Source organism: Nipponia nippon, unplaced genomic scaffold (assembly GCF_047370975.1).
Source record: "Nipponia nippon isolate SJK-2023a ecotype South Korea unplaced genomic scaffold, ASM4737097v1 scaffold_4, whole genome shotgun sequence".
NCBI lineage: Eukaryota > Metazoa > Chordata > Aves > Pelecaniformes > Threskiornithidae > Nipponia > Nipponia nippon.
In genome coordinates, this window is record NW_028262358.1 from 92917541 (window position 1) to 93465586 (window position 548046).

Sequence of the window (548046 nt, forward strand, 5' to 3'; positions counted from 1 at the left end):
TCCAGCCCAAAGTCTGAGAAATGAGGGGCACAAATCCTTTCTTGTCCATCGCACCAGCCTCTCAGACAAACTGCAATCTCTTTGAGTTCATCACAAGTTTAAAATAAAGCACATGCATAAAATCTAAGAGGAGTCATGGTTACTGAAAAGAATTGTAAAGATGGAAAGAATTAACACACTGTATCAAGAAAACCTTAAGTTTCATTTTTAGGGGTGAGAAAAGACAAAATTCTGATACAGAATAATGCCTTTGGGGATAAAGAACTTTTATGACTTAAAAGTTTCGACAAGATCACAATGACAAATACACTAGGGAAGAAATTTATATTAAAGTCATAAATAAGACTCTAACTGTTAGAAGTGACAGAAAAGAAAAAGCTGCAACTGCAAGGCTTTATAGTCAGAGTAGTTTTCTGTACTTGGGGAATGTAGAATATTTTCAGTGTAAACAAAGAAAAATGGATTTAAATTCTGGGAAAAAGAATTCTTGGTGGGCTACAGGACTCAAAATTGCACATTAAAAAGGTAGTTTAAAAATATCGTAGATCCATACACGATATCTCACTTGTTTAAAATCATGCTGTGGTTAATTTCTCAAACTCATCATTTGAGGTTAATCTTCATTTATGTATACAACTCCAGTAATGGGCAACAAAAAAATAAAAAAAAGAAAGAAGAGACTTTTCATAGTTACTAAGAGAGAATACAAACTTCTGCCTGAATCCAGGAATGGTACCCAGGCGTTACAGGTAAGTTCCTACTTTCAGTGGGACAGTGAAAATTATTTCATAGACTAGTGATCAATATACTTACCTACCTGGGGGAGAGCCTAAATACTGCTGTAGTTTTACTTCTGTATACTTACTATTCATCAAACCTGGCAGCCTTGTATCCCTTTTTCTGGTGGGATGCCCTAATTCACCAGGAACAAGGATTTAATCCTCATTCTCTCTCTGAACTACTGAATACTGACTGCTTCCAGGCAAGTGGAACAAGACCCAGAGGAAATATGAATATTCCCACCCTGCCCTGTGCAGTTGGCTGTGGTGGCCTCAGATGAAAGTCAATTTTTTCTCACGGATGTCCAATGCCAGGGGTAATCACAAAAGTGCTGAACAAGTGAGGGTGATGGCAACTAAGGGGTCTGCATCCGTTATCTTTCCTTGCTGCATTTTTTGTGGTGCGCAATTAGTCAAGCATTCCCCAGGCAAGCTTGCTCACCCGCAGTGCGCCTCATGCAGAGGTCTAGTGGGGTGGGTTTAAGAAGATGGCATTAGCTGTTTGGCACTTTAGGGCAGAGGTCTTCCAGGAACCTGCAGTCTCTAATCCAGGATGAGATAGCAGCTGAACAGTGGTTTTGAGGCTCTAAGTTGTAGAATCATTTGTAAACCCCTTCGTGACTGCAGTTTCTGGACTCCTTCCTTAGAGGAAAAAAATAGAAATACTGCATGAAACAGTAGTTTTGCCTAAATGCAAAGTGCCAGATTCAAAAGTGGTGTCAGCTGGCCCAGCTCCACTGCATGCAAGAGTGTTGCACTTCACCAGCCAACATGTGCGCTCAGAAAATGCTGGGAGGGGAGAATGTCTCGCCCTCTGGTCTTTGCAGTAATTTGTATGGCCGTAATTTTAGATGTTTCCAGAGAAGACCATGCCTGTTGTAAAGGAGCAAAATCATTCCACAGAAGATGAAAAGAGACAAAATAGTCAATCAAACCTCAAAAGTGCATTGTGCCAAGATGCTGCCCAAAGCTGCAATTAGAGCAAGCAGGGTTTTTTTAAACAGGCAGCTGTTCAAACAATAATACATCGACAGGAGACCATGGCAGGGCACAATCAGCCACTAATTTTGTACCTGTAATTTAGAAGAGTGTCTGATGTATGAAACAGAAACAGTTAATTTCCAAGGGAGGTATGCAAAGAAAATCAAACCCTCTCTAACTGCGAGCAGATCCAGCACAGGCAGCCATACCAACGCGTAGGACACGGTGTCTGGGAGCCATCTGTGCCCGGGGCTCCCAGCTGGCACTGCCTACAGCACAGCCCCGCGCACAGCCCCAGCCCTCGCAGCAGCCCCGCAGGGCAGCGGCAGCCCTGGACCTGCACATGCCAGGGAGGGCTGTGGCCTGAGGGACCTCAGAGGACATCGGTGGGTGCTGTAATCACTGAACATCACTGCCGAGGAAGATGGGAGGGTGCTTGCAGACCATAAAATTCACAGTGGTAAAGGGTGTCAGGCTGGAAAGTTCTTATTTAGTGGATAGACTCACAGTAGGAAGGTGTTTCTCTACTAATAGGTGGTGTGGAGAGGTAGAATAGCTCCTGCTTCTCATGTTGTTTGATGCCTGGTTTTCTGCAAAAGCCAGAGAAGGTTTTTGGTCGCAGTGGAGGGGTGCTGTATGGAAGCAGTGTTCGTGGCTCAGTGTGGGAGAACCAACCTATAAGTGAGCACGCCTCTGAAGAAACACTCCCAGCCTGAAGAGGAAGAATTGTTTCACTGAGGGCATGAAAAAGCACCAATAAAAATTAAATATGAATGTTTTTAGGGTAAGAACTGACACGTATAGTTTACCCAGAGAAGCTGTGGATGCCCCATCCTTGGACATGTTCAAGGTCACATCGGATGGGGTTTTGAGCAACCTAATCTAGTGAAAGATGCCCCTGCCCATGGCTGGGGGGTTGGACTAGATGATCTTTAAAAGTCCCTTCCAACCCAAACCATTCTATGACTCCATATTTCAAGTCAGCATGCTTAGCCCTCCATCAAGAAAAGCTTTATGGACAGCATGTGATGCTGAGTGGTGGAAATTATATGACTGTCCTTCAAAAGTAGGAGCTGGTTTATATTCTCTGCTAAGATGCTAAGTCAGGGGAGTGGGTCACTCAGGTCAGAACTGGAGGAGAAAGCAGGCAACAAATCTATTCTTTTCCTGTTCATACGCTGGGAACATATTCTTTCAACAGCAACATTTGGTAGCTCAAAATTCAATTTTATTTCCATTTTGCTGCGTTAGACAAGAAAGTTTATTGAAATATCATTTTTAAGGGACAGTACAAAGAGGCAGCAGATTTCTGTCAATGCTTAAACAGCTAAGAGACTAAAACAATTTCTACTAAAAATCAGCCCTTTCTTTATACATGTGTTTCTTCATGGATGTCAGAGTCTGGGGGCTGAAATTACTCATGTTTTGAACTTTCTGAAAGTGATAATTTTAGGAAAGGCTGAGCAATAGTAACTGAAAAAATCAGGAAAGCTAAAATTTTCTACAGTCAGTGCAGTGTAGTACTGCGTTCATTTCACACATTGTGTTGCACAAACAGTAATGTAGCTATTGATTTTGCACAATTTCACCTTGACTTTGTCCTCCGCTGTTTCTTATCTTGTCTGTGTCTCCACATAAAGGTGAAACTTAGGAGAAACAGGTTTCAACACACTAAGAAATAAAAAGAGATGAAAAAGATTGAACAAAGGCTGACAGCTGAAAGCTGCAGTTTGGAAAGTATGTGGCACTAACCAAATCACACATTAAGTGATAAATTTGGATTCAGATGCAAGACAAAACACCTCAAGACTGTTGTGGAGTTCCCAAAATTAACCTTTGGACAAAGCCATTAGATTTTCTCAAGGAAAGGAGCCTACCTGTCCAGAATGACATGCATTAGGAATGGATATCTAAGCCCAGCAAGGCATGCGAAAAGAGCGACCCAGAATAGAAGAGTATACAAGAGCTCAAAATAAAATTCCACAAGGAAATAGCACAAAAAGCTGCGTATCCTTTGCCAAACAGCACTGCCAATGCCAAGCATATGGAAAAAGACACAAAACCTTGGATGCACACTTCTGTGGTGCGTACGCACAGGAGGAACAACGAACGCCACCATATTGCTAGCTCAAACAAGGCTCATAGCACAATGATGTAGCAGATGACAAGTGGACAATCAGCCTGAGAGTTAATGGGACACATTACTCGTAACACAGTCAGAGGAGCAGAAGCCAAAGTGGTGCCAAAAGCAAACATGTTTGCTCCAAGGGAAAAAAACCAGCAACAACCTTATGGACAAAAGAAAATAGACTGCCATGATCCAATGCTTATAATCAGGGAAGCATCAGAGAGCTCAGTGTTGGTGTCCCTTGTGTGCCTTGGGGCAAGGACCTGTGAGCCAGGGAAGCTCCTCGTGGGTGATAGCCCAGCCTGATGCACACCCCCAAGCATGGCTCCCTCGGGCTCTGGATTCCCCTGTGCGGGAGGCTCTTGCCCGTGGGGCCTTTTGCTGCTGGGCATCACTGCCCTTCCCCAGGAACAGCCCGTTCTGCTTCTTGCTGAGCTCGTTCACCGGCCAGCCATGGGCTGCGGTGTCTTGGCTTTGCTGCCCATCTCCTCTTGCCACAGGCTGCTCTCCTCCTGCAACTCTGCAGCTCGCTGAGCAACCATCCCTTCACCATGCCTTTGCAGCGGATTTTCTAATTGCTTCTCTGGTCTCAACTTTGCATATGTGTGTGTGGAAAAAGGAAAAAGAAGGATATGGCAGTAATATCTTTTCATTAACTTTTTCCAGGTTTTTCCTGTGTGAGATATTTACACTCCATCTTATAGAGTATGGAAAAGACGTTCCCTGTAATAGTACTACAGGAAAAGACCACATCAGAAATGTGCCAAACCCCTTGGTTTCATCCAGCAGATGCATTTGCTGGAGATGGCAAGGGAACCAGTTGTGTAAACATGTTCCAAGGTTATATTCAGAGGAAAAAGAAGTTCACACCTATGTTCTATGTACTACACTTGAAAAATCCCAGTGATCTCACAAAACCCCCTAAGGGTGGGGCAAGAAGATAGGAAAGTAGGCTTTTTGCCTCAGGACCATACAGCAACAAGGAGAACAAACAAACGTCCAGGCACGTGCAATTCCGTGCAGAAAAAGGACCCTTCATTTAGATGTTAACTCCAAGAAGCTAAATAGTCACACTAAAATGGAACATTTTCTATTAGCTAGAAAGGAGAGGAATATTTAGAGAAATGGTAAATGCAAGTGATTTTTTTTTGTGTTTAATGAACCAGGAGACTGTAGTAAATTGGTATCCCAATAAAGACAAAACACTCATTCTGGCCCTTAAAAAAAGGAAGAGATTAAAGGGGTCAATGAGATTTCAGTCATGAGTTGCTATGATGATAAATGCAAAACAAGTTTGTTCACTGATGGCTCTAAGAAAACATTGCACAATCCTTTACAATGGTGTGGTCAAAACTTAAAAACCCCAATAGAATAATCATCACAGGAATGAACAAAAACCAAGCTTTCAATAAACTCAAATAAAGAATGTGGCTTTGGTCTCAGTCCATGGGTGAAAAATGTTTCATGTTTTTATTTATGGGAGGCCACTATTAGCTGACACTGACCATAAACCACTTGTTGACAGTGCCAAAAGGGGCCTGGCAAACCGTTCTGCTGCCGCTAAGAATAGAGCTTGTTTTTTCAGCTACAAATGTATGATTTGCAAATTGAACACCAAGTGGGGAAAGAATTAGTGGTTGCAGACGCACTCAGAACATTTTGACAGCGCAATGGAGCTAAGTCAAGAGGTATAATATGTACTGTGAATCTGATTAAAAATGTGGTCTGGTTTCAGGTGAAAATGAGGACTATTATTCCTGGCACTATTGTTAGGAACAAGACCCTACAAAAAATAGCCCTGGAGAACAAGTACAGTGTATTCCTACACCCCATTGTAAGGGAAGGCTTTCAGTACTGTTGAGATTCTATTTGAAAGCACCAAGATAATGATTGCCAAGCTATTATAGAAAAAAATTGCTTCAAAGGGTAGTTATATGGATGATTTACAGAATCAAAAACCTAAGAGTAGGACAAGACTTTAATGTTGACCTAAAAAGAACAATTGCTTTCATTAAGGCTGTTTGGCTTACAAAAAGTACAAAGAATACATATAGCAAGTCGTCTGAAAGAGCCAATGCTTGTGATATAGGAAGACTTGGCCTATTAAGGAATTACAGGTGGACATTTTTTACATTATATATATCTGTTTACGATGAGGGTTTTTTAATAGTTGTTCTGCCTTCCCTGAGATTAGAATGCTAGACAGTAACAATGCTTAAACAAATGATCATACACATTTATTTTTGTGGAATATAGTATTCTTGGCCTGACTACAGCATGCTTTTCACTAGGCATGACTTTGCAGTGAAATTTGAATTTAAAAATGTAATTAACTAGCTCCAATTACTGCTAGCCTAAGTAGCTGGAATAAGTTAGTGACAAAAATGTAGTACCTACATAAAAAGATGCTGAGATTGACATGCATCTGTATTTAATACTATTCAGTTAAAGTAAGAATATCACTGAGGAAGTATAGGACTTTTTTTTTCCCTGCAGAAAACTGAAACAAGATACCTTCACTGCTATACACTGATATCAGTCATGTAAATTTTTCGAAACAAGCGAAAAAAAAAAAAATTCATACGGCTTGGAATGCAGTTCCTTCAAATGGCGTTGCAATAGCATTGGGGTAGCAAGAACTAGCTCAATCTTTTGATGAGATGGTTACTCAGAATAGGTAAATATGATAAAAAAACAGATAAAGCACCTCAATTTACCACCAAAAGAATGACCACAAGTTATCCACTGTGGAGAAGGTGGCTGCAGGCAGGCCACAAATACAGAAGGATGAGATAGCTGAACCAAAGCACAGCAAAGCCAGAAAGAGTGAATGTACCACTGCCTAACAAAACTGGGGTATTGCTGTGGGAGAGCCATAGGTCTAGCAAAATTGTAAATAGCAGGTAAGTTTTAATGTAGATGAATGTAAAATGCATGGAGAAAAATAACTAGATATACTCACTGAAAGGCTCTAAATCAGTTATCACATGTCAGGAAAAGGATCATGGAAGCATTGTGGATCATTCTAGGAAGATGTCTGCTCAGTACTTAAAATGAAACATTACAAATTATTAGAAAGGGGAAAGAAAGAAACAAACAAAAGAACACAGAAAAGAAAAAATACGATGCTACTGTCTGTCCGCATCTTCAGCATTATGTATGGTTCTGTCCTCCCAGCCCACGGACACGTCTAATAGAATAAGGACAGTGGAAGGTGACAGAGGAAGGTGGCAGGGATGAGTAGGAGTATGAAACAACTACTTTATAAGTAGATAGATTAGCATTCTTTAGCACAGAAAAAGATTCCTTAGGTGAATATTTTAAGAGTGTATGAAATTATTAGTGCAAGGGAGAACATGAAGAGGGAGAGATTATTCACTAGTCACAACACAGGAATAAAGAAATGAATCTAAGCGGCAACTTTAAAGCAAACAGATGTAGTCAAAAACATGAGTATTGTGGAATGATTGCTGCAGGACATTAGGGAATCCAGAAAGATAAATGGGTTCAAGTTAACTTTGATAAATGCATGGGTGAAAAGACCATTAAGAGCCATTACAGACACAGGGAAGCATGACCTTATGATACCCTTTTCTCACCATCTGTTACTGAGAACACAGATGTGACTATGGACTGTATATACACCTTACTTTGTCCTGAGCATAACTCCACACAGGTCCTGGGTAGTGGTAGTGTCCAGGTTACACTTTAGAATATATGGAGAAAGCTACACAAAATCCATGAAGACCCAAAAGACCACAAGCCAGAGGTTTCTGAGAATATTTTAAGGGGAAACAGAAGAAAAGGAGCTGTAATGAAAGCAAACTCCACCCATTTTTTTTCTGTAGAGAGTACTGAAATGTCAGATTCAGAGAGAAAAAAGTCATAGAATCACAGAGTCACAGAATCACAGACCATTTGATGCTGGATGGCACCTCTGGAGATCATCTAGTCCCTGCTCACAGCAGGGTCAGCTACAGCCCATTGCCTGGGACTGTGTCCATTTGGATTTTGAACATCTCCACAGTGGAGACCTCACAATCTCTCTAGGCAACCTGTGCCAGTGCTCAAAAACTCTCACAGTAAAGTATTTTTTTCTTATGTTTAAATGGAATTTCCCTTATTTCCTTTTGTGCCCATTGCATCTTGTCCTGTCACTGAATACCACTAAAAGTCTGGCTCCTTTTTTACTCCCTCGCGTCAGGTATTTATATACATTGGTAAGATTCTCCTGAGCCTTCTCTTCTCCAGGCTGAACAGTCCCAGCTGTCTCAGCCTTTCCTCATACCTGTCTCAGTCCCTTCATCGTCTTTGTGACCTTTTGCTGGGCTTGCTCCAGTATGTCCATGTCTCTGTTGTACTGGGAAGCCCAGACATCAATCCAGCACTCTGGATGTGTCTCACCAGAGCTGAGTAGAGGGGAAGGATCACCTCCCTCAACCTGATAGCAGTGCTCCCCACCATGCAGCCCAGGATGGTTTTGGCCTTCTTTGCTGCAAGGGCGCATTGCTTGCTCATGTTCAACTTGGTGTCCACCAAGAGCCTCAGTGCCTTTTCTGCCACACTGCTTTCCAACCCATTGGCCCCCAGCATGGAGGTATATCCCCACTGGCACATGGGGTTATTCCTCCCCAGGGGCAGGACTTGGCATTTTCCTTTGCTGAACTTCATGAGATAACCACTGGCCCTTTTTTCCAGACCGCCAAGATCCTTCTGAACGGTGACACAACCATTTGATGTATCAGCCACTCCTCCCAGTTTTGTATCATTTGCAAACTTGATGAGGATGTACTCTGCTCCATTGTCCAAATCATTAGTGAAAATGTTAAACAGCCCTGGCCTCAGTATTGACCCCTGGAGTGCATTACTATTGATGGGCCTCCATCTGGGCTTTATGCCACAGACAGATCATAACCTTTTCAGCCCAGCACTTCAGCCAGTTTTTTGATTTACCTCACTGTTCACCTATCTAATCTATACTTCCTCAATTTGTCTGTGAGGATGTTATGAGAGGTAGTGTTAAAAGCCTTACCAGTGGCAAGATAAACAACATCCACTGCTCTCCCTTCATCCACTGAGCCAGTCATCTCATCATAGCAGGCTGTCAGGTTGGTCAGGAATGATTTCCCCTTCGTAAATTCATGCTGACTGTTCCCAGTCATCATCTTGCCCTGGATGCTCAGATATGATTTCCAGGATTAGTTGCTCCAGGATATTCCCAGAGATCAAGCTGAGGCTGGCAGGCCTGTAGTTCCTGAGATCCTCCTTCTTGCCCTTCTTGAAGACAAAAGTGGCATTTGCTTTCACCCAGTCCACCATGACCTTTCAAAGGTAATCTAGAGTGGCCCCATGATAACACCAGCTGGCTCCTTCAGCACTCCTGGATGCATCCTGTCAGATCCCATGGACTTGTGCATGTTCAGTTTGTTTAAATGCCTCCAAAAGTGATCATCCTCCACCATGGGTAAGTCTCCATTGCTCCAGAATTTTCCACTCATCTCAGGAGCCTGGGATACTTGAAGGCTGTTCTTACCACTAAAGTGTCTATGAGTACTTCAGCCTTTTCCATGTCCTTTGTCACCAGGCCACCTGCCACATTCAGCACTGGGCCCACGTTTTCACTTGTCTTCCTTTTGCTGCTATTGTATCTGCTGAAGCCTTTTTTGATTCAACTCCATGTGGATTTTGGCTTTCCCAACCCCATCCCTGCTCACTCAAATAGTGTCTGTCTGTATTCCTCCAGCGTGACCTGTCCCTGCTTCCCCTTATGTACACTTCCTTTTTATGTTTTAGATCTGTCAGGAGCTCCTTGTTCATCCATGCAGACCTCCTGCCAACTTTTCTTGACTATCTACATGTGGAGAAGGACCAGTCTCAAGCTTGAAGAAGATGGATCCTTTAGGACTGACCAGGTTTCCTGGACTCCTCTCTAGGACTGTATCTCATGGGGTTCTTCGAAGAAGATCCCTGAACAGGCCAAAGTCTGCACTCCTGAAGTCCAGGGTTGTGATCCTGCTCCTTGCCTTCCTCTTTTTTCTCAGAATCCTGAATTTCACCATCTAACACTGCCAGCTCAGAGGCTTTATGGACACAGCAGCCAGCCTCTCCTCTGCTACTAAGGCACTGACCCCCTTCTGGAGCTGCAGATCTGCAGATGGGGCTGGAGCCATCCTCCTGGTGACAGAAGTCACCAGCTTCCAGCCTTCACCATCACAGCAGTCTCCCAGTGTCACAACCATGGACTCTGCCTCCTGCTCTGTCGATGCAGCTGGGGATTCAGGCTCTGGTACCTGGAGGGTTTTGGAGAAACTCCAGTCAACCTCTTGTTTGCCATCTCTGATGCTGTGCAACCTGTGGACCCCCTCCTGCAGCTCCCTCAGTTGGCAGCACAGGCCATCCCCAGCACCCATGTGTTGCAGGTGAGGAGCACAACGAAGCTGGGCCCCTGGTGAGAGGCCTCTGGTGTCTTCACAGCCCCTGGACGCAGAGCTGCATCCACCCTTAGGAGCTCACTCTGGACCGAGGTCTCTGATGTGCCAGGGTAGACAGTCCTGGGGAGCTGGGGACCATGTCCTGCCACACATCACCACCACTGCAGAGGATGCAGATGCTGTTCTGAGCAGAGATGCTGGCCCCCTCTGTGTGCTGTCCTCTAAAACCTGCTGTGTCTGGGAGCAGACTAGCCAAATCTGAAAACCGTCACTTATTTTAAGTTTTGCACTGGACTTGTAAGCGGAGTGTCAACTTTTGGCAGTTCTCCTTCCCAGCAGATGTATAAGCTGCACGCTGTCCTCCAAAACAGCTGAAAATGTAATTAAGTCAAGATGTTTGTCCCTGTGCAGACCCTCACAGACTAACAAAGACTCAAGTCCCTTCCATTCTCTTTCTAGAGCATCATAATCTCCTTAAGGTTCACAAGTGTTCATCTCTTTATTTGGAAGAGCACAAGACTCCATAAAATTCTCTCAATTCTCTGTTTAACCACATTCTCAGGTGTTTCAGTTTAGACATACAAAATGTATGGTTGCCCTAGAACTTTCTTATTCTGCACTTCAATTTCCTACTTGTAAAATAAGCATAATACACCTTCAGGCCACCTGGTATTTGAAATTATGAAATTGTGAAATCAAATAATGTAACTTAACAATTACAACTTTGTTCAGTCTGAGCTATTCCACATAAATGGGTCAATTTCTAATTTAAAAATGTTTTGCAGGAACATTTTTCTTTGTTTTCTAAATCAGAAATTAAAAATACAAGACTATTCTATGTAATTTCATGTAATGCAAATGCCAATTCCCACACAAGTCTCACAGTCAATACTATTAGAAACCTGTGAGGGAATTAATGATAATGAGAAAAACCTCCTTAGGGGGTTAATTTTAAGAGTGTGCTGTAAACAAGGAATGAGACCACATGCTAACAATGCAGAATAAAAATTTAATAAGTTGCTCCCCTTTAAGTAAGATGCCATCCATCCTTTTCAGTAAATGAGGATGAAATCTTGAGAAAGAAGTAGCATTTGTGCAGGTAATTAGAGACTCTATCATAGCACATGCCATATGCATATACACAAGGAAACTAAAATAAAGTTGAGGAGGAAACTTTAATTACGTTTCCTAAAGTTAATTACGAAAAATCTTAAGAGGGTCCTACAAGCAGCTTTCTAGGACCTATGACGAGGTCATCAAGAAGATGGAGACAGGCAGGATGAGAGAGAATGAACCTAAATTGCAACAAGAAAGGCTCAGATTGCATGGAAAGAGAAACTTTTACACTGAGGACAGCCCAGCAGGTTTCCTGGGGATTGCACATTTTCAGGACCCTTCTGGATAAAACCATGAGCAACCTGGTCTGACCCCCTAGCTGAACGTGCTTTGAACAGGAGGTTGGACTAGCGACGTCCTGGGGTCTCTTCCCACCTGGATTATTCTATGATTCTGTGAATTTGCTTTTTTCTTCCATTAGACTGCTTGACTTTGTAACCTTATTTATGCATCGTGTTTATGCATTGTCACGGAAAGCTTGCAAAGGTAGCTATTTGTGCTTTCTCCTGTAGCTAAACTGCTTTCATGAAAAACCTTCACAAACCAAAGGCCATCTGAAATAAATTGATCACTCTGATTTCTAAGTTCTTGTTTCAGATCCTGCATGGTAATTTAAAATAAATGTTCATACTGATTCCTGCAGCTATGGATTGCTGGGCTCTTTCCACTGAGGTTTCCAAAGATGTCATATAGTGCTGCCGAAATTGATTATATTTCCAGCCTCTGTCTTTAAATCTGAATGTGCAACTAACTGTGCTAACTGTGGAGGAAATTAGGACCAGGCCAATCATTGCTTCAGCTTTTTGTTTTTATAAATGTATGTAAATTTAGGATGGTCCAGTGATCCTAAAACATGAGACATCTTATCACAACCCTCCCCTGACCCCGTGGCAGGGTAGCATACTCTAGCTTCACTAACAGTGAAAGAGCTAAAAGGATCAGGGAAAATAAATTACTCCAGAGGATACTTTTGCTTATGGGAGAAGAAAATTCATCATCTCCCTTTTCCTTTTTTTATTGTGTGAGAGACTTTGGGGGGGGGGGGGGGGGAAGGAGGAGGGGTCAAGACCAGGGTGTTTCCCACTGAATATGAGCTTGGAGAGATTTGTAAAGATTATGTGGGGAGACTTACTCCCTCTCAACACTAGCTGGGTAGATTTTTTTCTAGTGAATAATAACTGGTAAAACTAGGATTTCAATCCACCTGAATTTAAATAACAAATTCAGTCCAGCTGCATTGAAAGGTTTTAAGTGAGTTGGTTTGTTTGCTTTAAGAACCAGATGCACAAAACCAGAATAAAAGAAAAAGGAATAATGTACCCCAGTTACACAAGGGCTCAAGAACCAGAGCTTTTCAGGATTTTTCAGGAATATGCAGGATACTAGAGATGCAAATTAAGTTCCGTTTTCTGCTTGAGAGAACTGAAACCTGCCCTCTTACCTTCCTGGTGTAAACCAAGAAAACAAGTAGTCCTCATTTGCACTCTGTGATATAAATATATATATATCCTTTTTCTAATGGAACATAAGAATATCAACAGGGATTAGGGAGCTCAACCTAGAGCTGTCCTACCAGGCTGGAGAGTGGGGCGCTCTGCGAGGATATGGGGCATGTAGGAGAGGAGAGAATTCAGCTGGTCATAGCTTGGGTGAGAAATCTGATCCCTGAACCTATGGAGAAAAGGCATGAAATTGCCACATCATATTTTCTGAAGCTAATGCTTTATTTCTTTGGCTTTTCTTTCAAATACCTTAATGGTTTTGTTTGTGCCAAATGGGAACATTCTGTGTCAGAACATCTTTTTTTTTGTTCTTGCCAAAATAAGAACTTAGAATTTGGTTGGTGCCAATGACATTTTTATTTCTCATTTCCTGTTTTACAGCAGAACTAAAAAAAAATAAATCAGTAATTTATATAGAGCTCTGCTGCAGGTTTGCAAGGGTTATTCAGTTTAGAGCTGGAGCTAGAGAGCTCCTTCCAACCCTGGAATAAATAGGCACAGCTCCTGTTGGCTTTAGTTTATCCTGGTAACTATGCAGGGCTGTGTTTGAGCCATGGAATATAAAATAAATGTAACTGAAGAGAAGTTAATAAAAGTTTTAGACACCCATGAAATAATGCACCTTTAATGCACCAGACACAATAATACCAGTGCTTCTAAAATTAACAAGCGTTCTTTTTGTCCTTGCCTGACTTGCCATGTAGTCCTATCTCATATTACTGATAAACCCTGGAAATACAGGGACTGCTTTTTCTGCATGTATCCTTCACAGCTCAGTTCTAAGGATACAGGCTGTACCTTGGGCTGTGTCAGGATCTACTGTGCTTCCTTCTCGTCTATTCATTCTTTTCGGTCTTTAATGTGCAAGATCCTCTCCTATTGCCATGGGGATAGCCATTCAGTCAGAAAACTGTTTATCTCATTTCAGACACTTACATGGTTACAGTAGGCTCCGGTTCATTCCAGCTTTTACTCCTGGTGAGGATAAAAACAAATCCTTCATTTTAAAATATGCTTTGATTTCCAAGTTGCCCGTTGGATTTTGTTTGCTTCCATCAGCATCTAGCAATGATTCTTGGAAAAAATGATCTTTCTTTTTTAGTAACATAAATCTGAAAGAGAAAGATATATTCTTCCTTTTCCACTTTGGTTCTTTTCAGATGAGTACTAGATTTAAAAGTCTCTTCAGACCTGCATTGCTACCAGACACAATCCCTTGCCAGACCAGTCAGACTTACTGTGAAATAAGGTTTCCTGTCATATTAAGGTAGAGCTGTCATCTTAACCCTCAGTGCTGTAAACAAGCAGTTGCTGGCAGCGGGTCATAAACAGAACTATAATATGTACCTCAATTTTCCACATGTCTGGCCAAGAAAGGTATCTCTCCATGACATCATTCCATCTCATCCATTTCCCTGTCTCCTCAGCCTTACAACGCTTTTATCCTCCTTTTTATTTCTTTTGCATCCACTTCCCTTGCGTCCCCTTGAATAATTTCTCTGTGCCGTTTTGGTTACTGTATGTAGCCCAGTGGTGACTCACGGAAACGCCTGTAGACTCCTCGCCTATTTATTCTACCAGCCATATCCTGTTATTTGTCTGTCTCTCAACTATTCTTGTAACTAGACACTTTCTGCTTGACTTTACAAATGTTGCTTTTCTTGCTCAGGATTTTCATTCTTGAACATGCAGCTCCAGTGTTGCTCTGGTGCTTTTCCTGTCTCTAATTTTCCATGCTCTGCTGACCCTGCCTCTTTGGCAACTTAGTGGAATGCATCCATCCACCTTCTTACTTCTGCAGTGGAAACTGAATTGGCCTCTTCTTCTTACATCAACTATGAGTTGCTGGCCCTCTTCTCTTGCTTCAGGGAGCCCAACCCTGGCAGAGGCCAACGGACTGCCCCTTTAGCCCTAGTCCCTTTAATCCTCGTCCCACATTCACGGTGTGATGACTTCAGTGCACACTGCATGGGGGTTTTCTTTGTCTGTACATCTTGTCTACCAAAGTAATTAAATATTACCCACTTATGTATGTTTACAACTGAGTGATTTTGTTCCTCCCTCTGTGAAGGAATGACAGAAGTAAAGAATGAAAAGACAGAGGAAAAGAGAAGACAAAGGATCTTTTCTGTGTAGTTTCTTTCTTCTCAATAACATTTCTTATTTCTTTTTCTTGACACTCCTTAACTAAAATACCAGTTGTGTAGATCTGAGGGAAAAAAAAGCACCTATTCTGCTCTCTTTGAGGATACTGAGACTGCCATTAGAAATGGCATCCATAGCATAAAAGGCCCTAATTCTGCGTCTCAGTAACATCTTTGTTAGTATTTTTGCTACTAATATTTTTGAATTATAAATCGTACTATGATCAAGTATCTTTTCTTTTTCTTGTTCTATCAGCCATAGCAGGTATTTTCTTCCTATGTTGTCATCTGTGCTTTTCAAAGTACTGCAAACTTCTCTTCCTTGTGATGGAATTTTCTTCAGTCTTGAGATTAACCTTCTACTGCACAAAGACTTCTGAATTTGAAAATAACAAAGACAGTTTCTAGTTCCTTCCTATGGCAACTGTGCTTGCCAGTCTTGGAGCAGGGCTCAAAGAAACAATAAGCTTTGTACTTTCTTTCCTCAGAATCCAGTTTCAAAACCTGCATGCTCTGGTAAGGACTTCAGCATCAGGTGGGTTTTAGAGCACAGCCAGTACTCGCAGTCACCGGAGCTTTCTCTTCCAACCCTCCAGCAGAGACAATCCCACATATAGCACCTCTGTAAAAAAGAAATAGTGTTCTCAGGGGTCACTTGCAGCTTTAGGCTCTGAGAGCAAAGGTGCCTGAAAGGAAAACATTTATTTATGGGTGGAACATATGTCACTAGGGGCAAAACAGGAATCTTCAAAGAAATCTTAGGGTTTCAGTATTAGCTGTCTAGCTAGCGTTCAGTCTCATTGGCAAATAAAAAGTCTAGCTCGTCTCATCTGTAATTTTTAAACTGTCAGTCACAATCACTTTAATGCTCAAGAACTCCTATCCTACAAGCCCACTGTTTGTTAAATGCTCCGATCTAAAGACAAGAAAAGCTGTTAGTCTCATTCAAAAATACCCTAGGCTGACAGTTTTCATAATTTTCCCCACAGGAATTATAATAATCTCAATATATATACTACTGAAAATTCAGATAGTAAGAAAACATGGAAGACACATCCATTTTGGCTGGATATACATTATTTTCATGCATTGGTGAAAGTTTTATTTTTCAGCAGCAAGACTGCAGCATTCTTGTTACAAAATTAAAAGATCAAATATATTTCTGATGCAAAGCTCAGTGACTTTGAAGTTGGATGCCACTAGGCTTTGCATAAACTTTTCAGGAGTTTCTTAATGTCTTAGAATCCAAAATCTCATTTTCTAAAGTGACTTTTGACTTTTTGGGCAGGACTCACTTAATCTTATTTCTGCCTATTTCACATAGTCTTATTTCTGCTTTTGCAGCACTAGGTAAAGTGCTGTACCTGAATGTCAGTCTGCGAATTTTGGAAGGTGGTAAGAATGGATTTGAGCCCACAAAAGCTATGCAATACCTAGAGCTCAGGCCATCTACTATTAACATTTCTGTGTGTTCAATGATTTACACTAGTCTCCTATGCTGTAGACAGGCAGCACCACTCTTCCTCTTAAAAGCCATGATCAGCTGGACACTATTATATATGCTCATAACTCCTCCCTAGCAGGTGGATATAATGGCCTTTTTCTGAAGTATCCTTCATAGTCCTTTGAGAAAAAAGCAAAATGCAAGTATCTGTTGACACAAACTACACTTGCAGGAAGGATAGAGTGAACCAGAGTCTTCCACAGAATATTTCTGGACAATTTGCTGTTTAAAGGATTAGGCAGTTGTCACCTCCCCACTTAAAAGAATCTCCTATCCTCACCTAAGATGTTCTTTTCCTTGCATCGGTCTTTGAAGAAATGATATGTAAGTCCTTGTCTAAAACTGCCATTCATGAATACTTGTTCTGGCTGGATTCAGCACTTAAGATACCAAAAGAAATCAGTGCCAACTTTCTTATTGCTTCTTCATAACAAGCTCAAATCGAGTAATAAATGTAATGCAGGAAGCACCTCTCAAATGTCCATCATTCACTCCAAAATATAAGGAGGGATATGTAATTTTGGTTCTGCTCTTGTTCACTTCACTGGTTGTAGAGTTAGGCCTGGAAGCACAGTAATTTTTTTTTTTGTTTTCTCTTTTTGTCCTAATTGCATATGACAGTCTGTCAATAGAGAAAAAGTGCAGAAATGGATCCTGGTCAAATTGTCATCATTAGTGCTCTGAATTGGTGCTGCAGAAAGACAACATTTGCTACAACTCTAAGGCTCTGTAAATTCCAGGATGCTAGACCTTTTTTTTTTAAATGAAAAAAAGAATCAGTAAAGTAGGATAGCAACAGTAAACTTTTGCTTTTCAGAGACACCTTCTGTCCAGTTAATAAATGATGCTCTCTCTAGGAGAACCTTACTTGTTCATTTTAAAGACCAGCAACACACTTTGGCTGCCTAAAGACTTAACTCCTTTCCCTAGCCTGCATTCAGCATAGGAAAGTCTCAGACTATTCTGCTACTGATTTTGCACTTCAGACACCAAAACACAGTATTGATCTCTGCCTGTTTGATAGCAGAATGTGTGCAGGGAATGGGGGAAACAGCCTGCAAACAAACAAACAAAGAAACAAACAAACAAACATCCTTAAGAAAAAATGGACTTTCTTGTAAACTGAGAGAACCATCCTTAGCTAAGTCCTAACACTAAGCATGCAGCAAAAAAGAATAAATAAATGGTATGCTTTCTGAGTTGCAAAAAGAAAACTGTTCACTTAAAGAGGGGAAATATGAGTTCCAGGATGCATACTGTTTTGTTTTGTTTTGTTTGTTTGTTTGTTTTAATATCTGTGTCTGATTATGGACTCCAGCTCTCAAAGCTGTATGGTCTGAAGCGGGGGATACCCCCTCCCTGCTTCAGGGCTGAGCCTGAGTGTGGGCTGGTCCCCTCACAGCAGCCGGGGCCTCAGCCTCCCTGCCCAGGCATCCATTTGCTCTCCGCAAAGTGAGTGCTAATTTATAAGCACCAGGGACAATTAGGGAGTTTGGATTCCAGCACAGTCCTGAATCCCAAGCTAACATATAGATCTAGGCTGAAGGTACAGGTCAAACTTAAAGCCTGAAGGCATTGATTTAAATTATTGCAGGCTCATGAGAGACACTACTGAAAACTACCATTCCAGTAATACAAAACATTGCCACCTACTACCATTTGTACAAGAACGAATTATTTTTTCATATGCCACCCCAAAGGATGATACACACTTTCACTGCAAATTCTTCACAGATCTACTTAAAGACCAAAAACCTGTGCACCTATATTTAGAATAATGAATATAAGGTGAGGAGAGGCCAAATAGGAACTTTCCACAAACACAATGTAACCAGTGCAAGAAAAAAAAAAAAAAAGGGAAAAAAAAAAAGCTGTTTAATAGAAATATATGCTTACACACAAAAGAGCAGTTAAATGAATTGGCAGAACTGACCTTTTTTACAGGACTTCATCATGGCAACCATAAGTTTTAAGATCTATGTCTTTGACATTGCATCAGTGGATACTTGCAAACAGGCCTGAGAAATCTGGAAAATTCCTTGCAAACATGCCTGAAAAATCTGGAAAATTACTTGCATAACTAAGGAAAAATAAGCATGCAAACATAGTAAAATTTTGTTTCCTTCCAGTAATAATTGAACTGTTTGGGGCCTCAGGCTGGCCTTTTAGCATCACTGATTCTATCTTAACATTTAGACCAGAAGCAGCTTGGTGCAAACCCACGGTTGTGATCCTGTTGTGATGTTCATCATCTGCTGCCTGGCAGTGGAAGTGCATCAAGCACATGGTTGTGCCCATCTCCCATTCTCTGAAAGCTGGCTGTCAGGATAGACTTCGGAAAAGTGCATACAAGGGGCAGCACTGACTGGCTGCAAGGTGTCTGGAGAGCCTTCTGTTGCTATATCCTTGGAAAGTGTCTCACATTTGAGTAAGGTGAAACATATCTTGAAGAGGACTGTATTCTGCATTTATACACAGACATGCGATACTGCCTGTGATGTCTCTTTGGTATGGGATGATTACCTTTCACACAGATATCATCTCTGCAGTTCTGTGGGGATGGGAATATTGCTTTTCAGTGAGGGTATGTTGAGAGTTACGCTTAGGAACAGGATTGACTTCTTCCTTTTGCATTTTATTCACCATCTGTATTTAAGTCACAGCTCTTCAAAAGATCACAGTTGACTTCCCACAGTCTTTGTTATGATATTAACCATTTTTGCCATGAAAAAAATCTTTTTTGTGCCTAGAGACTTAATGCTTTTTTCATTTGCAGTTAAAACAGACTGCAGACCTTGAAGAGCAATCATCCACTTTCTTCATCACCAGAAGCACAAGACAGAGTCCACCAGCCCTTTTTCTTTCTCTTCATTCTGGCCTTCCTACCCCATCTTGCATTAAGAGCTGGTTGCTCTCACGGTCCACTAATATCCCCAAAATACTCACAGGCGAGGTAGCAACATGACTGGTCCAACACCAGTCCAGCATTTGGTTTTGTTGACCTGTAACAGATTCATCAGTGCAGAAATCTTCCTAATTGGATACCAGATTTTTGGGCAATTTAGCCTACAACCTTCCATGTTGGACATGAAAGACACAGAGAGATGAAAACTTCTCAAGCAGATAAGGGCACTGATTTTCTGGAGTCAACTCTGCACACCCTCTTGCCCTTCATGTGCCTGGAAATGGTTCCCAGCATTAGTTGTGCAGGGGTTGAGATGAGGCTGACTGGCCTGTAGTTCCCTGGGTCCTCCTTCTTGTCCTTCTTGAAGATAAGAGTGACATTTGCTTTCCTCCAGTCTTCAGGCATCTCTCCCAGTCACCACAATCATGCAAAGATTATCAAGAGTGACCTTGTAAAGACATCAGCCAGCTCCCTCAGCATTTGTGGGTGCATCCCATCAAGGCCCATAGACTTATCTGTGTCCAGTTTGCTAAAGTATTCTCTGACCTGATCCTCCTCAGCCAACAGCACATCTTCCTCACTTTCCTCTGGTCTTCAGAGCCCAGTATTTCTGAATGCTGGTCTTGCTAGTAAAGACTGATGCGAAGAAGGCATTCAATACCTCAGTCTTTTCCTTGTCCTGTGTCACCAGGGCCCCTGTCCCTTTCAGTAGCAGGCCCACACTTTCCCTACTCTTCCTTTTGTCACTCATGTACTTACAGAAGCCAGTCTGTTGCCTTTGACATCCCTTGCCAGATTCCACTCCAGCTGAGCCTTGGCTTTCCTAACCCCCTCCCTGCATGCTCAGACAGTGTTTCTACATTCCTGCTGGGTTAGCCTTCCTGGCTTCCACCTTTTGTATGCTTCCTTTTTGTGTTTGAGTTTTGCCAGGAGCTCCTTCTTCATCCATGCAGGCCTCCTGGAATATTTTGCCTGACTTTCTGCTCATTGGGATGGACTGCTCTTGAGCTTGGAGATGGTGATCCTTGAATATCAACCAGCTTTCTTGGACTTTTCTTCCCTCCAGGATCTTATCTTATTGCTCTTTCAAGCAGATCCCTGAAAAGGCCAAAGTTTGCTCTCCTGAAGTCCAGGCTTGTGATCTTGCTTTTTGCCCTGCTTCCTCCTCTCAGGATCCTCAACTCCACCATCTCATGGTCACTGCAGCCAAGGCTGCCTTTGACCTTCACATCCCCAATACATCCTTCCATGTTTGTGAGTATGAGGTCCAGCAGAGGACCTCCTCCTTGTGTTCAGGTTGATCTATCTCAACCAGTTTTATATGCCTACAATGGAGATACCTACATCTACGCCAAGAACCCAAGGGCCATTTTATAGTTAGTGGAAATAAACAGGAACTTTTGGGGTGCGATTCATCCGATCTATTTTAAACTTCTACTTTATGCTGAATTAAACCCCAGTTAAAAGTGCCTAAGTATCTCCATCAACTATGAACAGTGCAGAGGGTAACTAACTCACAAGCAGATAACTGTATTTGGTCATGTGGGTCCTATCCCCAAAGACTCTTTCTGTCTATGTGCTCATTCTACTTTGTTGAAGATTAAGTGAATTTTCATCTTTCAAAATTATTTTTATTCTCTGTTGAAGCCAGCAAATGCCGTTATATCCTCCCATTTGCCATTTAGATTTGCATAGAAAATAGATAAGACTGATAAGATAAGCAGAAGAGTATTAAAGATGTGTCATAAATTCATATCCCTCTAATGAGGAACTGGACATCAAAACAGGGACATGCCATTAACATGAAATCACATACACCAAATTTCACAGACTTTCACTTTATCTGTAATCAGCTGTTCAGCTACACAAAGCAAAATTAGTTCTAAATCCTTGACATGAAATGCCTAAGTCATATAATAATTGTATGCATATATGCACATATAAACATCAGTATGAACATGTACTGATACATATCAATATGATACACACACACCCCCCCCAGTATTCATACACACATAATTATGAAAATGAAACAATTTTTAAATTTATACGTTGGGCTAAACAAAAAAAAGTAAGTGCCATTTCTTTTTATGTTTGGAGGTAGTATGTAGAACAAAATAAGTTCATGCCAGTTTACGTTATCTTAAAAATCCATGTCTGGCATTGGAAGAACATATTGACAAAAACAATAACTCACATTTTAAAAGCAAAAAAACATACACACAAACAAAACCATAAAAAATAGGTGATGTATAAAGTCTAGGCAGCACTGGCACATTTAGTCTATTGAGAAAAGCCATGGAATGCTTTAGAATGGTCATTATGTAAAAAGAAAAAGGAGACTGATAAAAAGTACATCAGAATAAATTAGATGCTTAGGCAAGTAAGTGCATTTGGAAAAGATTTGCTAAAATAAAATTCTTCAGTCCTTCACTGAAATTCATGCTGAACACATTGTACTCATTCACCAGCTAAAACAAGAACTAGGCACAGAAAATGGAAAGCAATGTGTCTGTAGAATGTAACTCCCTCCCCTTGCTGAAAATCAACTGTTTTCTGTCTCACTGCTGCTATTACCAAATAGGTGTCAAGAAGACATACCAAATTATTCCTAAAGATAAAGCCTAAAGGGAATCTGAATTTTAGAATAGAATCACAGAATGGTTGAGACTGGAAGGGACCTCTGGACATCATCTGGTCCACCCCCCCTGCTCAAGCAGGGCCACCTAGAGCAGGCTGCCCAGGACAATGTCCAGATGGCTTTTGAATATGTCCAAGGAGGGAAACTCCACAGCCCGGCTGTGCTACTTCATGTTCTCAATCTATGATTATGAGATTAATATAAAAGGTATTTTGAATGATGATCTAATATGATGCACTTTTAAATGTGTTTTTAATACATGTAAGCAAAGGAAATTATTAAGTAAAAAGTAGACCATATGACAAACTAAGATATTATAGTGAGTAGCAGAACTCATATTAGAGCTATCAGAAAATACTCCTAACAAGAAATGATTCCACACTTATATGGAATGGTAGAGCAACTAAACAGTATGCTGTGGCAGAAAGAGGCACAATGAGCGATAGACTATGAAAGCCCAATGTAACTGCAGGTATATGTCTGCCCCATTTCTTGTAGTCACTGTATGATAACGGCAGATTTTTTACATAATTCTAGTCACCACTGTTGCATAGTAAAGCTGAGTCTGATGAGTCTCAAACACAATGTATGCAGTGGTGTATGCTTGGATCTGCAGGGTGCTTATACCAAAGATTAAACCCCCTACATATTTGGATAGGTGATTTAGAGATAATTCTGGTGGGCTGAGCAACAAGTCCCTGTTGCATTGCACAGTGGGTCCGTGCTCAACCAGGGCAAGGGCTTTGCTGGATCTTGGCACGGCCCAGAGTTCCTGCGTTTGCCCCCAGCACAAAGATGTAAGAAGAGAGAGGACCAGTGCATGGCTAAGCCTAGCTCTGCAATGGGGACGCATATCTGGACTAGAGATCGCAAAAAAGCCGCTGGATCTGCCAGTTTGGATGGGTTTTGAGACCTCTACTCCAGGACAACGTATTCTTTTCTTCAGAAGGTTTACACTGTTCCCCACCCTTCATGACTGTGCTGGGTTATTTCTGCAACTCCCTACATCCTGATTTCCAACACTGTTCCTCTCGTCCCTTATACGGGTGCACTGGGCGTGAGGCCAGTACTGATTTTGTTTCTGGTTTTGAAGATCAGAAACAGTGCTTGGTGGAAGACTTGGGACTTCTTCCGGCAATTCATTGCCTGCCACTCACTCTCCAAATAAAAGTTAGAGAAAGCAGGATCCCTAAGAGCTATTTTAAGCCCTGGGTCAAATTGCTTTAGGCTCCTCACACTTCTCAGCAGCTCTGACAGAATCTTATCAGAAGACCTCTAGGCAGAGAATTGTTGTGATTATAGGTGGCTTTAATATGACAAAATTGAGAAAACATTTTAACATGCAGTGGTTAAGAGCCACCAACCTATGCGCTTAACGTTTCTCCACTACATCATATTATCTTCTTCTCCTTAGCTTTAACTGGCATCTGCTGTAAATTCGCTTTTCTTAAGTAGCATTCCATTAAAGGAAATTCTTGGAAGCTGTGTGCACCTGAAATATCCTAGTGTAATTCTACATTTGATTGTCTTCCATGAAACCAGAAATGAGCTTGGCCCCATCTGCTTAGGCTAGTCATCATTACTGTGTTTCACCTCTTCTGTGCGGATATTTTTATTGTGTTCCTGCTAGCATGAGAAAGGATTCTGTAGAATTCATTAGGTTATTGTACTTGACTGTGCAAGACTTGCAGGAATGCAAGAAGAAGATTAGGAGTTTGAAAGATGACTTTTCACCAGAAAAAGCAGATCCTGCCTAAGAATCACAACTACACTTAAACAGCTAAATATTTTTATAAATTTGGTTCTTGGTAATTCTGGCACAACATGTGCCTCTTTTCTCCAAAGTCAACATGAGCTTTTATCTATGTCTTAAAAAAATCCTTGTTATGCCCACAAAGGAACAAATATTAAAGAAGCTAAGAAAATATTGCTTAATCCCAGTGGGAAAAATATTACTCTGTGGTAACTGAGGGAGAAGAGCAAAGCTGTCTTTTTAGGATTCCTGGTTCTCCAAGATGGTAGGACCTGATGTGCTGCAGCTCCTAACAGTGGATGAGGAGAGGTGACAGCCTGCCAGTTTACAGAGGGAAAGATTAATCTACTGCCGTAGCCTCTCTCAAGCTTTCCCAGGTAGGATGGGAAACACTGAACCGAGTCAAAAAGAGAACACGGCAGATGTAGGAAACAAAGAGAAACAACAGGTTGCTACCAGGCTGCCTTTCCTTGCGGAGCCTCTGGTATCTAGCTGGATATTCCCTCAAAAAGCAAAGTAAAAACTGCTCTGTTCTAGCTGGTCCCAGCAAAGGTGTTTCTCTCTCCTCTTAACTGCTATTTTTTTAAACTAAGCAATGCTGTTGCAGAAGCAGTGAGGCTGATTCAGCCCAAAGTAGTTCATTAATTCTTTGTTTATCTTTGATAGCCTCTTGCTCTGTTTAAGGTAAGTAACACAAATGTTCATTTCAGGGTCTGCGTTAGGTTTCTTATTAAGCGTGCACCTTGGTTTGAAGATCGGTAACTGACCATCTTTGGTCTTTTTTCAGTCCCAGAATACAGAAAATGGCATCCTTGCCCTTCTGCCCTCCCGCAGCTGAATAACAAAACAGCTTCAGCCGTGTTCGTTATGGGCACAGCGTGATGCTCGCTGCCACAAGCTACCTTTTCACTCCAGATCTTTCAAAGCTTTATAATGTTTTCTCAAGGTATTGACGTGCTTGGTATCAGGGACCATCTCTTTGTTCACTTTCTGTACAGCATCCAGCTGATGGGCCCCCCATCCAGGACCAGCTTTCACAGGCTTTATAGTGATGCTGTAATAACTACAACTGTAGTTATGACTAAATGCCACCCAGTTGCTGGGTTTGCTGTAACCAAGTCTACAGAGATGTTGTATAATTTCTGTCTTGGAGACTGTCAAGACAACAAGTTGCTTAGCAGGAATGATTAGGAAGTATGTCAACCTTTCTTAAATAAATAGTCAAGGCTAACTTTCAGGTTCCTTAGTTGCCCAAAGGTACCTGAAACACACAGCAGAAACATTTCTTTCTCTCCTTAGAACTGGTGTCAGGCATTATCACGGGGAAGTTCTGATTGACATATTCCACCAGCAGTCTAACCACAAATACCTTCAACCTTCAGTACCTTGTCTCTTCTGTAGTCCTAAGACGTCTTAGTATTTTCAAAATACTAAGGACCACAGAAAACTGAGAATAATCAGAGCTTATACATCATGTCCAGTCTCTTAAAAAAAAATCAAAATTAATTTTCTTTCTGAATGCTATAAAAGGAAACATCAAAACTAGTGCCAAAATAATATATTTCCTACAGAAATATGTTCAAAATTCAAAGTTTTAATATCAGCATCCAAATTAACTTATTTGAAAATTTGGGGTAGTGGAATGTGATAGGACCCAGCCAGCACTTTCAAATGGATTTACTTTCACTGTAGTAACTTCCCAGAAAGATCAAAAGGCTTCTAAACTCAAAAAGACATGTCTTATTAGGATATAAATACTTCATAAATAGAGAAGCACTCAAAGTGACTGGGTGAGATGGAACAGAAGTAAAAGGGTTTATAAACAAATCTCTCTTCCGCCCATTGTACCCTCGCTTTCTGGAGTGGTTTCGGCTAACTCTAAAGCTTTCTGCTTGGGATCATACTGTGCCCGTTCCTCTTGGCTCCCCAGGATGCCTTCCCTCCCACCTCCATCGATGCTGGCTGCGTGCCGGCTGCCTGCTCCCCCTGCAGCCCTGGAGCTCGATGTGGTGCCTCTCCAGCTCCTCTACTGGCTTCTCTGCAGCCATCTCTGGGGCTGTGGGCAGGAGCTGGCCCCACTCCCCTGGCAGGTCCCAGCAACCTTCACCCTCTCCTCTGTGGGCAGCCAGTACGCTGATGGACAGCAAACCAACGCAATGTGCCACCAAGACCCACCTGGAGGCGTTAATGTATACAAAACATCAAGGCTACAAATCTACTTTGCACCTCTCCCAGCCTCCTGGCCTGATGCCAGCAGAGATCTGAAATTGCTTGTACCGCATGCACAGTCATTTAGGATACTGCTTCCAAATTTACCCCCCAGAGGGGTGCAGAAGGTGAAGGAGCAGTATTTGAAAGAAGAAATAATCCTTCCCTTGAAGGGGTTAGTTTTGGCCATGAGGATTTATTACTACAAAACATACCTCTGTCTTACCCTCTCCAAAAAATTCCACCTCAATTATTCCAGATAATTTTAGGAATAAATAAGTGAAAAATTCTCCAGCAATACCCAGTGAACAGAAAGCTTGGTTGTGTTTGCACTTTTGCTCTCTACTTCCATAATCTCAGCAGCTGCGTGGGAAACATGGCCCCTGAGAGCACTGCATGGCTCTGTGAGACCCTGACAGGACACCGAATGAAGCAGGAGCACCTGCCTGTCTGCAGGGGCAATGTTGACAGGTTTCTAACAAATTAGCCAAGCAAAATTCAATATAAAGTTCAGGTTAGAACTATTCTCCAGCACACATAGCTGGTTCCCCTTGCACACAGCAGCTGTGTCCTGCAAGGTGCCCATGCAGCCGGGACACAGGCAGGCAGGACTGGCGCTGCCTCTGCCTTCTCCTCCCCTGACCCCGTGCTTCTCTTTGCTCTGCGTCCCAGCTTTAATGCCAGTACCAGCTCCCACTCACCTCGCCTGCAGTATTCAGTAGAGCCCATTGACTGAGCTTCCTATCAGGTCAAAGGATGTGGATTTGCTTGCTTTCAGGTTGCTAGGAGACCTACTATTTCTCAGCTATAACCTCTCAGATAAAAGGGGATTGCTACTTTCACATTTCAAAAAAAAAAAAAAAAGTTTTTTTTTTTTTTCCTGCTTTTTACCAGAGATCAGGTCTGGTCAGGGGGCAGTGAGCACTCCTACAGTGCCAGACCCTCTGGGAGATGAAGCTACAGACTGACTCTGGTTTTGGACCTGGCTAGTGTTTGGGTAGGAACTACCTGCTCAGGCATCACCCTAGTAGGCATACCCACACTTGCAAATCCGGGCATCAGGGAAAGTCTCGGGGCAGAAATGGAAATGGTCACAGAGGTTAGCTATTCCCAGACAAAGCTGCTGCTGCACAAGTATTTTTTGCACTACGATTTTGAACTTGTGGGCCTAAAGGCTACCTAAATCTTGTTTCAAGCTCCTAGGAGAAAAAGAGAAGGAAAAAGGCATGGGTTTAGATTTCCAGTGACCTCAATGGGCAGGGCAGCAAGTCCAAAAGGACCAGTTCAGTAAGATACTTGGCTCCTGCTTAACCTTCTCGGGAGAACAGTCCCTCTGAAATAGAAACTACTCAAGTGTTCAAAATTGGGCATATGCTTATTTATCTCACTGAACATGTGCAGAGCAATAGATTAGCTGGAAGGGAAGGAAGAGGTTCTTTCCACCATATCTTGTTATTGCAAAATGAAAGGAAACAATTTCTGCATCCCAAATTTGATCTGCACATTTCATTTAGTATTTATCTTGAGGGTATTTTTATATTAAACTGCTCACGTAAATCTTTTTGCCCTGCATTTTTCAAATATTGTTCACATTTGGGATTATACCTTTTCACTGCTTATTTGATAACCAGTACTTTATCAAATTCTGCTGCACTTATTGCCTAGGTTTTTTTATAGATAGTACACAGTAAGCTTGGCATGTAGCTAAATAAAGTTAATTGTTAATCTGGATGTCTGGTACTGATCAAGTATATTTTCTCTTAGAAATGAAGATGTGACAGAATGGACTTATTCTGATTTCCTTGTAGACATTAACTAGAGAACAAGACTAATTGCAGTTGTAAGCAAGAGTACCTCAACATTTTTTTCTTCATTAATTAGAAAGAAAATATTTGTCTTTCGAGAAAGCCTATAATATTCATTAAGTAGGGTGTTTTGGAGCTGCAGAACTTTCTAAGTCATCATTTTTATGACAAAAGATTTTCCATTCCCACTGGCAAAATTACCTGACGATGAAGCACAAAAATCTTGTTTGGACTAATATTGTTTTTGAGATCCTAAATCTGACTTACAAGCTTTGTCATTTGTAAATTCTTCCATACCTACTTTACCATATTTTGTATTCCATAGTTCAAAAGGGACTTTTGCGACAGTGATCCACTTCTGCTCTGCAAATCCACACCTCCCAGAAAGGACAGCTAGTGTGAGCTGGTTAGCTTTTTGTCCTGTCTTTTCATTACCTGTCTTTTGATTTCCAGTTTCTTTTCTTCACATATTCAGTTATGGAAAATTTTCTTGCAGGTTTCCTTTCTGTAAGTTTCTTCTATGAGAAAAGATCAGATTTCTCTTCTTGGGACTACATGGTATGGCTTTGTTCTGTTTGTTACTTTATGATGACTTTAACAATGCATGCTGATAACTCTGCATTTCAACAATTCACTCCAAGAGAAACAGACTGGTATTTGAGTAATACCAGTGAAAGCCAGAATAAAAAATTAAAGTTAAGCTCTTAAACTTGTGCTTAGGTACCCAAACAGAAGTTTTGGCATGATTTTCACAGGTCTGAGATGCCCTGACTGAAAAAGGTTTACTCAACACTTTTGGGAGAGAAAGGGACAGAGAGCAGCTCACACCACTGAAAGCACCTACTACACTGTCATTGTTTTGCATATCCATATTTGCCTTGGCATCTGGCAGAAAAACTAATAACTGTTTTTAAGGAAATCAATTCCTTGAAAAAAATGGAAAATCCTGAACTTTACCTGAACACTTGAACTTACTCACCAAAAGGCCTGGGAGACAAAACCACCAAATTTAACATTATGATTAGAAAAACCATAGGATGAAGGACACTTAGTTAACCTTCTGGACAATGTGACTGTGCCATATTTAAAATCTTTCAGTGTTAATGGTCTGAAACATAAGGTCATAAAGTGCACTTACGGTGAAGAGAGGGAAAGAGGAATATAAAGTCACTTTCATATTTGTTCCTGAATAAGTTTGTTCTCTCTGCCAGCTTTTCTGATGCATGAAGAAAACCTGAAAGAGAAGCAAGTAGCTGAAAAATTCTCACTGATCAGGGGCTGACTGTAGCACCAAGCATTGTATCACCAAACCTCAGAAGTCTGTACCTTTACAGACCTTTAAAAAGTTTAGGCCTTTCCTCTGGCAGTGGACAAACCTCCAAAAATTGTTTTGGTGCTGTTGGCACCCACATATGTAATAGAGCTCTCATTTGTTTACTTTTTCTCCTCACAGAATGAGTTAGTTTGAGAATTGGAAACATGGCTCATTGCCTTTCTCCCAGACAGACACACATGGGAAATGCACACTTCAAGCTCCCAAGGATCCAAATATAGATGACTTGGATCCCCAAAACCAACATATCCATGCATGTTCTTTACCTCCTTGCTTTATTATAAGTGGATCATCAGTTGAAAACTGCTATATGTCAAAGACTTTGGCAGTAAATTAACGTAAGACCTTTCAATCAGAATTGGTTATTTAAGCCTGAGATATGAGTGTGAACTGTGTCTCATATTCCCTCCTTCCAGACAGCTTTTCAAGAACAAAATGAATTTGGATTACATAGAAATCTTTTTGGCACCATTGTTTTTTGCACAGATTAAAGATTCGTTAGAATGCATTCTTTCCATCCCTACGTGATTATGTGTATGTTGGCCAACATTTTTACACATGGAGTCCTCAGGCTGAATGTTTTTAAATATCTTTAAGCACTAAACACACACTCTGATTTTCAGATATGCTGAGCAACTGACCTCACAAATCCCATAAAATCCCAATGTCTTTTTCCCCATAAGTAACTGAATACCAGTAATTAGCTGTAAGAGAGCAGAATTCAGTACAGGCATATTTTCTTTTGAAATTTCCAACTTGGCAGTGGATGGTTACCTTGTGTGTCATCCTGTTACCATTGAACAGCTCTTCTAGATGAGACAGTATTGAAATGGGTAAGATAAATTTTGTTGAGCAGAGCTATACAAAATCAATCTGCTATGGAGAAGAATATACAGCCAAAACACAGTTATATTGGTTTAGGGAATTGAGTGATGTGGCTCAGGTTCAGCAATACTTTGGAAAACACAGAGCAAGAAAGAGACAGTTACAGCGAATTTCATGATTCATCGAAAGAATATACGGTACAACGGTGACCTTTAAAACTGGTGAAAACCCAACAGCCTCATTTAACTTTCTTGTGTTTTTTGCAGACAGCACAAAGAGAAAGCAAAGGTCCTAAGTACTCTGGTCTTTAACTGGATTTAAGAGTATACACGGTAACATGTACACTCATTTTTAAATGGTGGAGGAAATTTAATCTGTGAGGGAAGTAGGGTTTCGAGTTCAACAAGCTTACATCTTCTTATTGTTAACACTTACCGCTCCAAGTAGCTTACAGCCAAAGATTTTACATACTTGGCAAGCAACCAAACAAAAAGGAAATCCATGTAATTTATTTTCTCTAACTCTCTCATTGTATCTTAGCTTAACATCTGTCCTTTCAGTTATGAGCTCCTAAGAGCAGGGACCTCTAACACAGCATCAAAGAAATTATGTTAAAAATCTAACAAATCTAAGCCAGCTGAACCTATTGGAAAGATTCTTATTATTGCAAAAAGCTTTGCACTCATTACTCAATCTTCCAAAAAGCAGTATCTTTTCGGAAGCTCCAACTGGTTTCTATAGTCATTCAATATACAAAAGCAACATTTCTCCCCCCCCCATATTCATACACTTATACACTAAGTCATCAACAGAAGTTTGGAAGCTGTCTCTAGCAGAGTTCTTATTCTCTGCATATCCCCTGTGCACTCCTTGTCCCTCTGTCCTTTGTCCCAGCTTCATCCTCTCATACCTCCAGTTTCTCCAACATATGCTCCCTCCTCCAAGTACTCCTGTATTTATTCGCATATTCCCTCAAGCACTTTCTATCTACTTTGCAAGTCACATAATTTCCAAAGGGGCAAGGGGCAGCATGAACAGTGACTGGCTTGAAAGTATATGTTTTTGACTGCCAGCCAGGAGGCCAAATGTAGAGGATGTGTTGACTTCACTCAGCAACCTTTACCTTAAATGGGACAGCAATGGGGACCGTTCTTCACTAACCACCAACCAGTTTCTGAAAAATCTGTAGGAATTTAATATCTTCCACACATCTAGCTTTCTGTGAGAGCTTACTGGCCAGTGAATTAAGAAGGTCATCTGTAATCCAGAACTCCTCTGGCATCAGTATCTCCTCACTGTGGGATCCAGGCCATTGTACACAGGAGAGAAGACACCTTTCTGACCCTCCTGAGATTTGTTATTCTGTTCTACACTTTGCTTCTCCACTTTGCTGTCCCACCCTGTACTCTCCTCTGCTGTACCCCAGTGCAGTGACGGGATTCTTTCTCAAGTTCACTCTGTGGTATACCTCATAAATATGACCTCTCTCTGTTTCCCTTTCTGTACCATGGCAGAAAATGGGATGTGACTTAAAACCAAAAGAATATAAAACACATGTAATTAAAAATAGTGGAGTACTTGGCAGGGATGGGGAAGAGCAAAACTGAGTCTGGAGACAGGTACCTAGCACCTGGAGTAAAGTTTATGGTAGATTTTTCCCTAGGGAAATCCATCATTCTTGAGATGGTCTTAAAAGTATTTAATAATTGATGAAGATAATCAAGACAAATCTGCCACCACAGAAAAATATTACCTGGAACTTCAAACTCATTCCTTCACAAGTACCTTTGTGTAAGTCAAAGATGCTATTCATATGCATGTGTTTGCCAGTATACAAGGTGTTAGAAGGATCAAAAGCTTTATCATGGAGAATTAAGGCACAACAGAGCAGAAGTCTATTTTAATCCACACCCTTGTGAGAATCTAAAATATTCAGCTTTAATTTCCCCATTAAGACTTTGTCAGCTGGAATAACTTAGTCTTTTAAGATAAAGAGTGTTTAAATTGACATCTTTAATGGATGTTGTACAAATGTACAAGATTGTTCAAAAACATTAATGCCTGCACAGACATGGAGACAATTTTTAAGGACTTTTAAAACATAACAAAACATGAAACAGCTAAAGCAAGAATGGGAGATGTTTTAATTAAGTCTAAACTAAGAGAAATCTGTGTATTTATTTCCCTTGTTTGCTCATCTTCTTCTCTGACTGTTAAGGGTGCAAAAAAATCCCATTAGACTCCACAGGCCTGGAGAGCATGGTGCTGACTCTGGTTTCACTGAACTGACCTTCTCCATCTTCTCCAGTGTTGTGCTGGAGCTAGCAATTTCTAACTTTTTAAAATTAGTTCTTGTTAGTTTGGGGCTGTTGTTTGGGTTTTTTTTAAGTCACATAGAAAAGTTCTAGAAATCTCTTCTTAATAAAAGTCATGAGTTTCCTCTGGAGACCAATAGTGTAATATTCCAGCAGAAGATATTTTTCATGGAACAGCAGCATTCCAGAGGCCGTGAGGGGCAGTGCTGCAGGCTCTGCTAAGTGTGGGGAGACAGGCTGTGTGGCCCAAAGGCAGGAAGGATGGAAGGCCAAAACGATGCTTTCATGGGGCCCTGCCTGGTGGAAACAAGATTTTGCAGCCGTTGCAGATGCACTTGTAAGTGAGGACAAAGGAGGTGCCCCCATCTTGCTGCGTCCTCACCCAGGGCAGCCTGGGACGTGGCCCCGCGGGCCTGACGTCGCAGCATCAGGGGCTCCTCAAGAAGGGCCCATGGGGTGCAGGGGGATGGACCCCAAGTACCCAGGGCAGTGGGCACCTGCGGGCGCTTCCTATAGGCACGGTCACCTCATGCACCCACTTCTCTCCAGGTGTTTGGAGACAGAGGAGCGAGGTCGCCATAGATCATCTTCCCTGCGGAGGTTAGGGCCTGTGTGTTTCCATAGTGACCACAGACCTCCACCGCGGCCTTTGCCAGTGCCTCCCGCAGCTCCCCTGCAGTTGCCATAACAGCCCCCTGCAACAGCATTGACGCTTTTATTGAAGTTTGTCACAGGCGCTGCGAAGACATAAACCCGCAGCACTTCCATCACACATGCTGCCTGGGCAGCACTGGAGGAGACAACGTCCCGCCGAAAAAAGGATGGTGGCGAGATCGAATTGCTCCAAACCCAAATACAGCTTGATCCGCAAACTGACCACCATGTGCAGGAGCCAGCAAGTGCCACGGCTCTTACTGGAACACATTAATGAACTGAGGAGATGGGAAAAAAAAGAAGGAGTATGATTAATGGGGTAACATTTCAGACACCTCTGAAACCGGGTTTCAGGACCTGCTGCTGCAGCTGAAGCGACGTGTGGACCCAGCATCAAAGCTCTGGGTCAGGGAAGAAGAGAGGAGTTGTGTCTCTTCCAGCTGCTCGGTTCCTCATGTGCCCTCAGGCAAATCCGGGCACTTCACCTGTACGATGAGGAGAGCAACAAACAGCAACACAGGACACAGGTGACAACGCCTGTGGTAAGTTCAGAAAATGGCAGCCATACAGACCAGCTAATACAGTGATCCCATTTATCCTACCACTAGCGCTAATGTCTCAGGAGCTCTATTATTTTAGGTAGCACCATAATATTAATACAAATATGGTCAACGGCGATCTTTTACATAGAGCATATTTTACATATATGGATAGTGCATTTCCTTGGTTCTTTTTAAACAGCCCACCTATTAACACGAACAAACCCAGTGCTTTTCTTGAAGAAGATGTCTTACACTTGCTCACATTCATCTCAAGTGTCCTTCCCATATGCTTGATCTCTTGCCCATCTGCTGGCTAAGTGACATGGGTATGGGATATTTTCTACCTAAAGCTTAACAATATAAGTGGGAAAATAAGTTAACTACTATGACATTTAGCTAGTAAAATATTTGCCTTATTTCGCCCTGAAAAGACAAAGAACCAAAGCCACATGCCACGTGCCTGCAGGGCCAGGCACAACCTGCTCCTGGCTCAGCCATGTCTCTCTTTCCCAACACGGGAGTTCTGCACAACCCACAGAGATGTGGCTACACGCTCTCACATCTGGCAAGCTGGGACAGTGCTCTCCAGCTGCCAGAGGGATGCTTCTGGGAGCATGACTACCACATCAGTTTTTAAACTTAAGAAGAAAAGGTTTTTCTGCATCTCTTCTCTCCTTCTTTTTACAGCTGCCTCAAACTCCCATTTTTGGTCACTATCACCCCTCCTCAGCTATAACCACCATTTTCCTCTTCACCTATGTATTTACCTCCCTTTGGCATAAACCCATGTTTCATATTAATTTCATATTAATTTCATATTAATTTTATACCAACATTGTTTGCTTCTTTGCCCTTGGTATTCATCTTATTCTTGAACTAACGTTCTTCTCATATACTCATCCAATCATTCACATCTGTGAAGTTAAATTATCAGGCCACCTCCTGGCCACCAACACTCACTTTTCAGATTTTCAGACAAGAACTACTGTGCTTTCTTTGATGCTGATCTCTTTTCCCCATGTTCAGGAAATCTTCCCTAAATTCCCCAAATGCCTACAAAAATTTGATAATGTTTAGGTTCCTGGTGCTGTTTACTAATATTTGCTTGTTTTTTCCATGGATTTTTCATCCACCTTTCTCTGGTTTATGCTTGAGCTCCACTTTTTTAGAGGTGAGCAGTCCATTTTGGCTCTGTATTTGAACATTGTCTGTCATGACGAGGTCCCGATAATGATACCGAGAGCTCCACCAATACAAACAGTAAAATAATTTTCTGTGAAAATAAAATGCATGGAACTTTAGCTTTAGCAGGGATTAAAGGCCAGATATTTAACTCTAATATGTCTCTTGGGACACTATAGTTTATACAGTGCATAGTGAGATAGCAAGGTCTTGAAATGGGCCTGCTACCCTGCTGAAAGGAGGAATGATTAGATGGTCTTGGAGCTAGTGTAGGAAGAACTGCTAGCCAGGACCATTAGTACTTCATAGAAAACACAGAGCAGCTGAGATTGGTCAGGACCTCTGGCAATTGTCTAGTCTACCCACATGCTCAGAGCAGGGTCAGCTACAGGGGTCTTGTCCAGTCAGGTTTTGAGTATCTCCAAGGATGGAGACTTTACAATTTCTCTGGGCAACCTGCTCCAGTGTTCAGTGACCCTCACAATAAGAACTGCTCCCAAATTAATTATCATGGAGCTCTAGGCTAACACCTGCTCAGGCAGCATCTTGATAGTGTGCAGAAGAGCAAAGAGAGAACAAGGACAGACATTTCACCTCTGAGCTCCTGAACCTAACTGTGCTTTTAGCTCATAACCAGCTCCTTTGGGAGAGACTTCTTGCACTTTCTCTAGAGAGGGTGAAATCTCAAAACCTTTTAATGCTACTGAGCTGGCCCAGTGCAACAGCCCCAACAGTCCCACATATGCACCAATTTCCCCCTCATAAGCTCCAGCAGCACCAGTGATGTGTATGGGTTATCTGCTACTTATGACAAACTTGAAACAGAGCATTACCACAGACAACAAAGCAGGGCATCGCTGCCAGACACATCAGCTCAACAGCCATGTGAGGCTCCAGCAAAAGGATCAAGACAGATTCACAATCTAGGTAAGAAAACCTATTCACAAAGGAGCTGGGCGTGTAATGCAAGCTTCCCTGGATATTCAAGAGAGCTGATTTTCTTTAGACTGCTTGGTGACATTTCTCCTCATTGAGGAGTATGTTTCTGTGACAAATTTCACAAAATATTTGTCCAAATTTTGGTATAAAAAATCTTTTATCAGAAAAAGAAGAAAAACAGAAACATAGAGATCTTTCCTCTCCTCTTCCCAACACCTGCCTACAAACACACATTCCCCAGCTAAAACATTTTTGGTTTTGAGGTTTTCCTTTTAGACAGTGATTAATTACAGAATATTTTGGCTCAACACTGGTGAGCACTTATGAACTTTGGTTTTGGTTGAAAACTTTTTCCATCATGTGTGAAGTTGCAGTTTTAAACTCAAAAGTGCAAACAGTGTAAGATACCATAAATCACAGCCTAGGACAAGTATCCCTCTGTTTAAAAATCCCTTTCAAAAAAATACCAATCTTAAATTTTCATGGTTTTCATTATTTAACTGCTATAACCAGGTATTGTCATTGTATAACATTAGACTTTAATAAGATGCATTTGGCACTAGCTATCTGAGCACTGCTAACAGGGCACATTTTAAAGACAACTGATCATAGTTTTCAGAGAGTGTTTTACTCTTTCCTTTAGAAAAAAAACAAAACAAACTCATTGACTACACAGTTATCCTCTCTTTATTTTGTATTCTTGTTGGGATTTCATATCGAATAGAAGCCAAGCAGTATGAATTGCGCTAGCTGGTGTCACTGTGATCATTTCACTCAAGCCTAGATATTCTTATCTCATAGAAAAAAAATTAATGAAATGAAGCATGTGTAAACCTTTTCTAGCAGTAGATGAGCTCTCTGTGGATATACTTTTATGGTTCAATTCACATAGAGGAGTGTTTATGTGATAAAGGAGAAGGTTTCTTGCTAGCTGGGCAATCATGTTAAGTTGTTTTCCTGAGATCTCTAAAGTTTCATAAAGAAAACAGATTGCGGATTTTAGATTCTAAAGCACGTCTATCAGCTGTAGGCTTGCACTTTCGCCACTAACTACTCTGCTGACTCATTGGCTGACTCACTCAATGAGTTTCATGTTGTTCAATATTAATTTAGCTTAGGGAGAAGCATGCCATCAAGCATTTGCCATCTTAACACACTCTCTCTCAACTTTGATTTGTAGCTAATAAGAAAAAACAGAGCTGGGCTAGAATGGGGAAATCCAGCATTTGCTGCCCTGCAAACTTTGATCCTGTCAATGAAAGTCACACACTGGGGCAGGCACGTGGCCAGTCCCGGGAGTACTAGCTGTGAAATACAATGGCTCTGGGTGTTGTAGCTTAGTCTCAGTCCAGGGTGCCACTAGTTACAAAGTTCTACTGTGAAGTGAGATTTATAAAAATGGTCCTGAAACCCTTCCAGTGGCTACACTTCGGACACTTTAAATATTTAATATAAAGTGATGTTTTGAATATTTATGAATAGAATTATAAGTGGATGCTTCCCTGGATGAAACTTGATTTTCCTTTTTTTTTTTTTTTTATGCCAATGTATAAACAAATAAAATCTGGGATCATACCAAAGACAACAGTTCAGCCTTTTGCTGTTTATGTGCTTCTTATTAAAGCTTTCTGAAATTCTTACTTCAGAAAGCACACCCAGTGAAAATAGACAAAAATTATTTCAACAAATAGTACTGTTTGAACAGATTCTTATCACAGAAGGATGGTCATCTAATAATATTTTTTAAGATCCCAAGTCAAGATGAAATACTGTTACATTATTTACACTGCTGCAGCTTTAACCTTCCTTCACCCCAACCTCAGCTATAAAAGGCATCCAAAGACAACAGGAGCAGCATCCTCCCTCTGATTAAATTAGAGCTGGCCAAGACAGAGCTCAAACTTTTTTCTCAAAACATAAACAGGGTTTCAGGCTGGTTATGTTTCTGCCCCTGCTTTTTGTCAGTTTCACACCCACAACTTTTTGGAAGTGGGGAAATACATAAGTATTTGGAGACTTGTTGTCATCTGACCTTGTTTGCTCATGTACTCAAGGGAGGAAGGAACAGCAACCCACAATGGACATGACTGCTTAGATGACACAAGAGGTTGGAAACTATTAAGGCTAACCCATAACCTGAGAGACATTCCTACCATCCCATATTCCAGGAACACCAAAATCCACTACCCTGTATACAGTAGGTATGAAGAATGGTAGTATTTAATTTGAAATTGCTACCATTTGGGCTGACAAGGAATTCTGGGCTCCAATTTCTCAGGCAGTTTCCTTGGCTTTGAGGTAACACATCACACATGCTCCTGAGAAGGGGGATCTACCAATTGCTGAAAGAAATTAGCTAACTGCCACAATACCATTTCTAGATGCCAGGCCAGCTCAGGAATAAGCCAGGTAACAAACTGCTCCTTGTCATAGCTGAGGCATATATAAAAGTACAACCCACAGTGACCCTGAGTCTCTAGCGTGATAAACTCCCTACAACATTTCAGCACAGAAATGTTGGATGGTGACGAAATTAGGAGGTTTCAGAACTGTAGTTTGGGATTTGAACAGCAACACTCTGCCTAAATCCCTTGTTCAAAGACCACATCCTTCTGAATGGTTCAGGTGCCCTTTATATAATATAGACTAAAACTTTCACTCATGACCAAGAATCATGTTCTTCATTTTCTGGTTGCTTGCTTGAGACCTCAAAGGTATGACATGGAAGTCAGAGAGAGGAGATTAAGTTTATGAGAAATCAGCATCAAGTTTCTCATGATCAGGCACTGAAACCTAGTGGGCACTTCTGGGAGTCTGGGTCGATCTTCCTCAGTGGTGGTGGAGCACTCTACTGATGAAAGCACAGCAAAGTCCACAAAGAATTTAATAGTTCGTGCTTAGTGGAGAAATTGGAAGATGGGTTATAAAATTTAGAGTTACGAATGAATAGAAACACAGCACATTCCAGTACAAAAATCACCATCTATGATTGCTGCTTGAATAATGCTGAGTCTGGAGAAGAAGAAAGAATTTGTGTTTATGCAATTGGACTTTCATAATCATGTGCCCAGAGAAGTCAAAATGAGATTGTACATACTTCATTCTTTTGTTTCGTCCCTTTGATTGTTTTTACTGAAGAATCTTGTATGTTAGATAAATGTAGTTATACACATAAAAGAAGGCAATGTTCCTGCAGATGCTTAAAACTATGCATGGACCAAGAAGCAAAAACAGAACTGAGGGAAGGTCCATAGATAGATTAATAGAACCTGAGCAGCTGGGGTCAGCCTCCTACAATGCCACAGACATTTTTTATCCTCTGTGCCTTAATTCTCTTTGAAAATGGGTGAAATATCACTTCCTTACCTCCTGAGAGTCTTCAGGAAGAAGAACAATATACCCAAACACTACTGTAATGAGGCCATCTAAAGGATATACAGATAAGAAAAACATCTGCTGCCTTCTCTAACAGCCTTTCCTCTTTTCCCTATCTCCTAGGCAGCAAACTAGCTTGTTTCAGAGGCAGAGATTATTCAGCTTTATTCTAGTGTATGCAGAACTTTCGTCACATTTTGTCTAATCAAAGATTTTATCAGTGTATCATAAGCCACACTTGGTTCCTGTATAAGAAAAGCAAAATTTCTGGCAAAGTCTGTTGTCAAGCTTTGAGGACATTTGGCTCAAAATGAGTACTCCTTTCCCGCCTAGTCTGCACACACTCACAGTCTACCTGGCTTATGCATGGCTGTAAGGTAACAAGAGAGGGAGAGAAAATCAGGTCAAGAGTTGTTTTTCCCTCTGCTCCCATTGCCAGAGGCACAGTTAAGTCTGACTTCTAGTTCACTTGCAAGGCTTGTACATAAAGCTCCACAGAGCTGTGCTGGTAGACTCTCTCTCTTCAATTAATACAGTAGCTTCCCTTTATTTATTTAGTAACCCTTCTTCCACTTTACAATAAAAGTCCCTGGTACAATAAAAGGTGCTGTGACACCGGGTTGGGGAAAAGATCTACCAGTCCAAGTCCAGAGGTCAGTAGCAGAATTAGAGTGCTGGACAGCTTCACAAGCCTTTAGCAAAATTTCCTTGGGAATTTAGATCTTCTTGTGCTGGGACTCATATGAAACAGCTTTTAAGTTTCACTATTGCCAGATACATTTGTAATGTGATGTGAGCTGTAATACTGCGCCACTGTGCTGCTTAATTTCTCAACATTTCTTAACTTTTAATTAGTGGACTTTGCCAGCTTAATACCTTTTTTAACACTGCTTTTTGGTAGTGATTGCATATGCCTATGAATATCAGTATAATGACCTGAACTGAAGAAACAGCAAATTCAAAACAGCAGCTCTCTCAAGTAGAATTGTATCGACACTTCGGAAGGTCATCACCAGGGCTGGAAATTTTCGATCCACCACACAGAGATCTACCACTTGAGCTGCACAAGAAAGCAATGGAGTAACAGCTAGCAGCATTAACTTGTTACTCAGAAAACCAACTCTACTAGGGGTGGAGGTATACTAGTATAGAAATCTGTTCACAGGAAATAGGAAGACTTAGAAATCACAGATTGTATTCCTCTGGAAGTCAGCATGAACTAGTGAATGTGATTTTCCTGACTCTTTTTCACCAGGTCCATTTTTTCTCACCTTTGGCTTCATCCCATGCTCATTCTCTTTTGCCAGCCAGTGTATAGCTTCTCATGCCCATCTCAATAGTTTTCTTCAGGAATATGAAGTGGTACAATCAGCTTTGTGTAATAATACACCTAATTAACAAAATGCTAACAGTATCTTTAATAAAAGGAGCTGATCAATGTTTTATCTCTAATAGCATGCATTCAAATACCATAGACATAATTATGCTAGCCTTTTTATGTAGGGTAAAAAAATCCCTATGTCAACTTCACCTAAAATGTTGTAAGAGACTTTGATTTCTGTCTGACATTTCAGCAGTGGTTTCTGCTTTATGCATTTTCAGGTCTAAGCACTAAAAGAGTTTGCTCTTCTATGGGATGGCAACTTAAAGCCCTGACTAGACAGAGGTCTTTTTCTTATAACAGACAAATTGAATGTTAATTTCTAGTTGCATGAACCTTTGTACTCTCTCTTGATTAGATCTCTTGTAGAGTACAAAACTGTTTTTTAAACATGAAAACTGGGCCATTAGCAAAGCTTGTCCTGCTGATATTTTTATCTCCTATATTCTGTGTCATGCTTTGAAGTCTAATGAGGCAAGCCACTCTGCACTCCTTAGGTAGCAATGTGGAACAAAGGATTTGAAGCATTCAGTTGCTTCCCTTGCTTGGGAATTAGCTTCTTTTTTGCTAAGATGATGCTAGTTTCAGAATTTTGCAGACCATTGTGCTCATTTCATTATGTTCCTACTTAAAAATTCCACGGAAAAGCACATGAAAAGAGATAGGAAACACTGCTGCAACTAATAGCAAAAGTAAAGAGAACTAAACTCTAAAAATCTTAGGCAGCCCTCAATGTAAATCCCTCTAAATCCGTATCTCCAGATGTGCTTTTCCAATAATTAATCATATTGAGATTACATCATTATTTACTATGAGAAGCCAGACTTGGAAATCTTGGAAATATACCTTGGTTTACATGAGCACTATCTATAATCCTTATAAAACTACAAGGTATACCATGCCACACAAGAACAACGGGGGTTTTAAGGGAAGGAGGAGGAAACTGCCAGACCTGTTTGGGCAAAGCAAATCTCTTGCTGGGTCTGCTGTTCATGCTATTATTAAATGGGTTATATCTAGTCTTTTAAATAAACTGGGGATATGGATGTCAGTGAACAAAGTATAACTTACTGATATTGTATATCACAGAAGAACATTTTTGTAACCCCAAAAGAAGTCTGAGGAATTTAACATGAACAGACTGAGAAGGGACAATTAGTTAGTGGGCTGTCTAGGCAACTCTGAAGTACTGAAGGCATTTGGCTCCAGCTAAAGCCATCTGGAATATTTCCATTTGTACTCAAATCTTAACTAGAAAGAAATGTCAGAGGGGGTAGGTAGAGTCATATAAAACTTAGGGAGCCATCTGGAAGCCCTAGGAAATGTCTGAAGCCCCAGTTTTTGCAGCTGGGACATGCCAGAAGAATGTAGGTAACAGGTATAGAAAATAGGTAAAAAGGAATGTCATTGTTAAGTACAAATAAAAAATACATTTTTATATTTATCTTATTTGCAACTTTTGTCCAAAAATGTCTCTAAAAGCCTGATGTTAAGTCTTGCTAATTATGTCTTTACTTATGTTTTCCACAGAGCCATGCTGGTGCCAGGAACAAGATGAATCTGGATGGAATCAGCAAACATAGGGTATGGCAACAACAGGGAGAACCAGGAAAAGATGGTGCAGGCAGGGCTCAATTGCCCTGTGCATGGCAATGGACATCCTACCCATCCTGCGGCTGGGCAGCCAGGCAAGAGCTCTGGGAAAGGCGGCGCTCTTCCTGTGAGGAATAAAGTAGAGGTGCAGCCCACGGCTCCTGTGTGCCAGCACTGCCAAAGCCCCTTGCAGCATTGCACTGCTGGAAAGATGTGAAGGGCCAGTTCGTAGTTGAAAGACACAGCTGATGCTGGCAGGGCTGTGCTGTACAAAATGCTGTGACCCTCCCTGACCTGCAAAGCTGAAACTGCAGTGGAAATGCCATGAAAAATGTCCAGATTGTGGAGTTTGTGCTGTGTGGTGGCTACACATTATCAGGTTGGGAAAGTAGATCCAGACTTTGGAGCAAAGCAAAGGCAGGTTTCTTTTGCTAGCTTCTCTTTTCATTCCTCCCACACATGCACTGCTGCACTATCATCTACAGATTTAAAGGAGTTTCAACAGCTCCTGAAAAGCTGAATAGGATCAAGCTCTCTTCACTCAGATCGCCTTGAGAACTTAGCGCCTGAAGAAAACAAACAAAAAATGCAATTACTTATCTACTATGCGAAGCTGACACAAGATTTCCCTAAATTGGATCTACCTTTACTGGATTCTGGAGGGACAACATTATAAGTGATTTCCAAAGCTTTTCAGTGGAACATGGGCATTCTGCCATTTATACACAAATGAATAAAACATACTCCAAAACTTAGCAAATACAAACTCCAGGTGGACTGGCCATATCTTGCATCTTTCCCAGCCATGGAGAGCAGCCCAGACCCTTTTCAACCTAGGAAGTACAAAGCCCGGAAAGTACCACACTCTGCAACACTTTGTCCATACTGAAGGATGCCAAGCACGTCAGTAACACGTGCATATGTACAGTCACCATCCAACACTTTGGGAACAGAACACGTGGCTGCTCTAGGACCAAGTGATGCAAACTCCCTTTGCTGCAGCAAAATTTCTTGTCTAAATTAGCACAGCAAAAGCCCTGTGCTCCAGATGGCCTAAACAAGGTGCGGACTTCCCTCCATGCACCGAATTCCAAGCTTGCTAAACGTGGCATCCTGCCATGGGAAACTGAGTCTCAAAGTGACCCAGCTTCACCTCTGGCTGGTCAGCTACCTTCCAGCCAAAGCTGAGCAGGGATGGTAACAGTGGGGGAAGAGAGAAGTAAGTGTGCATGTTTATAAAATCTCTCCCCACCTCCCCTGCTCAAAAAAGTGTCATCATCCTAATCCTTTAGAGCAGTTTTATTGTTCAGACAGAGAGCTCACAAACAAATGCCAAAACAAAGCTGTTTCCTGGTCCAAAATGACCTAGGGCTATTGCCCGCAACCTCAAGACGGTGTAGCTACATTGACAGGGAAGAGATCTGATTTTGCTAAACCAGCCTACCCATATTTAATTTCACTGCCAGTCAGGTTCATGTTTCAGCTCACTGCCATAAATCATTGCTCTTGAACAAATATCCAAGGCAAAGAGAAAAACAGGCCTCATCCGCTTCAAGTCTTAGTGCCACAGGCTTTGAGAGCCTGATACTTCAGCCAGTGTTGAGCTTGGGCCTTGCTCAGAAAACAGTTGAACTTTTGTCCTCCCCCTGGGAATGTACATAGCAGGGTGGGTGTGCTTAGCAGCACCTTAAAGGACTGGGCTGATCTCTGGATGTAATGTGATATAAAGAAAAATGAAGAACAATGATAGAAACACTCTGTGCTCAAAGTAGGGTAACATGCCACACCCCAGTAGAAAAACACAGAAATGTGTGTTCAGAATGTCCGTGGGAATGCAATGGGATCAATTGGGATTTTGCCGATGCTGCGGGCATGCCAAATCTAGCAAGCTGCCTCTGGAACCACTGCCATCGGCAGCTGCCAAATATTGCCAGCCATCTCATTAGCAGCGATCTGCATTTGCCAGTGAGAGAAGCTGCTAGAGTGAGTTATAGCTGCTGAACTGTGAGCTTGCTGAGGGCTAGTGGGCACTTAGGAAGGAGAGACACTACCTTCATGTCCAGTGGAGCCTCTCCACTCCCCTCCAGGTCAGAAGCAAAGAGCTGGATTTATGCCCCTCATTGCCTTCCCCTTTTCTTCTTCTCCCATATACACTACACATAGCTCCACTTTGGATTCAAACAATTTTTCCCATGCAGGAAAGACATAAAAAAATATTGTATCTCAGAATATCCCCCAAAAGAAAACAAAACTATTGCAGTAACCAAAGCAAAGTTCTAACTCTGAGAAGGGAAACTGGCAGGAGCTCTGTGAAACCAGCTAGCAGCTACTCCAAGCTGTCCCTCCTGCTGCAATTTTACATGGAAGGTGCTCAGAAAGCATGGATAGGATGGAGGAGGCAGAAGGAAAATACCCAAGAGTGACAAAACAAGTAGGCAGACCAGAAAATTAGCTGTTTTGGGTAAACTAATACAGATATTGATCATTTAAACTGCTGCATTGAGATGAATGATAGACAAAATATTTACTCAGCAGTTTCTGATCATCTTTCAAAAGCAAGTGATTTTAGGTGCTGCACAAAAGACAGATCCTGGCCTGAGAAATTTTCAGTCTTAATCACCAGGATGTCTAAATAACAAGGATCATTTACTATCTGTAGTACTGCAGTACAAAGCCACATAGTCATGAACTGAAACCTCACTGTGTTAAGGACTATACAAAGAGGTGGAAATGCCAGGCTCTATTCAGAGAAGTGAAGCAGATGGAAAACAGACAGATATAGAGAAAACAAATAAATTATGAGTAAATATTGCGGGCAGAGGTCACAATTTACAGTTCACATAGGCTTTTGTAGGCCTTCCTACAAAGATGGATTGTATCAGGAGCCTGAAAGACTCAACATTGCCTCATTGCAGATGATTTTAGAGAGCTCCTCCAAACATGAGGGCCAGGATGGAGATCACACAAGCTGATATTTGAAAATTTCTAGAAGGGGGAATCTGAAGAAGCCAGTTAGTGGTGGCAACTGGCTTTCAATATTAGAAGACAGGGAAGATGCACAGTAATGATAGGGTATGAAGCACAGAAATCTGAGGGCAAGTCTCAAACATTGGATGCAGCAGAGAAAGGGGGAGTGTCTGAGCAACTGTAGGCTGCAATTGTAAAGATGTTGCAATAATCAAATAAGACAAAGGGCCTTAAATCATAGAATAAGAAAAGCTAAACAATTTCATGTAAATTAAAGTATTTTTGAAATAACCCAAGGTTATAAAGTATAACACAAATGTCCCCGTTGTATGAATATAAACATTCCTTTTACAATTTTTCTTATATGAATGTTCCTATGGAAGGAAAATTAATCAAATCACTAGCAATTCACATAGCGAACTGCAGTCTGAGGTTCCACCATCACCCTGCATTCAGTTTGGAAGGAGACAAATGACTTTAGGGTGCCTTTGGAGTGGAAATAGTTATTTCCCCAGAGTAGTTTCCAGGTACCAAAGGAAAACCTGATTCCCTGTACAATCCAACCTGAAATGTCCCACTCTAAATTAAAGGACTGGCATGCATACGCAGCACTAAAAAGACATAAAATGTGGCTTAGGGCCACAAGTTATCTTTACTGAAGTACCCCAGGGGAACACATCACTGTGCAGAGTGGTCATGAACTGCTGATGTAACTAGTACTCCACAAGCATCTGATTGTGAGGCAAGAACTACACTATGGCCTCGATGATGAAGCCAAGGTAGTAATTTCATTTCTGACTGCTAAGCAGTATTCAGGAAAGCTACAGTATAAAAGAGCATCTCACTCTGTATTTTCATCCACTATTAGAGAAGGTGAAGGTTTTTTAATGTTGCTTGGGATTCGAAGATTTTCACAATGTGGGTTGTGGGCTGTGAAAATGGAACTGGAAAATAGCTTTGGGATTTCCAGTTGCAGCCCTGTAATGGTTAGAGGTGTCCTGAAAGCTGGGACAAGCAGCAGCTGCTGAGCTGGCACGTTGCTCCTGCCACCCACGGAGAAGCATTAGCGTAAGCGCTGAAAGCAGCCTTTAAGTGGCCTTGCCTGGTAGAGGAGAGGTGCCAAGGCATATATATTTTGTGACCTTGGTGGTGACTCTTTCACGATGTGCCACTTGTGGATGATATACAGAGCAGTACACAGTTCATCTGTTTGGTGAAAATATTAACTGTAGACCTTACTTGTTTGATTCAGTCCTCTTGCGATGTGTGAGGTGGAGCGGTGAGAGGCTGGCTGGCAGCATGTTGCAGCCAGGCCTTGCAAGTAGGGCTGGGAGTTAGCCTAAGAGCAGAGGACAAAACTTTCACAGTCTCACAATACGTGTTCAGGTCTGCGGCACCATTCTGGTGCCTTCACCTGGCTCACCAGTTGTCCACCTCCTAGACAAGAGGCTGCTGATGGGAAGGATTGTAGATTTCCAAGGACATCTGCAAAATGAGAACAATTCAATGGTGAAGAGGTAGGTACGGCAGCCTAAAGTTTCTAGCCTCAGCCATTGCAACAGCTTTTGTAGAAAAGGCTTAAAAGCTTAATCGCACTACAAAATAAGGATAACAGTGCTTATTTCTCAAGAGTATTTTACCAAATGCAAGTCTGGACAGGAATGGAAAATGAAGACTAAGTATTGCATTAATAATCATTAAGCCTGATGTTAATCCTGCTTAAATTTCCACAACAGTGTAAATTCTGATTTGAAGTTCCATTGCTTCCTGGGTTTTAATCATCTGTTTTTCTTACCTTGTACCTTGACTTTTATTATGCCCTTCATTATAGAGCCAAGATTTAATGCATGCTAAATAGCTGTATCTTTTATTTCTCTATTTATTCAGAAAAATTTTTAGTGATTACAATGGTATTCTGTGGGGAGAAAAATCATTGAGATCATTGAAGATCTTCAGCCAGTTGTTTAATCTGAAGTTTTCTGGCAACTTTAAGTGGCTTTGGGTAGGAGGTTGAGTTGGAGGCAGAAGCAGAATTAGACCTTGACATCAAACTTCCCATAAAAGAGAAATCTCTGCAGGGGAAAGAATTTAGCACTTTAAGTTGGAAAGTTTTGATAAGAGTGATACTAATCGATATTCATTGAATTGCTTGCATTGTAGGAGGGCAGGTAAATGGTGGACAAGAAGTGTTGAGGTAATGTTTTCCCTCCTGCCTTACTTGGCAAGGCCTTTTTCACTATGGAGCTGCTTCTCTCCTTGCAAATACAACGATGTCTTCATCATAGATTAGTCATAAGGGGAGAAATAAAATTAGAGTATGCCAGCACACCTGAAATAGCAAAGCAATATAAGGGGAAAAAACAATAAATATCAACTGAGTGTTTGCTTTATCATCTAGGGATACTTCAAGGATCTCTGGGTAAAATACTGAGTTAGATTGCTCCACCTGTAACAACTGCAGCATGCAATTCGTCAATAATTTTAACAGGGATCTTTAGTCGCGTGGGAATTTGGGTACGCTCCTTTTTAAGAAGAAAACAACCAGAGCCCAAAGGGTGTCTCTGGGACTGAGCTCTCAGAGGACCCCCAGCTCTCCTGCGGAGATGGGACAGGGACACTTCAAAGGCTTTTCCCCTCTAGCCGAGCGGCTGCGTGAGGGTGTTCACTGTGTAACTATGCTCGTTGTTATGAAAACAAAGATAGAAGGACTGCCTGTACCACAGTCTAGGTGCCCACAATTGCGAGCTCTTCCATGCACTGATCAACCTACATTTTCAGAAGTAGTTGTGTTCTCTGCTACAGTCATGAGCTTTTACCATGTTTGAGGCAACACTCTCATCAGAGTTACAAACAGACTTTCCCACATACAAATATATAGGAGTCAACAAACATATAGCATGGGCCAAAGGCTTCCCAATGGCCTGGCTACGTTGCTCCCTCTGAAGGCAACCTTTCAGCCCCGAGAGAAGTTACCTGCAACCCATGATCTGCTGACACCATGTTAATAAACAAGATCCTCTGAAATTGCTCATATTTATTTAAAATGGAGGCAGGGCTCCTGTGGTTCAGGTGTGGGGTATTAGAGAGTGCTACCTGCTTGCTGCTGCCCCCCAGGGACCTGGACTGCTCTAGAGGTCTCTAGAGGATGAAGAGTATCCTGCCAGAGCATCTTGTCTACATGGCTTTCATCTCTCCAGTGATGACAGACAGCCTCAGCTCACCATGCTAGGAACTGTGCTCAGCTTTTCTGGAAACCCTGTCACAGCAGAAAAGAAGGGAAATGCTCATACAGTCTCCCAACAAAAAAAGAAAAGAGGTGTTACTATGGGAGAGAGAACCTGGATCAGCCTGCCCAGCCCAAGGGGCTCCTCCAGTGTGGCCCAGAAAATGTAAATGGACCAGTACTTTGTGATTATTTTGCATCTTCCCTAAAGGAAGAAGGTGAAATCATAATGCTGCAGATTAGGCCATTAAATCCTGTCCATAGTGCCAACAGCATTTGTGGTGTGTGTGAAGGACACGAAATTTAGAAGTGCATCTTTTATCTGGATGAACTTCATTTGGAAAGAGCCAACAAACTTTATCAGGGAGTTTGCTGCATGAAACAATGTGTGAGGATTTGTGTGTCTGCGCCCTGGAGCATGGGCAATTCCATTATCTGCCCTCTCTCATTCTTCGTGTCAAAATAATGGTTTCCTGGACCCAGCAAAGACAGATAGTTTCTATCTATCTATCAGCCCACTTATTTGTTTTAGTCACTGAGGATCTGTGTAACCAATGATTAACTCTTGCATTACCACAGCAGTGCTACTAGTCTTTCAAGTGAACTGGATCCTTTGCTATCTGATAGTAATGCACCAGTTACTAATACTTTTTTAGAGGTTATGCCTAAACCAAAAATTGAAACCTGTGACTCAGCAGGAGGCTGGGTCTCAAGGAACTTACCCTGAGCATCCTCCATCTGGTCAGCCCCGTGCCTTCCTTTCCCTTCATCCTCTTCCTTCTCTCCAAGGAGCCCCTTGTCACTAACCTTCTCTCACAGCCTGTCCCCTGCTCCTGCTTGCCTTTCCCTCTACCTTCACTCATTATATCTTGCAGATTTACGTGAGGAGACACATTATCCAAAAACTTATTTTGCAGAATTATGAAAATCCAATATATTAGTCTGAGACATTAATGGTCGAAGACTAGCTATCACTGGCAAAACCCCAAAACTAATCCAGCTGCCCATTGAAGCATGAACAAATGCAGTCCGAATGTCTCCAAAACACAAAGAACTAAGAACTATTAATTCACCCCACATAAGCTCCAATGCACTTCCTCTGAGTGGGGCAAAGGAAGGCATCTCCATTTTCCAGGGAAGTGAACCAGCCCCCCTTGCTGCATCCTAAGCAGAAGCCAGACTCTTGTGTTATCAAAGCCAGCAGGAATTCTGCCATTCATTTCCCCAGCGAAGTCCTGGATTTGATCCCATTTTTCTGGCAACAGATTTTTGAAAGAAATATTCAAACCTGAATCTTTTTTACCCTGAAGTTCAGGATGGCAAAATCAGAGTTTCATATATCTGATTAACACCTTGAAAACAATTTCTCTCCTCTTTTGTGGCTTCTTGAAACACATCTACCCTGCTGTACTAGATTACATAGAAATAATATTTTGGTATTAGACTGCAGTAACACTCCTTTTCGCTTCATCTACTTTTTACATAATATCATATGACACAAGTTACAGATGTGATGGCCAGACAGTGAGTTATGTGTGATGGGTTAGTCTGTTGCTGGCAGCAAGGAATGTTACATGTTGCATAAGCAACATATGGGGGAGTAAAACACAAATGGAGTAAAGACAGCCTTGTCCAGTCCTGCCTTTTCACATTCATGTTGTATTAGTCTTAGGCTTCAGCATTTTTCATTTTAGCACTTCTCTTGTTTTCTTCGTGGGCGATACCTGGTTTGCATCAGCAGTGAGCTCTGTAAGAAGACAGCAACTAATTGCCTGAATTACCCTTGAGGTACCAGAGTCCAGAAGAGGCTTGTAGGATAACTCAAGAGTCCAGTAGGATAATTCAAAGGGAAGGCTAAGTCAAAGAGGGGAACAAATACAAGAAACCCTCCTGAGTCTCAGTAACCTGAATGGTGGTGAAGGAGATCAGTCCCTGCAGGGCTACAGACTGAACTGCCGCTTTTGAGGACTTTATATTTTAGTGTTTGGGAATGGATTAGTTAAGTCATACTTTTACTGCAGCTTCAGGACAAAAGCATATGTAATCTTCGTGTTGGAAAGGCATACATACCGCAACGGTGTGCCTGGTAGATCCATTGAGAAATAGTTTTAGAACTAGCAACTGCCTGTTGGAGAAAGTGTTTGTTGTCCACAGAACCCAAGGCACGACACAGACTCAAAATATGTTCTCATTTTATACAAAGAGAAACAGAGACAAGAGACGTTGCACGAGGTTCTCCAAGGTGGAGCCAGGGAGAGCGGCAGGGAGCCTGACACCCCGGTGTGGACTCCCACCGCCCTCGGGCAGCCGGACCCTCACCAGGAAATCCCAGCGCTGGCAGTATCATGTGCTGCCCAGGCTAGGTGAACCACCCTGGCCCTGGAGATGAACGTTTCATCTCTTTGAAAGCAAGCACTTGTTAATCTGAATGCATCTCAAAAAAAAAAAAAAATCCATATAAACATATCCTTATTATCCATCTGTATGAATGACAGTAGGCATATGCTGTATGAATTAACACATTCTTTGCTCTTCTCTCCTGCAAAGTAAATTCTTTATTTCAGTTGCTAGTTGTGCTGTCATTTATTATGACCTAGGGTCTTTCCTTAAAATTTTGGCAACTGAACTGTTATAGCAACTGTCTTGCTATAAATAATTCAATTTCATTAAGACTTACTAACAGAAATGCAATTTCTTTCTCTCTCTCTCACTGAAGTACACACAACACACCACACCACACCACCCTCCCCAGCCAAAGCAGCATAGGCTTCATTTCCCCACTTAGGGGATTTCTTTTTCCCTTAAATTGCTTACGCACATTATTTCCCTCATATCATTAAAACCCCTTACTGCAGATTTTTTCAGCCAAGATTATACAAGCTGTCTCATAGTCTAGAAATATTAGCTATATTTTATTCAGTGCATTTGCATTGTATATGGGATTTTTCTTTTTATTTTTTTAATATTGAATTCATTTGGAAAACTTAACCATTTCTTTGGTTCCTTGCTTGTTTGGCTTCTATCACAAAACATATCCTCTTATTCCGTACTTGCTTTTTTAAAGAAGATATTACTGGGTTTCCTTCTGGTGTTGCTGTCCCCCTAAAATGATTTAGAACAGTACTGTGCTAGCTCAGCTCTATTACAAATAAAGCTCAGAGCACTCTGCTTCAGGAGAGCCAGTAAGCAAGCACAGAGACTGCAGAGGGGAACTGTAAGAATGATCGCAGGACCAGAAAACATGATCTCTGAGAAAGGCTGAATGGAGAGAAGACGTTCAGTGTACAGAGACAGTCTGAGAGAACAAGACGGCACTCAAGATGTTTCAGAGAAAGGGAAAAAAGATTTTGCTCTGTAAGCATGCAGCAGAGAAGGCAAGAATGGGTGGGCTTAATTGTAGAAAGGTAATTCAGACTGGACATAAGAAGAAAACCCTAACGAGAAACCCTAGAATAGAGTGAATAGGCAAATATCTGTGAGTCATGACAGAAATGCAGTGGAACCTTCCTCAAAGTAGGGGTGAGTGATCTTTTGGGATCCTTCTGAGTCCCTTTGTTTATGATTCAGTCTTTTGCCACATCACTAAAAACACACCATGGAACATCACTGTTTATGGTGAAAACTGAGAAGGCAAACTAAGTTTAAAAGTTGGATCCCTGCTACAAAGAGACAGTAAAGCAATAAAATACCAGCATCAACAGACAGTATACTAACTCTATAAATCTTAATGACTTTAATCAGGAGTGAATGATTTGAAAAAATAAAAACATACAGCATTGTCTATTACTCAGTTGTTAAAAGGGATTTCAAAACTAAAACACGCAGCTAAAACACATTTTATATTAAATTTAACAAATCAAAACAGAATAATTTATTTTACTCGCTGCAAGATAATGTGACATGTACCTTGCAAAGCTGGGGTCATACAAAAAAAATGGGTCAAGCTGACAGTATCATGAAAAACCTATCAAATGCACTTACAGAGACAGTTCTATAAGGACAAGACAGTGCCCAATTTTATCCCTTTGTATATTCATTTCAGTAAAGACCGTCAGTTATACATCTGACAAGGCAAGGGGGTATTCCTCTTCAAAGGGCAGCGGGTGGGAGATAGGTGGTGCACGCAGGGGCTCTGTGACCCCCACCACCCTGCAGCAGCCCTGCCTTCATTAATGCCACATGAGGCTTCAGGGCTCCTTTTCTGCATCATATTGGAAAAGTGAAAGCCTGGCCTAAGTTAATAAAAAGCTATGGAATTTAACTTCCCAGACTTTTAAAAACATTGGTGTCTTAATGGAAAACTATTACCAAAATGACACTGAAGATTTCAATACTTTGGAACTGAGTCTGCCCAGCATACAAATAAGCAGCTTGCTCCTTTTTGCCTCTGGGCATTAAACTAATTGCAGATTCGATGTGTGACCTGAAAGCTAGTTTTCTTCTGTGAGCTCGTAAGCACCAAGATGACAAGTTTTGTCCATCCAGGTCTGTGACAGCTTTCAGAGCTGCAGACAACTGAAAACAAGGACCTGCATCATTTCTTATTTACACGAGCAGGCTCTAGAATCACATAAGTCTGAACAAAATGGACAGGTTTTACTTAAATAGGTTTATTTTTAAGATACCAATGAAGAAACAGACTCTACTTTGTTTTTTTCTTAGCCATGTTAATTTGGCAGCTATAGCAGGAGGAGCTTGTTTTTGTCACTGAAATAAGATCCAACCAAACTCTTACAGGGAGCACATTACATATAGAAGCAATTTCACAGTCACTTTTCAGACTAAAATGGCAGTTGAGGTGGAAAGACACACGTTATGTTAATAGTAAGAGATGGCTAGAAGAGAATTGAGAGAGGTTTTAAAAGAATGTTAGTTAAGGAAAGAGAAAGAAACTCCAGGTTTCCCTAATGGCAAAAGGAAAGGCAACCATCATTTCTTTAGAAGTGGTATAAAATAAAGGTGTTATAAAAAGGAAGGAAGGTGGAGCATTATTTTAAGTTGCAATCAAGTGGCAAAATGGGGACATAGGACAGACGCAGGGCAGCAACTCGCTGACAATCTCGTGGCCACCATCAGACGAAGCAGCTCAGGACCCAGAACAGACCCGTGGCCACAGAGCTACAGCCTAAGTCACTCATGGCAGCCAAAAACCAGGTGCATTTTCCTTCCTAAGTCTACCTTAGTCTGCAGTATTATGACAAAACCCACCAGATTTCTTAAGATGGTCATGGAAGTTCCTAGCATTGCAGGCACTTTCAAAATAATCATTTGAGCCAAGTTCCCTGGCTTCGTTTCAGACTTACTCTGGGTTTCAGGTCCACTGGGAACTGGAGGAGGAACACGACGTCCCTCACTAAATTACAGTCACTTATCCTCTCTGCTTCTTCTCTCGCAAGGGGATGAAAGGTGCCTTTCAGCCTTGTCACAGCTGTCTCCACCTAACCCTAAACAGTCCTTCTGCAAGGCAGCCAAACGGGCACCAGTTTTCTTACACATGCAAAACTGAAGCAGAGTTCAGGCAGAAATAAGCACAGTACCCCCGACCCTAAATGTCCAGTCCCACTACGGATTGTCATTTCTTCCCAATATAGTCAGACCTTGAGCTGTCAACAGAAAAAGATAACCTGGTCATTATGTCAAAAGGGTCAGCATATTACAGACTCTTACTTTGCCTTATATAAACAACCAAAAGTCAGCGAGAGTTACAGCAAAAAGGTCTCTATCTAACTTTCCTTTCACAGGGGCATATGGCAAACAAGAGGTAGTTGTGCAATGACTGTGGTGGGCTAAGGGGCCATGCTGTACTTCTTGATGGGCCACCAAGGTGGGCCCTTGGTTCCTGCTAGCCCAGGAGACCTTGCTGTACCCAATGGCTGGTAAATAATTCCGGGAGACCTCTGGTTGGTGTTTATTATCCAAGACCTTGAAAAACATCAGAAAGCCTCATTTGTTAGCACTTTATTAGACATCCTGATATGTCCTTTCATTAGCTTTTGGAGACTGGAAATACAAGAGAAAATTGGTAAAGGAAGAACAAGAGAAAATGCCACTATTGACTGCTTCCCTGTAGACTTGTTAGAGGAGCAACACATTAAAGGTGATACCTGTCTTATTATTGAACACTTCCATCGTGCAGCAGTTGTACAGGGTTTTATCATTCTTCTTTCTGCTACATCAGGCCGGGCTGAGAGAATGATACTCTGTGGGAGTGTGCATCGAATGGACTTAGTTGGGAGTTGCCTGACTTCTCTTCCCAGGCAGGGCAGGGGTCTGGGAACAGAGCACAGCAGCACAGCTCTGGTGTACAATGTCTGACAGCTTGTGGAGACCCTGAGCCAGGTATCTAAATTCCAGTCGTAGTTCAGGTAAGTAGCCATACTTCTGTGAGTCAGAGCAAGAAAGTTACAGAACAAGCCTGGGTGAAGAAATATCTCATAAATACTCTGGCTTTCTACTCTGCTTTTGATATTACTTTATCTAACTTGATCTCTTCTTTTGCATGAAAACAGTTTATAATATTTATGAAATATCTTGTTCCCTGAAAATTTTGTTTAATTTGAATCAATCTGAGTCGATTTTGTTGAGTATGTTTGGCCAAAATGAGAGAAGAAGTCCAAAGAAAAGAAAAAAAAAAAAACAGTCTTCCCTTCCTTTGAGACTTCCAGCTGGACTTGGGAAACCTGTTTCAAATCCCTCCTATCACCTCCTTTGGAACAGATTGCATGTAGAATAGTCTACAGTAGGAAGTGCATTTCAGTATCAACTGGTCAACATGCTTCCAATTTGTATAAAACATTTACTATTGACCAGATCAGGGACTGGCAGCCGGGCCTGCCCGGAGGCTGGGCCATGACCTGCTGGTTAGCTGTCTGGGCAACCACAGACACACGTCTTTCCCATTTCCTGTAAAACGGGACAGAAGAGAGGCTCCATAGCATACAGGTTACTGGGGTGATCCTGCTGGGAGGACAAAGATCCACTTCAAATCCCTGTCTCTAATCAGGAAGGATAAGGGTGAAGTTATCTCCCAGGTTCCCAGCATATCCTGGCCCTACAGGTACCAGCCATAAAGCCACCTTTTGAAGCTTCTTTGAAACTATTTGCTGAATTTCTGCTGCTCCCAAACTGTCAATTGTTTATTTTATGATTTTTTGCTTCAAATCTTCTAGCTTAACATCCAGCAGCCCCACAAGCTGACTTTGGTGCATGGGGGCTCATATATATAGTTTCTCTGATTATTAAAAACCATCTGCTGCAGTATAGCATGAAAGTATGGCTCTCAGGTCCTGGGTTAATGCTGACTTTCATTTTCAATGTTTTTTCTCCCTCCTTAGATTCTACAGCTTTTATCTTCTGGACAGAGTAACCTCAGGAAAAAAAAAAAAAAATCACAGTTCCCTGTCATATTTGTCACTCTACTTTCTACTAAAATTTTAGGGAAAGTCACTTCATGTAAATATTGGTATATACTCTGTGTTTTTCTAAGGGTATGCATAGCATCAGCCTCAAAGTAGCTTTACTGACAGAGTATAAATCAATAATAATCTCCACCTTTTCCCAATTTTCTTTCTCAGATTGTCTTAAGGTTCATCTACTTCATCTTCTCTCCTGCAGCAACCTGTTTCTGCTCCTTCTACTGATCCCTAAATATTTTTTCTTCCTCTGGCAGTCCTTCTGCCCTCTGGCATCAAGTACAAAGGTACTGGGGATGCTGCGGGGACCCAGCTGTGAAACACCTCTTTAGGCTTACTGATGTGACAGTGTGGGCTCACTGTGACACTGAATGCAGGCGTGGGAAAAAAGCACAGTCTCCTTGTCTGTATGTTATCTAGAGGTGCAAAGCTGCCCCTATAATCTTTCTGGCATTTTTCCTGGTAGCAAGCCAGCAGGCACTTCCCTGTAGCCCCCCAGGGGAAGCTACACAGGGGTGAGCCCTGGCTGAGGAGCACTGTAAGTGGGAGCAGCCCTTCAATCATCACCACGGGACCTGCTGGGCACCAGGTGGGATGGTGAGGATCAGAGGGACAGAAGGTCCCAGGACTCACCCTCTCACAGTTAAACTGGCCACTGGCTTCTGCTGCTCATGCTTCACTTTCACCGGAGGAAAAATACACAATATTAAATGAGCCAGAAAATAATGGATATATTCCGTATCTCATTTCCCTATACGTGTTTGTATTTCAGAGCTATGGCAGGATCTTACTAATGCCAGCATTGCTTAGGGAGCCGTGCTCAGTTCTGTTGCCTTGTGCTCATCCTTGGCTTTTTTGGAAATGCTTTGTACGTAAATGCTTTGTACGTAAATGCTTTGTACACAATGCACTTTATAACTTATATCTGGGCTGTGCTAAGTATTTCCTTCCATTTAAGCCTGGCCTGGGCCTCAGCCATGTGAATTCTTTTATGCTGTGACCAGAAAGCATCCTTTCCTGAGCTTACCTCTGAGATTTCATCAGCACAACACCGACTTTGTCATCAACATCACTCTTTAAATATATTTAGAATTTCATTTCCTCGGTGGCCCATGTTCCCAGTGTGACATACTATCATGGAAAAAGGCAAATGCTCTGCTAAAATCTTGATGGTTTATATAGCATGTTTCCTAATCTAGTTGTTCTTCATGCCATAGATACTTTGACGTACCTATTTTGTGACAGTGTTCTTACCCTCCTATGCCTACAAATCAGATGATAGATTTTCATTAGTACAATTCCTAACACTGAAATGGGATGCGGATCACGCAGCTTATTTTTTACAGATTGGAATTTGAGATTTCTGTCACCCCAAAGGGGTACAGTGCTTGTTGGGTAAAAGAAATATGACACTTGCGTCCACAGTGTATTCAACCAATTCCTTCAGACAGGCAGGCTGTACTCCACCTGCAATCACTGTATATCCTTTATCTAAAATTCAGGTGATCTTGCTATTATTTAATATCTGTAATATTGAATTTATATGTATACATACCTACCTAAAGACACTGTTGGCCACTTACTGAAAATCAGCAAGCTTCATTAATCCAAATCAAGATCCTAAACACATGCCTATAAAGGTAAAGAGGAATTTGTTTGGGGGACCCTTGAGCCAAGTCCCAGTCACAACAAGAAAGAGAATAACCCAGTTAGCTAACTTACATTTTAAAATAATTGCTGAAGAGTTCAAAGCTGCACAAGGAGTAAACCTGTCCTGTGCCAACGGAACTACAGGAAGGTAAGCTGCCTGCATGCTACCTGCACGTTTTTTGTAAGTTTGCTGCAGGTTACTATGACTCTGGCTGGCATCCCACCTGGCAGATGTGGGGTGTTTCAGAAAGTCAGCTGGAAGGAGAGGTGTCAGGGGTGAGCTGGTTCTGCAGGACAAAATGCTGCTTCATTCCCAGCCTGACGCCCGTCACCCCACACACACAGACCCGCTCCCAGCCTCGCCTCAGTCCAGAGGGTTGTCACTGAAAGGACTCTCACGAGGCATCCTGCTGCTTGGATAAGTGTTGGTTTGTTTGTTTGCCTTCTGAAAAGGAATCCTACTGTCCCTAAATAGATTTGATTTTTTTCCAAAGCTATAAATTCAATTATCCAGTAGCATTATTCAGCTGAAAACCATCAGAAGGGAAACACTAAGTATAATTTCTGAATGAGAAGCAGAAGTAGATTGACTATTTCTTCATGCTTCAGTATTTTTTCTCAGATGTTTGATGCAGCATGGGAGGGATTTAGCTGACCATTGCACAGCCTGGCCTTCCCGCCTCCATGTTGCTGATTTGTCATCTCATCTTCCTCTAACAAGCTGTTAGTGGAAATTAAATGTGGGCTTTTTAAAAGATAGGGTTTTTTTTTTCATATTAGCTTTCCAGACCCTACCTTTTGGTCACTTTCTGGATAGCCAGGCGGAAAAAGTATCCTGTCAAACATAGAAGACTTACCGAAATAGCAGAAGAAAGCTAAGCCATGGATTTCAGACCTGCATCTGTGAACGACACTGATTTCAGTGGAATTGTCTCAAAGAAATACTCAGCTCTTGATAACAATATTTGCTATGAAAGTCAGATTTAGGAACAACTGAGATACAATTAATCTGTACTATAATGTACAATCATAAAACATATATTCTAGATGCAGTTTTGTTAAACTAATATTTTTTTCACACTTTTCTCTCATGATGGAATCACAGGATCACAGAATCATTTAGGTTGGAAAAGACCTTTAAGATCATTGAGTCCAACTGAAGACCGTCTAGTCAAATGCTGTTGAAGAAAAGAGGAAACCTGGTGGAGAACAGATTAATGAGTGAAGGAGATGAAAATGGTATAAACATGATAAAAATTCATAAATACAAATCCTTACTTAGCAGACTAGATAAAAGCAATATTTTTGATGATCCTCATTAGACATTCAATTTTATGTCCAGATTTCTCTTATAAGGTAACAGTAAAATCTGTGGTCTACATCATACTTTGGCATTATGCTTCTTTGTGCTCTGTGTTTTTGCAGGGCCCCAAACCTTGCCCAGAGATAGATGTAGCTGTCAAAGACATCAATCACTTCCAACCTCACAATGAGTCAACCTCACTAAGTATTTTAAGTATCGCTTTTCTCATGTTGCAAGGCTCATTGATGGTCCTAAGAGATTTTAAAACACCCATGGACTGTCAATGTGAAGCTAGCATCTGTACCCCTTTTTGTAAGGGCCTTCTAAATTATTTGGACCTTTCAGATAGGAGCAAGGTCTAAATATCTTAAAAAATCTGTGCCATTTCTGCTTGTCTCCAGCTCATCTGCAATGGCAAGATGGAGAGCACCAGATACACAGTCCCACCTCCTTCCCTTTGGGGGACTGAAGCAGACCCAAGCTGGGAGTCTTACTCTCCATTCTCATGTCACGCAAAACAGTCTAGCCTGGGGCATCTACTTTTAGGGACTTTTTTTTCACTAAAAGTCAGATGATTAGAGAAAAAAAGCAGCTTCTTTTTGGAAAGGGATAATTGGAAAATTCAGACAAAAACATGATTTCTGTAACTCTCTTCCTATGCACAATTATGGCTAAAATATAAAGCAAAAAAATTTCAGATCCTACATTCTGATAGAGGAAAAAAACCCCACAAACAACAAATCTCAGCTCACCTGTTTTTGCAACTTGTGCACAGACAGCAGTTAGCATTCAGACCCTCCCAGAAACCCTCACAGCATTTTCCTCTGGTTCCAGCTAGCTCCTGATTAATTTTTTTTGGCTTAAAACAAAAACAAATTGACAAATAACACCCCTTCACCCTCATAGACAAGCCAACAGACAAAATAATTATTTTCTCTTCCTAGACAAGCGTAGCAGCTTGCAGACTTAACATGGTAGCCACTGAGCAGTGACACTGGTTGGTTGTAGCAAACACTACACATCAAGGTTATCCCCCTAGATCTCCAGCCGACCCGGGCTTTATACCCCCAGCAGTAGGTGTGTCATGTTATAAGGGGCGGAGACAAGGGAGGGTCGACCCTTAACTCTTTCCGTACAGCACGTGATCTTCCGGTCGCCAGCCCTTATCTTTACTACATTTCCCCCTCCCTTAGCTCCAGTAGTTCTGGATCTTGCTGGGGAAGCTGCGTGTAAAATAATCGATATATGGTAAGACTTATACAGACACGCATCCGTTACGTTCATAGATTTTGCCCAGTCCAGCCAGTAGTTCGTCGCGGCTCCCTCATTACTCCCCCACACCATCAGGATGCATAGGGAAATGGTAACCTGTCAAGATAAGACTCAATAGATTGATTAATGTCTATACGGTCGAATATTTCGACTGGGTACCCATTCTAGCGTCCCTTTCTCGGTTTGCACACACGCATACCCACGTCCCAAGCAACGGAGGGAATAAGGGCCCCCCATTCACGGGTTTGCAGGTTCCGTACTTGAACCAAAGGGTAAGGCCCTTCGTTCTCATCGAGCCGGAAATGTGCCTGGGTTGCAGTCTGGGTTTTATAGGTGTTCCCTCGAATGGTATGATTTAAGGTAATTAGTGCCGTCGTCAACAGACGCTGTGCCCGAAATAAGGGAGGGTCAAGGGGAGGGGAACCCCTGTTCCTGGGCTTATCTTTTCCCCTCCCTAAGTCGGTCGAGTAAATCTTTTAATGTGCGGTGCGCGCGTTCTACAATGCTTTGGCCCGTACTGTTATAGGGAATGCCATGACTCAACTGAATATCCCAGCGCGCGCAAAAGTCCTTTGTCTTCTTGCTGACATATGCCGCTCCATTATCTGTTTTAATTTTTGTGGGATGCCAAGTTGCGCCATACAGTCCTGCCAATGTAAAATAACTGAGAGAGCATTTTGTTTAGTATGCATAGTCGCTAAAATAACTCCACTGCAGGTATCAACTGTGACATGCAGATACTTATGTGGATTAAAGGGTTCATAAATCGTAACATCAGACTGCCATATTTGGTTGGGCTGCAACCCTCGAGGGTTTACCCCTGCCTCCCAGAGGGGACCTTTGGAACACACAGGACAAGCAGCAATCACAGAGCGAGCATCTTGCAACGTAATGCCAGCGAGCCTAGCTAAACCGCGAGCTCCACAGTGGAGGAGCTCATGCAGGCGGAAAGCTCGCCTTAGGTTAGAAGTTTCTTCAACCGCCAGTACGCTCTTTGCTAAGCTGTCCGCTATTTCATTCCCAGCAGAAAGAAAACTCGGTATGGAACTATGACTATTAACATGGATAGGACAGACAGGAGCGGTTCTCATTTGCAGTGCGGTGAGCAACATTCCGGCAATCTCTGACGTTGCCCCAAGTGCCCATCGGCACTTCTTCAGTAACTTATATACATAGCAAGAGTCTGTGATTAGATCCAAGGCCTCTTCGGGCCATTGAGTGAGAGCCATCCATACCGCTTTGGCCTCAAGATACTGCACGGATTGCCCTTGATCTTGATAACTAATGTGGGTCCACTGACCATCCTCCTGCCATGTAACGACAGCTTTCCCAGTAATCGATGACGCGTCGGTAAAAACTGTGCGGCCTCCGGTGGGTTGTTCAACTATGGCACTAGCTGGCAAAAAATGGAGTACCTGGATTATCTCCCCACAGGGGTGTGGTCTTAGACCTTCAATACGACCCGTAAATTCAGCTATCGCCGCTTGCAGGAGCCCCACTTGTGGAAGTACCAACTCCCACTGTGCCAAAGAACAGGGCAATGCGATGACCTCCGGGTCCTTCCCTGTTAAGTGTTGAGTTTGCCTCCGACAGCGGAGAATAAGCTGGGATAATAATGTTGGCCAAGAAATTAAAGCCGTCTTTGGTTTGCCTTGATACAACCAAGCAAAAGGCCAGCCTTTTTCACCATTATTTTGAATTAGTAAACCATGGCCAGCGGTATCGGTCATGTAAATCAGGGCAGTGACCGGTTGTTCAGGTGTAAATCGAGCGAGACCCCAATGCTGGGCTCGCTCCATAATTGTCCTAAGAATCTCCTGATGGTTTCTTGAAAGAGTCCTTGGAGCTAGGGGGGAATCTCCTCCTTTCAGGAGTTGATATAAGGTAGTCATTTCTGCCTCAGATATTGGAATAAAGTTTCTAAGCCACAATAGTTGTCCAATTAATTTTTGTGCCTCATGGAGTGTTGTCACTGTAGTCCGAATTTCAAATGATTGTGCTGTCACGCTTCGTGGCCTCAGTTGAGTACCTAAATACTTTACTGCACGCCCTACCTGTGTTTTCCGAGGCTCAATGTGTAACCCATGTCGCTCCAAACTGACTATCAGCTGCACGCGTGCCTTTTCCAGTAACTCCTCTTGGTTGGACGCCAATAACACGTCATCCATGTAATGGAAAATGATGACCGTAGGGAAATTTTCTCGAATAGGGCGTATCGCAGCAGCTACAGCAATTTGACACAAGACTGGTGAGTTTTTCATGCCCTGGGGTAACACCTTCCATTGATATCTGGCGCACGGGTGTTGATTGTTAGGCTCAGGAACAGTAAAGGCAAAGCGTACTCTATCTTCTTCATGCAAGGGAACACTAAAAAAGCAATCTCTAATATCTATAACCACTATTTGATAGTCAGGTGGAATCATGGCCGGAGAAGGGAGGCCCGCTTGTAGCGGACCCATGTCTTGTATACATGCATTAACTGCGCGTAGATCATGTAGCAGTCGCCACGCTCCCGATTTTTTCTTTATCACGAAAATGGGGGTGTTCCAGGGACTTGTAGAGGGTTCGATGTGTCCTGCGTCAAGTTCTCGTTGTACCAATTGTCGAACAGCCGCCCTCTTTTCCTCTGTCAATGGCCACTGCTCTACCCACACTGGTTTATCTGTCAACCAGGTGAGTTTTAATGGGCGGACACAGGCAGTGGCCATTATGATAAATTTGTACGCAGCACTATATTCATCTTCTGCAAGCAACATCGTCCCAAGATGACAATGGGTAACTCAGCAATGACAGGGTTACACCATGCTACCCTAGCTTGTCCGGATTCCGGATCCTTCAACATAATTTGCATTGGGTTCCTGCTTTGATGCGAGGTCTGCATGCCTCCCACGCTCTTGCAGCGAACCTCTCGGTTCGAGTGGCCAATCATCTGGCCATAGATGTGATGGGATTACTGTAACGTCCGCTCCTGTATCCAAAAGGGCTCTTAACACGAGGCGTGGTGTTCCCCCCAACTCTGGGAGCCATGGGGTAACTATAATATCTACTTCTGGTCGTGTGGTCATGTTTAGGGTGAGTGCCACATACGGCGAGGCTCTATCCCCAGCCTCCTCTATTGCGCGCTCCCATCTCCCCAAGGCAGCTGAGTTGGATATTGCATCATTGGGACCGCAGGCGACTGTGCTGGTCCCGGGGAAGGAGAGACTCCCTGTGCCATACATTGCACTGCTGTCGTCGGGCCTGTTGAGCTGATCACTGGGGCAGGTGGGGATGGCACGGCCCTCAGCCATCCCCTCTTCTCGTTCCCCCAGCCTGGTCTCCTTTGCTGACTCCCCGCTTTGCACTGTCGAGCTCTGTGGCCTAGTCGCCCACAGCGCCAGCATCGTAGGTCTCTCTCTCCTTCCCCTGTTCCGGGGGTGTTTATTTTTGAAGGGCATTGTCGCGCCATGTGTCCTTGCCCCCACACTTACGGCACATAAGTCGTGCGCCGCGGTAGGCCGCATGGACTGCGGCCACTACCGGTTGCATACTTTGCGCCTGCTCCTGTTCCAGCACATAACGAATCATCTGTGAAAGCGTGGTCCCTATGGGTAACTGTCTTAGCAACACTGCAGTTTGTGGGTTTGCTTGCGTACGTGCACAGTCAAGCAATATTGCCTCCTTAGCCTGCTCAGGAAGTCGAGCAACCTGGAGCGCCGCTTGCAGCCGGTCTAAAAACTTTGTGAAGGGCTCACTTAACGATTGCCGTATTTGGACCCATGGAGGCTCCCTTTTATCAAGAGCTGCGATGATGCGTATTGCTTCCTGGGCAGCTTTCGAAGATGCAGCAAAATCGCGCCCCCGCATTCGCTGAGCCTGTGCCTGAGGAGTTGCGAACTGCCCTTCACCCATCAGCTGCTCTAAAGTCACTCCTGCCATGGGATGGTTGGCCTGTTGCGCCTCAATAACAACTTGGGTGCACCGATTCCTCCACTCCTCCCTAAACAATACCATCATCGAGGGGGTCAATACGGCCCGCATCAACTGAATGATATCAAAAGGTGCAAGCGGCGTTGCAAAAACACAGTCTAATAGGACTTGGGTCTCTGGGGAATTTAATCCATGACTTTTCACCGTTGTGACCAATTCTTTTCACCAACTTTGCATCTAACGGTTGCCACTCATATCCTCCACCTGGGGCTGCTCGGATAGGAAATGCTTGAATCGGAGGGGCCTGGAATCGCACTCCTTCCAAGACACAATTTTTTGCAATCATCTGCCAATCTGTCCCGTTTGCCCTCTCTTTCGGCATTCCCCCTGGCATAAGACTTTCCGCATTTGCCACCACCCCTCTCAATCGGCTGATCAATGCCTCGAGTTCCCTTGAAACCTCGTTAGTCCGTCTCGGAAGCGGGGGCGGATGAGCAACAATCGAGGATCCCTCGTCACCCCCTTCGCCCTCACTGCTATCAGAGCTCATGGGGTAATCGTGTACAGGCTCCCTCCACTGTGAGGGAATACCACTTTGATTTCCCATTGCCCTAGGGATAGGGGTTCCCTCTGGTGGCTCAGGTATCACTGACAGTGCCGGGGGAGCCCTACCACCCCCCCTCGATGTCCTGCGCTCCGCTCTCTGTGTGTCCAGCACTCGTCGATTACTGGGATACAATGGGGCGTCCTCAGGTGTTTTGCCTTCTTTTTCTCCTTCCCGCCATCTTCCTTCACGTAGTTCACGATACTGCTGGGATCCCACATCAGCCCCCGGGACCCAATCCAGCAACCTATCAGTCAGCTCCCTTTCCACACATTGTTGCAACTCGCCCCAGGGGTATTGAGGAAGTGGCAGATCCGCTGGTGCAGGAGGTGCCGAAGGTTCCGTGGGCGGCCGCTCTAAACTCCCCACTTGTATCGGGAACACCTTTCCCGACTCCTTTGTTCCCGCTGCACCATAGTCTCCCTGCACCTCCCCTTCCTCCGTTGGCTCAGCCCCCAGTAACAACGGTTCCGTCTGTGTCCCACAGGCCACTCCTTCCCAGCCAGCCTGGGTCCCCTCCGAAACTAAACTTGTTGGCTTTTCGTTCCCAGGAGATTCCTGCCCCATCAGCACACCACGTGCAGCAGGTCGGCGCCGCCTTGCCGCAAACCCCCGCTTGAGCACCCTTGTCGTTACCGACTTTAGTACCTTTATGAGTTCCGCGAGCTCCATCGCTGTTGCCTGATCACGTCGGGGTCACCACTGTGTAGCAAACACTACACATCAAGGTTATCCCCCTAGATCTCCAGCCGACCCGGGCTTTATACCCCCAGCAGTAGGTGTGTCATGTTATAAGGGGCGGAGACAAGGGAGGGTCGACCCTTAACTCTTTCCGTACAGCACGTGATCTTCCGGTCGCCAGCCCTTATCTTTACTACAGTTGGTGAGGCGGTGGGAGCAGCCATAAAGGCGGCCTGGTTAGAAGGGGAAAATTACTTAAAAGAAGAAAATATCTGCTGGAAAAATACTGACAGAGGAAATGCCTGCCAGCCTGGGAACTGCCAGCCTGGGAACCAGCCCTCAATCCCCTGGAAAGTCATGGAACGGATCCTCCTGGGGTCCATCACGAGTCAAATGAAGCACATGATTGGGAAAAGCCAACACGGCTTCACAAAAGGCAGATTGTGCCTGACAAATCCGGTGGCCTTCTATGGTAAAGTGACCTGCTCAGGAAGCTCAATATGAGCGGACAGTGTGCTGCTGCGGCCAAGAAGGCCAACAGGATGCTGGGTTGCATCAAAAAGGGCATCACCGGCAGAGATAAAGAAGTCATTATCCCTCTCTACTCAGCGCTTGTCAGGCCACACCTGGAATACTGTGTACAGTTCTGGTCCCCACTATACAAAAAAGATGTGGACAGGCTAGAGGGGGGTCCAGAGAAGGGCCACCAAGATGACCAAGGGTCTGGGAAGCCTGCCATATGAGGACAGGCTGAGAGAGCTGGGTTTGTTCAGCCTTGAGAAAAGGAGGCTTAGAGGTGATCTCATCACCATGTACCGGTACTTAAAGGGGAGCTACAAAGAAGATGGAGAATCCCTTTTTACAAGGAGTCATATGGTGAGAACAAGTGGTAACGGGTACAAGTTACTCCCAGGGAGATTCCAATTGGACACGAGAGGTAAATTTTTCACAATGAGAACAGTCAATCATTGGAATAATCTCCCCAGGGAAGAGGTTGACTCCACTACGCTGAACACGTTTAAGACTCAACTAGGCCATCTTGTCTAGATTGTGCTAGAAAGGTTGGACCAGATGATCCTTGAGGTCCCTTCCAACCTGGTGTTCTATGATTCTATGATTGCTGCCATACTATTAATTGCTGATAGTAATTTGTAATAGCTTGAGATATATATATTCCCTTTATTAAACATAGGTATACTTGCTAGTGGTGATTTTTGTGGTATTTGTGGTAATAAAGCAGAAGATAAAGCTTCCTTGTCCTTGTGTATTACAGAATCCTACAGACCCACTGTCATGGTTTAACCCCAGCTGGCAACTAAGCCCTACACAGCCGCTTGCTCACTCCCCTGCGGTGGGATGGGGGAGAGAATCAGAAGGGTAAAAATGAGAAAACTCGTGGGCCAAGATACAGACGGTTTAATAGGGAAAGCAAAAGCCGTGTGCACAAGCAAAGTAAAACAAGGAATTCATTCACTGCTTCCCATCGGCAGGCAGGTGTTCAGCCATCTCCAAGAAAGCAGGGCTCCATCACGCATAACCGTTACTTGGGAAGACAAATGCCATCACTCCAAACGTCCTCCCCTTCCTTCTTCTTCCCCCAGCTTTATATGCTGCGCATGATGCCATATGGTGTGGAACATCCTTTTGGTCAGTGAGGGTCAGCTGTCCCAGCTGTGTCCCCTCCCAACTTCTTGTGCACCCCCAGCCTCCTCGCTGGTGGGGTGGTGTGAGAAGCAGAAAAGGCCTTGACTCTGTGTAAGCACTGCTCAGCAATAACTAAAACATCCCTGTGTTATCAACACTGTTTCCAGCACAAATCCAAAACATAGCCCCATACTAGCTACTATGAAGAAAATTAACTCTACCCCAGTCAAAACCAGCACACCCACGGTCATGATCTTTACATACCTGCAGGCTGGGTAGCCCTTCAGGTTGTGACATGAAGAGGAGAAAAGGCGATTTCCCCAAAGAGCTCCGAGCCAGATGAGTGGAAGCACTTGCAAGGTTGGCATCAGTGGTGCCGCAGCAATACGGCCAAGAGGTGAGCTGGGTGAGCTGAGAAGCAAACGTGGAAAACGGGAGCACACACAGAATGGGAGCAACTATAAGCAAATTACAATCAGTCAAAATCTGAAGTATTTCTGCATTTGTGAAATACCTAACCTTCTTTAATTTTACAGGAAAAGCTTTGGGAAATGGCAATGTGAAGAAGCCGGGCCAGGGAAAATTTGTGAGTGCTGCTGGGAAAAGATGGCTGGACTTAGTGCTCTACTCTGCTACATATGTGCATTTCATGAAAGGAAAAAACAAAGATCACCATTCAGATTTAACTCCTTTTGCTTCTTTTACACTTCTTCAGGTACAAAAACAATGTATTTACAGTGTCAATTGCTTGTAGTTCTCAAACCCAGTTTTACTGCTCATCTGGTAGTTGTTTCCATAGGCAGTTGCTAGGGAATAGAAAATGAATTTTCTTCATCTCAGCATGTGAAAAAACAAAAGTCTGCTACCTTGCTGCTGCCTTTGAAGGTCTATAGCAAAGGCAAACATAGGAGATAGGAGAGAATGAGCTTTAGGGCATCCGAGCAAGAGCATTGCTGTGAGCTGATGGAGATAAGATGATTCTTTCACTCTCCTCCTCCTCACAACAAAGGTAAAATGTTTTACCTAGAGCTGCTTGGAAAGGGGTTTTGTTTATCCTAAATACACTTTTTATCTTTTTACAGAAAAATCTGAACCTGGAAATTTGACTTTTGCCCATACCAAAGGTATGACCCAAAGATGTTGCTGCAGAGGGGCTCTCCGCTCTTTGCTCCTGGGGCCAGGCTCTTCCCTCACGTGCTCACTCTCCTTTGCAGAGATGCCAGAGCAGCACGCTTGCCACAGTGCATTTCGGGAGATATCGTCATCCGAAGGCTTGGTGACGAGAGCAGAGGCATGAGACAGCCAAACAGTGACTCCCACAAGCCATTGGCAACAGTGCTAAATAAATTTTTTCCACACATTTGGCCAAAATGTTTTGGCTTTTACTGTTCAGTCTTTAGAGGAAAGAGGAAAAAATATAAATTTTCCATCAAAAGCAAGTGCTATTTGTGAAAAGACAACTTGAAATTTAACTTCATAAGAGTTTTGACAGAGATTTTCTAACCAGTGGTCTGGTGGAACGGAGGGTGCAGAGACGGATGCTCGCACGAGCAGCGTCCCCTCCTGCCCTAGCAGCTAAAGGAGGGTGCATTGCAGGTCCTTGGAAATCCCCCCAGCTCTACAGCGCAACTCGTGGGGGCCTGGCCCCCTTTGCTTTGGAGGCCATGCACCTCTCACAGGGCCCTGCTCCCTGAAGGGCCTCTGCAAAGAAATGAAAGGACCCCTCTTGGTGCCTGAAAGCTAGAGAGCTAAGGAGGACCCTGCTTTTCTGCCTGAAAAATGAAATGTTGGCGTTCAAACCATTTATTCTCATCTGTCCTGTGTGTTTTCTTTCTGTCTGGCATTCCCATTCAGCAGCAATATTCTGCTCGCTGCAATTTATGGATAAACTTGCCCTTGCTAAGAAGGAAACCTCTGCAGTAGGGATATATGCCCATGCTGGTCGTTTTATTGCTTTTCCAGTGTGCACCGCTTGCAAAAACCGTGGCTGCTCAGCATTTTTCTTTTCCACTTTAATATCTGCAAGATCTTGGTCTTGTCTTCTTTCTTTCACGTGCATTAACTTGAGAAATAAGCAGGCGCTGTTTCTTAAATCCAGATAAAAAGGATACATAATAATTACCAGCTGTGTGCCTTCCTGAGGTGGTCCCCCCAGCCATGCTCCGCTAATCTAATAAAACTAACTGTGAGCAAGATCTGATTATGACTATCAGCTGGCCACCATATTTGTTCATAATGGCCAGTAAAAGCTCAATATAAGAAAATAAAATTGTGATTTTTTTTCTTTGTTTAGTATGTGGAGGTAACTTAGAAGGTGCACGTGTATATGAGGCCCCTCAGTACCTGCCTCTGTACCTATGTAACCATACAGGTGCCACTCGCTCACCTGAACTGCAAAATCTCAGCATTGAATCTCCTTCAGAGACAACTTTAGTGGCCAAACAGCCTCTTCTCATGGTCCTTCCCCAGGAAGGTTTTGAATACTCCTGCTCAAGGCAACACTTCAACTCTCCATTTTTTTTCTTAAATGTTTTTTAAAGGAGGATTGAGCTCATTCTGTAAGTTTCCTAGGTATCATGTAAAATATAATTACCTTGACTTTTTATTTTCTGAATTCTGAAACTTACTAAACAACAATACTTAGAAAAAGAAAACAGTATCTAATGTGTTACTGCACAGTGTGCATTCAGGCTGAAAGGGAAAAAGGGAAATAATTTGTCACAAAGAAATTCTGCAAAGGAAAGTACTCCTAAAAAAACATTTTTGTGCTAGAGGAACATCAAACAACTCTAAAAAGATTAAAAACAACATATGGTATTTTTCCCTTTCCCTCCCCCCAATACTAGGACAACCAAACACGTAATTCAGCTGTTTATGATCTGGCATCAGTGGGTGCCAGTTATCATTGTTCAGTTGCCATCACACAGCTCCTTAACAGATTGCAGTACAGCTACAATTAATTAGGAGGAGAGCTCGCTGCTGGCATTGCCACCCCAGGCCTCCGGTTCTCCGGGGGAGCGTGTGGTCACTCCCCAACGGGGAGCACGCGGCTGGCAAAGACCAGCAAGCTCTCCTGGATCCTTAACTCAGATTCTTCCAGAGATCCATTGCGTTTACCACCATGTAATGACCAAACCTCAGCATCGAGAAAGGTGCGAGACAAGCCTTTGAGTACAGGAGGCAGCTACAAGTGGAGAGCTTAACAAGACACAAGAGCTCACTAAGCACCTAAATGCACAGCTAAGACCAAATAGTTCAAGTATCTCACTGCAGCTACCACCCAGAAGCCATCCCGCTCCTCCCTGGGACAATTTGGCAGCTCTCAGCATGAGATCTATAGGCCTCAAGGGGGACCCGACACAGAGCATCAGCATACCTGTGTCTTCGAGGCTGCTGAGCTTCCCTCGCCTATCTATCGTCTGACAAATCTCACTAAAGGAAGCTAAAAATAGAATAAGATTATTTCTCCATTTGCTTGGACAGAGAGGGAGTGGGAGAAGCAGTCCTGTGTACGTGTCTGCAAAGCCAAGGAGGTATGTCCTCCAAGATTGTTTTTTATTAAGCTGCACCTCAATGAAAACACTTGTGACCCCTACTTTAATCCCAGTAAAGGCTTTTAGCTTCTGCTGACTTATATTATCAGCAAAAGTATATCTTTTACAGACTACCAATGATTTAAACATTTGTCTATGATGAAGCTAGAGAATTAAAGACAATTGTCAGAGTATACAGATCGTATATTCCCTTAAAGTGCTGGTCTTAAAGTGGCGAAGGCTTACACAGTTGCAATGACTTTTTATTTAATAAATCCCTCTGTTTATGTATTTACACAACAGGAAATGCTGAATACATGGAATATTTCAATTAGAAAAAAGAAGATTCCCTTCATTGTTGGTTCTTCTGTTATACCTTGTTTCCTCATTCATACTCAATGAAGAGTTAGATCTCCATCACATTTTTAATACCCTGTTCCTATGCTGTCCCCTGAAGTTTCCAGTGACAGATTTAGAAGGGAAAATACCTACAATACAGCCACAGTCCGAATGATACGCAGTGAGGTACAGTGTTTTCCCTACTAGTAAAACATTAGCTGCTACATATTATACTTTTAATAATTTGGCCTTGTACTTCTCTGTTAGTCTATTCATGTATCTCTTTCAAAAGCCCTGCAAAGCAGGAAAAGACTATTATCCTTGCAGATCCTGAATGAGGGAGTGAAAGAGGATTATTTAACTCAACTAAAGCTATACAGTGAGTCAAACTGGAATTAGAAAGAAGATCCAAGAACCAACACCTATAATCCACTGTTCCTACAGTCTTTTTTTCCCCTCAATTCAGGGGATCTTTTCGTTCTTGTATTTTCCATACAGAGGACTATTTTTTTGCAGTGCTACTTTCATGTTTTTCAAGAAACTTGAGCCAAATTGCAAACAATTCCAGAAAAAAGTAATACACATGGGAGTCAAATTAGAAATTATGAAAGGCGTCCTCTTTATCCAGATGCATAAATCTTTATGGAGCTTCTTAGCCTGACACTACCATCTTCTACTGGGAAATGCTTAAAGTTAAAGACAAGAAAAAAACTCCACTATAAATCATAGAAGGATGTAATAGGATTATTCACTGTAATATTGGAGATGTTGCTGGCAAAACATACTTTATAATGTACTTTCTAATGGATGTTGTATTCTTAAAATTAAATAAAATAGCATAACTTAAATTACATTCATTTTGCAATGAGGAAAATGGTAGTGGAATTAAAAAAGAGAAATACCATCTGAGTTCCAAGGTGATTACTTACAAATCTCCTGATTCTCATCATTTTGAAAAAGGTTATGATTTTCAGATCTGTTGACAGCGGGTTTTTTTTTTACAAGGGATTTTGAGGCCACCACTGTTGTTTTTCTGGGCGCTACAGCCCCGGCTGGTAGTAGATGAAATGCTGTAGGAGAGGCTGGACAAGCACAGCCCAAGGATACAGAAGAGAGAAAGGGAAATGTAGGGTCTTTCATAAGCAGTAAAGAGTTTTGAAAGTCTTACAGAATATTAACTATTTCCTTTAAAATTATTTTAAATTACTTGTTGTTTATGACATAGCTTGTCAGTCCAGCCAGCTGCAACCCAGGATGGCCAGGCATGTGCAGCCGTGGCGGCTGAGGTCCAGCTGGGGTCCACAGATCGGGGCAAGGCAGATGTCACCCCTTTGGCCTCCCTTTTCATCCACGGCTGTTCCTGACAGAAGAGAAAAAGAGCTTCTCAATCACACAGAAGCAGGAGCCAGAGGGGGGAGGAAGCCACAAACACCACTGCAGCTGCAGCTCCCCTGGGCCCAGGAGACCAGAAGAGACCCAGATGGGTTTTGGGACCTGTCTCCAGCAAAACAACAGGGAGCACCCCAGGAGAGGAGGGACATGGCCCCGGGCCTTCACCATAAAGGCTGCACCTTCACGCCACAATGCCAGCCTGACAGCCGCCGGCCGAGCTGCACCGGTTGGTGGTGGCAGCGCACTGGGGGTGCCCATCTGCAGTGTGGCGGCTGGGTGGCACCTACCCCCCTTCTCTCCCCAGCTCCCCACTGCCTCATAATTGCAGTAGTCAAACATACAAGCATCACCCATGAAATGCCACTTTGGAACGACCTTTGTCCCTCTGGAGGTTTTACATATCCCCTGTGACTTCTATGGACACAAGTAGTTACTGAGCATTGAGGCAAATGTAGTGATTAATTACCTACATTTGCTGCTATGCAGAGTTTCTTTAATATCCTTTTTTTTTTTTTTTTTTAAACCTTAAGTTTATTTTTTGAACACCAAACACTGTATCCTTTCAATCGAAACACTAATAAGCTTCTTCTTCATGTGGCTCACTGGTTTGCAAAGCCACTGCACCTACCTTCCTAACCTCCCCCTGCCCTCAAGCTTTGCTCCTTATTCTTTGGGAAAGGACGGCTTCTGCATTGAAGCAGAAGCCAAATATACAGAAAGCTCAAGTACTGTATCGTTTTTTAATATGACTGTCAGAATAGCAACTTTAACATCAATGTATTTTTAACAAAATGCTATAATTCAGAAGTGAAATTTCTTGTCTTCCTGTCTTAGAGAGGCTGAGAGTTCAGACTGGGGTGGGCATCTGGGTAGATAATGGGAGAATTTAGGATTGTGCAAATTGGATTTTTTGAGAAAGATGACCATACAACCCTTATTCACAGGGCTAGAAAACCCATTTCATCCCAGCTGTCCTTTGCAGACATTGGCTGATGAGGTTCAGGGGTGACAGCAGCCAGAGGAAGGCAAGGTACCACTGATGTATCAGATATATCAGCTACTGTCAGAGAAAATTGCCATGTTAGACGGCCTGGAGGCAGCGCCGACAGCCGTGGCTATGAACCTGAGATCTACGATATTATCTAATTATTTTTTCACAGAATCTGGAGGAGGGACATTCAGTCCTTTTGCCAGGACTTTATCAACACCTCCTTTTAAGTACAGTATGAAAGCGCTCAGCAGCACACACGTCTAAGCAACACCTGAAACCTCCTCATCATAGCCCTCTGTGATATGGGATAAAAGCATGGCTGGCTCTAACTGCATTTTTAAAAATGTGGTTAAGAAAATGAATTGTGCAAATTCTTTGCCAAGTGATTAATAATTAATATTAAAGAGGAGAAATCTCAATTACTAGTCAAAAGGGAAGCATGTTCTTAATAAGAGAACATTTGGACCAAAACAAAATGTCAAACATTTTCTGATCAGCTGCATCCTCAGCTTGATGTGCCTCCTACTCTCTCACAAGATCAGCGTCACCTACTGAGCTTGAGAGTGAAATCAGGCCTACAGCTTGGTGGCTTTTTCAAAGGGTGCTGGTGCCATCGGGGAGTTACGGCGCAGGGGTGGGAACAGCCAGCCCACACGGAGAGCGTAGGCACAGTGGGGAGGCGGGAGCCTGAGCTTTGGAGGGACCTGAGGGGTGCATGGTAAGACTAGCAACTTTGGAAGGAAAAACAAAAGTTGGTGAATACAAGTGAAAGGAATACTCACAGGTAACATACAAGGCTATTTTTCAAAAGGTTTACTCCCCAGGGCCAAAGGTGTTCGTTTCCACCTCAGGGAAAACCGTCAGGTTTCACAAGCCTACAGCAGCTCTGGGCTCCACTAGCACCCCTCTGTGCCCAAAGTATCTGGCTCCCTTGAAGCTGTACCATAAGACTTTATGACCAGCAGGAAAGGCTACCCTAAAGAACAAATGTTAGGCCAAATGAGGTATCTGCATTGACCTATATATTTACAAACTACATGTCTGACCTCTGCAACTAACATCATATACATATATGACAAGGATTTGAAAAACGACCATTAGAACATGATCAAAGAGGTTTTCTTTAAAATATAACCCTCACCTGCACAAAGTGTTATTGCTGAAGGACTGGGAAGCACAAGGAAGTATTAGCCTGAAAAAAGATTTCTGATAGCTCCCAGCAACAGAAAAGTGAGGCTTATGAAAACAACTGTTTCATAATCAAAATTATAGTAAGTGATAAGGCAGGGCATTCTCTAGCGTGGAAACTAAGAAGCTGTTTTCATACAAAGATACTTGGCTTATTAAGTTAACTGAGAAGGTCACGGTGAAGCAGGATGATGTTCCCAAGAAACAAAACCCCAACAGTTTTCCTCATTATTATACCTATATTCCACAGAGTGAGTAGGCACCTAGATGCTGTTACCACTATATATTAGATTAGCTGTAATTATTTCATTGTAACTGTGTGTTCTTCCTGGCCTTTTCTCTCTCTTGTTTTCAATTCAATAAACTGCAAGAGACAGCAGCAGTATTCTGGCCGTTTTGCAGTCCGCTGCAGGAGGAGAAAAGCACCTGTACCCTGGGTCTGGGACATGGGATCTGGGTCACCCTGGGTCAGCTCTTCAAAGGCAAAGGTGTCTTTCTGCAGGACCTTGTCACCCCATGCCTTATGCGGCGTCTTTGCTGATTTACAGCAGGCACCTCACCTGCAGCTCACCACAGGCAGAAAGAGTTCACAGAGCTGCTAAAATGAAGGAAGGGTCTTGCTAAGCCCCTGCAACCCCTCCTACCTTCATCCCATGGATCTGAAGTGTTCAGTGCTTCCTCCTATGTTTTGGAAGAGAAGAGTCCAAACCACAAGCTCAGGACTATTTGGATCTCAAATTTGATTCAGACTTATCTCCTTTTACCAACATCTGTTTTAATCTTTAATGAGGCAAACTGTACCTCAGTGTGCAATTTGGAAGAGAACCAAGAAAAACAGGGTTTTGATTTTCAGTTCATTTAAACACCAGACAGTCAAGAAACATCATCCTTCCAGCTAATTGAAGTCAGACTGCAGGTTGCTGCTAATCTGGGACTCGGAGTTGCGTGCCGTGTTGTGGCCCTGTGTTGCCCATATGCACACGTGCAGAAGAGCAGCCACCCTGACACGGAGGGTCACAAGCAAAACACATAAGAATACCACGGTAAAACAAACAGGAAAAGAAAAATGGTTGAGGTACTAGTGCCAGGATACCGCTAATGGAAACTTTCTCTAGCCAAAACCTTAAGCATCTTACAAACCACTTTTTGAAGTTAAATTCCAATACGAAGAGCCTGGAGCTTTTGGACTCTGTGTTCGACTGGAAGGGCATGTCTCTGTGCTGCTGCAGGAGATTCGATTAATTCTAGCAGCACCCGAGCAACCTTTACACGAGCTCCTGCGGAGACCAGCAGCAGACCTTCCACAGCAACAAGAAACTTAATGTGAGTTTATTTACCTGTCCAAAACCTGAAGCGACTACTGTGTAAATACATCCCACGCTCAGACAGTTAGGGTGACATACTCTCCTCTTTCTAACTACCTTCAATTGTGTGAAACACATTAGGTTCGTATTTTAAAAAACCTTGGTTTTATTTCCTGCGCAGAGGTTGCCACGGTACTGTGACAATCAAAAGAAATTAGATGTTTCAGTATGATAATTAATGCAATGAGCCTGGTGAATTCATCATGATTGCTGTAAATGCCATTCCTTGGGCCCACAGTTTGTTCTCACCTTTTTACTTTTCTTCTCCTGGATTTTTGTTTGTTTTTTGTTTGGTTTTTTTTTTTTTTAATGCTGATATCAGCACCCTTGTAAGGATAAATTGAAAAGTTACCTCTGTTTAGAAGCACATGGGTTTGCAAGTCAAATAGCTGTTGTAGAGCTGATGGGTCCCTGAGGAACATCTAGCACTAGAATGATAATTTTAAACTGGAATCCTGGATGACTATGGCCTGGCTGAAGATTAAACAGGGTGGAACCAATATCACCTTATCTTTAGAAAAAGAAAATGTCTAAACATAACATTCAGGGCTCACTAATACATATGTGGCAGGAACCTATTAAAAAGTACAAAAGAGCATCTGGATTTGTCAGAATGGACAGGTGAAGACATTAGCTATGCATTCAAGGGGAAGCAAACCAAGACAGAGATGAAACCTTAATAACATCTGTGTTGTGGTGAAAGGTAAATATTCTGGAGGAACACTTGGCAGGGGGTTGGGGAAGGCTGCTTAGGGACCGGGGTCCTTCTAGACTGTACCACTTTTCTTAGCTGTGCTACTTGGAAGGTACTGTTTAGCTAACAGACAAATTTACAATGCTGTGACACGTTCGTCTCGGTCTGAAAGCACAGAAGACACGGTAATTCTAGAAGCAGTACTCTTTGCTTCTATTTTTTCTTCCTTTCTTTCTTTCTTTCTTTCTGGCCCCAGTTGCTGCTGCCTCCATTTCCTCTTTGGGTTATTGCTGGCATTAATCTCTCCAGGGAGTTCTACTGCAGAGCACAAACCTACCAACTGCTGCCTGGATGGCAACGTGACAGACATTCGAAGAAATATGTAGACATGCACATGTAAAATGATAGAATTTTATAAGTATATTTTACTCACTTAAATAATTTTTAGCCCAACTTGACCTGGTACACCTGGCCACTACCACCAGATTAATCATTTTTCAATTCCCCAGGAAAGAAAGGCCAAGAATCATTGAATTGTTACGGTCTCTTTAAATACAATATATATTATATTTTACAAGAAACTGTATCTATGGTCTTCCATGGAAACAAAACCAAAAACAAAACCATGCATTGCATGAGAGTATTGCCAGAAAGACAGTTGCAGCAGTTATGTCCTTGGCCCAGCGAAGGACGGCTGTCAGAGGAATGAGGTGGTGTCTCCAGCTCCAGCCACTGCTGCTTTCCAGCGTCTGCTCTCCCCCTAAGGACGAGAAGTGGGGTGGGAGGACGAATGCTCCTCATGCCTCGCCTGGGAGCCATGTGGAGAGTTTCTGGTGGGAAGCTGGTTGGCAGCAAGGAAAGTTTATGGATCGAGCGTGTGAGCCAGCAGAGGAGACGCTGGGTAAGTCTAAAAATGTCCGGGCAAAATATGCAAGCCAAAGTACATATACGCAGAAGAGAGAATGCAGGGCAGCGGGTGGATAAACAGTAGAAGAATGAAGTAGCTGCATAAACATTACTGCAAAACTTCAGACTGGTACGGAAAGGGCTGAGAGGCCACTTAGATACTTGAAGGCTTCTATATGTGTGCTGGGGTCTCAACTCCCATCACTGTCACTGAGATCTAGGGAGCAGTTCGACAGGTCACTGGTGGGCAACTGAAATGCCCCTGTTACCTGAGCTGACTGCTCCAGCTGCTCTTCCAGAAAGGCAAGGGTCACATCTGCCGGCCTCTTACCAGTGGCTGGGCTACCCTAAGGCTTTTCAAATGGCTTGAGATGCCTGGTACAGGCAACTGAATTAAGCTCTTAATCAGCAGAGCGGCGGAGCATAAGGCATGGTTCAGGTTGCCTTTGGCATGCAGCTGGGGCTTAGTCAAGTTGGTTAAACGTAGGCATCTATGTTAGTTGTTTTAGGCACTATGGGATATCCCATGTGGCCTCTCATACATCCCACGTTAGATCTGCCAGCCCTGCGCAGCTCCTGGGTGTCTGTGGTGCCCCTGGTATCTCAAACTACACAGGCGTCTGGATTTCATCCCCCATGGCTGGTTAGCTTTAGGCTCCACTGACCGCGTTGACCTGCCCTCTCTGTCACGCTCAGACCTTAAAGACCTATAGATATACAGACATTCAACTTCAGGTTTCTCATTCTTGAACTGAACAGCATCCCAAATGTTTACCTAAGCAGATGCATATGCTGAAGACTCCTTAGAGCTACTCATATCCAACCAAGGGAAAACAAAAAGAGTTATCAATTTTATCAACAGTTGGAGGGAGATTATATTGGCTGGATTGGATAGGTTTTTGTCTTGAAACATTTCTTGCCAGCAAGTAACCTATGTTAAAAAAAAAAAGCAGTAACAATTGGAAGTGTAACAGACCCTATAGCTTTCTCTCCCCTGAGAAATCAGGGGTTTATTTCAAGTATTTGTCAAACAAGCCTAGCAAAGGAGAAATATTGTTTTAAAAAAAAGTATTCATTATTGCTTTTATTATTTGAGGAGCTGCCTGGAAAATTTCACCAAATTAAACTGGAAACTAAATAGTACAGCAATTTTCAGTGCATTTTCTCAGTTCTTGGAGCGGTTCTAATTATCCCTTCAGAGACAGTTCCTAGGGACCAAAATCTATTGCCTGTGCACACAATCAGGCAAACACAGACCAAATCTCTAAAAATTTACAACCTGACTAAAATCCTAATCCAGCAAACCATTTACTCACTCCCTTTACAGTAAGTGTTTAAATAGCTAGAGGCTCTTAAAATCATGCTTCAACAGATGAGCTGAGTGAATATAAAATATGCTTGTCACTCTCTGATTTTTGCCAGAATTTCCATAACTTGTATAGACACAGAGCTCGGAAACACGAGAGCTGAAATTCTAAGCAGTCTTTTTATACATACACACATACATACTCTCTCTGTCTCTCTATGTGTGTATGTGTAGTATATGTATAGACCTGTGTATGAATACGTATACATATATGTACATATATCTAATTACAAAGCTTACACAAATGCTGGGAATCGTAGTCACTGCTGTGAACTGGAAAGGTCACTTGAGCTGTATGAATTCAGAGAATTTGCTCTGGGCAGAGAGTCTGGAAGCGTCAGCCCATATAGCTGTCCAAGTATGGGAAAATAATTCCGGAATATTTTTTTTTAATAGGGATGAGCCTGAACAGCAAACCATAGAGCCAAACCATCCCAAGTGTAGCGGAGCTTGAAACTGAGTTATAAATTGATTTCTTCGTAGAGAAACAGTCATCCATCTTCTAGGACAGTCAGGAGGGTCCAGTCATAATACTGGGTAGGAGCCATCTCTCAGTTTTTCACCCCCAGTAAGGTCATTCATTAAAATAGTTGCCAGCACTATGCTACATGCTTCTCTTTTGCATTGCTGTTACTGACTCAGAAGGCTACAGGGGTCAGCTGAGTGGACCAGTAGCTGTTTGAACTCTCATCTGGACGACCCTTCATCCACCTCTCCCACGTCAACGTGTGCATGAGTTTTCCTCCATGTTTGGTGACTCTTTCAAGTCCTCAGTGAAATTTAGACCAGTTTCACAGGACTGAAGATCAAATCATAGATCACTGCCTTTTCTATCAGGGATTTTTGGCTACATTTGACCCAAGTGATGATGTTTGTGGAATGTGTTAGTGAACTGTGATTACAGGAGCGTCTGCTCACCTATCCTTACCCAACACCAGCTCTATGGCGCCGAGGGCAAGGAGAGAGGAGGGAAATATGCCACCACCTTGGGAAGGGGATGGCAGATGTAGGAAGGCTAGGAAAATCCCCTCAATGGTCTGAGGGAGTGCAGGAGGAGGAGCAAGTGAGGGCAGTGCTCTGTGGAAGCACCCTTCCCCTTAACAGTGTCAGCTGAAGCCCTTCAGCACTGACTGATGTTGGAAGGGCCTGCAGTTTAACTTTACTTGACACTTAATGCCCCAGGGCTGCTACCTGCTGAGGAATAACATGCGTTTACTTACAAGGCACTGAATACAGTAGGGTAAACTCCTTTAAGGAACCTTTGTTCTATTTTCTCCCTGTATTTCATTTCCAATTCCTCAAGATGCAGTGGTTGCCCTTGGCAACATTCTCCAGATTCTACCCAAAATTTATGAAGACAAAATGGCACATTTGCCAGTTTGGTCATTAAATAAACATTCCCTTTCCATTCAGTGGCAGCATCAGAGCCACAGAAAGTCTTTTGTCTGGGTAGTTTCCCGAGATTACTGCCATTTATTACCAAAGCTACTGGGTCTTGCAGCAGAAACTTAACAAGCCCCACTCCCGTAGCACAACCCATCTCTGCACATCCTGGGACATGCACAGTCCTGCTATTCAGAAACCAAAAAATTCTTCACCAAAATACTTGATGAAATGGTCCTCTTTGGAGTTCAAAGTTATCCATTTAAAGAAAAAAAAATCCACAAAAATATGCTTAATTATTTTTTTAATTCCAGACTTGTTTGAAATCTATTACCACATACTTCAAAAAAGATTTTAAATGGATAGCAGCTCTACAGTTGCCTTCACAGAAATTTTTATCTAATATTCTTGAGTGGATGACCCACAATTGCATAATATTTTTTGTAGTCCACAAGTAGCCTAACAAAAATAGCAAACCAAAGCAGGCACAAAACTTTACAATGAGAAAAAAAACAGTGAGAAAGATGAAGAAAAAAATTCAATAATTATTATAAATAAATCCTTAACTCCATCTGCACGGTATTTAATTATAGCAAAGAGAGAAAATCAAACCCTTCAGACACCAGTATTTTCAGGCAATTGATGTATCTTGGCACTAGCACAGCCACATTACAATGAAATAGAGTACCTAAGTCTGTAAAACCTTGGCTGTAAAACCAGATTTTCCAGAGGATGGACGGATATAGGAGAAAACAAATATGATTTGCTTACAGGCTGAAGTGCACATTAGGCAGGGCGATATGCAAAATATGGCACAGAGGTCAGAAAATATGTCACTGAAATGTAAGCTGCTGAAGAGAAAAATCAGTTGGAGAAAGCAATGTGGTAGAGAAGAAGTGATTTGAACCAAGAATCTGTCAATTCAAGTTAACAAGGGGTTAACTCCTGCTTTAAGTCATTTTTTTAAAAGAAATTTTGCAAACAGTGTTGGCTTGAAAAAAGGCACATACTCACAGTGCCAGTAACAGACATTCGTACTTGTCAAGAAGGAAATGGAAACTTTCTTAGTAAAAGATGTACAGAGGTGGAGCTAATCTTTGGATTTTGACCTTGATATGTTAAGATTAAAGTGTATTCTTGTGGCACGGTCATCATTTAGTCCTTGCTGATGGTACAGTACGTTTTCACTCTCTTGATTTCACAGTTTATTATCATTTTTAACCCTTTTATTTTAAGAGGGATCCGAGTGTTTTTGCAGGAGAGCAGGCAAAGGTGAATTTGCAAGACAGACCAGCTTGCCAGAGCCTTTACCAACCTGCCTGCTCAGTGCTTGACCAACCAGAAAGGGATTAAATAAGAATCCATAAATCATTCTGGCCCTAATTTCTTAGTCCTTCAGATGGAGACTGATAAATAGAATTAGTTGCCTACCAAACAGCTGTCATTTAACTAAATGTAGTTAAATGAATACTGTAAATTTTACTGCAAAGAAAGACTATTTTCTCATCCCCGTACCCGAACCACTTAAATTCCATATTCCCAGTTTGAAGCTGACAAATAAGCAAGAGGGTAAATATTATGCAAAGAAAGGCTGAACTCTAGGAAAATTTAGGGTGAGGTTTCCAAAAGCACAGGGCTGTTACCACTTCTCTGGGAAGAGTGACACTGAGTATTTCTGAACCCTCCTCCACCCAGGTGGGCTGTCTCCTGTCAGGTTTCACGGCGGTGCCTTCCACAGCGATGGACATGGCAAAGCTTGGTTGCCTTCACTGGTGTCGTAAAGAGAGTTTATACTGGTTAAGCCACCTAGCTCTGCTGTGGGTAAACCACACTGACCCACACTGGCGCACGGGCTGCTTTGCTCTTTGCTAACTGACTCTCTGCACTGCTGCAGCTACGTCGTGCAAGCGTGCTTCAAACCAGGAGCGCGGCTGCCCGGAGCCGGCCCTTGCCTGCTTGGCCTCTGCTCCCAGCGTGTCCCAGCAGAGTGGGCAGCATGGCCGCAGATCCGCCTGGAAAAGACCTGCAGTTTTTCGCTTCATCTCGGACCCCACGGGAGCGTACCGCAGCCTCTCGCTGTGCTTCCCACCTGGAGAACCTGCCCTGTCTCCTCCAGCGCCTAGTATGCTCGCCTAGGTTAAAGTATCAGGTTCACAACAAGGTTTGAACTTCATCTGCTGACCCAAGTTAAAACTGAACATCCTGCTATTCACAGCTCTTTGAAATCAGGTTAGTGAACCTAGATTAAGAAGATATCTTTTTCCCCATACTAGTAAAGGCATACTCCCAGAGATGCTCTCTCACTTTGCCAGCTTGTTTTAGTGTTGTGGTCTTGCCCAGGCTCTCATGTACTTAACACCAGCCTGTCCTTTTTCTACCCAAAAGCAAATGAGCATGGCCATTTGTGTGAGACGTTTTAATAACGGCAGCCCTGGAATGTAAAGATAACATGCACGGCTCTATTTACAGAAGAGGCTGAGGATGTAGCATACATTTACATATCATTATTGTAATAAGGAAGAGTAACTTTCCATGTCTCTGTGCGCTTCTCTTGCTTCTAGAAGCCGTGAAAACAGGACACAGCAAACGGGGACTCTGTCAGGAAAGAGGGTCCGGTGTAAAGGAGATACAAATAGAAGGAAGGATATGACCGAAAACCCAGCGGTGGCCATAAAAAAGCTTATTTAAAATTACCTCTGTAATTGTAACAGTTCCACTTGTTGGTATATTATGTTCCTGGTGGAGATGTTGTGAAATTAAGGCGAACATGTTACGTTATTCCTGTTAATCATCCTTATGTTTATTCATACACTGTAGGGTAATTTACTCAAATGCTAACTTCTGGAGTTTCTCACCATAAGGGAATCGGATATAAGGAAAAAAAAAGCCATATTAGTCCAGGCCTGGCTGTAGATACCCCGTCACAATCCAAAATAATTTAAAGTAAACATGAAAAGCTGTGCTTCCGGAGAGGGAGATGGGCAGTTACGTGAGCTCTGCTCCTCAGCTGGAAGCCACTGGGAAGCAAGGGGAGCATGGAGCTGGTCTTAGGCAGGAGGGTCAGGTGGGGGAGCAGCCACTGGGCACTGCCAGCATGGGGGGGGCAGCGGCGGCAGCGGGGCCTCTGCGTGGACTGAAGATACATGCCTTGGAGTAGCCTGGGGCACCCTGCTCTGGTGAAAGAGTCCAATAAAACATTTTAATTATCTCTGTGAGTATCAAGTTGCTTTAAAAGTCACTTGCTGCACACAATGTAAATCTTGTCATTTTGAGGATGCAGGGGTGTTTGCAAGAAGACAGGTGTTCAGGGAGAAGAAAAAAAAAAACCACAGCAAGCCAATGGGAACACAAAAGAAGCAAAACCTAATATCCCTCCCATCAAAATAAAGTGAGTTACTTTGCCTAGGTAAAGGTTAGTTCTGTGTCCTCCAGAAGGGAAGACTGGAAGACTAATGCTGGGCTCACAATAAAATAAAGAGAACATTGCAGCCTGTTTGAGTGAATAATTAACTATTCAAATTTAAAAATGGCCAAGCATTCGATGGATGCTAAAATGGGAGCCATTCTGAATGTGTTTGGATTTCCAGGCATACCGTGTTTATTTGGAGAATAGGTTCTTGTGGTCTGAAGCTGTTAATGACACTACCTGACTTTTTTCTTCATTTTAATTTTTCAGTTTAATTGGCAATTTGTGTAATGCAGCTAAATCCTTATAAAAGTCGAACAGTAACAACCCATATGTCCTGACGGACTGCTGGCTTTATAGTGACTGGTTGCTGTTTTAAAAAGATGCTGAGGAATGTATAGGCTATGGATAAGAGACATCCGAGTAACAAGAACTGACTTATGTCTGTAATTGATCTTACTTGTTCATGCAAGGATTGGTGATGCTGCGGGAGGAAATGCTCAAAGGTCTGGCCTCAGGCTCTCGGTGTCAAAGTTAATGGTGTCGAGCTCCAAGAACACCTTAACAGCCAGCCCTAATTGCAAATATGTACTTCTTCTGCCAGGTCCCAATAGCAATTACAAGGGAAGGGATTGAGTTCAGTCTCTCTGAGGGCCCTTTTCCAAGAGTTTCCTGGGTTGAAACCTCCCCAGCTCCACTGGCAGAGGGCTCCTTTGCAGCCCCTGGAAACAAGGACACAAAAGGAGCAGGCAGAAAAGGCTCACAACAGCCCTAACCATATTTACGGGCAACAAAATGTGCAAAACACAGCTGGCGTGTCAGGACGGTGATCGGCAGCTCAGTTCAAAGTATTAGTTATTGAGCCTGGTGAGGTCCGGGAGGCTTAGTCACGCAGCAGCTTAGTCAGCTCTGCATTGCTTCAGCCTGTCCCAGACCCAGAGGGATTAGGATCACTATGTGATCCTAAGTTCAGAGCAAAGCCTGACCATCAGCCAGCCTGCCGGACGGTCTCCTCTTGCTGCAAGTTTCCGCCATATTTATTCCCTCACCTGTAGGCCCCATCCAGCACCTAGGTGGTGAGGGTCACTCGGGTAAAAGACGCAGCTCCAGGCCCATTTTTCCACATAGCCACCAAGCATAAACAGCTAAAAATGGAAACTTTTCAATTAAAACAAGAACACAGCATGTGGCATGGTTAGCGAGCCACACTTACATTTGCCCAAGTCTGTCTTGTGGCTGATGAGGACCTTTATTGTATAGAAATGAGTTTCTCTATAAACAGTCTCTGCTCCTTTTGGAAAGGATACCATGGCTTTCCAAATACTGCTACACCTGGTTCCCCAAAAAGTCAATCCCTAGCCACAGGTGTGTCAGCTGTTTCAAAAGGGCTGCTGTGGCATAAGCTCACATCTTTCTGCAGCCATACAAATTATTGAGTAGCTTATTAAGCTTAAAACAGGATCCAGAGGGCGTGTGAGCCCACTTCGATACACAGAATGAAGCTGCACTGTTGATTGATTGACGTTTTGCTACAAGCCTTTGTTTTTCAGAGGGTAGGCATGTGTTTCTGCAAGTGCAGTGGAGGGGGATTAGCTCTGAATTCCACCACCGAGGCGCATTTTGTCTTTCAGCCCTTTCACGCAGTAACGAATGGGAGCTGTCCCTATTGCGTAAATTACATTTCTCTCTCTGCTCTTACATATGTAAATGTCTAATCCCCTATGTAAAAGCAGTGGTACACAGTAGGCAAAAAAACCTTCTTTAGAGATGCGTTGCGGAAGGCTTGGATTACAGCCCGGTAAGAACGTTTAATAACAGCAGCAGCGTTCCCAAATTCCTTTTTCAGAATTTGCACAACCAGTAATAGGAGCTTTAAGTTCACACTGAAAATTGATACAATTTGTTTGTTGATATAGTTACCATCATTTGCAGTTGTATAATTTATTATCTCCTACCGCTGCTGGGGATAATAAAAGAGTGAGTGGGTTTTGTGATGTGAGTAAAACATGAGCACAAAATCTCCACTGGAAATACTGAGTCACTTAATAAACATGTAGACCACAAATTCGTTGTACATTATTCATTATGCAGGTTACAGATGGGCCCGAAATAGAGGAGTCTGCTTAGGTTTGTGTGCACGTCTGCTGGTGCACGCAGGCTCGAGCAGGGAGGAAGGGTGTCCAGCCCTGGATGTCGCTTCAGCCCCTCTCTAAAGACAGAGGCCAGAGAGAAAGTCTGGATGCAACAGACTGTATTGCAGCCACCTCCAGGCCTGGCAGCCTGCAGTTTTATAGGTTTTGGCTGACCTCCAATGTAAATGCTGTTAAAGACGTCGTTGAAGGAATAGTGATCAGGGGTGTCTGTATTCTTATAAACAACAGATAAGAGATACGAGGTATCACAGCTTCTTTTTGACTCTGGTGCCTACCTCTGGTAGCTGGCTGGACCTGTGCAGCCTGGCCTCCTGGCAGCAAAGTAGGTAGGGGCAGAGTCCAGATGTATCCACGGGATGGTTTGTATCAGTCGTGCAGATGTGCCAGCCTGACACGAGTTGATCAGATGGTTTGTGGGACCCTCATCTGACCCTCAGCGCTGAGGGACAAATTCTGCCCTGAAGGTAGAGCCTGGGAAGAGCTCAGCAGGAAGAAAAAGCAAGATGTGTATCTTCTCCTTGCAGGAAGCCTGCACAGCCCCGCGCTTAGGACAGAGGTTAGGACTGGTGACTTTGGCATTTATTTTAGACCCCCGGGAGGAAAGAAGCACCTGCAGAGAGAAATGCAGGGCATGTGAGCGTTCTGGTGGTACACGGCAGCAGGGAGCAGGGACCAGCTGGCCTCCAAAGTGGCTCTGGAAGCAGGTCCTGCCTCAGAGCTTTAGCCAGAGAAATAAGGGCAGTGCTTTACCTCAGCCTTCTTACCTGGTGCACTTGCCTAACCCAAAACAAGCAGCACAACCTGCCTTTTCAAGGCTGGAAACTTGCTCACCTGCTGCGGGGGGGAAAAACCCAAACCTTTGAAGATTACATGTAGTTGTGCCAACTGGTGACACCTGTCGTAACATGAATAAACTACTAAGAGTTTGCATTTGCCATTTGAAGCGCATTTTGTAGGTGAAATACAAGGGAATTGGTGCTCAGTGTAAGCCCAAATGCTAATCCTGCACGTTTTGGGGCAGGGGAAGGAATAGGAGGAATTGTGGGAGATCTCTTCTAACCGAGTAAACCCCACTACTTTTCTCATTTTTTTCAGCCATGAGCCACTCTAAGTATTGACTCCCCTGGCATATGTAACCACTTGCAGATTTAGCCATCATGGCAGAACTGATAGACATCAATATAACTCCCCCAGACTGAAGCATTAATTTGCTTTCTCACATTTTTGCTGCTGTATTAAAAAAGGCCCATTATTGACGATTTCCAGGAAAAGCTCTGCAATCACTTTTTTCTTCATTGCATAAGCCCTTAGATGTATCTCAATCATTAAACATGTTTCATCAGTCTCTTTTTTTTTTTTTTTTTGCAAATGTCTGTGCAGTGCTGCAGTTCAAATCTCTAGAAAGGCTGTAATTTCCTTGGATCATCATAACTCTGTTGTAATAAAATGGGCAAAATGCTTAACAGTAACCTTAGTACTATTCTTTGCAGACAGTCGTGGTTTGACATTTAGACGAATGCTCACCCAGCTTACAAACACAAGGGCATTCAGGTGCCGAGGCATGGCCATGCACTCCATCTGCAATCACTTTGTGTAGTTGTCAGGGTGCCTACAAAATGCCAGTCAAAAAGACAGGACCACCATCTTACCTAGAAATCACATTACAGGCATTCATATTTTCAGTGCATTTTACACTCTTCCCCACCTCTTGAAAAGCCACTCTACTCATTTGCAGTTGACGACACATCTATCCAAATTCAATCCTACAGCAGTTTCCTAGGTAACTAGCGCTTTGGCACAGAAACCCTCTACACGGCACAACGAGCCAAAACACCCATTAGCATTTCCACTTCTATTTAATCCTTGTGAAACATGCAAAGATACAAAAAACCACCACAGAAGCATTAAAAAATACCAACCAAACCAAACCAACCAACAACAAGAAAGCCAATGGCAAGGTACGTTCAGCCGCTCTGTGTAACTTTCATCCGGGAAATTCTGCATCTGCCAAAAATTAGCTCAGATCTGGAGACAAGACCAGCCTGAGCTCTGAAACTGTTTCTCAAGGGTTGGACCTCTTTGGGTTATCTTCATAGATCCCAAAGACCTTTCTAGGCTCTGATTCTGCCTGTAGTGTGGACAGATATTTCTGAATCACACTGGGAGCTAATAATCTGAGTCTCTGCTCTCCCAGCCCTGCTTACCAGAGCTAAGTTCCAGTGGGGCCCTACAAGGGCTGCAGGGCAAAGACCATTATCTCCAGCCTGTTAGTGGACTTCTGAGGAGGCATTTCCTCAGATTGCCTTGTAACACCGTCCGGTTCAATACTCCCCCTTTCCTCTTCCATTTCTTGGCTGCAGAGCTGTGGCCACTATTGCGGGATCACACTAGCCCTCGTCTCTAGTGCTCTGCACATGGCTGCAGCTCACTTACCAAAGGTTCCTCTATCCATCTCAAGAGAGAGTGATTATGCAGTCCCCACTGTGGGACTAGTGTCTAGAGGACTGTGGTGGAGGAATGGCAACGAGGGAAGGGGCAGAGTGACTCCTTTGTTTGCTCCGGCTGCCTCGCTGTTGGACAACAAGCGCAGCTGGTTCAGCGGTGCAGTTGTGGTTGCAGCAGTTGTGGCAAGGCAGAATGCATTTCTTTGTTTTGCATGCAAGAAAAAAGCAAATTCTTGCCTTTGCCTAATATCCACGCGCGGTGCATTGAGGGACTGGAAAAAAAGCCGCAGCCTGAAGCCAGGATCATATTAGAAGAGATTGGGCTGCAGAGCTATACTGACAGCCCTTCCTAGCATTAGCATGCACACACACACACAGAGCTGATCCCTACAAAAAGGTAATTAAGGTGAGGGGGAAACCTGGGAGCGGCTGGCATACAATGCCCTAAAGGGGAGGAGTGGGCTCAGGAATGTGCATCTGAAGGGCTTGGTCCGGTGTCAACTTCTGTGAACAAGTCTTGCCGAATCTTGCTTGCATACCCAGGTGAAGCCAACTCGGCAGGCCTTCGCCAGCCCCATTCACGAGGAAGTGAGAGGGCTTCACAACTGGAGGCTGTAGCTTGCAGGCAAGGCCCTCCCTTCTCTGCCTGCAATTGTGCTAGTTTGCTGAAGGGCAGCATGTGCGCATCGGACTGGAGCATAGTTCAAAAGAAGTAAGTGTTGCCTGCAGCTGTCCTCACTTCAGAGCATGTTATAGCAGGTTAAAGGCTGCTGTGAGGTATGCCAGCCACCAACTCGAGAAGCTTTTCTGGCAACCAAGCATTGCCAGGACATAAAGATATGCTAGTCATGCCCCCTAGAACAGCCTCTTCTCCAGGAGCTTGGGGGAAAACGCCAGGGACACCTTGTGTTGACCTCCTGTGTCTTGCACAGGAGAGGGGAGCTGCAAAAAGCTGGAAATGCAGGGTTAAATTTAGGAAGTTTTATTCTATGACCTGGTGCAAAGCTGCCACAGAGCACAGCTGCCCTGCCACACTAGCTAATCTGAGAACTGGTAGTTTTTACAGTTGCAGGCTTTTGTGCTAGTGATCTTCCAAAGCACTTTACATCAAGTGAGCACTTCCCTCATGGCCGTCTAGCAGAACGCCGTTGCTGAAGCGCAGCTGTCACTAGCAGGGGGCAGCAAAGCCCGTTGTCCCCTGCTGACCATGGAGCTGTACCAAGGTGAGTGTCATCCCTCTGGTTGTGCTCCCCTTTTAGATTCCCAGCAACTGGGTTAGCGTCCCAAACCAGGGCCGTGTGTCGTTAGCACCCTGTGATTTGGGTAGAGAAGCTCTAGCACTGGGCTCAGGGCTCAGGGCTCAGCCCTTGCACGTATGCGCTGTCCGACAGCCTGTAGCTGCGTGTGAGCAAGCAAACTTTGGTTTTACTCTTTGAAGTTGTTGGCGAGTTGAAGGCATGAAGACTTTAATCCACTCATTTGGCTATTTAAATGCCACAGTAGCTATACAAGGCTACATAAAACAGTCCTGTGCAGTTTCCTCCTTCAGTTCCTTCATGACACTGAATGTATTTTTATGGCTCTGGTATCAAATTAGACTTTGCTCCCCCAAATCCAGTCTGCTTTCTTGACTGAGCAAGGTCTTTCTTTTTATGCCCTTGTCGGCTGACCTTCCTCAGATAGTGGCTGGGTGAGCAGTACCTGAGTTATCAAACCGTTTTGGCTGTCAGCAGTAATACCTTCTTTTTCCTTCTTAAACAGGTTATCATCAAAGTTTAATAAACCTCCAGCACAAGCTTTCACTGCTCACAAGAAATTCCCTGATGTATCTGACTTGCAGCTTAATATGAAAGTAACAAAGGTGTAGTGAGGGTAGAGCACAGTCTAACAATAAAAGTAGTACTCAGAAAACGAAATGAGGTTTGTCGCTTAACCACACAGTAGCCTGACAATCTGTCAGAGCAGCCACTGCAAATAATGCAGGAATGGGGACACATGTGCCTTTTTAACGCTCCTTAGTGGCACTGCCTGGATTTGAGTGAGTTCATAATCACTTACTGAATCAGAGAAAAGGGTAGGCTGTTAAATATAAGCATTATTTCTTTTTATGCTTTATGAATTCTCCTTCAAAACTTTTGAGTTTTGACTGTTTTGAGAGCTCTTACGCAAAACCAGTAGACAAGCACAGCCAGTGATCACACCCCCGTCTCACTGCATCCACAGGTGTACCTCCAACACTTGAAAAAAACGCTACAGCTTTTTTTTTAAATCTCATATTAAAGCGCCTAATACAGCAGCTGCCTGTTTTTCCACATCACAGCGGAGCTCTGGGCCACCCCCAGCTCCGAAGCAGGCAGCAGCAGCAGCAGTGCTGCCCGCGGAAAGCTCGGCTCCCGCACCCCGCCGGCCTCAGCAGACAGGCTGGGCACACGGCGGGCGGCTGGACAACCTGGTGAAGGGCCAGCCAGGCGGGCCTAAAACTTAGACTTAGCCTGAGAGCCGGGACGAGCTCGGGAGCTGGGCCAAGCCCAGCCTGGCTGGGCGGGAAACTGCTGAGGGGAGAGGGGCCGCCCTCGCCAACGGCCCAACGGCCCGCCGCCCCGCCGCCCCGCCGCCCCGCCCCAGGGCTGCCCGCGGCCCACGGTGCTGAGGCGCCCTCCGGCGGCGGCAGGGGGAGCGGCGGGCGGCGGGGCGGGGCGCCGGCCGGCCGGGAGGTACCGGCGACGCCGTGAGGTGCCGGCGGCCCGGGTGGCGGCGGCGGCCTCCCGCCCTTCCGCGGGCTGCTCTCTCACCTGAATAACATGTTTGAAAGCTTTTTTTCCTTTTCCGCTGTTTGCAAGCAGCCTGCAAGCAGCCGGGCGCTTTCCACTAAAGAAACGTCCCCACGTAGATTTATTTCTCTAACTCAGTAACATTATTTGCAAGAGCTGGCTGGCTAGCGATCGCCCACAGCAGCAGGTTTTCCACCTCGCCGCCCCTCAGCCACCCCCGCCACCGTCCAGTGCCACCTCAGCTCTCACAGCCCAGAGCCGCACTCCATGGCCGCACTTCTGAAGCGGCAGGCTTTCCAGAAAATGCCAGCTTTTGGTCTTATTTGTTAGGGCATACGCATTACAAAAATTTAAAAAAAAAAAAAAAAGAGGCTCATCTATGGGCCAGGCAATGCCCTCCTGTCATGGATGCGGCGCCTCGGCTGGATGGGCCGCCCCTGGCTGCCACCTCCGCCGTCGCTGGGTGGATCACCACCTCCTTACAGAGAAAATGAGGCTCTGCGCTTTGCGCAGCTGGAATTGCTGGCTGGCCTCCTGCTTTTTGGGGGGTTTGTTGTCGCTGAAAGGGCCTCGCTGCGCTGTACCAGTCGCTTTTTCTCACAAGAGCACTTTGGGTTCAGGCTCATTGAAATCAGTGGTGAAATTCCCACATTCTTCAGCACAGATGAAGCAAATCCAGAGTCCATAAAAAATGCACGGTGTGCATGAGATATGCAAGTACGGGGCAGGGGGGAATAGTGGTCTTAAACCAGCCATGTACAAAATGAAGAGCAGCCCAGAGGGGTGAGGTATTCAACAGCCCTCCTCTGCTTTCCTCCATTCACTCTCACTCGCTGAAGAAATGTAAATGTTATCAACAGATACAGCTCTGAGCTGGTATCAGGCAAACAAGTGATGGGAGAACAAGGCTAAGATTAGTGCTGCTGGGAGATATACCCACCTAAAGAACAGAGGGAAAAGAAGGTTAAGCCCTGAAGAGTGGCTCACTGCCATGGCAACCTATCTCCTTCTCCTCCTTTACATTTTGGTTTTGTTTTAGGGAATATTTGAATGGTGTAACAGAAATCTAACAAAGAAGCCTGTGTGTAGAGCGGAGCTGGAGGATTATATAGATAGCACAGAAGTGACTTCTGGGGTGGCTGTAATTTAATTCTGTTTCAAGATCTCCAACAAAAGAAAATGTGATGGGTTTCTTCCTTCTGTCTTTTCATGCACATGATGAATGAAAAAGGCCGGAGGGTTGGGGTATTTTTGTATTTTAAGATGGATGGTTTAGGAATGCTGGTCTTTTCCACCAACGGGCTTGGGCCTCGTGAGCTGCTGGCAGCACCGGAGCAGAGCAACTGAGAGCTGAATCCAAACTACGCTAAACTTTGCTTCACAGTTTGCAGGAGCAAAGACAAGGGAAAGGGCAAGAAGAGGGAATCAGCATTTCTTACATTTTCTAGGAGAGCAAATACTGTACTTCAGCTGTCTCCCAAATCTTAGGGCCTTTTTCCTACCAGATAAAAAGAAGCAAAAGATGTCAACAAGCCACTCAAGCTGTCCGTGAGAAGCTTGTTGATACTCCCGATCCCCAGCAACTACAGCCTTTATGTGCCTTTGAGACTAGGTATAGAGTGACTCAAAGATTATTTGTGCCATCAACTTTCTCTTCTTCTCCTGGTTGACTGCTAGAGAGTCACCCATCAGAAAGGAAAACAGTGCATCATATCGTTTTGACAAGCCCTGCTGCCACCAGACACTGTGTTTCCACTACTGAAGTAATGAAGTTGGACCAAATCCTTCAGTCCTTCAGGAAGAAATCCACTGCCATCTGCAAGGCTTTAAGGAGGTGTCCATTCTCTTCTTCTTTTTGGAGCTTTCAGTCAAAAAGACAGGAGCTAAGCAGTTATGCCTTGGGTTTTTTCCTGGGTCTTCCTCTTTTGTGCCCCCAGGGGAAGAGAGGTGCCATTTCCTTCCCTTCCCTCCTCCCCTCGGTGCTCCCCAAGCCCGCCCTGCCCTCCATGGGGACCTCTGTTTCTGACTCGTTGGTTCACCCATTACAGAGCACCGGATTTCCTAGACAATGCTTTATGAGGGCTGATGCAAGATCCCTCTTCCACAACATATTTTTTTTATCTTAAAATTAAGTATACCCTTTACATCCCCTTAAAGTTAAGCTCACACTCAATGCACGTGTCAGATCTGGAGAGAAAAGCGTGGCCAAGCTGTACGTACAAACTGCTCCCTTAGGAAAAGCTGACTCATGCTCAGAAGCTCTGTAGCATTGGCTGCTAACAGGCGTCCAGCCCTTCTAACCTGTATTACGAGAGGGACATCTGGGGACTCGTGCCAAATCCAGACTCTTGTTCTGTATCTGCTCCAGGGAGAGCTGCACTCTCAGGCCTTCACAGTCATAAGGCAGTCTTCCACGTGGTTTCGAAGCACTGCCTCTCTATTGCAATTGTCATTATTTTCTTTTGGGTTGCCTGTTCATTCCTGAGCACTCAAGAGTTGCTCACACAGCCTCAGACTCTGTCACTGGAAGAAACGTAGCCTTTTAAAACTGAAGGGTGAAGCTCTTGGGCTCTCTCTTGGTTCCTTTTCCTGCAGCTTTACCAAACAGCAGCTCAAGAATAAAGCTGCTCCTGCCTTCTAACAGACTTTGCGTAGTAACTAAATATTTAGAAAACATTTCCCTCCTGGCCATCCCTCACCCTCTGCATTACTGAAAATAATAATTGGTCTTTTTGGTTCCTATGTGCTAGTGTAATACTGCCATGTTTGCATTGTGTGTGGACACTGTTTCTGCAGTATGCATATACAGTTATCAAACCTAATTTCTTTTCTGAGTACACACCATAATATTTATTTGAACTTCTGTTTTACAATATTTGCTGGATTTGCAAATCTTAGTTTTTTGGGTTAAACTGCATGACAAGATTTCTTAAACTACCTAGAAGTGTTTTACCAACCCTTGTACGAGCTTGTTCTAAATAGGATTATTCCATCTTCTATAACCGGTGCCATAGCATGTGCATGGGCAGCTTTCTTCTGTGGAGCCCTGCTGTCAGACCAGACAACGGTGACTATGACAAAGTGGTGGTACTGGGAATGCAGAGGTGATAGTGCTGCTCTGCCTCCTGAAGAGAAGGAGACTGGGACAGGAGACACCGTCTGTACAAAAGACTCTTCATACAGGGGATGGTATAAACGGAAGAAAACAGCAGTGTCCTGCTTAGGTGTGTGGCTCAGGGATTTTTATTTGGCTGTAGCTGAAACGTAGTGACAAGGTTTAGTACAGAAGATATTGCCTCCTGATACTTGTCAGTGTAAAAAAACGTTGGGAGCCGGGAGAAGAAGATGGGATCTTATTATGGCATCTCAGTCTCCGAGGACCTCACAACTGCTTTTTCCACATTTATGCTCTGCCCTTTCCATATCTATGCGATGTCTCTGAACTAGAGGATTGCACCTGCCCCCATTTTCTTCATGGTTCTCAAAGTCACCCAGAAGCCTACGTCCCACTGATAGAAATCAGCAGGAAATGTGAAAAAAAAGACCCTAAATCCTCACCTAAATGAACTGTTGCAGACCTAGTGCAAATCCAGACAGATGGTGATATCACACAGACTTTCACTACGGACCCAGTGCTTTACCAAGTGGGCCACTACTGATTTGTAACTGCATTTTAGCAGGGCTCTGAAAATGCAGACTTGTTAAAGAGCGGCGATTAGAATGAATAATTCTGAGTTGTCCACGGAGCATGATAAGAACAAACTGCTGCTCATCACTTTCTGAAGGTAATTTTTTTCAGAGGCCACCCGTGGGATTCTGTGAAACCCTTAGGTGACTTACTTCTAGCAGCCAGCGGCTGAAACCTCCAAAAGACTCAGCTCTCGAGGATGCCTTTCTTGTGCTAGCTGAGACACAAATACAGCTGTATATTTGCCTTACCTGAATTGCTGCATTGATACACTGTCGTCTACAGATTCTGTCACATTTTCACCCTTTTCCTCAGTTATTACCAGTGTTGAGTGTTAAGACACTGACTCAACAAAGCAGAACATCTAACGTTTTGTGTCCTGATGCACAACTATGGCTTCAAATCGTACCAACAACTAGAACGTACATAACCGAGGGGCATTTCATCAGACACCAGGCTGTGCATTCCGGAGCTGAATCATCATCAGCAGCTAGACTCTAGAAGTCGTGAAGGCAGCTTCCTCTCCTATCTCTGGCACCTCAGGGAGAACGAAATTGGATCACAAAACTTGGAAGAACATTTGATCTATATGTGACATGCCTGCCACACACCCCCTCTTTCATAACCATGGTATTTAACCACCAGCATACATGGTCATCCATGCAGACACCGAGAAAATACATACATGACCCGTGCACTTTCTTTTTCTCCTGGAGAGAAGTGGATGGGCTGGGACTGAGGTATTAACTGAGACTCCTTACTCTTAATAGCTGTTAGCAGAGTTATTAATCACTCAAGATGGCCAGAATACTCATTACCTGAGTTGAGAAACCACATCCTTCAACAACAGTCTGCTTTCTTGCAGATCGCTTTCTTCTATGCTTGCAGAATTATAGTAGGGTAACATGGGGTGAGCATTTGGGGCTTGAAAGAAAGAGACACATTGCTATCTGCCATGACTTTCTTCAGTTAAGGCAAAAGAAGAGTATGAGGCCCATAATCCTTTTTTCCTAGAGTTAACTGGGCTGTGGACAGTAGAGTGGTGCCTACATGGGAGCAGCAAAAAGCCACAGGTAGAACAGCTGACTTCACAGAGGCCAAGTCACAGGCTGTAAGTAAAATCCTGAGGTATGCAGAACAGTCACTGAAGATTCACTCTGAACTCTTCTTGTATGTATAGTGCATCATACCTGGGCTGAACTCGACTTTTGGGACTGCCATTTGTTAGTGAAAACAGGCAACAAAAGTGCACGTATCATTTCTCTGGGAATTACGAAGGAATGAGATGATGATGCTCTGGTTCGTCCTACCCACTGACAGCAGTTCTGATGTCTCTCTAACACAAAGGTCAGGGCCAAAACCTTTTTCTCCACCCACAAAGAGGGACACTAAATTTCATTTAATACAAAATTTAGAACATTTACTCATCACGAGGAAAATAACTGTGTGATTATATGGCAGGGATTACGAGTTTAGTATCTTTGCTCTTCCCCTATGTATGACATATAAGGCAGTACTGCATTCTCAAGGGAAAACCAGGAGGGAACTAAAGCTGATTTATCTGTGTATTATCATCCCAACACTCAGCAATGAGGTTTTAAAAGGCAACAGTCCCTGGGAAAGAAGACCAACACACAACTTATCTGTCCTAGAACAGTCTACTGCTTTGTTCCTGAAGTCTTTGCATATGTGAGCCCCGTTCATCAGAAACACCATAAATGAAATAGTTCAGGGAGTTCTTTTGCTGCCATATTTTCTGTGCTCTGGGGGGGGGGATCTGAAATGCTAAACTTTATTTATTGCTCAGGATCAGAAAGGAAAAGATATCCTAGTATTGGACACAATATTCAAAGCCATGAGATTTATGAAATTGAGGGCTTTTTGCAACAGTATGACAAATTCTATATTTAAACAGATCACTCCCACCACACAGAAGCAGAAATGTAACATGCCTTTTGTTCAGAGAATTACCATGTTTAATTATTCATTTTTTTCAGTAGCTTAACCATGTATTCAGATAAATAAAGTAATAAACAAAAGTGTTCAAAGTGAGGCAATATTGTCTTTATGTTATTTTTAAATTGTGATCAGGTATCTGTGGGACATGGAAAACTAAAAATCAAACAAAGTACATAATCTTTGCTTCGCTAGTAAAATTCAGCGCCAAATTCTGCTCTCAGGTAAATTTCTATAATGCATTGTCCATAAGGGCATTACGACACAAGGACGTATTTCTGGGTTTAAAAAGTGCAAAAGATCAGGAGTTGTTCTCATGTCTTAACGGCTCAGCACACAGCGAACGGAGAGCTGGTGTCTGGCTCTAACACGCCCCGCCCCGCTGGCCTCCTGCAAGCAGACGCAGCGTCACTCAACTCCAATAAGCTGATTTGATTTCACCAGGTTGTAATTTGGCTAAATTTGTTTTTTTGACTTCAATTTGCCTGCTTCAAAGGATGAGAGCACAATTTGGCTCCTTTCTCGGTGAAAAGGAAGCCAACCAAACACGACTTTCACCAGGCCTCAGCTTTTGGCCCCAGATTTCAACATACACTATTACAGCGATCAAAAGAACCATAGAAATTACTTATCATTTTACTGTTCCTTAACACATTTCACACAGTCCCGCAGCGAGCAGAATCACAGATGAACCTCAGAACATACAGAGAGCACAACTACTACACTGGACATGAAAAGGAAATTTTATTAAACATGTTTACAGAACATGAGTTGGAAGTTCATTTAAAAGCACAGGGGAGTGTTAAGACAAGTGGTCAAAATAGAAAGATACTATCGAATTATACCTAGTTGGTTTTTGGCCACTAAGACAGAACAGGATCTAGTAGTAGTGCACCAATGCTTGAGTTCTTCCTGCTCAGCAGGTCGAGCAGTAACCAATCTGCTCCCTATGGAAAGATGGGCAGAAGAATTCCCACGTGTTGAGTAATAATAAATAGTTCACTTGGTGCAGGCAGTATGTCTATGAATTAAAACCTAGTGTGTACACAGTTTCTACATGTGTTACAGCCCCACAGTAGGAATCTACACCAAAATAGTTATTAGAAGGAATTTGGTCCGTACTACATCACGTTTTCCATAGGGTAAAAAATAAAGTCCATCTATAGACATTTAGCACCAGACTCACAGACCTAGCCTGGCTAAAACCTGCAAAATGTCTATAAGAAAAATGGATGGCTTAGATTTCTTGGTTACTTCAGTATAGTAATTACGAGCAAACTGTACAAGTACATGCAACATACAAGCTGGCCTATGTGGAACTAACATACATTATTAAATAACCTTTTTCATCTCTTTTTACAAAACGTGCATGCAGCTTTGAACAGTTCCAAGTCATGCTGCTCTATTTGTGTGATCACAAAATCGAATGGCCTGTAAAAGGAGGGGAAACATACCAATGCACCTGCAGGAATCTGCAGTTGTTCGCACATTTACAGAGTATCACAAGGGATTTCAAGGCCAAGAAGAACTCAAATGAATAAAAAGCAAATTGAAATTTGACTTTTTTTTTTTTTCTCCAAAAAGTAAGATATCTCGCGTTAAAAAATCAAGCCTTGTGCTTGCATCAATCTCAAAGAAATGTAAACTAAAATTTGATAAAAACAGTAGTAAGTGCAGAATATTTCAACTGGAATTTCCAGTGAAACACTGAACAACTCATACCATGCTCTATCCAGGGCAGACAGGTGCGTCTGAAGCGACACACGTCAGAGAAGCCTGGGTACAGCTGAAAGTGTCATATGCTCAATCCATTCCTGGTCAACATTTTGGGAAGTCAAATATACATTTATACACAGAAACGTAAATATTTCCTCTCCGTTTCCAGGAGGAAAACTGCATTACCAGTAACATATTCAATGTCAAAATTAAGACTAAAGCTGCTTTATACCAGTCCCCAGCAGTAGTTGCAGAATTCTTCAAAATTCTTCCATGCAAAACATCAGAAACATAAAAGTTATTATATATAATGCAAACGTATCTGCTTTTTACAAAGGAGAAGTGGCACTGTGATGATTATTTATTTTTAAGAATATAACTTGGATTGGTCATTTGTTCTGGGTTCCCACGTGAGAGACTTGGAAGTACCAGAACTGAGAAACGATTTGAACTCGCTGGAATTGTAACTGTGGCTGTTGAACACTTCAGCGATGCTTACAGAGATATGCTTCAGCCCTTTTTTTGTTTCGTTTAGAAAAAGAAAGGAAGGGTCTCTGTTAGCGTTGTGAGGACTTCTACAAAACTAGCAGAATCACATGGCAAAAAAACTAGTGGAAGTGACAAGTACAGAAAAACTGCTGAAACACCAGGAAGGTAACACTGCTTGAGGGCTCTGTCAAAATGTGAAAAATACAACATTGTTAACAGAGTGAGAGCTTCCAGTTTGGCTCATCTTTGACTTAGTTCGAATCTAAAGGTCCCCCTCTCTCTCTCTCTCTTTTTTTTTTTTTTTTTTTGGATTGTTATAAGCATCGGTGATAGCCGCTAATAGATTGGCCGTATGTGATATACTTTTGTTCTGTCAGTTTAAGCCATCTCTCGACAAACAGACATATTTTTGGATAACTACTACAAGCAAAAACAGAAGTGATTGTCTCTCTCCAAGAGTGTTTTTTGATCATGTGAATATCTGGTTCCAATTGTTATCCTGGGTGACGTTTTTATTAGACAGCACCTGCTACTATGATCTAATGCAGGGAGGCCCAGTTGAACTTTCCAGAGATGACTGGGAAGCCCTGCGTGTCAGGGGAGTCAAGGTTGGATCCACTAGTGACGAAGGTGGAAATAATTTATACCAGCCTATTACCACACTGGACAGATCCAGTTCCTCCAGAAGGATCTGGGCAACTCCCATGAAGCATTTGTGGTCCATTCGGCCGTAGTCTCCCCAAACTATTACCTGGAAGAACATAAAATACAGGGTCAGCCTTGTCCCCAAACCCAGGCTTATATGTTCAGTCCTGCTGTATTTCATTATGTGTAGTGTAAGGAGAATGTTATTCTTAAGGGTGAATGATTGCTCCCTCTTGTGGGAAAACCTCATGGCAGGACAGGAGCGAGAGTCAACAAAAGAGAAATGTTTAGTACAGGCAGACATTTCGCAGGTCTGAAACCACAAGCCACAGGGACGTGTTTGCTGGTATTTATAAAATTAAAGGCTTTGTGAGTTGGAATGGGTTTATGCATATTGCTTAAACTTAAGTAAACATGCAAGTGCTTCTCCACATGAGAGCCTAAAATGGGATTAAGAAGCAACTGACCTGAAGAACTTTACCCTGTGGACTTTCATCAAAAACCAGTGTCTGTTGGTACAAAGGATCAAGGGTCTTCCGTGCAATTCTTGTCTTCTTCTTAGCTATACATGCTCCATTTTCCAATAAATACACTTTGACATACGGAGCTGCAAACAGAACATCACGAATTTTATGTTTGGACTTAAGAACTTCTACATTGCACCTCTGAGCTGGAGGACAAATGCCTTAAAAGGAAGCTGAGTGGAAAGAAAATGACACACGCTATCTTCACTGTATAATCTGAATACAATTATATTTATAAAATAAATGACACAGCCCATAAGAAATCAATTTGATTTTTATAAACCTTGAATGTAATGATCTAAGATGTTACTAACAACAATTCTGTTTCATGTCTGTCATTTTAAAAACACTGCCCTTTGCTAGGAATTAGCTGTCACTGATAGTTACTCTGGAGTCTCTATGTATGTTTAGGGGTCAGAGACATTTCAAAACAAAAAACTTTGATGCTTCATTGAAAGGAATATTTAAAACTAAGTCACTCAGATAACAGAGACATTAATTGCTCTTTCGTCTTCAGCTCCTAAGGAGGTTGTAAAGTACCATTTTGACAAAACATTATCTAAAACAACTGTTCCAGTTGTTATGGTAAGCAGTGGTTGTGGTGGAGATTATACATCTCTCCTAATGAAGATTTCCATAAATAACCAGAACTTCCAAAAATGTCCTTATAAAATGATACAATAATAAATCTCATCCATTATACAAATTATTGGGACTGGCACTAGCCTAATCTGCTGTCCTGAAGCACTGTTGCGTACAGAAGACCATCACGTGGGTCTGTTAAGCTGTTTGTTCAAAGCGCTTTCATCTGTTCTCCATCTCTTGTTTTGATGTGGAACAAACAAAAAGGACTTCGTCTACATCGACAAAGCCCCTCTGAGATCTATGACTTGCCTAAGACACGCAGAAATACTTCTGCAAACGTTCCTTCCAGAACGGATGTTGAGTTGCTGAAACTCATTCCTTGAAAGGCGGCATGCAACTGGCAGATGCAAGGTAGTAAGAAGGGGACATTGGTAGCAAGGATATATCCACGCACACGTTCCTTGTTGAAAAGCAAACCAAACAAACGCAAATGTAGTGTCAGCTAACGAGGAGCTCAAAAAGTCTCCGATCCCCAGTTCATCAGAGTATTTCATATTCTTGTTTTCTGTTCATTTTTATTTTTTTTCCTTACCTGGGGTAGATTTGGAGCCAGGTTTTTGTGTGAGGCCACGGGCTCTAATGACTTCTACTTCTAACTGGCCCTTTTTATCCACCATTCCAATCTGGATGTCACCTGAGAGGGAGAAGAAAGAAGCCCACATTTTAGAGAAGCAGTATGGCCCGGGAGATAGGTTATAAGAGTGAGAAACAGAAACACCAGTTTGCTACTAGTCTGCTGCATTAGTGTGCTTGTCACCTCTCCTCCTGATCCCTTTAGTTTCTCAATCCTTAAACCAGGACTAAAAGATATACGCTTGGGGAGCATGGTGCCCTCTCTTGGTGTATGGTTTATACCAGAGCTCCGTATTTCTGACCCATGGAGGCAGGCCAATTTGCAGCGACACTATGGTATAACCACCACAACTTTAATTTTGCACTGGTGAATTATCCAGAGCCTTCCTACCCAGGACTGTCGCCCCAGTGTGCCGGTCACTGAGACGCGCTGCCCTGACAGTGGTCCCACGCTCAGAGAGCCTGAAACCCAAGCTCATGCTCAGAAATCCCCTCGGCTGGAAGTTTCTGCCTCCAAGCTGAGATGCAAGAGCTGGCAGTGCGAAGGCTCCTTGTCTGATGCAGCAGGAAGGAGGACTGCTGGTAGAGGCTAATGTTGAAACCTTCTTCTGTAACTACAATTGCCTGACTGGATCCCCAGCGTAAGGCAGAGACACCGACCAGACGAGGCACGCAGTCACAGCACGGCGTCAGAGAATCGTGCCCTGCCCCCCAGGAGCTCAGAAGAAGTCTTTTTTCTGCCAAAGTCTCCAACAAGTAGAGGGGGGACAATTTTCCTGCTTTTATGAATGTTCCACACCCATTTTTGGTGTCAATGAAATGACAGAACATGTTAAAATAAGAAGCTGCTTTCGCTACTAAACAGTCAAACTTGTTTCCCTGCCTGAGTTCTGCCAAATGACGTTTCCTGCAGAAAAAGGAAACTGCTTAGTCCAAGACCAAGCACTGGTCTGATCCAGACCAATAAAATGCAAGGGAAGTCAACTATGGGCTGATGCGCAAAGCTTTATACTTCTATGATTTCATATATCATGGAATCAGCTGGGTAGAAATCTAACAGGCCACTTAGAACAAAAAGTGCACAGTATGACATGGGCAGCTACGTGACGCCTGTGCAAATAAATGAACTACACAAATATCCATGGAACACGTGAGCATGTATATATTTGACATGTAAACCTTGATTGTCTAAAAAAACACACTCACAGATAGTCCTGAACTACAGAATTTGGGGTCTGGATTCAGAAAGACAGCATTTTGAAATTAACTGGGAATGAGATTTTCACGTCCTTGTCCAACAGTATATTAAAGCTGTGTTTATACCCTGGTACTTGAGGTAGGACAGAGCAGCAGGGAAGATTTTTTATCAATCAAACTTTGCTTGAATACACAGAGCTCTGTGTTGTACTAAAAATAGTTCACAGGAAAATTCCAACAAGCCTTTTTAAGAGCACATCTCCGTCTTGCATATCCAAAATAAAACATGCGACAGGGAACCAGAAGGGGGAGCGATAATACAAACATTTTCAAATCGTCACTAGTGAAAGGATACCACATAGTAGGTCTTCCAGAAATTGTTAAAAAGCGTGATTGAGTGCTTTTTTGGGGGCCAAAACTTGAGCCTTTAGTAAATAAAGCAGTTCTAAGAAGTGAAAATAAACATATTACTCAAGTAATCTGCAGAAAAATATTTAGTCAGAAAACAAGATTAAAATAAAGAGACGGAAGAAATCTAGACCCTTATATTCATACCGATAGAGCCACTTCGATTTTTATTGGGCAAATCATCTCACAAATATATTTTCTTTCAAAATAATAATAAAAAATATGAATTAACAAGTTTGGTGCTTATTAGTGCATTAGTAGCAGTCATTTGGGCTTCCACAGCAACGCTTGCCTTAGGGGGTACTCAAAGCATTCTCAAGAAAGTTTCTGTCTCCTTCTGCTCATGAGTTGGAAGGGGAATACTCTCTTCTGCAATTTTTCTTTTTGTTTCTCTCTCCTTTTTCAGAAGCAGCTCAGTAGCCCTTCCTGAAGCTGATTCTCCCAATACAGCTGTACTGAAGCACTGGCCATTTATCATTTCCAGCAGAAGTATGGTTAAAGTAGTGGATCAAGGACTCCTCACTTAGCATCCTAATGCATGTCTAAGAATTGCTCACATATAAGCAAAATAAAAATCAAACCTTTCCACAGATACTTACACAGTACTGCACTGTTGCACACCTTACACACTCATACTCTATTCATAACCAAGATATGGCTAATGCTACTATAGGGACATGCAGACACTGAGAAGATCACAGCCCCAGGCAGCTGCTGTAGAAAAGGATTTTGTCTCTTTTGTGACAAACACTGGCTTTAGCAGCAACTGATTATTGAGCGCTGCAGATGTGGGCAGAAGTTTCACATTCTGGGGTTAGGTGAACTAAGCTTGGACAAGTGCAGAGTTTGGCCAGAAACTGTCTGTCACATCCAATATGATCCGTGGCAAGTAAATATAAATTCTTAACAGCTGAGATTTTGCAGTGAGCTGCAACTGGAGAAGTCACAATAATTCTGAGTGGAAAGTAAAGTGCAACCCCTATCTTCAGATTGCAAACGAGATTAGCAGACACCTGACACACAGAGCAAATACTGTTTCTCATCCCATTTTGGATGCTAGCATGCTAGGAATACCGGTGACTGCGTATAGGACCTTCATGTTTACAGTGAAGGAAGCCACTTTGTAAAAGTCTTTTTGAGCTGTAGTCTGGCAGTGCATGCGTTAGTTAACTGGCTTATTACTCATTTAACAGAGGAGAACATATTATTCTTACCCATGGCAGGGGTTGCTAGTGTTTGTCGGCCTACTAACTGTGCAGGTCCAAGTCCATCGAGGAAATCACTAAACTGACTGTCAGCGCCCAGCCGTACTCCAGGAAATATTAAGCTGAAGCAAAATAAAAGCTGGTTATGCATAAGAACAGGATGAATTTCTATTGTCCTACAGTATTTACCTCAAGAGTACTACTGGTACAAGGCAAACAGCTCAGGATGTGCAACCACAAATTGTTCTGCAGCATCAGGAACAAGCTGTCTCCCATGGACCCCAAAGAAGTGTAGTGAAATTCTGTACATGGACCCAAAGCAGTCCATAAAACAGTTCTTGCTAAGGAGTTCTCCAGGAGCAATGAAGAGCCTGACAGGTGAATAAACTACACGTGACCTTGTATGAGAAAACATAAAAAGCCTCAGGAAATTTAATAGCCTATCATTCTTCATTCTTGAATGCTTGATTTACCTTGTAATACTGTTTTATATCTATACATACATCCAAACCCCATCGGCATCAGTCAGAACAAACAGGGAAAACAGATGTGTTCACTACGTTAATCTGATTGCTGCAGCCGTTTAATGAAGCAGCGAACTGGCACGTAGTACTAGTGTTGATTAGAGCTAAACCTAATGCCACTCCTTAGCCAAAATATTCCAGTAGCCACCTCTGGATCTCCAGTTGGTACTCACCCCTCTTTCAGGACACAAACTGAACTGTAATGCATCGGCACAGAATATATGGAAACGTTCAAGGTCAGGTAGGACGGGGCTCTGAGCAACCTGATCGAGTTGTAGATGTCCCTGCTTATTGCAGGGAGGTTGGAGCAGATGACCTTTAAAGGTCCCTTCCAACCCAAACTATTCTGTGATTCCATGATATGTGCTTTTCCAAGCTGTCTTCTCATATTCCAGAATCTCCACTTTCTTTTTAATAGATATACAGTCTCCAAACAATAACAAAACAAACAAAAAAAAAAAAAAAGAGAAAGAATGATCCATGGTGGGGGGACTCAGCTTTGACTTCCTCATCAATTATGAGGAACAGAAGAACAGACTTTGAACCAAGTCTAGATAGCATCTTACCCAGCAGGCCATCCACCACTCTGTATCTGCTTCTCCCTCAAAGGAAATTCCCTATTAGACTGGAGAAAATAATAACAAAGCTTCTTAATAAAAACATCCAGTGTGAAAAGCTTTGATTTCCACAGATCAGGCTTATGTGCTCCAGTCATTCAATTCACACTGAAAACTCTTCACAAACCCCAGGTGGTTGGATAGAAAAAGCCCATTCCTCTCTTCAAGACTAGCTGCTCTTACTATGCCTGCATAAACGTATAGACTGGCTGTAACTAAAGCTGGTCAGAAAATATCAACACAGTGCTTTTCATTAGAAAACTCTGATTTCCAAAAGGTAAGCTTTTCACAGATGTTTAGTTTTAAGAAACCTTTTTTTAAGAAGGTTTCTTTAGATAGAGGAGGAAAAGAGCCTCAAGGTCTCCAGTTCAACCATCAGCCCACCAGTTAGAGCATTCACCTAACCTCGAGATGCAGCTTCAAGCCCACCCTTCCTGACAAGACACACAATCTGCTTCTTTCCCCAGTGGCACTACCCATTCACTCTTGCCCCTGCTATGAAAGGTTTCTTGCTCGTTTCTTTGGCTTTTTTCCCCAAAATGTGTTACATTTTGCTATGGAATGACTAATAACATTGAAAATGTTCACTTGAGAGCATTCTCGCTTTTCAGACACCTCTAGCTATACACGTAATAATGAAGGTTGTGAAGTACACAATCATCTTAAATGTGTATTAATTCTAATTTATTAAATTCCAGTTATAGGTCAAGCAGAAGAACATAATGTGGTACCTGGGGTACCTGCTGTAGGAATCTGCGTTCACAGCTGAGCTACACATCTGATTGGTATTATGATATGCAGGATGAGGCATGATACTGTCAATAAACTATGTCACCCTGGAAGTAAAGTCAGTATCATAATGTACACACACACAAGGAAGGACAAGTAGCCTGTGCAAACTTAACATGAGCATTTACTAATTGTCATCATTACCCGTCTACAGTAATGTCAAGAGCGAACTGCAGACAAAATACTACTCAAGCAACCAAAGTCAAGCTCTTGCTGATCTGATGGGAATCTCACAAGAGACAGGGAAAACCTAGCAAACAGCTTTACTATTCTGAATACAAGGTCCTATCAAAAACTGATTCATAGAAATAACTAGAAATAACATCTGAAGTTAAAAGTGGCATTTCTAATGTTCAAAAAAGACCCAGAAGGAGGGAGAGAGGGAGAGGATTTTAGGATCAGCTGGCACAGTGCATGTACCCCTGATTATGTGATGCAGTTGCGTGGCTTCCCCTCCACCTTGCAGTTGCGTCCAACTTATGTTCCACAAATAAGCCAGTGATGCATGTGGGGGAAGTGATTAAACAGTAGAAAATTGTTTTATTGGTCATCTTTCTTACAAGAATCTCTGCATTTAACATTCTTCATTCACTGTGATCTAAATCCAGAACTGCTGTAAGCTAACATTATTCTATCAAACTCAAGCAAGTTCGCAGAGCATCTGAGGATTTGATCTGTAGATAAATCACAGGATCACAGAAAAACAAAAGACTTCAGAGAAGTTTTCTAAGCCACAAAGTAGAGCACCACACTGAACAGAGCCCTGTGGTATCCCTTTTGCCTGTGGCATTGTGTCCTGCTTAAGAAATACTTCTCTTCCTTTATTGTAGCAAGATATATTTAACTGTTTCACCTGAGTTTTGTTATCTGCCTCCTTTGGCCCATTCTCCTGGGCTTTGGCCCATTCTCCTGGGCTTCCCTTCAGAGTTGCTGTTAGATATTGGTAGTGTTCTCACTTCACTGGCTTCACTGTTTCTTTACTCTTGCCAGGGATCGGAATAAGGATGTGGAGATCAGGGACGGTGTTTAAAACTAAGGTCAAGTGCAAAGTGGGTTTGGAGTCAGGAAACGAAGCTGAGGTATACTGAGGAGCAGGAATCAGCCAGAAGAGCTGGTAACTCTATCAAACCAAAAGTCTGGGACAGAAACATAGTGAAAAGTTAGGGAGCTGGTGCCAAAAGTTTGGATCAGAACAGCAGGACAAACGTGGTCAGATGTGAAGAATCTATTGTATGGGAGCACTGAGAGAGGTAAGGAGACTTGTCAGAGGCAGAACTGGTGCTGGAGCAGCAAGAGATAGGGAGCAGGCACAGGAGCTAAGGGGGCAGAAACAAGACATAAGATGCAGATAGTGTGACTACCAGCTTATGATAGCTCACTTTTTATCTTAAAGATGGACCTAGTTCTAAAGGATAACTTTCAAACTAAGTCCCACTATGCACACCCAACCTGCAATATGTCCCAATAAGAAGCACACACTCCGTTTACCTCCCAGGCTTGCTCTCTTCATTGCCTTACTCAGAGGATGATTCTCAAGTCAACGATTTAAGGCTCTACCTTGCAGTTTGTGTCCTCCAGATGCCTGCTGTGACCTCCAGATCCAGACCCTGGCTGCCCCAGCCTTTCCAAATCTGCTTAAACACTCTGAGGGTGGAACAGAGGATTAGGCTGTTCCCCTCAAAAGGTCCTCACTGTCAGTGCTGGGCTCCCACCTCTCCCATACTGCTAACCAGGGAAACAGTCTCCCCCAGCTTCTCCTTAGCAGGGTCCAGTTTACTGGGCCCTTTGTCACCATGGCGAGGGACTGGTGCCTTACAGACTGACACTCCAGCCTAGAGAGAGGAAGGAGGATGGCAGGATGGAGTGTTGAAAGGGTAAAGGTAATGCTCTATCATAGAATCATACTGGGAAAAATACTGGGATATTTTACTCTTGTCCCTCATTCTTCATCCGATGCTTATCTACTTTGTTTTTGAGTTATTCATGATGGAGCCTGTTTTTCTTACATGGCTCTTGCAATTCTTAGCATTATCATAGAATCACAGAATGGTTTGGGTTGGAAGGGACCTTAAAGATCATCTAGTTCCAACCCCCCTGCCATGTGCAGGGACATCTTCCACTAGACCAGGTTGCTCAAAGCCCCATCCAACCTGACCCTGAACACTACCAGTGATGGGACATCCACAACTTCTCTGGGCAACCTGTTCCAGTGCCTCACCACCCTCATTGTAAAAAAAAAGAGGGTGATGCGATCATCTGATGATGGAGAAACTGCACCTTTACACAGCTCCTTGCCACCACCATAGCTGCCCCTGGCTCTTTGTGCCTTCAATGTGCAGCAGCAATTGTGGTAACACGGTAACACATAAAAAGATGAAGCCGACGAAGTCCCAATCTCTCATTTTTTTCAGGTCTATAGGGCGGATTTGCCAACCCCCGGTTTCCCCTTTTGTGGGGAAGCATCTTCTAAGAATTCCCGAGTGACCACTGTGCCTTGGCACATGTGGTAGGGTTCTGCTGAGAGCTGTGAGGAGGCTGGAGTATTCAACGTACACTTTTGTGTCAGATCTGCCTTTGTTTTCCTTGCCTACGTACCAAGTCATTCAGCAGCGAATAAAAACAGCTGCCACATTCCCCACAGTTGTCTGCCTGATTTCAGCTGGTGGGGCAGCTGGCCTCTGGGTTTACAATTCTCAATAAGAGACTTGGGCCAATTCCAAACTAAACTTTCTTTGTATATAGTATTACTGAACAGAGTTTCATATCACAGGGATTTACATACAACATCTGAAGTTTAACTCTGAGTTAATCCAAACATAACTCAAAGAAAAAGTACCCCCATGTTTTGTTTGGAATAATGTGGTCTGAATTTAGTTGCCTTTTAATGAACAAAATGGATGACAGGGAAAATGTGATTCCCTAAGTCCTCTCTCAATTTCAATTTTCAAGAAATTTGTATTATGTACCTAAAATAGTTCAGTTTCGCAAACATTTCAAGAGGAAGAATCTGTACACAGAGCTATCCCCTTCAGCCAGAGCTGGGACCTCTGTTCACATCCCAAGTTTTCTTTCAAAGACAAGAAACTTCTCCTACATTACTGATGTTTTTAATGCCACTTACTTGCCCTCGGAGCTGTAACTATTTATGCTGCCGTCAGTGGATTCCCGACTTGGCTGTCGAACCATACGACTTCTCATCTCTGCTGCCATTCCTGTCTCTGTGCTTCTCTGTATCGTGCTCTTTAGCTTCTTGCTGCCAGCCTCTGAAAGCAGAGAAAAAGAAGCGATACTTAGAATAACAACTTAGAGCAAAGCCTTTCAGACCTTGCAGTTTCCCCCCAACAAGTGATCTGACTTGACTGTTACTATTTAATAATACAAAAAGACTATTCTGATCGAAGAAGGAATCTGTCTTCTTCAGCTGCAAACTGGTGAAGACTTCTCTTTAGAAGGGCTGCAGCTGAGGGCAAACTTTTAGAAATCAGGTGTCTTATTAATAACCTTTATACAGTTAGAATGTAGACGGGATGACTGTGATAGTGCCTGCTAACCATACGCTCAGGGAGGTGTCTCTAGCCGCCTTGTGATTTAGGTTGGTTGACTACAAAAGAAGTTACAACTCTCACAGGAAAAAAAGAAGGAAAAAAAACTCTTCATGCATCCAACAGAAAAATGTTAAGTACTAAAATACTTAGTATCAAAAATATAATAATGTGTTTTGACTCAGCAAAACCTTACTTATCACCACAGAAATTCTTCCAAGTAAGCAAGGAGCTTTACGTAACTTCTCATCTCAGCACTTCCTAAGTAGAATTAACTCTTTGGAGAATCCATGTGGAAGATGATGGACTTCACAGAGTCTAGGCTTGCAACTGAACACTAGAGAGCAATATAAATCTTGTGAAATTATTTAAAGACTTGATCCATTTGGAAAAGCTTCCATCACACATTCTTTAAAATGCAAAGGTGCAATGGCTGATCTACAGTGAATTCTGCTGTCGCACAGCAGAAATTATGCTTCTAAAGGACGATACTCATTCTCAAAGACCTTTAGCTGAAACACTTCCACCAAAGTCTCTATGTGATGTAACAGTGGCTGTTGTCTTCAAACTCAGTGTCCTGTTCGTTTTCATTTACTTCAGCCTGTCATTCAATGGGTAACATCACTCTCTCTCAGGAAGTAATAGCTTTGATAAAGTTTCACGTAAGTGCATGCAAAAACATTCTCCAGCATTTTCCCCTTCCTTTCAGTGCTCCTTCATTTGCTCTCTGCAAAGTTTCTTCTTCCTTTTCACAGTCTGCTCAGGGGAACATCTGAAAAAATAAATATTTCTTCCACCTCCACCTGCTGCAGAGACTGAATTGCTCTGAAAATTTTTTCACCTTCCTGTTTCAGATGGACATGGTTGATGTTTGAAGCCGACAGATCTTGACCTCTCTTCACATAAAAGCTATGGATTCGGTATCCCCCGCACAGCCTGCCCATTGCTCAGGGTGATTAAATGTGCTGGTGAGAATAGCTGGCCCTTGTTCTTTGGAGAGCTGGTGGAGGGCAGAAAGAAATCACAGAGGAGAGAGCAGCTCCCCCTCTCCTGGGGTTATCACAGTAACATCTTTGGAGCTAGCAGACAGACAGAAAACATGGCCAAAGCAAAAAAGAAATAATTCGTATCCTGGGCTAAGAAGAGACAGCGCCACAGCAAAAGGGGCTGTAGTTTTCCTTTTAAGCCTTCAGGACCAGGGGTTGTTTAGGGTCACCCAGAAGCAGAGAAACAAATGCCTCTGAGTAGAAGTCAGCTACTTCCACAGATCCTTTACTCTCTCCTGAGGCCAACAGCTCTGAGGTTTTGCTGTGGGCCATTGCACCTCATCCAAATTCCTGGTTCTTGGTCAGCTGAAAATGCATTATTCAGTGCTGCTAAACATGAGGCAGACTGGGCTAGACAGGGTACACCCGGCAGACCAGGCTCCACTCTGAGAGCGCAGGTGGCTGTGGAAGGTATTTGCTGGAACTTCAGTGACTCCGCATATAGAAAATCAAATGCTACATTTTGGACTTGAGCTTTGTCTTTAAAAATAGATAGTGTGTCCAGCACATCAACGCAGAAAGGTAAGCTGAGCATCAAAAATGAATGAAAAAGCAGCCCAGGAAGTATAACCCACGTGCAGAGCCCTACGCCAAAGCAGGATTCTCACATTTTCAGCAGCTACGCATTTGCCACCCATGTTGTTTTGTGCCTCTTTCTCTTTCTGGAACCCATCTGAAAGTGCCTCTGTTTCCATCTGCTCCTACAAAGCAGATGAGATGAAGGGGTTTACCCCCTGCCTTCTTTTCTGGAGCCAGCCCGATCAGGCAGCATGACTGGAAGGACAGAATATGGTAGAGCCTGAAATGTGAGCAGCTGAACAGAGTTGCCTGTGAGTATTCATGGCTCGGGAAATGGGAGTGATGAGACACTAACGGTAGCTACAAGATCATCATGACCATGGCACAAATTGGGGAAGAGATGTTGCTCTGGACCACCTGGACAACACAGTGGGTGCTGAAACTTAGGGATTAGAGCCAGGCTGCTGGGATAGCATAATGACGAACATCTTCATAGAAATAATCACTGTAAAAAATATCCATTGGCTAAATTACAGAAATGACTATTTTAGCTTTGAGCCACAGTAGAGATTCAAAAGAGCAAGCATTTTTTTTTTGAAAGAGTAATTTTATATTATCATGGATAACATCCATGTTGCTGCTTGAACATACTTCTTTGCTCCACAGATTTTAAATGAACAGGCCATGACGCAGGAATCCTCGTGCATGGCCGTAAGCAAGTCCACAACCTTGTCTCTGTGCTGCAAATACCGGATTGTCTTTTTCCGAATACTTTTCAAGTCACTGCTCTCTGTCTTACTGTGCTGGATTCCACTTCTTTTTTTTTTTCTTGTCAACATTTTTTTTCAGGTTGAAGATTAAAAAAAATTCTTTTGCCTTCTCTTGTAACTGCTACTAATATCCACAATGTTTCCTGGGAAAACTAGAGTCCTCCTGCATATTTCATTTTATAACCTCAGTCTTAATATTCTGCAGTACAATCAGAAATATAACATAAAAATAACCCAAGATAGAATGGTAAAGTACATCAAGAGTTTCATGGCATAAAGGGAATTGCTTTTACCCATGACTAAGAACTGAAACACACATTGAACAGGTTTTGGAAGTTTTAACCTTGGTCAGTTATGCATATCGCATTTTTTTTGTCCACTTATAGCACAAAAAGTAATGAGAACATTTGATCTTGTTGGTGTACTCCTGTAAACTTCTCAGCAAAACACCGTTCTGCAAGGGAGGGAGGTGTTAGCACACAGCTGAGCTGGGAACTGCTGTCACTTCTAGAGGTGCCCCGGTAATGGGAAGTCACTCGGGGGGTACAACAACAAGTCCTGCCTTGACTGCACAATGAAATACGGGATCTGAACAACTACCAGTGTTTCTCCTGCTCTTGATAATGGTTTTTTTCAAAAAAACCTTTCATTTTCATCTTGTATTACTGTTAATCCAGCAGTTCTGCATATATTTTTGGAACCCTGTCTTGATATGAACAGTACAAGTTCATAAAATATTTAAGTTCAATATCTATGCTATGATATACTGAGAAGATTTTCTACTCTTGTCTGGCCATCTATTGGAGAATGCTTGGTCCTGCTCCTGATTTTTCTTAGTTTGATATGCACAATTAAATTCTATAACGTTACAGTTATTTGCCTGCACTGTGTAAATTACACTATATTCATCGTGCAGACTGAAGATAAACCGGCTCTACACTGAATACCATTTAGGGGAAAAATTTACTCCAAAATGGTCTGTACTCTTCTGTATGCTGTGTCAGTTGTGTAACGCTTTCTGCATGCAGAAATGTGGCTTGATGTGCATAAATTGCATCTAAACACGTAGTTTAACAGGTACAAGCTAGAGAAAAACTATTGCAGAGCAACTGTGATGAACATTTTTGCAGATTTAATAACTGATGCAAAAGGATCATAAAGCAGCCATCTGCAGCTACAAAAGATATGCAGCTTGTAAGCATTTTGCAATTCATCAACGACCTTGTTGTAGCACCCCTGCTACAACCCACTGATGAGCGTGTGCAATGTGCTATCTCAGTCTACCTATTATAAATATAGCCTATAGTGATTCCTTTTTCGTCTGACAAGAAACTGGTCCCTGATTTTGGTTTTCTCAGACAAAAGTAAATTAATGGAGATTCTGATCTAAGTAATGATGAAGAGCAAAAAGCAAGCTTGTTAGTGTATGGACTACCTTACATTTGCACAAAATATCAGTGCAATTGATGTGTCCCCAATTTCTGTACTTCCTAATCACCTTCAAGTACAGCAGCCAGGAGCAAAACGTTATTGACAGGAGAATTATATTAGTGAGAAAGGGTCAGTGAGAGTATCTATAGAATTAAGATGGCCTACTAGAGATGCCTCAAGGCTAGCTGTACCTTTCTAAAGGCATCCAATTCAGAGAGGATGATGCCAGGACAAATGGCCTAAAATGACTTGTATCCATGACCGCCCTTAGCATGGCACACGGCATCACCATTGGCCTGGCTTTTTCTCTGGGGTCCATGTGGTGCCTGGAGGCAATTACTATATTGTGCTCTTGTTTCAGTACAGTAAGTCTGAAATAACAGGAGGGGCTGTGCCATGGCCTGCTGGAGTAAAGCTTTTATCCTGTGATGCCAAGGTGTGTATTACATGCCACAGGACAAGGCTAGGGGATATACAAGAATACACAAGGACACAAGCTTGGCAACTTAGTCAATAGGACAGCGTTAGAGACCTCTGTAGGGCAGAAGAAGACAATCCTGACATGGTCTTCTATGTACTGCCTATAGGGAGAGGTGCCTTGAAGGAGCATTGGCCAGAATCATACCTGAGGGCAACTAGTTGGTTAGCACCAAAAGCAGATTTACACACATACAGCACCTGGGTATGTGGCATGGAAAATTCATGACTGGTCCAAAAGAACCCTCCAGAGAACAAAGCATACACCACTGCTGCATCCACTAATGAAAGGGATAATCAGAAGGGTACTAATACTCCATGTCATCGCATGACTCAAGGGCAAATCGTTCAAGCATGCTCATGCATCCAAAGAAAGCCTGAAAGGACTACAGCTCCAAGCCAGCTCTGACTGAAACCTGGCAGGACTGTGACCATATTGTTGGTTTGCACGCTGACTGTGCGAGACACTGACAAGACTACGCCAGCTGGAATAGTAAGGGTCATCCTCAATTCAAAGGACTATAAAAAGAAAAGCCAAGGGGCACATTTCCTTCTGGTCCTTTCTGATGTGTTACTGATTTTACAACCTCAAATTTGGCTGCTTGGAGACCTGCTGTGTTACAAGTTCTGCAGCAGCCCACTCACTCTGCATGTAGCCCTTTTAAACAACAACAAAATGTATTTACACATGAATTGACAAAGTGCCCCTTGGATTATAGTCCTAAAACAGAGAAAGAAAAGAAGAAAAAATTCAAACAGCATTTGTTCTTTTACATGTGTACATCTCTCAGATGAACTCAGCAGCAGATTGATCTCAAAGACTGAAAGTGCACAGTGACTATGGACAGAAGCTAAATAGTAAAAAATATGACATTTAAATACATTTTTTTCCTAAGCTTTATATCCTGAAATGCTCCACTGTATTTTCCATTTTGTATATTCTACTATACTCTCCTGAATATATAATGCTGTTTATAAAAAGACATCTGAAATATTGCAGTAATGGTCTTTTAAATGTTTCCTCCTACTATCACACAGTACATTCAAAGGAGACTGCTGTTTATATATTGTGGTGTTAGATCCCGAGGTTTAAATCCAAATGTAAAACATCACGTACTTTTTCCCATTTTTATTTACTGAAACAAATCCACAAACAACATTTATACTATTATAAATAACAAAACCTTCTAGAAAGAATATGCCCCTTTTCAGGTGGGATAATCCATCAAGATGTATATTTTTTTCAGGAGTTTGGAAAAAACAGTATCTCATAACTATATTCATAAATTCACACATTCAGCTGGTAAACCAAGTTCATTCCCAATAAATATTTTCAGATAATACAAAACAGATAGTGCGATTAGTCCATTAATATACATGGTATTTTTTATCTTGCACATTTAGAGACAAAGGAACAAGAAGCACCAATCCTAACAAAAGGAGACTTCACTGAAATGCTGTTAAACAGCTATATTAATGCTTTGCTGGCATTTTAGCCAGTGTACTGGAGAATCTCAGCTTTTGACTCTGTTATTCATTGAAAAGCAAACTTGCAAACTCAGACTCTTAACAGTTTGCACTTAGATTTCAAAGGAAAGTAACTGTACTTATCCAACAGCTCCTATTGACTTCTGTGAAGCTGAAGTAGTACTTTGAGAACAAGTGACAAGAACTGCTTAAGGTCCATGCTCAAAACAAAAGTAAACAAGAACTTGACAATCAGGCCGTTATTTATTACCTGACAACGGCCTCAAAACTTTAAGCAACTGCTTTTACAAATCTTGCCTCCTTAAGAAAAGATGCTCTTAGGCATATTTACAGAAAAAAAGTACAATAAGCAGGTGGTTTTGTATTATTATCCTGATACATACGATTTTCCCATGTCAGGGAAGAAAACCTGTGTCTAACCAGAACACATGTATCGTAAGGAAAAGCAAGGGCATCTGGTCAGAAGAAGTTCAGTTATGGCTTCTTAAATTACTAGTATTTTTTCTCCGAAGATTTTTAAATTAATAGTTTTGTCCACGTACTTGCAATGAAGTGAAATGAGCCACTGTCTGTCAGCCAAAACGAGGCAATCAGTGATGATATATGGTAACGAGTTTTTACTGCTGGGATTGCACTAAACGCTCTTTATAAACTTACGAAAAAACAGCATCTTAATTACCTTATTCACATATATGCAAAGAGCTATATAAAAGCAGAATATGTAAATGAAGCTGATAATAGGTATACATGCCTAGGTTTTCAGCTCTTAAAGCCTATTTCAGTGAAATTCAATTAGTAACACAACAGAGTCATGTTTCCAACAAATTATTTACTATATAAACAGTTTATAAAATGTCAAGCACTCAGTTTCTCATATACTCTTGGCTTTGTTAGACTGGAGGAGAAAGTGAAACGGAATGAAATAAGAAGCTCAGAAGAGCTATTTGCACTCCAACAGTAACATTTTTACAGCAAAACACAGCATTATATCACAACGTTGTTTATTACCAGCCAACCCTTAGAAGAGAACTGACATATGGTATAGAGATAACATTTGTCCACTGAAAGGGTGCTGGGACACAGCTGCTGGTTAATACAGGAGGGGAAAACAAAATTGTAATGCAGAAGAAAGTAGAAGAGATCCTTCAGATAAACTAAACCAGCATTTTATTGCTTTAAGAATTGAAACATATTTCAGTAACTGCATGAAGTCTTATTTGGTTATAGGCAGCCATTACAATTCTAGTAAATTTGAGACTGTTTTTTAAATAAGAGTCTTCACAATTACAAATACTTCAGTATTTATTATTAAAACATAAAAGGACAGTATGATTACTAAAAGACAATGTTTTACAAGATGATATCACCAATAAGACAATTTATAAGACATCACTAAAAAAAAACCTTAACTATTGCTATGTGTCTTCAGAAAATTTCCTGAGAACTATGTGAGGTTCATAATGGCAACCCAAAGTCTAATTCTTTTAATGATTTCCATAAAAACTGTAAATTGAAACACTGTCAAAACCACTGGTGCCAAAGCATCTTCTAGGAAGAAGATGTTACATGCCTTTTTGTACAGTTGAAAAGTTTCTGAATAATAACTCAGCCCTAATTTAACGGCACAGCATGCTAATCAGGAGACATTACAGCTTCAGAAAGAGTCCTCTCCTTTTTCTCACAACAATTAGCATCTTGTTAATTGATCTGAATATTCTGTACCTTTTCTGTAGTTTGATTTGTTTGGACTGCAACTTTCAAGCCCTTCAAGTGTTATTTTACCACTACCAGCACCTCTAGGTGGGTATTACATTTCCCTTGAAAAATGTTACTGACCTGCCTTTAGAGATCATTTCTAGTGTACCAGATCGAGGGAGTATCACACCGACACAGGTTTTTTCCTTAGTGACTGTAGCATTGCAAAGTTATAACCCCAGACTAACACATTCTACTAAATCAGAGTAACACATAGGCTCATCACAGTAACACACGGAAAATACAGGCTTACCTCTGGTTTAAGCAAAATTAAACATCGGTTACGATATAATCCTTAGTAAGCAGCCAGCACCTAAAGCAGCTTCACCTTTGTTTAAATATCTCGTGCTGTTTCTGGGTAGAATAAATCTCTGGGGTCCTGGCGATGCCTCTCCCTCGTTCTCCTGTAACCACTTGGCACTGCAGCACTGCGAGGAATGATCAAGTTGCTTCACTCACAAGTTCCTTTAACAACTGTGATTACATTACAGGGCCTTGCAGTGAAGAAGTACTCAACTACCTGTCAGCTAGCACTTCATAATATATTGCTGAAAGGTTAAAAAATTCAGTCAGCAGTGTATTTTCTAGTGATGGGCAAGCAGAGGAGAGCACAAAATATTCTTGGCAACCTTGTTTGATGCATTTTTTTAATGCTGCTGTTCAGAACTGGATGAGGAGAGTCAGATAAACCCAGAAACATGTTTCTCTGTCCTGGTGATTTTGCCTCATTCTGCATGAATTTTGGGACAAAACCACCCGAAAGACTGCAAAGCTGAGAAAGCATCAAATGAGCATTAAATACTAAATTACAGCTATGCTAGAGAAAAGTCTTAATGATGTTACTGTCTTAGAGGGACTCGAGCATGCCAGAGTTAAAGTTTCACTGCCTCCTAAGTGCCCATGTGCATTTTGAGAACAGAACTTCATTACTGAACTACTCTTTACATCTTTAAACTTCATTTTGAGGAAACAGGCTTTGCCATACGGTTGTTTCCACGTCAAATTGTTCAGTTTTTTCTGATACTGTATTCCAAAACTGTAATATGCTTTTCTTTTGCACTTGGTTAAGAATCAATTAATTTAACACACCTTTATCAACTTGGCATTCAGGCACTGTAGGGACCGATGTGCTTTCTCTCACTCTCTTTTACAAAGAAAGGAGGTACCCAACCTAATGTACATAGTGAATTTGGATATCAGGTTGATTAAAGACAGAAAGGAGAAAGGAAATGACTCAGCAGTTGTCAAGCAAAAAGAAGAAAACTATTTCAAAAAGAATTATAATGGGAAAAAAATGAAAAACATGCATGCAATAAATTTCTCCCCAGCGGATCTTCAAGTTACGGTGAAGTGCTGATTATTTAAAGTATCGTAAAGTGATTAATGAGAAAAATGCCACAAATGATATTGTGCATTTCAGCTAATCAACATATAACAGGACTTACGATTGCAATTATTGCATAGGTGACTAACAAATTCAAAATCCCCCGCATTAGGGATGCAGTGTATCTCATGTCACACCTATGCAGAAACGTCCACCTATTATTTTCATCGCATAGGCACAGATTTCCTACATAGTGCAGTGGTTAAAGTAATTTGTATCTGCTTGCTCTGCAGCGCGCATTTAGAAATGACGTTCAGAACACCACAGAGAGGGTGGCTTACCACCTTTTTGAAAAATACGTAGTCGTGTGGTATGCGATTCTCTCGCGATGTATGTTAAAAAAAATTAAAAAGCAAAATACAATTAAATGGAAAGATTTCTCTTCCCAAGATCAGTGCAATGCCATGGTAGGAATGAAATGCTGATGCCGGTAGCTGCTAACGAGTTCAGGTCGCCCTCCCGAGACGCCTTCAGCACGTGCGTGGCAAAGGCTCCGTGACCAGGCTGCCAGGTTGAGCAGTTCTACGCAAAGCTCTGCACTTATGTCAAGTGTACAGAAGTTCCCTCCCACTCAGGCTCTTGCTCAGGGAAACTCAACAGAGGTTTAAAGTCTAAATAAAAAACCCACAGAGGGAAGACTTTCACGCCATAGGCTCCCAGAAAGCTCTCACTTCGGTCACAGCCTTTCCTCTTTTATGCTCCTTCTCCTAGTCCCAGGAAAAATCATTCCTTATATTTCTTATTTGTATGACCAAAACCCCTTTCCAGGATTATAACTGTTTGACCTGCTCTCTGGATCTGTAACAGAAAGGCTGACCAAAAGCTTGGCTTGTTCCTCCACCACTGCAGGAAGAGCGAATTTGAGCTCATCTGCCTCCTGAAATATTAGCCTCAGACTCTCTACAGAATACATTTTTCTGGGCAGCCTCCAAAGTCCTGCACCCTAAAACAAACTTTCATTTAAACTTTCTGCATTCCTAAACACAAATCTACATGTTGTTTTTGCAACCTTGTCTGCACTGCTGTACCTTGTATCACCATCAGTGATCCCACTGAAGTTTCAGCTGCAGTAAAATGCAGCTGTGCTCTCCTTGAGCCAAAGCACCTATGTTAAGGTTTACTCTGCTTTTTAATTTCTTTTGCATTACTTTTGAAGGCAGTTTTAAATGTGACTGTATGAAGTCCCAAGCCAGATGTATTGCGATGACATAAGGACCTACCCTCCTCACATTTGAGGGCAGCCCAGGTGACAGCTGCCAGAAGAGAGGCTAAAAACTCAGGAGAGGCTCCTTCTTTTGGTGAGATCAAATCTGCTTAATGACGGTCCTGGTGCAAAATTTATCTTTTTAATCAGCTTTTTATCCATAGTAGTAGTTAAGGCAGGTAAGTAGTCAGACAGTTGCTGAATGTTTCCATTTTAAAATAGCTGTTTGTGGCATTGCATTCAAACTGGTTTACATTAGTTACAGCAGTCAGTATGTAAAAACACCTACGGACTTGGACAGTGGATCTGTGCTAGATAAACACCGCATAACTGTAAGATATAATTGTTCCCTTTGTGTTTATATTATTGAAAGTGGACAACTCTACACGAAGACTCAGTTTAGAGACAGACTGTTCAGCCAAACTGCCCAAATGAATGCTCTGGCATAACTCTGCTACGAAATCATAAGGTTTGCATCCAATATTGCTGGTTTATGTCCATTACCAAATAAGCAGTGAGGAAAACTCTACTGACGAGACGTAAAGGTTCAACTGTGCCGCAGACAGACGCCAGCACAAAAATTTGCCATAGCATCAGTATTGCTTTGATTATTGTGCAAGGTAGGGAGTGATGTGAGAGAGCAAGATTTTCTGTAACACTCTGCCTTTTGCCATTAAAAATGAATCCATGTTATTTTTACAGGTCTGCGCGGCTGCCCATTTCTCATTCTGCTCAGCTCTCCTTTCTGGGTTGCAAACCTTGCTTAGCAAGGCTTTGCCTTTCTCAAAGGCAAAGGAGACGAGACAACGGCCAACAGACACCAGGCAGAAAGGGTACCAATGCAGGAAGAGTTGTTCTGTGTTTTCTCTGGTAAATGATGCTAACTTTTCATTACAAAGCAAGATTTCTGTATTGCAACTGTTCACTTGAGTGATAATAGATTTTTCATATAATTAATCTGTTACAAACATAATAAAAAGCTATGAAAAATATAAGCACGAGGGAGAATTAGCCATATATTATAAACGAATATTTGAAAGCATCTGAATTAAAGCCAATATATTTAAGCAGACAGCAAGTGTTTACCAAATTTTAAAGTCCCTTCCAACACAAGGCATGATGAGAAGGAAAAAGAAAACGAAACGGTGCTAATACTGCCTATCTCTATAGAAAAAAACAACTCCTCCCCAAACTTCTAGTTATTTCTGAAGCCAAAAAACTTCCAAACTGCTATGCCAACTAAAACACAAGGTGACCTGAACTACAATTTTCAATGCAACGGTGCAGGCATATTAGTAAGTTCAACGATCGAATGCACTTTTCTTGAAATAACACAATATCTGCAGATGTTGCTCCAGGTACGCTAATAATGGACGTTACAGTAAAATATGAAGCTAATTCCAATACTTCCAAATGATTTAACAGGCCATTTTCCTCTTTTTATATTATCCAAAAGCAGAGGCTAAGATTTAGCATTAAATGTTCTTGCTGTTTTGATATAGAGGGCACTGACAAACCTATCACAGATGAAGAGATGACAATCATTTTAAAATAAACTAGAAAACAAAAATTGCATATGAACATCGGCAGTGAAGAAAATGAGAAAGCGCAGCAGAAAATCAGACAGCTCGGTATGAAGGGAAACTTTCCAATCCACATCATAAAAACAAACATGCAAATCTACAATAATCCATCAGCCAGTCTGAACCACAGATTTCAAAATCCAAAGTTACTTGCAGATAGCATATAGAAAGATGGCTCCCCAGAGTACATGGCACAAAATTAAAATGTAATAAACAAACCTTATTTTCATGTTCCTAGGCTTACTATTGGTTAAACAGAAACTTGCCTTTTACAGTAATTTTTGTCTCTATCTTAGCATAGAATAACTCAAGCCAAGCAGTACTACATCTTTCCAGGGATTTCAATATGTATTAGCTGATGGATGAAGATCATAAAATACAAAAGTAAAACAAACTTGCCTTTCATAGCAGGATTACACCATGGTGCTTGAATCTTGCAGAGCTAATGGTTTGAAGGTCAGGCTCTTTGGAACAGATGCACTAATCTCTTATTATCTGTATATTACACAAATTATTTCAGATAGTATTTTTTCTTGGAACTGACAGATAAAGCTCTATTTGCTGCTCAGGATTACTATGATCATTAATGAGAGTGCTGCTTTTAGGGTGTGTTCACACTGTGAGAGGTTAGCTGTTATTGAGTACAGGCTGCTATAAAAATAGCAATGCACAGTTAAATAGTAGTCAAAAATAAGACAGGTAAATTCTACACAGGTAAGACATTGTCAAAATAAGGATGAAACACAATATATGCACGGAAAAAAAGATTGCCATATACAATATCAATCAAAATCACCTTAGGTAAAACTTAAGATCAAAACACAATCTTGCTCGGTCATTATGAAATACTCTTTAAGGAAACATGCAATTTTGTTATTACAGCCTCTGTAATATATCAGATTTTAAAAGTCCATGAGTACAACAAAATCTCACATGATGGAATATTGGAGATAAAACAAGAAACAATAAAATGTGTATAAACCCTGGCTCATTTATATCCCTGAATAAGTAAAGATTGGATGGACATAATAAAACTAGCTAAATGGCAGGTAATTTCTAATAAAATTATAATGAAAGATGACATCAAGAGCATGCAAATATCACTAAAGAAAAAGTTTGGGAAGCTCCTGGATAAGTTAAATGATATAGCTAATGCCAGAATAAGAAGCAAGATAGAAGTGACTTTCAATAAGCTTAAGTAACATACATAGTCAGTATAATAACTATTTCTGAGCCTTTAAATAATAATGATTATATGTTATTAAATATACCATCTTTAGACTATGAAAAATATCAAAACCAGCATGTCAGCTATTAGAAAGAGGATATTTTTTAAAAGGAGACTGCAATCACAGGATTTACCCTATCCGTTAGTGATGCAGCACTGAAGATGTGTAATGAAGACAATCTCCAGTTTCTTTTGAAGTGAGTTTTGATGTGCATTTCAGTGGCAACAGAAGCCAATGTCACCGAAAGATGACTCAAATCTAAAAATTATTTTACTTTCTAATTCTTTCATACAATGTGCCTGATTGCATACAGTTTCCAAAAGAATATATATTCACAATATCTCCTTTTTTCCTCAGCATTAAATACATGTATTTAATTTTGAACAAAAAGAACATATTCTAGAGGAAAATTGAAGGCATTTCTCTCCAGTCAAGAACTTGCAATACATAAGCAGAAAAGTTCTTAGAATAATTTATGTTTCCTTCCACAGAAATTTTTAAGTAAAAGCAATCTTTCTAACCCTGGATCGGACACCATTGTCCAGTGGTGGTCTTTCTCTGAAGACTGCATTATGTGTACGCAAAGCTGGGAAAGAGGAAGATGCACAATGAAGAACAAAGCTTTTTCAAAGGCCTTGCCTTTTCTGTACATCTTTCGGTCATCTTCAGACGAACTTTGGGCTACACAGGCTCATTGACTATATCAAACTGAACATAAAAGCACGGGTAATTTAAAACAAATCCAAAGTGCATGGTCCTATTGAAGATTTCCTTTTCTTCTATATTGGGAAGAAGTGTTTTTTATGTTTTACATACTCATTCACATTTATGTCCTACATACTAATTCACAAAAGCACGCAGAATTTTCACCAAGGTCCAAGTTCATCATGTGTAGATCTCCATGGGAATATTCCCTTTGAAATATACACAGGACTAGACCTCACCCTCATCTGGATACTTAATGCATCATATTGAAATAAAACTTCCAATATGTTTGTAATGTGACAATATTTCAACAGCGAGGAAAATAATGCACTTTAGAAACTAAAGTCAACTTTCTCATAAAATCCTGTTCCAGCACAATGGTGCCTGAAAAGTTGAAATAATTACAATTACCTAGCTACTAGGATATGATTTATATAAAATAATATTATGTTTTTAATATAACTCACAATCCATGAGTTTATAATACGTTTTGTTCTATTCATCCCAATGACACGATTATAAATAATGCACCAACCCAGAATCAGGGTGAAATTCTGGTCTGCTTTTCTTCAGAATTACAAAGGGAAAGGAGAATATCTGGTGTACGCTTAAGTGATCTCTTATCATGCCATCCTCCTATTCAGCAAGGCAGGTAACCACAGTATTTTCAGGTATTTTGTAAAGATGACTTATGACAGTGATGAGCTATCATTTTCATAGCAAAACTAGCAATCTGAATAAGATCTTGTTACAGAGAGTTCAGCACGGTTCCATCAAGTAAGGTAACAAATGTCACAATGCTATGTTCCGAAGTACAAAACATGAGCTGAAAGAATGGTCAACAGAATGTGAGTATAAACATACACATTTTCAAGGCCATCCAATGATGGATGAATCTATTCATGACTATTTTAATTTAGTTAATGAGCTGTTCACATATCTTACACATTTCTTCACAGTTCAACTGAGTTCACCAAATTAAAAGATTTTAGGGATCTTCTTACAGTGAAGTCCTGACTCGGCTTGTGGTCAACATATCGTTTATAATAATATCACTAAAATATGTCAAGTAATCAGGTACCACTACTTGCTTATTTAGCTAATTTAACACTGCAGAGAATAATCTATTGTATTAACCTTTAAAGCAAGTCCTTGCTGGTAGAGCATTTAATCGAAATCCCCCAAACAGAAACGTTCTTACTAGGAGGACACAAGAAATGAAGATGCTAAATGAAGCCAAGGATGATTGTACGCATGATCCACATTATATCCCAGCAGCCCAGAGGTGAGTCCTACTGTAACATGTTGTAGGGGTCAAACATTATATTGCTTTCAGCCATAGATTCCCACTTCAAGAAAGCTAACACTGTCCTAGTTTGTATTGTAAACATTATTGAACATGTTTAATATGTAAGTGATATTTAGACACACTTTAATGTATGGACATTTAAGGTCCCATGGAATCTCTGCTTAAAACAACACCCCTAACTAAAGATTACACACACGTGCTCACACACATACACACGCACTCTGTGGCCACTCTGGGTTGTTTCTTTTCCAGCAGCATTTCAATGAGATTACTATATCTCTTATAATGTGCTCCTAGGTACTTTAAACAGTCACAAATATTTTTTAATCTGGTAATTACAGTCATAAGTTTTAGGAAGTCTTGGCTCTTCTGCAGAATGTGAGATTTTCAGTAGGTCACTTCCAGTCCTGGAGTTTGCTCCTCAATAAAATGGGACAATGGCACTTACCGTTCCTTCGTAAAATGCTTTAAGGTCTATGACCACCAACAACGCAAAGAACGAAGAACCACCGCTACTATTAAAGAGGTCTGACACGAACTATAAAAGTCAGAACATAAATTAAGAGCACATAAAATAAATTGCACTACAAAGTGGAGTTCAACAGTACATGTTTACATAGTAGCCATAGCAATTCTTGCTCCAGTTGGGATTGCAAAATGATTGCTATACTGCTGCTGCAACTCTGAACAGGACAGAAAACTTGGGACAACAAACAGAAAAAAACAATCTGCAAAAGGTCATCCATTTATTCTACAGAACAGTCTTATCGGGTTACCAAATTCTTAAGCATTGAAATCAATGGGATTTTTCAGCACCAAGCTGTCAAGAGCAATTGATTTCTTAAAAATAAGCATATCCCACCAACAAAGAGAACTTTTTATGCATAAAGAGAAACTACCTGTGTATGTAACATGCTGACTAGCGTGCCTGTGGGAAGGAGGAAGGTCTTTAAGTGAGAAAGGAATCCTGAGATGCAAAGCATCAAGGTTCACTTCTCAATTTTGCAATTTCATTTCATTCACAGTTCTTTTACAAAGCACTGATGATCCTACTTCTCTATGACACATGGCTTCTGTCCCAAGTACTGTCAATATTGTAGTGATGGGTACCGCATGAACACAGATAAAGAGTAAAAGATGAGAAGAAAGTCAGGAGATGTCATATCTGTCACCCAAAACTGACATCATTCAGCCCTCCTTTTGGGACCAATCATTGATCCAACTGGACATTTGATTTGCCTCACCGTTTCTCTTCCTCACTTTTAACTCAACTAAAGTCTATGTTGTCCAAATATTTTTCCTTTTTCAGCAACAGACTACTTGCAATTATATGTGAAAAGTGATATTAATACAATAGTAAAAAAGCATAGTATGAATAAAAGCATTAACATGTAAACATTATCCCCCTCACCCCAAGTAAAACTAAGATAGCATATTTACTGCTCATTATACCAGCACCAAACACATGAGTAACAGCACATTGTAGCTTGCTGTGCTCTCCGATTGCCCTTTGAAGACTAAAAGCATTCTCATATTCCCAGCTTGTAGAAACTGGCAGTGTCACATAATAATAGAAAAAAGTCATATTTTTGTTAATGGTGCACAAAAAAAAAAAAGATTATTATTAGTGGAAGTACTTACATTTTCATCATAAACCAGGTATCACAGGACAATGCTGTTATTACATATTCTGCTTGACTGATGACAATGTATGAAAGGCTTGGATCATGACAGCTGTGCTGAGAGCACAACTAATTAGAGTTACAATAAAATTACAATTCACTGTGTCGTTTCCATCTACACAATTATTCAATTTTTTGTTTGTCTGGAAAGATTTATACCAATTACATAGTGTTAGTTTTGACGATGACATTCACTTATCAGAAAAGGTAAGATATTTAAGGAGATCATCAGACATATAACTGCCTTCCCTTATTTCTTCTGATTTGATCACATTTAAAACAATTAACCAATGGACTTCTTAAAGGCTTTTCATGGCAGTGCTTTTCTTCTGAGGCTGACAATCTCACTGTCCTTTATATAAACATATTAATGGCTCCCTTCATGCACACAATTTATACAAAACTATAAAATAGACACACATGTACATGTAACTCTTGATTAGCATTCACACAGAGACTTAAAAAACTCTGACTTTACATCTGCAACCAAATCCTACTGCTCTTATGGATGCTGAGCAATCAGCAGAGCAAATGAGAGAGACCGCTTATGAGGCAGAGAATTACTCCATCTCAGTAAGATCGTTATCTGATCTCCTACAAAAATATCATTAGAAAACTCAAGATGGTCGTACCAATGAAAAAACACGCCCTATTTAAAAAGTGGTAATTTCACTGTAAGTGTGCCAAAGTCACTCTTGAATTTGTAATTTGAACTTTGCTATCATGCAGCGAGATCAAACCTGGTGCTGTGACACAGTTTGCTTATTGCATGCCAAGCTGCAAGAACAAGAAAGTGTCTATTTTGTGTAGCTCAGCAGCTGGGACATTTCTTAAGTAAGACCTCTTCTATCCAGGCAACTCTGCCGTGTAACTCTCCTCTGTGCAAGAGGGGCAACAGGAAACCTTGCAGGGTTCGGCTACAGGAGATGAAGGATTGGGGCAGCTGAAGCCCTTGCTACTGCTGGCCTTTGAGGGGGAGCCAAGGAAAGGGCTGGGAGCAGAAAGAAAGGGGGCTGTGCACAGGCTAAGTAGGACTCAGCTCACTGAACTTTATGTGTCTGTAGATGCTGCACTGGAGCTAGTCGTGCCAGACTCCTTTTAGAGCATATAGAGAGAAAAAGACATTTTAGGGTGCAGTTCATTTTTACTATCTCAGATATTTACCTGAGGATGGCTAAGCCATGCACAGAAGTGTACATTTCTCTCTGCTGGCTAGAAAGAAAGCCTGAAGTGATGAACTGACAGCTACTTTGTGGACACCTACACTTGCTCAGACTAATCCCACTCTTTGTGATTACAGGTCCTGGTCTACTTCTTTCAAGAACAGTGCTTCTCTAGCTGTCATTGGCAGGGTTCCTCCTCTCTGTCCCACAGTCCCTCTCCAGCTCCTGAAGTACAGCTCGTACCATATAGGTGTATTAAAAAAGCATGATGTGAGAGACATGGACACATGGGATTCCTTGAACACATAAGCGGATAAGTGGGAATTAGTGGCTGGAAGATTTCTGCTCAAGTCTCTCTAGATGCAGCCTCAGTTTTGTTTTATTTTTGATCCAGAGCAAGTACAGCCTCAAGCTGCACCAGGGGAGGTTTAGGTTAGATATTAGGAAATACTTCTTCACCAAAAGGGTGGTCAAGCATTGGACCAGGCTGCCCAGGGGAGTGGTTTGAGTCTCCATCCCTGGAGGTATTTAAAGGACGGATAGATGCGGTGCTTGAGGACATGGCAGTGCTAGGTTAACGGTTGGACTTGATGATCCTAAGGGTCTTTTCCAACCTTAATGATTCTATGATTCTAAAGCAATGAAAGCAGCTGTCACATGCAACAGAATGGTGCCACATAAATGAAACAATCTATGGCATCAAATACTCAGTCACCAGCATTTGCACAGGAAGATTTGTTTCTGGGCCACAGTGACTAGGACTGGAGAGGGGCTTTTCGCCCTCTTCAGAGTATCGCCCTGCCCAGGTCAGTAAACTTTAAGTGGTATTGCAGGAGCCTGTTACAATCTGGAGGTGGTTACTGGGAAAAGTCACTCTTCTGAATATTTGGGGAACATGGTCAGATGTTTAAAAACACATGCTCCAAAATAAATGCAAGACATTTTAATGGACCTGGGATTTTGGCCATGGACAAACTTTGGACCAGAAACCAGGCAGACTGGGAGAGCCTGACCCTTGGCTAAAAGGGGAACTTTGGGATCCCATCAAATTTCTTGCCATTGTTCCCAAGTTGGCCATAAACATGTCTATCCCCTTGAAGCAGAGTATAGGGTGAAGGCCTGTACCCAGGCACGGAGCATGAAAATGCTGCCTGAACAAAAATAAATAAAACTGTATTTGCAACTATGTAAGTGTTGTTAAAGTAAAACTGTGAACGGCTACTCAAACCCACCACAGTTTCCATGTCACCTTCTCAGTCACTTTTTCTCCTGGATTCCCCAGTCAATGCCAATGGTTCATCTGTTAAGAGCTAAGCCCTGACCTGGCTCTATAATCCCTGCATCAATATATCAAAGTTGCCTGTTCCAACACATGCTAGAGATGATAGCTCTTTTCTTGCTGTGACATGAGCCTGTTGCCAGGGCTGCAAATTTTTTCACATCAGAGGAGAAATAAGTGCAATACAAATGCAACTCAGTTCTGTCACACCCAGCTCTTGAAGTGGTTGTGCCTCACAAGGGCCATTACTGAGACTCCAGAGAAAGAGTCCTCCAACTCCACCTCCACCTCGGCAGAAGAACCTGGTTCTTAACATGGTATGCCTCTAAGGTAAAGACGAGTGATTCCCTCAAAATGTTTTCCTGGTAAATGATTCCTTTCCTATCAATAAATGCTAAACTTCAACAGAGTACTTCTAGCATGCAAAAAACAAGCCAACCCTACTGTGTATATACCCTGGAGTTTGTTCATTTTCAGTGCCCCTGGAACATCTTCCCCCATTAACGTTTTAGTTGCTTTGGAGTCCAGACTGAAGAAAGTAGATGAGTCGTCAAAGAAATCCCCCCACCCTGCCCTGACCATGAACTCTAGAAAAAAGCTGCTCAGGCAGGAGAAAAGATGGTTAGTAGGATAATTTTCAAAGGGAGAGTGATGGGTAAAACTGATTTACTTTTATACATAAATCCTAGGTCACATCTATACCTAATTCAGTGTTTCAGTCTGGCCACGCTCCGAGAGAGAACACTTTGCACCATCAAATCTAATCAAATGGCAGAGCTATAAATAAAGCCATCAACAGCCATGCGAAAGCAAAACTAATCAAAACAGCAGCCCTGAGATTCCTTCCTCCCTGGAAGAGCTTTGCAGACATTTTAACCTGCCTTATAAACAGGAAATCCATTTGCATGGACTTGCGTTAAGGTAACTTGTCAATCTGACAAGTTCTGAGACCAGAGAAATCATTACAAGTAAATGGACTCCCAAGACACTGATTTTTATCCCAAAGACACAAAAGCCACCATTAAAAAAAGCAATTTTCAAAACTGTTTCACACTGATATTTTACAAGCATCATTTAAAATCAAAGCAAGCTACCCAGTTAACCCAAGCTTCAAAACCAGAAGCCGGGTGTCTGTTTTGGGCAGCCACCCCATCTTATCTAGTCACGAAACTTCTGTGCTTCACAAATCACAGAAGCAAAGTAAAGCAGAAAGACAACTGCTTCCTCTAGGCTTAGCATTAACCCCCTCGGGTGATTATTGTCCGACTGCACTTAGGAGCCGTAAGCCATGAGGAAACTGGAGAGGAGGCAGCAAGAGTGCTCAAAGGATAGTAAAGTAGGTTTCTCCTCTGTACCGACAGTGCAAAGAGGCAGTATCTCACATTGTCTTCTCACATAGCCTCCTCTGCCTTGGTTTCTTTTTTCAGTAATATCAAATCTTACGTTTTTCAGAAACTAACAGGAATGGGCGGGCAATTCTGACTGGTCAAACTTCCATCACACAGGGAACTTCTGCTGGGATTGCCACACGTTTAGAGCTTCCCAGAAGAAAAACATCTCATGTCTAACATTTCTTGTAAAGGAATGCTTTTGAAGCTATCAGACACCAGAAACTGAATTTTAACAATATGAAAAATGACTATACAGGTAAATGAAATAAACTATATGTGAGTGTCTGTCTGTGAGCATCAAGGACTTTTATAAATACTAAATCATTTCAAAGCAATTCTCAGGTAACTTATGAGGATAAACACACAACAGATCATCGAAAAAAATACTGTAGTTTACTCTTTAGGTACTTTGAATGTCTTAAGCCTATGACACTGCAGTTAAATATTTGTAGACTTCAGTCTGAAAATCTAAACAGATTGTCACATTTTAGTAAATTCAAGCAAGTTCAGGGATGAATCTTCCAACAGAGACCTGAGGATATATAAAGGCAACACGTACTGTTTACTGAGGTCTAAGTAAGTAATTATATTGAGGTCTGTACCACAGGAATCAGTAATTCAACTTCAATATTGCACAGTATTTCCATGCCTTACTTAAAATAAGTTATACCACATAACCAATATACATAGCACCTAACACTGCAATAGAAATCAATACAGATTTAAACAAAGTTAACATTTTACACTATTGGTCCCTTTTGGAAGTTATATGACCATCATATTCTAAAAACTGTATGCTTATCAAACTAAAGAAGAGCTGGCACAACATTCAAAACACTGATGAAACTGTAAACATGTGCCACAGTTGATAAAAATATTTGCACTTTGACAACATGCCGATGACTTAGAGATATGAACATCTCTAACTTTCTGGGCTATTTTCTTTCTTTGTCTTTTCTTGGCAATTTGAAGAAAATTTTGCAGATGCAGCAAACTGGCTGGTCAAATACAGTGGTTAAAAGTCACTGAAGGTTTAATTTAAGCACTTGAAATACCAGTAATGTACAAAGGAAAAGAAAATGTAAAAATAAAAAGAGTATTTAAATATAAACCTCTGCTAAATTTTCACTAGCCTCTGATGACTTCCTTAATGAGAAATCACACCTGCTATGTTACGAAGAAAGTCTTTCAAATGCATAGAGAGCAGTCATTTCCACAGGATAAAGCCCATTGCTCATGAGCAGCATTTACACATCAAGTGCAAGCGGATGTCACTGAAGAGCCGAGCTTTGTTCCGAAGAAGCACAAATTCATTGGGTGCCTCAATCCTTTTTTTCCCTTCTCTTTGTGTATCAGATTGGTTGGCAGGAAACAAGTTTGGACTAGCAAGTGCTATGATGTGCTTGTTTTCATCTCTTCTATCTTTGTTCTATTTTAAGACTTGCCAAAATGGTTATTACTTATGTTAATTTAATTTATATGCCATCTAAAGTATGGAGAGGACTCTGGGCAATAAATGTTATACAATCAGAGATCAAATTGCTCTGTCACACAGTTTATATTCGACTGCTGCTCCTTCTCTTCTTGGAAACAAAGTCAACATTGGACTGGCCGATAGCCCTGGCTAGCAGATACGCTGCCAGACTGATGCATGTGGGAACGAGGCCAGTGACTGTCCCTGTTTATCATCTGTCCTCTCCTGTCCTGCAATGCTGCTGTCATCTGGGTCTTGGCCAGCTGAACCCAACCTCCCTTCATGATCTGTAAAAAGTACTGGAGGAGGGAATTGCTTTTAGGACTGTACCTTAGGTGTGCTCAGAGAGAAGATACGCCGTGCAGGGTGGCTGTCGCCCAGACCTTTTGCTATTCATATGCAGAGCTCCTACCTGGGGAAACAATGTACCAACACGGCTCTGCAAAGCTGGGTGAAATTTTTCAGCTGAATATTTTTTTCAGCCAAAAAAAAGGAAAAAAAAACCAAAGGTGATTCAGCAACACTGAAATATTTTGTGAAACACTACCTGCTCTATTTGATGCTGTCAGCATTTTGTTTTAAAATGTCATTCATATTTACTCATATTTGAGGAAATACTCAAGCTGAATTGTGTCCATTCAGGATGGACATCATAAGCTGTTAGATGTGAGATAATTTTTCATCCAACTTAATGACTTGCCAAAATTTTTTAAAATTATTTTTTAAAAAATCCTATGAACATTTTTTTCATCATTTTACTGAGTTCTGCATATTTCATTACGTATGATACGCAATTCAGAGTATCTAAGGGCCATTATCTGTATTGCAGATGCTATTAGTTACATTATAGGTATGTATACAGATTTTTTTATAAATGCATTAACATCATCACCTGCAATAAAAGCAGCAAGCTTTATTATTATCATCATTATCATTAGATCCTTAAAAATCCCTTAAAAACACCTGTTGATCCTCTTTTTTTGTCTTAGGTTAGGTTTACTGCTTTTCATTTGGATTCTGTTGATAACAGTTCTATTCCTAGCCAAAAAAAAATACAGAAAAATCCCTCAAAGCTCATCTTCACATTCACACGTAGAAGTCCTAAATAAAATTAAAAGTGTCTCTGAATCTAATGCTTCTTTGCATTCAGCTAAATGCACTTTTTTTAAACTCAGCCCACCAATATCTTATCATCAAATGTACGACTACCACACATTTTTATAAATGTTCTATAAAAAAAAAGATTTAAGATTTTAAAAAGTCAGTTTTATTTTCTAAAAGATCCAGAATTACATAATTTCTTGCCCCTGATGAATTTAGAGATATGATACTCATATTTGCAATACTGTGGTGGAATCAAAGAAGAATCTCTGCCCATATTTAGATGCAAAGACCCACTTTGTCCTTGACTATAGCTACACTGAAGCTACAAGCAAGCAAGCAAAATATTAAAGGCAATCTGTAAAAGGAAAGAGTGCAAAGAAAATTTCAGTTTTGTGTTTGCAGGGAAGAATTAAGAATAGTTTTAAACCATTTTTAAAATTATTGCAAATTCGTCAGTTACGTGAGAAAAATAATACCATAAATGGTTTGTAAGAAATACTATAACGTACTGGCCAGATTTCAAAATTTCTCTTTCTATGAAATACTTTGATCTGCTCTCTGGACCTCTGTGTTACATTTACTAAAAGTATTAGGAAAAAGGCCATAGTGTGAGAATCTGCAAAATTCAACAAAAAATGGTGACATTAACAGAGTCTTGAGCAGCCATTGGAGTAGACGATTGTATATGACACGTCAGTTCTGCCCCAAACTTCATCTAGACACTTCGAACAACCCTATGAAGGAAACACTGAAGATCCAGCTATTTCTATTCTTCCCAGTTTTAAACTAGACAGCCTGAGCTCCCAAATCAATACTTAAAAATTGAATGAGTTGTTTCATGCTGAACAGGCTATCTCATTCAAATGAAAATCAAAGTTTTTGTTAGTTAAGAAAAGGACTGCTTTGGACAGGAAAATAAAAATAATTTCAGGTCTATCAAAATGAAGCTAGATCATCTGACTCGAAACAAAGGGGGCTTTATTCTTCTGAGAGACAGGAATTCATTCCTGTGCCACAGAATGAGAGTACTTTTCCTCTGGATGACTGCAGGTACTCTAAACCTTTCTACAAAATCCCACAAGTTCCAGAAAGCCACAAACTGTGGACCTGATCAGGCAAGAAGTATATGAAGAGTAATTAAATTCAAATTTAAGGCTGACATTCTCTTACAGATAGGCATTTATGTAGAAAAGTTTAATGGGAAGACAGTAGATTTTTTTTCCCTCTTGATAGTACTTTGGCATTGCTCTATTTCCTTTTATGTCATAATTTTGATATTATTTCAGCTCAGTGTTTATACTTGCACAAAGTAAAACTTGTGAATGCAGTGTGAATCAGACGAAAAAGCAAACAAAAATCCTCTTTAAGCAAAGCTTAGTTAAATACAGCCAGAATTATCAGTAGGTCTTTCCAGAAAACATTTCATAAAAAATACAATAGAAACATAACAGTGAAGCTTCACTTATTAAATACATTTGATGTATTTTGAAATTATAGTTCTACAAGACATGCATGTCACAGCTTAGCTAAAATCATGATTATAGTTTTGGAAAGGAATAAATTCTCCTAAACTCCACAATACTTATATATTTGAAATAGCCCAAGGTACAGTTATTACTGCAGTAATATCCCTATGAAAAAAATTCAGGGAGAAAGTGCAACTAGACAGAAAAGCAAATGAATCCTTTTGAGTACAAGTCAACCAACTACGTAACAGGAGAAAGTCAGAATTTGTATTTCAGGAAAAAGGAAAAGAGCCACATGTAACACTAACTCAACGGAGCAGCAGGACTTTGTTTGAAAATACTAGCCCTTATTAGGAAATCTTTTGGAAGATGAGTAACTGGAACTGAATTATGTTTCTTTTAAGGGTAGTGAATTCCTCAGCTAGACGGCAACTGTAAATAAAAGAGCACGCTCACATTCACTCAATAGTTTCAAAGAATTAAGTATCATTACTAGAACAAAGAGTTCCTCTTACAAAAATAAGCAGGTCTTTATCTTTGTTTTTAATATTATTCTTCATCCATTTGTTTGTTTCCCCCCTTCTGCTGCAGAAACATGTGGGTGCATGCGAGGTCGGTATGAAGATCTGCTGGGTGCAGGAGGGTGCTCTTTGCTGCCAGGGCGTCAGGTTTAGAGCCCAGGTCCTGTCACCATCCCTAAGGCACCATTACCATCCCTACTGCTGCACTACAGACTTTTTTTAGATTGGCTGAAAAGAGAAATCCATCTTACTGTCAGTCTCCCTCCATTCTTCTTTTTATGCAACAGAGCCATTGTCCTCATAGATCACCACAACTATGCAAAGCAAGCTCTAATGGCCTGCTCTGGGAAAAATAACAACCTGGATGGGAAAGACTCTCACGGAGATACTGAACAGCCAAACCAGGCTAATGAGTGAGCTGCAGGATGGACCACCACACTTCTGCTCGGCTGCAAAAAGTTACTTTTCAAGTACACACAGTCTAACGTTAAGGAAAAGATTAGCAAAGTGTGCAGACTTAACAAAACAGAGGTATCTGTAGGTAAGGAAGCTCATGTGTAAATGCTAAGCTTTCTCACAGAGATAAATGCCCAACGCAAGCAAAGACTTGGAAATGCTCCTCTACAACATGGTGAACAACAAGTGAATTACAGAAGACTAAACTAAACCTATGGGTAACTGTATAGCTGTACTCGTGGTAATTCTGACTTCCAAGATAATTTTCTGAATCTACCACTAGAAAATTTGAGATCTTGTAGCATTTCGTCTGGAGGAACAGGAGACGGCAATACAAAAGAACAATATCAGAAAAGAAATCCTATGAGAACAGCAATGGGATATTATGATATTGGCCAGGGTCAACTGTATGAGATTCAACAAGGCCAAGTGCCGGGTCCTGCACCTGGGTCACAACAACCCCATGCAACGCTACAGGCTTGGGAGGAGTGGCTGGAGAGCTGCCCTGCGGAAAAGGACCTGGGGGTGTTGGTTGACAGCAGCCTGAATGTGAGCCAGCAGTGTGCTCAGGTGGCCAAGAAGGCCAATGGCATCCTGGCTTGTATCAGGAATAGTGTGGCCAGCAGGACCAGGGAGGTGATCGTGCCCCTGTACTCGGCACTGGTGAGGCCGCACCTTGAGTACTGTGTTCAGGCCCCTCACTACAAGAAGGACATGGAGGTACTAGAGCGTGTCCAAAGAAGGGCAACAAAGTTGGTGAAGAGTCTAGAGAACAAGTCTGACGAGGAGTGGCTGAGGGAGTTGTTCAGTCTGGAGAAGAGGAGGCTGAGGGGAGACCTTATTGCTCTCTACAACTACCTGGAAGGAGGTTGTAGTGAGGGGGGGTGTCGGTCTCTTCTCCCTAGTAACAAGGGATAGGACAAGAGGAAACGGCCTCAAGCTGTGGCAGGGGAAGTTTATGTTGGATATTAGGAAAAACTTCTTCACTGAAAGGGTAGTCAGGCACTGGAAGAGGCTGCCCAGGGAAGTGGTTGAGTCTCCATCCCTGGAGGTATTTAAAAAATGGGTAGACGTGGTGCTTGAGGACATGGTTTAGTGGTGGACTTGGCAGTAACAGGTTAACAGTTGCACTCAATCATCTTAAGGGTCTTTTCCAACCTTAATGATTCTATGATTATCATAGATAAGAAACAAAAAAGGGCTGTTTCACCCCTAGCATGCTAAATGCTTTGAGAGGTTTAACATACCTCTGTGTCTGTTCTGACTGTTACAAACTTTATTGTAATTTCAAGACAAATACAAAATTTATTCATAACTAATTTATACCCGTTTGTCCTTATACCACAGTTTCTGATGGTGTTGCCCTTTAGCTTCAAAAACTCTTCTGCCTTTTTGATGTGCACTCTCATTGCATTCTTACAGAACATACATATCCCTGTTCAACCTTCATTTTTATAGGCTGAACAAATCAGGCAATAAATCATCCTTCAAGTTCTTGATTCCCACAAACATCCAGCATTCATTTTCTTGAATGCTGAGTGACCAGTGTTCTAGATGAGCTGTCAGCTGTGCCTCATTCAATGATGTTAACTTTTTCTTAGCTCTCCAAGGAAACACATTGCCTGATGCACCCAGGATAGTATTTGCCTTTTCCCTGGCCAGATCTTACACAGAGCTTACATTCATCCTGTGATTTTTATTATACCCATGTCTTCCTCCTCTTCCTGTTTTTTCTAGATGACAGCTCCAAGACTGCATCTGGAAATCTTCATTAGTCATTCTGAAAAGAATGATCTTGCAATCTGCATTATCACATTTTATCCAAGTTCTATTATTCTAGTCCTCAAGCTCATCAGTCCTTCCTCTATATCACCTGGAAGTGATATACTTTCCAAATCAGTATCGTCAGCATATTCTAGGAACATACACACTACATCTCATTAAAGTATTAACGAGATCTGCCTGTGGTTTTTGTCTTAGAAACTCAACCAGTAAGCACTCTCTGGCTCTTGTTTTAATAAAACCAGCTGATGCCTCCCTCCTAATCAGTTTCTTCCTGACATCCAGTATTCCTTACTCATTTCCATGCTTTCCATCCAGTCTAATAATAATAGATGATTTACTGATGTCTAGGTAAAATAACTCTTTCGAATTATTGTCCAGCACTCAGCATTCTTATCAAATAAATGTAATTTTTAAAATAAGCACAATTTCTTTCACTACAGTAATAAAAAAAATAAACTCAGAGGTTATGAGGTAAAAGAAACATGCTCAGAAATGCATTCTTGTAATTGTTTATAATCAAAATTTATTTATCAAAATGAAATGTGGGGGAAAAAAAAAGCCTGACCACTGCAAGAAAAGGTTGTCACGACCCTTGTAAAAAAGTAATAAAATTATAGAAAGAAGCAATGGCTTTCTCAAGAAAGACAACAACCAACCCTTCCTTATCCCAAAGGCCTCCACCCTCCAGCATATTTTATTTCTGATTTATTATCATCTGCTTTATCTGTCTGTACTATCTAGACCTGTATGAAATCTCTTCTGGTATCATAAAATTACTACAAGGATGGACAGAAAATTATCCCTGCTGGCATTACCAAAGACTGCGAAAATGAAAAACTGAGACTTTTTTTTTTCTAGCCGTGTCTACTCTGAAATGATGTAGCTCCAAGCCTGGAAGACTGCTTTACTCTGCTGAATTTCCATGTTTCCCAGGCAGTGTTATTTTTACCACAGCATAGTGGTGCTTGCTAAGTCACTAAGTACCTTCAGTGAACCATTAGATTCTCCACCACTAGAGGACATTTTGTGTAATGGATGGGGTTGTCTTTTCTAAACATTTACCTAAACTTCGGTCATCCAACAAAACCATGAGAAAAGGCCTTCTTAAGATCAGCATTAGAAGGTGAAATGTGGGGCAGTCAACCAGATGAGGAAGAAGTGATGTTAAAGCTAGAGTGAGAACAGAAAAGGAGGACTTTACTGCTCAATGACAATTTTCTCACTTAGATGATGGTATCTTTTCTGAAATTGGGAATTTGGAATTTAATTCAAAAGAACATAGAGAAAGCCACTTCTTTAATGGGAAAATTATAGGAAATTACAGAAAATATACTGTAGCAGGGAATTCCATGTGAGGATGTTCAATTTTTACATAGGGAAATAAGTTATAAGATTCTCACATGGTTTCTGCTCAGGTTGCCACTTCGTGAATGAAGCAGTCAGACACTTAAAGATTCCTTCCAAGTATCCAGTTCACAGATGCACATACATGAACAGAGTCTTTTTTCACTCTGTTTTCACCTTGGGACAATACTTGATTTCAGCTCCACTTCACAGTACGTAGCCTCTCTCTGAAATGTTAATGCCTATGGCTTCATTTCAGGTTGTTGACGTTAAACTTGACAAACAGGAGATGGACAGCGAATAACTTTGGTTCTTATGTAGAAATATCTCATTGTGGTTCATACCATAAACATGGCAAGGTATTTCCATTTAGCAAAATGACCCGATACCAGTGTAACATGAGACTGGACAAGCTCCCCATTCCTCCAAGCTCCTTAGCTCTCCTTCTCTGCATCTCTCCCGCTCTCATCTGTTTTGAGCCAGTAATGGGAAGAATATACAACATCCCAGGCAAAGTCTCACCTTTATCTTATATGAGAACACTAATGTTTCTCAAGCAATGTCAATGGAAAACTAGTCAGAAGACTGACGTTAATGGCGTTGAGCACCTTGGAAAATAAAAGTAGTCTCAAAGAACTCATATTCGGAAAAAATAGAGCCCATGTCTCAAAAGGCTCACTGGTTGCATCTCTGGTAGTTTTGTTCATATTTATCTCAAAGCTGGTATTTTCAGTCTTTCTATCTGTACTGGTTATCATGTTTTGGATATCTTAATTAAGTAAACACTCCCAAATTATTTTGTAATTCCCTTTAAACTCTTACTCTCAATGCTTTTGACAGAAAAGTTGGCCTCCATTAGAGGTGGCTAAAGAATGAAAATCCTCTAAGTAAGCCCTTCAACAAAACAAACAAAAAACACAGCCAGCCACCCTGTCCATTTGCCTTAAAGAGAAAAATCTGTCTTGCTGACCCAGCAGACAATTGCATCAGGCTCAATACATCATAGAGATGTGATGCTACCAAATCTCTGATAGCAAGATGGTGAAGATATAGTGTCTGAATGGTTGCAAAGCACTGTTAGCACTTAAAAAGAATAAGAAAAGTGTGTTCCTACTAGCAGATGACCTTTCTGAACCTCTATCTGCTGACCATGGGTTAGAAAGCAAAAGGGAAGAATCCTTCTACCTCTTAAGGTGTGCCTCTGCATGTACCAAGAGAACTGAGAGGGATCCAGGGATGGGATTCTGTTTATCTGAGATTGAGCTTTTTGTTTTCTCCAGAACTCATCTCACTGGTGATACTCTTACCATTACCTCCATCCACTTTGAAATGCATTATTATGTTTCTATGGTATAAATTCTGTAATAAAACTCCTTCCTCCTATGGCAGCAGGTTTTCTCTCTTTCAAAACAAACCCAGAACCCCAAATCAAAATGCAGTATGATCAATACTGCCCTCAGTCACTCATTGGTCGGGAAACTATAATATAAGAGTATCTGTAGGGGAATAGAGTGTTGTATCACAAAATCAAGACAATAGATGATGATTACCTATCATAATCTATTTTCCTATCATTTTCCTATGATTTAAAGTTTAGTTGCTGTAATTATTTAGAAAATCTGTAGTTATACATTTATTTTGTATATATGTATATATTTATTTACAAAAACTTGGCTGGCAAAGAAGGATAGAAAAGTTGGATTATAACTAAAATTGTACAGAATATGCCTGGAGCTATTTTCATTCTTCTGTGGTCTTTCTGGGGGTTTTGCTTCTTTTTTTTCTTTTTTTTTTCTTTTCTTTTCTTTTTAACTGTGCTGGCATAAGCGGAGCTGGGTTTTCATTAGGAATACTGCCAGAAGATGACAAGCTTTTTTTTCTAGGAACTATAAAATCTATCCAATTTGCGGGCACAATGAACAAACCATAGTAAGCAAGGATTTTGTTATTTTAATTAAATCTTAAACATAATTGAATGGAAGGTGCAGCAGAAACATATACTTTTCATTGCAGATTTACATAAAAATGAAACCCAATTCTTTCACTGACAATCTTATAAGGCACATATTCAGAATAAATATTTTCCAACTGCACTGAAAAAGGGTGCACAAAATAATGTGATTCCTCGTCCTTCTAAATCTAACATGCAAGTGGATCTGCCCCATATATGCAAAGAGGTCCATGTGTGTAGATACAGACACACACATGCGTGCACAGGCTCACACACACACTCCTTTTTCAATGGAAAAGAAAATCAACTCTTAGAAATAATAGCTACCTAGTAGCAGTTTCATACACACCACTTCTATTTTTTATATAAGATTAAACCTGTGCAGTATGCTAAGAGCATGAATTATACAAAAAGTCGAATTCAGCCCTTATCGACCATTTCTTCATATGAAAAAAAGCAAGATGGAAGTTAATTTTACTGGTTTTGAAGACAATAGTAAACTAGAATTTCAGATCTACATGTTCCACAAAAATACAGAACCTCCAATTTTCAAGAAATATCTGACTTTTTGGTTTATTTCTGATCTATTTTGAGTTTTCAGGAACAAATAACTATATATGTCACACATATCTGACTTACAACCATGCAAGTCATAAGAAAAAAAAATTTAAACTGACCAATTCAGGAACAGCTATGGAGGCTACACATACATTTCTGTATTTTTGATACTTCCTTTAAAATACATGCTCTGTGTCAAGAGCACACCCTCAGTTACTGAAGATCTGTAGCAGAAGAAATTAATACCTGGCACCACTTTTTGGGGGCCCATGTACCTCCATACCAGTTTTAAAACTTCAGAATTTGGCTATTAGAACTGATTTTCACATAATCAATTTTAAAGACCTTGTTTATATTATATTGTCAAAACAGATTTTTTTTTTTTTTTTAATTCTTAATAGTGGAGACATTATGAAGTTACTTAGGCGCAAGACATTAAAATGAATTGGAGCTTTTTAGATTTCTCCTGCCCTCTTGTACACTACAGGAAGGAAAGTGGGTCCCTGATTTAGGGCATGAGTATTTAGTCTCCAACAATGGATTTTCTTTGGAAAACCTATCAAGTCTCATGTGTATATTGTTCTAAAAAAATGCATTAATTCAACTCACTGATTTTTGACATAATTTAACTAAAAAAATAGTGACTGACAAAACATGCCACATTTTATTTGCTCTGCTGATACCACAGATAGCACTGTTTGCCTGAGCTACAGCAAGGCAAAGTAAATATCATTCTCAAGGCTGTTTTACAATCATGAATAATACATAATCATAGTTTTCATATTTGATTTGCTGTTTGAGTTTCATTATAACTTTAGGTGCTCCATTCCTTGCAAAATTCCTATTGTTTTGAAAATTACAACAAGCAAAATTCGGAGAGCTATAGTATCTTTCTATGAAGAATGAGAACATCTGAGTTTTAAACAGATAATGCTGAGAAGGGTTTGGAAATCACAGTTTAGATTTTAAGTTAGTAAATAACTTCACTGAGAAGAGTGAGTTAGGGCTCATGAAGGCAAATCATCCTATGTTTGGTAGCTCCCTGTGCCTTTCTCTTAGGCATACAGCCCTGGTTCCTGGTCAGAGCTGGACTACTGAGTAAGATGGAGCAAAGATTTGCTCTGTCACAGCAATTCATGTTTCAATGAGATTTAGGAGCTAGAAAGGAACGCCACATCAAATCACAAAAACATTCTGCAAAATGCTTAAAATATTTTGTTCTTTGTAGTAAGTGGAGTAAAACATCAACCTAAAATCCTTTCTATAATACAGTACCACTTTTTATTACCTTAAGAGCATGTCATTGATTCTGATGCATCTGAAATAACATCTTACTGTATACAACTATCTATATTCTAGTCTAATATTCATGCAGAGTGCATTTTTGAGCGACACAATATGAATTACAATTCTGGGTTTCACATACGCCTACTACATCTATCATTTGGTCCAACTGCATGATTATGCGCTTTCTGGCTTAAAAATCATAAATGAGTAGTGTAGAAAAGTATTACAATCTTTTTGCTAAAGCTGACCAAGCTTTACGTTTTGAAAGAATCACTTCTACTGCCCATCTGGCAATAAAAGAAAACCAAGGGAAAAGGGTGAGATATTTGATGTTACAAATAAACAACATTGTTACTTACCTTAGTTTAGATTACCCTGACTATGTGAGAGGAGTGCTGCAATATGTGTGCATTCTATGCTAGGCTGAAGCTTTTCCTCTTTCTTTTTTCCTTCTTTTAGTAAGAAAGAACCCTTAGGGTCAGGTCCTGCTCCCACTGAAGACAAGAGCAAAAGTCTTCACTGGGGTTCAATAGGAGCAGAACAGGGACTTTAAAACATTTTTTTTCCCTTTTGTATCTTTCTGTATGAGCTTTTGTTCCTTCAGGCTATGCAGATACGAAGCTTTTAAGATTTCTGGAGTTGCAATAAAGAGTTGGAAGTCTTATGTTCCTCATGAAGCATCATGCTGTCGTCTAATTTATCTGAAATCACTGACCCCAATTTGCCAGTGTTGTTTATAATGAAAAAATATTGGATATACTCTTGACTAAGAAATCAAAGGTAGATTTTAAAAACATGTTTTTTGCCACTACAGGTACAAACTTTTATCCGAGTTATGTAACTTTCATTCATTTGCTCAGATTTCAGTTCCCCCATTCGTACTCAACTCTTCTGCTAGAGGAAATTTCCTATACATAAAAAGCTGCTCTGAGCCAAACCACTATCCACTGTTGATACCCACATATGTCTCTTCGCATTTCCTTGCCTACCTGTAAACAAGGTTTCCAAGAGATAAAAACATTTTTCATTGATCAGGACAGAAAGTTGTTATGGTACATATTCTAAAAGGCATTTATATATTGTTTCTTGCAGATGCCTAATGATCAAAGACAATTAATATCTCAGAAATTTATTCACAGCTGGAAAATATTCTCTCCTGAGTGGTCTATATCCCTATACATGTAACACAGATGCCACAGATGAAATAATGGCAAACCACGTTTGGTGAGAGTCCTGTTTCCGAAGAGCGTGTGTCTCACTCACCTGTTTGGCTAAGTTGAGATGTGCTTCTGCTCCTTCGAGACACTATGGCAACCACTTTGGCACTAAGGCTGGAACGCCTTTTCTTCCCACCTGTTCCAACCGTGCCGACAGCCGTGTCCGACTGACTCCCGTCATTGTGCTCCAGCTTATACATCTCTCCGCTCACACTTGTGCTCTTAGTGATTCTCCCTGAAGTCCCCATCCGTCTGCCTTGCATTTTAGGAGTAAATGTACTACAGTTACAAAGTAAAAACAAACATGTTAATTTGTCTGTGTAACAGCATTTCCAAAAGCCTTTTTTTTTAATTAGTAAATTAATTTTAAGTCTTGATACATTTTCATTTATTTGGTTCACAAATAAAAGGTTAATTTGATGCTTCTCAGAGTATATACTTCCAGTATTATAATTTGTTCTTCACTTCTTCGAGGGAAATGACTAAAATGAACACTTTCCCATGTTTTTCAGAGTGACAGAAAGAGAGACAGGCAACATTTAAAAGTCATGTGGAGACGTCCTGTCTATATCCCTAGGATACAGAAAGCAATAAACCAGCAATTTTATGACCAAAGAAAAGGAATACGGGCCAAGAGAATATATGTAGGTTAATACATGTATCTTATCGGCACTGTTCACCAAAGCCTTAAGGCCTAATAGATATGAAGATATCATCTTCTATATTTTCATACTTCACAAAAAGAGATAATATAACATGTAGTATTTTTTAGGTCTTCACTCTCTCACTTTAAAGGTAAATGCAATAATCACAGTATGAAGCCAAATAATTTTGAGGCAGAAAAAACTAATAACCCACTAGAACTTTCACTGATTGACAGAAAGATGAATTGCTCTGTCAGTTCTGTTTGATTTTCTTTAGCTATCGCATTGCATTTGAACGTTTCTATAAAAATCCGTTTTCTGTTCCTGCACATAGAGGCTGGATAAAGTATTCAGAAACACGCTCTAGAGAACAATCTCCAGTACACACAGGACATGCTAATACACAGTGCTAACACTGCTACAACCAAGCGATGCCCTAGCTCTAATGGCAATACGAAGTTAGCTATCACTCTGCAGAGACCCAGAAATTTAAGCTGCAGCCTGAGTCACTTCAGGCATAGTTGTTAAATCAGCCTAGTACGTGGGAAATTCCTTGATCTTGTATTGCTGATTAGTAGACCTACTGGCAACATACTAATTTCAGGGGTTTTTTTTTCAGTAATTCTGTATTTTGAAGTCAAATTTTGAATTTATTTGTTGAGCGACAGTCCTGCTGCCCCTCCCAGCAGGTTCCCTTCCCAGCAGATGTGATGGCCTGCTCCCACCCCGCCCCTGCTAAAATAAGAAAGAGAGGGGTTAGAGGCGCAAGCTTCTTTATGTCATGGCAAGTTTCAGACAGATAGGAAATCTTGCCAGAGAGAAATGACGGGGTCCATGGGAGAAGAACTGACATTCTGTGACTTCTATGGATCTGGGCCCTGCTAAAGCTTCAATCAGTCCTGTCCAAAGGCAGATCCAGGAAAGTATAAAATAATGTATACCTAAATTATGTTTTACTGACAGTTACCAAGATTTACTAATGTGTGACCATAGGTAAGAGCAGATAAAAATAGACAATATTTTTTGAAGAAGCAGCTCGAAAAGTAAAGTCCTGGAACAGACAATGCTTAATAGACAGGTCATTATCAATCTCTGCACAGGCACTGAGCTATGTTCAGCACATATGATCTGCTCCTGTTAAGTTCAGATAAAAAACCAGCTACCACCTTCACACAGAACAAGGTGCTGTGATGCACTTAAGAACACGTTTTGGTGGACCACCTGAGGCACACTGAGTTTAAAATAGGTTCTCTCTTGTTCCCTCCTATTCCACTGCCACTTTAGTGACTGTCTTTCGGGTTTGCATGGCAAAAATAGAACAACATATGTATTTTGATGTTTCCACATAAAATTCCTTTGTATTTTATTGCAGATCTCCCCCCGCACACAGTCCCTCACATGCATGTGAGCACACACACATACACACACACACACACATATATATTCAATCATTCTAGGAAGAATTTTAATGGCACTTTTTGGTCATTTAAAAAAAAAAAAAAACTCAAAAAAGACCATCTTCCATAAATATGCAAGTATCAAGGAAAAGGTTTTGTGTAAGGCAAACTAGTTCTGTTCACTTACAAATAATATCAAATTGAGAAAAAATGCCCTAAAATGTTTCCCATTTTCAAAATAGAGACCGAGTTTCTTGACAGACATAAATATTAATTTCTTGGCTTTAATATATAATGTAGTACGGGTGTTTACTTAATAGGCTACATATACTGCTGCTTTTCAAAGTTGCAATGATCCCTAAATAATGACATTTTTATTGTTGTTCACAGAATGCAATAACCTCGACTTTACAAAATATCTAACCTGGCAGCTACTTTTGTTTCAAGTAACACAGATTTCTGTCTTTACCTCTCCACAAACACTGTAGCATGAAAAAACATGAATTGGGATTGCCACATAGGAGTCATTATTCTTCGAATAGCAAATTAATTTAAAAAAGCAGTGATGAACATCACAAAATTCATGCTGAAACTTCTGATAAAAATATTTTTCTACAATTTGAGAAGACTTAGTGAAGTTTATCCTTCTTAATTTTGGGGCTGGATATGGGTCCATAGCTCTAGCACATAATTCTGGCTATGGCCAGAGAATCTTAGGAAAAGTTTTCTCTTCAAGAAGTGATGTTACTAACTTGTGCATTTATCATGAAAACCTTAAAACTAGAGATCAACGTGATAATACCATTTGAATGTGCAATCAACCTGCATCATTAGCTTCGAGTACTGTCACACAATCCCTGTATTCAAACAGAAACTTTGATCCCTAATTCAGTATACCAGGGCTTGCCAACATCACTCCTACATCAGCCAGTTTCTGATGCCGAGTCCCTTTTCCTCCTCCACTGAGGAAACAAGGCCCCACGCTCATGCCCATAGGGTGCTAGAAGGCAACGTCATTGACTGGTTTGTTTCTCTGGAGGAGGAGACACTTTGCCATTTCAAGCAGAGGGCAGACCAAAAGTACTGTCCGATACTCGGAGGGAGCAGAATCACACAAACCTCATTCTCAGAGGTCCTACTTTCTACTTTGATTAGACATGGATAATTCCTTTTCACATGGATATTTCCTTTCCACCAGCACTTGGAATTGGATTTCAGTGACTATTTCTGTGATGCTGATGATGCCCCCTACTCAAAGCTTTCTGTAGTCATTTTGTTCCCATTTTGAGCCATGGAGTTGTTGTCAATTCTGGAACTCTTGAGTTTGTGCATCAATACTTTAGTAAGAGAAAGGGAAGAAACTGAAAATACTTATTTTGAGAGCATCTGTTGACATTTGAGCTATATTGACATGTACTTTGCTGACATACTAGACTATAAATGTATCATTTACAGCAACAGAGTTTAATGGGCTACAAAATCTGCTGGGCAATTAAAGAAACAATTGTTTATCATACTATTGACTTTGCTCTACTGAATTTCAAGTGTTTATGAATTTAATAAATACTAATCTTATGATGTTTTTATGCCAGTCTTCACTTTTTTTCACAATGGAGCTGAAATGCTCTACTCTCACATTATTTAATAAGAGTTTAGGTGACAATTATGTCCATCAACTGAGAAATAAGAATTGATAGTATCGTAACTTTAGGAAAATCCCATTTTTGATGTATTAATTCCCTAATCCCAGGACTATGAGTATTTTCTGAATAATAGATAAATTGCTTTTTCAAAGACCCACATAAATTTCAATTTTCATTCTTTGTGACAGGTAGAGGGACCTAGAAGATTCACTGTAATAAAGAAAAGATTGAGATATTTGGAATTCAGATTAATCTTGTACTTCTTTTTACCTTGCAAATATCAAGTCCTACTTTCCTAGGGAATATGTTCTAGTGTGCTTCTAGTACAAAATAGCTATTAGTTTGCTAGAAACAGGCTTAATGGGATAGGACCAAGGAACACATTCTACAGCTGTCCAATACTTCCCCTTGTCATAACTAAGAAAACAGATTAAGATTCCCTTGCGTTCATCTAATCCCTGGGCTAGTTTATTATTTGACATTAATTGGAACAGTATCAAAACAACGGGTATTTAAAATTCAGTCTTCTTGTACCATCTAATTGAGTACCCTTAGAACACAATATTTTTCCATTCCATTACTGGCTATCACTTGGAGAAATAGCACCTAGCTCACACTGTTCCTTTCTTCAATATGGTTAGAGTTTAATTTATGAAGCACAAAGAAGCAAAAGACCTGCATGAATTTACATATATCCTTTTGCACTTAACCCTTCTGATAATAACATACCTAAAATTTTATTTTCCTTTACTGGACTTGCTGGGATTATTGACACATTCATTTAAATGCAGATGCAAGTTTTTGCAGGCCTGTGGCTAAAATTGGTAAATTATTAAGTTATGTTGTTGATTCAAGCCTAGTTTTCATAACACAATAAGTAAATACAGTTTTCAGTAGCAGGATAACTAAGAGTAACATTTCTAAATGAAATAATTCACTACATTTATATTTAAAATTATTTTACCATCTTTACCCATTCTTTCAATGACTAGTTCAGCAAAAATCTTATGCTATTTCTAATTATTGGCATAACAACATCATAAATGTGTATATTAAGAATAGTTACAGACAATCTATGCCTCTGTTTTACTTCACAGAAATTTAGCATGGAAAAAATGTCTCTTGATTTTTTTTTTTTTAATTGAAGTAAATCACTAACACCCAAACCCCTTTCACCCCAGCAGGAGCAGAGCCACCCCAGCCCGGGGTCCCTGGAGTTGTCCTTCAGCACAGGGGTCACCCACTACCCCCCAGCTCCTGCATCTGCTGGGAAGCCACCGCTCCCTTTACCAAGGGAAAAACGCTTACATTTTCCTGCTGAAACTTACGCAGTTGAGACGGATCCTATCTAAAGTGGTATCTGTACCAAACAAGGCAAAATCAAGACTGTATTTACATGTCAGCCATCAGAGCTGTGAAAGAAAGCAGCACTTTCAGTTTTGCAAGCTGCCGCTACCTGAAAGTTGTACTTGCAGCTGTGGGAACGAAGAATGGACGATTAAGATAGAACACTTATTCAAAGAGTAGTTTGAGTTACAAGCTGCCATAAAAATTAACCCTGACGCAAATTCTGTAAAATGAGCACGCTACAAGGACACTGTGGGTTATACTTGCTTATATTAAACTATAGCATGCACAACTATATAGAAATGAAACAAATCATTGTATATCTTTCTACATACAGATATCTAATACATATATTCAAGATGCATAAAATTATACTGGACAAATTATTTGGATTGAGAAAATTAGTATATAGATAGACACTCAGTGTTTCTCAGTAACTACATAAAATACCTGCCAATAGTACATATCACCTGAAAAGGAAAGATAGTAAGACACAGGAAGCTAGAACAAACTTTGCCCATAAACTCACCCATAAGATATCTCGAAGTATATCCTTTTAGGGAAAAAATCTTAAGTGATTAGCCATTGCTAAAATTACAGTATTATTTCCTTCATTCTCTTAGACTTAGTGATGATTTATAAAAAAATACTTCGGGTGTTTATTTTCATGATCATTCATTTCTACTCCATCCATTTTTCCAATAATGCAAGCCATGAGTAAATAAAGAATCCCTTGTATTCCTTGCTGTATAGATGATATTTTACTATAAGTTCTTTACACAGAGTTGCAGTAACTTGAATCTTTCGACAGAATCCCTGGCCTTCACCAGCACGAGCTAGTAAGCTTCCTTTCTCTTCTGCTGAATGCAGAATCATGTACTAATTCCTAGCCCCTATGGCACCCTTTTGCAATGAGGTAGCTCATGAATACTAATAACCTCCTAAACATGTAGTAGTTGTGGACCAAAGGGAAGATGCGCGCTCCATTATAATGAGGAACATTACATTTCTAAAAATAAACTAAAAGTCCTGTCATTAGTATTATATGATATATAATTAATAAATCCAAACTCTAAATTACCTATCCACAAATTGCTCTGCCAGTCTTAGAATATATAGCTATATTTACACATGATATATAACATTTGCTGCAAGATTAATTACTGTACAATTTATGGTATTTCATAAATTAATTCAAACATGGTGCTTTTCAAACCAAAGGACAAACACATATCCCATAATAAAATTCTCTCTAGTAAGTCAAGAGACTTTTTTAGACCATAAAGAAGTTAGTTGATTCAATGAAATAATAATTTTGTACAGACTGTACCAACTGGAATTACATATTGATCTAACATGCACATTGATCATATATTAAACCAATGAAATGGCTATTAGAATCAGAAAAAACCTTGCTCCTCCTGTAAAGTCACCATATTAGAGTCCCAGTGGTGTATTAAGATAGTTGAAATTCAGTAACTCTTGTAAATTATATCTGTTTTTGACAATATTCCTTGTAAAAAAGCGCTACTCGGTACACAGATACTGCCTCTGGAATGACAAAGTCCCAGCCTCATTTGTGTTCAATGTGTAAGCTCTCACTGAGGTAAGGGTTGGGGAAGACTTCATTACAGAAGTCTCCTCGGGGAGCTTAACTGGTTAACATCCTACTCTGGAAGATCAGGAAATATCCATGTTGGAATATAATATCAGAATCTGTTTTGTGAAAATGCCTTTCTCAGTAAGACACTGACCAGTGAACTGTGCAAGTTTCACAGCTCTGACAGTTCTCTATTTTTTAAACTTGTAACACTAGCATCTCTCCAGGAAATGAAAGAATAAGAATTCAGAATCTAAGTCTGAATATTACAAAAGATGAGCAGATTTTAACTATTTTCCAAGAACATTTCAGCAAGTTAATTTATATTCTCTGAAACAAGCAGAGCAATTGCCTCTGTATGCAGGAGCCCGTGCATCTGCCTGTGCATCTCCATGGCACTATCAGCCTGAAGCCAACTCATCACATGAATCATAAAATGAAACCGCCACGAAAGCAGTTAAGTTACTGCAGGGGTGCTGCTAAGGTTTAAGTATTGCTATTAATGCTGATGTGGACAGGCTAATGGGAATCAAAGGGCAAACAGCTCAGTTGGCCCAAACTGGACTGCAAAGAGCCATGTATATATTAAGTTGTAGTGTACCAAAGATAGCAAGCATGTAAATGTTAAATTTGTATCAAGAAAATAGGTACTGGGAGGTGTGTGTATAACAACTACGAGAATGTGGAGTTTTTTATGCTCACCACTGAATGGAAGAAACTTTCTTCAGTAGCAAGACAGATGAATTCACCAGTTTTTCTTTCTTCGTATAACATTCAGCAATAACGTATTATTCTCCCTGTTCCAACATGCTGTATTGCTTTTTCCCCTCCAAAGCACGACGTACTGAATACCTGTGATCTGACTGCTCTTCGTGTAAAAAGGCTACATCATTGACATGAAATAGATTGCTCGCTGCTCCTTTACAAAAGTAAATACTAGCAACAGGCAATAGCCACAAAATAGGGAATGAAGAAGGAAAATCTGAAAGGCTAAATGGAAGAGTGGGAGGACAGGACTAACAGAAAATACAGAAAACATTTTTAAAAAGAGAAACTGAGATGAAGATAAAGCAAGTGAGAGCTACTCTGAGGTCTGAGCCATGACTAAAACCATTTTCCTACATTTCTTCACTCTAAAAATAACATGTACTGCCTGTTAAAAATGTTAGTGTAATGTTCTTTTATACTAAAAGTTTATGAATGACATTTCATCTTAATCAACTGCAATAATTAAATGAAAAAACGATTAAAATTATTTTTCAGCCTTTTTCAAATCGTTAAGAAAGGCTGCTGGTAACGTGACAGTTTCTTTGAAAGCGGAAGCATAATTAGAGAATTAAAAATGCACAAGCAATGCTCCACAGTACATTTTTCATGTACAGATGTTCTGAAGGGATTAAAGACTCCATCTCCCTCCCTCTCTGACAGACATATAAAGCAGTTTATTATGATGGATTATCTTTAGATAATGAATAATTAGAACATTAATTACGCTGGCTTCACCTTGGTTTTGTACATAAATGACCTCAGAACCAGAAGTTTCCATATACTGTTTGGGGGTAAAAAGGATAAATTAAATTTTTAAAGCAGCTTAGCTTAACTGTTTTCATATATCTTGCCTCCATGATAATAATTTGGGGACTATTGCCCTCTATTTCCCCCCAAAAAAGCAAATACATGTTCAAAATGTTTCTCTCTTTAATGAAACTGAGAAATGCACTAGTTCATGAAACAGTTTTGGTGTTTGGTTTGGAGCTGCAGTGACTGGGATAATCAGAATCAAAGCAGGACTGCCAGTTTACTTCAAGTCTTGTGGTGGATGTTTACACTGTGGAGAGTTTAGATGCAAAATGACAGCCAGTTATAATCTTACTGGCTTTCCCGTTAGTTACATCTATTCTTCAAATTTGTCAAAGATTAAAAATTTAGATAGGAATTTTCCATGCCTGGTTTCTGCCCAAGGATGAATTTCTTCTTTTACTTATTCTAAGTTTCAGCTGAAATACCATGACAGATTGTCCGGTCCTTTTGAAGGAATTAAAAGGAAAAAATATCCATATTGTACTGTCACATAATAAATAAATAAGTAAATTCATTTCACTTTGAGAAGTACTTGTGGCTGGTGCCTGACTGAAAGATGCCAATGAGGTGATCCTTCTATTCGGCACAAACTGTTTTCTGTTCCTTTGAATATCTGTACATTCGGTAAAACAACATCTTTAAGTCATAACTCTCATGTTAAGAGACTTCAAAGAGATCAACAGTTAAAATACCAGGAGACTTTCCATTACAAAGCAGCATTGCTCTCACTCACAGCTCCTATTGCTAAACAGATTGTACATTTCCTGAATATTACTATTTCACCTCAAGGCTAGAGGCAGAAAGTCAGTATTTCCCAGGAATTGCTTCTCTTGGCTACTCTGGAGCTGGGAAAGTTAGCTGGATTATCCAGGATGCAGGGAGGCTGCATCTTCTCTGTTGGCCATCAGGCATGACCCAAGACAAAGTCATCTGACTGGAGTGCAAACGAGAAGTGAGATGGACAATAATCCCTGGAAGGAAAGAGACTGGTTCATGGTGGTACTGAAGTAGGAAAAGAATAAGAAAACTTGGGGAATAGATTCTTTTCATCACTCTTTCTGAAGACAAAATGGTTCCTAAAAATTCCTGAGACCGAACGCAAGCCTTTCCAACATACTATCACAAGTATTTATTATATTATGACCCTCCCATGAGATAGTCAATTTATCTTTTTTAGCAACAAAACACTCACTATCCCCTCGCTTTTGCAGAGAAAGCACGCTGCTTCTTCATGTGCCATTCACCCTGTTTTGCATGGTGAACCCAGCAATCATATAACTGTGCAATCTTTTACTATGTAACTGGGCTAAACAAACCAGAATGTTAAAGAACCACGTATGGGTTTTGCTCCAAACTTTCCACATGATGAGGGGATTGAATCCACAGCATCAAGCCAGAATAAACTCACATGCAACAGGCAGCATATGATCACCAATGAAGACACGTTCAAAGTGACTTGTCAATCATCACATAAAAGCTATGGGGCAGAGACCTGAAGAGATTAATTTCCCAGAGCAGTCATTACGTAGCTGAGCCAGAAGACCGTCCTTTCTCTTCCTACAATTCCCCCCTCATTCTCTAAAGAAGTTTTGGCTTCTGTAACAAAGAGAATTTGAGTTTTAAAGATGAACGGCTCTAGGTGCACTGTCTTCATTTATCCCTGGAACAGGCCCATATCATGCACTGACTGAGGCAATTTCCATTGAGAGAAATGTGAGACTAATTAAATGAGTATGCCTACACAGAAAAAGGCCAGGCTTACACAGGCAGGCTTGGTTCTAGCATTTCCTATCTTTCAGCACTTAGCTTCACACTCTTCATATTCTTTTCACATAAATTTTGTGGAAGTTTTCTTTAGTAAGTATTCTTTATATTACATAAATTTCAATTTAGCGCTTTATGTCATTGAAAACCTTCACATGTAAACAATAGAACTCATTTTAGTAGTATTTTATTCATATATGCAAGCAATAATCCTGCTATTTTTCAGTCACCTTATCCAGATTTTTTAAATACAATTTTTTTTTTATTTCCATTTTAGGCTACATTTTTAATCAGGTGAATTTTTATAAAAATACATTTTATTCTAATATATCGAGAACTGAAGAGGGAACAACCATAAACTTAAGAAATCAGAACTGTTAAGTTTTTCCCTTCTTTTTTCAGTTGAAGTACTGTAGCCTGAGGGGTTTTGGTGATTTTAAATTTATTCTGACAGCTCTTCAAGCCAATTTGCTGGTCATCCTTCCATTTCTGGTCATTATCAATTTCAGTGAGTGAAAGTCAGCGAATTGCTTAGCCAGCCAAACTTTGTTAAAATTGTAGTTTTCTGACTTTCTACATCTGAGTAAATTTTATTGATGAACTTACTTAAACCTACCTTCACTGTTCTGGCTGAACTCTTATACTTCACTGTGCTTGAATTTCTCTTCCAATTACTCGTAAGTTATGTCATTTGGAGGCACGGTGACTAACCATAAAATCACAGACTAATGCAAAAGATCGCTCTCAAACCAAATTACTATATACTCTCTTCCAGCACTTGTTCAAAGAAAACAGTCCATATGGTTACTATTCTGTTACTATTCATGTCTTCTCTTGATAGGATGACATGGAGTAACACCGGGACCAACAGCTTCCTGTAAACAAACTAGCTCTGGAGTGAGAAGCCACAGAGCTGCACTTAGTGGCGCCGTGCCCAACCTCACGAGCCCTGAAAGGCAGGACTCCTGGTCTGGGCTTAGCAAGTCACTGACATGAGATAATATGCTGGGATAAAACTGTTGTATATGAATAGCTGTATGTGTATGCACTATGTGAGTATATCAATTGAAAAAGGGAATTAAACTGCAAAAATATAGACAAATACTTTCAGATATTACAGCAGGGATTATCCAGAAGCAGGCATATGTCCAGCAGAGGCAGCATGATGGTACTCCAGTGCCAGAGCTGTGGAAAAATCCCTTCCTTTTCTTCCCACTGTCTACTTCTATGTGAGTTTCTTATGCTGTGCTATGGTTTGGGTAACCAGTCCTCAGCTATATTCTTTTAGCTTTCTTAAATTCTGACCAGCTCACAATGTGATAGTTTATTGCCAGCATAAGGTCATTTAGATCAGGAAGAATTTTACAGAATTCTACCTAAATATACACCTATCAATCAAAACCATATATCTTTCTAACTTAACAGCATTATACTAATAGCCAGAAACGAGAAGAGAGAATGTTATTGCACATGCATCTATCTACGCATACATACAAACACATACAGAGTATGTCAACCATGCCCCTATAGAAGCACTGAGAAAGAAGCAGACATACTCCCTACTTCTCAGACAGCTGGGAACGCAGATGAGACAACCAAGTCCTAAAGCTGCCCAATGCTGAAAAGGTTCCTAGAGAGGTTTTACCCCTATGGCTTTGCCTAAAAGTTTTGATCAGGCTTTTTGCTGCACAAAATACTTTTCGTTGCAAGAACGAACACTATTACCATCCTGAAGTTTTAAAAAGATGTTTCATTATTTCTCAGATCTGATGACAGCTAGAACACAATCGTCCACATCTATGAAGCTCTTAGTCTTTGCTAACCCTGCTAGGGAATTTGCATTAGTCACAAGTTGCATTTTGCACTATATTAAAATTGTATTATCTTTCAAGACAATTTGGCTTGGACTGTTTGGTCTTACATCCATATTTCTTAATTTTAAATTGTTGTATTTTAAGCAAAGTAGCACTCATACCACTACTACTAGTCAACACAGTTACACTGAAGACTGACAAGTTTTCCATCAGCTTGAACTTTTGGTATGTGTAAAAAATTGAAGAGTAGTGTAATCGTTTAAAAGACCTCTCTGTATTGACAAGTATTGGTTACCCCTTTAGGGGGAAGCTGAATAAAGGTATCAGTTTGTTAAGCACACAAAATAGTCAAATGCCTAGCTTGTAAATAAAAAGATGAACTAGTGTGCTTTTTAAACCCAGATTTAAAATGTAACCATTGTGCTATGTTTTACAGACCATACTGTTCTAACTAATCATAAAATATTTAATAATGCTTGTAAAAATGTATCACTGTCTTGAGCACAGACTTGTTAAAGAGTTTCAAGTGCTATTTATCACACTGTCCTCTGAAAGTGAAATTATTTTTTGGCTTATAAACTTGCAACTCAAAAAAAAGACAAAAAGTAGTGAACTTCATTTTTTGACTCAGATATGAAATTTCTGGGCTTTTAGCTTTGTTTCCTGTGTTCCTTATGCAATCCTTACAGCTTCTATCACTCATAGCCCTCCTGGCTCATGGTGGTGAGTTTCAAGCAGAACTGATCCATTGGGAAGGAGCTGAAGATACCAAGGTTCTATAAGTTTTGTGAAATCTGATAACTAGGCAGATAAGAGCTATGTTAAATAAGGTGCCCTGCTGAAGAAAGGCTGCTATATGATCTCAGTACTTATCTATTGGCTTTAGTCTGCCAGATGGACACTCTGGGTAGGGGAAGATCATGGTAATGCAGCGGAGGAGGGAGGTGACTGCAGTGTGGGCTGCTAAGTTGTGGCCCTCCACTAACTGAGTTGTTCCAAAATGTCTTGTATGCATGGTCTTTTCATTTCAATAAATAATAAAGTTGAATTGAGTTTGATTAATTTATCAACCCTCCATGTTTTAGTTATTACTTATTACTTTTAGCCATTACTTATGTTTCGTGAGCACAGCAAATGTACCAGGGACACACACACGTACTTAGGGATGCAACACACAATGCAAATGAGCATACTAAATGTGGAAAGCCTACATCAAAAAGCTGATTGAATCTCGTACCTGCTGTCGATGGTCTTGATTTCACCTCATTTTATTCTTGCAGTAGGAGTCTGATTAGCAACTATGGAGTCAGTAAGTTTCATTGATGATTTTAAAGCATTCTATGCTTTGAAAAATATTGCTTCTTATAATGCTATTGCATATGCCATTCTCCGCATTATTAATAGTGAGAGGCTCTTTGGATTGAACAAATATTAACACCAGTCACATAGTAAAATGTTAATTTAAACAACCTATTTTTACAAAAAGACTTTGCAATGGAAAATTCCATGATGAAAAGGAATCTTCTGAAAACATAGCAAACATATGGCTATGAATTCAGTGAAGGCTTTTATTGTTTATTTTTAATAGTAAGACTCATGGAAGGTCTTCAGTCTGTCAGCAGCACTGGCTACATTATGGATGCTCCCATTATAGCTATGGGAGGGAAGATCTCCATTGCAATGTCAACCAATTAATCTCACTCAGTATTTAAACACAGAACTATAAACCACTGAAGCAACTGCACAATAAATGCTGCTTATTACATTATATAAGAAAATGAGTCTCTACTTAGTGACCCTAAATGTCTTGTTTGCAGCAGAAACCTTGACTACACAGAAACAGTCATACATGGGCAAATTATCAGCAATATAATTAGTGTCATAAACATAGAAGTTGTTTTCTGGTCTTTATAACAGTCTTTTTTTATACCAGACTGTAATTCCATTACTGTTTTAGTCATGCTGTACAAAAGCTGAAGCAGTATACTACCTTAGTTCTAATACTGATTTTAGTAGCTTGTATTTATAAATTACAAATAAATAATTGTTAAAAATATTTGGGAAATCAAAGCAGATGGTCACTATTGCCATGTGGTCAATTAGCTTGTTAATACAAGTGCTTAAAGAGTTTAATTGCTGAAGCTAATGGGAATGGAAAAGTGCTTGACAATTCCATGCAAGTGCTCAACACAATGCAGCAGTCCAGCCAGCCAGAAGAACAACATACAAACAAGCGTTAACATCCTGATTCAGCATACGTGCTGCCATGGGCTTGAATCTCTCTTTCCAACAAAGCCTGTGTGGTGCAGCACAGGCTATGTACTTCCCCGAACCTGTGTACAAATCACTCATCACAGCCCTTCACTGGCTGTGGGGAGTGCTCGTTCATCCTTCATTGAAACCATTTGGTTCTTGCACACGTAGTCTGTATCTCACTATCCTTCCCTTCCCTTTACTGCTGATGGTTGCTCATTAATGCTTGTTACTATTGTGCAACAAAAAAAGCTATTAATCATCTCCCCATTTATTCTCCCCTCCTCACGCACAGCTAAGCTTGCTGATATGAAGATACGCTACAAATGCTCAATTCCCCTGCAAATTCCCCAAATATCCATCTTAGTACAAACATCAACACGACAAAAGCATACAGCATGAAAAGAGACCTTCCGACAAAGAATCAGGCCACTGTGCTCTGCTGGCTATCCCTTGGTGATGTTCACTGTCAATATACAGAGTGACTATTTAAACATTTTGAGATCCCAGTTCAGCAGCGAATCCCAGCAACTTGAGCTCTGTAATAGTGCCTCGAACCAAAAACTCCTTTCTTTCCATGAAGAGGAAACTGGCCTCAACACTAGGTCAAACTGGGTTGTTAACTCAGAGCATTTCTGTTTTGATGACTCTCTGAGCTGGATGTGTGATCTGCCTCTGCAAAACTCTCTCCTTCCTTACTCTAAATTCTAACAGCCTGTGAAGTTAAACCAGAAAGAGTGTGCAAGAAAAAAAAATAAAATCTATGTTTTCCTGCTCTATTGGAATCTCTGGGTCACGCACAGAGTATGACCCTGGATTTCTGTGGAAGATAGCTGGGTAAAAGAGAAGAATCAAGCCACAGTGAAGTCTCTCTTATATTACCTTCATTATTTTATTTTTTTGGCGTGACAAAAGATGGTGGAGAGACTGGCCCAGTGTTTCCAGGGAAGAATGAAAAGCAGATTTTTCTTTAAGGTGAAGCAGTTTAAGGTAATTCTCTCTACTGCTTAGAAGCAAACAAAATCCCCCCACCAGTCTAAGCTGAAAAAAGGGACCACAGGAGATTGCAGAAACAGAAAGTCATTCAATAAATTTCATCCTGGGGAACACTGTGCATTGTCCCCACTAGCAGAAGACATGTTTGAAGAAGGGCCAACAAAAGAAACAAGTAAATTTTTATCTAACTTTAAAGAATTCTGTTCCACTCAATATATTATTAAGTGAGAAATCACATAGGTTAAAAAACTTCGGCCTTTGGAAGCCATCTAGTACCAGAGGACTATAATGTAAGAGACAATAGTATAATAAAATGCAGTTGCTACACATTGAAGTTAAAAACCAGATATTTAGTTCCTAGGAAGTTGAGAGGCTTTATATGCTTAAAAATATTACACAGTTTTTCAGTTACAGCTTACTAAACTGTAACTCAAAACCGCAAAGTTAATCTTGCAGGTTACAGTGTGAGGCTTGAAATTTGATTCTGAACTAATAATAGCTATTAAAATCAGTATGATTTAATTATTCAAATTAGAAAGAAGAACCACTTATTTCTGATAATCTTTCTGTTATTTGTACATTTAATCACAAAAGAAATACATTATTGTGTTATAAATTAATGAATTACTTTAATTGGTGTAGCTTAGTTATAGTATCTCATATTTCTTTCTTAGAAACGAGGGATTGATTCCTGTTTATATAGAAGATAAAGGATTTCATACTTATGTGAAGTACAGCCTAGTCACCCTGAAAAAACATTGTACCTGAAAATTATAGTACCTACAAGTTGTCACGAGGAAGCAATACTCAGGTCAAGAAATACTCTTCAGTCAAGCTTAATTTTCAGAGACATAATTTAAAAAATAAATTGGGAACTCTCTCATCCTTTTGAACATTAAAAATCATGAAAATTAAAAGAAAGGTTCAGAAAAGAGGACAACTTCAGGATCATCTCCCCAAAGCCATGCCAGTTCATATTATGAACAGAAATGAGTATTGTTTCAATGAGCGCCTTTGCACTGGGGCTTTGACAGTTGATTAAAAAAAATCATATTGAAGTATGGATTCTGATGATCCACAGTCCAGCTGATAAATTAGAACCGCAGCCATCTATAAATTTGCAAATGCTTAGCTATGCAGGCTTTGAAGCAGATATAATATGGAAGATGAATAGCAAATGAGAACTTAGTCCAAGACTCTAGAAATGTGACAATCTGTAATAATGTGAAGTTAAAATTTTCAAAAAGAAAGGCTGATCTGATTCATATGTGAATATACACGGAGCAGAATTCATAATTTCTGGTACTGCTACAGGTATGTAATTGACTATGCAGTGCTTTATGCCTGAGAAACGTGGAACAGACTTTCCACAGTGATGTTCTGAAATGCTGCACGTGGCAGAATTTAGCCACAAAAGCATGAAACACCCTTTTGAAAATGCCAATTAAGGACCAGATTTTCAATGTGATGCAGACTGATATTGCCACACCGCTGTTTGTGGAGCTGTGGAGATTTGTAGTCGCTGGGATCTAGTCTTTCATATATTGCTAACATCTACTTCTACTGAGAAAGAGACCCAGACAAGCACACTGCTAGAACACTGTGATCATTAACACCTGATGGCATACAGCTAGGCATGCAGGAGGTATGCAAGTAATAAGATTTTTTTTTCATCTATCTGTTTGGCAGTGCTGCAGCATATATAGTATACAAGATGAATCTACTATGTCTTCTAGTATGACACCCTGAAGGCCCTCAAAATCCTAGAATGAGGAACCACTGTGCTTCCAAGTCCATGACAATGTCTCCTTTGCCAGAGAAGGATCTAGGTTGATAGTATCTTGCACAATTAGAATAATATTTATTTTTATACAGAATACCGGTAGTGAGAGCTATAAAAATGAGGAACATCCCATTTGGCCTAGTATATCCAAACAGATCCCTCTCATGCTAAGCTACAGTACTGCATATTTCCCTGCACATTTATATAGCTCATTCCTTTCTTTATATAACGTTAACTTGCCCTTACACGGGTTTGTATAAGGAACATGGGATCAAACATATGCAAGGTACAAAAAAGTCTGTAATATTCAACACATTTTCAGGATCCTCTCCTAGGTTCAGATCATGAGTGTGGGATAAAGCCAGTTTGAAACTATGCGTGAATTTGCTCCCATTTTCCAGATGATTTGCTTTTATTGATGAATAAACTGCAGTGTTCTTCTGTTGTTGCCTCCACTAGTTTTGTCCACAATATCTATAATAATAATTAAAAGATTTTACATTTTGGTTTTTGGTGCGAGTGAAGAATCTTAACTACACCCTGTACACTGTAGCACAAATTCAATATACAGATTTTAATTATTTTGTAATTAACATGAAATGAGTGAGTTTCTTTGTTTCAATACAGACCTCAGTCTCATCAACTGAAATGCATGAAAAGCCTTGGCGTATTATGTTTTCCTTGACATGACGTTAAACTTCGCTCAGCTGGCTCTGGGGTGCAGTACTGCTGCATTTCAAGTGAATTAGTGAACTGACAAGGATGAATGTCATCCTAGTCAGGATGGGGGTCTAAACAGAGGGTGGGGGAAGGACTGAACAACTTTATTGCATAGGTCACGTCACATACATACATTTATGATGGTAACAGGCAGCACTATTGGGAAGGCTGAGAAGAGGTCAGAAGACCCTTCAGACTCTCTCTACTCCATTCTCCCTCATCACCATAAATCGTATTAAACTAGCTCCAATGTACTATGTGGGAGGCTGGAAAACCAATGGGAGAAAATCTATTTATTTCCAATCCAGAAAGTGCTCTCTGGCTACATCTCCTGGAGATATCTTCAGCAGATCAGTGCTGCTCTTTGTCCTCAATGAGATGGCAAACCTCCAGTTACTTCATCTGGCTCCACACTAAAGACATCGAGCGTTTTATGTAAAAGAATAGCATAATAAGCAGCATGAAATGAAACTCTGAAAAGAAAGAGGGATCTATGTGTACAAATATTACTGAATAAGAGGGAGTTACAAGCACAGAAAAGCAGCCAGTTAGCACTCACCATTTCCCAATGAACTCCAAGCAGAGTGTCTCTGGGCAAGTCTAGAAGCGGGGAAGGGAGAGGTCTTGAGTCACTGGGAGCCTCTGCCTGGCTTAGAGTTTGCAAGCTCATCACCTTAAGAGCTTGAAGAAGCTGCCTCCACAGTAAGTAACAGGACAAAAACGTGCAACAGCATTAAGGACGGGGACCCTACCCTGTGCTAGGGTGTCTCCTACATTTACATAAAGCCAGCAGACTCTCCCTCCAGAAACGTGAGTTTCCAGAACTGTCACAGTAACTAGGAAAGTCCCCAAATGCTTTGAAAAGAAAATATTTAAATGGCCTCATTTCTAGTTAGCTCCTTGCATGAGAGTACCATCAGCAGAAGGAATATCGGGTTATTTTCTCAGAGACTGGCGTAGACATAGCAGTGAGTGCTTCTAATCCCTGCTGACAAACTGGCAGAATTGTTGCAGTTGGGCAAAAACTGTGGATCCAGAAAGTTAATGTTGCATGATAGCTGTATCACCTTCAGTTTCACAGTGACATTCAGACTTCTAGTGCAAATGTTCAGTCATGGTCAAACTCAACTTTAATAAGTTCATTCCTTTTAAAAGAAAGAAATGAACAGCAAAGTCATTAATTAGCAGACAGTTCCTTTTCAGTACAAAAAATTAAGGATATTTGGAAACTACAGTTACATCTGAAAGCTAATTTGGATTCACTGGATCTTCCCTCTCAGCAAGTATTACTAATCAAAACTGCAAGGGGAAAGAAAAAAGACCTAAGTTTCTCAGATTTCCTCCTGGTTGAAGTGGCAAGGAGAGCCTGCAGAGGAAAGGCCAGGAGCAGGGTGCTGAAGAGAACACGGTGCCGTGGTCCACACTGGTATCAGCTAGCTCTTCATGCATGCTCAATATCCAAGGAGAAAGGACTCTGAAGGAGATGCAGGGAACTGAGGAAACCATCCAGCTGTAACTATGCCTCCAAAGGCATAGCTTCTGACATGGTTACAGTTTTTGACCATTTTGGCCAACTGCTACACAACCAGCACAACCAAGTATTATGGTTATGAAAAAAGCAAATTGACTCTTCCACGCGTTGGTTAGGGCAGAATTAATAACACTGTGCAAGAGACCTCGTCTGCGCTACTGGTCACACGAATTCAAGGTTTCATTCAAACTGGAAACTGGCAGAGAAGGGCTGCTAGGATGACCAACAAAACAGAAAGGATGTAATATGTAACTGAGCAAAACAACAGCTAGTTAAACCATTGAGCTATGACTGCTTGCTATGATACCCTAGGGAGTACACAGAAGTGAGGAAAAACCTATCTAAATAAGATGCCAATATTGGCACAGAGACAAATGTGAACAGTGTTTAAACTCCCTGTGAATAAATTTACCCTGTAACTCAAAGAAATTTTCAGAGCATCAAAGAAATTAGATTTGGAAAACCTTCTAAAATAAGTGGGCGAGAGCAAAAGCAACCAATTAAGTTGAAGATGGATCCTGCAAATAAATCAGTGTGATTCAGTTCTTTGTGATAGCAGAGACTACATTCAGTGACTCCAGAGAGGTCCCTTCCAGTCCCATGTTCTTACAGATAAACCAGAAAAGATGTAGGGAAAATTGGCTTACAGACAGCACCTACTACAAAATAGGACTGATTTATGACCAAATGTTTCCATATGTGTCACCTAATAAAGCTGAGGTTTAATGAAACAAGATTCCTGAAGATCTGCTTATGTCCAGTCTGTTCAGATATCTGTTAAAGATAAGCCTGAGGATTGGTCACCACAAGCTCATTTATCAGCTCAAAGTGGTTAATTACTATCTTACCAGGTCATCACAACGGGCCAGAAGTAAGTTTCCCAGGGGTTGAGCTGAAGCTAACAGGTCAGCACCAGCTCATTTAGTACTCATGGCTGCATCTTGTCAGGTACTATTGACTTGTACATGTCCAGTTTGTTTAGATGTTCCCTGATCTGATCATCCTCTGCTGAGTGCTTGCTCCAGACTTTCCCTCTGGTCATCAATGCGCTCCAGAAACCTCCTGGATTGCTTGTGCCCACTCATCCAGCAGATATCAGGATGACTCAAGCTCCCCATGCAAACCAGACCCTGTGAAAGTGAATCTTCTTCCAGTTGTTGGAGGAAGGTTTCATCTAGTTCTTCTTCCTGATCAGGAAGTCCATAGCAGACACCCACAACAACATGACATTGGTTGGCCCTCTAATCCATAAACTCTCAGCTGGGTCATCACTCATTTCTTGGCAGACCTCCCTGCTCTCTCACACAAAGGGCAACACCCTTTCCTTGCCATGCTTCCATAGGCTGCAGCACTCCAGTCACGTGAGCTATCCCACCATGTATCTGTGATCCTGATGAGATCATAGCCCTGCAGCTGCACAACATACCTCTAATTCCTCGTTTTTTCCCCATGCATTAGTGCACAGGCCATTCAGAGAGCCACCCAGTTGTACTGATCTCCCAGAAAATTTATAAGAGCTTCCCCCAAACGCTCTCCTCTCAAGCACCTCCTTATTCATGTGCTTACACTGGGGGTGGGATTCTTCCTGCCCTGTTTTGTTGATTATGAGGTCCTGCCTACATCACCCTGCACCCTTTGCTTGCCAACTCATCAACCACTTCCTCACTTGATCATGCGTTGTCATTTTGCTCCACCATTCTTCCTGATGCAAAGCTCAAGTGCACTAGTGCTAAAGTTCTAGTGTACTGGAAGAATAACAGCTACATGCAAATTGTATGTGCTGTTCTGGAAACTGGGAATGAACAGGTTTGTTAGAGAGAACCAAAGAAGTTCTTTTCCTTCAGTAATGTACTGAGAACATACCTGAATCCCAAGAAGCATATATAAGTTTGAGGTACAAGCCATTCAGTAGCATGGTATAATATGTGAAAGAGGTTGGGACTGGTTTAAGTCCACTGTTACAACCTATTACATTATCCTCTTTCTTTGATAGGCCTATTTAAAATATTTTAATTAAACTTATGCATTCAATTAAGCAACGCATGTAAACCAGATGAAAACATGGCACATACATAATTATATTATGGTATACCACACATTTATTAAGATACTAAATATAGTTCTTACTAAAGATGTGATTTTCAAATTTAAAATAAGGGATAACTGTGATATTCCTAATGCAGGGACAATTTGTTTGAAATCCAGATACACAGAGAGAAATTTACCTTAAAAGTAGTTGTCTAGTCTTTCATATACTTGGCGGATTTTGTTCAGTCAGATTTAAGTGAAACATCTTATGGCAGCCAACTTGCTAAATCCTCCAGAACAGAAACCTCCAGCTCACCTCCACCATGCATGACAGTTCCCCCCTTGACTTCACCAAGAAGTCCAGGTATCTTTGGTATCTTTGCATAAACAGGACTTTAATGAAAAATGATGCAGTGATATCATTGGGCATAATTTTTAATGAAGTGAGCAAATGTTCCTCTTTGTCTGATCAAGCCCATATGCTGCTGATTAATCACCAGGTATTTAGCACAGATTCTTATTTATCAATCAGTTGCATTAAATCATGAAGAATTTCCCTCTGCTTCATTTAGGACGTAAGAAATGTTCCGGACTCATATATGGTAACATCTGTAGCATACACAGGCACAAAGTATTGCTTGAGTGTATTATGAATTCATAAAGACCATGACTGATGAAAGCAAACTTCCATAAAGAACAACTAGCAATCTGACTTCAGTCATGAAATACATACCAACTCCAAATGCTATAGCAAGCCAAATTCACAAGTCTGATTCTGATACAAGTCAAAAGTCCCAGAAAACTTTGTTCCCAAAATTCAGGGACCATTTTGTTCCCAGAACAAAAATTCCTGATATTTGCCTGCACTTCCACTAGAGAGCATGGCAGTCAACCACACTTCCCAGGATAGTAACATGAAAGATGTTTGGAATAATTTCATATGCAGACTAGTTTAATCATGCATAGTCATTTGTTATAACATCCACCTGAAAATGCTAAACAATTTAGAAATGAAGAAGCTATTTTATATACTTATATTTAGAACTTGCATCAATCATAATTCCCTCTTGCAGCCTATTGGGAGTGTTAATCAACAAAATCTCCAGACTGAAGGTTAACTAATGGTATTTTCCATGCATGTTAATTCACAGCTTTCTGACAGGTAATTCAATTACAAATGTACTGTAGGAATGAAATTAGTCTTCTGCCTTAAAAGGTTTAGACACAGTCTTGTCATTGGTTAAAGGAAAGGCAAGATTTGCTTTCATTCTCCCCATGTTACTAACTTCTTCAGCATGCTCAAGTTTACTACTACTACAAAACTTTACATTTGGGAGATTTGACCCAAAGAACAGCTAGACTGTTATCTAGCTATTCAAATAAGATGCACAGTATTTCTGTGTTGTTCTGCATCAGCCAGTTTTATCCTTGCTATTCAGATAGTGTTTTATTCTATAAAAGCTTTGAATATAATGTAACTGAAGGAGTTATTAATTAAAATTAAAAATTGCTGAAAAAAACATTAATTGTTACACATTTATAGCTAATACCCATACACTTTAGAGCCACAAGATAGAGAGATGTGCTTCCAGGTATTAAAATCTTTTCTGCTTGAACAAAGAAATAACTGTTTAGAAACACAGGATAATAGAGAATGCATTGTCTGAAATGATAGAATCTCAAACCTTCAAAATTGAGAGAGGAGAGAGATTAATCGATTCTGCCTGAATTGATGGGGAAAAGGCATTAGCTAGCTTTTTAAAGGATCTTTCCTGTATTAGGATTTGGCAAGAAAGGTCAGGAAGCTGTTTGTGCTGGTGGTGAATTTAGGGGATATAAACTACACTCACTATGACCTGAAACCTCTGTCCTTCTGACATTTAAAAGTAATGATACAACAAAAGTTTGCTTTCTTAACGATAGCCCTAAAGAGGATAGTATCTTATATTTTCATATGTCTAGGAGCTTAATTTATATCCCTTTTCACAGATGCATTAATATGAGGGATGATGGGATTATATTGACTAACAACATTAACTAAAACTACTGCTGTCTTAAGCTGGCACACTTCACATTCAGAAATTTGACACCACGATTCTTAATAAGAAAAACTAATCAGTGTTTTTTAGCTCATGTAGAAATGTTAGAGGAGCACAGTTTCACTTCAGGTTACTAATTGGAACCCTGGAGTACTCTCCAGTCGTATTCTCCATTTAATTTAATTAACTCAGCTTGCTGTTCAATAGCCCTAGGATTCATTTTCCACTACTCAATGGACAAAGAGACAGAGACACCCTTTCCAAAGGTGATGCAGACCAGGAGTCTTGCTTGTGTATTCTGAATTTGTGTATTTTTTGTCTGGATACAAAAGGCACCTAAGGATACTAGTTGAATGACTTAGTTTAGCAAGATGGCTCAAACTGGGCCACCTTCTTTCAGTTTCCATATGCTTACTAGATTCTTCATAGCTCTTATCTCCAGAAGGTATCTGGAGAACAAAAGTAGGTGCATGAAAAAGGAAGTTCAATGAACTTTCTGTCTTTAAACTTAACATTACACTCACACACTTGCCATGGCCACTAGGCTGACACACTTTCAAATGAAGATGATGGTGGATATGTCGTTTCAGAAGGACAGAAGACAGGAAGTTAAAAAATGCTCTTTTCCTTGTCCCTCCTGCTTGACCATCCCAACCCATCCCATCCCATCCTGCTTGATACATGTTAACATCAGGTTCCTTGAAGGCAAAAATAAAATTTGAACTTCAAATTACTAATCAAACTTGAACTTCGATTTTCTAATTCCTTGAACTTAAAGAAACATTAGTATTAAGAGAAAGAATCCATTTCACTCGATTTTAATGTCTAAAATTAAAACAATCAATCTAAACATGTCATCTAGGGTTCCTTCAACAATTAATGCTAGAAAAGGACAATTCACCTGTTTTTGACATCTATCTGAAGATGAAGTGAACCATCTGAGCTAACAGGCGTTTTCTTCTTTTTAATGTTGACTTAGGGAAGTTAGACAAATAATTTAACAAAAACCTAATTTTTATGTGAATTCCACTGTAGATACATAGTTTTTAAGGCTGAAGTTAAACAGCACAAATCTCACTCTGAAAAAATTGTTCATAATACAATCAACTCTTTCCCCAAATTAACTTTTCATTTCCATGTAATAAGTAAGCTGCACAAAGAATTGACTAAAGAGTATTTGACAGAGGCTACCAGTACAGACACAGGAGGGTAGGAAGCTGACCGGCTCAGATCATCAGCAAAATGCCTTCTCCTTTTCTTTTCTTCAACACCCAATTTCCTTTCATTCTGAGCTCTCTTGATATCTAATTCACATGATACAACATTTTTGCAGGTCTCTAAAGACTTTGACCTTTTTATAGTGATGATAGGCAATCATCCAAAAATAAGTGCGGACAACTCAAATGGAAAATTTTGAACAGTGGATGTTAATCTGCTGGATACAATGTTTTCCAACATAACATTAAAATTATTTTAAATTTCACCCCACTGCACTTAATAGTTGAAATAGGCTAATTGCAAAGAGAGTACATTAGGCATCTCTGACTTATTTTAACAAGTCTTTCAGAGAAGCAAAACCACTGCCAGCTTAGAAGAAAAATATTGGAAGTTATGAGTAATTTATGAATCTATTAATTTCTTCTTCATATTTCCACTGAATGAGCTGCACTGTATATTATTACTATACATTTTGTTCACTATAGAAGTCCTACCTGAATTTAGAGAAAATTAAAGCAACTATAAAGTGTCTGAACTCTGAGGTATGAATTCTGTGGACAGTACCAGAAAGGGAAGGCATCTGAATTCTACTTACATCTCACTTCAGGCATTTAGAGTGAAGCTGAACTGGAGCTCCCACTGCAGACACTTGCTTTTGTACACTATGTCCGCTAATCCCGTACCCAAGGTGCTCTGCTACTCATTAGAATGGAAAAGGTTGAATGAGAGCAAGGATTTGATCCTAGGTTTCCCTCTTTCCAGCCTCACATGAGGTTAGTGGTTCTCCTGGTTCTGACATTTGTGATCAGACATTCTGAATCCAAGGAAAATTTCTGATAAGATCTGTTCAACACAGACATTTATGGGAAAAAAATCCCATTTTGTTCAACCTGCCAAAGATACTGTGACAGGGCCTAGTTCAGAAAATTCAGTGCCTAGAAAACACAGGTATTTTGGTATGACTAAGGCCCTCTGTAAAGAGAGAAGTACTGAAAAGCTAGGACATAATGAAATGCAGCATTTAAACACATGAATTGAAATAACTTTAAATACTTGAATAACTTTAAATACATTTGCAGTTCCACCGCAGTGGTCTGCTGGATTGTGAATTACTGCAGCTGTCAGGTTGTAATTTCACCAATCTAAAACATGACTTTGAATACCTTTGTAAGCTTTCCTTAACAAAAACAATGAGGTGGAGCTAGTTTATACATAGAGACCAGTTTCTGAGTTTCTCTAACATCCCTTCCCATTGCATGAACAGACCAAAAAGCCTGCAGCTGAACTTCTTGGATAGTGAGTCTGTCTAGAAATGTTCTGAAGTACTAAGTGATGCCATCCAGACTTTTATCGGACTGATTTCCTCCACAGGGATAATTTTTTTATAGTTCCTAATTCTTCTCGTGTCTTATAACACTTAAAGTCAAATTTTTGAAAGTTCAGACATTGGTAGATGTAATCATAGACTATCATGCCAATCCTACAGTCATCATAGCTGGTGGGAGTTTTGTCATCAAGTTAAATGAAGACAGGAACCAATCTGTGTATCGAAAAAAGCACTAAAGCAAGAATAGATTATTATCAAGGATGGAAGACGTATTTGATTATTGATAATGCAAATGAATTAAACTATTTTTGAACGAGAGATATCAAAATTGCTATACAAAAACTTGTTTCACAGCTAGTAATTTATCATATGCATGAAAACAGCAAAATAAAGGCTTGAAAGAAAGAAAAACAGAGCTTTTACAAAAGAAAATTCTTTAGATGAAAAATCTAGTAATATTTTTGCTGTAATACTTTATTGGCATATAGATTACACTGATTCATAGCCAGCAATGAGATGATAGTGTGTGTTCAAGTTCTGCTTGCCACAAATACATTAATCTGTCAGCTCCTCATGGGAAGTTTGCTTTCTGTTTAGATGCACAACTGCAAAAATACTGTCATCTTAGGCTAGCAATGGAAGACAGTTTATATGTGCATAGACATTTTTCATAAATTCTTATCTTGTGGTCTTCTAATTTCAATAATTTCTGATTTTGGAAAGTCTTTTGGCACTAAATGAAAGAAGGGGTGTAATACAATTGAAGCTGCACTGAGAACTCACCTGATTCTGCCCCGAGGGCGTTCAGATTGCTCTGACATAAAACTTGTGCTGCTGAGGCGTGAGGCACTGCTGGTTCGGGAAATGGCTGACACATCACTGACATCACTATCTGATGATTTGGCAGAGACGTTATCACAACTTCTGTACTGATCTGTTTGTATATTATACTAGAGATCAAGAAAAGAAAGGGTGAGGAGTCTCATCAAAACATAACGCACATATTGAGACAACAAATGACCTAAGTATGACAATTCTCTCTAACTACTTTTAGATCTAACAAAATTGTATGGAATTCAGAGAAACGCCTCTATTAGATAATGTCTTTATGAAGAAATCAAACATGGTATTTATGGACTAAATAAGACACTTGAAATAAATTACAGCATTGGAATTGAAATAGGCTGCTCGTTCTTTAGTACACTGGAACTATAATAATGAAATATTTATGCAGTGGACAGACATCTTCTCAAGCACATGCATACCATCTATTTGGCTACAGACCTTTTTTTAATTTTTCAAATATTAAAAAATATGCTATGAAATACTTGTACAGAGGTAGTTTGGAACATGAGAACTGCATATGAGTCTGAATGAAATGTAATGCTACGTGAAGCTGACATTGGGGATTGATTTCAATACCTGAAGTCTATCAGAAAAGGAAAAAAGCACATTTTCTACTGCGAAATATCTCTTTGTATCGTGATACTACAGGACTAGTCAGGCAGAAAGGTAACTCAGCAAAAACAGTATTTGTTTTCAGGCAGATCACTGCCCTAATCTAGTTGCTTTTACATGTGTACTGAGAACTAGCAGAAGACCCAGCAGGAGGAGTATGTGGACAGGGGTAGAAATTATTACCCTTTTGCTAACAGCAGAAGTTTTGATTAGTTAAAACCACCTGTGACACCACACCGCCTATTACATACTGCTCATATTACTCACATCATTAGTCAGACATATATAAAGGGAACTGGGGTTGTTTAGCATGGAGAAAAGGAGGCTGAGGGGAGACCTTATCGCTCTCTACAACTACCCGAAAGGAGGCTGTAGTGAGGTGGGGGTCAGTCTCTCCTCCCAAGTAACAAGTGATAGGACAAGAGGAAATGGCCTCAAGTTGTGCCAGGGGAGGTTTCGATTGGATATTAGGAACAATTTCTTCACTGAAAGGGTTGTCAAGCACTGGAAGAGGCTGCCCAGGGAAGTGGTTGAGTGCCCATGCCTGGAGGTATTTAAAAGATGAGTAGATGTGGCACTTAGGGACATGGTTTAGTGGTGAACTTGGCTAGTTTGCTGTGCTAGGATAACAGTTGGACTTGATCTTAAAGGTCTTTTCCAACCTACATGATTCTATGATTCCATGAAAAGGAGGCTTCAATCCTAGCAATGTCACACTTACCTAAATCTTCAGTCACACAGATATGAGGATCAAACCATTGTCAGGTTCACAAAAATAAAACCCACTATACTATCATTAGAGAGTAAGACACCCTTGGCTGCAAAGCAACTAAACCAGTGGTATACTTCCCAGGGCATATTATGGGAAAACTATTAACACGTGGGAACACTAGGCAGTTTTTGACAAGACACTCAGGGAGTTCGTTTTCCACATCTGTGCTCTGTAAAATTGCAAGTCATAAAAGTTTATTTATGAATTATACACAAAGCTGTGACAGTCTGTGAATATCCCCAGCGCAACTAGGCACTGGGTTGCAGGCTGAGTCAGTTGGCAAATGTCATGACTTAACTTTAAAAGCCTGGCAAACACAAGCTCAGGTTTGTACAGATGTATGTATCAGGCCTCCTGTCCTCAAGCCAGGTTTATCTTCTATTGCTCCGGTGTCTTTCAGTAACTATGGTTGAGGTCTACATAGTACACTTTGAAACCTCTTGGTAAAACATCTAAGATAAGATGAGGAAGTTAACGGAAGTAGAGAAGGGGAGGGGATAAAGAGGATACTAAGCACTGACTGTACATATAGAAATCTGTAGGAGAAATGAAGGTTATACAAATTTAGTGTCTCAGCATGTGTTTCAGGGTTACTCACAGCTCCTGGACGGCATACGCCAAGATCAAAAACACAAACCAATTTATGAATAAAAACCTGGGGTGTTGACGTGAGGAGTGTGCACTAAGGAAACTCTTAGCAATACCCTGTGAGGGGCTGACAATAAAAACATCAGCAGGAGAGAAAGCTCTGCTTTACTAAAGGTAAATTTTCAGCTTCAAATACTAAATGAAACTCTGCAGATGATTTCAAAACAGCTTGGAGCGTGATGACTTTGAGCTCAAATAACATGTCTAACAGTCACTGACATCCAAACAAATGCAGCAGAACTCTGATTTAATGAAGTGGGTAACACAGAGGACTCAAGAACTCCAATATTTAAAACTATTTTCAACTACAGCAAGGATTTATTTGGAGATTCTCTTTCCAAGTGACTGTGTGACTTATCTGAATATAAATGACCAATGGAGTTAAGGTGAGACTATGCTGATACGTCTATTCAGACCACCTTTTGGAAATGTCTTGTAGAGTCTGTTAAATAATTTTGCTGTTTGCCCTCTTTGAGACTGCAAAATAAACCTCTCCGAAATGGAAATACAAAGCACACTTCCTGCTTGGATCATTTAAAACATGGAACATTTAAATTTCTTTAGATGGCCTATTTTTCTTCTAAAGTGTAAAAAAAATTCAAAGCAAGAATAAAAGCTATGAAAACTTTACTTACGCTAAACATAAATGTTCAGAGGCTGGAAAACTGAATGGTTAATATTTTCCAGCTTAAGTTAAACTGTCGCACTCCTGAGCCAGCCTTGATATTTTATGCAAAATTCCCACAGAATTCCTAATGAATCCTTTAAGCTTTCCTAAAATGAAGCATCTAAAAATATGAAAAGCATCTGAACACATGGAATGTTCTGGTTTTCCATTGAGCTAAACAGAATTGCAATCTGCAGAAGAAATCATGATCCTATTAAATAATAAAATTTCTATTGATTTCAGTGAAATAGAGATTTCACCCTTCCTACATATTTAAACTAAATCTAGAAATGCTTTCTCCACAGGTGAGATTTTAAAAATACTTTGTTTAAAATACAACCATGCAGTCTCTCTCAAATACATTGGTTTTTATGCACGGTAACAGTGTTTCAGAAATATCTCCATGTTTTACTTGTATTTGCTGAAGACAATCTGATTTCCCCTCTTTTGCATTATGACGTCTATTTACTTTTCTTCCTCACCAAAAAGTCCACATTCTCCTTGTGGTCCTTGGTTTGAGAGTGCATACAGTGAATCTGGAATGGCACAAGAAGACTCATGGTCTTCTTGGTGGTGGTCCAAGAGTAAGCACTACAACATGCAGCTGGAGAAAGCTGACACCACCTGAGCTCTCCCATCGAGGGGATCATCAAGCCTGGATGCAGTGACTTCCTTCCTCCTGCTGGCAGCCTTTCTTCTTCTTAAGTGTTGAGGGAGGTATAGGCTACTGGCCTTTGTCCCAGGCCACACCTGAATCTGGCTGTTTGTTTAGCACTCAATTAATTATTCAACTGCAAATTACTAAAGAGTAGGCCTGTTTTGTCAAACATTAATAGCAGCTAGCTTCAGATGCCCAAACTATCTGTGCTGTCTGCTTCTGTATTACAAAGACAGAACTTTTTTCAATATAACTATCCAAAATATAAACAGCTGAAATGCAGTTCTTCCATTCACTTTACCACCTGTGGAGTTGCTGCTTCTTTTATGCCAGCAAAAGGAGAAAAAAGGGGTATGATGAACTGCAGATGTGTTAATGTCAACAGAAGGGCCATAGACGTAAACCAAAAGTGTACTTCATGAATACTTTTACAGTTCCTCAATGACTAATGATGTTAGCGATTTTACTGATTATAAGGCACATTTTAGAAGTCATTTAATAGACCATTATAATTATATTATCTTCCATATTACTAAGCATTTATATTTCTAGATTTATCTCCCAAAGGCATGGAGAATACAATAGTTCACAGCTTGAAAATTGAAGGAGTGTCCCCTCCTTTGACTACAAAAAACGCCTCAGGTGACTAACCTCTGAAAATATGTGCCTCTTTAAGTGCTTAAAATGAGGAAATTACATGAGAAAATTAAATGGGAATTAAAATGAGGACATTCAAATGAGGAAAGAGAAATCCAGACTGGAAACATTAAAAGCTAGATTCATCCAGGGGCTTATGCACGTCTTGAGATCACAGCTGTCTTTTGAGGTATGTTACTCTAAGAAGGAATTTTGTCAGGAAACGCTGAATCATGCACAAAACACCTTGAGTTTTATTTATTGCTCACACATGGTTCTTCCAAATGCTGCTGGGGTTCATGGCCCGGCAGTCAGCACCGTCGTGCATTCACTCCTCATCTCTGACTCCTACCAGCATCTGGGTCTGTGTCTTAGGAGCAGCTCACGTGATGGTCCAGGGCCCAGTAAGCAGCAGTGATTCTAAGTAATTCTTCCCATAATTGTGTCCAGCTCAACTCAAAGTGAGCAAGTCAAACCATGGGAAAACTGCAGTGAAGCCCACAAGTCAAATGAATGGACCTCACTGAATTTTGTGAAACCCTACCAGTACTGGAGTGATTGTCGTATCAATATGATATACAGTAAATATTTTTTCTTGAAGGTGGATGAAGGAGGATCAAAAGAAGATACTCATCACATCGATGTCCAAGAGCATTTTCTATACTTAGCCCTAAGTGCCTTGCCCAGCATCACATAATACTTAACATAATTGATCCCCTATCATCCCAAGTCTCTATTCAGCCCTTTCTCCTAGACATTAACTATCAAGTTAAATCCACAGAGTGCCACTGAACTAATGCCATGATTACACTTTTATGCTAAATGCTTTCCAATCACATACAGTGTTAACTGAGTCAGTAGTGCATCTAAATATAGAGTGATGTCCTTTTAAGTACGTACTACAGTGCTCTGATGAGTAACTCTCTTGAATAAATAGCTTCCAAAAAAATGTGTTGCGCATTCTCTGGAAAGCCAGAGCAGCTGCAGCATGATGTCTGTTCTGTGTGTGGCATCTGCAATAAAAAACTTAGAGTATTTTGAATTAAGGGCCTAATTAAGATATACTGTCATTTATGTCTATGCAAATCCAGAATTATGCTACCAAAGTGTTTTGACTCTCTCAAACACTGAAACAGCACAAATATGTGCATACTAGCCACTACAGTCTTAGCGACATACAAGAAAGAAGGCGGGCAGATGTGTAAAGCTCTTCTTTAAACCCTTTTGCCAAATCCACAGAGGGTTTGTTGTTTGTTTTTATTTTTTTTTTATTTAGCTTTTTAGAATTTAACTGTTTCACATAAATGATGGAGTCTTTCCACTGGAACTGAAGGAAAGAAGGATGTGAGTTCTGTGAGGGTCCAAAACAATTAGAATGGAACAGCCATGAAGACCTATACAAATGTTGTAGAGCAGACAGTTACCTATTCAAAATTCATTAATGGATCTTTAAAACACGGATCTTCAAAAATGTTTACACAATAACTTGCATGATGCATGCTTGAAAAACTAGTGTTTGCTTACTGAGACTAGAAGATTGAGAGACTCAGTGGAAGAAATTTAAAAAATGGAAGAAATGCACCAGAAATGGATTGGAAATTGCAAAGGCCATGCTATGATAGCTCTGGAAAAAAAGCTTGTTTCAATATAAGAGAAAACATACTTAAATGTAAGGAATTAATTTTGCATAAACATAATTAACTATTGCAAAACAGATCCAGTCCATACTGAAGGAAAATTTTTGAAAGGTTTAGAGAATTTTATGTGTAATAAAACAAGCACATTTGCAAATGCTAAAATAGTGGAAGAATCAAATTCGTGTGAGCTGATTGCTCTGCAAAGCAGAAGGGAATATTTTCTCCATGTGCAGCACAGCATAATTTCCCTAATAAATATAAATACTTATTTTCTGAAGCAGTGGGCAAACACTGCTACTTGGGAAAGAAAGAAGCATTTCTGTTAGAGAGGGACAAATTCTGTTTGCAACTGCTTTTTCTTTAATAACTATTTAATATTTCTTTCTCACTATTCCAAAATGTCTATTAGACCACTGAACATTTTTTCTTTTTTATTTAATGTAAGTCTTACTCCTGCAGCTTTCAAAGACTTTTCACAGATTTTGGCAGCAGAAATTAGGTATAGTCTGAAGTCCTTAGAAGTCTCAGTCATCAGCTTTACTGCACCACCTGATATGACTTACTACATTTTCATTAGACCTGTCTAAATCTTCATGTCTGGTTTATTTTCTTGACTCTTTCAGCATCTTCTGAGGGTTAAGAAAGACAGTAGCACAAGCTTTGCTTTAGTAACATTTTTAAAGTGATGACTATCACCATAGTGATATGAAGCAACCAGCTACATGACTGAATATAGTACAGAGTGTCAGAATGTGGTAATATAATTTGTTCTCAGCACTTAAAAATTTATTATAGGTTGGACCATCCTATCTAGGACTACACAACTATCACGTAGAAAATACATGAAAAGTTAAAGATTTTTTGATTTAAACTCCAGTACAAGTCATTAATTCTCCTTCCTACTGTTTTAGCGTGGAAAGGAGCCAATGTCTTTCAGAACACCAGGTACCCCAAAAATATTTTTCTTGTAACAATGGACAGAGAATTTGCTTCCTTGAAGTTGCAGTCATACCTTTTTTAAAAATGCTGAATAAACAATACTTCAACAGAATTCTTTCTGTCTAGTACTCATCATGTTGTGATTTCAATTTTGATTTCATTTCCACATATATTTAAAAACTAAAGATGATACTAGAAAACTCTAGGTATTAGAGGATAAGAAAAACTGGTACATTGCAGATTGATGTTTTCCAACAACTATTTCACCATACATGGGATTTATATTAGCACAATAAGATAAATATATTGAGGAGCAAAAATAATGCTCATGATAAATATTAATGAGAGTCAGGATAAAAAATATGTTTCATAATGAAAAAAATATGAATACTTGAATCAATCTGTAAGCACAGTTAATCCAAATCAGAAAACTGGCCTTTGACTATGAACAAAGGTATATGTTTGGTCATCCTGGCCAGATTGCACAATACCTTTCTCTCCTGCAAACTTTATAAAATGCATTTTTACTATTTTTTTAACATGTTAATTGGTTGGGAAGTAGTACAGAGAAACAATGCATCTCACCCTCTTGTCCTGAGTTGTCCTCTTGTGAAGGTAATGACAAATCCAACATCAAATGAGCTGTTCTAATTATTATACAAATTCTGGCTGCTGACAGATGATCTCATTTGAAATTTCCATCCCAATTGTTGTTTTTTTTTTAATAGCACTGATATCCCACAATTTGGCAATTGAGGACCTAAAGCCCTGTTTCTCTTATTTCTCTTCCCTTTGAGAACTATTTAAGTTTGATGTTCACAGTGGGGTGAACAAAAAAAGAAACATCCTTATTAAAGTTGGCTCCATATTTAACTGTAACAAGACCTTGAACAAATCTTTCAAATCTGTTACCACAAGTTAGATGCCCAATTGCCTATTTACCCATTCCTAAGTAAATTTCTGAGTTTGTTTCTGCTGAGTGCCTCACTTATCTGTTATTTTAACCTGTGCCTCCAGGAGGACACATCAGTTCTATGAAGCACAGGGAAGTGACCCTGGAGTGGCAGGGACAGAAAGTCCGGTGCCCGTGCCATGGCAATAAACACCGGGAGTGTTCTCAAGTCCGCAGCTCTTGAGAGCTTGACAATGTTTGTTGTTTTCTGTACGGCACCGGTTCACAAATGGAAAGCCCGCCTCTTTTAAAATGTAGAAATAAAAATACAAGCCTTTAGTTCTCACTGATGTGAAGGAAGTCTTTGAAATGTGGCTCTTGAAGCACGAAAGTCTAAATTAATAAAAGCTATGATTTTCTTCCAACTACTGTTATTCTGAGACTTTATTCTAATGCATACAGTTGCTATGTGTGTCTGGATTTTTTACAGTGGATTTTACATTCATACTGCCATCCTGTGGTCACTCGTTGAAAGCACGTAACTCTCAATGGTGCGAGAAGAGAATTGCAGGAATGCTTCCCACGCAACTGAGTTACCCCTGCTTTTGTCCCTGCCCTTTACTTTGCCTACACCAACACAGTGCCGCATCTCTACACGGAAACACAGAATCAAACTAAACTTTACCCCTCCTGACTTGTGCAAATGTTCCCCCTCTGTTAGGTGCCACAAGGCAAAACGCCTTTAGCAGAAATTTCAGCTCCAGCCCCTCACAGCTTGATTTGTAAGTGGCAGTGGAGGTGTGTGAGACGTTTTCAGCAGTTTGCTCAGAAGCCTATACAGTTTTAAACCTACAAGGTTGTGGGATATCATTTTAGCATTATCAAGAAAAAAAAAAGGTCCCTCTATATGACTTCATTAATGTAATTTCATGTACACTTAATTATTAGAGGAAATCTTTACAATTATTAGAAAAGGAGATCAAAGTAATCACTATGTATTTCAAGAAAGGAAATACTTTATCTGTGACATTATTAGGATACAAAAAAATTATACAAATATGAGAACAGCTGGATCTAATTCTGCCTAGCTCTCTACATGTCAGACAACTGCAAGGGCCTAGAGAAGAACAAGAGAGTAGGGCCAACATACAATGGTACTTCCATGGCCCACTTTTCCAGCCTTCAGGGATTTGCAGGCCAGGGACTTCCTAAGCTAGAGGTGACATGGCTTTGTTTAACAGCTGTTGAAGGATCTTTCTTCCCTGAATTAGTTCTGAAGCATCCTGTTCTTTGCAGATTCATTTTAGGTGACATCAAAGACTGAGTCTAATGCACATCAGATGGGGGTAAAAATGTTGTTAAAAAGCTGTTACTCGAAGACATTTCTGTCAGGCTTTATAACACAGTGTTCTGGAGGGTTATATAATATTTTAAATAAACAGGTTTATGCCTTCAATTTTCAAGCCAAAGTATCATTTCAATACTACTGACTTTACCTTGGTATATTGCTCACGCTCATGTTCTTGGCTAGAACCAGACCCTGACGTCTGATTATAACGGTGCACTTTCATTTTCATCTGTCTTGTTCGTTCCTCCACTACTAAGCTTGCTGCAAAAACACACAATGAAAATCAATTAAAAATAGTGAAAACCTTTTGGAAAAACAAACGGTTTAGCAACAATTTTAACTTACTTCCATCTCAACGAAACAAAGAAATGTACAAACATGTAGAACAAGCAGGGTGTAAACACAGAACAAAGGAACACTAATGTCAAGAAATCAACCACTTCCATTGCAAGAGTCTTTACCTGAAAATGGGCAGACATCCCAATTTCCTATACATAATCAAGCTGGTGCAACAGATATGAAAAGAGTGGAAGAATTTAGGTGATAGGCTGAATTATAAACCTGTTAAGTATTCTGGATGCAGGGGACAAAAATCCATGATCATCTAACCATGTATTTGCTTAAATGTAGAAAATATTACAGTAGCATTCTAAGAATTAATGCATTAAACAGGTATTAAAATTTATTTTAAAGTAATTAACTCCTATTTTCTTAAAACATAACTGCTTACCATAGCTAAAGATTATTTGAGAGGAATAATTTCTCCATTCAACCAGTCATAGTAAAAAATACAGTAATTTTATAGTAATTTTTTTTTTACAAAAAGTCCTTTAAAAGCACTACTTTGCTCTCTAATGTTCACTTCTATTTCAAAGAAATTAATTATTTGTTCTTGTGTTTTCAATTTTCCTATGACCATGTTCGTTTAAAAAAAGAAATCTAATCTTAAATGTTCAAGAAGTTGTGGTGCTATAAAGAGCATCTTCTCAATTTGAACAAGTTATTGCAACTAATCTTGGCTGTGCTTGCCACAGGAAGATGACCTTGCACTAACAGAAAGAGTGGTGTGAAAGCCCCTGGACTAAGGCTTCCTTAAAATAAGTTAACCTTTGTGACAGTGGATAATTTTCAGAGGGAACTATATATTCTGCCATTCTTAAACTTGGTAGCACTATAAATGCACAGGAATACCAATAAAACCAATACCTCGAAAACTGGCACTTTTTAACAGTTCTAGAACTAGACTCAAATATTAATCAGTCACTATGCTAAATCACAGGAGTACTCACTATGTTCATTTTGTTTTAACAGGTTATAACATCGCAGAACAACTTCTTTTGGTTGGAATTTTGTGTGTGGTCACAAATTCAAGACTGGCATTTTTTTGGGGAAAACATCTGCAAAATTTTCTGCTTTTGGGTCAACCATGGATTTATATGACTCTCTCCAAAACGTTTAGTTTTAAAAGTCAAGATTTTTATAAACAGCCCCTCCCCAGACCAGTGACAGGAGAGAGACATCAATTTAAAAGTTGAATGAAATCAATCACAAAACACAAGAGAATTTTAAATTAGGGGAAAATAAGTACTCTAGGATGTTGTTTACAGATCTGCATTGTGAATTAAGAGGTACCAATGTTACCATATCTGGGTTTTATGCTGCTACTTAACTGTGGGATTCTTTACACATCTACTTTTTGTCTGTGCTTTGAGAGCACAAAGATACAAAAAGAAAGCAGTACACTCAGGGCTGGATATTTTAAACTTGTGCTATTGCACAAATCATGATTGTGCATGCACGTACCATCCGTAATGTGTTTGTGGAAATCATGGAATGTCTGTGCGCTGGTTGGGTATGAAAAAATATACAAAGACATCATTGTGAAAAATACGTTGTTTTCATGTCCTTCTTCCACATTTCTTATTTAAAATAGGAAAACTAAATATAGCAAATGACATTAAAGTTCTGCTATAGCTACAAATTTAAGGCAAGAAATAAAGTTACCATCGTAATCTTCAATCCCCCACAAGCAGAGGGTCCAATCTAGGAAATTCTGCACATGCAGAATGTCACACTGGGCCCAGCGATTATTCCAGATGACTAATTATGTCGGTAAATGTGTACCTTAATTGCAATGAGTCCAGTTCCACCATCAGATATGCAGGCACAGCTCCAATTACTTCAATGGAAGTTGCATGGAGGTATCTGAAGGCAAAATTGAGCACTTTAGGTGAAATTTTTAAAGATGGCCTCTTATTTTATGGACAGATATGAAAGGATTAAGATACATCAATTAGTGACTAAAGTCAAAAACTCAGATATCTTAATCCTATCATACATGCATGAAATAGACTGAGAATATAAAATCAGAGGGAAAATTGAGACCCCTTTAAAAATTTAGCCCTATATGTGTATGGGGCACAGATTACAGTTACTCTAAAAAAATAACCCTTTCATTGTGTGACTTTTAGGTGCTTTACCCTGTCAACTGTATGTTAGACTAAATAATTTATATGAAAGAATGTTACTTTGTATTACTTAAGATACCTGAGAAATAATATTCTATTATGTAATGAGATGCTATTTCAGTGACTATACATGAAAACTACTTCAGTCAAGGTTGGGTAAATATTCAACCTTAACTCAGTAATGCTTGATATTTATTATGTTTAAATCCTTACTCTTAACCCCATGCTTATGTTCTGTTTTGCATCATTAGATATCATTATATAAAATGAGAACAATTAATGAGGACTGTGAAGTAAATTAAATTCTCTAATGGAGAAATTTAGTTTTGTGCATGGAGTAAAATGTATTTAGCTCACCAATTAGCTGGTAATGTATTTCTACGCAAGCAACCGTGTGAAATATAAGTCTGCTCTAGAAAATACAACTGTGTTCCTTTCAGGTTTGTTTACCATGCACATCTGAACATACGTTGTATCTAGCTCGATTCTGTGATGGAAAATTTTGTCTGCCTGAGAAGTAGCCTGGTATACTCTTTACATATTAATCACAAGAAGCAGAAAAAAATCTAACACAGGAGCAAAAGCACATTAGCAGAAGCTGTAACAACCATAGGTAACACCACCATACAATCACATTACTTTCTTGGAACACAGCTGGTTACCACAGGTAACAAAAATTTGACATAAACGATACTTCAAGGATTTAACCTGTCTCTCAGAAAAATATGGTTCTACTTTCTTTTAGGACATCAATATTTACAGAGTGCTTTTCCTGGAGCTCTTGAGAAGGAGGACTACACAGTAATTTACATAACTGTAATCCCAAGACCTCTAAATTCTACAGAGGCCCTAGAATTCAAAATATGGAGATTTACCACAAGTGTCTGAAATTAGTGGTAGAACTACCATCAATATCAGTTGTGCCAACATGTTACTCTCTTTGGTGTCACAAGTCACACTTGAAAGAGTGATCACTCTCATCTCTTCAAATGCTGCTGATTCAGATGTGAGATCAATCAGTATAAGAAGTAATTGAAAGAAGAGAAGTCATTAAGCAGGCTGCTTAGATAAGGAGCGCAAGTTTAGAGCGAAAGCTTTTATTACAATGGGTTTTCTTATGTAAACCATGTGAAGGTTGTACAACAATGATGTACATAAACAATCAAGCCATGCAGGAGAGAAAAGACAGACATACGAATGGAATCAAAATGTTATACTTTAACTCCCTTAATATATTTATTATCTGGTCTGACTGCTGTAATCCCAAGTGTACTGGGTCTCGCTGAGATGGAGGTAATTTTCTTTACAGCAGCCTGTATGGTGCTGAGTTTTGGACTTGTGACTAAAACAGTGTTGATAACACACTGATGTTTTAGCAATTGCTGAGCAGCGCCTGCACAGTGCCAAGGCCCTCTCTGTTACTCATGCTGCCCACCCCCTAGCAAGTAGGCTGGAGACTGGGAGAGGAAACAGCCGGGACAGCTGACCCTGAATGACCAAAGGGATGCTCTGTACCATAGAGCATCATCCTCAGCAATAAAACTGGGGGTAGTCTTTCCAAGGTAGCTGTTGCTGGCTAGACATTGGTTTGCTGGTGGGAGGTGGTGAGTGATTGCTTTTGTATCACTTGGTGGTGGGATGGGTTTGTTTGTTGGTTGTTTTTTTTGTTTTTTCTCTTCACTTATTAAACTGTTTTTATCTCGGCCCACGAGATTTACTCACTTTTGTTCTTCCAATTCTCTACCCGATCTCACTGTGGAATGAGTGAGTGGATGGTGGGTGCTTAATTGCTGGCTTGGGTCTACTCACCATACCAAGCTACCAAGCATTAACTGCCCAATGTGGTCTTCGTCAAACAAACAAAAGTTCCCTTAGGTATTGCTCAGTTTATTACTCAACTCACTGCTAAGTTCCATCTGGCTTCCACTGTGAATGATATTCAAAGGAAGAAGACATAGTCTACAAAGATTAAGACCGTCTCCTATCCTATAGGCTAGCAGGTCCATTAGCTCCTCCTAGATCTCTTCCTCACATGTCATTCAAGAAACATCCTTGCGAAGACTGTGCAGTCTGTACTGTAATTCATAGCAGATCTTACAGGATTCTAAACATGATATATGCTGGAAATATAACTAAACATCTGGATTTCCAATCTTTGCAAAGGTGATCATGGTGTTAGTAAAAGAACAATTTAATATATGCACATAATGGAATACTTTTTTTACTCATAAAGTAATTAAAAAACTTGCTTGTATTTCTTGTGATAAAAGAAGTTGTGATTAATTTAAAGGCAGTTCTTGGTAAATGTTTCCATCATAAGGAATGTGATTTTCTTATTTTATTGACAGCCTATAAAATACATGCTCTCCTTTGGTTGTCTAAAATATGTTACTTAAACGAGGTAGGGAATAAACTAAAGAAAATAGCTACAACTCTCTCATTTTTAGCCTGCAACCTACACTCAGAGAAAATTATGACAGGCCAACAGTTGTTTTTTCTTAAGGGAGATGGCCATTTCTTAATTCTCCTAAGAGATTATCTCTTTACTAAGAATTTATATTCTCCTTTTAATATGTCAGCACTATGGTAAGGTTTATAGAGTTACAACTGATGGCATGAACTAGTTGACAGTCCTCATTTTTATTTCCATCGTCAGAGAACAGGTATGGGCACTTTTCTACCCCTATCTGCTGTTTAACTGATAGACAGGTTAGACCTGGCTAGAATCCAGAATGTGAATCTAGCAATGCACGAAATCTGACTTTAAAATAAATTCAACCTGCACTGGTATCAACAACAGACCAATCCTATGAAAATCAGTGAGAGCTACAAAAGCTGCACTAACAGTAGTGACCAGTGCAAAAGAAAATGAAGTAATTTTGAGGTTTTACGTCCCCTATTTAAGGTTTGAAAGAGAGAATAAAATATATATTATTTGCAAAATTTCTTAAATGGCATGATGCTATAAACACCTATCTATTAAGCTCATAGCATAATGTATGAAACATATGTGGGCTCATTTAAATAAGGATTGTACCACATGCAGCAGCACTGAACTAGCAAGGAACAGTGAAAATGCTGTAGCTGCCTTTCTAGCTCTAGTGTTTAATTCCTGAGCTTACCTGTTTAGATATCCACCTCTTTCACATTACAACAATCATCAAAGACACTCTGCATTCTGTGGACTTTGGAAAGCTTTGACTCTTGACAATAAATAATATCTAAAAAGAACCTGCTCATATATTTGGAAAAAACGATTAGAATTGGTTTAGCACTGAAATTACCTCCTGTGTAGCAATGTGACCATCTTGCGTTCTTGACTATCACCAAATTCCAAGAAAAAGCATCTTCCACCCAAAATTGAACTGCTGTATATGCTACACTTGTATCTCTAGAAAAATGTCACTCTCTCTGAAGTGGAGGCTTGTTGCTATTTAGCAACTAATAAAGCAAGAAAGGAGAAGGGAAATTTTGGCAAGGTACATGAAAATAAGCCTTTATGCTTACAAAAAGAACAACAAATGCTTAAATGCCATACAGAGATACAGAGTTTTAGGACATCAAAAAAAAAAAAACAAAAAACCAACATGGAAACTGGAAGAAACTCAATTTATCTAAGGGAGACTATAATTCAAAGCATACTGTTGGTAAAAAAGATTTAGGGAGAAGTCATGAGAATTATACGTAGTCCAGGACATGGTCTTGCAGAAACAGATTTAAGAAACGGTTAAAAAGATGACAAAGATGGCTTGATTGTGGGAAGATTTCTAACAGTAGAAGGCTCTTCAAGTTAGCGGATATAGGTATAATAATGTCCAGTAGCTACGAAGTAGTTAAAGTCAGATAAATATGTAAGTATTAAGCCGTATGTTTAAGTCAGGTGTTTAAAGACAGGAACAATTTTCTATCACTTGCAGTCATTAAGTGAAGTCTAAAACAACATTCTTGCTCAAAATCAAGTATGGGCTTAATGCCAAGAACAACTGGTGCCATTACCTGGTCTGTGATCAAAAATGATAACCGTATTGATCTTTTCTAGACTACAGATAACCTCTGGATGCCTTAGCACTGGCTATACCATTTTCTGTGACGTCTGCAGCAAACATAGAATTTGCTCTTTAAGCAGTTCATATTTCTGTTCAAGACAGAAAGGAGGTGCAGGCAAACAGTACAATTTGGAAATCCTCCGAATCTTACCTGCACTATTAATTGCCGGAGTAAGCTACAGAACAAGAAGAAATCAGCATAAAAATTTCAGATAGCTGTAACGTGTACCAGCAGGTATCACACACCCTTTATGATACAAACGTTAAGGGACAAAGTCTAAAAGTCTAAAATGATGGATTTGCTTACACAAGGAAGCTACGAAAGATAAGTTGAAAGGAAAATTTATCTCATAAAAACTATTTTACAGTAACAGTGTTTCTGTGGCACAAACAGCAGGTTCTGGCAGGGGAACAAGGAACTGCACTCATCGCAGAAGCCAGCAGAGATCTAACCTATTCTTCACTCTCAGTCTTCATACTAAGAAGAAAAGTTGAACAATGACAAACAGCTACAGCTACAATGCAGTCTAGAGGTATATGCACTTAGCCCTTCTACGTGGCAAAAGCCAGGAGCTTCATCTCTCTGTGCTGCTTAGATGCTCTCTGGATAGCAATGAGGGCAAGAAAAACAGTATGTGGTTTGAGGAATGAGAGGTGGAAGTTGGAGAAGAAACTATGCAGAACCAATGTCCAGCACAAAGGTAGGGGAATAAAGCAGCGATGAGATCTGGATGGGAGAATCCCCCAGTGCAGTGGGCAAGGGAAATGAGAAGGCAGGGGAGCATTCACTGGAGAGCTGGCTGTGCCGCACAGGGGAGAGAACTCACACTGGTGTTGGGCTAGGATGAAGCGTTTCAGAAATAATACAGAGAGTCTCCAGGTTATTTCTGTTCAGCCTTCAGGATGAGTTTTGCAACATGCACACACAAAGTATCCCTGTGGTAGGTTTCATGACTTTAAAAATCCACAGCAAACTCTACTGTGAAATTTAAAAAACACACAAAATTTTGAAATCATGAGCAGATGAATGTTTTGAAATACAAGGTCAGTAACACTGCCAAATCAATTTGTTGCTAAGATAAAGAACTTGTTAGCACTTCTCTGCATATACGACTTCAAAAAGTAGTTATTGGCAACATGCAGATCGTAAGGGAGATGGGCTCTGAAGCCTGTTCCGCAGCCCTGATCCCTGTACCTGACTAGAACATGCTGTGGCTCCTTTAGGCTTGTGTGCACGGGTTTCCTTTTCAAGGGAACTGATACCGCTCTGGGCCTCCTCCCAAATCAGAATTGAGGCATGACCAAAGCACATAGCACACACAGAAGCATGGTGGCCACCTTGAGTTTAATAACTCACTCCAGAAGGAAGATAAGCCAATATAAAAATCTGAACCGGCTGATGCAACCCCCAGTGCTTCCTCAAAGAGTTTCAAGGATGATGCAAACAGAAGCTTCTATTTAAAAGAAAACAACAAGGAAACAAACATATACCTTTTAAAATTTGAAAAAAGTAAACCACTGGTTTTGGTAGCAATCCAAGTCAGCATTCTAGTAACCTGCTGAAGACCTTTTCACAACCCTTCCCATTGATTAAGTGGAACAGATGCTTGATTTCTTTGTTGCAGATTTATCTGGTCAGTGCTGTTCATAACTGTAGTATATTCTTTCCTTCATACCTATGTCTCTTGTTACATAATATACAGTAACCCCCCCAAATCCATCTCCCATTCACCTACTGTCTATTCTTTTTATCTCTTATTCTGCACTGAGGAAAGTCAGAGATGAGAGTGGGCTACTAGTGTAAGTCAGCTCAACTGAAGTTATTCTTGGTCCCCCCAAACTGCCAGCACTCCATTTCTTCCCACTTTTCTTTTGCCCAACTCTTTTTTCTGCCTCTGGGCTGCATCTGCATTCAGCTTCTCTGAGCCAGAGGAATCTGTGTGCATAGAGATCCCACCACCTTCTACACGCTCCCATATCTTGGGCCAGATCCATCCAATATAGCTCTTTTACAAACCTGTTTCAGGCATGGTCTAGTTTGTCTGCATAAAGTCAATTCTTTTAAACAAAGAAACATCCACTGCAGTCCAAATCACGGGGCAAGGTTTGTGAACTTGACAGAGGCATAAACAACAAACTGGCATGATTGATTTGTATTGTTCTGTTTGAGAGAAATATAAATACTGAAGAAAGCAAAAATGTCAGAAATAATTTGTAAAATCAACCATTCCTAGCACTTTCTTAAGACATTCCATAGTACATTCTTAACAGTGCAAAATAACCTGTAATTGCTAATACCTAAGTTAAATTTTTTTTTCACTTTTTTTTTTTAACATTATCATGAAAACATACTCCTGAGTATTGGCGTGGGTGTTGGAGTTCATAGGTAGTGGAACAGCTGCTGTATTTTTACCTAAGCAAGTATGAATGCATCAGTGGGATTCACCCTTTCAGCAAGTAAAGAAGTTGTAGGAGGTATTCCAATTCAAGGTCAACTCACAATTTGGCTTTGACCCACCAAAGCCCGTATTCAGACCAGAATTTCCCAAGATCTGCAGGACTCAGGACTAAAGGTCAGAAAAGATTCATCTGCGCTATTAATGTTTATGCAGCATTGTATTTTGCTGTTAACATTAAGAGGGATTGATTTTTTCACTTTTTCTCTCCAAGCTTCACTCTGATTTTGAGGCAACTCCTACTTTCAGCAAAAAGAAAAAAAAAAAAAAGAAAGGACTTCTCTGCAATGTTACCTCGATAGGGACATGACAGACTACACTTTTCACTTTGTGGGACAGCCTTACATACCTGTTGTTTGAGCTCATTGATTCACTGGTATCAGGACAGACATGGAGAATTCATAGGAGGTCAGATTCATAGGAGGTGAGTGATGTATGTCTGCCCCCAGAAACCTGCCCAACAACATGACTAACTTTCCAAGTGTCAAGGGCTTGTTGTGCAAATAAAACACAGCTTTTTCTTCAGAATCTCTCTGCATACGAAGGATATCTGGCCATCATCACCTTCAACTATTCCTAAGCCTAGACCTATGAAACATCCTTCACAGATGCCAAGAGCCTGGCTGTATCATTAGAAGCAGATGTTGTGCAGAGCTCAAGAATAGCTTAGGTAAAGTCTTAGTCTTTGAGTGAACTTTAAATCAATCAAGTAGCTTCTGAGCCATGTAACATACCATGACTACTCCTGTTAAATCCAGTATATTGAATTTCAGTAGGAAAATTAGAAATCACAAGAGAATCCTTTTTCAGATTCTATAGAGGGGTATCAGATAGCATATAGATATTTGAGAAACAACCTTCTTGCCTGTTAAACACTGTTAACTAAATACTATATACTGACATGGAATATATTGAGGGAAAAGCCAGTATTAACAGTTGCCAAACATTTGTAAAAAATTACATAAATATTTACCTTTTGTGGAAGAGTTAAAAGTCTCTTGCTCTTCAATGAATTAAATGCACGGAATGATGGAAACAGAAAAAGAAATCAGCAAATTTAAAGTTAGATAAAGAAATGTGTTACATGTGACAATGGCATGTACAGTAGGCAGTACTCCAGCATATGTAAAAGTAATGTAGGAAATTAAAATGATAAACCATGACAAATAATAAAGCCTATGACTTTTTCTTTAAAATTAACAGGAACAATGGAGTTACTGAGATCCAGATTGTGGACTCTTTAAGTATTCCGCTCGAGCAGTATTGTCATATCCAAATTTATGAATGACATAAAAACCTTAAAATTGCTTTAAATATCACTCTCACTCCTGAACCACATAGCCCTGTTTCAGATTCTGAAGCCTCTTCTGCAATAACGACTGTTACAAATTTATTTTCTATTAACTGAAATCTGTAACACTCAATAACTACTGGACTATTGAAAATCGGTCTTTAAGGAAAACATAGAAAGGATTATGAGGCTTACACTCATTTGCAAGAGTTAGCAATGCTGAGAAAAAATACTCTCCAGCGTGAGTAAAGATTCCACAAGCTGCCTCAAAATATGCAGTGCCACCTCATAATTTCAAAATAAAACCAGAAATATGAAGACAAAACAAACAGTGCTAAAAGACTAAAATCTAAAATTGAAATTACTTGTTCTTTTTCTTTTGCCACTCAAGTTTTATCCTGATGGATCTGAAAAAAGGTTTTAACTGAAAGGGTTTGATCTTTTACCATTACTCAAACCATACTCTCACTGTAATGACATTTCAATGATTAAGTACATATACACAGAACGGTTTTCACTAGCTATTATTTTTTTTTTTAGGATCTTAAGTTGGTTAAATATAAAAAGGTATTTGCAACTCAAATGTATTCTTTGACAACATACTGATTTTCGGTATGAAATTCTGATTCTGATTTGTTAAAAGGAAACACTGGACATCAAAACACTTCATTCCTCTATGATGTGACTACCATTAAAGACTTGTACATATATTATACACATGAACTTTATACAAGTAATCCCCATTCAGTACCAGCAGAGTCTTCAATGTAGCTTCCCCTGATGAAACAGCAGCACACACGCACGCATGCACTTCACCCTGCACACAAGCTATGTACAACGCTTGTGCAGCTTTTTCTAACATGAGCTAAGATACAGCAATACTTAATGCTGGTCGCACTTTTGCTTTTCTAAAGGTCACTGCATAAGGCCTATTGCAGTAAACAGATGCCACTGGAAACACATACAACCACACTAGTTCAGTTATGTTTACAGATGCTCTTTACATGTAAATAGGCTGCTGATTATCACAAACCTGACTCTCATTATAGGACTTCTGAAACATGAAACCACATTGTCGAGGCTATGAAAAAGAAATCATGCTGTGAAGAGCCAAATGGAAGCAGATACAGGGAGAAAGACCCGTTTTGCATGAATTAGCTCTTAAAGATTGTTTCTACACTACAATCATTGTACATTTATCTTCCTGGTTCATAAATGTCAATAGTACATAGTATGTTTTTTCTTATTCACTTGCTAGATTTCCTAATATTATCCCTAATATTATCTACTGCAGCTAAAAAGGAGTGTAGAAAAATGCTACAGATCTTCAGGCTATATTAATTTCCTTGATCCCATTATACATTTCCTTAACCATTATACAAAAGTGTAGAGACCTACCCTCAAATCCTATTCAAGCAAGAATTCCTTGACGTTTGATAGTTGCAATGACAGAGGATGGACTGAGTAAAGATCGCAGAAATATGCTTAATACAAAAGTATCATTTAAAAACCATACAACTACGTAACAAACTTGTTATAGAAACAGTTGAAAAACAAATTCAACGCAGAATCCCCACCCCTCTTAATGATTTGCACAGTTCCACTCAAACATGATGCAAATAAAAAAAAAAAAACACTGATGCAAATCTCTTATAGCTCGGCACAGGATGACATTATTGAGAACACAGCATTGTCCTTACCATGGCTTAGAATTTCACTGCCTTAGTCACTGAGCCAAAACATCTTCACATTATTAGGTCCTTTTATAAAATTATCAGTTAAAACAAAGAAATAAAAAACTCTTCTTTAGTAGCATAAGTTAGGGTAATGACTACTAAATCATGACTCTTTGAAAACACACACAGATACACCTATACCAGACTAACTTTCAATATTCAAGCATCTCAAGACCTTTAGTTGCAATAACATCCCAGCGTGTCTTGCACTCCAGGAAATAATGCTGACGGGTTTGCAAAGGAAAGAAATACAGCCATGTCTTCCTCCAGTATCACTGGGATTAAAATAAAAATCACATTGCCTAAAAATTACAGAAGCCTACAATCTTAACTGTAACCACTTTAAAAAGTCTGCATGTAGTGGAGTTGCTAAAAATATTATTTAGTTAGAACTGTTCCAAGTGAAAATAACTACCTCCCTCCCAACTCCAAAACTAGGCAAAGCTGCCATCCCCTTTAGAACATGACCACCAAGAAGCCTTTTTTATGTTAGTGTGCATGATTATGCTTTTTTGAAGTTTTAGTCCTTAAATTGGACTTTTTCCTCTACATTTAAGATTTTTTTCTCTGTTCCTGATCAGTAGTACCAACCCCATTTCTGTAATGGGATAGGGACCACTACTTTGGTCTTTTCTGTAAGAATTACTTCCATGAGATTTTTTTTTTTTTTAATAAAGTGTGTCTACTAATAAGGACCTTTTAAAACTACCTTATTTTCTCACAAGTTGACTTTTTATGATTCTCAGACTGCCGACCAGAGCAGTAACTAAGACAACATCATCTGGTAGAGACAAGGAAACAACCGTTTTTTTAGTTCTAAACTTGGCAATGACAAAATGGAATGTCTGAGATGCAATGTCAGTCCTAGAAGGAGCCTCATTAGCATGGATGTGATCATTCACAATTGAGAGCTAAAGATTAAAGATTGAGCGTAAAAATCTCATCTAAGTTTAAGAGTTAAAATGCCACTCTGTTTCTCGAGATGAAAACCACTACCAGTCTCTTACTCCTTCATTAACTCTCATGTGTTCCATAATGAGACCTTTAAGGAGTAATAAAATTATTTTACCGGATTCTTCTATGCCTCCTGAATATGCAAACAGCAAATAAAAAACCCACTCTTGATATACAGACATTCAATCTTTCTACAGCAATTACTGTAATTTGTAAAACAGACATAGATTCATAGCTGTATATATTTAGATGTGTATTCAACCCTCCTGACACAACAGAATTTATACAGAGTTTAAAGAAGTACTTTACTATAAAAATGATACCTTATGGTATATCATACAGGATTTCCTTGAACCACGGGATGTCAATACTGACCACCAAGAAGTAGCTTTATTTATAAATAAAGAAAATGCAAAGAATTTTTAAATGCTCCCTATAACAGTTATATATTGCACTAGATTTTGACATCATCTACACCCATGGTGACTGTGAATTTAAAACATTAAGGACACAAATCAGTTCCAAGAACAGTTAATGGAAATCTTTTACAGACCTCAATATGCTTTGGCTTCAATCCTACATTAGGGTCAGACCCCTTCTAGTCACTCCATTTGACCCTGATACTCATTTGAAAAGGACTAAAGAGGTGAAACTGATATTAAAATTTGATACTGTAAATCAGAGCAAATGCATTGGTCTTATAACCTCAGTGAATTTAATTTCTTACAGTAATATAAAGTTTATACACACTATCACATTTATTTCAGAAAATCCTGACAAAACCATTTAAAAATATTTTATAAAATCTATTCAATTTAGTACTTCTCTGCAAATATATTCTCAGCTTGAACAAAGTGTTAAACATGGGTAATATCAGAAAATCTCCCCTTCAAAAGGAAAAACCACTTAGACAAAACCAAAGTACTATGTAGAGAAGGAAGTCTCTTTAGCCTTCATTTGCATGTGCTGTAATACAGCCATATTGACATAGGCGGTATGAGATATAACAATAAAGTAAAAGATATGTCACATCCTACTTGTACATCTTATACACAAGACGCAAGCATATCAACCACGAGTGTAAATAAGAGTTCAGTGAAACAGAATTACTTTACAGATGTTCATGGTATCAACAACTTTCTAAACTTGGAGTAGCTTTAGCCTTCTGCTCAACATTCATTTTTTCTTTCCAATATCTACTCATTTTCACTGTGAGTTCTACATTCATTTCCAATGTCTTTAACAAAACATAAGCTAGTATTTTATTCTCAACACACCAGTTATCAAGAACAGCAGAAAGATGATAGATGAATACCCAAAGGAAAGCTAACTTAAAACTAAATTAACAGCTGATTCATCATTATATATTGTACCATTCTGAAATTGCAGAAGAAACATGAAAGTAAATTGAAATTCATTACTTATTACATTTCCCTAAAAGACTCTCAACTGACTAACATGCAAAAATAGAAACTGTAAATGTAGTTTGTAACTAGTTTATAATCCAGACAATCCTAGATTCACTACAAAACAAAACAAGAATGTAAAGTTTGTAAAGACGAATGTAAGGACTCGAATGTAAAGTTTAAAATGAATAAAACTCACTTGTGTTAGTATATTAATCATACAGAATAAACACATGTATAAAACAAGAATACATTTTTATATGTGTTAATGAAAGGTGTAGTATGCCATCACAGCTCAAAGCCATAAAATTAATGTAAGCTGATTGCATGTTAATGTAAGCCACCATACAAAAAAACCCCTCTGGTAATCTATCATGATAAGAAGGTCATGGTCAGCAACATTATCTGTTAAAGACAGCTGTCTGCCAACAGTTCTATAAAGCACTACAATATTTCATCATCAGGAGCATTTATTTAATTTCCATGAAGAAGAAAACCTTGTGGCACATGGCAATCTCAGTTGTTCCTTGTAGTCAATGAGAAAACAGGCTCTTTAAACACAGAAGAAAACCTGAATGTGCAAATATTCATTGTGCCATTTCATTTTACCATAATAGCTCATACTCTGTGTGCAGTATTTTGCTAGAAAAGGAAACAGCAATATTCATACTTATTTGATATTAGTATGTAAAAAGCATCTTCCACAACCACTAGATCTACGTTGTCTTTTTCAGAAAAGAGCAGCACTCTTTGCCTGATCAGTTTATTCTTAAGAAAGAACGAGCTGATGACCTGTACTTTCACATTTCCCACGGTGATTATTTTCATTCCTTAATCACTGTAATCTATGTTAACAATGCACAACAATTAATATAAACCACAAAATAAGAAATGAGTAAGACTGTCAGAATGTTGTCAAAATCTTTGCCCCTGATTTCTTTAGCTGAATACAAACTAGATATGTGCTGGAAACTACCACGACTCTAATAGAAATTTTAAAGTAGACCAACATAAAAGGGTAGTAGAAAATTAAGGCAATTAAACCATATGTAATAATCCACCAGTCAAACTCTACTGGATTTCCCAGATTACAAATATGCTTTCATCCTCTTCCATTGCTTTATTGGTAGAATTATAGTATTGAACATGTAGTTATGGAAGTAGACTTTAAGTAAAAAAAGGTAAGAAATCAAAGAGTTTGAGCTATCATAAGCTCATTATTTGATACCTTGCTCTATACTGCCACTTCTTACTGGAACTTGCGGTAGCTGTCTTCCCCTGCGACTGCTGAAGGATGTGTCTGCAGGAGGAGACTGTGTGGGACTTCCTTGTTGATGTATTCTGCAAATGAAATAAAGATAAAAGTAAAGTAACCCAAATGAAGAGAATTTTTATATTCTGAACTTTAAACACATATTAAGTTGCATATACTGAAGATGGGTTTGAAGAAGTTTGCATTTGGTGTATGCCATATGCACATACTCAGGTCTGGATACCTACTAAACTTACAAAGCCTCACGTTTAATTTCTCTAACTACCTTCAACTAAGGAGAAATATTTTCCTTTGTTTTGTTGGGTTTTTTTTTCCTTTTTTTTTTAATAAAGTACTAGTCAAAAACCACTGAATGACAAGCAGTTTTCTAAGAACCATTTATGATTATGACTCACAATTTACGTATGTTCTGCTGCACTGGTGCAAGGGCAATACAAAATGCCACCTCTATATTTTATTCACTTTTTTATTCCCTTTGTGCTGATGCAATAACTGTACAAGACCACAGAGAACTGGACAGCAAATATCTATTCCCATGGGATAATATGTGCTTTTTCCCTGAACTCAAAGAAAGAAAAAGGCCTTTAACTTTGTTATTGAGGGGGTGTGTGCGTATGTATGCACGAAGAATGTACAAGATTTTTAATATTCTTACCTAAGTAAATATCCTAAACCCCTTTGGTGGAAATCTAGCTAGCACTATTTCAGAGCACCTTGGCTACTTGATTTCTTATACACAGATACAGCATCTGAGTGTAACACACCAAACACCTTTGGAACACTGGTAAGTTTGCATTTAAAATAAGTAGGACCACCTCTTATAACTGGGGAAAAAGTTTATGGAACTAAAACAAAGATGAGAAGAAGCAGACTGCTGAGAGGGAGAGCTTACTATTAAATGCCCTTGCCAGTTACAGTAACATCACGCTCACTGTAGTGGATAAGCACTGTTTATCTACTACCCTAAGGTTGCAAGCAGATAACTTGCAATTCTAAGTAACACTTTTGAGCAAGTTCAAAATACTTTGGCTTTCACACTATGTAGATCAACTGACTTTCTCTTTAGCCTGTAAGATCATTTAGCTTTGTGAACAGCATGTGATTTCCTGCACAGTGTTTAACCAAAATACTTTGATAATTTTCATATGGATACAGAACAAAACACAATAATGGAAGGACAAAACACAGCCAAGTTTTTACTCTTACATTGCATAACTATTTAAGGTCAACAGCAAGAAGTATCATCTGGATGGTGAAGATAGGAGGTGTAAAGGATATGGGAGAAGTGTAAATACCATGAAGAGAGGATAATCTACAGAATTAGTGAATGTGCCAGAATGAGTGAATGCGCTATGTATGCTCAGGAAAGTACAACACCACACTGACACCTGGGAGGCAGAACATGAAAGCTGTGCTGTACATGTAATAGCAACCTTGTCAGAAGTGGAGAAGGTGGTGCCGACCCTCCGGGCGCTAGGTGATGTACAGAGCATAAGGGTCTGATACTAGAGTGCTCACTCGACCTTGAGCGAGCCTGATGTTTTCCCCTAATGACTGGCTGTTCAGTTGTTCGTGGGGTTGGAAGTCCCCTTCTAGAAAGACATGGTAGCAGACCCCTAAAACATCAGGGCCAAAAAGAAACTATTCAGTTGTTAGCTCCAGGCACACCTTCCCATGCCCCCCTCCACCAAAGAACAGCGCAAATCCTGGCTGCAGGACCAGGGTTGACATTTCAGATTGAAGTTATTAATTCTGAATGCAAATCCATTTTCAAAATGATGAAGTGCAGAACACTCACCACTGCAGATACACGACCCTAATTGTGGAACTGTTGAACTGCACTGCATCTAGTGGACAGTTGGCCAAAAACTCTAGCTATATCTTAAACACAGCAAACACAACCTAACAACACATATGACAGACGTATTAGCATAGAGTAGGCTATGAATACTTAGTTTTACCACAAAGCTTTTCTGTTTCTAAGACATACCTTTTACCGTTATTGAAAATATTAACTGGATTTCAATTACTGTCCTAAAAAAGGACAATATGTAAGCACATATGTGTAATTCCCTTGGTTTCCTTAGGAGTTTGAAATACGGAATCTATTTAAGTATCTTTCTGCTGTAAGCCCTGAAACGGAAATAAATTTCTGAAAGAACTCTAATGAAAACATAATTAAAATATGCAGTAAAATGTTTAATTGTGCTAGTATAATAAAGCATAATTATTAGTAGTTTAATAATTGCATACACTGCAAGTGTAAGAAAACCCGAAACATTTCAAGTTTGGGGAGTGACAAAGTATTCCAACTGTGCCTTTTTACTCCTTCTTGGTTTTCCAACAGTGCAGCATTCTGTAAATGGTACTACTGTATCTACTGTTATTTCAGAAATTTCAATTCCTGTGACATCATTTCATTGTGAGTTTTTTTGTTTTTTTGTTGGTTTTTTTTTTAAATTTCTGCAGACTTATGAAGTCTCCCTTCACAGGCCCAGCACAACTCTCCCACAAGATACAGTCAAAGTAACCAAGGGACTGTCTAGTTACTACCATAAACTGAAAACGCAATCAAAAAAAAAATTATATATGAGATGATAACATGCAGATGCCTACCAAGAATAACAAACAGGTTTGATTTCAAAGCCATTTCATCAGTAACTGTTTATGTGGAAGTCCAGTCACAATGCAACAAAACCAGGATTCTGTTGCCCTTGCTATATTCTCTCTCTTAAACCCTAACAGTTCTTTAGCTTAACTCCTGGCTTGCCCTAGTGATAACCATAACATTCTTGCAGAGCGATTCCCCTGATTCTAAGAAATGCTTACAATGAAGAAGATGAGCTGAGTTCTGAAAATGCCTGTTTCTCCATGTTAACTGTAAAAGTAATCCATGCCAACTATTGCATGCAATCAGCTTTTAAGTATCTGCTTTATCCGATGTTTAAACATCATAACATCCATAAGGTAAATATGGATCCCACTCTGCGCCAGAAAGTCCTTGCTTGCTTTTACTATGGAATGAATACTCCAAACTAACAAAGTCATCATGTTCTCAGTTCTGATTTTTCTCATTTTAGAGGCTAAGTATCCTGGAATTTACCTGAGAGCCCAATGAAGCACTAGGAGACTCTGTCCTGCCATTACAGAACAGACACTTTACCTGAGACTCAGAAACTTACCTCCTGCTCTTTCAGTAATACCCTTTTTACAGAGCTGTCCCCTTCCACTAGAGAAAGATAGAGGATCTGCTTAACTAAAATGAAGAAAAATTAGGCTTAAGACTCGCATTAGCTGGGGTATTACATTGAGACGAATATGCTACTTGGGGTGCAGATGAAGAATAGAGCTAAGAGGGAACTGGAGGAAAACTAGAATGGAGTTACGGACTTGCTGGCCTAGAAGAAAGATCAGTTGCTGAAAGGAAGTAGTCTGCAAATGGCTGATCAGGAGAATGAGACAAAAAGGAACGAGCATGGGAGACAAAAGCTAGCGGGTGACTGAGGAAACAAGACAGAAGTGAGATAAGTATGGAGAGGAAAGGAATTTGGGAGATAAATGACACCTGGTAAGCAATGAGACTGCAACAAGCATGTACTTGTGTATCTCATCTCCTGGTTCCTCACAGAGGAAGGTAACACTGCAAGCAGCAAACCTATTAATTCAATTAGTGATGGGGAATCCTACAGGTTCTAGCTCTGCCTGCACACAAGAAAACTCAAATTCTTTTCTCTTCAGACTGATACCTCAGTGGCACATACTAAATAAAACGTGCTGCCACTTACAGAACTATAAAGAGAAACTAAGAATAGGAGAGCATCACCACTCCAGCACACCCCTGGCACAGGGTCCTATGTAAAATATAGCAAGTACAGTTAAAGACTATAGATATCATAACATATATGACAGGTAACCTCAAATCTGGCACTTTTGGGGTGAGCAGTTAGGGCTGAAAGAAAACATTTTAGGATTGCGATGAACTAATTTTTACCACAGTTTTGCTCATTCATACAAGCACTGAAAATGTTTGATTTTCACGTAATCAGTTTTACTCTTTCAGAAGAATTTACTGAATCCCATCTTGAAGGCTTACTCCTCATCTTATTATTAAGAGAACTGTTAGGCTCTGTAAACTATCCTGAAAAGGTTTGCTTTTTCCCTTTTATGTACATTTCCTAAGCTATCACAATACATAGAGAACTTAATCTTACGTAGCATGTTGAAAGGCTTTATAGAGAAGCTGATAGCATGCTGATATCTTATTCCAGTAATCTGCTTAGCTAATAGTAGACAAGATCTGCAAATGGCAAAATAAAGATCAAATCTAAGACAGAAATGGACATTTGAGGAAGAAATAGTCTTGAGTTATATTTGCCATTTGACAAGAAAGGCAATCACCTGTCCTATTGTCAAAACTTTCTGGCATTAGTGCAATATTATATCTATGATGAAATGCTAAACTACAGCACTCAGACTTATTTAGGCATTTGTGTCTCACATCTAATAGCAGTGAACCATTATGGAAACAGAAACCTACACCATGTGCCATGGAGATGTAAAAAGAAGCACAATTCATGTTTCCCTATGCTCTTGTTGCACTGAGTTCATCGCTCTTAAGATCATTAGAAATCAGAGCCAGCTTTTCTCTTCTGGAAAGTAAAAATGTAGCAATGGGGACTCATACTTTTGGTAACTTTGCTTAACTTCGGGGGAAAAAAACCCACCAGATTTATTTTTCTTTTTTTAGTTTTCATCACCTGTGAAAAGCAATTTCACATTGCTTAAAAACAAACAAACAAACAAACAAAAAAAAAACCCAAACCCCCTCAAAACCCCCCAAAACCACCAAACCAACACCTTCCCCTCCCCCCTAAACACTACCATCAAGTAGTGACTATAATCATTACTATATCAATGCCAAATTTATCCCAGCAGAGTAACGACTGAAGTATCAACTTCCAATCCATTAAATCCCATATAAATTCTGTATATAGACACTGTAGCAATATTTCACAGTGGCCTCCAGACTCACGCTTTCTCATATACATGAATAAATCCTCAATCATATGTTATTAAAAAAAAAAAAAAAAAGCAGCTTTGAAATATCCAGAAAAGAAATCTCAAAATTTCAGACCTGGGCTGGTCATTTCAAGCAGAGAAACACATTGCCCAAGCCTCAAAAAGGCCTCTTCTTCATAAATATAACTACATGCTTATCCTTAGAGATGGAGCCCATGTGCTGCTGATGTATTCAGCATAACACCTCATAATCACAGTCCCTCCAAATCAGTTCCTATATCACCTGCAATATCTGAAATTCTAAGTATTTCAAGATTATGATTTACACCTTCCATATATTGAGATTAGTGTAAAACACTAATTAGTGTGAACAGGACTTATTGAGGTATATGTTTTTGATCTATGCAGTGATCTTAACATCTGTAGAAGAAAGATGTCTGCAGTTCACACACTGAAATATCAGGTTTGAAACGTAAATGCATATACAGATTCACTGATTTATCCAATTGCAAGTGTTGTGGGATTTCCTGTTGTACTCTGCTAGTGTCTCTCACTCTCTTTGCTTTGCCCTTTTGCCATCAGAATCTCATATTTTCTTTTCCTTCCTTATTCTTTCTGTTGCTGTACTTTCTGGTTATATTCATGTTCCCATTTTTCCCTCCCATTTACTTCATATCTCTTTCCCACCTTACCTTCCTTCTCAGTTTCGTGCCAAGCTTTCTAACCATATAGTCTGCATGCTTATCAAGAACTGTGAGCCCCTTGGACCTCAGTCCCAGTGGCTCCTCTTATTCTTCAGAAATTGGAAAAGAACAGGAGAAAAAATGGCTTTGTGATCTCAATGGCAAAACTGTCCCTGGTTTAAACACAGCAAGGATTTCAGCCATCATTTAGGTAATTTCTCTGGTCTAAGCTGAAAAAGCAACTAGGCTGTTGTGACAATAGACTCACCAAAACCAAGAAAAATGTAACCATTGCTTTTGGATCAGGAACGATAATTTGGGACTTGAAGCAGTAAAATAAAATAAAAGCTCTGAAGTTTTGTTACATAATGTGCATTTTCATTGAAAATAAAAATGTGTCTGTTCATGGAAGTTTTTCAACCCTCATAATGTAAACATGTACATTGCTCCTCTGAGAATCAAGATAACATAAATCTGTTTCTGACAAAGGCAGGATCTGACCCCTCCTCACTGCTCTTATTTCAGCTAATACACAGGGTTTGAAACTTAACTAGATGTACTTACGATTTAGTATATATCTTTTTTTTTTTTCACTTTTTCTTAAGAATTTGAATACATAACCCTATACTACTGTAGCATCAAAGCTAAAAGTTACAATGATAATACAGGTACAGTAAAATTCAATTGAATACAAAGATTAAAGTCCCAGTGTTTATATTAACTTTATGTAATGACAGATTATAAAATTTTCTATATGTATTTAAATGAATAACAACATTTTTATAATATAAAGCAAAATTAATTTGATCAGAGACATCTTGAATTATTAGTCTGCTAATACATTTTTCTCATCCTTAAAGTTATTGCAAAATAGACAAGATTTTTTGAAAAAAGATCAGTGGTAAAGCACAGAAAAGGTTTAGTCCCATACTAATGCAATATACTATGCATTTCCAAATTCCATCTACAGAGATCAAGATAGTGGCAATGGGTCTCAGATTTTGGCTCATAAAATGTATGGACTGCTAGTCTTTACCATTGAGTTTATCTGCAGTGATGGAGAATGCCAGAAAAATTCTGCATGTATGCAACACAGCAAGCAGTGTTAACAATACAGACACAAAGTAAAGAATACTGTAAATTACAACATAGCTTTTGGTACTGTCACAGATTTTCTTCTTTAAAAGCCGTATTAGAGGTATATTCCAAACACTGGAATGAGATTGACTATAAGTGATGTTTACTCATCGATCGGCAATCCTACCTTTCTGTTTCAGTTGCGGAGGCTTTCCTAGTTTGTTTTTGGCTGCTATATCTTTCCACTTTTCTGGACTGCCTGTGAAATGACATGTCAGAAAAGAAATAAACAAAGAAGAAAAAGAATACAAAAGTATGAAGATTATATATTTATTAATATATTGTAAAGCTAATAACAGAAATGGTTGACAGATGAAAAAGTGACAACTAGCTTCATGAACAGGCTGGTGACTTGAGGTTTAAGACACATGTCCCTCATTAAGTTTGATTGAGGCTGATGGCGTGAAAGTTATGAGGTAGCAAAACAGGGGAGATGATAACATTAATCCTGACTGAACGGTGCAGCTAGTTCCCACTTTACAGTCTATATGTGATTACAAACAATGCCTCCTCAGAGGCCTTTTAGTCCTCTCTTGGCAGCACGAAAAACAAATGCAGAGCAGACAGCAGGAAAAAAAAGTTGCAGAAAGGACCAGAAAATACTATTCAAATGCAAACTTTAAAAATTGCTTTTAAACATAAATTTCAAAAGCAAAACAAATACTGCATCATATCAGATTTAAAGAATGCTGTCACTATATTAATAAAAACTTGGCTTCTCAAAAACCTCATTGTATTAAAACTTGTTAAAGTTTCTGAGAAACAGTTTAAAACAATTCTTTTTTTTTCTAGTCAATATAAATAAGTTAGAAGTTTATTCCATTTCTTCACTCCTTTCTCACATAAATCTTTTATAGAATTTATCTGGCATTTGGATAGTGAGGCACCAGTTACCTCTGACCATCTAAGCATTTACTCTGATAGTAAATAAGAACAATGAACAGTAATATGAGTCAATAAATGTATGAACAAAAGTAAAGCATGTTTCACCATTATGACCCAGGACTATAAATACACTATGAAAATCTCTGCAAGTCTCGTGTGTTCCAAAATTTCCATTATTATCCATAGTAATGTGAGCATTTACAAATTAGGATTTACAATTTTATATCTCTGATAATCATCAATATATATTAGTTTTTCCAAATGAAAAGTACATACAGTATTTCAGCAGTGGTCAAAAACAGGGAGTGATGATTGTTCATTGATAGACCAGAAATGTTGACAAACCCTAACTTGCATCTTACACCGGTGCAAGAAATATGTATAAGAACATACAATGATATAAATCAATGACATATATAAAGGTATAAAAGAATTACTGTGGGCAAAACAAATAGATAAAAATAATATTTTTAAAAATATACTTTCCTTTGAAACCTTTGTGGTTATAAAGAGCAATCCAGTGTCTGAACTGGAAGGTACCTAAACAGCTGTAACACCAAATTATACCCAAAGAATATAATCACAGTGGATTTTAATGATTTGTACCCACTGCAATATTTCTTGAGCAATATTTCATATTTCATTATAATGTGATGCAGTATGCTCCACAACAAAGAAAATACTGCAGCAAAATACAAAATGTTTTTTGCATGAGCAGAGCTCATTACCTGATGCTTTCTGGGTTTTAAAAGAATACATTTTCTTACCAAAAATAGTATCTCGGATTAAAAATTAAAATCCCCTTTGTCCTCAAACTATTTTTTCCAGATTTATTTTTTGTATATTCTCATTACTTTTAAATGTTTTTCTTTACCAGGACAAATAGGTATCCACAAGGTGGATACACAAGGAAACACATACTAAATCCTGGAGCTTTACTTAAAACCTAAGGTTAGCAAAGTAATTAAAGTTATGGTTAGATCCACTGAATGCAGCAGCATTAAAACTCAAATGATGTCACCCTCTCCATTTTCTGTTTCGTTGTTTATGGGGCTTTTTTCCTCTTACTCCTTATGTCGCTTGCTTAGACTGTGACATTATGTGCAACAGAGAAAAAGAGCACATAGTGACTACTCTTTGTGGGATGGAAAAGCTGACAGGAGGACATGCTTTCCTGTGAAAAGTGACAAAGTAAAATATAGCACTACTGAGCTGAATATACTTATTTCTCTGCTCTCTGTGCTGTCCTTGTGAGCAGCACATTAGAAATATGTTAGATAAATTCCTTTCTGTTTCCTTCCTCTTGCTAAAACAATGCTATATACAATTCTATATAGCTCAACAGCCTACTACGGTGCTTGCAGTCCTGGCTCAGCTTGAGCACACTGTGGGCATTGGCAGGTCCATGTTTACGGGTAGGTGTCCTTTCATGCCCATGTACAATATACGAGGAATGCACTGGGGATAAGAACACTCATGTCATACTCAAATTTAACCTTTTAAATGTACTTTATAGGGGATTAAATATTATCTATGAACAATACATGCATATATGTACTTATACATAAAAAGAGAAACAACCTAAATATGTGCAAGTATTATGCAGAGCATATGAAGAATATACTATAACCAATACCTCATTTACTTGGAACTATGATTTGAGTAAATAAGGATACCTCTGTGCTGCTCCAGGTTTAGCACTTAGGTGGTCTACACTGTCCTGTTTTGGAATGCAAGACTCCAGCGTCCTTGTTCTTCACAAATTTTTGAAACATGGATGTGAATTTGGACAGAATGAGCAGAAACAGAGAGATGGTCACATGCAGTGAAGGTGGAGACATGCAGTCAAATATATAAACCAAAAGTATTAAGGCATTATCTGCTGAAAAAAGCTATATTTCTCATTTCTCCTTCTGTTGATTTAATCTATACGCTTTAAGGAAATGTTAAAATTTTTAGGCATAATATCAACAATCTAAGATGCAATACAGTAAAAAATGAAAGCCAGAACAATATTTTTAATATTCTTTATACTCTACATCCTGAATGGCAGCACTGTGGCTTAATAGTTGCCATTATTCTTCTTGAGAATTATCTACAGTATTGTTCATTAGATTAATACATAAACCTATACAGAAAATCTTCCCTTAGGAATTAGAAAAATTAGAAAAAAAAATGCATATTTTGTCATTATATTGTGAAATTCTCCTGAAAATGCAAGTAAATTTCATAATTTCATATATTTTCATGAAAACTTCATATTCTGTTGCCAGCCTACTATGGTAATAACAACAATTCAACAGCAAAGTCGAATAACTGACTCAGCTTTTTTTTTTTTTTTTAAATTCAAGTCAAGTTCAGAATATTTCTTAATTTCTGTATTATTTTCATTTCTGCTGAAGCTATTTAAGAACCTCAGAATTTGTTCACAGCTTACAATTTGGCATAAATATTATTAGCTTGTTGGTTTTTTTATCAGTTTTTTTATGGAATATATGGTAAATTTTTTTTTTTTCTTGACAAAGTGTATCAATGTATGATTTTTTTTCAAATATCAAATTTGGCTTTTAATGAGAAAACTCAGCAAAATTTGCAGTCCACTAATAATTTAGGTTATATAATAAATTTGCATCTGTACCTCCATTATGGTGAGGAAATGCTAAAATTTCTCTTTAAGGTCAGAAATCTACCAACTGTCACACCAAATCACTGATCAATAAGGCCTTGTTATGTATATAGACAAGCACTATATATTATTTCATATACAGACAAGCTATTCATGCTCCAAAGACCCATGTGCCTCAAAATATTTATCACTGTTGAATGTAAACAAAATCTACACACAGAAATATGATAATATTCCTATCAAATTTAAAAATTACTATTCCTAAAGTGACAAAATAACATTTTTATAAAATTCAGTGTCTTACGTTTAAAATGATTTATTACTGGCTTGTACAAGAGACCTTGGTGGTTGGCAGTGAGTCTGTTCATTTATGCAACCTTAAAGCCATCAAGAATGTCATGTTCAATACTTTCTGATTTTTCCTGAAGATTTCTGAAAGGCTGGATCTACATGGTATATGAGCTGGGAGGTCACAACTACTCTGAAAGTTTGGTAGCTCCTCACACTCATTCCTAGCACTTCAATTCATGTCTGGTCAAACTGCCTCCCTGATCAAGTCACATAGTGTTGCTAGAAAGACAAGAAAGGATCATCCAGGCCAAATCAGTCTGCCACTGGCAGTACACGGCACACCTCAAGTTCTCTTTGTGAGAGTACCAGAAGGGTACTTGCTCTACAGCTGGCTTCAGGACGACTCTTGGACAAGCATGTATGACTGCCAAAAGCTACTTCTCTTAACTGAAAGTATATAAAAATTAATTTTTTAACAGGCTTATTTTATCCAGTCTTGGTTATATACTGAAATTATATGCAGACTTCTCAGAAAGAACAGTCTGAATAAAATTCCCACCTACCATTAAATACTCAACTTTCCTTCTCGTTTTTATCATCACTTACAATTTCACAATTTTGCAGCTCTCCAGTTACCAGAAAGTCTTTCACTTTAGACAGACTTTCTAATTCTCATTTCTAATATAAAACCCAAGAAACCTACCAGCAATGATGCTATCAAATTCAAACCAAAACCTATTCTTTAAAATTTCTTAAAGAAAAACATGATACTAACCAAATACTTGTTAATTCTTAACACTGAAATAACACATAACCCATGCCTTCATCTTGTCAAGGTACATCAGGGAGTCACTTTTTATGATATGGCAAGTGAATGAATTCCAGAATAACAACAATCTTGTCAACACCTTTACTAAAATTTATGTTATGAATCATTATCAATAAATACAATGTTGCAAAAATGGACTTTAAATTATCAAAATTAGAAATAATGCATGTCGTGGTTCAGAAATGTATTCAGAAATAGATCTTCTTGATTGCACCCTATATGCAAATTTGGCCCATTTGTAAGATAAATCTGGAATGTACTCAAATGAAGAGTAAGATGACATCTGTCAAAGTCAATTAATCTGTGAAAATACAATTTGAAAGCGGTGATAAGCAGTTAGTTAGTTATCCTTGCTGATCCATCAGACACTCATTCCCTGACACTCACTGCATCAGTTGTCAAATTGGTACAAGCCCATCTTAAAAAAACCCATAAATTATAGAACTGAGTGGTACTGGCCAACTGCCAAAGCTATGGGAAATAATCAGAATGAATGTAAACTTAAAGAGTAGAAAACAAAGGTAAAGAACCTGTGATTCCCTCACTGATACTCTTTCTACACTCAAGGTGGGCTATTATTTTGTATTGGGCATGCAATGCAAAGAGCCCAATGTTCTCCGAACTTCTCTTAATCTGGGAGAAAGAACCTGGAACTGGGAGGCTGCAACCAGTCATCAGGATTGGGGTTAGCCTAAACGCCTTCCAGGTTCACCACTGACTGCATCACTGGAATTTGATGACCAGACTACCTGCAAGCCTTCCAAGCACAAGGAGGCACTAATTTCACTAACAAAATTAGGCTGCTGTTTCTCCAACTCAAAATCTTTCCCATAATAGACAGATTCTATATCCTACAGATGCTTTACTGTAATAAGTTTGCTAACAGGTATTAGATGATTTCAGTCTTTCTCTGCAAAACTTCAGCTGACATCAAAAGGCTTACAAATTCTGCATTAAAGATGGCAGTATTTAGATGAAAACCTCATTTCACTAATATGTGATATGATTATGATTTAATTCTAATAACTTCAATGACAATATGATTTTATCAAGTCTGATCCACTGAAGTCAAAGATAGTCTTTCCATCGACTTGAAAAATAGGAAGTGAAATTACTTAAAAAAGCCTAAAAGATACAAAGTACATTTGTAATCTATTAATAGCTGTCCCATCAAAAGGATGTGTTAGCAAAATTTCTAGAAACGCATTATTTGTAAGGAGGGACAATTAAGTGCAACTTCATAAGAGTTTACACATGTACAGATTATTTACATGAGTCATCTGTATCCTGTCATTTACTGTAATACAAAAAATTTGAAGGGAAAATTTTGAATTTGCATCTCAATAGAAATTATAATGTCTGCTTAAACCCCCCGCCCCCGACCTATCTGGAAAAAAAAAAAAAATTACTACAGCCAAAGCAATGGAATACCAAAACTGATTTTGAGTATTAAGTTCATGACAACAAAGGTGCTTCTATTAATCATAGGTGGTATTCAGCACAAAAATTTATTTAAAGCACTGGTGTTTTTAATCAAAACCTACCTTATTAGGAAAACCTGCTCCATGGAGACCATCCTGATTTAGGACAGAATTTACGAAAAGTGCCAGTTTTTACATACATCAACTAGCAAGTGTTACAAGATTTCAAACACATCAGTTTGTGGGGTTTTATTCCCCTTAGGAACAGTTTGTTAAAAAAAGGAAAAAAAAAACAATAAAAATAAAAATAAACACCTAGACAAGAACAGGCTCTACCACAAATATTTATCATGTTATAAAGCACCACAGTGAAAACACCACAAACGTTTGCAGAAGCAGGTTAAAACAGACTAAAGAACATTAACACAGATGATGTTCTGTTGTATTAGATATCTTATTTCATGGGTTGTGACCATTCAGGCAAACAGAAAACTTGAAAAGATATTAATTCTTAGGTGCTTTATAACAGTTCAACAAAATGCAGAGATGATATCTAAGCTGCTGTTTTATTTTGGGCTTCTGGAGGTCGTAAGTATCTCTCTACATATATGCATAATTTTAAATTTCAGTATACTCCTCTGAGAGTGCAAGATGCAGTAAGCCACTTTTCAACTGGGAGGAGTTGACTAGTACCTGTCATCCTCCGGAGATGCATGCTGGATATGAATCCTGGGACTAGTAGGTCGTCTCCTCTCTAGGGAGGGGGACCATCTACCCCTGTTTGCCCGTTCAATAAAACAGGAAAAAAATAGGATATTTAGTTTGTGATAAAATTAAATATATGGGATTTGGGACTGGAAAAGTACCCCAAAAAGTAATGGAAGTCTGTAATTTAATTATTTTTTTCTAGCAGTTTTCTAATTCCCAAGTATAGTATTCTCATGGCTGCTTACTGCAGAAACATTACAGTTGGAACAAAGAGAATGTATGCCCAAAGATGCAGAATTTAGACCAATATAAATCTTTTACATAGTGTACTATTAAGTTTTCAAATATTCTCAAATGCTAGACTATCTAAAAGCCTGTCATTCGCATAGAAAGTCATAATTCCAAACTAGAAGAGCTTTTCAAAGACCATACGATGGTCATTTTCTGTCAACTACTGGCTGGTACTTTGTTAAGTCCATCTCTCCCAGCTCTGCACTGAAAAATGCATTCTCAGTAAAAATGCAGCACTATGAATTACAAGAAAATTTGTAAGGCGTAAAGTGACCCTTTTCCGGAACACAATGACAGAGTAGAGGTAAATTAATTAGCTACAACTAAGCTACACATATTTGTGTACAAGTATTGGGGTAATTCTTTTTAATTTAAAAATATATACTGAAAGTGTGTGCAGCCAGCTTCCTCTTCTGATCATTTCTCTGTATCCCTGCAGTACATGCCAGCAGATTAAGTTATATAATTTAATTTAACAAAAAGGACCTGAACTGTGAATGAAAACTGGTGTCTTACATTATTTTTTTCTTGAAAAAGCTCATTTAATTTAGAATTATATATACTATACTATAGACTGGTGTTACTTATTTTGTGGGGATATTATGTGGTTGTAATAGTACAAGTGTATGTGTAACAATTTACAAAATCAAAATATACTAATTAATGTAGAATCAGCAAAATGTTTACATAAACTCTGCACAACTATCTAATATTTCACTTTCTGAGGCATCCTTCCAGTCCATGTAAGAAAGAAAAGGGTTTGATTTATGGAACATGCAAATAACAAAGGTTTCAAGGAGATTAGCATTACTTGAACAGTTAGGTAGATCTTTCAGAAGTTTCAAGACGAAATAGGTTGTTAGTAGGTAGTTTCTTTTTCTCTCCAAAGCAAGAGTTAAAGAAAATGTTAATGCATCAGTGCACTCAGTCAAAGCCCTTAATATGCTGATATCCACTATAAATATTAAACAGCATTTGATAGAATTAAGTAGGTCATGCAGTATGAACTTTGAAAACATGCTCTCTTGCACTGAATTTTGAATGACCATGAGCCACAGTATAACACAGACAAACATGCGATAACCTATTCCTTTTCATGGTTGAAAAGAACTGGAAACATAATACACTGCACACCTAATGCAAACAGTTATTTTACTGTTCATTATTTTAAACGTAAATGGTGATATTCAACATAACTGTTAAAGGCATGCAATATAAACACCTAATACTTCAGACTTACTAAAAACCTTAGAAAAATCAACATGAAATCAGGATAGGTCTTAACTGGATCAAGTGACAGCTCCAACTTCTCAGTTATCTATTTATGAGTAGGTAACAGGTAACTGTTCAGCTTTGTATCTTGTTTAGGTGGTAGTAGTGAGCAGCTGACAGCAAACATGTGGAAGATCCCTGAAAGGTTTTGATTGCTACTCCAGTGAAGCACCTCAGAACAAATCTAACACAGCTGCTGGGCTCCATTTTGCAGATACGCTGACCCTGTTGTACATGAACTAATCCTCGGGCTGTGCTCCTCGCTTTTATTTGCTCTGATCTCCACTGACTAACCTCTCAGGACCAAAGCATACAAGCAGTACCAACCCATACAACTGCTCTTGTGCTAACTGCTAATATACACAATAATTGCTTGCAACACAAGAAACTTAGAAGGTGAATAAAAGCCACACTAAGTATTATTAACGTGGTTTCCTGACTTGAGGTGGGAGGTCGCACACAGATTTCTCTGTTGTAAGGAAATGGTACCCAACTTACAAGGGAAAAAAAAATCAGAAATTTTGAGTCACAGTGAAGAGGACAATCAAAAAACTCAACTAAAGGAAGTAGTGACAGCAAAAAAACATTTTCAATGGCATTAGAGGGTATTTATGACTATATTATAAACTAACATATGTCTTACAGATCATCACAGAAACTTCACCAAGAGAATAATTTTGAACAGCTAGGAATAAAAAGGGGGGAAAAAAAAAAGGCAGGCATGGTGCAACTGTATAGATATATTAGCAGGGGCTGAATCTTTTTTAGTATCATAGTGTATACTGTGCCAAAGAGGAATATATAGAATCATAGAATCGTTTAGGTTGTAAAAGACCTTTAAGATCAAGTCTACCACTAAACCATGTCTGTAAGCACCACATTTACATGTCTTTTAAATACCTCCAGGGATGGAGACTCAACCACTTCCCTGGGCAGCCTCTTCCAATGCCTGACTACCCTTTCAGTGAAGAAACTTTTCCTAATATCCAATCTAAACCTCCCCTGGCCCAGCTTGAGGCCGTTTCCTCTCATCCTATCACTCATTACTAGGGAGAAGAGACCGACCCCCACCTCGCTACAACCTCCTTTCAGGGAGCTGTAGAGAGCAATAAGGTCTCCCCTCAGCCTCCTCTTCTCCAGACTGAACAACCCCAGCTCCCTCAGCAGCTCCTCTTAAGACATGTGCTCTAGACCCTCCACCAACTTCGTTGCCCTTCTTTGGACACGCTCCAGCACCTCAATGTCCTTCTTGTAGTGAGGGCCCAAAACTGAACAGAGTACTCAAGGTGCGGCCTCACCAGGAACGAGTACAGGGGGACAATAACTTCCCTAGTTCTGCTGGCCACACTATTTCTGATACAGGCCAGGATGCCATTGGCCTTCTTGGCCACCTGGGCACACTGCTGGCTCATGTTCAGCTGGCTGTCGACCAACACCCCCAGGTCCTTTTCCACCAGGCAGCTTTCCAGTCACTCTTCCCCCAGCCTGTAGCGTTGCATGGGGTTGTTGTGACCGAAGTGCAGGACCCGGCACTTAGCCTCGTTGAACCTCATATAGTTGGCCTCGGTCCATTGATCCAGCCTGTCCAGATCCCTCTGTAGGGCCTTCCTACCTTCAGGCAGATCAACACCCCTGCCCAACTTGGTGTCATCTGCAAACTTACTGAGGGTGCACTCGATCCCCTTGTCCAGATCTTTCCTAAAGATATCGAACAGTACCAGCCCCAACACTGAGCCCTGGGGAACACCACTTGTGACCGGCCGCCAACTGGATTTGACTCCATTCACCACAACCCTTTGGGCCCGGTCATCCAGCCAGTTTTTTACCCAGCAAAGTGTACGCCTGTCCAAGCCATAAGCAGTCAGTTTCTCCAGAAGGCTGTGGCAAATGGAGTCAAAGGCTTTACTAAAGTCCAAGTAAACAACATCCACAGCCTTTCCCTCATCCACTAAGCGGGTCACTTTGTCATAGAAGGAGATCAGGTTAGTCAAGCAGTACCTGCCTTTCATAAACCCATTCTGACTGGGCCTGATCCCCTGGTTGTCCTGTACATGCCGTGTGATGGCACTCAAGATGATCTGCTCCATAACCTTCCCCGGCACCGAGGTCAGACTGACAGGCCTGTAGTTCCCTGGATCCTCCTTCCAGCCCTTCTTGTAGATGGGCATCACATTTGTTATTCTCCAGTCAACTGGGACCTCCCTGGTTAGCCAGGACTGCTGATAGATGATGGAAAGTGGCTTGGTGAGCACTTCCGCCAGCTCCCTCAGTACCCCATCCAGCCCCATAGACTGGTGTGTGTCCAAGTGGTGTAGCAGGTCACTAACCATTGCCCCTTGGATTATGGGGGCTTCATTCTGCACCCCGTCCCTGTCTTCCAGCTCAGTGAGCTGGGTACCCAGAGAACAACTGGTCTTATTATTAAAGACTGAGGCAAAGAAGGCATTAAGTACTTCAGCCTTTTCCTTGTCCTTTGTCACTATGTTTCCCCCCGCATCCAATAAAGGATGGAGATTCTCCTTAGTCCTCCTTTTGTTGGTAATGTATTTATAGAAATATTTTTTATTGTCTTTTATGACAATAGACAGATTAAGTTCTAGTTGGGCTTTGGCCCTTCTAATTTTCTCCCTGCATAACCTCACAACATCTTTGTAGTCCTTCTGAGTGGCCTGCCTCTTCTTCTAAAGGTGATAAACTCTCCTTTTTTTCTGAGTTCCAGCCAAAGCTCTCTGTTCAGCCAGGCTGGTCTTCCACTCCAGTTCGTCTTTCAGCACATGGAGACAGCCTGCTCCTGTGCCTTTAAGACTTCCTTCTTGAAAAATGTCCAGCCTTCCTGGACTCCTTTGCCCTTCAGGACTGCCTCCCAAGGGACTCTGTCAACCAGGCTCCTAAACAGGCTAAAGTCTGCCCTCCAGAAGTCCAAGGTAGCAGTTCTGCTGACCCCCATCTTTACTTGAAGGATTACGTTCTGTACCAAACTAGTCCATTTACCAAAAAGCTTTGGCAGGGCTGTATCAGGGCAAAGTCAGTTTGCCAGTCAAGTTATATGGACTTTCCTTGCTCAAATGATGTAGCTTACAGCAGGAGAAAAGGAATGTCTGTTTTTGTTGTTTTGTTTTTGTTAGTGCAACTAACAAGACATATATCCCCAAATCATATATACTACTGAAAGTATCCTTCTACTGGTGTATGTGGGTCAACGCAATGACTTTCACTGGCAAGGAAGCATCTTAAAAAACAATAATTACTCCAAACATTCCAAATGACAAGAATGATGTCATATAGAGTTTAAGGATCAAAACCCTTTCCAATAAATCGTTAACACAGAGAAATAGGGCTCTACTGCCTATCAGTTTCACATGACCAATACTATTTTGTTAAAAAAGGTCAAGTAGACCATTTTAACTCTTGATTCCAAATGCAATCTAATTTATACCCTCTGAGACAAAAGGTTGGAGGGAATGAGTAGAAAGAATTCTCCATAGGTAAGTATAATTTTGTTGAAGAAAATACATAATGCCACATTTAGAAGTCTGTCTTTACACTTCGAGGACTACAAACCTAAATTTGTAAATGAAATATACAATTCCATTCCGGGGAACAAAAAAAAAAAAAGGAAACACCTTGAAAACAACTAACAATACCTTCAACATAGGTCCCTCAAATATAATGATCATGAAGTGGTGCTGTACAGATTGGACTTCACAAAACCATGTAGTATTTCTCTTCACTACAGGCAGGATCAACTACACCTGACAGATATTTGTTTAATTTCTTCTTAGGCAGTCTCCAGTAATGAAGTCTAGACAACCTTTTCCGTATTGTCTATTATAGTGTTTCATTGTACTAGCCTTCAAAAAAGGTTTTTTACTATTTAAGACGAACCTGCCTTACTTTATTTTAAGTCACTTATTCTCATCTTATCCACACATATACAAAATGCCTTCTACATACCTGGAACTTAATTCAGTGTTCTGCAAACTAAAGACTCCTCTGTCATTACAACTGATCACTAACCTCACGTTAATGCATAAGCAGATACATTCAACAGTGGAGAATGAAATATTCTAAAAGTAGCTTCCCACAAAACAAAAGATTAATTTCGTGTTTCTTATACATTAAATATAACATCTGCCTCCAAAAATTGGGCTGTATTGGAAAAACATCTATGTCTGAAGAAAAAAAAAAGCATGTTGTTAATCCTCTGACAGAGCCACACAGATCTGCTAATTTGCAACAAAACCATCATGGAAATTTTGAACAAGTATTTAATAAAAAAGAGCTTTTCTATATCCCCATGAAGGGCCCCAAATCAAAAGCACCTATTCAGTCACTATTTAGGACTTCTAAAAGCAAAGACATAAAAGTTACATAGTGATGGACAATTTTTCTGGATCAGGCCCACAGATGATTTGGCAAAACGTCGTGTTTAGCAGAGACCATAAACACAGACTAAACACTTCTCTTTATGAGGTGGCTCATGAAAAATGCTGCAGATTCTGTTCAGGGCCTATTGGACAGAGGTTGCTGAAGATGATTTATAGAGACGTAATAGACCTAGTTAACATCAGTGACAGGTTTAGTTTTGAGTATAATATTCTAACTAGGTAGTTTACAATTGCCAGCTTCTGTTTCATTGAATATTTAACTCGATGAGTGGCATCTTGAAATAAAAGTACAAAACATATACTGCTTAAGTCCATGTTTTTGCATTAAATAGCTGCTTATAGATGAATGCGGCTGTATATATCTACACAGTTATTAATATGACGCTACAATAATTTTTTTTAAACATCTAGAATGGTATTCTGTATTTCATTCTGAGTGGCCTGATTTCTGTCATACTTTTTTTGGATAACCACATATGTTTTATCTACGATATCTTGAGCTTGACCTGAAAAAGGAATGAACTATTGTAGATCTATCTGAGATATCTCAGCAGAACATTAGTCACTGCTCTGCAACAAGTCCAGTGAAGGGGCAGTGGGAAGTGGGGAGAAGGGAAATTCCACAAAAATAAACCCCAAGAGAAATCTTATCTCAAAGACAATAGTACGTTCTTATTGCCTTTCTTCACAGGTCCTCTCCCATAATAATGAAAGTGATGCAACTGTTTTAATAATCACACTGTGGGTTGACTGACAAAGCAACTTTGCATTAACTGCCACACTAGTTAAATATGTATTGCACAGATGAAATCATAATTCCACCATATTCCTACTCAATGGGAGCCTATTATTGCCTTTAGTGAAGCTGAAATCTAGTCTAAAATCGAAGCATTCTTAGCCAAAAACAGAGGTGGTGATGAAAAATTCCCTTGTGGAACAATCCCATCTGTCAAACACCAATAGTATTTGGTTCACCTAAGATTTTTAACCAAGCTATTGCAATATTAAAAAATCAGAAAGCATCCATAAAATGCCTGCACAATGTATGTGACACAACAATATTTCATTTAAATTGCAAACATGTCTTCTTAAGACTTACGTGAGCATTAATATAATGTCACAGAGTGAAAAAAAAGCTTAATGCAGTGATTTGCCTTGCAATTGCAAAAGCAGATGCAGAAGACTAGATTAAGGAAGTAATGAAGTTTGGCTGTTTTGTAGAAAATACATCACAATACAAACTACAGTTCTGGTTTGAAATACGAGAATTTTGTCATATAATTTATAAATTATGTCACCGCCTTATTAGCAGTCCACAGACCAGGCAAGAAACAAATGTAATACGTTTTAGCAAATGATGATGAAGATTAACAACCAAGTGGTACTTTGTCAAAATACTTAACACTGCAATGCTATTATCAGCATACTGAGGACTTTTGTAAGCAATGACATCAGCTTGAACTAAAACAAGGAAAGAAGCCAGAAGCGGTTATAAACTCCAACACACAATTTACATGACATACATGAACATAGGAGCAAAAATGTCTACAAATACCAAAGCAGACATGAATGTACAAGAATGTAGAGTACTTATATGAAGAAAAACAAAACTGATAAAGATCACCAGCACAGATGACAAGAAATTCATAAGTTTTTATTTTATACCTTTCTCGTTCTGGTGAATGCAAACTAGTATCTGGTCTCAAGCAGTTGGTACTAGCACTCCTAGCCCTGTCAAGGGAGGGCTGTAGTTCACTAGTGCCAGTGCATTGCATCCAATGGTAGAAGAGAAAGAAAAAGAAAACAAAGAAAGGAATACAATGTTAGATATTAACTCATAAAATAATGCTTTCTTTACAGAAAATGTAGAATCACAATGATTTAATTAAGGAAAACGTAAAAGAGCTGACTGGATGACAGTGCCAAGATTTGTTTAGAAAATAAAAGCAAACAAAAGACTGCTAGAATTTTTTTGCTAAGATCGTTGAAATGTTTAAAACTGAATGAGACAGAACAACATCCACTTGTAAGAAAGTGGAATGAGAAATACCAAACAATAAATTTAAATCTTTATTAACAGCAGTAAATCTTAGGCCAGCAGAAAAGGATGTGATACACTACATATTATGTGAAATCTCTTTACAGTGAAGCTCATTTATTTTGCAAATCCACATGAGATACCAAACAGGAGGGAGGAATTAATCCTCAGTTTCTTACCTAACCAGCAGATCGTCTCCAAATTTCGGTATTTGTGAATTAAGGCAATCACGAAGGAGTGAAATATCCTGTCTAATCACTGATTTGGTCTTAGCGCATGCAGGAAGAGTTGAGCTTTGTAAATTAATACTATTTAAACAAAATGAAAATAAATTTGACATGTAACCAAAATCATACACATGAACAAAAGAATGTAACAAAGAAAAACATGCAACATATAATTTTAACAGTGAAGAAAACTACCTAATACACAGTGGTTTTGTTTTTCATTTTTTTTTGTTTGTTTTTTTTTTTTTTTTGTAATGTAGGGGTTAATTTAGACAGTTATATGAAGTTATTTTAGGATTATATCCCTTATCTCTTAGTTATAAAAACTGTATGAAACATTTTTTTTTTTATTTAACAAGGCAAGACTATTTTTTTTTTAAAAAGGAACTAACTACTTAAAGTGGACTCTAAACACTTCTTACCTGTATAGGTTCCAATGAGTACCATTTTCTAGTAAAGGCATCTTGGGTGGTAATGTTTTATAGTGCCTAATAGAATTTCTTGAATGTGGTGGAATAGAAAAGAAAACAGAACAACACAAAAACATGCCAGAAATAAAAAGACAGATAAAGGTAAAGCACGACTGACCAGAACATAAAATAAACGCATAATATTCTACTACATTTAATAGCTGTAAGAGTAAATTTCTCAATATATATTTTTCTCAACTCAACTCAACTACTGTGACAGCTATCAGAGGGACAAATTTTTTTATTTACACTTTTGTTAATACAGTCCATGAACACATGACAACACTAGTACAGCTCAGATTTTTTTCCTTGTAATGAAAGTAATCTCAATTACATTTTTAGAGATTTTTAGTTAAAATATACAAATTGTTGTAAAGGATTAGGTTCTTATTAAACTTGTTTATTTCTCTCAGTAATGCCTTATTTAGACATACAGAGACATTAACCTCTTCAGTAGCTAAGCATTAAAAGCTTGCTAAAACAGTGATATAGTATCACAAAATCAATTATAGATGTATTAACATCTGGCATTTTTGAATGTGGAAGTCTTTTTGAAGTGGTGTATCAGCTTCAAAATCTAAAAGTAAATTAAATGCTATTAATAATAAGCTAATTAAAAAAACCCTAGGATATCTACTACATCAGCCAGCACAGCAGCATAGCTGCTCTGAGATGCTATATGACAACTGTCTAATATCATCACTCACAGTGCATGAGATTTTAGAACCAGAAATGTTTGCTTTATTATCCAGCTCTACCCAGTAAGCAAGGGAGAAATTTAAAGGCAGACAGTGGCTGCCGAATGGGAATCATGGCCATTTAATGGTTAAGGGTTAATAATCAAGTTCTAACAATTTTCCACATATCCTACCAGGACACAGCTGTGGTGCTAGTAGCAGAAGGACCAGCAGCCTTGAGAATTTTGCAGCTTCAAGAACAGTCTGTTCCAATAGGACATTTTGATTCCTATTAAGGCTTGGACCTAGGCACAGCAGATCAACATTACAAGCCTGGCTGTATCACAGACAGATGAAACAACTCTCTGCCTGGAAACCCCAGTGTTTGTAAAATCCTGAGGGATTTAACAGAGGAGCTCTGACCATTCTTGTACAGTTTAATCACTGCTGACATCTCTACCAGCAGTCACTGTGACGTTGAAAAGTTGGAATAAAAGAATGGTTGTCCATCAGGTCAATCCTGGCATACTAGCAGATACTACCAATCAAAGTAGGTGTGACCTAAGACATGGACTGTGACCACCCATGCTCTATGGCATAGGTACACACGTCCTTCCACCATTTCTGCTATCAGTCAATAATTGCATACAGATGGACAGGATGGACAGCTAGGACTACTATTATTCTAAACTGATGTATTAAACTAACCATATATCTTAACTTTGTAGCTTGGACTATCTCATATTAATATTTCTTTCATTTAACATGAAGCCCTTAACATTTCTTTCCCGTTTTAAGCTGAAGCTGTCTCAACAATTAACTAAAACATTATTCAGCAAGCTGTCCAGAAAACAAGGATAAAGCCTTATTATGTTTCTAACATGAAAAAATGTCAGGCCACTACAAATGAGAAAGGACAAAAGACGGCAACCAATGCGCAGACCAAATTTTTGTTGAAAGGGTTTTTGAGACTATTCAGTCAAGGATGGATATTGGCAATTTTCCGGGTATTATTCAAACTTGGATTAGGCTGTATAAGCCTCAGAGTTAAATTTTAAAAAATCAACTTATGGGCTTCTATTGCCCTTATATTCACCTTCAATACATTATTAAAAGGACCATTGTGTTTTACAGTATACCATTACTGTTACTTTAAAGGAGTGAATTTGTTACTTTTCTTGATCATAAAAAAATAACAGCAATAATTAGAATAAGGAAAAAAGCAAGAAAGGGCTGTATCTCTGAATTCAGTGTAGCTCTTACGTAAGTCTATTGCTGCCCATGCACAATTTTAGCTGGTTAACTGGCCAGACTGGTTAGTAGATTTGTAAAACTATTGGAAATCTATAATGGCTGGGCAAAGTGCATCAAAAGTTCATAATACAATATTTACTTCATTAATTAAGTGAGAATTTAAGCATTGTCATTGAGTATTCTAATGAAAATTGCAATCTTTAAGACGGAAAGGAAAAAGCATAGACCTGGGGGCAAGGAGGGGGGTTAAGCTATACAGGATACAGAAGAAAGAAAAGGCCATAGGAAGGAGGCAGGAAAAATTGCTGCTATATGACAATAAGCTGACATAAAATAACAGCGAGTAAAAGAAATTATTAACCTTTGAAACCTAAAATGTTGAGGAAAAAACGTTTTTGGCTGAAGTATGAGAACGAAACTCTTTCTACTGATAATGAAAACTTAAATTTTAATTTAACAGCTTCACTGATACACAGATTTTTTTTTTTTTAAGTTTTCATGTTTATTATTTTACCTTTATACTATGGTGCCTTCTAACAGAACCCTATCACAGCATCTTTGATGCTGTTTCAAATTCGACAAAGAGAATTAAAGAAACCCAAGGCATATTAAAAAAACCCCTACTCTGTAGGGGAAAATTCTGCACCAAGTAAATGAATAGGTACATTAGACAATGTGTTTTTAAAAGTTTGATGGTTTTAAACATGTAGCACTGACACAAAACTCTTAGCAACACCCAGATCCTGAACAGAAAAATGGTTAACTACTTGGTTGAAGTAGTTGAATGGTTAACTAATTCAACTCCGACCTACATTTTTACTGATCCTAACTGGAAGATTTTCTACCCAATCTGACACGTATTTTTAACAAGGTTAACAGATGTGGCAGAAAAAAAAGGCAGCGGCGGGGGGGGAAGGCAGAGTTAGATTTGTCAGATAAAGATATTTCAGTCCAGTTTAGTTTCACAGCATTGGGAAGAGTTGAGAAAGGGAGCTCCAAGCTTTGGAACGAGAAATTAATGAAGACTGAAGATGAGCCCAAACTACAAAGTTTATGCCTGGATTTAATTTATAGCACAATTTGTAGATAAAAAGACAAGTAACCCCTCAAATCTGGGGTTCCCAGTGAGCCCTCATTAATCACTGTTCTTTCCTCTACAAGTGACCAAAATCAGCATGATGTTAGGTGTCACAACAAGTAAAGATTGTTGGCTTGTGCATGGTCGTAATATAAACATAAAAATGCAAATAAAAGAAAACATAAAAACAACTAAAAAGGAATGTTTGAAATTATAACAACACTGTCATGCATTGGGAGATCAGGACTTCTGTGACTAGACAGAAAATCTGCCACAAAATACAACTTAAAAATCAGAATTTCTTCAACTGCTTTAATCCTTACTACTGAAGTTCACAAACATACATACACATTTCGATCTGAATTAAAACGAACAAAAAAGAACAGCTGACACCTGGATCACAACGCACTAGGAAGTTCTTTACTTACTGGGACTAAATACCGCTATGGGAAAAAGTCGGGCACAAAAAGTATAGACAACTAACCGGATGTCTTCATGATTACCGAATTCCTGTATTTACCTGATGGTATGTAGGCACTCTGCACTTCTTCCTCGTTTTGCTCTGGGCAGCATAAGAAGCTCACTGCACAGACAGGATGGGTGGTGAGTGAAACAGATATAATTATGAAGCATTAGATGACATGGGTTATGCCAATGATATGCAAATGAAAACATAAAAAGAAACAAGAAGCTTCCACTCAGATAGTCTGATAATGTTCAAACCCAGACTGCACTTCTCAAAGAATATGAGACAAAAAATGCCTGTGATAGCTACATTTTCAAGAAATTGCTTTTAGCGTGGCACTTAATTTTGTGAGATTTCTCATTTCAAAATTCAGAAGTACTGTTTCAGAGCTCTTCATGACAAAAGAAATCGATAAAACAGCTACATTTCTCTAATAACCTCCTTTCTCATGAACTAATTAATGAAGAAATACTTTAGAAAAAAAAAATGATGCTTGTTGTTTGGGTTTTTTTTTCTTCCTAAGCCACAAAAACATACATGAAAAAGCAGGGAGGGTTTGCTACTAATTTACTGCAAATCAGTTTATGGGAAGAGTACCCAGTCACCCTTTCAGGAAAAACAAAAATGTATGTTCACTGGAAGTATTACGTTTGGACAAATATAAATTCTGACTCATAGCTCTTGACAGTATTTTGTAAGGCAATCCTAAAGAAACAAAAAAAAATTGCTAATCAGCCATTAGAGTTTTTGTTTCTTATTGTTTCCAACAGAGAAAATCAGCTGTTTATTCTATTCTTCATTTACTGTAACCAAACACATGCTACAGCTGGCAAGATGGTAAAATTAATACATATTTATGCCTATGGTAAATATGACTATGATATGAAATATCCCTTGAATTAATCTTGTAGTTTTATGCACTTCAACACAGTCAGAAAGACCAAGCTCCAAACCTCCTAATTATTGTAAATACGAAATTAAAGCTAAACTTCATGGAAACATGCTATTTTAAAAGAAGCAGGGAATCATATGAAGTAAGTTCTATGGCGACAAAGAGAGAAGAGATTACAAAATAGATAAAGCAGCAGTTGTTCAATGGGTTTTGTGCTCCATGCCATTATAAAATGACCCATTTAATTGATGCAGTATAGGTAATATTTATCTAAAATTCTAAACTGGCCAGCTTGAAATAATGGCTTGTGAGTCACGTGTGAGATTTAACTTTGCATCTGGAACCACAGGCCTGATTTTGATGCAACAAAATGTATTAAAGGTGAACTGAATTTTTTTTTTTTTTTTTAAGCAAAATTTCCATTCATAAGCTCAGAGGAGTGACAGAATTTTCCAAATTACAAATAAATATGCATTTTAGGAAAAAAGTTACCATTTTCTTAAGCATTGAAAGTAGATGCAAAATCCACATTAAATCATAAGGTACTTCGTGCATATTTACTCTACCTTTACTAGGCCAAAGAGTATCTATTGTAATAGGTCCATGGCAAACAGTAATATAAAATTCATCCAGAAAAGGGATATAAAATAGGAAATCCAGCATGAAAACTTCAAGTTAAAAAAAAAAGCAAGAGAATCCATCACAGTAGATTACTGATAATACAAGAAGATACTAAGAGTTCTATAATAAATTAGAACTGGTTTGGAGACATTTAAAATAAAGATTATTATTCTAAAACCAGTGTTTTCTAATGTGAATATTTTAGTACTCACATTAATAGACTTTAATTAGGAATAAAAGAAACACTAAAAAAAATTATAAGGGCCACGTCCTTGAAACTTGGATGACGATCCTAAATTCAGAGCGAAGTATACTGCTTAGCTAGATTTCCTAATAAAGGTTTTCCTAACAGATTTATATATATACACACATATACATGTGTATATATGTATATAAATATATATGAAAAAGGTGAAGTGGACAAATCAGTTCCATTGGAAATTTATCACACCAGATGCTTTAGCAGGAGACTATAATAACTATTTTTACAAAGATCTATTCAGAATATTCAATATTAATTTGGGACCAATAACAGATCATTGAGAAAATGGTCAAAAATAATCAGCAACTGCAATTTCTGCCATGTAACTATCAGGTAATTACTCACCTTTCAAACCAAGTTTAGGTTAGGTATCTACATGAATGTACTTGTTTAGATGAAGGGTTCAGTAAATGAACAACACATAATACTTGTACTACTATTGATACTGAATAAAGATTTTTTTAAATCCTTTTAAATCCTTGGATGTGATAGAGAATCTTCCTCAACAAAAGCTGGTTTTGATCTTCCCTATGATGCTGCTTTTATGTACTGAAAGACAGTAAAACCTGCACAAGTTAAACAGTCTCCACAACTGAAGAAATCTGGGGGAAAGACGAAAAGGAAAACGGGAAAAAGACCACTGCACATGAGATTATTACTCAAGAGAGTACATGGACTCATCTTTAAATCCTGCAAGTAAGCCATGTATATCCTTCATATCTGATCTTTAAACTTCTGAAAAGCGTTTTCTGAACATTGAAAAGAACTGAAGAATGTGTCTTACTCCAGCAGCCCATTGCTGCTGTGGCTCTGGTCTGATGGCTCATCTCCAAGCAAGCCTCAATGCAAGCCCTGCTCTCCAAGCATAATCCATGCATATATCAACATTTATGTCATAGTTTGAGGATTTACTGGAAGAAAATTTTCTAGACAGTTAACTGTATTTACTTCTACTGACAAAAGCTACTTTTTAATGTCTCTTCCTCTTCAGATCTGCTGAATAAGAAATCTATTCAATAAATATTTTCAGGAATCTTTTGAATATATCACTACTTATAATAAATAGTAAAATTAACATTTGCAACAAGTGGAAATTACTTGAATTAGCTTAACTATAAATCTGACTACTACTTTTAAAAAGCATTTCAATTCACCTCTGAAAGGAAATTCAGTACAACAATCCAACTTAGACAAATCTGTACGTACTTCTTGCCTATAAGGTGGAATTTTAAAATGTTCCAAAAAACTCATTGATTCCCATATGTATGTTATCACATTAAAAAAGCAAAACAGGCAAGATCATATACAAAACTGAACTACTTTAACTGCAAAAGCCATCTGTTATTCAATTTCTATGTTGCTTCAAAACTGGACAGAGTTCCAGAGGTTTTTATGATTTATTCTTTACATGTCTTCACATCACTATGAAATGTATGTTTTGTATTGAATTTAATGGATCATTTTGAAAAGTTTTGTCATCCTTACTCATAAAAAATACTAACTTAGTGCAAAAAAAATAAAAATCCGAAGACTTTCCTAGGACAATTGATCATGTATGAATGGTAAAAGTTTGCCATTATAGTTTAGCTATATGATTAAGTAAACAACCCACAAACATTGATAATCTATGTGACTGTCATCATCATGTTTCTCAAATACTGAACTGAAACACATTTTAAAGTTTTTTCAGCTATAAACTAGACAGATATTCTTGTTTTCTTCCATTTTATTAGAAGATATTCCTAGACCACTGAAAACAATGCCTACCAGGAGAGACTAAGCATTCTCTGAGGAGTGTAGCCACTGCACGTACACCAGGGAGAGATGTGTACGTCACGCATCTAAGATTAGAGATTTTTGCTAATTACAAGCACCACAACTATCCTTGCTATGCTTGGGTACTGTACCAAGTTCACCAGAATGTTACATAAGATGCTGTGAGACTGCATATATAGATGTTCAAAATCTATAAGCACAGGAATGCAAATCATAGCATATGCAACTCCCAACTAGTAGGAAGGCATGCCTGGTGTTTCCTGGCTACCAAAACAGAAAAATTCTGAGTTACAAGTATAGATAGAGCATACGTATAGGTTTATGGTTTTCTAGCAAAGATCTCTGGGCTTCATTCATGAAACAAACAGCAAAATACTCTAGGATAAACACCCAAAAACCGTTACTCTAGATACCTGTTATTACTGTCAACCCAGAGCACAGTTTTACCAAAAAAGAGGCATAGATAATTTAACCATGACACTAGATTTGTCAGTTAGGATGATTTCTCTCCCTTCCCCATTACTATCAGTCATGTTTCTACTGAATACTTGAAAATCAGACAAACCAACAAAGACATTTTTAAACTTGTTTCCAAGTTCAGGCTGACGATGTACCTTTCTTGATCAGACAAATACTGACTATCCATGTCTCTGGATCTATAATCAACTGGAGTTCTGGAGGCATCATGGTGTCTAGTTGGAGAACGTGATCTTCTCATTTGATGAATTTCATCTAAACTCCTGAAAGGCAGAAATATGTATGATAATCTTGTTTTCTCAAAAATAACACAGCTTAATGGATTACAGTATAAGTTGGCTGAAGGAAGCCTTTAATAATTAAATTGTTAATATATGACTTCTAAAAAAATATCAGTTCCTAAGATTTAAAAAAAAAACCCACCTCTAAGTATAGAAAGCAGACATTTCTACCATATTTAGAAGTACATGCCTGTTTCTGTGTACACTGATGGATTCAGTAATGGCATTTTCAAAGCCTGTACTTAAAGAATAACTGAGATAACACAAGAACTGAAAATACCTCACATGAAATTAAGTTTTATGCATTTGTAGATTCATAGCCAGATTTCTAAAGGGCTGATTTTGGGCTGTCAACTTTTTTCAGGTATCTCCAAGTATTCTTTAAAAAATTCTAGGATAGGATATGGGAACTTGCAGCAGATTTTATCCATCTCAGACTAAGCGTTATACAAAAGTGGTATGATTTTGTATAAATGCAAGTAGGCTCTGACCTCCATGACAGTAATTTAAAGCTCTCTTCACATGGAAAAGAACAAGAAAAGAAACTACTTCTTGAAGGGCAGACTCTTCCTTTAGTTTAATAACTGCCATTGGAACAAGAAGCATTAGTTTTTCAAAGCATAAAAGGAAAGGATGGGTGGAATTGACTATGAAATATTTCATTTGTGTGTTGTGCTTGTAGACAGAAAGATACAACAAGAGCACATATTAATTGTTTGCAAAAGCAGAATGAGAAGCTCTCAAAAAAATGAGAAATGCAACAGCAAGTGATTTGGTGGGTAGTGAAATAGATGTAAGAACTGATGTAAGAGAGGGAGATGCATGCAGAGACTGAAGCAGCACACAAATTTCAATGCACAAGAACAGTATATATGGCACGGAGGATGGAAAGGCAGAAGCAAAACCATCAGGATTCTCAGCTGGGAAGAGAAGCCGGTTTTCCAGAACTTAGCATCACTTTGAAACATTGCAGATTTCTGGTATTAAATAATCAGTGATGGAACTCCAAAAAACTAGACATAGAAACAATGGATAAGGACAGTACTGTGGCACAGAATTTTGAACACAAAATTCAGCTAAGCAGGGTAGATTTTCAGTAAACTGCCACAGCTAGTGGGTAATGATGTTGCTAGTGCAAAACTTCAAGCTCTTGCAGTAATTCAAGAACAAAGCTTCCTAGAAATTGGAGGAAAGGAAAACTGGTAAAAACTGGCTGATTTTTAGGGTTCCATGAGAGGCTGCAAGAAAAGCTTATTGCCCTGCACAATAAAACAAGCAAAATCAAGTGGGTCAAGTTTTGTGCTTAAACAGTCTGTATGACACTATTCAAAAAAAGCATAAAGCATGCAAATGAAAAGCTCGAAAAGGATTCTCCTATTAATACGTTGTCTATTAAAAGCAGTACATGCAGAAAATAGAGCTTTATAAATAACTGTCTGATTCTGTAAAGTATTTTTTACTTCTTCCATTAAAAATGTCACATTATAAATACAATTGGTAATTTCAGCTTGCTGTTAATTCAAAATTAGCTCAATTCATAGTTATCATACAATTTGTACATGCCACTATTTATTATCCTACAAATATACTTAAGTGGCTTCATACAAGATTCAGGCACTGACTGAAAAAACATTTCCAGACCTACATATTAGGTATGGTACACAGATGATGAATCACAGAGAAAATAACAGTAAGAAGAGGTAAGTCTTAAAAAGTTATGATTCATCTCATGAGTGCTCTTGAATGATTAATAAAGGCATACATCAAGTTCAAATACCACACTATTAAATTAAGATACAAAAAAAACCCTTTTAAAATTGTGAAAAATTGCTGAACAAGAGAAACGTTAACAGTGACAGTTTACAAAAACTTGAAACCACCCAGTGTTTCACTAACTTGTGGTGCCTACCTCTGTAATGGCACATTTGGTAAACGTGAACGGGTCCTGCCCTGATCGTCGCCACGGTGAGGAGATACAGATCGTGAACGATGATGTGTTGTTCTTTGCTGTTCTGGCACAGTTAGCGTTGTAGATTTACTTTCTCTAGTACTAGTTCTATAACCTACTGGCAAGAGGGCAACAAAAGGAAATTAGAGAACAAAAGTCTGGGTTTGGAAAGAATTCAGATGGTTAGTCCTTCCAGGAACACACATCTAAGTGCTTACACAACTTTCAAGTGGTCATTCAGCTGTTGTACATCCCAACGTATCATGCAGCCAGGATAAATTACAAGCATTACCTTTAAATGTCTACATGTACAGACAGAGAAACCGAGATGATTTTCATACTGGAAAATGTGGAGAAGAGGACTGAAATAGTTTTCTGACTTGGGGAGGAGTACCCAGAATAAGTTTTATTTCAAAATTATCATACAGTAGCAAACATTTGAAAGGAATCCAAGCAATGTAGGTTTACCTCATCTAACAAATGGAGAAGGCACGCTTCTGTACCGCAGCACAGACTCATCCAGGACTGCTCATATATAAAGCATCCTTCTGATTGTTGTTTCAGTTAAATGCAAAGATATTCTCTACTGAACTTGGACAAAACCACCTACTTTCAAAAATTACGAGCATTTAGATTATATTGTATAGAATATTGGGTGTTGCATACTCTGCAGCACATTTTTTCCAAATACTATGAATGAGCTGCAAAGTTTCTCATAGTTCATTTTTAGATAGGAATTAAAAAAAAAAAATCAGCAGAATGTTAGTGCATTTTAAAGTGTTGATGTTCCTGTGCCTTTTTCCATGTACCAACACTGTTTGCCTTGATACACACTTTGAATCCCATCCTAAAACAGACAATGAAGCTCAATAAGATGAACAACTTTCAAAAGGTGCCTGTTATCTTTCCAGAAGAGCCTAGGGTGATTTGCTCAGACTTCAGTTGCTCACTTCAAGACATTTAAGTTAGATTTCAAGAACCACTTGACAGAAAATCCCTCAATGACAGAAAGGGTCATTCCTTGAGTCATCCCTTAATGACTTCACAAATTATTGTTTAGATTCCAAAATAATCATTCTGCTGCTTCTCTGAATTTATCTAGCATTAAGTTCCTGTAATGTGTTATTTTGTTCAGCTAAAAAAAAAGCCTGTCTCAGAAATCTTCTTTCCATGCAGGAAAAGCCTATGATTTAGTCACTCAGTCATCAATTGGATAAATTAAATAAATTGCACTTTTTAAGGATCTTGTTATAGAGTTTCAAGTTTGGGGTTTTTTTTATATTTTGTGTAATTTGTGTAATTCTTGTAGTTCTTCTCTGATCTTCTGCCAAATTGTTACAGCCCTCTTAAAAGTGTGGCCCAGATACAGAGTCTGTATTAAGCTTGGTCATGTATTCAATGACACTTAATAACCTGTTCAGCTGCAAGTCTGAACCCTGATGACAAACATTAAGAAAACATTCATGCTTTTTCTCCCATCAGTTGGTACATTGGTTTACCAAGCTATTCTAACGGACAACTAACTTATCCGAACGCATTAACTCGTTATCGGACCCGGAGAAAAAACACTTTGTTGAAAAAGTGATAAGTAATCCTAAAATAAGAACATCTTCCACCATAGAACAGATTATTTTAGTAACACAAAACTGAGAACAGGGACCGACTAGATTATGCATTTTATCATCCAAGGAACTCTAAGACTGTTTTCCCTGATTATATAGCTTATAATATCACAGCCTCAAGAACTGTGTCCACACCTTTTATATAGTACTGAGCAAACTAGCAAAAGTTATCCAAAGATAACAGATGAGCACCAAAGTGCTGTAGTATCCTGCAGTAGCTTCCAGCCATACACCAGCAGCAACTTTAGTAAATAAAAAAAGATTGGCTTCAATAATTTGTTGTTGTCTTTAATATATTTACCAGTACAAATCTGATAGGGAAGGCAGGTGTGAAGGAGATAAGGTTAACAAAAAGATGATTAGACAGTTTTACTATGGACTTTCTGGTTACCGTCAGCTAGAAAATACATGCAGAAAGTTCTGCAAGCTCTGCTATCATTTTGTCCAACTTTCGTGTCTTACACTTCATGGTATAGCGGCTGGTGTGAGACCATGGAAAATAACTTTTTTCTTTCATTTGTTGAAGCAGAGAGGTGAGATGAGGTTAATAAATCAGGGAAAAAGGAAGCAGTATCAGTATTGATAGACCTTAGAGGGTAGGATTGAGCCCAAAGAAAAGCACTTGTAATAAGAACATATCAGGCATCTCAGAAACAAACATCAGTGACCATAATGTTGTGTGCATGTGTGCGCTGTTCCCAAACACTGAGTTAGACATGCCAAATAAAAATAATGAATATAGTTTCATATTTAAAATGTGGCATTACTCAAGTTTGGGGAGGTTGGGGGCTGTCGTTTGAAAACCAGAGAAGGACACGGTGAAAAAACTTTTGGGAGAGCTCACTAGCAGCTACATAAACAGCAAACGCTTGCCACTTAGTGGGCATTTTTAATAGCAAAGCTGTACTGAGTATTGACTGCAAAATAGACCTGTAAAAGTTGATGGCATGCATGAAAGTATCTACCGAGGTTTATCAACCTTTTAACAAAGAAGGACTCCAGTGTTTCACAGTTTTTAATGCACTGTAATGCTGGAGTACCTTTGATGTAAAAGTGTTTCAGAGTTGTGTAATAAAATTAGAAAGAAATACGAGGATTTCCCTGACCTCAGGACAAGGACTGGGTGCAAATTTTGAGGCAAAAAAGGGACTCCCTCAGACTTCAGTGGAGATTCCCTCATCTCATGTACTAAGGTTGCTGCAGAAAATGTCTGGTTTTTTGTCAGAGGAAGAAAAAAGACTACACATGACAAAAGCTGGATGTATTCCTTTTCCCAGGATAATTAAATCTAAGCTGCATGTGCTAAAAGAGATTTCATTTTCCAAACAAGCTCGTTCTAGAGAAAATCCTTTCATCTCTATCAGAAGCAACAGTAGTTTACATTTATTCAACACTAAAATAAAAGAAATCCAAAACTTCGTTCCAAGCTTTAGGGAACTGTACTGAAATACATGTAATATCAATATAAAAAAATTAAATATAAATTTCAGCTTAAAATATATTTCTAGGGCATCTCTCCTCTGCCTAAAAAAATACACCTATGATTATCCTGTATACTTAAAAATCTGGTATAGAAAGATGATTTCATCCTATATGTTCTTCATAGCCAAGCTATCCAGGGAACAATATCTGAAACTTGTGCATTGTGTGTACACAAAACTTACAGAACAGACAGAGCAACAGAAATTCACATTTATCCTAAGTACTATCTCCAGTGTTGTCAAGCTGGTCAAATCACATCCATACTTCCATAGTGACCATGACAGTGACAGCAACAGTGACATTTCCTCATATCCTCAAATACAAAGGCTCTGTGCTCTCCAGAGTGAGCAGAGAAATTTTTTGCATGGACCAGCATGATAGCAGCAACCAAGCTTATGGTAGTTTATGCAGAAGTTTCTCAGTTGCTCATGGGAAACTGTCAGGTGTGACATGAAATGGAAGCTGGATGGATGATGAAAATGGTTCTAGCAAATATTTGAAACCAGAACTTTTTTTTTTAAGACAATACAGACAATGACAAGGTGTTGATGTCACCCTGCTGCTACAGGAGGAAGGTAAGTACAATGCAACCATTTATACAGATTACATACGATCGAAAAATAAATTGTTCTGAAGAGTTACCCATAGCATAAGCAACACAGCTCATTAAAAATACCCTTTGGGATATTGCCAACTGTATATCAGCTTTTTTTCTTTTCAATTAAGAAAGTTACTGAAGTTTTGGTTAAAAAGATAGGCCTCAAAACATGTTCAGTTTTTATTAAATCCTTTACTGATCCTTTACTGACCCTTCCTATATACTTAGCAATGGTGAGGCCACATCTGGAGTACTGGGCTCCCCAGTACAAGACAGACATGGAGTTACTGGTGTGACTCCAGCTTAGGATCACAAAGATAATTAAGAGACTGGAGCATCTCTCATATGAGGAGAGGCTAAGAGACTTAAAATAATATTTTCTTCATGTAAGTAGATGTGGGCATACCACAAAAATCTGTAAAAAATCAATTCTGTTAAAGCTGACCTTCAAATTAAAGTTACTTTCAGCTGTTGATATAAACTCCTTTTATGGACAGTTCTATGAGCTGATTTTAAAAAAATTATATATATCACTGCAAGATACTAATAACAAATGAGGACAGTACAATTATATGAAAGATAAGACACATTTGTGATATGACAAGGGAAAAATACTTTTCTTAAAATATTCTTGAAGTTATCAAAGTGCCATTATTTTTGACGTAGCAGTCTTTACTTCCATCGACAAGCAATGATTCTTTGCAGCTGCTGAAACCTCTAGGAAAAGAGTTTTCTCTGTTATTACTAAATGCTAATACTGCATTTGCCTCAGCAATTGGTAAAACATTTGACATTGTAGTTTTAAGGATTTCCAGTGTTAGTTAAATTAGCCAAAATATTTTCATCATTCCTTTTTTAGCTTATGGTGGTGATCAGTGAACTTTTGTGCTCCTACGTTTTGCAGTGGCCAAGAAGGCAAAATAACTTCCTTCTCTTCTGAATATTTCAAGAAAAAGAATAAATTAACAACTGTAAGAACATACCTTTAATAAAGACAGAGGTTATTTATCATATATAAGCACCACAGTAGGTAACATTGGCAAGTAAGTGGTAAAGGAATGAAAAGGAGCTTTAAAAGGAAACATTTTCTTATGCACCACATGTAAACTCTATTTTGATATTCTTACTTCTGTTGAGAAGGAATATCTTAATCCTAGGCTAATCTAGTTGAAGCCAATAGAGGCTATGCCAAAATGGTCTAAGAGTGCACCTGAGCTGCATCATCATCCTACATTATGGGGAAATATGGATATTTGTTGTTCCCTCCCACACGCATACCTTGCGGGAGAACATGTGAGAAATCTGGACCAGACAAGAGCTGCAGTGCACTCTGGTGCTTAGGGACATGGTTTAGTGGTGGACTTGGCAGCACTAAGTTAATGGTCAGACTTGATGATCTTAAAGGTCTTTTCCAACCTAAATGATTCTATGATTCTAAGGTCAGTGAAGAAGAAGGGGGAGGAGGTGCTCCAGGCACTGGAGCAGAGATTCCCCTGCAGCCTCTGGTGAATACCATGGTGAGGCAAGGCTGTCCCCATGCAGCCCATGGAGGTTAATGGTGGAGCAGATATACACCTGCAGGCCGTGGAGGACCCCACGCCAGATGGATGCCTGAAGGAGGCTGTGACCCCATGGGAAGCCCGCGCTGGAGCAGGCTCCTGGAAGGACCTGTGGAGCCGTGGGTAGAGAAGCCCACGCTGGAGCAGGTTTGCTGGCAGGACTTGTGACCCCGCGGGGGACCCACACTGGAGCAGTCTGTTCCTGAAGGACTGCGCCCCATGGAAGGGACCTACGCTGGAGCAGTTCGTGAAGAACTGCAGCCGTGGGAAGGACTCACGTTGGAGAAGTTCATGGAGGACTGTCTCCCGTGGGAGGGACCCCACGCTGGAGCAGGGGAAGAGTGTGAGGAGTCGTCCCCCTGAGAAGGAAGGAGCAGCAGAGACAATGTGTGATGAACTGACCACAACCCCCCTTCCCCGTCCCCCTGCGCCACTCGGGGGGAGGAGGTAGAGAAATCAGGAGTGAAGTTGAGCCTGGGAAGAAGGGAGGGGTGGGGAGAAGGTGTTTTAAGACTTTTTATTTCTCATTACCCTAGTCTGATTTGATTGGTAATAAATTAAAACTAATTTCCCCAAATCGAGTCTGTTTTGCCCATGATGGCAATGGTGAACAATCTCTCCCTGTCCTTATCTCGACCCATGAGCCTTTCATTATATTTTCTCCCTTGTCCAGCTGAGGAGAGGGAGTGATTGAGCAGCTTTGGTGGGCACCTGGCATCCAGCCAGGGTCAACCCACCACAGGTTTATTTCATATGGCAAATGGATGCCTTGAAGAACTGGCAGCTGAAAAAAGACCCAATTCGTAATACAGTATACTGAAACCTTAAATGTAAGTAAGTCTACACAGATATGCCAGCATCTACATTGCCAACTAAAAAAAAGAAACAATAAACAGGAAAAATATTTAGAACCTATCATTTATTTTAATTTTAAATGTTCACTCTCTAAGCTGATGTAAAAATATCAAGATTAATCACTTCATTAAAGTAAATATCATTACTAGCCATACGTGAACAGATTTCCCTCTTAGTAATTCAGGTGGTAAGTGTATTAAAGGAAAGAACCCAATCAACATCAAAGGAAGGAGAATTTGGCTCAGTAAACATCAAAATGATATTGCATTAATAAAATGTGTGATTTATTTGTATGGTTATATAAAGAATAAATAAATTGTCAGATTATCTAAAACACAGATCAGGAAGATAGCAAGCTTTCCAAATCCCACCATGATTTAATTCAGCGATTTTCATCAGGAAAATCCACAGAAAAACTGATTTAGTGCTGGCAATGACATAGTGACTCTTCAGTTAGTCTGGGACAATTGGGAAACATATTTGTCTAACTTGTGGCAACAGTCAAATAGAAGTAGAAAAATGTGGTATCCAAAATTATCTTCAAGATTTTCAGTATTTAAGGAATGCTGAACTAAAAGTCAAACCACGATAGTGTCTACAAGTATATATTTAGGTAATGATAGTTCATGAAGGCTTATGAAAAGTATAAAAGATATAGCCATGCTACATGCATCTTAATCTACAGCCATGCATTCTCAATGAAGTCTGTGGGAGACTGCATTATATCTAAGTTTCAAGCAAAAAGCAAAATAAAAAAAAATGCTTGTAATAAACACTGAAATCTTAATTACTATCTTAAAATTATTTTTTTTAATTTATATTTGAAATAATGCTTGGAAAAACTAAACAATTTGAACCATCCAGTGGTTCACATATGAAGAATGATATGTAAAAGAAATATCAATGAATGAATAGTAGAATCTTTTAAATCACTGTGATTTAGGACAGGTACCATGGAATGATCAGGAAAACTGTTTTTTTCACAATGCACTCTCCGAAACCAGTATCCTCAATATTCCAAAATGTTATAAAGGAAAAAAAAAACAAACAAGCAAAAAAGAAGAAAAAGAAGAAGAAGAAGAAGAAGAAAGCAGGACCATGCTGTTCACCCACGCACCTGGAGGAACAACTCCAATACCATCATCAACATCATAATCTGAGATGTCACTATCACTGATTGGCCGAGATCCTGCACAACAGTAAGGTAAACAAATAACCTGAACATCTGGTCGTGTTATAAAATGTAAAAATATGTTCATTTAACGTACTACTGAAATTAAAAAGATGATTTTAAGTCTAAACAATAGAGGAGGAGGAGAACTAAACTGCAGTGACTGACAGTGACATTTCACAAGACAGCTGAGGCAATTTAACATCTTACAGCTGCTGCAGCCTCCTTTCCCCTTCTCCTTCCCTCAAGTCCTCAGTAATCCTCTACTAGGATAGTTTATCTCACTAAACCAGCAAAAAGTTAACTCAAAAAAGAAAAAAAATACTTTTGTGCTATTTCAGTGAGTAAGCTGAATCAGCTTGCTGAACAGGAAAGGAGAGGTGGCAGCATATGGTGAGACAGGGGAAGAGGAAACAGTGCTGCCAGCTTTTAGAAAAGTTCAAATATCTCATGAAAACTAACCTTTAATTTGCTCCCTCATGCAGCAATTACAGCAGTATCACATTTTTATAATTCATTCCTGAACGTGCACCAATTTCCTATGTATTGGGTTGGAATGAATGACTTCCATGTTTTAGAAAAAACAGAACAATAGCTTGGAAACATATTTTAAAATAATCCCCTAGGTCCTTCTTATTTCTAAATAAATCTTAATTTAAATGAACAGAGAAGCTACAATATTCAAGTATTCCAATACATTCATTATTTTAATATGCCTTATACTAACCTGAAATCAGACTCATCGTAACAACTTTACCTCCCAAATACACGCATACAATGTCTCTTTGCTGCAAAAGTACACTTCTCATCTGATTGTATAATGAGCATATTGGATGTTGAGACTAACTTTATGATGAAAAGTGTTTTTAAGCCTCATAAGTCTTTATGGACTTTCTTTTTTAAATAAAAAGCTTTTAATAATTAAAAAGTATCCAATAATGATGAACTTAATTTTTCTATTTAAAAGGAAATTTATGCAAACAAATGTTTGAACAATTTTCTTTTGCTAATGAAAACCAAACCAATTCCAACAGGTTTCACATACTTCAAAGTTATGCATCACAGGTGAAAGGCTGTGATGTCATAACATCATAATTTGCATCTCTTTTCTGACACACATTTTCATTATGCTTAAAGACTGTGGAATATTTTTTTATCTTGTATGTCAAAGTTAAATACCATTACACCTTATCCAGCATTTCTAATTTAAAATTTGAAAGAGAAGAATGGAATTTGGACCTACTTTGTAATTTTTTGCTAGTGCTTTCTCCACCATGAACATGTCGTCTTGGCATGAAAGGTGATGGCTGAGGCAGAGGTAGTGAAGATTCATCATGTGTCTGTAGCTTATACCAATGTGGTTCATCATCTAAAAGTGCTGTCTCCAGCTCTATAAGAATCTAGTAGAAAAATTATCAGGTTTTAATTTTACTTGCAAGGCACACACACAAACACACATGTATAAAATATATATGCATATGTATTCAAAAGCAAACAACGAACTCAGGAGCAATGTGATTGTATGTATCACCTCTCCAAGAAATTCACTCTCTTCTTCTTGTACTCTTGGCTGATCCCATACGGTTATTTCAAGCATTCGTTCTCTAAAATCTCTACGATGTACATGTGAGTAGAGAAAAGTTTGGTTCCATTTTGGCTCTAGACTTTTCTTTACTGTTTTGGTCCTCCTTTTACTCTTATCACTGAAACATAAATATTTGTTGTAAATTGTTTGTAGAGGGAAATCACAAAATGCCATCTACTCATCAGCACTCACTGTTTTCATTCTTTCTGATCTGATAATGCCTAAAAGAGAAAACTATCTGCTGTACAGTGGTTCACATTCATCTAGAAGTCTACAAAGTTAATTTGATACTGACTTGCATGACTCAAGCGCAATTTTTTGTTATAATTAATCTACTATAACAAATCAGTAAAAGAAATTCTTTACTTCATAAGCATGCATTTAAAAGTTGAATCAATACATGGTAAATTACAACATAATCTTCTAAACTGAAGAGCTACTACCTTCTGTCTGGAAGAAAATACATTTTTACATAGGGATTCCTGGGGCGTCCATCTACTCTTGGTGGCAAGTCTGTTGCTTGCAGAACATTTACTATTAACTGATGTCCCACTTTGTCGTACCACAGTTTAACCTACAAGAATCCAGTTACCAGAAAACATTACTGAAAATGGAGAAAAAGCAGAATTTTCAGACTGCACCACATTAACCACAATGTAAAAGTAAGCACTGTTTTTTCCAAGAGACAATGAGATATATTTTATTTCAAATCCCTTAACATTTAATTAAGTTAGGTGGAAAAGATGATGGTATATACCAAAGACTTTTGTATTTACCACAGCTGAATAAAATGGTGATGCCTGATTATACTTACATTGTTTATTGTGCTCACTGCATAATCTTGTATCTGTGAGTGCATTTAAACCAGAACATGTCTTAGATCTGCACCTTAAAAGCTACATTCAAATAGGAAGCCCTGACTGCAGCTAAACTCAAGGCTTAGTTGAAATCTATCCACTCTGATTTGTCACCTTGCAAGTGTTCTTATGAAAAGTAAAATATACAGCTAAATAACTTCTTAAGAGAATTATAACATCATGAAATTTTTGAGCCTGCTGTATACTTAGAAATTAATATAATCAATATAAAAATATATAAGAATGTACAAAACAAAGTCTAAGTACTCACAGTATATTTAATAAGCACAACTTCAATTAGTATTACAGACAGCTCCAGGATGTAGTGTGTATCTAAATTAAAATGCATTACTGAACAGTGCAACTCTTAACAAATACACAGCTCTTTAAATGCTTGCATAAAGAAGCTAAAGCGGTAGTAAGCTTGTTGTCTGCAGATTACTGGGCATGTACAGAAGAGTGATCGTTTTCAATGCAGAGGGTATAGGATGACAAGTTACAAGGCACTTTTATGGGCTCCTCTCAATGTAAATTCTTGCATTCTTTGGTGTATTAAGACAACAATTCTTTACCTCTGCTATGATTACGGTGATGGTTTGTGAGTTTATACAGGGGGTCTTAGAAAACATTTGAAAGATGTTAGTCTTTACCAACAGCAGACATTTCTCTTGACCTCCCGATAGACCTTGGGAATGTGGAGGGCGGAGGGACCAGCACTTCATAGACTTTCATTAACAACTCAGGAAAAACAAAATATGCTCACAGAAAGCTGCCCTGGTAGGACTTGTGGTGCATCTCGTAGGGCTCCAGGGCTGGTCGGAGATATAACAGAAATGGAAGGCCTTTCCATCTTCTGAGATTCAAAAGAACTTGAACCTAAAAATACATGAGAAACACATGAACTTTCCATCCAAAATTTTGAAGTGAATTTGGATAACTTCTAAATTGCTTTTTCTTTGAATTGTATAAAGCTTGTATTTATACACAGTATAACTGGATTAATATACAGAAAGATTTTAAACTGATGTAGATAGCATGGTGAAAAAGACTGTCTGGATACGCTTACCCCAGATTAAACCTGCAATTTTTTGTTTTATTTGAAATAACATATAAAAAAGTGCTCCTCATGTAGCAGTGACAAACCATATCAAGTATTTAAATAAAATATTGTCCTCTGACAGAATTACACATCTCCCTTCTGACCCAAACTATTCTATGACTCTATGATCCTATGATCTCAAAATCTTTGATGAATAAACCCATATCTGTTGCATGGATTATTCTCCCGGTAGCCTCTGAAATTTTAAGTCCCAAGGAACTGGCACACAGGAAGGTACGCAGGACATGTGCCTGGCATGGAGGATGCTCCAGTGCCTGCTGGACACCAGCAGTTCTCCACCAGTGAAGCAGAGCCCCCACTAATGAGATGAGCTCATGACAGGTGTAACAGCGCTCGGTGGCCTCACAGGACCTTGTCCCAGGGAAGGTTTCTGGCTGCATCTCAGACAAGGCTCAGATGAGAAAGGACTGGGAGCCATGGCCCTCACACACTTTAGCTGACACTGTTCAAATGTGATAGTTAAAAAGAAAACCATTCTTTTGAAGCATGATACACAAAAAGTTCACCTAACCCGTGCTTTCTTGTTAAGAAAAAGAGAAACAAGAACTCTGCACTTATGCTGGATGGTGCAGGAGGTGAAATCCTGACACCATTTGTACCTTTGGCAATCTCTTGTACCTGTTTTTTCTCTTTTGTTAGGGCAAGTAAATGACTGTTTTGGGCCACAGCATGTATACCAGTATGGTACTAACAACACAAGATATAGAAGAAAACAATAAAATCCTGTTAACATTTGAAATGTGTATAGCTTTTAATCAAATCTATATTGTTTCAAATTTAACACACAAGACCAAAACCCATTGAATTTTGTCATACAAAAACATTGGAGCCAATGCAGTCTCCCAGTGCTCATCTTTCAGAAAATTCATAGCCAAAACGATTGTGCTGGGTACAAGACCATGCTTAGTGAAGGAACGAGGCGTGTACTCACTAGACTCTAACGGGGGGTGAGAAGTCTCGGGAATCCGTGGAATATCACTAAAACATGAATATACACATAGTAATTAGAAACAACAGAGATGACCTTCTGCTGTAACAAATAAGTTTCTGGGATATTTTTTTAGAAATATGGCTCTGTTTCTGTTCTAATGAGTTACAAGGAAAGAAAGGGGAAATATTTAAAGACATATTTTCTACTAGCATTCATGAAAATCTTACTAATGCAAACTACTTCTTTCAAGTTAAGGAACCAGCAGATGTCACAATATGAGCACTACAATGTTAATATTGTGGATGGATTCCGCAATATTTTTACAACCAGAACAATAAAGTTAGAGAGCTTTTAGGAAGAGAAAGGTGGAAAAAGGTAGTATAGCTACAGATGTGCAACTATTTTTTTGGAGGGAAAAAAATAAAAAAAAATAAGACACATTAACTCACTAGTAATTTTTATATAAACGTCTCAAGGAGTTCACGGAATGAAACTGATGAAAATGTCTTATAATAATAAAAAGAAAAACATTAGCGATGTTAAACAAACAAAAGAATAATGCATTTCTTCAAAGGCTAAAAAAAATAATCAAACCATATTACGATTGGTTATGGACATTTTTCGACATACACATCTCCAGCACATATACAGGTATAAGCAAAATCAAACTGGTTAAGTCCACACACATCGATCAGAACTTTGCCATCAACAAATTTACTCTTTCATCAAAATCTGGATGATGCAAGCTCCTGACTCTCTTCTGTTCTCAGCAATCATTGAAAATACATTGCAAGAGCAAGAAACTACTGTTATTGTACAAACATTAGCAAAGCAGCAGAGCAGGAAAAGGGTAACAAAGCTCTTCAGTGAATTACTTGAAAATATTTTCATCTACACAAAATAATCTGAAATTGGAACTACAATAACTTTTCTGAAGAACATTTACAAGATTTTAAGTCTAAAGCTGAGCATTTTAAAGGTATTCAGGCATTTCTCTGTTCAGTGAAACACTATCTTACTGACTTGGAAGTCAATAAAACTGAGACTCCCGGGTGTATAAAAGTCACTTATGAAAAAGAGACACTTAAATCAGAACAGGAATGTAACAGTGCACAATCAGTCTTAAATTTGCTTTTCATGCCCTGCAATTTAAACTTCCAGTGCGTGTGTTTTAAAAAAGCCTATTTCAGCTCCCAGTTAATGTCTCATATCAGCTTGCATCTCATATCACTCCACAAGAATGTGCTTCTCTTTGCTTTGACTTTGTCATTCAAGAGTAATGTGGTTTCCTCAAACTCATGGAAATATAACTGCATTACTTATTCTTGACATGGCATAGTACTACTTCACAAAAATATAAACAGATTAATGACATGTTGCACAGCAGGGCTGCTGTGCAGACTTCTTCCTCTTAACATTTTCTCCCTTCAATTTCCAGGGCAATTCTCATCAATCTGAAATATTTACTTAGCATATTCAAACTGACTTTTGTGTTCGATACATTAAGTTTGCAATGTTTACTTGTACTAGAATACAAACACTCTTGCCTGCAGTATAGCACTGTTTGTAATAGTATCCCATTTAGGATATCTAACCAAAGGCTCGTATGTGCAAGGAGTGTTTCAACATGGAAAGTGCAACCTACTGTGTCAAATTTCATAATTCCTGGGTAGGTGACAAAATGGTCAAGTTGATAGTATTTTCCTCACTTAGAGCTGGCAATACAAAAGTCCTCGCCAGGTAAAGGTAAATGACAAAAATAATCAGATCTTTCTTAAGACTTTACTCATCAGACAGGAAAGAACTGAAAGCATATTTTTTTTAATGTATTTTTTTAAGCCCCTTCTAATTCTTATGAAAAACTGACAGGAACAGTGGAAGCTAGAACATAAATTTCAACTCCCGACAAAATGCATGGTTTGCAATAGAAATGTTATTTGGCAGCTTTCCCACCCACCCTGTTTATTCCCACCATATTAGAGCTCATTCACCCTCAGGAAATCTCTAAAATTTTATAGTACAATGGATAGCTTATATATATAGCTTTTATATATATATATGTATATATAAAAAATTATTGCTAGGAAATCTTCTCTTCCCTAATATATTTATCTTGTTTAAGTACAGCTCCACACAGAATTGCAAGACAGAAAAAGCAAATAAATCAATAAATTAAGTATGCAGTACAGTACTGATCACCAAACTCACGGCAGAGTATCCTAGCAAGCTCTGTAACAGTTCTGGTTTCTGCTATTGATTTCAGAATGTATATGAAATAATTCAAGTCTATGCTCCTGTCCATATTTAAACTTCTTACAAATTCAATAATCCACTTTACATAATCATTTCTTAAATATTACGTGCCCACAAGAAAATCACTGGTGTTATATATCCAGTGACTTTATCAAATGTATGAGTGGTATTTTTTTTAAACATTGGCATTTTAACTGAAGAATGAAAATTCTAAAAAGAAACTACATTCTAAAGCATATTAGGTAAGAAAATGAGTCTTATCTAGCCTGCTGTTACGGATTGCAGGAAATATTCTTACACTATGATTTACAAAAAAAGCTCTTTAGAAGAAATACTAGAAACTTCATGACTTGTAATATTCAAAATTAGACTAGTCAAAGCAAATGGTAAAAACAAAGTAAGAAGTAGCACAACCACTTATTGAAAATAAGAACAAAGTTTTGGTCTGCTTTCAGAGCAACGTGAATGTCCGAAAAGTAATGTCAGACACATTCCAGTAAAGAGCTGCTGACATCAAGCTTTGTCTTTCTGTCTCTTCTACCCCGAAAGGCCAAGCTTTTGTGATCTTACATGATGTTACATATGACTGTCTTATGTCTGATCCTTCCACAGCTCAATGAATACATAAATTAAACCAAACTTTACCTTAGGTTGAGACTACTCTGCAGATATATGGTCTGTGAGGATCACAATTTTGTAAAACACACGAACAGCTATAATTTCTCTGAAGGCTATAGTCAAGAGCTTGATCACTGAAAACAAACCAAATTCAAATGTGGTTGTAACCCACACTTCTTCAGGTTGCTCTAGGGACAGAAGCATTGTCCACTATACCCTACAGAGTTTTCAGAGTTTCTGAGTACCTGTCCCTAATGCTTATCCTTCTATTTCCAAAACCGTTCCTTCCCATCAGAACCTGTGGATCAATCTACATTTTGTACTAATTACATTACTTGAGCAACTCTGGAATTCAGTACTGCCTGGTTTATGATGGAGGCTCAACCTCCTTGTGAGGACCTAGAGCACAGCAGCAGTCCCTGCACAGAGGAGCTGAATCACACCAGAGAAACAACAATTTAGGCAATATTATCTGTGGAATTCCAAGCAAAGACAGCTAGCATCTGACAAAGAAAAGAGAGACAAATGAAAAAACATTTGTTTTACCTGCACTATCCCGTAGAGCTCACCTGAGCACACAAGAGACGGTTAGTTACCATGCCAGGTTTCTTCTCCAAAAAGCATACTGCCAGAGGATTTTCTATGCTGTCCTATGTTAACCGCCTCTCGCATTGTATGCATATTCATAGGTAATTCTTCCCCTCATATTTAGATAGCCAACCCATTAATTCTACTTTTTATAGATTTCTTATCTACCTTGTGTTGCAATCATTAGCATCAATTAGTTTCTATGGAGTTTTGAAGGTACTATTGTGGTTTTACTGTTTATTGTTGTTATGCCTTCATCTGCTAATAGTGTTACGTTTCCCATTTTTCTCTAATAAACATCCATTACTCAAAATTACATTTGCTGGTAGACACAGAAATCCAAATTTACAAGACTGAGCAAATTGTTCAGACATCAATTTTGTAACTGGCAGTCATCTAATTTGTGGGCTTAGAGTTCTCCCATTACTCACTTAAGCCAAACTGTCATATTTGGGCTTTTTAGACCTTATATGCTAGGACTTTTTAAATAGAGACCATTAAAAGTGCTGGTACATGATTTGCATTATTAATACTGAGAGATGAAAACACTTAAATTATGCAGACAAACATAGTTTTTCAGGTCTTTCGGGAACCTATTTCCTCACAGGAATTTTAGGTGTAATGGATTACCACTTAATGCTGTATAAAGCAGCTTCGATTTTGCTGAGTCAGCACCTAAAGTAGACACAAAACTTTGATATACTACATTTGTTGGATTAAATAAAATTCCCTGTCATGAATTTGAAACAATCACATCATTTGGATAACAAGACAAGGAGAAGCTAGGGGGAAAAAAAGTAATCTGTTAATGCAAGCAAACCATTTCCCACTATGTAACACAATTTACATAGAGTATAATTATTTAAAAAAAAAAAAAAAAAAGAAAATCCTGTGCAATATGTTCTTTTTTTTGTTAACTAATATCAGGATTTCCTTCATTGTACAATGTCCGATATTTTTTGTAGTTTTAAGGTGACAGACAGGTAAATCCCAATCTGATACAAAGCAACAGGACTTTGACTCATTACTGCTGGAGAAAGGAAATATCTTTAAATTTCAAAGTTATATGCTCTACTTGCTTTGGGATATTTATTTGCTCTTCTCAAAAAAAAAAAAAAAATCAATCAAGACACAACTCTTCAAGAACAGTGGTGTTATAATATGTAAAAACCTCCATGCCAAGACTCCATTTATCTCAAAATAAAAGCACAAACTGATGTGCTCTATTTTTGCCTGTGTCTGGAAATAAACATGTATGGGTCATCCAAAGCAAAACTTTATATTTTATTGGTACTATTTCTGGGTGCACTTTTTGAGTGTAAAATTCACTAGTCAGATTCAGAAATGTTCTTTGATTTTGAATGCACTTCACATTCTATGCCTCAGTTCAACAGTTGTGGTATTTTCTCTCGATTTTTCTTCAAGAATCTGTCACTGGAATGTGGTGACCTGGTACTTCATTTTTTGAAGCTATTAGATTTATCAAATTCATAACCTAAAATAATCCAATTGGTTTAATAATGAAGTTATCTTAAAAGCTTAAGGATACACATTTGCAAATATACTGATAGCAATAAATATATCTAAAGCTCATTATTTAAAATACTAATCTAGCACTTTCCTTTTGCATCAGTTGTACAAATCAATTTTCAGGTTTTCTTCAACTGAGACATGGAGTTCCAGTCAGGTCCAGTATCAATATATTTATTTTCTGATGATTTAAACACAAAAACTAGACTTCCAAAAATCTCCTTATGGCATTTTATTTTTAATTACAAAGACATAGGACTGAATTCACAATTTTCAGTCAGGAATGTCTCCTAATTTATCCAACTAAAGAATGTAAAATAAGGTTTCTACTCCCCCACAGTCTCCATCTGGATGGTAATTTTAGCTTTTAACAACCACTATTATTGCATCAAGCTTTCGTTTTCCGTTAGAAGGCCAAACTCATAACTGGAATTAGCGATGAATGTTAATTTTATTTAAGTACTTTTAATAGTCATTGCCATTAAAAAGGCAGAACTCATTTGTAAAATATAGGTACACTTGCACAGTAAGACAAAACCAAACATCAAAAGCTGACATGAAATAAATGTAGAAGAAGAATGTTTTAGTCAGAAAGAAAATGAATAATGTTTTTTGTTCTAAAACTGAAAACTTATCATATTTGAGAGAGATAAAAATACAATTAGGATGAAATCTAGCAAATTCAAAATGAAATAATCATGCATTCCTAAGGAGGAAACAGGTTACCATCTACCTACAGGACAGTGATATTTAGAGACTTATAGTGAGTGCACATGAACTCTGGGAAGGTGACAAACGACAGAGAGATTTAAATTCTTTTAATTTTTTTTTTAAACTAGCCAAGAGTCACTTTTATTGTTAATCATGTGACTCTGTTCCGCAATACAAATATGAATTTACAATATATGATTAATATTCAATCCTGTAAGACTTAGCTCAAAATGGTCCCAACAGAGTCGTGTTCGGGGAAGGAGAGTAGAATATCACTAAAACAATTGTGACAAATGCAGGGCCAACCCCACTAATCTTATCAATTCAAACAGATTTTACAATCTTTTTAAGGCTTATTTGGCAAATCAAGCATATAAGAATTGTTACCACAAAACCCCAAACCTGGATTTATAATAAATAAAAATTAAGATTATAAACATATCACGTGAATGCTAATTTTTGATGAAACAAATTACCTTCACAGATAGGAAGGTATTTCTGTTTCCACTTTTGATTTTGATGCCAGTATCATTTAAGGCTAAATACAGTCTTTTCAATTAAGAGTTTTGGTTTTCCTTTTTTTTAGCTCTTTGAAGAATGCCTGTGTAAAATCCTACTAGCATTGACTGCTTAAAATCCTGCAATGCTCAATGTTTGCTGATTCTTCCTTCTACTCATGAATACTCGTATAAGTTATTCTGATTTAATGAAGCTAAAAGCCTGAAAAACAGATTTTTCTCATGCACAGGTCCACTTGATCCACCAATTTTACTTTGCCACTTGGCAAAAAAAACCTTGTTAGTACTTTGACCATACAGGAAACAACATTTATACTTATATATATCACTGCAAAGATCCAAGATTGTAAATGACAGTGAAGAAAATGGAATATACAGAATGTCGATAATATAAAATGAATCATATTCCATTATTGAGAGATAAAAAATAATGAACTCACAAGTAGTCCCCTTAAAAGTCCCATTAGTAGAAGTAATAACTGTGCTTAAGAAGCAAGTCTTTAGCCTTACCCAATAGGCCTTGAAACAATAATTTCAACTTGAGGTTCTGATTTTGATTCTAAAATAATGTTGTAAACTTCTTCATTTGTAGCTCCAGGCAAGGGTTTACCATTCCATTCTAGAACTTCATCCCCTTGAATTTAAAGAGAAGTTTATCTCATTTCTATATTCTTTTAGAAAGAAGTGCAAAACATTTATGAAATCTATATAAACAAGTAACATTGCCCGAAATCAATTAAAAAGCTGTGCTGAAACCAAAAAAGGTTTTTGAGATACTATCAAGACTCCTTTCTCAGAACACAGCTAAAATTTGTACACACAAAACATATTAAAGAAACCACTTGTGCAAACATATTAAGTATGTCCAAAACAATACAGCACCTGTTATTGCGCTATGAAATGGAAGAGTCTTTTTAAAAGATCCTTTATTAACTATCGGCAATAAAATTTGAAAACAGGTTAATCTTCAAAAATTAAAAATATAAATACTTACTGTTAAGCCTTTACAAATCATGACATTTTATTACAATTTATATACTGTGCATTTCAATTTCTCTACAAAAAGGGCAGTCTTCACTGTCTGTGTCAAACGAACCAAAAATAAAAGCAAGGAGTGAGTCACTGTCTCCTGAGGATGTTAGAGGGGACAGAAAGGAAAACATGATGTGAAAGTTATTTAGATAACTTTCTTTTTTCAGCTTGCCATTTCTGGAATTTAAATAGTATGTACATCGCATTGTACTTTGGCATTATTATAAAAAGGTGAAAATCTTGAAGTATAGTTTCTAAAGAAAGATCAGTACATACAATTAAACTGCAGGAAACATAGGGCAAGTTTACACTCTCATACCCCATCATATGCAGCAGTCAAAACTTCACAACCACTATCTGATGCCACATATAACTTTATTGACAATGATTTTATCTTTCTTTATTGACAATGATTTCTTCTTAATCAGATTCAGTCAGGAACAACCCTTCAGCTGCTGCCTTTGCTCCCTTCTGAGGAGATCTAAGCCAAATGATGAAACTTGTGCTTGTTAATAAACCAAGGAAAGCTATCCTAACTGAAGTTCAACCTACCAAAACACATGGCTTCAATTTCTCTTTAAGTTCAGCGATTGTCAGTCCTTTTTCCCAAACAGCCTATGTTTTGGTATTTTAAGAATGGACTCTGCAGAGAACTCCACTGGCTTTGAAGCATTTTGGCATTCTTTAAAACATAAGGGCTTTCTAATGACAGACTTAATAAATGCTTGCGGACATAAGTTTAATTTTCTACCATGTTGTTTAGCTGAAATGGATTTAAATATTTTGTATATTTATTACATAATCTTATGTCAGGCGGAACAGGAATCAGGTATTGTCTAGGAGCTTCATTTAAAATTTATACAACTCAGTGAAAACACACTTAGTTTCTTCTGTAATTCTAACTGTATTTTAAAGCTAACAACTGTTATAAACTAATATGCTGTTTTTCCCTAAAATAAAATCCAATTGCTTTAGAGATAATTGGCTTACCTTACAAAAGCATTCCAGGCATTAAAAGGAACAAGATGTGGCCAGCTTTGCAATAGTTATAATTTAATAGCAAAAACCGACAGAGACATATGCTAAATTTCTAACACTAAAAATCACGATTTAAACTTAATGTACACAGCAATGAATCTATCACATTTTGAAGAAGACAAAATAGATGCAACATGGTCGAGAATCCTGAAGAGGAAGGTGTCTGTATCGCTATTTTAGAGGACTTAAGCAGCTTTTTGAGAGTCACTAAGAGATCAAACAATTAAAAAAAAAAAAGAATTGCCAAGATGATTAAACGTAAGATCATCATAGTCTGAATGCTAAATTAACAGAAGTGGCTCCAATTATTCTTACTGAAAACGAGATCCAAATGGAGATTTGACCAAAATGGCACTTTGCTAGTTCTAACCAGATCACCACCATCCATCTTTTGCTCAGCTTGTCTAGTTCTTGATCTTTTTGACCAGCCAAGCCCTTTTACGTTGTCTCTTTCATCTAAGATGCTGTCTATAAGGCTTACATTCTGATTTCTGCTCTCAGTAACAGGCATGGAAACAGGAAAACACCGTCCAGATACTCAAACTTGGACATAGGCAAAACCCAGCTGGACATTGTCCTGTGCAACCTGCTCTAGCTGAACCTGCTTAAGCAGTGGGGTTGGACTAGAGATCTCAAGAAGTCCCTACCCACCTCACCCATTCTATGATCCTGTGATACACTGCTACAAATTGAGATGAGATGAACTCCCTGGTCTTAAGTCCCACTGTAGTAGCCCAGAGTTGCAAGTCAGTCACTCAAGGAGCTGTTAGACACCTTATGCTGTAGAGGTTTAGGATAACCAAGATATCTGCACAAAGTTGGCTGGCAGAACCTACAGGACACCTGCACCCTTATGGAGCCACTTCTGCTGGTGAGGCATATATCCCAGGATATCTAAGATGCCTCTAGAAAGAAATATTAATGCATCTCCCACTTACTGATGCATGTTCAGCAGAGGTAGAAATTTTTCAGACTTATGCTGCAAATCTCTGAATTTTTTAATATTCATTTCTAAAATAGTAATTTGGATTGGGAGATACCTCTGGGGATCAGCTAGTTCCAATCCCTGCTCGAAGTAGGGACAATATCAAAGGACAGAGCAGGTTGCTCAAGGATTTGACCAGAGGAGATCTGGTATCTCAAAGGAAGGACATGCAACATCTCCTCTGGGCAACCTGTTCCAAGCCTTAACTATCCTCTCTAGATAGATAAAAGAAAAAAGATTTCCTCAAACAGGATCTCCCTCATTCCGGCTTGTGCACGTTGCTTGTTGTGTGATCAGTGTGCACCTCTGAGAAAAGTCTGGCTCTGGGTTCTCTACACCCTCCCATTAGCCAGGTAAAAACAAGAATTAGGCTCTCCCATAGTCTTTTTTTTGCCAGTCTGAACAAACCCAGTTCTCTCCGCTTCTGGTATGCCACATGCTCTAGACCCCTAATCAACTTTCTGTCCCTCTGTCCAAACTGGTCCAGTTTGTCAGTATCTCTCTTGTACTAGAGGAACCCAAACTGGACACAGTACTCCACATACAGCCTCATGAGCACTGAACAGAGAGCAACAACCACCTCCCTCAACCTGCTGGCGACAATCCTGCTAATACAGCCCTGTACATCACTGGCATTTGCTGCAAGGGCGCTTTGCTGACTCATGTTCAACTTACTGTCCTCCAGCACCTCCAGACACTTTTCTGCCAAGCTCCTTTCTAGCTGATGATTGGCTCCTAGTGCTTACTGTTGCACTGGGTTGTTCTGTTCCTGATGCAAGACTTCATATTTGCCTTTGTTAAAATTTATGAGGTTTGTACAATTACTCAAAGATTTATCAACTAGCCAAATTTTGGAGGTTTTTCAAAAAGATGACAAAGCATGTTTTCCTAACAGCAAGGACTCATTCATGCCGTTTTTTGCGTTTTAGTCCCATACAATAGGATGAATAGACCTTCATTCACTGAAAACATGTGCAAAACAATATATTTTTTTCTGTGAAATTATTTTGGCTCTAAAAATATTTTTAGAAATTAAAAATAGCTTTGACTTAAAAACAACCTAGACCAGACATTAGAAATATAATATTTCAGCCCAAATAGTTCAAGATTAGTGGAGAAAAACTTATTTTCTGTAATTATAATCTGCAGTTAAAAATCTATAAACAACTATAATAATTGGTGCTACCAACTCCATGTATATTGACTTGGTAAAAAAAAAAAAGCAAATGGCAAAACAAAGTAGGATATTTTTAGAGACTCATCATTTTTTCTACTTCTTTATTACAATTTGCTTCATGCAATTATCCTAAATTCACACAAGTTGTCATCGGAGCTTCTGGATTCCTAAGAAGGCATTGCATAGACTTTGGTTTGCTAAGACAGCCCTTGGAAAGTAGTTGCTTAGAACCATGGTAAAAATATAAACCATTAAGAAGTAATTTCAAAAACCAACTGCTGTGCATAGTTCTCGCTTCATGTAGAAGCTTGAAAAGTGCCAACAGCACAGCCACTTATTTGTAAGTGCAGAATATACATCTTACATAAAGGAAATATTTTAAGATCTTTTTTGGGGGGTTGTTTTCCATTTTTATTTGTAACAATTCACATTGAAAGAAGGGCTAATAAAGTCCACTGTGTACACAGGTGGCACTTTGGCGCAAGTAAAGTAACTGTAGTGAGTTTTGTTTGCCACAATGAAACAGTTTTTTAAAAAGTTACATTGCTTCTATAGAGTGTAACAAGCAGCTCCTGAGCTAGCAGGCAAAAATTTACCCGTGACACTCAGTCCTGACACCAGCACTGATCAGGAGTGCCTTGTATTGTGCTCATACAGCCAAGCAATTGGAGTTAATAATAATTTAGAAATGTAGGCAACCGTGGCATTCCATAATAACTTTACAGTATTGTCCTGTATTTAAAAAGTATTAGCATATGACATGACCAATGTTAATATAAATTAACAGCTGCATTACAAAAAGCCATAATTAAAAGACAATATATTTTGTATGCAACTGATTGATTTACCTGCTCTGAGATGCCCCACCACATCAGCCAAGCTACCTTTCTTCACTTTGGTAATGAAGGCACCGAGTCGTCCCAATTCTGTCATTTTTCCTCCAACAACCTGGTTAATCATAAATTTGTGAGTTTCCAAGCCATAAACCAGATGTCAGATCAAGCATAAATATACAGACAGATCAGTTTTCACATCATTTTTTAAATTAAACTTGAAATATACATAAGCAATCTATTGTCCATTGGGGCTTCACGGAGGCTTAAAGAAAAAGTCAAAGATACAAAAAGGCCAGATCTGCTTTAAAAGAAGTGAAGCTGACATAGAATGAATAAAATTGATATTCCTGCCCATGTGTTTGACTAATCAATCTTACGCAGTTTGCTAAGTATCTAAATTTGTTGCAGAAAAAACGTTTCTTAATAAATAACCAAGAAAATGTACTTTTTGCAAATAGAGGTCTGTCATGTTCTGAAGTTTAAATTGCAAGTGCACATCAAACCAAACGTATGAAAATCCCAAAATGCAATTGGTATAACAACTAAAAACTTAGCAAATACACTATTATGAAACACAGGCAAACAGGTCACAAGAACATTACTACTGCTAAAACCCAGGCCCTCTCATCCAAGCACATGACAGGACAAAACAGCAACTTCTGGCTTTTGTTAAACAGAACTGAAGAGAGCTATTTTTGAAGACAACTGCCTGATACAGAGATCAGGAAAATCAGAAAAAAAAAAAAAGGTGCCCTCAAGAGATTAGATTTTTAATAAAATATAAAACAAGAAAATGCAGTCTTGCTGACTTGTTATTATTCTCTGTCTTGCTCTCTCCAGTCAGGTTTTTCTGTCGGGAATATCCTGGGAGGAGTTTTATAATAAAATGAAACAGTGGAACGCTGCTTAGTTAGGTATTATTTCCCCATGTTGCAACCACAATTACTAGTAGGAGCTTTAATACAGATATATATCCAAGAAGATTCAGAAGCCCACCTGCCAACAAAGTTGTCATGAGATAATGTGTTAAATTTATCAGTGGGGGCCTTAGCTCATAACATTTTTTTTCTCACATATTGAAAAAAAAAATCTTGCTGACATAAGAATTCAGCCTTGTGCTACAGACTACTAGACATTTAGTAGAGTGAAGCTGTTCTCATCTTCTGTATTCCCACATCACACTATCTCACTTGAAGGTGGGTAAATGGCTCTTACCCAGGACATGCCATTACCATGTTCACAAGGTTCTTTCCTGATTTAATTCCCACCATGATGAGCAGAACTGACAACCCACATCTCCGTCACATGCGAGGGACTGAACTATCCTAAGTGGATGGGAATGTTTCATATTTTGCATTATTTATGTTTTTCTCAGTGGCGAGAGGAAGACACCCAAATTAAATTCTCTGTGTCATCTTTGGAGCTCCACATAGTTAAAAACATACACGGAGAGAGAAATTCTTGAACTGGCACACTGTACTCCCCATCAGCTTCAGAAGTAAAGTGCTCTCTCTTTTAAGTGTTACAGCAATTTAGGGACATGAACCTAAAAGTCCACTACAAATGACTAACGTAGGGGTTTAAATCATCTGGATAGTGTTGACAATGTCTTAATGTTGGGGCACCGTATTAACTGGAATTACATTTAATACAATCCCTACTATGCTTTAAAAGGTTTTTTGCAAATTTTTGTGTAAATGTTTAGTTTCATTCTACAAAATTTCTGTTTCCGAATGGCTGTGTGGATTTTAAACACTGACCTTGTAAACATTTGCATCTGGATGACATTTATGTATGTGGATTATGAGATTAATTACTTGACTGAAATGCAAACAGTACAGCTAGAAAAGGCAGGACAATGTGCAGTATACGTCTTGCAGACAGGAAGCTGAATAAACATGCACTTTTTTAATCAAAACGGTTCAGCTCCTTTGCCATGGATGAGTGCAAGACTGCATAGAAGGATAATTTATCTATATAATTTTCAAAACTTACTAAAAATGAGGAATATATTTTTGTCAAATGACCATATAATTGGAGAGTCCTCTGATTTAGTGTGTTAAACCTCTAGGTCTAAGGTCAGTGGAAGTTTCTTTCATTTACCACATAAACCACGTAATACTTACTTTTAGCCCCAACAATGCACCTGATTCTTTTGGCATGGTTGTTCTCTTGTTAAGAATAACACGCCCAATTAAGCGATCTCCCTCTTTAGAAGGCTGCCACGTTACTGGATGCTGTTAAAAAAAACAGCAGTGGAATTAAAGAAGTGCAACCACTTCCTGTATTTAGGTGAACATCTATAAATCAATAAAATTTCTGGATCATTATGTCATGGTAGACACAAACATCCTTCAGATGTGTTACATATTGCACCTGAGCTTTATATTATTATATCTCTTGGACTCCGGCTTCATTAAATATTTATGCTTTAAAAAAAATCTCAGCACTAAGTCCACACGTAGAATTATAATACAAGTCCAAGTTCAATACAATTAAACATTTAAAACATACCTTAGGTAATAAAATTAAACATTTACTTTTAAATTCCATGACATGAAAAGTGCATTCATAAATTCTGTTCTTTAGAATAATATATGTGTTATACAGCTCTACCATATGCATTCACTATATAATAAAAATCCAAATGATCCTTTCCCACTCCAAGTCAATAGAAAAAGTCACTAATCCCTCCCAGAGCAGCATCACACCCACAGCTGCTTTTGTGGTGTGTAGTGAAATCTAGTATCATGTCTACAAAAGAATTAAATTCCAGTTAAAATTCAGGCAATTTTACTAGCATACATTTCGATGAAAATTTCTTTCTGATTTCAATATCCATGATCAAATAAACCAAATTCTCATATAATTTGTATAAAGTAATTTTTTACAACAAAACATCTATGCTAAACTCAAAGAAACAGCAATCATTTTAATTCATACTTATGAACCTCTTTTTCCCAATTTCTTACCGAACTAATAGGGGATGTCTCCCTGCTGTGCCACGTGGCAGGATCCAGCCAGTAATAATCCAAGTCACCTGGAAGAATATGAATAGAAAGAAACGTGTAATCTCTCAAACAGAGAAAGATGTATGAATGATTACTTTTGCATGCATGAATTTTAATGCACAATAGTTTGATGAAGCAAATACATAACCTGTATTATGATTCAAATTTGAAAACAATATAGCCTAATAATATAAAAACAAATCCACGCGATACTACATTTATTTGGACCTCTGCTTTTTCATGAATTGCACCTCAGAGTCGATTGTGCACTCCAGCTGTTTTTGACTTTTCCCAGTCATCTTCCAGGAATGGACCCCAATGCATTGCACTCACAGCCCTCCTCCTTCCCCCCTGTCTCCATAACAAACACACAGGAGTACAGCTAATGATGACACGAGAGAGAATACTCCACAAAATAGGCACTTAGCTATAGTTAAGGACAGAACAGTCAACCACACTCAAGAATCTCCCAAGTAGTTGATCAATACTGTGACAACAGGTGCCGTACAGACAGAGAGGCACAGGAGCTGGTACAGGGTAATACAACACCACACAAACAGAGCAAAATACAAACAGCCACACAAATAGAGCAAACAGTGCCAACAGCAGATACGAGGTTGCAATCTTTCATTTCGCTTGGGACAAACTTATATACTCTGTACATCAAGAATAAATCCATGAATGACAGCGGTCTGGAAGTCATGAGCCCATCGGGCCGAGGAGGGGAACTGTGAGTAGGGTTTGGGAGAAAGGGCAGCAGGGTGTAACACCAGAGAGAGTATATACGAATTCATGGAAAGCTAAGGAAACTACAGTTTGACTTAATATATTACAGCTGTAGAAGGCTGAGTTGGTAGCAAAAATCTACCAACTTCACTGGCAGCTGTCTGTGATAGAGGACTGATGTAACTGTGCACTCCAAGATGGAAAAGGACGAGGCAGGAATTGGCAAGAGGAAGAATATCAGGCAGTGCATTTCAGAGCGCAATTTTCTTTACAAAGAGGAAGGGTGCAGGTGGTATTGGGAAGGACATAGGAGAACGATGCAGGCTAGAATAGATCCAACAGAAGGATAAATCTGAGACCGATACAGCATGAACAAGTCTGAAGTATTTCTGTGCTAGCACTAGTTTTAAACACAATATACTTGTGAGCTCTGAACCTTGGTGTTATTTCATCCCTTTGGGCACTGCCACAGTGTATTAACAAAAACGCAATAGTGTCATTAGAAATGAGAATGACCACTCTTTCTAATGCCCTCTTGCAATACAGTAGTATATAAAAGCTTGATCTGAAATAACCAAGATGTATTTTTTAATTTTATCTGAGAAAAAATAGATCATTCTGCCATTTAGCTTACAATGCCTTTAAACATACAAACAAAGAAAATCCCCCCCAAACAAAAATCTAAACTATCACTTCAGAGGTTAGTTTTAGACCCTGAAGGAAATACAGTCACTTCTCACTGAGGTTTATATCCAGACCTGCTCTCCAGGCATTTTTCACTCTCACTTAAGGCAGAGAACCTTGGTCATTTGAAATATGCTAGTGGAAGAGTTTAATAATACTGCTTTTTGAATTCGTAAGTGATTTTTTTTTTCCAGGTCTTTAAAGTATTATGTCCCAGAGTTAGTTTTTGTTATGGAACAACTCTTCACATGCTTTCCTAACAACATTCCTACAAACTCTTTACTGATCATTTAAAAGCCACCAGGTAAAAAACCTACTTTATCATTAAAGTCAGACATTTATTGCTGATACCCTCTGTACTGGGCTTTTATTAGATGTCTGTGTTCTAGAATAGATAACTACTCTTAGATAAAAGCCCAAACAAAGCATGCTTCTAGCAAGGAAAAAAATATACAATTACATGAAGAGTTTATTATTTTTGACTCCTTTTCTACAAATATTTGGATGCTGATTATGAAATACTAGTTGTCCCACTCTTTATAAAATCTTTAATAGCTTGCCATCTACCTGATCATATGCACTAGCCTATTTTTAAACAGATTATTATTATCATATGCATAACCACACAAGGCAGTTTATGGTTGCATTAGCTACTGCAGTTCTGCAATTTTGGAGAGCTTAACTTCACATTAAAGATCTTTCAGTTTTATTTTTAGCATCATTCCTTGCACCTTTATAGACTTCAAAATTGCAACAAGAGCAACAAATTCAACAAACCAGACTGCCACCCCAAGTGCTGGCAGTAAGCTGGGACCTGTGGCACAGAGCTCTCCAATTTTTAGTGACGGACTCAACGGTAACACCAAAAAGCAACTCTCTCCTGTGTGAGCTGGCCTGCCACCAGCAAAACACAACACACTTTGCCTCCATGTTTCACAGCTATTTGCTCAGCAACAGAGAAACGTTCAGGCAGGAATAAATGTCAGCTCCTGCATGCAGAGGTGTGTGTCCAAGCACTTAACGACATTTCTGCTCTTGTCCCCATTGCTCCCTGCTCTTCTTTCTTCCTTCCCCAGCTTTAGCTTCTGGGTCCAAGTTTCCTTGCTGCTCTTCCTTCTGGTTATTGCATACCCGTGACCATCTGATTCATGCATCTAGCATCCTTCCCCACCAAGTTCCTGCTGTAGCAAGATCCTCTCATATGTCTTCTGCCTTGATTCTTACCTTTTAATGTTCCCTCCTCACCCACTACCTACTCTTTGCTGCCTTTCTTCCCTGTCTGTTTTGTTGCCATCGTCCATCTTCTGTCTCCTGCTTCTGGCTTTGGTGTCCTCTCTTCAGGTGGAGTATTTTAATCCCTCCTTCCCCTCATGCCCCTTGATACTAAGCTACATCCTCACAACCCCCTCCTCCCACACATAAACCTTTAGCTTTCTGTCCCTTTCACCCTTCCTGTCTGTTCTGCACTTTTTGGTAAATTCCAAGCCACCGTCTACGTCCACCCCGGCCAGCCACGGCCATGGTCCTTTTGCCCTCTGCTCTCAGAAGCTGAGAGCGGAAACTGCACTGCAAATGCTGATGTACTGAGCTGGAGCATAGATGATACACCAGGAATGCATAAAGGTAGCTTTCAAACAAAAATTCTCGACTGAAAGTGATAGATCTACAATTTGGTGAATATTTTAAAAGCTGCAAAAATGCATGAATTGGGGAGAAAAAAGAAAAGAGTCTACATTCTTCAAAAATGACTGAATTTTTAAATTCCCATTAAAATTAAGTATGAAATAGACCACTGGCATGAAAACTTTTTGTTGAATCTACAACTGCAAAAAGGGTTTTACAATGGAAAGTGCAAGTTATTCCACATTCATAAACACTCATAGAACAGAACACACAAATTAAAACAGAAAGGAACAAAATCCCCAAATGAGCTTAAAACATATTTTATGCTAGCAACGCTGACACTAGGTCTTGATATCTGCAGTTAAGTACTCTGTTACAGCTATACCTTTAAAAATAATTTCTCCTTGATCATCCTATGTCATTGCTGCTTCTTTACTTAATACCTATTTATGCCGTTCTTGCACTGCCATACCCTAGAACTGACTATTTGTTTAATTACACAAAATAATTTCACTGAACTAGTATTTTAGAGATCCAGGAATAGGTAAATAACATGCAAAAACTTACAGTCTAAGAGCATAGTTTCAGAATTTCAGATTTTCTCAAAAAAAACCCCACCAAAACTCAAAACAAAAAAACCTATACACAGAGTACTCTCTCCACTGGTAAAAGTCACTAAAAATAACTAGTAAATTAAGACAAATTTAAGACATTATGGAGAGGAAAAAACAACTTTTCTAAGGAGTAAATGATTGATTTACAGGCTTAAATGGCTTTTAAACACTTTTTAAACAATGCTTTAAATCTAAAAATATGAAAAATGTAAAAATAATAAGCCCCTATGAAAATATACATACGCATACCATTATTTTTGTACATTACTGATATATTTCTAAAACTTAAAAACTGTATTTCAACTTAAAGCATACCATTAAACATGCATTTGCAGTTATAATGCATGATTTACTTCAGACCAATGGACTGAAACAAGTATATATTTTTAAAACTTTTTTCCTGAGGGAATAATTCAAAAGTTGTATCCTGCCAGCAATGAAATATTTTTCCTATTAACATGCTGCTGCTAGATTGCTTTACTCTTGGACACAGATGGATATAATCATAAATCTACTTTACAAGACACAAATGTGTTGAGTTTTCTTCTGTGAGAAGTTTTTTGCAGTCTTCGATCAAATTTCAAGATGGGGAGTAAAACTTTAATAAATCGCCGTTGTTTTTATATCCGCAACATGCATTCCTTCAAAATAAAGGGAAAGCAAGATTCACACCACCAAAAAAGCATTTTCTCTAAAATACTTCATCTTCTGCAGCACTACCCATACCAAAAGCTAATGGTGGGATACTGCGATTTTGAGTGAAATCCTGCAAAGCTGCGAAGTCCTGGAAATGACAGCCTTGTCTCTCTTGCAAAGCCGAAACAAGCACAAAATATGAGAAAGTCCGTTATTATGTATGACCAGTCGTGCTGATTTCCAAAGAGTCTTGAATACTGAAGATAAAATACCCCAAGATGTTTTCCCAAATCCATCCAGACTGTATTCAGAGACTACTGATATTCAGCAAAGAATGTGCTCTGGTGTTTCGCTCAAATCCAGATGCACTAGATTTGCAGCAGTTACTTAAGACAAGAAGCAGACAGTCTCATGATAAGAGTCAGTCAGCCCATGTTAGGCACTTAATTGAGCCTAACATGTAGCTGCTAATTAATAAAGCAGTTCTATCACGTAACTAGGAAACTTAGACAATTATTTTCAGAGGCTGCATCTAAAATTAAGGTGCAAACTGGCTTCCTATACAGTCAGACTAGATCTCTCTAATTCTCACATGCAACAGCCATTTAAGTATTTACTTTTGTTAATTTTTAGGGCCAAATACAGCCTGCATTAAACAAACAATAAAGCTTATCAAAGACCTGGAACATCCTCTGTTATGTCTTCCACAGATCCCATAGAACTGGATCAGTATCTCATGGAAATGATCAATTGTTTCCCAAGGTAAAAATCAATAGAAGCCACATCTCAACCTACAGAAAGTTACAACAAACGTAAAAGAAACTCCATGCATCAACTTGATTGCCTTCCTCCTTCGTAGCCTGAGTATTCATGAGTTAGAAGACCACGCTACATGCTATTGGTAAATGTCTTCAGCACACTGTTATTGCCATCAAAAACATCTGGCTGCTGTCACAGACGTGATAGGTCATATTGTTAAGCAAGAAAGTACTTCTATGCCCAAGAAAAAAAAAAGATGCCAATCATTTTATCATGTCAGATAAACAATTTATGTTTAAATCATTATAGTCAAGCTGCTAACCACATAAAGAAAAAACACGAGTACCCTGGCTTGACAGACAGCCCTCACATCTAAGTGGCAAGCAGAGAATTCAAAAGCTACCTATTGCTTATTTATACAGAATGCTTCACAAAAATGCTCATTATCTCCTTGCTCTCAAATCAACCCACTTCAGATGCCTACAGTTAAGAATTTAAATCCTTGCAGAACAAGGTCTGTGTTTTACCATTTATGCAGTTCAAGGACAGGCTGGCTCATGCAGTATGTGGGAAGAATGCACCACATGACTGTGAAGTTTAGCTTTTATTTTGTACAGAAAATATATAATTGCATTGGATTTGAGTTCCCTGCTGGCACCTGTCCTAAACACTGAATGCTAACACACTCTAAGACTCCAAAGTTCAAATAAAGACTAGTACTCCATACAAGTGACAATTTACATACATATATAATACTTATATGTGGAGTACCGACCTGGCACACATGCCTGTGACCCCTATAGCTCCCAAAGCTAGAGCCAGCCTCTCAGCTTGTTCCCTCAATTCAATATTTATTTAGGCATTTTAACATAATTATGAGATATAAGATTGCTTTTCTACATCTTAATTAAATTTCTGAGTGGCAGTAAATCATTGAAAAAGGGTCTCTGGGGCTTTACCAAGCACTAGGCTTTCAGATATAGATAACTGACAACCTGGGCTTATCCAGCACACACTGAAAATAAATGTTTATTCTTTACTTTCGTGTTTAGAAGATAAGGACATTTCATACTCTTTCTCACAAAAAATGAACACTTCAGCATTTTATTTTGAAACAAACCCCTTAGTTTAAAAATCTTTCTTAAAGTGGTAGTTACATTGTGAGCACAGTGCAGGTTGCAATGCTAATTAGTATTTGCAAACCAGAAATCCAGAAATAATTAGACAAGAAAGTAGTGAACTCATGAAATACTATTTTAATTGTTAAGGACACTAATACTAAACTAAAACTAGTGAAAAGAAAATCCACTTGACTTCTCCCTGAGTTAGTATTGCAAAGTTGTTTCTTTACAAGAGTTTGCAAATTCACCATTATTTTTGATTTTGCAAAGGAATAATTTGTCAGTGGCTGATTACTAAGAATTCTTTCAATATATACCTTTTATCTGAGTGCAAGGTGAATTTTCTGTGGACTGTTTAAAATATAACATGAGTTTCTTATCAAGATATTTACTTAGCAAAGACTTTTTTATTTTATGGATTGTGATTTTTTTTTAATGAGGAATACAGTTTACACATACACTCTTCTATAAGAAAGTATTGCACTTGTGTTCATTGATGGCTCAAGAAGGTTTCTCAAAAGGTAGACTTGCAAAAGACCTTCACCTTCCAACACAAAAACAACTGGGCCCATTTGTCTGTTCACAAGGTGGACTTCCTACCTGAATTATCTCAGTGTTGTTAGAAGGCTTTATAAATTACTGAAAGCAAAGATTACTAATCTTGCCAATGGAAGCTTGAAGCCAAAAATCACAACCTATCCAGTCAAGTAACAAACTGAGGATTTGTGAATGTTTCTAAAACTTTTAATACAGACACAGGGAAGGTAACAAGGAAGCTGTTCTAAGTTTCCCGAATCTCTAGGGAGTCTGCTCATGAGACTCCTTGAGCCAGCATTATTTAGTTCCTTCACTCAAACACTGAGAGTGTTGAAGAGTTCATCAACCCTTTCCAGCTAAATGCTTATTTTTATCTCAGAGACTGTCTAAAATGTTATTCTGAGGATGTGTATGTCTTATTGTAAGCATGTGAGTCCAAGAATATATATGATCCACAAAGCTCACAAAGGATGGCTCTTAGAAGCATGTTCTGTAAGGTCTTCAGAAAGTGTGTTTCGAGTGTTAAAGAACCTGGAGAGACTTAGAGATATAAAATACTACGTAAGATGCATGAACTTCCATTACTTTGAAAAGTTCCTTTAAAAGCTTTATTAAAAATATTTTGTTGAGGCTATCAAAAAAAGTCGTTAGCACTACCAAGAACTTCAAATCAGCATGCAAACATTTTAATTGATTTTTGATACTGTGGTATCTAAAGATTTAAGAAAAAATTTGTTGTCTCAGAGCGAGCTCCGAGTGCTGATTTTGCTGACTTTGATTACTCTCTTAAGTGGAAGCTAATTCTGTAGATGGATGGATGGAGATCTCCTTTTTGAAATTTAGAGCTTCTTTGAATAAATTTATTATTGTTATTTAATTCCAATTCAGTATTGACACTAAGTTGTTTTAAAACATTTTCATTTGAGTTGCTGTGTTGTGTAATTAACACTATTTTAGCTTTGGCATGATCTCTTGATAATATTTTTGTTCAGTGTATGATGAATTTTGCAAAAATGTATAGCAAGTTATCTCAAAAAAGTCACATGGGCTCATAATTTTGGAGACATGGATACATAGCTGCCCTGGCTGCCCTGTACACTAAAAGTCTGACCAGCTTTTAATAACTTTTCTGCTGTTCTGAAGGAATTCCCAGCACTTCAAGTATGCCATGCTGTTCTCCAGCCTAACACAATTTTTCTTTCCTGTGTTTTTTTTTTTTTTTTGGTTTGGTTTAATTGCCTTTTACGGAGAGGTGGGAGAAGGTATTTTAAAAAGCCCACGTAGACAAAATAGCTTTCAGCTGCTGTGTGTGTTGGTTTTTGTTTGTTTGTTTGTTTGTTTTTTCCCCTGTGGACATTTAAATCAATTGAGTAGGTGTTAATTGCAAAAGAAGGTAATATTTTCATTTTGGTCTCTTTTGGTGTTTTTTCCCTGACAATTCTAAAAAAGATTCAGTTGAATATTTTTTATCTTAGTATTTGTTAAAGACTGATTTACAAACAAATTCTGATTCAAAATCAAAGCTCAAAATAAATTCTCCTCAAACAAGCTGCCAGTAGACAGGAATTTTAACAAGGACAAGCATACCAGAAGAAAATGTAAGGATGTTAAACAGCAGGCCATGCCTTAGAAGTCCCACAGTTACAATGCCCAGTGAGGTATCAGTGCCCTGGCAGCACCTGCTGCCAATAAGGTGACCAAAATGGGCTATACCCAGAGGAGCTTATTTGAACATACATTTTCTCCTACTGTGGGGAAAGAAGAAAGGCATTTCTGCTCAGATATAAAAGGTAATACACGGTGTTTATAAACATGCTGACAGAAACAACAGCAACTGGGAGGAAGGTTTCTCATTATCCACAGGACCACAGGAATGGGAAGGGAGAGAGACAGTGAGCCTTTCTGTTGATTGTCCAACATACACACATAGAGTTAATCATTCAGACCTGCACAAGTCACTTGAGAAACAACAAGATTATATTTCATAATCAAAGTTATTATTTCATTTTCATGAAAACTGGGGGAGATAATTAATCTGAAATATTACGATTAAAAGGAAAGTCTGAAGAGGAAAAAAAAAGCTCTTGGTTGTCCTGAGTTTCAGGACTGTAGAAGGAAATACAGCAGATGAAATACTCTGGATCATGATTAAAGAGAAAAGCACTTCAGCAGTACCATGATGGGGACCTACTCCAGAGCACCAAATTAGGAAGATGAGTCTGGTGAGTTTGGGGTTTTTTGTAAGCATTCATCAGAATCCTCCATTATGCTGCATTTGAAGATAATGAGAGATTTTAAAGGCTTTCATTTCTCCAGTTCAGAGGGGAATAGAGCAGGAAGAATCCTTGGAGCGCTCAGTGGGAGATTACTGACACTAGAAAAGCAACTGGCTAAGGACCTTTGGAGCTTTGCTTCCCACCAGTAGAAAGGAATAGTTAAGAATGTGAAAGTGAATAAACGTTGTGATCTTTGAAAAGGGAAGGAAGCTGAGCAGAAGAAAAACCCAAAACCTTTATATAAAAACAAAACCAAACAAAACCAAAAAAACCCAAACCAAAACCTTAAAACACCCCAACCTTAGAGAAAATAAAGAAGCAGCCACAACAGCAAAAGGAGTCCAGCCATCATGGAAGCATTTGAAGAAATAATACCAACACCAGAAGCACAACCAGCCCAATACAGAGGAAGGAGAAATGCAGTGGAAGACTGATCAGCTAAGCCATAAATGTTTCGTTTTCTAGGTGAACAATCAATGGAAAGTTGCCTATGAGTGAGTAACTTACAGTGACAGAGTACCAGGAAGCACACAAGACAAAATTAGAAACACACAAAATTTAATGCAAACAGCAAAGTATGCAAAAGCAATTGAGATCATTCTGCAAATATTTAGTCCCTAGTACTTAGTATCTTGTACCAAGTACTTGCCATTCTAGAATACTATGGAAAGAGTCTGCTACCATTTGGCTCTATCAGCAAATGATACCAAGGCAGCTAAGTTTTCTTTTAGAAAATAAGTTCTCCTAAAAATAAACTCCAGTAAAACTCATAGCAACAAGGTAACAATGTCTGTTAATAATAAAAATTAGATGTTATGCCAAAGCAGGAAGAGGTCAGACTGTCTAGACTGTATACTATTCACTAGGCTAATTCACTTCATCCTGGAGTACTTATAGACCTGTCTGAAGCTATCTCATTGCCAGGAAGAATTATTTCTTGAGAATTAGTGGAGTACGGATGAAGTTCCACAAAACTGGGCAAGGGCAAACACAGCACATCTTTTTAAAGGAGAGGGGAGGAGAAGAGGGGCTAGAAATTATAGATCAGTCATCTTGGTTTCAATTCCTGAAAAAATGCTACAACAAAACAAATCACCTTCAAGATAGTAAGAAGAGAAGAGATGAGACCTAAAAATCAAAGCGTCAGTAATAAATTAAGCCAATTTCATTGCCTACCACTACAGTACGATAGGTAACAAACAGCAGAGGTCACATATCTTCAGTTGAGCAGGAGTTTTGTTTATGAGCATGCCATGTTAGAGTCACACCAGAAAAAGTGTCTAAATAAAACTAGTATAAGGTGAAAAGGCATTTGGAAACGCATATTCTAAACAGCTAAAATTGGTAACAAAAAATCCCAGTTTTCATTAAGCAGGGTCTGTCACATTTCTCTGGGATATGGTAGTAGTCAATATTACCGTTCTAGATAATAGAACAGAAACATATTAGATTTGTAGGTGACTTGACCCCAAGGAGAAAGGAATGGCCAGTTATAGGAGACCAGGACTGGACTTCAAAGCTATCCTGACAAACCGGAAAAATTAACTGGAAAAAAGAGGACCCAGTTCAGAGTGGAAAAGGAAATGGCTTCACACTCAGACCAGGATAAACAGTGTAGAAACAGGGAAAGGAAGTCAACCAGTTAAGGACTAGCAGTGCACGAGATGATAAGATAGACACGCTCTATCACAGTGGTAACAGGAGCATGCAAGCCTGGCTACTGTCTGAAAAGCATTACCCTTGCATTTGAGGAGTTAGCAGGGTTGGGCAGAGGCCAGGCTCAGATATCCTTCCCTACTACTTGCCACCAAATACCTCCATAGGTCAAATTGGTGGAGAACTTAAGGTTTTGCTGTTGTTTCTTGATTTTGCTTTACTCTGCATCATGTTTTGTCTTCTGGGCACCTTTCCATCTAACCAACACCCTGACATGACATTGACCTTGGTGACAGCTCAGTCTCTCAGGTTCTCTCCTTGCAGCACACAGTTAAATTTTCAGAGTGGAATATTTAGCTTAACTGAAGTGTAGTTATGGGAGACAGATGACTTAAATTCAATGGCCAGAGAGATATAGATGATCTGGTTTAATAGTCCTTTATAACTCTACAGTCTATTCCACAAAGAAGTCAAATGCTCTCAAGAGAGACCAAAACTGGACGACAGAATGTGAGGCTAGTGTGATTTTAAAATATATTTTAGTTCTTCCAATTCCATGCTATTCCAAAGGCTGGAGACGTGCTGCTGTATGCCATTGCCCACAGCACAGCCCTGAATCTCTGCAAAGCAGGGTGTCACAGCTCTGTACTTCTCAATCCCAGCCCTACTTCACCTTCTTCATCTACTTATGCCAAGATGTGCAAGAGGTCTTTGGAAGGCAGCTTACGGCTGTCTACCACAGTGAGTACCCTGAAGAAGAAATAAGTGTTTTACCTTCTTTATGTAGCTATAAATAACTTATTAAGTGTGAGAGAGAGTGCAAGGCTTTAATCTTAACCAAAGGTTTTCTCTAGTCTTATCCTTTAAACTCCATGCAGAGCTAAGGCTGATCGTTGTCTCTTCCCAGCCTTAGCAGCATCTTGTTTTCCTAATATTCCTGCTGCTGTTTCAGTTCCATCTCTGTTCTGATTGCTGCTCAACCCCATATTCTCCAATGCATCTCTCCAGATTCTGCCCTCAGTATACTCTTATTCTCCTCTAAACTCTGCTAAAACAAATGAATTTCACATGTGGATTTCTTAATATATGTTAACTAACACAGATGTAATATTTGAGAGGATAAAACCTCTTTCATGACTTATTCTATCACACAATCTTTAGGATTAATTCTTCTTGTGAAAAATCTACTTTTTAAAAATGACTTTTACAGACAGTGGTACCAACCACTTAGATATAAGATTTTAAAGAAAGATCTTTGCTATTCTCAACACACTGCAAAATCCCCAAGGAACTTGCAATCATCAATCCTTCCTCTCACTTTCCCCTTGATATAGCTGAGGACCTCATTCCAAGTACAGATTCTGCTGTCCGCCCAAGGAGAGGGCTAGTGTCCTTCCCTGATTCAGAAAGTGCAATGCATCAGTATGATGATGCAGAGATAACATACAAAATAACCACAACTGTACATTTATTATAACCCATATATTATTATTATAACCATAACTGTACATTATGCTATAACAAACATATTCTATGTACATGGGTTTGATGTTTTTTTTCCCCCAAATAATATGCAAAAATAAAAGTAACAGAATTGTATCCCATTCTGAACTTGTTAAAGCTACTAACAATAGCACAATTCAGGGGATCAAGGACACATCGATTGTCTTCTGCTAAAGAGAAATAATACACAGGAATGATAAGTTGTTTCCCGAAGTAAATCTTTAAATTCTTTATCCATGACATCTTCATAATGCAAAATAATCATAATGCAATCGGATTATTATTATTGCTTTTCAGAAACACATTTACATTTTGATGTGTGCTTTCAAAATACAGATTTTTGTTTAAAAACTCATGCCACATAGCATCACTAATGTCTAATTATCTTTGACACATGAGCTTTCAAAGTATAAACATAACTGAAACACAGACTTACAAGCAAGATGGTTCCTTATTCCCTGCTTAAGCTGAATATTTGCTACAAATAATACTTTATATTCAGAGGACACAATGTCCTCACTCAAACTGTACTGTTAACGAAATCTGTTTATAGAAAGATATATTTTTTAAAAATATAAAATCTAAAAATATATCTAAAACCTCAGCACTGTATAGCCACTTGTTTACCTGTCCCTGAATGCAACGTATGGAGCAGAAACTGAAGAAACCCAGCAAACATAGCAGCATCAGCAAGAGAATGGTTAAAAAAGCACAACTGGCATCTAGTAGGTTGTTGAATTCCAGACTGCAACTGTAGCAAAACCGTAATGCAAGCAAAAATCCACTTCAGTGTGAAGGAGATGATATAAAAGAAGTCCCTAAGGTCCTTGCGTCCTGATTCTAAGCAAAATTATTCTGCAGCGTCAAACATTCAACACCGGTGACACCAAACAGAGCTACAAGAGCTCTTGTCATCAAAACAAATCTCTGCAGTGTAGTGCAAGCATCGATTACTGCATTAGTTCATACACGCTTGCTGCAATGACAAGGAGTTTCAGTGTCTAGAATGAGTTAATGATTTTAGGAATCCAAAATTAATACTCCTCAGGAAACAAGATGGGAAAAAAAAGCTCCTTCCTCTCCGGATAGAACAGGAAAGAAGTTTCTTAGTGCTTTAAAGCCAACAGTAGACACAAGCTCAGGTACCTAAGTAATCAATACCACTGCTGCAGTTATTATTTATATTCAGCAGTGGTGGGCTGAACAAGTTTTAACGAACTGCATAAATGAAGCAATCATGTAAAGCAAATGTGGCTGTTTTAAGTTATGTAAAACTTCCCAAGCTGTAGATTTACTTCTAGCACACTGAAAACACAATGGCCCTTGAAAAAATTTACCATTTTTTACAAATTAATGGGATGATCTAATACTTTTCTTACATAATAGATGTGTCCATGGAAATGTGATTTTATATAAGAAAATCATATTCTAAATAAAAAAATGGAAATAACATTTTGTATTCCAAATAACATATTCAAGATAAAAGAGAAAAGCAGAACCTGTATACCAGCATATTTGGGAAAGCCAGATGATTAGAGAATCACAGCTAATAAAATTTGCAAAAGAATTCAACCTAATTTAATCATATCCAAACTGTATGACAATAAAACTATTTCTTTGGCAGAGAGAGTCTTCCTCTGTAAAAATATGTTTCTCTGCAGCATACCTAGATACTGTAGGACTTCAGAAATACAAAAAAACTGCCTGTTTAGAAACCAAAATGTGAGAAAAAAAAAAACACGATGAACTAACCTATTTAAATTTCCATTCAAAGAGAAGCTTATAAGGGATAAACTGCAAATAATTAAGCTAATGAGAGCTTACAGTTCTTTCATCTTTAATAATATATAGACCTGTTAGTAATAATGAAAATACACTTTTAATCAAGTTGTTTCACTGTAATTCTGGATCACATGATCAAAACCAAGGTACTGTATGCTGCCTTTCACACACTATCTCACCTGTCAGTCAACAGCAAAAGCCACGGCTGACATCCCAGGTCACTGCTGAGTTTCAGTGTCCCCAATAGCACAGTATTAGCAGAAAGACAACACAACTGTCTGCATATGCTTATTTCACTAACATGTCCTTGTTAGGAGATGATTCTTTAGAGGAGGACAATGTGCAGGCTTCATATACTCCAAAAGACAATGATCATCTGGACATCTACTGACCAGGGAGCATATACCGAGCTTTCTGCTAAAACTGGAGAATATTTCGTGCAAAAGGGACAAAAGACAGACTATGATAAGTGCCCAGCGCTTCCACTGCGCATCTACTCTCCCACTGGCCCTTCCGCACTTCTCCTTGAAGGACCTCCTCCTGTTCTGCTAGGGCTGGCATCAAGGGCTTTGCTTCATTTTCAGAACATATCTCACCAGAATCCTGAATGCTCTCCTCCTCTTGCAGCACATACTAAACAAGGCAGGGGATTTTGCCACAACCCAACTCAACATATGAAAAATATTTACTCCCTACAACCTCAGAAATTTCAGATGAGACTGCACTTGTATAGGGCTTGTTTTCTGATGTTTTTCAAATATTCCTGTCATTCCCACAGCACGCATGTGTTTGTGAAAAAACTAATGAACTGTTCTCCCAAATGTATTTAGAAAGGTTGTTTGTGCCCCACGGTGTGGTTGAAGCTCTCGCTGTCTCCCATTTCCCTAAGTGCCAGATATGCGCAACCTGCTAGTAATTGTTCTAGATCTTAATCCATGTATGATACTCCTGCATTTATAAAACTTTCTAAGATCAGTAGAAAAGAATGAGATTGAAAAACCTCACACAATTGTCAAGTTTTAAGAGGTCAAATTCCAACCACTAAATGTACTATTTGGTTTTATGTCTGGGTGAAAATGCAGCTTTCCTCTAAACCAAAAGTTTTACCACAATTTTTTTGAAAGAAGGAAGCCAGAGAATGGTCCCAAGCTTAATTCAGTAGCACAGAAAGAGCAATTCAAGGAAAACAAGCTATGCTTTAAGTTGGAATTTAATATAGGAAATGAGAGAAACAACAGAAAAGATCCATGTTATGGTCTCCAGACCTCAAAGCCAAGTTACAAAGGAGAAGAGATTCTAATACAATTGCAGGAGTCTTAGGTACAATATTAGGTATTGTATGTGACATTTTGTACCGTAGCCCTGCCTGATCCACTTCAAAAGTTCCTGGCTATTGTGGGAGATTCACAGTGACTGGGCATCAAACATCACACCTCTCTTCAAGGAGGGCAAGAAAAAGGACCTGGGAAACTACAGACTGGGAAGGCTAACCTGAGTCCCTGGGAAGGTTATGGAGCAAATCCTCCTGTAAGGCAGTCCTAAGCACATGAAGGCCAAGAAGGTGACTGGGAACAATCAGCATAGCTTTACCAAAGGCAAATCATCCCTGACCAATATGAATGCTGGATCTGCAGACATGGGCAGATGATGTTAAACATAACTGTAGCAAGGCTTTCAACCAAGTCTCCCACAACATCCTCGTAGCTGAATTGAAGAGATATGGATTGACTGGTAAACTACAAGGTGGGTGGAAAACTGGCATAACCACTGGACTCAAGTGGTGGACAAAGGACTGAAGTTCAACTGGTGAAATGTTAGGTATGTAAAAAAGTATCAGAACAAAGATTTATGGAGAGGAATCAAGGCCTTCCTTTGCTCAGCTAGCAGCACTCCAGACCACAAAATGCTCTCCTGGGATCATAGAAAACTTGGATGTAGCCTTTGGCTTTGCATACAGAATTAAACTCAGTAGAGAAAACATACTTGCTTCTGATAGGCTTAAGCGCAGAGTTTGGCTGACACTGGGCTAATTAAAACACTTCTATTCTCTGTGCACTTGTGCAACATAAGTGCATCTTCTCTTCAGTAAAGTACTGCCCAGGGAAGAGGACTGAGTATTTTTCAGATTCTTTGGCAAAATAGTTACAACTTTGCAAAGACAAGCGTTGACCATTTACCATTTACAAGAGAAAGACTTCTATATATAAATATACAAATACATATATCCACACATACAGAAGTGGTTTGCTTTTCAACAGATTGACATAGCTCGGCCTGTCATTTCTTATAACTACTGAGAAAAATCAGAGGTTAAGAACTGAGATAACTGTGATGAAAAAGACACATAGCTCCTAAAAGGAATGTCTGCCCTCAAATACCCATCAAACTCGTTAGAGCTCATCAATGTTCCTTTCTATTCAGGCATGAGCATATTCTGTTTATATTCTTGGCCAGCTGGCAAAAAACAAAAGCACCAAAGCAGAAATGATGATGATGTAGTCACATCAACAGAGGGACATGCTGGAGCTAATAAGTTTGGCCTTTTATTCAGCTTGAGCTAAATCAATGTCATGCTGTCGTTACTCCACAGCTTTTAGTTAAAACCTCGATCCAAGCCAATCAGTTCAAGGTGGAAGTGAAGTAACTTGGCATCTGTCAGAGAAACACAATGTAAACGCACACACCGGGACCAGGCTATGGTATGCTTTCCACTGGCACCCCAGACAAGTGGCTTTACTACATTGTTCCTGAAGGTCCTTTAGGGGAGTTATGTAGAATCACTCGCCATTTTGCAGCAGACTGGAAGACTGCTGGAAGACAGAAGAGCATTGCTGCATGACCAAATGACAGGAACCCCTTCAAGCACACAGGTAGGCAAGAGCCAGTAAAGAAACACCCTGCTATCTATTGCTCCTGTATCCATCGTTTCCAAGTTCCATTGGCAATTGCTTAGTACCGTGCTGCCACCAATATTCTGTTTCCCCATCCTCCACCCCTGATTGACTTAATTGTTCTTCACTCATCTGAGGAAGATGATAATGACAGTGAAATTGGAAACAGACAAGAAGAATGCTCACACTAGAAAACCTACATTGGGCCTTCAATCCCATAGATGTAGTGGCTGAGATCTTTGCTATCCAACCTTCATGATTCAGTAATTTTGCAACGCGATTATCTTAGTTACTTCATCTGCTAAAAGAGCCAACATCTCCTCAGGTTGATCATTTTGATAATTGGCCTTATCTGAGGAGGATCTACTGACATCAAGACACAGAACATCACTGCTGCACTGTCAGATTTACAGATGACTTCTGGACTTCCTCTGACATCACAGGGTGATGAATTGACCTCTGTATGAAAAGAGATTTTGTGAAGTATTTTTCTTTGTGACAAGGGCAGTACTTAACAAATTAACTTACAGTATCTATAAAAGATCTGCTGGGTAGCCTTTTTTAGAGCCAAAGGTGGTCTCAACCAAACCCTAATTCAAACAATTTCCTCAGCCATTCAATTGCTAACCAATGCCAGATATCTTTCAGTGAAATGGTAACTGATATGCAGACGCTGACTTTTCAATTTACTGACCAATAGTATCAAAATATTCTTTTTTGCTCTCAACTTTAACTATTATTTCTAATTGTTGTGTTAATGTCTCCATAGAGACATATTTCTTCCAACTCTCATGCCCTACAGCATGTGGATGTGGAAGATCCATATTCACTTCCCTGCCTGATGCAGGGTAAGCTGGGATGAAGTGGTGGTATGACAGCACTACCTTTGATAGCCATGCTCAAGTACAGGCTTGAACTCACAGAACTAAACTGCTCAAATCAATTCAATGTTACTACCTGTAGGAAGAGACCACAGCCATCTAACCTGCACCTGAGTTTTCCTGCCAAAAGAGAAGCTAAGCAAAAAGTATCATCTGCAAACCTGGGCAACAGCAAAAATAGGAGATTCGACCTACAGTGACAGTGTCATTACAGCTTCTTATTTAAGTCAGCCACATCACCTTACCAAAATTCCTTAAAACAATTCTTTTTTTCCTTCCAAAACTTCCCCCCCGACTAAAATACAAAAGACAATGCATGTCCTGAACTGATTCATGTACAGGCTGTGGTTGCAAGTTTATACAGCCAAGGGTGACAGACATCTACGTGTCACTAGTTCATTCTATTTCTCTAGTTCAGGACACCTTTGACAACTTAAGTCACATTCCCTATTTTTCTTTTCCCTACCGCCTAAGTCTGCGTAAACATGGTTTAATTTCCAGTTCCTCCTACAAGTCAGATTCCTCCCAGATCCTTTAATTCTAAAAATTTCAGATTTCAACCTAGAAATTAGAGCAGCAGAACCATAATACTGACTGTTTCAAAAGGTCAACTTCTATTAAATAGCATTTTCTATTACTTTAAAAATGTTACATACCATCCAAACATAAAAACTAAAACCACACATGTAAATGCAGGGTTTAACAGTGACCACATTTGTTTAAGCATTGCCAGAAAATTCGTTCCTAATCCTTATAATAATTTTCTAGGTCAAAGTAAGATTAAGTCCACCATAGCACAAATAACTGATGTCTGACAACATGCCTTAAGTTAATATCACTATTTGTTGTCAGAGCTTTTTTTTTTTAAAGGAAAAGGATGCTTATACATTAGAATTTTAAAGGAAACATTTGAAAAGAAGTCAGAATGTAAATGGTACATTTGTTTGTTTTAAAAAAAAAATCTGCTCACTGGCAAAAATTAACATCTTCCCAAGTGTCTCCTTTCAGTGGCTTATAGGAATAGCCAAATAGCCATTCCTTAAGACTTCCTTGGCAGTAAGATTTAAAACTGGGTAACAGGAAGAGATTAATGAACTTTTTGTATAGCTCATTTCAGAGTGACTTGTCTGTGGAAAAGAGCCTGCAGCAGCACAACTGGATTTATTCTTAAGCGTTCAGTTGAATTCCCATTCCCAGGGGGCTGTTTTGCCCTCCCACAGGCAATCTCTGCTTAAAGATGATGACAACTCCACTACTGGCAAATCCGTAAGACCTGCTCCATGGGAGACAACTGAACCTACCTGGGTATGCTGACAAGGTTCACTGTGTTACATAAAAATTGGCAGAAAAAGCAAACACCAGAGAGTTTTGAGAATCTACATCTATTTAAATTCATATTTGTGAGTTGCTTTTGTGAGGTTCACTTTTATCTGTAAATGCAAGTCACTTTTATACTATATTTCAAGTAAAATCTGAGCCTGTGCAGAATACTAAATTACCTGGCATCCCATGTATTTTGATGTAAACTTAAACCAATTTGCTGTGGTAGAGATCCAGAGCACGACAGGCAAGAACTGGCATTATACCTCTGAGTGACCCAGGACTTTGAGGAGTTGGACAAAACTGGCAGTTCGCTAGCCCTCAGCTCATGGCGCTGATTAGTATTCACTGCATGGGCAGAGGTTTTTGCTCATCTCACAATTCAGGTGAGAACTGCATGAATAAACTGCACAGGGGTTAAAGCGAGTCAGCTGGGGAGCGTGGCTTTGCACAGCATGAGCTCCCCACTCTGCAAAGCTATCTGTCACTCCTACCCAAAACTCACAGGAGCCCAGTGCCAGGATTTGCAATTCCCACCTGAGGTGTGGGAGCAGGGCTGAGGCACTCCAAGGACTGTATCCAGCTGCTTCAGAATGGTATTTCTTCTCTTGTGACACCTGCTGATAATCTTTAATGCAGAACAGTCTGACTTTTCAAATACTTTACAAAGGCAAAGAATAAAATAAAAATCTGCAGAATTTTATATTCACACATAGTTCTATTCACTACCTCTAACACCACTCTGGGGTTATGCCCTACAAGTACACGTCATGACACCTGAAGTATTTAAATGCAACGGATGTACTGGAATGCACACGTGCCTTCTAATAGCGCACACACATTCTAATTCATAGAAACATCTACGTATATACTCACAGGCATGAATGCCCTCAAAAAAAATCTCTTCTTACTAATGTTATGAAACTACAATAAAACAAAGAATATGGAAGAATTCACATACATTATTGTATCTTTTCTTTCTGCTCCTGAACCTACTTTACTGCAGCATTCCTGAAGCAGATAACAAACACAGTGTGCTCTCATTAAACAGCTGTTTCTTATGCATTAGATCACAGAAAAAAATAAGGTAGGAAGAAAATGTGCTTTGGGTAAGTAGGAAGAAAACATGCGACTTCACTAAAAGTATCAGCAAGATTTCTTAAGCACAAATATACAGAGTCATCTGTAAATGTATATCTCTAAGCTTCCCCAAATTCTTTAAAATCTGGCTTATGATCCTCAAAGGAGAGGAGCTTTTTCTTGCTATGTTTATTTTTTTCTGAAGATAGGACTCAACTCATGTAATGAATAACTGCTTGCATAGAGCTATACTCGTCAGTGTAATTTCCATATACTTTCCATACACTGTCTCCAACACTGAACCTCCAGGACAATGTAAATCTGCCTACGAAAAAATGCACATGGAGATAAGATCTGAAAAAGGCTTTTAAATTACCAGTTTGAGTAGGAAGGTGTGCCTGCATTTCCAGACTCTCTCTTTGCTAAGAGAGAAATTGTCTTGCATAAACGGAATGTGATAGATAAAAATTAGATTTGACTGCTCCATCTAGCGGCTCATTAAGCACAGCTTTAATGGTTAAGAACATGTGGCCTAATGGGTTAAAAAGAGCCACCTGCGGTGCTTGCTGCTTCTCTGAGCAACACAGCAAAATAAATTCATAGCACCAAGCTCTTTTAATAGCATAACATAAAAATAATCTCCAAAAATGAAATAAAATTTCATGAAAGTTTAAGATAGGTAGGTCCATAAAAGTAGGTAAATATTTTTACATTTTTAATTATTAGCTGATTTATTCTATTTAGTTAATAAACTTTAATAAGAACACCAAAGTTTTAGAAATTGTTCATTTGAATTTACAGTTGAAGTTACATTCATATTTGAGTTTACATTTCCCGTGAAAAGATATCTTACGCTTTCAGTAAAAGAACCAAATTAATAAAAAACCAACCATTAAAACATATACACTGACTCTTATCTATCAGAAGTAAATTTCAAAGCTCAGGTCTGATTCAGAAAGCCACTCCTACTCTGTGAAGGACAACTCCTAAACAAATCTAGAGCACCACTGATTTTTAGAGGGGAAAAAAGAAGTGTGTGCCCTCAAGTCTGCCCAAGGCTGTTCCATAGGAATTCTAAAAAATACCGAGAACTTAGATCCTTTACAAAACTGGTATAATAACATGAGCAAGTTGCTTTAAATAGAAGATTTTTCTAACAATCATTTTGAGAATAACTAATTAGAATGGAAGCTCATATTGCAGAGGAATGAACTACCAAATTGAGGACTAGGTTTCAAAAACTGGAACTTTAAATTCTAGAAATTAATGTATACAATTAAATCATAAAATACATGTGAGTTAAAATCAGATAAACATGTGATGTGCTTCATTTATCCTTGCTACATGTCTGAAAACATTCTGTCTTAAATTACACATATGACTGAGAGGTAGTCAAGGAATATAACCATTTTACTTATTCCTCCACCACACATAGCTCCCACAACTAACACCAAAGTTATATTAAGTTAGGACCCTATGTGCAATCAAAACCTCTATGTAATGAAAGTTAAACATATGCTTAAATTCTTTACAGACCTGCATTTAGAATTGCAAAATAATCCCACGCTAGTTGTGGCCCAAGTGAAGCGTACAATACACATTAAGTTAAACAACCTTTTCAGTCTAATGTTCCAATACCAGCCCAGCTTCCCTTCAAAGGCCATATTTGGATTTGGGAGGTTTAAGAGAGCCACACTGCCCCTGCACATTTCTTAGCTTGCTCAATGGACCAAGTTAGACTCGGTCCAATTTGCATATAAGGTACAGCAAAGCCATGGGTCACAAAGTAAAGAACGCTGATATTTGCTTTTCTAAAACAGAAAAGGTCGTGTTTACATACAGGAAGCAAACATGAAAAGAAAATATTCTAAATAAAATGTATTATTAGAAGTTGCTTCATGGCTAGAAAGAAAGTGTAACAAAATATTTAATACTGAGGGTCTAAAAAATATTGCTGTATGTATGCATTTACTGCATAGAATCACAGCATTTCTGAGACTTACGCTCTCTTACAAGATACCTCTAAGGTTGAAAGTGTTTAACAATTAGAAATTTCTTCATATACTATTTTTGCAGTTAGTCAGGGGAAAGAGCTAAGGGACTCATGCAAGAGAGAGATTTTTAAGAAGCTAAATGTACACATGCAAAGATTGAAAGCATTGGAGCTGCTCAAAAAGTAACTAATTCAACTCTCTCAACATTTAGAGCAGTTGGGTGTCTGCAGAGGGAGGCGGTGAACTTATTAACAGTTAGGCTAGCAGCACGTAGGTCCTAGCTCTCTACTACGTGCACTAGCCAACAAATAATCACTGTTCCCTTACATTTTGAGTATCCTGCTTGCAGACTTTCTATTCTCACAGCAAACTTATGAAGAAAAGACAAAAATAACTATCAAACTAAAAATAAAACTGTAAAACTCTGCCTTGTCCTTATGTGTCTTCGAGCTGAGGGGCAAGCCAAAACAAAACCCCTGTCTGCCTTTGAACCTAAACCTTATGAGAGTCCTCTACTTGGACCAGAAGAGCAATGTGATCAGTTATCAGAACCATTATACTAAGGTCTTAAAAACTGGGGGGAGGGGGGGTGGGCAGTAACTAATGTAAACTGAACAGAGCAGCAAGGTCCCATGCACACAACCATCAAGCTGTCATATCATTTAGTGGTGGCTCCATCAGTCAAAAAAAAAAAAAAACCAAAACCAAAAAGAAATCCAAAAAACCCACCATAAAAAACACTCCAAACTGAAAAAAAAAAAAACAACTCAAAGGCTGAAAAAGGATGAAAGGTCTGGAAATGTCTTCATTGATGATCTGGAGGAGGGGATCGAGTGCACCCTCAGTAAGTTTGCAGATGACACCAAGTTGGGTGGAAGTGTCGATCTGCTGGAGGGTAGGAAGGCCCTACAGAGGGACCTGGACAGGCTGGACCGATGGGCCAGGGCCAACTGTCTGAGATTCAACAAGGCTCAGTGCCAGGTCCTGCACCTGGGTCACAACAACCCCAGGTAGCGCTACAGGTTTGGGGAGTGGCTGGAGAGCTGCCCGGCAGAAAAGGACCTGGGGGTGTTGGTTGACAGCCACCTGAACATGAGCCAGCAGTGTGCTCAGGTGGCCAAGAAGGCCAATGGCATCCTGGCTTGTATCAGGAATAGCAGGACCAGAGAGGTGATAGTGCCCCTGTACTCGGCACTGGTGAGGCCGCACCTCGAGTACTGTGTTCAGTTTTGGGCCCCTCACTACAAGAAGGACATCGAGGTGCTGGAGCGTGTCCAAAGAAGGGCAACGAAGCCAGTGAAGGGTCTGGAGCACAAGTCTTACGAGGAGCGGCTGAGGGAGCTGGGGTTATTTAGTCTGGAGAAGAGGAGGCTGAGGGGAGACCTTATTGCTCTCTACAACTCCCTGAAAGGAGGTTGTAGCGAGGTGGGGGTCGGTCTCTTCTCCCTAGTAATGAGTGATAGGATGAGAGGAAACGGCCTCAAGCTGCGCGAGGGGAGGTTTGGGTTAGATGTTAGGAAAAAATTCTTCACCGAAAGGGTGGTCAAGCATTGGAACAGGCTGCCCAGGGAAGTGGTTGAGTCTCCATCCCTGGCGGTATTTAAAGAATGGATAGATGTGGTGCTTAGGGACATGGTATAGATGGACCTGGCAGTGCTAGGTTAACGGTTGGACTCGATGACCTTAAGGGTCTTTTCTAACCTTAACGATTCTATGATTCTATGATTCTATGAAATCTGGTCTTTTTATATGAAAGAAATAGCTCCACAATGTCTTTATAAGCAGTAGCAGTATACATACATGAATCACTTTGTTATCTGATAGGAAAAGCAAGCAGGTAAACAAAAGGGTAATTTAACTCATTAACAGCAAATTAATAGGTAGTGAGAACAGGAATCTAGGCTCAATTGCATCCCTCGAGGCAGGCAACCCGCAGTTAGCCACAAGAGAATGCAAGCATGCCAGAGGATGCTTGACAGTAATCTGGAATTCTGCTGGATGCCAATAAATGGAAGAAAAAGGTACCTAATAATAATATGTCCTGGCATTAAATAAGCATACTATTTTATTATCATCAACGCAGGTTGTAGTCTCAGTCATGGACTGAAATCTCACCAAGTCAGGCACTGCACAAACACAAAAAGAAACCCCAGACTCCACTGAACTTGCAATTTAAACACAAGGCAAGAAAACACGCAAACGTATAAAAAACAATGACTACATTTATACCAGTGTATTAGACAGTGCCAAGTGGATTGTCTTTCTTGTTCTATCGTTACAGTAACCCCTGGAACAGTTGTGCCCTGGGTCAGTTAGCACTCTCACATTTATTTCTAGACAAGAGATAGGCTAAGAATAAATGCTAACAGACAGCTTCCATATAGCCTTTCTCTCGAGCAATGCAAAAGCTTCATCATATGGAAATGTGCCATGTTTCATTACTTGGCCAAAGATGTCAAAGAATGGCTCTTTAATTTACTAGTACAGTAAATACAGTCAATGAGGCCATATGAGATGTTCACATTTGAAAATAGAACTTTTGTGCTTGGTATCATGGGTGAAATGGAGACAAGAATCAACTTCAGTGATTCCAAAGTGTAGGTGGGGAGTCCCTGATTGTGCAGTTCATATATTGTACAGAAGGAGAAAGAAGGAAGGAAGAAAGTGTTAGAGCAATGCAAAACACATGAGCAAATGGGCAGGAACAGGATGAAACCATGCATATTTAATTGAAGGAAACACAGACATTTCATAATTATTAACCTTCTTTCTGACACAATCAAGTTTTTCCTAGAGGCCATTTATCGGCACACTGATTTTAGAAAGCTCAAATAGGCCAGTCTATCTACTCAAAGTTGTGCTGAAAGAAAGAAACTGCAATGGTTCCTGTGTATTACAGTAATTAAGTGCACTATTATAAGCAAAAAAAGATATCAAAGGTATCAGAGAAATATTATCACAAAATACTAACCAATAATACTTAGTACCATACAGTATAAGCCCTATGTTTGGACTCAATGTGATTTAGGATGATCAGAAATAATACACTGAATCCCTGTAACTAAGAAAAGGAAACAGAATGAACTTTTTCAGAAAATAATAGAATCAGATGCTTGTTTGTTCCTAGTTACCTCTATAATTAATTGAAATTAACTCTGAAATTAATAAACCTGTATGTATTATTCTATAATAAGCCAATAATTCGTTTACCTTTTTCTTTCACAGGCTTTCATTTTTCACCCAAAGGGAGGCAGCTTCCCCATACAGGTGGAAATAAGCAGAAGATTTGGATTTCAGTCCCAAGACCTAAACTCATCCTTCAATATGCTGCACAGACCATCCACAGCTATGCAGCTTTTCCAAACACAGTTTGGTTCCTCCTTCACAGTTCACCTTTTCCTCTAAGCTCTCAGATTAAAAGAATAACAGTATATCCTGAGTAGCAGTTCACATAACTTTCATGGTATACAAAAAATATAGGCATATACAAAATACTCAATAATAGGACAGAGTGGGGGAAAGGATCATCCTCTGGCTATAACGCCATGCCATGTTTCAGGCTAGCAGAATTTTAACTCCAGTTCACTGTATAGCTGCCTTTTGAAAAGTGCTCAGAAGCTAAAATTAGGGCAAGTTTTTCGAAAGCTCTCAGCTCCCTCTTAGACACTTAAAAAGTGCTCCATGACCTGCAGCTCCCACTGCTTACACGAATTAGATCTCCCACATGAATTACTCCCACATGAATTAGATGTGCAGGAGAAGGGTAAGGGACAAAGCACAAACAATAAAATAATTAACATGAAAAATCAAGCAACACAGAAGACAAAGCACGTTAATAGTAACAAAACATAATGCCTTGCCAACTGCCAGAGATGTAAGAAACAACTCAAGATTTAATAGTTTGTGGCATCCTTTTGTTCCACGTCTCTTGATAAGTCAAAATGTACATTTCTTTTTTCCTTTTCAAAAATCAGATTGTTATTACATAAATTTGTACTGGAAATGGCTATCAAATGTCATTACTTAAAGGGTGACAAAAAAGGTTAAGCTACAGTCAGGAGTACTGTGGATTTAGCCCCAGATTTCCCCACCTTGGCCCAGAGCCTGCCACAGGAACAACAGCAGTATTTCTAACATCAAGCAATTTCAGTGCAAGTGATGAAGAAATCAATTTTTATTTCCAGGAATCCTCTATTTCAACTGAGTAAGAAATTCCGGTTACAATTTTCCTTAACTTTGCTTATCCGTGCTCAGAGTTCACACGGTTTCTGGCACCGAGCTTCAGCCTCCCTAGCAGTAACTTAACCCTCCAGGGGAAGAGAGAAGCACTCACTCAATCTCTTTCCCCCTCCAGCTTCTTCTTGCCCATTTAAAGCTAAGTCCTTCCTCCTTGCCCTTTTTTTTTTTTTAAGTTTTTTCCTTTCTTTTTTCTTTCTTTCTTTTCTAGACTATTCAACCCCAATCCATCCCACATTTCCTTACATATGATGTTTTATAGACCTCAGTCAATCTCAATGCTCTTCTACAAACTCCCTCCAGCATGTTCACGACCTTCTTAAGGTAAACTAGAGAAAGGGCTTTATTAGGATTTTAAAGGGGAATTCAGCCACGTATCTTCTGTGACATCCCCATTTATCTGGTTATGTATCTCAGTGAAGTGTTGGATTTCTTGGCAACAGTATGACTTTTCTCACTCATGTTCAGCTTATTTCATTTGCATATGCATGTATGCACTTTACATAATTCCATTACACAAAACAGATTTCTTACTGCCCAACACTAATTTAATAAGCACTTCTTCACAATTCCATAAGCACTGTAAATAATTACAGCTACTCAAAAGCATTGAATATTGACAGATTTGAATAATGTTAGCACTGACCAAAATTCTGAAACTAGAGCCATTTTAGATTATATTTTCATTAAAATCTGAATGAGATGTAGATCTAAATTATTGCACAAGGACTAGAAGATAAATTGGCACTAATTTCTAAGAACTAACAATTTTCCTAGCAAAATTATTTTATTTTACACTAAGTTAAATCTCAGTCACATTTTTAAACAAATTCAGCTCATTTTAAAACTCCATGCCCAACTCTCCACGTGAACAGATGTTAAAATATGCTAGCAGATGTTACAGTACAACTTGACTTGCCTACACTCCAGATTTAAAATACCTCAGTGAAAAAGCTTAGCTAAAAACATTTAAAACCAGCCTCCTCTTCTCTATAGCCTTTTCCTGATGTTTTCTTTCGGTCCATTTATACACCCTGCCGCAAGCGTGTGGTTTCTCTCTTAGCCCACAAGCTACCTTCCTTGCCAACAATGCTACAGCACTTGGAAGAAATCACTGGGGCAGGGATTTAATTTATGCTCTCCTTCCCCTGGGAGCACCCCCAAGCACGAGCGCCCAAAGCAGCACTCGAAACACCAGAGGAGGACAGAGGAAGGGGTCGGATCCTCTCCTCCTGGAGCAGAGCCAGCACCAACCCATTCATCTGCAAACCATAGCATCCCTTTCTCCTTCTGACCTCCAGGTCCTCTCCTCCTGGTCACAAGCTCCCTGCCTCACACCTGCGCATACACCAAGATCCCAGCAAGATCCCTGCCCACAACACTTTCTAGCCAGAAGGGTAATGTCATAGGAATTAAATGAAATTGGGTTGCTCTGTTCCTCCCAGTACCGTAAGAAAGGCATCGTGAATGAAACAATCACATCTTCACTGAAAGTAACTGGAACATAATCTCAAGAGGTTTTTTTCAAACAAGACTCCAACTCTATCACGCTCTCCTCACTCCCAATTAAATCCACTAGAAAGTACACAAAGTGAGTTTTACTTAGCTTTTTACCATTTTGCTGCCTATATGCGAGTATTAGGCATATTTTCAAGCCTAAACGGTGTGAACAAAATATACATTTAGGCAAATACGAACAATGAGTATGCAAAATGTAAAACCATTAGCATATCTATTTACATAAAAGTACATGAGCAGCTTTCAGTACTTCCTCTCATTGTTCCAATTTCCAACACTATTTTATCTTCCAGTTCCAAAGACTGCATGACAAAAGTCTAGAATACCTCTTGTATCTATCACGGGATAAAAGAAGTTACGTACAACCTTGTCTGGACACAGATCTACTAGTTCTACACAAATTCTTAGTTTTAAACTTTAAAGAAAATATTTTTTCTCAAACTTACTCCAAATCTAATTTGCATTCTTCATTGGATGGCAGTAGATAGAAGCTGTTCTCAGTTTTAAAATGAGGTCTGGATTTCATTTGTAATAGTCTGGTTTATGTTATTCTAGCAAGTCTTTGAAGTGAGTATGAATGCAATTTATGCCTTCTAAGAGGACTCCTTTGGCCTTGCCAGGCCAGTGTTGTCACTGGAAATTCAGTCCACCTAATGTTCAACTATTACGGATTTCAGAATAAGGAGTCCTACAGCCTGTATTAACGATAGGATGAAAACGATTATCAGCAATCAGTAATAGTGTTCTGTAAACAGTGCAGATTCTTTTTAAAAATAAATTTGAGATGACCTTTTTGGACACTGCTAAGCAGTTCTTTCTCTAGATTTACTCCAACATGGAAACAACTCAACATAAATCTTTGGGTCGTCTGACAAAGAGGCAAAATCCCAGTGGACTGCAAAAGACTTTTTTTTTTTTTTTTGAAAGAAAGTATCTCCAGTGCTTGTGAATTATTTTTCTTAATAATTTTGAAGGAATACATATTAAGTGGTTACAGTAAATAGCAGGGGATATACTAGCTAAATTACCTTCCTTTGTATTTAAGAATATCACTTTTAGAAGGTTTTTTGTGCTCAGAAGACAGGGTAATGCAATCCTAAACAGTGTTTCTAGGAAATGCAAATGTTAAAAAGTAACTTTTGCACAGTATCTACTTTATATGTCATTTTTGGCTATTCATTTTCAATACAGTCTTATCCACTCTACTCATACCTTACATTGCTATGGGGCATCATTTTCTTTTAAACATCTCTGTAAGCAGTTTTCCGTAGAAAACTTCTATTTTAGTTGTTCAATATAGAACTGAAAATAGTACACCTTTATTACTCAGTTGCGATTGCTTTATATTGGCACTCACCAAATGTGAACATTCATTTTAAGATCTTGTTTTTTCTTGGTAAGGCTGTTCAAAGTTAAAAAAATTATTTGCAATAATTCTATCTTTCTAGCTCCATTTCTATTACTTTGGCACCAGATTTCTGACTGAGCTGATATTTAGATAAGAAAGGATGGATTCCAGACCCTCCTGGGCTTATAAACTAAAGTGCTACAACTAGGGACCTGTGCAGTGTCTCTCCCAAATTACAAGCAAAGCACTGAAGGAATGGTGGGTGAAATTCTGTTTGTAACAATGCTGCTAAATTGCAAAGAATAGGATTCTGACCTTGGTTACAATAGGGACATTTTTTAATTATTTGTATCCATTTTTATAACACTACACCCTTTTACCGTGGCATTTCTTCTTTTAAAACATTGAAGGATTTCTAAAAGGTTTTCTTAGGTAATAAAATTTCCTGCCTTTCCATCTATTCTTACAAAACACTGCAGATTTTTTCAACTACTGATGAAAATTTAATTCTAAAAATAATTGGATATTTTATTACCAAAAATGCTTCTGCTTTCTCATTTGTATTCACATTTCCTAGCTCTTTTTCTGTACTATAACCCCAGCTTCAAAGACTTTCCACTTCTTTTCCAATGACAAGGATTGTAAAAGTCATATCAAGATTAGGCAAAAAAACCATTAACAGCTACATCTCACAGCTATTAAATTAATAAATATATTTCTGTAATTAATGCATTGCATAACCCCCCCCCATATATATACATATATATACATATATATGTGTGTGTATATATATTCTGATTAATAACACAGTGCTAGCTTATTGACAAGTAGAGATAAGGTCTCAAGGAATGCTCAACGATGTTAATCAAGTATTGAGCTGGCAGTGGTCAGACAGGTCCCCACCATATTCCTGTTTATAATTTTTATTCAAATACAGTGAGGTAGCACTGTGATATGATACAGACCAAGGCCTCCACTGTCTAAAGGGAGAACCTAAATATCTGTCTCAGATGTAACCGAGAACTTGATTCAGCTATCGAGAACATAAGCATTTAGCGACATTTGAAATCCTATGGGATTCATTGGGATGAAGGAAAAAAGTCCAGCCCTTAATGGTTTAACAATACAATGGGAAATTGGTCAAAAGCTGAGATCAGTGTCATGAGCCTGAAAGCAACCATCGAAAGGTTTGACTTACAAGAACCATTACAGAGCAAACTATACCAACATATTGATATTAGTATCAATGACTTTCAGCCTGGACTTGACTTTCACGTCAGTGACCTTCCAGTTTATAATGATACACCTCACTGATTATGGGAAATCCTTTCTACTTCATAAGCAACCTCAAACTGATGCACATAAATGAAAGCAAATAACAAAGATGGAAAGGAAATGCTATATTACAGACCACTACTACCAACAGAGGAAGTCAGGGAAAAGTACACAGATCCAAATGTCAGCATAGAACATTGCCACAAAACAAGGGAGAGAGAGGCGTTCTCTTAGAAAGACAGAATAGTTGAGACCAGAAGGGACCTCTGTAGGTCCCTAGTTCAAACTCCCTTGCTCAAAAGCAGGGTCAGCTAGAGCAGATTGCTCAGGGCCTTCTCCATTTGGGTTTTTAGCATCTCCAAAGATGGAGACTGTACAACCTCTCTATGTAATATGCTCCAGTATTTGACAACTCCCACAGTCAAAAAAGTGAGGGTTTTTTATGTCTAAGTGGAATCTGGATTAAGATTTTAGGGGCATGATCATCATCCCTCCTTAAAAATCATCAGAAAAGCAAGCTTCCATATTTTGAATGGAAAAGTTCGTGCTTAGAAAGTTAAAACAAGCAGCTACCGAGATGGGATAGGAGAGAAATGTTGTCCCTTTTTATACATATACCTGGAGCTTTAGGGGATGTGAGGAGACTACAACATCAGATAAAGACAGACAGACAGGTTAGCATATATGAATCAAAGACATGTCAGGAAACAGTGCCAGGAACTAAAAGGCAATGCAGACAAGCTGTTGGCATTTTGAGTATGAACACCAACAGAAAACTTTCAAGTTACAAACACAGATAATTAAACTAGAGCTAAAAAGCTACTTCCAAAGACACAAAAAGCCTTCAGCTCACTGTAGGGTCACTTCAAGACAAAGTAGGGTTACAAGACAGTTGGTAGGTTCTACCACAGTCTTCTCTGATGATGCTTATTTTATCTGTCCACCATTCATGAATTCGATTAACTTCTTCAGCTAGAAGAAAGACTTTGTTTAAAGGCACACAGTGTACTACACTTTTTCCTTACTGCTGAGTGTTACCATCAACAAATGAAGGCAAACTGAAATAACAGATTTTAAACACACTTGTAAGCTTGGGAGCAAATTCATCTAGACAAGAAGTTAGGCAATTCTCATTTCTTTCCTATATAACACTCGCCTTGCTCCATATCCTGACCTTGTTAACAATGAACTCTGACAGATCCTTGAGATTTTATTAAATGTACTAAAATTTTGCATATCTTAAGACTGGTGTCAGTAAGATTATGATGGTCTTCTCAGATTGTTACAGAACTCACTTTCCATTTCAATTCATTCACAGAAAATTATTCTGCATACAGACAAAAGGATGAAGCACTGACCAAAGGAGTACAGATACCACCGAGAGAATAAACTAGAACCCTTAAATCCTGTCAGTTCTAGGTGAAAGAGGGAAGACAATGAGAAAGAAATTCATCAGCTGATGCTATGTGTAACCACCTCATCTAAAAATGCAAAAGGAAACATTGCAAACCAAATGTAAACAGGTATAAGACACTTCTCAGTTGGGAAAAAAAAAAAAAAAGAAAGGTAAGGGGAAAAACAAAGGTGTATGTTTAAAAAAGAGGCAAAAGAGAGAGAAAAATACAGATTTTTTTTTTTCCCCAAACCATGGCCATGTGCATAATATACATAAAGGTCCTTACCTTTTTCACTGACACTTTCACTTTCTATCTCCACATCTTCACAGCTAGTATATTCTGGTGTTGATGCCCCTTCTTCCTCTGAGCTACTAACTGACATCTGCCTTTTCTTTCCGCCTCTTTTTGCTCTATGAGGCTTTGGAGGGGATGGCCGCACTGATTCCGACTGGTCAGAGCTAAGGGAATCATTCCTTAGCATGGTCTCCATTTTTTCCCGCTTTGCTTTTCGCATGAGAATAGCAGAGCTAGGATCAAGGCGGCTCTGTTTTTTAAAGGAATCGTGGTTCTTGTATTCTACGTGTTCTATAGGAACTGGACTATGCCTGGGAGTTGGTGGGCTATGATTAGTTAATTGTTTAGAAACAGAAATTCTTACATCACCTGTTCTGTCTATAGAGTACGACCTCTGAGTTTCCACAAGAGATTTTCTGTCCTGAGTTCCCTGTAATTGTGAGCGTTTTCCTAATTTATTCTCAGGTACCTCCGCTTCCTCCATTTCTGTATGTGGCAAAGCTACATCACTGTGTCTTCTCTCATGCCGTGCTTTAGAAACTTTTGCATGCATGCGCATCTGCTGTTCCTCAGGATGTGGTTTTACAGGATACCTTGCCAGATTGGGGTCACTCCTGTAACGGGTATGACATTCATCTTCCTTCCTTTGTTTTTCATCATCAGGCACTTTGCCTTCCTCAAGTTTCTCTGGCAAGTCTGGGTAGTCCTGTGACTTGCCTTTCTCAAGCCTTCTACCTTCATGCCGTTCTTTACGCTCCCTGTCATCTGCTGGTCCTTCTTTTTGAAGTGATGATTTTGGCACGCGCTTACGCTCACTCTTTAAACCTTTGCCATTCTGGTCTGAAAGCAATATTGTCTTCTTCCTACAATGAAAATGAGTACAATGATTTGAAGAACCAAATGCAAAATAAAAATACTTGCGTACACTGTTATGGTAAATAGATTATAAACCAGTATGAGCTATGGCAAAACCTAAAGAACGATACTGGAGCCATTAACATTAATTAAATCTATCAATCCTTCCAGCGGTACTTTTATTTTCCAAGAGCAAACAACTTCCAGAGTCCACAAAAACATAAATTACGGATGGCCGAATTAATTGAGTAAAACCACAAAGAATATTAACATGGATAAATGCAGATAAAAATAATTTACCCATGTAAACAGGAAGACTCAAAGTCATCTTCGTAGTAACTGCAGTACTATGACAAAGTATTGGAGTATGTTCTCCATTTTTCTGGCAGCAGCATGAGGTTTACAGAGTAACCACATATACACAATTCACTTCAAGCACCCTGACAGTATAAATATACACCACCAAATGGAGTATCTCCCACAATGATTTTACAGACAGAAGTAATATGGATATAAAATACATAAAAGAGAATATATCCAGAAACAATAATATTTGACCTAGTTTGCTTTATCTTACTAAAACTCTAAAAAGAAGTGCTTGTTTCATAAGCATACAAAGAAAAGCAAACTGACTCCTTGAGATAAATTAATGGCACTCCTTTCTCTGGTAGTAAAAGAGGGTGAAAAATGTAATTTATTTCCCTGTACAGTCAAAGTATGAAACAATGAATAATGAAGCTGCATGAAAATTATGCTCTTTCCTCTTTCATCTTCTGCTTTGGGAGAATAAACAAGCCAAAGAATCATAAAATCCCCTTATACTGGATATTTTTATTTCTGTCGTCATTCCAATTGCCCTTTTGCTTACCAAAGGCAATCCATATGAATCCATCGATTTTGAAGAATGCTGAACATAGCTATAGACTGTATTTGAGATGAACCCGCACCAGGACAAAGTCACTAGGACTTTGTTTTGTGGCACTGAATCTTCCCTTCCACAACCAATACATCTTCGGATTACATATCACAGATTTTCACGGATGCACCTGACAGGACAGGCAAAGTTGGATATGATCCAACTTAAGCTTCTGTCTCCTTTTTCTCCATCTCCTGTTCCTCCTGAGTGTTTGGCAGTAAATGGGACCTGAGCTTACCATAGATGCTGTCCATTCAGAACCCTTGGACTTCATTTGAAAGTCTCAATGATAAGTAGAGAACATTGCTATTGTATAATTAATATAACCATCTCATTTTTGGACATCAAAGCAGGAATAGAAAGCGTTTTGCTGCCCTAAAAGTGCCCTTCAGCTGAGTGACGACTGTTCTGAGGGCCTTCCCAGTGCTGGGGGAAAAAAGCCAACAGAATTAGGGGAGGGCACCACATGTTTGTTTACATCATACATATACCTAACACTAACCTGAGTTTTGGTACAGTTAAACCCAGACAGACCTCACCCACACAGTAACTAGCCACTGTTCATCATCCATTTTCAACTTCAATAGGTACGAAAAAAAATCATCAACTGTTCTGGCCAAGGGAGAATCTTCTGTGGCAGACTCTTGTTTTGTTGCCACAGGCTCCCTCCTCAACTGCTCTGCCATCTGCCAGGCAGCAGCCAAAAGAACAGCAACTGCTTCATCACATTAGCCTCTCTTGATTTGCTACTCCTCAACCCATTCATCACAGTGAATGCAGCGCCAGAATTTACTCATTTACTCACTTAATATATAATAGTTTGCTTCCCGTTGGCTTTATTCTTGCATACAACTTGCTCTGAATTCAAGATGGTACTATTGCTGTTCTTCATTAATGTTTACTTTGCAGGTGTAAATGAGCTCTTTTAATAGTTCCTGGTTTATTACTGAAAATAATACAGTCATTGATAAAAAGATAACACATAAGGATATCTGACATAAGGACATCCTTGACATAAGGATATCTGGGGGGGGTTATATTTTAAATTCTAGTACATTATTTCATCAAGTTAAAGGCTTGCTCTTTGTTTAATAACTTTAGAATAGCTGCCAAATTTAAAATTTAAAAGTAACTTACAATTCTATACTAAAAGTGTACACCAAAATGCATTGAAGTACATGGAAATATCTCTAAAGTACAATTTTTTTTTTCCTCATTTCTGTTGCACAGACCAAATCAGACAATGTATTTGCTAGTGAACATTTATCCTTCCTTGGGCAGTCAATCAACTTATTTTTTGTTTTTACACAGTTCTAGACACACAGAAGGCCCAGCTGACAGCCTTGTGTAGTATTACTGAACTAGCATTTATGATTGTGAGGCTCTATCGAGACAGAAAGCATTACCTCTCTCTTGGAGGTTCACTTCTAGACCTTGATGAAACTTGCTTTTGGTCCAGGCCCATAGCCGGCTGTGATACTTCTGCTCCTTTCCTCCGGTCGGACTGAACACTGGAAGAAGAGATTTCCTGTGATGAGGCAGTTGCTGTACTTAAGGGAGTCTGTGATCTCGATCGCTCTTGAAGTCTTGCTTTCTTTTCTCTCGGTGCATCCGAGCTTCCACCAGTTGCTGTATCACTCAGTGTTCCGTCCTGGCTGGGTGAGGGCTGTGGTCCACTTCCAAAAAACCACGCTCCGGATTTCGTTAGGATTTCTTGTTGCTTTCGACATAAATTGCATACCCACATAACCTAGTTGAAGACAACAAAAAGAGTCAGTGCAGCTACCCCTCAGGCCGTGAAATGCATGCTCACTATCACAGAGCAGGTATGATCTCTTGCTCTCCTCTAAACTGGTGACGTTGGTGCTCATGACAGGACCCAGAACATGCTTCTCCAAGCACTGACTGCACTGGCTAGAGCCAAGCATCCTACAGGCACATGCTATGCGAGCTTCTCCAAAATGTGCTGTCAATATACGTCAGTCCTACCTGTAGCTATCCCCCCTCAGCCCAGCCCTAGCTCTCTTCTGAACAAACACCGACAAGACAACCAATGCTTGTTGCTGGTGTTGATGCAGTTGGTGGGGTGGGTCAGGTTGTTTTTGCTGGTGTGGATCGCTGTCAGGACAAGCCTAGGGGACTGTAAACGGGACTTGTAGCTCAGGTGGCAGAGTCCTGCCCACCTAACTCCCAACCTCCACCACCACAGAAAACTGACACGCTATTTCCCTTTAATTATTTTTTCTCACGTAATATGACTCAACATTATCCTGCAAATAAATTCAGTATTTACTGTGCATGGTTTTAGCTACATCCACAACTACTTACCAGAGATGTAAGGTAAGACCTAAAGAAACCTACTAACAGAGAACTAAATGCACCAATGAAAAGAATGCAAAAGTATCATATTTTGCGCTACTTGGAAATGATCATTTAACATCTCTTTGAGTTATAGCTGAAATAATAAATAAATAAATGAAACACATGTCCCTGGCAATCACAATTAAGCTGTGTACATAAACGGAGCTTCTTATGATTTTTTAGATTTTTTTTTTTAATTCCAGATACACAGATAAACAGGAGCACACACAGTAAAGCAAGACTCTATGTTTCAAGTCTATATACAATAGCCTTATGTACAAGAGTAAATCACCAGAGAAAAATAAAAGGTTAATCAGGACTCTAAAGTGTGTGAATATTTAAGAAAAAATTGAGACAAAGACAAAAGGAGTTTTGGGGCAGAAGAACAAAAGAGGCAAAATGCATGAAGAATATACAAGAGGTAGAAATTTTGTCAGAAATAAAAATAGAGATGAGAGGAAACAAAGCTGACAATAACTAAGAAAAATGGTAAAGAAAATCTTTTAGTTTAATGTGGACAGAAGTAAAAGAATGGGTAAAATTGTAAAGAGGGTAAGAAGGATGACAAAAGTTTGAATGAAAAATATGCTTAAATTATTTTGTGTAAACACAGGAATGATGCAACAGTCGCAAAATTATACAACACTTAAAACTAAAAGGAACAGAAAAAACAATCACTTTAGGGAAGAAATTGCAACAGAACAAAGCTCTGGTACCGAGCTCTCTTATTCTCTGGCCTGGGGAGGAAGTGTGTGGCCTACACGGCATGATGAAAATTTTAGGCATTTTACATATTTAACATAATTAAGATTTATTTAAAACACCCTAGAATAGACTATCTGTTTAGGTCTGAAGGCTACATCAGAACTTCCAATACCACTTCTGCACTGTTTGACCAAACACCACTGAGAAGACATCCATCTCTTTTCCCTATATTTGGATTGTGCCTTAATCAAAAGGTGACTGTTACATTTCTTCTATTTAAGAAGGATAATAAAATACCTATTAAAATTTTAGTTAATTAAAAAAGCTTAATCAAAAGCTACAGTTATTCCAACAGTGGCACAAACATGTATCCTGATAATAACAGATAACCCTCAGCAGGATAATAGGAACAGTAATTTCGACAAAATAAATGCTAGTCTTTTAACAAAAAAATCCCTTGATTCCAAAATGTCTTATTTCCTTCATCTAGTATACCTCATAAGACAGAGATTCAGTTTATCAGACTTTCTATTCTAATACAATAGATTTTTAGTCTATCTGGTATTATTGTTATCAGTATTTAAAAAAATAGCAAGACTAAAAGGAAGAAAAAATACAGTTTTAAATGTCTTTATAGAATCTGACACAATTGTTAGCTCATTCGACAGCAAGTGTGCATACACTTGTGTCTGTGTATAAAATCAATGTCAATGCTATAAACCAAAGTCATTAATGAAAAATATGTCATTGCCTGTATTTTATCAGTTTACAGCAAAAGTTGAAAAAAGTGTTAATAAAAAAATAAATCAACTAGAGTTTGTTTAAAGGAAGGATAAGGAACACTAAAGTAAAATTTAAATATTCTAATTAACTTACCTATGTGTGTATGTATGCAAGGACATTTAAATGTGTAAAGATGGCAAGACTTCATTTACAATTTAATGTATTTGATCATTTAAATATGGGTAAAGTATGTAATAAACATCAAGAAATTACCATTAATTTACATAATCACCTTTGATATTGTAATTCATTTTATGCAAAATATTATAAGATCCAAACAAATAGGAATAGTTAATGCACAAATAGACACAGAAAAATACAGAATACAGAAAGAAGAAATACTAGACATGTAAATACAAAACCACTTTCTTACAGCTGTCTTTAAACACTGCAGTTTGGACACAATACATACCAATCACCACAGATTACACATGTAGGAAATCTGCGTTATACTCACATAGAAGCTACACTACCATCCCTGTTTAGCAATCTCTTCAGGACTTAATAAATGCTATGTTTGCCTTGAGATATATTCAATCCGAAAGGAAAAACAATAAAAGCTTTTCTTTAAGAGGAAAAAAAAAAAACAAAACTTGAGGTGACAGAACAGTTTCAGTGACAAAACTGTATATTGAAAAACATTTTGAGAGAAGTATGTGGAGCAAGCAATTTCGCAGCATGCAGGAATTATATCCTGATTGAATATACTGGGATGTGGTCCAAAGTAATCTAAACTAAAGCAGGTCTGTGTAATAACTTATCTTAGCAATCCACAGATGTTAGGCAACCAAACAAATGCTCTGATGAAGGATTACAGTTCTCTAATGTGGCTTCTGGACCTCCACGCGATGCATCAGTAAAATGAAGAGTGTCAGACAATTTTACTCTGGCCTGTCACTTCAAAGATAGTTTCTCTTTACTCTTTTCTGGACGGTGAGTTCTGATGCAGTGCTACCGTAAGTCATTCAAGACATCCAGAGTGTGTTTTTTGTTGTTGGGTTTGTTTCTGTTTTATTGCATCCTTGCATAGGTCAATGCATACTCACACATAAAGAGAACCAGTAAAGGGGTGCTCCTCATTCATATGCATGGCTCTGGAAAAATGTGCATTTTTCACAGCATAGCAAAGGGTTCTGGGCTTTACTGCTACATAACAAAAACAAAGTGGCACACACAGGACTCAGCGGAGGTGGGTCAACAGTTCCCACACAGATTCACGTGGAAACTTTACAGGTTGCGTGAAAACATGCTAGAAGGATCCCATGCTTGCCTTCATGTGGAATACGGGGTATTTCATTCACAGAAAAAATATTCCTCAAACTTACTCTTACAGGTACTGTTGAATGTGATCCACAATGAGTAGGAACAGTATTCCTGTACTAACACAACATGAAATTCCAACTTGAAAGAGCCCATAGTAAATAATATATACAACTATACATACAGAGAAAAAGAGCATTTTCAGTTACAAAAATAAGAACACTTGTTCATAATTACATATTTCAAAACTGCATTTTAGAATGCAGAAAAAAGGCTTTTTTTCAAATTCAAATTTGGAGACTTCCAAACATGCACTGGGAGGCTTAAGTCACATTAGGGGGCGACACAAACTTTATACCAAATTTGTGTGACACGTGGCAGGTAAAATTCAGACTGAGGTCAGAGCAAGTTCCCCAAATCCTTCACCCAAGCCCGGATTCTGAGGAGGCTTCATAAGAAGCACACTCCTTCACGCTTCATGAGTTTTGAAATGGCAAACCCACGGTTACATTGACTCCCATGCATCCTACTTCATCTCTGTACAGCAAATAAGGTAACAAGTGTGCTCACATAACAGGCCACAAGCTATTCCTTACTGAACCTTCATACTATCTTAATTATTTCCCTTCTGAAGGGTGTATAAACAACATCTTTTCAGTGTATTGCTTTTGTTAACGTTCCTTTAGCCACCTTCTTCTATGCAATTCTAGAAGACACTAGTTATTTCAGGCAGATCTAATTAGGCAGATCCTCTTCTCTGTCTGAGGCACCATTAACTTCAGCAGAGCTCTGCCACCATCCTACCAGTCATCTCTTGGAAGTCAGAGGGAAGAAATGTTATCAATTTGCTCTTACAAAACTATTCATTCACAGAATTAAGTTGAACTATGTATCACTTAATGTTTCTGGGATAATATAAAACATGCAGCAAACCATGAAATTAGTATATAGCATTGCATTTCTCTCTTTTGCTGTATCAAAATGAATTCTGTAATAAAAACGTAGCTTAAGTGTCATGATGGCCTCACTTCATTAAAATATAAATAAATGAAGCTGAAAATCTACTTGAATCCTTACATTAGTCCAAAATCTAAGTAAGTAAACAACTCTACTTTTCTAATGAAAATGTGCTTGTGAATCCAAGCTTTGATTAAACACATTTTTCAAAATTGTACAGAGAGCTGAGTTCATCCAATGCCTCCTGGTCATCAAAAGGGAAGGTCTATTCCCCACCTCCCTCCTCTCCTGCTCTTCTTTCTCCCCATCCAGTATGTCCTCTACCTTCCTTGTTCCCAGTTTCACCATACTGCATGCTCCCTTGTATCCCCTCCCTTGACTGTCAGGTCCTCCCAGGACCCACTTGCATTTAAAAACATAGTAGAAATTTATCTGTAGTTTTTAATAGGTTTCACTTTTTGTCACATCTATTTTTCTCATGGAGCGGTATGACAAGTAGCGAAATCACATGGCCAGGAACAGAGGCAAATGGGAGGAAGAGGACGTTTTCTCTACAGCACTGGCTCGCCATCTTCTGTTAAACTACATCTTGAAATGACACCCATATTAGTACACTAAACTTGCACAGAAACGTTTTTGAGCACTGATGCTGAATGAGATGAAATAACCTGCACCTCTACTAGGATCTCTGCTCTACTTCAAAGCAAGGTGGCTGCATACTGACTGTTCTCCTGGAAATAAGCCTCAGAGCACCCCAACTCCCAAATCACCAAGAAAAATCGATGAGAAAGTGCTGGTGGGCAGAAGCCCAAGAATGTGCTAAGCAGCTGTCTCTTGGTTTACTAGTTAGATACTCTAACACCTAGGAACAGTCCCAGATTAGGTCTAATTTGTTAGCAAAGTAGCCTAGGAGTTTAGGTTCTGCTTTTGCTGAAGCCTCTCCTCTAGATTGAAAGGTTCAAAAGGACAGTACAATTCTCTACCGTTCTCCCCTGCAAGCAGGGAGGAGACTGGTTTGCTCACGCTGATGTTCATCAGACATACAGGGCTTAGCCATTTCAGGACTGTGATAAAAAGCCGTTTTAGCACTCCCTGTTCTTCCATTCTTGTGCTGAACAGATTTTCTTCACTTAGGTTTTCAGCTTGATATTTTTATCCCAGTTTGGCAAGAAAATGAGGTTTATGCTGACAGTTGAGTGGTTTCTTCCCCCTTTTCTCCCCACACCCTCCAATAATGTTTTAACCCACTGGGCAAATGCAATAAAATTTTGCACAGGCACAGAAGTTTTCAAGGCATTATATTCTTACAAGTTTCATGAAATAGGCAGTTCTACAAAAGCCCTATAAGTATTTCATTAGTGCAATCTTTTATTGGCATCACAGAATCTACACTGCAATTCAACCACAAGACATGTTCATAGGGAACGAGGCCCCACTGCTCACGGAACTACATGTCACCTTAAAGTCTGTGGTGCCATTTACATGATTGACTGAGAGCATCCAGGAGGGATGTTAAAAAGCCCACCTTATCAGAATTTTCCACTTGCACAAGAGAGCTCACTTCATACTCTTTTCCTGCTTGCCTTTCGCAGTTTAACTGAGATGTTAACTTTCCAAATCAGATCCTATGTGTACAAATAAGGATGAGAGTAAGATGTTTAAATTTTTCCTGTCTACACAGAAATGACTATAGGCATGGCAGGTATTTAAATTTCCATCCAAAGAGAATCCACTCAATTTCAAGTAGACACAACAAAATAAAATGAAATCTTGTGCCTAATGATAGACATAAGTTAATATATCCCACCTGGCTGCCACGTGCCACTTAAGAGGGCGTACCACAGGAGTTACGACATACCTGCCAGCCATATGTACCGTAGGGCATCAAAAATGGCATCAGATGCCTACTAGGCAACTGAACACACAGTTCACACATTGATCCTAATCTTATTTCTGGCCTAAGTTTCTAAACCCACTACAAACCACCAATAGAAAGATGCAGAAAAGTTGCAGTGGTGCAATGATTCAAGGAGTTAAAATCAAAAGGGTATTTTATGTCAGTTTTGTTGACACTGCTGCTAGCAACAGCATTACTAGTCATTTTAAGATAAAAATAAAACAAAAAACAACTGCCTTTCTTCACATGCCCTGCTGCCAAAATCTCTCAGCTACAGCTGCCAATCTTTCAGAAAGCTCCCAATGATTTCCACAAAAATTAAACATTCTCTAGAATAATCCTGCAGCAAACTGAGTGTTGGAAGTGACACATTCAGGCAACTGTAAAGTTATCATATGACATAACATCTCTAAAACAGCACACGGCCAGGTTCCAGTCACTATCGCAATGTTCTTCTCTGAGAATGCCTTTGGAGTTCAAGGAAGAAACCAAAATCGCTAGTGGAGAAGTCTTTGGTTTTGTCTAAAAATTCACACCGGCACATTTACATACAGTAATTTGAAATATTCTCCCCCTACAAGTTTTTTTTCCTAAATCTACTACACAAATAAATTAATTAATAAATACACACCACTAAAAACATACTACAAAAATCGTATTGTCTCAGTTACAGTTGTGATCTCCTAAAGCAGGACTATAGCCTGGACAAATTATGAAACCTTGCACCTGAACTTCCTTGCAGCTCTGGTTTTAGGTCTAATTCTAACTAAAATGATCAAAATTTACAAACTTACAATTTGGAGGGAGACAGAAGAGACTATCGTACCAGAAGAAATAAGGGGTTAAAAATCAAAGAGACTTTAACTTGGCTGGTTAAAAATCAAAGAGACTCAGGAATTATTAATTGTTTGGGCTGATTTGTCCGGGCTTCAGAATTCCATTTTTTGGAAAAAAAGCAAAGCTTCAAGAAAAGTTTATGGAGTATCAGACAGTACAGGCTTTATTTATCCACAGGTCATCATGATGAACCTTAGACCACTTTTTTTGAAACTCAGCAATCCCAAACATCCCAATGGTTTGATTCCTCCACAGGCCTTGTATTTAAGCTTACATTTAAATCCTTTTTCCATATTGCTACGCTTACTCCTTCCTCGCTTATCTTGTCCACACTACCCAGTTTCACCCTCAGTATTTTTACTTTCCTCGGCAGCAGGAGAATTCTAAGCCCCAGCAACAACCACAGCTTCAGAAAGCTCTGCTTTGGTTTCACTCTTTCCTTATAGATCAATTCTTTTTCAACTTTATTTCTCTTGCCTGACAATTTCTTAATATATTTCTGATAACGTAGTAGCCATGAATTGCTAGTCACATTTTCTGTAACATCTATCTCCATTTTTCATAGACCATTAAGCTACACTAGAACTTATTACCTCATAGATCATTTTCGTATATTCTTCTAACCTTCTTAAAAACACCATAAAGTTTTGTCTAACTATTTGAACATTTGGCTGTCTTGATGAGCCACAGAAGCATCAGCTGTACTCCTTTTAATCACTTCACAGTTTCCATAGTTACAGGTATACATGGAACATAGAATTAATTTTAAAAAATTACAGAAGTCTAGCAAAATAAGGTAAAGGCATGAAACAGCTTATGGTCAGGACTGATAAAATTTTAGTTGTCATTCAAAAAAAATAGAGAAGTGACCAGAAGCTTTCCACTCCATTTATCCACTTGTATATTTACAAACTGCAGTAAAAATACACAAATGCTCAGAACAAGACTGTCTTTAATAGTGCATGAGAGTGTACATCATCTCTGTGGGAGCTTGGACTACAACACCATTATTTATGTTTCAATACTATTCTCTTATATAAACATTCTTTTATAAAAGCTGTGTCAAAACAAATGTAGTAGAGAGGCAAGAGATATTTTTTTGGTATAGAATGGAAAATAATTTACAACAAAAGAAATGGGAAACTTGTAGCTGTAGAGAAGTTGTAAAGAAGGTTAGACAAAACAGAAACGTAGTTAAACCACAGAGTCAAATTCTTGAAGTAGAAAAAAAAAAAAAGCTCATGGAAGGAAAAGTGAGTGGGTCAACTGATGGAGGTCACAGGGGGCTTGATGGGCATGAACTAAATTCTGATTTTGTATTCTTAAACACAAAAAAAATCAAAAATAGTGTTATGGACTCTCCATCCTTGGAGACATTCAAAACCCAACGGGACACGGCCCTGGCAACCTGATCTACTTGGGCCTGCTCTGAGCAGGGACTCGGACTAGAGGATCTCCAGAGGCCTCTTCAAAGCTCAACCATTCTCTGATTCTGTATGGAATAAAGCACTGAGAAATGTAAATATCTTGGCCCTATGGTTCTTCAACTATGTTAAGTATTACTATGCTTGCAATAGTTTACTGCTAGAAGGTCTGCCTCTTTTTTGTCTCACTATCTACATAGGTTTCTGCTCTAAAGCAAACAGCACATAAAATGTGAAAAGTTCTGAGATGGAGAGGCACTGTGCTCACACAAGGGACTATGGAAATTGACCTACTCTCTTCCAGGAGCATACAACAGTCTATAAACACAGCTACTTTCCTCGGCTTAAGAGCTTAAGATTAGCTCCACCAAATGCTGGTGGAGTGACTGCATGCTCGAAAGCTTCCAATATGAGTTAGTAAGAATCAAGTTGTCTTATATTTATCATACATCTATATAAATATATATGCGCATCTCCAGAGATTTGAGAGATTAACTCTCTCTATCCTGTGTTGAAGTAAGGTGTTAACAGCTGATGGTGTTCCCTCTAGACTCAAAAGAGATTGTCTGCCTAAAATCTGTATTTGGGTTTCCCAACCTGTGAAATACATGCCACTGTTGAGTTACTCAGGAGAACATACTGGCCTTGACAGCCACTAGGAGCATGGGGTCACCAGGAGATCTGTTCTGGGTGCTTCTGTCTCCAGGGACAATTCAGGGGAAGAACAACGGGCGCAGCAGATGAGCAAAGCTTACAGAGACTGCTTGGATCCATAGGAAGAGACAGTGGAGCTGAGACTAACAGAGTGTTATGCAGACATGAAGCAAAAATCCAGGGGCTGCGAGGAAGAAGAGGACCATTACTGGCTGTGTAAATAGGGATAGAAGGCAACAGAGGAAGGCTGGCAGTTCAGGAGTATTCCCAGAGGGAATGAGCTGAATATACAGCAGAGTGACAATCATGTTAGGACAAAGATTTTTATGGATGACATAACTATCTGTCCAGGGAATGTACGGGAGCGTGTGCAGCACATTTGGAACTGTCAGTTCAGACAAATGCCCAAAAACACTCTGGTTGAGAGAAGAGAAAGCATGTTTTTGACATATTGCAGGATAATCTCATTGCAGTGATCTCTGCTGTGCAACTTGACAGAGGCCTTCTCTGACCACTTTGATTGACCATCTTTCCACTCGCAGGAAATCACGTTGGATGACTATCAGCACTGCTTACCCAGAATTTCCCTCTGTTCCCCACCAACTCCTATGCTGGGAAGTTCTGACTGCTGAGTTTTGCTTAGAGCTCCCACACCCCCAAGTCCACACAAAGCCTAGAATTCAGTGATTCAGTGGTTCAGTGAAGGAGAGTGTGGCACCAAAGGTATGCTTCCTCCCGCGGCTGGGCAGCCCCACACACAGCCCAGGCTCACCACCACTGCCAGAGATGGCCAGCGCCCTTGCCACTGTCCTTCTGAGGCTGAGAGCAAAGACGTTAAATGGACTCTGATGGATCTGTTACAGATACTTTTTTATATCACATACAGATACAAAACTAAACACAATACGGATAAACCTGGAAATGTAAGCTTAAATAAATGAAATCTTGACAAAACTCTACCAGCTTGACCCTTCATGTTTTAACTTTTCTTAAACAAGCAAGAGCAAACATTCTCAGTGAAAGAGTACAATTCATATTATATGATTGCACATTATTTTCATATGATTAATATTTAGGTTTCAGAATTAAAAAAAAAAAAAAATCACCATGGTGGAAATATACCTAGACAGAACTTTTCACTCTTTGGGGATGTTAAGTATCATATGGTACCTACTTTTAAATGAGTATTTTGCAATGGTTAGTACTGCCCAGTAAGGGTTTTGACAAAGCACCAAGTAGGATTATGCCCTATACATGTTATACACGTTCATGATTCACAATCTATCCCAGACTCACCCTTAGAGTTCATAGCTTTCTTCACACAATTAAAAATACTTAAGCTTTATTTTTTTGTTATGCATGTAAATGCATGGAATGCTTATAATTACAGAAGCCATATTCATCCCACTTTGATATCGTCACTGCAACTTCTTGAATGATTATAACAGCTATTTTTAAAACAAACACATGCTTTCTTTGTGCAACATTCTGCTTTACACAGATCAGCAACCTGACCTCCTCTTCTGAAAAAGCTACCAGACTATCCTGAGAAACCACAACATACCATACAAGTTGGCTCAACATCTTATTTGCAGTTACTCCCTTACAGAAAGGATGACAAAGTTTTTTGGCTTTTGGGGTTTTTTTTACATTTTCATCTTTGTTGATCCTACCTTCTGAGATGTCCATGGTCCTTTCTGTTAATTCTCCCACCTCTCGCTCCAGGTGCAGAGTCTGAGGCTAAGTTGGTTAAGTCTGTGCTATCTGTGCTATCAAGCTCGAGCACAAAGGAATCTCAGTAAATCTGGGATAGAAGATTTGAGGAAGGGGAAGAGAGAATATCAGTGTTCTACAACAAATTTGAGTGGATATCTAAGATTTAAAAAAAAAATAAAACTGGGGAAAACAATGTATTTTTGGTAAGGAAAAGTGTAGATTTTTAGGAGAATAAAGACTACAGGGTGACTGAGAAAGGGATAGACAACTGTGAGTCTGAATATCGAATATTTAAAAGATAAGGAAAAGGAAAATGGGGCAGGAAAATGCAGTAGGAGTTTCGTGCCAGCGTAAGAATATTATAGTTTTTTTAACTGATCTAAACAGCGCTCTGTTGACAGCCAATTCACAGGCCATCCCTGGTATCAATTTGAGAAGTTTACTGTCCTGAATTTACAATACTACTGGCAGACCACACAGGGAAAGAGGATAGTTTCAATAAGGTAAGAAGATGTAAAGCAGTGCAGAACATTACAGTTGGGAAATTCAGAGTAATGATATTTCATTATCCGATGAAGCTACTGTTACAAAAACAGGTTCAAAAACTGAGATCAGAACTTTGCTAGATGATAAGACAATCATTCTGATCCTCTGCACTTACCTGTATATTCACAGATATCTAATGAGGCTTTGTATTTTCTAAACAAATAAAAGGCATATAGCGCAGTGATGACCTAAGGGTATGGGGGGAAGAGGCAACAGTTAAGGATATCCTGCCTTGTATTATCAGAAATAGACGGATGCATACTCCATGGTGGTACAAATATAGGGACCATGAACCCTCAGTCCACATTTATACATTGGTGAAGACTTTTTGTGCTCACGTGTACAGTCTGTTCAACAAAAGCAAGCAATCTTTTTTAGCCAGGTAACTGATTTGTACGTGGCAGGTTTCTGTGTCTATCAGGAGCTAGAAGAAATTTAACAGTCAGCTAGATCCCTCTTAAATGCTAGCTCCCTGGGCACTTGCACCTTATATAGAGGAAAGAGAACCATGTTGGCAACTAATGAGACAAATTCCTTCTTTCCTGCTTGGTAGAAGGTAGCCTTCCATAACAGCTTCCAGAGCTGATGGGGTCCGTCTACTCTTGCCTAAACTTGGATCACCTTTCCTGCGTAGAGATGTTAGCTGTATTTAATGTCCAGCATTCAGCCATATTTGAAGTAGCTGAACACTAAACACAACCACAGAGTTTGCAGGAACCAGGAATACTTCTGATCACGTGATACATCTGAAAAAAAATAACTTTCAGATACATCAGCCTTTTGCTGGGTCCAAAATGCTTGACCATCTTTTGAACTAAAAAGATCAATTTGACCAGCCCGTCTGATAATCTTTCTGTGCGCAGTACCGTTCCTCTCGGTTTTGATTTGATCCCTGCATGTTCTCGTGAATCCATCTTCGAACTTTTTTTTTTTTTTTTTTGTAATTCGGATTACATAATATAGCCACCAGAATCATCCCAGCCAAAGAAATCAAATTTGGTTATTTAAATCCAAAACAGACAGACAAATCAGACAATTCCACCCTCATCCATAGCCAGGGGGCTTTATGAAAGGTTTTCTAGATTTTATTTCAGTAATATCTGTTGTTTCTAGAATATGAGTTTAACAACTCATTTGTATTTCTCTCTAGTTTATAATTAATTTTAACTCTATACTGAAATACTTTAATCGGGTCAGTAGACTACATATTAATAAGGTTAGCACTGTTCCACTCTGATTGTCTCTATAAGTTTTAGATGACCATACTAAAACCAGCGGTTTATCCCAGCTTAAATACGACTGGTTTACTGGAGGTCAGACTCTTCTGGCCCTGTTGTCTTTAATAACTTTCTCTTAACCACTTTAGCTCTTTATTGTCTCTAGGCAAAAGAATACAGGGTAAGAGGGAAGACTTGTGGGATGAGGTGGCCAAGAAGAACGAACTTCCAAGAGGACATGGACAAACAGGTAAAAAGGTTCAAAGTAGGGTGAAAATTAAAGAGGCAATGACAAGTGGAGGAGAAAATTTCAGAGAGAGGCAATAAGGAGAAAGTAGGACAAATACCAGGCATTAAGAGGAAACAAGTGTGCTAGAAAAGCAACAAAATTGGGTTGTCTTGTTGTCACATATCAAAGGTTATTGCATTTGGAACAGAGATGATGAACGGACAAATAAAACTTACTTCAGAGGAAACTACTTCCTCAGTTTGGTTTTTTTCTTTGTGTTTGGGATTTTTGCTTCATGTTTGGGTTTTTTTCTTCAGAAAAGAAAGAAGGCATTTGGGGATTCAGGGTTATCTTTCTCTTTTAAGAAAAATGCTTTTTGGCAAGCTTTAAATCTCTTCAGGCAAAATCAGCATAAGATATTAACAAGCCCCCCCACACACATGTGCACTACGACAAACCACCTAACAAATGAGCTTACCAGGACTCAGCACATGGCAGAAAACCATGGCAGAATGAGTGTGAGACACTAAAGCTCTAAATGGAAACAAAGCACATCCAGCAGCTTTTGTAATAATCACGCGGCATTGCAATCTTTTATTTGCAGATCCTTCGCTTTTTTTTTTTTTGTCCTGTCTATTTTAAGGAAACAAGAACTATTCTGAAGGTTAATGTTCAACCACTAGAAGAAACTTCTTTTTTTTTCCTGGAGCACCGGTGCTAAGAGTATCGCTATATAAAGCATTTGCTGCTTGCAGAATATGGCAGAACTGAAAGGTTTAAGATCTGCACTGAATGTCATGCTCTGCATAAGTCAGACTATAGTATCAAGTTTTTTGTATGATTTTAATGGCTGTCTTTCAAATGAAATCAAAGCAGAAGTCACTCTTCAGTTTCTAAATCTACATATGTTTACTTATTCTCCATAAGAAATATTACTATATATAGGGATTTAAGCATTTTGTTTGAAAGAGTTGCTCAGACTATGCCATGTCATTTGGTGTGCAAGCACAAGGAACTTTTCTTTTGGAAACATTTATGGCATTTGCTATACTTAGTCACCCCGAAGAGTTTACAAGACAGAAGCCTAGAAGTTGCTGCATACTACATTAATCTTAAACACTGCTCTCCTTCCTTGACATTTGAAGCAGAGGAATCATAAGTTCTTTGCACTTGTTTAATACAATACTGTGTGACATTTAAATTGGAAAAGGAAATTACTGGGCAGCTAAAGTTAGCCATTCAGAAAGCTATTGGACATAAAGAAGGAAAAAAGATCAAGAGAGTACATACCTTTCAGCTATTCAGTAACATAAACTGCTAAGAAATAGTATTTACAGTTAAAATATATGCTGGGCAGGTTATATACTTAAAAGGACAGGAAAATAAAACCAAGAATAGAAGCAAGGAGGAAAAGGTGATTTCTCAGCCCATAAACATTGTAGTAGCTACATTTATAACATAGATATGGCCAAAAAATAGAGTTCTTAGTCACCTATGAACAGCTCTAAAATAAACTAAAATGCAGACTGCTATCAAACAAATTTAAGGCCTTAACCAAGTGAAAGGGTAGATGGCACAATATGTGAGACAGGTTTTGAGAAAACAGCCAACTTACAAGCAATATAAGGTGTTACACATCAGGAAGCTCTTCTTGCCTTGATTTAGCACTTCCAAAAGAGTGGCTTTTAAAAGCAAATGTTAAAGCAGTTAAACCCCAAATCTGATCCTTCTGGGGCTAAAATAGAAAGACAGTCATTTTATGTTGATGGTAGTCTAGAATTAGCTCTATGATCATAATTTAACTTATTTTCATTTGGTATACAAAGTTGCTTTGTATGATTGTAATTTATTTGTAATGTAACAGTGGGATGTTAAGTGCTGCATTATTATCTATTAAATTATTATTTAATTATAAATTAACTTATAATGGAAATAAAGCCTGTAAGCAACACTGCCTCAAAACTTGCCATGATATAGTTTCAAAATTGGCAGGTAATCAGAAAAATAATCAATAGTTGAGAACAAAATGAAAAATAAAAGCAACCTAATAAGGGTGTTGACAATCTATGTACCACTGACAGTATAAAGGATCTTCTACCTTTAAAAAAGGAGAGAAAATAAAAAAAGGAAAACCTTCCAAAGTAAAATTTAAAAAATCTACATCTTTACACTGAAAATAAGCTATTGTTTCGTGCATCAAATCAAAGGATTAAATCCAGTCAGTTCACTGAAGAGAGCAGTAACTACAGATATTTATGGTCAAAGAAAAGAAAGTAATTAAGCAGAACATGGTGAGCTGATCCCATGACGGTCAGAGTGACAAGAAGAAGTGGCTAAGAAAGAAAGAGAAAATAGTATGAGGACTAAAAAGGACAGACCGTACAGGCCAGCCTCCCTCAGGTTGCTTTAGCACTGCCAGGGAGATGGTTGAAGATGCACGGGGCGCAGGTGCCCAGGCGCAGGTGCCCAGGCGCTGGCAGGGGGCCGCAGGGTGGCCTCTGTGAGGAGAGGCCGGGGCTGCCCCGTGCTGGACACAGCCGGTTCCAGCCAGCTCCAGCCGACCCACCGCAGGGCACGGCTGAGCCCCGCAGCCACGGTGGTGGCGTCTTGGGGAAAATATGTGTAAGAATGGGCAAAAAGCTGCACAGGCAGTGAGGAGTGAGGAAAAAAAGTGTGAGAAACAGCACTGCAAGCACTGAGGTGAGAGAAGGAGGAGGGGAAGAGGTGCTCCAGTCACCTGAGCGGAGATTCCCCTGCAGCCTGTGGAGAAGACCGTGCTGGAGCAGGTTCTCCTGACAGAAGCTGCAGCCCCTGGAGAACCCACATGGGAGCAGATTCTTTTCCTGAAGGACTGCAGCCCATGGAGGACCCCAAGCTGGAGCAGGGGAACAGCATGAGGAAGGAAGGAGCGGCAGAGAGGAGCTGTTATGGACTGACCTCAACCCTCACTCCCCACTCCCCTGCGCCGCTCTGCAGGATGAGGCAGAGGAGTTGGAAATGGAGGAGTGAAGTTGAGCCTGGGAAGAAGGGAGGAGGTGTTTTAGGTTTTGTCTTTGTTTCTCACCATACAACTCTATTTTAGCTGGCAATAAATTAAATTAATCTCCTTCAAGTTGAGTCTGTTTTGCCCATGACGGTAATTGGTGAACCAACTCCCTGGTTTATGTCAACCCATGAGCTTTTCCATTTTATTTTCTCTCCCTGCCCTGTTGAGGCACGTAGCAGCCAGCCAAGGTCAACCCACCACAGAAGCTTCTCTAACAAGACCTTCAAAATGAAGAAATGCAGCTGACTGGTGTTAAATCTTGTCTTTGTGAAACAAACTGGGTAACAGTTTTACAAATGACTGGAAGCCCATCTACAGTCTTGGGAGTCTTAACAGTCCCTTCCCATAGTCTTCAATGGGAGAAAAAAAAATATCTGTATGTATTTCAGATGCAGCTTGGATGGATTTAACAGCCTCCTTAATCAAAGTTAATTCAGTCATGAACTTCTGTATCAAGGGACTTATGAAACAAGTTACTTTTAATGTAATTCCAGTCACTGAAGTATTCATTTCTATTTATCTTTGGGTCTCGCTAATGGAGCCCCATATCTGTCAAGTTTTCACCTCTCTTCCCAATGGATAACTTGGGAATTTAGGCAAGGATTCTGGAGAGAACTGTACCTAACAGTTTGCAACAGATGTTGAGACTCCACAAAGCTTTTCCTACAGTAACTTTTGATAATGTGTATCTCTGGCATTACAGAAAAAGCACGGTTTCTGAGAAACATAATATACTAGCTAAGCCTGCTTGAATCTTCTGTAGCCTGAAGCATTAGGCTTGCTCCTTATTTTTGACTTGGGAGAAACAGCCTGCATGCCTTACAGCACCTCTCTTTTTTATCAGCTGTCAGTCAGCTTCTTTTTACAAAAACAGGCAGTTTCTAAATCAACCAGACCACCTTGGGTTTTCTCCAATCGCCATCTTAGCCTCAAGAAGGCTAAAACATTCTAGCCTAGGTTAACCTAGTTAAGTAAACTCTTCCCTTAGCTGACTTTATGAAGCAGCATACTCATAGTCAGTTGAACTATGCCATTCTCATTACCTGAAGATTGTGGATAGCAAATTTTCAATAAGAGTTTTTGAGTGGCTAATTGCATGGTCATAGAGTTAAAAAAATATTTTGGTCTTCATAGGTCTATGAATTATACTCAAGAAATGGAAAAAGAATTTTCTAACACTAATAATTTATATCCTAAATACAATATTGAAAATTCAACTGTGGGTTAGTGCAATTTTCAGTAACATACAACATTTTCTTATCAATGTTTGTCTTTAACATGGGAAAAAGCCCAAATTGATCTCTCTATAGCGGAATATATTCACAACTTTCCACACATCACAGACTGCATAAGACCATAGATACCTGCTTTGAAGAAGGTCAATTTACGTAGGAGACAAAACGCTAAAAAAGATATCTGCTGCTGTATGAATTGTCAGGTTGCCTGTAGGGGAGAGAAGGCGTAGGTTTGCACAGCAGATTCAGATCAAGCGTGTAGAGTTTCATTTGAGATAAGACTAAATATAGGTTTCTAAATGTGTCTACAGGCCATCACTGGTGTCTGATTTCCTGCTGTAACTGCTTCAACACTGGCATTCAGTTCTACCTGCAATACCCTAACATTTCCAAAATATGAGTGTGGAGCTGTCAGGTATGACGTGGGAACTGCCTGAGAGCCACCCTCATCTGTGGTAGCTGCTGGAAGCTACAGTAGAAGTCTGCAGTACCTTATATGACACTAGGTGCCTGTTTTGACAAGCAGAGCCCCTAGTCAGTACAGCTGAGAAAGAGTCAGAGCAGATTCAGTCTAATTCAGAGGAAGCTGAATCACTCTGAGGCACACCGATCTCCTCCAGTAACTATAATGCAAGCATAAACACAGTTCACATATAATGTAGGGGTTTTCATTTGGAACCAATGCCTACTCAGGTCTGACTGATAAATGTATTGACTTAATCTCTCTTGGACACCTCACCAGTCTCCTCTTTAATAGTCTATAGAAGTGACCAAGAGGGCAGTTCCTCTAACGTGAACAATAGGCTTTACTGAACACTCACTTGCTGGTTGAAAAACATATACTTAGGCGTATACAGCAAAGGGGTATAACCTGCAAGATAGGATATTCACAGATAGGCAAAAGTATGGTTACACCTATGCTGAAAGCGAAACCCAGAATAATACAGCAAGTGGATGGAATCCTCCTGCATTTCATTCCCTACTACACCTTGTTGCTTTTCCTGCTGCATTGCACTTACATGGGCAAGAAGTTGTCTCTGTGGTCTGTTTAACCTACCCACAAAGACAGTCAGATCAGTCCCTGAAACAGGCTAGGAAAGCAGGTTTCTCTACAGCTAACAGGAGTGATCCAAATGACCCTAACAGGTGAAGCTGTCAGGCTGACAAAAGTCTTGGGAGCAGTTTGCTGGATGGACCTTCAACTGTCCTCTCTCCATTTGTGGAAGCTATTCGGCCAGAGAAAAAAAGTTACAGAAGAGAAAAATTAACTTTGCCAATGCATGCATAGCTAGGTAATAGAACATGAGTTTTGTTCACTTATCACACGTTGCAGAGATACAAGTTCCACTACCATTAATAACAACCTAGCAACATACAGAAAATTCCTCCAGTCATGACAACACAACCATCACGTACATGCTCATCTATTTATAGGTCCCAGAAACATCTGCTCATCTCTACAATTAATCTGTATTTCTCAGTAATAAACAACTTTTTACAATATAATAGCCCAAATCATTTTCACAAAGCTCACCAATACAAAGGTTTTGCTATGGGAGTCTGCCTTTTATGGGCAAGTTAATTACAAATCTAATAAATTATTGAGAAAATAACATGTAATTCCAAAGTCGTCTGTAAACCTGTGGTATATAAGTTAGTTGACGGGTGTTTTACCTGTGTGCTGGTTTTGGCTGGGGTAGAGTTAGTTTTCTTCATAGTAGCTAGTATGGGGCTATGTTTTGGATTCATGCTGGAAACAGTGTTGATAACACAGGGATGTTTTTGTTACTGCTGAGCAGTGCTTACACAGGGTCAAGGCCTTTTCTGCTTCTCACACCATCTCTACTACCAGAGAGTAGTTTGGAGGTGGACAAGAAGTTGGGAGGGGACACAGCTGGGACAGCTGACCCCCACTGACCAAAGGGACATCCCGCACCATATGGTGTCATGCTCAGCATATAAAGCTGGGGGATGAAGAAGGAAGGCAGGGGGGACATTCAGAGTGATGGCGTTTGTTTTCCCAAGTAACCGTTACGCATGATGGAACCCTGCTTTCTTGGAGATGGCTGAACACCTGCCTGCTGATGGGAAGTAGTGAATGAATTCCTTGCTTTGCTTCGCTTGTGTGCGCAGCTTTTGCTTTACCTATTAAACTGCCTTTATCTCAACCCACGAGTTTTCTCTCTTTTACCTTTCCGATTCCCTCCCCCATCCCACCGAGGGGGAGTGAGCAAGCGGCTGTGTGGGGCTTAGTTGCCGGCTGGGGTTAAACCATGACAACGTGGAATATTGAAATTGCCCAGTAAGTGATTAAATTTCAGCCTAAGTAACTTGAAGCTCTGTGGAAATCTCAATCTGGATTTAAAACATGATTAGGTTTTATCTGCTCCTTAAGGAAATGCAGATTACATTTTGTGCAGAGTTTCACTTAATCTCTTACCAGTCATTAAACAACCAGTAACAGATATTTTATACCACTTTATAATCACAGTTTTGGGGAGGGCATTTATGTATCTCCATAGGAAGGATGAGTTACAAATGGTCCCCATATTAATGGAATAAAAAAAAAAAAAAAACGACAAAATATTACAGAAAATTTGTCTATAGATTTGCTTGCTTGACATACACTGTTCTATCCTGAAACTCACGCATTATATTTAATAAGATCATGTATCTCAGGTATATCTATGGCAAACTATCTTAAATCCTCACTAATTGCAGCACTGGAGATATATAGATGGAAGTATCCATCTGTTAAGCAAAATCACAAAATGCTCCAGAATGCAAAAGATATAAAAGAGATAAAGACATAAATGGAAGTATCTTCTATCTAGGACATCGCATTGCTAAAAATACACTGAATTTTAATCCTGGATGAGGATTAAGGTTATTTATAATAAAAAGAGAAAGAGAGAGCGAGAGAGAGCACAGCTCTAGTCCTCATAATTACTTCGTTCTCTGGAAATTTCTTCTGCTATTTGTCGGTTTCTCATAATGCTTAATAGGTCATAAATCTTATTAAATCTCTCTTTGCAGCAAGATGTCTTTTTAGCCAAAATCTCTCTGGTTTGGGGGTGATAAAATAGCCCCAGAATTCAGTTTGCTAAATTTAGTTCTATTTAGCATCTCCACATTATTTTGTAACTACTAAAACCAAAGAATTGTGTGTCAGCAGTGTGCATAACTATTGACATTTTAAATGAATATTAGAAGTCATATTTAGTCCAAAACCCTACATATCACATTAAAAATCCCATCACATGAAAGGATCTTACATGAACGAGGGCCATAATGATTCAAGCCGGAAGACACAATTCCAAGAAGAAATAAATTGATCAAGAGAAGAATTCGTTGAGGGCAAGGGGCACACTCCTGAGTGTCGAATACGCTTGGGTTTAAATGAAAGCACTCTCACGTGCCCGGGAGCTGGCAGCATACCGGTTTTGTTGTGACCATAAGGAGCAGAGGAAGCCAGAGGCTGAACAAGGGGATTCAGTTCAGTTACCAAAATCTAAAGTCTTTTACAGAAGGATGGTGTGTCACCAGAAGAAATATTCCACTTTACTGCATACTTTTATAGGAGAACTGTTCACAGATACTGCAGATGGGCATAATTTGAACTAAGTGACAGGCTAGATTGTCTCATAGCAATAAAAAACAAGTATATCTAGAAAACAGACCACTGCTGGAAAAACTGAAGGTGCATTGCTCACATAAAAATCACTTCCAACCTCTGCTGCCACAGGACCAATAGCTCTGACTGAGTTCTTTGGGCATCAGCAGTCAGCTCTGCTGGTGTACCATATCCCCTCAGGCATCCCACTGAGTAATGCACTCTTTCAAGCCTCCTGAGCCTGAAGAAAGGCTAGGCATTTCCCTGGAGGTCTCCTGCGTATTTGCTATTCTGTTCTCCCTCAGTAACGTTGAGGGAGAAAAAAAAGGACCAAAAGTGTCTCCAGTCTGTGGGGCTAAGCTTTCATTAGAATATTAACCAGAAGAGATATCAAGGTTCATATCTTCTGGGTGAATTAGATTAACATTTAGAAGGTTTGAAATGTTTGTCTGCCCAGTATGTCTTTGCAAAGTAATCCCTTCCTGTGTTCTACGTGCAGCAGCTTTTCACGGCTTCCATGAAACCACTTCTGCACAGTCCCCCACTGGAGTTTTTCCCTATCCCTGTGGCTTTTTCCCATCCCTGTGGCACCTCCACACTTTCTACTTACGCTGAGGCCTCCGTGGGGAATCCTACCAGCTCCACCCTATGCTCCTGAACAGCCCCCATCTGGGTGCACTCAGTCTCTACTTCGAGTTACTTCAATTTACATCAATTTTTTTTTTTTTTTTTTTTTTTTTGCATCCCAACTGAAGCTGCGGAAGACAGAACACAAAAACAACGTCCCCTCGTCTGCCAATAGAGGGCACATTGCATATGTGGCCTTCCATTCATAAATATGTGTGTGAATTTTGAATAAATTTATGTGAAGCATTCAAGAAATATCTCAAACCGATGAATATCTAGGATTCTGACTGCCAGATGTCTCATTGATTGACAGGCTACCTCCAACAGGAACAAATGCTGGATAAGTACCCAAGCAATCTGACACAGCACAAGTATATACATTACAGGTTTGTCAACAGTAATAATGGCACTTTTACTTCATTTCATGAACATGAATTCATTTCCAGTGAACAGACTCACTGTACAGACGCACAGTGGGAAAGTGGGTTATATCCAGGCTCACCCCACCCTCACGCAGGTAGAGCAAAATGGCTTCCAGATTGTCCTCCACCTAACCTTGCAGATCATTCATTTCAAAAAAAGCTGTAAATCTATCTAATGAAATTAACTTATTCCCTAACATTTTGATACAATAAGTATGTACAAGCCAGATTTCAGAGAAGCTAGACGTGGACAAATTAAAGTTACCTATACCAGTTGCGATCTCTGGATTAGCCACCTCTTTATTCCAAACTCCCTTTTTTTATACTCCAAGATGACTTATTTACAAACTGAGATTCAGACTGAAAAAAGATTATATGCAGTGCAACTGACACAACTAAATGTTATATGAAAACACATTTTAAAATTTTCAATTTTAAAGCTCATATTATGAATATACTTTTTTATTAGCATAGTGTATTTGCTCATTAGTTCTGTATTCTATAGCAGAGAGAAAATTAAGAGTATGTTTATTATATATGGTACATAGTGGTTTAGAAATGTCTAATGATACCAACCATTTCTGTACTGCTGACAACTAACACATTATTCCCTTACAGAAATGAAGATAAAAGAAACACAGTAAATACACAATACCTCGCAAAGAAAATTGTTGGCTTAATTTGAAATACAATAGGGCAAATGGTATTCAGAAATAATAACTGCAAATTTGATATGGCAATGAAAATGCCAGTGCGGTTTGGGATTTTAAGACACCATAAAGGTAACCGTCTGTTATTAATAGTAGTGAGATTGAATTTGCCTTGTTATCAAAATTCAAAGCAACTCATACAATTAGCTAAAGGAATTGAAAAAGTAGCACATTGGGGAAAAATAAGACAATTAAATGTGCATAAGGTCCTGAAAGGACGCAAGAACAGTTCCAAGTAAGTACGGTGACCTCGCAGCTGAAAATGCAGCTTGCTATATACTGGTTTTGCATGGATTTAAGGCTGATTTTTGCTTTCTGTTGATAGCAAGGTTATTGGAATGATGTGAATGAAGAACTGGAGGAGCCAGAAACAGATTCCTGGGGTGACCATACTTTGAAAATGATCATCTATACAGACCAGTGGTTCAAAACCATCTACACAGCTACCCTAACAGCAGTTAACCAACCTTAGTCCCCAAAACACCAGGAAGAGATATAAGCCTGAAGTATTTACTGCATAAGCTTAAATTATTTATTATAAATATATGCCTTAGTTTTTACTGAGACTGTTGATAATGAGTCAGCAATAACAATTCTCAGTACAGGAAAGACATGGACCCGTTGGGGAGGGTCCAGAGGAGGGCCACAAAAATGGTCAGAGGGATGGAGCACCTCTGCTATGAGGAAAGGCTGAGAGAGTTGGGGTTGTTCAGCCAGGAGAAGAGAAGGCTCCAGGGAGACCTTGTTGCGGCCTTTCAGTACTTAAAGGGGGCTTATAAGAAAGATGGGGACAGACTTTTTAGTAGGGCTTGTGGCAACAGGACAAGGGGTGATGGTTTTAAACTAAAAGAGGGTAGATTTAGATTACGTACAAGGAAGACATTTTTCACAATGAGGGTGGTGAAACACTGGAACGGGTTGCCCAGAGAGGTGGTAGATGCCCCATCCCTGGAAACATTCAAGGTCAGGTTGGACGAGGCTTTGGGCAACCTGATGTAGTTGAAGATGTCCCTGATCAATGCAGGGGGGGTTGGACTAGATGACCTTTAAAGGTCCCTTCCAACCCAAATCATTCTATGATTCTATGATTTGTTTCTAAAAGGTTCCTGTTGTTACAGAAGAAATCCCCCATTAAAGAAGAAATGCTCTATTTAAAATTAGGATTTTAATCATATGTATCACTATTATTATAGCTATCTACAAATCTTTTTGATGGCACAATCATAAGCAAAAGGGTGATCAAATACTTTTAACGTATTTAGAATCTATCATAATTAATAAGTATAAGCAATGAGATGTAGAAAGAAAATTTGATTTCATGCATATGAACACATCGTGGTAGCAATTTTTTAAATTGGTCAACTGTTTTTTTGTAACTTTATAAAATTACATATGTATTTTGACAATCAAGAATGACCAGAATTATGTCTGATTCAAACTGTTTATGCTGTTTCCTTTTACCTGACACCAGATATGCATACGTTATATTAAATCTATAAGGTCACACTTGTTCATTTTCAGAACTGTAGTGCGCTGAACAGGCAGCGATCAGAACCTACTATAAAGTTACAGTTCATAAGAAAGTGTTGATTATATTAAGGTATACAAACACATCAAACAGAAAACAGGCCCTTCTCATGACTTCTTAATATTGCGTTTCACTGCTAATATTTTTTTCTCTATCCTCTTTCTTCGTAAAGTGTAATGCATACAAGAAATCTCAGATTTCAATTGTTAGAACTTATTTTCTTTACTCTTCTTTTGAATACGTATCTGCAGCTGAAACTAATTACCTAAAAATATTTTCCTTTACTCAAGACCCTTATCCTACTTCTTTAGTCATAGAGATTTAAGGAATAGAGTAACAAATTTTTGACATAACAGAGAAGAAATATATTTCTATATTGTTGCATTTTCTGAAACCAGAATTATTTCTCAAATCCCTAATATCATCTTTCCCTAGAATTTTCAGATTTTCGTGGATCAACACATGCAAGACCCCAGTCAACAGTGTTTGTTACTCAATAACGTAACAAAAGGATAAAAAGGGCAACACCTGCTGACACACAAGCAATTAGAAATTTAAGAAATAAAAATATAAAGAAGCTACAACATCTTATTTTACTCCCAGGATGAGGAACCAAAATTAAGAATATACTAAAAAATGTGTTCTCTTAATCCTTTTTTACTACGAAATAACACACACCTGGAGAAAATATAATCAGCCTGGGAAAAAGTGTTCTCTTGTTCAATTGAAAACACCGTATAAAACAGACATTGAAAAATTAAGATAAACTGAAAGTCTTCCCTCAGGACACATAGTAAATATTATTGTTGTAGAAGGAGTTCATACAGAACATAACCATAAGACAACAAACATGCAACACAGTGGAGCAGCGACTGTGATCAGTATCTGTAGCACTGCTGTTTAATGCAATAAAAATGCTGATAGCTTGTTTTGTGTGGGTTTTTTTTTCTTGAACTGATTAAACTTTTCTTATGTATTCAGCATATGTGATTTTATTTTAAATAGCAACGAAAAAAATCACACAGCCTTCACTCATGGGGAGAAAAAATTAGTTCTTTCCCATTATTTTTAAAGTATCCATTTAAGCAGATCTAGCTTATAGGGTGTAGAATGTCAGAACTAAATTTGCTAGTATCTTTTACTGTGAAAGCACACCTTTAAGAGTAAAACAGAGTAACTTATTAAAAACAATGCAATAAGTCCATTTTCAGCAAAGTCAAACCTAAATGCTAACTCAATGTGTACTTTAGGTCAAAAAGAAAACCAGAAAAATCATTTCAGCATTTTCCATTCTAACTTTTTAGTGAGACTGACCCAAGTCAGTAGGAAGATATTCCTCTTTACTTCAGTACTGACCGCACTGTATTCCCATCTGGGAAAGCAAGCTTTAACCACTGTGGAGTTCAACACTGATCTCCCACGCCTCAGACGATGTCTGAGCCCCTAGCATACACAGTATTGCTGGGAGAATCACTCAGAGGCTCTCCTGTTCCTGCTCTTCGGCTTTATACCACCAACCTGATTGGAGCAAACAGAATGTGAGGCTGTTAGTGTTAAAAATAATAAAAATACTACACTGAAGGAAACAAAAAGCTTAAAGTTAATCTGGTAGCTTTATTTTTTTTTCTTTGAACACTGAGCTGAAAAAAAGTGTAGTACTTGTTTAGTGCTCTTTCTGAAGGATTCTGTGAAATTCTGGAATTCATTTGTCTAAGTCACAGAACTATCCTCTACCAGAACTTGAGGAGATTTTGTGTAAGCTTATAACGTGTGTCGTTACAATGAAGAAACAAGTAACAAAAATGGCATGAAAGATCCTTGACTCTTTCATTGTTCACCACGCAATTCAAAAGATACATGGATATGCCAAGCTATGAGGAGCCAGTTCTTCTTGGTGGCCCTGCTTGAGTGGGGCGGTTGGATCAGATGACCTCCAGAGGTTCTCTCCAACCTCAACCGTTCTGGGATTCTGTGACTGCTATGGCATACCGTATTTTTTGTCAAGATAAGTGGGCATATAAATAATAATTCCTCAATTGATTTAAATACCTGGAATGATTTATAGATTCCAAAGGTTAAAAAGGTCATTCATAAGAGCTTTATTCTGCTCCGTATTTCCCGTATTAGACTACAGAGTAGGATGCATGTATATAGTATGCATGTATATTCACTTACAAAAAATCCATACAATATATGCTTTTACATACACATACCATATATATATGCATATTTGATACATGAGATCAGGCAAGAGGAGGTAGAATAAAGCTTTGTTTAAAAAGCCATATTGACCTTTGAGATCTTATAAATATTTATTTTTTTTAACACAAGTTTTTGCAATGGAAGGAATTATTGCACTCAAAGGTATTGCTAACATTAACTAAAAAAAAATCAAAATAATTCCCATATTCTTGAATCAGTTAAATTGAAACAAAGGTACTGAAAGTAGAAGACTAAAAATAGGATAACCTGTCCAGTACTAACACTGCAGAGGATTAAAAGGTTGTTTGTTTGTTTGTTTGTTTATTTAGGCTCCATTATACTACATGGAGTTTCTAATATTGTTTATTAGATCAGTGTTACCCAGCTTGCATGCTAACAGCAAAAACAGCCATGAAAGATTCAGGAGCCCTTTATCATGGGTTAAGAAAGAAGGCTGCAGTAGCCATATTTTCTTGGTCATCAGCTGTAAAATCGCATGACAAGTAGACAGTTTAAGTGTTTGGCTAACAGGGAAACTAAACCTGGATAAACCAAGGAGCACAAGCAAGTGATTACGGATTTAATGCTGATCTACAGCTATAGGGGAAAAAAAACCCAGCTGTCTAGTGACTCTTCTACAGTCCAACCATTAAATGAAGAAGCTCTGATCTGGTTAACTTCAGTGTGTGAGCATCAGCTGCCTGCTTTTTTTTGTGTACAAGAAGTAAGCAAACATTTTTGCTAGCCGGACACTGAAGAACAGGTGTTAAAGTCAAACACGTTGCTTCAGCAAACTTGGTGAAGAGCAAGCGAATTTTAAGGATTTAATTAAAAAATCTTAACAGTCGGATTTATTTGACAGTGGACTAACTTCCCAGAAAGCAGAGAAAAGTGCTCTACATCTTACGTGAGATAGAATTCCTCGGTTTCTTGCTGGACTATTTTTTTTTTTTCCTTTTTCTTCTTTTATCTGCTGGAAGCAGCAGTTCTAGGGAGCAATGACTGAAAAGCAGTGCTTCTTCCCTGATGCATACAAACCCCAGATCTTTTAGGAAACAAATCAATCACACTGAACGCTACAGAGAAAGTATTTATCTGCTATCACTCTGCAATTCGCTATGTAATTTTACATCCTTCTAATGAATTTTTTTTTGGTTCTACAGCTGTATTAGTAAGAACTTACATAAATTAGCCTTTTAATGGACAATTTGACGTAAGATTTCTGTGAAAGGCATGTAGAAACACTCCTGACAATCCAGACATTTTGTTCTGACAATATTAACAACTTCTGTTAAAACCATTAGTACACAGCTGAATTGCATGGCATATGTGCTAAAGTTGTTAAGGCTTAAATTAGCAAGCCATTATATAAGCAAATTTTAAGCATAATTTAAAGGAACTAAATGACAAACGCCCTGTAAAAACACCTGACATACAATTAGGGAAACGTTTCCAAGTTGTCTTTCTTTCCAAGTATAAATCACTGACATTATACTAAAATGAAAATAATTTCAGTGAAAGCCAGATCAGAAATGTGAATCTCTAGTATTTCAGCACTGATAATCAACATTACTTTCCGCAATCACACACTACTAAGTTCAGTTAAATCAAATCTCATTTATCTATAATGTATTTTACATCCTGATTTCCTCCTAGTCATCCTTTACGTACGTAAACAGAAAAATGAGTAAGCACACTGCTCTATTCTGCACAACTAACATTTCTGGAAAATACAGGAAAATAGTGATAAAACTATTGTTCATCATTTGCTCCCAATTCTTTTCACTTTAAATTTGATCAAAAATTGTAATCCTAATGAGATCTGTAGAATGGTAGACTGATTGCTAGGGAGAAATATATGGCTTAATCTGGAACACGGATCTTCCACCTAATTCTGTCAATGTCATACAAATTTCATTTAGTTCAATACACCCACAGCACCTCACAAAATACTTTAATTTTGACTCAAAGAAACTGCATTTGCTCATTCAAGACTACTTTTGTACCCTAGAACATATCTCTCTTTCTATAAGGAGAAAGAAACAAAGCTGTACGACTTCATATATCAGGTGTTTACAAAGGAAATGTCTCTTTTTGCATTACCTAACCAAACATTAGGAAAAAGTTTTACAGGAATGATGCAAAGAAAAAAAGTCATGTTTTCAGGTGTTTTTTGCTCTACAAGTCTGTGGTACCACTGGAGGGAAGAACAGAGCAAGCAGAGGCAGCCAGGCTGTCAGGAGGACTGAGCCAGGGCTCTGCCCCCTCCTTGCCAAACCACGGAGAAGCGCCAGCCAGACATTTTGCTGGCTTCTCCACCGCCCTAACAACCCTGATAGTTTACATCAGAGGAGAGAGCGAAGGGAATGGAGAGAAGTAACTTAAACCCATAACCATTTTGGCAATTAAAATGCTGGCGTACAGAACAGAACTAAAAGGATCCAGAGCGAACGTGTAGACACTCTATAAGGAACTGATAACACCTAGGGAACATTGCGCCAAATAAATTAAACGCAAGTTGTCACTCCTGCCAGCTTTTCTCTAAGCACCTACATGACTTCCTTCTGAAATGCTGTCTCACGTAAAATCCTGTACTAATAATATTCTGCTTTCTTTAAAAGTATATACAAATGCTCAGTGCTCACAGTGACCAGGTTGCCACATTCACCTAACATTGTTTCTGAATACTCAGGTAATATGAAGGAAGAGAAAACACTTGGACTTTTTCTGTACACCATACAACAGCCAACAGTTTTCAAACCCAGCCACTGCTCATATTATTACTAACATTATTAGCACAGTGAATACTCTCACTGCACAACTACATTTAAGCCTGATTTGAATGACCAAACTAGCTAACAGTTCTCTTATCTGACAATGCTCCCATTAAATGTGGTCTGCCTGCGACCATATGAAAGGAGAGCAGGCTCAGGGGAGAAGTATGAAGAGTTAAGCAATACTCCCAGAACACGGAAGAACTTAAGATACATATTTAGGTATGCGTTTTGACATACTAGAATAAAAATCATTAAAAAGTATGTGCCTTTTAATGGATGTACCAGTTATTGCCAAGTAATTTTGTAAGTGCACTGGAGAATTCTCATGATAAACCTAGAATGCTTCATAACTCCCACTACAAGGAATTAATATTTTGAGAAGTTACTCCGAACAATGAGAAAACATATTAAGTTCTGCTGTATATTTTTGAAACAGTCCTTAAAATAGATTTGGTACTTACTTGAAAAGGTCAAGAACAGCTTCAAAGGCTCTGCCTGCAGTATTACCTAGTCCTAGTAAGGACCTAATACATTCCTCTACAGCCACAAGCAACCACATCACATAAATCCGTTCTTAAACTTATCAAATTTAACCTTTAAATTTTTATTGGGTTATTCTTCCTTCCAATAAGTCACATGAAAAAATCTCACAAAGCTTTACTCTACTGAATGCAAAAATCTTTTTCCAAGCCAAGAGCATTTATAACGAAGTTACACTCATTTGGTCTTATTCACCACCCTCTTATTCTATTTGGTCTTATATTCACTGTCCTCAAGTTTAAAGGTTATTCTTATTGTTTAAACTTACTGTATTTCTAGATATCAATTATAATTTCTTTAGAATTTGTTCCTCTACTCTTTCTACTCTTCTATGATGAACACTCAGTTTCTTTGATCACCCATTGTATGACTGACTTTGTGCTTGTCACAGTTTGAATTTATCAAAGATGGGTAACACACAGTATACGACATCCCAGGTGAGGTCTCATTAATACCCCCAACGATCATTTAATTCTCCAACTGTACAGGAAATATCTTGAATCTAGGATCATGCTTGACTATGCCTGGGCTTGGCACTTTGGTAACTCACACTTCACTATCCTTTCCAACTGATGCAACCCTAGCTTTGAGGAACTGGGTGCATGGGTTTTAACATTAATATAACTTACTGTGGTAAAAATTCATGTGGAGAGAACAAAGCTCACCTAAACATACTAATATTAAATTCACCAGATAAAGAAGGGTTTCTCCCTATATGTAGATTAGTCAGGAACGTTGAGCCACTGAAAATAATTAACACATAACATTTTTCTGGTATTGCGTTATATAAATTATACCACTTGTTCTGCTTATAAAAGATGTTATTTGCTAGGTACGTAGTCATATTTTGGAATTAATTCATTCAATATATTCCATTAGCTTTCGGGGACAGGCACTGTGAAAGCAATTGTACTTTATAAAAAGTTCCCCATGTTCCTTATGCAATCAGGACTAAGTACTGGATACTCTCCCTCTGACTCCCGTAACTATTCAGCTGTTAAAGAGATGTAGCTCAGCTTCACCACAAGGTAAAAAGGACATTTTCACATATGTTATTAGGGCGTTTTCTTGCCATGTGGAAGCCTGGAGTTCAACACAGCAAAACCTAAACCAAGGCAAGTGCAAACAACAAGGATATATTTAATTGAACTTAGGACAATCCAAATGAGTCAGGTATGTCTTCAGCACACGTCTTCAGAGCACTTTAGTGCAGTGGGGTCTATTTGCTGGATCCCAAAGGCCATTATTCAAAGATGAATGCCTAAGCTGTCACCTCATCAAAGACACCATCTCTACTTCATGTAGATGCTATCACAATTTCGGTAATCTAGAGAAATTTTTGTTCCAAACTGAAGTGTGAAGGATGCTTCAAGCATACAAAGCAGGTGAAGTTCACCTGGATTGCTCTCCAAAACACAGGTGGCTAAACTGTACCTAAGTGGCACCTTCAGCACTTAAGAGCATTGCTCTTTCTGGCCCTCAAGAAGACTCTGTTGAAAGCACGTCAGCCTTTTAATACACCCCAGTGGATGCATCAGTGATGCACTGCTTTAGTAACGAATCAATATCAAGCTGAAACTTCTCTCACTGTATCCTAAGTGACTGAGATTAATAGAATGGAAAAAATCTGGAAGTCCTGGATTGTTTCAGCACTTTGTACAGAATACCACACAGAAAACAGTGGAACGAAGCTGTAGCAAGTCATATTTCATAGCCATTAGAAAAACAACCATGCTTTCACAACACAAGTGCCTTAGAAAAAAACTACGACAATATGAAGGTGTGATAGAAACCATTTTCTCTGGGTGTTGCACAGTACTAAATTGCAGGTTGCAGGTACGCTAAGATGTAAGTTGGGGCATACCATCATTTCATAGTAAAAGCCTAGCACCATCATCCACACGTCAAGAACTACATTGGATTGTAATGACTTTACACTTATTTAGGCTGAAGTGCCAGTGAAGCTGGCTAATTGCCACTACCTAAGTCTCTAAGTTAAAGTCTGGAATACCACCTTTTGCAGACCTCCCTGAGGGCAGGTGGGAAGTGGGCACGCGCTGTTCTGCTCAAGTACTGCCAACCCTTCCTCTGTGCACAGGGCGTAGAGGTGAATGGGGAACTACCCTCACCTGTCTCAGACGGGGCACGGGCATTAATGGGGAATATGGCAGTACTGGATGCGGAAAGTTTTGCAGATTTTTGAATGGTAACTAAGCATTCACAAAGGACTCACTCCATCTTGCTTACTCTACTTATGTCCAGTTTTAGGATGTTATCTTTAGCCTATGCAAATTATTTAAAATGTAAAATCAAAAAGCTGATTTCACAAGAATTCCCTGAATTTTGGCTGCAGCCAGAAGTGAAACACAGCAAACCATATAAATCAATGTAAAATTACAATTAAAATACTAAATTATATTTCCTGAAGCTGATGGAAAGACCTTGCAAGCAAAAAGTCAAATTGTTAACCAAAGACATTTTTATGAAATAAAGCTTTATTGCACTTTATAACCTCCTCTACTTTTTAGCCTATTAATAATTCTCAGTTCTTAATTAATTTCTTCTTTTGTCCTAATTTTGACAACAGTCTTGGGTTTCCTTGCTGGGCTATCTTTGAAGCGTATGTTCAGCTAGGGGATGGGCAGGGCCTGGGTGTTAGGATTCCTGTTCTTCCCCCCTCCCCTTTGGATGATTTTAAAATTTCATTTCAATTTTTTACATTAATATGTTTCCCAGTTGACTAACAACATTATAATAATAAATGATAAAAAGCATGGATTCTAACCACTTTGTCCTCCTTTGGGAAAGCATCCAAGGAAGCAGAATAAAAAGAGAAAAGAAAAAAAGAAGAGAAAAAGAATAAAATAGGCAAGTATTAATAGACAGATTTCAAAGAAATGCAATTTTAATAACTCTCTACAAAGAGATAAAAACATAAAAGTTAAAAAAAAAAAAAAAGAGCTTTAAATAAAAAGATGAAATCACTGCATATGTAGAAAACATGTTTTCCCACCCCAACCCACAGAAACATAAACAATATAACAAACAAAAGGCAAGTTACAAATGAATGGACCCTTTTCCATTTCTATGACTTGAAACAGTGGGTGAAAAATACTTAAAATAGATTCCATTTTTTTCTGAGTAAAGATCAGCTGTATCACATGCACTCTAATTAACAGTATAATGTAACATATCAAACTGTATTTTCATAGTCTTGCTCTAATGACACCACCTGCAGGTGATGCAATGTAATGCATCTACTTACATTAAAATATGAATACATGAAAATTTTTGTCCAATACACCTACATAATTTTTTCAGAATGTGAATTTAATTTAATGGACTCACAAGTACATCAGGGTTATGGAAAACTTCCAAAATAATGATGAAATGGGTATTTTTCTGAGGGGATTTTTTTGGTATACATGAAATTTCAGAAGCCCTATTCCGTCGACGTCTAGCTCAAAGACAGTGAAAAGGCCATAAACTAGTTCTGCTGTGAACATGATTATCTGCTGTAAAATTTGTGACCACTTCTGACTGAATTTGTATTGATGCAAAGGGCATTGATGCATTTCCCCTACAAAAGACTGGCACCTCCAAGCCATATGAGAAAGTTATCTCATCTCATGACAGACAACAAAACTACTCATGCAGTAAAAGGATATTTGTAAAATGTTTTATAAGACACCATAGTCCTAGATGATCAGCCAAAAATAATCACTGGATAATGGTCTTCCAAATATAGATCCTACTGCTCATGTGCAAGTGAGTAGCCAGTTCCTTGTAAGGGACTGACTGAACAGAGGGTATTCTTGGATACCCTTCAGTTTCGTGGACAGCTGCTGCAGCTAACTGCATGCGGATCAGAGGGAGAAAGATTTATCTCACCTGCCTGAAAGTAGGATATCTAATCCAGATTAATCTATAGTTTTACTTTTTAAATACATCTTAAATAAATTGACATAACTCTCTCACTGTGGTAAGAGAAGTGGTTGGGTTTCTTTTTCCTAACCAAAAAATTGAATGGTTTTATGTAAGAAATATCTATAAATGTATATGAAAAACTCTATAAAAAAAGAAATCTAAAATGAAATAAGAGTTCAATAAAAAGTTTATCAATGTGGAGTTGTACCTGAGCAAAAGGGTTTCTCCTTTCATTCTATGAAAAACAAGTATGTTTTCTTCAAGCCATCACTCAGTAGAACTATACGTGATATATTTGTTTTGAATTAACTTTGTGAATCCTAAGTATCTCCACAATCATTAAATACATTATTCTTCTTTATAAACACCTCGTAACAAAGTGATGAATGAAACACTTAAGTAAAATGAAGCATGAAATGCCAAACTTAAGGTGAACAATCTGCAGCGTGACAATGTCAAGGAGGCTTTTTCTTAAGAGTACACATCAGAAGACTTACATTGTTTGATCGCAGAGAGACACGACCTCCACATCGAGCACAAAACTTGGTCCGGCAATAAGAGCATAAATGGCCACAACCATCTGCAAACTTTGTTTTATGACAGATTCCACATGTTGGAGCATCATCCTTGTGCTCTCCCTGGTAACGGCGGGCTTCTTCCCCTATCTTTCTTACTTGCTCTTTATAGCTTTCAAATTGTTGATGCAACCTCCTGCATAGATGAGAAAAAAGTTTATATAGCAAGAATAGGAGGAAATACTAGTACTGTGTATTTCTTTCTTTCAATTTATAACTCTACCTAATATTCTTGGCATGTTCACAATAATAAATATACCTCATATCAAATACACACTGCACATGGAAAACTGTACAGGAGAATCTAAAGGAAAAAAATAACAGATATATGTATTCCTACTAGGTTTACTTCAAAGCTCATGAGCAAATCATTTCACTTCACCAGAAATTGATCCAAATATAAAAAGATGGCAAAAAATCCATAGTCTTAAACAGAAGTATCTACCATGTACAGAATAAAAGCATAAACATAATTGCCTGAGTAAATTTGCACTGCTTTTTAATCAATGTTATTTATACAGCAAGTGTAATACACAAAATAAATCACTCTTCGGTTACAGTGTCACAATTCTGTTTTCAAAATCTAAATTACTAACACATATAACTTAAAGATTTCAACAGGTGCTCTACAATCACACTGGCCCTACAAGAATCTGAGAACAATTTTCTATGTCAAATCTATATATTAACAATCTGTAGTATTCTCTCGTTAAGTATGAGAGACTATGTCAGGTTTGCTGTCCCTCATTACAGACATTTCTTCCAGCTTAGCTGTAGGAGTATGTAGGAGTATATAGGAGTATTAGCAGGTATATAGACTCGTAAGATGAAGACTGGTGTTCAAAGAAGTAGAACTTCTCCTCCAGCTGCCCCAAATAACAAACAGCCCAACATCATGCCTGCCAACTGGCTAAGTGTCCTGCTACCCAAAAGACCCAGCTTCTAATCACGAGCTCAGGGAAAAGCAGTAAGCCCTCTAGCCTTCACTTCCCCTTCTATAGGTCAGGAATAATAATAATAATTAGATATTTAGTGATAAAATCTTCCTTATCATTATGATACTACCTCTGAGGAAAAAGATGTTCTCCTGTCAGTTTCTCTGAGATTTTGTTGGCAAGGATGAAGTTTCAGAGGGGAACCACTAAAGGTCCAGGCACTTCCATAAAGGGCAATTCAGCTCCTCTCCTGCTCCTGGCTGCAAGCTGTTACTGCTCTTTAGGCACTGATTTTGACATTCACCAGATCCCCCTCAGTGAGCTAACCCACGGACCTGAACCAACAGAAAATTAATTCTCCTACAAAAAAAAAAAAAAAAATTGTTTTCCCATCGTTCTGCTTCCTGAATCCCTCTGCTCTGAGCAGGGTACTGGTGACCTGGGATGAAGGTAGGACATGAGCTCCTGAAGCCAGAAACGAAAAGGACCAGTGGACAGCAGGATCACCCTTTTTGCAGCAACAAGCAATGAGCTCAGCTGTCATGTGAAACCCTGCTCTGAAGCTTAATTAAAAGGATCATATTTCAACTCTCTTAACTATCTTACTATTCATCAAATCATACAAGAAAGAAAAAATTTCTGTAGGTGCACCAGGACAGCACTGCAACTTCTGACCTTGATTTTCATGAGCTTGAACAAAGACCTCAGACAGCCTAAGTGGGAGAGTCCAGCAGGGCACCTTTAACAACTCACTCTTTTCACCATGCTATGTGGAACCTACAGGCTCTTCACCCACATCTTCAGATAATGCTTCAAATCTACATCTCCATGGATAACGTTAAAAAAAAAATCATGAACAGATAAATAGATTATTAATAGAAACAGGGAATCTTGAGTTCAATAAATTATAACAGTAGGTGTATTGTCGATAGAGGTCTTGATGTTATCCTTCGTCTCCACCTGCTTTGAACTACCTAATCGCTTAATTAACATTGAGACTCACACGATTTAACTCATGTCTTTCTAGTGAGACAATTCTGTGTTTCTGTGGGGTTTGTTTTCATTTGTGTGTGTGGTGAACTTGTTTTGACTTTTAAGATAAAAGTAACTGGTGTTATTTGTATGAAATACTGTTTTGGTGAAGTCGATATTTTTACTTTAAGATGATATTCAAGCCTATAAAATGATAATTCAACTTAACTAACAGGAATTGTGGTAAAATACACATATTCCATTTGGACAGGAATACCAGTGCTCATAACTATATAAATCAACCAACTCCCACACTAAAAACAGTGACTTCATATGGGGACATTCTAGTGAGGATGCAGCAATAGCAAAAGCTAAGAAGCCAAATCATCTGTTCCCCCTCACTACAAACATGATGGTATACTTAATGCTTTATGCTAATGAAAAACTTGGCAGAAGTAGCAAATGGGGTTTTTTTAATTCTTACTTTTTACTATCCTGCTTAAAAAAAACTTTGCAGTATTGAGTAAGACGAGAAAAGTGGGTGAAAAGAATTAGACAAAATACTGGAGAAACATAATACTTTTGGCCACATTATTGGATGACATGTAATTTAACTTATCTTACACAGCTGCTCACTTATAATGCTTAAAAACAACTGAAGACATCCAGGAATTTGTATAATAACCAGCTAAAGAACACAATTCAATAATGGAGAAGTCTGTAGGTAAATTTTTATTACAGCAAATATTCTATTAAAAAATGGAACCATTGGAACTAAATTCAGGTCTCCTCCACTACAGCAAGACTTAAAGCTCTGGATCTTTACTAATGCGGAAAGGGAAGGTAACAGCAAGCACTGCACCTCTTCCTGTTCTTTGCCAGTTAGACAGTCTACATCTGAATTTTTTTGGTCTTGTATGAAGCTTACAAAGTGTATTAATACAATGATGTTTTGCCCTTCTGTGTGCACCAAGAGGTAGATGAATGTACTAGCAACTAAGCCAAACTTATTTATTTATAAATATGTAGCACTTTATTTATAGATTTCTTATTTTCTGCACCAGTGTAAGACTTTTTACCATGAGGGGTTCAAAACCAAGTGCTTTTCTTGCATGTTATACTCCGCATTACTGGAGAAATCCTCACATTTTATCTACAGCAGGAATGGAATTAAAGAAAACGGTAGCAGAACTCACAGAGCAGAAAGAATCTTACCCAGCCCATGGAAGGTCTGGTTCAGTTACTTCTTTTGCAAGGTTTGAACTATCTTTCCCACCTTTTTGAGGAATGACTCTGTATCTCTGGCTATTCTATAACGGCGGCAGCAAATCCCTCTCAACAGTTTTGCCTTATACAGAAGTATTATTTGCCTTATATAGAAGAATATTAAGTAGTCTCTGGAGAAAGAACTAAAATACAGATGGATATTTTTCAGGTTTGCTCCTTAACTTCCAGGCTATAGAGAACATTTTCATCAGCTGCAAGGAAAATTTAAGTCTATTAAATACTCCTTAATGTAGACAAGCACCTAAAGGTTAGGTTAAAGACTTAATAACAGCATATGGCATACCAGCTTGGTGGACCCTTGGGGCAGATATCAATTCAATCCCCTCTGACAGAAAGAGCAACCAGGCTACTATGTAAGAGGAATATATGCATATATCCACACCATTTTTCATCATGCACCCCAAAATTCAGCTAGTTTTACTACTGAGGTCAATGGCATAGCCAAAAAGGGGAGGCTTCCTCAACCACACAGCCTCCAAAGACGAAGGGGGGGGGGGGGGGGGGGGGAAGATTAGAACAAAAACCAGAGGAAAATATTCCAGGACTTAACACTGGGCATATATAAGTCAGACTGAAGAAGTTTCATAGAAATTTTCCTTCAAAAATGAGAAATACAGGAGGCAGAAGATGGCTAGAGTGAGCAATGCACTGCAAGTGTACTCTTCTCACAGTCTCCATGTACATCAGGCAACAAGTATGAAATCTAATTCATTCAGATTTTATACTACCTATTAATAAATAATTGTTAAAATCACTTTCCAGATGTGTTCTGTAACAATACAGTAACAAATACAGTAACATGCAGTATTTAGTTTTAAAATGTTGACCACAAAAAAAATCTACCAAATGTTCTTCTTATTTAAAATTAGTATTTATGTTTGAAATTGGTATCTTCAACAGATTTCATTGAACATATATTTTACAATAGAAAAAAAAAATCCTGAAGTGCAAAAAAAATCTTCCAATAATACTATTTTGTAAAATCTTTCTGTTGTTGGTTGGTTGGTTGGTTGGTTGGTTGTTTAGGGGGGCAGTTTGTGGTGGTGACTTTAGCAGACAGTACATACAAGTTAATGACCAATCTTGTTAAGTGTCATTTGATTTGAAATTGTAAATCTTTGATCCCACTCGAAATAAAATATATTTATTTATCTGTTCCTTAAGATTTGATCCTTTAATCCATAAAATCTATCAGCAGCTGTTGCTTAAGAAAATAAGTAAGAACTGTTAGGTACAAATACAATTTGAACTCATTAGAAAAATATCCCTCCAGGTGTAGATGTAAGAAAACATTAAAATTCTCATAGGTTTACATATTTACATATTTTACTTATTTAATATTGTACCATTAATATTTTTAATATTTACATATTTACATTTTAATATTGCTGAACTAGAACTCCCTTAATTTTTATTCTGTATCATTCTAGCCACATTTCTTGCTTAATGGATCTACCTTCTTTAACATATTGTCTCAACATAATAAAACTTCGGGTACCTCCCAGAGCACCTCTTTATGACATTTATGTGTGAAAGTTCATCCATTGCTAGAAACACAGAAGTGCCTGTGCCTTTGGAACTGTTCATATCACCAACAACATCATCTGATGGCCCAAGATCTCAGTACTGCTCCACCTTTTATTATGTAGTAAACTTACTTACCAGGCAGAAAAGACCTCTCCACACGTAGGATTAAAACCGTTCCTCCCTTCATGGAGAAACAATAGGAAAAATATCTACAAATGCAACAATACATTTGAGAACATATCACAGAGAAGTCAAGAAACTTGAAGGATAAGCTTCCTCCAACAACATTATTGCCATACTTCGCTTGTGCAGACCTCGCACCACTCTTAACAAAACAGCTGCATCCGTTTAAGCTGGCTCTGCTGGTGAGGGTGCCTGGTACCTCACATTCACACAGGTGGCATATATGTGTGTGATCAAAAAAAGATCGTACAATGGGTGAATTTTTGGGCACATCAGATCTCATACAACTGAAAAAAATATCTTCTGTTGCTAAAATTCTGGAAGAGACTGAGGCGCTTGGAGAGGCACATCATAGCATCATGGCTATGGCTCCATTCCTGGACCCTTAAACATCAGCCTCAGTACTGTACCACATGGACATGAAAGGTTGGCACCACCACTGGTAGTGTAAGACAAGAACCAATACACAGTTTTCAGGTGTACACTGAAAGAATTAACCTGTTCGCTTTTACAGTAGGACAGTACAACATACATTGAGGTTTCAAGGTTTTTTTTTCCCCAAGAACACATAGTGAGTTCCTCTACCCTTTTTCTTCAAAGGCATTTCACAAAAAATGCTTCAGCTGTGTGTCATACAAGTACCACATTTTCATTCAAATATGCAATATTTTACATTGACAGTGTAAACTAGTAAAAAAAATTACTGATGGGCAATTCTGCAAAGCTTTGCTCATGTCTTCATGTACTCATTAAAAATTGTAAGCCTTGGAGGACACTCATGTCATAAGCATCTTACACCCCTCGAACTTTTCAGACAGCTCACTGATATCGTTAGTAGGACAGACAGTGGGCATTGAGGTAATCTGTAATATTGACTGATCAGAAAGTGGTGTATCAAACCACACAGAAATTATCACTTACATTGTTGGTTTTTTTGAGCTGGCCCAAGATGCATATTTATACTGCTGCAATCATCTCCACGAAGCAGATATTAGAATTACGATCCAAGAATGTAATTTTTGATTAACAGACTATGTTATTGCTTTTTTGCTGGCTTACTTTTAAATTCCTGTAATGTATACCTATCTGAAATATTTGCACATATACACTGAAGATTAAAAAGTGACAAAATGATGCACTTGCATATGTATACTCTGTCTGCACAGATTTTCTAAGAACGCCAAAGATTTCGGTCATCTTTGTGCACAGTTACATTTTAAATTATTTTTAAATGTAGTATGAAACTATATTTTTTTACTTACTTAAAAATCCAGCAGATGGCACTACAGATTGCTTTTTCATTCTCCCAGTGCCACTCAAATTATTCAGTCTTGGAATCTTTAACACCTGATTTAATATTATAAAAATATTATGCCTTCTCATGAATTCAAGTTGGTAGAAAAAGTGCCACCTTCTAAGTGACATAGCCTTAAGTAAGTATCCACCAGCAGCTATCGCATACAAGAAAAAAGCTGTATGTAAAGTGCAGTACTTTGCCCTGCTCACCCATGCCATGCAAACACATAATCACGCTAAGCATTTTTTTTTTTTTTTTCATAAAATCAGTGGGATTTTAACCAAGTTCTGTTCTTAGAATTCTTCTTTATGGCAAATAAAGCAAACACACAAAATAGTTCAAGAATGCAAACTCAGATATGTTTCCACACAGTTTCCTCCGCTGTAGGAGATGTACAGAAGACTAATACTTCATTAACATGCCGGTAGAGTAATGTATTTGGACAAAACAGAAAGAATTCTCACACTTCTGGATATTTAATATGCCCATGAAGGCCACGGATAGATCTAAAAACCTGTAGGCAAACTTTAAGTGGCTACATTGAAGCTCCGATCTGAAAACCACTGCTCAGCAGCTCCGTAAAGCTGGCAGTACGTCAGTCTCACTGGTGCCTCCCTGCTCTGCCAGAGCTGCAGGTGTTCGTCTCATGCAGATGTTCCCAGAGGGAGCAACACCGCACCTAGCTTTTGCCTCGGCCCCACTAGCACCTTAGCTGGGAAAAGCTGTCAGCTTGTGATGGGTTTTGGGAATACACGCTTTAAACAACAAAGCCAAGACAGGTAACCTCAGCAAGATGCTATGGATAGTTTTTTCTGAATGAAGGGAAACGAGGAGCTTAGGGGGAATCTAGCACGTGTTGACTAGAACAGCTGACGTGCAGTGAAAGAAGTCTAGATATATTTGCTGGTTACTTCATGCATCATCACATCACATATAAATCTGTTATTAAAATGTATACCCTCTGCACAAGTAGGACAAATTAAGGTTGAATAGTAAATAAACATATCTAACTCTTCCAGCTCCTAAGTGCTTCACGTAGCAACATTAATGTGTTAGCATATTTGAAGTCCAGGATATTTTTGAATGTTTGGGGCGTGCTGCTTTTTAGCACAGACGATACCTGGTTTGGTTCTTTCGTGAAGATCAAATAACTGCTGAATATATTCATATTGCAAAATATTGTACTTCTGAGTGAATTTGGATGTTATGTTAATATTCCTTTATTACTGCTATTGCTGTACTTTTTTATTCAGTGTGAACTGACATTTTAAGAGCGGAGTATAGTATTTGTCTGTAAAAAACGCTCGCCAAAGGCAAGCAAGACATGGATCTGTGTAAGTTGTGAAACAGGTAGGAACCTAATTAATCAACTAATCTTTAGAGCAAAAAAGGCTATGTTTGTGTAAGAGTAATACAAGATTTAATCAAAGGACTGCAAATAAAAGAGTTAACAGCTTCCCACATCTTGGGTTTTCTTCTCCACCAGCTGGCTGCTTCTAGCTCCTTTGCTGTTACCCACTGTCTGACTTCTCACTTTTCTGTGATTTTACTTACCACCCATTTGACCTTTCCCTATTCACATTTCCTGTAGGTCTTCTCTCTCCCTCCTACACATTTTTTTAATAAATATATCACAATAATTATTATATATGACATATATTATAGCATGTTCTATATCCTACAATAAAAACAACAAATATTCCTCAAAATCTCACATTTTACCTGGCCTAAAGGTTTCTTCATTCTCTCCTGTTCATTCAACACACAACTATGGATCAACTCTATTATTCTCTCAACCTGCTCTTCACTTGCTGCCCATGACATTTTTCACCTCACCAGCAATAACATGAATCCTGCTGGGCATCAGCCCTTTCTCCTCCACATGCCAAGATCTCTTCTTCCTTCCCGTTTTATTGATGCAAACACAAATTTGACCATGCTTGTAACTCACAGGTCTGTTTCTCTACCTCACATTTGTCTCCTTCTGTCCAAACTGAAGTGTTTGGCATAGATTACCAACTCCCTTCGTGAGCAACCTGTACATCAAACTCTGTAAACTGAAATATAGATCTCCTTCTACCTCCAGCAAATCTTAACCACCACCTCCATTCTGCTTGCCACTCAGGACCAATAACTACTGTGCTACGTTGGACTCACACCTATTTAGACCTCAATATGCTATATAAACCTCAGAGATTAATTTTGCAAATTAAAAAAACAAAAAAAAAACCAAAACTATGAAGTTTAGCTAATTTCATATCCGTCCAGCTTCAACATTCAGCTATCATCAGCTCATCCCTCATTCTTTTTCTCCGCAGTGCAAGCCTGTCCTGCTGATAGTCTAATCACAATCCTGCAACAAATAAAATTTAATTTATTTTATATCTCTCTTTGTATTCCTCCGATGAGCCCCCTTTTCTACTGCATAAAACATAAATGGCTTATCTTCACCTTCAAAGACTTTCACAGCCTATTTCCACCTTGCCTATCATTTCTCATTCAGCACTGAGATGCTTCTGCTCCACATAAACTTTCAAGCAAGAATCTTTGTGGTTTTCCCCTTGTTGCCCGTAACGTGGGAGTATTAGCAACAACACCATCCCATTATCCTCCTTCAAACTCTCCTTTGCCTTGATGCCTACAAAGATCTGGACAAAAATTAGGTTACTGGTATGTTAAAACTTTTATTTATCAGGCCAGACAATACAGACTCCCCTGTCTGCTCCTATTATTTTATGATTTGCTTAATACTTACAATGCAGGCTGCCCCTGTGGCAAAGACTGCCTTTTTTTCTACGCCCATAAAAGCCCTCATTCAGAAGGGTTATAGTCCATGACAAGTGCTTCCAGGCAATATGGTAATACAAGTCTCCCAACATGATTCAGAAATTCATGAAGCTACTTTTTTTTATTTCTTTTAATCATTTTATGATTCTAGTCATTTACGTTTTGGTTTCCGACCCTCAGGCAATACACTCATACTTTTTCCCACGCCCATGATGGACAGAGTGTTTTTAATGACTGTTGGTGTTTTCCTATACGCCCATGACGCTAGGAACCAGGAGCAGCATAACCATAAAGCATTTCATTACGAGACTCATCATAAAGTTCAGACTTGGCCAAGACGAAGGTTTCACTTATCACGGGAGTTTAGACCTGGCCACCACCGCTAGAATTAAAAGTTGCTCACGTGTAACAGATACTCTTGCCCTCTATACAAGTTATCTTAATTCCAGTTCCCTCATATAATCTCTTATCAAGCACATACTACCTGGCAGCATCCTGAGAAGACTGCACAGGCTGAGGCAAAAAAGTTCCACACCTTGGTTAGAAAGTCCCCCTCCTCATCCCATCGGAGCAGAGACACACCAGCCAAGCGGCGTGGACAGCGGCTTTATTCACTGGGCTCTTACCTAGTGCCTTTTCACCAGCAGTAACAGTCATTTTCAAGCTAACATTTTACGAAGGGCAGGCTTTCTGCAAGCATATAAAGGAGCTCATTAAATAACTTGTATAAAATGTCATTTTTCAGCTTCCTGGAAGTTTCCTAATGTAGGTTACTGGAAAACTTTATTTTCGTATACTTCTATTTGTTTTTTAAAAATAACCACAGCCCACAAGCAGACTTCCTCCTTACACAACTGAAGAACTGTGAGTCAGAAATGTGCAATATCTACAATAAGGAATTTACATTCCAGCTTCCCACAGTTCCTCCCAAATGACCGTTACCCTTTCGGAGGTATAAAAGAGAAACCAGATAACTAAGCACACAATGCATAACAGTACTAAAAAAGGCATAGCTGAGGAATTCAGAAAGAAACTGAGCATGTCTTGTATTAAAAAGCACATACATGCTGACATATATTTAGTACTGAGGAATCAACGTCTTCTGTGGAAAAAATAGTTAATTATTATCCCTTCTTTGTTTAAAAACATACATTCTTATCTCATGGCTTTTATGAAAAAACACAAATAATTTAAATCAACTGTTTTTTTCTTTTTTTTTTTTTTTAATTTTGAGTTCATAAAAATATGAAAACCGATACCACTGCTAAAAAGATCTTCCATTCTCCTCACGTGACTATTTCCACTACCTTAAGTAAGAGTACAGCTCCTGTGCTTTATGGTAACGGTCTGCAGAAAAGCTTATGTTCTAAAAGTTAAAAGTCTTATTTTTCATTAAAAATGTTTCAGTAGCATTAGGAGGGGTTTCATGTTTTTTGGGGGGTGAAAATTGCTACGTTGCAACAGTGAAGAATTATTTGGAATTTGAAGGTTTTAACAGGCCAAAAAATTTGAAACAAGACAGAGAGGAGGGAGACAACACCTTTCCACCCCGTGCTGCTCTGTCCCAATGGCATCTCAGGACCTAGAGCCCTTGCACTTTTGGGAACCTCTGTGCCCCCTTCCTTGACCTTTTTAAGGAGTTATAAGCCCTTCCACCCAATTGCTGTTAGGAGCTGGGATCTGGAAACACATTCTCCTAGAGCAGGGCATGAGCCTTATTCATGATGCCCCAGCTGACTGGAACAAAATCAAGGAGGAAGACCTCTAGGTCACAGCACAAGTGTGGAAAACACTGAAAGGGCAACACGAATCCAGAATACAAGAAAAACAGATGAAAGATATGATCCATCCCTCCGAGGTGGAGAGGGAACTGTAACTGATGGAGATTACACCAGGGTGGAAGAGGCTCCAGCTGACTGTCTTAAAGAATGAGAGCCTTGTCAGAAGAGGTCACAGTAATATAAGTCCAGCATTTTAGACCAGCCATGAGACCAGGTTTCACATAAAGCCCCTCAAGGAAGCTTGTGATGTAAGTACAAGCAAGAGTTAGTATTAATGACTCCGAAAATCTTAATGAGTTAAAAGAATAGAAATAGGATGGTGAGTGGGAAATGGTGGCAAGGAGCTACCCACTCCCCTATCTTCCACGGACAGGAAAAGGATATAGTTCCACTAATCTAACAATTTTTTTAGTATATCCAAGTAAAATTTGTAATTACACTGACCACAACTAATTACACTGGCCACAAATAATTACACTCCCCAAATTCAGTGACACAAGGCTTAATATAATATGAAGTCTCACCAGGTGAGTGGACTTGCACATAGTTCCACACCAAAATAATATTCATAAACATTTGTCCCTAAGCCCATTGGAAACAGCTGTTTTAAAAACTACAAGCAACAACCATAGTCCTCAAATATTTCTTCACTCACATCTGAACATCAAATTCAACAGAACTTTCTTTATTGAAAACAAGGAAATGACAAGTTGTGGTACATCATTATCTTTGGTCTCCTGGAACAGCATGCCCCTAACATGCAGATCCTCTGTGACTCAGGGCAGCAACTGACTGGGTACCGCACTGCAGAAACCACGTCGTATTTGCTAAAAGTTCTACTTCTTTTACCATCCTATTTTAACTACAGCACCCGCCCTTCCAGCTATTGTTTGAACTTCACTTACTCATCATCAGTCCCACGGGTTAGACTCCTCTCTCATCCCACTACTGCCAGCTTCCCAGGCGAGCAGGCTCCTGTGCCCTAATACAGTCAACTCAGTGCTTTGCTAGAACAACACGTAACAGATGTATAAAGGCACACGAAGTGGTATCATGCAGAGAGGAAGATATATCTACCCACTTGCCTTATACTGTTACGCTTCCCTGGGCAGCCCCCATAGGCCACTTTGGGTTCTCCACCACTAACGTGACCTAAGAAAGGGGGATGGAGCTAAACACTCTCACCACCATCATGAAATTGAGAAAACAATCATGGCAGTCAAAGAACAAAAAAAACAACCAAACAAAAAAACCCCACCAGATAGAGGTGGGTAAAAGAAAAAGCCTCAACTGTCAAAACAGTTAATTGCAGGGGATACCAAGCACAGCACCACAAAGACCTCCACAGAGTCAGCAGACTATTCAGATGGTATTCTGTCCAGAGACATGGTAGGATGTTGGAAGCCCCAAAGGCACCAGGATCTTCTGTCAGGCTTCCTCTTCCCAATGCTGTACACGGACAGTTTGGCCAGAGCCAGCAGAAGAGTGGTGAGGGCACCCCACAACGTGTCAATGCCTTGTCCTTTGGTCTGAACCAGTATGGGCATTTTTATACATCTCTTACCTCTGTGGACAACCTCACCAATATCGGTCATCTCATGTAACCATCACACCTCTGCTGCAGCTTCCCGTTTAATTTCTTCACCACACAGCTCTCCTAACACGGACAGTGCAGCAGAAGAGCATCTGGTTTGCTCTGAAGAGTTGCTACCAGCTCCAAGTGACAGAGTTCAAAAAGTTTCATGGGTTCATACACGTGATGCTGTTAGCAGCCTGAAGTTTACCAAATGCAACCACTTAAGTTATGGAAATAACCCTATGTTACAGTCCCTCTCTTACTGAATTGTTAAAACAAGCATTCAGAGCGAAGCATTATCTACCTAATAAACACAGGACCTATAAAGATATTCATCTTTTCAAAGACTGCTCTAGCTACTCATGCATCAAAACTGCACAAGTAAATAAATATATTATTTTACTTGCAGCATTCACGCAATACCTATCGCAGGAAAACCAGCCATAATAGCCAAGGGACAGCAGCACTCATGCGACCACAGAGTGAACCGGGAAACTGAACAGGGTTAGACAGGAACGAAGGAAAAAAAATCTGAGTCCACACAGTTGCATTAATAGTTATGGATTGAAAAAACAAAAGAAGCAGCAGAATCAGAAGCTGAGGAAGAGGGTGGTAAAACCATTCGCTGCAGCAGAAGTGCTAGCTTGAGCTGCTCTTGCAACTGCACTGTCAAAACCAAGCATTTTAAGAAATAAAGTCCTTATTAATATTGTTTTTATGTGACTTTAACTGAGATACATGCCTCTTGGAAAAAAGATTGTTCTTACTGAAAAGCAAAATAACAAGATTTGCCACAGAGTTTGTTTTAAAAGTGAATTTCAGTTCTCCAAAATGTCGGTTTCCGTAAGTTTTCAGTTTTCATAAGATCAACAGTTTCCATAAGATCCACTGTTAAAAGAGACCTTAGAAGTTTTCTCCTACCTGCTGCCTATCCACATTATCAAACCACAACAGAGAGACCATCTTCCAGCATCACTGCAATTCCCAACACCCTTACAATTTAGCCCCTGTTAAACCGGGAAGTAAGATAAGAGTCATCTCTTCTTTCCCCAGTTATTTCAGAGACAAATATCTATTCATATATATATATATATATATATATATATATATATATATAAAGTAGTTAAATAAGTTTTATGCCAGGTTTACTTAAATATATGAAATCAGGGCTTATTCTGACACTGAGAGAAGAATTATAAAAATAGTAAAGGCAATTAACTAAGGTTAATTTGCCTTTTTCTTTCAGTGAAATATTTTCATTCTCTCTCCTTTCCTTATATAGCGTAACAGATGAACTGTACAGGTGTATGGCAGAAAGTGAAGATCCCAAAGACACCCAGCCATGCTAATACCATTTGCAAGATTACAGGGCATATCCTTTTACATTACTGCATTTGCAGATACAAGTAGTTTTAATACAGAGATGCTTATTAAAAAAACAAGCTCTAAATATGTTAGACACAAGCTTCTTCTATAAAACCTTGTAAAAAGGACTGCTGGAAAGTTCCTTAAAGAAAGTTTCATCAAGATGCAGAAGGAAACTAATTACTGTCTTCCCTGCCAAATCAACAGCTCTGGATTTTCTCAGAGCAACATGAAACACCACCATTCGTAAAACACATGTGCTTCAACATGCCCGAGAATCAAGAGCACTGATTAGCAGCTGAGGAGGCAATGACCTCTAATGCAGAGAACGAGTACCAAATCACTTCATGATTTTTTTGTCACTGATACTGAGTCCCACTGAACCAACAACTGTAAAAAAGTGGGGAAAGAATAACTGATAGTACAAATAGAAAATAACCATTTTAAAAATAGGTATAAAAACTGTGCTACCTAATCCTGGGTGGGTTTTAGCTTTTTTTCTTTATTGTTGCTTTGCTAGCTAGTAAGCAAGAAGTTTCCATCTCTAGTTTTATAACAGGCCGTAAAAAGTGGAATATTTCAGGTACTGGATCATGGTTTTCCTTTTCAAGTGCCTAAGTGATGTCTTCATTTTCCTCATTTACCTAAATATTACTGAATCTAACCCAGCACCACGCTCTCTTCCACACGCAGTATAAAAGACACGCAAAACGTGTCTCCTGAATGAGCTGGCCTGTGTCAGCTAGTGATGGCATAACACTGCTTTAATGCCACTACTTCACTGAAAGAAGTACAAAATGGTCCTTGGAGCAGTAGTCTCTGAGCCCCCATAGGAAATTTCTCCAGTAAAATACTGTTTTGTAAAGTGGCTCTGCCAGCAAATGTCCCTTAAAATACATTAAAACAATGAGTAAAGAATAACTTGATTTATTTTCTCTTCAAAAACATCAGCTTCATTTTATTATGGAATACAAATATCATTTATTTAAGCTAATCTTCACCAAAATCATATTTTTGTGAACAAACAAAACCTCATCTGTTTTCAGAGTGAAGCAAAAGACAATTAAATGGTGTTCTCTTCAATGTATTGAATTAATTTATTGAATCGATTTATTGAATCACATAATATGCTATTGTGGGCATGTTTTTTTCCTAAGGATGGTCATCACATCGTAACCAACCAGCTATAAAATGGCGAATAACTGAAAGTCACGTAAAACGAAGTCCAAAAAGCCTGAAAGGGGGTGGAGGGTGTTTACAGTAGAAAAGCTCAATTTAAATTGGAGAGGGGAAAAAAAGATGAATGAAAATCTTAAGGAAGACATTTTAAAAGTAAGGCACAAATTTGCACCTACACAAAATCACAAACACAAGTACCAGTATTTAGCTCTCTTACTCTGAATACAGAACTACTAACAACTAGACATATTAATGAAGCAGTGCATGAGAGAGAGAGAAAATAAAAGGGAAGCCCGTTTATCCAGCTGAGACATATTAATTAGTAGCATCGCTTAGTTCAGCTGGATGAATCACATAACCCAGGCAGAATTTGTCCTGATCAACCAAGCTACCTACAACATAGTCAGTGGAGAGCAGAACAACTGCCCATCAAATGGGACCCAGATCAGTCTTAAGAGAACAGCTGCCATTCATAGGCAGTTGGTCCTGTATGGACTTGCACTTTTAAGCTGTTAAGTCAGTTGGGAAAACCCCATGCACAGCAATACCCAGGGAAGCTGGCAGAAGATGACCACAGAATTATATGGTTTTGCTATGGGTACACAACTGTGAATTAGCATTGTTCTTTGTCCCCATCAAGAAGCCACAGGAAACAGAGGCTTATGAGCACCTCTTCTAAAATTTAAGCTTATGAATACCTGGCAAGTCAAGATTTTTGCATCTTAAAATACTACTTAATGAAAAATTCATCATGTCTAATGCCCCAAATGCTGCCGCAGGCTCCTCTACCTCTAATTCAGTGATACAATCATTTTCCATACTATCTGTTCCCCTGCCCTCAAAATTTAATTACGTCGTGACAGTTGGTGAAGTGATTTTTTTGGTATCAATATCACGAGAGATTGAAATGCTGGATTAAAATGGCATCAGCCATCACCAGTGCCAACACTTGCAAATCATAATGTATTTTATCTGTCAAACCAGTTTCAAAAACAGTTACTTAGTGCAACCCTAATAAAGTTGCAATTAGCAACCAGGGTAAGAATAGACCCTGCTATACTCTGAGAACATTGGTTTTGTTACAATCACGCAGCGGGAAAAGATGCTTAACCACATTACAGTCTGCTACTAACAGTGCAATGCACACAAGCAAAAAAAAAAAAAAAAATCCCCAGCGCTGCAGTATATCCCTTCAGTCAGCTGGCACCTGTTAAAAAGTTTGGAAAGTTGAGAGGTGTGGGTACTGGTTCAACATAACAGGAAATTACTTTGGAGCAATGTTTATTAAAACAGCTTTCTGAAACAGTCTTTCTCACACATGCGTTTGAAAAAAAAAAAATGTGAGTATTCTTGGCATCCAATGTGTTAAACAGATGATAGGTATCAGATGGCAATACAGGGTGAGCAGCAAAAATATGACAAAGCACAGTGGTCTGTAAACAGAGCAAAGCTACTGCAATTCTAACGACCATATGGTGGTAACAAACAGGACACGTGCAAAGCAGGAAAAGATCTCACAGTCAGGGGTGTGACAGGAGCCAGCAAGATGCAGAACTGAAAAAAAAATTACAATAGGACTGCAAGCACAACAGTGATAACATTTCAAAGTAATTATATTCAGCTGAGGCTCAGTGTGTACAGTATGTCTTCTACCTAAAAATAATTTAACAGCCTCGCTGAGAGCATCTCTAATTTACCATCCTGTTCACCTTCCTTTATAATATCCATTTTGCAAGGAACAAAAAAGGCTCACACATCTATTTTAAATATACCATCAAAGTGCTTGAACACAAGATAATGATTAAGCTTGTCTCCAGCATTATTTAATTCTCTTCATTCTTCTGGATGCCAAAGTAAACACAAATGAAAAGCATATGGCATTTTAGTGAATTAGAAAAGTAGAAAAGGAGAACATTAACTGGTTTTATGTTATGCTTTAAGCACGGCGCATAGTAAAATTAAAAATTTCAAGGCTTTTTATATTTGTGATTTATTTTAATTCCTTCTTTTAATGTACTCTCTACTGAAGTTAAATGTTCTCAAGAATACTATTTGTGAAAGAAAACCCATAGCATGTCCTCTACATTTTTATTACCTGTTTTTCCCCAAAATATCACTGTTCATAACTGTTTTAAGAAAATTGTCTTGAGCTTGAAATTATTCTCAACAGAAACATTGAGCCTCTTTTGTGGGGAGCATCCTTGCTTCTTGATGCTCACTGAAACTGTACAAGCTAAGAATTAAATCAGTGTTAACAAAGAATTTTTCTGCAAAACTCTCTTATCTGATGCAGTTGTTGAGTAGAAAGTACAAGCCCCAAATTAGTATAAACTATTTTTCCTTTGATCTGAACCTCCATAGCAAGGCCTATAGAAAACCATGACATCCAATTTTAGATTTTCTTCTCCTTTCCTTCCTGTTTCCTATCAACAGCTTGATTAATTCCCAAGCTTAGTCTTTATGCCCAAACTCTTCTGAAAAGACATTCCTGTAAAGAAATATAGTCCACACAGTTCAGTACTGCTAATATATCAAAATATGGATTTTATTCCTGTAATAACGCGTATTGGAAAATTGTCATATGGACAACACAGCAGAAGGACACCAAGAGGGATGCTTCAGTAACCACGTGCTCGTTAATCACATCTAGCAGACCCACTGGAGTTCTCTCCTGAGGAGCCATACTAGTCATAGGTGTAATTTTAAGAGAAGGAAAGCTTCTCCCAACCCATTTCCCATTTAAATCCTGACAGAAACCCCCCAGGGTTCGTTTTAAACCAATAATATCTTAAATAACAGGAGTGAGTGTCCTTTGGGAAATACTGCACAAAGTCTACTAACCTGTACTGTGATTCTGCCTGCTACTGTGAAATACCTATAAATTTGGCAGAGAAGCATTGCTCCAAAGGTCCCCCTTGTTAACATTTTTCTACTATTCTACAGTGATTCTCACAACAGCCCATTAGCAACGTGCACTCGCAGAGCTTCAGGCTCCCTGATCAGTTTTGATGGCCACAGGAGTCCACAGGCTGGTGACCCATCACGTGCAATAAGGTCAGCCCTCCAGAAAATTTGGTCCAGTGCCACAGAAGGCTCCAGGTACAAATCTGACATTCCAGTGCAGCTGTGTCCATAGAAAAAGCACTAATAATTTTTCAAGTGACCAAGTCAGTATTTATTCCAGAATGCTTGGATCTAACCATAGCATTAGTCTCCTACCTATTCTCTAGCAGAAATTCCCCTTGGCTAGCCCTTTAGAGAGCCAAAAGCTGTAAGGATTTAGTTCCTGTCATAGCTCAGTATTTTCTTAACCTAAAAAAGGATTTCCAGATGGAGCTAGATGTAAAGGAAGAAAATCATTCTTTTACATCAGGATTTCTTATTGCTTGAGCCAGCAGCCTCTGCTCATCTAAGCAGAGTTCTTGTGGTTTTGATGATCACTGACTTGTCCTTCTGCCAAATTCACAGGTTTTTCACAACCACACAGAACAGTCATAGAATGGGACCGTTATTTTGTAGTCTTGTTCTGTGCTATGTTTCTTTAAAAGGCACTCCCTCCCTTTACGTGGGGTACATGATGTAAAACCCAAAGCTGTGTGTCAAGAGTGCTCAAGTGACATTTTTATCCAGCACATTCTACAGTATTCTCTAAAGGCTGAACAGAACGATGAAGGGTGAGGCTGTATGGGTACCTAGAGTGAGATCCTTCAAAACAGAAGATGATGATTTCTTATCAGCTCTCTCCACCCAAGTGGAACAATTAAAAATTTCTTTCCGTCAGCTATAACCTGAACTGCCACCAGTGCATTTCTGAAGTAGAAGTGAAAACCTGGAGGCTTCAGGAAAATTCCTGGACCTGACCAACAGTACAAATACTGAGACTTTTTCTATGTTTCAAAGAAAATCCCCTACCAAGCCATCTATGCCTTGCACCATGCCTTGGTCTAAAGCCAGAACAGCGAAGAGGTGAGCTGGGCCCAGAACACTGACATCATCCAACCATGTCACTGATGTGGCCTCGCATCTTCCAGCTTCCCAAAAAGTAGGAAGTTAGGCACAATTTGCTAGACGAATTTGTCATGTTGAATGATGGCACACAACAAATCTGTCTTGCTTGATGAAAGGTAGTATTTTTCCTACCTGAAAACAGACAAGGAGTAAGTATCTCTGGGTAGCAGCAATTCTCACGTCTTCTTCCTCTCAATAAATTGCCAAGATTATCAAAATAATATCCTGGTATGTCCAATATTATGTGTATATTCAAAAAAACAGCAGAGAGAAAACATCCTGCTAGGATTGCACTAGTGCGAAATGCTGTCTCTAACACTTTAGGAGGACTTGACTTAGGATATGGTACACTGAAGGACAGACAGGATTTTTTTTCTTCTGTGATGAGGACTGAGATGTAGGAGATTTTTTTTGTACTAGATTATCTGCCTGTGCTTGCTGCCATTGCTACTGTAATTTATTTATGTCACAGGTCATTAGAAGACCAAAATATATGTGAGGAAGATTAGAAGGAAGCAGAGTATTAGGAACTCAAATGATACGGTCCCTAGATAAGAGGTTTGAACTGAAATCCACTAAGTATCCTATTTTATGTCATTTTGTTAGGTCAAGTCACCTGGGGGATAATTTGGTGTTTCATATAGATTCTTCAGCCAAACCATTACATTGTTTGGAGACTGGAAAGATCACTATTTTAGCCTGGAGGATTGTGGAAGCATGGCTTTACATACTTTGTAGCAGTACCTAGTTGATTACCAGGGAATTATGATTGGTGGTATGTACGACTGATGAGTGAGAAACAGTAGACTAGTTGCAATCATTATATTGGAAATGTCATCAGCACGTACAATGAAATATATTAAAGCAGTAAGTCTAGGTAAGTTGTCTTTACTACAGAATAAAACATGTCAATTAGTTCCTTCCTACTGCTAGGAAGATGTACAATATGAGCCCATTAACATCCTTGTAACATGTTGGCATCAAAAACTTCAGTTGTAGCTCTAGTAAGAAGGTTTGAAAATGGCCTTTTCTGTCCCTCCTGGGGGCGGGGGGGAAGACATGAAAAAGAAAAGCAAAAACAAATTATCTAAGTCCTGGAGTTTAGGAAGGGTGTAACATTGTGTTGATGGGATCTGAAGCTGTATAATGCGTCAACTTTAAGATAAGAAGCAAGTCTTGTTCGGAGAATACTGAGAGAAGATCAGCACCTCCTAGGTGAATCACCCTCACCATTAAAAATGCATGCCCTGCTTCCAAGGACAGTGACTTCAGCTCCCATCCCTCAGTGCTTATTCTGCCTTTCACCACTAGATTAAAAAGCTTTTAGTGGTGGATACTGTGTGCGTATGAAAGTGTTTACATTTTATAATCAAGTCACCTCTTGATCTTCTGTGTGATAAACTAAACAGATTGAGATCTCTAAATCCTCCACTGCAAAGTAGTTTCTCCAGCATCTGAAACATTACTGTAGCTCTTCACTGAACCTTTTGTGACCTTTTCAACAAGCTTTAAAAACATAATGCCCTAAGAATTGTGTCTTTCCTTTACCCATTTTCCAAATGTTGTATTACAAATGCCAAGGATGAACGTCAGGCTTAATGGCCCAACAGCCTCTTTGGTCATCTGAGTGCCCCTTTTGAATAGCGGCTCTACATCAGGAGTCTCGTAAATGTACAGAATTTTCCTAATTTCACAAATTGAACAAAGAAAAAAAAAACATAAGTCAACCAGAGGCTTCTGCAGCCAAGTCTTTTAGTCTTCTTCTGCACAAGTAACTAAGGCCTATTTATTTTAAAATATTTATCCAAAGCAGGTGTTTTCTCACGTTATCTTTGGTTACTATCAAAGTGGGAAATGACTTCTCGTCCTCACAGGATGCAAATATACTTCTCCATTTTTTTCCCTGTACAAACAGAAATCTTTAGCTAATGCTCTCACTTTTTGTACATATTAGCAGGGCTAGTATGTCCATCTGAAAATGGGCCAGTATCTTCCTTAGGTTATCTTCTGTCTAAAATACATTTCCTGAACAACCTCTTACTGCCTGCAGATCTGGATTTTTTCCTCATTTCTTTGGTATCCCTTACCAACCCTCAGTACTTCATAGCTTCTCATTCTAAACAGTTTGTATCTGTGTTTATAAGGAATAAAGACAGATGAGTAAAGGCAACTGGAGCTGTATCAACCCCATGCTACCCAGGTAGATTAGCCAGTTAAAATAGCACCTTCCCTGGAACATATACCATATTAAGCTTGACAGGATACTGTTGAATGTAAGCAAATGAAAGTTTCAAAGTATTACATTAGTCTTTTCATCTCTGAAAAATACTAAAAATATTGTCCTATTTTCTTCTTTGTAGTGTCTACAAAGAATTACTTAAAATCTTTCCTGCAGTTCTTAGTAAGCATATTTGAAATTTTTGAAATTACAAAAATTAACTTGCATTTTTATGACACCCAGGATTTACAGATGAAGAGTCCTACATGAGTATTTAATATTAATCACAATGAAAAACGGCTATCAGTTAAGAAAAAGCAATCAGGTGTATGCTTTTCTCTTGATCATTTGTACTAATGAAAACTTTTCAAATTCATAGAAAATAGCTTCTTGTCATGAAAAAAAAAAAAAGTCAGTTGTCCCTCCTTAAGAAAGAAGGCTCTCACTATTCTAACATAACTATTCTCCACCCCTCCTGTCAAAAGCTCTAGGTAATGTGAATCATAGTAGAATTTAAAAAACTAATCCTTATCTTACTTTCACATACACACCAAAAAAAAAAAATCCATTAATTGCAGCAAAATGCTTCTGAGTGTTGTCTCCTCATTTTCTTCTACTAATGTCCCTTAGCTAAATCCCAAAGTCTTCAATCAGGGGAAATTCCTTAGAAACAATTCTGAAATCCCTTCTTCACTCTACTTCCTATTTTTAGCTTTCAGATGTTGGCAGGTAGGGAAGTTGATTGCTTGCAAATCCTAATTTCAGCAGAGCTCCTTTGATTTCCTTCTTCGAGGATGCAACAGACAATTAGTATGTCCCCGCTGTCAGAGAAGTTTCTTAATTAAGTTCATGAAAAGGCTTTTGAATTCTTGACTGAAGTGGAACACTCTTGTTTATTGCTCATGGTGTCATCACTGCCAACGCTATGAATAGCTCTCCCACTTCTCCTTGTGCGTGCTCTTCAGCAGCGGCGAGGCATCGCGGACGCCGTCCTCTTGTCAACTCTGCTACCGTGATTGACATCACCGGCAAACTTCCCATATGCCTCACAGAGCTCACCCTGCCACTGTTGGCGTTCACCACTGGTTTTGACCTTTCATCTTAAATCACAAATATTCGACTCCCACAAATTCCAACGTTACCATAAAAAAAAAAAAATCCTGCATATCTGCTGTTCAATTATTCTTGTCATCTTCTGTGACCTGAAATGACCACTACGAAAAGCATCTAAAAAGCCTAATTCAGAAAAAGGATATTTCTTTGAGCTAAAATTCTGACATTTTGATATACATTTTTAGAGCCAAAAAGTAACGTAGCATTCTGTGATTTTCTCAAATAGAAAGTGAATCTCAGTTTTAACCTTCAAGTATTTTTTCTGATTTCACTTAGATAAGTGTTTAGCTCTGGCAAGGATATGATTTGCATTTTATTTGTAAGAAGAGCAAAGATGGATTCACACAACAAGAGACGTTTAGAGTGACAAGAGTTGAGAGACAAAAGATAAAATTTCTAGCTTAAATCTTTGCAGGTGCTGAAAACAAAAAGGGAATAGGAGATGACAATACAAATGCCACTCTAGGAAAAAAGCAAAAAATTTGAAGTACAGTGTCAGACAACTTTTTTCACGTATTCATTTTTAGCACTTTCAGAATCTTGCAAATATACTGCTCTACTGTTTAATTTTCTTATTCTCTATTTGGAAAATATTAAATGCATTAGCAGGCTTCCACTACGGCAAGCCAATATTGCTCTATTTAGTTTACTTCCTTCCTTATTCATTAGCTGAAATGATTAAGTCAAGAGGATTAATAAGTAAGAAATTTTCTGTTTCTAGATCTGACAGTGCAGCAAAGTCTATAATGTATTAGATCCTTCAGAGATACAGTCATTTAAAACAGGTTTTTTGAGATTGGTGACTGTATAAACAAACAAATTAATACCTGCTTAACTCTGCACCTTAAACCCATGAGCCCCGTACACACAGCTGTTCCCAAATAAGAAGTCCCAAAGAGCATCTCAAATAGATGCACTAAATGCCCACAGTCAGGCAACTGAATCCTAGCCCTAGTTACAGTCAATGGAGTCTATAGTATGATTACCTCATGCTAAAGTTGAAATCTGCTTTTGATTGCCTGAATAGCTCCCTATTCGCTCTACATTTCCTTCCTTTTCTTTTTTTATTTATTTGAGATAATAAAGTTGTTCATTCTTTAAATATAACAGAAAAAATATTTAAAAATTAATTCATTTCATAATCAGATTTCTAAATTAGACCCAGATACTGTAGAATAAAATTTATTTAAGGGGTGCCTCTAACACATTAACCCACTTCTAATAATTAGCCTTTTGGGCCCAGTTATCTTTCAACTGAAGTCGATGGAAATTTTGCTATTGACTTAAAAAGAAACAGCAGGCCTATTGCATTGGTGGTCTTACCTAATGGAGGTCTGGCTCCTAGACAACTGTAAAGTATTACTTGTTCCTTAATGGCGCACCATTTAAAACGGGCAGCATTAACAGTCAGCTTTTGAATTGCGTGGACTCTTATTTTCACTTGCAGAGCAGGAGTGGGACCATATCTGTTGATACTTTCTCTACAATATTTAACACATAAATAGGTGACTAAATTTTGAATACTTCCGTAGTAGAATGACACAACTTAGAAAATTCTAATGAAGGGTCTAAGAAAGAGCTCAGGTGCCTACATGATTCAAGATGATCTCTGTCCCCACCTCTACTGCCCCAAGTTCGGACTGGTGCTTTCTTGGGTTCCTTTGAACTTCAGAGCATGCACAGGTGGCTGAACAGTTTGTAGGGCTAGAAGAAGAGATGCTCCAAAAGTTGGCTCAATCACACCATATGTTTAATCGCCTCAACATGGCATCGCATAAAGGGGAAGAAACGGGGAGTTTCTTGTTTGTAAGATAAAAGATAAGCTTTTATAATATGCAGAGTAGATAATTGTCTGACTGGAACTGAGAAAGATTTCCAGAGCTCATTTCAGTAATGACCTTAACTGGATTCCACTGACAAAGCAACTTCTTTCGTGTTATTACCCAAAACTTAGAAATCTATTTTAAACACACCAAGGGAAGCCCTACCCAATATGAACTTACTTCTGTTCTGCAAATGAAAATAAGAGTCTAGGCAATAAAACTGTTGATCTTCTCGTGTTGAATTTAAATGATAGGATGTGGAGAATGAAAGAAACATTGATGTTTTCAAGAAACCCAAATTCCATGGCCAAAAGCCACAGATAATGTGCTCAGCTCTCCATATTAATAACAGAACTCCCATCCTCACTTCAGAAAATACTAGGATGAAAAGGTTAATTTACTAAAACTCACTTTTGTAAGCTAGAAAAAATACTATAGTATGTTAAAGGTAAGCCACAACTCCATCTAAAACCAGGACAAGTATAGAATAGTTCATTCTACCTGTCAGTTGCATATAAAGGAAAGTCCAGTAAGCATGTGTTTAGACCTTTTCATGTGGAATGAAAGAAGTCAAGATTCCAATTACTTCAATGTCCTTAAAACACTTCGAAAAAGAAGCTAAACATTTAGCTAAAAAGAATGCTCTGCAGACATGACCATGTTTAAATATTTAATTTATTAATTTGGACTTGGGTTTGTCTTGGCTCTGCTTGAGCTGATTTAGTTTTAGCTCTGAAAGCAATTGTCTAGCAGTCAAGATAACTATTGCTTAAGGTTGTTTTGTTCAGCTCTAGTTTATAGTAGTAATAAGCAGCTAACCTGTGTGGATTAAACTGCCTATGTGGTGTGGGACAGTGCAGACATGGGTGAGCATAGCAACAGAGAAAGGCGGGGTTTTGTGTTGTTTTTTTCTGTGTAACAATATTATCTGTATTATATAGGTTCTTGTGCATTAATTTGGACTATAACTACATATTATTATAACAGGAGTAGTGATTTGAACTATTAGGTTATTAAAACATTAATTGGACTAACAATAAATTCTTAGTTCCATATATATGGTGTGCTCCTTTTCACCTGTAAGATCTGGAGTATAGCATCACATATGCTTCCTATAGGAACCTCAAACACAGAGCTGATGGCAATTCTAGCATTTTAATTGGTATGAGAGAGACAAGGCAGAAGCCCGTCATGCCATTGTAGAAAGTCACTTTTTCAGGAGGGAAAAAAACCAAACACCCCTCCCATGCATATACACACACACCCCAAAACCAACCAACCAACCAACCAACCAACCAACCAACCACAGAAAACCCAAACAAACTAGAAAACCCACAGAACTAGAGGATGTCTCCATTTCCAGCCCTGATGGACAATATTATGGAAGTGCCTTCAGGGAGAGATCTCCTCTTTTCAAAGGGAAGAGTGCGGCAGGATGTTTAGACACTTAAACTGTATCAGGACTTTTTAAAAAATCTTTTCTACACTTCAGAAAAGAAGAACCACAGTAACAACATTTGTGCAGTTGTAACCTAATTACAGTCTTCATTATCAAATTTGTACTATTTTTCTGGAATAACCTGAATTCACGTTTATAAGCCACAAAACCACACTCAATCTAAATATGATCTTTCTGGTTATGCTTTAATAATGATCATATATCTTGCCATCCTTCAAATTGAAAGGAATAAACCTTTTGATAGTAAATTTTAATAATAAAGGAGAGTCCTTTATCCATTTTGAAATAATTCTTCAGTCTAATGTTTAATATGTTAACAAAATGAAAAGATTTCTGCCACTTTCAACTTTATAAATTCCATATGCTTACAGTGTCTTTTAGGATATTGTATGTGGAGATTTCATGCAACGTATGTACAGAACATATGTTCAACACGTTTCAAGCACTTAATCAGGTAAATGAGTAAAACCATTCTGATCAGATATCGCTATATTTTTACAAACCAGACAATTACACAGTCCCATCCCAGTATAAATGCTTTATTGTTCCCTCATCTGAGGTCTTACATATATGTACATCCTCCATAACACCAATGCTTTGCAGATGAGCAAATTCTCTTTTGGGGATACCAGAAAAGTAACAATAAGTCAAGATGTAAAAACTAACAAAATACCTGATTCAGATAAGAAGGAAGACAGGGATCTCTCAAATTCCTGAACTACAAAACCCAATTATTTTGTTCTTCAAGATCTTTTGTCCTATGCATTTTCACTATGGTAGCATATGCTGAGGATTTAAAATTAGTAATTTCCTCATGTTCACATAGAATCTACAGCCAAGACCAAGAATGCCACTTGACAAAGGATAGTCTTACCCCCACTCTTAACTATTTCTCCGGCACACCTGGATCAAGGAATCCACAGCCTAGCAAACAGCTACCATATTTGTTCTTAACAATACAGCTAAGCATATTAAAAGCTGGAGGTGAAGAGGTGGCAGGTCTGTTCACAGTCAAGGGGAGGATGGCAAGAATAGCAGGTTTTTAGCTTGCTGCTGAGTCACGCATAATACAAATTGTGTCTTGTAGGTACAAGAAGAACAAGAAGTACCTACAAGACTGACTGTTGCACTGGATGGAGGAGGGCAAAAGGTGGACACAAGACAGTTGATGAGTGAGGTTTTATTTCCTAAAACTTAGTTCGCAGTGAAAATGTTTTTCTAATTTAAAGGCAAAAAGGACTGACCCAAATAAAAATGTATGTAGGAGACTCTCCTAGGATGAGGCAAGAAGCTGCATGTGATCGGCTAGATGGAGTTTAAAAGCAGGTAACTCCTGCAGCAGAGTGGACCAGAATTATGCAACAGGCAAGGTGCCAAAACTTAGAAATGTAAGGAGGGAAAAAAAAGAAGACATTGGTATAGAAATTGCTTGTCTTGTCTCCAGTATTACAGGCAATATTAATGCCCCACAGAAAAAAAGCCAAGTAACTTCTTCCCTGTTTAACTAAACAACATTGGTAACAGTCTTTGAAAAGTTTTAATTTTTTTCTTCCAACTACATATCGCTATTAGCACAAACTACATGATTATTTTAGATAATTATATCTCACACTACACAGAGTTCATAACCATACTAGCAGAAATGTGTAACAAATCTAAATTCAAAATCAAAATAAGCTGTGGACATCATCTTCAGGGTTTTCTACTTAGCTATCCTTTCTTCTTATATGATGTATTAATCAATTAAATGCAATTCTATCTGTCATTTCTATGAAGTCACTAATTTTCTTTTGATTTTCTAGATAATGTGTTCCTTCTTTCTACTTGGAGACTGACAATGAATAGACTTGTCTCAGATTTTTTCAACTAAATATGATGGGATTTTATTTCTTCTACTATGCAAGAAAATACAATCCTAAAAATGCTTACCTTCCTTTAGAGTTAATTAAAAGAGGAAAGCATCAGACAGACTGGATCATCTTCTGAAATTCTCTTCTCCATTCATTATATGAGGAATTAGGTGGATGTATCACCTATATGGATATAGGTGGAATTCCAAGAACAGGTGGCTAAAATTTTGGTGAAGTAATGCCTACTTAGTAAAAGCTGAACTTTTACTGAAGGAATTTGAACATCTTATTGCTCCTGACTGCATGTTTCTTACGCATGGATTCATTTTCTCTTTTCAGGGGTCTTGCTGTTTTCCTCTGTCTTTTGTTTCTTATCTTCATACTGCCCAGAATCATACAAACCTAGAGGATCAGACCCACACGATCAGGCAAATCCTCTGCCTCTCCCAAACTGCCATTCTCTAACTCCTTTTAATATGGAACTTAAAATTAACCAAAGTTTAAAAGAGCAACATTTGGATTTCGCTCATTCTCTAACAGTGCTTTTTAACATTTTCTTCCTTAATTTAGTTCTCCTTAATATTATTGCCTAAAATTGTAACTTCAAAAGAGATCTTTGATACTTCGTCTTGCTCCCCTTCATTGTAAAAATTCACAGAGGACCTTTTCACCTATTCAGTACTGTCTAGTGCGTAATATTTTTAAAGCAACTGAAATTCAATTCTGAACACAGCACAAGGTTTCAACGTTACAAGTTGCTACCAAGGAACATAAGATCAGAAACCAAGAAGATGCCATCACCCTCGCAAAGTCCATACCCCAAGAGAACCTGCAGTTGACAACTTATGATTCACTACAGGACAGAAAATCACTGTGGCAAGTGTCTGTGACGAAGAGGATAAGAACATTAAAAGGAAGGAAGATGAGACTAGGTTGGCTTGAAGACATAATGGGTGAAACGAGGGACATGCATTTTATTCAAATCCTGTCTTCAAATTCTGTTGTGTCACAATGCCCATAAGTTCTCTCACAATGGTTGTGGTGTAAATTTTGAGATCACCACCTATTATGCTAACCAGGATATTCACACTCTTTCCTTGTGTGCTACTGTCTGTTTAGACTACAAACTCCTGCAATGTCTTTTATGTGGCATTCTTTGTGTACAGTTACAATGAGGATGCCACCCCAGGCCTACAGCTCCTAGATGCTAGAGCAATCCAAGGGACAATAACAACAGAAATGTTCCCACAGACATTCCTCACAAAGGAAAATATAATCTTCAGCCAAGCACAACTCACTAGGAAATCTCAGTTTCTCAGTTCCTGTTCTTCTGTTCATGAAGGGAAAATACTAGAGGCTGTCCAGGAGTCTCTTTTGCTGCAGTATCTTCCAAAGGAGTATAAAATAAAGACATTTCTATGATTGCTAAAGAATATCACAATTACTCCCTTATTTAAGGTTTTCTTTCATTCTTATTACACCACAATACAGTCCGCAATGGCTTCCCACCACAAGTTAATATTGGGAAAGGTATGAGAGAATGAACTCATACCTTCTACCATGGAAGCTGAGCATGTCACCCCTCATACGTTCCCTCAATTCCACTCTGGGATGTGAAATGTACTCTCATGCACCTCTCTTTGGCAGATTAATGCACTGAATATGGCAGCTCATTAAAACATTTTTAAATAAAGTACAGTTTGGGGATTTCTAATGTGAACATGGTTTCTAGAATTACCTCAACACAGAATTTCTCCATTGCAGTATTTCCCCAGACATCATTGCAACTACAGAAAAGTGAAACACCAAAGCACACTTTCCATTTTAATTGGTAATTGCTCAGCACCATAAAGTTGCTCCGGGAGGGTTTGGTGCATGTGTTCAAAGAAATCCTGACTATAAGCAAATTAAATCAACAGTCCGTATTAATGGACAGAACAGCAGCAGTAAATGATGAGCTGAATGTCCTTGTTGCTGCACAACACAAAACAAAGAAATGGAAAATGTATGCAAGATGGCTCAGCAGTGATGGGCAGAGTCATTCCCCACATTATTGCTTGCCATCTCTAGCCTTTTGCACAACCACAGCTATCAGTGCTAGGCCTTCCTGACCAAAAGGCCAAAAAGATATGGTCTTAAACAGAGAAAGGGCAGTCTGTGAACAGCCACCCATCATCTCTAGTCTATCAGTGGGAGAAACACTCATTTCCTTCAACTTTTCCATACCAGAGAAAGGGATAGTGTGGGAGACACTTACAAAGAGAAGGGAAAGACGGACTACATGAGACTGTTGAGGAGCAGGGAAGTCATGTTCCCGGCTATTCTGTGTCTGCCACAAAGCTTGCTTCCAGCAGGCAATGATTTAGAGAGTCTCCAGAAATTAAATCCCACCTAATAAGAGCAGATATATAGTTAGGTAACTACAATGCACACACTCCTTTAGATTCATTTTGCCAAAACTGGATCTTTACATCCCAAAAATTGCCCATACATCAACAGGAAAAATGAAAGTCCCTGGAGATACTTCCCCACACTGACCAGTGGGCAGACTGCTGGACACATTTAATAACTATAGGTTATTCATACATCTACAGGTAAGAATAAAATAAAGCTGATGCATTCATGGCTTTGGAAAATTAACTGCCTGGCAGAAGAGGTTCAGGACCAACATTTGCTCTCATTATTCCTCCTGTGAGCAGGAATAAAATGACTGCCGTATCTCCAGCTGAGACTCCAGGAGCAGAGCCTCTCCCCCTCTCATGCCCTCCTTATTTAATCTCCCCTTCCACTCACCCGCTCCCCCTCCTTCTTTGTTCTATTTTCCACCTTCATTACCACCTCCTCCTCACCTCTCACATTCTCCCTTTTGTCTCCCTCACTCTCCCTCTCACTTTCTCCCCCCCTTTTCTACTCCTCATCCCACACACCCTCCTCTGTTAGCTTCACTATGTGAGAAGTTAAGAGGAAAAGAAGAAAGAGAAAAGACAGAAGGATTTACGGAGGTGGAGAACTACAAATAAAGAGTGAGACAAAAAAAGAAAGATGTGCTAAGCCATCCTATTTGTGTCAGTGAAAGCAAGGATATGAACCCAGAGCCCCGATCCAGCAGACAGATGCTAACTGGTAGGAAGCAATTCTGCCAGCAGGGACACCATTTAAGAATTCAATCAATAGCAAATCTCTGGTGAAAACAAATAAGCATGCAATATTCAAATGTAGATTAAAAACCATTAAAATCACACTGGGTTTTAGCAGCAGAGTCAGAATTAGAAATTGTAGTACAAATGGAGCGACTTCTTACTCGGAACAGTTTCAAATACAAAAATGGCTGCACAAACAGTCATCTTCCCCCAAAACTACCTACAGCTGCCTATTTGTGTACAGACCGCCACATGCACAACATCTACTTATTCAGACAAATTATCTGGGAAGCGTATTTTTTAATATTGAGATTTTACTGACAATATCCATAATCACCAACCCCATTTATTCACAGACATTCTCCCCCCAGTATCCACGAAGTGTGTGTCGGGAGCTTGCAGCAGGGATCCTCCTGAGTTGCTAAGCCTGCCCAGCTTTCACTGTTTCATGGCTATAGAATCAATCAGGCAGTGTAGAGCGTGGTTTTTTAATTAGATCATATCAGGATTATAATTAGCGCTGTGTAGGAGCGGAGTTAAGGTAACACAGCGAAATGCAGAACAATTCTGTCCTTCCTGGCATGGCTAATGCCAGCAGTAAAATAGCTAATAAGTGTCTGATTATTTTCTCCTTGCCACATGTGCTTTCACTTCCAGCACAAGCCAGTGGAAGTGCTCCAGGAGGAGAAAGCAGAGAGTGCCACCTTAGTCCCACAGCCGCAGAGCTGACACAGTGCAAAGGTGGCACAGTCACTTCCACCCTGGGTCTGTGAGCACGCCTGGCTTCCAGGAGCAACAGCAGACCCGCTGCGTGGTGCACAAACAAACGTATGGATTCGACATTACGGGAAACACCTACTTGGCTGCAGGCACCTTTTCTCTGAGCTCCTGGAAGGGAGTCCAAGCTTTTGGAACCAGGTTAGGCAGCACACCCTCTGCCTCACGCTCTCCCACTCTGAGCACAGCCAGCAGCCAAACAGAAACACACTGAGCTGTGTAGTTATTGCCTCAGGACAGCCACAGAGTCAGCCTGAACGCAACCATCACCACATCACAAGGTGTAAGACCATGTACAGCAAACCTCACTTGTTCCTCTGCCACACCAGCAGACGGGTGTTGTGGAAATGAAGCTGTACTCAGAGAAGCAGCAATCATGACAGAGACACCAGCTTAGCATAGTTTGCAGACTTCTGTCCTTGCAGCTCTGGAAGAGTGGGAGGTTGTCCCTTCTGCAGTCCTCTTGAGACATTTCCCTTGAAATCTGCTGAAGAGCCTCAGCCATCTGCCCCCTCTCTTTGTCTACATCTCACAACGAGAGAAAGTAGAATGAAGTTCACCGTTATCACATTTATCTCAACAAACGTCTGCCTGAGATTCCATACCTATTTTAACAAAAGTAACTAAATACCAACAACTAAGGGCTCACAAGGGAGTGACTATGATTTAAAGCTCCGTGAGTGCTGTAAGCAAAGTGAGCTGGAGCACAGCCAGATTTCACAGAGTAACAAAACCATGTAGGCTGGAAGGGATCTCCGGACTAGTCCAAAACCCTGCTCAGAGCAGCATGGTTTTCGAAGATGCACTGCTGTCTGGGAGCAGCAAGAGCACCTCTGCAAAGCAAGAGGAACCAGCCACTAAGCACGATAACCAGGCCGGCAGAGGCGGCAGCAGCCTCACTGACAAGCCAATCAGTCCTAGAGTACCAAATGTGGAGAGCAGAACAGGTAGCCAAGCTCAGCCAAGACTCCACTGATTGCCAAGCAAGTCTGTAGTAATGAGGGAAGTCCCAGCAAACAGCACTGTCCCCCACCATCAGTTCCTGAAGGACACCACAACTAGCCATCTGCCAATTGCATTTTGGATGCTGATCACCAACCTTGGAATGCAGCAATCCAACCAGCATTTATCAATCCCCAATTTGTCTACCAGGATACTATTGAAGAATTTTTTGGAGAACTTGCTGAGGTCCATTTCAAGCAACATTCACTGCACTTCTCTTGTTTACAGAGCCAGTCACTTGTAGAAGGCAATTAGGTTGGTCAGGCATGATTTGTCATCGGTAATGCCATGCTAGCTGTTCTCAATCACCTTCTTGCCTTTCATGTGCTCAGAAATGGATTCCAGAAGAAATTACTCCATAATCTTCCCAGGTGCTGTGGAGAGACCAACAAGGCTGTAGGTGTTGCTCTTCTTCAAGATGGGTGCAACATTTGTATTTTTCCAGTCATCAGGGAACATTCCTGATTGCCATGACCTTTCAAAGGTGATAAAAAGCAGTCTTGTTACATTTCAAGGCTTCCTCCACAACCTTAGATGCATCTCTACCAAGATTTGTAGGAACCACTGCAAAAATTTCCTTAGATGCTTTCTGAAATATATTCTATACCTAACAAAATTTCAGATCAAGCCCATATGTTGCACAGATTGTATCTGACCTGGGGTCCAGCAATTGACATTTTCACATGCCATTAGAGCCTGTGAAATACTATTGATTATCATTAAGCATATAGAGTAACATTTGATCTACAAGCAATGTTTGAAAAGTCCACTTGGAGCAAGGAAAAGGATTCTTCCCCTCATCTAAACAAGATCCTTTCTAGTTTGATAAATGACATTTGTTGTCAAACAAGTTTTCCCCAAAGCCAAAGCTATCCCTGTGGAATTGGTTAAGCTGGCTTTAAAGATATTTTCTGTTACCGCTGTTCCAGTGGCTCAGATCTGGTTAATCCATGTCTGTGTGTGCAGAATGATCTTCACCCATACGTGCATGTTCTGGCTTACTTAGCCACTTGCAGTGAACATCTTTTGCATATTCAGGGAAAATGCTCCATGCCTGGTATCTCCACCGTGATCAAGTTCCTGTGTACTATCACATAATGGGATTTCAGTAAGATATGGTACGTTTGTCAGATAATGAGTTAATTCCATTCTCTACCATAATTTTTTTCCATTTTACTGCAGCTAGGATATAGGCATTCTCTCCATCCCATGGGGAACTGGCTGCAGTTTTCTGCTTCTGCTCTACCTTCACTACAAAAGGAATTACATTAGACTGGCAGCAACAGCCTCATGCCTTATTAGTACTTCCTTTGCTGATCTTTGAAAGGTTCTACCCTGAGAAGAAGCATTTAGCAGCTAGGAAATAAGCCAAAGAAACACAATACTTGAAGAGAGCTCTCTCTTTCCCAAACTACGAAATATTTTTACTAGACTGACTAAAAGCATTATACACCCTATAACATAATTTTTCAGAAATCAAAAATTGTCAAAAAGCTCAGAGAATAATCATGAGATTGCTCCCCAAAGTCCATTTCCTGAAGATACCTCTAAAATCTCTGTCATTTCCCTACATCCCATTTTTCCCCACATCTCCCTCTTGAATCAGAACTACGGACTGAATCTAAAAAATGAATAACCAAGAAACATACAACACTCTTGTTTTGTGCCAAGTTTCACGCTTCATTTTCTTTTCAGCAGAGATTCATGTTTTTACATAAATGAATCAAGACACAGCTCAGGTAACATGATTGTGATTATTATACAAGGCATCTTTTTTTTCCCTTATCCACTATTGTCAAAATACGTAGCAAAATATTAAATCATACTACCTGATTTTTACAATTTCAATCAACTGAATGATTATATATATTATTTGATAATCGCATTACTTTTACTTAGCTTAAAACTCAGATTCATAACTGCCCTAACAACTAACTGGCATTGATTCTTTATTGTCTTCTGATCCCACTTGCTGAAACTTGTCAGGAGGGAGAAATGAAAAGGAAGAGGCAGAAGCCCTGCAGCTGTCTTCTGGACAGAAGTCCTGGAGAAATGGGGCTGGGGGGGCAGTTCTCCTGCTATTTCTTTCACATCTCCATGCCTGAGCACCAGGCACCATCACTGCACCAGGAAAGTTGGGTTTTGGGTCACTGCAACGGTTCCTCCTGCACTAGGACTTGGTTGACTTGTAGTCAGTTGCTGAGACACACCTGAGGGGCATCTTTAGAGTGACATTTCCTCTTCACTACAGCATGCAAGAACTTCAAGGAAAGCATCTTTCCCTGAGTTGTTTTGGGAAGACACAAACTGAGTACCCTTGGACGTCTGGCAGATGCAGGCGTTCTACTACAAAGAAACGCCAGACAGGTACGGATCAACCAAAGAGTCAAAAGGTTTTAAGCTGGGACTGCTGAAAACATCTGATTTGATCACCCATGGTGTAAAAGGCTGGAGAAGCATCTGGGCAGTGCCTGCACCGTCTGTGGGACAGCAGTAGGAAAAAATCCAAGCTAACACAGAAATATGTGTTAGAGATAACAAATACAAGGCTTAAAGCCTGTGTTTTTTCACTAGGCTGAGTAGCTGCTACCCAAATAAAAGGAGTAGATATCAGATATACCCTGAAGATATTTCTTCAGATTATTCACTGATACTATCATGTCATATAAAAGCCAGTGCGAAAAAACACTGATTTGAAGTGGCGGTTGATCAAAACCACCCTGCTAACTTTGAACAGTCTCTGTACGCTGTCATGTGCGCAGTCGTATTGAAAAGCTGAAAGACTGAAGTCCTGTGATGTAAACTCTATACCTGTTTTGGTTAATACAGAAACCTTTAAACATTTAATTATAAAATAAACTTAGCAGGATGTTTCACAACTTAGAAATGTTCTGACTTCCAGTGTTCTCTAACAAACAACTTCTCAGCGCTCTGCTGTAATCTGGGTCCTCTGCTAAACAGCATCAATAAAATGGCAGCTCCTGTGGAGGGAATTAAAACTAAAGAAACAATCCCTTTTCAGTTTTAAAATCCTTACCGAGAAAATTCACCCTTTAATTTTACATATACATCCTAGGAAGATGAGAACTTTAGTGGCGCTTTAAGTAACACTGGTAATGCAGAGCTCTGTGATCCTTAGTCTTATGTTTAGACAGTTCTCTGGGACTGGTCTTAAACACAGAAACCAAAGAAAAGGGAAACCATTTTCAGATTCATGTGAAAGAAACCCACATTAACACTGACTTTGTGATTTTTTTGACTGAAACCGTAAGTGTGATTTGAGTTCTGCCACGAGGAGAAAAAATTAAAAAAAAAAAAAAAAGCAGCAGCTGAGATTTCACCAAAATGAGCATCCAGCCTCCTGAGCTCAGCTCTGATGACAACGGATAGGCTCCACAGCAGTATCAACAAGATGGATCATTTAGACAAGAAGCACAATCCTTATTTATACAGCCCATTAACTAGCTATACATATACACACGCATGCTGAGAAACACATGGAAACTTTCTGTCAGCTAAGGAAGTATTATAGAATGAACTTGGGGAGAGATGGGGTTTCACATGAAGTTGCAGAAAGAGTCCTTAAAAAGCATTTTGAAACAAATATCAGAACATCTTATATTACAGATCATTTTTTATAGTTAATGGTTTTTACTTCCTCCAAAATCTATTTTAAAAAAATTTGCCTAATAGAAGGTACTTTTAAATCACAACACACAATTCTATCTTTACGCGCACAGTGCATTTCAGAAGTCACCGCAAAGGAGGAGTCAGCAGCGTCACTAGCTTTAGGCTGGCGGGAAAACACCTCCTTGCAGTCAACCCAGAGAAATCCCAGCACCGGCCATGTCAGGGCTGCCTGTGCCCCAGTCCCAGGACAGCCCCCTGGGCTGCAGGACAGCAGGAGATGCCCTCCTTACGTCTCCGACTGACCATCCGCCCTGAGGAGATGCAGGCTCTGTGCCCCAGCCCTGGGATAAGCTGCCCTTACAGCTGCCTCACGCCGACTCCTTCCCTTACCATCGCAGAGGCAACACCCACTGCCGCCAGCTAATCAAACAGCTTTATATTAATCCATAATTGATTAATTTTAAAAAAAAAAAAACCTTTCAAAACATCAAGCCATCTTTCCCGGTCATTAATTCAACCCTCTAAATATTTTATATCTCCAGACACTTCTACTTGTGCATACTTATTTTAAGAGCACTTCATCACAGCACTGATGCTACTTGTATACATCCATCGCTTCTTAATTTCATTGCGTGTGTAAACAGAATTGGATCTACAGAAGTATGCATAGAGCAAAAATATATAAATAGAAATCCCTAGAGTTTTATATTATAACACTACACGAACTGTACTGGAAAGACGTGAAGTCGCATTTACTAATAATGGTGAAACTTGAAAACCAAAAATATATCTGATTCTATACAGAGAATAGCTATGCCTACTTACATAAGACTATTTCTGGCAAACAGAACCTTTTATTATTTATTAAACACAAGTAACTCCTCTTTTGTCTGAAAAGAAACAAAAATTTCCCTGTGTGAACATCCTATTTTGACTAAACTACCTTAAGATTTTTTCATTCACAGCATACATCTGCTGTCAAACACCAAACATCTACATTATTAATTCTATCCAGAATTATTTATGTGAGATGATGGGTCAAAAAGCAGACTGGAAGACAACAGCTTCTTTTGGATTTTATTTTCCAAGTATTATACAACTGATAATTTTCTGAAGACTACTGACTAAATAGTCAATACCAGAGACATAGTCAAACTATGAACATCACCTCCTGCATCACCTTCCTAGCTTGTAAACCAAACTCCTGAGGAGCACAGCATCATCCACCCACTTCTACTCCCCATCCGCTTGCAGCTCTGGATTTATTATTTGTTGATGGGCTAGAGATGGGGATCGTATTACTACCTGGATCAGTGATCTGCAGAAATGTGATACCCTGTTTTCTTCGTAATCAAGGAACTACATAGTAAAAAGGACCCCCCGCTGAATTCACCTGCTAGCTTTTCTTCCAAGTCATCAATTCAATTGCTTGCAACTGCTGTCCCAACTTCAATCATCTAACTTAAGGCTCAATGAGCAAGAAGAAGAGCAGATCTAATGAACATGTCTCACAGTGGTTGCTTTTTAAAAGACTTCTTAGAAGCCTAATTTTAAAGGCAGAATGGGAGGAGATGAAAAAATGACAGAGAAGCAGTGGCAAGTGGGGAACTGATTTATCTATTTTTCCCCTGTAAAATGAGTTCTATGAGACCTGCAGTGCTTCCAAAAATAAAAGTGATGCTAGTGGAAATAAATATTACACCACTTATGTTCTGCTTTTCTTGAGCATCTTCTCTCTGAAGGCACCAAAATATTTTCAGCAATAATACCCGCTAAAAGCGCAAGTGTTCTGCTCATTTTTCACTTTTCTCAACTCTGCACAGAAGAATTTGGCACCCTACTATAAGCCACACAGTGCATCAACTGTATCAATGATGAGAAAATACATGATGATGACATAAACTGGTGATGAGAAAATACAAGTGGATGCCAACAGTGTCACTAGAAATCCACTAGACTTACACAGTTGTTTTAAGAGACTAAATTCTCCTCAAGGATTTAGATGTTTTCCTGTTAACAAAGATCTACATCAGCTCACTAACAAAACCCTGTGGAACCTAGAAAAATATTCATGACACCAATACACACAGGAGAACACAGTTTGGCAATTTGTCACATCTAAAAGCAAGGAAAATAAAAGGAAAGATCTCATTTGACGTTAACATCAATACACAGTTCTTCACATTGATCAGCATATCCATGATCAATTACTAAGAGCATTTTTAAAGAAAAAGTGCACTGAACTTAAATGCAGTTTCTCTTGGAAAAGCAACATTAGTCTATCCAGGTAACTTCATGTATTAAAGGGTTAAACATCATCTTCTTGCTATTGAGATCGTTACAAACAGAAAACTGTTAAAAAAGACAGCCTTACAGACTTAAATTCTTTTTTTTTTTTTTTTTAATATAAAAGGCCAGTTTTCTCACCTCATTAGGGCAGTCTCTCCCCAGCAAAAATCAGCATGTTCCAGGACCCAAGTGGAAGGGTAGTGCACTGTAGTGCAAATAAATGTCTAAAAAAGAACTTGTTATGAATGACTGATTATTTTTGCAGGTATTAAGTACACCTAGATTACACATGCAAAGCTGACTAATCTTTGTCAGCTGAGATAAATCAGAACTATTTTTTTAATTCTTTTTCCAAAACTTAGCAGCCTTCCATAACACTTTTTAAAACTTTTTGCCACTTTTGGAGTGGCAAATTTTTTTCAGAAAGTGCCTCCAGTGAGGAACAGCAATCATGTAACTGGCACATAGTTGAGCAGTTTTCAACATTATTCCCTCACTGACAGAGATGGCAGATGCATATTTCTAGTTCTTTCCCACATTTTATACAACTACTGCCATCTTCTTCCTTCATTAATTATCCTTTTGATTTTTGGTTGTGCTATTTCTTCCCTACCAATTCTTCTACTACACTTTTCCACTTTCTATTTATTTTTTCCACTTTCCTTCCCACCTATTTTTTTTTAAATCATGATTTTCTTAAGATTCCTTACCTATTCTTAGTAGGGCTGCAGGATACACCTACTCTTAGAAAAGCATTGCAAAGTCTGAGAGAAAACTTGCATAAAATTATATACACCGATGTTATGCAAATACAAACATCCCGCAGTTCTACCTTTCTACATCTCCCCGAAGCCTAGTGACTAGCCCAACATACCTGTCTCCCTCTTGTGTATTCTGCTAATAAAGTCCACTAATTTCATTTCTCCTTCTTCTAAGTCCATTTGTCTTTCAAGTCACTGTGGCCCAGTCTCACTTTCTTCGCTCTGCCCTCCATCACCCCAAAGATACCTTCCCTTAATCCTGCCAGGCCTCCCATCACAGAGTGGGAAAAGAATCAAGACAAGGAAGGCAAAAAGCATTGAGCAAGAAGGGCAGGAGAGTCACAACTGGCCCTTCCACTTTATTACTACAGTAACTTTGTTTAGCTGTTTAGAATCAAAAAGCATGTTAAAAAAAGAAATAAATAAAATCTAGAAATTCCAATCAAAACCCAAAGTCTGATTTCATAAGAAGATAAGAAATTGCCTGCCAAAGAGAAGTTGATGCTTAGCTCCAGACAAAGGGTGGCTGCACCCAAATGGGATACCTTAAATGCTTATGGAGAGAAAATCTCCAATACTTCCTTTTCATGCTCTGTTATGCCCCTCTCTCTTGAAGGTATAGCTTCAATAATATGTGTAATAAGTCTGCTTCACAGAATGATAGAATCATCTAGGTTGTTAGGGACGTCTTGAGATCATCTTGTCCAGCCTTGCTGCTCAAGCAGGGTCAGCTAGAGCAGGTTTCCCAGGACCATGTTCACTCAGGTTTGGAATATCTCCAGGGATGAAGACTCCACAATCTCCCTGGGCAACCTGTTTCAGTGTTTCACCACCCTCACAGAAAAAAAGTGTTTATTTGCGTTCAGAAGGAGTTTCATTCTTTTTAATTTGTGCCCCTTGCCTCTTCTCCTGTCACTGGGCACCACTGTCTTCGTTCGCCGTCATCAGGTATTTATACACATTGATGAGATGCCCCCTGAGCCTTCACTTCTCCAGACTGAACAGTCCATGCTCTCTCAGCCTCTTTTCATGACAGATGCCCCAGTCCCTTCATCATCTTTATAGTCTTTCACTGGACTCTCTCCATTGTGTTTGTATCTCTCTTGTACTGGGGGACCCAGAAACTAGACACAGCATCTGGAGAGATGTGGCCTCAGCAGTGCTCAGTAGAGGCAAAGGATCACCTCCCTCAACCTGCTGGCAACACTCCCCCTAATGCTCCGTTCTAATGCTCCAGGATGTTGTTGGCCATCTTTGCCTTTAGAGAGCATTGCTGGCTTATGGTCAGCTTGTTGTCCATCAGGACCCCGAGGTCCTTTTCTACAAAGCTGCTTTCCAGATGCTCGGTCCCTAGCCTGTACTCGTTCCTGTGGTTATTCTTCCCCAGATGCAGGACTTCACATATCCTTTTGTTCAACTTCATCAGATTCGTCTCTGCCCAGTTCTCCAGCACTCCAGGTCCTTCTGAATGGCAGCACATCTACCTGGTGTATCAGCCACTCCTCCCAGTTTTGTGTCATATGTGAACTTGATGAGGGTTCACTTTGTCCCATCGTCCAGCTCATTAATGAAGAGGTTAAATAGTACGGGACCCAGTATTGATCCCTGGGGTACGCCACTAGTGACTTGCCTCCAACTGGACTTTGTGCCACCGACCACCACCCTCTGCGCCCTGTTGTCCAGTTTGTTTTGACCTCACTGTCCACTTGTCTAACCTGTACCTTGTCAGCTTGTCTATGAGGATGTTATGGGAGACAGTGTGAAAAGCCTTACTGAAGTCGTGGTAAACAATACCCGCTGCTCTCCCCTTATCCACCAAGCTAGTCACCCCACTGTAGAATGCTATGAGGTTGGTTAAGCATTTGTAAATGCATGCTGGCTAGCCATGATCACCTTCTTGTCCTTCATTTGTTTGGAAATCATTTCCAGGATTAACTGCTCCTTAACCTTTGCAGGGCTGGAGGTGAAGCTGGCTGGCCTGTAGTTCCCTGGATCTTCCTTCTTGCCATTCTCAAAGACAGGAGTGGCATTTGCTTTCTTCCAGTGTTCAAGAGCCCCTCCCAACTGACGAGATCTTTCAAAGATAATTGAGAGTAGCCTTCCAATGACATCAGCCAGCTCCCTCAGCACTTGTGAGTGCATGCCGTCAGGTCCCATGGACTTATGTATGTCCCATTCTCAGAAATACGTTTATTTGGAGCTTTTTATTTTGTTTTTATTTCAACACTACAATTCCTCCTGACAGGATCTGTGAATTTGTTGGTTAAGGAGAATCAGAAGCACCCAGAAAGGAAATGAGACGTTACCATTGACCTCCAACTCGGAAGAATTCATGGAGCATACATACACATTAAAGTCTCATGCAGCAACTACATAGGTGGCTAAAGGTGCATCACAGTATGAAGCTCATTCCGGTGCACTACAAGACAGCACTGAACACATGCAACAGTAAATATGTGAGAGGGACTTATGAAAAATACCATAAGGTTAACTGCTCACTAGTTTTGCTGAATAACTTATCCAAAAATAATCTAAATATCATTCATGTTGAGCACCTGTTTACTAGAAAATTAACAGTACAGGACTGCCGAGGCTGACAGGCAACACTTATTAAGACTGACATTCAGTTTTCCATACCGCATTTTGCAATGCAACTTTGTAATAGGCTGGCATTTTCTTTATAAAAAAGCTCAAAAGACTGAACTCTGCTCTACGCTGCAGCAGGAAGTAGGCTGATGTACAACAAAAAACCAAGGAGGGCTACGCACAGCTAAAATGCTATGCCCCTGCCACATGTCCCTGGGTGCATAAACTTCGAGTTCGTCCTTCCAGTCGACCGCTGAAATTGGTAGAACTGAAGGCCAGCTTTGGCACATCTGTAATCCCCTCTATCCAGGACAAGCCACCTATGCAGTGCAAACCATCACTACCCAGGACAAGAAAGAAATTCCTTCAGTTTGGGTGGACTAAAAAAGCCTCTCCTTGAAATCATGAGAAAGGGCGTAATTCTGGGCTTTTTTTATAATCACTTTGCTGTCACTGAAAGTCTTAATTCTTTATTACTGGACAGTTAACAAGCAAGAAACAGTTTATCCTTTATAAGAGACACGTGCCGTTGTTTGAAGATCTAGCGGATGATTTGAACAGCACAGAGCAGATTGGGTCAACAATTTTTACCAACAGCACATTGTGTTACTTATCACCACTTGCCTCATTTGCAAGTATGATGCCTCTTGACTCAGTCCCAACTTTAGGCACCACCTGTTTTTCTCAAAACAGTTTCTAATTCATTAAAAAGATGTGCTTCATTATCATAATGAAATAAATAGCCCATCTGATGTACTGTATGAATATTTTTTTTCACATTCATATTCTTAATTTTAGGTTAGCAGTTGGGGATATTACTTTAAATTTTTTTGCACATATGTATATTTCTAAATACAAACGTTATCAAAAAGAAAGAAATCCTCAAAGGGTGTTACATCCTTCTCAGTGAAGCACAATTAAATCTATTCAGCTAGACAGACATGATTTAGTAAGTACATGCCATAAGCTACTGATTTTGAAATTATGCTGTAATACAAAGGAACCAATTTCCACATTAATTTGTATTAATGCAATGCCTTAAGATCAAGAATTCTCCTCATCCTGTTCTTGCCTACTGTGAAACTATAGCCTGAATTACAGAAAAATCTCACTCATGAAAGGCAAAGGCCACAGAAAACTCCTATGTTGGGAAGAACAGCTTTCACTCCAGAAGCACAGATGTTTTCTGTCATTCTCTCTGGATCCATACTATTTATCGGAACACTTTAGCTCAGGAAACCTTCTAGAAGTTGTTCTTTGCTAAAATTTGTGTTTTGATCAGAAGCAATCTAAAGAACTTCAGAGTTCTGTAATATGCCTTTCCACGGGAAAAAAAAAAGTAAAGAAAAATAAAAATCACTGTCCTGTAAAAAAAAAAAAGGAATGTAGAAGAGTTTGGTGAATACCCAGCACTTTGGTTCCTACATTTTTTATAAATATCTTTAGTCTCTTTGAAACCTTCTAAAAGATAAACAAACTTATCGTAAGTAAACCCTTGACCAAAAACCCAAGAGGTATATTTCCCCACCACTGTGGTTCACGGGCTTGATGCTCATCTCAGAGGTGACTGTACTAAGTCCTATTACAGAAATTCTTGTCCCACAGCCATTTCATCTGCATACACTGGGTAATACAAGAACAATCCTCTGTATAAATTATGACTGTTCATGATTCATCAAGCTCCTTATCATAGACATGGTTTTCTGCACCACTGGACAGAATGGCTCCTACAGGGGGTGAAGTCAGCCAAAAGAGAAGCAACTCGACCATAAACAAAAAGATTAATTAAAACAACTAATTTATGAAAGAAAAGAGAGCAGCAATAACTATATGCTGCAAATTACATAAGTTGTATTTGTCCATCTATCCAGGAAGAAATGCACCTACAGAGGCTTACCTAGCTCTGTGATGACAGTGACTCTTTGAAATGGTATCTGGATAAATTTCACCGATGATATTTAAGAAGCTTTAAAATCATTAACATGTCAAAAGTGTACGACTTAGATTTTTCACGGCAAGCTGTGTTACATAAACATTCACCTGTTTTCTCTCCAGATTGCACTATATTTTTAAAGCTATTATGAATTCTTATTTTATCCTACTTCTGTTTTGATAGCTCGTAACAGATGGTAGAATTATTTAGTTGGTTTTCAGTTTACTGTGTACCTACCTTATCTATGTTTAACCCAGAAAGGATGCAAGTGAAGAAGAAGAGGAAGGCTACTCCATTGCAGTGCCCTGACTACGTCCCCAGGGAAGGAGGAGAGGCTGCTGCGCTCCTCAGAGCTCCTCGGCACCGGCAGCTCCTGCTATGGACCGGCAGAAAGGGAGGGCACTGAAGAAACCTAAACTTGAAAAGCTGCCAGGGTGACTGAAAGGGCAAACCACTGCCGGACTGGAAGGAAGAGCACTGCTCTGGAGACCAGAAGAAACTGCATGGAGTTTGTGTGACTCAGGAAAATTCTGAAGTTGGACCAATTCCTCCTTTTCAAGAGGCTCAAATAATGAGATTCACCTAGCAGGCCAGAGTTTCCCGTAGTTACAGAGCTATCTTGGTTTAGATTATCTGAGCATGCTCTAGTAAAGCATAAATTCAGCTACTGGGAGGTTTCTGCTATCACCTAGTTTGTTCAGCTTGAAGAAAGAAGTAGGGTACCTCCACCCAAAGATTCAGCTCTGAGTTGAGTCAATGAGACTCAACTCTGACCAAGTTGACTCAACTGGTGGAGGCTCCCTACTTCTAATGATCTTTTCAGTAGTTCTTGAGATAAAGAAGCGAGTGAAGGAGCTACATAAATACAGGAGCTATCAATGCTATAATATGCAGGAGTAAGTCTCTTACAGCCCTGTGGTTTGGGGAAGAAATCAGGATTAAGTTCTTCATAATTTTGTTTTCTAAAACCAAGGAACTAGTCACCTAAAGTCTCTCAACAGTTAATGGCAAAAAAAAGAAGATACAAAGGATTACCATTCAACTTACTACAGATGTTTTCTCAGTAGACATGCCCTCTGAAAGCACCTTTTGACAGTGCTCACTAGAAAAAAGGTCAAACTACCTGCAGAGTTAAGGTTTCTCACACGCTCAGTTTTCCTTGCATTGCCTGTCATGTTAGAGTTGAAGCAGAAACAAAGATCTATCTATACACGTGGTTTCAGAAGTGATAAATGCTTTATTCGCTGTAACATCAAAAAGATGAAAGCTCCTAAGGGCAGTTAAGGTCCCCCTAAAATATGCTTGTTTCATCTAATAAAAACTATGACAGTAATAATGAAAGTAAAAACATTTTGCATTATTAAAGCATTTATCTTAAAAAGAAACTAACATTTGAAGCCAAAACTTATCTTTGTACTATTTTCCAACTTCTGCCAGTCAGGAGGTCTGGTAGGAGGCCTGGAATTACAGCAATAGGACTTACCATAATGCAAACCCTAAGAAAAGGCCATTAAAGTAGCCACTCTGAGTACAAGTACCATTAATGACTTCAGACTGGCAAGCAGCCCGACACAGAGATGATCACTTCCCATGCCAACAGTATTACTTGCTGTCAACATCACTGCTGATGGTGGTGTCTGTCATTTTTGCCACTGTTGACTGTGACATCTAGTCAACAGTAAAGTCGTTTACAAACTTCTGGCTGAGGGTGAAGCTGGTTGAGTAAAATGATTATCCAGTCTGGGAATTCGAAGTATAATACTTATTTAACATGGTTGTAAGAGATACTAATGGAAGTTCCCAAGAAACAAAGCATTCATTATATATGATACTGAAGCATTACAATTATGAGGATGTCAAAACATCTACACAGAACTGTAACATCTTAAATATCGTTATCCTGACGGTATAAAAACGCAAACGGAATCAAAATAAAAATCCAGGAAATTATTTTGATAAATTCATGATGAATTTCTCATTTAAGAGGACAGAGACCTATGAAATGTAACACATACAGGCGTGCAACAATTTGGATTTCATTTTTCTGCTAAATTAAATTTCAGAGAATTACAGCATAACTGAGCTTTGGAAGGACCACCTGAGGTCCCTAGTCCAACCCCACCCCACATCAGGTTGCCTGGGGCCATGTCCAGTCAGGTCTTGAATATCTCCAAGGATGGAGACCCCACGAACACCACGTGGCATTAACTTAACAGGCTTTTAATCTGACTGGCTGTATTCATCTGAGAGGCTTTTTCATTCTTTGGCAGCTGAGACATCATGCCATCCTCAAAAAAAACATGCACCATACACCATGCGGTTACCAACAAGGGAGAGAAATACTGCTCAGCACTGCGCAGCACACAGCACGCTGGAAAGCTGGCAAGTCCCCACTTCGCACAGACACAGACGTGGGAAAGTGGTCCAGGAAAAAATTATCTTCTACTGCTTTTCTATTTTGTCATTATTGCTGCATTGAAAATAGGTTTTGCATTCAGCATCTTTTTCATGTTTTTTAACTTAAACAGCAACAAAAAAATCCTGCTCTAACCACAATCTTCTGCCATCAGAATCAGCCCATGAGGTTCAAAATTACCTACATCAAAAAAAAAAAGCTACCAAAGCTTGTCATTTTTTGCCACACACTATGCTTAAGGCTTAAAAAAAAAAAATCCTTTGACTTATGGCAGTGCAAAATAAATCAAAATTATTTTAAGATAATTTCTCAAGATGCACATAGCTTAAAGAGGCAATTAAATTTACCTGAAATATATATTCTAATGGGAGAGAGAAGTATATTACCAGACCAAGTAATCTTATTAAAAATTTCAGCAGCTGTAAAGAGTTTAAATTACTCCTTTCAAGATTTATCAAGGTGCTCAAAGGCAAGACAAAGACTCAGATAGACCATATACTACAAGATAACTATAGATAATTTAACATACTGAGAAATCCAAAAGAAAGGATGGATGGAAGGAAGGAAGGAAAGAAGGAAGGAAGGAAGGAAGGAAGGAAGGAAGGAAGGAAGGAAGGAAGGAAGGAAGGAAGGAAGGAAGGAAGGAAGGAAAGAATGACTATTCAAACAGTCATTGCTATTGGATTTCTATTGCTATTCACTATTGCAAATAGCTCTTATTTCAGTCAACAGACCTCAACATGCTTTATTTAAATTAAAAAAAAAGTAGAACGATCTCCATTTTATTGATAAGGGTGCTACAGTCCACAGGAATAAAAATAACTCAGTGTGTATGGCTGGCCAATTAAAGAATGAAGACCAGTGTTATTCAAAAGCCTGGTATCACATCAGGAAATGGGAAAGTGCTCTATGTATGGACACCATCAATGGGAACTCGCTTCCTCTCTTCTGAGATGCTGCTGCTTGCTTCACTGGAAGACCACAGCAGACAAAAGCAAACACAAAACGAAATCAGATCAAATGTACAGCACAGTAATGTAAAGTTGTGTGGATTTCTGAAGGACAGAACAATTAGTTTAAACTTCATATGGCACTGGAAGCCAAAGTGCTAAGCTGATGTTGAATGCAACATGACCTGATAAACTGAGAGATAAAATAACAAGCTTAGGGTAGGTTGCTGGTTTTAGCTGCTGCAATGCTCTCCACTTCTTGCAAAAAGCTATGCCAATGACTTAAAAGGAATATTACTTTCAGATTAAAATTTAATTATGTAATTTTAAATACTTTACTTTTCTGACTATTTATATGGTATAGTATTATGAAATATGTCTATTACAGTATATCACTCCGAAGTGCATAAGCAAAAGAGTGAGGTACAGATCAATAGGTTGCTACTGCAACTTACATTTTTAAAACATTCTTGAAATGATAACAGGCAAAAGCCCAAAATTCTCAAAGCATTTATCCCAAACACTCATAGTTTCAAATAAAATATATTAATTAACAGCTCAAAAGGTATACTTTTTAACAATGTATGATTGGAAATAGCTTTGGGTTAAGGCTATGCCAAATTCAGAACCAACAGAAACTACTCTGTTCTTCTGTACAGCAGCATTTTTCATCTAGCGAGGAAGCAATCATGAAAACACAAAGTTTGCAGGATCAGAGTATAACAGTAAAATAAGGGAAAATCTTGCTTCTTGCTTGCCTGTGCCTTAGAGTACCTACAGAACCCCACTCTCTAGGAGATCATTAAAATCTGCTGGTTGAGATCGCAGATTGGTTTGATTATGAGTATGTAGTTTACCTCTCTAAAAGAAAAATGGATGGTGTAATTTCTCACTCTGTAATCTCTAAAGAGGACACTGTTCTCTACTTCTTTTTAGGCAGCCCCACACATGCTAGATGCCATTCCTGCACATCTCCCCATCTGGGCAGAAGTCCCAAAGCAGCTGCAGAGTTAATTCTAGCAACTCCTGTTGAGAAACATCAGTCTAAGGAAAAGGGTGATAAAACGACTGCTTCCCCTCAACTCCAGAATATCAGGTTCCCAAATAAAAGAGGTGAATGGCACACATACGCTTTGAATTGCAGCCTATGCAGGGAAACAGTACTAAAGAAAGGAAAGGACTGTCGATATTTAATCTATCACCTTCCTCTGCTAGCTTATGGTAACACAGGCAAATGCTGACAGAAGTCCCACCTGGTTCCTCTTAGCTGTAAGACAGGAATCAATCCAAGATTACCAAAGCAGGAAAAATCAGAGACGTGCCAGAACAAAACCTCCAGAATCCAAACCAAAAACTTCCATACGAAGGGAAAGCAGCAATCTTGCACTTTAAATCACAATATGTAATGTAATGTAATCATTCTTCTGCAAGACGTAGTCAAGCAATGTTTTGATTCTTGCTTTTCAGCTGTTCTGAACAACTTAATTATCATCCTTTGCTAAAAGGGATGCAGGAATGATGCAGGTTTTATTCTCCAGCCATGTTTTATGGCGTGTTTCGTTGTTGAAGTGAATACTCCAATTCAATAAAGCAAGCTGAACTAAACGTAGCTTGAACTTTTTGCTTGTACAATGATTTGAAGAGATTTCTAGATAACAATACAGAAATGCAGGAGGACATATTGCAAAGACATGTTGGAAGCAAAATTACTGACACTTGCAAGCCTTACATAGCAAACATCTCCTTCATCTTACTTCTTTTAAAGATCTGCTCTCTTGCTTCCGCACGAGTTCTATGCTTGTACTGCACAAGTATGGGAACACGCTAATAGGTAATACTTTGAAAGCACAAAATTTGACTTAGTACTTAATGAAATTTATTAAATGATCACTTCATTACAGAGCATTTCCCCTTCCTATATGAAGGCTGGGTTTACTTCTAATTTAAAGCATAGATTCAGATCTCATTTCCAAAACAATATTTATACATTAATGGGCATATTTAGTTTCACTGATTTATTTTACTGATTCATTTTCACTTTTGCTTTATTTTATCATGTGATTCAAAGTGACAGCCTATTACAGACTTCATCTTTCCTGTTCGATTTTTCTGAAGTTTAGATTAATAAATGTATTTATAATAACTATTTACACTGCCACTTTGGAATTAATTACATTTAACATCCTCCATGCAACAGTACACACTTACCTATGACAGACCCACTTTGCCTCTGTAAAATATTGACTTCCTAGTACCTCCATGAGAAAAGACAGAATTTTAGGAAATTAATTCCTACCCACCTACTGTTTACTCAGGATGCTCATAAAAGCCATACCAAGTTACAAAACCAGTGGGGTAAAAATAGACATAATTGTTTAAATGATTATTTGCCCTTCCATTCCTTTATACTCATGATAGATGGTAAATCACTTCTATTTTGTGACTGAATGTAATTAGCACATCTATAAATAAACTAGAATTACTAATGAGTTTTTTGGTTTAAGTGCTAGTAATATGGAGGCAGGGGTCTAAACTAAAACCATATTTTAAAGTTGCATGTGCATTTAACACTGAGATGCAAAATTTTAAAGTGTGCTTACTTATCCAGAACTCTGTTAATCAATGAGGCATTTCTGTGATACTGGTCACACACTGATAAAATATTGCATAATGGTTTTAATGCAATACAAATGCTAGTCTTCTACAATTTCTTGCTTAAACACCGGCTGTTTTCTTTACCACAGGGTGGTGGTAAAGTGGTTTAACACTTTTGAACTGTTCTCTCCCTCAAATAATGTAAACCTTCAAATCAAATAATAGTTATCTTGCATTCCAAAGAGATAATTGTGGCTTATAAAGATATTTTTGTACATATCTTAGCTTTTTTGTCCACAGAGGACTGGAATATTTTGTTGATCGACTGCAACAGTATTTTGATGAAGCAATGTATGTTTCCAGCATAGATGTGTAACAGGCTGTCATTTTTATCAGAACCAAAGAAATTCTCCGTCAGATTAATATCTGTAGGTTTTGATGTAAAAGAGCTTGTTAAATAGGCTCCCAGAACAGTCAATTTGCTCATTTAATTGACTCAGTATTCTTTCCTACTTTTCTTAATTGGGTGAGTAGCTAGAATATAGATAATGCAGTATAAGGATAAAATTACATGCTGTGTAAATTCCGCTACAAAAATTATGTTAAAACAGTTCAGAACTAAGCACATTTCAATTATACAATAAAAAAATACATTTCAGTGACATTGCAAGTCTCCCTTTAACTGTTCCTGGCATGAAAAACCAATGGAATAATGGTTACATTTTAAAATAATTTATTATATGTTATGGATTGAAATGCACAGTCAGGGCACCCAAAATAGCATTAACTCTGCCCACTGAAGACAATAGGTGACAATCATATGATTAAGTCATTTTTCGTATTTGCAGTCTAAGAAAAAAAATTAACTGGATTTTTTTTTTTTTTTTTAAAAGCATCTCTTCTGGCTGCTATCGCAACATGGCAAACTCACTGAAATCTCACTTTGAAATCACAAGGTTCAAGTTAAAAAACAATTTAAAAATATGAAATTACATCAAGATATGGCAGAAAGGTGGTGATAAAGCCAGCCTAAAAAAATCCCCTAGATGCTAAGAAGCAGAGCAATTACTGAAGCATTCTCTCCCATTCTACTACCTAGACAGATCTTCTGGCTTTCTCAGATAATAGAAAGAAAATATTGCAGTCCTAGAAAACATTATCAGATGCAGACAGTATCAAACACAGAGAACACCTTCTAATCTGCTTTACTGCCCTGGAAATTAAGAAGGAGAGGTCATCATTCCTCTGCTGGAGAAGCAGTGAAGTCACACTTGAGAGAATTTTTCTGTACTATAAATCACTCCATCAAGCCGGGTTGCCTCTGTTCATTCACTGAAGGCAACACCTCCTCCTGCAGGAAAGATTCACAGAGGAATCTTCTCGAACAGCCTTCTCGACAGACGTACATGTAGTGGGAGTACTTAGCCTTCTTCTGAGCTCAAGCTCTGTTACCACATGATGTTTTCCAACATCATCTTTCTAAAGGGGGCTGGTACACCATGGACATGTACTCCTGGCCATGGTAAGTCCTGTCAGATATATCTGCCTAGAGAGTTTACTTCATCAAAGACTCTAGGTACACAAATGTAAAAGCAAAACGTGGTCTAAGGCATCATAGCCAACCTCAGTCATTTCTTTTGCCTGATTTCTGAAACAGTTTGGCTTGTGGGCATTCCATATCTTCTTTGGTTGAACTTTAAAAAAAAAATCCCTGAATATCAGATCATATTCACAAACAGATTTGCTTGGCTGAGAAATCTAAAATTCTTTCCAAAAAAATTTAAGAAAAGATTTAAGAGTTGCCCTACACAGCATACCATTTTTTCCTCCTTCTCTCTTGTATATAACTCCCTCTATGAACTAAACAACCTGATTCTCTCAAAAATAATAATAAAAAACAAACCACAAATTGCTATCACTGTTTTTAAATCTAAGCAAAATGCCATGATGATAAGCGCCTTGTAAGCACACAGAAAGGAAATTACAGAACAACAACACAACATATCCCAACACAGCTTTGATTCCAGATAGCCCCCAACAAATGGTCTGCTTATCTGTTTAGGTTCTTACTTTGTGCAGATCCCTATGGGATCTGAAGGCTGTTTCTCATCCATCAGCCCTAAGACCTTCACAGTAACAGACCTCATCACTAGCAAGATGCTTGCACACAAGAGAATCCACTCTGAGACTCAAGGTACATTTTAAAGTGCTTTCTAGTTCAGAATTAAAATGCATTCTGTCTGAACATACACGTGAAGTAAAAACATGGTTGCTACTGAAATTAAAACATTTAGAAGTCCTCTACGCATCGCAGCTCAAATACCACAGAACTTGAATACTCCTACAATTAAAAAAAAAAAAAAAAGATACATTTCCCAACCTTCTGGTGTTAACTATTTCTTTTGGTAAAATTTTGTATTTTAAGTTGTTTTCCCTTTCTGGGAACAAGTGTTGGCAGACTGTTCCAAGCCTGTCACTTCACTGCAGCTTAGCTTTTCGTTTCATTGATCTTCTAAATCAGCAAATTCCTACACTTTAAATACTAACAGAAATGTAGTTTTGGGTGCTAGCGTACTAAGACTTAAAAATATTCACAATAGCCTCAGTATTTTATGCAAAAGACTGTCTCTCATTTGTGCCTTCCCAGCTACTCTAACTGATGGATGGGGATTTTCTGTGCACTTATTTAGTGCTGCTGTCCCCCTCATCTTAAAGGTCTGCTTCATGTAGATGGACAAGTTGTGTACATTTAAAAAGCAAGTTATCATCACCATCACCTGCAGCAGAGTTTCAAAGTCTTAAAAAGCAAAATAATTTAAAACCCAGTAACAAGACATTTTAACATATCACCATTGTTTTAAGACAGAACCGTCTGACCAAGTGAAAGCAGTTTTCTCCCTTGAAGCGGTTTTGAAATCATGTCTAGAAGGGTCACTAATTCCACAGGTATCCAAGCTGAAAAAACAAGAGAAAAATAAATTGCTTATAAGCCAGCACCTCTTCTTCTAGACCAGAGCATAAGGTTAGTATTGTTGCTATTTTATTTTCTTTCAGCATGACAAACTTTTAATCAGACAACTGGATCCTGGAGAAGCATGTGGCATGGCTTATTTTTGTTGCTAATCGTCAAGATAAACTATCTTTTCCCAGCCTCATATGACCAAAAAAATTACTCCAGGAAATGAATTATTTTCAGAATCTGGGAGGTGCAGAAGCAGTCCCATAATAAGCAATGTTCACAGAGTTTCACAAAAGTCTGCTGTAAAAGACAATCAAGCTGCTTAAAGAGGGAGCTTTCTAGTGCATGAAGGATGTAAATGAGAAGCCAGGCTTCAATTTCTGATGGCAACCCTGAAGAAATGACACTTGGTGCACGGTCTGCTCCTTTCTGCAGAAATTTCCAACTTTATACCTTTATGAAGCAAATACTACAGAAAGTGTATGAGACTTGCTAGCTGTCCCTACGTCGCTCTGTAGATGCCATACACCAGATCAGGGATGGAGGACAGTAAATCCCTGTAGGGAAGTCCACAGAAGGGCCTCCTCAGAATTACGATCCTTCATCCTCAACACAGAAGGAAGCTCTCCAGAAAGCTTGTAAGCAGCTTTCCATTCTCCTGTCTCAGGTCCTCACAAACACAGAGCCTCTGCATTTGACTGTACAGTTACCAGATCATGGTGGTTTTCAGTAGGGTCTTTCTACGGGCTTTTTGGTATCCTGTAAATCAACAGATACATCTACTTAGTACAGAAAAATAGGGCATGTGTGGATTAGTGTTATCTCAGACACAGCCTGTGTGTCCAGACTGGTCCCTGGTTTGTTCTCTAGGCTCTACCGAGTCCAAACATGGCATATTTGAGAGCACTCTTACTCTGGAAAAGGGAGATCAAAGTTAGCCTGGCATCTGTCAGCTGGACACATGCAACCTTCTCAAGGGTACGGCTGTCTGTAGGCAAGAGAAAACCCAAACCTGCCGTTCAGAGATGCCTGACTGCTCTTTCCACCTTCCAGTGCCACAGCCAAGCCCTTCACACGCCACTCTGTCCACACAACCCAGACTCAAAGCATGCACTAGCTAACATGAAGGAACTCAGAAGTCACCCTCCACTGAGGCACGACGGGGAGCATCCCTCTTGAGGCTCCCACCAAAGCGTGACCTAGTCTTTCCTCCAGAGAAATGTTACATGTGGTGAGAAGAGGAACCCAAACCAGTCTCTCCACCCTGGCCTGATTGAAAAATAAAAAAAACACCAGCCAGAATTAACAGAGATGGAAACTGGGAAGAAAAAAGAGCAGTTGAGGACATTTTCCCAGTCATTTTGGTGGAATATAATCTTCCACATCCACATCTCTGTTTTGCTCTGGCAGACCATCAGCCCTTGCAGTGCTCTCAACTCCTCCGCCTTGGAGCCATCTATCGACTCCAGCTCCTGATGGGTCCGAGAGCCTTAAGTGTATCGTTGGCAGTGCACTCCCTTCGTGTGCCTGGATGACTTCTTACGTCACCTGCTCATTTCCCACCAGCTGACGTAACATACGAGGGTAGGTTTTGGACAGCTTTATATAAAGAGGCCTTTGGGACAGGTCTTGTGCACTACAGCTGTGAGCAAAAGAACGAAAAACGAAGCGTGGGGGACTGAAGGATGAGTGATGGAAATGACTGCAAGACCACGGAAAGCAAAGCAGCTGATACCCCAACTGGAAAGATGCAGAAGCCTGATTCCCACCAATCTTAACTGTGGAGTATTAGTTCAGTATTATTTGTCCTTTTTGAGACTTTATTCTTCCTTTTTTGTTGTTGTTTTTACTCATAACTTAATACTCTTCATTTTCATTTCTTTGTACTAATAACTTAATACTGAATAAATTTATCCTGGAAAAAATGTGAAGTCAAAGAAATGAGGAAGGCACCAAGAACTGGGGATACCCTCAAACCTAGAAAGGGGAACTGGATTAAAAAGGTTTGCAGGATACAGCAAGGAGTGTTTTTCCTCAAGGTCTTGCATACTCCAAAGATTTACTTTCAATCAGGGAAAAAAGAGTTTATTATATAGAAGAACTAAAAAACAAATCCCTCCCACCACATCCTTCACCATACAGACAGTGAGATGGAGATAAATGTGACAGGAGAAGAAGAGATTTGCGCATAGACTGCATGGACAGACTTAATAATTTAAGAGCAAGAGAAAACTACCATTGTTTGCAATACTGTATTTCAGTGCATTTAGAAGAGATACATTTAGAAATCTGCCTGGATGGCAGATGCTCTTATTGTCCCATGAAAGAGCTAGAACGAGAAGCTTGTTTTAAAAATGTGCTAACAACCTACTGAATTCTGAGTGGGTCAGTAACTGGCTGTTCAGGAGAATGTCTTTTGTTGTGAGGCACCATGTTTTATCTGAACTCTAGGGTAGCCTCAACTGCTCAAAATTTAGCCTGGCCTTAGGTTTTACAACTTAGTATATTCAGATTCATTTTGTTACAAGCCATTAGAAAAAAAAGGCTCTAGGATATGGGCCCTCTTCTAAGAGGATCTGTTGTATAAATTGGTGACTGATATCTCCAAAATTGAAGAGCTGTCAAAAAGAGGACACCGCGATCACTTTACTTTCACTTAACTCATAAAACCAACAATCACAGGTAGTAAAGAGACATAACTATTCTTTTTTATTATTTACTTTTATTTTATATGTATTATGTTTTATACAAATATATATATATTTACACACACACACACATATATCTAAAAAATGACATTTTGTGTCCAAGAGGCTGGGATCAAAGCTACACTAGGTTTTTACCAAGCAGCTGCAGTTTTCGAGTGCAGACATTACAGAAGCAACATCACTGATACTAAATTCAGAAAGTCCCATGGTTTTTTGTTGGATGTTTTGGGTGTCAGTGATGACAGATATATTTTGGGTGACTTTACAGCAGAGCTTTTCCCTTCCTCATCTCCCTGTGGAGGAGCAATGGCTTCACTTTTCTATCTACAAAATCCCACGCAGAAATACAGATGCTTGCCTCAAACAACACATGAGGTATGACCACCACGTCCAAGTGCCTCAGATGGCCAGAGCACGCGTGCCAAGTCACATCAGATTATTTTATTGCATACGCACGGTGCTCGCATGTGCACTCTGCTGCAGACTCTCCACTGACTTCACAGTAACTGTGAAACGTCCCTACACTGTAAGTGAGTCTTCATTTGGATAAAATGAATCAGCTTCATTTGGATAAAATGAATAAAAGCACAAAGACAAATGTAAAGATGGGAGTGAAATTTAAAGCGATTTATTATGATGCAAGATTATAGGACACCCCTGCTACATCTTTATTTTCTTGTGATATGTCCAGTTTTGCAAAAAAAATACTGTACAAAATTAATCTTTTTCTTTAAAATTACTGATTACTAATGCACAGGGGTTATTTGTCTCAAACTAAATAATTGCGCCACAGATGCACAGAGCCTTCGCTTACAGGTGAATCCATTGGTTGGGGAACCCACTGGCTTAGCCTCAGTTACTAAACTGGTAAGTTCATGCAAATTCACTTTACTCCCAGTAGACAGAAGGATTACAAGACAGTATTTTCAGAAGCACAAGGTCCCATATTTATAGATGATTTATGCTGCTAGGAATCTAAAGCAAACATGATTTTCTCCAAAACTTGAAAATATTTTATCTATAAATTGTTAGAAAAATTATATAATAAATGCATTTATAATGATTACACCTTTCCCCTTCCCTAACACACACAGTTTAGAACTAAAAGGCAGCCATTTCTAATCATGACACTGAACTGAACACTGTTTTTGCAGATTTTTCACAGATTGTTAGATTCACACTTCCTAATCAAGAACTCTAGTTCCATGTTTCCTATGGTTCAAGGAGTTAAAAAACACGCACGCTTCCAGTCACACAGTATATGCCTTCATTCTTCCTACTCCCTTTCCTTTACATCCTCTTTCCATTTTCTCACATGGCCCCCTGGGCCTTCAAATACAGTTTTTCTTGCATCTAAATCAGCTTTTCTTTTGGTTATCCGTTTTTTTCTGTAGCGAAGAACTATTGAGACTGCAATACTTGCTATAACAAGCCTAGTCTTCAACATCGACTTAGAAGAGTATATGAGCAGAACAGACATTTTTGTACTTGATGTTTATCAAAGTTCTCTCGGCTCAGACAGTATTATCATCTTCCCCTTCATCACCCTACAGGACTGTGGCTTATGGTTATGTCACTCACACTAAGAAGAAAGCCTGGCTGTCACTCTCCAGCCCTGTACATTTGCAGAAAAACAGATATAGGTTTCCCAAAACCCACACACTCTTGAAGGAATAAGGTCTACGCTTGTCAGAACTTATTACAATAGTAAACATAAACAGAAGGAACTTCAAAAGAATGCAAGATTTAGTCTGCCTGACACTACTTCATGCGAACTCAAAATGGAGAAGGTGCTTATAGGGTGCATGTGGGGTCAGGCTCTAATTTCTGAATATCAAAGAGGGCAACATCTGCCCTTTCCTTCCTCTGAACCATCGGAGATGGCTGGGTGCTAGAAGAAGGGAACGCTGCCATGGCACATACAGTGCTACTCTCTGCCAGCAAATTCAGGCGCTCTCTTGCCTGTGTGTCAGAAATTCCTCCCCATCCCCAGTTCCACTGAGACCAGGTGCTCTTATGGCCTCTGTGCTTGAATTATGTCTTCAAAACATGGAAATACAATTCTGCAGTATCTTCCAGTATCTTGGGGCCAGTCCTGCTCAATATCTTCATTGATGATCTGGAGGAGGGGATCAAGTGCACCCTCAGAAAGTTTGCAGATGACACCAAGTTAGGCAGAGGTGTTGATCTGCCTGAAGGTAGGAAGGCCCTACAGAGGGACCTGGACAGGCTGGATCTCAATGGGCGGGGGCCCACCGCATGGGATTCAACAAGGCTCAGTGCTGGGTCCTGCACTTCGGTCACAACAACCCCATGCAACGCTACAGGCTGGGGGAAGAGGGGCTGGAGAGCTGTCTGGCGGAAAAGGACCTGGGGGTGTTGGTTGACAGCCACCTGAACGTAAGCCAGCAGTGTGCTCAGGTGGCCAAGAGGGCCAGTGGCATCCTGGCCTGTATCAAGAATAGTGTGGCCAGCAGGACGAGGGAGGTGATAGTGCCCCTGTACTCGGCACTGGTGAGGCTGCACCTCGAGTACTGTGTTCAGTTTTGGGCCCCTCACTACAAGAAGGACATCGAGGTGCTGAAGCGTGTCCAGAGGAGGGCAACGAAGCTGGTGAAGGGTCTAGAGCACATGTCTTAAGAGGAGCTGCTGAGGGAACTGGGATTGTTTAGCCTGGAGAAGAGGAGGCTGAGGGGAGACCTTATTGCTCTCTACAACTACCTGAAAGGAGGTTGTAGCGAGGTGGGGGTCAGTCTCTTCTCCCTAGTAACGAGTGATAGAACGAGAGGAAATGGCCTCAAGCTGCACCAGGGGAGGTTTAGGTTAGACATTAGGAAAAACTTCTTCACCAAGATGCTGGTCAAGCATTGGAACAGGCTGCCCAGGGAGGTGGTTGAGTCTCCATCCCTGGAGGTATTTAAAGAACGGATAGATAACGGTGCTTGAAGACATGGTATAGATGGACTTAGCAGTGATAGGTTGACGGTTGGACTCGATGATCTTAAGGGTCTTTTCCAACCTTGATGATTCTATGATTCTATCATTCCAGGATCAACCAGATGAAGGCTCTCCAAATGAAAAAGAAGCAGCTAGTTAGCTAACTGCAAAAGGCTCCAATGCCCTTCTTCATGAAACCATGCAGGGAGATACTAGTTGTCTCAAACTCTACCTGCCCTCCTGTAACACAAGAAGAAAGGGTCAGTTTAAGGATCCTGAACTAGATTCCACAGTAGTTCCAACAGAATAAGTTAAGAGTCCTTACTGTGAAGGATTTCCTTATGGTTCTCCTGAAGGCATCTAGACACACTTTTCCTGGAAGTTTCCATTACATTAGTCCTTTGGGAATGATTTTCAAAAGTGTTCAGGCTTGAAGGGAGATTTTTGAGTGGGCTGATAAAGTGTCATCAGGCACCTGAGAGATTTCAGTAAGGAGTCTACCTGCATTTTTAAGTCGTTAAACAATGTCCAGCCTTTTGTCCTTTTATCTAGGCTACAAGCAAAAACAGAACACACAGCTACCTGAAAGATGGAAAAGATAAATAATTTGGGTTAGAAAATAAACTTCACTACTTCTGTCTCTCAGACTGTCTTTCCTTTACAGAGTCAGACTTGACTCCTGTAACTTTACTCATCCACATCTGAGCCAGTCATCCTAGATTTCTTTCACAGCCAGGAGAAACAGGCACATCTAGGAACAACTCATTTGTTTTATATATCCACTTCAGACTAAGCCATAGGCACTGTAGATACAGATGTGCCTATTCCTTTCAATTAACTAGTAATTTTTTCATAATCAACTATGCTAGAAGAAGCCAGTGATGCTGCAGATGTTTATGTGTAGCCTGATGCGTCCTATTTTAGTTGTCTGAATGGCAGCTGAGTACTAGTCAGTTAGCCAATACTATCAGCTCTTTTCCATTTTCTTTTGCTGACACAGAAGCAAGCAGAAAGGAGGGAGAAGCAACATGTGTAAGAAGCAGCACTGAGAAAAGGCATTGGCTGGAATGTGAATTGCCAGTAAAGATAAAGCATGGAGAAATGTTTCTGCTGGTACGTCACTCATTCATGCAGCAGCCATGGCACTTATGTCACAGAGGTACTTGTACGTTGTTTGGTTTTTTAAATGCTCCAAGACAAAGAATCAAATATGGGACTATGATTTTTCTGATCAATTAAACTATTTCTGTATATAGTTGTTAACACTGGAGTGTAAAAAACAACACATGAACACAAGAAATACTCCACCAGGTCGGACCGGTGGTCCATCCAGTCCTATATTTTGGCTCTAATAAAAGATGGTAGAAGAGTCTACATAGGGAGAGCACATGAGCTGGACCACTTTGTATAGCCCTTTCCCCTCATTCTCCACAAGCACCCACTGCTGGTGTTTGGAGGATGCAAAATAAGATGGGCCCCCAACAAAATTGAGAGGATATTAGCTACATCTGAAATGTCACTGAAAGCTGTAGCCTGTTACATGGGGAAGTTGCCAAGTTAAAAATAGAAACTGCCATTCTGACTACAGCTGTGAGATGCATTTCACTGATGGGCTGGCTTTTATCTGTTTTATATTTTATTTAAAAGGATGAATCCCTGAAAAAAAAAACTAACATTGTAAAATGTTACCTATTTCAGAACACTAAAACCTGCAGTGCTGACTGCAGAGAGAAATTAAAAGCAGCCCAGTATATTGCAATGCATGTTCTCATCAGTAGTAGGTCAGCAGAAAGCACTGTGATGAATCTGCTGCTGCTGCTGCTGCTTTTCTAGTTTCTGACTGTGGTAGTAATAGAGAGAGTTAGAAACCTAAAAAGGTATCTTTAACAGCTGCTCTTCATGGATGCTCAGTTACTAAACTGGGACTAGTCTGCATGGGTTTGAGTCTGCTTTCAGGGCATCATATTCCCCTATATAATGTTTAGAGCTATGTATATAGTGTAACCCAATAAATTATACCACTCATCTCTAATATCAGCTGCTCTCCAGTAATAGACAAGGACTTCAAGCCAGCCTCCAAAAATCACCCAGCTGAATGGCCTTAAAATAAACAGACAATACATTACTTGAAACTTCTGAAAGATGAAATATCACTAAGGTGGAAAGCAAGTTCAATACATTTGATTTCTTCCTTCTGTCGTGAAATGTGTCTTCCAAAGGAAGAGAGATGGTTTTAAAAATTGTATTTGCACAGCACTTGATTTTTCAAAATGCAAGGAACCAAGTACACTCATTCAACACCCACGTAACTTATGAACAGATATTTTCTAGGCACCTGTAAATCACTTCACTTGCATACACTCAATTAATTGCATATGTACGTATGGATAAGCAAGGCTTCAAACCCCATACATGCTGCTGGATTTGAGCATCTGGTCATTTGTTCATCTCAAAAGAGAAATTGGTCCACAGCAGGAAGGGATATTTATTGGTACATGAGACTCTGATGGTCCAGCTCCAAGAGAAAAAGCAACACACCTGGGAAAGTCGTACCTCCAGACCAATCTCACATGCACTAATCTCTCAGCAGGTCATATACAATATTCTTTCTTTAAGTGTGTATTTTTCTTTGATGTACATATAATACACTTGTTAATACTAATGAGAGCGGTAAGAAATTCTTGAGAACAAAGCGAAAACAGCGCCCCAAGGGGTACGCACTCACTCTTGGTGAAAGCAGTGACTGCAATGGTTTGAGCTGCCTGAACTACAACACAAAACCTCCTGAAAAAGAGATGAAGCATACATGCACTTTCATTGGAACATTGCCATAGTGAAGTTTGGCTTATATATATTTTAATCAGAGCTTCTGAAAGAGCTTCAAAGAGCCTACAGTGTACAATTTAATTAGCTATTTGTTAGAGAGAGACCAGGGTCGCTTTGAAATTCTGCTATCTGATAAGGCACAAGCACATTCGGTCCGAGGTGCTATGTAAACCATACACACACAGTGCTCCAGACCTTCAATTAAAATGAAATCTAGCCCAGCATTACGTTCTTCCAGGCTGTGCTTAGAGTGGGATCAGACTCCGGAGTCCACCTCCAAACAGGTTAAACACAGGGAACTCGAGACTGGTTATTCCACTTCTCAATGGACAGTTCTGTTTCTGTAAGGGGATACTGTTTTGTAATTTAACATCCTAAGCCCTGACTTAACAACAAAGAACCTGTCATTTTCAAGTGAAGTCCTTCAATTTAAATGCAATGGCAGCCTGGACATAAACCTGGCCTTAAATGCCATGTCCCAGCCAGTACTAGCTCAGCCTGCAGTGACATCTCCGTAGCCTTCTGAGAAGCAGTGAACTGCACAGGCCAAACTAGAAGAGATAGAACAGCTGATACAATAGCATTCACTCACACACAGTTTCAAATAAATCAGATTTATAAATTAAAAATGGAAGTCTATCAACCTGCTGTAACTTCTCCACTTTGGACACAAAGATGAAATAAAAACTTGTCAAGACCATTTATTAGATTGGAAGTCATTGCAATGAGGGGAAAAAATATAAATGCAGCAATTTTAAGAGCGAGAATATACAGGATGGTTTGCTGCTTCTGACAGTCTCTCTTCTTGAAATTAAAATTTCACTGTCGTTTATGCCTTAAAATTATGCATTCCAAGAATATATTCCCCACTCACCTCAAAATTTCATTTTATCAGTGGATTGAGACCCATTAATTTCCTAAAACTGCTCGTTTTAAAGGTAAAAGACATACTCCAGATGGCATCACAAACTAGAGGGCACTCCTTGAAAGTGATTTATTGCCTTTAGCTGAACACAGAACTGTTAGATCTCCACGTTCACAAACTGTGGTGGGCTTGAGGAGAAAAGAATTAAAACATTTGACTTTATTCTAAGCAACTCCCTTTAATTAGATGCATTTAGCACACATCTCCTCATTACATTCATCACGCCGTATTTGAGCAGCTTCTCGAATCACTTGTGATTGCACAAACGTGTCTTCTGCAAGAGCCTGAAAGGCGGCTGCTGCTGCTGGCTCCACCTCTCAGCTCTGCAGTTTTTATGAATGACTAGCAATCACTGACAATGAATGACTGCCAACTGCCCACTCAACCCTTTCTACTCTTCCCTGCACGTACATACTAGAAAAGCAAACAAGCTCCCTGACTGCAAATGAGCCTTCAGTGCACTTTCCAATGTATGGCATTCATCTTTCAAAACAGGAACTAAATGTTCTTCCGGATACTTAGAGTATAGAAATTAAATATTAAAAGCTTATGCAACACCCTTTTTTCTTTTTTTTTTTTTTTTCCTCCAACCAGATAACTTTTTAGGCATTTAATCAAAGTGAAATTGTCTTTTTCTGAATGCTTCACTGCTTCAGCAACAAACAGGAAAACTGGAATTAAAGAGCCCTCACCTACTTGCAGCAAACTGAGATTTATCCGGAGCCAAAACATAAAATCTGTCAGTTGTTTTGCAATACTGTATTGGTAATGTTTCAACATAAAAGATGCTTTCTATCCAGAAAGCAGTTACTTCTATACCACTAATTTCTTAATTTAATGGATACATGAAAACAATCAGTACTATTTTGCTTGTTTATTACAATGAGAATGGCCTATAAAGAACGTTAAATGCCACAGTAGTTACCATCATAGCCCGATCAATCTAAATTTGTGACTGTAAGCAGAGGGTAAAAAACCCACATAGGAGAAACATTTCTATTACAGATTAGTTACTAAGGCCAAATGTAAATCCAGAAGCAGCTCGCTGCATGCTCTGACATTACTCTGTTATAACTGAAAATAAAATTAAAAGCAAGGTATGCTCTATTGCATGCTGCTTAAGATGGCTTTTCCGTTCTTGCAACCCTGCAGCCCAGCACTGCCACTGCTAGGAACAAGCCACAGGCTTTGCACCGAGTTTGCAAGGCCTCAGGACCAAGGTTTGTCAGCCCTGCTTTGTCTGAACTTCCCTTGGCCTGTCTTCAGCTTTGCTTCACTTGGTTTAGCTGTAACAGCAAATAACAGAGCTTTGTATCTCCTGTTATCTAGAAGGGAAAATGGAGGTGTTTGGGACATGCGAAGCAGAGTGAACCTGAACAGCTTGCAATTAGCACATTCAGAAATATGAAAGCAGCACAGACACAGGAGTGCCTTCACTGACCGTTATTCAATCAGGAAAAATATAAAGGATCTAGAACAGAAACATAGAAAAAGTTGTCAGAAGAGGCAGCGTCCAATGTCTTTTGCATGCCTTAAGCTCGATTCAGCTAAAACAATGAGTGATGGAAGAGATCTGAGCACAATAAATTACCATCTAGAATACAATTCATTGTTTTGACTATATGTAAAAAATGGAAAACGAGACACTTTCAGAAGCAGCTGAAGCTTAATCTCATGTCCTAATGCCTAACAAGTTTCAAGAATAGACTTGAAGTAATATAGCATGCTGGAAACTTATGCACCATGTTTCAGCACAATTATTGCTAAATAATGATCATGAATAATACAGGCAAAGGCTGGTAAGGGGAGGGACACGGGACCTAAAGGGATCTTGTCTGTATCTTTAAAATATCAGCAAATTTAAGCCATTTAATGCGCTACTAAGTATTTTTAATGTAAATGTGTTGATAACCAGACAATAGTACACGGGTTGCAAATCCCATTCTCTATACACTTTCTCTAATTGAACTGGGCTAAATGAAGCTCCTATTCATGCTCTGCTCATCTGAGCATGAAGAAAAAAATGTAAGTAGTAATACATATAGTGACAGAAATATTTCAACATCTTTGTCTTCATGTCAAGGGCTTGACTTCAGCTGAGACCCTTGAAATCATCACAAAATGTATCAAAAGGTTTTAATGAACTCCTCCTCAGGTGCTATGGCCTAAAGCAAACTGTTTCCTCTTCTCCAGTTCCCAGCAAATACTGATACGCACAGGACATGTAAAGTGGTGTGAAATGGATGATGGAGCCAATGTTTCCTTTGCGTCCTGAGAAAGAGTATTAAAACAAACACTTAGCAGCAATTTATTTTGTTGTGGTTTTGTTTTTTTTTTTTTTGTTTTGGGGTTTTTTTTTAAGCCTTCTTGCGAAACAAAGAAAAATACAGGGACAAAGAAACAGCATAATTGTCTGTCTACTTAAGCAAGACCAAATGGCTACAATGGACTAGCAGTTAAGGAGGCCTCAAGATGAGCATGTTCATACCCAATTAGCTTGTTTTCCATCTCCAGCAGTATTAGACAGTCTTATAAAAGATAATCACCTCTTACTATGAATTTTGCCTTACTTACTTACTTACACCTTTACACCATCACAAGCTACCACAAAACTACCATTAGAAAAGCAGAAGGCGACACTGGCAGACACAGCCTTTGAAGTTCTCTAACCCTGCTCCCTTTCCCGTCCCACCACACTGATGTCCATCTGTAAACAATCATGTCCTCCACCTAGTTGTTTGCCATGCACAGTTTTTGAGAGAGCTGATCAGTTTGCACTGGCTCGTTTCTAGGCCAGGTACCCAGGGGAGAAGATCAACCATTAAGATTGTAGTAGTCATATGAGATTTTCATTACGTAGTATCTGCCAGCATTTTTGCTTCTAACACAACAAAACACCAACATTTTCAACACAAGAACAGCATTACTCAGTTTTGCACCTCTCATGGTCATCCTCCAGCTTGAGGCAAGTCTGATGATCCCCAGTTGACACAGGTTTTTCACTCACTACACCACAGAAAAGAGCAAACAAAAGGGCAGGGGATGAAACCAGCCCAAGCTGCTATCTGAAACAGCCAACGTGTCCCCAAATTTGTTTACATTTGTAGTTGCTCCCCTGGATATTTTGCATTTTCAGTACAGTCAACGTGATTGTTTAATACATTCACACTAGTGCTATTCATAGCAACAAAATCTCAATAATTCCGCTTTTTCTTTTGATCTATTTTTTGCAGGTGTTCTGATGCTGACATGATTAGGCTGAGAGCATAGTTCTTTGTCTGAAAGTAATTCTGAGGCAAGAACAAAAAACCTTTATCACTGCAAGATCTGAAATACCATCAGTCTTAGGGACATAATTATGGATTTTTTCTGAGCTATTTAAGATTCTTATGACAGATCATGACTAAACAGTACTAACCATTCTTTTACATCCAATTCAAACAACTTTTGTTATATGATCATGGAGAAAGCCAACATGTTAGACATCATAACATATTCAGAAAGACAGACAGTTATGTTCACATAGCACAAAATCAGCTTTTCAATTATTCTTGATTACATCTATGCTGCCCAGCTGGAAATAGCTGAGAGCTGCATTTAGACTTCAGCAGGGGACATTTATTGTATGAATTATTTGCAAACTGTCAAATATCAGTGTTATGTTTACCTAGAATACATGTATCACCCTTACTCCATGTCTTCACTTTAATAGACATGTAATAATTCAGCTATTTGAAGGGTTGTCTCCAAATAGGACAGCTACATTGATATTTTGAAAGCTGTTTTTTCCACTTCTTATGCCCTGTTCTCTACACAAATGATGTAAAAGGAAGTCACTTATTAAATCCTTGAGAGAGATACGTTCAACATGAATCCAGGCAAGGGATATGGACATGAATATGGTGACAATTAACATTGCAGATCTTGCTGGTTCTGGACTAAAATAGGATCTGAAGCATTGGGGAGGTGGAGAAAAGCAGATGATACACTGGTTTGGGTTTTTTTTTCCTTTTTCTTCATTGAAATCCAAGTATTCCTCGTTAAAAAAAAAACAACTATATATTACTTGTCAATAGCGAAACACTTTTGTGGCGTCTATATCTTTCTGTGAAGACATATTCCATATATGATCTCCACAGAACTCATTCTGTACTTAATCCGTACTTGCATACTCCTACACACACACAGGATCACAGGATCTCTGAGGTTGGAAGGGATCTCTGGAGACGATCTAGTCCAATCCACTGCTCAAAGCTGGATCAGCTCTGATGCCAAATCAGGTTGCTCAGGGCTTTATCCAGTCAGTCTTGAAACCGCTAAGGACGAAGACTACACAACCTCCCTGGGCAACTGCTCACTGCTTGACTGTCCTTATGGTGAAAAAGCTTTTCCTTATATCCAGTCTGAATCTCTCATTTCAGTTTATGTCCAGTATCTCTCATTCTCCTACCAACACAATGCTTGGAATAGCCTGGCTCCATCTTCTGAATAAACTCCTCGTAGGTACTCAAAGGCCACTAACAAAGCCATCTCTTCTCCAGGCTGAACAATCCCAGGTCAATCTCAGCCTCTCCCAGGGCAAGCGCTCCAAATCCCTGACCATCTTGGTGGCTTCTGCTGAACTCGCTCCAGTTCATCAATATCTTTCCTGTACTGTGGGGTCCAAAACCAGATGCAATATTCTAGACGATGCCTAATGAGAGCTGAGTAGAGGAGGATAATCCCTCCCCTCGATCTCCCAGGTGCTGGGTGCTATTGGCCTTCTTTTCTGCCAAGGCACGCTGTTGGCTTATATATAGCTTGCTGTCTACTAGGATGCCCAAGTCCTCTTCTGCTGAACTGCCCCCAGTTAGTCAGTTCCCAGCCCACACTTTTACATTCCTTCCCAAATGCAGAAGTTTGCATTTACCCTACTGAATTTCATAGGGTTCCTGTCAACCAATTCCTTCAGTTTATCGGGGTCACTCTGGATGGCAGCCCTGTCCTCGAGCCTATCTACTGGTCCCCCCAGTATGGCATCATCTGCAAACTTGACCAGAGTGCATTCTGTTGCCTTTTCCAGGTCACTGATAAAGATGTTAAGTGGTAGTTCCCTGTGGCACTCCACTTGCCACTGGCACCCAGGGAGAGTACGAACCATTAATCGCTACCCTCAGAGCCTAAATATCCAACCAGGTTTTTACCCATCTTGTTGCTAACCCATCCAGGCAGTAAGGTCCTAATTTGGAAATGAGAATACTGTGGGAGACTGTATAGAAATTCCTGTTAAAGCCAAGGTCAATGACACACACTGCTCTCTCATCCACAAAGCTAGTCATTTCATCATAGCAGGCAACTAGGTTGGTCAGGCATGATTTACCCTCAGTAAATCCATTATGACTGTTTCAGTCACCCATTTGCCCAGAAACATATTCCAAAAGGACTCATTCCATGATTTTCCCAGGGCCTGAAGTAAGGCTGCCTGGCTTGTAGTTCGCCAAGTTTAAATTTTGGGCTTTTTTGAAGATAGGTACAGCATTTGCCTTTCTCCAGTCAACAGAGAACTCACCTGATCTCCAGGACCTCTCGAAGATAAAAAGACAGCAACCTTGCAAGGACATCTGTTGACAGAAATCATAAGCCTCCAGCCTTCCTCAACACCAGAGTCTCCACTTATATCACAACTGTCCACAGACTCTGGCTGCCCAATTTTGCAGCCAGGGGATTCAGGTTCTCATCTCTACAGGGCCTCTGTGAAGACCCCATCAATCCCTTTTCCATCTTCCCTGGTACCATATAGTCTGCTCATCTCCTCCTGCAGCTGCATAACTTGGCCACAACTCCCCAACCAGCACAAGCCTCCAGTAGGCATGGCCACCACCTCTAGCTGCTCCAGCACTGGGCACTGCCTGCAGTCTGGCACCTGGAAAGCAGCATCCCTCCCAGAGCTCTGCCTGAGCAGAGGCCTCTGCTGTGCCAGGGGTAGTTGCTCCAGTAGCAGCTGGGGACCAGGCACTGTAGTGCGTTATTACCGTAACTGATGAGTCCCACACTGCCTTCAGCGGGTTTATGGTCCCGTTTTTGCAAACTGTAGCTTCTAAGAAGTGCACCCTGGTTCCCACACTCTGGCAGTTACACAGCTGTATCCCCAGCACTAGTTTGATCCACCCTAACCAGGAGTTGACCTTTCCCAGCCATAAAAAGTCCCCAAAGATCCAGAAACCAAACCACAAACTGCAAACGCCATCCACAAGCAGCAGCCGGAGCTGGGACCTTGGCACATGCCCAGCTGTGGTCCCCAGGGGGTCACTCAGTGAGTAGACAGAGGCCCGGCACAGGCACCAGCATGCTCCCAGGGGACACTCTCCTGCTCCCTGCACCACCAGGCACCTTCACTTGAGGAGCCACCGAAACTCCCCACCTCCTCTGTCCTCCCCTCTGTGGGACCACCATCCCACCCAAACGCCTCCAGCCCCCTGAGCTCCTGCATGACAACACCTCCCAGCGACGGCTGCCCAGGCTGAGGCTCCCAGCCGACCTGCAGAAAGCTGTCGGTCATAGGCTGTGGGCTGAAATTGCCTTTACTAACAAGGAAAACTCACCAGACCATCCTTCTTCCCAGTGATGAGGAGGAGCCATAAATCCCCACTGCCCCAGAGGCTAACACAATCTGGCTCCTTCCACAGAGGCTCTGCTACCACTGCGCTGCTCCCCTGGGCTGTCCCTACCCATCAAGCAGGGGGACTGCAAAAACCTTCTCCTTCAGATATGATGTTGCGTTAAACACCCACAAAACAGTCTGAAAATTAATCCATCTAACCAGAGCATTACAGGTGAACTTGTGAGTTGTTTTTCAGCATTCTCCTAAACTGAGAACTTCAGCACAATCAGAAAAGTAAGTATCTTTTCTACCACTGTTACCCTGCTATAGCATAAGGTGAGAGGATGGGAACCTGAAGCAATTTTCAGCAACATGCTGCACGAGGAAAAGATCCTTCACAGCAGCAGCAGCCATGGAGGAACTGGGGCTCATGGACAACACATTTCAAGCGGTATGTTTTTTTAAACTAGCTGACAAGACTCCTTATTTGAGAGATTTTATGAACATTACAGGGTTTCCTTTTCATTTTCAGCAATATTTCAATTTAGAACTCAAATCAGACTGCAATATATTGAAGAACGAGAAACCGGAGTGGCCATTCTGTTCAGTACCTCAATGTTTATGGATACTCATTTCTTTGCTTTTAGCAGATCAGAATGGGCCTCCAGGTGCAGAACCAGTATTGAAGGTCTGGGACAAGAAATAAGACCACCATGAAATGAAAGGGCATTAACTAAGGCCAGACATAAACTTCTGATGACCTAGAGTTACGAACAGGTACAATGCTGGGTGAGGAAGGAAGCAGAGGAAAACTTGCTCTCATGCAAGGCTTCAGGCAGAACATTTAGGCCCATCATTCATGTTAAGAGCATGTCAGATATGGTGGCAACAGACACACAGTAATACCAGGGTACAAGTACTATAAAATGTAATATTTGTACCGCTTAACCATGGGTATAAATGTTTTATGAGCTCCAGCAGGGCCTAAAGAACATATTGCAGATTGGGTGGAAGAGAAAATGACTCTTAAGGAAGGCAAAAGTGGGTCTTGAGCACTCAGGTCCTTAATCACCCAGCATGTGGGAAAAAACATCAAAACAGTTCCCGATCATATGCTCATGACTGATTAACTGGGAGCCAGGGAGGGGGAAACACAAAAACTCACCGCTAAGTATTCCTTATGCCTGTCTTTATGCAAAGTCAGCAGCAGGGGCATTTTAGATACGTAACCGAAACTAGCTCTAAAAAGAAGACAATTACACAGAAATGGAGCTTATACAGAGACCTCCTACAGATGCCCCAGCCCCTTGCCCAGTATCGACCCAAGGCTTATTCCCAGGCCAAGAGATTTCACAAGAAATACACACAACTCTGCCAGCTCTGCAGGTTGCTTTCATTGATGTTTGCAGCCTCTGCAGGCTGTTGTCTCATTCCCAGAATGCCAGTCTCTCTCCCATAGTTTAGTAGCACACATTGCTCATTTCACTGAGGCCATATTTTGCCACTTGAAAATTTAATTCAAGCTAGTTGACTTCTCCTGAAATTTAATTTCTCTCTAGTGAAACCAGCCACACAATACTAGACCATATGAGCTTCACAAGGAAGGCCAACACCATCCTGACCTGTATGAGCGGGGCCCGGCCAACGGGTGGAGGGAGGTGATCCTTCCCCTCTGCTCAGCACTGATGAGACACACCTGGAGTGCTGGGTCCAGCTCTGGGCTCCCCAGTACAAGAGAGGACCCATGGACCTACTGGAGTGGGTTCAGCAAAGGACCACAAAGACAACTGAGGGTCTGGAGTGTCTGTCATGCAAGGGGAGGCCAAGACAGCTGGGACTGTTTAGCCTGCAGAAGAGAAGGCTCAGTAGGGATCTCATCAATGTGTATAAATACCTGATGGGAGGGTGCAAAGAAGACGAAGCCAGGCTCTTCTCTGTGGTATCCAGGGAATGGACAAGAGCCAATTGACACAAGCTGAAATACAGGAAATTCCTTTTAAACATAAGAAAAGGTTGTTTTTTTTTTATTGTGAGGCTGATTGAACACAGGTTGCCCACAGAGGTTGTGGAGTCTCCGTCCTTGGAGATACCCAAAATCTGACTGAACATGGCCCTGCACAGCCTGCTTTAACTGATCCTGCTTGAGCAGGGGAGTTGGACAAGACGATCTCCAGAGGTTCCTTCCAATCCTAACTATGCTGTGAGTCTGTGTGCACCATGGTGCCTTGTAGGTATGTGTTCCACAATAGTGTGGACTGCACTAAGATTTTTCTTTTTATTTTTAATGTATAGGCTTCATTATTCCTTATAGAATCAGAATAGAAATATAGCAGTATAGTACAATAAGTTCAGAACTCTGTTCATTCAGGAAAACTGTTCCAGAAGCTGAACATGGCTGTACCTTCAGATGGTGCAGAAAATTCATGTTTCACCAGTGGTTCTTCAGTGGTCATGCCTTGATTGCTTATACTTATGAAAATATAACCAGGAAGCCCCAGAACACCACCACTGAAGTTTCCCTCTCATTTGGCAAGGTACTTACTGTAACACTCATCATAGCCTCTACACTGTACAAGTGCCCTGGCCTCTACACTAAGCTCCTGTAGGGGAAAGAGGGAAAAAGGGTCAAATTCCTCATTACTGGCTAATTGCACACTTACTCCAGTTCTGCATCCGGGAGCCTGGTGTGTCCCAGCAGAATAGGTCAGGAGACTAGCTTGCTGCTATGGTTGATAAAAGTGCATGCTGCATCCAAACAATAAACTCTTCCGCACATTATTTTCTGGTAAATGGTGGGATAACTGGTCTGTGCTTTCTGGGTAGTGGCAGGAACTTGAGAAAGCGGAGAACAGTTTAGAAGGCCAGCAGCATCTGAGCTGAGCTAGCCTGCTTCCAGAGCATTGGATTCAAACTTCCAAACTTTTGGCTATACTACCTGAAAATTCAATCAAGAAGGGCATTAAATGCAGTATCATTTTAAAAACAAAAGGGGTGTGTATTGTTAGGACCCAAATTACGGCAACATCCAAGTTAACTCCACAGCAATGAGTCCTACTGAACACCCTCTCCTCTGCATGTAGTGGGTACTCAATAGCATCTCTAGCTAAATGAGGTCTAAGCGTGCCCAACTAAGCGTGTCTGAAAACGGGTAATAAATCCAGGCTTCTACACGATTGACAAACAGGTTTTTAGGTCTACCAAAAATACCAGTGTCTTCCTTGCCGCTGACACCAATTTCATCCGTTGGTAGCAGAAGGGGGAAACAACATGTAATTTATGGTTTTCAGTTGTGACAAATCGTCAAAGGTAGAACCAACTTAGTTTTTGAAAGCTGTTTGACAAATAAAAAAGACTAACAACTTCCTTTTAATGAAATCCAAATTTAGCTTTAATAATTAGAATTTGTATAAAAAGGAAATTGTCTTCCAAAGTGAAGATTGGCACTAGTTCACGTTGTCAAATTTGACAGCATGAAATCATAGAACAAATGACGAAGATTCAGCAGCTGCTAAATACTGTCAAATACACTTTACAAGTTTTATTCTTATAAATCCATTAATACGAGGTCCTGTTTTTGCAAGGAACTGCCTCTCTTCCCAACATACAATTTGGACAAAAAACAGTTCTGAAAGATTCCTCACTGTTGTTAAGATGGCTTGCTGTCCTTTCAACATTTCAAAGCCCTGGTCTGCACATGAAGCTGTACCAGAACCCTACAGAGTTGACAGTAGATTGGAAACAGCTAGAACAGTTTACAAGCAAGTTCCTACAGGTGTTCTGCGTGAGGGACTGTACAACCGCATGCACCAACAGCCACGGTACAAGCTAACCTGGCTGACTTTGTACTGAAGCAGATGAGAGCAACTACAATCCACTAAGGCAGCTCCGTGGCCGACTGTGACCTTCTGCCAGCAGTGAACAGCTAGTGAGAAGTAATGTTTTAAACTACTCTAGCTACATGTATTGGATTTCATTTTTCTATGTATAAAGGAAAAATATAAAGTAAATTTGTGTAACAAATATTGTGGGTGTGGATTCACATCAGTGTAAGCTTGATGCAGGTTAAATTGCTGTAGCTGTGTGGCTAGACACCCAAGTTAGCACATATTTTCAAAAATGTAATGAAAATCTGAAATATTATTAATATATAAATTAGGCACAAATCCTTTGAGTAGTTAAACTGCACATAAATTAAATTTAATATTAGAATGACAAAAAGTGTTATATGAATTCGAAAAAACCTTAGTTTCTTTTATTGTTGTTAAAGAAAGAGAACTAAAATCAATTTGGCAATTAAAAAAAAACACTTTGAGAAAAGCATATGCTAACAAAACTTGTTATTGAACTATTTATTTTTTTGCTGCATGTTTCATCTAATTTGTTGAAAAACATTTACAGTTGAATGTTTCGAAAGTCAAAAATGTAATTACATTCAAGGCAGCTATGGTGAACTTCAGTGGTGTTCTTGCCAGTTTTTATAACAACCCATGTCACTTGGACACAGAAAAGAAAGAAGTCCTGCTCCTTACAGTCATTCTGCTCAGAACTGTCTTAGATAATTCACTTGCCTTGACTAGGACTGCAGACACAACATACTTTTTTGCAGACCTCATCACAGTGGTTTACTTCAGCATCTACTAAGTATATTCATTTCTGCCAGACACGTTCTCCAGACATCATTGTGGATAATGTGACTGCTCCTAGTCTCTCTCAATGAAAAAACACCAGTGCTGCTTTAGACCAGTTACCATTTGAAATGACTGCAATCAACCAGGCCCTACCAGTGCTCCTCTGCTCCCAAGCTCTAGCAGGATTCTCAGAGTAGACATCCCTCCCTCTATCTCACTGGCAAGGCAACGCAATCTAGTGTCCTGAAAACACCTTGGACAAGTCATTCTTACACCCTGTAACACTGTGGTCACAGCAACAGAAAGGGTAAAAAACACTGTTTCAATATAGCCTAGACATGGAGAATTCATCTGTGACACTAATATGCATCACATTCTTGTGGAGATTAAAAAATGCAAAAACATAAAATGTAGAAGAACAAGCGTTTACATTAAAAACTCAAGTTTAATGCTTTAAACAGAATTCATAGATGGCAAATAGAAGAAATCTTACCATAATCACTTAAAATCAAGAAAGGGTTCTTGGTCTCTGCTAGGTAAGAACCTGAGCAGGAACACAGATTCCATTACAAAGGAATGTGGGTTTTTTATTATTTTATCACTAACAGAAAACTACCTTCTTCTTTAGAAAGCACTTGTGCATCGTTATCACTACGCTGTATTTATTTTTATCTGGATCAAGATGTATGTTACTTTTATAAAATCATCTTTTCCTATGAAAGATGAGCATGTCTATTTTCTGTTTGTGATAGTGCTTGCTTTCGGACTTCTGCATATTGAAAGCATGGATTATTCATTACTACTTCAAGTCATCTCATCTCCTAGAGGCACAATTAAAGTTATGCTGGGCATACACTATCTATACACTTTTTACTTGTATTTGGTTAAGCTGCTGCATCTATTCTTACAGTATTGCTAATGTTGTCTTATATTAAGACCTATTCATTAAAATTAAATGGCAGCTCTACAGTACTTTTTGGAGCTCCAAAATACTCCAGTTACTGGAGAAAACACTTCAGCTCTTACATAGCACTTCATCATTCGGCCTCACAAAGAGCTCTGCAGAAAATCAGTGCTTTGTCCACACTACACTTACTGGGAACTACAGCTATAGAGAGAAGAAAAATATTTTCAAGGTCGCCCAGTAAGATACTGGAGAGTCTTCTGAATTCCCAGTCACAGACCCATTAGTAGGAGGCACTGGTTACTTTGAGTATTTATTGATAGTTCATGTTTCTCTTCACTGTAACATCACATTCAACTCTAGGCAGTCTTTGCCAGCTCTGTATCCACAGTCCTGACTAAATGTTCCCCTAAGGGGTATTTTTATTTTTTCCTTAAGTGTTCATTAACACAGATTCTGGAGCAAGATCTCCTTCTGTGCTATAGCTCTCTACTGCACAGGACAGGCATCCAGAAACTGCTTCCAGCTTCTTGATCCTGAGAAAGGGAACTTTGCTCTGACATGTAACTGCTGCCAAGCAGCTCCACGTTGTACCACTGACACAAGGAGTGGGATTCACCTTGCCTGTCTTCACACACCTACAAAAAAAATTATATCTCTATCTCAGCTACTCACTCTAGGCTCCTTTTGTAGTCAGTGTAGAGAAACAGGGACCTTAGGATGAGACAAATAGAACCCTACAAGTACCCATTCCTCTCCAATGATTATCAAGGAGAATTTAGGATGACTACCTCATATGAAGATTTCAGACACAGACATACACTTACATTTGTTAAGCTGAATCCCATCCATGGTTTCTAAGTGAGCACATACTAGCACAGGTTTGGATTTGGATCTGGCATAGACAACAGACCTGGAATATTTGTGGCCAGATTTGCTTCTTTTATGGTGCCTGAACAGACAGAGGAATGTTGTATACACACCAGAGAGCTTGATCTTTAACATTACATATGGTAACAGCAATCAGCTACGCCTCTCGGCACCGTGACATTTAAGTAAGATAACCAGCATTGCACCAGCTTGAAAGACAGTCTCGTTTCGACACTTCACATCCAGGATCAAGTTTCAAACATGCCACTCGCCTCTTACAGCCCATGATCAGGATTTGAACCTCCTCTCAATCTGTCTGGGAATTATATATCCCTGGATTAAATAATCTCTTAGACAGAAAGTTTTAGACTTTCCCTCCAAGAACATGAGAGGAAGCCAGATCAACAAACTGGTCAGTCAGGCTGACCAACAGTAGTTCTGCTATGGATTCAGATGGAAGAAAGACTGAGAAAAACCAAAACTCTTGCTTAAGTGGTTATTCACTGGTACTGTAGGTGCTCAATGGTTTTCCCCCGTCCATACTGCCTAAAGCGAACTGAATCTGCATTTTTCCAAACCTGCATCTTCTGCCTTGGGGCAATGAAGACACATATTCGTGACATCTCCCCAGTCACCAGGCTCACAGGGTGCCCACCCTGGATGGAGGCGAGGAAAAAGGTGCCTATTAACAGGACACCCCAGCACAGCAGCCAGGAACTGAAAGCCCACCGGTCAGAAACGCCTGGAGATGGTGTGGAAGCAGCGCTGGCACCTGGGGGAAGGGAGCACCTTTCCCACCTTCCGGCAGGGATGGTGGAGGATACGGTCCTGTACCACACTCAGGGAACACACCCATTTGTAAGAGAGGAGAGGAGAAGTACAACTGTATTTCTTCTCCTGCTTACTCAGTCCTAACTGTCACAACACACACACTGAGTCCTCTTTGACCTCCACCATTCCTCCTCTTCCTGGAGTGGCACAAGTTGCCTTTAGCTTATGCACCCTATTTTTAAAATCAGTACTGCTTTCTGATTTTTTCAGGTCAAGCCAAGCTGCCCACGAGCCTGTTGATACTCCATATGCTGCTGAAAGCTGGAGAGGAAGAAGGGCAAGGGAACGCTGGCAGAGATCAAGCAGGAGTCGTTGGTATTTCAGTGCCATTGCATGTGGCTGAAGATCAAGTCATTCTCAGTCAGCTCTTCCCTAGAGGAAAGTTTCTCCTTTTAAAGATCTTTACACATAAATCTTTAGTGAATACATCGCATACCAAAAAGTACATGCTGGACACTGGAGGACTACGCCACGTTTTACACACACAAAATACACCACTCCATTCAGTGAAAATGATAAATACGTAGCACACTGGAGTCCACCTCCATTTTATTCTTCATGTGTACGTGGCATGAGGGAAGGGATATATGGATTCCTAATGTTGTGAACTGAAGTCACTGCTGCTGTCGTTAGTTGGTTAGATCTGAAAAGGAAAAGGCTGTTTTTTCAGTTGGCTGTAGTTGAAATCTCATGAGAACAGCTGCTGTCATTTGAGTTCAGGCCAAGATGGCAACATTTGAGAAAAACAAGTGATCTTGTGAATTTCCCACCACTTGGAATTGAAATGCAGAGATGCCAACATCAGACATTTTACAAGTATAGAAGTCCTAATTCAGGCAGGAAACCAAACCTACTGAAGCACCTATCCAGTCATCACCTGTGTCATCCTCTCACCCACACCTCATCTCCAGGGTCTTTAAAGGTCCAGGATCTTCAGAAAGCTCCATGGCTGGAAACAGTGGCCAACAACCACCATTGTTGTGGTGGCCACCGTTTCCAACCATGGAGCTTTCTGGAGATCACGAGGAATCTTCCACTTCAAAATGAAAAGCTCACTTGGCAGGAGCTAGTTTTCTCACAAATCAGCTGAAATAAAGACTTCAAGTCTCACAAGATATATACACCATCACTGCCTTCTGCTTCAAGTACACATCTTCAGGTCTGCCTTTTATAATACAAGCGTACAGAAATATACTTAAAATGAACTCTAGTAAAATAATTCACTATCCTACGTATCCAGCTTTCCAAGGCTGACGATGAAACACACACAACAGATGTTAATCGTGCCACTTAATGCATGACTGGGTGGATGCTGGGGTAATGTGGGTGGTTTAAAACTGAATATAATACCAACCTACAGCTGCAGAAGTAACTGAACTCTGCCAGTGCTTTGACAGCAGATTTGTTATTTGTGTGGACTTACTCATACAAAAGATCCTTTAAAAATTACCTCATAGTTAAAAAGTATTAACCAAGCATTCAAATCACTACGGAAGAATCATAAGACAAGTTTTAAGACCTAGTACTTGGTAGTGCTAAAAACCAAAGATTACATTTGAGACACCAGAAGAACTCTGTTTACTGGCTTGAATGTATTGCTCTGGTTTTGGTCTTTGCAAACTCTCACCAAAATATGAAAACTCTCTTTTAAAACCTTTTATTATTGAAAATTATTCACACTGAAAGATCTGCAAGTAATTTTCACTTCAAACAAAGCTTTCAAAGTACTAATTATCTTAAATTTGAGTTATGTGAATGATTACCATGCATGATATACTTCTGCTCCCTCATGAATGAATGTAAATCTCTAAGACAGGGTTCCAGTGTGAATGATTGTGATAAATTCACATTAAATGTTTCTATCAAATATTTGTAGCTATTTCTTTAAATATGCTGTCTACCCAAAGAATCCTGTAAGTAAAGATGCATGGTAAGCAAAAATAAAATGCTTATAAATACAGTGAAAATTTAATTTGGTTTTAAATGACAATGAGAACGTGTTGAAGATGTTTCTGTCTTTTTCTACTTCTCAGGGCACTCAGCAGATGTTCAGTGAAGAAATGCATTTGAAATAGGAAAGAATGTAACACTTTTTCAGTATTTCAAATGGAAAACTGCAAAAGGGTTATGAGCTAAGTAGATATTCCTTCTCCTCTAAATGCTATCCTACATTCTGCACCTACAGATGCACACTGACTTTAAACGAATATTTGCCTTAAAAGTTAAAAGCAGCCATAAGTTTCTGCGTTTAGAATACAGGCAGCGTTCTGTGGGCCATGCTGTGCTCACAGCAAAATTTAAGTGATTTATATGATGACTTCAAGTTTTTTCTTGGTTATAACTTTGTGCACTTGCACAAAAGGTCAGAAGACCATGATTTGACCACAACTCGTCAAGAAATTCAGTTTTACATCCTATGGACTAGATGGTAATAGCAGAGTATAACTAAATTTTAAAGTCTATTATGCAATAAAAACTTACTTCAGAACTGTCCAGCTGTGTCTGAAACCTAATAATTTCAGACACAGTGGTAGGTAAAACCTTATTTCCTTTCATTAGATTTAAGTCATTAATATTTCTGTGATAACTACAGTACATCAAAACGGAGCACATTATTCTGATCAGTCTCCTGACATGCTTTTAACTTTTCAATCACTTTCTTAAAAAACTGGCTAATGTAAATTGCATTATAATAGTCTATGTGTATTTTGGTTTTATTGTTTATATCACTGACTTCAAAATAACAAGCGGATATCTAGGCTTAGAGTATTAATATAAGAAAATCTTTTCAAAATCCATAGCAATTAATGAGATTAATTAGGCATGAACAATCAAACTGAAATATTTTCTTAAAGGTGACTATTTTTAGTAAAAAGCTCTGATATTTGACGCTATGATTGGTTTAGTGGGCTTTTTTGCACTTGTCCAAATGTCGAGTGACTTTCTGTCAAGTAATTTTACACACAGTTCTGCAGTGAGCACTTCTGTGAATAACAGTCTCTGTTTCAGAAAAAGTATCCTCAACTAGGAGCTGAAACTTAAGAGATTTAGATAGCGTATAAAATTTGAGGGAGTCTCTGTTTTCAATTTGTGTGACCAAAGTTCCACTGAAATCAGCTGGAGCTTTTGGTAGACATGGCAAGCAGGACAGACCATGTAACATGTGCTTGAAGTTTAAATATTCTTTTGCTCCCTTTAACGCAGTTGCAAGTGTGGAGAAAAAGTGGAGAAAAATCTACAGAAAACAGTACCAAATTGTTTTTTCTAGACTGATTAGAAATATGTAAGTAATCCACATGGTTTGATTCAGTGACCTGTATCATAGCCCATCAATACTAACAGCATTGGTAACGAATAAGATTCACAATCTTCTCGTTTAACTCAATGTTCTACAGAAATAGGTTCTGCAAATGAATATGTGAAAGTGCTTTAAAAATATTATTTAGAAATAATTTTGAATTCAGTATTATTCATTACCACATAAACTAAGCTCATACTCCTCTTTTTCTCCTGACGGTACTGACATACTACTCTCTTGAGTGGGCTTAAACTCAAAGCCATTAGCCTGTCATCTTACAAAGTCTCTGCAGAATCATGATTTCTTAAGTTTTATCAAATATACACCCAGGAGAAGAGATGTTAATCCAATTACATATTTTTATTGTTGCTAACAAAGTCAAAAAGTTTGCTATTTTAGGTTTTTTGTTTTCTTTTTTACTAGGACTGAAATAAAGTGGGGGCCAAGCAAGAAGGTTCACTGAAGAACTACGTTACTGCAAGCAATACATTTTAACACCTATTTACATTACTTATTTGTAAATAACGTGGTGGCCACGGGGTTTTCTATTTGTTGTTTAAGAAGCCAAAAGCATGATGCCTCTGCACAGCACATGAAAACAAAGGGTGAAATTTCATTGCAGTCACTGGCTTCTAACGCTTGCCAAGCACACGTCAATCCACAGAAACTGGCCCTTATCAAGCAGTTCAATGGTTGTAACCAATAGGGAATTCAAAGTTCTGTCTTCAGACAGTTTGTTCAAGGCTTTGGACCTGCACCCAGAACAACATCACAGCCATGAAGCTCACCAGAAGCACTCTGCTTATTTTTCTTCCAAAGCAAGGCCTCATGTACAGCACCATCCTTCATATGGGTTACGGAAGTGAAGAACAGGGAATCGAAAAATGATCAGGGAAGCAGCTGGAGTTCAATGTAATTGAGCTGATTCTTTCTTTAATATTCACTCCTGTAAGTCACTTCACAACTCCAGAGTTTTAAAACTCAGGATTACTGACAGCAGCCAGGGCCAGCACGCATGACAAGATGGGATGCCAGTCTACATGCAGTTGACGTTGGCTTGCAGGACTTAGGTGACTTAATGGATGGAGTATGCTTTTGTAAATACAAAAGCAAAACAGAAAAGCAGACTGATTTTTCCCTCCTTACTTGATTATGAAAAAAACAAACTAATAATATTTTTAATGCACATAGGTAAATGAAAAAGGAGCTTCCCAACCACTCAAAAAGAACTCTCTGGCTATACTTCAGACTCAATAAGTGCATACTAATTAGCAGGTAAAACAACAGTGAATTTGTTATTTCAGTAGGAGTAAATATTTGGATGTTATTGTTATTTGAATCACAGGTCAAAATGAGTATCTGTTTAATGGTATTTCCCAGCAGTGAAGCAAAATGGATAGGCTTATTTATAAAATTTTCTTTTACCGTAACCAAGGATTCGGGGTACCCAATTATAGTCTTTTAAAAAGGAACAGGTTTTCAAACAGTGCCAACCTTGAAAATCCTCTAAGGTGTTTCATCTAACAGCTGTCATATTTCAATGGCAGTTTTTAAAATCAAGGCCACCAAGCTTAATAGGCACATTTTTTTTTCAATATTGGTGAACAACTCTGATATTCTGGTCTAGAAAGTGCTAAAGGAATGCAAGAAAACATTAAAACCAATTACCTTGAACAGATATTGAAAGTATGTGGTGAAGTGAACCGCATGAAAATTAAACCTACCATGCTAAAACCAGAGGCGTTTCAACTGACAATGAGCACAGCAACATATTATAAAAAGCCAATGGTAAACAGCAAAATCAGGTAACATACAATGTTACCATGCTCTTGAATTGCATTTACAGTAGGTAAATGACAGTTACACTTAAAAAGATGAGCAAAGGATGATTCATCCTAACTTATGTCCTGCTTTAACTTATTTTAAATTCTAAACCAGTGTTTTTCAACTCACTGATTAATGACATACTAGTATGGTACAGGAGTTGCAAACACTTAGCTGATAAAGAGATGCACAGTTAGGTTACGACATTACAAAACTTTTTAACACTATGCGTCTTCTAATTTTAAGTAAACACACATTTTGTCCTTACACCTAACTCCCACTTACCAGATTTTCTATACTGAGAGAGGTGCTATTGGCTGCACAGAATTCAGCAAAAAACAGCATCTAAAGAACAGTCACACTTGGCAGAGACTGGCATATCCTTAAGTACGGGTTTGCAAAATGACTACAGGAAATTTCTGGCTAGTGAATCTGTTTGAATACAGGACAAACTTCCTTGCTGACTCTGCACTTTCAAAAGCATTCAGATTTTGTACGAGTCTCATTTGCTGTGCAGAGAACATTTGTGTTTCAGAAAATATGGAAAAAAAACTTCTTCAGCACAGTTTATTTGTGCTGACGTACCTTTTGTTACCACCCCTGGAATAAGTGTTTTTTCTTTCATCCAGAACAAAATTTCTCAGGTGAAGACCATGAAGCTTCTGGATAGTAAAGGTTATTTCCCTCCTCTGTTTGCGGAGCTCAAAGACAATGAATGCTTGAAAGGAGAAAGAACACAACTCCATACATCATTCTCCTAAAATAGGTGACATCAAACACACAGGACAAACTTCTGCCAGCTTTAGAAGGAGCTACTAAAGGAAGCAAAAGCTTCTCCAAACAGAAGCCAAAAAAACCCAAAAAAGTCAAAATGTGACAAATCTTATGGATCATACCATTTTAGCCAGAGCCATGGATACCCTGGATGCTGGGTACTCTAGGTGTCATATAGCCACAAAAGTACAGCCCCTGAAAGCCGGTTATCCAAGCACAGGGCACGCCACAACACACGGACATCAACAGATGGGAGAGCAGAAGGAAAGAATGAGTCAATATTGGTCTGTGTGTCGAAAGAGCTGGCACATGAAGTCCCAGGTATAACTGCAGGTCCACCGGAGGACAGTCGCATACATGAGGAAGAGCAAAACTCGTAATCATTTTTAGAAGGGTGATTAAAGCACTTATTAGTATGGGCATGCAATGTTTTATTCTGATCTACACAGTACATATGGCTTTAGCCAGGCCTCGGTAGCAGGCTTTTGAAGGAAATGACTATCAAAGATGCAGGTAAATTTAAGAAAATTGAGAAGAAAGAAGAATTTAAGAAAATACAGCTCACATCAGACCAGCGGCAAGAGCCTCCTTTGATGAATTAACTGATTTTTCTAAACAAAGGGAGACGTCGTGGATCTAAATTTCAATAAAGCATCTGATACAGAGTCAAATGGAAAATCATTGGTTAAACTGGAAAAGGTTTCTTCAGCAACCAAGCTGAAGAAAAGGCAGGAAAATACATATCTGAGAGGGGTACTACCAGCCAAAAGGAGGATGACTAATCAAGTTTCACAGAACTGGGATTAGGATTGCCTGTATTTATCATTTAGCTCAATAGTCTTTGCACAAGAAGTGTAATTGTGATGAAGAAGTTTTCTTGCGATACAAATTCAGGAGGCAAGGTCAATTAAGAGAAAGATTGAACTGTACACAAAATCAAATGATCTTGAGTAACACAATAAGATTACATTCGGTAGTACAAAATGTAATGTCAGGCAGCTACAGATTAATAACATCTATTACAAGCTACGAGTTCATTACCTGGAAACGAGAGAGGAAAGAGAAAGAGACCAACAGGGCCAAGTCTGCTCGTTCATCACAGCATGGCTGTGAACAATGAATGCAATTCCAAAATATGGTAAATATAGTGCATTTCTGATACAGATGGGAGAACTCTACCATTGCACAAAGTTCTCCCAAAAGCTCATCTGTACTGAGAAAAGTTGTGGACAACCCAGCAAAAGCCTCATGATGTATCCAGCTTAAAATGTTCATTTTTTGTAATACTGCTATAGAAAAAGGCAGCCAAGGATGGCCTACAACACTATACTGGACCTCATTAAAGCATTTTGGAAATGTTGCATATATTGTTACCTTAAATAATTCATACGTTCTATGTCCTGTAATTATATATGTATTAAAGTTCCACCTAAAGACCTTCTAAACCCTCATTAATGCAAGGTGTAATAAACAGAGAAGAAATTAATTAATGAAAGAGCAGGGAACAGTGGCCTGGGATGTTTTACTGTAGAAGTGGTACAGGAAGGTTCCTCGCACTTTGTTAGGTCCACATGCCAATAACAAGTAACAATTAGTAATTAGCAACAATTACTTTTGGTCAGTCCTTAAGAATTCAAGGATTTATGGACTTCAAAAATGTAATGAAAAAATGTATCAGGTAAATGTGTCAGGACAGAATATAAAACTGGAATGAAGAGAAATTAAAGGAATGACCAGAAGAAAAGTGGAAGAGGAATGAACTTCCCTGCCTCCCAGAGAGCCTCCTCAACTGCAGCGACTATTTCAGCCTAGCTCAGATGATGAATATGTCTCTAAGTCGCGTATCTTGGTAGCCACCCACTGACAATTCTTGAATTTTAAGAATAAATTATGGCTCTGGCCAACCTCCTTCTCCCTCTCTTTGTAGGAAGAGGGGAGAGAGAAAAACCTCCTGGAACATTCTGCTGTAGAAAAAGGCCACCAGGATGACCTGGGAATGGAGCCTGCCTGAGCAAAGGAGACCCAGAGAGCTCATTTAGTCATCCAATGCAACAATGTAACACTGTCTTCATTAACTACATTGGGGTAAAACCCACAGTGGAAAAGAGCTGAACAATAAGCAATACATACACACTAGCCAGAAAATAAATTCAGCCTAGAATTTATAATCTATAATTATCAGGCTAGATCTGAGGATTGATGTCTTCTAGCTGGCATCTGGAAGCCTTGTGACAGAGGAACCCTTTTGCAGAGATCTGAATAGATACATGTATGCGTACAAAAAGCGTCACTCCTCCTAACACGTCTGAAAATACCGAGTCCTCCTCTGCAGCTGAATACTGGAAAATGTAATTTTTAACCAGTTTCTAAAAGCATCCTGTGAATATCAAAAATAAAAGTTACAGAGCTACAGAATGGCCAGCCTCTTACATTTTACTCTTCCCTAAGTACATGAGCAGCGGTAAGTACAATGGGAACGTTACTGAACTCACCAAATATTTAGATTGAGCTTTTCAGGTCAGGTAATAAACACTGCATGAAGATCTGAATCAGGCTATAGCATGCAAGAGGAGGAGGACAGACAGAGCATGGGAAACACTGATAGAATTACATGGTTACTCAATTTAGATATAAATATTACCCTTCTGATTCAGATGTGTGATCATCTATTCATAGCTGGTCCTTTGAAGTGCAAACACACATAAAATCATAAGGAGATATTTTTATCAGTTATCTGAATTATTTGTCATCATGATACCTGAATTATAAGGGAAGCTGCTACTAAGAGCCATTTTATCACATAAAAGCAGTATTATGAAGTAGCTATAATCCAAATTATGACCCACCAATACATAGGAACTACAGGCCTGTCAGCCTGACCTCAGTGCCAGGGAAGGTCATGGAGCAGGTCATCTTGAGTGACATTATGCAGCAAGTGCGGGACAACCGAGGGATCAGGCCCAGCCAGCATGGGTTTATGACAGGGAGGTCCTGTTTCACTAACCTGGTCTCCTTCTATGACAAGGTGACCCGCTTAGTGGATGAGGGGAAGGCTGTGGATGTTGTCTACCTGGACTTTAATAAGGCCTTTGACACTGTCTCCCACAGCTTTCTCCTGGAGAAGCTGGCTGCTCATGGCTTGGATGGGTGCACTCTACGCTGGGTTAAAAACTGGCTGGACGGCCGAGCCCAGAGAGTAGTGGTGAATGGAGTCAAAGCCAGTTGGCGGCCGGTCATGAGTGATGTTCCCCAGGGCTCAGTCCTGTTCAGTATCTTCACTGATGATCTGGAGGAGGGGACCGAGTGCACCCTCAGTAAGTTTGCAGATGACACCAAGTTGGATGGAAGTGTCGATCTGCTGGAGGGTAGGAAGGCCCTACAGAGGGACCTGGACAGGCTGGATCGATGGGCTGGCGCCAACTGCATGAGATTCAACAAGGCTAAGTGCTGGGTCCTGCACTTCGGTCACAACAACCCCATGCAACGCTACAGGCTGGGGGAAGAGTGACTGGAAAGCTGTCTGGCGGAAAAGGACCTGGGGGTGTTGGTTGACAGCTGCCTGAACGTAAGCCAGCAGTGTGTCCAGGTGGCCAAGAGGGCCAATGGCATTCTGGCCTGTATCAAGAACAGTGTGGCCAGCAGGACCAGGGAGGTGATAGTGCCCCTGTACTCGGCACTGGTGAGGCCGCACCTCGAGTACTGTGTTCAGTTTTGGGCCCCTCACTACAAGAAGGACATCGAGGTGCTGGAGCGTGTCCAGAGGAGGGCAACGAAGCCAGTGAAGGGTCTGGAGCACAAGTCTGATGAGGAGCGGCTGAGGGAACTGGGGTTGTTTAGCCTGAAGAAGAGGAGGCTGAGGGGAGACCTTATCGCTCTCTACAACTACCTCAAAGAAGGCTGTAGCGAGGTGGGGGTCGGTCTCTTCTCCCTACTAACGAGAGGAAACGGCCTCAAGCTGCGCCAGGGGAGGTTTAGGTTAGACATTAGGAAAAACTTCACCGAGAGGCTGGTCAAGCACTGGAACAGGCTGCCCAGGGAGGTGGTTGAGTCTCCATCCCTGGAGGTATTTAAAGAACGGATAGATAACGGTGCTCGAGGACATGGTACAGATGGACTTGGCAGTGATAGGCTGACGGTTGGACTCGATGATCTTAAGGGTCTTTTCCAACCTTGACGATTCTATGATTCTATAAAAGTAGGAATTTTATCCAGGAATCATTATTTGACAAGTATCTTTCAAAACAGAAATGAAATTTATTTGTGCATGTGTGCGTGTATACACATATATATGTTTTTCCTTCAAATACAGATTTGAAAGACCAGCAAGTAATCCAACTGCTATACAGTGGGAGCTAATCTAGGAAGATATTGTCATATAAAAAAGTCTTTCCTCAAACTAGCACAGACAGAAGCAGGCAGCATCCACATTGACTACCTGATGTTTAACACACCGGTTCTCACCTAGAAGAGGCACACCAGCTTCCCAGGCACTGGAGAAACTCCAGCCCTGCTTTTCTAGGCAGCTGTCGATACATCAATTTGAGCCACTTGACTCTCTGAGCCGGCACACGGCTCTCCAAGGCAGCTTTCCACACAAGGCTGCTGTTCTAGATCTGCCTGCCTTTGGCTGAAAGGTTAGGTAAAAAGCCAAGAAGAGCCTGCTGCTCACTGGTGATGATTCTGCCGAAAACACTTGCGCACAAAGCACCGACCAGTGCTGACAAAACACTATTTCAGCTCTGTAGCCAGTTCTTAGTACCTCCACTGTTTCACTAATTTAACCCACAGCATGGTGTTGAACCGATCTAGCTAGACCAAAAGCCAGTGGAGGCATCACTTTAACTGAACTCCGGCACTTGATTCAGAAAGGTACGTTGGGTACCTCAAACTTATATTTCATAATGGCTTCATGACACAGCCACTGCTCTTTTCTGAGGGTTTTTTTCTTTTTCTGCTTTTTGCCAGGGAGAGGATGGCAATGTTGGTTTTGTCTGGAAGTAGGAGGGTGTAGAATCCAGTGGTTGTCCAAGGTTCTGTGTCACTGCCAGGCTACAGTCAGGCCACATCTTCTTTTGCATTAACTTGAATCTTGCACATCTGGCTTCAAAACTGCCCAGTTTCAAAAGGACCAACAGAGCAATGTGCCTCCTAAACCTCGTGTGACCTGGCAGGGAAAGACTTTCTGGGAATTAGGATCTTTAATCTGTGAATTTGAGAGAGAAGAATTGAGATGCATTGCTTCTGATACACCATGGCTTCATTCATGCATAAAAATCAGCCGTGATTTACACAGCTACCCAAAATACATCTCCAGGGTCTGAATCTTGAGTAGGTTCTAGTTTGCAGCTCTGAGCTCCAGAGCAGAAGGAGCTGTGACCCTGATGTCATGTTACCTCTTTCAGGGTGTCTGCGTACACCAATTACATAAAAAACTGGTGTGCTGGAATCTGATGCTCCTGATGCCTGGTGCCTAGAGTTAGGGGCTGCAAAAGCTCCACTTCTACCAAAACCCATCTTTCTGGACACACTCTAACTACAGATCTAAGCAAAACAAGTTTATTCCTCCTTTTTAAGCTCAAATAGAAGTTCCTCAGTTTCATTTGTTTCAATGAACCATGCATATCTGTGCATATACAGAACAGAAGATTAAAAGAAACTGTAAATGCTATGTTACGGGGTTACTGTTATTTGTCTTGATTCATTCGCCACTTCTATTTTAATATTGTTCACCTCTTTGTGGGAAGATGGTACGTATCTCACTGGCATTTTCAGCTGAGAGGACCCTGCACAGATGTTTAGTGGCACCATCACCACTGTGAACACAACTTGCTCCTACAAGCCCACCCTGGCTCACGCCCCACACACTCTTGCCGACGACGTACTGAGGAAGCAAACACAGGAAGACAGATTTGCTTTCTGCAAGTAGTGATGCAAGGACTTCATATATTCACTTATTGCAGACTCCTCAGGATGATTTGAGACACAGAGAATGTGAGGGAGACATATTATGTGGTTTACACACAGAGAGAAGAGACTACCTCGGATGTAGCACAAAGAGCTCGCAGCTCCCTACACTATGCGGAGAGCATCTGCAGGTCTCCCTAAGAGCAGAGGACATACAGTTTCGAAAGGTGACTAAACAAACAGTGGCATCATTTAAGCTACCTCTCAGCGACTAAATTGACATGCCACCAAAGTTTTTAAAACTTACATATTAGAGTTTTATAATTCGCTGACGCATATTGAGAAACGTACATACAGGAGAAACATGCTAATTCAGCTTACACATTTCTTGATTTCTGAGTTCTCACACATGGAAACCTAAAGTTGTCTTTAGTTTTTCGAGGAATTTCTATGAGGAAAAAAAATCTGTGTTTTTCCAAATAACTCAACGCTCACACAGTATGGCAAATAAATGTGTACATGCGAGCACACAGGCACACACCAGAGCCACAAAGCACCATGTTCATCTCATCTAGTTTTCGGGGTGCAGAACGCAGCCATTGCGTCGCAGTTGTTACCCCAGCCTCCTTTACCAGCCAAATGGGCACTTTCAGGCTATGAGTCATTTCATCTTAGCATAAAGGTAAAAAAAAAATAGGTTCTTCAAGGGTGTGATTCATCTGTCCTGTTTCTCTCCATTCCCCACACAGGGAGCCTTGGGTGACTAACTCAGATGTAGACGTCTACATTTTGCCATATGAAACCCACTCACAGTCTGTAATTTCCTGAGCATATCATGCAAGAGCATGAGATTTCAAAACTGAAGAAGGGACGTAATGGAGACAATTTCCCTATCCTTCCCCTACCTGCGCCAAGTCAATTATGTATGTTGCTCATATTCTGTGTGGTCGCTAGAGAGATCTGACAACATACCTTGAATTATAAGACTATCAAAATATTTTCCAAGCACTACTTTTTTCTGATACTGAAGTTGAAAGTTATTACAAAGCCAAGAAAAAGCTCACAATGAATATCCCACTTTCAGGGAAGGAAGGAGTTAGATGAAAAGATAATTCAATTGATCAGATGAAAATTAGTTCAAAGGAAAGAAATCAGCATGTCTCAAGGTCTGGGCATCTCAGAGGACAACCTAGATTCAGGCAATCTGAAAAGAAAAAGGGGGGTGGATTTGTATTCTCACAAACAACCAGAGCTAATCAAATTTTCCTAAACTGATTAATAAAAACAAAAGAAGCAGCAAGGGTCCCCGTAACTGCTCTGAATATTAATTTGAATGCTGTAGTGTCCAGATGACCCTCAGGATTGGTAAGGCTGAATTTTGGGTGGTTCTGGAAAGGTCTGGGTTGGATTTTTAATCTTCCCTGGAGGCGGCAGCAAAGGGAGAAGAAAAAGAGGAGCACTCTTTCCTTCACGCAGAGATACCCAGAGATGAGAGGAAGAAATAGCACAAGGTGATGTGTGAGGAAAACGAGGAGCATGAAGCAGTCCAGTGGAAGCTGGGAATCGTCAGGTTTTTTTATTTACAGCGAGGAAAAGAAATTTCTAATCCGGCTACCCAGAACATGGTCACTCTAGAAGTAGAGGCAGGGTCCACTCCAGCAGCTTCAGCTACAAGAAATTAAATTTCACTCCTTCTCCTCATTTGCCTCCTCTGTCCTTGATGCTCTTCTCTTTTAATTTCCACTTTTCTGGGCAAAAGCACAACTACTTGCTTTTCTGAAATATGTACTGTTGTCGCTTAGTCTGGTGTACAAAGTCAACCCAGATGACAGACACTGAACATACTACTTTCACAGAGGCAGAAAATCCAAATAAAGCAGTGCTGCACACAGAAATCTTTGAAGTACTTAAAAACAAAGACAAATCCTAGGATCCCAAGCAATGGGATGTCTTCTTCAATAATCCGCAAGCTTCTGTTTGAGGAAAGGTGTCAGATGAAAGGAGAGATTGTCGTTTGTGAGTATTTTCAGTGTTCCCCTGAGAACAGGCGGACAATGAAATTACAGTTTATGACTTTGAGAAAACTGCAGTCACAAAGAGTTAATGATATTACCACACTGTGTTAGATATTAGTACATTACCTACAAATATACTTTACAGAAGTACTGGACTGCCGCTACAGTCCACTTACACAAATCTTGTCTGCAATCTCCGGAAGATAATACACCTCCGTTTTTCTTTTAAGACATTGGTTTGAGCTGCTTTACATTTTTTTTTAAGTTCTGTCACTAATCTTACAAGAATTTCCAGAGACATTTCCATGTTAACACACTTGTCTTTTAAAAGTGAAGCACGAGGAAATTTCCATCTTTAGAGGATTTTCTTTCTTCACAACCAAGAGCAACGTATTCCATCTATTAAAGTACTTTGCAGACTCATTTTCTTCCAGTACGCATCTAATGCATTTAGGTCCCAAACCTGTAATGAGCACAGATGCAGGGGTCTGCCCACACACAGCAGGAAAAGGGCCATAATTCTGACTCATCTGGTAATTTATGCTTCTATACTGGTGTTACAATAATGTTAATATTGCATGAAAATATTTCTATAACACTTATCATATTTGTCAAAAAAATAATATTCAGACATTGCCAAATTGCCACCATGATTCTTACTTGAGCAGGACACCTCATCGTCCTGTAGGCTGCACTGGTGAGGGCACATCGGAACCCAGCACATGAGCTTCGGTACTTCCACTGTTGGTGGTGACCTGAGCCACCGACAGAGCTTGGAGGGGCAAGGAGAGAATATGCTGGCAAATGAAAATATCCAACTCAGTTGCTGTGAAAGCCTCCAAATTCTGTGGTGTAAAATGTCTCACCTGCTGCCAACCATATACTTACCAGTAGATCTTTGTTAAGGGCTAACACTGCTGCCTCTCGTTAAAGCATACGTTCATCTCATGTTCCTGTCTCTCTTTAACAAAGGCAAAAGAAGATGACCAAGACTCTCAGAAAGTGTAAAACAAGTAAGAAAAATTAAATTTACACTGGCTTATGTGTACTAATCATTGTAAAGGACAGGTCTAATGTAGATGCAGGATAGATCACATGTAGAACAAACATACAGGCATTTTGTATTTTTATAGATATAGATATAGATATTCATCTCGGCTAGGATAGATTCAAAATTTGAGACCAGAATTGAAACTTTTGGATGGTATTCTTAAAATCTCATAATCAACAAATTTCATTAAAGAAAAAAATACCCCCCTCCCTTTTTTTTTCTTTTTAAAAATTGTAGCATACATCATTGATGAAATATAAAACATAGATTTGCAATTTTGACTTGGATGCACGCAGCCAATTTTATGCAAGTTTTGCCACAGTTTGATTTCCTTTAGTTCAGAAAAAGCTATTTTGCCCTTCCATACTTATATTTCAAGTATCTTTATTCTTTTGTCATTAAGTATACCAGGCGTTATGTTACAGAAATGTAGCTCCTAAACTCTCAGTAAGCAGTGATGGAATTTGCTAGGATGCATTTCGTTTTCTTCAATGCCAAGAAGACATGAAAAGAAGAGGCTCAGATTAAAAAAAAAAAACACAGGATGGTTTGAAATAAAACTATTGCTCTGAATGACTGAGATGAGTTTTTTAAAAGAAACTCTAACATACTCAAATGACTATACAAAAAGTTTAAACAGATGTAAGTATGAAAGATATGATTGTGTGCATGTGTGAATGCATGCATGTGGCAGAGTGGGAAGATGTGTACTTATGTACGTTATGTATGCTACTGGATAAAACAAGCTTATGTTTGGGAACAAAATAACTTACACAGATGCAGTTCCTAAGTTCTTGAGATCTTTTCTTGGAAAGGTCAGATCATTCAACTCTTTGAGATCCTTTCCAAGTTTTGCTATTATGGATTAATGCCGCTCAAGCCCTCACTCAAACAAAAAGATCTGGTGGTGTTTGTTGTATTTCTTATTAAATAATTAAAAATCTCCTCTGATTCATTCCTTCCTGCATGAGTTAAAAAAAAAAAAAAAAAAACCTACACCACTTCCTATCTCTACCTAACTTATGGCTTTTGGATGTGTGAAGATAAGCATTGTGATTATACTTCGAGGGTCCATATTCCTGGGGAGCTGTGGCGCAAGGAGGGATGGGGGGAAAGGCACCTACAGGCTCATCATTCTTAAGCTAGAGGATGAGAGGTGGCGGCTGGAGTTGATTAGTTCTTCAATCACTCAAAGTCATTACTGCATTAAGATTGCTTGAAGGCACATGGAGCAATTTACCTTGCACATAATAAAGGAATTAACAAAACTGCATGTGAAGAAACCATTATCTGATCCCTGGTTGTAATACTTCACAGCACCTTTCATGCAAGGATCTCAAAGATGTCTCTCTCTCCTCTCTCAAGAGGAGTCCCAGTTTTGTCTGTTCAGAAGATACCACTTGCTCAGATCTGTGTCTACCTCACACTGGAGATATCTGCAATGCCTTCTGAGGTCCAGTCCAAGGCTGCATTCACGACAAAAGTCTGAAAGTCTAAGAAGAGCAGACCTACAGGCACAGGTTCATGCACAGCTGGAAGGCCCACTTAGAGGCACACCAGACCCAAAGTGTAGAAGCAGGGCATTCAGGTCACCACGTCTCCTGGTAGGTTTGCATAGGTCTTATGGCACTTGACAGGAAAAACACTTCAGAGCACACTCTCTGCAGATGGCTGAGTTTGAGACCACTCTTTTGGAAAGGGCAGATACGCCCACCCATTACCCTTCTTTCATCCACAAACACACATCCTCAGGTTATTCTATCCCTTCTCATTTCCTGCAAAGAAGTTCATCCTTTCCCTTCCACAGATTACTGTAAGAAGATCCAGTTTAAAATTAAGAAAATAAATAAATAAGAAAGACAAAGCACATTTGCTAGGATGGTATGCCCACTAGGGAATCAAAACAGCGGCCTCCACCGCTATGTGACAGATTACAGGGCTGCAGAAACCTAATGGGATTGTAAAAGCCATGGTCCCATGAAAAGAAGCATTCCTCCAAGGAGCAAAGGCAGGGAACTGTGGGCAGAGGATTTAATTTTGCACACATTTAACTACTGATGTTTCACTTCCAACACACAGCTCCCTTGATAAGAGGTGAAATCCTCAGGGCACAGCAATGCAAAAGACACGGGGTAGTGGCAGCTGAGGACACATCTCTGTAGGTCTGACTGTCCACACCACGTCTGTAGGGTTGACTGCAATGTCTGAAGCAGCCCAGAACCGCACAGGCACAATGTTGGTGTAAAGTTTTATTAATTTGCTTCTCTTTTACATGCAAACTCTCTTCTGTGCATCACAGAATCTCATCCAATGACCTAATTTCACACACATTCCTGAACTAGTTTATAACAAATACACAGGTGTATACATACGCAAATACCTGTACATATACACATTATATAAAACACATTTAAACATACCACAGAAAGACACCATAAACTGCCAGTAAGGAGTGGTCAAGACCCTCACCTGTGATGTGATATATCTTGCTTCAAAACCCTTTTTTTGGATTCAAATTTGCATTCCTCATGAAAGAGCCTTAGCCATCAGGATCCAGAGTATTTGGATATGTTCTCTCCCACAGCTGATGCAGCTGATATAAAAATACTGTACTTACTAACTCAGTGTATTTGAAATTACCAAATTGCCTTCACAGCTCACTACTTAAGACATATGCTTAGGAACCTCACTGGGTAGGATCCACTTCCTAATCCAATTAATATTTTTAAATACACAAGAATGATTTGGGGGTTTTGTTCTGTGGTTTTTGTTGTGGGTTTTGTGGGTTTTTTTCCTAGAGGGGAAAATGAGGGAGAATTTTCCAATTAACCACAATTTAAAAAGATACTATTTTTGGTCACTGTATAACCCAGTATTTTTTTTACACTTTGGGGCTACATCTCAAAAAACAGTAATCAGCATACACACAGCAGTACTGACCAGAGAGTGTGTCTTATTCCTTTTAGTCTACACAGACTACATAACACAGTAGGGCAAACGTTCAGAAGCATTCAGCTTGCTTTCAGGTGCGAACACAAATTTCCCGATTTCACAAGGATCTGGCCTGCTGGATGAGCACTGGCACTAAGTTCTTGAAAAAAATGAAGACAAGAGAAGGATAGCCATACCTATGCGTTTGCAAAGCACAGCAGTCTCTATGCTTTACAGCTCTCACCTGCCATTTAGCATGATGATAGCTGCATCAAAGCTAAAGCAAATGGTTAGATACCATATTACCATACCAGTAGCAGCAGAGGTATTCCATACATTTGACATTTCAAATCTTTCAGAAACACTGCATCTGCACTGAAGTCAAAGGGAATAGTGCCTATCGGTTTCAGTGGGGCAAGGATTTCACCATGAGTCTCTCTATAGAGTATCACACTAAACACACCACACTCTTCATATTTGTTGTGATATATTACAAGGTAAACTTCCACCATTTATTCAAGATTAAATTTTTCAGAAAAAGGAAATACAGTTAATAAATGAAATCCAACAGAAAGCCCTTTAAAAGAAGCCTAAACAAATATCACCTCTTATTAATGTGCTGTGTTTCTTTCCTTCCACAACACCATGTTCCATGAGGTCTTGAGTAATTTCAGTCTCCACCAATTTTCATTAAAGTGGAAGACTCAAGGATCTCCATATATGTTGCTAAGCACATCGGAAGGATAAGCTTAACCCTTCAGCTCTGTCTCAATCCACTCCTATATCATCAAAAACTTAGCCGTAGTATGGTGATATTTTAACTTAAGAAACATCTATGAAACATCTTGATTTGAAAATAACTGACATTTAATTGTAGGTATTTTTAGCAATTTGTGAATTCCCAAATTTACACTAATACAGTTGACCACTCACAATGTCTAAGTGGACTTCTTTGGAAAATTTTAGTGAAAAGCTTTGAAACTCTTCTCTTGCTTGGTTGAATAGATAGTGCATAAGAAAACCACTTCATAGCAGCTACTGACAGGGCAGTATGTCATTATATGTACACCAGAGCATACAGGTATTACAGAGGCGGCTTAAATCATTATTATTTACATCATCTTCACTTGTGGAGAGAACAACTTCCTTCCTAGGGAAAGAGAGCTGGGTCCTGATGAACCAAATCGTAAAAAAATGATCCTACAGAAAACTCACTTGCCTAAATGATTCTGATGACTCACTTGTAACCAGGGAACATGGGGACATCACTGCTTCCATCTTGTAAGCAAGGCACTCATCAACACAACACCAGAGACAATTTGCTCCTCAAAATCTGCCTCCTCAAATTCCTTCCTCATGCAATACCTTTGCAGTGGTTACTCCCTAATTCTTGCAGCTTATTGTAAATAAACCTGCACTCCCTACTGTTATATTGACCTACTAGCTATGGAGAAGCAGTACACCCTGTGCTGACAAGTTCCGCCCTAGGTTCCCCTTTCACCTTAACATAAGACACAGTCTTCAGTTTAAATTAAAAAAAAGGTAAAAAGTAAAAATGGATTTAGTTGACAAGATCAAAAACTACGCACTTCAAAAGAGATTTTGTTTGCTCTGTAACTTCTAACTAACTTGAATATAACTATGCAGGTGTTTGCCTAGGTGTTTAGCCCTCCCTAGAACTCCAACATGTATCCTGGCTGCTAGAGCAATACCACAGGAGTTCACGGCAACACGTCATTTAGTGTCTTCAGTGCAATCGGCATTTTGAAAGCCACACCTCTCTTTATCCTAACTATATTCCTTGGGAGATAGGTCTGGGAAGTGAATGCAGTCACTTCCAATGACCCAGTCTGGGACTGTGTACCTTAGAGACTTCAAGGATCTTTCCTTCCCAGGTCACACCTCATCGACATTTCATGTAGTTAACTCAGTCAGGTAATGCATCTTCTACATCGGCACAACTTTGTCATTTACCAAAATGTATTGCTGAGAATACCCTTGAAGCACTCCACTTGCGTTTTCTGTCCAAAGCTGGCTATGCAGCTCAGTGCCATATCCAAATGCTGTTTTAATGAAGAGGCACAGGTCCTGTTGTGTGGATTTGATGTGTGTGCTCCCTCTACATTGTCAAGTTATTTGTGGCTGCATACGGAATTGAAATACTTAACAACCAGCGTTTCTTCATGTGTTGAAATTTCATGCTTTGGTGTTTGATGACAGGGAACATTGTTCACTGCGTGAACAGGGAGCGTGTTTAACAAAACTCTATTTGCATAAAAATGCACTCCACGAGAAGATGGGAGTGAATAGGATGTTCAGACATCACCCAGTCTTATTTCATAACAAATGAAGGCAAACAATGACCTAATAGCAGAGCTGTTAACCCATGTATTGCTCTTTGGCCACCTTTGCATTGTTTAAACAAGGCAGGCTCAGACTATGCATTGCTCTAAAGGTAAGTTTTTGTTTCTTAAATAATTATGCAAGCTTAGTACTGTACGCCACAATATTTTATTTTCCTCTAAGTCATATTTATAATGTCACTCAAGTCCCAATTGTTAAGAAAAAGCGGAAATACCTGCTGATTTTTTTAATGGAAATCCCTCTTGTGCTGGTTGAATGATCACGAATTTGCCTTTGGGGGTTCTGCCTTCAGAAAAACCACGTCAGAAAAGCTGTTCTCCATGCTGGTCAAGGTGGCTGTTCCCTAATGAACGGCTGTACTGCTAACCTCAGTTAAAAAAAGATAAAAAAATCCTGACACTAGGAAAATGTATTGAAGACCTTAAAGCACATATGCAAATAATATTGAAATAGAGTTTACCAACACATAGCAGCCCACGCTAGCAATGCATAGTATAGTTCTGATATAGGAGCCCTTTATTCCAGTCTGCCTTCCAAAATCCTCTAAGCTCATATTTTTGTATTTTTTTATATCATTTAATTTTTAAAACATTAAAAATGTTGAAGGGAGTTATTACAAACCCTTTTCGTCAGACTTTTATATAAACAAATGTAATCAATATACAGAAAAGAGTTGATTTTAATCTTTTTTTTTTTAGCCAGAATAGGATCTGCAGATAACACTAAGAATAAATGCAGCTCCAACTTTAACAAAAGAGATTTAAAGAATCCTATTTACATCTTCTGTTAATTTTCTCTATTGTTTAAGTTCATTGAGAGCTTGAAACCAAGGCCACACTTCTTCATGAGGCATTTAATATGAAAATCTTTTTTGTCTGCTTATAAAGGAAAACTAAAATAGTTCTTCAAAGGGATCTTGTGATTTTTTTAAGTATTCTTTTTCTGTGGGCCTTGCTACTTAATGTAAAGCTGTATTTAAATCGTATTCTTGCTAATGTAGAATTCAAATTATATTAGAATGAAAAGTTTCACTACTTTCTAGACCTTATTTGGCCCTTAATTAGACACCATAAACCTTGATTTAGTGTGTAACAAAATGCAAACTCCAAAATATAATTTTCTTTCCAAGTGCAGCAGTGCCACTCTTCTGTGCCCTGATGTACAGGATGCTACTGGAAAATGAGTGGCTGTTTTAAGAGGCCACAGTCCTAATGAGTAATATGCTTTCAGTAGCTTAACAAGTGGCTCCTGCAGAAATTCCTTCCTCTTAGCCAGTGATAATCTTAATATACCATGTGCATGTTCTGCACATACAAATGGATTTTCTTCATTTATTGTCCTATTTAACCTGAGGGGGGAAGGGCATGCTGCTGATCAACAAATTCACATTAAGTTGCACTCTGCTGAGAATGTGTGTGTGTGTGTGTGTATTTATACTGGTGGTATTTTGACAATAATGGCAGCTTGTGACTAACTGTCTCGTTTTAAAGGTTAAAAAACTTGAGTTCATCAGAGCTCCTGTAATGAGCCCCAGAACTGTGTCAGTTTTTGGAAGGGGTTATTTGGCAATGCCCAGAGAAATTAATGCCCAGAAAAAGAGAAAAATACATGAAAGAGTGATAGAAGTGTTTCTTAGGTGAAATATTTCAGCTGTGAGAAAGACACCGGCTTGTGACTCTGGCAGGGGATTTTGACAGGACCCAGTGAGTTCTCAGTGCCTTTAGTCCTTCATTATTGCCTCCAGCATCGATTTATGCAGCTCACACTTTCCTTTTCCCTCTTGTTTTATTCTGCAGTGAAAATGAAGCATTGGGTATATGTTGATGGCTTAGTAAGTGTAGAGATTTCAGTAGAAATATAATATCTGAAACATTAGATAATACTAGAAATTTATTTCATTTTATTTATTTCTTTTAAAAGACAGTGTGGTGATAGAGCAGAACCTTATGACTGTAATTATTGATGTCTTCACCTTGAATGGTATATGGTATATGGTGGTGTATGTTTGTGTAAGTGTCTTTAGAGGTGCAAGTTTGTCTTTTTAAATACATTTTGTAGCAGCTAACACGTGGCGTTTCCTGCAGTGAGTAAGATAGCATAGGTGGGTGTTTTGGTGTATTGGAAATTTGTACTAGGAGCAGGAAAATTGGATTTTGTAATCTCCTAGTCACTTGTTCCATTACTGTTTGCATACATTTTTACAAGCATAAGAGGCAGAGATAAGACTGGTTGATGTGGTAGTGAGGGGATGAAGAATGTTATGGAAATAGGAACAGTTTGGGCCTTTTAATAGCTCCTGTCCAGATTTTTTTTTCCTTACATTGGGCTATTTTAAGTTGAAGATTTATATAAAAATATAGCATTTTAAGAAGTGCTAGGTGGAGCCTTCTGAAAGTCCTTCACAATTTACTCTACATTTTTCAATATGCTGTTTGTTCAGAAATTCCCCCTGCTTTCTAATTCAGCACCAAATTTTCCTTTAGGCAGGCATGCAAAATGTGCATAGGGGTGTCCAGTTTCTTTAAGTCCAGAAGGCACAGCAAGGAGGGCACCTGCTACTGCCAGTTTCAAGTGAACATGTTTGAGGTGGAAGCTTGCGTCAGCAATTTATCTTGGTAACACATGAGGGAACAGTGGGATGGGGAAAACTTTATCTATATATTGTTTAAATGTCTTATAAAGCTTTTTTTCTGAGTGTATGTGTGCGTATATATAATATATTATATATAAAATATACATATATATTATTTTATAGCTAGCAGCATTGTATTCTTAGTGGTTTCTGGCACATAAATAAGCCATGCCACGCTCCTGCTTCCCGTCTGTCCTCTAACCTCATCTTCCATTCCACATCTGCTCTGCGCTCTCGTTCTTCCCTATTCACTTCACTTCCAACTTCACGTCCTCTCTTCTCCAAGACCTCAGCACACCTCAGGTCCTGACAATTTCTGCTTTTGTTCGTGTAGTCCCAGCTCCTCTGAGGAATAGTCCATTAGAGACCGAGAAAACTGTTGTTTCCAAGACTTCTATCCTTACTCCATTCACTTTGGCCGAGGCAAGTAGCCGCGCATGTAACACTGTACACATTGTAATAGCAAGCATCTTTCTGTTTTAACTGTGTGCAAATGAAACAGCTGTGTCTTTGTATCCCCCAAAATAGCCCCATGCCAAAGACGCCAAAAAGTATCTTGTTTCTAGTGAAACAAATGCAGAATTTATAGGCCAATCTTTCATGAAGATAAGAACCAAAAAGCTTAGAAATAGTTTTGAAAAGTCCTGTCAGGGTAACATGTCGGATTTGCTTAGATCAGACCCTTATGTTTGGCCGAACTGTGCTCAGAACAGGACCCAAAATGCCTTTTTTTCCTGGGGAATGTATGTTAGAGTAACCTATGGCTGGTAACAGACCCATGAACTTTTTCACTGCTGAGGAATTGACAGTCAAGGGTCAATGGCTGCAGTTTCTCTCAATCACTTTATATTCCTTGCTATAAAGGAGAGGTTGGATATAGCTGAATATTCCCATTCTCTAGGGCAGTCTGAGCCTTTTAAAATCTGCTCTTATAACTTTGAAGTCGGACTGTTTTTTTCAATCCTGAATTTTACACAAAATGAACACAGTATGCCTGTAAATAATATATTTGTTAATAATTTAGTGGAATTAGTCCCAACAATGTCTGTTTGACAGAAGAAAATTGAGGGAAGACGTAGATGAAAAGCACCCCGATACACAGTTCTAGAAATAATCTTGTGTATTTATGTAGACCTTATATGCAAACACGAACCTTTCTCATGAGCACAAAGTGTTGAACTTGCTGTTACACTACATTGTAAAAGAGTAATTCCTTGTACTGTGTATCCTATACAGCAGATTTATATCTGTCTTTGCCAAAATGATTTGTATTCATATCTGATTCTTAGGAAATTATCACCTTGTAACAAAGGATGAGGCTTCACTACCCAGGAGGCAGCAGTCCTTACAGAAGAACCCCAAACACAGTTCCAGTTTTGGTACAGAGAGTGAAGTCAGACCCAGCTGCAGACATCAACGAGGCCAGATCCTGTCCCAAACAGGCAGCGTAACACTGGTTATTTGGATTTTTTATTATTATTGCTTTGCCTTGCAGCACTGAGCCCTGAGACCTCCGCTGAAACCATGGATTCTTGGGAGAAAAGCTTGGAGACTATCTGAACACATAGGAAAGGAGTGTCGCCAAGACGAGAAACTATCTGAAGAAAGAAGATGGACAACTGAAGGGAAGAGAAAAGCATTACCTCAATTTAATGAATGGAGACCTGAGGTACAGGCAGACTCCAGCTTCTCCAGAGTGGCAGCACACAAAGGTTAATTGTATCTCAAGTCTCTGTCCAATAACTTAACATCCAGACTGATTCTTTCTTAAAAGTGAAATCAAGAAGTACAAATCTCAGAGTAGCACTAGCAGAACAATGACAAATTTTCTGGATGACAATGACTGATAATTGCTCCTTACACTTTTTACAGGAAGACAGAAGTCTTCTAGCTACAGTTATACTCAGCATCACTGCAGCGCAGTGTACCTTTGAGAAAAATCAGATACTCTGATTGTAATTTCTGGCAAACGAGCAGCTGAATTAGCAAATTTCCATCACAGTTAGCACTTCTGGCAAATCCCTACCCTCAAAATTCAACCAAAAGCACCAAAGACTTGGGAAATGAGTCATTAAATTGTCTTAAAGTGACCCCTCCAGAACTGCTGGATCCCAGCACGTGCTCTGGGTATTGGCTATCACTTCTGGTTAGACAACTCAATATCAAGAGCTGGTACCTTTCAAGTATTTAACATTAATTTAAAAGAAAGGGGAAAATGTATGTTTTCAGAAGAATAGTATCATTAATCACCCTGCTCTTGCAATGGATGAGTACTAAGATATGTAAGTAGGTATCACAGCATCACTCCCATATCCTGACTTCCTGAAACTCCAAAATTAGCAGACACACATTGGTACAGAAGCAAGATATCATTGATAAACCAAGTAGCTGATGTCAAAATTTTGTTTCTATCAGAGTGCTTATTCTGTAATTTTGGGGAAGAAATACAAAACTGCCAGTGCCAAGCTACAACATATCTCAGATCTGAAATACCCATCTCTTTCCTTAGTATAACCCCCAGGATATCCTAGCTCTCTCAAACTTCTTCCCCTGCAGATCTACTTACTTGCGTGTCTCTCGCTCTCTTTTTTTTTTTTTTTTTGGGGGGGGGGGCGGGGCTAATGAATATCACACACTCCAGAGCTTTTTTTTTTTTTTGAGGGGTCGGGAGGTGGGCTCCTGCCTCTTTGTATGCACACTTGTGGTCAGCAGCAGTTCATGAACAATAACATTTGCTTGTGTAGCTGTGAAGACATAAATACATGTACTGCAGTTCCAGATTTCATTGTGCATCCCTTATCAAGCACGCTGGGGCAGATGCCTGTTCCATATTAAAGCCTGCATCCGTCTATCCTTAAGGCCAGGCAAAACAGCCAAAACTTAAGTTTAGTGCATGATTGTCTGCTGCAGTCACCCCTGCAAATGTAGCACTGATACACTTCTTTGCCTCTTTCATATCCATCTTCTGGCTGCCAAGATTCAGGGTGACACTACTGCTTATCTCTTTCTCATCACAGTTTGGAAAACTCATTACTTTCTCCAACATCTAGAAATGAAAGAGCTAGATCAGCCCAGGAGAGTCAACGTTTAGTTTTGTGTTAACCACAGTATTACTGTGTGACAATCTTTAATTGTGAAAACAAGGTTCATACTGTAAGCAAATGGGGTCTTCTACATTGAGAAAAAAGGGCAATAAAGAGCTGGAAATGCTCCTCTTGCCCTTTCCCGCTGCTTCAGAGGCTGTAGGATCAGACAGTGCAGTATCAAGGTAGAGACGTCTATGCCACCTGTATAGGATTTAGAGGCTCTTTCCTCTCTCGCCTCCCTTTCCGTTGTGTCAATAGGGAAAACACAGAGAGGAACAGCCAGGTGTTCCAGGTGGTGGGATCAGTGCTAGCAGTGGCCAGGCAGGCCCCTGATGCCAAACAGCGCAGGGAGTAAAATAAGACTGCCTACCATCATGTTTGCTCATCCCAAACGACACTATGCAGCCTATGAGATTATGCACCTATGTGGCTTATCTTAACTACTGGAGCAAAGGTTTCTAATGCTGCCTCCCATACTACTATATATAATATGCACAGCCACACACACACATATACCAGGGAGATCTCCACACACTGCCTGGGGACCGAAGAGTTATCCCTACCCACCAGAGTGTGGAACTGGGGAAAAACTACAGAAAAGTACCAGGAAGATTTCCCAGCCAAGAGCACCTGCTGACTCAGCAAAGCAGGGATCTTTACACGTTCAGGGCAGTTTCTACAGTTCTGATTAAAGTCTCTGCTGTACAGTGATCTCTTTGCCCCAGTTGTTCTCCTTTCTTTTCACCTGCTCAGTCTTTTAGCTGTACTTGCACCCTCGCCTCAAACTAAACATCCTTTACTCTTTCTTTCCATTCAGCTGATTCCTTTTAGCTCCATTCTTCACCCACCCAAAAAGCAGAGATGCCACCTTTAATTAAAAACAAAAACACACAAGCACGCACCATTCCCTCAGGCACCGAGCCTGCACAGATTAATAAGTACATGCACAGAACTTCCAATATGTCAAGCTGGAGATGACAAGGCTGGACAGACACAGGGGACGTGGCACTCTGCCTATAAAGCTTGAGACTAAGACAACATTTAGTGCTGCCTTGCAGCTGATCCATGTGTGCTCTTTATACCTCATCTCCCTTTTGTCTGCTTACTCTGTTAGGAAGGTAAACTGGTGCGGGGCCCTTCCACAACCCTCTATGATGCAACTCGTGTGATAGCAAGGGCCCTTTCCTAACAAGAGGAAGCACTCTTCTTCTTCTAAGTAATAAGATTAAAGTAAATTCCAAATATTCAAAACCACAAAGGCCCCAAAATTCTGAGACTAAGTTAATACAGCAAATTGTTTTGAAAAATAATAATGTGGATTACTACTGACAGGTTTAGGAAGTCTAAGATGTGGCTGGGCTGGGTTTCCAAGTCCTGTGCTACAAACAAGGAGGAGACCTAACCACCCTCTTGTTAAACCAGACCAGACCTCTTACATGGATCTACCTTTCAATTAGAAGGTTAGGGGCAGCCAAAGAGTAATTAGGTAATACTGTAAAATGCTGATTTTCTGGGAATGTTGAATTCAAATGCACCAAGGTGTCCAGTTCCTTCTTCAGCCAAGCTACCCTGTGTTTCCGGATGCTCTCGCTGCACCATCCGAGCCTGCCGAGATCTGGGAAAGCAGCTCTGCCAAGCCCCAAGCGTCTGAACCTAATGACTCAGACCCCTCTGTTCACAGCCATGAGGCTGGCTCACACTCTGAGCATTTCTGAACCTTTGTATTTTCTACTTGCCTTCTAATTTATTTATTTTCACACTGAACATAAATATTTACCTTCTCCTGATTTGTGTGCTTAACCATCTCCAGTTCAAACCCAGAGTGAAACAGACACATAAATACGCAAGTCCCAGGTCTGCTACCAAAGGATCCATCACTTTTCATTACCCAATTCTCAGTGTGCAGAAGTGCTATTTTACGCTTGTTCTACACTAGACAAATAGGCAGCTGCATCACTCACAGCCGCCTTCCAGGCTCCCATCCCAGCTAATTCCAGCCTTCCCCTCACATCTCTCTCCTGTCATATATTCCTCCTTTGTCTGATCCCCACGGACCCACCTATCCGCCCTCTGAGTCCAATTTTTTGTGCTTTAAGGGACGTGTACTTTCTTACTGTTTCCCGCTCACTCACCACGTACTTTCCCCTTTCCTGCAGTCCCTCACAAGGCCATAGCCTGCACTCTCATCTTCTCTCCTCATTTTTCCTCTCCCACGGCAACTAAGCAACCGTAGTTTTTCTAGTGAATAGCCTTGCCAGCACAATGCAAAATGCCGACTATTTTGCAGTCTTTTCTCATTGATCTGGTGGTTACCTTGTGAGGACATTTAAAACACCTTAGCCAGCACGAGACTCAGGATTAACACAATAAAATAAAATAAGGATTTTATCAAATGAAGTATCTCAGTTTCACTGATGGCAGTTCAATGATAATTCACGTACTGCTTCTCATGTGGAGGGAAACATGCTCTTACCTCAATACCCATAATATTATTTGAGAAATGAGAGATCCCTGAAGGAAAGATAGTGATCTCCGAAACCCTGCAGGAGGGATCTGGAGAAAGTGGCCGGCTGTTGCACAGGTCTGAAAGCACAAGCAGACTCGTCAACTGAGCTGAAGCTTTTGCCATTGCTGTCTGTGTCCAGCAATGAAACCCGGACGGCCCAGGGACCACTTCCAGCTGAGGAAATACGCACCCATGATGTGCCCGAGCGAGCTCCGTGCCAGTCAGCTACAGAAACCACCGCCTGCTCCCCAGCTCCCTCTGCTCCCTGCAGCCCACTGCTGCAAAACCTGGTTTAAAGTAGCAACCAGCTTCCCACCTTTTCCTCACCCTTCCTTTGGGGGAGAGATGAAGACAAGGAGGGGTACCACTGGACATCTCAAATAGTAGCAGACACCTGTGTTTAGACAACAAAATCCCCTCCTGGGAGAGACGAGCGCGGCTTCTGCGCTGTCACATCTCCAGGGATAGCGCAGGCGTACCCCCAGCCACAACTGGGCAGCGCTTTGTAACTCTGAACGCCGACCGCGGTTTGTCCTCGTAGCAACATTTCATGAGCCGAGCATGACATTTGCACTGAACAACACTGCAATTTCCTTACAGTTTTGCAGGAAGCTCACCTTAAACAGAAATGCAATTTAATATGTATAGAATGGCTCTTTAACACAACTTGATTTGTCTAGGATTTTATTTTATGAAGAGCATAACTATAAAGCCTGGAATGAGGAAAAAGAAAAAACTGCACGTGTTCCTAAAATATTACAGATTGAGCTCTGACATACTAGATATATTGTATGTAATAGGTAAGATATATACGTAATATACATTGGTGCAACCATGATGATTTAAACATCTGGAAGATAAGTAAAGTTGAAAGCCTTAATGAAAAATATATTATGAGATAAAGACACATGCACCTTTATAAATTGGTTTAGAATTCAACTGGGAAGGACCACAGCATTACAGAGCATAATTTGAACTGTCTCCTAGTGAACAGACAGTAGTAGTACTTTTCAGGTTTACAAAATGTAACAAAACATAATTTGGGAACTAATGAAAAATAGGAGGCTGACAGCCCTGGGATGCAGCTCTCTGAAGGACAAACATCTTGATATCAAATAAGAAGGGCACAACTTCACAGTATAAAAAAACTGCAGACTGCTAGATTCAGATGAACTATGGTAACACTGCAAAAAAAGCTTTCCCGTACTCTCAGCGGCCTCAGCTTTAGCCTGGAGGAAAAACTACTTTTCCTTTTCCTTCAGGGAGGACACTTTTAATTTTCTTGTTCACTCAGTTCCTGGCCTCTGACAAAGGAGTCAAAAGGGTGGCTGTTGCCGAAGTCACTTATTGATTTTCTTGGTTTATTTATGAATGGCAGACATGCAAGGGCCTGTCTTCAAAATCTAACACCTGGTATTTTACACCATTAAGTAAATTGCCAGGAAGATCAGTTCCTTTCCACCTCTGCAACTTTCAAATAACGAGCGAGTTGCCCTCGCATAAAGTTCATCAAACTTTGGCTTTCACAGAAAGTTCTCAAATTTAGGGGCCCTCTGTCAAAGTTGTACGTGGAAGTTCCCTGTCTTCTTCACTATTTACATACAGCTTTCTTCTGTGGTCTCAGTTGACCTCCATTCTTCTCCCAGTGCACAGGAAAGAAAGCTCTGCTTTAAGCTGAAATACACACAATAGGAAGCAGAGGGAAAAGCAAAAAGGCACAGTATGCGATCAACAGGACGGTCTTCAAGGGTAATCCCATGTACGATACATTGCAGTAATCCAACGGAAGATGACAGGAATAATGAATCACTCTGACAGGGTCTTGATTTCAGAGAAATATGGCAAACACGTAAATGCAGACAGAAAAAAAAGCATACTTGACCATAAATTCTGCAAGGAGAGAGTTGAAAGCATTGCCAAACTACAAACCCTGTAAAAAAATAAGAGGACAAACTGCCTCAAGAATAGAAAGCACTACTGTTGCTGCTGTTCTCCTCAAGATTCTTCCCTCAGATTGTTAACTTCATTAATTTTACTTTACCTCAAGGAAACCTCAGCTTTTTTTCTTTTGATGCCATACAGGATAAATACCAGGAAAGAAAGAATCAGATCACCTTGGCTGGATGAAAGAGAGAGCACGGTCTCATCTGCCGCATAACTAGAACTCCCCAGCTCCTTTTTCCACGTGGACCACTTAAACCTGTTCAGACAGGGACAAGCTTAGAACTTGAAACATCTCCACCAGAAAAAGGGATGTTACAGGTGAACAAAACTGTAAATTCACTGCTGATTCCCCAAACTGGCCAGTCCAGTCCAAACAGTTCCTGATGAAAATTATTTTATGGTGAGTGCTATAATTGTTTGAAAGAGACTTTTTTAAGGGAGGATGTTTTGCTTTAAGCTAATGTAGTTTTATTTAAAGAAAAAAATTGCAAAATAAATTATGAAGAAATTTTGCTTATAAATGTGAGAGCTTTTAAATTTAAAAACTACAATCAATATCAAATCATCTAAAAACACAAAATATAAGAATCATAATATGTTAGTGAGGTTCTATATTCTTAGAATAGATTTCTCATTAAAAAATCAATATCTAATTTTGCTCTGAAATATAAGAAAAATGTACTGTGCATTTAATCTCAAAGGAATTTACACACTTTTTACATATACACTATCAGAATCAATTCATATAACTCTGCAATCTCCACCTCTGAGTGAATACAGTTCCTTTCTATGAGTATATTGAAAAACAGCTTTTTGGAGAAAACAAAGGAAAACAAAATACACAATTAAGACTGCAGGAAATTAAGGGTATACACAACATAAAGTAATTTAACAAAATACAGATAGACTTTTGAACAGTGATAAATGGGGTTTTTTTCCAGAAATGTAGGTAGCTATGTCTTGGTTTCACTTTTCTGAAGCCTACTTTCTACGTGAAGCTTGGGAAGTAACTGAACAGTTACTGAATACATTTGAGAAAAATGTGCCTCCTTCTGCAAAATACAAGACTTACAGGGACGTATCCCATTTAAACAGACTCAACAACACTTAAGTCTTACTCCAGCTAACAGATGTGCTTCCAGTGACACTTTTTCCAAGGCAGAGATTCACCGAAGTTAATCAAACTCAGCACAGGCACAGGACCACAGCAATACAATGGTGTGCTGGTCCATGGCAGCAACTTGTTCAGGTCTGTCACCTGTCCCCATGACATGACTGCAGGCAAAATTGTTCCCAATTTTCAGCTCCTGATCAAATTTTACCAGTGCACTCTGCATATTTCAAGCGACGCTAAGCAACATAATGTTGCAATTAAAGGCCATAAAACAACTTGTACATATTTCCATACAGCCTGGTTCCATATTCTTAGGCACAAGCACACATACAAAATCTCTTCTCATTCTCATCCATAAAGTGCAAAGCCATTACCCTGATACTTTGCAGGTGGCATCCAGGGCCAAAATCAATAGACTTAAACTAGGATGATCTAGAGTTCTCATAAATTCTGTTATTTCTTCTCAACTGCCTAGCCTCATGCACCATGCGCTCCATCAACCCGCTGCCTTCCTGTTCTACACCTATAGCTAAAAACACATAGCTAGCAGAACACGAAACTGCATAGCTGAAGTTTGTCATGCAATGTTGGAGTTTTTGCAATAAATAACAGTACCAAGGAGACTTATCACCTAAAGTAACTAAAACGCTCATAGATTGTCCGTGTCCTTTTATTGCTCAAGCTTTCACATTATGTTTTCATCTACATCTGTGCGATTTCATTTAATCAGTACAAAATTTAGCCTCCTGATGTCAAATGTCAAAATGATTCTAAAGTTAATACTGCAAATATGCAAAAGTGCAATGACTTTATTTTGAAATACCTTCATATAAAAGGCTAATTAAAAACCTAGAGAATAATGAATATAAATGAAAAATAACTGCTTTCTTAGTACATGCAAGTGTTAAAGAAATTGTGCAAAGAAAAGATATTAGAAAGCTCAGACAGCTACTATGTCCAGTTTTGTGTAGGTCTTGATGCTTTTTCCAAGACCCAAATCATGGCTCGAAAGACAACTAACTATTCAATCATCCAGTTCCAAAATGGCCTTTTGTTACATAAACTGCTTCATTGTCATTTCTCTCAAAAGTCATATTACTATTCATTTGATCTGTAGAATACTTTCACATGATTAATACATACTGATGCAAATAGCCCCTAGTTAAATCTTCGGATTGTTTGTATAGTATAGGACTGTAGGTTTGCTAAATATCTGGAGAGAGAGTGATGTATCAATATAAATACTACAAAATCCTAGTTTATTGATATGATTTTGAAGCATTCACAGTATATTCAAAGACTTTAGAATTAATACATATCTTACAAAAATTTAAACAAAATCTTCATGAGCAATGGCTACGAAATTTATAATGCTTGCTAGGCTCATAGGCCAAACTAGGTTTGTAAAAAAATGTAGTACCTATTATTAGACCTGCTAATATAAGATGTAGACAGACTTTTGGGTACATAATTTCTTTGTTTGATCAATTCAGAGTATTGGTAACCAAGAGAAATACTTGAGAAGACACTTCACACTTAGGTCGTTCAAGCATGTGAAGACTGCCATTAGCAATTCTCAGAACAAACAGAGCGCTCTGTTTCTTGCTAGAAGAGTAGTAGACTTTTTCTCTGCAATATAACGGTACTTACACTAAAATAGCGTGGTTGGGCTGTGTTGCATTCATGAGCAATGTCCTAATAAATTTCACATAATGAAGTTGAAAAAAATAACTCTCAATTAAGGACTTTAAAGTAAATAACTGTATTTTGATGCAAGGCATTTAAACCACCATTCTAACTGGAATTTGGTGTTTATCTAAAGACCAAAATGCAGCGAAAATTATTCTTTGGTTACACCCCAGATCTTCAAAATTTGAAACAGTTAACTTGCTAGATCCACCACTGTCATCATTAAAAAGTGTAGCTCTATCTGCTAGGTTCACCCCGATCAAAAAGCAACTCTCAGGGCATACACTGATCTTCAGTGATTCCAAGAGGGTTTAATATAGGAAAGACAGACCAAAAAATTAGGAGATTTCAAACACTACCCATTTTTATTACAGATATCTGAAAAAAACACAGACAGACAGACACGCTCCCCTGTCTTCAATAGTATTAACAATGCTTATCATAAGCAAAGTGCACAGAGTCCTGACACTGAAAATAAGACACACCTGATGTGAACACACTCAGAAATGAGTGCCAAAATAGATGTTCTAATTCAATCTAGAACTGTCTGGAAACAGCTATTCATCGTGCCGTGTCTCTTCATGCCTCTGAAGTGCCAAGTGTATGAATGCTTTTGTGTGTGTCATTATTCTGAAAATTGCAACTAGCTTTTCTTGCCTCTGTAACAGTGCCAGAAAATATATTTGGAACATGGCTTTCTTGTTTAAAACTCTCTCTGGACATAAGTATCTGATATGCAATCAAATTTTGAGGATGATTACTTCAGTTATAAGTACAAAGAATTACAGTGCTATCCCATCGCGTTGTGCAAATTGTCTTACCTAAGTAACTATTAAAGCAAACTGATAGCGGCATTCTTTTCTGCTGTTTGTTGTGAAAAACAAAAATAACTCTGACTAACATTTACTGCCTAGATTCCAAAACTAGGCAACACCATAAACATTGCGTAATATTTTACCATATCTGTGAAGTATAAAAGAAGGGATAAAACAATTGTAACTCTTGACAGATGCAGAGATCTGATAAGCTATCTGCATCCTTGCAGATCCAATATATGGATCTGACTGGGGTAAATCACACAGCCTTGATCAGGTGTAAATCATTCCAGTAATTGTAAATTATATGCAAGTATTTCCAAAAAGCAGAATGAAACCACTCTGTGCTTGTAACTGATTACGTAAGATTTTCTTATATGTTTTATCACCACTGGGAATTAGAGGCAAACTGTAGGCACTCAAGCTTTTTTGCCCAAAATGTAATTGCATGCCAGCATCTATTAATTAAAACTGGTAGGCCCAGGGGAGAAGACAAATGCAGCGGGCACCAGTGGGTAGAGTGAAGGAGAATGTAAAATTGGCTAGAAATTATAACTGGCTCTAACCATTGGCAACCAAAAATAAAATTTCAATTTTGTCATTTTCCACCTTCAATAACGCCTGCATTCCAACAAGTCTGACGACAAGGGCAGCAGTATTTTTAAACAGCCTTTTCTTAAGGTATTAAGTCCAAGTCTTAAAATGCTTAGTAACCGCCTGATGAAGGAAGCACGCTACATCTTTGTTAGTTGCTTTCCTGTATCCAAGGATGCAAAAAATTCTTCACATGAGTCTTCAGAAATAAAAGGGCATTGACAAGACCGAGAATTTCAAATCTCTCTTAATGTTGTTCTCCCTCTGCTATTTTTCAGACAACCAACCAACAGGAGGGTACCCTCCCCCTCTAGAGAAGAGGTCTCTTCTGCATAATTCCTTTTAAGATCTGGGTTTATAACAACACTGTACTTTGAGAAGTTCCTGCCCAGAGATCATGTTCTTTCACCCAGACTTTGTCTTCACCCTTCTGCAGAGCACAGATAATGCCCATGAATTTGTAGACTTACAGACTTCTGAGTCAGAAAGTATTAGTGCAATGTCAGACAAAGCCGGGCATGAAGCTTTGGAGGCTTCTTGTATCAAGTGGAGAATCATGTGGGAAGACGCATGCACAGAAATAACGCCCTGTGCATTTCAACCACTGAAACTGGGGCCAGAAAAGAGGTCTGGACAAAAGTTTGCACTTCAGACCTTGCAAAATTTCAACATATGCCAGTCTGAAGTCCATGTCTAGAACATGGTAGGGATGTTTATTACTGCCTGTCATCCCCTATCACCTCCCGCTCTTCTATAGCTTTTGAGGAAATTCCTATCAATCTGCTATTGTCTGCTGACAGTCTCCTGCTCCTGCGCTGGCGGTGAGATGGCCCCCCAGTAGAACAGTCAATGACAGTCTGATAATTGCCTTACCGCATGACTGTGTGCGGTTGTGAATACATTTTGACTGTGTATAGTAGTCTCCTTGGACTACTCAGTCCACCTTCCTGCCTAAAAAACACTATCAATTCTCTGAAATTCCCTGAAAGTCATGAAAACCCTCCTTGCAATTCTGAAGTCATCACAGTTGTCTCCTTTGATCAGGACATCTTTCTGGCCACATCTGCCCTCTCAGAGTGGTGAAAACTTGAAGCCTCAAATGCTGTTAAATTCTTTCTGATGTTTCCATTGGCCAAAAGGCAATGATAGTTTCTGCACTGTTCAATTCTCTCTCTCCCTCCCTGAGTGAGGGCCTTGAACAGTAAAGAGAAAGGGGCTGGAAGCAGTGACCACAAGCAATCCTCCCCCTGAATGATTCAGACTAATCTGAGAACACATTAGATACTGGTCTCCCTCTTAAGCTTTAAAACATTCCACAAAGGGACATGCCAAGTCCTGCACAAGGAGAGGAATAATCCCATGCACCAGCACATGCTGGGGACCAGCCAGCTGGAAGGAAGCTCTGCAGAAAAGCAACTGAGGATTCCTGGTCAACACCAAGTTGAGCATGAGCCAGCAATGTCCCCTTGCAGCAAAGAAGGCCAACACCATCCTGGGCTGCATTGGAAAAGCACTGCCAGCAGATCAAGAGAGGTGATCTTTCCTCTCTGCCTCAGCACCGGTGAAGCCAGATCTGGATGCTTAGTGCAGTCCTGAGCTCCTCAGTACCAGAAAGACATGGACATACTGGAACAAGTGCAGCAAAGAGCCACAAAGATGGCTAAGGGACTGGAGCATGTCACATGAGGAAAGGCTGAGAGAGTGGGCACTTCAGCCTGGAGAAGGGAAGGCTCAGGGGGCTCTTAACAATGTGTATATATCCCCAGTGGGGAGGACTAGAAAAGACAGAGCCAAATTCTTCTCAGAGGTGCCCAGTGACAGGACCAGAGGTGACGGACACAAACTGAAACACAGGAGGTTCCATATGAACATCAGGAATCAGTTTTTACAGTGAGGGTGGCTGAACACTGGAAAAGGTTGTCCAGAGAAGTTGTGGGGTCTCCATTCTTGGAGATATTCAAAAGCCATCTGCACATGGTCCTGGGCTACTGGCTCTAGGTAGCCCTGCCCTGAGTAGGGACTTGGACTAGGCAATCTCCAGACCCCTGCCCACAGCCACAACCTGAACCACAACCATGATGTGATTCTGTGAAAATGCAGGCCTCCAGGAGTAAAATCGTTTCAGCATGGATTTGTACACTCAAATGTCAGGATCAGAGTTGGCACTGCCAGGAAGAGGCACAAGGCGATATTTGAACAATCTGTCTGGGTGATTCTAGGGGCTTAAACTACCCATGCACACAGTAAGCAACCTGCACTCTGCTCCATCGCAGAGCCTGAAACATGGTGGCTCCAAACCCCTTCAAACAGAAAGGAAGAAATAAACATTTCAAGCAGCAGAGGGTGAGGGCATCCTCCATTCCTCCTGCTCCACTGCACAGAAAGCGAGATTCACGGGATCACAGAAAGAATAAGCAAGAGGGAGCCTGACTCAGAGGAGGGAGTCTTGGTATTGTTTATCTATTTTATCCTTTAATTCCTTAGTGCCAAATGCACAACCATTTCCCAGAGGTCTCGATTCCTCTTTTTTCTTCTCAGTGGGACTAAAGATAGGCTTTAGATCCTTTATCCTAAAGACAGGATAAAGACAGACTTCCTCATGATGGCCCCTTGACTCTTGCTTTTATTTCTGCGAAGTGGCCCAGTTTCAGCCAAAGGGACAAAGAATGATCCTACCTCTCCCTTCCCTACTCTTTATAGAAAGGCAATTATCATCGGGGATTTATAGCATTCAGGCTAAGAAGGTCTTGGAACCCTACTTCCTTATTTTGCTCAGAAGTACTATATAAAATAAGGGTGGCAGCAGCTGCCACTGTGTTTTGAGCAGTAGTCAATGTTTTCTGACCATGTTAGGTGTGGTCCAAGTGTTAGAAATGGAAAGGGAAACAAATTGCCTCCAGGAAACTGGTTAAGAGCACATGCCTCCTGGACAATCTGTTAATCTTCAGAGTTCAGGCTGGAAGCTTCCAGGTGCACACAGGAAAAACCACATAGGGGTTATCTTGCAATCTCTGAAACAGGGATTCTCACCAAATGCAAGTGACTTCAGGATCTGGCAGCCCTGAAAAGTGAGCAGCTCCAATATCCCTGTTAATTCTAGAGACCTGAATTCCACTAAAATCAAGTGTGTGCACCACACTAGATAGTCAAAATAGGGTGTTATGATCAACTTCTCTGTAATTATTAACTGCCGCTCCCATGGCAAATCTTGAAATAACTCTCTTAAGATCTGGGAGGGTTTCAAGTACCTGCTAGCCTCTCTACTGAACCTACTCAATTAGAGTTACAAAACTACAAAGAACCTCCTATGTCTCTGAGTTAAGTTTCCTACTATTGCCACTACCTTGGCAAACAATCTCTTTCACAGTCTTGTTAAATCCCATCAGAAGGGTAGTAAGAGCTTTTGACCCCACATAAATTTGCGCCAGAAAATTACTGCCATGGTAAGTAGGAACCTTCTTCTAATTTCTGTCCAAAATTTGTCTAAGGTTGATTTATAGCTGTTCCCCCTTTGATAACCTACTGTTCCACCAGGGGTGGAAAAAAGTACTTTGGCTGTCCCAGTGTATCGTCCTGTTGGGCTGTGAGAGTCCACCGCAGAACAGAACTGGAACTCAACTAGCTGTATTCACAGCTGCTGTGGTTAGCACTCAGTTCTTAACTAACCCAAGGAGATAAGGCACACAACTGCACATAAGCAAACTTCAGCTTAAGTACATATGTATAAATATATATAGTTCTGTGATTTGTCTACGATTGAAATTTGCTGTATATTAACTGGGGTTGTTTCACTTCAAGGCACCGTATACCCACAAACAATATAGTTGGCTCAGGCTATCTAGTGTTTGAATGCACACTTTAAACTTTTAAACTATTTTTCCTTTAAAACGGTGTGTCCCTCCCATTTTTGCAAATGACGGTTTGTTTCTCTCTTCAGCCTCCTCGAAAACTTTCCCTCTCACGCTTCCTCACAATTTGTTAGTCACATCAGAGTCACCTGTAGGGCAACATCTGGACTTCAGGCTAGACACATCAGCCACTCAAAACGAACCTCTTCCCTTTCAGCTACAGCAGTATCTACCACGTAAAACAGGAAAAATGCCTCCAATATGAATTAGTTTGCAGAGGAGGCCATGGCACATCCTATCACTGTCCTACGCAAATATTTATTCACACAGGAGCAGCAGAAGCTTGGGTCTGTAAGACCAAGCTCCATTTAAAAGAGTTGCTAGAGACTACAGTCTTCAGAGATACCTACAAAATCTGGCACAGTCTGTGTGAAACAGGTAAACGAGTGGATGAGAGTTGAGTCTACCGTGGTAAAGCCCCACCTACTCAACAGGCTGCTCTCCATGCTGCTGTCAAAGGTGTGGTAGGCAGGAAGGTGAAGCTCTCCCAACCACAGAGGAACAAAAAGGCAAAGCTCTGAAGCCCCGAGACAAGATCATTCAGCTTGGAGGGAGGAGGACCTGCTTCTTACTCCCAGACCTCTCGGTATTTTAAACTTCTCTGAATCATTTAAAGAAAGGCTACTTTAACACCCCTGGGTAACCAGAAGCTTGCAGCATGAGAGCAAGACAGCTCCTCTGCAAGGAGAACTCTTCCCATTGGGCTTGACATTGAGTTAGGCTCCTGGGCCCATAAACTTTTCATTCTTCTCTGTATGGGGAGCCAAACCATTTCTACTAAGGTACAATGTAATGGCACTTGTCTAGGACACAGTTTCTTCAGGCTGGTAAGTGCACTGGACTTGGGTAACCACTTCCTAGCCACCAGGCTATTACACCTAAGGTAGCTGGAAGCAGTAGCACTGCCTGTCCCCTACATGTTAGGAAAGCAGCCATCGCTGTGCCAACAGCACTTTGAGTTCAGCACTGAGTATCAATACGCATTATAGAGGTACTGTATTAGCGTCAGGTCTTTCAGAGGACTTAAGCATATGACTACATAGTTTGTGACTCCCAAACAGGCTTAGGTACAAGGCAGACAGCAAGCAATTCAGCAGCAAAGGCACTCACATGCTCCGGTCCTGTATTCACTGGACACCCAGGAACACCCGGCTTCTCAGGTGCACCATTACAGAAAGATTTTGTGGACTGCACTCAAGGTCCCTCCGTTTCTACCTAGTGCCAAGTAAGCACCGAAGTGCTTACGTGGATTTGACAGACCGCACTTCATTGCACGAAGGCATGGATATGCTCTCAGGAGTACCTAGTGACACTGCCCCTGCTACAGCGGGAATGCATAACCCGTCTTTGGATGTAAAGGCAATTTCAAGGCAATCAGCTAACGTTGAAATGTTCCTCATGCCAAGGTACACCTGTTCATAAAAAAAAGCAAAAGGAGGAACCTTCACAAAAGCCCTAACTCCTCAACACATTGCTCCAAGGTATTCAACAGGTTATAGGACAGCAGAACATTCCCCTTCCACACACAGCGGTTTGAAATCTGATATTGGAAGAGTGAGGGGAGGACGAGCTCTGCCACTGACCAGGTATACCTAGAAGAAGAAAGTCACACTAGCCAGTACAAGTTGCATGCTTTTATCCTAAGGGTGTGACAAGCTCCGCTAGCCCCAGGCTGCCGCAGGAAACCCAGCGGGCCGATGAACTGACAGTTAGGGCAAGTTCCTGGAAAGAGACGAGCAGGTAGTTTCAAACCGAAGCATGCATTTCTGCCTTTCTCCAGAGCAAGCAGAGAAAGCATTACATTGCCCATAGTCCTGGTCCCTGCTCCCAGGCTGGCACGCTGCAGTACGTGCTGATGTCAGCATGAACTGGCAGAGAGGTTTTACAAGAAGGCTTTTAGCTCAGAGTCAGAAACAGGGCTCAGGAAGACAGAGGGGTACAGACCCGGAGGAGAGGGACACAGCCTCTCTACCCGTGACCCTAATCTCTTTCACTTCTGCTGAAATCCGTATAGTCTACTCACAGAAACACCTCAAATTCCCTTGGATGCACAATTTTATGATCATCATGTGAAGAAGAGTAGTTTAACCAATAATTCTTCCTACAGCTTTCTGCCATGAGGAGTGCTGGAAAGGAAAATTACAAGTACTGTTTTAAAAACTTTTCTCACTATCAGGACCTCCAGAACAGGAGAGAAACGCTGCACCCTTTTTAGCCCTTATGATTCATGAGACAGCACATATCCGGCCTCTGATCGGCCCGGGATTGAAGGCAGCCTAGTTTGCAACGCAGATCGCCTTCACTTCCAGGGGACATTACAGATTTGCACGTGGGTGTTACAGACGGAAACATTTCTCCTCCAGGTGGTTTTAAATGAAAACTGGTGGCTGTTTTGCTGAGACATTTGGATAATCAGAAAAACTTTTACTGAAGATAATAGGAAGGGATGGTGACGATCTATGACTTTCATAATATAGCTGTGTCATCTCGATAACGCCATTGTATATTTGTAACAAACCTCTACAAAATTATGGAAGTAAATTCTTGTCTCAAAATCCAGTCTTATAAGGGTTACTCTCTGGAAAGATGTATCTAACTCTTGTCCCAAAAAGTAAGTGCTCAGCATACAGAAAAGGCAAATGATCTCAGAAAATCTAGTGGCTTTCTGTAAGAGTCAAATCATAATCCATATGAAAACTATTTGCTCTGACCTAATTTTTGAAAATCAACGTTATAGCTAAAATGAGTATACAGGTTTGTAAGTTTCCCAATGTATTTTCTATTAATTTCTGGCTCTTTATTTAAAGAAAAAAACCTATTTAAAAATCACTATTTCTCAGACCAATGGAGAGCCTAGACTGTTATTCTCATGATTTGAAAGAACAGTTGTAAGGAAATAAACTTTTAACTTTGGGTATCACAAACCTTTGAAGATAATATAAAGTAATTTCAAGTTGAATTCACAAAGCACAATTTTTGACCTCTTCTAAAAATTGTATTTAAAGTGTCCTAAATTCATTTAGTAAAACTGCTGAAGACTCCCACAATCTCACAGAAAAGAAGTATCAATCCCGAATTCAGAAATGCCAATACAAAAGAAGAGCAGAAGAAAAAAAATGGGGGAGAAAGAAAGGGAGGAAAATTTATCCTCTGCCCCATCTTAACAAGAACAGGGCTGAGAAATTACCACTCTACCAACAAAAGTTCATTCTTGCAGTGACTGTAAGATTTATAGTACTGCTTTACAACACCATCACAGAACCAGCAATCTTCTTCACGGAATAAAAGCTAAATATTTATAGGGAAGTAGCTGTGCTGGAGGACAAGGAATGGGAGAAGGATAAATGTAGTTTAGAGCCTTTGCGCTACTCCTTTATTTAATTTTCTTCTGATAAACAGAAACCGAGGAGGGATCCTTCACTTACTTTTCCCCACATTGACTAATACAATGCATGTTCACAACACATTTCTCATTTCAACCAGCCCACCTCCAAGACTAGCCACACCCCAAGCGTAATGAACAGCAAACTGAACTCTTCCTCTTGGGCTGAGATCCAAACACCATGCTCCCAGCCCAAGACCCTCTCCTCAGCAATACGCAACGCTAGCAGCTGGGCCTCGCCACCCGCCGCTGCAATCGCCTCCAGTAGCCCCCGTAAAAATTCAGAGCCGGGCACCAACGGGAAGGGACAGAGAGAGCGATATAGTGAAACGCTGCCCCAGCTTCACCACGCGCAGCGCGGGGGGCCCGAAGTCGGGGGCCCACGGGGGCTTGGTCCCTCCATCGGTCAGAGAAAGCCACGGGGAAGAGCTGGCACCCGCCTCGTTCAAGCGGGTATTTCCGATGCTGCCAAAAGAAATACCCAGATCACGTCACACCTTCAGAGCACCCCTTCCAAGCACAGGTGTGTGCAGCCAGAAGAGAGTGAGGTAAGGATACACCTCCCGTGGCAGGGAGGGTCCGGCTAACGTCAGAGGTTTGCACGTATTCCAGTCACCTCTCCTACCGCTTCCCCCCCAGAGCGAACAGGCCTGACGGGTAGTCAGAAGAGGAGAAACCCTGATTCTCCTCCACAGGCCACAGCTTCAATCTGTTTATTCTCATCACTCGCAGCAGGCAATTTGGTAACGCTACGTTCGAAGCCTCCTATTGACGGAGGAGGCTAGAAAATATGGTCACATGCGCCGTTTGGCAAGGATGGGGGGGGGGGCGAGAGAGAAAAGGTTCAAAAGAGGCTGTGGGGACCGGGTTTCCAAACATGGCACCTTCCCACACCCTCCCCGCGCCGCCGGCAGCGGGATAAACCCACTCCCCCTCCGTCCCGCCGGCACGCACGCACGCTTCCCCTCCGTAACGAGCCGTGCGACTAATTGCATTTATTCCCTAATGACGAGCGCCCCGCGGTCCCCACGGCGAGCCGCCTCCCAGCCGCGGCCCTCCCGGGAGCGGGCGGCGGCGGCCGGGGCGGCGGTTGGGGGCAGCCGTTGGGGGCAGCCGCCTCAGCCCCGCGGCGGGCGGCGGCGGCGGCCGAGCCAGGCGGGGGCAGCACGGCGGCCGCGGAGGCTCCGGCACGCAGGGAAACCCCACCCAGCGGCCCCTCCTGGGAGAGGCGGGGTTTTGGGGACCCCAAAGGAATCCCACCTCGCCCCTCACCCCCATGTCGGGGCTTCCGCCCGCCCGCCCCTTCGCCCGCCCTCCGCCGCTAGCTCCCTCGGGGCGGGGAGGGCCGCCGTCCCGCTCCGTCCCGCCGCGCCGGGCTCCCCCGGCGGCTCTGCCTCGGGAGGAGCTGCCCGGGGTGGGGGAGGACGGCCGGGGAGGAGGAAGTTACGGGTGGGGAGCGGAGCGGGACCGGGGCTCCGCGGAGCCAGCCCCGGCGAGGGGTCCCTCTGCGGGGCGGCCCCGCCGAGCAGGGCGAAGCCGGCCGGCCACGGGCACCGGCCGGCTCCCGCTGTGGCAGCGCCCGCTCCCGCCCGCCGGCGACCGGCGCATGAATGAGTGCCTGAATGAATGAATGACTGGCGTCTGCTTACTTGAGCATGGCCTCTTCTTTCTCTTCCTCTTCTTTCTGCCGGTCCATCACTGCCATGATAATGTTCCTCTCCTCCTCTGTCAGGTGGCTCAGGTCGGGCAGCTCCTGCATCGGGGGGGGCACCGTGGGCGGGCGAGGGCCGCGGGGCCCCACCGAAGAAGACATTTTCTTTCCACCTCTCCGTTACACCTTCTACCTTCGCACGGCAAACCCAGCCAGCCTCTCCTCCGCCCCCTTTACAGTGTAGTCCTCCGAGCAGCGGCAGCCGGCAGCTCTCTGGCAGCAGCGGAGGAGGCGGAGACCCAGCCTTTCATGGTTGCTTGCATCCACCCCGGCCCGGCCGCTGCTGCCGCTTTGCTCCCTTTGTTTCCGCGGCTTCAGGGAGCTCGGGGGCTGCCGTGCCGCCGCCCGCAGCCCATCCTCCCGGCGGTGGGCGTGCGGGGCGGGGGCGCGGTGGCGCGGAGGGCTCCGGATCGCCGCTGGCGGGCTGCGTGAGGGAGCGGGCGGGGGGGGCGGTGCGCGCCGCGGGCCGGCCGGGAAGGGCGGGTGCTGCCGCCGCCGCCGAAATGCTCCGCCGCTGCGAGCCCGGCGCGGGGAGGAGGCAGGCGGGGGTCGGTGCCGGTGAGGCGGAGTCCGAGGCGCGCCGCCGCTCCTCAGGGCCGGCAGCCCTGCCTGCCCCTGCCGCTGCCCCTGCCCACGCCGCGGAGGGACGCGGGCGGCCGCGCCTCTCCCCGCCGCCCCCCGCGCTCGTCCCGCGGCCGCGCGGCCCCGGCGCTGCCGTCCTCCTCGCGGTTTCCGCACCGCAGGTCGGGGCCGGGAGCCCGCCCCGGTCCCCGCCAGGACTGTGCCGGCTGCTCCTAGGCGGGGGCTGGCCAGCCGGGCGGCGGGCGGGCCTGGGGCGCCGGGGAAGCCCCGGGCTCCCGGCGCTGTCCTGAGCCGCGCCCGCCCCAGCCCTGGGGGCTCAACTGCGGCTGCAGCCCCCTTGCCCGGCGCCAGCGCTGTCACCGCTCGGCCGTCCCCTCCTCGGGGTGCCACGCTTCAGCACTTTCCTCATAGGCTTTTTTCTTACACCCATGCCATGGGCCCCCCACGCCTCCCACGGGGGTGGCGAGCGCGCTTAACTCTCCTCATCTGTCAGGCCCGTTTGCTCACCGCTGTGACCCGCCAAGACTGGCCATGAAACGTGCCACAGCACCGGCTGTTCAGCTGAGCGGGTCGCACGCAATGAAACGAAACATCACTTCCAGACAGAGATAGCTTCCCTAGCCACGTCTGATGTACTACCCTGAGCAACTTGATTTTGGGGAGCTGGTAATGAACACAGCATCCCTTCTCTACAGGAGACCATCTGCATGTAATCCACTGGCCAGAAACTCATGCCTATAGCTCCGAAAGGTCCCTTGCTCTAACGCGTGCCCATCAGTGAATGAAACCATTCAGGCTACTTAGAAATGCAAAGCTGAAATATAGAGAAAACTGCACTTTCAAACAACATGTGGACTACCACTAACACACGCTGGCACTTAAGACCTCGCAGTCACGCTTCTGCCGAGGTCACAGCATGGCAACAGCTCTGGTTTCTAGAGAGATTGTCTGATGGGCACGAACCAAAGGAAAAAAATCTATGCTGGCAGTGTTCAATGCTTCTTGCTGCCAAACTTGCCCGGTTTGGAATAGGGAAAGGGACCAGCTTTCAGCCAGCCACACTAATGCCTCTCACACAAATTCTGAGAGCTATGAACCTTCGTGACCCTTTGAATTTGAGAGGAATTACCCTTGCCATCTGCTTGTGTCCCCCCAAGGGATTTTCTGCAGGACACAATTTGATAACACAAATTAAAAAGAAAAAAATAATAAGCACTACTGCGACCACCAGAACTTTTGAGTGATAGTGTCCAAGTTCAGCTCAGAAAGTGAAGTCTCTCAACTCTTCCAGCACATGAAGGAAACTGAAACTTGAATGACCGACAGATGGCTCAGAAGAGATTAAAGTGGTGTTAATAAGCAAAGCGCTATGAAGGGCTGGTAAATATCATAATGTCACACTCAGTTAAAGACACAGACCCTTCGCTAACTCGTGTGGTGATTCGTCCCAGGGCCTGGCCACGTTATTACTGCTAGATGTAATCCTCCTAGCTAAGTACTAACAAATCAATAAAATCACTTCCCGCCATCTGCGACCAGCAAGGAAGATAGCCTTCATGTTACAGGCTAATGCTAAAGAATTTATCCATTCATTACCAACAGGCAAAAGTACGGCAGCCACCTCAAAACTGAAGGAAGCAAGATTGAAAAGATGATGAGAAGAAGGTGAGAAACCACCAACCACCATATGATGAGTATGGGAAACAACTGAAACATGGCATGACGGGAATGGTAATACAAGAGACGATGCTTATGTTGTTATAGGTATCCATAGGTAGCCCACACTCCTTCAGATAATTTAGACCTGCACATACCACATAAAAGACGTAGCTCAAGTAACTGCAACAACTAAGTCACTGGAGCAGTGGCCCTAGTGTTGAAGAGTCACTGCTTTAAGGCCAACCTAAACAAAATATTAAAGGTCTAAGACCATAAGACCCAAGTCTCTCCATGATAATTTTAGGAAGAAAATATCATATGAGTTTAAATTATCCTACTCACCTTTCTGCTTATTAATTACTGACACAGTCACATATATGTCTGTGCTGTACTATTTCGTTAATTACCGAATGCTGGGTCAAGCAAATGAATTCTTACTGCTGTGTGTGAAACACAAAATTAATACAAAGAGTATGAGGGGACTTTATATATAGTTTCTTATAACTTAAAAGGGAAAGCTGAAAGCTTTTGCAGAGTAAGGGTTTAAAAAAAATTATGGAAGTTGGAGTGTGGGCTTGCACCAAGCCAATATTGTGAATAAAACTGTGTTATTGAAAAGCACAGAGTCACAGAATCATTTAGGTTGGAAGGGACCTCTGGAGGTCATCTAGTCCAGCTTCCCTGCTCAAGCAGGGTCAGCTAGAGCAGGTTGCCGAGGTCCATGTCCAGATGGCTTTTGAGTATCTCCAAGGACAGAGTCTCCACAGCCTCCCTGGGTAACCTGTGCCAGTGCTCAGTCACTCTCACAGTAAAAGTGTTTCCTGATGTTCAGATGAGACCCCCTGTGTTTTAGCTTGTGCCCGTTGCCTCTTGTCCTATCACTGGGCACCAATGAAGAGAGCCTGGCTCAGTCTTCCTTACACCCTCCCATCAGATATTTACTGACATTGATAAGATCCCTCTGAGCCTTCTGTTTCTAGGCTAAACAGTCCCAGCTCCAGCCTTTCCTCGTACGACATGCTCCAATCCCTTAACCATCTTCATTGCCCTTCACTTGACCTGGTCCAGTATGTCCATGCCGTTCTTGTACTGGGGAGCCGTGAACTAGACTTAGTACTCCAGATGCAGCTTCACCAGTGCCCAGTGGATGGGAAGGTTCATCCCTCTCAACCTTCTGGCAATGCTTTTCCTAATGCCTACAAAGTCTTAGGCACAGCAAATTATTTTACATTATTTTTGCACAGAGACAGTAGAATTTACTAGAGAGAAATATAGAAGAAACCATAAAAGTAATCTCATTTTTCATAGGGCTACATGAAGAGACTCAGCTCTTACTGTAAGTACTTCAAACCTTTAGTGATCATTTTCTGATTTGCCCATATTTGCTTCGTAAAGACAGAATATCTGACATTGTTGTCCAATCAATAACGTGTGGAAAGCCCAGCCTAGTTCAATACATTATATCCTGAAGGTGGAATGATACATGAGAGCCTTGAAGAGAATTTCATTGCCTCGTTAGTAAGAATACCTCCTGCTTAGTAACGTCCAAAGTCTTGTCACTGACGGGCATCCTATTAACTCCATTTCTCTGAATTCCTATCTAGGGAAGACTGCTGTGAAATCTAGAAATGCAATATCAATATAGCTATTGTAACATATCAGGTAAATAACTTTCTTAAACTTGAGAAGCCAATCATTATAATGGAATCTGTGATCTTTTATTCTCAGTTCATAACGACAAGTATCCACATATGCCCCATGCATGACAGATGCGTATTTCTTTATGGTTGTAGACCTTCTTTCAATCTTAGGAACTTTCCTTCTCCCCAGTATCTTCCTTTCAGATTGTCCAAAGGCCATGGTCTAAATTTCTCAATTCCACTGATACTCCCTTTTCAAGCTCTTTTCGTTAGCCTAGCTGTGAGCAGTCATGATTGTCTGTTTTCTTGCTTGAGGCAAACTGAAAGATGAAACTGGAAACAAATAGTTCAGAGGGTTTTCCTGTAGGTCCCTTCCCTAGAAGAGTGGTGCTCTTTCTCAGACTCATGGGAGACTGGGGATAGTGAAAGCTGTGGAGGAGTTTTCAGTCTGAGGGTGTTTGCTGTTTGAGGGACAGCCATGAAAGATGAAATACCCTGTAGCATAAAGTGCTCAAAGTAATTTCTCACAATAGGTTAGTAAAAGTGGGACACCGTGACTTCTCTCTCACTCAAGAAGTTGTTGAAGGAATTTAAAAACTTCAAAGACAGACCAAATTCACAGTAAAATCTCTTTTATTAACATATCATGATTTTCAAGAGCAGTTTTTATTTGGGCATCTGACTCATGATTTATCATTTCTTTAAGTCTGGTGGTACTGCAGTATTTTAAGAGAGAGAAGAAGGTCACAGCTAGCTCTAGCATGAGAAGAAATGGAAACAGTCTTTTTCAAGGCAGACAAACACTGGCACAAAGGGAGTTCGTTTCGGGTAGGGATGTCAGGGCCTGTTCTGGACAGGATTTGTTAACATGCATAATTTTATAATGAGTGCCTACATCCTGCAGTGATTAGTGTCTTTAAAACGGTCTCAGACAGAACGCTTGGTCTTCTTTTAAATATATTTAAAAAAAAAAAAAAGAAAGGAAAATAAAAAAACAAACAACGAACTAGTAGTTCCATCGGCAGCAAACCTTATGGAGCCTGGTTTTGGATGACAGCTTTGGATTCTCTTGTGTCAAATAATGCAGCTGAGTTCACACTTCCACCTGTTCTTTAGTGGGTGCACAAACCTGAGTCTCCTCTATCTGGCTGCTGATTTTCATAAAACCTGCAGGAGCTCGGTGTTTTTCGACCTCTCCCTTTTTGTCAGTCTTATTTGAAATTGGTCAAGAGATTCAAATGTTATTGCTGGAGAGCTGACAGAAAAACAGTGTGATTGCATAGATTGGTTTCCTTAAAAAAATAGACTAGAAACCTTGTCCCACCCCCATAGGTCTCTAATTATTCCCTTTGCTCTTCTCAGTTCCCTCCTGTTTAGCTGTGTATTTCTGGCATGGCAGTTTCCAGAAAATCATCCCATCCTTCAGGTGCAGCTTGCCAAAAATGCATAAACAGGAACTGTCACCTTCCTCCTCCATGACATGATGTTTCTGTATGTGCAGCTCCAAATCATACACCCTTTTAGGTGCAATAGTGCATTTGCAAACTCCTATCTGATTTGAATCTGTTATGAGCTCATTCTTATTTCAGTCTGACTACTTTCCAAATGTGTTTGTTAATAATTATTTTTTAACCCAGAAACACTAACAAGGTTTTAAGTACAACATAATTTTCTGAAGTACTGAGATCAGTTTCCATTTTTTCTCCTTTAGCTAGAAAACAGTGTGAAAATGATGGAACCGATACCACCCTCCACCCCAAAAAGTCATCTACTTTTTATTTATCTTCTGGACCTGTTGTCTAAAGGTGATAGTGCAGGCAGATTCACCCCCATTCAGTTCAGGGGAATCCTGCATAAGGCCACTGCACAGAAATACCCTAGGTTTGTAATATCTTTTTACATCCGTCAGAAAGGCTGAGAAGTGTTATGGCTCAGACAGAAGAAACTGAAGCCCAATACTCTTAGTCAGCGATCTGGCAGTTGGAAAAGCAATGCTTCAGTTCAATCACTGAAGTAACACAACATTTTCTATAATTATGGACCATATCTTTTTGGAATAAGAATTTTATTGTTGCTCCAGTGGTTTTGCTGAACAGTTCTAATATAATTAGTAAAGTAGCCTGTAGATATAATGAATATGTACTTTGCATTATAATAGATAAAGTTTTTTTTTAAAATCTATTTGCTGCCAGTTGCAGTATCTTACCATTATTTTTGCTCCAAAAGAAAATCTTCAATAAAGTCTTGAATGTTTTGCACTATGACTGCAGCAGAGAGTGCAGTAAGGGTAAGATGTAAATGATCTAAATCACCAAATGAACAAAAAGTGTTTAGTACACTGAGATCTAATGCTGTCCCGGTAGCCAGAAGCCCTCCAACAGCTGCCAGCAGCCCAGAAATACTCTTGTCAAGAGAATGCAAGAAAGTCCTGCTGTTTTATCAAGCCTAATTGGCAGTAAACACCTGATTCCCCAGACAGGCTGTAAAGAAGCAGCAAGTAAGAGGACTGCAGTGAGGGGAGGAAGGTGTCATTCTCCAGAACTGTTCCTCCAGTGGAGGATGTGCTATGGCAAGTTCTGTCTTACGATCTGTTGCAACCTATATAATCTCATTCATCTGTATTCATAAATTGCAAGATACTTGAAAAGAAAGTCAGTATTATTACTAAAACAGGCACAAGAGTTTTGTGTTTGCTTTAATAAGTAGAGAGGCAAAGTGTGTAGGAGAAAATATCTTTAATTATCCAATGGATAGAATCAGAAAAGATAAACAAACTTTCAGGCACACAAGCCCTTTTAGGTTCAAAAAGAAACAGCAAAATTCAAGCTAAGCACAGCCTGGGAACGGTTGCTTTGAACTTAACTTCATATTATTGTAATCAGCTAGGCAACCTGAGAGAAAAGAGTGCTTGAAATATGTGGAATAGAGAGGATATTTGTAAGAGGAGTGATGCGTTTGTGGAAAAGAGAAGGAAATAGAAGGAAAGACAGACAGAGAGATAATTATTACCTGTGAAAGAGGAAGATGTCAGATGAGATGCGAGAACAACCAGATGTCATAAAACCAATATGTGTACCAAGTTAATGACTTTAAATGAAATGTAGTTTCATCAAAATGAAAGTACTCGTCAGAAATGTGTCAGCATCTACTGCATTGTTTAACTGGAGAAAAATTAAAACATTTTGTTTCTGTGGTGTAGAATTTCTTCATTTTGATAATGTTTTGATTCATTTTGTTTGAACTTCATATTATACTATATTATTGAAAGAGCAACCACTGATGAAAACATGTGACATATATATTGTATTTAAGAATTTAAATACTTCAGTATGAGGCACAAATGTATTAAAGGATAGGCATGAAAAACGAAGTTGTGATAATCCCAAACCAACATTTTGGGGAATATTTGTTTTGCGAATAATTTGGATTTTTTCTGTTCAAATTTAGTACCCTGAAATAAAGGAAAAAAAAAATCACATAGGAGCTAATCCAGTTCTCAGCCAGCTGTACCATTTTTATAATTGGGGAAGCTGAGGCACAGATTGAGTAAAAGTGACATTACCCAAGTCATCAAGTGAGTCACTGGATATAAGGAGAAGATAGTAAAGTGTCACATCCAATTCCTGTGGTCTAACTAACTATTCATCTGCCTCCTACATCTTAGGGTGCTCTTGCAATCAAGCTGAATAATCTAAGTAGTTAATTGCCTTAGGCTTCCCTTAGTTGCTCTACTCTGCGTCACAACAAAGACTGAGTGCTTGTAGTCCACCACAACAGAGTAAAGCAGGTAAGCTTAAACAGGTGATTTAAAGTACTCGTTTCAATATGGATCTGGAAACCAGCTGTTTCCTTTTCTCTTTCAAAATGTTATTTTTTTTACCAAAAAGATGCAACATAATATTCTTATTTATGATTTAAATATCTCTCTTTTATATATACAAACCTCTCTATTTGTTCTGAGTCTTTAGGTACACACATATTTTTTATATGCATAAGGAAGTACCAAACTGTAAAGAGGGAGAAAATTCAAAACTGTGGCACCTAAATTAGTATGTTCTAGTCAAAAGCTGCACCCTGAATAATCTCGTTTCAACGTTCTAACAATACAATACAACACTTTATACGATGTTCTATGTTTCTTAAATGAAAAAAAGTTATGAAGAAGTTTGAAGTAAATAACTCACTAATGCCTGGAGATTATGTTCCTAAAATTACTTCCCAGTGGCCTCCAGTAGTCATTCTTACTTTGTTGCCAAAGAATTATATTCTCAGATTATTTTGCAAATCACCTTTAGAAGCTGAAATGCTGAAAGAAAAGATTAAACTCTACCCAATTTTTTTTTACCCTTCTCAGGGCGTATGAGATTATGAACTGAACTCCTAAAGGAGAGGTCTGTGGTCTCACGTCAATACCTGAGATTCAACCTGAAAAGGGATATCTATGTAAGTGTTTTTTGTGTTAAAAATAGAACCAGAATTATATCTGTTGAAACACTTTTTGTGGTCAAGGCATAATTATGAGAGGAGAAGATTTTTACAAGTATAAGAATGTCTTCAGTTACAGTCAATATTGTTGCCTTCTGGGCTAAAGTCAAAATCACAGTGCCAGAAGAGAAGATTATCAGGATGAAGAAAATGGAGCAGAATTAATGCATTTGCAATGAAGGTGAAAGCACTTGGGCTCAGCAGAGTAGTAGAGAAACAGAAGATGGAGCTCAGATGTTGATATTAGTAGAGTGAGAGCAGCAGGCTTCAGGGTCAAAACACAACAGCATAAGCTCTGCTGCAGTCCTGAAAGCAAAGGAATTGGATCAAAAACTACTGACGACATGATTGAACAAATATCCATTACAGCTGTTTTTCTTCCCCTTCCTGATGGAAGAAAGATAGCCAGTGGGATGCTGTAATACTAATGTACAAAATCTAAAGGGATGAGAAAATTATGCCATGTTTCTGCTACAATAGAATTACATGTTTAGGTGGAGCTTGGGATCAAATTGAATTAACAAACTAACCACCTTAACAAGTAGCACAGAAGCTGGATTTAAATGCCAGACCCAAAGAGGAAGACTGTAGGATGGAGTCAATACTACCAGCCTCCCAACCAGGGGCTGAGACAGCCTGAGTTAAGCTGTAAGAAGTCAGAGAGTTGGTAAGGACAGAAAATATTGAGTCACTTCAGTTACCTCCATGTAGAAGAGGGAAACTTCACTCAGGGTCATAAACCATAGATGAAATTGTCAATGATTCTTTCATGGATCAGCTGGCTAGCAACCTCACAAGAGGAAATGCAGCCCTTGACAAGATAATGACAAAAATCTGTTTCAAAATTTCCTCTGGAAGCACAACTCTGTAACAATAATCATTACTCAGATCCAGCATCCAGGACACAAAAAAAGCAAAAGACCAAAAACTTCCCCATAGTTGTGCCATCAATCGGGTGACAGAGAATTAAGTTAGAGGTGGTGTAGAGGCTGAAGAACACCAGAGTGGAAGCACAACATTGCGTACTGTGTATTAGGAGAGACTTGGAAACTGGCAAAAGGAAGATGGAATGGCTAAACCGGGTTGTTAGAATTAAGAAAGCATAATTTAAAAATCTGAAGTTGTATTCAAACAAAATGAAGAAGATCATAAATGAAATGTGAAAATATAATCAAGCAGACCAAGAAAGAATCAGAGGAGTAGCTTCCTAAAGGAACTAAAATTAGTACTAAATTCTTCTCTTAGGACATCAGGAGCAAAATATCTGGCAAGCATTTTGTAGCACTTCCTTAACTGGAGTAGAAACGGAGCAGTCAGAGAGGACAAGACAATTGCAGAGAAGCTAAATAGATTATTGGCATACAGGTTCATTGTAGAAAAGATGGGAGATTACAACACAAGCATCCTTTTTTAAGGGGAACTTAGTGAACCATCTCTCTGAAAACTGAAGCAACTTTGGAAATGACTATGATTCAAAGAAATAGAATGTAAAGTAACAAATACAAATCACCAGGGCCAAATGGTATTCACCTAAAAACTTAAAGAGGAAATAGGTGAATTGCTAATGGCCGTGTGTATTCACACGTGATGATGACTATGATCTTGGAAAGAGAAAACATGATTCTGCCTTGTAAATCTCTTGGAGTTCTTTGAAGTGGTCAACAAGTATGTGGTTCTGTGTGATCCTGTTGATATGGTTTACTGGGATTTCCAAAAGACCTTGACAATATCCTTCAAGAAAGGATACTCAACAGCCATGGGAGAAGAAGGAAAATCCTGTCTTAAATGCATAGAATCATGTGATAATTTAGTTTTGAATGGACTTCTGGAGGTCATATAGCCCAACATCTTGCTCAAAGTAATGCCAGATTACACCTTAGATAAGGTGGCTCAGGGTCATGAACAGTCAAGCTTTGAATATCCTGAAGGACAGAAATCCCACAAGCTCTTTGGGTGCAGCGTGAAGAAAGTCTTTTTTATTTCTGATAAGAATTTCCCTTGCAGAAACTCATGTCCGTCACCTCCTCTCCTTTCATTGTGAACCTATGAGAAGAGTCTACCTCTGTGTTCTCTATAATCTCACCTTAAGAAGCCAAACAAAGCAGTTAGATTTCCCTTTAGCCTTCTCTTTAAGGTGAACAAACACAGCTAGAAGAAAAACACAATAGGAACTAATAGTCAAATTTCTCAGTAAAGGAAGAGGAGCTTGACAGAATTCTGTGCTGGGACGCACATGCTTTAGCATAGCCACAAATGACCTGGAAAAGGGGATGAGCAGTGACATTTCAAAGTTTTCTGATGATACAGGTATCAATGTAATAAGGACAAGGGTTGAGTGTACAGTTGCTGAAAGATCTTATCAGGCTTCATGACAGAGGAATAAAATGGCTTCGTGACAGAGCAATAAAACGTTTTGTGAAACGCTGCAGTGAAAAAACATCTTAGCTTCATATATCAAATAGTGGACTGTGACCTGACCATTACCACTCAGAAGTGAGAGAGACTTTGGGGTTAAGATAAATAGTTCCAAGAAAGCACCATCTCAGTGCTCAGCAGCAGTCAAAAAATAAATCAAATGCTAGGAACTACCAGGAAAGGAGTAAAGAACAAGACAGAAAACATGGTTACATCTCTGGATAAATACACGTTTCTTATACTTGAATACTATCTGCAGTTCTGGTCTCCTAATTTAAGAAAGGATACATTAGAGCTTAAAAGAGATTCAGAGAAGGCCACGTTTGATGATCAAATAGTACAGAATGGCTTCTGTACAATGAATGATTCGGTGGGCTGGGATTCTGCAAAAAAAGGGGTGATTTGTGGGGATGTGATAGAGATCTACAAAATCATAAGTAGCGTGACTGAAGTGGATAGAGACCAACTATTCACTGTCCCTTCCAGGGACATTAGGAGTCATCAAATAAAGCTTGTGATGGTGGTTTCTCACCCATCGGGTACCAGACCTGTGGAAATCCTTGCAAAAGACACTATGAATAGAAGAAATTTATCTAAGTTCAGGGGCAGAAGTACTTGAAAGAATGATTCATGAAGAGTTGCTAAATAAACTATAAAAGACTCAGGAAATCCTCTAAGCTTAAAACAGTAGGAAGCTGGAAGAGTATTAGAGGAAACAACCATATATACTTACGCGGTTCTTATTCTTCCCTAAATGTCAACTTATGATCAGTGTTAGAGACAGAACATGGGTTAGAGGGACCTTTGTTTTGAATCAGTATGGCAGTTCTTATGCTCTTACTACTTGGCTTTTTTCTTTTATTTTTTAAATAATCATCCTCATAATTAGCCCCACATTTCAGGGGCTATGCAGTTGCCCAGCCTGTCTTGCTCCATTCCAGTATTAGCTGAGATGCAGCCTAGAGTCTAGCCCATTTTATTGCTGTCCAAAATGAAGAAATACATATTTTATCACAACAAAACAACTTTTACTCCGACCACACAGTAAAACAAAGCCAAGTGATGTGTTTTCTAGGCACAGCCTGCTCCTGTATACACTAGGAACAAAGTGATGTTCAGTATCTCATTAAATGCAATGCTTAATATGTCTTTTGCGTTGACAGAATGGAAACAAAACCTTTGTTAGATTGGCAATAGATGAGATTTCCTTATTTAAAAAAGCTCAAGCCAGTCCTGTAAAGGATGTTTGTTAAATTTTTTATAGTGACCTGACCCAAGCCAGATGCTCTGAAGAAAACCCCAGAGAAATCTACCAGCTGCTGCTGGTAGAAACTAACAAAATGGATGTCAGACTAAATAGCTCCTTATACTTTGGAATGGAAGCTGGGGTTAAAAAGCATATATAGATCTTTGTCCTTTAACTGGTGGCACAATAGCACATAGGTAGGCTGATGAGAGACTTATATTAGAGAAAAGCTTTGGTCATCAAGGAGACAGTAGATACAAATTTCAGTTCTTTGGAAAGGATTGTTGCCGTTCTTCTCACCTTGTGTTAAGAAATCTATATTTTTTCCACTTTGATTTAAAAACCCACATTGTTTTCAATCTAGTGGCTGTACCACAAAGGAGAAATCAAGAAACCAGAAGTCAAAGCTATTAGACTTCAAAATAAAATAACTTCTTTCTGAGGGCCAGAGATAGTTGTCAAAGCAAAGGTAAATCCATTTGTGTTGTGAGAGTTGACGGGATCAGCTGTCCTCGGAGAATTCTTCTGAGACTCAGAGGCATCACAAACCAGAAAATTGTTGGTGGTAATGGAGAGAGGCCCAAGGAAATCATAGAAATTATACTAAATCTATCTCAGTATTAGTAACTACCCACCACCATAGCTTAATTTATGTAGCTGTTCTGGAGCAAACCTGTAGAAGAGATGTAATGTATGGGCATGGTGCATTGTAGCTTACAGTCTTATATACACTATACTGGCTTAGGTTATAATTCACATTATTAAATGTATTTGCCTTTCAGGGAAGGGCAGACATGGCATCTGCTGCAACTCTATCAGTTTAACTATAAGGGTTTCTTTGAAATAGGTTTTTCATTCTATAGTACTGCATCCTAGCAAGGGGAGTTCTCTGCTTAGGTGTTTCTGTAGAGGCAATAGCTCCTACACAGGTGCTGCTGCTGAAAAGAGCATCCCCAGAGATGCAGCACACTAGCTGAATGTCTTCAGGCATAGTAGTGATTTAGCTCACGTGGTTCTTGCACAGCCTTGTGTCCTCAGAGCACCCTGCTAAGTCTTCTGACCTCCTGGAGAGTGATTATGGCCAAATCCTGGAAGCACAGGTTTAACATGAAGTTCTCTGAGAGCTCTTTACCCAGGAGCTGCAAGTGGCAGTTTGCGGGTCAGTAGCTTGGTGGATTTCTGGCAACACCCATAGTTTGCTCAGAGCCATGGTGCTGGAGTTGCAGGGATAGAGCCCTTACATGTCACCCTTAGAAGCAGCATGCTGGCAGGCAGTCAAGGTAGCAAGCTGCTTTCTGGGCACCCCGTCTCCAGCTGATGCACTGGCTTGCAGCTGGGGGGGCCAGGTCATTCTTGGCCTAGATAGGTCTGCTTTGTTAGGGATAGTGGCACAAACCCTGGGGAGTTCAGCATTAATGGCGGTCCCTGCCCTGCAACAGCTGCACTACAAGCCAAAGAAAGGATGAATACTATATTGCTGAACTAAGGTATAGTAAAGATCTCTGTCTAGACTTCCTAGTGCTTTTTCTTCAGAGGTCAGAAACATGCTTCATTCTGACTCGTCTCTCTGTTGGCACTCTTTGAAGTGAAATACTCCTGGCATGCATCCCATCAGGCTCAGAGATCCTACCATTTTGTTTAGACTCTTACTTCTGTCTCAGAAGCTTACTTTACCTGAAGCTTAAGACTGACTTTCAGCACTGAGCATTTCCATTGAACCAAGGCTAGCGCCACATCTCCCATGAACCATTCAGAAGTTAATTCCTTCCCTGAAGAGTGTGCCGTTTAAGCATGAAGAGAGAGGGAACAGCTGGGTACCAGGAGAAGGGGCATATCAAGAAACACTGCTCAGTATCTGTCAGCATGAGAGGTGATAGTCTCAGCCAAGGGCTGCTGCCAGTGTGGCAAAGGAGAGCGTAAGGAGACACTTAAAAGGAGTTAATGAGGTAGCTTTGTGCCTATTTACAGAATTTTCCCTTGGCGTGAAGGGCAGGAGGGAAGAGAGACCAAAGGTGGTGGTTTGGTGGTTTGGTGTTTTTTTTTTTTTTTCAAATTTGATAGAAAGTGGAAACTGGCAAATTGATTGAATAGAAAAAATGAAAGGCTGAGTCTTAATACCGCTATTTGGAAGACATAGGCTGGTATCTTTTGATGGAAGGCCAAGTGAAATAGGCCAATATTGTTATGCCCCAAAATATTAAAAGGATCAATTTGCATTATTTTGTTTCCTAGGAAATCTTCCTGTATCTGAAAGTTTCATGTCAGACAAGATACCAAGACAGCACACCTTTGGCTACAGCTAAGAAGAGTCAGAGCTTTCTTTTAGCCCTTATTCTATCAGATGGCATTCACAGACCCTATGACCAGTGAACTGAATGATCTAATGCAAAGATTTCTTCCCTTCCAAATATGTCTGTTAGTAATAAGATATAAGTAGGGCTTGTTTGAGTACATATCTGTGAATCTGTTCATTGGATGTTCTTAAACATAGATGTATTCCAAACTGTGAGTAAACAGACTGGAGGTACCAAAGATGAGGTACTTAATCAGTCTGGATATTTTAAACTAGTTGAATAATCAGCCTCCATGTTTTCAAAACACAGCTCCTATCTTATAAAATGTTCAAAATGCAGAAGTGTTGATATTTTGGTTTTGCAGACTTACACTCACCTGGAGATTGGGTAGAGTCAGAGTGGAGGAGAAAGAAAAATCACTGGATTGGGATGCATGCAAAAGATCAGAACTGCACTCATGCACAGTCTGCCAGTCATCCTCTGAGATTTCAGAGGAGGTGCAAGTCAAATATGATACTCAGTGAGGAGAAGCAGAGGTTCCTTTGCCAAGCCTCTTGTCTTCCATTGAAGTATTGAAGTATCAGACTTGCAAGAGTCTGAGAAGAGGAGAAAACATGGTAACTCGGTATAAGAGGACGAAGTGTCTAATGTGACTGAACAGAAGGATGAGAAAGAGGTAGGGATGGAACAAAATACGTAAAGAGAGTAATTAACACGTTACCATTTCTCACAGGCTTTCTGTCTTGCCTATTTTAAGTGGTTTTGACAAGTGTTAAGTGTGATAAATAGTCCCTTTAGTATCTTAAGCATAGAGAATCACAGAAAAACAGGTGAGAAGAGGCTTCAGGAGGTCACTTGGTCCATTCTCCCAGCCAAAGTAGGATCAGTTATTCATTTATGGTCAGTCATCATTGCTGGTAGACATTTGCCTACCCTGTTCCTAAGGAGAGCTAGTTTCAACAACATAGTTTCAGTATCCTAATATCATGATGGCATTTAAGCATACTTTGATTTTGAGAAGTGGGTTCAGATTATGATTTTAGGTCCTTTGTATTACAGTCTGATCTGTATTGGTGGAACAAAGAGGAATCTAATAGGACCTCATGGAGATGTAATGATTTATCTCTATGGTCCATTTCAAAGGCTTTAGGTGTGCTGAGTTACAACTGAAGTAGCTCCACTGAATTAAGTATCATTTAAGTATAATGTTACAAGAATTACTATTATAACAAATTGTTATAACTTATTGCTACAACTGTTACCTACAAAAAGAATTCATAAATAATTTCTTATACATAAAACAAGGAATGCTTTAAAAAACAAGTGGTAGAATCACGCCTTAGAGTAACACATAAGCAAAAAAACTAGATAGTGATGAATTTCACTCAAAACTAGGAAAGACCAGCATTCTGATGAGATATTTATTTCTCATTATGATTACAAATGCAGCTTATTAGTCCAGGAGCCTGTCTTGCTGCTGAAGGTTACTGCTGTGCTGTAGCACTATAAACGCAAGGGTCAGCAATTGCTAGGCTGTTCAATCTCTCTCCTCCATTTATACCCTTGAAAGGGAAAAAGAACAAAGGTAGAAAGGGATGCTGTTTCTATTCTTGTTAAAGTTAACGCAACAGGATCCTACAGGCTGTAGGTGTTGCTAGGAAAGTACTGCACAAGCTGGTCTGCCTCTTTTACTGTACTAGCTCTCTGCCTTCTACCAGCTGAGAATGCCATGGAAACAGAGGTTGGGAAGCAAAAGCTGGTCAGGTTGGGGATCGGGGATTTAATTTTTTTTAGTACCTGTATCAAAGGAGACTTTCTTTGGAATGGCAGTGTGAAACATCCTGCCCCATTTCTAGTGATCTCTATGGCAGTGACAGCATTCCCACTGGACAAAGACAAAACAGCGTGACAAGGTCAGTGCAGGAGCTGTTTGACTTGATATCTCCTAAGCAGTACTTAAAAAACTTAAAGTAATTATAAAGGTGAAGCATGCAAATGCAAAAATATCTTTAAATGTAAGCAAATAAACTCAGTTTACCTTACTTAAAAGTGGTGGATCCAGTGGAAGTTAACGAATAGTGTGAATTAGCAAGGGTGAACACAGACAATGAAAAAAGATGAAAAAAAATCTGGTTTTAATAGTGTTATATTTTAATGATGGATTTTTCTAATATGTTGGCAAATATCTTGCAAAATAGCATTTGTCTTTCTGGTTGTCATGCTGTTATCACTTCTTGTCTATGTCAATAAAAGCCTGATCTTAACCGTTGCAAATAAAGGAACTTATGACAGCAGTATCTCAGTCCTGTTCAAAGGCCTATAGTCTGTAGGTCTGTAGCTCACAGTGGAGTTGCCGTGATTCAAGCATTTCTCCTTATCAGGTACTACCAATATGCACAGTTTTAACCTTCAGCGAATGTGGGGCAACACATCTTGGTTTAGTTTGCAGGGAAGAATAATCAAACTAAATGGAAATGCTTTTGAAATTGCTGGCCTGGGCCCCAAAGAGCTTAGTCAGTGATTTCAATGGAATTAACCTCCCATCGGCCTATGCACCCAGATCTTCAAACATGTACACAGTTGCTGTAGAATTGCTACAGCTCAGCTGACATCCGCTAACCCCTTAAGTGTTAGGAACTGCATGTGTGAGTTTACATTATATGTCAAACAGCTCTGTAACTTGCTACTATGGAGTCCTCCAAACATTAACCAGTTCCTAGTAATATCTTATTTGGAAGCAAAACAAAACAAAAAAAAACCAGGAAGACCTAACAACATGAGAAGAATTAATACTAAACCCCTGCATTACAACAAACTGCTGTCAGGGGAGATTGCATGCCTGATTTTGTACTAAATTAAACGTGCACAGATTGGCAAGGTTTTGTTGTGCCTGACATTGTCTTGAGCTAGCAAAACTACTGTCATTCATGCTTCAATATTAAATGAAAGTGTAAAGATAGCCATTATCACTGAAATTGTTCGGTAGTATTTATACATAAACATGCCGTTAGTGACCAAGCAGAACACCTGTAATTACAATAGTTGTGACAAAAAATAATTATCCAAAACTACTTAGCTGGTCTTCTGTTTTAAGGATTTATCCATTTCCAGCCAATGAATAGTTTGTATTAAGCATCTATCAGTGTCCTGAAATAGGCTGTTGATAAACAAGAAGACTTACACCAGGTAATCTTTGGAGTTGCTTGCAGAGATCCAAGAACACAGATTTGAGAGGTGTGAACAGTCTCATTTATATCATAAGAATTATTTTAGATGATCAACAGCGCTAATCCAATTAGAACAGATTAGCTACCTAAACAGAGGCACCTAATGCCATTTGCAAACCCTGTAGGTGCTGCAGACACTTGCATGGGCTTGCCAGACATGACTAAAGGGCTTATAGGACCCCAAGCAGAATATCCTGTGACAGCTAATTGACGTTAGGTGAATTTGTTTATAAATCTGAATTCTGCCTTAACTGTTATATTGTCAATCTTTACACTGCTTGTGCAAGATAGAAGATGGAAGTTCACATTATTAGTCTCAGCACAAGCTCATGATTGGCACCTCTGTTTGGTATTGTAAGATGGTACCCAGAAGAGAACGCCTCTTTGTTTTGCTCAACATGTTTTTGTTCATTCTGGCCCACTAAGCCAGAAGATCCAAAAAGTATAACTAAGTGTGAAGTGCATCTGACGAGCATCATAAGCTTTGTCTGTGTCAATAAGTTAGAGTGCCACAGAATGGACATAGTCATTGGAGGTCAGTCATCTCTACTTTTTAGCTTGCAGCAAGGTTTTCTCCTACACCAGCTATCACCTCTGCCAAACAATTCCCTTTCTTGGTTCAAGACAGCGCAAGCCAGCCAGTTCCTACAAAGAACTTGAATAATCTCATACTGTTTTGGAGGCTAAAAGTGTTTAAAAAGTATGGACTGGGCCAAACTGCTCTGGCTGGCCTCAGGGTCCCAATATAGAACCTCTCCCTGTTTAGCCTGTTGGTACGGAGTAGCTATAGCTAAAGAGACCCTTATGACATCTTGTCTTCTCAATACACAGCTTCTAACTGCAGAAGCCAGTCTGATCTGACAAGACCCAAGAGGCTTTTTCCAGTCTTGAAATGGCACCGTTTCTTTCTCTGCTGGAGGATATGTCCTGGCTCAGGAAGACCTTCCGTGTTTCCAGGTTTCATATTCTTCACTGTGAAAGTAAGAAGTAGGAGCAAAATTAAGACTCAGATACCTTCCCTACCCAGTCTTAATTTAGCCTTCAGCACCTAGAGATACGGCTATTGTGCCTGCTCTTTAATTTGGACAACACATTGAATGTTCACCAAAGGGGACCTGAAAAAGGAGTGCAACCTGCTTTGTGCAGTATCTTCCTTTGGCATTTCAGGTGGGAAAAATTTGGCTTGTGGATAGGATTTGACAAAAGACTACTAGTATCTTTTTTCCAGTGTGAATGCTGAGTCATTTTGAGAGTGCTGCATACTGAAGAATGAAACCTCAACCAGTTAAAGGTTGGATTAAGACATTTTGGTGGTTTAGATCTCTAATCCAGAGAGACAATGGGTTAAAGTTTCCTAAACTGCAACCTCCCTTGAAAAGAATAGAAGTTAAAGATGTCAATAGTTAACTACAACACCTGTTTATACAGCCAAAGACTGGAAAGCTCAAAGATTAAGTGAGTGCCTTGAAAATTGGGACCCAATGGCAAAATTGTGAACAGACTAAAAATCTTGATACCCAGACCTCTGCTTTAGTTAGTAAACTAGATGCTATGGCAAGGAGCAACAAGAATTGGGTCACTCTGTGACAGAAGATGAGGAGTTAACCATAATGCAGGTAGGTAGGAGCAATGACCACATTGACAAGGGCACAGTCCCACAGTATCCAAGCAAGACAAACAGAACAGGGTTGATGACAGTAACAGCCAACAGTCCAGTGATCAGGCATATGCAAAGTTAGGTTCAAAGTCAATCCAGAAAATCCTGTCAGCAAGTCAGGATCATCAAGGAACAGAGCTGGACACAGACCTACCTACAGCGTAGCTCGGGCAAGGACTAGGGCCTGGGCCTGATCTTAAATGGAGCTCTGGGGCCAGAGGTGGAGGATGTATAGGAAGAGGTCCTGCATGTTCTCAGGGCAATCAAAGCAAATTGGTGCACTCAGGGCATACTCACTATACACTATATTTCCTGTTCCTGTATTTCCTATATGTATACTATATATCCTGTTCCTATATTTCCTATAGTTCCTGTTTCCTGTCTATCAAGAGGAATCTTAAGCATTGCTATTGTTACTTTTCTTGAGGTGGCATAGTCTTCCATTAAATGTATGGACTACTTTGTTTTTACATTTCAAGAGCTTCCTTAATAGTTTTTTGTAATTATTTGCAATTTTAATTAATGTGATGCTATAGTTATAACATCCTTGTTACAATATAAGTAGCAGCAAAACGAATCTTTTGGCAAAGTCACCTCCCAGACCAAAAGCACGTGCATTCCCTGAAAGGTAATGTGCATGGGGAGAAACAATAGGAGAAACCTATGAGTGCTGGTGGCTCCTGAAAGAGATCTTACCTCACGACAAAATTGGCTAACCTTAGTGTTGGACAATTTTGTGACAGTGCCTGCACATTGCAATGAGGTTTTTAGAAAAGCAAGAGATGTTGGTTATCTTGCTTGTGATTATAACTGGTGCTGGATTTGAATAAGTGCATTTGAATAACCGAACACCAGCAACTGCTGGGAATTAGAAAAAAAAAAAAAAAAAGCTAATCTGATAGGTCCTGTCAGAGAGTGAGAGTCAGGGACAATGTAGCATTTTGTCTCTTCATGTGAGACCATTTCATGCAGACTGCTCTTCCTTTGGTCTTCTGATGTGCCAGCTGCAAGCGGTGAGGTTGTGACCTCTTCATTTTACTAGCAGAGCTGATTGACAGCAAAGGGCACACCAACACCTACAAAGGCCCACCCTATACTGTCCTCTGACATTCAGAGCCTTTTCTTACATTTTCGAATCTTTTATACGACTTCCCACTTGTTCTTAGAGCTTAGTTTGCAAAGCACATTTGTGTATAGAATATTTTATTTTTTTATAGCAGAGGTTGGATGGAGAGTGCAGATATGATGGCACACTCACATTAATGTGTTTACTTTGAAAATTGCACTCAGTCCAGGAAATCTCATTGATTTCTGTATTTGGCTGTAGAGCCAAATCTTTAGCTGAAATATGGCTTCCAGTTTTGTCTGCCTCTGACAGCTAAAGTTCAGACTTGCCTGGAGAGTTCCTAAGCATGGAAATTTACAGGGAGGTAATGAAAATTACTAGGGGGGCAAGTGCCTCTTTAAAAGTGAAAATACCTGAAATTGCTTACAGTGAAGACAACTGCAATAGCAAGTATTGGGTTAAGAAGTACTAGCTCTAGCCTTTAAAGACTTCCTCATCTAAATTATCAAAAGCAACTGTTGATGTAGGTGTTTCACCATAAAGTATTCAAACTGAGATGCCTCAAACGTGTTTAAATTTCACAGTGATTGAAAACTTGCTATTTAGAAATCAGATTCTACAAGTTATTTTGAGTTAAGCACACAGGGCAAATGACTTCCTGAAATTTTAGGCCAAGTTTTAAATGTGTAGTGCATCACAAGCAATGAAGTTCATTGTTGCAAAGGATTATTTAGAGATCTGATGGAACTCGGAGCTATATGAATGTGTGAATTTCTAAGTATATGATATCAAATTATTTCTGGTCAGGAAAATATTCCTTACCATATTATCACACCTTTATGGGTATTGCAGAGAAGTTCTATGCCTTTTGATGAAGTTTATGAGACAAAATATCAGAGCCTCCACATTGTTTGCTTTATTAGTCACTCTTTTTTGATTCTTATTCCAGTAAAGTATAATCGTTCCTAATGAGTTTCAAATAATCAAATTAATAGCAAGATAATAATCCACTTTGAAAGTTTTGTTTTATTTAGGTAAACCATCCCTGCTCATATTTTCTCCTGACAGGTAAAAGGCATTCTTTTAGCCCACTAAGAATGCAATTAAATATAGATGAAATAATAAGATGCTGATATCGATTAAGAAGAGCTAGGTAATTTGAGAGTTTAGTCTTTGGTTATAGTATTACCATAAACCCAATCATTCTTTGGTATAGCAGCACATATGGCATATAATATCACCCACTGTTCTGAGGCGCCCTGTTAGACAACCATATGTGCTGACAAAAGTCTCTGGTTGTTCAGGGGCTTATTCAAGACTGGCTGGCTGCTTTTTCTCAAAATGTCCTTGATTTATTGTTTTACATCTAAATTAGAACTTTTAAACTGTAAATATTCATGCTCAGTTTTAAAATGCTACAGCATGTATAATTTTGGCCTGAAATATCAAGCTTCATTTCTACCAGATAAAAACATGTAACTCCTTGACACTCAAGAGCTATGAAGAAAGGTTTATATTCTGATATTGCAGTCTAATCATTATTAACTTCCTTGCCTAAATCTTTTCCCCACTTTTCCCTACCAGTACACATCTCTAGATGTGACTTTCTTCATGGTTGTAGCACTACAGTCCTCATTTCACCTCTTATCTTTTAGTATCCAGTTTACATACACACTCTGTGAGTTCTCTGTGGTTTGAAGAGTGGAAACATCCCATAGGAAATGTATGTAAATAGCAGCAGTTAGGGGACAACAAATAATGAATCTTTTGTGAGTCAGCTTTGGCTGCTCTGAATAATACAGTGCAGAAGATAGCTCATCACAATAAAAAGGATATTGTAGGATATTTGCTTAAAGGAAAAGTTAAAGCATGGGAATATATACTGAAAATAAGACTGGAAGAGTATTTTACAATGGCACTTTAGAGTGAGAGCAGTGCAGAATAAAATCACAGAACATTTGCAATGAAATCTTTGAGATACTGTCTTTAATGGGAATTAAAAGGCAGGAAGATACAAATTTCAGTTAACACAAAAGTAGGTCATTTTACTCCTTTGACATAAGAATTCCTTTTCTAAAGGAACTGAGATGATTTAATGTAGGCTTTAGTAAAGAGTATGTCTTAGCACCTCATGACATTCTGTTAAACAATTAAGATGACGCAACACCTGTGAAGTGCATAATACGTGGACTCAGAAATGATAGTCTGCAACATTGTCTGTCAATATGGAGTCATCCCTGGGTAGTGTGTCTCTGATGGATTTCCCTATGACTAAATTTTACAGTATTCAACATTCTCCTCAGTGACCTAAAAGTAAATATAAAATCAGCATTAATAAAAGCTGCAGATGACATGAGGGTTGGCAGAGTGGTAACTAACGGTGAATATAGATAAGTCAGTGTGATTTGGGTCAGCTGGTAGCCTTGTCTATTCAAACAAACTGTAATTTAATACAGCAAGATACAGCTATCCCTACAGAATACTGAGTTCTAAACTGAAAAATAGTGACTTTAAAATGCATTGTGGAGTCAGAGTGGACAAGAATCTGAGTTCTCATTGTGATGCTATGGCACAAAGAGGTAGCACTGTGAATGTACAAACAGAAGTAGTGAATAGGAACAGGGAAACGTTCTTCATTCTGCATGTGGCATTGGTGACACCGGTGTGCGACCTCTAGGTGTGGTACGTATATCTTAAAACTGGTGCCGAAAAATTAGAGGAAAGGGCAGGAAAGAACTGCAAATATATCAGGAAAGACTTAAAGAGCTCAGTGCATATTTTTAGCAAGGAGGACATTAAGAAGTGACTTGGATATGTTGTTTTGCATAATGAAAATACCAAGTTCTCCTTTCTAATAGAGAAAGCAATAATACTGGGGGAAGGGGAAAAACTTAATTTTTTATTTCTTTAATTCAGGCCTATCTTCCTTTCAGAAGGAAGTTTTAACCACACAAATGTCTGAGTTCAAGACAGGGGTAAGTGGGTGAAATGTGATGATTTTTGAAAGGCAGAGTGTCAGGCTGAGTAATCTAGCACCCTTTCTGATCCTAAACACCATGAATCTATGATACATAGATGAATTTATTTTCTCCCAGCTCCATTTGGTTGTTCCACAAATAGATTTAATTGTGGTGTTAATCCCATTTCTTTCAAAAAAAACCACTGGCACTTTCAAATGGAAAAAATATTAGTTAATATAGAAAAATATGCAAATATTAAGTGTAAATGTTTATATTTACATCACCCTGAGCTGAGTGGGCAGATGCTGATATGCATGTGTATTAATATGGATTGTTGAGTAGAAATAGTGAAAAAAATGCATTTATTCATAGATTATAATAGTAGGGTTCTTGAGCCACTGTTCATCTAAGTATACGGGTACATTTTTAAAGTTTTATGCAAAGTGTTTGCTTTTTCAACTACTGGTTATTCCCTTCGAAGTCCTCACCCTTTCTACGCCACTGCGGTACCCGTGTCGAGGCCCGTTCAGCACCACGGCCAGCGCCCGCCTTCTCCTCGGCGTCTCGGCCTGCTTGGGTGCTCCATCATTAACAGCTCAATCCTTCTATAAGCCTTACACTTTTCAGAACAAAAAAAACCCTTTTATTTGTAAAATTCGGTGGATTAGTTTGGTTATCTTCCATAGAGAATCCAGAATAATCATGGGCAAAGTGAGAGAGTTGGGTTTTGAAGTCATTAAAGATGCATAGATGCACAGTAAATGCAATCAAACTGCAAACAACAAGGTGCGAGTGAAAACCTTGGTCTGCTGGTAACCACTACTGACAGGATGCATTGCCAAATCTAATATGTGGTGGGATGGCCCCGGCCGGCAGCCAAGCACCCACAGAGCCATTTGCTCACTCTTCCCTCCCTTCCCCTCCTGCAGTGGGGATGGGAAGAAAATAGGAAGAACAAGAATGAGAAAAAAAAAGAACAAGGAAATCACTCACCAGTTACTGCAGTTGGCAAAACAAACTCAGGGAATTTAATTTAAAACATTTAATTACTGACTTGAGTATTGGGAAACAAAGATGATAAACATTTAAACACTTAGGGAAGGCACCTTTTCTCTCCCACTCCCAGGTTCAGCTTCACTCCAGACACCTCTCCTCCCCGCTTCTCAATCTCCACTCCCATTTCTATCACTGCACGTTACACGCAGTCCCATCAGTGAGGAAACAGATGGCATAGGAGGTTGCGGTCACACGTAGCTATTTCTTTCTGCTGCTTTGTTCCTTTTTTCCTCCGCTGCCCTTTCCTTCTTACTGTTTCCTCTGCTGCAGCGTGGGCTCCTCCACGGGCCACAGCCCCTACAGGGGGGTACTTGCTGCAGTGCATGCTTATTCATGAGCTGCAGACCCTTCATGGAAGTTTCTGCTCCAGTGTGGGTCCTCCACAGGCTGCAGTCCTTTCCAGAAGTACTAGCTTTAGCATGAGCTTACCCACAGGCCACAGTCTCTTCAGGGAAGTACCTTCTCCAGTGTGGGTCCTCCATAGACCACAGTTTCTTCAGGGGTGTAAGCAGCTCCACTGTGGAGTGCCTCCTAATGCTGTGGCGTTGCTGTTCCCTCTGTTGTTCACTTGTTCCATTGCCCTTGATGTTTTCTGCCTTTTCTTAAATATGTCCTCACAGAGACACCACAAATTCCTCTGATTTGCTTAGCTTTGGCATACAGTGGATCCATTCCTGAGCTGGCATGAACCGGCTGTACCCAGCACAGGGCAGTCCCTGACCTCCTCCTACAGAGGCCACCCCTGCAGGCCCCCCACTACCAAAACCTTACCATTTATACCCTACACAGAATGTCATACCTGAGCTAAAGAAAATAGCTTGGGAAGAGGTCAATATGTTGGGCAGGGGATCAGTAGTCTTTTTAGATGGCAGGGAATGCCCCCTAAGGATTAGAGAAAAGAGTATTTGGCTCACTGTGTCTGAGACCAAAACAAATCCATTCTTTTCATTTACTTTGGTTCCACAAGGTCTCATGGACCCATTCCAGATTTAAAGCACCCAAAGTTAAAGGAGAATGGGGCTAAATTTAATTTGTGGTCCTCTTTGATTGAATTGGCCCTGCTTTGTACATTAGATAATTACTTGCAGATGTGCAAAGAAAATATAGAATGCTACTTCACTAATTTTCAAACATGCAAAAAACTATGAAGACTCAAAGCATTTGGAAATGAGGTCTCTTTCACCACTGATAAGGTAGACCTCTTAAGGAGTATGGGTACTCTTGATAACAGGTGTGAGTACAGCATGTGGCAGAAAATCTCTGTTCGATCGATCTAACTAACCATTGCAAGGAACATGCAGCACCACAAGCTTTCAAATGTGCACCCAAGGTCTGGAGGGAGTTTGTGTTGTAGGTACTCGGATGCATGGAAGACCATACCATTGTATCTTCACAGTTATTGCTTGTGCTAGCTAGGTTAAGCTAGCATTGGCACAGTTGCAAAAGCCAGATCCATAATTCCACTTTGTTTTTAGATGCTTTTCATGTATCAGAGACTGGCTTGGTGCAGCTCTGTTTACCATTTTGGATTCTTTTGACCTAATTTGCCTGGGATTGATACCGCTGCAGCTCCATTAATTTCAGAGGCATAAATCCAGACTTACACCAACATAAATGTCAGACCCATATTTATAATGACATCCATATATTCTTCATTATATTCATGGACAACAGTCTACTAACAAGTCAATCATCTTCCTTCTAAACAAGCAGACTAATGAAAATAACTTATCAATATCCAGCTATTATTTTTTCACAGATGAAATCACACCAAGCAAACTATAAAGCCTCAATGTTTCTTGTGTTTTTAACACAGAAAAAAAAAAAGCAACTTTTTTCTGTTATGGACCCAAAATTCTGCTTCTGGTGGATTTTATGATTTTAACAGGCTTTTTCAGTCTGCAGTGGCTGAATTAAACAGTAATTAACTATCATTTTAATATTCATAAATAGAATTTGTGTCATAAGGAGACCAAACCAATATGTCATTACAACAGGAGAATCCATCATTGTAGACTAGCTTTATTCTACCAAAAACATATTACATGTTTTATATAGATAGATATAGGTTCCATTATAAGATTGAGATTGCACGGAATTTGGAAGATGCAGGAGTCAAATCACCTGGCATCTCTTCATGGGGCATTATCATCAGATTTCCATCACTGCTGCCATTAACAGACACTTTTAAACATCTTTACCTCTGGGTGAGTCTGTTGAGCCCAAACCAGGAGAACTAAATCTTAATAGGACCAAATGCTTTTATATCACAGCAATTTCTGTCACTTTTTCATTCAGAGTACGAGGAATAAGCATGTAACAAGTCATCTGTGCCTAGACACTCATCTGTCAGACATTCCTACAGAGTATTCTGTAGAGTGCAATAGTTTTTTCTTATTTTCATGGTAGCATTTTGTTTTAGTGCAAAGATTGTTGGCGAGTGGACAGGTTGAGAAAAAAAAAGAAAATAATGGCAGAACATTGAGTACCTCCATTAACGCAAGAAGTTCTGAAGCTCTGGAGCAGTTTTTCAAAAATATGCAGGGTTCAGTGTTTCTCAGTGTTCCCTCTAAGAGACAAGATATGAATAGGCTGCGAGAAAGCAAACTTAGCCCCGGTTCTTGAAATGTTCAAGTATAAAAATACACTGGTACCATCCCTGAAAATGATGAAGTTACATTTCTAGTCTCCTCTCATCCCTCAGCTCCACTTTCATTCTCCTTTCTCATTCTCCAAAAAGAGATGATTTTTAAAGGGACCTACCAAAGCTTTGATTTTTTCTGTCATGACTTTAATGAATAAATAGCTAAACTGTCAATAGTTAAAGACAGAGACACAGCATATCTTGGCATATCTCTTGTTTAAATATACCTCTCTCCAGGGGTCAAAGGGTTTCATTCAAAGGGAGTCCATTGTTTCTTTAGAAAGTGAAGGCTTTGGCAAAAAAACGTAAGAAATTAACACTTATGATTTTAGTCACTTATTTTACTGTGATCCAAGTTGATGACTAGACTTCCTAGCTGAGATGTTCAGATGTCCACTAACTGTTTCAGTAATATAGGCAAGTAAGCAGCCATCACCTTCTCTTTCACTCGAAGTGCCTATTTGAGTGCCTATTCACTCGAAGTGCCTACATTTTTAATGAGACTGTGCTTAAATTAGGTACCTAATACAGAAAGTAACTGGATTCTATAAAAAATATTTCTTTACTTTTTGTTGTTTTGACACTTGTCAAAAGTTTTGTTGTTCTGACACTTGTCAGCCTTTGGATTTAGTCACTGACTCTTGTGACAGCGAAGTCTGCATTCTTATACTGGTGGGGCTTTTCAGATAAATACGTCTTCAAATAGCATAGTCTTAAGAAATTGTCTGCACTTCGTCCTCCAGCAAGAGATTCACCTTTTAGCATAGAAGTCTTCATTCTTTCTTTCCTGCCACTTTGCTGATATGCAGAAATGCAAGGCCTCTGTTTTCAGTCTGGGCCTTACATGGTAGTCCTTATGGGGTTTCAAGCCACCTCCTGTTGATGTCTTTGAGTAAAATCGACATGAAATAGCTTCAACCACAGCATCAAACCGAAGAGACACAAAGATAATGAAAGGAGAGAAACTGGCAGCTAGAAGCTAATCAAATAAAACTTTGCAATTCTTGACTTGCCCAGTGTAAAAAGGCTCATTACAGCCTCAATAGATTTTTTTTTTGGTCTGAATCTTAATCTACGTCTAAAATTAAGATAGCAGATTTACACCTACTCCGTTTCTCACCTACACTGTTTCTTTTAACATTGTATTATTATCATGTTGTAAGCAAAGGGAAAGAAATGGGAATAGCAGGAGTGAAGAGTCAAGAGGAGGTTTCTGAAAAGAGCACTTGTCCTTAACAAACCCTTGTCAGGTCAGCAGATATCTTGGAAGGTGCTGTGGGTAGTGGAATAGAAAAAATGGGTGCATAGAGATTATTATTTTCACTCACCTGAAAAGGATGGAGTTGAACTGATGAAAAAAAAAAAACACAAAGTAAAATTACAAAGTCCAGAATGTTCAAAAATTTCTAACATAATCTCTAGCATTTTAGAAAATTTTAAAGTCCAGAACTGGAAAAATAGATTCCTCTGACATTTTTCTATGAATTAGCATAAGCAAATGACATTTTATAAAAAAGCAAGCACTGCTCAAAACTGCAAGCACTAGCACTAACCATGTTCTCCTGGCTGTCCCATGTACATATCAGGCATAGAGGTTCAATCTAAAACCAGATACCCTGAGCACTTTCCAGCTCACTCAGTTTTGTCTCACAATTTCCCGTGAAATGTTATTGGTTATTAGAATGCAGAATTTGGTACAGGATTATCTGTACTGCAATATAAAGTGTGTGTCTTTGTTGCTCTCTTATCTTTCTCATTAGTCATTCCTCTTTATTCCACTCCAACTTGTACAGTTTTTAAACTTTTTTCTAATGGTTTGTTCCAACTTTTCTATTATTTATCTTGTTTCACTGCTCCCATCCTCCCCCATTGTGTCCTTTCTCAAAATCTTCTGGTTTTTATATCTCACTCAAACTGCTTTGGTCTGTTACTCATGTATCTATTTCTTCATTCATGGGATATTTTCTGTTGGGAGAGGAAGAGAAATTTCTTCTCTTCACTCTCCTTGGAGCTAGCAGGAAGGGAATGCTCTTCTCCATTGCTGCTCCTGAAGGAGTAGAGCTCTGACTGAAAAAGGACAATGGATAGAAATTTCTGATGCTGATTTCCACCAAAATATGAAAAGTTTGTGCTTCCCTAGAACCAGGCCTTTTACTTGCTCATCATCTAATTTTAGCTGTTAGCTGATTTTGACCATTCCATAGTAACAACCATGCCTTAGATCTCATAAAGGAAAAGTTTAGTCAAAATTTCTAAGTTGGGTATCTAATACTGGATGCTTAAATCTGTATTTCTTTGCCTAATTTCCAGCTGAACAGGATACTGCATGACTCCTCTGGATTCCTGTCAGCTCTGGAGTAAGTAAGGTGGAAAAAGAACCAAAGAGGAAGATAGCATGAATTATAGTGCTACAAATCCCCCTTTCCTGTTAGATTGTCTAGAGAGAAATTCAGTAATAGCTAGGCAGTCCATGACCCCTGACAAATCATCTCATTGTTTTCTTGGGCTTTTCTATCTTCTTTTCTGAAACTCTGCCAGTAACTTCTTGGAGGCAGCTACTGCCTTTCAATATTTTTGTGCCAGACCTAGCAACTTGGAAGGTCCATTGTTCCTTGATTTTAGTTTGTCAAAAATGTTTTTATCTGAAAAGATTCCTGCTGAAATCTATTATAGTTTTAATAACTCTTATGAGTATGACTTCTTCTATATAATCCAGCCTATTATTAAAGATTGATATTTGCTTCATTGCTTTGTATTTTTCTGTCTACAGAACTCTGAGGATAGAGGAGGACTATAGGTATTCTGCTACCCTTAGGGGAATGACTTGCTGTTTTCTGGTTGTTTCTTGGGTTTTATCAATAACAAGACAAACAAGATGCCTGAAAAATTTAGGCTTGACCCTGGGCTTTGCACTGGTAGCGGGGGTGGGGGGACAGAGCATATACTTTATATCTTCGAAGTATGTAGAGTATGTATCAGTAGGCAGATTTCATCCACATATTTGGGTATCCTAGGAACTGCTACCAGAACTGTCTACTTTCTGTTGATCTCTTTATTTCTCCAAAGACAGACTGAAATATTCCAATATTCAGGATATCACTTACTGTAGCTTTATAATTACTGTAACATTTATAATAAAAATGGGCCAGATCCATCTAAAAATCACCAGATCCATCTAAAAATTGTTAGTGCTGGGATTTATGTACTTAAACCTTACATAAATAATTTTCCTCTGCCTTCATCTTGCTGCTGATGTACTTAGAGAAGCCCTTCGTTTTGCCCTTCACATTCCCTGCTGGTCTCAGCTCCAGGTGAGCTTTGGCTTTCTCAGCTCTATCCCTGCATGCTTGGGCACAGTCTCTATGTTCCTCCTGGGAAGTCCATTCCTCCTTCCTCGTTTCATGTACTTCTTTTTGGTGTTTGAGCTCACTTGGGAGTTCCCTGTTCATCCATGCTGACCTTCTGCCACACTTGCTCACCTTCCCGCACAACAGAATAGACTGATTTTATTCTTTGAGGAAGTTCAACCAGCTCTCCTGCACCCTGGTGTCCTCCATGGCAGCTTTCCATTGGATCCTGTCAAGAAGATCCCAGAATAAGCCAAAATCTGTTCTCCAAAAGTCCAGGGTTATGATTCCACTGTTTGTCTTCCTCACTTCTCTCAGGTTTTTAAACTCCACAATCTCATGGTCACTGTAACAATGACGGCCCCCAACCTGTAATAGTCTACTTACTAGAATAGTTTTCCACTTTGTGGGATATTTTGGGGGTCTGTAGGGACTGAATCCACCTCATTGACTGATACTATATTTTCTCCCAGTTTCGTAAAGACATTGAACAACATTAGGCAAAGAGCAGATCTCTGCAGGACCTGCTAAAAACACCCCAATGGATGATTTGCAATTTACATATACAATTACATTTTGCAATCTATTACTTGGCTAGTTTTTAATTTGCTTGAAGTAGGTTGTAATGATTTTGTATATTCTTAATTTTTATCAGAATGTCATGAATCTAAATATATTACACCAATTACTTGTATTAACTATGCTTTTAATCCAACTATAAACAATATCAGATTTGTTTGATAAGACACAGCCAACAAAGCCATGTTGATTGCCATTAATTAAACACCTTCATTTAATTCCTTGCTGATTGCATTCTGTATCAGCCTTTTTGTGATTCTGCCCAAAAGCACTGTACAGCTGATGGGCCTATTGTTTCAAGGTGATGGCACTTAGAAGGGAAAAACATGGAAAGGAGAGAAGGAAGAATTGTAGGAAACAAGTATTTCACATCTGAATGTCTGTTTTCCTGCTCCCTTGGGCACTGGCCACATTGCAAGGAGGTCCAGCATACATGTTTAGGACAAAACCTGTCCCAGGCAGGAAGCCTCAGCAGACAGAGAAGGCAAACAGTATTTTTTATATTATTTTGCTGCAAAAAATTTACTTCAATTTTTTAAAGTTCGAGGAATTTTTTGACAAAATGCATCCCCCAAACTAGCAGAACAGAAATGGCAAGGATGATGTTCTGTGCCCTGCTGCTCTAAGGGGTTATCACAGAGAGACAACTCTGTCTCTGTGAGCAGAGCTGGCTGCTTTAGAAAGCGTCCTGCTCTGCTAAAGCTGAATGAGGCAGAACTCAACTTAAATACAGAGGATAGAAGCTAGCAATTGCTTTGAATATAGGTCAAGTAGTCTTATTGCTTATTCATTAGGTTTTGTGTTTCAAAGTATAGGTTATTCAGCTATGTAATTGTTTAAATCAGGAAATGAGGCCCAGCTGACACTTGTTTGATTTAAGATGTTTCTCACCACACCTCTCTGTCTACTATCTTTGCAATTTAGATTGAGCTAGACAATACTGTATACAAACACAGCTACTGCAGTCTGGCTTACTCATACACTGCTACACCAACTTTTTTCCATTAATAAGCATATTGGATGCAATACCTCTCTGGATAAGGTTGCCTTTTTGTTCATTAGAAAATTGAGCCTGAGACAGATTCTTGAAAGCTGCCAGGTATTTAACATCAATTTTCATTGTCAAGGGACAAACGTGGCAAACCCCCTACTAACTAGCTATATACATGGGCAAAAAGTGTATTTTTTAAGGTATCTTAGCATTCAAATCTTTGAAAAGTATTTGGCTGGGACTTTGTGGAAACTGTATTTCAAAGTCAGGGTGGACTAGGATTTTAAGGAGACACCTTTTTTTTCTTTGCATGTGAACTTCATTGCTGATTATGGATATCCTTAGAGTAATTATGATCATCCTTGCAGTTTATCAGGAGAATTTCATAAGGCCCTTTCCGAGGACCAGAAGTCCCTCACAGAAGTTGTGGCATGTTAACTGGGTGGGGCTGCACACTTGTAGGGCCCCATCCACTTCCTCGTGATGGGGCGATGCACATAAAACAGAGGCTGGTACTAATAGTGTTGCGTGTCCTACATACTAATTACTAACACAGAGTCCCCAGAACTCATCTCCTCATCCTCTTTCCTTGGTGAATCAGTGCTCACCATGTCTATCATATTAATGGAGGAATCCTGATAGAAAACCCATGGGGATGTGGAAATGTTCTCTCAGGAGCCAGTATGCCAGTCTTGAATCTCTTCATTTGGTGGGTTCCTGTGTTCTTGGTCTCTCTGAAGTTACCAATCATTTTCCACAGACAAAAGGAACAGGAGCAGGATAGTAATGTATACTGCACGATGCGCACTGTCCAGAAGAATCATAAATATTCGTATCACTAGTGGTACTTCTGGCAGATATCTTGTCTAGTTAGTTAGTGGAGAAAATGGCACACAAGAAACTATTTTGATTGTCAAAATTGTGTTGTTGTTTTTTTTCTCTGTTCACCAGTAGACACTGTCTTTTGCCTTTGGTGAGCTTCATAGGCGAGTCCTGCAGGCCACATGTCCAAGATTTAAGACTTTCTTTGCCCAACAGTACCGCTATCAAAATCTCCTCTCTCCTTGCAAACAGCTTTCCTTCGCCCCCTGTTAAAAATCCACATTTTTGCTCTGTCTCTTATCTCTTCTGCTAGAAAAACTAAATTATAAATATCCATCTGAGACTGCCAAAATACAAGAGGTAAGAATTCCTGTAGAAACAAGCTATGCAGGTGTTCTGCTGTAGACCAGAACCTTTTTTGACCTGCAGAGAAAGGGGACAAGATTTCATCCTGTATTATTAGCTTAACTGACTTTAAAACAATACTTCACTCCACTGGCATCTCATGATGTGAAAATAACATGGGTGGTTTTAGCTCTGCATGCCTAACAAAAGCTCAAACTTAAAAAGAAAATAAGTGGTTTATTTGACTCTCAGTGGTAGTTATTTTCAGATCATCTTGGGTTTTTTTACAGACTGAAGTCACCCTTGATAACTTGGCAACCACAATTTCCAATTCTAAATTCTTGGGGCGTTACAAGAAAGTTCCTGCGTAAATACCTTTAGAGAAGCTAAACTTTCCAGAATGCTGTCCACGTAAAGCACAGCAACTCTGCATGGGTATGTATTTTAATTGTCTTATTTGCTTCTTAGTGGCAATAACATTACTAGTTCTTTTATCTCTTGCTGTCTACTCCATTGCTTCAAGCATGTTGAAAAATAATCTAACTAAAAAGGAATTCTAAACCACTCAGTTAAGGTGCTTTCCAATTTCTGATGCTTGGAATAGTGCCATTTGAAAATAAAGGCCACAGAATTAGAGGGTGTACTGTGCCTTGACGGAGGTTTTTTTGGCTTATATATAATAAATACTTATTTCCTCCCTACTGACAAAAAGGGAGCTCAGGGTGATTAGCCCAGCGGTAAATGCCTGTATTGTAGACATCTAAAGTTAGATGAGATGAGACCCACCTTTCTTCACAGCAGAATGCTTCAACTCTGCTAGCTGAAATCTCTTACACTTGCTGGGACGCCTTCAGCAGGTCCAAATCAGATTGACTGTCTTTTGAAGACCTAATGTCTTGACAGCTGTATGCTCAGTGAATATCTGCAACAAAGCAGAAACCTCTTTTCAAAATGAGATGTTACCTATTACTCAACACAGATTTAGTGTTTGGAAACATTGACTGGAATGTTTCCTTCTTTGGTTAAGAGACCTTCTTTGGTTAAGAGACCTTCTTTGGTTAAGAAACCTTTTTGTACTGGCCAAGATAACAAATTACATGCATGTCTGTGGTAAGTCTCTCTAGCTCTGTCCGATAGGCCATGGATTGGATTATTCTCCCTGGAGGAGAACAAGATTCTTATAAAAACTCCTTACTATCAATGGTTTTGTTCATTTTGCAGTCACCCAGCTGTCATGGCTACTGCTTTCCCACACTTTGAATCTCTCAAGGGAGGGGGCCTGGTTTGATAGATCATAGACCATACCAGAAAAATAGGAAGTAAAACTGAAAAAAAATTCCTGGGTAACAAATCCAACTGCAAGTGCTTCAAGCAATCATATAACACAATCATCTCTTTCATAATTCAATCAAACACCAAGCTATCGCTTTTTTACTTTGTTCCTGTTCGAAGATTATTCCAGAACCTGAATGTTTTGAGTACAAAAATCCTTCTTTGGATTTCAAGCCTAGAATTAATTCATGCCAAATTCTCTTCATCTATGCTGTACTGCTGCCCCTTAGTTTGAAAAGCTCTCCTCCTACATTGATATTTATATTTATAGGCAGTGATCATATCTCCTTCCAGCTCTTGATTTAGTGTACTGAGAGCCAATCTCCCATAGGCTTTCCATTCCCCTAATTGTCCTGTTAACCATTTAAAAAGTGCATTGCAGCTTGAGATCATCTTTTCTGAACACAGATGAACAGGATTGCATGAAGTATCCTGCATGAAAACTCACCAAACTATTCTAAACTTGCATTAGTATTTGCAGATCAGGGAAAGCAAGGTTGGTGAAGATTGTTCCAGAGAGGTAGGCAAGGATATATTCTTTTTATCTAGGATATATGATAGCCACACCTGCTGTCAAAACTAAATGGGGCTGTTATGGATGATGTCCAGTACACATTGGCCTGATCAGGAGTTAGAAATGCATCCAATTGCACGTACTTTGGATCCCAAATGATTGCTGCTGGTGCCCTCCTCAGGGATTTTTGATATTGCACCGTGTGTACTAAATGCAAATAATAAAGGATATTAATGGCAACTGAATAAAACTTACTTTCTTGTGTGTCGAATAGAGATTTGATTGAACACCAGAAAAGAGCTCCCCTTCAGAGAAACTCCAATGCTGAGGTGGTCAAACGCTTGAACATTTTTGACAGGAGGAAATGCCGAGTCTAAAGCAAGCCAACTCCATGACCATGACGTGTCAGAAGACTCTAAAAATTAGTAGTTATGAGCAGGATATGGCACAAAAAGGAAATTAACTTCCACTTATTTTACTGAAATATTTTGAACTGAAATCCCTGGCATCACATCTGCCTCTTCATAGATGTCGATGATATTTTTGCCAGACACTGCAAAGGCTGCTAGAAAGGAAGGCTGTAGGTGTCTTCATGGTACAGGACCTATCTCTACAAATCAACATATCTGTAGAAGGAGATCTGTGTTCAGTGCTCAGAAGGTGTGGGAAAGGATAGCGGGACATCTAGATGAAATATTTTCATGTCTGTTAATCATTTAAAAAGGTAAGGGTCCAGTTGTTGGTCTCCACTGTATCACCACAGTAGCTCTAGTTACTTGCTGCTGATTCATGATACACCATTTATATCACAGCTGACATTTCGACTTGAACCACATCCAATCCATTTTATGCTTATTCCATCCTTTCCAGTACATGTCTCTGTAAGAAGTTAGCCTTTTGAGACGGAGTAGACAGCAATACAAAAATCAATGCATAAATAATACAGAAATACCTAAGTATATGTACCTCATTTATGCCATGCAAAATGCATTTTAGTTAATTTTTTAAAAAGGCAAGGATGAATTAGATAAGTGGAAATAAATATTATGCACCAAATGACATAAATTCTAGCCTATTTTATAGTCTTCAGTTTAAAATGCGTGATGGCCTTACATTTTAAAAAGCTATGATATAAATATTCCCCTTTTAGCTTTGGAGAGATTTGATTCAGCTGCAAAAAATGCAAAGATAAAATCACCTTGCTGGGTCAGAACAGTGGCTTAACAAGTCACTAGTAACAGCAAAGCCTCAGAGGCTGATGAAAAAGTTCCTAGGATGGCAAAACATACAGAAAAAAAACATCTGCTCCCCTTGGGATTTCTTCTTAACAGCAGTCAGATGCTTTTCTCACTGGAATGTGAAGTTTTCTAGACTTTATAGTCTAATTATTTCTGTTCAGTTATCAAGCGGTTTTGAATTCTGGTGAGATCTTGAAGCCATTGTTTTGAAGCAGTAACTTTTGTGGGCTAATTATGTATATGTGAAAGTGCATTAATGGATTCCCCTTCTAGTCATCCCTAACAAATATCAAATTGTAGCAAGTTATAATTTCACAGACTTTGGTAAGGTATTTTGCTGAAGCAGTAAGAACATTTTATTGATAGAATAAGGGAAGAATTAAAAGTACGGAACAAGAAAAGAAAAGGAAACTAAAAAGAAGAAAAATGAATTCTCTTAAAATAATTTGTAAAGGAAGTATCATGTTGGTGACTTTGGCCTTCATGTGACTGAACATCTATATTTATATGGAAATTTGATACTAGGTTATAGGAAGAGCAAATATTTTTCAAAATTATTACTCAAGAAATCAGATAGGGATGAAAGTAATAACATTATGTATGAAAAAAAAGCTTGAAGACAGACCCTGTATTAAGGAAGAAATTTGTTACCTGATCAAAAACAGGCTAATTAGAGAATGATAACACAGAGAGTGAAGACAAGTATCAAAAGACTGTTTCAAGAAACAGCTCCTATTATGTTTATGTAACTCAGACAAGAAAAGAGGGGAATCTTCAGTGTAGATGGAATTAAGGCAATGAAGCACTAAAGGAGTTGAAATGGAAGAAAATTAGTGTGGCTAAAGACAGGAAAAGTATATAATGTTAAGATTAAAAAACCAGAGATGGATTAGATTAAATACTATAGAAAGAGAAATAGAAAAAAATAATGAAGAGGACATTCTTACACGGAGGATACTGAGAATTAGGTAAAAGAGAAAGAAAAGACGAAATCTTTGCAATTACTGAAGTTTAAGACTGCAGAACTTCTTGGAAATAAATGTCTTGAATAAAGTGTGCTCATGACTGAGGAGAAAAAAAGCAGACTTACAGGCAAATGAGATGTTGCTGGTTTCACCACATCTCTTAGGCAAAAAGATCCATGGCTTTCATGAAAGTCACACATATTGTCATGGAAACCAAACTGGAAGTGTTGCTTTGGTGAAGGGTATTTCGGGCCCAACAAAAGCAAAGATGCACATTTGCTTATTTCAGCTATGTTAAACAGAGGATGTCTGTTGTCAAGTTATCTTCGGATAACTTTGTTATAAAGACCGCTTTACCTGGTGCTTTTAACTTGTCACTAAGTACAGAAGTAAGAAAGGATAAATATTAAAACACTTGATGTAAACAAATATGACTTCATTTTCATAATTTCCATATTGTTTTCCTGTTGGAATTATTCAAACAAGTTTACTTTCTGGATTATTAGATTTATTCTATCATCTTATATGGAAAGAAGTGTGTAGATGTTCTTGGATTGCTGTTCAAAACTGACTATGTTGTCTTTTAGATAAAGCACATAGTAAGGGGAAATGCAGCTTTCGTTTCTCCTTGGCACTGTCCAGTTCACTGATGGAAAATATTAGGGATGGCATCTCAGGTTTCTGGCCATTCTGAAATGTCAATTGATTAATGCATATTGCTTGAAACCCAAATTGTGCTGCATAAAAACAGTGTTACCTAAGAAAGAATTATTTTGTTTGTCTAAACCAGACTCTCATTTAAAAAGAGGAAAAAGAGGAAGAGGAAAGGAAAAAGAAAAAGGTAAAATAAGATGGAAGTGACTGAGAAAACCCCTGTTTGCCATAGATGCTTAGGATTTATCCAGGCATGGAGTAAGGTGTGCTAACAACTGTGTCCTCTTTCTGAAACGCTGAGTAATGAGATGCTTTCAAAGTAGAACAACAATGACTGACATTCAAAGCATGGAAATGGCCAGACATTTAAAACTTGCTGTCCAAACTGCTTACAAAGTTGGCTTTTCAGTGAATACTGTTCAGAAAGCAATCTTATCTCATTAAACAATCAAGCATGTCTACAGCCATTCATTTCATCTCTGATGGACTGCTCAATATCTCTTCCAAGACAAGAATAGAACTTTAAATGAAGACAGTAAGAAACTGGTTCAAAACAAAAGGTGGGGTTTTTTTTGGTGCAAGACAGCCCCAGGTAGGGAAAGCTTTGCCAAAGGGGTCTGAAAGTTTCCATTAATTCAAAGGGCCACTATACAAGTTAACTGAAGATAAATCTTCTGAAGGTCACAGTAAGCAGAAACCACATGGAGCATAGGAAGTCCCCAAGATGAAGATGGTTAGAGGCTGGTAAACTACCAGGTGTAAGAACTTGCCTTGTTCTTATATTTTTCTCTATTTGCTTACGGCCACTGTTGGATACATGAAATGTAGCCAGAGTGAGTTTTGGTCAATTGTACTATGCCTGGTTTTATGTTCTTTTAGTCTAAGCACTTCCTCCTCATTGAGAAACTTGCTTCTCATTGGCATGCTACCATATATTCTCATCGTTTAAACCTTCTAGTGGCAGGTCTTGAAAAAACATAATCCAGTTTGTACAGTTCCTTCTAATACCATTTTTTTGCTTACTCCATCAGATTAATTTCTTGTCCCACCTTGTTCTCTATGTCAGCTGTTCAGTATTTTTGGTGTTGATTCAGTGGTTTCTGTTTTTTTGAGTTACCTGCTCATTAACACTGCTGTTTCTAACACAGTCATGCCACAGAGGCTTCTGCTATGTTGCCCCCTCTTTGCTTTTGCATTACAGTTGCGAAAACATGAACCCATTCCCTAGCATTTTCAAAATATACAAAGGTCTTTATTATCTTCACTGTACAGTCTTCATCTGCTGGAAGTCACACGTCTCTGAAATCTCAGTGGTACTTGGTGTGACCATCAAGAGCACGGCAGTGTGCCCGAAGCTCTGTCCCCTTCTAGAAGCCAAAGGGGTATGGTTAAGGCCAGGACCTAGCTTCTACCTACCAGCATACCCTTCTTCCCAAACTGGCATACGCATTAGCACCCAGTGCTCATCTCATCTTTTCATCCACACTTTCCGGGCATCTCTGATGTCATTTCAGTGAAAAGCTGTTTTGAATATCCGAGGGAGATGAGAGCTTGTCCTACCCTGGGCTTGTGAGGGCTCTTCTTTTGCCATTTCAGGTGAAAATACTCAGTCTGTGTGCTTGTTCTGAAAGAGAAGACCAGCCCTTGCTTGTACAAACAAACAGCCTACACCTATCGATGGTGAGCAGTGGTTAGCAATGTCTTAGCCTCTTGGAGGACACTTAGAAAGACAACACGTTGGGGAGCAGCAAGGGACCCTTGCCCATGGGGTGCCATCCACGGGGGCTGAGCACATCGGGCAGAGCTGGGGCTGGCAGCAAGGTCCATCAACAGCCCCAGGAATGGCAAGCAATGCACCTGGTCCAGGGTCCACCCGGGGGATCCACTCAGGAGCTAAAGTAGACAGGGCCAGAGGCAGGACTGGAGAACACACCCCTGTGACGTAGCTGGGACAGGGACTGGCAGCCCCGAGATGGGCTGAAATGGGGGCGCTGGGCCCCCGGAGAGGGCTGGGGGAGGCCCCGGGGGAGGCCGGGCTGGGACGTTCAGGCCTGTCGGTGCACTCAGGGCCCTGGCACTATGGATCAGCACAGGTGCTGAGTTAACCTCGTATCCACCAAGTATTGCAGTACTATACACGGGAAATGGAGACGCTATAGGGGAAGAATAATATGGTATTATGCTAGGAACTATAAGCCAAAATATTTTTTATTTAATTAGTATGTTCTTGTTAACTTCATTTGTTTTTATCCTGGCAAAAAGTTCATAGAGCTTACAAGCAGATAACATTTTTTCCTCTTCTGGTTGGTCTGGATGTGTAGCAGTCAGATTCTTCCTAACTAGAATATCACGTATATATTTCAGCTTTCATTACTCCCTCAAACAGTTAGCTAATTAGTCTACAGAAAACATCTGGCACTGAAATAAATCCAAGTGGCTGATGAAAAAAAATCAATATAATAAAAATTGAAAATTAATTATAAGATATTCTGTAGACAGTGGTTTAGTTTATCAGATCCCAAGACTGCACTGAAGATTTGTGATAGGTCCATCGTAAGCACTAGCATCTAAGCTAGTTACGCCAGACTTCCTTTTTAATCTGGAGAGACAAATAAATGCTTCTTAGGTGTGTTCATCCTAAAGCATGTATCAAAAATGTGCCCTAAAAATATTTACCTCTCTACATTGACTATAAAGTGTGCTTGTTACTCTCCAGTGCAAATGCTGCCTAGCAGACAGTTCATCACATTTTACATCTGAACAAAGTCTAAGATATCATTCAGATTTTCCTAAAAATTTTTCTTCTCTCTTCCTGGTGTGTAAATCATTCTATCAGCAAGATATTTACTGAAGTGTGTTCAGTTCTGTCTAGCTTCATTTAACATCTGTCCCTCAGCATCACTAGAACATGCCTTGGAGAAGGAAGCAAGTTAGCTAGAAGTCATTTGTCAACTTTGATGTCTTCCTTCCAGACACCTGGTTCTGTGAAACTTTCCCTTACTCAGTTAGACTGTCACAGCTCATTATTGTCATACTGTAGCTCAATGTATTAGCTTTGCAGTCTCAGATAGCTGGATATCCATCATTCATTTATAATACAAAATTTGAATCCCTGGCTAATTTTTTAGGGGGGGACCAATACAAATTCTCCTTTTTTACAGCATCATTCTGTTTATTTTCTTTGTTCGCACTTGGTCACATGAAAGCAGGGACTATATGATACTTCAGTCTATTGGACATGTCCTTCAAGAAACTTGTGACATCAAATTAGCACAAAGTAATCTTATAGGCCTAATGGTTTTACTTTTATTAGAGGCTTGCCTTCATAAGACATATCTCGAAACTATGCCACAGTTAGCCCTTTCTTAAGTGAGAGCAACTTGTTAGCCTAAGGAAAGTTAAAATAACTTTGTTAATTGAAAGCAGAATGTTTTTATAAAGAGGGTCTTGAGATTAAAAAAAGTTAATTTTACACAGGTCTGTCCACTCATACATAACTTCTATAACTGATCGAAAAAATTCTGTTGTCACATTTTTCTATAAAAATGCCATTCCATGGAAATCAAAACTTTCTGTAGGAACGGGCCAATTTTAGTGACCTTTCATGATACAAAACCAATCCAAGTTGAACCATCCCAGTGAGATCAAAATATTCCAGTTTGACCTCATTATGTTTCAGTTTTTCTTATTAAAACCTCTTTTCATCTCCAAATGTAATTTTTTCCATTATGAATTATAAAACATAAAATACAAAGAAAACATCAGAAAAAAACCCTTCATTTTACTGAGCAAGAGTGAATTTTTAAATATGTAATTTTCTTGAAATTCTGAAAGTTTTTTTCTTCATTCTACTGTCGAAGAAAACAAGTTTTCAAAATCCATTTCCCACAGAATATGAATACCATTTCCTGTACAACTCTAATCATTTTTGCGGCACATATTTCAGAAAGCAATCCTTCTCCACTTATCTCTTCTAAGACAGACAGATGAATCACGCCCTGGAGGTGCCTGTTTCTTTCAGCTGGCTATAAAGGGAATCTAGGTTGATGAGTCTAGACATCGACAACCAACTTTCAGATATTTACCCTTAGGCAAGATGTCTTCTTTCTATTGAAAATATGAAAATCCTATACAATTACTTTTCAGTAAGCATGATTTTTCCATCATGCTTAAGGGAATGCTTATCAACAGTTTGCCTTCTAATTATAAGCCTTAAAAGAGGTTAGCCGGGGAGGTGGTGGAATCCCTTCCATCCCAGTGCAAGACCATATTAAGCAAATACATACCCTTCAGCGATGGGCTGTGCCAGCGTGGTCCCCTTTGTTCAACTCTTTAGCTCGAATTATAGTCTGGGGTAGCTGTGTAGGTCACAAACAAACTGTGACGCTCCTCTCCCCACAGTCACAGGAGAGCAGTGCCCTCCTCCCCAGTAAGCACATCAGCAGGTTGCAGGAATGTGTGCATGGGCATATGGAGATGACTGGGATCCTTCCAGCCACTCCAGGCCTTCATGTATGGCCAGGAATGGCTGTTTTCCTTGATCACCCTTGCACACAATCATAGAATGACAGAATCGTTAAGGTTGGAAAAGACGCTTAAGATCATCGAGTCCAACTGTTAACCTAGCACTGCCAAGTCCACCACTAAACCATGCCCCTAAGCACCATGTCTACCCTTCTTTTAAATATCTCCAGAGATGGAGGCTCAGCCACTTCCCTGGGCAGCCACTTCCAGTGCCTGACTACCCTTTCGGTGAAGAAGTTTTTTCTAATATCCAGCCTAAACCTCCCCTGGCGCAGCTTGAGGCTGTTTCCTCTCATCCTAAGGTCACAGCAGTAGACGCTGGGCTGGATGGGATCAGTCAGCTGTACTGAGCCTTTTTGCTGGTGCCATGGACCATGACGGCCTGCGTATATTTAGTCTTGCCTCTTAATAGAAAAATGGACTGCATGATCTCTGGAGGCATCTCCTACCCCTGACGTTTCAGGGTCATAGATTTGGCCCCAACATTTGAGGCAATTCGCTTCTGCTGTTTACAGCTGGAATTTCACGCTGTGGGAAACCCAGACCTCTGCCACCTCATACCACTAATGGTGTTGTGAAGCCAAACTTACTACAGAGTGTAAGATGAACAACCAACAGTCACTTAATATATTGAGATATTTAGATAAACAGCGCAAAAGACTACCACTGAGGTTTTGGTCCTTCTTCGGCTACTGAGTCACTTTGTATATGCTGACAAGTAATTTGTGTTTACTAAAAAATTTACTGAGAATAATTTCGGCCGCCTGACAGCACCTTTGTATAATTTCAAATTCAGCAGAACCCAAACTTGTAAGAAAGCTTAAGAAATACAGACAAGTTGAATTCTATCCTGCCTCCTCTCCCCTTGGGGACTGTAGCCCTGGGAAGGCTGGGAAAAGTCCCAGTGTCCTGCTCTCGATGGGAGTAACTGCAGAGCGTGAAGAGAGCAGCGTCGGTGAGCTGTGGGTCCAAGGGGAGGCATCAGGGGATGCTCGGCACAGGAGGAACAGGAGCCCCTCTCCCAGTCCTTGCTATGTGATCAAAGAAAAAAAGAGCTGTGCTAGTGCCCTAAGAGATAAAATATACTACATCTGAGCACTTCCATGGAGGGGGGTGGTATAGTCACCTTACAGGTCTTTTTGTTGTAAAGCTTTCAGCACTGAAGCTGGAGATTAATACAATTTGTGTAGAGACTAATGGAAAAATGAAAACAAATAGTGTTATATTGCACATTTGCATCAAGATAAAGGGGTAGGAAGAGAGGGGTGAGGTAGATGTAAACTTTAGCAGGTGGGGTGTACTTTTTTGGACTAGGGCAAATCTGAGCACAGAGAAAACATAAGCAGCTTCTCTTTCAGTACAGGTTTTGAGACAGAAAGAGAGAAGTTGTGTGTTTATTGGGTCATTGTTCAAATAAGGTAGAATTAAGGTTATTTGAGAACTTAAAATAACTCTTCGTTTCATGGTTTTCTAGAAGCCTAATATTTGTTGACTTTCCCATTCTGAAAGGGCACAAGATATGCCTGGGATGCATTTACTGCCTTAGCAGAGTTTTTCAGCAGTGAATTACTTTCTTTCTTGAAGAGAATGCATTTACATTTGGTTTTGTACATGCCAGTGGACTTTTAAGCAGTTGCAGATATCCGTTTAAGATGTGGTTATAGTGATGCAACTCAAGTATGCAAAACCAGACAGTATTTTCCCTTGGGACTTACTGGAGGGGGAAACACCATGGTCAATATTGCCCGGAGAAGGAAAGGGTCAGTTCACAGGGCATGGGCATCAGTGTCCCCCCAAGGCCAGTGAGTGGCTCTAGGGATCCCACATCACTCTTCTCTCCACTAGCTGCAGGGGCGCTAGAAATGCCCAGTTCCCATCCCTAAGCTTCTGCTTTGTTCTAGCACAATGGAGATTATAGTTGTGTCTGAAATACTGTACTTGAAAATAGAAAAGAAACTTGGCTCTATAGCTCAAGATGTCAATGACCTTTCATGACATGACGGTTACAGTAATAGTAAGCATTTAAAAGCAAATTGATGTCTCTCTCTGTCATTATCTCCTTCCCCATTTCACAGTGTACAAGTTGCTCCTGCCATCCTGGACATCCAGATCCCGTTCCTTTTTTCATCCTGTTACAGCAATAATATTCAAGAATAAAAAAAAAACATTCATGGAATCTGACAGTTGTAAGAAAAGCTTGCTCTTGCTTCCTCCAAAGGCTACCTCTGGGGAACCCCAGGTCACAAATTCCCCAAAGCATATGTCTGGACCTCCTTCACTCCAATGCACTCAAAATTGCGTAAACATGCAGATTTTAGAGCACTTAAACCAGCTATCCTTTGCATATGAAAAGGTTCTCTGGGTCATTCACCCAAATGCTGTCAAATGACTGTAGGTACTCCTGGAGCAAAAAGAACCTGAAAAAAACAACTCTGGCCGTGTCCCCCAGGGTGGGTGGAGGAGGTCACAGATGGCCCCTTTCCATGAGCTTCTGTGGGAGAAAGGCGAAATGCTTAGAGCTGCCTAGGAGATATCCTTCATTCTCACACATGGGAAGAAAACAGAAAACTGGGAAAGACCCTACAGCTGCTGTCCCCTGTCCCTCTTCCCGCTCTCTCCTTTCATTCCTCTCTGACCTGAACTTCACCATACTCTCTTTCCTCTCCCAGGATGACGGCCTTTCCTTCCTGCTCTTGCCTCACCCTTTACATCACCTCTGTAACCCTTATCTTTCCTTTGTAAAACACGGAGATTGTCATGCGAGGGGCCTTATATATTGGATTCTGTTAAATTTATCTGAGAGATCTCCATGGGCTTCTATAGGTTGTTGCTTGGGATCAAAATCTGTTGAAAGTTTTGATCTTAAAACCCTCTTTTTCACCCTGGGAAGATGTGCTTAGACATCTGTTTTTGTTGCTTGGTAGTGTTCTCATCTCAGAGGAAAATTAACAGCAGGTGAAAGCTTATCAGGGTTCTGTGGTGAATCTATTCAGCTTAAGATATGCATATTTTCCCTCTAAATTTCATTTATGCATAATATCTATGAAAAATTAATTTGCCATGTATGTACCTCTGAAATACTTGCTTCTTTGAAAAAAAAATTATAAAATTAACACTCTGTCTCTATACCAAATTACATTCTGTTAAAATGCTAAAAATAACTAGATTTCTTCATTATATATGATGCAAACAGCTGAGATTTATTATGGGAATCTTTTATCACACCTTCAACTATGTTAATTATGATTAGAGTTAAATGAAAACATTCCTATTTATTTGATTCATTTTACCTTTTTGCTGTTCCTAAATTGTCTGCAAGTAGGCCAGCCCGTTCTGGAACTCACTCTTGCTTTAAATTGCAAAACCAGTTTGAAAGCTTGGAATTCACAGGTGAGGAAATGTAACCCACTGGGGTTTAGACACAGCTTCTCATGGGTACCAGGAGGCTCGTCCAGTGATGGGATTTGCCAAACCCAAACCATCGTTTTTCCTCCAACCCTCCCGGACTGAAGGGTGACGAGGGGCCAGACACTGTCGCTGAGCCACCAGGCTTTTGCTTCCCATTTTCCCAGGTGATTGCTCTCCCTCAGAGATCCCATCTTTCATGCAAGACTGAAAGGTATAGGAGTAATCCACTAATATTTATATACTTGGTTATTTTTAATAATAATTTAGAATAGAAAGAAAATCGAGGGAAGGAAGTTTGATGAAGGAGGGAAATCCATTTTGACATCAATCCTTTTAAAGAGAAGTTACTGCGATTCCTTACCAGTGTTTGATAAAATATTAGGGAATCTTTAGGGAAGTCCAAGCCCTTTTCTAATATCAACTACTTGAAGGTTAAAAAAACTCAAACCAACATTTTTCCAAGAAAGAAAAGAATTTAAGAAGTCCCTAGCTTTGGTTAATACAGCCTTCAAAATGTAAATTCCTTCCATAAGGTTGAAAAGAGTTTTAGAAGGCATTCCTTTTCCTTGCTGCTGGCATCACGGTAACTTCATTGATAATGGGAGTGCACCAAGCTTCAGTCCATGCCTGGAAAGCCGTCACCAAAGGTTTCTAAAGGTAAGGTGGAACAAACTTCTGTGAGGAATGGCTTAGGTGTAGCAGACCCTGCCTCACGCGCAGGGGGGTGGACTAGGTCGGTGTTCTTCAACAGGTGATGTGTAAAGAGTGGCTGCTGACACGCGAGCACACCGCTTTCTGTGAAATGAGTTTCTTGCAGTCCGCAAACATATTTCAAAACAAGCAAGCAAACAAAATGAGGTTAATAGTTTTTGTCCAACTTAAACTTCATTTTTCTTTGGTTTCTAACTAAAACTTGCGCACACTTACGGAAGCTTGTGCGTGGGTGTTTTCATAATGATTCTTGCACTGGCCCAGACATTCTCCAAACGGCTCTCCCAACTCCCTCCTCCGTGATGGGAAGTTATGAAAACAGTGGGGCCCAGACATCACTCTATTTACTCTTCCCCTTGTATTTTTAAGGCATAAATTGTCTGCCCAATGTTTTCCTTTGGTGGTGTCCTTTGGTACGCTGCTGCCAGCCAGAGATCAGCATCTCACCGCGTCCAGCCATGCCCCGGAGCGAGTGTTGTTTGCTCCACTCCTCTCCACCGAGGGCTCAGCGCTGGCTGATCTACCCACCGTCAGCAACCTTTGGAAGTTCTAGCACTGCTGTTAGACGATGCTGTATTAGTGAAATCTCATCACTGTGAGAGCACTTTATTTTATTAAAAGTGCAATTAAAACAAAATCAAATACTTTCATTAACTGCAACAACCAAAAATTATACTCCCGCTTGCTTTCTTCTCATTAAGAAAATTTGCATTTGAATAACTTTTCAACTGTGTGTATTTGTAATTAATGCAATTACAAGCCAGAGATCTGTTCCCAAAAGTAAAGAAAACTTCTTTATCAGTTTTACCATATTAATTGAAATAAGACTTTGTATAGTGAATTATTTAATGCCTGTTATCTGAAAAGTACATATAGAGATAACAAGCCAGCCTCAGTATTTGGGACTGTGCCTGTTTATTTTAGAGCTGGTCTAAGTCCTGGGAGCCACAGAGGATGAATTGTTGGGTTGAACCCTGGAATACTGAGCTTTGTTGGTTTAAAACTAGGGCCTACCGTTTATTTAATTTTTTTAAATGATCTTTTTATTTTTCAAATTAATATATGATAGATAGGAAAATGTATATTCATAGAAGGGGAAAAGAACTTTAGCTAGGTTGAGGGAAGATTAAAAATGTTCATGGCAAGAAAGGGAAAAAGGGAAAAACGATATAGTTTATAAATAAAATAATACAACCTGGGGTTGTCATGTACAATAACAGGACTCAAGAGCTCTAGGCATAATCAAGGCGATATCATGCTGGATGCTGCACAAACACTTGGCGCTTGGAGCCTTTGCTTCAAATAATTTATTATCTCCGTTTTCAATCTTGAAATCTTTTTTTGCAAATTTCTCCTGGGACTTCGGAGAGCCTCTCAGTCAGGCCTCAGCTTTCACACAGTCTACGGGTAAGCATTACTGCAGGGCTCTACATCTTCATGTGTGCAAAATTCAGTGATGGAGCCTAGTTTGAAACAGGAGCCACAGGTGTGTGTGATCCGTAAATTGACATGGGGTGAAAATAGCTACAAAGATATATGTACCTAAAGTGGACAGTTCGTGAACAGCTTGAAAGGTTTTTAAAAAGGTGCATCTATTGTTACACAAAGTAGCTATTATCGCTTGGATAATTTTTCATAGGTGCTGCAGCAATGTTCTTCTTCAGAGGCCTCTTTAAAGGAGGGAAGGATGCAGGATGGGTTCAAGAAAACGTGTGTATCACAAATACAGTGGAATCGAGCACCAAGGTCTAGGCAAATGCAGCTCCAAATTAGGTCTATTGAGACACAAAAGTGAATTACAATTAGGATGGAGAGAACATATTTGGGGAGAAAACAACATATTAATCTGTTCATAAGTTCACGCTTAATGAAAAATTCACATCATCATAGAAGAAATTTGAGTTCTGCATCACAGAGGGTCTGCTCTGCTTTTGCTTCTCATTCAGCTGCTGCCACGGCCAGCTCTGTGGGATAGGGCCATCAGAGAGGGTAGGGGAATGTTCTTGACTATGAATGCATCTCTTCTCCATACCAAGCCATGGTCTAATAATCCTACAGATGGGACAGTTCTGCACCTCGTATTTGCCAGACTGTGAGATTCATGTATTCTTTAAATGTGTACCAGAAACAGACTGACCAGAAGGAGGCAGCTTACCACCCAGTGCTCCATCCTCACCACTCGCTAGCATTACCTGAGTGCCCCAGGACCACAAGGCCAGAAAGCTCGTTGCACTTTCCAAGTAATTCTACTAGGGAATTCACCTGGTTGACTTATTGGGCTAAGCATTTACCAACAGGGAATTCTCATTAAATTCCTTCTTTTCTTTGACTACATAGAAATTAGAAATCTTTTCTTAATTTTTATTTTTCATTCTGAAAATGTATACATCAAGATGTATGGAATTCCTTTAAACTCTTTCTCCAGTAGTGAGAGAATACCCATCTTCCACTAGTCCTAAGATACAAATACGTACAGATTTTTATTATATGATATGTTCAGCAGCAAAACAAACCATACAGAGAGAGCAAACAAGCAGAAAGAAAAGATACACTGAACACATCATTTTCTAAATTCTCCTGCTCCCGCTCCTTGTCCTCCCTCACAAGTACAGGGCTCACATCTATGCTCTCAAACTGCCTATCTTCTAGCTTTGGTTCACTGCTTAAAGAATATTTCAGGTGAAGAACTGGAAAAAAGGAATTGCGTAATGACCTGGACATCAAGGGTACAACCATATGTAATGGACAAGAAGGAAATCTAATCCAAGCAGGAATTGCTTCAAGAATGTCCCGTCCACTACAGAGCAGGTCAAACAATATGGTCACATCAGTTTCTTCAGGGTTATATGTTGTTAAACTAGGAATTTGTTATGAGTTACACCTTACATCTGTATAGGACTGTTCACTAATGGCCATTTACTGGTGTTTTTCCATAAAAGGTGGCTTCCTTTGGGGGGACTGTTGCAGGGAGGAAATTTAACATCACAGGAACTAAGTCCTAGAACTGTTCATTTTAATTTTTCTTCATTTCATCCTCAATTCTATATCCTAGTCATTAAACTACATAATTGTCCACTTTTTCTGTACACCATTTAAGTATTTATAAATTGTTATCATGCCTTTGTAGAGTTTCAGCTGTGATGTAGCCAAGCTGTACAAGTTCAGTCTTCCACTTTCTCTCTTCCACTTCCAAGCCATTTTCATTGCACTTGTTGTGTACTCTCCAACTTGTCAAGACCTTCAGGACACTGACTCGCCCAGACCTAAACACACTATACCATGTCCAGTTCTATCACCAACCCTATGGAACTCTGCTGCTGCTCTGTGTTGTTTCCTCATATACATCAGGTAATTTCCAGGTCCCTGCAACAACCTTCACTGAATTTGGCTGTATGTCACAAGGATTTCCATCTCGGATCAATACTCCCATCCTCATAAACCAAGAGCAAAAATACTTACATTAAATTTTGTGCCTCCAGGCCATGGATAAGGGACTCCTAAAATCTGGCATTTAGAAGTGCTCTGCAGGTGAACACATTTAGAATAATTGACATATTTTTTCTTATCCATTAAATGAATTAAGGAAGGAGAATATTGTAACATCTCTTTCAAAGCTAACCAGATCTACTTAAAATTTGAGAGAATGATAGGATCCCATATTCCACCACTGCAAATTTTAACTATGACTCAGCACTTCACATTTCCATTAAATTTCCACCTCTGTAAGCCACTGATGGCATTATCCCTATTTATTTCTACTGTCCTTTTAGTATTAGTACACTAGTTCAATATAATACATAAATAATAGAGGACTTACATCACAATCTTTGTTACAGACTTTTCCATAGTTTCATATTATTTTACACTGTTCTCACTTGTATATTATTTGGAGTTTTGACTTTCAAACATTTGAATACTTCCACGGAAATAACTAACCGTACCATGAAATCTATTGGAATCCATGAAGTCCAGGATCCTATAGGTATGTCTCTCAGATTTGAGCTCCAATATGGCTTCTCTGATAGCTTTTCAATAAAGAATGCTCGTATACACAGCTCTTCCTTCAAAGCTGCTCAAGGCACTTGCCCTCCTTGAACATCTTCATTCATGAAACTTGTAGAAAACTACCTCGGAGTTTTCTCCCTTCTCAAATTTGGTTCAAATGGGGCACTAGATTCCAAAGTTTCTGAAGGAGTAGGCATGAGGCAGAAAACAGAAAAAGAAAGTTGAGAGAAGGACACTGAGAAAAGATAAATCTTGTTTTCCTTTGGAAAGCATCTTGAATAGAGGTTTATAAAGCTATGTGCAATCAAAGCCTAATTTCTTCACAGTTTACAAATCACAGATTATAACTAGATCCTCTACAGTTTCCCTTACTAGGTTTCTCAAGTATTAACAAGCATTCTGTACAAAATAAGTTGCTTTAAACCAGATCCTAGTGAGATTGTGTGATATCCGTTCACCAACAGTTAATCATAATAAGCTTTCCAGCCAATTTTAACATTTGAATTAAGGTAATGGACTGTAATAAATATTTGACACATTTATGCTCTTTATGTTCTTTTAAACATAGCCGTTGATGGACCATAAAATAAAAAGGAATAAACTCCAGAAACCAGATTTACAAATTTACAAATGCGGATGTTTTGTCATATCTTCAGATATCAGACAACAGTTACTTAAAGTTAACAAGAACAGTGATTTTTTTTTAATTCTGAAATTAAAAGCCAGATTAAATTGAGAGTGAGAAGAAGAATGGAAAGATGCTTCTTGATAGATTAGGTAAGAGAGATGCAAATATGTTCTAGCAGAATGTAATTATTTTGAAGAATCTACTGTTCAATAGAAGATAAATGATATTTTAGAAGAATTCTATAAAAATCCAGGTAAGAACTTCTAACGAGGAAATTGATGATTATTTTAACAGATAAGTCTGCTGTCACTGACACATAATTGGAAAAATCTCTTAGATTTTTCTTTTTGTCTCACAGGAAATTGAGAAAAGCAATTAAATTTCTCAAATTTGAAAACTTTTTACTAATGACAGGTTTCCAATACTGTTTCACAGACATTACTGACTGCGCATACTTCAGCCTTTAATTCAAATATTTATTCCTGTACAAAAGAGTTACTTGGGATACTGCTGCGCAAACAGAAACAATCTCTGCACTGCTTAAAATAGACAGGGGTCACTTAAATGGTAAGCGTTTGTAAGTCAAAGTCCTTTCTTAATAAAGGCTGCAAATTCATTTTCAACCCTTTCAATAGCCTATGTAACATATATGCTGGCAAAAGGAACTTAAAAACCAGAAATAGTAGGTGTTAGGAAATATAGCTTATTTATCAGGAAAAAAGGACACAAAAAGCAAGCCTCAAAACCTGCTCCCCAAACTATATAATGCTAATTACCTAAAACTTCCTTTCTGCAGTGGTTTTCACTGCTCTCAAAAGTCCTTTGATTGCACTCAATAGCTGTGCAAAATCCTGAGTCATTTCAGTCTGGAAGGATCTTTACCCAGTGGATTAAGGTAGTGTTAGTGGTGTGAGGTATCTGAAAACATTACATCTCAGAGCCATCACATGAGATCAGTTCCGTTTCTTTTTGTTTGGAGACATCTTCTACACCGCGACACCTCTGTATTTATGTAGGTGTATAACATGAAATAGGCATTTCTCAGTGTCTTTCATTTTAGCAAATGGCATTATCATCAGATAAGCCGAAGTTGGAGTCAGACAAACTCAAGCACTCTGAGGTGGAAATTAAGATTTATGTGCTTGTATGACACCCAGTAAAATGCAGCCTATCTTGATTGAAGATGCAGCAATAGAAAATAAAACACATTTGATCTTCCTTAAACAATCCTCCTTTAAATTGCCTCTCAGGTTCTTTTTCATTTAGACTGTGGATTGGTAGAAGTATTTTGGATCAACGAGCTAGTGTAAAAGTACATATTTTATGCATACTCTCATTTTGCAGTCTAATCATAGGCACGTTGGGGCCATAAATGAAAGAATGCAAAGTATGAACTGCCTTATGAAACCTCCTGGTTTGTATGTAGCAGGGGCAACCACCCTTCACCAAGTCCCACATGAAGAAAACACTGCGTGTGTCCAACCAGACCTAATTGTACCAGCATATGGTGTTCTGTCAGGAAAGCTCTTCCACAAAACCAGTCTGTGTGGTGCTCTGCTACGTTTTCTGATAGCAATCAATCATCAACTACAAGAGCCCTACATAGCAGTGTTAGCACTGAGCTTCTGGAGGTTTCTCTTCCACTGCCTTAGATATTCTGGACACAGTGACAGAACTGAAAACAGAGGGGAAAAGAGTTGATTACAAATACTAAGAGGAAACCCTATCAAATAATAGAAATCACAGAAATTTAGGTTTGGAAATGTCCCAAAATGGGGATGGACCTGTTGAGAACAAAATTCAGCATATCAAGCCCAGCCCTGAAAGATATTTGGGTAATCTATTTCTAAAATTTTCCCACAGAAATGTTAAAGAAGCAGCAACATAACAGAGCTTGTCTCACTTTAGACAGAAGCCCTTCTTGAATGTAGGTTTTGATAAAAAATGAAATTGCTGTCTTCTTGCTCAAGTGACAGCTCCTGCTTTTTTGTCGTATTTTCTAAAATGTTTACATTTATTGTGGTCCTCTGGATTCTCTCTAATGGTGTGTTGCCCATCAGCCCAGCTGATGCCAAGTAGGGTAGATCAGTTGCCTCCAGGGCTTTACATATGATGTTTATTTAATACACCACAGAATAAGCTTTGCCTTTTCAACAGCAGCATCATATTGTCAACTGGAACTGAGTTTGCTGTCCATGGCGGTTTCTGTTTCCTTTTCTGTGTTGTCCAACCTACCGAGGAGGAGGAAGGTGGCAAAGGTATTATTCTGATACAGGGAGCTGTGGGTTGGATGAGATATTGTGAAGACGGAGTGACACTGAGATGACAATATGAAATCAAAGCTAAATTAGAAGCTTGACTATTTACTTCACCGAAAACAGAAGTAGATTTTATGTTGGAGGAAAATTGCATATCTCATGCAGTGCTTAGTGTCGAAGGCTTTGTACTCCCTTTGAATTGTATCTTTATGCATATTTGCATGAAACTACTTGGGAAGTTTTATTACCATATTGAATAATAGAGTCCAGAGCTGGTAGGAACCAAAAGATGTATCTAGTCCCAAGGCAGTATCTATTATATCTGACAGATATTTGTCTGACCAGCTCATAAACAAGCAGGCAGAGAAGCCTGCACAGTCCCAGTGCTTTCAATATGCCTAGCAAAAATAATGTAATGATAACATTTAGCCTGAAATTTTCCTATGATTTAAGCCCATTTTATATTTCCTACTCCCATTAGCCCACAGGACAGGTTACTCTCTTTCTACTTTCAATTCTTTTAAATATTTGATATTTGTCATGTCTCCACAGCATGTTTACTTTTTTATAGTAACACAACACTGTTGACTCATGCTTAACCTAAGTACCACTATCCATTCCTCATACCACATTTTAGATAAGAAATACCATCCAAATAGAGCAGTACTTTGAATTTGTCCCTGAACTGCATCCCGATTTTCTCAGACTATTTCTCCACGTCAATATTAAACCTCTCAAGTGTATTTCAGTCCTCCCGGCTTTGAATTGTCTGTAAACATAAAATACCTGTAATCAATATTGAGAAACATAGCTTATGGATATTATATATCTGCAAGCCATTGCATACAGGATATTTTCTGCTGTTTGAGATCACTGTGAGACAAGAGTAGTCACACCAACCACATTTATTCATAAATCAAAAACAGCGGAGGAGCGATCCATGTAAGCAACACTATCCCTAAGCAATTCTAATTTATGTGTCTTACATTTCCAGAACATGGCAGAAATCCACACTTCCCCAGCTTTAACGGTATGCAGATCCATATGCAAGCCTAGCCCTAACTATGTTCTTAAATCTCTTTTGTACAGGTGTTTTAGGAATATTGAATATTTTCTACTTTACTGATGTTTAAATTTAATAATTAAGCCGCTGGTGTAGTTTCCAGATACAGTCCAGCTAATTATCATTTCTTGTTGCTTTAATCAGATTGGTAGGTACACGTTCAAAAGACACACTAACAAATCACCGAGGCCTGTTCTGTACCTTCCCCAAGCCAAGGTCCATCCTATGCTGCACAGTTTAAGGCTCCTATTCATCTCTCCAGCCATACACACACACACACACAGACTCAGCCATCTCAAAAGGCGCTGTTTAGTCCTCAAACACTGTTTTTTAGTTTGCACTTACCCTTTACAAGTTTTTATATAATCATCCCAGAATGCTTTTACTTTTCATTCTGTAAGATAACCATGGAGACCTGAAAGGGTTGACGTTTCTCAGCAAGGAGGAGTAAGGCACTGCTGCAGAGTCTTTGTAGAGAAAGTAATCCAAAACTAATCCTGTTTATTGCAGCAATAGTTGTTCTACAGCCTTTACCAGTCAACATTGTTCAGAATTTTTAGCAGACTTTTTTTTCTTAATCTGGAAGCAGTTCTAAGAAAAAGAAAAAAAAAAAAAAGGCAGAAAAAGAGCATTTAGTTGTTGTGAACAGTGAGCAACATGATCAGCTATGTCAGAAAAATGGCAACAGCAGCTTCATGTGTTGTTCCCAGGCATGTTAGCTGTTCCCAGGCAAGCTAATTTTAGCAATCCTTATGTATTCTCAGAACATGTGTTCATTCTTTATGAAATTGCGGGATATCTTAGTAGAGGGATTTCATGTAAATTATTTATAATTAATCCTGTGGCTTGGTTTGGCTTATGTCCACTCTCAATGAAAGAACTTTAAACTTCTTAACTGGAAGCACAATGTGAAATATTAAAGAGAAATATTTATATATACATTCTCTTTCTATCTATGGATTTCAGACATGAGATAAAAGGTTTCCATTGTTGATTATTTCAGCTCTCTTGGTACTACTGCAGAGCACTCACTGCCGAGCTTGAAGCTACAGCTTGGGGATTTCAAACTGACAGAGAAATGCTCCAAACTAGCAGGCTCCTTTTGATTTGCCAAAAAGTCTTCTGAGCTAGCAACAGCAGTATTCTTCTGGTACGAAAAAGATCAAATATAATGAATCACATTCATCACCCTCTGGAGAAACAATTACATTTCTCTATTAAATAATAGCAGTTTGTATGAGGTAATGATTTCAGGAGTCCTCAACAGAGTCCCACCTGTATTATGCATCACTTAACGTTTTGCCCTAGGTAAGGGAGATGTTAGCTGACAACACAGTCAGGTTTATATTCAAAACCAGCAAACTTCTCATAGTCTTTTAACAGATGCACTCAGATCCAAAACTTGCCATGCTGTCCAGCCGGTTGTTATCTTTAAATAAGAGTATGTTTAAAATGAAAATTAATTCAGTAGCTGCTCAAGTAATTTCCATTACCCTGTTTAATGCTCCCTGTTATAGACAAATCTTCTTTATGGAACCATACAGTGACAGATTGGTCTTCCTTGTTATCAGGTATCTAGCAAGTGAGCCTCATCAAACAACTCTGGCGACTATAAATGATGTTCTTGTTCCCCTGGATACACCCTTGTGTCCTTTGCAATTTCACCTTCCTTTGTCTTTAAAACAAGAATTACCAAAGAGTAGAATTTGAACTTATCCAACAGATTGAAGGTTGTTTATTGTCTTCGGTGAATGCATTCAGTATTTCTTATGGTTACCATATTAAAGTAATGTTGTCATCTACACTCCTTCACTGTAAGACACGGCCTGGTGTACAGCACTGACAGTGGTCCTTTGTCTTTTCTAACATGCCTCCTTTTCTCCCTGAAAGTCTGGAAACTCCTCCTCCCCCAGGCGATAACGTAATATCCTCTATTGTCCTGTTTTCTCTCTGTGTGCAATGAAGATTGATCAAGGCTGGTCTTTGTTCTGTGACTTCTCTTCACCCTTCCCTGATTTTGTGCTTTACCTATAAACTTGGACTTCCATATTAAAGGAAAGGAAAATCCATGGGTCTCAATTTACCATGTCAATACGTTCCTAAACTCTGTAGATAATTTTTCAAACTGTAGCAAATCGGTTCAACTCCCTGAATTTCTAAGCTCTGTACAATCTGCGTAAAGCAATATATAACCACTTATTGTACTTCCAAAGCTATAGTAGGAGTGTAGTGCTTTAGGTAAAGCAGCTGTTGACCAACAGGAGAATACAAAAATTCATCGGGCTGTTTGATCCAAAGCATTGCATTCTAACACTCTCAACGCAGTCGTAAATGAAGGAGGCCTTACGGTGTCCGTGCCAGACAGCAGCTTGGTGCTCAAGGCTTTGCAGACACAGGAGAGATGAGAATTGTTTATGATTCAACTACAGAGCACACAAAACGAAGGCAAACTTTCTGAGAAAACCAAATGCATTTTGCTGACTATCATCCCAAGCATGTGGGGGGTCCTCAGTCAATTAAGTTACAAGAGAAAAAAAGTTTAAAACTGAGCATACTACCTATGTTGCATTACATACATACTGCTACTACTGCATTACGTTACATACTACTACATTAACATTACTAAGCATACTACATACGTTAACTATGCAGCAGCCACTTTTAATGCAAGCTAAGCCTGAGATTCAGAAATATAGTTTCAATATATTCAGAAAAATACTCCGCTCTGAGTTGACAATGTATTGCGGACCTAAAAATGATGATAGGAAACAAGAAGGCAACTACTCGTGTTGCCCGCTTGTTGTCTCCGACAGCCGACAAAACCAGGGTCGGCTTCCTCCACAGGAGATACAGAGGGCGAAGTATCCCAGAGATTGGTAGTTTCAGAGCATTCAAGCTAGGTTATTTCAGAGGATTCAAGCTAGGCAGCAGTGTAAGTCCCCTGGAGGGCAACCAGAGCACTACCTTCCTGCTTACCTTAGTTGCTCGGAATTGTTCCCTGGAGGTGCCGACTCTTCTCCACTGATTACAGAAGGTGCCTAGACTCCTTGTTTAGAAACCTAATTTGCGATCTAAAATCAGATGTTGTGAATACTTCCTGAATATTCACTGAGACCTCATAATTTTCAAAATGGCCACATGATGGGTTTTAATTAAATATTAATGAGTTTAAAGCTTAATTTTTGTAAGTTCTGCAAAAAAGTGCACCTGAAGCAGTAACCAGCTGACACTGAAGTTAATGTCATGTACGTTCCCCTGCAGACTGGAGATCTTTAAAGTCCATGTTGGACTTAAGCAGATACACGCTAACAACCTTTTAGTATATGTCCTGGTTTCAGCTGGGATAGAGTTAATTTTCGTCTTGGTAGCCGGTATGGGGCTGTGTTTGGGGTTTAAGATGAGAACAATGTCGATGATACACTGATGCTTTGGTTCTTGCTAAGTAGTGCTTAGTGTTGCTAAATAGTTGCTAAGTGGTGCTCACACTGGTCAAGGATTTTTCAGCTTCCCCTGCTCTGCCGGGTGCACAAGAAGCTGGGAGGGGGCACAGCCAGGACAGCTGATCCAGACTGGCCAAAGGGCTATTCCATACCGTATGGCATCATGCTCAGTATATAAGCTGGGGGAAGAAGAAGGAAGGAGGGGGACATTGGGTGTGATGGCGTTTGTCTTCCCAAGTAACCATTACGTGTGATGGAGCCCTGCTTTCCTGGAGATGGCTGAACACCTGCCTGCCCATGGGAAGCAGTGAATGAATTCCTTGCTTTGCTTTGTTTGCGTGCACGCTTTTTGCTTTGCTTATTTAACTGTTCTAACTTATTTTACTTCAATTATTAAACGGTTCTTATCTCAACCCACGAGTTTTCTCCCTTTTACCCTTCTGATTCTCTCCCCCATCCCACTGGTGGGGAGTGAGCGAGCGGCTGCGTGGTGCTTAGTTGCTGGCTGGGGTTAAACCACAACAGTATATAAATACCAAGCGTAACGGATTTCACATCCAGTTCCACCGGTATAAATACAAAGCAATTTCAATACAAAACAATTTCAATAATGGAAACTGACGCAGAATAAAGATCATGCCCATTGCTTCATATGTCTGTGTAATGTAAATAACACTTATGCCTTTCCATTGGATTTTTAAGGTGAAGAAACATCTTCTTCTCCTCACCTTGATGTAGATTAATTTAGCAAAACATAAAATCAATATATTTATGAAAGATACAGCAATGCAGGTCCACCTCTTTTTCAGCATATACTGCATGACCAATGGTCTTACAGGCTTTTTCATAATGACTGCGTACTTGAGCCTCTTTTCATTAAAAGAAAGACATTGGTGCTGAGCTCTCTCTCACATTACTTACCAGTCCAGAATTTAGCTATCTAGGGTAAGTTAGTCATCTAGGTCTCCCTCTGTCGTCAGTAGAGTGGCAGGTACTTCCAGAGGATGAGTCACCTCATCTATTTTAGACACGTATCTTAGAACAGTATGAATCACTCTGAAAATCCCTCTCCCCACGGCTTACGGAGGAAGCCTAGACAACTTAGCTTAGCCAAGACACCTAACTTTTTGCCAGCTAAGGCAGGTGCCTGCTACTTAGTGTTCTTGCAAAAAGGATGTCAGTTAGGGAAGAGTGTTTCTTCGAATGTAGACACGTGTCAACTGATGGCAACATAGAGACACGTCCATGCTGCACTACCAGACCATAACAGCATTAAATCAGTATCAGCCTGCCTTGTTTCTGACCTTGAGGTGAAAAATTTCCTATTCCTCTGCCAACTTTTTGTGCTAACCAGTTCACATTTGAACACATTGATAAGGCAGGTGCAGCTGGGCAAATACCCTGGCAAGCACCAAGCCCATAAATTAGTGACTGGGGAGTAAATTTTTTCTAGCCAGTTCAGGTAGTCTTTAATCCCCGTTGGTTAATGCTGCTTATTGTTTTTACATCCTCCTGATTTAAATTCATACAAGAATGCTTTCATACAAATTGCATTCAAAATATGCAATTAGACTCAGAAAAGAATGAAGTGTTATCACAGTGGTATACGTCTATTCTTTTTTCCCCTTCAAAATGGGCTGGATAGGGAAAAAGAAATCTGCTAATTAAATTACAAAATTTTGAAGAGGTCAAAATAGCGTAGCACACACCAAGCTCTAATTCAAAGAACACAGGAAGCAGTACAATTCGGATTTGTCATCCTTTGACAGAGATTGTAACAATATAGTCAGGAGTTTTAGAGAAACACACATCTTTGTCATTCTTTCTCTCCCTCTGGGGTCACTGCAGTGTGATCTATTTTTACACAGGGGAAAAAAAAAAAAAGAGTTTTCATTGTTAAAACAAGTTGGATGCTCCCATATCTCATATTCAATCAGAGAGCATTTCAGAAAGCCTAGCGTCCTCCTTTCAACCTGCTTTGAAGCATTTCTTCTGGTTATAGACATCATTCATCCACAATATTGTAACCATAAAAACCTTTATGTTTTTGGAAGTGGGGAAAAAATGGAACTTCCAATGACTTATGAAAAAATGGCTTTGAAGTACTTTCTTTAAAAATACAAAAGCTAGAGAAGGAACAAAAACAGCAGAAAGATAATAAATCTAACTACATGCCCCCCAAATTTTAGGGATACTGATGTCCAGATGTTAACTACTTTTCCTTCAAATTCTGTCTTCAGTAGCGTTTGTCTAAGGAGTTCCTCTGCAGAAATAGCTTACCAAATATGATGAAACTGGTACTATCTTATGTTCTTGAATTTTCCATCAACTTGAAATACTAATTCTGCGTTGCCAGTTTTTTCACGAAGCCCACTGTACAAAAAAGGAAACTCGGAAGGGGAGGGAAGGGAGGTGAGAGAAAGATGAAAAAGGTGGAAGAAAGAAAAGAAAAAGGGCAGGGATGGCAGTTGTCTTGGAATTGCCGATGTCTTACTGATGACGGCAGGAGACAACTTTGTGTTACTAAACAAAAGCTTAGTTACAAAAACAGAGATCACACATTACCCATGGCGTCTTAAAGAAGGAAGACAACCTCCATCACCATTACAGAGACTCCCATGCACTCTCAAGGCTCACCAGTGTGCTACCTTAGGTCCATGCCACAAACCTCATCCTGTCCATATACTGGTCTGAATTCAGCTCCCCTGTATGAAACATCCAGTAGTTGTAGAAGGCCGCATTTCATAAGAGTCTCCTCTCCTTACCTATAACACTAGAAACCATCCGATATCCAAAATTAGAGCTGTTTTGTTTGGCCTTGCCTCAGCACATCGATCACAAAGCCTATCCCCATTCTCTGGACGCATGCCATACTCAGAACAAAGTTTTTAGCTTCATGTTGAAACCTTGCCCTTGAAAAAATATCATCTGGTAATCTCCAAAGTTTTGCTGTTTTCATGAACATACATGCCAGGTAAGTTGTTTATTAGATGTGCAAACATTTGGATGAAGAAATAATCTTTCTTTCCTGCATAGCCCAGCAAAACCCTCCATATAGCTTCAACACGTGAATGCCCTTAACAGATCTGTTTCATATTGTGCCAATTAATACCCAACTGAAGGTGGCTACTGAATGTAAAGGTATGCGTAATGATTTATTTCAAAGTTTCCTCAATAACATTTTAAATTTATACTACATTATGAAATAATATTAAAATAGGGGTTTATCAGATAATATCAGAGGCTGTTCACAAGTGTATGAAGTAAAGAAAAAGCAGAATTTGTGGTTCATAAAAGAATTGATTTGCAGTTTACAACTCCACCCAAATGCAGCAAAACGAAGCTTTAATACAAGGTATGTTTGTGTTCGCCTCATTCCTTAACGTATATTTCAGTGCTGAAAATAGTAGAATTCTACCAACATTTTGATCCTTAGTAATGCTCTTTTCTACACTTGATACTCATCTTAAACCAGTCCCAATGATATTTGTTCATTTGTTTGTTCCTGTGTTGTTAGTACTGCAATAGCATTAGTCTCTTCGGTAAAATACACTGTGAAACCCCTCCCATTCATATATCTTTCCTTAAAGGTCAGTTCATGAATTGCCTCCTGTAACTTTAGAATAACACTTAATCCTGAGTTTTCTTTTCATATGAGCTTATTTAGAAATTTGCTAGCACCAGCAACGTGATCAAACCTTCAGGAAGACATCTAGTTTTGCAGGCATCTAGCAGCCCAGCATGCATGCGTAAGCTGCATTTTTGCTTACTAGAAGGCAAATGAAGTCTGCTGTTTTCAGCAGCTTCAGGAAGCTTCCCAGATAATGGTACCGAAATGAACAATATTCTCCACCTATGATCAGCCCAAGTGACACTACGGAAGTCTCTGTACCTCCGGTCTTGAATTCTTCTCCAAGCTCTCATGAAATGATCACTTTCTGTACTGCAGTTGGGAGTGAACATCACTGCTTTCATTCCCATGCTTGAGGAGAAAGTCACCATACTGCTCCCATTTTCAACCAGTTCCACTGGTTCCCCACTCATATCACCATCAATTTAGAAGTGGTTGTCGTTTCCAGAATCCTTGCATGGCTTACCCCAAGATCTCCCACAAATCTCACCACCTGCTACACTGCATTTATAGCATCGTCTTAGAGCAATCTGACATCAATTCTTTCTATAATAGATCTATGCCTACGAGGCAGACATCAATTAGCTGTCTCATTTAGCATTCTCATTTTAAAATATACCTTTTCTCTTTTCCCTGCTTGATTTGTTTTCCCTGCCACCAGCCTTATGACTGACTTCTTTGATTTATACTGGAGAATTTTCTGTTAGCGTACTATTCATGGCCTACTTTGGGTAGTATTCTTGCATTTTATAAATAATTTGGTCAACATCTTAAAAAATCCCACCTTAATTCAGACTTTTAAATTGATATGCAACAACATGGTCTTTAGTTACTTCACTAAAATTGGGGTTCTGACTCAGGGACAGAAGACAAATAAAAGGTCAAGTTTTCAAAATAAAACCCCTTAGTTCTTGATGTTTCTCCTGTAGTTATTCTCCACATTAAAAACTACAAACACAACGATGTCTTAACTGTAAGTTTTTCCAGCTTAATTTTTGATTAATTATTATTACAGTATTACAGATACTGGATTAGTTTATACTTAGGTGGGAATGAAGAGGGAGAAAAGCAATTCCTTATTATTAAAAAACAAAACCAGATGTTGGCTCAAAAACAGCCTGGCAGCAGCAAAGGCGTATGGAAAAAAATGAAATTTTCTTAAGAAAGAAATTGAGGAAAAACTCTGAAGAATCACCTTTCTAAACATGGCCTTTGTATCTTGTTTTATGTACATTGCATACATTTTTTCTAAGCATTTCTTAACACTAATTACTACAGTAGGATGTACTTTTATTGGCTACATAAATAATTTTCATCAAACTAACTTCATCACTTAAATTTTCATGGTTCTGCTACTGTTATGTCTCAGCTTTGTACTTCATTACACACAAAAATAATTCTAACAAATACACCAAACATTTGAACTAAGCAAAACTATCATGCCTTTACTTTCCTTTCTAATGGCCACACACACGGTCATTACAATCCTCCTGGTAACAGAGTAACTGCTATATATAAGCATACCTGCAACGTAACGCACTTACGCCTAGCAAACTTCTAAAGCTTAATTTTTCCCTACTCACCTTTCTGCAAAATTAAACCACCTCCACATGGTCAACAGCAGGTAATGATGATGACCCCCTGGAGCTGCATGTACTAAGTTTTTATGATTTGAACCCCATTTCAAATCATGAGAGGGAATCTTCGATCCGATACAGGAGCCCCATGATTCTCTCCAATGCCTGGCAACTTGATATAGCCTTGAAGTTACTAAAAATTATTTTAATTCCGTGACTGTGCCCCAACTTAGTTTCATTTTATTCCTATTTCATCTCTCAAATACAAAGAGTATCTCAAGTATCTCTCAAGTATCATACATACGCTTGGTATGTACCTGCCGTGCTGATGCTTTTTCATTTCCTGCATTCTGTGATACACTGCATTTAGGGTCGCTACACGTCAATACATTTGAGTGACAAGAAGTTGCAGAGAAAGAAAGAACTTTGACAGATTTTCATTTGTCATTTTATTAATTTTCATTCTGCTCCAACTGGGAGACATTAAAATCCTCTATGAATTATTTTGAACTATTTTGTGCTAACCTTTCTCCCCAAGGCGTTCTATATATTGACAAGGAAGCCTAAAATCTTTATTGTGGAAACTTCTATCGCCTTCAGTAAGATTACACACATGACAAAACACTTAGAACTGAGCCTTAGTTACTGCTAAGGTGTATTATAAATTTCCCTGGAAATTCCTGGAGTGTTTGTAAGTTTGAGGCCTTATCTCAAGCAATATTTAAGCAAACATGTTCTAATGTATTTTTAAAAAGTAATGATGGTTTTGCCTAAAACATGGGCTAAGCTAAAATCTCTGTTTTAATTATAGCCTTTTGCGTGTTAATTGTATATCATTAAGAACAAAGAGAACTGCATTTTTCCTAATGTAATCAAAATTTAAAGACAAAATAAACGTGAGCGGCATGTAAGAGAAATACTTCCTAAATCTTGGGCGTTTAAGTGCCTGCAATTGTTGTGATAGCTCTGGAGTTTGCAAGTGTTTTTAGCAAGGGGCGTGGGGTTGAGCCAAAGCAAGTACGACTTCCCAGCTCTGAGGGTGCCATCTTCTCTGAACGGATTAATCCACAAGTCCCCTGCACTTGCTGGGAAGCTGTAAGCTTCTGTCAGACATACAGACAGGTTTTCCAACATGCTGCACATACGTACTCTGCAGATTAGCCAAAACAAGAATGTCTGAAAGAGTTTTACAGAGGGAATGTAAAGCTTGGAATAAACAGAGAATTGAAAATAATCTCCAAAAAAATTAACTTGATCTGCCTTCTTTGAAGTTAAAGTGATTAGAATGGAGCAGGCTGGGATTTATAGACTTCACAGGCTGTGGGAGGGACTTCAAAAGCACAGAGGTGATAGATGAACATGTTTTTTCAGACATGCAGTGACAAAAATGCAACATGGTTCCAGGGCTCTTATAATAACAGGAAGAAAAGGAAAACAACAAGTTCTAATTTTAGTCTCTGGCAGTCATCCATGTTGCAGTTTGATGGCCCTGTGCTTAGGACCCTCACCTCGAATGCACCTTCAGCAGAGCACAGGGCTGATGAATACTGCTAAGTTCTCAGTAAATACACCTGACACAGAGACAGGAACCACTCAGCACCATTTTTAAACTTTAGCTTTGAAAACTGGTCAAACCCACTCTGTGCTCGATTCAAAACTAGGATGTGAACTGGGACTTCCCAGTTCTGCATCGTATTGCCGCTCTGCCTTCTCCCCCAGCACATAGGTTTCTCAGAGAGCCACCTACTTCTGTCTCTCTGGTAGGACCATCCCACTGCGTACGAAATACTTAAATTCCGGGAGCAATAAGATGCTGTTAACTTCCTGTTGGGGACAATCTGCTACGTGAAGGACATCTGAGTTCCAGTGTTAAAAATCTCCTCAAAGCAGGAAAATGAACCCATCTCCAATTTAATCTCACTTCTGGGCAGAAGGGGAGAAAACATCATTGCCATTGGTGATTCTAGCCCCTCCACCCAAGAAAATATTTCCAGCTGAACTATTCAACATACAACTCATTAATGAATTTGAGTTGATCACATTTGTATTTTAATGAATACCACATATACCATTTTCTGTCTTACCGCTGCACATTTCACTGCTGATCTGATCTGAAAGTAAGTTTAAGAAATATTGCAATTTACATAAAAAAATTAAACTGATTCTCAGAGGAACTGGTTTCTCCAGCTTCTCTAACTGGTAGCATACTCTTTGCAATAAGACTATGATAAGAAGTGGTTTACAGACTTAATCGAATTGTGCATGTGAACGAAGTTATTCAACATGCATAAGTTTTTGCAGAGCATGACCTGAGCATCCTAATGCCGCAGTGATCTCCATATGACAGTTCTGCCTAATATAAAAAGATCCAAGTTTGCAGACTTTTTGAATTAGTATTGTGTTTCTGCATGATTATGACACTTGCTCAAGCAGCCTTAGCCTTGATCAACTCTGCATGCTCCTACAATCCAAGTAATAAAACACAGAACAATGCTTTCTGTTCTACATCATGTTTTGAAGATTTTAAAATAGTTTATGGATAACAGGCAAGCTGCTACTTAAACATTAATTAAAACAAAAAAAAAAGATTTATTATGCATATGCGTTAAAAGAGTTACTTTTACAATATATTTTAGTCTCTTTGCTGGTTCCTAAAATTAAATTTTCAAGGAGATTCTATGGGAATTCTTTCTCTAGAAGGAGGAGGGCATGCCCTTAATTATATGGGTTCGGCGAGAACATAGAAGGCACAATTATAGTTGTATTTTAGTCATCTGAGATGCAGAGTAGTCCCTACTCTATCAGGCTATTCTCACACACACATGTTCCCTATCCACATGTGGCAAAATTGCTTACTTCCCCGCTTCAGCCCTCTAGCCCCTACCTGTGGTAACACATTCCCACCACTTTGAAGTATAGCACATTCAGTTTACAAGTGGGAAAGCTAATCTCCACGAAGCTGCACATGCAAAAGAACTAATTTATTCTGTATATCTTTTAATTTTCTTCTCTGGCAATTGTAATATTCAAAGCTCTCTTAAGAAAATCAGCAAGAATGAAATCAATAGGTTTCTACAGTGATTATTTAAAACTTATCCTAGCAGTTTACATAGCTTTAGGACAGATTCCTGATATGCAATTCAATATGTTGATTTTAAAAAACTATGAAACTAATACTTTCCAGTAAGTTCTGAGAAGCTTTACAGCATTTTTAAACGAACATAAAATGATTTGACCATAATGGCAAAGGCAGCGGCCGGAGAGGGCTTAAGGTAGAAAACTGATGTAGAAACAGATTATTCCAGTTCTATCAAGTGACACGCTTGTTTTGTGGAATCGTAACGTTAGACTCATATTAAAATTTCAACTTAAGGTTACTATATAAATTTACTGTTCAGCTGTCTGTGCAAACAATTGAAATAATTCTTCTAAACTATTTACTCTAACTAGTATCAGTTTCCTGTTTTGACACTACCTCTGAAAGCAAGATAAATATTCTATAAAAACAAGCGGTACTCTGAAATAATCCACATACAAAATTTAAATTCCTCTTTGTTAATCCTATCAGTGACAATGAAAAACCATCCAGAGTACTTCCTTTTAATTAAACTGCACTAATTCATTTTAAACCAACCTTCAGGATCAAAACATCTTAAATTGAGTGACTGCACATTGCCATAAATCCTTGTCCTTTTGCACAGCCACATCACCCTGACTCCTTGCATGACCACTGCATTCACAGGTCTCCCTGAAACCCGGCCTAGAGAAACAAAATGAAGAAAAAAACAAGAAGTGAAGAGGTGGTGAGCTAAGCAGGAATGGTCAATGAAGAAGGCCAGCTGCTTGCCAGGTGGAGTTTGTATAAATTTTGAGAAATTTTTGTTTATATTTTTTATATTTTTTAATGAACTCTATTTTACAAATATTTTTCCTTTTCAGGAAGAACTTCTTTTAGTACTTCTTTTTATAGCAAACAACTGTTTGTTGCACCATCAGCCTATAATTTAAAAAAATATTAATAACAAATAGCAAGTTTATTTCTTGCCTTTGCTGTCTATTTGGGATCAGCACGGCCACATACAGCTCACTGGGCCTGTAGCAACCTGACGGCAGACTGGGATGCGTGATGTCTCCCACAGGCCCCAGCTGCCCACAGCCCCCTTCTCCTCACGCTCTTTGGCAATGGGAGTAACCTGGCCTGCTCAGGAGGAGAGGGGAAGGGCAAGCACACGGGATGTGCTATTGGGTTTCGATTTATAGAGTCATAGAATCGTTAAGGTTGGAAAAGACCCTTAAGATCGTCAAGTCCAACTGTTAATCTACCACTGCCAAGTCCACCACTAAACCATGTCCCTAAGCACCACGTCTACCTGTCTTTTAAATACCTCCAGGGATGGAGACTCAACCACTTCCCTGGGCAGCCTGTTCCAGTGCCTGACTACCCTTTCGGTGAATAAGTTTTTCCTAATATCCAACCTAAACCTCCCCCGGTGCAGCTTGAGGCTGTTTCCTCCTGTCCTATTGCTTGTTACTTGGCAGAACAGTCTGACCCCCACCTCACTACAGCCTCCTTTCAGGCAGTTGTAAAGAACAGTAAGGTCTCCCCTCAGCCTCCTCTTCTCCAGACTAAACAACCCCAGACTTGGGGGAGAGGTGCCATATTTCTAAGTTAACTGGAGGGGAAATCGGGCGGTGGTGGGTGATGAGGCGGTGTTACATTGCAGCGCAGCGGCAGCAGCAGCGGCGGCACTGCCTCGACTCCTCCACAGGTGCGTGCTGCCGGTGAACTCGCTCCCTGCCTGCCCCGAACGGAGCCGAGAAGGGCACGATGCCGCGGCAGCCCCTGCCAGGCAGCCCGGGGCTGGGACGCTCCTGCCGGCCCTGAGACAGTGGCGCCCAGGCCCCTGCCGTGGCGGGAGGGAGAACGCCCGGGCGAGAACGGCAGTAGGCCGCCATCTTAACTGTGGGCACCCCTCAGCGCGCGTGGGCAGCGCCATGTCTGCTGAGGGCGGCTGCCACCCGCCGCCGCGGTGCCCGTCCCCTACGGCTGGGCCGGCCGGACCCGCCCCGTGCCGCCGGCCGGGAGCGCGTCCGGGACGCCGCGCTCGGCTGCCGGGGGCTGCTGTGGCGACGGGGCGCTGCAGGTGGGCGCCGAGGCCGAGCCCGAGCCCTCCCCCTCCGCGAGGGCGGGTGAGGCTGAGCGAGCGCGGGGGCGCCGGGAGCGGGCGGGCGGGGCGCGGGGCCGGGCCGGGCTCGCTCCGGCCTGAGGCGCCGCCGCGATGGCCGGCAGGGCTCGATCGGCGGCTGAGGAGAGGCCGTGCCGAGGTCTTCCTCCCCTGACCCCCGCGGAGGGAAGCACCTAGCTGCCGATTGAAATAAAAAATGGAAAGGCCTCCCCTACGGGACCCCCGGGGATAACCGAGGCGGGTCTGCCCCACCGCGGGCCGTGACGCCCGGGCAGCGGCGGCCGGGTCTTCATGTGGTGCGTTCCCGCTGCCGTCCTGGCAAGCGGGCCCCGAGGGCAAGTGCCGCCCCTCAGGCTGCGGGGGTGCGAGGGAGCGGCCGTCAGTAGCCCAGGGCTACGGTTTGCGTACAGGATGAGAGAAAGGCTGTTGGATTTCGTTCTTCACAGCCTCCAAAAATAGGTGGCCCTGAGAAACCGTTTCCATGTGGCGAGTTTCCTCTGTGACGTGCCCTAGATTGCGGTGGGAGATGAGGTTGCTTCTCCTTTGCCTTTTTCTGGAAATGAAAATATGAATGCTGTCACCAAGGATGCGTAGCAACACTCTTGTTTGCTCACAGGAGGCCATCAGCAGTAATGGCACACTGTTGAATGCCTTGTTTTCCCGCATAAAGTACAAAGTTTTGCAAGAGGTCAAAGGTGTGAAATCCAGGTGGTAGAGGTGGTTAAGCTGTTAACTTGGGTCGGGTCAGTCACTTTTCTGTTTTGCTGGTTATATTATTGTGTTTAAACAATAAGGCTACCCATCTAATGTGAAGAGCAGTTAACAGGATCAAGAGTCACTCAGATGCTTTTTTTCTGTGTAACTTGCAGTATCGCCAGAGAGGCTTCATGCTAAATCATAAGATCCTAGTGTAACTTAGGCTGAAAGGGGCCTTCAAAGCAGGGCTGACCTCAAAGTTGCACCAAGTTGCCAGAGGCCTCCTCTGGTCAAGACTTGAATTAGGAGCTCCTTTGCGTGAGCGCTCAGCTTCCTGAAAGGTAAAATGGTCGCAGTCAAACTGACCGTATCTGTTAACTAACCTGCAGGGCTCTCTCCATGTAGAAGGGAGCACATGCTCAAGACTCTTCTTTCCAAAATAGGCTAATTACAAGTAACCTGTGTGCACAGCTGAAAGCCTTGGGAGGAATTTGGCAGGATGAAGCCCGTCATCGTGGTGCATGGTGGAGCTGGTCGGATCTTTAAAGAACGAGAAGAGGGAAGTCGTGCTGGTGTTGTCAGAGCTGCACTGCGAGGTTATGGTATCCTGAAACAGGGAGGCAGTGCCTTAGATGCAGTTGAGGAGGCAGTGCGATCAATGGAAGATGATCCTCATTTTAACGCAGGTAACTTTTTTCAAGAATTAAGTGGGTTTCAAATCATCATGTATTTCAAATGCTTTACCCTGATGCTTCTTAAAGTGCTGGTTTGCATTTCATTTGAATTATGCGCATTGCAGTGGAGTAAATACTGGTGTCACAAAATAGTTTATTTCTCTGTGTAATAAAATAGCACAGTGTGTACCATAGTTTCTTGTGAGCACACTTAGGCAGATGAGTTACTCTTTTCTCATTTTTCAGTGTTTTATATCTGCCTTTTCCTTCTTGTGCTGCAGTATTGCAGTTCTGTAAATCTTCTCCTGTTACTGTGCTGCATCTTCAGTTTTAAGACATGGACTCCTTAATGGAGTATATGTTTAGTTTATGTTCATGTGTAAGGCACTTGAGCATAGCTTGCAGCAATGTGTAAGCTTAACGCTTGACCTACACCTATTGCCAGAGGAATACTGTTCTTGGGGATTTTAGGTGTTTTTTCTCTTAATTAATGATTGCAATTAGTGCTTTTGTAAATAATATTACAGAAGTAATGCAGTAATGGTATATGAGTCATGAATTTATACAGTAAGGGTCCATAACTGGATTTCCTAATGATTGATGTTAATTAATGTTAATGTCAAATATTTTTCTCCTCTTCATATGACCTCAAATGATGAATTTCAGTGAAAAGATTTCACCACTCCACCAAGGTATGTCAGGAATGAACATGGAAAGAAAGACGTGTCAGTGTTCAGTGTTTTCGATAACATAGGTATTAGTTATGTGCACGCTTAGATTCACTTGTTCCTTCTCACCTTGTAATTGAGAGTGAGGGAGAGCTTTTACTTCAGACGAAACTTTCAGTCTTTTGTTACTGACTTGGGTTGAACATCTTTTTTTTTAGAGGATTCAAGCTGAAATCATGAAGTGGACTTAGAGGTGTGGTGTGTACTGCTATATAATTAACATCAGGATGGCATTCTCTCAGTTAACTTTTACTTTTCTTCACCTGTTCTCTAAATCAGTCCCTAGCCTTTAGGACTTTGTTTTGCTCAAGTCAGTAAATCAGTATCTATTTGGCCTTTGGCTCTCTTTATGCTTCTAGGTTATGTCTCAAAGTATCTCTCTGGTGAGAGAATTTAGATTTGCTATTTTAAAAACACCAGCTACCTCAGGGCAGGAAAAAATCCTAATTCTTGAGAAGCGTCTCTTCAGTGATGTTCTCCCTGACATTAGGTGTCCAATGTTAATGTGAAAGCAACTTCAATGTAAATTTAAGCTTAATGATTGTTTACATTTCTTTCTTAATCATTCCATGTAAACAATTACATACTTTCTTGGTTTCTTATACACTAGTTTTGATGGTTCTGTTAATCAAAATTATTTAGATGGGAAATGGGCTCAGTGTGACTCTCAGTGATGAAAGCTTACTTTATAATGATCTGTTTAGGCTCATTTATTTAACTTGTACACAACAGTCTGAAGCATTTTGGCACTTATCCTAAGTAGGATCACAGTAACTAGCAATATTCTGTGTTTTGCATACAAGGTTTTTTTTAACCTTTATGTGGTATCTTGTCATTAATACTGCTTTTTCTGAGCCATGCTCTCCCATAGCATGCTGTCATTGAACTGACCCCTGTGGGCAGTCTATACTCCTCTAAAATGATCCTATCACTTGAGGATAGGAGCTTAGACTCTATCATATTCAATGACTGATATACAGTTATAACTTTACATTTTGCTTAATGTACAAAGTACAATATGTGTTTGTGACACAATTTACATGGTCTGAGGTTACGTTTATCCTTAATTAAATATATGTTAAATTATTTTTTGTCTAAAGGTGTTTATTTCAATTTGTTCTAACAATATTTATACCGTATTTGTAGTATATTAAATGAGCATTTTTTTAGCAAAATTTGTTTAAACTGGAGCTGAGCCTTAAGCCCTTGTTCAAGTTTGACTATGCTGATCTAAATGGCAAGTAGTCTGGTGAGCACTTACGGATACATCTAATTGTATTAACGTTCATTAGATACAGCTGTTCTCAGTAGCTGGCAAAAATGAGCTGAAAGCTATGTGAAGAGGGCCTGATTGGAGTGGCTGTTGAAAACTCACCGTGTGGTATTTATCTTTGTAAAAGAAAAATCAGTTTTAGTGTAATATTTTCTAGGAAAACATAGACATTGCTAAGAGACCACAATGAAGAATGGGCATAATGATCAAGTTGTGTCCTTTTTTGAATGACAGGGTTTAGCCGTGCTGTGTAAATGCATCGTGATGTAGGCTTGGTGGAGGGGCTCAGAAGCTATACTGTTGTCTAAAACTACCATTTTAGTGACTTGTGCAGTATAATGAAGTCATCAAGTTCTGCTTGTGATGAGGAAGTGGTCTTGGTTACATTTCCTTCATGTGATCTCTTTGACTCGCAGTATTAACCAGCTTGGTGTGAATACTCCAGATATAAGAACTGTCATTATAGTGATCCTTGCACACTCTTTCCTGCTCAGCCTTTGCAGGACTATCTACCTGTAGACAGAGAGAATTGGAGTACTACTATCAGTACCCCTGCCATGATTTGGCTAATGTCAGACACATTTGTTATTTGTGTCCCCTTAGATTTTCTGTCTTGTTGTCTGTTTTTTTCCTTGCCTTGGCTTCACAAGTGAGTCAAACTTTTTTTTTTTTCAGTGCTGCTGCCAATGGACATTGTGACTTTCCCTACCCATTGTGCTGGAAGGCAGGTGAAAAGAGAGTCTGTAACCATAGAATGAAGGATTCATCCTACCTCAAATAACCTGAAGTTTAGTAGCTAGCCTTGCCATGGTGTACAGGCTTTCACGGTGGTCAGTGGAATGAGAAAGGCTAGCTATCCAGCTCTCGAAGGCAAGTGGGATGAATTGTTCTTAGGGGGCACCTCTCTCTCTTCACTGGCTGTAAAAGGAGGCTTTTGTAGGAAGCTGCCTTTGACTGCAGGATCTGTCTGCAACTGTGTTTTGCTCAGGAAATGTTAGGAAATCCTAGTATGTATCCCATGAGAGGTGTCCAGTAGACATAGGATATTATTAGTGCAGTGATGAAGGGGGCTGGTAGAGCTTCCCCTGGAACCATGGTTCTGGTCACTGGTACTTGAGAAGGATGTACCCTAGTTCTAGTGGGAATTTGGTGATCATGAGCTAGAGAGCCTACCTTGTCAAAGGAAGCTAAAAGAGTATGGCAGGGCTTATCTAAGAAAAAAAAGACGACTTATTCCTTACCCTAGCATAATGGAGAAGCTGGAAGAATGATGTTAGCATGGGTGGCACAAGGAAGTTACCTATAAAGCTCTCCACAGATCAGTGTAGTCTAGAAATTAGCGTGTTGTGAATGATGCAGGACTGCACTCTGGAATAGCTAATGCAGTCAGAGAGGGGCAAAAAATAACTTTATGGGGGCAGAGTTCAGGCATGTGTGTGGCAGTGGGAGTTTTTGAGGTTACAGGAGGAAGATTACAGGATTTTGTTGCTTCCTGTAACAGGGGATTTAACTTCATCTGTTCAGGTCTGAAGTACGCTGGTACAGAAGCCTTATGTCAACAGTTATTAACAGTGGTTTCTGACCTGCTTTAATGTTGGTTTAACAGAAATAAAAAAACTGTTTTAGCTCTGTACAATGTTCAAGTCTTTCTACCTGAGCTACTGCGCAAGTCTGCCATGTTTTGTTTTGGGGTTTTTTTACTTCTTTTTAAGTTTAGTCTTCTCCATCCTTATTAGCAAGGCTTGTGCGCTTCATGACTTACAACTGATTATTCCCCTGTGATACAGTTATTGGCATTATTAAAAAAACCCTATTTGCATTGTCTCATTTTGTATCTCATTAATTTTCGATTAGGTTAGTGCAAGCACCAATAATTATAGAAGAAAATAACTACCCAACATTTTATTACTTGATTTCTTTTTTTAATTCCTTCATTTGCTGTTTTTATTTGGTAGTGAAGAACTGGTTATTTCAAGCTTTTGTTACACTAGTGAGCGGACACTTTTATTCTGCTCCATCAATTTTGGCAGTTTCTTGGAACGCTATGTGACATTAATCTGTTGATAGGATTGAACGCTACGCTATTTTGTTCTGTTACATTGTATCCTCCTTTGGAAGAACTGTAAACTGTGCACTTGAAGTGATCTGAGTGATAAAGAATTCTGTTAATGATTGTTGTTGTACTTTTGTACCTAGTATATCATTTTGGATGGGATTGGAAGTGTGTTTTTCATCTTATAAAAATAAAACTTAAAGTAGACGTTGTACCCTGTGAGACTTCTGTTAATGGTTGGATTTTGTGGTTATATTCAGCAGTGCTTCTGCTGTTTTCTTTGTATTCAGGAGATACTTTCAATAAGCCAGACAACAAACTGGGAAAGAGAAAGTTTGTGTGATGAGATCTAATAATTGAATCACTTGATGGTTAGCTCTTAATGACTTCCTTCTTTTTGCCTTCCTCCCTGATTTTTTTCTTTTTTTTTCTTTTGGTCTTTAGGCTGTGGATCTGTTCTAAATGAAAAAGGCGAAGTAGAAATGGATGCCATTATCATGGATGGAAAAAATTTAGACTCTGGAGCAGTATCTGCAGTTAAATGTATAGCAAACCCAATAAAACTTGCTCGACTTGTCATGGAAAAGGTATGCTGAATGTGTACTTGAATATGAAATGTTTTTTCCCATGGAACTTCATCCGGTATATTGATACACCTCAACGATGATGTTTGTATAGTGTTTTAAAGAAGGGAGAAATGGATAGTAGTGTTTGGAAACTATGGTCATGACCATGAAGAACTTTTATTTTAAGGGTTTTTGAGAGATATTTATTAAAAATAGCATTCTAAGGAAGTATTCGAAGTTCTGCCGTGCATTTGGAAGCTCAAGGAGAAATTGACCTATACATGTCGATTTTCTGTTGCTCCACAGCTGGCGTTCAAGATTTTAGGGGTTGTTTTGTCCACTTGTTTTTTTGAAGAGCTTTTATGCTGTCACTGAGTCTTCTGCTTGATCTTGCAAGATTGAACTTGGGTAACGTACTGTTGGCTTTGCAATGACCTGAAACTGAATTAAAGGACCCAATAACTTATTTAGCCATGTAACACAGTCTTACGGTTTTTTAGGTGGCCTTCTTCATTGTGACCTAATCAGATGGTAGCCTTAGTGCAAAGTCGTGGTCTTCCAGCAGCAGAAGAGAATAAATAGACTATTTCAGTTGGAAGGGACCTACAATGATTATCTAGTCCAACTGCATGACCAATTCAGGGCTGACTAAAAGTTAAAGCATGTTATTAAGGGCATTGTCCAAATGCCTCTTAAACACTGACAGGCTTGGGGCATTGACCACCTCTCTAGGAAGCCTGGTCCAGTGCTTGACCACCCTCTCAGTATAGAAATGCTTCCTAATGTCCAGTCTAAACCTCCCCTGGCTCAGATTTGAACCATTCCCATGCATCCTGTCACTGGATACCAGGGAGAAGAGCTCAGCACCTCCCTCTCCACTTCCCCTCCTCAGGAAGCTGTAGAGAGCAATGAGGTCTCCCCTCAGCCTCCTTTTCTCCAAACTACACGAGCCCAAAGTCCTTAGCCGTTCCTCATAGGACATGCCTTCCAGCCCTTTCACCAGCTTTGTTGCCTTCCTCTGAACACATTCAAGGTCCTTCACATCCTTCATAAATTGCGGGGCCCAGAACTGCACTCCGTACTCCAGGTGAGGCCGCACCAGTGCTGAATACGGCAGGATAGTCACCTCTTTTGACCGGCTGGTTATGCTGTGCTTGATGCACCCCAGGATGCAGTTTGCCCTCTTGGCTGCCAGGGCACACTGCTGACATATATTGAGCCTGCTGTTGACTAGCACCCCCAGACATCCCTTTCTGCAGGGCTGCTCTCCAGCCACCCCTCTCCCAGTTTATACTTATGCCTGGTGTTACTCCGTCCTAGGTGCAGAATCTGGCATTGTGACTTGTTACATTTCCATCCCATCAATCATAGCCCAATGCTCCAATCTATCTAGATCCCTCTGCAAGGCTGCTTGTCCCTCAGAAGAGTCAACAGCACCTCCCACTTTGGTAGCATCAGCAAACTTGTTAATGGTGCATTCAGCTGCTGCATCCAAATCACTGATAAATATATTGAACAGGACTGGGCCTAGAATTGGACCCTGAGGAACACCCCTGGTGACTGGTTGCCAGCCAGATGTAGCCCCATTCACTACAACCCTTTGGGCTCTGCCCTTCAGCCAATTCTTCAGCCAACGCACTGTGAACCTGCTCATCCCACAGCTGGACAACTTGTCCAGAAGGATGCTGTGAGGGACAGTATCAAAAGCCTTACTAAAATCCAGAAAAACTACACCCACTGCCTTCCCTTCATCCGCTAGGCAGGTGACCTTACCACAGAAGGATATCAGATTAGTTAAACAGGACTCTCCCTTTGTGGACCCATGTTGACTGTGTCTGATGATTGCATTATTCTTTAATGCCTTTCAGTAGTACACAGTATAATCTTCTGTGTGATTTTTCCAGGAACTGAGGTTAGACTAACAGATCTGTAGTTCCCTGGGTCTTCCCTCATGCCCTTTTTGTAACTTGGAATAACATTGACTAGCTTGAATAACATTGGCTGGAAGATAACATTAGCACTATGTGATGGTGACAGATTTTCCAAGAGAATCAAATTTATCAGGGCAGCAAAATGATTATTATTTGACCTTCTATGTAAAATCGGTCCCACCTTACTCCACTAAGAAGTAAGTCCTTCTAATATCTGCCACAGCAGACATCTCTGATTTCTCACAAATGATGCAACTGGTATGGTTCAGGATGGAGTAGGTCATTTGTGTGATATGTGCATCTGTTTTACCATTACTAGACCATGACAGTGATCAAAAAGTTTGTACTGTCTTTGGAGTTTATATTTTTCATCCTGCTAGTGCAGCTGCCCCATTGTTGAAAAGGGTTCATATTTGTAAAAACACATACTAACAAAGAGGATTTATGGTTTTTTAACCTTTCAAACTGAGTTTCGAGGAAACAAAACCTCTTTTGGTGATCTATAAAGATGATTGAAATGTAATTTGTCCTCCGCAGCCTCCAAAGAAGGTAGGACTTATTTTTGCTCTTAATTGGAAGATACTTCTGCTTTTACAATCGGAACTTTTCACTAAAGTATTGAATGTAAATACTTTTTAAAATGTATGTCTACTAGAAAACAATGTTAAAACTTATGATGAATAAGCTTTTTATTCCTTCACATCGGATTTATTCTATCATTTACCTAGAACAAATAAATAAGTATAGCTGGTAGACAGCTTCACAAGACCAAATATTTCAAAACTTGAGAATGTAAGTGGAGGGTTGGGGGAGAGACGTCTTCTGGCACGTTGGGGTGAATGTTGGTTTTTTTATGTTTTGTTTTGTTTTGTTTTTTACTGTAGATAACTTCTTTTAATGCCCGTTGTTCAGATCAGATGAACCGAATGCCCATTCTAGAATTACTGATTTTTTTTGTTTTCTTGTCCATGACAAAATCCCATTTCAGTCAACAAGAATAAAGTCAAAACAACACTGTTAGGTTTTTTTGTTGTTGTTGTTTTTTAAAAAACACTTTGGAATATTATGTTCTCAAAAAACATCTCCTTTCTCTTTCTCATCTGTTATAAGGTCTTTCTTGTCATCGTGTGATGCTTCTGGTGCTCAAAAATGTTGAGGCTAAATTTGAAAGGAAATCATAAAATTTAACTATACAGGACAAAGTATAATGCTGCAGCCCTAAAACCATGAAATTTTGTCGTAAAGTATATTACTTTTTGCCCAGATTAAAAAAAATCTGTGTAGATGACAAAGTTCAAATGTAAATGTTGGCCTAAATTACTTTATATACCTTGAGGTGAGTTTCTGCTTCTTCTCCGTCAGGTATTGTAAATGAGAACACCAAATGATGTTACTCTTCTGTTCATCTTGGACAGGAATTTGGGGACACCAACCCAGGCTATTTCACAGTACTTTTCAGAGTGTATTTTGTTTTGTTTTACTGTGCATAATTAAAAATGTTTTGAACTTTGTGACCCATGGGTAATAAGACTGTAGTTTTCCTGGGGTCCTAAGCACATTAGGATGCTTCTTTCCCAGTGGTTTTGAGATGCCTCACTGCCTTAAGGAATTTTGAAATATGCAGCTCCCAAAACCAACCAACCAAACAAAAAAAAACCCTCCCCACCTTGTAATTTTCTGTATTTCCATTCCTATTATGGAACAATATGGGCTCCATCTGGTGGCCAGAGTAGCTCTTCTAGATTGTTGTTGTGCACATTTATCCTGTATGCTGTCACATTCTCGCTGGGCTCAAACTCGACCAAATTCATGGGGCAGAAGAAAAGAGGGCACCAGAATAATTTCCATTCATGATTTACTATGTTATTGAACACGGCAGCCTCTAGAGATGGAAGGCTTTTAGTATGTTAACTAATTCAACAAATCCTTGAGAAAGCTGTTTAATTCCTATTGAATTATTCCTGTTTGTAGTGAACAAAAATAGAATGATACATTGAAATGTTTGTGGTTGGTTGGTTGTTTTTTTTTTTTAAATGGGCCATGTAATCCCCCTCAGCTCCAACACTTCATTAGATGGGCATCTCATGAACATTAGAGCACTGATTCATTGGTATATGTGAACCATGTATATGTTTTCCCCTCTTATATCATCCAGCCTTTTACATTAGACAAAGGAGAATTCAGCTTAGAACATAGACTTCTCAAGGGAAAGGTGCACATTTTTGCTGTGCTCTACACACTGCCAGGATTGTTAAATAAAGAACAGGGATGGTCTGAATTTCAGGCCAGCTGCAGAAATTTGGGGGATTTTCTCTTCCCTGTTTCCCATGAAATTAACTAAACTTGCCAACATTTGTTGTTTGTTAGTAAGAAGTCTGAAACCCTCACCCCCCTTTTTTTTTTTTGTCCTTTTGTATAAATGTGTCCCAGAAAAATTAGGCACTTAAGAAGTTAGCAAACATATTCATGAAACTGTAGAAGAAAGATGAGACAGAAAAATGTGGTTTTGGGTTGTTTGGCAATATTCTACCAGCTCTTTGACAAGATATATTGAAGAGAAAAATCAAGTTCTCCTTAAGATACCTTCTTCTCAGTGAGGACTGGGGAAAAAAAAAAAAAAAAAAACCAAACAAAAAAAACCTCAAAAAACAACCTATCATAGAAGCTATGATACTATGCAAGTATTTCTTGTTTGTGCAGCTCAGGAAGGTGGGTACGTTATCAGAATCTGCATATGGGAGGGAATCCTTTGAAAAAGTTTTAACAAATAACTTCCATTTTTTACAATAGAACTTTTTTTTTTAACTTATTTGAAAGATGATATAAAGTCTTAATTGCTGAAGAAGGCAAGTGATGGAGGACACAGCCTTATCATACAGATAAAGTCAAAAGAAAAGTTCAATGTATTTCCTAAAAATAAAACCAAAAAACCCCCACCCCCACACCCCCACCCCACCCCCCCAAAAAAAAGAAACAAACCAACCCAATTTGAATTACTGGATCGTGTGCCTCTGGTGGTTTAGTGGCAGTGGCAGAGGGGGGCAGTATTGCACAAAGAAGTTGGCTTTCAAGTCCAAAGAACACTTCAGCTTTGTTAGAAAGAGGTAGGTCTTTTATTGTCTGGTAACATCACTCAGCATGTAAGCCTATTGTCCACTCTTTCACATATATAGAGGACTTCTTCCTTGTAACCCTTGTTCCCTAAAGCAATACTCTCATGAATTGAGGACTTAATTTGTCAATAAAAGGATATTTAAATTCTCAAAAATGCTTGATGTCAGGGCCACCACATGTGTGAATGACTGTTCAGGAATCTTTCTGAAGTGGAGTCACGTTTCCTACTTATGTGAGCAGCTGAAGGGGTTAGTGCAGAGGCTGTAATAGGCTGAAGCAGAGCTCAGCATCTGTGGTTTGGGAGGAGGTTCAGCTCGAATCCTTCAAAACAATGCAGTGCTGTGGGTTGGTCACGGTAGTGATTGCTTGTCATTGCTTTAGAAATCAACAGCAGTCGATGGTTTGCAACATCTTAAAGCCTGAAGCTTTGAGACTGTAAATGTCCTACAGAATGCAGCATGACACAGAAATACCCAACTTCTGGCGTCCTCGCTTCAGGCTGAGAGCAGAGTATGTGCACTGAGGTCTCCTACTTGGCTTTGCAGGCCTGCTGCCTCCAGCATCGCATGGTTCTACTTTTTGGCCTTCTGCCTTTTGGTACTTGTGTGCTGTGCTGCTGTGCGGACATAAAAGCTTGCCTGAAGTTAGCTGCTGTGCTCTGAAATGACTCCATACTGTATAGTCAGACCACTGCTCCTCCAAAACCTTCCCGGGCTCTGATGAACAATTAACAGCTATGTAGGGGTCCAAGAAGTTGATGCTTGTTTTTGAACAGAGATTTAAAGAAAAAAAAAAACAAACAGATTTTAGAGCTCCTACTAAAGTATAAGGATTAATGAAACATTTATCTGGCAAGTTTCTCTAAAATAGCAATTAACCAAGCTGTACAGGCTTTGAGCATGGAATTAACTAAGGCTGTTGACTTAAAATCTGGTCTAAGTACTTCGCTAAATAAAGGAATCAAAATAGAGCTCCTGCAAATGTTGTTAGAAGACAGCAAGCATTTTTTTGTCAAACCTGTGAGAACAATATTCTGTTCTTAAATTTGAAATTCTGGGTCTATAAGAGCAGCAGCTAGCTGAAGGAAGTATTTAAAACAAAATGGTTCAGCTGATGTTAAGAAACACTTTAGTGTATGATATTTACGGTTTTGGGTTATTTTACGAGGCGTAATATCTTCAAACGGAACAGGAATTTATTTAGCATTCTTTCCTTCAGAGTAAAATCCTTCTAGATGTCTTAGTTAACTGGACAAAACAGTTAGTTAAGTAGTGATTTGGTGATGACTGAGAACAGTACAAAGAAGTTGCATGCGAATTAGCAAGAGAGCAAATTTACGAATTTTTCTTTTCATTTTTTCTTTTAAATAGAGAAATGCAATTCTTTTCTACTAATGATGCTAGTTTTTATCTGTGTTTTGGAGAGCTAAAGATTTTTTTCAGCTAGTGAAATGGGATATAGGCATAGAAATCTAGATAGTTTAGAAATAAAACAAAATTTGGAATTTTCTTTGTGCAGGTACTTCAAAAAAATAAGAAGTGATTACGTAAAACTGCTTAGTACAAGAGGTGTCAGTGAATCTCTTGTCTGTCTTCTGCAGACGAAGCACGTGCTGCTGACTGACCGTGGTGCACACCTGTTTGCTCAGGGCATGGGTATTCCTGAGACTCCAGGGGAGAAACTCATAACTGAGAGATCCCGGGACAGATGGAAGAAGAACCTCGAGCCGGATTCCAACCCTGAAGAGTTTCAGAAGTAGGGGTTTTGTAAAATATTTTTTTCTTTTTAAATTCAGGTAATTTAGCTTGTGCTGTCAGTTAAAAACAAAACAAAACAAAACCCCAAAGCTTGAAGGCCTGTATTCAAACTTGAGCATACTTCCGTTCTGAGCGTTACATGGTTTGATACGGTCTTCACAGTATGTCCTCAGTGAAAGTAATGAAAAATGAAGCTTTCAATGAATTTGCTCAAGTGTAAGTGACTGGAACAAACTTGATGATGCTTAAGATTGTCGGTCACTTTGACATAGCATAGGTTTTGTGGCATTAATGGAGGACGAAGTTAGAACTTGTTATTGCTCTTAAAACCACCAGTTATAGAAGTGCATAGAGCAGCTTTAACAAACAGCAGGCATCGCTTTGTATAGCTTTTCCACAGAGGCCCTGTGATTTTAAAAAATATCCGGTCCACATTTTAAAACAAGTCCATGAAAAAAAAAAATTAATAAAGCTGATCTTGGTTAAGTAGATGATCCAATTTGTCTTTAAACTGGATTAGGTAGTTAAATGACATCAGATTTTGGCCAGTAACTCCTTCTGAGTGCTGATTATGGCTGTTGGTTATTGTAGATAGGAATGAAAAGATTGACCAAGAAGTTCAGTGTAATGGTGGGTGTGAAAAGAGGTGCTACTGGATGGTACAGCACAACAGTAAAACCAAAGTCACTTGAAAAATAAGCAAGTCTCATATTAAGTAGAGAGGAAAGTGAGATGGACAGGAAAGGAAGGAAAATCATCAGGTGTCAAAAATGTTTTTTATGCCTGTGAGTTAGGCATAAATACTAAATTGTTTTGAGCTTCCATTTGTACATCAGTGGTTGTGGCATAGGAAAACACTGTATTACATTACATAAATGCTGTCTTACATGTTGTTCATCTGTTCTGTGAAACAGTAGTAATGAGAGAAGCAGAGCTGAAGAATTTGCAGATCAAAAGGAGGAAATTTCTTCTGTGGGCCTGTTAATTAAAGTCCATTAAATGAGGCTATAAACTACAAGCTGTATGTTAATTTCAGTCAATTGCTAGAAGGAACAACAAATTCATGAGGAAAGTGTAAGTACAGTCTTATAAACAAAGTGAAGTTGTTCCTTGACCATAAGGTCTCAGACATAGTTCATCTTGTATCCAGCGGAAGTTTTCTTTTGATCCATCGTCTGTCCAAGGACTGTGTGGTATTATAATTTATTACGAAGAATTTTGAGGATGGTGTAGCCCCTACTGCCACTTGGTCCTCTGAATATATAAGTTGGAATGGCATGGCATCTGAGTCTCCATTCATTCTTTGTAACTGCTTAATTATTTTTTTTTCTTATAACAGTGTTAGGCATCTTCAATTTCAGCATTGCCTTGTTCTGGAATATCTGATAATAGAAGGCTTGTGTATTTCTGAATGGCTCAAGACTTTTTTTTTTGTCTTAGCCACGCTGTTCTTTTTTCTGACAACCAGTGCCCAAACCATCAGCACGAAGTTGAAAACGGGTCTTTTTTTATGCAGCCCTGTTTGTTCCTGTGTTGTATGTGGAATGTTCTTTTTCCCTGTTGTGTCCACAGCAATTATGCAGAAATTTGCCTGAGGCAAACAGGCAGAAGGTGAAGTAGTATTAGGCAGAGGCAACATAAAACCAGATCATACTGGGAATTTGAAGGTTGGTATGTACTTTACTTCCAGTCCTCTGGTCCTAACAGTGTTGGAAGCCTCAGGGGTTCACAGCTTTCCAATCAAAGTTTGGTGTCTCCGGAAGAGAGACCTTTCTCTTCTGCTTCTGTTAGAAGCCTGCATTCATTTATGTTAAAAGCCTATGATTCCATTGCATATACACCATGGCATCTTGTACACCTTTTGCTGAGAATAAGGCATGGGCTTTTTTATTTTCAGTCTCTCACTCGAAAGATTCTAACCATACCCTTGTCAAGAATTGCTGGAGTTTGCCTGAGAACCCCACAGAAAAGGGGTTGAGTCTGGCCATAAGATAGTAGATGGGCTACTAGTCCCTCTGTGAATCACAGTGCAAGAGTAACTCGAGGAGGTATTAACTAAAAGAACCCTGACAGCAATTGACAGAAAACCCTACTTCTGATGCGGGGCTAAGAGACAAAACAGCAGATGCTTTATTAATTGAATGGGGACAGAAAAGGACATGTAACTTCATGGATACTGGATAATGAAAGATTTAGACAAAAGGGAATGAACAATTCCAAGTGATCCATTCTGCATCCCAGTATATGCAGTACATAAGAATAATTCTTGATTGAACAAAATCATTACTACTAATAGCATCCTCTGGTATACTACAGGTACTTGTTGAGATTCTTGCTACTATCACTAACTAATGATAGATGATTATAATATATGTCTGCTTAGACAGTTTTTGCCTGCCTTGGTAATGTTTCTGAGTCAACTAGCTATGCAACGGATTGTTTATATCTTCTTTGCCTTTGTTCTGAAGATGAACAAGGAAAACATGACACTGAAGCAATAAAAAAGTTTAAAGGGACAGTAAGAAATAGAGTGTAGTTGTCTGTTTGCTCTACTGCAGATGAGGTATGTTGGACACATTCACTTTGTTATTTATCGCTGATTGAGCTCTTGTAACTAAACAGGTAGCTGCTGCGTATGTGATCTGTGTACTTTCATTATTCTCACAGTTGCTTCAGGTAAATACATACCCAGGAAAATGTACATCTGGATGTACCTTTCTTAATTTCTCAGGAGGATGTAACTTTAGTTGGTTGAAGGGTGCCACATGAGTGTGCAAGGGAATACTGAATTTACTAATATTCTTTTCAGCAAATCATTTGTAACAGATGGATGGGTGGGAAGCCCATCTGCACCATCATATCAGTTTGAGATGAGGTCCGTCTCCACATAAATGTCAGAGCAGTTTGTAAGGCCTGTGATTCATCAGTCAACTTTGAGTTGCTGTGAATGAAGTGTAGGGACTGACAGTGTGATATTTTACATAAGCAGGAGGGAACGGGAAGTTGGTTCTCTGAGACATTGACTGTGGGTTTCATGGCATACAAAGACTTTGTCTGACTTAATTATCGTAGATTTTGGGGTGTTATAGAGAGACCCTCACCAGTGCCAGGCAACTTCCAAAGGTGATCCTGTGCCAGTCACCTCTTGGGCAGTTCCTTGAAGGGTTGTTACAAATTCTTTTCCTGTGTGGAGGGATTTAGATTTTTTTGGTGTCTCTCTCCTAGCCAGATACTGTTTTATGTTCCTACATGAATTGCCAAGATAGGAATATGTGGACACTCAAACTGTTGCTTCTCAGTGCAGCAACTGTTACAGTAAGTTACAATAGCCTTTTATTTCTGAGTATGAATACACATATAATTTAAGCAGCCTATTATATATGACTTTTTTGTGCTGAAGAAATAAAGCAGTAGTCAAGACTTCTATTTTCTTCAGCACATGAAGATTTTTAAGCTGATGTGTGGTTTCAACAGATTCTACTGGCCAAGTGATTTAAACCTCAAGATTGCTTAGCTACAGAGTACAAAGACAAAAATATGTATTAAAGATGTGTTGTGAACAATACTGGTTGAAAGGCACATAAATAACCTTTTTTCTGTTGCGTTCAAACGTTCAGGGGAATAAGGAAGAGGAAAGAGGAGGATCAGGAAGGAAATGATTCAGTGCATTCATAACATTAGTCTCCTTTTCTGTATTCGCTCATTTACGTGCATTGTCATTAATAATTCCGGTTAACCTCCCGTTGAGAGAGTGGAGACAGTTCTTGTGTCTTTGAGTCGCTGTTTAGGGGAAAATTGTGTGTCAGGTGTGTCACAGCCAAAAAACTACTCCAGAACTATGATGGCTAGAAATATTTCTGCCCTATGTGCTTTTGTTTTGTGTGTTGTTTTTTTTTTCTTTCCCAGGTTGAAGTTTCCATGCTATGAAGGTAAACAAGTCATGGGGGGGAGATAAAAAAAATTCAGTGTTTTCTACTCTATTAAATATAAAGCTATGAGAGTTGTTGCATATTGCTTGTTATTTTTGTAATGAGAAGCATGGTAAAAAATAGCTTTATGATGAGTAGTAATTTTTTTGCAGTAATCTTTTTTTTTTTTTTTTTAAAGCTACTTGGAAAATAAATGAATAAATGCTACATGCTTTGGCAGGTATGTTTTAATTTAACCTAATTTTGTGAACTGTTTTTCTTGGCAGAGACCTTGGAACAGTCGGTGCTGTTGCTATAGACAGTGAAGGAAACGTAGCTTGTGCAACATCCACTGGAGGACTCTCTAATAAACTGATTGGCCGTGTTGGTGACACAGCATGCATAGGTATGGGGTGTGGGGTCTTGCCTCTCATTTTTTGTAGGTGTATCATTTAAAGAAGGAAAAAAAGAGAAAAAAAAAGTAAAAAGGTATTACACATTCTCCTGTTCATTAGTGAAATGAAACATAAATACTGGCACATCTGAAATGGAGGTCTAACGCTGAAATGTACCAAAGCTCAAGCTCCTTAACAGAATGTGGAGATTGCAAGTAAGGATTGGGAGTAGAGGTGTAGTGCTGTCATTCTCATCATCCAACACTTTTCTGTCTGGAAAATGGGGATGGGAATTTTTTTTTTCTGTCCTTTCCTGAACGCTAACATTTTTTTTCTGTTTCCTTTCTGTTCATTCTGATAAAGCTCTCCTTTTGTATATCCATGCTTTACGGCTAAGTCAAAAAATGTAGCCTGTTCTGTACTAAGATGCTGCTTTCTTGATACTTAAGGAAGTAAGTGTAATTGTAATTACTGTTATATCAGTGAGCCAGAATTGTAAAATGACTGGCAACTTTGAGTAAATTCCTGTTCTTAGAGAGCCCTGATAGGACTGCCTCAGAGCCTAATAGAATCGGTGTGGAATAAAGGAAATATTTTAAGAGATCTCTTATCCAAGTATAAAGAGACACTTGAAATCCTTTCCCCAGACTTGTTCCTCCCTTGGGACAGACTTGCCATTTGATTGCTTCAGGGCTCTACCATACAGCTGTGATTTGGAAAATAATTATTTTTAGTCAAACATGTTCCAGACTCAAATAGCACTGCTGTTGGCAGTACAGGATTATTATAAAACTAATACTAACTTTCTCTCGCACCGTAAGATACTAATTTTTTTGTACCCTCTGCATTTTGGCTATGATTTTCAGCTTCATTTCTGACTGCAGCCTTCTGACTGCAAATACTTAAACTCTTAATGTAGGTCATGTTCAGGCCTCCTATGGTATGGGACATAGGTCTGTGAAGGACAAGTGAAACTGGGCACTGTTGAGCATATTGCTTGCAACTTTTGCTCTTACTAGACACCTGCAGGATTGGATACAGAAATGCTAGCTGTCCTTTTAAATATTAGAGCCTTTTGAAAAGGGGCTTTGACAGACTGATTGTGGCAGTGTTTTTCCACGTGTAAATTGGGGTCCATTGAAAGGGTCTGATCTGATCAATAAAGTACAGTAGTAAAAGAAACTCTCATTGCTTTTCTATGCCTCTGTCCCCTCCTCCAGTACCTTGTTTATAATGCTGTGGTATGCTCCTCCCCTGCTCCTGGGAAATTTTTCTTAGGAGATGTGCTAGGAACATGGGTGTTGAGCAAGCGGAATCTTGGTGGAGAACAGGGTGTGGAATGTGCCAGCAAAACAAGGATGGGAGGGGAAAAAAAAGGGGGGGGGGGGGGGAGTGCACCAGAAGAAACACTCTGCTTGTGGTGAGGACTTGCAGGATTCTTCAGGGCTGCTTCATGATGCTTCACTGTAGAGCCCAGGCTCTTCAAATCTCTTATCCGCTTTTGCTCTTGCTGATAAGTCCCCCTCAAACTTTGGTCAATTCGCCAATGTCCTCATGAGATCTTCCTTCATATCTTCTCAGTTGGTGGCATTGTGTGACCTGGCATTCTGCATCGCATTGCTATCTTGCTGATCCTCAGTATACTGTCCCCTGCTGTTCTGGAAAATATTTTTGCCCATCCCTGTAAAGTGTTGGCCTGCTTCTGCTTCTTGTACCACAAGCAGTTCACTAGTCTAGCTCATAACTTGGCAACTGACTTCATCCAGCTGTTGCTGATCTCTTTCATATATTTTATTTTTCAAACTGAGACAGAAATGAGAAAGAAGTTAGTTACTGACACTTTGAGTTACTGACACTTTGTTCCCAGAAGTGCTGGACTTTTAGGAAGAAATGTTCGGTACCTATTTTAAACAATGTAGAGCTTGTAAATTGTACTACAGAATATTGCCTTTTTTTTTCTCCCCCCCGCTCTGAAAAGGAAGTGGAGGTTATGCCGATAACCGTTCTGGTGCCGCTTCAACCACAGGTCATGGGGAGAGCATTATGAAAGTGGTCTTAGCCCGACTGATCCTCTATCACGTGGAGCAAGGTATATTCCAAACTTCTTGTAAGCTGAAATAATGAGGATTGGAAACGTTGCCTAATGACAGGTTTCAGTTTATGTGCTATCATCCTAGAACGGTTGTCAGAAGAGTTGCTCCCAGGGATATGTGGATGGGTCACCTCTCTTTAAAAACAAACCAAAGTACTAAAGTATTAATGAAGCCAAAATAGCCTTAAGTGGACAGAAATATTTATGCTGCTTGATGCTTAATCATGCTTGAGATCAATGCGTATTGAAAGACCTTATTGTCTGCTTTGTTTAACTGAAGTTCTATTTAATAATTTTTCGCAATTTTAAACTAAAATTTTGTGAACAAAGGAATAGAAAACAAGTAAAAGCAAGATATTTTTAAGGAAGCAGTAGGGGAGGGCTAGAGATAGATAATCAGAGCTGAAATAAGAAAGCATAGAATATCACCTTTCTAATAAACTGTGATGGTTTTTATTTTAACAACTCTGATTATAGCAACAGAAATGCTTTTAAGACGTCTTAAAAATGATTTAAATTTTCATTTTGTTTTGGAAAATGTACTAAACTGACTGGGTGGGTATGTGGTAAACAGCTGACACGGTATGTCTTATGTGACTGTAATACAATCTGACTGTGCGATGACCCTTTGGAGCTTTACCTTCATGAGTTAGTCTGTCATCTAAACCCTTGATTATATTACAGCCTGTAAACATAGCCAGACAACATACTTGTATTGCATGCAGTTGAAGAACCATTAATATAGATATCACCATTATTTTTAGAAAGCCATAGCTTTTGGGTACTGCAACGTAACTTGCTTTGAGATCAACCAAACTGGAAATAGTTGAAAAACTTTCAATTTACATTTTCACTGGAGAAGCAGTAAGTAGAGGGACAAGTAACAGCTGAGAATATTTTTGTTATGCTTTAAAGAGCTAGTCGCCTATAATGGGTGCATTTCTCTGTAAATCTCTTAGCTAATATGATGTTTCAGCATAAAATACAACCTACAGGTTATTTCCCAAAGCTCTAACATGTTATGATCTCCCCTTACTCTCTGTATTATGTCCCTGAACGTTCAATTTGTGAATGGCCTTCTAAGATCTATTTAGTCTAAACTGTGTAAGCCAGTTTCTTCTCTGGCTTGAAGTTAACTGCTCTGCAAAACCTATGCATTGATAGCAGTTACCTGGCTTGTGATAAGTCAGTATGAAAGGCAAATGAGGCTCAAATTAATTTTTTTTTTTAAGAAAAAAGAAAACCCACATGTGTGCGTGTTTAATTGGTTTGCACTTGTTCACCCTGCCCGTGCTTGCTCTACCTTCATTCATCCTGCCCAGAAGTACAGCTCCGCTGCCAGGAAAATACGTCAGCAATAGACTTCCCCCACAGCCCCCCCGGCCCCTTTCCATGAAGGCGCTGAAAACAAACCCTCAAGTTATTGTAACTTTTTGAGTCCTTGAACGGTCAACTGAAGTTGCATATTTAAGAACAACTATAGAGCTCTTTCATAATTCTGTTCAGCTATTCAGTAATTCGCATAGTGAATATCTTCTTTTGGACCAACTCTGCAAAATTTACTTTCGTATTTCAGGAGTGAATTGCTTTGCCAGTCTTAACAGCTGTTGGAATCTCTGTCTTATGGTGGCAGCTGTTGTCTTGATGAAAAATTAAACAGTGAAATACTGACCCTTTGAAGTCAGTGCCACTGACTTGAATAGTCAGTGTCACCCGTAACGTCAGAGAAAGGAGCTTTATCCTGTCAGTCACCAGTGCTGTGAATAATTCTAACTCTGCTGGTTTTGTTTGGTTTTAACTCAAAATTTGCAGGGAGGGCATGCAGGTCAGTTTTTGTTCTGCAACTTGAGCTGCATAACATTACTGATGGTATATGTCTTAGAACAATTAGGCCGAGCCAACTGCATTCCTGAATATATATTCAAACTTGCAGTGAACAAATATTCTGCAACTATTACAGGCCTTTGTGTATGATGTACACATTAACTTTGATTTATTTCGAAAATATTCCTGTTAATGTGAATTAAGTGTAATGATGTGTAATGATAATTAAGTGTAATGTGGTGCTTAGGGACATGGGTTAGTGGTGGACTTGGCAGTGCTAGGTTAATGGTTGGACTTGATGATCTTAAGGGTCTTTTCCAACCTTAACAATTCTATGATTCTATGAAAAGATAAAGTTGCTTTGCTGGTCCTTTCTCTGATGTCTAGTCATTGAGTCCTCATCTTGCCTGATACTTTCAGAAGTTTCAGGAAGAGTAACGCTGATGTCTGCTTTTGATAAATTATGACAACGTGAAATACGTGCTTTGAGCTCCATTGTGGCCAGCGGACTTGGAACATAGATGATGACTGAAATTTTGGATTGTTTTAATGTGTTTTTTTCAAACTGTAAATGCTTTAGACCTAGCTTGTTACAAACCTTTGATGGAAAGCTTGCAGATTGGCATTTTTCCCTTCAAATGATGGCATAAGAAACGTGTCTTGAACATAGAGTTCATGAGTTAGCCTATATCAAACACTGAAACTGAATTACAATCTGAAGCTATTTAAATCTTGTCTTTGTAGCAGCGCCATACCATAGCAGCTATTAGCAACTGTCCAGAGCCTTCCTATAAACAGCTCCTTTGCTACACTGGAAATTTCTTGCTGATTTAGTTGGAGGAGGAATTAGATTTGGCTGGGGTGAAACTCTAAAGGAATTTTAAAACTTATTTCCAGACACATACCATGAAGTTATCTTGTTCTTTGTTTCAGGAATGACACCAGAGATGGCTGCTGACACTGCATTAGACTACATGAAGACGCGAGTTGGGGGCTTGGGGGGTGTCATTGTTGTTAACAGTTCGGGAGATTGGGCAGCAAGGTTCTCCACCAAGCAGATGTCCTGGGCTACTGTAAAGGATGACAAGCTGCATTATGGGATTTATGCTGGGGAGAGGCATACAAAATCTGTTGACGAAGCACTCGCTGCTGAAAGTGAGGGATTCTGAGAATGAAGAAACATCGACTGAGGAAGAATGAAGATCTCCAATTTTTGCTGGAGGACAATTGATAGTTGATTTCATCTTTCTGAAAGATCTGTACTCTTTTGATTGGTTCATGGCATTGCCATATTTACAGTCAAAGTGAAATCTGGACGTGGTTCTTCAGCAGTCATGGATATATGTAGTGTTTAATAATACCTTCAGGAAGTCAGGAGATCCTCCTTTTCTAGACAAGAAAGAGAATGGTCAGTAGGTTTCTTGGTTAGCATGTCTTAATCCTACGTTAAAGGGAGCCTGTGTTTCAGTATTAGAGGAGCTCCTTTCCATGCCCATTCTCAGAGACTGCTGCCAGGATGATTTGAGAGATGAATGCTTATTAATTAAAAACTGAATCTGGAAAATTGCATCGCTTTCCAGGGTCTTTTGAGCAGTCATCCCATGATAACAAAGTGCTAACTGTCAGTGAAATACCACCGAACACCAGTGAAGAGTTAAGGCTAAGTACCTGTCATTGGCACAGGCTTGAGGTAACTGTCAGGGGAAATAATAATGAAGTAAAGAAAATAACTATCCACGCATACTTTGAAACATTGTTTTTTAATTGTAGGTCTGATGCCAATGAATGGAATAAAATAGGACTCCTTAGAAAGCATCACATTTCCCAACTCTGGAGAAAAGTTAACAGGAAGGGTATTATTGACTTAGTAACTGGGGTAGTAATAAAGAAGGTCACGATTTCAATAAATATCAATAAAACAGCACTCTTTACTACTCGAATATGAAGGTGATAGACACCTTTTAAGTCTAAACATGAGACAGAGATGTTGATTAACTGGAAAAATAATTATCTAAAATCAAGCAATAAAAGCAAGTTGTACTAAAACAAATAAAGCTGACTGAACAAGCTGCTTGTGTGAAGTCTGAAGTGTTTCCTGGGGAGGTTTTCTTTTTTTTTTTTTTTTTTCCTGGGGAGGTTTTCTTTTTTTAAAAAAGAATTCATGTTCTGCATTACCTCTAATACAGCTTCTTCATTAAGATTTTATATTTTAAAAGAAAGAGCAAAATTTCTTTTTCCTGTTTTCTGACTTAACTACATATTTTTTTGTGTTAAAACTGTGTAATCATTTTATGGGTTCTAGCTGGTGACCAGGTTTCCTCTGCAGACAGATTTGTATGTTACAATTGCATGCCATCATACTGTGGAATGTTCCCTTTACAAGATAACCCAAATAAACATAGCAAAAATCTTAAGTCATAGTTTGAACCTCCTCCTACCTGTGTCCCAGCTACGATACGCCATGGTATTGAGCTGGCTCACACAGAGTGGTAAGGTTGCCAGGGCTCTCTAACCCGCTCTCTCCTTTAATCCATGGTTTATCAGATGTTGCAGATGACTGGATGTGGACAGTGATGGTTCAAGAGTAGACGGCTCATGCAAAACATAACCGTGGAGTACTTGCGTACTTTGTTCCACAGGAGAGAGCATAGAAGATGAGTAAAAATTAATTCATTTCCCCTTCTGTGCGTGAGATACCAGTCCTATCAGGGGACTGGATCAGCGGCCAGACTGTTCTCTGGAAAAAAAGCAGTATTGTCTTAGGTTCGCTGCCAGAATATCAAGGCAATCCAGATTTTTGTGGCCAGGGTTCTGCTTTGTTCACCTCACCTGTCCCTAGTGCAAGATCAAATTCAGGACAGGCAGTACAAAATGCAATCTCCACAAGTTCTGCCAAATCTTGCTTTGCAGCACTGTTTTCATGAAATTGCTCAATGATTTTTTTTTTAATGAAAAAGAACCAAACTTGGAGGATGTTTTTTTAGAGCTAAATGGTGATACATAGGCATGGATGTAGGCTGTACACAAGAAGAATGCAAATATCTTGTCTTCTACCTGCTCTTTCAGATTAAAGACTCTGTAGAGGGCATGTTCCTAGTAACCATTCCTTTGCTTGAAGTAGCTGGAGGGAGCAGAATTTAACCCGATATTACCACAAGGCCTGGTGTATCGTCTTTGTCAAGCTCTGTTTTTATGTTTTCTGAGTGGATGCAAGTCCGGTCTGGTCGTGCTCCAAGTTGACCAAAACCCACACGATGGTTAGCGTAGCAGGGAGCATAAGCTAATGCACCCGCTGGGCGGTTTATTGGCTAGGGCTTGGCAGTAGCCTAACCGGGACAGTTGGCTTTTGGTTAGCTTTGAACAAGTTCATGCCTGCCCAGAAGGTATCATCACCCACAGCAGCAGTACAGGTACGATCTCAGGGCCATCAGAAGGAATAGTAAATGGTTGCTGTGGTTAATCCACTTCAGCTGTTCTCAGGAATATAATGTAATAAATTGCTGGTACTTAGCAAAGAGCATTATCATAGAATCATAGAATCGAATCACAGAATCATAGAATGCTTTGGGATGGAAGGCACCTTTAAAGGTCATCTAGTCCATCCCCCCTGCGATGGGCAGGGACATCTCCAACTAATCAGGTTGCTCAGAGCCCCGTCCAGTCTGACCTTGAATGTTTCCAGGGATGGGGCATCTACCACCTCTCTGGGCAACCTGTTCCAGGGTTTCACCACCCTCATTGTGAAAAATTTTTTCCTTGTGTTTAGTCTAAATCTACCCTCCTGTAGTTTAAAACCATCACCCCTTGTCCTATTGCAGCAGGCCTTGCTCTGATCATCTTTGTGGCCCTCCTCTGGACCCGCTCCAACAGGTCCATGTCCTTCCTGTGCTGAGGACCCCAGAGCTGGACACAGTACTCCAGGTGGGGTCTCATGAGAGCAGAGCAGAGGGGCAGAATCCCCTCCCTCGACCTGCTGGCCACGCTGCTTTGGATGCAGCCCAGGATACGGTTGGCTTTCTGGGCTGCGAGAGCACATTGCCAGCTCATGTCCAGCTTTTCATCCACCAGTACCCCCAAGTCCTTCTCTGTGGGGCTGCTCTCAATCCCTTCATTCCCCAGCCTGTATTGATACCAGGGATTGCCCCAATTATTATATTATCCTATATATGTTCTTCTGTTGCTCATCACCAGACTAGCTGTATGATTTGTTCTGTCTCACCTCCTCCTTGGTAGTGTGCTCTATATTCCTGTCTTGTGAAAAAGTACCTGGTTTTCAAAAACATGCATGTGTTGTTATGCCTTTCCAGTTGAAGCAGGGCTGGGAATGAGGAACTGTGCCTTGCATACGGATTGATGCCACTTGGATTGATGACGTTTGATAATCCTGAGGCTGTGTGGAGTTTGCTCCGCAGTTCAAATGATGGCAGCTCAGGCGAAGCCCTGGTACCGGCGGTCAGGGCTACGTGCTTGTCTTCCAGCTAGCTGATGGAGCCAACGCTCCTCAGGAACATACGTGATTTCCACACGTAACCTGGCCAGCAGGTAGATCTCCTCTAGGCCAGCGTTCCCCTTTCTCGTAAGGTGGGATGACCGGTCAGGGATGGGGTAGACCTAACTTTCGAAGAAACTGGAGAGCTGGGGATGAAACAGTTGTTTTCCTTCTCTCTCTTTACCCTTTCAGTCATGTTCCTCAGCTGCAACAGGACAAGACACTGTTGCCGCTGATGTAAGAAGCTGCTGGTGTTGCACAGGGCTACCTAAGTTTTTAATATGCTTACATGTCCCCTGACCTTTGTGAATATTGAGAAACTACCCTTTATAAGGGCTTTTAATATTTAACAGCTTTTATAATTATAAATATAGTTGAAAGATGCTGAACTTCAGGGGGATACTGACAGCAGGACGGGCAGTTGCATGCCACTGCCCTGCACTGCTGCTGGAAAAGAGCCTCTCATCCAAATGGCTGTGACCTGGATATCAAAGACGGAAAATGAGAGGTCTGTTGCCAAGAAACTGAGTGTCCTTGGCAGGTAGCAAAGCAGCAACAGAGTTTTAATTATCTAATTAAAGCGTGGCATCCCATTATTTTATATCATTTAGAAAGCCAGTTGTGGATGTTGTACTGTTGCTTTCCTACTACTCTGTAGAAAGGGTCCCTGACCCAAGCAAGGAGCCGCGATGGGCGGGCGTATCAAAGCCAAGATGTGAGCAAAAGCAGCAGAAAAGTGATCATTGACTTTGCTCATATATTGTTAGTTCTGTGCGGGTTTTCCTTCTTAATCTTTGCAAGTTATAAGTAATTAAAAATTGTTCCGTAGGACATAAGTGTTCGGAAATTTGGGTTTATTTTTCTCAGTGTTCTACTTGTCCTACATTTTAGCTCTGTGTCTCTGGGGTGATTTTCATTGACTTTGAAATCTATCTTGGCAAAGTTTAATGGCACTCGCTGTTTTGCTTGTTTCTCTTCTGGTCTGCTTTTCCTTTGATACGCTCTGATAAATATTTGCTGTGGGACAGATTTCAATCTTGTTACGTCAGTATAAATGAAAAGCGCAGTCACTGAAGTCCGTGATTACGCTAGGGGAAGTGAAATCGGTCATGAGCTCGCCTGTCCGAAGCCGACAGCTCTGTAAGCATTCAAACAGCCTTTGCTAAGAGGGGGAGAAAAGAGCGAGGACGGAAGGCCTGCTGCCGGGAGCCTCTGCCGAGACAGGACTCTGGTCTCCGGCGGTGTCAGAGTGAAGATGATACCCAGGGAAAGAGTTAAATAAGCACGCTGGGAAACAAATAAGTGTCAAATGATTCACATAAAAGAATCGTAAGATCACACAGACAGGGTGAGCAAAGAGTCATTTTGTTTTAGACGTGTAAACCGTGAAGGAGAGGAATCTCATTTTCCTTTTCACTGCACTCCTTACGCTCGGTTTATTGGGGGCACGTAGATAGGTCGCAGATTTTGTGTAAATGAGCTTTGCCAGACTGGCTCACATGTGCTTTAACTGCAATTATTTTTAACTTTCTTGCCTTTTGGCCTTTAAAATTCTACTTGGTTGGAGTGAGACTCATTCTCTCGCGGTTCTTCCCCAAGTCCTTTTCTGCTGAGGACAGGAGGGGTTACGATGCAGTCTGCTTTCGCCCTCCCGCCCTGCACTTTTGACCCTTTCCTGCTAGGGCTTTACTACAACTTAAGCTATGTAAATGCATGGTAGCATGCAGCTTATTAAATACTCAGCTGCTTCCAGACTTAATGGCTCTGCCCGGTCCTGCCTGCTTAGCGGCATAGCAGGCTGCCTGCTTAGCAACCCCGGCTGCCGCGAGCGCCTCACCCCCGTGCACCGCTTTCCCTACCGCCTCCCCGCTGAACACAGCGACTATTTCCAGCTTTTTCTGACGGTACCCAAAACCTTGTCTAGGTTTAGGTGTAGCTACCACATGCCAGCCACAGCCTGTGGTAACAACTGTGTTACAACAGTACCACGAGGGCTGACTAATACCGGAGACAAAACCCAGGGCCGTTAGAGGTGCTGGACTCATTTCTGCAAGTACTAATGACTGTAAAATACACACACCAGTAAATGTAGACCCTATTGGTTTAGCCCTTGCTTTTTCTTAGCAATTCCCAAATGTCCGCTCCTAGGCAGTTTCTAGCATAACTAACAAACTGCTGCTCTTTTGGGCTGGAAAAGGGCATGATTTGGTGGGACGTGGGTACTCGCGTCCTCTGTACGTGGAACTCATTTGCTGCATGGAAGAGGGACACAGCCAGTATTTCTCTCCTTTCCTATATTGTAGACGATAATTTGGTTGGTTGATTTTGTTTGTTTGTTTTGTCGGTTTTGGTTTTTAAAAGCTGAAAAAGGTTATTGTGGCTTCACTCGGGTGTTTTTACCTATCTTTTGCCTAACCTCAGGTAACCCTTTGAGATCCGTGGGAATGAGTGCGGCTCAGCTATGCCTCTAGAGAGATAATCACTCAGAAATGATGATATTAGGGAAAATGAGTGGAAAATGAAACCCAGCACGTTTTCAAGTGTTTTAAGCCAGAAGGAATCACAATTATTATCTAGTCTTACTTCCTAAACAAACAGGCCATAGATCCTTCTCTCTGTTATTTCTGCATTAAGTAAATGACTTTTGTTGAAGTATGGTCTATTCCTGCCACAGACGGAATGAAAACGAGGACACTCTCTGAGAGAAAACACCTGAACCATTTTTTAAATAATTCTGTTTTAACACATTTAAGGAAAAAAAAAAAAGAAGAAAAAAAAAAGAAGGAAAAAAAAAGATGGCATCTCAGCAGATACCCTGGTGGCTTCTGCGCTGTCCCCAGGCTGTGCTTGAAGTTCCATGGGGTGAGGGTGTCTGCTAGAAAACAGACCTGCAATTTCAGATCCAAAGATACATGTCACATATATTCCTGGGGACAAACCTCCAGAAGTCCTGCATGTAATGGTAATATTTATACCACAGTTCAGGTCTTCAGAGAAGCACACGGAAGCTGCGAACTCATCTGCGCAGCTCTTCAGTGGAGTTTATTATATTTGAACTGTTTTATCTCTGGCAAGCACGCAGGGAGATTAAACAACTTCTCTGGGGCCACCAAATGCATCTGAGGCAGGGCCAAGATTAGAATATTGATTTCTGGCCTCCGCAGTCCCAGACTCAGTTCACTACATTATGTTGTTTTTACAGATAACGTTTAGACAAATAGATCTTGACATATCAAAAGCTCGGTAGCCTCTCAGCAAATTGAGCAGGGCTTTAGCTGCTCAGTTCCTGTGATTTGTGCATGCCTCACGCTTGGTCCCGGTAATCTCAGTAGCTATTGCATATTTACAGTGAAACCCACTTCTAGCCTGAAGCATACTAGACTTTTTTTTTTTCTCTTAGAGTAGAAATAAGCCTAATTATGATACATTTTCTTCTTGTCAGATTGAGATCTGCAAATACGTTACTTCAAAGAAATTCTGCTGCTTCTCTTCAAAAAAAAAACCCACGTTGGTGGAGATTCTCAGTCCTAACCAAGAAGAGCTTGTCGCTCTTTCTAATTCCTTGTTTGAGTAAGAAGTCAGAAAAATGGGAGAAGTCCCATGGACCCAAACTTCAAATCCAAGTGCTTTTAATGAAATCAACACATGTCACCTGAGGATACTTGGTTTCTGATATCTGAATGCCGAAGAAAAGACAAGTATGTACTTGAAAGCTGAAATAAATTCTACACACAGAATAATTCAGGTGTATTTGTAGTAGAAAACTGGCCTCCCAATATCTACAGTGGCGTAAGAATATTGCTATTGCTACTGCTACAACCCAGGAAACCTCCAAACTACCTGAGCTTGCTGAGATGTAGACCAGAACCTTTTTTCCACATTTCTAAGCGCCAGGTATCTCCTCTGCAGCTAACAAAGGGCCCTGCTTACTCTTAGGGAGCCTACTTGAAGTTTGGCAGCCCTACAAAAGCTGTACTGGCGTTTCAAACACGTCAAGCTATGGAACAGCCTTCTCCACCCTTCTTTGTTACTCGATGCAGTAGCACGATGTCATTTGTCAGAGTGCCAAAACTGGAGACATGCTGAATATGTGAATACCAAGGAAGTGGTTTCCTTAGCAATAACAGGCATGTGAAAGTCAAAACTTCCTTTCCTCCTCATGTGACCTTTTTCAAAGCAATTCAGCCCAGGGACAATAGGAGTGAATTCCAAGCACCCTCAGCGTTCCTGCGCCGCCAGGCAAGGATCTGCCAAACGGCCAACTTATCTTACCTTTTTATTAAGGTAAAATTGTATTTCTCTTTGGATGTTCTCCACTAGGGATTTGGTGTGTTTATGTGGATGGCATAGTGTTTCCTGAAAACAAAATTGCCTAACGCCATAGAAACAAATACAGAGAAGATTGCTAAGTCATTTTCTTGCCATTGTGGACAAAACTTTTGTTATGCATAAAATCCAAAATCCTTTCTGTCAAGAGGAAATAAGGGCATGAAAACTCTTACCAGCTTGTTTTAATAGCTGGACCTCCCCGATGATACTTGGCCCATTTTATATAAGGTGAAAATCACCGCTCCTTATGAAAACCCCTAAGAAAAAAACAGAGAGAGAGAGATGACTTACAAGGCAAATAAGAGGAAGATGACATTCATCTCACCCATCCCGCACACAAGTGCAGTATCAGTCCTCTGTTGCTATTCTTATCCTGAATATTTGGTACAGCCTTTCCTCATCCCTAAGGAGACAGCAGTGATAGCCAGCAGTACTTACACAAAGCCGCCTGTCCAAGAATCCTGAAGTATTTTCTAAAAGCAGCTACTAAATTTAAACCTGAGCTTTCTACCGAGTTAGGGAGCTATTCTTCCCGGTTTTGCAGCTGGGGAGGCGAGACAGCAGGTAGTTGTCAAAAGGGCAGAGAAAATTCCTGTTGGAGCTGGAAATGCTCGTTCAGCACCCTTTCTGTATTGCAACGAGTGAGAGACAGGCTTGGATTTCAGAAATTCAAGGAAAGCTCTGGTGTTACAGTTCTCCCCAGCTTCGGTGGTTCTGGCTGCCCATACACAGCCCCTTGCTAGCTGCCTTCCTCACCACCCATGAGGCCTGAATTCAAGTCCCTGGCAATTAACAGGGAAGGGGTTCTCCAGTTCTCAGGGACCACTGATTGTCACTGTGGTTTTAGTCACACGTGCTATGGTTTGGGGTTTTTCCCCCAATTTCAGCATTCAGTCTTAAACTCTAGAGGACCAGAAATTTTCAGAAATAAACTATGCAATGTGAATAGCTGAGTTTGGAGCTGGTCTTGCCAGGCAGGAGAAGAAATTTGACAGGAGGCAGTTCCTCTGCAGCTTTCTGTGACTCTGGGGAAGGGATGTGACATGGATTCGGAGCCTTAATCTCTGGAGGAAAATAGGCAAGCCATCTGCTCCCGCAGGCGCTGGCACATCGGTGCTTTATGCCAGTTACACCAAGGTACAACTTATTGTCTAGCCAAGCATTCATGTCCAACAGAGTGTGTAAGCACCTGTGGTGAGCTGTCATATGAAATCCCATTCTGCTCTTGGCAAAACGTCATACCAAGCACGTCCACGTTTAATGCCAGGAGTCTTTCTGGATACGAGACATCTGCCCCACAGAGGGGCTGAGGAGCAGGAGAACCAGGACTGTGCTTCCCAGGGGGCACGCGAGCGAGCAGTGGCTGGGTCACGGCTGCAGCGGCACCACTGCAGCGTGGCACCACGCGGAGGTGGGCCTTCTGCCATCAAGAGGCTTAGCAAGTGATGTTATAAGCCCAAAGTACCACGTTACACAGGCTGTGTGAAGTCACAGGCTGTGTGACTTGGGACAGCGGTGGAGCTGAAGCCTAAGACAACCAAGAGCTCCTAGCCAGTGCCTTAGCCTAAGAAAGAAGGACTCAGAAAAAGGCCCATCTTTTTTTTCTGGTGTGGCAGAAAAGGGTCAGGGAAAAGGTGTAGGAGCAGCCCAGAAAATGCTCTCCAGCAAAGGAAAGACAGCAACAGGCTGCCCACAAGTCCCCATCCCATTGTAACTATGCAGACTGGGTCAAAGTCGAGCTAGACTGTACCCTGGCACCGCAGTAACACCCCATAAACTACTGCAGTAACAAATAATGCTGATATTATTAGATGCCAGTGCCTGAATGAGTATTTCGGGATTTACTCAGCTATCTCCATGTTGCTGCTCCGTACGCAGCACTTTCCAATCCCCCTGTCAAGCATGGGGCCCATGGGAGGCCAGGGGGCCAGGCTGCCGCTGGCTCTGTGGGACTGGAAAGGCACTGGGAGATGCTGAGATGGAAGTGGGCAAGGTGAGGTTGTGTGGGGAACAGCGTTCCCGGGAGCCATGGGAGGACATGGGCGCTCCCCTCCCAGCAAGGCTGGAGCAGAGCAGAGGTCCCCCCAGCCCACAGCCTGCTCCACACTGGGGGATATCTCCATGGCCAGGCTGGGGATTTAGGGAGGTACAGATCAGCAAGGGGAAAAAGCAGCTTTGGCCAACACTTCAGCTCCCTCGGACACCACCAGCCCACCCCCATCCATGTGTCTTGATGTCAGCACATGAAACACTGAAATGCGTTTCGGAGGCTAGGGGTCTGCGGTGGGCTGGCCGTGAGGACCAGCTCCCGGCGGGGAGGCAGCGCTGAGCACTGACGACCCCAGACTCCAGGAGGAAGCAGAGACTGGTGCAACAACCCAACAGCAGCAAAAAATGTGAAAGACAAGAGAGGTGCATGCCCGGGGCTTGGAGTCTTGGAGGAGCAGAGATGGCAAGGGAGACTGGCACCACGCTGCCTACGTCTGGCTATGGTATTAACTGCTGGGGCGCAGGGAATTGTTTTCCTATCGCAGACTAATTTGAACATACAGGCTCAGTGCATTATAATTACCCAACACAGAGCAGACTGCAAGATGTGTGTCACGTGCTGTGGGACTAGGCACTATTTCCAGCAATCCCATAGAAGTGTCATAGGATGATACTCTCAGCTACCTCTTAGTAATTCATAGTTTTTTTCATTCCATTTTCCTTTGTTCATGTTAAGATAGCTTTATTTCTCTTTATGTGTCATTTAGCTCGATAAACCTATTTGAAAAAATACTTGACAAATGTTTCAGCAAAGATTCTTTCTAAGTATGTGTCCCTTTTGGAGAAAAACTGGACAAATATCTTCCAATCTGTTCCTTCATAGGAGAGATAATACAGTCAGAATATGCCAGCTCCTCCTGCGTAGTCCAGTTATTTTTTTTTTCCTTCGTTCTTGCATGTTTCAGTTTTACAATTGCTCCCACGGGTCATAATAAACCAAGATATAAAGAAAATATATTCAGCGTATTTTGAAAAATAACAAGCTGTATCCTTTACAGGAAATGTGGGTTGAGGCATACTATACAAACTTTTGTCATGTCCTTTCATCTCACTTAACAGGGACATAGTTCAGCCATGCTGGTTTCTTCAGAGCATGTGCTGATAGGATTTAATTAATAAATCAGATTTCAGATTCTGTGACTGCTAGGGAATGTTCAACAGCAAAGTAATTTTGACCGAGCTGCTTTTCAACATATTATCCTTCTGCTGAAAGATTCCCCCAGTGAATCCAATATTTGTCTTAGACACTGAGGAGAGCAATGACCTACTATGAACAGCACTGCCTGGCAGGCAGAGCTTGTCATCGTTAAGTTACTGCCACAGCAGCTCATTCCCAACCTTGCTGAATAACCACAGGTATTAAATAATTCAGCTGATGGGAAAAAATGCAGATTCCATTCAAATCCATGTATTACGATGTTTCTAGACTTCACTTTTTGAGTAGTGTGTTTTAACAAAACTCTGGCTTCTAGGAGATGGGAGTGCGAGCTAAAGCAGTGCTATATGCCTTAGTACAGACATTTTCCAGCACAATAGTGCTGTCAGTTTAGTGCACTTTTGAAACCTGCTGTGAAAGTAAAGAGAACCAAGCAGATTGTTCTGGGTCTGGAAAAACTGCTTCGGGTGAAACCCTCAGCGAAAGGAAACCTTCAGTGACCAAGAATGAAGGCAGAATGCAGAGATGAGGGTGGGATGCAGACAAGGGTGGGATGCAGAGATGAGGGTGGGATGCAGAGACGAGGGTGGGATGCAATGATGAGGTTGGGTAAGGGTCTGAGCAGACACGCAGCTCAGGTGAAAGAAGTCTTTCACCAAACACTGGCTGCGTCCTTCCTCCCAGTACAGACACACACCCTCGCCTCTTCACAGGGGAGCCCTGGGCCCTTTAGCGTCCGAGAGCCATCAGATACCTACCGTGTTGACAAAATTAAAAAGCATCTTTGCAGGAGGGCGCCAGTGTGCTCCAGAACTTTTCTGGTGATTAACCTGAAAACATGCAATTGGCCATAAAGTATATTTTCTGTTGTGGACAGCTGAAGGACACACAGAAATTCAGCACCTCTGCTATTGCAACTACCGAGACCTGAAAAACGGGTTCGTTACCAGTTCTACAGGTGTAATGGAAGGATATGGATCTTGTATCTTTGGTTTCACTTGTTCTCGGTGCTTGCCACTCTGTGAGGCAGATTTGTTCCTGTTTCTGGTTCATTCTTCCTTTACTCCGATCTGTCTTGCAGGCAGTGTTTGGGAAGAACACCTGCCTCTCCAGTACCATTTTGCATCGGCAGATCTCCAAGAACTTTACAAAAAGAAAGGAAATGGAAGGAATGAGACAGATTTGGGGCAGGTAGGGAAGTGCTGTGGTTCAATGGATCATCCTCGAGAGGAGCAGGTGGAAGAGTCATCATGTGAAAACAGAGTGTGGCAGGTCCTGGAGTGACACCCAAGCTCCCCAAACCTCTGTGGCTGCCGCTACCACTGAAACCCACCAAGCAGACCTGTTCTTGTGCAGGTCCACCTACAGAGAATAAGCTAGTGCTACGGGCAAACACACACTGCTTCAACTGGCTGTGATTTCTATTGGGAACCTAGAGGTTGCAGCCCCAATGTGCCTATGTCATACAGGTATCACTATGATGCTCTGGGGTTTTTCTCCTCCAATTTTTAAAGAAAATGATTTATAAAAGCTACATTAAAAGAAAGCCATAAAATCAAGCACTCATGTTGGGAAATGTAAGAATTACAGTTACGCTCTTTAATTCAACTCTTTTTTGTCCCTGCATGATACAATCTTTCATTACATTCCACCACCTAAACTGTAAGAAAAATGCTACTGCTTACTTTTACTGGTAATTTACTATAGAAAATAATATGCTAAACATGAATGATATGTTCGGTGATATAATATTACCAAAGTAATAATGCGATAAAGTATTGTGGTGTTACCTGTTTGCTCCTCATACTGTACTTACTGTACAAATATTTTAGTGAGCAGCACAGAAAGCCTGCAGCGTGAAAGTATCTTTTGGCAAAAAAAGACTTTTAGTCAACAAGAAAAGTTATCTCAGAAAAAAGCGAAGGATGGGGACTAATTACTTTGTTTTCTTGTCCCAGACATTCTGCTAGAGAAGAGAAGCTTTATGAAACTCATATGATAAGTGTGAACCGAGCACCTTGTATTACAAAACGGAATTGTTCGTTCATGCTGCTTGACGGCACCTCCCCAACCTACACAGAGCCTTGATCCTTAAAAGCTCATGCACAGCACATCTGTTAAAGTTACACACATTTACCGTCACAAGACTGTCCAAAACTGAGTAAATGCCAGTTCTTGCAATACAGTATTTCATGTTGTCCCCTCTTTTGTTTCTGTATTCACCTCTACTCCAAATTTTATTTTGTTAGGAAATTATACTTTTAATATTTTCTGGTTTATTCCTGGTAGAAGGTGCAAAGAGCTGCAGACATTTACTGTCCTCTTACAGTATTACAAATATAACTTAGTTTTAATTTAAATAAATATGTAAGAACTTGTACCAGGAGAACTGCTGTCTGTGTCCTCAAGGACATTTATTAGAAATATTTCTAGTTATAACTGAATTGTTTGCCTCCAAGTGTTAGATTTTTTTGCTTTTTACTAATATCAAGTGATACTAACTAAATTGTCCTGTTGTAAGATAACTTAAGGAAAAAATTCCTCTGATACCAGGCTGGCAAAACTGGGCCCTTTGTTCTTTAAACAACGATTCAAAGTCACGTTGCCCTTATTGTTGGCCTTCAGTACTAAAGATTTTCCTCATGCCTGGCTTCACTTTGACTTCATGGCTAAGGTTTCAGCTAATGATGCTATCAGACAATAGTGGAACGCAATTCAAAACAACTACTGGAAAAATCCCTGCCCTCTTTGAAAGCTGCCAGGTGAGGACAAAAGAAGAGCTGTAGTACCGTGAAGCAAACACAAGCACTGAAGCTATCAGGCCTATGCCTGTACAGAGATTTGCTCACTACTTATTTAGAGCTTTGTTGTTTCACATGTAAGTTGCAAATGGTTTGATAACATGGCCTGAAAACAGACAGAGCTTCTGCATCTTTTAAGAATCAGATATGGTATTATTTTTTTTTAAGTTTTCTCAACCACAGCATTTCTTTGGGACTGCAAGTGATCTCTTAGTACGTAGCACACCAACTACACCAGAACATGTTTTTTCTACTTGTTCTGGGTAAACTCAGCTCATACAAAAAATACAAACACAGAAGTCACCAAACGTGCATCCAGACTAAGCAATGAATACATGCTGTGGTGCACCCCGAGGTACCCATCATCCTAGTTCGGAGGCCTTCCATGTGCTTTACAAGCCTGGATTTTCCTCTTGTAAAAAAAAATGAGCAGGAAGATACAGGAAAAGATGTCTGAGAAGACCTAATTCCTTTAGATATAAACACTAAAAGTTGGGGAATGAAGCAGAAAATTACCATATTACAATTGAACTTTTATTTGGATGGGACATCCCTACTGATATAACCCATTGGCATAATTCTTACTAAGGCTTAGAAAAAAGAGCAATTGCTTTCATCATGTTCTTTCCTCAAATGGGAAAATTTAATATCATCACTGTTCAGCACTGAGATTCAGGTGGGTAGACTTGACGGATGTCTCTTTCAGGCACTGGATGATTAGTCCTGTCTGCACCTCTGTTGATCGGTACTTATTATGGCAGGTATCTAAAGTAACCCTGACCACTGGCAGAGGGGTCCCCTGAATTTTACCAGCAAGCACAGCAACCTTCAGTACCTAAGGAGAGTGAGTTTGTGTTTGGCACCAGTGGGATGGCAGTCTCCTCTCCTTGTATCCCCAGGCTAAGTGATATGCCAGGCACAACAAGATGTGATCTAAAGTGAACTATTTGTGAAAATCCATTAAAAAAGAGCAATGAACAAGTACATAACTCATTAACGTGAGATCTGTTGAACAAGTGTGGGTCAGGGCAGACCTGAAGTTTGGTTCTACACCTTGAGAAGGCTGTTGCACTGTACAACCAAGCTCACCAGTGGTAGCAAGCATATGCCATCATGGGCACGACATCATATCCAGTCATTTTGTTAGGGAACTTTGGTCTTTTTGTTAGCATATACTTGTTTTACTAAGCTGTATGGAATTAAACCATGGTATTAATAATTATGGAGAGAGAAGAGGGTAACTGGTAATACTGGGGATATTATGGGCATCCCTGTGAGGCACTAAATCGAACCATATCAGTCAAGAGGAATATTTTGTTATAGTTGAGATCTGAATTCTAAAAGTCACTTGCGATTAAATTGTAAAATAGTATTTTCTAAGCTGTGTTAATTTTACTTTGAAGTCCAGAGCAGCAAAAATGCAAGACAATATTCCAGTTACTCTGATGATCTTTTTTTGAAGGTTAAACACTACGTACCGCTCCGTACCTGTAACTCGCTGTGTGCATGGTAGAAGTACCGAATTGGACATCTGCTGCTGTCCTCTTGACCAGCGAGGCCACTTTAAAAAGCCGTCTGCTGTGCTTTCAAAGAAACCCACCGCTGTGCTCCAGCACCGAAGACAATAGCGGAGGGCAAAGATCTAACCCCTCTTGCCCAAATGTTATATATTCACATTAGATCTCCTGCAGATGAGAAACCATCGTTTAAATGAAGAAGAAAACAAATTTTGGAACAGGGTATTTTTCTGAATTATGCTTTCAGTCAGAAACAAAGTGGCAGAACTGCCCAATCTTAGTATTATTTATTAAGCAGGTTCATTACGGTTGTATCTATCAGCCAACCCACATCAGATCCTCTTGCGCTAGACATTATAAAACCAAGAGCTGTGCTGAAAGTTGGACTATGCAGAAAATCATTTTGTACCGCTGAAACGTGTTGCTTGGCAGAGTGCCTGACTTTGTAGCTTTTTTAGTACAAACGTTTTTGGAGTAAGAAAAACGGCATAATATTAATTTCACCCAAAAGCTCAAACTATACAGGCCACGCTACTCAGAAATGGAACATCAGCCAGAACACGCTGCTTGTTTGTGACTGGAAACAGCCAGAGAAGAGGCAGAGACGAGCAGTCACAGCTGCAAGAGAAGGGTGGAAAATGCCAGCCTGAGAGAAACTTGAGGACTCTTTCTTTCTGGTAGAAAACAGACTGGAAGAAAGCTAGGAGTACTGAATAAATATCGAAGAAGGTATGTTCTGCACGGAAGCAGAACTGTGTCAGTGCCACTCCCAACTCTACCCTTGACTTGGTTTTCTGGTGGAAATAATCTGTGAGTCCATGAGTACTGGCTCAAAAGGGATTTGAGCCACATTTCAGGAGCTTGGATCAGAAGAGGCAAGAAGATATCACTGGTTTTGCCCTTAATGTTGCAGTGTGTTTGCCCTTCATTAAAAACTAAACTAAAATGACTGTGCTTTTTCTTCCTCCTAGCCTCCCACACAGCAGCTCTGCTGCAAATCAGATGCCATGTAGGGTAGGTACCTCTTCTTTCCAAGTGTCTTGTTTAATCTCCTCCTTCCCTTCTGTTCAGCTTCTCTTACAGTACAATAAACCCCAGGCTTTGTCCGCCAGTCTGTGTGTACACATTAGGTCCACAACCTTGTTTGTAGTTCTGATGACCTCTGGGGAGAATATATCAACACTTTTTCATCTCACTACAGCAGTGAAAGTAAAACACAGTTGTTTTGTCTTTGAGCAACGGATTTGATGAGGAAGTTATTTGGTAATTAAAAAAAAAACACCCCCCCCCCCCCCAAGGACTCTGAATGGCTTCTCTATTAATCACTACAAGGACACCATTGACTTACTGCATTTGTGAGAAACATGCCCGTAACGAAGTAGACAATTTTTTTTTTCTAATTCAAAGACTATTTCATTTGGCAGAGTCTAATAGCTTTCCCTCACAGATATTACAGTAATAAACTGTAAAAAAGTTAGTAAATATAACCCCACACATCTTAAATATATGGTTGAACTTTATATGTTTACCAAACTATTTTAAGTGTAAAACAGTAATGCTCAGCTCTTCCAGCAAGATTGGGCTAACCCAGCCTTCCGATGGATCCACCTGGGTGTTAAAGCCTGCTGAGAGCCCATCAGTGACGGAGCTACCAGACATCAGCCGAGCAGCAGTGCCCATCCCTGCTCTTAGTCCATGGCAAAAGTGAGGTGCAATGCTAACCTCTTCCCTTGTGAAAGCAGCATTGGGAAATGTTTTTCTTACAGTTGAAACAGTTTATGAGCAGGAACATAGCCAATTACCACGGCTCAATCAGTGGCAGCTCATAAAGGTGTTGCAAATCACCCGTGCATCTGCTGTGATCAACGGACATCTTATTTTATCCACATATGGGG

The 548046-nt window shown here is 39.7% G+C and overlaps 2 protein-coding genes across 49 annotated transcripts; one reads left to right on the top strand and one right to left on the bottom strand.

Moving 5' to 3' along the window:
* Positions 1-97000: 97000 nt before the first annotated feature.
* Positions 97001-441078, bottom strand: RIMS1 (regulating synaptic membrane exocytosis 1). 41 transcript variants are annotated; one of them, XM_087773412.1, is made up of 33 exons: positions 440589-441078; positions 321424-321637; positions 287120-287463; positions 283934-284805; positions 251753-251820; positions 250907-251017; positions 248793-248892; positions 244223-244346; positions 237495-237541; positions 236207-236319; positions 235030-235160; positions 234533-234704; positions 234245-234401; positions 232948-233019; positions 225676-225832; positions 223623-223748; positions 219512-219574; positions 215935-216012; positions 215465-215578; positions 214913-215002; positions 203098-203175; positions 200664-200735; positions 195131-195313; positions 193653-193765; positions 188011-188040; positions 178216-178328; positions 169196-169362; positions 142774-143006; positions 108729-108870; positions 103687-103799; positions 100827-100928; positions 99593-99732; positions 97001-99231 (listed from the first exon to the last, which is right to left on the bottom strand). In XM_087773412.1, exons 1-33 carry the CDS (start codon positions 440750-440752, stop codon positions 99013-99015), a joined length of 5022 nt encoding a protein of 1673 aa, XP_087629538.1. In that variant the 5' UTR covers positions 440753-441078; the 3' UTR covers positions 97001-99012. The 41 variants fall into 41 exon arrangements, with proteins under 41 accessions (XP_087629538.1, XP_087629516.1, XP_087629501.1 ...); XM_087773390.1 differs by lacking the exons at positions 215465-215578; positions 215935-216012 and adding an exon at positions 373818-373895 and having other exon boundaries at positions 284312-284805; XM_087773375.1 differs by lacking the exons at positions 215465-215578; positions 215935-216012 and adding an exon at positions 373818-373895 and having other exon boundaries at positions 225676-225829.
* Positions 441079-508364: 67286 nt separating this feature from the next.
* Positions 508365-531891, top strand: ASRGL1 (asparaginase and isoaspartyl peptidase 1). 8 transcript variants are annotated; one of them, XM_087776499.1, is made up of 8 exons: positions 510063-510181; positions 510836-510861; positions 512846-513040; positions 514668-514810; positions 521435-521589; positions 525787-525905; positions 527873-527983; positions 530744-531891. In XM_087776499.1, exons 3-8 carry the CDS (start codon positions 513010-513012, stop codon positions 530977-530979), a joined length of 795 nt encoding a protein of 264 aa, XP_087632625.1. In that variant the 5' UTR covers positions 510063-510181; positions 510836-510861; positions 512846-513009; the 3' UTR covers positions 530980-531891. The 8 variants fall into 8 exon arrangements, with proteins under 8 accessions (XP_087632622.1, XP_087632619.1, XP_087632624.1 ...); XM_087776496.1 differs by lacking the exons at positions 510836-510861; positions 512846-513040 and adding an exon at positions 508365-508382 and having other exon boundaries at positions 509939-510181; XM_087776493.1 differs by lacking the exons at positions 510836-510861; positions 512846-513040 and adding an exon at positions 508627-508757 and having other exon boundaries at positions 509939-510181.
* The last annotated feature ends 16155 nt before the right edge of the window (positions 531892-548046 follow it).

Coding starts and splice junctions, on each gene's coding strand:
- RIMS1 (XM_087773412.1), bottom strand. CDS start 440,752: ATGTCTTCTTCGGTGGGGCCCCGCGGCCCTCGCCCGCCCACGGTGCCC. Junction 251,821..283,933: donor TGAAAGTGTCAGTGAAAAAG/GTAAGGACCTTT, acceptor ATATTCTTCCAG/GTGACTTGGATTATTACTGG. Junction 108,871..142,773: donor ATCTCAACTTAGCCAAACAG/GTGAGTGAGACA, acceptor CTCTGCTTTCAG/AGGCTGGCAGCAAGAAGCTA.
- ASRGL1 (XM_087776496.1), top strand. CDS start 509,995: ATGAAGCCCGTCATCGTGGTGCATGGTGGAGCTGGTCGGATCTTTAAA. Junction 514,811..521,434: donor CTCGACTTGTCATGGAAAAG/GTATGCTGAATG, acceptor TGTCTTCTGCAG/ACGAAGCACGTGCTGCTGAC. Junction 525,906..527,872: donor TGGTGACACAGCATGCATAG/GTATGGGGTGTG, acceptor CGCTCTGAAAAG/GAAGTGGAGGTTATGCCGAT.